The sequence below is a fragment of the Vanellus vanellus genome (assembly GCF_965231255.1).
Source record: "Vanellus vanellus genome assembly, chromosome: 6".
NCBI classification, from domain to species: Eukaryota; Metazoa; Chordata; class Aves; order Charadriiformes; family Charadriidae; genus Vanellus; species Vanellus vanellus.
The window spans coordinates 45,937,427-46,498,037 of record NC_138911.1 but is presented as its reverse complement, the minus strand read 5'-3'; the positions used below and the strand labels follow the sequence as shown (position 1 = coordinate 46,498,037).

The window sequence follows — 560,611 nt, the reverse complement described above, 5'->3', positions numbered from 1 at the left end:
AAAGATTCACAGCTACCCTTTTTAGATAGGGACACACCAAAACCGGTTGAAGCTTGAAAATACTGGTCCAACCAATGGAACCTTCCAATCCCCCACCCGCACATTAAACCACACAGATAATCTTTGTCCCTTCTCCCATGAGCCTCAAGATGCTTCTGTGCACATCTGATTTATGGGCCATAAGTTTAGAGCTCAGAACTACTGCTGCTTTTATATCAGGAAAGACAGGTATGAATATAAGTTTTAAAAGATAAAATGAAAGTCAGCTCTGCAGTTTCCAAGGCTAGCCACAAACTAAGAAAAATAATGGTAACACACCAAAAAGTTCCTTCAGCAGAGTGACACTACTTTGAAAGAGTCTCACAAACCCCAAATTCCAGGACAGCTGAGTTAGTGCTCTGCTGGATTTAGTGAGGTGTGAATTGCACAGATTTCAAACAGGGACTACTTCAACACTAAAAAAGATACTATAAAATGATAACTCTTCTCACATAAAGGAAATGAACATAAAAAAAAAACAAACCTCTTCCTAGACTGTGAAAATAATAATATAAGGAATAAAAGAGAAACAAAAGGAAAAGTTTCAGTAGCAACACTCTTCTGAACGTTTGGCACAGAGTGTATGACTCTTAGATCTGATTTAACAGGTAGTTAAATATACTGTGCATTTTGATACAAAACATGTACTCTGAAAAACAGCAAATGCTCAAGAGTGATATGTTGATATTATTGCTAGCAGTTTAGCTGTTTTATTTCCTTATATAATTTTAATGCTGCAAACTTCGTATTACTTCAGCGTTCTTTTTCTGTGCAACCTATATCCATAGCAGGATATTTTTTGGCACACATTGAACCCAAAGTTCATACATCTGCATCCAGTTCTTTCATGTACCCTCCAGGACAGCACATACTATGTTGCCATGTCAAGTCTCTGTCATCACCAGGGAAAGTCACACCGCTCAGTTAATATACTTGTAAACTTTGCTCCTTCTTTAACTCAGGTAAATTTTACTATTTTTCATGAATGCGAAAATTACTAAGCTTTAAAACAGAAGTCCCCTAACAGATTTAGCCATTCCAGCTAGAGATGCTACCACCCTCCAGCTGCCTGCCAGCTGGAGATTATGACTCCAAAAGCTCTTTAGCAGAAGGGAACCTGCAAAAACTTTTCAAACAGCTTCAAGCAAAGCACATCAGATTAGGACTAAAGAACTTTCCTGGAATAGGCAGCACCCAAATCTATTCTTTCATTTTCAGAGCTGCAGACAGAGAAAAGTCTTCACCTGACATAGCTGTTTGCAGGGTTAGGCTGTGGAGAGGCACCATCTGTGGCTGCTCAGCTGAGGTTATGCCTTGGCGTTAACAAGAACAAGAGCAAGCACAGAAGAATGCTACTCTCCCTTGTTTTTCTGAGTCCACCAGTAATAAAAATGCACTAATGAAAAACAGCTTGGCCTGAGCAACAAGTCACATATCAGAGTGTATTCTGAGTCTATCTAGAGCGAGCATTCAGTTCTACATGTACACATAGAAATAAAATCTATAAGGATTTAACTAAAGCCTGCAAGCACTAGGACAATCATATGCTGCATTACATTTAAACACGCAACCTTTCCCAGTCTATCATGTACAGCATGATAACACAGTCCCTTCTACCCTTACCTCATTTAGAACCCTCCTAAACTTCCGCTTCTACTGCAGAGCCTTTGGCTCAAAGGGCTTCTGTGTTTATACCCAGCCAAAAGCAATGCAACAGAATAAGACTTCTTGGATGTACTCCTGCCTAAATTGTATAACCACGATATTCTTTCACTGGAAACCACCATCCTCCTCTTCCAATTGCACGCTGCAACGTGTTTCACCAACGTTGGGGCTGTCAATTCCATCATTTGGGGCAGGCACCTTTTGCGCTTTCAACTTGTTGTGGATGCTTTTCAGAAACTCATCACTGTTGTTGTACTACTTGTTTAGGACCTTGTTTAGCACTAGCAAGTCCACACCTGTGCTGGCAGAGCATTAGCTGTGCGCTCGGACAAATCTCAAAGCAGCCCTGCAGCCTACAAAGGTCGGCTTCAGGCAAGAGATAGTGTTTCATGTTCTCAGTGACCTTGTCCATGGTGGGGAGGGAGAAGCAGCATGGTCACTGTCATAATAAAGCTCATAGAAATTTTGATAGCAGGAGAAGGAGGACAAAGTGAGATTTAAACCAGTTCTAGTGCCAGTTCAAATAGGGACCAGGATTGCCAGAAACAGGTTCCCCTTGGGTTTTTGTTTTTGTTTTGTTTATAATTCAGATTCCTTCAGACAACTTCTACAAAACCCAAATAACTACATTATAACCACAGACAGGCCTAACCATGATGTCTGGCTCCAGATCTAAACTCCCTACAGCCAGACTGTTAGCTCAGCTCCCCAGGAAAATTCATCACCTTTTTCCAAATGTGTGTGTCAGGGGGGTTATTACCACTCCTTCTCCTCCTCTCCAAAGAGAGGCTCCTTACTCTTTGATTGTGTGTCTGGCTCAATTAAAAGATATTTTATAAAAAATAAAAATGAAGGCAAATATCTGGTGAGGTTCCTCAAAGGAAGGGAACGTTCCTACCTTCAGACACCCAGACGAGGAATAAGCCTTTCTAGGAAACGTCCTTCACACACAAGCTGAGGGGTTTCAGGGCCGCTCACCTGCCTCCAGCCCCACTGAGGACATGCCTGCGGGTCTGCAGAGCTCTCAGAGGAAAGTGAGGTGCCACACAAGTCCCTCAGCCCCTAAAGTGAGGAAATAAATAACAGAAATTCTGCAGTGGGTCCCTCATGAGCCCCCTTCCAAAGCAACACCACAGATCTCCCATCCTGTCTCATCTCCCAGTCAAGTTAATTGTGTCTGAAGAGCCCTTACTCCTGCCCTGAGGTTGGGACTCTCACTGGTCTGAAGTAGAAGGCACAGCTCTCCCCCCTGTCAAAATACTATCAGCCAAGTATCAGTGAGCGTACCCGCACGGGGGGCCTGTGGCAAGGTGCTGGCTACAGCATGGCTGCAGGGCCGCCTCTGTGAGGAGAGGCCAGGGCTGCCCCGTGCTGGACACAGACGGTTCCAGCCCGCTCCAATGGACCCGCCACTGGGCACGGCTGAGCCCCTCAGCCAAGATGGTGGCGCCTGGGGGAAAAACATGTTTAATAAAGGACAGAAAATGCCACACAGGCGGTGAGGAGTGAGAAACGGCCCCGCAGACACCCAGGTCAGAGCAGGAGGGGAGAAGGCGCTCTGGGTGCCAGAGCGGACAGTCCCCTGCAGCGACCAAAGTGGAGCAGGTGGATATCTCCTGAAGGAATGGCAGCTTGCAGCTGGCCAAGGTCAGCCCACCACAGTATCTCACAACTGATAAAAAAAAATAAAATCTGCTTTGTTCTGTAGCTCTCCCTCTGCACCCAAGACCCAGGCAAGGAAGCAGTCCCAGCCAGGTGATCTCCTGCTGACGCCGCCACGGCTCCTGCGCCAGGCAAGATACACCACAGGGATGGGTAGGAGGAGACAGGCCACAAAAACAACCCTGAACAGTACTGGAAGCTGTCTTGTTACTGTGGGAGAGACTATTCTCCCACACAGATCACACCAAAACCCTACCTACAACTCCTGACTGATGAGGGAATTAAACCACCTGATTTGGGAGGCACTTGAGGGCACACATGACTTTCACAGACATGGCAATGTGTATGCAGATGCCTGCCTCAATTCCCTCGCTGGCAGTGAAGTTCTGCCACCATAATATTGTTCCCTCACTGTGGGTAAATCAAACACAAAATGGCAGGCTAAACATTACCTTCATAGAAGCCTCTCCAGCACATAAAGCTACAGCAAGGTTCCCTTGCACCCCAAAGGGAACTGGAATCTGCATTTCCAGCTAATGCCTGTCAGCTCTGTGCCACCTAAAATCACTTCTGAGCCCACTCTGTGGCTGTCAGGCCCATGGCAGAGAGCTGTAAGCCCTTGTAATGTGTTGAGCAGGCACAGACGCAGGTAAAATACACACACACATCCCCCTCCCCCCCCCCCCCCCCCCCATCTCTCTTTCTTCAGGCTAACCAGAGCAAGTTCTGCTGAACTTTGGCTCAGCTTCGTCTTAGCAACAAGTGAGGTGGTTTCCCCTTCTTCACTGTAATTCTGCCACATTCCCCTTGGCTTCCTCACTCCATTATCTCAAGTCCTGCTTCATCTCAGTTCATCTGAATGCTCTCCCACCTTAGACCCTTCCTGCCCTACATTCTGGAGCACCTCAAAACTCAGAGCATTTCCTCTCCAGTAGAGTGGAGAAAGGGAGAGGAAAAAGGGCCAGAGCCTTTTCATTAAATGTCGTTACCCATATTTGCAAGAAATAATGGTTTTGCAAAAGGATTTAGCATTGCCTTCCTCTACTCCCCAGGCAGTCAGAAACTCTGCTCCCCGGCACTGATCTCATCCCAGATGAAGGAGCAAGGCTGCAGCACATATAGAGAGGGGACAAGCTGCAAGGGCCGTCTGTGCTGCTGCTGAGCTTTATTTCTTGTTTCAGTCACTCAGGATTTGGTCTGAGGATGCTATGCACTAAGACGACGTGAAGGAAGGTTCGCAAACAACATGGTCCCAGAAGAGAGGAGGCAATGCCAGGATAATGTGGCCAGCGCTCAGGCAAGCACACCACAGCTGTCCCCTCAGCCAGCTGGAGCTTCGTGCTGCCAGCCAACAGCCTGCCAGGCTGAGAAGGAGCCAAAAATCCAACAGTTTCCCTACCAACAGTCTTGGCATGTGCCACAGACGGCATCCCCACCTTGCAATGCCTCTGAAGCCCTGGTGGGGAGCACACAGTACCTGTCCCCCCCACCCCAACCCTGCTCCTGGAAGAGCTGTGGGCCACTTCTGGGCACGAAGGTGCCCTGCAGCTCACCACAGATATTCAAAGCTGCTGGAACCTGAGCTGGAGCTCAGGTATAGCACAGACAACCTATATTGTCCTCCATCCTCCTCTCCTCCTCCCCACCCCTCACCTACCCCCTGTAAAAAGATGTCACATTCATTGAGGCTTAGCAGTGAGGAGGGGAAAAAAAAATAAAACTGTCAAATTCTTAACTTCAAGTGGATTTACCCAAAGCCCCTTGGAAACAGCTGCTTGAGGAAGGTTTCAGTCGAGTCCGTGTTTCAGATGCAGACATTTGGTTGCTCGGTCCCTTGCTGCCGCTTTAGTCCGTGCTCTTGCCACACCTGGACCTGTCCTTGCCTGGAATAACCAGTCCCTTCCATCACTTCTGCCTAGGGCCCTGCTGCTGCGAGGAGGTGAGGCCCAGCTCCTCACCAGTCCCCTCCCTTGAGGAATGTGTCACAGGCATGGCCTCACACACACTGGCTCACACACGGCTTGGCTGCGACTCCTCGCTGAACACAGAGAGGAAGATCTAAAGCAATCACAGCAGCTTCTTCCCTGACACACCACGTACCATGCAGCTCTCCCATGCTCACAAGCTTGGGGAAAAAACCAAACCCAACCCACCATGAAGTCACAGCCTTTCTTTAGCACCTCTGTGCAACATTAAGCTCTGTGCAAGAAGGGGTGGATTCAGCCCTCTGCATCTTTGCAGGGCAGAGCAGTGGCATCAGAGCACTTCACAGCCAGGTAACAGAAACTCCAGGAGAAGCAGCCTCATTTTTATGTCACACAGCAAATAAGGGTATGTTAGCAAAAAAGAGCTATACAGGGCTACTTCAGCATGCTCTGAATGAACTGGTTTGGATTTGGGTAGAAAAATAGCCTTGTTCATATGGACTTTATATCCAGATGAGAACCAAGCTATATTAATTCAAATGGAGAGCACCCTGAGATTGTATCCAAGCTGAGTTATCACTGCATGGTGCTCTCCTGTGCCCTGTAAATACACCTTAAGTAGCATAGACAAGAACAGAACTCCTCTATCTTGAATACATCATGTGCCTTGCCATGAGATCCTGGGATTCATTCACCTGGTGAAACTCCATGGAAACTTGCAAGACAGACTGCCTTCTGCAATTTGGGAAGCTTGTTCTCCAGAGTTGTTGTGCTACATCTGCATCATTCTTCCAGCGAAGTTTCTTTTTGCCACTTTATCAGATGACACAATTCACATTTTTAAATTTGTAGAAATGGGATGTTAGAAAATGTATAGTCTGTGGAAATTTTTTCATGTCTCCTTTTGAAGTTTCCAAAGAAAATATCTTCTGTTTAAAAAAAAAAAAAAAGTTATTTTATTCTTCACTTTCTCACTGGTCACAAGCTCTCATTCAGGCAGAAAGCAAGGCTCTAATTTGGAGACAGGTGGACTGCTGGTCATAACCATAGGTAATTTCTTATTTCTCAGCTGTATCAGCAAATTGCCCAAGAAAACACTTTCTTAAGGCTCGGTGGTCCTTTTATGAAATTTAACAAAAAGCTGAGTTTTGGAGGAATTATTTGGAAGTCTTCTATGTTAACTACTATTGTTCTGAGTGGTGGGGTAATTTGGAGAAATTGTTACTCACTCCAGAAAACTTTAATCAAAGAGCAAACAAGACTTTACACCGAAAGCCACACTATCAGGAAGCAGCCCCCTACCCTGAACTGCTCATTGATTCCCTTCTTCAAAGGTGATTTCTTCAACCAGATTCTCCATAAATGAAAACTCCTGTTTCACCTCCTTCTTCAGAATGTGTGAGTCTGAGACTTCAGAATGTGAGAATGTGGAGAGAAACTGCTTCTGCATTGCTACATTATGCCTGCGAAATGTTACCTGTTCCCCTTGCAAACATTAAATGAGTCATGGAGAGCCTCAGTGGTCCATGTAATGGCAAGATTGCAACCAAACACCATACAGCCATTACCTTTATTTCATGGTACAGAGCAAGCAAAAAGTAAGGAAGTTCCCTGACACAAATGTCATTAAGGCCATGGCATGACAGTGATGACTGCATAGTTACTGTTCATCTCTGAGAGTTAGTTTGTGTTTCCAGATGCCTCATAAGTGATAATTTTTACTACATCTAATTACAGACACACTGTGGTGACTCCCCGGGCAGACTTGTAACCCTTTTATGTTATTGTTATTATCATCATCATCATTATTATTATTATAAGCAGCATTCAGGGCCTGGGCCCTTTGACACTAAACACCACGCATATGCAAATATAGTCTCTACTTTGTAATTTGAGGCCTGGTCCGCATCATTTTTGTATAAATGTAACTATTCCACTTCACAGGAATGATTTTATAAGAATATTGCACTGAACAAAGTTATATAACTACAACCACATTTATGTTAGTCTAGCTTACATCTCCAAAGAAGCTATGCTGAACTAAGTATGTCATACCAAAGTAATATTCGTGCCAGAACTGTACCAGTTTAACTATACTGGGATCCAGAATCACAGTGAAACCAGTACTCAAACTGTCTGAAACGAATACGATGAAAACTGGGGCACACATAAGCTAGAAGGCAGAGGTACAGTCAGTACAGACATCAGCAATTCCACATCTGTACCTCAACTTACCTCTGGAAATAATCTTCTACTGAAAATTTTGGGTGTGCATTGCCTTCTCAGGTACCTGAAACAAAGATGCCTTGTTTCCAATAGCTTTCTCTGTTGTGTTTGACTGGCTTTTTAACTGTATTATACTGAGGCAGCAATATTACTGATGTCTTATTAAATTCCAGGGAATCCACATGCATTAGCAGCATTATGAATGTCCAGAAAGAAGGAAGCCCATGCCTTACTAGTCACTAGAGAATCTACGAGAGACACTGACCAACCAATGGATACTCTGATGCATACACAGTAAGATGTAAGCCTCAGCTGAACTCTTCCGTAATTGGGGCATTTGGACAGTCCCTGTCCCATGTGGATTTCCTGGGCTCTAATAAGAGTGAGCTCATTCTGCAGTCTTTCCCTAAGGGATAATAATAAGGTCTTCCTCCTCTACCTGTCACCTATTTCATGAAACTTGCGTGAACTTAATACCTTTCAGATTTCTGACTGGGCGCAAAATGTGTTTGAAATTAGATAACAGGTTCAAAAGTTACACAAACTCGCCCAGTGCAATCACATACACAGTATTCCCTTCAGAAAAACAGGCCTAACAATAAATACAAGTTAAACTGACAAAGCATTTTTCCTCAGGGACACGATGTTGCAATATAATCTGTATTTCATTTTCTTTAAAAAACAAAACAAAACCAACCAAAAAAACCCACAACCAAACAAGAAACCCCACCCCCCTTTTAAACCAAAAAGAACTGGATCTGGAATCAGGAGGCCTCACCTGTGCAGTGCTCAGCTTCATCCTGCTTCACTCTTCTTGTGCTGCCATACCTCTCCTTGCTGATGAGGTATCTCGCCTCTACCCTTCTCTGCCTTACATGTAGCATAGGAAGAGGGCAGGCAAGGGCTCTGTGAGTGCTCCTGGAATCTATGATTGGCGACAGATTTAGGGACCACAGTTTCCTTGCCCCCCAGCAGAAGTGCATGGGCTAACATCAGTCTTTCACATGTTGATAAATTGTCACTGTTGTACACAAACCCCTGGAATTGAAAGCCAAGTTATCCTTCTAGATTTAATCCCTCTTTCTACTGATTCCTCTGTTCACTCTGGATCTCTTAGGGAACTTGAGGATTTGAAGTAATGATGGTAGTCTGCAACATGGATAGCTTTTTTTCTTCTGTGTTGTATTTCTCCAAGGAGGCTGGGTAGGTCCTCTGCATGCTCAGAATCCAACTTCCTACTAGACAGGTTTCTTGGAAGAAAATGCAGCAGACAGCTATGTTCTCTAGAGTCAGATCTCAGGATAAATAGGTCTGGATTGTGTTGGTCCCGTATGAGGTATCAATGCTATGTCTTTGTCTTATCACTCCACTCCCTCCCCCTTCACAAACCCAAACCACTTTCTCTGAATAATCACAACTGCACTGATTTCTTCCCTCTGCAAGGGAGCCTGGAGCCTGCACTGATATTTTTAGGTAACCCACTTGCTCAGTTTTCTTTCCCCTCTGTGAATAGATCTTTCATTTATTCTAACTCATACTGCCACACACATTCGTTGTCTCTTTCTTGTTCTGGCACTCTCTCAGACTGTAAATGCAGGACCTACTGCTTAGATACAGGGCTACACTATCACTTTATGCTGGTTTTTGTGTCTGGGCTCTCCCAGGGCTGTACGCACTATGACCAGAAGTAGAGAGATAGAGACCACAAGGAGACTTTGATAAAGGTGTAAAGTGGTTGAAGTACTACGTAGGAAACCAAGCAAAAATTCCAATTAGTATTTTTATTATTATCTATCAAAGTTGATAAAGATCCCATTCCAAAGGAAGCAGGTAAGAGACCCAGCCAGCAAAGGAAGGTAACCTACAAGAAGTTTCTCATCCAAATTCTCTCTTCATTCTTCATAGTGACAGTTGGCATAAAATATCGCTACTCTGACATGAGGAGGCTTTGGTGCCAAGTTTGTGGAAGTACGAACAACAAAACCAGTGACAAGACAGGAGAGGATCAGTCAGTTCTTGCGTGACTGTGTCCAACCCATGGTGCTGCTGTCTGAAAGGAGTTTCCCCTTGGTTTCTAACCATATCCTGGTTTCTTGTACTTCCTGTCTTCTGCTTCGGGAATCTTAGGAATGTCTTTTTACACATACCTAAGACTGTGTTTTGTCCTACCCCACTGCTTTTTTTTCCTCATGCTTTCCATTCTCATTCCCAGTCTTTCCATTTCCCTTTCCTTTTTATTTTGGCCCACAAACAACCCCCTTCCCCAGCATGTCAACAGCAGTGGGAAGTAACCTAATTAATAGTTCCTTGATAGCCTACCCCACACATGCACACACCCATCCCCCCAGTATCCCACTGGCAATTCAACAGCCCTCTCTAAAGAAAGGAAAATATTTCCATACTAATTAATAACAACATTGGGTATTTCTGGGCGGAAGGATCTGGGATTCCCACCTGGGCCTAGATCTCTCGAGCTGACAGAGCAATTGTACCTCAAAGCACATTTCCTTTTCCAAATGCTTGTGTCATTAACTGTTTACAGTGCTCTTTGTATCAAACCTCTTTGTCAGCCTGGTTTGTATCTTAGCTGGTATCTTTGCAACTAAGTTCAGGATGAATTCCTTCAGCACTCAGCCTGTGTGTCTCTTTCAGCACATGGCACTTGCTCATAAACTTACATTGCTTCCCTTCTCTCTTCTCCAGCAGGATTCACATGAGCCAAGGACCTTTCCACACTGTGGTTCTCAAAGGATACAGATGCTACTAGATCCATTTAAAATGTCTCTGCTGCTTGACATCCCCTGACATCCAATTCATTGTCTCTTTTTCTGCCACAACCACTTGTAAAAAAATCAAGTGCTGTTTTCGAAGCATGTCTACAGAGGAGTAGTTCTCAGTGCTGACTGATCTATAGCACAGATTTTTTCTATGTATAGTAGGATAGTCTCACTCCTGTCTTCACAGAAGAGAAGAGAAAGGTAGGAAATGCTTCACTGAGGACTGTGTTGAGAGATGGGCTTCCAGAGAAGAGAGGGAGCATATGTGAATTTTGATATCCCACTCCAGAATCACCAAAAAGGAAGAGTTGTGTCTCCTGCCCCTAGAGGTACCGTGAAATGTGACTAGTTGCTTCTTCTGCATCACAGGCCAGCAAAAGAATGAAAAGCAAATAAAGTGTTGAGAAAAGTGTGGGAAATGCAAAAGACAGAGCTCTTCCCAGTGAGAAAAAACAATAGTGGTCCTATATCACCTATCAGCTCCTTAAAGCTATGACAAATAAGCAAGAGTATTTCCTAGAAGCCTTATACAGACAGCATTTTGTTGGGGGACACCAGTGAAGTGAGACTGCCAGATCCCTTCCCACACATTGGAGGACAGCAGGCTGTCTTCAGGGACTGTTGAAGTAGCAGAAGCATCACCAGCAGCTATAGAAAGGTTCATAGCATGCAAAAAGTAGCCCACAAGCGCAGTCCTTCTCCTACCCAGAATGAGCTGGAAAAATACTTTCAGACAAGCATTTAGATAAAATAAATGCGCAAGGAGCATAATTACTAAGCAGTCAGCCAGTGAAAGGCATCTTCAAAACAGTGTAATAAGGACAGAACTGTAAAACAGAATAAAGAAGGGAGATAAGTAAGGTGCCTCCACTTATTTTGTCACTGCAGTGCTGCCTGTGCAGCCTCCACTGTGTCACACACTCCACGTGTCCATTTCCCGTGCCAGGCTTCTTTCATTTTATCCCCCAGCTGCTGCCCAAACCTCACTGCATACCCACTGTCCCCAGTGCCTGCCTGGCCACAGTCTTGCCCAGTCTCCCTCATCTCCACAAACAGCCGTCCTTGTACAGCAAAGCCTCGTACATTGAAGCACACGTTTCCATCCACAAGGCTGAAAGACGGAAGGATGGAAGGAAAGAAGGAAGAAAGGATCCCTCTTAAAGGAGGAGGAAGAAGGATGGAGGCAGAGGCAAATAGGAGGGAGAGTGAGAGGGGCCATAAATTCCCTTCTAATTCCAAATAATTCCGATTACACGGATGAGTAGTTTTCAATCAGAAAGATAATCTCAAAGATAGATGGCAGGATAATTGCTCGTCGGCGCGACGTAAATATTGTGTCGTTTCTATTAATCTCAGCGAATCGGGTGTCAGGGTTGTCACTCATTCATCAAAACAAATTAAAAAAAAACATATTAAAAAAAGAGAGAGATGCTGGAGGGAGGGGGATGTGTCTCCAATAAGCAGCTGAAGGCGCACAAGGTAATGAATGCTGCTTACATGCTGTTTGTATTTTTTGGCTTATAAAAGCTAAAAGTAACTCAGGCAGTAGGTCTTTATTAACCTCTCAGTAAGGACTGCAAGGGGCACTGCTATATGCGGAACAGAGCAATAGGGCTGCAGAATGGGACTGTGGTTGCACAACAAGGGGAAAGAAGAGGACAACACGCCCTAGATATTGGGGCTGAATAGTCTGGGCATTAACAACAGGCAGGAGGTACTGCAGGCTCACAGTACCTGGGAGAAAGGACATGGATCACAGCATAAAACAAAGGCAGTGCCTCCATCTGCCATGTATAGGAGTGGGCAGAGAACAGCGTGATGTGGGGAGGTCAGCAAGCAGGGCACACAGTACTCTGTGGTGCGATATCCCCACTGGCTGCAGGATGACAGCATGTCTGCCCTACTGCTATATCCCCTGTCTCCCTAGCATTGCATCTCCAGGCATTGCACACCCCCCTCTCCCTGCCCTTACAACCTGCCTGACCTCAGGCACCTTCTCACAGGGCAAATACAGCCTTTTGGTCCTCTGGCCCATCACTGATTACTTTGTTTCTGTTCACTGCTTAGTTCATTTCTGCTGATGCAGCAGGACCCATCCTCCACCCTGCACCCCCCAGCACTCTCCCGAGACCCCTCACTTGCCTGGGACCTATAGGTAACAGCTTGGGTCACACACTGGTCAGTCACCAGTGTTTCCCCACTGACTGCACAGAGAAGTTCCTTGGGAAGACCCTCATCTCGCTCTGATACCCCTTTCCTGAGGGTTGACACCTCTTTCCCCAGGTTAGGAGCTGCAGCCTTAGCTTCTGCACATGGGATTTTCTCTAGTGGATGCTGGGCTGAAACTACCACTCATATCACACAGCTGACACAGCTTTACTGGTGGAGATCAGGTAGGAACAAGCAACCACAAAGAAAGCAACTTTCTCCTTATCCAAGAACAGTCACATCTTTCCAAGAGCGGAAAAGTTCTGCTAGACAGTAGCCTCCAGCCACACTATCTTGTGCTGCAACCCACAAGAGCTGGTGAACCAGCCAAGGCTAGATAAGCATTTAGACAAATCACTTCCCCACTAAACTGAGGTGTGGGCAGGAAGCAATTCATAACTGCGCAGGGAGGTTCTCCAAGCCAGGACTGTTTGAGCCTGCTGCTTCCTGCTGTGATGTGACAGCGAGGCCTTTCAGTGCATCACCATCATCTATAGTCACTGAAGTGGTGCCCTTTGAACAAGTCAGCTTGGTTTGCTGTTGCCTATGTAGCATTTTTGTGGGGCTTGAACAAAACTGTTCCTTTCCCTGCCTGCTGTCTGGAGTGGCCAAAGCACTGCCTGAAGCTTGTGCTCTGGCTGATGTGCAGTAAGTACGTTGGGATGAAAGAAATGCAAAGGTATTATGTTTTTAGACCAGACTTAGTTTGTCAACTAAGACAAGTTTTGTCCTCCTGATCTCCAGGAAGAAGCTGACAGGTTTTGGCTGTAAGTTAGCTTAGTGCTTTACAAACAGCCCGTTAACACAAGGACCTGAACCAGTGCCCAGGGGCTGTCTTCACTAAACGGATTTGAAAAATGCTAATATTTCATCCTTGGCCATGTCAGTGTTTCAGTTTATTTACTGCTGCTGTTTGCTAAGTGAACTTATTTATTTAAAAAGCCATTCTACAGGTAGCTCCTGTTGAAAGTTGGAAACAAATTCCCCATGGATGTTCTCATGCCAGGCTATGGCAGAACTGGTGCCAATGTAGGCCAAGAATCATTAGGATTGAGTGCTGTTCTCACTGCACAGTCCTCTGGGACAGAAGGAGCTGGGAGTCTTGTCCCAGCAATACTTTTAACCTGTCAATCCAGCCAGCAACGCAATATCCGCTGGGGATTTCAGCTGCTTTTGTGATCCTGCCTTATCTCCCTACATCCCCCGGCGTGCCCGCCACTCGGTGAAATGTCACTTCTCTCTCCCCTTCTTCCAAGATGGAAGTGAACTTGTGTGCCTGGCAGGGGGGCTGACAGACATGAGCTGAAAGGCTGTCAAGGACCCACTGAAAAGCAGGCAAGCCACACTGTGTCAGATTTCGGGGTCTAACACTGCAGCTTTCTGTCTGCTCTCAGGCTAGCTCTAAATGGAGCCTTTGATAGGCAGCCAGGCAGCTGTCATCACAGGGTCGGCCTCAGAAGCAGGAGGGTATGAGCACCTGGGAAGCACATGCCAGTGAGCAGAGAATAGCAGCAGTATTGTAAGGCTGGGTACTGCAGGGACCCAGGAACACTGGAACAAGGGGAGAGTAAAGCATCACACAATGGGATACACCAAGTGAATCCATCCACAAGTCCTGGAGAAACCTCAGTTCCACAATGACTTCTCAGGACTGAAGTGTCTCACAAAACCAGCCTCCTACTAACTCCTCACTGCTCATTTCCCTAAGAAATAAGCCTAAAGGAGACCTCTCAAGGGGAAAGAGTACAAAGGCAATTATCTTTGCTAACCACCCAACATCATTTCCCACTTCCCGTGGGTGGGGACTGTAGTAGCTTTGACTTCCCCATGGCTGGAGTGCCCCAGGGCACCTAAATATGACTTGATGCTCAAGAAGAGTATACCTCCTCCCAGTATGTCTCAGTTTTCCCAGTGAGCACCTGGATGAGTCCCTACTACAGAGGTCGCCCATGATGGATGTGAGGGAAGAATAAAATGCCTCACTAAAGGGGAAATCCATGATTCCCCCGCTCAAGGGCCTGATCCCCACACCCATGCAAGCTGGAGGTACAATTATGAGTTTAACTAAATACAACCATAGAAACTATACACAACTATACATAAATAATTAATTTACAGCTACCAATTAAGCCAGTTCTCTTGCTCTGGAACAAGAGTTGGTCCTTTGTTTAGTGGACTTCTTTCAAAGCACCTCTGAAACAGCATGATGAGGTAACCACTTGACAATCCGAACCTCCAGGTAATGCTTTTTTCAGGGACACTCTCAGAAAAACCAGCATCTGTGGATTGAGAGTTCTGTCACAATGAGAAACTGGATGAAACTGAAAATGTTAGTAAAGAATGAACAGCTAGTCTTCATAGAATCATAGAATTAGTGAGGTTGGAAGGGACCTTCAAGATCATCAAGTCCAACCATTAACCTACCCTGATAAAAACACCACCACTTCTAAACCGTGTCCCTAAGCACCTCATCTACCCTTTTCTTAAACACCTCCAGGGATGGTGAATCCACCACCTCTCTGGGCAGCCTATTCCAATGTTTAATAACCCTTTCAGTGAAAAAATGCTTCCTAATATCCAATCTAAACCTGCCCTGACATAACTTGAACCCGTTTCCTCTTGTCCTATCGCTTGTTACCAGGGAGAAGAGGTCAGCTCCCATCTCTCTAAAACCTCCTTTCAGGTAGTTGTAGAGGGTGATAAGGTCTCCCCTCAGCCTCCTCTTCTCCAGGCTAAACAACCCCAGATCCCTCAGTCGTTCCTCATAAGGTTTGTCCTCCAGACCCTTCACCAGCTTTGTAGCCCTTCTCTGGACACGCTCCAACACCTCAATGTCAGCACAAGACCAGGTCAAAAGCTCAGTCGCATCAGGGTATAGACCAGGACTACTGTGGTATACTATGAGTGACCTGGAAACTATAAAGAACAGGTGGTAGAAAACTGCAGATGACAGCCTCATTTAAATTAATCAAGATAAAAGTGGACTGAGAAGAACCTGAGAGTGACAAAGCTGGATAGAAAGGCAGACAATTGTGGGTGAAATCCAGTGGCAGCCAGGCAACGCAGACTGCCCTCAGACAGCACTTCCATAGGGCTGGAATTTCCAAATGAATACAGGGAACATAGTTCAATGGAAATGACCTTTCACTCTACAGAGGCGGCAAGGGGAAAAAGCTAGGGGTGGAGGGGGGGAAGCACTCACTGAGACAGAGCAGGAAGGAAATACTAAGTGATAACGGATAGGAATTTTTGTCCCTATGTTCTGTGCTCTACAGTAGCACTATCTCTGAATGACAGAGGAACCTCTTAGGGGAAACGTCTCTGCCCTCCTTCTTTTGCCTTCCTTATATACTACCATAAAGAGCACAAGGGAACCATGCTCTCAGAGACAGCTACCATAGCTGGTTAGCACTGAGTATCTTCTGGAAGAGAGCAGAAACAGGAGTGTAAAGCTGGGAAAGTGCCTGGAGAATACAGAATATATGAAGCCACACTAACTCATGGGACTTACCCCCACCAGGTAGGACTGAAGGTACAGATTAAGCAGGATTAAGAATAGGATCAGATAGGTACATGAATTATTATGTGATCTATCCAGGCTCTCCAGTCTTCTATTCTCTCACAGCAACCAAAACTTGCTGCAAGAACTTCACAGTAGTTTGGGACAACCTACCTTCTCTCATAAAATTATCATCCTGACAGTCAAAGATTCATTTAAAACTCATAAACTGGTAAGAATCTGAACATCAGAGAATAACAGTGCACTCAACCCCACATCTGTGACTGGATACCAGCTTAGGGAGCCTCCCACAGGCTTAAGTGGGTGGCAACTCCTTGGCATAAGGGCCTGATTTGGCTTTGTGCACTGACACAATAGCTGTTTCAATGTCTAAAGTTCCTTCAGAAAGAGATGAGAACTGTACAAAGCTGTCCCATGAGTTTGCCAATGCACCACCAAATGGACCCACCTTCTTGGAGAAAAGGCAAAGAATATCCAAATTTGGAGGCTGAAGCCAACCTCAAACCAGCAGAAAGAGGAAACAAACAAACAAACAAACAAACAAACAAAACTTACCCCCAAACTTGACTCTTCCCAGGGTTGTTGATGCTCCAGAAATAGGACTCATGAGCAGGGAGATAATGGGTGCACACTGGTGTGATGATAACTTCTACACTTCCACGCTTCTACATGTCACCGCACCTAGGTCTATTTCAAGTACTGGATGGCTCTTTTCAGTGTAACTCCCCCAACACTTTCTTGTGTCCAGACCTCCCTCCTCTGCCTCTCTAGATGAGGAGATAGGTGTGGACTCCAGAAGCTGCAGCAAGATAAGTCCGACTGGTTACCCAGAGGCAGAACAACTGTGCTGGCCATACGAACCCAGCTTGCAGAGGTCAGGCTGGAAAGCACTGCAGGGTACAAAAAGCCATCAAAGTAAAAAATGATAAGCTTCCTTCTCTTGTTACATTTCCCAGCTCTGCCTCACCCTTCCATGATCTTTACAGACTGGCAAACCACTACTGCTGAAATCCCCCCTCTTGGACACAGCTGTTCCCACGTGATGTAACAGCCCAGGACCAGCCAGCTCCACCATCTGGTGGTCGGCCCAAACACGGCCTGAACAGAGCGGCAGTACCTCATTCAGAGCTTGTAAAAGTGGTTCAAGGGATGGATTTTCAGAGTTGTCTCACATCCCATCACTGTCCAGAGCTGCCACCTAAAGCTGGTGGGGGATGTATGGGCCATGTTTACCACATGTCCCAGCAGAACAGGTATGTTAGGGGCACAAGGAAGCACAACCTGCAGCAATGGCCTGACACAGTCTGGGCTGACAATGAGGCAGATTCCCCAACAGCACTAAGGTTGAATATTAACCTCCAAGAGCACTACTGCTTCTTTTTGTCTCTCAAATGCTAAATGGACAAAACACAAAGTGAGAGTCCAATGTCCCAACAAAAACCTGGGACTTCCAGGCCTGAGCTTGGCTCACTCACATTAACATCCCCCTGGCACCAACCTCATTACTCTCTGGCTCCTCTTTCTCTACCAGAAGTTGGTGTTAACCAGTTTGAGCAGCTCTCTGGAGATGCTGGGAGGAGAGCCCTGAAGAAGGCCAGAGCAGGTTGGCTATATTGCATTTAGTTATTGATTTAACTCATTTCCTCCCCTGTCATTCTCCTGCTCCCACATTGCAGTAAAATCCTTTTGCTCCCACTCCTGCTCCCCATTCAGATCCATTCTGACATTGTGATTAGCTCCATTGGTCTGAGGACACTCTAAAGATGGAGCTCCTTACAGAGGACATGGGTCCTCTGCTTCAAAGCATGCACACTAACTCAGCTGCGTGCACATAGTGCTTCTGACCATGCTCCCATTGGTTCCCATCAGCACTCAGGCACAGTCTATAGGCCAAATCCAAACCTCACTGAAGCTTCTGGGAGGCTTTCCATTGACTGCCACAATGAGCCAGACTAATTTTTCTCTCCAAAGGAGCACAATCTCAGGATTGCCCCAATGGACAGCAATTTACCAACCTTCAGACACCAAATTAATACCCTCACACCTCCTTCTGGCATTACAGTACTTTAGGTTTTTCCTCTCCAACATATCATGTTCAATGTGGTTTTCTTCTACTTGTACTGTGTCCTGGCAGCAGGGACCTTTATTTCTTACCTTTGTTTCTAATTTCAAATTCCTTTGCATCGTCACACTGCAGTCACTGGTTACAGTGCTCCCAATTTAGTATCCTTTGTGGATTTAATTAATGGTCTGTTTACCTCCTCTTCCATATATCTAATGAAAAGGATTAATCATACCAGCTTGAATACTGATCCCTGTCCCACCTCACTGGCCATTTCAGGCTATTAAACACCAGGTTTTCAATAGCAAAGACCAGATCTTTCTGTCTAAAGCTCACACGATTCTTTTACAATCATCATCATACTTTGACCAGTTTTGCATTCCCAGTCCGCCTCCTATCTGGAGAACAAACACACATGGCTAATGGGATTTCATATAGCAGTCAAATGCTTCACCAGCACTCAGGTGCATGTAAAATATCAGACAAAGAAAACATGAGGGAATAAGCAGCAGCAACTGAAAGCCAAGAGCACTTGCTCAACCTGGTTTGTTCTCCATACTGTCTCTACAGATGTCATTACCTGCTCTCAAGAGTTCCACATCATTCCTTTCTCTTTTTCACCTCAGTTTCCAAGGAGATGCGTCCGCTGCAAGAACCTCAATGCTTCCACCATCCCTATCAGTCATCCCTACCCCTTACTTCCAGCCTCCCTTGAGCACATTTCTCCTGTGGATGTTCTCTTACACAAAAGCCAGGGGTAGGGAAAACAAGGGCACATGCTTAAAAGCTCAAGAATTTGTATAAAAGTGTCTGCAGTAGCTGAAGGTATGCCAGTGGAGGTAAGGGTCACATTCCCCCATTTCGAAGATGGAGCACATGGAAATCTCCCTTTCCCTCTGGGAAAGTGCTAGGAATAGGACAGCTTCTCAGCAGAGCTGCTTCTCTCAACTGAGGCCACGGCAGGTGAGCTGACAAAAAACAACATCTGATACTGGGCTGAAATCTGCCCTCTCGCCCTGCAGCCAGCAGCAGATCAAAAAAGGTTCTCCCCTCTCTCAGCCTTATCTCCCTTCTTCCCAGCCTGCCAAAAAGGGAATTATCTCTCTATGCTTTTTGCAAGAAGGAAGTGGACACAGAAAGCTCTCAACATACAGAGGAACTTTGCAGCTTCAATTACAACTGCTGTGTTTAAGCTGTCTGTGGATCACTAATCACAATGCCGACAGGTACACCTTGAGAGGAATGAGACCAGTGCTCCAGCTCTCTCACTCTAAGGCTTGCAAAAAAAAAAAAAAAAAGATGCATTCATTTTTATCTGAACTTCTCTCAAGGAAGAGTGCAGAGCAAGTGTTTCCTTCCAATGTGTGTGACATTTGGTGGGGTTGGAGTAGAAGTCCATTTTCCTCCTCAAGGAATGGGAGAGATACAGAGCAGACAGCATGAAGGCAGATGCCCAAGCATGAAGGCAGATGTCCCTTGGTGAAAGGCAGAGTGACACTGCATGGAGTTGCAGAGAAAGGGCTTTAAGGCCCCTGAATCGAATCCCTCAGGGATCTTCATTTCCATGAAATAAATATATTCAACCTGAGCTTGTGATTAGAAAGCAATTAGCAAAACCTCAGCTTCATCAGTCATTGCTTAAAGGCCAACTCATGAGAAAAGCCACCACGTGCTGTGTCCACCATGCTCTCCTAGGACCTGCCCAAGGCAGGCTCTCTCCACTTCAGTATTGCAGCTGAGTTACTCTGCCCCTTGTTCCATTCCACCTCTCCACTAGCACCTCCATGTTGATTAAACCCCATCTCTGAGATCTTGCCTCCACTCCGGCTTGCATCTTAGCCCGTCCTTCCCGGCTTCTTACATCCCTTGGTAGCAAAACTGAGGCAGACAGAAATCTCTCTCATCCCATGCACACTACCGGCTACTCTGTGCTGGCTATAAGCTGACTAAAGAAAAAGCAGCTGAAAGTAGCTGACTTTACAGACTGTGGGTTTCTCTCTGACCTATAACTTCCTTCTGATCCATTTTCAAAAGAGGTCCAAAATCCAATAAATTAGGGCCAGTCAGCCTCACCTGTGTCCTTGGGAGAACGATGTAGTGAGTCCCCTTAGAACATATTTTGGGCACACAAAGGAGAAGGTGACTGGGAACAGTCAGTGTTAGTATTCCAAGGATAAATCATGCCTGACCAGCCTGACTCTCTTCTATGATAAAACGATGGGACTTGTGGACAAGGGGAGGGGCATGGAAGCCATTTACCTTGACTTCAGCAAAGCATTCAACACTGTTTCCCAGAATGTCTCAAGTTTGATACAAAACTATTATGAGTGGACTATCAGACGGGTTAAAAACTGATTGGATGATCAGGCTTAGAGGGCAATGTTTATACACTACCTGGAGGCCAGTAAAAAGATGTATGCAGGGGTGTATCCTGGGACCTGTCCCATTTAACATCTGTATCAACAACCTAGAGGCTGCAACAACGCACACACTTATCAAGTGTGCACTTGACACCAAACTGGGGGGCACCAGTTGATATGCTCAAGGCAGGGCTGCCATCCAGAATGGCCTAGACAGGCTGCAGGAATTAGGCTAACATGAACCTTATGAAATTCAACAAGGACAAACGCAAAGTCCTACAACTTGCAAGAAGTAATCCACTGTGACAGTACGTACCAGTGACTACCAGGCTGGGTAGCAGCTCTGCTGAAGATGACCTGGGGGCCTAATAGGTAGTAAGCTAAATATGAGCCAGAAGTATGCCCTGGCAGCAAAAACAGCCAACAGCGCCCTGAGCTGTATTACAGAATCACAGAATGGGCAGGGTTGGAAGGGACCTCTGGAGATCATCTAGTCCACCCCCCCGCCAGAGCAGGGTCACCTACAGCAAGTTGCACAGGACGGCGTCCAGACAGGTTTTGAATGTGTCCAGAGTGGGAGATTACACAACCTCTCTGGGCAGCCTGTTCCAGAGCTCTGCTACCCTCAAAGTAAAGAAGTTCCTCCTCATGTTTAGGTGGAACTTCCTACGTTCAAGTTTGTGCCCGTTACCTCTTGCCCTATCATTGGGCACCACTGAAAAAAAGACTGTTCCCATCCCCCTGGCACCCTCCCTTTAAGTATTTATAAGCATTAATAAGATCCCCCCTCAATCTTCTTTTCTCTAGACTAAAAAGACCCAAGTCCCTCAGCCTTTCCTCATAGGAGAGATGTTCTAATCCCCTAATCATCTTCGTAGCCCTTTGCTGGACCCTCTCCAGCAGATCCCTGTCTTTCTTCAACTGGGGAGCCCAGAACTGGACACAGTACTCCAGGTACGGCCTCACCAGGGTAGAGTAGAGGGGGAGGATGACCTCCCTCGACCTGCTGGCCGCACTCTTCTTGATGCACCCCAGGATGCCATTCACCGCCTTGGCCACCAGGGCACATTGCTGACTCATGGTCATCCTGTTGTCCACCAGGACTCCCAGGTCCCTTTCCACAGAGTTGCTCTCAAGGAGGTCAGCCCCCAACCTGTACTGATGCATGGGGTTATTCCTCCCCAGGTGCAATACCCTACACTTGCCCTGTTGAACTTCATAAGATTTCTCTCTGCCCAACTCCCCAGCCTGTCCAGGTCACTCTATAAGGCAGCACAGCCTTCTGGCATGTCAGCCACTCCTCCCAGTTCCGTGTCATCAGCAAACTTGCTGATGGTACACTCTATCCCTTCATCCATATCATTGACAAATGATCAGGACTGGACCCAGTACTGACCCCTGAGGGACACCACTCGTTACTGACCTCCAACCAGACTCTGCACCACTAACCTCAACCCTCTGAGCTCTATCAGTCAGCCAGTTCTCAGTCCACACCACTGTCCATTCATCTAACCCACATTTCCTAAGCTTGCCTATGAGGATGATGTGTGAGACAGTGTTGAAAGCCTTGCTGAAGTCAAGGTAGACAACACCCACTGCTCTCCCCTCATCCACCCATCCAGTCACCCCATCATAGAAGGCTATCAGATTAGTCAGACATGACTTCCCCTTGGTGAATCCATGTTGACTACTTCTGATAACCTTCTTTTCTTCCAGGTGCTTTAAGATGACACCCAGAACAAGCTATTCCATCATCTTTCCAGGAATGGAGGTGAGGCTGACCAGCCAGTAGTTTCCCTGGTCATCCTTCTTGCCCTTTTTGAAGATTGGAGTGACATTGGCTTTCCTCCAGTCCTCAGGCACCTAACCTGTTCTCCAGGACCTTTCAAAGATGATGGAGAGTGGCCCAGCAATGACTTCCCCCCGCTCCCTCAGCACTCGAGGGTGCATCCCATTGGGCCCCATGGACTCGTGGCTATCCAGTTTATCTAACTGATCTCTAAACTTATTCCTCATCAACCAAGGGGAAGTCTTCCTTCCTCCAGACTTTCTCTGTTACCCACAAACTCTGGGTCTCCCGAGGACTGGCCTGAGCAGTGAAGATAGAAGCAAAGAAGGCATTCAGCAACTCCACCTTCTCTGCATCATCTGTCACCACACCACCTGTCTCATTCAACAGCAGGCCCACATTTTCCCTAGTTTTCCTTTTGTCTCCTATATACTTAAAGAAACCCTTCCTATTGGCCTTGACATCCCTTGCCAGGTTCAATTCGTTGCCTTGGCTTTCCTTGACATACCCTGACAGCCTTCCCATACTCTTCCCAAGTGGTCAGCCCCTTCTTCCACCTATTGTAAATTCCCTTATTCCACCTGAGCTTTTTCAGACGGTCCCTACTCAGCCATGCAGGTCTCCTTCTTCCCTTGCCTGATTTCTTGCTCTTTGGGATGCACCAATCCGGAGCTTGGAGGAAGTGATGCTTAAATAGCAGCCAGCTCTCTTGACCCCCCTTACCCTCTAGAGCCCTCTCCCATGGGATTTGTCCAAGCAATTCCTTGACGCAATCAAAGTTAGTCCTCCTGAAGTTTAAGGTTTCAACCCTACTTGTCATTTTGTGTATACTGCACTTAATCCTGAACTCAATCTTCTCATGATCACTGCAGCCCAGTCTGCCCCCAACCTTAACATCCTACACCAGTCCTTCTTTGTTAGTAGCAGGTCCAGTAGTACACCTTTCCTTGTGGGCTCCTCCACCACCTGAGTCAAAAAGTTATCATCAATGCATTGGAGTGTGGCCTTCCCAGCAGATATCAGGGTAGTCGAAGTCCCCCATGAGAATCAAGGCCTGCGATTGTGAGGCAATTCTCACCTGTCTGTAGAAGGCCTCATCAATTTTCCCATCCTGATCAGGTGGCCTGTAGCAGACACCCACAACAGTGTCTCTCATATTACCCTGCCCCTTAATCCTTACCCACAAGCTCTCAACTTGCTCTTCATCTGCTCCCAGGGAGAGCTCGATACATTCCAGTTGCTCTTTCACATAAAGAACGACTCCACCACCTCGCCTCGCTGACCTATCTTTCCTAAAGAGAACATAGCCCTCCATGACAGTGTTCCAGTCATGTGAGCTATCCCACCACGTCTCAGTAATTGCAATGAGATCATGGTGCTGTGACCGCATGCAGATCTCTAACTCCTCTTGTTTATTCCCAATGCTGTGTGCATTAGTGTATAGGCATTTCAGAAAAGCCAATGAGTGTACAGTTTTTGCCATTGTGGGGTGGTGAGCCTTCCAATCCTCAAAAATACTAGCACTCTGCCCCACAAGTGCTGAGCTACTACCCTTAGGCGCCTCTCTATCGAGCCCAGTTACATGCCCATTCCCCTTCCAATCTAGTTTAACGCTCTATCAATGAGCCCTGCTAACTCTACTCCAAGAACCCTTTTCCCCCTGCGAGACAGGCTTTTCCCATCTGCTGCCAGCAGGCCTGGTGTTCTATGGGACCATAGCCAGCAGGTCAAGGGACATCATTATTTCACTTCACTTGGCACTTGTCAGACTCTATCTAGAATATGTTGTCCATATTTGGGGGCCCAGTACAAGAGAGAGATTGATAAACTGGTGCAAGTTAAATGGACGGTGAGCAAGGTGGTCAGCAGGCTGGAGCATTTGCCCTGTGAGGAAAGGCTGAGGAACTGGGCTTGTTTAGCCTGGAGAAGAGAAGGTTTTAGAGGGACCTAACAGCAGACTTTCAATGAGGATGTTATCAAGAAGATAGAGACAGCGGATCCTGGGTTGGCAATACACAAGAGATACAAATGGAAACAAGAGATGTTCAGACTGGATAGAAGAACAAGCTTCACCAGCACGAGGACAGTCAAGCATTGGAACAAGCTGCACAGACAGGCTGTGAAACCGTCGTTTTTGGAGGCTTTCAAGACATAACTGGATAAAGCCCTCAGCAACCAATTCTGAATTCAGTGCTGACCTCGCTTTAAGCAAGGGACTGTACCAGTCCTTTCCAACCTGAATTATGCTGTAATACAATGATTCTACAAACAGACGGCAGAAGACATTCATTTCTTACAGAGGTACTTCTGGAGTAGAAGGAGCAGGTACAGAAAGGACAGGACTTGGCTACCACTTTTCACCAGCTCTGCAATTACTGTCTCTACACAACAGCTCTCCTTGTAGCACCCATGGAATAAACGGGCCAGGGCCCCTGACAGAGAAAAACAGCGACTCACGTGCACTCTAAGGTGAAGGCTTGAACCTGGCCACTGCCAGACCCATCAAAGTACAGCCGTTTTTTCTAGTACAGGTGTGGGAATGGCTCATGGTTTCTCAGAGGTATCACTGACCAGTCTTCCAGCAACAGCAGAGCACTCTGAATGCAGCGTGCTGTACAAGTACCAACTTGTCCAGTATGTCTCTCCATAGACATACAAATCCTTCAGAAAAAAAAAAAAAAGACTAAAAAACAATTTGTACCAACCAAAGCAGGCTCTGAGCAGAGCCACATCACAAAGAAGTTGGGGCAGTTTATTGCCCCTCAGTCTTCACCTTTAAAAGAAAAGTTATTTCCCAGTAACACATGCATAGAGCTGTCTCCTCAAAAACTAAATATTGGGGTAAGAAGAATGTCCTTGTCTAGGCCTAGATAGTTGGAAAGATGGCAGAAATCTGTAGCTAGTAATTCTCCCTGAAACAGGAAGGACAAAAGATGGCTCATCCCATATATCTCATGATGGAGGAGGTCCTTTGTGCTTTACAATCAAGGAAAACATGAGGAGATGTCTGTTGAAAATAAAACCTTCCCACTGAAATACCTTGAAGGGCCTCCAAAGATCTCACCAGTGATGTCACTTAACACCTTTTTTTTTTTTAAAACAAACAAACAAACAAACAAAACAAAACACACAACATGAAACTCGGGCAAAGATTGAAGCAATGACAGTGAGATTCCTGTATTTTGAAAAGGACAAAACGGATCTTGGCAGGGAATTCTAGATAAGTTAAACTTCATCTCAGCCTGGACAAAACAATGAAACAGTTAATCTAGAATTATACTGGGAAAAATAAAATCAGAGGCTAAAAATATAGTGGAAAGTAGGTCTTGTTAGTCTGCTACCTTCTCTCTCCAGCTCTTCCCCTCCCCCCCCCCCTTTCTTTTTTTTTTTTTTCAACAGGATGACAGGTCTGGTAGGTACAGACAGCAGTGCTAGTGCAGCATACCTGGACGGCCATAGCAAGGCTACAGCCATAGCCAGTTTAGGTGTCATTTCACACCCAGCGTGAAGGTCCTAACACATTCCTGGCCCACAAACCACCCTGCTGCCCCTGCTCAGTACAAGCAACAAGCTCAGCCCCAAATGTACTCTGTGTATAGCAAAGCAGCAGGGGGCTTGAAGGAGGCAGTAGAGTCAGTCTGATGAGAGTGGCATGCTGGCTGTAGGGGCACAGAGAGCGGGATATGCTGCTTTCACTCTGCCCAGTGCAATCTGCTCTGCACATCCCGGAGCCAGGGTATACTCTGGACTGAGCTGCAGGGGAGAGGGACACAGACCTCTGCCTGATGACTGACAGGCAAGAACGGCAGGGAGATCTGTGTCCCCATGGAAGGAGAGGGATAGAGCTGGGGGCTACAAGCTCTGTTCCTGGTTACGGGCAGGCTGCAGCCCCTGTCTCTGTAGACACAAGTGCCATGAGGAGCTTGGGGAACTGTGAGCCAGAACAGGCACCTGGGCAGGGTACAGAGACGTGCCTTGGTCTAGGGCAAGGAAGACAGTGCGCAAAGTTTTCAGGAACCAGTCTTTCCCACCACCACCTGCACATGAGGAGATGAACAAGAAGGACAACATTCTTTGGCTCAAACTTCCTTCTGTGACATCTCAAGTAACAAATGTGTGCTGTGAGCAACCCATAGAGCATGCAATCTATGGATTAAAAACTGGCTCCCCATTTGAGATTCAAGAGCAATTGTCAATGGTAAAATAGCGTTAAACAGAGACACTAGCAGAAGCTTGCACTGGCCCACTGCAATTCCAACTCATTGTTGGTACAGGTACAACATGCAGATGGGTGGGATGAGGAAAAAACAAGGAAAGAGGCTACTCTCAACGACATGACTCACATCATTCTGCACAACCCAGCAATGCACAGCCCAATGCAAAGTACAAAGTGGGACTGATGCTGCAGGGGATTGCCACAGAGGGAGACTTGGGGGTCCCAAGCACATGAGCTCTCACATAACCTTTGGATCTACAGCATGGGAAAGATTAAGAGCAATATGTAAGCACCTTGCATGCATCATAAGGCAGCTACTAGATCCCTTGCCCCCAGCAGGTGCAAGCTTTTTGTTCCTTCAAGACTGAGAGGACATACTTGTCATGGTAAAGAACCAGAAAGCAGGGTGCCAGTCTTGTAGGCAGAACTGTAGGCAAGGAGATCCAGAGACAAGAAGTTGAAGTTGACAGGTTCAGGTTCAGAATGAGATACTGCCATACTGCCTCCTCATGGCAGAGGGAATTATACACCCGCCAAGGGAGACAAGAATTCACTGTGGTTTAGACCTGTTTACACGAGATTAGTTTGAACATGAAATTGCCGTCAAATGCTGCTTACCAATCCTTGCAGATGTCCTGGAAGAAATTCTGTTGCTGGAATTTGTTTTCACCCTGATGAGAATACACCACCATGGACTGCTGAAGCAAGACAAACTGTGCACATCTGAGAACGTATTAAAAGTCAGCTATCAACAGAGGACCTGCAACAGGACTCTGTGGAGATCTGGAACAGATCATACCAGGTCAGTGGAGACGTGGCTTGCTCACAGCTCACCTAGTTGTATCTGCTGTTTCCAATAGCTCAGCTCGCCAAAAACCCCACAACACTATCCTTCAGTAATCAGTCAAAGGTCAAAAGACATGCAGAAACTGTCCCAGAAAATGAAAAGGGAGCTGCTTTCATAAAACCAATTTCTCTTTTACTAGGAGCCACCACAAATCGTCCCCGGTACAAGTCCTCTTTGATAGGTAGACTGAAAGACAAAGTAGCTGAGTGCTCCAGTGTCACTCCATAAAAGCACTGCAAGTCTTAGCCTGCAGTAAGTGATAGCCAGCTCTCTATCCCTACAGTTCCCACTCTATTCCTCATCCTCCTTTTTGCCAGGAGGTATTACCTATTCAGTCCTTGTGGTATTCTTTTGTGGAGCACTGTGATTAGCACTGAACCAAAATCACCCAACCCTTGTGGACCTTTTTTCCCCTTCCTACTATCAGAATGAGATTTCATCTTGATGTTCAGTGCATGGAGACCCAGAGGTCAGAGGCCAACACACGATCCACTGAGCCACCCAGTCCCTAGATCACAATGTTAACAAATCACCATTTATCTTTGTTACTGCAGCAAGTGTCCAAGGCAAAACGGTGCCAAAGATCACATCTGTTGGGATAACCTATTGATTTGTGTCATATTCTGCCCAATCCCTATTTTATTCTTGCTCTGGCAGAGGTCAAGGCAGGTTAAAAATAACTCCTTTAGTCTGAGGTGCAGGACTGAGGAATTTAAAGCCAGCCTGTTCTTCCCAAGGGTGGGGGTTCAAAAATCTCCAACACAAGCAACAGGAGCAGTAAGCTACAACATTTACGAGCAAGAACTTGCTGTCAGGGAACTCGAGCCCCGGTAGGAGGTTTTGCAGCTTTAACTAAAAGACCTTTTTTTTTGAGAGAGAGAGAATAAATCAGTCGTCTCAGTTCATTCAAGCAACTAAGCATTACAAAAGTTTACGTGATGTACATACACAGTATAAGCTTTGAAGTGCAGACTGTTACAGCATTCACACCTCCTAGCCAAAGTACACAGACCAACATCAGCATAATTCATTGTCTTTATTCCCCAGTAAGTTAAAATTTTCAACTTTATTACAGGGATTACAAAAAAAAAATAAAAATCAAAAAGATCAGAATTGAAGTTGTTACTATTGTTCTTAGCACTAATGTTCACCTGTCATTTTTGTCAGATAATTCTGCATATATGCAAATTTTTGTTTTTACTATTTTATCCTATTTCAAGCTTTTTCTACAGGAGTTAAATTGCCAACACTTTGGAGATATTTCGCCTTCCATTAACATTATGCAGGAAAATTAAATTTTAAACTAATACACATATCCATGGCTTTTTCATTAAAGAAACATAATGCATATGCAAAGCAGAAAACACCTCTTTATAGCACCTACATGATCTCCTGAAAATTTTCCTCAATAATGCAAAAGAGGATCTTACCTTTAATCTGTCTTCATATTACCACTCTCTTATACAGATTAAATGATTAAGAACGGAACCCAGTTTGTTATTTCTTCTTCTAACAACAGAGTTTCTGACACTCATACTAAAGCTCAGCAGATTTTAAGGGGGCCCTAACAGGTGAATAAGTCCTCTTTTCCTCTCCACACAGAGATTTACATGAGTATCATTCACCTAATGACCACATTACAGCAGGCCTCTGAAGTCTTCTGTAGAAGGAAGGAGATTAAACCAACCTATGCTACCAGGAGGTAGAAATAAGCTCTCAGAATGACAGAGAGAGAGAATAAAACCACCCACTAATTACCAGCACCTTGCCTGTAGAAGAGGGGGTATCATCAACTGTGCAACATACCTCAGAAATTTCACTCACTTATCCAATCAAATGTCAATAAAATTGCTTCCCTTTCCGTTTCCTGTTTGGAACTGAAGGGCCAGTGTATTTGAGCAGCATACTTTAGTCCTAGCATGTGAACCAACAAAAGAACTAACTGCCCTTGTGCAAAAGTAGTGTGGCAAGGATCGTGTGCAGCACCTCCGTGGGAAGTAAACAAAGCAGATACCTCACCTCTGACAGGGCAATGGTATAAACACCTCAGATGGGATGTGAAAAATCTCTGAATTACAACAGTAAACCCACCCTAGTGCTGTGACAAAAAGCAAAGTAAAAAAAACAAAAAAAACCAAAAAAAAACCAAAACACAGGAGCGGCTGAAGTTCTCCTGGGCTTACAGACAGGTACAGGGGAAGCAGGCTGGCTCACCAGACGCAGCCATTTACCCCTTCCTCAGCATCCTGCAATTGTGGCACAGAGGGGAATGGCATGTGAGAGCAGGTAGAGGAAACTGGGCCAAAATCTCACAGACACTACTGAGAAACATGAACATGTTCATCTCTGCTGTGTCACAAAATCGACCTGCCCCATGGTTAAGCAGGCTCAGAGATGACTGACCCTGCTGACCGTCACAGACAGGTTTCTGTCTGCAGCAACCAACAGGCGGAAAAGTCAAAGCGCAGTTTAAGTCTCAGCAATACCATGCTTGCTTGTATGGTACATGGTCCAAAGTCATCTCCTCCCTTACCATTTTCTTTCACCAGCTATTTCTGGAGCAGCAGGGCAGAGCCCAGCGCCGGGTTGCAGGAGCTGGCCACAGCAAGAGTTAACCAGCTGTGGCTGCTCATTGACAGGTTAAAGAGGAGACCACCAGCACAGGCTGGAGGAAGAACATCCGGGAGCAGGAGGCAGCAGAGACCTGGGGAAGCACTCTCCTCTCTGCGCTCTCTCTCTAGCAGTTCTGCGGGCGATTACTCCAGAGCACCCAGCCATACCAAAATCAATAAACAATTTCTACGCAGCCCAGGGAACTTTGCCACACTTAATAAAAGTCTCCAGTCACAGTTATGGCTTCATTTCACCTTAACATCTTCTTTAACTGTCGCTTCTTTTCAAGATCAATTAGAAGCACGTGCAAAGGGAATAAAACAAAACAGAACAAAACAAACAACAACAGGGGAAAAACCTAAAAAGCAAGGTCAAACTAAGCCACCCAGCTCTCTCCCTCCCCTCACTGCTCTCCTGAGGCAAACATGGAAATACAGGGACTGACAGGTAACACATTGGGACACCTTGTTTACACATGCTTATTGCAGCCTCTGGTGCTGGGCATAGATCAGTAAGAGGCCAGCCTTATTTAGTAGAGCTGAAGTATTTGGTAAGACTCAGTTGAGCCTGTAGAAGACACCTTTGTTCCCTGCAATTCCAATGCAAATTCAGCACCCCTGAAAAATTCCAAATACAAAGGGTGGAACTCTACCTATCCTCAAAAGGGATACAGTGCAGGCACCTTTAAGCAGATCTTCATCTTGTGCTAGGATAACCCAGTCTCACTGTCCCAATCATGCCTTGGCTTCTGATGCCACATCCAGAATCCTGTCACTGGATCATCCTCTATACTCCAGTGATTTACAAGAGGAAAGAGGTAATGAAGGAGGGTGACTTCCATTAATAGCAACTGGGGGCAAATAGCTTTTGGTTTCTTCTCCCACTTTGCGAATTGAGGTGCTAATATTGCTTTGATTTCATGTATTGAGGTTGGAAGTATTAGAAAAGTTGTCTGTGATTTTTTGTTAACTTGTCTGAAATAGCTGGTTCAGCACCAGGGATATGCTCTTGAACAAAATATATGACAGTCCCTTTGTGGAGGGCCCATCCCATATGCCAGACCTTCAGTCCTTAAGAGGCTTCTTGAGTTCAAACGCTTCCTCAGAGAGAACCCAGAGTCTCTGCCCTAGCTGAGCTGAGGCCACAGCCCACCATAGCTATTACAGACAATAAGAGCTGAACCAACTCGTTCCGTTTTGCAACAGTTTAGACCCATGCAGATTCAATAGCTCTATGCCCCTGATGCCACCGCTGCCTTTAGGTCCTTAACCCGAATTGCATAGCAGAAACAGGCTGACATCATTACAACTCTTCAATTCTCACTGCTGAAGGAATCAGCAAGGGAAGATCTGCTTTGCGTTCATCCCATCAGACACTGGAAGGAGCCGCCAGAGAGCAACCCTGGGAAAGCAGCAACTGGGGAGCCTGACCTGTCCAGGGAAGACACTGCTGAACTGTTGCCGCTTGGTAGCATTGGCCCAGGAAATACTGTTCCCACAGGTAAGAGTTTGGCCTCTTGGATTGTTCTTAGAGAAGTGGATCCTCCCACCAAAAGCATAGCTTTGGAGCACAAAGCATGGGGCCTGCAGAGAGCAGGACAACACTTACCGCCATGCCACTGTCACCAGCAAAACATCTCCCCAACTCAGGCCTCAAATCAGAAGTGCATCTATGATGAGCCTGAGCCTCTGCTTGTGCCTCCTTCACCGGAAAAAAAGAGCACAAGGGAGGAAGCTTGGGGCAGGCAAGACACCATTCTCAAGCTGGCTCCCATTGCTTTGGTAGGGCACACAGAGAACTAAATGCATGTACACAGTTCAGCAGGGCAGGCTGGCTTTTGAATTGAAAAAATCCAAAGGTGGTGGACAAAAGGGTAAGATAAAAGCAACAAAAATTCACTCAGGCTTCAATCTAAATCATATTTCTCTGATAGCATCTCCAAAGCATAAGCTCTGCTTACCAGCTAGATCTCTATTCCAAACACATCTAGCTCTTATCTTGGTTACTCTTCTTCCTGCCTATACATGCCTTCATACATGTATCTTCCCTGATGACTTTCAATGTGCTTTAGCTGGTATCCTGAGATGCCCTGGCTCAGGCCCTGAAAATTAAGGACAATTAATTCAGCAATCAACAGGTCAGCAGTCTCTCTTCTTTTTTTGCCATTTCATTTCACACTGATGTCATCACAGATCATGTATTGCCCTGTCCTTCCTCTCCTTTACTACTTGTGGCCTATACTCACATCTTTCTGTTTGGACACTACATTCTCTGGACAGTAAATGCTCTTATTCAAAGTCTGTAAAGCCTCAGGGTCAGGTGGGCTTCAGTATTGACCAGAACCTTCTAGGGACTACAGTAGTACAGAAAGCGGGGAAAGACTGAGTTTACAATGATCCCACAGGCTACAGCAATTGCTGTACCTTGGTGCATGGATTGCTTTGCTGGAAGAGCACTTCTTGCATCTCCCAGAGGGAAGTACTACTTTTCCAGGAGGCCACACGGTGACTTTTCTTCACATGACTCTTGCTGGAGGATTTTAAAGCTCTTCAGCCACCACTCACTGGACATTGTGCAGATTTTTCGGCACGCTCACACCATGGCAACTCCAAAACAACCCAGATATGCATTGGATGGATTGAAGCATTTCAAAGCAGGTTAGGCAAACCTGTGCCTGGTTATATCCTCATAATTTGAGGCCTCTCAGGGAATATTGAGATCACCGATATATTAAAGAATACATCAGAAACTAATAGGGTGTTAAATATTTCCAATTCAGAAGAACCTACATGGCTGGGAGGAGACAGCTCCAGTAAAAGACTGTATTACAAGCCTTCAGCAAGAGCAATGATTTTCTTGCTTGCAATATTTTACAGACTCTTCGAGGTTAAAGAAAAATCTACCTTTGTTATTTACATGTAAAATATCTCAGTGATTCCCTGTGATAGGGAATTGGTCATCATCTTTAATATTTAATCTTGTGCTGGCGTTCTACTGCCTGGATGGGTGGGTACACAGCAAGGCCTAGAAACTGCACCTACAACAGAATGGAGTGACAACCACCACATCTGTAAAATAATATAAAAATACTGGTTTGATTGGGAGGGTTTGGAGGGAGAGAAGGGGGCTAGACAGAATAGGCATGGAGGCCAAATAATGAAGGCCCTAAATGAGTCACTGCATGGTGCCACTAAATACATCACTTGAAACAAAAGAATTCAGTGAAAGTATCACTGGGACAAAGCTGACTTGAGGGATGAGATCTCGTAAACCATCTGCTGGTTGGAGTCAGCAGAGAACTTTCTCCTCCACTGACACATTGCTACACATTTATTACACATCAAGTTTACATATACCTGGAAAGCACCAGTTAGAAGCAAAGCAATCTCCCAGGCTGCGACAAAGCAAGCTTTCCAGTAATAATCCATAATGCCACCAAGAAAAAAAAGGGGGAAAAAAAAAAAAAAAAGCAGCTCACAGCAATTTCAGAACTGCTCAAGATTCTCACCTACCCATTCAACCTAGTTTTGTAAGCATCCGTTACAGGTGCAAGTAAGCTGATTCCCTCCCTGCAATGTCCAAGCACTTGGCTACATCCAAGCAAGGTCAGGAGGTGACCATTAGCATTAACAGTGTCTTGTCTCCACGGAAGTAGAACCACCTTCAGGGACCCGATTCTATGGTTTCTATAAAAGAAAAATTCTCTGGTAGAAAAGTAAGAAGCCATTAACCACAGGCTGTATAAGAACCAACTTCTGTGGTTGTTCAATGATGAGACCTATCGTGGATGAAGCAATTTTTCTTTTTTGGAATAAGCAAGCACCTTATATAGAAGTTTATTCCTATGGTACTTCCCAAGCACTTGATGGTTTCCATATGCAACAGAAAACCTGTCTTTACGCTGAGCAACCAAGGGTCCTTATCTAGGGATGGGAATGGAGACCAAGTAGGATGCATAAATAGAGCTGGATCATGTAGCCAAACTGAGTAACATCCACTTCATAATGACCTGTCATAATCCTGTGCCAGGATATAGGGAAATGGACCAAATGGTTTCCCAAAGGGAGATAGATAATGTTGGAGTGGAAATGGTAAAAAAACAGACTGAGACTAAGCTTCTGAGCATTGCATTGCATCCCCTGGGTACAAGAGGGAAATGGAGGGGCAGCTTGAGAAACAGATCCCTTTTCTCTGATCCCTCTACTACTGGCAAGGCAGGCAAAAAAAGACAGCACTAGAAGGGTCTGGAATAGAAAAGATGACAGCTCTTTTTCCCTCTGCCAAGGTGACAGCCCTAAGGGTCCAACAAACAACATATCTGCTTGTCTTACTCTTTCAAGAATCGCTTCAGCTGTGGCACCGTACTGCACCCTCCCATCCAACTGGGATCGTCTCCAGTGTCACTTGTGCTTCAGTTGAGAGGAGAAAGGATTTAATACAGAAATGCCCTGATGCTAATGCCATGCCAGAGGTGTGTGAAGCACTCCAGGTTGCCAAGGGGCCTGAAAAATATTCAGTCCTTTGGGACAAGGTCTGTTGTGCTTTTTATGGGCTGATGCACTCTCACAACTGGAAGTGGAACTGACAACCAGCAACATAGGTCATTGCAGCAGCTGAAAATGAGACCATCCTGCCATTTAAACCAACCTGCCTTACTGCTTTCCTCAAATATCATCAAATGTCATGCTCTTTCCTCAAACCCAGACCTTCCAAACTCCAGGAGCAGACAGAGTAACTCTACTTCTGCACCTGAGAATTACTCCGCCTACGTCTGACTCGGATGGCAACAGCATTGCCTGGATTGCCTCCACATAGTGCAAGAGGGCTGGAGAGTCAGGCTCTCTTCAGCTGTGGAGGAACATAACGACTACATGTGCAGGCATGCAGAACTTGAACAGTACTGAAGCATTAGCACTGCCCTCACAGGATGCACGTGGCCTGCCTCCCCTGGATCTGGCAGATAGGAGAAGACAGAGACCTTTTTGGATTTGAGTGCACACCTCAATCAATCATGCTTATTTCAGGCTTCTTCCTCCCCCCTCCCTTTTTTTTTCCTTTTTAAATGGCAGTTCTTTTTCTTCTGGCTTCACAGAGAACTTCAAGGCTCCAGAATCCTTCAGCATTCCCCACCTTTCATCCACCTTACCTACTAAAAGTGGACAAGAAGCATCTGTGCTCAACAGGGCAGATTTGTAAAGCTAGATGGGGATGGGGTAGGGCAAGCTGAGAGTTGTTTGTTGATATGACAGCAAATTTGACAGTGGGGTCAAGAGACAAAAAGGTGAGAAGGAATGACCCCTGCATTTGCCCAGTGTGGCCCTCATTCCTTCTGAGACAAGTTTGTCCCTCCTGTGAAATCTTCACTTGGCCATCTCATCCTTCTCGAGGGATTCAGCTGCTTAGCAAGTGTTCCCATTAGCAAACCCTAAGACTCCCTTTCGCAAGTGGCAGCCTGCTATAGCAGGCAGCTACTTTACCAGGCAGTAACACCTGGTGGAGAGAAAACCTGTAAGCAGATTCCTTGTGCCTGAAGCAGCAACCTTGACCAGTCACTTCAGAGCCTTGTTACATCCATAATGATACTGTCTCCACCTTTCCCTTCCCCCCAGCATGAAAGATGAGTGGTTGTGTGGAACGAGTCCCCGAGCTGTGATGGGAAGCCGTCTCGCTTGGCTGCAAAAAATATATATATCCTGGTATGGCTGTGATGAATCCTTTCATTATTCATCTGCAATTGCCCTGCTACTGCTGCTGTTCCGTTCTCACTCTCTCTCTTTCTTTTATAAATAAAAATGGAAACAGATTAATGACAAATGTTGACAGTGATTGCTTTTAAACAGCCACACCTGAATGTGGGCTATGGGGGAGGAGCAGTGGCACAGCAGCATCAGAGGGATGGAAAGACCAGGGAAGACTAAGTAAGAGATGGGAAAAGATAAAGATGCTCCCCTCCAACTGGGCTAGATGAGCAGTGACTGGAGCAAAGTACTTTTCTGATGATGAGGACCTCAATTTGCTACAACAAATGAGCTCTGGATTAGCAGAGTTATGTATTCAAAATATCTGGAATAACTAGCAGTAGTCGCACTGTCAAATGTACTCTGGAGAGAAGTTTGCAGAGACTCCAGCAAAATATTCACTGGACAAAACGGCAACACACAGAGGGGCAGGTACGCACAGCATTCCCCAGTGATGAATAAATAGTATCTGATAATGCTGCTCATCCCACTTCACTCCTGGAGACCGGTGAACATCAAGGCTCTGGTTTGTGCAATCAACAAAGCCACTTGTATTCTGGGAATGTGGCTCAGATGGGCAAAGACCATCTGTGACCAGTCAGGCCACAGGTTGACACAGTGAGTGCATCCAATGGAGACAAACTTGGCCTCAGGACACCCTTCCCTGTTCATTCCCACTGCATGAAAATACATGACAAGCATTTTACTGTCATCACTTCTTTGTGTACCTCTACCCCTATGGTAATATCCAGTGATTTTAGTCTCTCCGTCTAGGTCCCATGCTTCCTACCTCAAGCACTGCCTATCCACCTGAAGATACCACATCTGCTAAAATTACCCTCGACCTAACCCATTTCCAAGGCTATCTCACCTTTATCTCACCAGTTACACCTTCTAGCTAGCTCCTTATTCCCATCAAACTGTTTGGCATCACAGTTGAGAGCAGAGATGTGCACGATCTCATTGCTGCCTGCTACTTGCCAGCCTCCCACTTAACTAAACCCATTTTTATCCTTCCCTCAGAATTGCTCCTGCTCTTTCAGTGCCAAGTCACCCTCCTGTCCTCCTCAAAGCACATTGCTCCTTGGACTCCTTTCAACAGCAGCTAATGCAAGACATTACAGCACAGAAGCCTGTGCCAACATCCAGTGCACAAACAAAGACCAGATACATGAGAGGAGAGAACACACTGTCAGCATTTAATAACAAACACTAATTGCAAACAGGGGGATGGAGTTCTCCATCCCTGTTCTCTCAGCAGCCAAAAGCCATCTGAGCCAGGAGACATGGCCATTCACAAACCAGGATCCATTCATCGCTGAATGGCCCCCTGCTCAATATCTGACTGACTGCCACCAGCCTGCTCGGAGTCTGACTGATCCACTGAATGGACAGCCAGCCTCTTGCAGTGTCCCTCAGTAGCGCAGGGACGCAGAACTATAAGGCCTTTAGGGAGGCAATCTCAAAAGACTTTTGGGCCTGCCACAGATTTGCCCTCATAACCCTTGCAAAGTTTTAACTTCTCTCTGTGCCTCTTGCTTTCCTGAGAAAATTGTCTTACATCCCATCCTACAAGGCTGTGGAAAGTGATGTTTGTGGGCCTCAGCATTGCAGTACTTCTATTGAAAGCTGTTGCAAAGGACAGACGGCTTTTTTAGAAACATTCTCATTCACCAGAAAGGCTGGTTCTCATCACATGCAACGGGGTGCACATACACCAAATATTTTCCATCATTTTACCCCATCACCCATTACTCCATAAAGGTAAACAAATCAGCCCCCTAAACAGTAGAGATCCACATGAGACACTTAGGGTTCTCTAATGCAGGCAAGTCCCCTCCAGACATAATCCCTTTTTAGGAAGCATATATGGTTATGTCACAGGAAACGTCCCTTCTCACCTCAGCCAAAGATGGTGTCAAAACCCCTAAGGAGCACCTGGGTGACGAGGAGCACACAGTTCTTGGGGAAGCAATTCCACATGACTTTACAACCCCACAAAGCACCTCTTGCAGCCTTGGATTGTGTGGAGCTCCTACAAGCTGATGAATCCCTGGAGAACACGGGGTGGTGGACACGGGTCTGTAAGCAATTGAGCCAAAGTTAAAAGCTTGGTGCTGCCAGTTGGGTGAGTCTTCCTCATTCAAATCATTATTACCCAGGACTTTCTCCCAGCCCACCCATCTCCCCAGCCCCAGTCTTGTCCTCATGCCTTGGGCTGCCTCTGGCACTCATCACACACATCAATTGAGCCAAAAAAACCTGATTAAACCAGCAGAAATCAACTCATTTTTTGTAGTTAAGGGGGTTGACGTGACTCAGAGGGGTCCAAGGTGTGAAAGGTAAGCATCAGGAGCTTACACCAGGCATGGGGAGACAATGGGGTGCAGCTGAACTTACTGTCCCAGTCTATCCAGCTGCACATGCAGCCCATCCTACGTGCTGCTATAGTCCTCACTGTACTTCTCAGTTGATTTTACCCAATATAGCCCTTCAGGATTCCGAGTCTCAGTGCCCCCAGTATTTAGTGCCCCCAGTATGGCCTCTCCTCAGGCTCTGTGGCCAGTAGTTGCATAGCTACTTGCATAGTTACTTAGGTCAGCCGTATGAGAATATTTCAGCTGTTGCCTTGCCTTGGAAACTTTTTTAGCTTTGATGTTATTTGTTGTTTTCCAAATGAACACCCTGCATTAACCCACATGAAGTTTTAGCCCTCCCAGAACTGAGCAGATTTGAACTCTGTGGAAAGACAGATCTGGAGTCTATTGACCTTCACATCCCATCGCAAAGTCCACCTTTCATTCAAGCTTATGTTTAATGAGATGACATGAAGTGCCTGAGTAATGGGGTATAGTATTCATACGGTTATAAACTGCCCACACAAAGGCCAAGTCCAGCCTGTCTCTTTTTCTTCCTTTATCTTGCCCCTTGTGTCTCACAGCTTTGCCCCTTTGCCCTTGTTCTGACTCTTTCCTGATCCTCCCATCAGGTGACAATTTGAATTTTAAAGCCATTTACACTCCAAAAGGTGCATAATCAGATTTTTATCCTGTACTTTTCTGATGTGACTTTTTTATTATGACATCAAGTACTGACCCATAATAAGGATGTAAATGCCCACTTTAATGTCTATTACCAGTATCTGCAGATGCATATAAAATTATAGTATCATCACATAACTACATATTAACCTCTTGAGCTCCATGACAGACAAACTCTCCAGGGAACACTGTATTCCAATTTTCAATTACCAGCAGTAGTTCAGTGACAAGCAGTAGAAGTTGTACTCATCCATATCCTAAACACTCAAGGTACCTGCAGAATGATAGAGTAGGAACGTTCTGAATACACCAGTTCTGGTGCTTCTAGTTGCCAGTTATTTGTGACAAGCATTTGGGTCCTTCCCAGGAACAAATACACAGTTACATTTAAGTATACGTACAGCTGGGATGTAGCTTACCCAAAAGAAATTTGTGGTTTTCAGCAAAGTTGTTTTTGAGTCACGTGGCAGTGCACAATCATCACTTTACCCGCAGTGATTAGCAGAGAGAAGATAAGGTGTACAGTAACAAACCATGTGTCATCTTTTATGCTTCTGTTAAGCAAACAATGCACTTCTCAGAAAATGCCCATTTAGCACAGGTGTAAAGGTGCAATGTGTGACCAAGGAATGATGTGGTCTATGATACTTTATTGCAAGGATAAGAACACCACAACAGCAGCTACCTGCCCAATCTCAAGATGGTATTCATAGAAATTCAAACATTCCAATTTTCATCTTTCGGGTTAATGGCATCTGTTTACATCAGAAATCATGTATTCAGCTGCAAACATTCCTGCCAACCCACATTTAATACAAGAATCCTACAAAAACTTGGAGAAGTAGGTTGGTGGTTGTATTTTTTTTTTTTAAATGCACTAATTTCTCTAGAAGATCTAGACCTGAGAGTCAATGGAGAGAACAGAACAAAACATAGGACAATAAAGACAAAAGATAGTACTGTTCTTTCTTCGTACCTTTCCCCTTCTTTCTGATACAGCTTAGTCAGATGGTTGATTTTGGTTCCAAAGAGAGTCTCTGACCCGAGGGCATTCCTCCCAAAATATACACAAAGATTTCTGATATTTTAATACTCTGCTGAACTGGGCATTAACAGGCAACCTATCATTTGTTAAATAACAGCCAGCTTTTCTGCACTGGACAGTCATTACTTTGGAGTTTAGGGAAAAGAATCAGAAGACACTTGAAATATCAGTGCAAGAAATGAGTCAATAGTCATATCATCCTGTAATGTTCAGGTAAAAGCATATAAAGTGTAACTGCTCAAAAGCAAGTTTTCACCCACCTATTGCTCTTTCTTCAGTTGTAGTAGACAAGGTATTTCACAGCAGATTCTCTGTGATACTATGCATTTAGGCTACTCTTCCACTTTCAATTCCTTTGAAGTCCAGGAATCACAGACATTTCCAGAGACAAAGCATATTTTGGGAAGCTAAAATACCATATAAGGAAACCCCAATACAAAGTGAATACATACCAAAAATTCCTAGCTCAAAAGTAAATGAAATCTATACATATACACATATTCACACACTCACATCTGGTTACAGATAAAAATAGTCAAAAGTGAAGAAATGAATTGCCATCCTAATTTTTCCCTCTGTGCATACGCATTACAATAATGTCAAATTAAATGATTATACAGTTTATTTTCTTGATTTTTCCAGCTTCATTCAAAGCACAGAACACACACCTCTGGAGAGGTGAGGGCCGAGAACTCAAGGAGATTGCATCTGACTCATTCGCTGCTAAAGACAGAAAAGACAAAGCAGGAAACTGTCAAGGCAAAGTTCTTGTGATGAAAGCAATTGACCAACAGCCCTGGAGAGATGCCTGCCTGTTGCCATCTCTCTGATATCTGAGAAGCCAAAGCGAGACTTCAGCAATGAGAACACTGCTCCTCACCTCATCAGTAATTGTGGCTGGATTTGCAGAAATTCTGAGCGTTCATAGCTGCTAAAGAACTTTGTATGAAATGTGATTTGAACCTACAAAAGGCTACAAAGTAAGCCACTCCAAATTGCCAGTACCTGGGTATCTCATCTTGGGCCCCCCAAATTCAAAGATAACTCCTAGTTTTTGCTTCAGTCATTCTGACTTAAACTCCCCATCTATAAAATAAGGGGGACAATAACATCCAAATTCTCAGCACATAAATAAATTCATTAACATTCTAAGCTGCCATAGCAGGAGGTACCCTGAAGACACTAACAAGGAAATTACTTCTTCCCTCTTCAGAATGGAGTCTGGATGCTGTGCAGTAAATAAAGCTTGAAGTCAGTCTAACTGAGGGAAAAAAAAAAAAAAAAACACAAACAAACCCAAAACCAAGCAGCTGTACATTCAGAGAGCCTCAACCCTCCTACAAGACTGAGGCAGGAACCTAATGTGAAGGGAGCGGGAGGAATGGAGACATGACCCTCAAACCCAACAACAAATGAAACTGCTTACCTGCATTGTATTGTGCATGCAGAAACCTGTGGCTTAGAGTCGTGCAGCTTACCAATGTGGTAGGAGGGTGGCAAATGCCACCTGCCCCAGGTTAGTCCAGTGGTAGCCTCTGCACTGCTTTGAGTACAGGGCAATGGCCACACCTCATGGTCCCTCTCTCCCCTCCTGGAAATCAGACCCTGCACTCCTCATTCCCACTCCTTGCTGTCTCCACAGCACCTGAAAGGACCAGCAAGAGATAAAAGGCTCACAAAAGCTCCCCTTGTTGCTCTCCTTTGTATAGGCTCCTTTCATGGTGACACAGGACATCCAGGAAAGAAAACACAGGACTTCTTTCACTCACGTACAACACTCAGCATTAAGAGTGTCTTCACCTCTGGCTTTCTCAAAATGGGAATGCATGTTTCCCCATGGTGGGGAGCTGGGTGAGTCCAAGCGCTTGCAAATTATGTGGTGAAGCAGGGTGAAAAAAAGTCCTACGGCAATGTTGGTGAACTTCTCAGGAAGCTGGTGTCAAAATTACTAGAAAAACATCAGTGTCAGTGCTGGGATTAGTTTAGCAGAACCACTGGTTTTCTATCACTGCCCCTGCAGGCAGTCTGTGAGGAAGAAGCTACGACACTTCTCAAAGTAAGGTTTCTCCAACTAGGTGCAGTTTTAAAAGCGTGTTTTACAAAAGCCATGTGTTCCATCTGCCTAATGGCAGCAACTCCTGACTAAGATCTGCTCTTGCTCTTATCTTTAGATACTTCCCTGTTGCTCCCCAACTAGAAATGAATGAAATTAATGTCATTTAGCATTTTGAAACTCTATACTATGTTTCATTAAAAAAATATTATCAAGTATCTGCTCTTACTGGAAAATTGCTTTACTTCAGCAGAGAACAAATCTTGTACCCACAGATTTGAAATACCCTTTACTTAGATGTGAGAAATCCTCCATGCGTACAAGTAGACTTGCAACGTACTAATTTGTACTTTCAGTTGATTCTCTGAGCTGGAAAAATATGAATCAAGCATGGTCTGAAAAACATCAAAACAGATAAAAGCCACCACACTCAGCCCTGTTACTGAATTTACCACCACTTATTCAAACTGAACTGAGAAAATTCTGAGCCCTTGGGTGTAAAATTAAGGATGTGTAAACAAGAACCATTCAGCTTTTTTCTTTTTTTCTTTTTTTTTTTTTTTTTTTTTTTTTTTTTTTTTAAGAAATGCCTCCAGTTATCAAATGAAATGCTCCATTCCTCAGAAAAAAGAAAGAAAAAAAAAAAAAACACAAGTAGGTGGAAGACTGAACCTGCTCATAATGATTTTTAGATATCGGACCTTTTTGACTGTTAGCCATAGTTGGTCACGTTTGCCAAATCTGGGCAATTCCCATAAAAGAATGTATTGTTTAGAGCTCTTTTCTCCTTGCTCCCAACAAAGATCAGCACATTTCACCAGCAACAATTCCCAATTCTCACAGGTGCAGCTTGCAGATGAGAGAGGAAAATCATCACTTCTAAAAATTTGTAACTCCCCCTTCCCACAATATAGTGTTGAGAACTCGAAGTGATTTCCAGAGGATCTTGATCTTTTTGTTTAAAAGCATTCAATAAACTTGGGATCTTATTTTTTACAATTTATTCCTTGGAATAGTTAATGTAGAGGGAGTCCGGTTTTGTTCCTTCCACAAGTGTGCATAGCTATTAATACTGGGACACAAATATATGCAAAAGAAAATTCAAAGCTCACTGCTCATTTCATCTTTCCAGCGACTATCTGCAATCATGGTAAAAAAGAATGATGCCAATCTTTCTTAAAAGGATGTTAGCATTGGCAAAATGAATAGATATCCATTAAACAATTGAGACTGACCTGCTCATTTAAATGAAATCCCTGGGCATATCTGAAGCAGTGACTTGGAAGTGAAAGGCTACTTAAGAAACTCTGGAATTGTTTCAAATTCAAAACAGGGAGAATCTCACTTGTCTAGAGGCAACGTCATGACAAACTGGGAAATAAACAAAATCATTGCAAAAAACAAGGAATGGACATGATTACCTCAAATCCTTCACTCAAGTTTGCAATTCAAAGGAAGAAAAGCATTGTAACTCCCTACAGACCTTCAGGTTACAGTTTATATTTAAGGAAACAGTCAAGGAAGCACACAGATTAATGGACATTCCAATACTGTAAATCTAGTTAGATGTCAGTGAAGCCTCTCTTCTCCCACTCTCAACTCCATTCACTTTATATCAGATAAAACGCTTCTTTGATATATTGATTTATTTCCAGTTTCTAAAATCAGAACAAAGATTCTGCAAGAGCCTCGTTCAGAGAATACACATCATGTTTAAGACAGAGGAATACAAGCAAGAATCTTCCTTATTTACATGTTAGCCCCAAAATAGAGTCCTAGGAACCCGGAGTCCAATCCCTATCAAACAGTTAAATCTTATGACCACATAAAACATTTGGAACATGCACAATGTGTCTCTTTAAAGATTTTGAATAGACCTGTTTGTGAACTATCTCTAGGTAAGCCCTCTGGGACAGAAGGAGGAAGCTAGAATGCAACTGATGATAGCTCTGGCTGTCTAGTGTTGCCAAACTTGAGAGAAAATTCAATGGCTTCAGCAGTGCCCAGGGCCTCTGGTCAGGCCAGACCAGGCTCAGTTCACAGCACTCTTAGAAGAGCTTCCAGCAATGAGGTCTCATGTACACCAGTCTGGGCAACAAAACCAAATGCTAACATGGGACATTAACACTAAGTCCAGGACTTGAGATCTGAAGCAACAATTCAAATGTGGCACTATTCCATCAACGGAATTTGACATTCATTTTGAAACAAAGGTACAGCATAATGTACTTTGAAGTTCAAAAAGCCAAAGAAGTCATTGCTCCCTAATGTTAGAACACACTACCAGAAAATTGTTTCCTCCAGTCACACCATCTCCTCTCAGACGAATGCAGAATAAATCTTCCACTTGGAGAAACGTACCATCTGCTCCTTCAGTGCGACAGTGAAGGCTACAGGCTACCAAAAGGGCACTCCTACAAGGAGGCATCTTCCTTATATGCCATGAGACAGAAAAGCAGAAACAACTGCTATAGTGATCAAGAAAGATATTGCATACTTTTTTGGCAAGAAAGGTAATGAAAGGTAATAAGCCCACCCATGCTCTCCCTCATTTGTTTCTGATTTCAGAGTGCAATGTGCAGGCAGTTCACACAGCTGAGCAAAACAACTGAGGCAGAGCTGCTGAACCTGGGCATGTACGCAGGGAACACGACCCCAGGACAGCAGAACTCTAGCTGCCAGTACAGCAAGAAAGGGGGAATCCTCACCAAGGACGCTCTTCAACTGAGTGATTGTATAGGTTCTGAAGATTGCACACTCATATGTCATTATACTACTTACTCAAATAAACTGGCATGCAGAAATGCTGCTTCATTTGATTTGGCACAGATATTATTTCTCTCACCTCACCCTCCCATGCAAATTTCATTACAATCTTTTGGTAACACCATAAAACTTCCATCACCATGACTTTTCCCTGTGTTTGCCAAAACACTTCCCATTTTTCAACAGATCTCTGTACTGTAGAAAAAAAGTCTTTTGTCTTCTCTGAGGTTCTAAACCAGAAGCAACTATCATTTCGTGTAGACTGACCTTCACCATAAAATTGACCACTCAATGTCTTTTAGATGCCTTTGTATTTATTTCAATGGCTTGTATTTAGCTACAACATTCCTTCCATAAAGCTACAGTCTTCAAATTGAAGCCTGAAGATACATAGAAGCTACTGCTTCCCAAAGTACTTTGTTCCATTGGTTAATTTGTCCTCACTGTTAAAAGCTCACACTCTATTTCTAATTTGAATTCATTTGGCCTTAGCTTCAAGTTCATTTTTATGCCCATCTGCACATGACAGGAGACGCTTATCACCTAGTATTTCCATTTCCAAAAACGACTTTCTACCACACAGGCAAGACACCTCTGATCCTCTTCTGATAAAACTAAACAGACTGAGCTCTTAAGTATTCCAAATTATAAAAACTGTCAGTCCAAAACTGCATTGTAATACTGCTAAAGGAAATGCAATGCATTTTGGAATTTAAAAAAAAAAAAAAAAAAAAAAATCAAGACTGTTCTTACTGTCTAGGATTTTGTGCATTGAAAAGCAATGGTAAGAACTTTAGATTAAGAGTCAACTGCCTGCATACTGCTTTTATGGTGATGCTCACTGCTTGGGCAGCAAGTGCTAGCATGATGTTTGGATATAGGAGTATATGAAACTTGAATAGCAACAGGGAAGCGTTCCTGCTTCTGTAGAGACACCAGAACTGAATACAGATGGGTGTGAAATACTGGGGATTTTCATGGAGCATAATTAAATGTTAAATGACAGGCTTATGAAAAATTACTTATATGGGTTAATGGATTACATAGGACCTGTTGACTGGGTATAGATAGCCATACATGACAAAGAAGCCTAACTGTAAGAAGAATAGGAAGGAAGAATAGGACTTTTCAACCCTGCTGAAAAAAGCATAGCAAGAAATAATGTCAGGATGTTGATATTAGACAAAAACTATTCCAAGAGAAGATGCAACTTCCTTATAACGAGAATAATTAATAAGAAAACTGATTACCAAGAAAGATGAGCTAATCCTTACTTGATGCTTTTAAAGTCAGATTACATGTTCTTCTAAAAATGTAATTAAATCCAGTTGCAGGATAAATACTATAGCCAAAAGGTTCACAGAAGTTTTCCCCAGCCTTGAAGAAAGAGTTTGTAAATCTTTTTGAGACAGGACACTGGCCTAAGAGAATGTAAAAGGAAAGCATCACTATATAACTAATTCGTCCTTACAGTACCCCCTAGGCATCCAAACCCAGCCACTGTCAGAGACAGACTACCAAGCCAGACAGACCTTTGGTCTGACCCAGTGCGGCCTTTCTTATGCTCTTCATCCCATTTCCTTCAGAGGTTACAAGGAAAAGAGGACAGCTTTGCAAAACCCTGATCATCCTCATAATACTGGCAGCTCTGCTTTAAGACAATGAATACCCTAGGTCACACACGCAAGGCTCAGCAATACTTTTTCTGATTATTGTCTGCAGGTATATATATTTTGCATCTTTCTCTGATATAACAGGCTATGCCAGTTAATTTTGCACTTTTACTAATTCTTTGAGTTGGTACAAGAATTCTCTTTTCCTGGTATGCCAGTTAACACATCTTTGTCAACTCACCAGAGTCACACTAACAGCCAGGTTGGCAGTTGGGAAGGCATTTTACCCATAATAAAGTTGAGAAGGATGCTGAAGGTTCCCTCTCTCTCCACAACATAAGTCTGCATGCCACCTGATTGAGGGCCAGCCATGCACCCGTCTCCAGGCACTGGTGACAGTTTAGTCTCCCTCCACTTGCCTATGGCACAGTTTACTTTCTTAAGAATGAGATGTTTAGATATAATTAAGACATTATGTTCTCTATGCTGAGTTCAATCCTTGCACTGGGTAAAAGTTAATGGCCTACAATAGTCTTGTCATGCCTTCTGTATAGCAAGTGGCCCCTTATGCTTTATGCCTTAAGAAGCATTGCTGTAAAGTATTTTTTTGCACTTTTGATGGTACAAAAGCAGGGTGTCTCAAGCACAAAACACAAACTGGAACAGAATGCAGAGGACAGAGACACAGTAATGCAGTATCACAGAGAACAGAAGTTTGTCCTCCTTCGATAGCCCCCTAAGACTATTTCTGAACAAATGACTGGTAGCGTCCTTTACTTTTGCATCACTGAAATGTTCTCTGGTTACGAATCCGTTCCTCAAGACAACAAAGAAAATTTCTTATCCACTTTACATAATTCCTTTTCAATATCCAGGTACACACATTGGTTTTGGCTGCATCTTCTTTCTTCAGTGCAAAATGGGTTACAATAAGAGGAACTCAATCACCCTTCTTGTTGCCCTTCCTCCAATTTCCCTTCTCATTCTCTGCCCACTGAGCAGATCTCTGCAACATCCACAAAGTAACAGCACAAGCTTCTACAGTTGGAAGGACAGCACTAACCAACTCAATGTCATTATTCAGGAATGCTGGCAAGACACACCTCTGCATACCACAATCATGAAGCTAATCTATCACTTAGTAGCACTAGTCTCAGCCTCTTACAAGTTTCTCTCCAGCTACTGTTTTGTTGCCTTCTTCACTCTTTACTGTACCTTACCTTAAAAGCATAAATCCATCAGGCCAGAAACTACATTCTTTTAAGTCACACTTCTCCTTTAAGCCTCACTAGGGTTCACTGGAACTACTGGAAATGTGCAAAGAACAACTAGTAAATGTGCTCCTCCCAGCTCTCGATTTCTCTTTCACTGAATGTCCATCTTCTCCCTCTACATAAACAAAGCCCTGTTTGCAAAAGCATGTCATTATAAGACTGGTCTCTATAATCTATGAAAAACTGTGGCAATTGCATGAGGTCACCAGTGACAGGAAGGGGTACCTATCATGTCATCTTTCTAAAGGGGCAGGAAGGAGGATCTGGGGAATGACAGGGAGTCAGCCCTACCTCAGTCCCTTGTAGCTTTATGGAGCAAGTTCTGAAAGCCATTTACAGGGACTCAAAGGACAGGGTGACTAGGAACAGACAGCCAGATTAACCAAGGGAAGATCATGCCTATAAACCTGACTGCCTTCTGTGATGAAATGACAGGCTCTATGGACGTGTAGAGGGCAGTGGGTGCTGTTTACATTGACTTCAGTAAGCCTTTTGATGCAGTCTCTCATAGCATCCTTATAACCAAATGTGGGAGCTATAGAATGGATGCCATCCAGTAAGAAAGGTCAGGGAGAAACTGGCTGAACTGTCAGACTCAAAGAATAATGATCCAATGGTTTGAAATCTGTGTGATGGCCAATTATGAAAAGCATGCCTCAGAAGACAATACTGGGATCGATGCTCTTCAGTGATCATTAGTGATCTGGTGGAAAGAGACAGAACATACTCTCAACAAGATCAGAAATAATGGCATGTTGGGGAGAGAAGCCACTGATATGCTGGAGGGTGAGGGTAACACCCAGAGGGACCTTGAGAGATTGGAGGAATGAAAAGACAGAAACTTCATGAAGTTGATGAATAGAATAGTTCAGTTGGAAGAGACCTACAACAATCATCTAGTCCAAGAGCCTGACTACAAGTTAAAGTATATTATTAAGGGCATTGTCCAAATGGCTTTTAAACCCTGACAGGCTTGGGGCATTGACCACCTCTCCAGGAAGCCCGCTCCAGTGTTTGACCATCTTCTCTGTATAGAAGTGTTTCCTAATGTCAGGTCTGAACCTTCCCTGGCACAGCTTTGAACAATTCCCATGCATCCTGTCACTGGATACCAGGCAAAAACAATCAGCGCCTCCCTCTCCACTTCCCCTCCTCAGGAAGCTGTAGAGGGCAATGAAGTCGCCCCTCAGTCTCCTCTTCTCCAAACTAGACAAACCCAAGCTCCTTATCCACTCCACATAGGACATTCTTTCCAGCCCTTTCACCAGCTTTGTTGCCCTACTCTGGACACATTCAAGTATCTTAACATCCTTTCTAAGTTGTGAGGCCCAGAACTACACACCGTATTTAAGGTAAGGTCGCACCAACACTAAATACAGTGAGATAATCGCCTCTTTTGACTGGCTGGTTGCACTGTGTTTGATGCACCCCAGGATACTGTTTGCCCTCTTAGTTGCCAAGGCACACTGCTGACTCATATTGAGCCTGCTGTCGACAGCACCCCCAGATCCCTTTCTGCAGGGCTGATCTCCAGCCACTCCTCTCCCAATTTATATCTGTGTCCAGCCTTACTCCATCTCAGGTGAAGAATCCAGCATTTGTTCTTGTTAGATTTCATCCCATTAATCATAGCCCAAAGCTCCAATCTATCTAGATCCCTCTGCAAGGCCTCTTGTCCCTTGAGAGGGTCAGCAGCACCTCCCAGTTTAGTATTATCAGCAAATTTGCTAAGGGTACATTCAAATCCTGCATCCAAATCATTGATAAAAATATTCAACAGAACTGTCCCTAGAATTGAATCCTGAAGAACACTGCTGGTGACCGGTCACCAGGCAGATGTAGCCCCATTCACTACAACACCGGGAGCGCTACTGTTCAGCCAGTTCTTCAGCCAGTGCACCGTGTACCTGCTCATCTCACAACTGGACAACTTGTCCAGAATGATGCTGTGAGGGACAGTATCAAAAGCTTTACTAAAATCCAGAAAAACTACATCCACCCTTCAGCCCCTAGGTCGGTGACCTTATCATAGAAGCACATCAAATTAGTTAAACAGGCCTTTCCCTTTGTGAATGATTTTCAATAGCACCCAGTATGATCTTCTCCATAATTTTTCCAGGTACTGAGGTTAGACTAACAGGTCTGTAGTTTCTTGGGTCCTCCCTCATGCCCTTTTTGTAAACTGGAATAACATTGGCTAGTTTCCAGACAGCAGGGACTTCCCCAGACTCCCAAGACCTTTGGTAGATGATCAAGAGGGGTCCTGCTGTAACATCCACTGGCTCCTTCAGTACACTGGGATGAATCCCATCCGACCTCATGGACTTAGGAACATTCAACTTACAATTTCAGTGTCCACAAATGGAAAGTCACTGTTCCCACAATGGTGGTCCTCCAATTCAGAGGACTGGACAGCCCAAGGTCTGTCAGTATTATTAGAGACTGAGGCAAAAAAAACCCCATTGAACGCTTTTTCTTCATCCTGATTTGTCAGGTGACCATCTTCAACAAGGATCGGTCCAATGTCTTCCTTAGACCTCCTCTTGCTATTAATGTACTTCAAAAAGCCTTTCTTGTTGTCTGACACAACACTGGCCAGTTTCTACTCTAATTAAGCTTTGGCCTTTTGTGTTTTCTCCCTGCACATGCAAACCACAGCTCTGTAATCTTCCTGTGAAGCCTGACCTTGCTTCCAGAGATCATACAATTTATTTTTCCTCCTGAGTTCCAAGAGGACTTCCCTGTTCAGCCAAATTGGTCTTCTACGCTGCTTTCTTGACTTTCAACACAAAGTGATTGCCTGCTCTTGTGCTTTTAAAAGATGGTTCTTAAAAACTGACCAGCACTCATGGACTCCTAAGCCCTCAAAAGCAAATTCCCAGGAGACACCGCTAACTAGCTCACTGCGTAGCTAAAAGTTAGCTCTCTTGAAATCCAGGGTAGCAACTCTGCTAACCATTTTTCTCATTACATCAAAAATTTGAAACTCAACCAAGTTCAACGTGATCCCTGTGGCCAAGACAGCCACCTACCATCACCTCCCACAAATCCTTCTCTATTCACAAATAACAAGTCTAGGAGGGTATCTTTCCTAGTTGGCTCACTGAGTACTTGTGACAAGAAATTATCTTCAACATACTTCAGGAATTTCCAAGACTTGCTTGTCACAGCAGTATGGTGTTCCCAGTTGATGTCTGGGAATTTTAAGTCTCCCATAAGGACAAGGAGAGAAGACAACCGGAGAGAAGACAAACCTGGAAAAAGACTGGGGAGTCATGGTGGACAAGAAGCGGAATATGAGTGAAGCATTATCTCTGAAGCAATAATCACATACTTCTACCTTAGTAGAAGCACAGCTACTAAATCAAGGCACATTATTATTCCTTCTACTCAAGCAATCCACATCTGAAGCACTGTGTCCTTTACTGCGAGTGCTGTGTGAGTACAGTGTGAGTTCTAAGGAATCTGCCTTAGAGGAAGAGAGACAAAACAATGCAGCTAGTTCATTCATCTAAGAATCCTGCAGATACTCAAATCTGCATCAAGCTACTGAAGTCTGAAGATAAATACCCTGAACTAACAAGACATATGATACATTGGCTTGTCTGCCACTCAGGAGAATCAAATTTGGTTGAGAGCTTGACTGACCTGCAAATAGATTCTAATTTAGAAATCAGAAAGACAGGGCAGCTGCAAGAACTTGAGTCTCCTGGCACTTCCAGAAAGTTGCCATGACAGAAAGTATGGCTTACCAAGACAAGGCCTACCACAGTTGTTCTTCAGTACTCCTACAGGTACATTCAACCTTTAAAGGCAAGGAAGACCTCCTAGGAGCTTACAACCTAAGTAAGGGCTTAACCAGATGAACAGTGCTACTGACCTCAATAAGAAAATCTGATAAAATATCCTTCCCTGCCCCCTGAGAAAAAAAATCATGTGAAATCTGGCAACCGCCCCCTGCAATGAGTGAGATGAAGGCTGTTGATTCCCTAACACATCAAACACCTCTCTTATAAAAGTTTTAAGACAGTCCTGGCACCACAGAAGAAACAGAACTGCTCTGAACAATACTCAGAACGTAGCGAGATATATCAGAATTGGTTTTAAAAAGGTGAACACAAAAGGCCAAAATTAAAAATTTTAGCTGAATGATCAGTAATCTGAGTAAGTGTTGAACAGATACAAACCAAGAGAGGTTGTGAAGGATCCTTCATGAGATGAAAAACACTCAGTTGCACAAACACTCTTTTAGGGAACCAATCCCTGTCACTGAAACAGCCTGCAAGTTTGGTTACAAGGCTTAAAATTTATCTGCAGGTTGTCAGGAGAATGTGATCACCTTTCCCCTTCACTGTGTTCATGAGTACTAGATAGTCAAGCTACTACTCTTCAGGTTTACTTTCTCTTTGTATGTTCTAGATTACAGGTCCTCCAGTGCTGAGACTTCCCATGCTGCCTCTTAAGCACCATTGTTCAAAATAACTACAAAATACAACAATCCAATGACTACTTTAAAACAGGAATACTCCTCTCTCCACAAAACCCTTACAGCTTGTCCCACAATCCAAACTGACCTTTGTACTCCTTCAGCAAGGTAAAAAGGCTTTCCTTGTTCTAATTAGTTCTAAAATGTACCAACAAAAAAAAAATAAAAAAAGGTTTTGAGAGGGATTTACAATGACAGATCTGACAGTTTGCTTGGGCTGCGAAATATAAATCCAATTTGGATCTCTCCCCAAGAATAAGTAGGTATTAGGGGATCAGACACGGACAGTGTGTCTGTAGCATAACTGTATTTGTCAATCATGATTTAGTGAGTCATTCAATTTCTGTTTTGTGTATGTTATGACCACTTAACATTTTAATACAGAGTTAAATATAAATCACTGCTTTATAGCCTCACAATCAAATCTGTCCCTCAGCTATTTGATTTATAAGGTAGAGTAGTACACTGCAAAAGCACTAAAAACATGCAAATTTTGTTATCTACTTTAGAGTGCTAACGGCACCTCCCCATTCAAAATGAATTTTACAAGCATAAACGGTCCTGTCTGAAAGCTCCACACAGTGAGGAAAGCAAAAAGAGTTCTATGCATACAAGTATATCCTATTTTTAAAGAACTTGAGAAGCCATGAGGCCACCTGTTCCTTGACACGTGCTATGCAGGTATATATTCTAAAAACATAGCCCAAAATAAGCTCCAGACAGAGTAATGCAAGAAAAATAAGCAGACTGTGATCAAGAATTCAAGACAAGAGAGGGAAGAAATCACTATCCAGATGTTCTGCAACAGAGCAGGTATCAGGTGACCAAGCAGAAATGCTATGAACAGAATCTCTTTTGTGTATGCTGCAGAGTAAAGTACAATCATCAGTAGGTGGAGACACCTCCAGTAGATATAGCAGACGATACTTTTTGAAGGTAGAGAAAACATGAGACAGAAGTGGTCTTATCAATACCCAGAATGCTCTGAACTCAGGTGACACTTTAAATGGCTTTTTTGTTCATTGGCATATTAAGTTCAATGGCAAGCGTCCTTCAGAAATGCTAACATTCATTTTTTTAATTTATACACCGAGAAATGTAAGTTTTGTATATCCTCTACCACACTCCAAGACTATTCAAAGGCCCAGGTTGCCTTCCAGGACTCCAGCTTGCGCATTTATGTCCAAGTAGTTCTCCCAAATCCTTATCCAGTACGAGATTTAGGAAAGAATGTGCAATACACAAGCAAGACTAAAGACATTCAGAAAAAGGGAGACGGAGGTCTAATGGACTGTGATGCCAGTAAGCCAATGGCAATTTCTGAATGGACAAGCACTGCATTTGCTTCGCTAGAGGCAACAGGATTCAAGTCCATTTGCACATGGCCTGAAAACATTCTGATAATACAGAATTCAGGTTCCATGTTTCAACTTGTTTGCATTCCCTCCTCATCCCCCAGCCAAGAAATCCTCCTGGCCTGGAAGAAAGCAGGGGGAGATTTTTGCCTCCCCGAGCGGCAGTGGGACTTTCACCCAAAAAATGCCAAATGCACAAACAAGCAACATGTCCAGGGGGTGAATAAAGATCTGAAAACCCAAAAGAATCTGTACATGACCCAGCACATATGAGCTGGCATCAGGGAAAGAGATGAATGCATAATAAATACAGCAATAGCAAGAAAATTTTTAAAGCCGCTGCAGTCCCAACACCAATTACCTTTTTTTAAACACAGATTCACAAACATGATTTAGGTATGCAGGACACGCAGATCAGTCTGGATGATGGCACGCATCACGCACCAATACTGAAGATATCACTACTGCCAAATAAGATGTTTGGTGAAGACACACACCAGAGTCAAATACTTCCAAAATCCAGCAAGCTTTTACAGTTGCAATGCTTCCTTTTAGCTGTATCCAGGGCTCTTCTCTGGTGGCATTTTAAAAAAGTTACTGGAGGCAGCAATAGCGCCTTTCTCGGCTGCTGGCGTTTTCCCTGTCCACTCAGAGTTCTGGGATCTCAGAGACGGTGTTGCTGGTAGCTCTGATTCTGCTGCATCCATGTGGACAGATAAAGTTGCTAGAATATAAAATTGCAGGAAAGGGGGAACAGAGGAAGAAAGTAGGAAGGGACAATAAAAAAAAAACAACATTAGAACAAGTGACTTCATGGCAAATGCCTCACATATATAATTTCTTATATGAATGTGTTATTTACTGAGTTCCTGCAAGTACGCCTATCAAATTCATTTGAAATACAGGTTCTTGATAGCGTTAACACCTTTGCCCTACTGATTCTCACATTCAGAACTCCAAGTTCCCAGCCCACTAACTAGTTCTCTTAGTCAAAGTACCTGTTAAAAATCAAGAACTTTAGCTGTCCCATACTTAAACTGTATCAGTTCATAATCACTCAACTGAAGATAATTTGATCTCTTCTCAAAGACTCAGTTAACCCTGTATCTGAGAATTTCAAAGGCTCTGAAGGCTTGGCAAATTTCAGGTTGAAAAGCTCAGCTGAAGAGCAAAATACACGTCTCCTCCTTACCCAGTAAAGGCAGTACAATGAACCTCCACATACATCCAATATAGTATATTCAGCATATAACAAGAAGCAGCTATTTGCTAAGCTAGGTTGGAATCCATTCACATTTTTTCAATGCAATTGCTGCTTCAAAATGGGACAGGTTAGAGTTAGCAAGAGAGATTCGCAGATCCATAACTCGACCCAACAGCAGATCCATAGCTCGACCCAAATGTGTCACCCACATTTCCAGAAGGATTGTCAGAAACCTAGAGAGATAAGAGTTTACTCCCATTCTCAGTATCCCGAATCTCTCGATCTTCACAAGCAGAACAGGGCATGACAAAAAAGAGCAATTACCATGGGAGTCTTTGGGGCAACCAGAATTTTTTTGAACAAGTAACTGCTTCAGTATGAAACACATCTCCTTTTCATTGTATTCTCACAACACATAATAGTTGTTTGTGTGTTTTTATTACAAGTTGCATCTGCTGCTCTGTAGTGGATGAAGGATAAAGAGGCCATAACAAGCCTCAACTAGAGGACAGATTGCTTTGAAGTTTAAATAAAAAGCTGGTTCAGTGCTTGAGGTTCCCTACTCAGTAGATCTGGAACCCCAACAATCCTGCTTCTGTACATCCAAAACAGTGAGTCATTCCCATACAACCACAACAACACAGTTGATAACAGTACATTGAATATTTTACCTCTAGCCCATCAACTTCCTCCATCTGAAGGTCATATGAAACATGCAAAAAAAATGTAAGTCAAAGTCCTTAAACTAATAATCACCACCAATACTACACTACGGGCCCCTCACTAGCAGCCTCCTCACTCAGGTTCTCCATCTTTGCTCATAAAAAGAAAAAAAGCAAAGAACGCTAGGCACCGGTACAGGTTAGGGGCGGACCTGCTGGGAAGTAGCTCTGAGGAGAAGGATCTGGGGGTCGTGGTAGACAGTAAATTATCCATGGCCCAGCAATGTGCTCTTGTTGCCAAAAAGGCCAATGGAATCCTGGGCTGCATAGGGAAGAGTGTGGCCAGTAGGTCGAGGGAGGTCATTCTCCCCCTCTACTCTGCACTGGTGAGGCCACAACTGGAATACTGTGTCCAGTTTTGGGCTCCCCAGTTCAAGAGGGATGGGGAACTGCTGGAACGAGTCCAGCAAAGGGCAACTAAGATGATTAAGGGCTTGGAGCATCTGCCTTATGAGGAAAGGCTGAGAGAGCTGGGACTCTTTAGCCTGGAGAAGAGAAGGCTGAGGGGAGACCTTATTACGGCGTACAAGTATCTAAAGGGTGGGTTGAAGGAGGATGGAGACAGGCTCTTTTCAATGGTTCCCAGTGACAGGACGAGGGGTAATAGGCACAAGTTAGAACATAGGAAGTTCCGTTCAAATACACGGAAAGACTTCTTTACGGTGAGGGTGACAGAGCACTGGCACAGGCTGCCCAGGGAGGTTGTGGAGTCCCCTTCTCTGGAGATTTTCATGACCCGCCTGGATGCAGTCCTGAGTAATGTGCTCTGGGCAATCCTGCTTTAGCAGGGGAATTGGACTAGATGATCTCTAGAGGTACCTTCCAACTCTGAAAATTCTGTGATTCTGTGACTGAAACAGGCTTCTTGCTGCTGGGTACCCTCACACCACAACAAAGGTGAACGCATTAGCAAGAAATAGGAGAGGGAAAATTCACCACATCACTACTACTCATCAGACTGTTCTCTGATAAGCAGTTTCAGAGGCTGCTAACTGGCACCTTTTAGAAATTGTTATTTTTCACAAGCTCAGTGTGAATACATGCTAAGGCAGACAAAAAGTTATTTATGCAGATTTTTACCCCAGACTCACTGTAATACCTGAATAGGACGCTAGTTACCTTGTGCATTGCTACATAGATTGGGGACTGGACCACATAAACATTAAAAACATCAACGTAAGGCTAGACAATTGTTCACCATTTATTTCACAACCATCTATACCTGTAGCCTATTCTGATGTGATAGTCTTCATCATATCCCTTTCAAACCACAGAATAACTACCATGAGAATAACATTTTATACAGTATTTCTCACAAGCTCTACTGTGCCACTGAGGACATTATTCCAAACCTATTGCACTGCAACAGAAAGTAACTCATCACAAGGACACTATCCATGCCTTTTGAAGACCTGAAGTCTTAGATCACTGAAAGTTTCAAGGACCTTTATCAGTACAGATTTTGTTCCTCCCTAGGCACTGGCTGCTGGTCACTGAGTTGGATGAACTTCTGGTCTTATCCAGAACAGCCAGTCTTACTTCCTCCAGATTTCCTTATTCTACTGCCAAATTACACCAGACTTTTGCTCTTACCTGGTGAAAGCCTCATGCTTTAGGGCTCACACATTGCTCAACTGTGCAGTGTGGAAAACACTAACTTTCATTTTCAATCTCTCAACATTTGCATAAGTTTGGTCAACTCAATTTTGATAACAGTCACTTCCTGAAGTGCAAATGAGTTCTGAACTTTCTACCCACTTTTTGTTGGTCTCAACAGCCAGGCGTTTTTCCAACACCTATCTCAGTTATGGTATTTAGGCAAATTAGCCTCAAAGGGCAAGACTAATACCAGAAGTTTAATGCTGTAACAATACAATAGATATCTAGGCACTTCTGCTACAGTAATGCATGTTTTTTGATGTTCATACAAGGGTCTCTGGCAAAATATATTTTACCAGAACCCATAAAATACATTCATAAAAGTATGTGAGAAGACACAGAATAAACTTAGTTTGCATTGCTCCTAAATAAACATATCTCTAACTCCCTTCTCTCATTCCTGCAGTTAGAAGGGAGATAGCATCCACATCTCATATTCCTTTTATTAGCATCTTCCGATTTCAACCAAATTCAACTCAAAACTTTCTGTGGATGGTGGGAGGTGAGGCGACAGGGGAAGATTTGTAGCTGCATGTTTAAGAAAGAAGCTAAATTCATCACAATGACAGGGGAGAGTGTTGGCAGAGATTTGAGCTATTTATTCTTTTAGGAAAATCCTATAAAGAATGACATGAGGAAGCCTCTATCTGCAGTCTTGTTCATCACACTGGTGAGGAGTCCGATAACAGATGTATGCAGTAGCGTGATTTAGTGCCGGGAGCTGGCCCCTGATGTGTATTAATACAGCGGCAAAGCGGAACGAGCCCCTCTTCATCACTCATCTCTATAAAAGAGGTGGAATCCGAGATGGCCCGATGTTCGGCAGAGCAAGCCCATTTGTTCTGCTGACTGATGGAGCCAGCTCAGGCTGTGTCCTTCACCTCCATGGGGCACTCAGGTTGCAAAAAAGGAGATCATTGAAGCAGGACCTGGTCAACAAGTGAGACGACAGCAGTTGGACTCAGCTAAGGAGCTATTTAAAGGTGAAGAAATCCAGCACTCTGTGTGCCTGCAGTGACAGGCATGGGTCTGTGTTCTGATTCATCTGTGTTTCATCTTTTGCAGAAAAAGTAAAACACCACAAACATAAAAAGCCTCTGTAGTGAGAAAATGAGGCTGCCATGATTCCTCAGGTACAGGGGATCCCCAGTATAAGACATTTATGTAGGGGCACGTAGATCCATGGCAAGGGAGAAAAATCTGTATCTATCTCATCAATGTCTAAAAAGTATAACAATCTTCATTTAATTCTACATTACTGCAGAGTAACCCTATGTATTTCTTTAGGCATTAGTAATTCCAAAGTCAGATCACCTTTGACAGAAATATCCAGATTTCAGAAGTTTCCAAGTTACATACCCAGGTTGTGCTCCAGTTGCAATTGGGAGACTGCTGTAGAAAGTCAGCTACAACACAGTTTCAGTTACCTAATCATAAAAGTTTCTTTCTACAAGTCAATATCGTAGCAAACCCTGCTCATAGCTGTTAACTTTGCTGGCGATATTTCTAAAAAGGGTCTAAGGAAGAGATCTTTACCATTTCTGACCATTAAAGACCTTGCAGTGCTTTTCTCTTGATGATCAGCACAAGCATCCTGGTCAGAGTCTGGTAACTACATTCTATCTCCATATTTTGTAATACATACTCTAATTTTCTCTCCTTCATCCCTCAAAATACGCCAACCTTTTAAACCTCTGTGCTATTTTCCAGTACTGAATTCCACTCCAGATGTCGATTTAACTCTTCAAAAAATGTTTACTATGCAATTTGCCTATTTTGAAACACACAGGCATAGAAGTACAAGCTCTCCCTATAGACAGTGACCAGCAATGCAGTACAGAATACACTCTGAACAATAAATCAATGTAACAGGGGACAGTGACACACTAGCATTCATACCAAGAAAACCTAGAATCCCAGAACTAAAATTCTGTAGCTATGTATATACGATTTTACGTATATCCATATCCTTTCAGTACAGAAGTTTGAATGTCCTGGCATGGATTACTCAAAAGCCAGGAAAGAATATCCAAAATAGTCAATAACAGATGACACTTTTGCTAAGCAACAGATTTAATGTTCTGTTTTCTTCTTGTTTAATACAGAACCTTTCAGGCAGTCTGTAATCCAGATCTGTGGCCTAGAGAGCTAGCACAACTTTCTTCCCTACTTCATTATTCTACTGTCTATCCACCTGCACAAAGAAGAAATCTGAACTTCATTCCTCCTATTCATCATCAGTTCCTTTGGCCTTCCCCACTGTTTTCCCATCACCGTTTTTCCCCACCGGCTTAGCAACCACCTTGTTACTGGATTACAACAATAGTTGGAAGAACATGGGTTGCTTGATAGTAGGCAAAATATTTCAAAAGGGGGTAGAGTGAGAGGCCAGATTCTACGTTCTGCAGATTAAAACTTTTTCAGATTCTGATGAGTAATCAATCACTTTCCAGAAATATGCCACATGAAAATAAACCAGCATTTTAATCGCTATCTCCCCAGTGCAAGGAAAAGAAAAAAGTGACTACTTTCATCCACAAGAGTAAGACCACTCTCAGGGACTAGTTGGTCTCACCCAGTGATGATACAAACATTGCCAGATTTCTGCTCCTGTGAAAGTGTCTACAAACACCCTCAAAAAGGGTACCGGAGCCACCAGCTAATATCAGCCCAACACTGAAGGAACACACTGTGTACACTGATCACCTCCTTGTTACCATGTACTGCATAATTTAGGAACACTGGAAATAACACGTTATGAAGAAACAGATTATTACCCAATGTACAGTGAAACACTGTAAATTATATTAACTTGCCATAGCTGCATCATCAAAGATTTATTTAGTAGGCAGTTTTTGATGCTATGCAAAAGCACATGATATTGTCTCTCTCACACATTTAATTAGTTTCAAATCAACGTAATGCTATTTTTGACTAGTGTGATTCTGGCACTTTGCTCAAGAGGGACACAACTTTGGAAATGCCAGCACACATTACCTGATGTTGGGCTGGACATGGAGGCTGCAGCTGGCTTTCGTTTCCTCTTGATGTCCCTTGAACATGGTGGTCCCAGGTGTACATTTGCTTGCCTATAGAGAAATTAAAACAAATTAAAGTCTGTTCCGGTATTGCCTTCCTGTAAGACTCCGGCCAATCACCTTCCAACTCTCACCTTCCCACCAGTTTCTTAACTAGTAGGCAGCATTCATCAAAAGCTTCTAGGGAAGTTCTGCTCACATTCTTCTTTAATATATGATTATGCTCCCATTTTTTTTAAGAGCTCACACACATAAATGGCTCAGAAGAATAATTATTTCTTGGCCTTTAAAGGATCTGGTTTTGTATTAACTTTAAAATAAATCTTTGCATAAGTAAAAATGTGATCAAGTAGTGATACAACTCAGGTCCTGCCATTACTTCTATGCAAGTGTAACAAATATCTGTGAGATTACTCTTTAAAGAAATTGTGTGATATTTGCTCCCTTATTCAGAAATTATTTTGCAACCTGTTTAGTACTGCAGAGTCATCTTAGAATGTACCTATATTCCAAATGTCCATGTGTATTGTTTCCCCTATAGTAGTAAGTTCGTAAAGTTAGGAATGAAAAACTGTCTCATGTGTTTTCAAAATTATAATTTCCTTATCAAAGTACTATGAAAACAGCTGAATCTGGCTCACAGCAATACAGCCTTGCTGCACCTGTAAACTGGCTGAAAGGCAAAATCTGTCCCAGTCATATCAACTATTAAGTCTGAAGCCTACCGTTTAACCATTTGTCAATTAAGAAAAAACCTACGTTATTGGGACTGACTTGAACTGAGCGCTCCTTCAAGTTCTAGACATAGGAAGAAGAGAAGCTCAATTCAGAAAAGACAGTGTTGGCAGCAGACCAGAGAACCTTCTCAAATACAATCCATAATGAATACAAATGCATAATTTAGCAATGACATTTGGTTCAAATCCCTGCTTTGTCTGAGATAACATAGTTTCTTTGGCAAGTTCCTTGGTCACTGCATCAGATCTGAAGTGCAAAATGCAGAACTACAGTGCAAATAAAATCCATTAAAGATTGTGAGGTGCTTACATGATGTAAAGACTGGAACCATATAAATTTTGATGATTAAGTGATGAAAAGCTTCTGTGCATTTAAAGCTTGTTATTTTGATTTAAAAAAAAATCCTGAAAGTTTAACAAACATATTTATCAAGTATTGAAACATTTTACAGATAACAAAAGGAAAAGTTCACAGCTTCATATTTCCATGCCAAAATCTACTTTTTTAAAAAAAAAAAAGCAGCATATTTATAATATATACAATTTTAGACACTGAATTTATGCAAAGCTGAATTGTGCTGTTGTAGCTATACAGAACAGTGTAGGGAGCACAACAAATTTCCTATGCCAGCCAAGACAATAAATTGTTTGAATGCTGCTGTGTTTACCTACTTACCTGTAACAAATGCACAACCACAAAATAAGAAAGAAATATATACCATTCTGTCTTCTCAACTAAAATGCAAAAGTTCTACAAGAAGTCTACAAGATCTGTCATCTAAGGATTGACAATAAGGAACAGTTTCAAAAATTTTAAAATTGCGCTAAGTTTCACCGACAGATAATTTTTCAAATCTGGGAACACATATTAATACAACCAGACACAGAAGTCTCCTGAAAACATGAACTAAAAGCTTTTGAAAATACCACTACACCTACAGACTGCATATTCATATCTTGTGTTTGTACACACAAGTGACTAACCTCTCAGTCTTCGCATATGCTAAAAACTGCTTTTGTACATGATTATGACAGTGGCCATATAGTATTTTAGCACAGTTCTACCATGTATTCTGAAATATCTAGGCACACATAGCCCAAGGAAAAGATCAATCAATCAAATGGAACTTCAGTTTTTTATTTTGCATCACTGACATTGTATTAGCTTACTAACTAGATGACCACATAATTATATATAAAATTATATATAAAAATCTAACTAATTTTATCACATATTAATAATAAGGTTCCCTTTTTAATTTTATGAACTTATATCAACATTAGCCAGCTGATCCTTGTTGGAGAATCACTACAAACTAGGAAAGAAGTATGCACTATCATTTCCAAGAGATTTTATGCCATTTTTCCCAGTTCACAAATGTTACAGCTAGATTTCACATAAAAGCTCCCAGTTCAAAACACATCTACACTTATCTCACGATTACACAAGGGGTAAAAAAAGAAAAAGAACAACAGAATAGGAGAACCTCAAAATCCTTTCTTGTAGTCAAAGTAAAGACAAATCATACTCCAGCCGAAGACTAATAGCAAGGAAATTGCATCTAGCAGCCTTGCCTCTAACACACAAAGGCTCAGACGTCATAAATTGTCTCTGTAACACGTATTTCATTGAGGTTTATCCCTTATTGATCACCCACATTTCAGTTAGTAAATCAGGAATCTATTGATTACTCACTGTCTCTGACTGACCTGGTGGTAAAAGTGTCAGTTTCAAGTGGCTGGTGCACTTTACGGACACCATAAATCTGCACAAAGGGAATCTCCAGGTGGTAGGTACCTTGGGAGAGAGAGGAGCAGAAGAATGCACGCAGGGATGATAGTCCTCATTAAGACACAGACAGACAGGGTGTCTGAGGTATAATTTATGAAATATGCATTTTTTGGTAGATATCACGCTTTTCAATCTAAATTTCTAAACACTAGCTCACATACAGGTGGTATATTGGTAAGAGAAGAGATCTGGTGAATCCCCGTTTAACAGCAGACTCCTAGAAACACCACCACCAGGAAAGTATGGTATAGGTATGCGCAGCACACAACATTGCAGTGGACAGGCTGAACTATAAATTGTGAAAATCTCACTGACAGGCTGCAACTATGAATTAGTTTTTCTGCCAAAGCTGAATTTTAACAACTCTTCTGAACAGTTTAAAAATTACTCTGAAGTAGAACAGAACAGGAAGAGAGGAAAGGCTGACAGAAAGCATTGTCACAAGCCCCTCTGAAGAAGTTTGAAGCACAGAGCTTTGTGGGATGAAAGATCTGGGCCTAAACTAAGAAAATAGAAAGGTACTTACTCTGTCCTTACTGGCTTTCAATCTCTTCTGCTAGGCTTCTATATACTTTCTGCAATGTTGCACAAACAGTAATGAGAAAATAATTGCTTGGTTACTTTTGGACTATGGCTGGTTGATCATACAAAAAAAACAAAGTCGCAGTGCTCAGTCACAGCTGGATCTGCTAGGTGACCAGAGACCAGCCTAGTTTACAGTCTGGAGAAGACTGAAATTCTAACCTGGGATGAGAAAAAGCAGAACACACCTGGAGAGACAAAGCAGGATCCAAAGTGCAGCTACACTGATGGCTGCAATATATACAACTCGCACTGCAGCCTCTCACTGCCAGGAGTTAAGTGAATGAAAAACTACACACATATAGAAAAAATGGGTTTATATGAAAAAAGTTTATAGTGCCTTTCTGACGGTGATGATTTTTTTTTTTTTTTAATCACAAGCTAAAGGAATTATTCAGGAAATACGGATTTGTTTCTTGTTCTTAACATAGTACTTAAGGTACCTGATTCTGCACGGAGGTCAGCTGAGATTCATTGCTGTCTCTAATGTGTCAGAAGTAATGCTTCCTTTCTTTTCTTTTCCACATATTTATTCTGTGCTTTTTTTTTTTCCTTTTTAAATAAACTCTAATTGCATACACTAGACTCCTATCTCACTCCTACTGTGCAAGGTGACCACGTGCAGGACTTGTCACAGGAGCTTGCCACTACTTTACATCTGCCACAGGGTTTGAACAGAAAATTAGGATTGGCGGTACAATCTGTGGTAGATAATACAGAGCACAAGCAGACCATACAGCCCACAAAGAACCTCACTGAACAGCATCAGGCCCCCGAAACCTTCACTATCTGTGAAGAAAAGTCTAGATTGTAAAGTGCTGTCCACTCTCTCAAAATACGGGGTAAAAAACACCTCAATCTCACAGCAGAGGCCTCTGAGAAGACCCTACAGAGCTAACAGTGACAGTCTGTGGCCTTCTTGGAGGCAGAAGGCACATCACACACTTGGGGGTGTATGCTTCTCACTGCAGTCTCACATCATCCAGCTTCTCTGCTGAAAATCTTTATTCTAACCCTATCCTTGGAGGAAGCAAAGCACTTGGATTATTTAGTGAAAGTGTGAGGCAGACATTAATCTACTGTCATACAAACAAGGGATGCTACTACCCTCATGTTAAAGTAAACGTTCAACAAAGACAGCCTTCTAACAAGGATACTGCTACTAAAACTCCACCCAACCCAGCTGTTGCGATGCTATACTCCCAGCAAACACAGGCTCTTTCTCTAAGCCCCAAGGTGTTACTGAAGCTGTTGATGGCAGTTTCACAAAATGAATAGTGAAAGCAAAGTTCTTTCTCCTCTGACTACAGAGCCAACTGGGCACCAAAGTCTGATCTGCACATAACATGTGGAAATCAATACAAGTCGCTCATCCAATCTGCAGACAAAGCTCCCATGCATGCAAGTGGTTCTTGCTATCATATCACAGTGCAGGTATTTCCTGTGCATAGCAGAGTCTCCTCTGCCCTGCAGAGCCCCATGAGAGAGCTTCTAGAGCACATTTTCAGATTCCAAAATCACAAACAGGTCAGCTCACTTCTTAAATCATCCAAATCTCATAGGTCTTCATGCAGCAGCAGTCTGTTGCCCAAGTAAGCATTCTAATGATGTAGCAATTCCATTCCTAAAAGTCTGTGTGTGGCAAATGCAAGTGAACAGATTTTCTTCCGGTTTTCCATGTAAGCATTCTAAGCAGAGACGATGTGATCCTATACATCGCATTCTCTGTTTTCATACTGTATCACGATATCTGTGCCAGAAAGAGTCCTAATATTTGCCAGACCTGCTGAGTACACGAATTTGATAATGGCAACATGCTTTATAGGAGAAGAAAGCAATAGCAAGTAAACAAATTCTGAAGCCAAGGGGAATTTATTTTTCACTCCAGAGAATTAGGATTCACCAAAATGGGAGCATTAGGCCTGAGACAACTGCATGTGACACTAGGTTGATAGCTGCTGTTCATTGCATGCCTGTCAGAAGAATTCAGTTATATCCTCAACTGTAATATTAGCCAGGCTTTACCAAAGGAAGACATGAAAGTGCTCCAGCTATATGGAAAAAATAGTTTAAAAAAAACTAGGGAAAAAGATGCCTAAAGTAGTTGACAGCAGACATTTTTACATAAAGACAATTCCAGGAACATTAAGATGTGGGATAGGTTGCATAGAATGACCTGGATACTGTCCTGGTCAAGTGGGAAAGCATGAAATTGTGAGCATCCGTTCACACCTCCAGCTGCCTCAGGAAAGGCTTGACATTGCAGGCAATCCCTGTACTTCCACATGCTTGGGTAAGAGGCAGAAATGTCAGGATCTCTGCACAGATACAGAAGAGAGAACAAAATCTACTTTAATGACCATATTTCTAGAGCTGGAACTAGAATTAAAGACATTCAAACCTTTTCACTGTAACAGCACCACCAAATCCAACATATGGAGCAACTAGCAGTTTACTAGGAGATGATCACTTACACCTTTAATCTTTACCCTGTGTTCCAGGCAAGATGAGAGACTTGCTTCTAAACCCAATTAAACTATAGCTTTATATTAACTGCGAGGACATGCAAAGTGATTTTATTTGATTCATCTGTACTGTTCAGAAGTCTCTCTAACATAAGTCTTCAAATCTCCACCTTCAACATCTACTTGCCATCTGAGGTCCACTTCTCCTATGACCTCCAGCGGTAACATTTAACTAAGCTTTTCACCCGTAACCCTATTTTCAAGGCTAGGCAAACAATAAATGGCACTGGGGGCAATTTATCTTTTACGTTCCTCTCTTATTCTACCTGCTATTCAAACTCATATTGAAGGGAACATTGTCTGTAGGCTCTTCTGAAACTCCTACCCTGCCTCAAGGGAGTAACATTCCACCAACCAAGAACCTTTAACATCTTCCCATTGATAGAGCCATTGAATAACCAAAATCTAACAAGATATTCCATTTAAGCCTTTGCAAAATCCTCTTAATCAGAAGGAGTTCAAGAAGAAAATTCTGTTCAGACCACTCGTTTCTTCCAGAGAGGCAAATGGGCAGAGGGGAAAGAGGGGAAGGATCACCTGGGCTGTCCATGCAAGTCTCTACTTGCTTGCTTTTAACAGCCTGCATCATGAAGCCAAAACCTTAACAGACAAGACATGATTAGCAAACGCTTTGTGCTCTTAAAGGAGAGTAATTATAGGCATGTGAAAAAGGAAAGAGATCCCTGAGGTACTCTTCCTTGCATGCCTCCCGAGAGGCAGCAGGGCCATTAAAAATTCCATGATGAAGAGGAAAAACAGCCTGGGAACAGCCAGGAGGCAATACAGCAAATTAATACACCAGCCGTCCCTCGGGAGGATTGCAAGAAAGCAGGAAACTCTCCTCGCTTCACAAAATAAAATTACACCACTAATGATAACAGTCACCACACACACAAAACTGCTTCTAATGATGGGTGTGAAATTCCCAATGCTGTGCATACACTTTGAATGAAATCTCTTCTCATCACAGACATAAAGCAAGAAAGGTAATCTTGGTAGTGTACAATTTATACAGCCTTTCAAATAAGACTTCCCAAGGAACTCTCCACATAGATAGAACCTCCCTCCTTGACACCGAAAAGCCTTTCTTGAACACCCCCAACTGTGCTCAGTAGTCTGGCCTTCAGCTCTCCTTAAACGAAGCACTGGGTTACCAGTCTTCCAGATGAATTGCACCAAAATCCACCATTGAGACAAAGTAAACATTTCCACGGGAAAGAAAAGACTTCACCTGGTAACCATATTCCATTGCACACATTTGTGATAGCAGAAACTAAGCAGAGAGAGGTAATTTTCCATGGCATGGTGGGCATCAGCTTGAAGAAATTGGATGTCCATAACATCAAGACAGTTTCTTCGCTAACTCCTCATACCATTCTCAGGGAATTAGCTCACACACACACACACCCCCCATTCTGACAAATTTCTGAGTAGAGATTCTCCAGGATGAGGTGCAAGCTGTTAGGAGCTTACTGAAGCACAAACTACCAGAACTGACTCCATTCATGGCAAAAGAGGAAGATGTTAACTGGGGCAATGGCTGAACAACGCTTACAGAGATCACCTGAACCTTCTGTAAGAAAATGGACTACTAATAGGCTTAGCTCTTGAAGCACCTAAAGAACAACTATCGTCAAGAAAACACACCTGTGAAGGAACAATTTCCTTCTGTGTCCTTGGCAGCATCTTTACATAAAGCAAGCACCTTGCACCAAAGAGTTCAATCCTTGCCACATACATGAGGCCACATAACACAGTCATTCTTTCCATACTTCTTTCTCCTATAGAGATTATTGAGCACATTTCACAATAAAACAGGAACTATTTTCTCAAACTACAGGCACTTAAAACCACAGCCACCTCTGGGATGGGACAACTTTTCTGCCAACATTCAGTAATCAGGGATTATGTTTGTCAGGACACCAGTCAGCTGTTCATTAGTGGAAGAAATCGAGCATATATTCATTGGTTAACTAGACTACATACTCAGCAAAACCAAGCAAACATGATCCATCCAGGTTTAGAAATCCCTTGCCATAACCAGTAGCCTTGGAAAGGGCCTGCACTGATCATCAGGCAGAGACTTTGCCCTGTTTGAATTCGTGAGCAGGATTTGTCTAGCTCTCCTTTCTGGAAGACAAACTTCTGTAGAGCACTAAGTAAAACACTCAAGGCACCACAAAGGTTATCCTATCTGTAAATGAAGAGACCAACCAACCTTCTTGCTTCTCAGGCACAAAACATCCCCAGAGTGGGGTAAAAGCACAGAAAGGAACCAATTTGCTGATGCGTAATCTTCTGAATTCTTTTTATTCATCCAGTTGAATGTTTAGGAGCTGATTTCTTCCTCTCTCCCCATTTCCAGCTTTAGCGTGCTAGCTACAGCAGCATGAGGTCATGGTGCGACATCACAAAATTCCCTGCAGAAGCCAGTGGGAGGAGAGGCTTTGCTGGGCGGGTGCCAAGCTTTCGTTCAGACACATACAACCTCAGTACATTTTTCATGCTCTATTTGCTAATTAACAAGGGAAAGAAAGCCATGAAGCTGAAAGTCCAGACGTTTCTTTCAGATTTAGTCCTTCGTACAAACACATAAGCAGAATTGTATCCCAAGCAAGGCTTTGTCTCCTTGAACAGGGAAGAGCTCAAGGGCACCTTACCTTTAGACAGTCACCTGCAGCACAAGAACAGGAGTCACCTCCAAGGCCAACACTTGAATTTAATTTAGGATTAGTCAGCAGAAAGTGCATGAATAGCATATTAACCCCAACTATGCAGACTCAAATATACCTCAACGTTTGGCCAGACCAGATCTAAAATTCAGCTATAGCAGAGAGAGAGATATCAAGCCATTAGAGGTCACCTCAGGTGAGCTCCGAATCTGCCCAGAGGATCTATTTTAGGTACCCAGGATACAAAAATGTCTCAGCATGTCACGCACACAAGCTTGTCAGCACTTTCGCTCTCATCTTGTTCTGATTTTAGTAGGGGGCAACAATACTATGCCCATTTGTACCTATACAACAGACTCGCAGCAACTCACCGCGCAATCCAGAACAGATCACATTTATTTTGAAAAGCACAGTATGTTCTGCCTGTCTGTCATATACTGTTTCATATATTCTAAGTGATTTCTGTATTGAGACTCTCAAATAATCTGCATCGGTATGTTTTATGCTAAGTTTGAACACAGGCCTTCTGGGGAAAAGTTAGTTAACTTCCAGGTCCATGAGTATTGTTCAGATCACATAGTACTACTGAAGATAACCATGGGAGGGAAGTGACACAACCCCAACAGAGCAGAGCAAGGGAGTTACCTGGCAGTGCAGTGTGCTGGTGAGCATCTTCGGTGGGAAGCATCAGCAAGCACATCCAGAGAGTACAGAGGAGATAATGGATTGAACTGGAAAGTCAAGAGATTTTATTTAAGCAAAGCGTTAAAAGAAAAAGTTTCCAGATACAGCTGCTCAGATCTATTCCCTATAACTCATACAGTATAAGGAGAACTTTCTGACATATCAAGGGGTGATACTAGGTGAGAACTAACTCTCACTTCAGACAAAAGGCAAGCACAGGGTGCAATAGCAAATCTGATATCCATCTTCTCACAACAGACAGCCTTATAAGCACACTCTTCTTTCAACTCGCATTATTAAAAATGCTGATTGACTAAGAGCATACTCAAAGAGCTCTACTGCTGCATGCCATAAGCAAAAATCTGCCTCCCTTTTGGGAAGCTTCTTGTCTACCTCCACATTGTAGAGAGAAAAGTCACTGTTATGAATGATGCAAGCAGAGAACTTCCCACAGAGCAATTCCAATATTCCCTATGGTCATATGTATCACTGAAACAGACCTCTAGAAGACTCAGGCCCATCAGGTTCAGTTTACAATGAGCTCCCAATTCATTCCACAGCAAGTGAGCTGCTCCTTCCACTCCAAACACACTTCACAAGCTTTCTTTGCAAACTGCTTAAAACAAATTTCCAAAACACTGCATGGTCAGGCTAATCTTAGATCCTTTGTTAGACATATGCTAGACAAATCCTGTAGACATCAAACCTGTGCAAGACAGCTTGTTATAGAAAATGCAACTCTTAAGATTCTTTTTTTAAAGGTCAGGACACAAACAGAATAATCTAGTCAATCAATGCATGGAGCAAACTTTGCTCAATATGCAAATAGAAGGTTTACACTGGCAGTTTCTCTGGGGTACCTGCATCACACCTCCATTCAGCATCTCCTCTTTATTTATAATTCACACCACAAGCAGGAAATTAATTTCTATCTGCTTTGCAAAGTGCTGCACCAATCTCCAGAACACTTTTCTTGTATTACTAGGATTACTGAGGCATTTTTAAATAAGGACAAATGAATAATCCACAGCTGTAGCAGGACTCATCAAAAAAAGCTATCTGCAACTCCTGAACTCTGTACTAGGCCTTTGCCTTCAACCTTTCTGAGAAAGAAGAGGCACTGTGCACCACAAAGCTGCTGCTATCAGGGAGCTCCTCCTTCAGCTGGACTGTTAGTTTACTGTCAGTGAAATAATGCTGCAGCTGCACAGTAGGAAGAATCACCAGTAACCCTGTGCAGCTGATTCAAGTTCATTTAAGAAAAACAAAAGTAATTTATTTTGTTCATTTTAAAGCTTATGTAGCTATCATTCTTATCTTTAGCAATATAAAAGTCTACGTGAAACGTTCTCATGAACAGAAAATACACAACTGCACAAAGGCCTGAAAATTATTTCTTACCATGTATGTATTTTTAGTCACCTGAAGGGTAAAACAGATTTCAATTCTACTCCTCACCAACCAAAAACCAACTTGCAAAGGAATAGAAGGGAGTGTGCACAGCTAGGAGCACTGTTACAACACCACTGCTCAAGTGGAAGATCCTTTTTGCTTTCTGCTATTGAGAACCTGAGCTCTTACAACTTAAGTAAAAAAGCCTCCTAGCACTGAAGCTATGAAACACTTACTGGAGAATATAAAAGTGCACGGACAAGAGTTTCCATTACAAGCATGACTATTTCTCTTGCTTATCACCCCTTACATTTTCCTGTTACGGCTGCTATTTAACTACAATCAGCTCGCCATTTTTTCCCTTCTCTGTTGATGAGGCTATCAGGTAGAAGCCTAAGCCAAACAAGGCAAAGCAACACATTTAAAAAGAGAAAAATGTTCCAATTCTTATGGAATTTTGAGAGGCCAAAGCTCCTCCTGCCAAGAGGCATTTTCCCTCCCACTCACTGTCAGAGAGGAAGGCCTACACTAACCTGAAAGGGGGAGATAAACAAAGGAGTTCCTGAGCTACTGAGTTTAAATAAACAATATAATGCCTGAGACATGGGTTGTGTTCAAAGCCCAGAAGACATCAGTTACCAAAATGAGAAAGGACAGGGCTGCCTTACCTCATGTGCACAGGCCACAGAGTGTGGGAAATCAGAAGCCGGCACTTTGTTCTTTCTAGAGAGAAGGAAACCAAGAAAATAAAAAAGGTAGAGCAGAGTCAGCTTACCTGGTTGCGATCTCTCTTCCCCATGGATGGTAGCCAAAAACTGGAAGGAGGCAGTCGGAAGGACAGGTGGGAGCAATGCCAAGGAAGGAATGAACACAGGGGGGAAGATTGGGGGTAAGGAGAGAAGAGGAAGAGAAGAACAAAGATGGAAGGAGAAGAAGAAAGATTAAACATCAGCAGGACTCATATTAAAAACAACAAATGTCAGATCCAAGGAAGAAAACTTGATACCAACAGCTGGTGAAAGCTGGACCCACTGCACTACAGTCAAGAGGTGCCACCCTTACCTACCTATTGCCCAACAAGAATAGGATCAGAGGGATGCCAAAGGATAGGCACTGACTATTTCCAGTGCTGATCACAATTAAAATACATTAGTTGGGGAAAGAGACAGAACACCAAAGAAAGGGAAAGCAATTTTGCGTGTGCCTTGTCAGCATCATTTGTGCAGTCTGGGTTAGCACCCATAGCATGACTCCACAGAGAAGCTTTTTAAATAACTAACATATAGGGTGCAGTCTTCTCATACTGTGCAGAAGATCCGCAATTATTACAATGGCACATGGAGGGGGAAAGAAAAAGCTGTAACCCAAAGGGTATTTGAGCAGTGTCGACACTGTGGGGCAGCCTTATAAACAAAAGGGAAGTCAGCAATTGCAAATAAGGAAACAGAGAAGCTGTCAGTAGAGGACTATCTCCCATTCCACAGGTCACTGCATGCTTAAGTTACCACCAGCTCTTCAATCCCTTCAGTCCCAGGACAGAAGACAACCCTATAGTTCTTCCTCCCCTCCCGAAGTTCTACACAACAGCTGTTAAGGGCCTTACTCTTTCTGGCGCGGATCACTAACAATATGACCTAGCCTCTCGGTGCCCAGAGTGCTCATGGAGGTCTCCTGAAACACAAAGACAGGTAAAAGGTTGCAAACTCTCACACAGTGAACAAACATAATAGTTTGTTGCTGCCAATAAGAACAGATCTTGCTCCCCTGGACCACACCCTTTCCTTCCCAACCTGCTCTCAGCTAAACATATTCACCATCCTTTTAGAACCTCAACTGAGCTGATTAAACTAATTAGAGTGGCAGAAAATCATTCAGTTTTATTGTGGGGCTTTGTTTTTATTATTTCAGCGACAATAATTGCTTGCACAGGGGCACAACAAGGACTGGACCAGTACAAAGTATGGAGCACAAGGACACAGTCAAGAACAGGGGAAACGGCTGAAAAGTCCTTATTTCTAGGTTGTTGGGGTCAGCTGGGCCAGAAACAGGACATCACACTGTCCCATTAACCATGGGGATTCACCAAGCACAGGTGACTGTAACAAGGAGTACGCATAAGGATTTTGCCCCTTCTGAAAGCAGCAATTCAGCAGCAGGACCTCTAGCAGCTAAATAAAAGATAGATCCTAGGAGAAAGGACTTGCTCTGGGAGCACGTTTCTCCCTGCAAGACACTGCCCTGTGTATGTGCTCGATGCTGGCTTACAAGTACACACACAGCCTGAAGCACCAGCTGTTCATATCTGCACAGCAACTACCTCCAAGAAAAAAAATATACTTTGCAGTAAGGGTCTGAAGATGAGGGTAAAAGAGTTTCACAGATAAGATTCTTCAAAATTTGTGTCAGGTACATAGGCAAAACATACTCAAAGTTTGGGGGAAGTTGTAGCAGCAGGGGTGAAAAGGGGGCTATTTGTTACAGCAGGAAAATTATTAACTTAAAGTGCTGTAATGTTTAAATTTATGGTTTGTTACTGTGCAAATTACAAGCCGTACTTTTGGTAATTAGCAGCTCGCTGGCGGGGAGCTCTGAATGAAACTCATTATTTATGATTACCGTTTAGAGAGAGATGGGGAAGGGGGAGCAGTGACCTCCGCTGCAAATGACAAAGATCCCTTTAAGGTGATGAAGATGAATTAAACAAGTAAATATTATCCTTCTCATTTGGATCATTAGAGGTGCTGCCAACAAGCCCAGCCACTTGCAGGTGGCCTGAGGAACCCTACCCAAAGCCAGTCCCTTGCCAGTTGAGGATTCATATTTTAAACACTGGTTACAACTAAGGTGAGTGGAAGAAAGAAGGAGCAAACAAGGATCTTTCAAGTGTGACTGAACACAAGGAAGAAGTCACGCTCCTCTAGCCTCCAGGCCCCTCTAACACACCTCGCTAACAGACTCTCTAAAACCAGTCTGCTCAGAACATATGCCAGTACTTTCAAAAGCACAGAGCACATCCCAATAGAAGTAAAGCCAAACATAACCAACACCTTCCTTCTCAGGAACATCTTTTACAACAGAGAGCAGCGTTCAACACTTCAATATCCAGACCCGATAAGGTGTATCCCTCCCTCTTTTACACAGGCATATGCAAAGTATTGTTTATTCCTTTAGAAACAGGACTAATATTTTGTTTGTTGTTTGCCCTACATACAATAAACCTAGTCAATGGCTTTGGGTAACTTTGTCTGCGTTATTAAATCTATCCTTTTATTATTCTGTCTCCCCACTAAAAATGCAACAGCTAAACCACCTTCCTTGGCTGCCATTCATATCAGTCTGCTTCCTTATCTAAAATTTGGCCTTCTCTCACCTTTGAGTCACCTCTTTGCCCTTGCAGTCTCAGATTATGAGCATGCACAAATCTCATGCCATCATCATTTTCCCCTACATTCTGTCTAAATCTTCTTGATATTTACACTCCCTGTCATTCGTCTTCAGACCTTCTTTCATACTGCTGTTAGCGCTGATCAACTGTCTTTGCCACTCCAAATCTGCCTTAAATTCCACTTAGTCACTCAATCAACTTCTGACACTCAAAGCAGTTAAACAAATCAAACAATACATGAAACAAAAAATGTACAAGGCCCCTCCCTGCAGAAAACAACTCACATGATATCTTAGAACAGTACTTTAGGATCAGCATTGGAAATACAAAATTATTATCTTGCAAAAGGGAATACCTTGCCAACAAGCCTCCTCCGACCTTTTCGGAGACAACGGGCAGCAGCTCCTGGAAGGCGATTCAGGCGAGCGTGAAATCCTGAAAACCAAACCCAGAAAAACTGAGCAACAAATACAGAAGATTCTTCCTGACAAAACCACCAGGAAAAATAGTTAGTTCAGGAGTCAAATCAGATCCTCTGTCTCCTGTTTCTCAATCTGCAAGACGGTAGATATGCCAATTTATTCACAACTCATATAAAATCCCTATTTAAAATAAAAGAAGACTCAAGAATGTGGGCAGCTGGTATGAGTATTGTATCCTCTCCAGTAGCACAGTTATTTTTAACTGGATCATTAAAAAAATGGATCACTGATATCAGTTTAAATTGCAGCACCTATGAACAGAATCTACCCTTGCCATCATATCAAAAATTCTCTATGGCATTCCTTATGGACCTCACCTCTCTGAGCTGGCCGTGAGGGCAAGAGGAACGTGGAATCTGAGAGCTTGTCCAGGCCTGAGTCAATTCGCTCCACTTCAGACCGGTGGTCAGCTCCCCACTTAGGAAGAAGGTTGGGGACAGTGAATCCTGGAACACATTCTCCTTCATAAAACCAGTCACTTTGCTCATCATCTCCTAAAGAAATAGCATGGAATTAGCCACAAGTAACATCAATGTGCCCTGTGACAGTCCCACAAAATACTACAGGTAGGCACTTCTGGATGTGAAACAGCTGAAGTCTCATTAGGAATTCCTTCCTGAAAAGTCTTATATTTGTATTCTGTTTCAATGATCTGCAGTAACTATGGGGCCTCACTAAATGCTTTAAACTATCCAACTCATCAGTCTACAGAATTTCCCTATAGAACAAAGCCCTCTTTATAGGCCTGCCTAGGGCAGCTTTAGCACTCTGTTGCAGCTGCATCTCATCAACCTTAGTTCAATGTGGTGTGATGTCTTATGCACAACTCTTTCTCTGAAGTAATTACTGTGACAGAGGTAGAGGCTAATCATTTGGCACAAGTTATAAGCTGTCACAGGACAGATTTCACACAGGAGAAGACTAGGCTCACAGAGTAAGCAAAAGGAGCATACTCGCTGATGAGAAAGATCCCTAGTCTCCTAAGACAGCAGCTAAGAGGAAAATACACAACTACTAGAAATGGTCACTGAGTCTAAGTACTAACCATGCTGTGAGTATGCCTCAATCAAAGTTTCTTAGAATCTGTAAGAACTACAAACCTTCTGCAAAACTAGAGGAGCAGCAACAGAAGTCATGACCAAAGTTTCCATAAAGCTGGGTCACTGTAATTAATACAGTTGCAGTCTAAAACTGAACTGCATCAGACACCACTCATGCTAAATCTGCCCGGCCAGAAATCCCCTGAGAGCACTAGCTTGTGAGCAGCGTAAGAAAAAAGCAGGAAGAGGGCAAAGAACCTGACACACTTAGCTTTTCAGTAGCCCAGCTAACAAACACTCCCATGTAATTGCAAGGTGCTTCACCTTGCCTTAGAAAACTAACACACCTGCCTTAGGGAAAACTCTCATTTGTCTACCATTAAGTCTCAACTCAAGCATCCCCACTTATTCTCCTTTCCTCACCAAGTTACATTATCCCTGACTGAAGTCCATTATGCCTACCTACTTATCTTTCCAGACAAAAGAAAAAAAGAATACAAGAAAAAGAAAAAACTTATCCTGGTAAGAATGCTGAAATCTTGCACACAACAGAAGAAGCAACACCTAAAAGCAACTCCAATGAGCAACAGGTAGGACAGCCAGAACACTTCATCTCAAACCTCTGACATTGTTTTTTTACTTCTGTGGTATGTCAGTTGACCTAGCATGCTTGTGACAAATACATTTTAAAATATAAATATCCCTACCCACCTTATAGTAAATTAAAACTAAATAATGTTGGATAGTTCTTCTAAATGATCATAATTTGTGCAAAAATATCCCTACAGTTTTGGATCTATGAGCATAGCGTACTGTCATATCTCAAATCACTATTCTCACAAGACTAACTTTAACAATCAGGATCTTATGCTGGTACTGCAGTAACTTTGTGAGAGATCCCCATGCATTTAACAAAAAAAAATTACAATCAAATTATAAACTAGGACCATTCTCTGCTCACAAAAGTGCACTTGTACCTGAATTGCAAAGACAACCTATTTAATTAGCAACAGCACAAGTATTACATGACAAAACCTCAAAAGAAGGGGGGGAAAATACCATATTAAATTTAAGTATGCTGCTATCTTAAATTTCTCATTATTCAGTTTGGAATTGTATTAGAAAACTAAGATAATGATCTGTGACCAAAAAAAAAAGGTTTTGCGCTCTCTCCACCTCTCTGAAGTGGACAGCTGTTGTTTATTATTTATTTTAGGACTTGAAATTTTCTATAAAAAGGAAAGGGAGATGTTTCTTATTTAACCTGAAAGTACAATAGTTTTTAACCCTTTTTTACATAACTGTAAGCTAAAACATCTTGGCCAGAAAGCTATTGTAGTACAAACTGTTTGAACAGAGACCTGATGACTAGGATGTCAAATCACTTCTAGTACCTAGACAGGGCAGGCTGTAATTGGATTTTATTAATTTATTTAAGTAGTATATTCTACATGCTCTTGTATACCGGATATCTTACTTCTAGTAGCAGCTAAAAGTTAATGTCTAAAACAGGGTATAAAACCAGGGCAAGTATATAGACAAGTGTAGAGAGAGACAGATACATATACACGCACACACACACACTTATCCAGTCTACATCAATCTTGCCTCAGGTGATGAAGTAAAAATTCAACACTTCAGTCACCACCCTGCTTCGTCATCTGATATGTAAGTGCTCACTAATTTCAGCTCCCCCAGAATAGTCATCGGTAAAAAGAGAAGACGAAAGATTTGACTTTTCTGCTCCTTTTGAAGGATGGGAGGCTGGAAACAGGTGGTGGGTTTTTTTTTTCAACAAAGGTCAAAGCTGATATTTGAAATACTTAGTCTTAGGAAAAGTATTATAGCCACCTAAGATCACAACAGATCGGCCCTACAGCCTAACATATCATCAGAAAATACATAAGTATATTTGCTATCATCATGTTGCCTCGCACACAGATACCTGGGTCAGTAACAAGCTAGTGGAAGTAGCATTTCCTACTGAGTTACTGATACTACTTCCTTTAGCACTCATATATTCCCAGAAGAGACCTCATCCAAATCTTAGCTTGTGAAATGTGACAGAATCAGAGTGCACACCAGCAGAAGCTGCGCAGAATTACAGGTCTCTAGGGTCACATTCCACCTGCTCCAAATATAATAGTCCTGAGTGCCTATGTGCCTACTACAACCTCTTTCACACTTACTTCTGCCATATCCCCCATAAACTGGACACTGTGCTGTCAATGATAAATAAAAACAGATTACACTCTGCACTCCAACCTCCGAAGAAACCATTTCTACAACAGAGATTGAAAATACTAGGCTCAACTAATGCACACCAGAGCAAGGGAGGAATGTGTATTTAAAGGAATAAACTCTAACAGATATTACCGTTGTCTTCTTAGCACAGTCCATCAGATGACTTGTCAGTACTAACTGATTTCTTTTTCACATTGTCTCTTCCTGCCCATAAAGAAAACAACTAACAGATTCAGGCACTAATGGTATGTAGACAACAATTAAAACACCAATAGAAACAAATCATAAGCTCTGCTCTTTCATTATGGAGAGCTCTAAAACTCCTCTTGCATTTCTGTGCCTTTCCATAATAATAGCTGCTTTTATTTCAAATGTTATGGATCTAATACACAAAGAATTTCAGCAGGAACAGGGTACTGTTACCAAAATAACACATTTGTAACCCTCAGCTCATTTCTTAACTCCAAGCCCCTCGCAACCATTGCCCTTTCTCCCATACTTCCCTCTCTGCGCCTCTTCAAACACAGATCTTTCTTTGTGTTTGTAAAGAAACTAGAGAAATTCCCCAGCAACACATGAGGAAAATCACAGGACAGGTGTTACCTTGGCGGCCCTCATCATTGGTAAACAGGCCAGTGTCACTGCTGCTGCATACACTGCTGGTTTCACTGGAAAACAAACAAACAAAACCCCCCATTGTTACAATTGCAGCAGATACAAACCAAAAACCACTTTACTAGGCTTCTCTGAGCCCAAAATGTTTTACACATCTCACAGAAATTGCATTTCAAACACATGGCTGGCTCTAGCACGGGACATAATTGCTTTCAGTTAAAACCTAGCAAAGCTGCATCACTTAAGAGTAGAATCCTTTATCTTGTCTAGTTCTAAGTTATCAAAAAGTAATTAATACAATGGCATTTGCCTCGGGTACTATAGTTAATAACCTAACTATGACATTGTCTGGAATACTCACTAGGAAATTAAGTGCAGTTAAAAACTCTGTCCTTGGGTCACTTAACAGCTACCGAAAAGCCTCTGAAGTTTTTTACTTCAGATTCCTTTTTCTCAAAAATGTTATACAGTTACATAACCCCCCCATTCGATCTGCAGCAACTTTTATTTTATTTGTAGGGAAGAGCAGCTGGTACATCCACAACTCTTCAGGCAAATACCTTAGCACAGCATGACTTGCTGCTGCTGAATACAACGTTCTGACAGCATGCTTTGCATTTGCTGAAGCAGTTACAGGAGACTTAATTCTTCAATCAAAGAATTAAACTAGAAATTAATGTGTAGGAAGCTGTTAATTGACTGTAAAGCTGGATGAATATTTGCAGCAGAAGTACATGCTCAGGTCAGTCCCAGGCAACTGATGGCTTTAATGCTGATATTAAATCAATCCTTGGACACTTTGGGCAACACTTCCTCTGATTTAGCTGAGAGATATCAGAACAAGCAGAAACCACTTACTGCCCACCTCCTTAGCACTAAGGCCTTAGATGCAAACGTCAGGTATAACTCAGCACTAGAATCAATCTCCGATCGGGGCATGCTATTAGAAAGCATCTCTGGGTCCCTCTTTTCCAGGGAAATTGGATCATACTGGACACCAGTATCAACTGGATACCCCTTGATTCAAAAGGCTGAAGGATGAGGGATCACAAAATGCATCACCCTAAAGAATTGCAGGCACCTAATAAAACCTCATTTTGTGAGCCTATAATTGCTCTTAGAAAATACACTCTGAAGTGTAGTCAAATCAACTCATCATGCTGGATATCTACAAACTCTGCATCTTCATCGTTGTATAAAGGCCATTTAAACTTAAAGGATGAACAGGCTGTACATCATTCCTACATTTCAGTATGTAAGGTAATATCAAATTCCAAATCAATCCATTACAAAGTTTGGCCATCCATTCACCCTCCCACATATACACCATAGCAATTAAGGCCAAGGACCAAGAACCACGAGTCATTCATTTCATTCCTAGCTCTCCTACCAACTCACTGTATGACCCTGGGCAAATCTCTTAGCGTGTCTGCTTTCCCTTTTGAAAATCTGGATTAATAGTCCTCACAAGCAGCAGATGCGAGGATTGAGTGACTGCTTCATAAGGGTTTTAGCATCCTCTGAGGATAGGTGCCTGAGAAAGGAAAAAGCATTAAGTCAAGATTCCAGATCATATTAACAGTACTTTAAGCACCCTGTTGTACTAAGAGCTCTTTAGTTTCTTATACATACACATTACTGCCAGTGTTTTACTGGAACGAACTTTCACAGATCTCACCCTCTTCACCACCCCTTTTACACTTCAGGGCTGAACACAAACTAGACTCCTACGCAAGCCTTTCTGCAGGCCCAGTAAGCACTGATTAATGACCTCCGCTTGCAAAGGAGGCTACTTACCTTAACCATGAAATAATGAATGCTATTGATCCGACAAGCTACTGCTATAGAGTGTTATTGATCACACAATCTTTGGTTAAAATGGTCCTCATTTAGCAATTTCACTGTTGCAAACACCTGGAGCAAAGCATGCTTATAATTAAATAGTTTGAGGGAGTTAAAGTGAGAGGTGATGGACAGAGATCTCAGGTTTCCCCCATTTATTCTTTCGCCTGAGCTATTGTTTGTGTCAGAAGGGATATTGATTTTCTATAAAAATAAGAAAACAAGAGGCACCGAGGGGCTGCAGAAGGTCAGGCTGGGCTGGAGAAGGAGGGGAAGCTGAACACTCTGTCTTTGTCACTTGCCTTCCAAGAGAGAGGAATTTTTTCTTTACAGAGGGACTGGCCTCCAATTCATCAGCTTAGCCAGGTTCTTGAGTGCTACTGCAGGCTGTCATTGAAACAGCTCCCTTCCAGAGTAAAGCAACTGCACTGCATGGTCAGGAGGAGCACTGGTTACACTCCCAGGCCAGAATACTGTACTGGTTTTGGCTGGGATAGAGTTAAATTTCCCTCGTAGTAGCTCTATGGTGCTATATTTTGGATTTGTGACCAAAACAGAGTGGATAACGCACTGATGTTTTAGTTATTGCTCAACAGTGCTTAAACAGTGCCAAGGCTGTCTCGGCTTCTCACACTGCCCTGCCAGTGAGTAGGCTGGGGGTGCACAAGATGCTGGGAGGGGACATATCCAGGACAGCTGACCCAAACTGCCCAGAGGGATATCCCACACCATACAATGTGGTGCTCAGCAATAAAAGCTGGGGGAAATAAGGAGGAAGAGGGGGACATCTGGAGTTACAGTATTCGTCTTCCCAACTAACTATTACACATGAAGGAGCCCTGCTTTCCTGGAAATGGCTAAACATCTACCTGCCAATGGGAAGCAGTGAATGAATTCCTTATTTTGCTTTGCTAGTATGCACAGCTTTTGCTTTATCTATTAAACTGACTTTATCTCAACCCACGAGTTTTCTCACTTTTCCAATTCTCTCCCTCCTGCAACTGTGAAGGAGTGAGCGGGTGGCTGTGTGGGGCTGAGCTGCTTATCTGGGTTAAAACACAACAAACACATCAGCATCAAGCCAGTGAAGTCACACAGCATTGGTGGTTCAGTACAATCCCCAGTTTGAAAAAGTCACATTAAGAGTTATAGCACTTGAGAGTGGATTAGACAAACTGCACATCTCTCACTAGTAAGCACATTATTCAAAGTGATTTTTCAGACAGTTCTTGTGCTATGGTTTGTTCTGCCCTCAAGCCAAACCCAGACCATTCTGGGAGTACTCGTCTTAGACCAGCAAGAGAAAGAACTTCAGCACTCAATATATAATTTGCCTTTGCTTTATTATGGCTGCAGGGAATCTCAAAGCATTAAGGGACAGAAGGGCATGTTACTTCTAACAGTCTTAGCAGTTAATTGTCTCCTTTGTACAAATATACAAATGGCTACTTGAACTAAGACCACTTGCTTCCTCTGTTGTTTCCTCAATCATTTATATATCGGGCTTTGAGTCATGTCATTAGACAATTTAGAACCATCATCGTTTCCTCATCATGTTCCCACATATCCTTCCTTGTCTCAATTTGTGTTCATCTCTTGCCATGTCTGGCAAACAATTTCAAGGATTTCATTTCACGCACACTTTGAATCACAACACTGCAGCATATCTTCCTTCAGGAAAAGACTGGGTGCAGTCCCACATGCAAACTATAAAAACTACCTCCTCATTAAGGATCCATATCCAAAACTTTCTCAGTGAATGGGAGTGGGGTTTTGATCTGATTTAGGATAAGGAGCCTTCTAGAAAGCAGAGAAAATACTGGATATTTTAGCATTTACAGAGATTCGCTCCTATGTAACAAAGAAAAGCAAGTGTCAGTGGAGGGAAGGAAAAAGGTGGGGGAAAAAAAAAACAGTTCTGAATATACAACATAGTTTGCCTAAAAACTCTCAGTTTTTTTACACTCCCCACTGCTAGATGAGTAAACAGTAGTGGAACCAGTTCAGTATCAAAGTGTTTCATAAATCACTAGATTACCACAGACTTCTTCCAAGTCCCACAAGCTATATCAGTCACTTTCCCTCCCATCAGCTTATGATGACAACCACACCATTTGCTCTCCTAGGCATCCAATTTTCTTCTCCCTTCCTCAGGATATGCCCTTGTTATACATCTGTGCAAAGTACTTCTCTTACAGTACCAGAAAAAAACAGCTAGAGCAGAGTGAGAGTGAGGTAAGCACAGTTTCACTCTGCTGCTAGCAGCAATGTGCTATATTTAGAGCAGCAGAGACCAAAGCATGATCCTTCACTGCTTGTGAGGGATACTCTGCAGTGAAGAGGGTTGTATGTATTTCTCTCTCCAGCTTTGACCGTCCCTAGTGAGTCATAGCACAGTTCACACATATGGTGCTGGAGAGGTCAAATATTTCAACCCCTGGCTTTCCAAAGAGAATTCCAAGGATTTGGCAGCAGACGGTAAATGTCATTTGATGCAGACACTTGCACAATAATTAGTTTGAGAGCAAGGGACAACTGAGACAGAACAAAGCAATCTCCCAGCATGGTCCTCAAGTAACAGCCCAGACAAAGCTGTTTGTTTACTCTTTTAAAGGCTGGCACAAATAAAGGCTGGATGAAAGCCTGCTAGTTTAAGTTCAAGTTTGACATGATGGAACAGACTCTGACTGGTGGAAAAAAAACCTCAAGGAACACTGTCCATCACTGCCACATCAAGTAAGGGTATCTCTCAGTCCATCACCACTGACATCCAACATTCAGGGGCTACTCAGCAGATTCCCTTTCCTGGACTACCAGCAAATAGCTCTGAAAAGATAAAAGTACCTTAACATCTAGTAGCAAAAAGGCATCCACTAGTCTCTTGAAAAGGCCCTCTTTGCACCCACTTTTTAAGTGAACAATAGCCACTTTTTAAGGAAAAAAAATGACCACTTTTTTGCTACTTCCACCCCATAAGGGTTACATACAAACCACACTGATTCAGTAAAAATGCAATAGTGATCCCCTCTCAGGGGGAAGGTGGTCCCCTATAGTAGGCCCCCTGTCAGGGGATCAGGACAGTGTGAACGTATTACAACCTATGCTTTTCAGTCTCCTAGAAAATACCACTGAGAAGTTTGCACTTCTAGCTATTATCCACAAAGCCCTCAATAACCAAGTGCCACCTGTCCACTCTGACAAACTGCAGGAGCGAGACACCCAGAACACTTAAATGAACCTTAACGTATTAATAATTATACTGGATCAAACAATTATACTTTCCAAATCCACTGTCCTCTGTCTGACAGTGCCTAATACAGTGGATGCTTGAGGAAAGAATATGAGAACATGACAAATACAGACTGACTGTTTCCTCTGTATATTCCTCCAGCTTCTAGCAGTCGGCAGTTTAAGGACTTCCTGAGCCGGATCTTCCATCTGGGCTGTAATGCTTAACAGCCCCTGAGATAAATCTGTGCTCCACATCCCCCTTTTGGACACATTTAAATTTTTGACCTCCAAAATGCCCCATGGCAGAGTTCCAAAGCTCATGTTTTATGAAAAATAACAAATTTTTGGTTTAAATGTTTCCTCAATGTCTCCTGCTTCTTACGCAATGATAATGAGCAAATAAACAAGTCTCTTCACTTTCCGTAAGCCGTTCATTAAGAAAACTCTTCCATTTGATTCTCAGCAATTGTTTCTTTTCTAACCTGAAAAATCTCTTCGTACAGCAGTTTTATAACCCCAAACCTTCTACAGAAAGACTAAAAGTCACACTCAAGGGGAAAACTTCCCAAGAATGACACACAAGTCAAATGACATTCAGACCATGACATTTACACTTCTCATTTTCATCTCTTGTATCAGATTCTGCCACAAATTCATCAAAGTTCTCCAAAACTGGACACGAAGACATGCCACACTCCATCGTTATCCTAATATTTACAAGGAAACGGTCAACGGTCATTGGTAGATGACAGTCCATCGTGCTACACAGGTCTGGATACACACAGGAGAGTAGAGAGGGCAAGTAGGAGCAGCTTAGGGACACAGCCAGAGCTACCATCAACCCTAACCATGAGCTGATTCACACCAGTGTGAATTCACACCACTCCACCATCAGTTTCCCCAACTTTTTTATCGTCTCACTACATTTTCCCCACAGCTAGCCTTCCAGGACCTTATTCCAGACCCAGAGCAGATATGCAGAACTGCAAACAAGATGTTTTGACTGAGGTTCACACAGTACCTGCACAGATGGCTAACGGTCACAACGGGAGAGTTGTCTGTTTTCTATTTCTACTTATAATAAATTCTGAAAACAAGAAAATTAGATCAGTTCATATCAATCACGCAACACAAGTGTCAATGGTGGATTTACTCTCCAAACCTCAGGCCACAAGCATGCCACTTTGTAGCTGCAGGGCCACAGACATTTCAGAGGGCTCCTTGTGTAACTGGAGCCAAAAACATATCAGCTTGCCAACTTTTCAAGGAAGTGTTTTCGGTCATCAGTACAGCATTGACAGGAAAGCCTTGGAAAAAATCTACAGTTTAGAAGCAGCTGAGATACTTCTCCTCTTCAAAAAGAGAACAGCACTGAATCATTTTGATAAGAACTTCTAAAAGCAAGGCACAGAATTTACAAGCAGCTGCAAGCAAGGCAGCCATCTGACTAGCACAGGGAAGAAACCAAGATCTCACCATTCTGACATGTTTTCATCTGAGCCCTGTTTCTGTTCATCAGCTTCACACTCCATTCGCTCCTTCCTTCCCCCTTTGCTAAGGAAGGGCCTGTTCTCTCCTGATTCACAAAGGCCATGACCAGATGATGTCCAAGGGGTATTTTCTTTCCAGCGTGAAAGACGCTGTTTCTTGGCTGACTTGAACCTGCAGCCCCTCTCATAGTTCCACTCTGACACCCTGAGCTTTTGCTGGAGACTAGCAGCCACCTCTGATGTCACACGTTTCACTTTCCGTCGGCGCCTGAGAGGTCGACAGGGTGCGTTCTCTGTAAAGGAGTCTGACTCATGCCACGAGTGTTGCTTGCTCCTCAGGGTGGCACTGAGAGCTGGGTGTCGTTTGACCATTGCCATGTCATCAGAGTCACTGAAATTGGCTGTCAGCACCTCACGGCAATCCTTGACAGCTTCGTCCAAGCTTGACTCTGAGGCCTCACTGTAGCAGCAAGCATGCTCAGCCTGATGAGTGAAGTCTGAGCGTCGTTTACGACCCCGTCTCTTGCGAAGTTGACGCCGCTGCTGCCGTGGGCTTAGGGCCATCTCTTCCCATAGCTCATCCAGCTTGTTTTGTTCTGAAGTCTGCTCTAAAGCTGAGGCCAAGTCATGCACCAGTTCATCCATTGGCAATGCCTACTAAAAAGGACAACAAACAATTAGCTCCAGACGTAAATACTGCTACCAACTGTATTGGATTTGTGTGGCAAGGTTTTGGTAGCACGGAGGCTACAGGGGTGGCTTCTGTGAGAAGCTGCTAGAAGCTTCTCCTGTGTCAACAGAGCCACTGCCAGCCAGCTCCAAGATGGACCTGATGCAGGCCAAGGCCGCGCCCATCAGTGACGGTAGTAGCACCTCTTTAAGGGGGGAGGGGGAACCTACGGAATTACGGCCAGAGAAGAATAAGAATACACGTGAGAAACAACTCTGCAGACACCAAGGCTGGTGAAGAAGGAGGGGGAGGAGGTGCTCCAGACACCAGAGAGAGATTCCCCTGCAGCCTGTGGTGAAGACCACAGTGAGGCAGGGTGGCCCCCTGCACGCCATGGAGGTTAACAGTGGAGCAGATATCCACCTGCAGCCCATGGAGGACCCCATACCGCAGCAGGTGGATGCCCAAAGAAGGCTATGACACCATGGGAAGCCCATGTGGGAGCAGGTTCCTAGCAGGACAGGTGGCCCTGGGGAGAGAGGAACCCACACTGGAGCAGGTTTACTGGCAGACTTCTGACCCTGTGGAAGGGACCCACGCTGGAGCAGTTCATGAAGAACTGTAGCCCATAGGAAGGACTCACGTCAGAGACGTTCATAGAGGACTGTCTACCGTGGGAGGGACCCCATGCTGGAACAGGGGAAGAGTGTGAGAAGTCCTCCCTCTGTGGAGGATGGAGTGGCAGAGACGACGAGTGATGATCTGACCACAACCCCCATTTCCCATTCCCCTGTGCCACTTGAGGGGAGGAGGTAGAGAAATCAGGAGTAAAGTTAAACCCGGGAAGAAGGTAGGGGTGGGGCGAAAGTTTTTTAAGATTTGTTTTTATTATCCTCCTCTAATTTGAATGGTAACAAATTAAAATAATTTTCCCCAAGTCAAGTCTGTTTTGCCCATGATGATAACTGGTGAACAATCTCTCCTTGTCCTTATCTCAACCCACAAGCCTTTCATTATATTTCTCTCCCCCGTCCAGTTGAGGAGGGGGAGCAATAGAGCAGCTTTGGTGGGAAACTGGTGTCCAGCCAGAGTCAACCCACCACAACAAATAATCACTAGGCTACAGTATGCTATAGCCTTTGAAACATTAACCAAGTTACATACTTACTTTGGAGTTGCCCAGGAGAACTCAACTTGGGACAACTGCCGGTTCTTGGGCTAACACTCACTCCTTCCTTTTGCAAGGGTTAAATTCCTCTTCTAACCATGGTAGCAGAGATCTCGCTACTGCAGCAGTTGGGTCAAGTGCTCTGTGTCTGAAAAGGCCTTAAGGTTGCATCTTTTGTGTTGAAGCAACATGGTCTATTACACACCTTAAGGGTACGACAGCCTGCAACTAGTTTGCTACCCAGCATCGGTAAGCCAGAGAGAAGCGTTAGCCTGCTCAGCAAAAAGATCAAGTCTTCCAAAAAGTAGACAAGCAGCAAAGCTAAGAGTAGAACAGATGGTAAAACAGGTAGTTTGCAAGCCAGCATCACTTCAACTGCAAAACAAGGCAGGCAGGACCCCGTACTCCTTAGAACGGGGTGTATGAGACCAAGCCCCAACTCCTACTGCCAAAAACATCCCACCCCATACCTCCGGGCTGTCAGGAAGCCAATACCCGAGCCCTGGCCAAACCCCGCACCTCACAACCTCCCTCTCCCCACCCGTGACTTGCAGACGCGGGATTTCCCTCCCCGCCTCTTACCGGGCTCAGAAACACCCGCACCCCCATCCCGCTGAAGCATCTGCCGCCGGCAGGCCGCCTCCCTTAAGCCCCAGCGCCCTCAACCACCCGGCCATACCGCCTTCCCTCCTCGGAGGAGAAACCGGTGACTTCTGCCGCACAACCCTACCGGGGAAGTCGTGCCCTCACGGCGCGCGCGCGCGCGCACACACACACACACACACACACCCACCCTCCCCATGGGACCCTCCGCCGGGCCTCACTCCGACCCCACTCACCGGCCAGCGCCCCGCTCAGCCAACCCCTCGTCAACGGCGCTTCCGGCCTCCCCAGGCCACTTCCTCCCCGTCCGCCCCGCCTGAGGGGCGGGTCTGGCGGCGGCAGCGCGGAGTGGGAGGGGTTGGCCCCACTGCCGGGCCAACCCCCTTCCCCCTTCCCCGCCCGCTCCCTGCCGCCGCTCACATCGGGCCGCGGAGCTGTCAGGGTCTTGATGGCTTCTCCGCTGTGGTTGGAGCTATTACAGATCATTTACCTGCTCGGGGGGGGGGGGGGAAAGGGGACAGCCCGGGCCATATGCTCCCCCTTTAGGTCCTTGGTTTTATATTTTTATTTCTTTTTTTATTTTTTTTTTAATAACTCCGTACCCAAACTCCTCCATTTCGCTGCTGGCACGCTAATTACCTACTATCAGGATCGAAATTAGTTACCTCTTAAGTTAAACCGCACCGTGTTTAACACCCCATTCTCCCTTAAGCCTCGCACCTCTGTGCCGATCACGATTATACGCCACCAGCATAAAGCACGGTGTGACCCTGCCACTGCCCAGTTTTGCTCGGCCTTCCCTTCTATTTCTCATCTTTCATCTTGGTTGGTTGGGTTTTATTCTAACCCAGGTGGCTGCATTCACATTCAAGCCAACACTGGTTCATTTTTCACGTAACATTTTACGAGGCAGCATATCAAAGGCTTTGCCGAAGTCCAGACATACTACGTTTGTGGCATTCTCTTCACTAATTTTGTGAATTCAATCCGAGGAAGTAATCACGTTTGTCTGACATGATTTGTTCTCTATAAATCTACACTGCTGCTTATTGCTCATAGATCTCTTATCCTTTGTATTTTTACAATTTTTTCCACCCCTGTTTATTCCATCATGTCACCAGGAGCAGAAGTTACTCTGAAAGGGTGATAATTGCCAAGATCACTGCTTCCTCCCTGCTCCCTGCCCCCACCCCCCACCCCCCTCACCCCGTAAAAGACTAGTACAGCCCTTGCTTTTCCTCAGTCCTATGGCACCCTCCCTAGTTTGTTAAGATACTTCAAAAATAGAATCCTGGAGTTTGCCGTTGATTCCTACACCCCTATAGGACAGTCGTCGTTTCGCTTCACTGAGCTCTCTCTACATGCTGTTTCTCTAACTAGTCCTTTATGTCAGTCTGAGCTGTCATGTTAACATTTTCATTACCTTTTAGTTCTCTGAGAAATTTCCTTGGAAAATAATAGTAAAAGAAGAAAAACAGCCATTAGGTAGATCATTTTTATCCCATTCCCAATAGCTGACTTCATTTAAGTTACTTTCTCAGCACCAATTTGTCTGAAATTCTGTCCTTTTGTCTTTTTAACCCTTTCTGTGGCAGTAAGTCACCCTACGTGTCTGCAGCATCTTGTTTTCCCTGCCAGTTTCCTATTTCCAATACAGGGGTTTTCTTTTTACTCTCAGATCTGAGAGCCAATCCCTCCTAAAATCTAATCCTGTTTCACCACTGCAATCCTTTTTCATGCTTCAGGATATAAAACAGCTACAGAATGTCTGGGTTAGACAGAAACTCCCCTGATGGGAAGGTTATTCTGTAAACATCCACTTCAGAGCTTCTTACCCCTTAATTTCAAGCACTGGGTACTGACTGCCATTCCAGGCAGGATAACAAACCAGACAAACGATTGTGTACAAGAAATCCTGTGTTTGGATGTCCTGGGGAGACAGCAGCAGATGCCCATTCTAATTTCTCTTGTTTTCCCTTCATTTTCCCAAATAGTTATCTGCTGTTTCTGTTGGTCAACAAACTGTTTTGCAAATGGTATAAATTTTACTTCACCCGTCCAATTTTTTTTAGCCATTTTCAACACTTCAAACCAAATTTCAACAGATGTTAGCAGTGTTTGGCCTCAGTAAAGGCAGCAGATTGGTGCGTGGGGTTGATTTTCTGGAAGAGGGCAAAAGCAAAAGATAGGGCAGAAGCTGCTTTTGCAATTGCAAGTGTTCCAAGAACTAAAATGGTGCAGCAATGGAGCATTGATGTGTACAGAAAAAAATCAGAAAACTGGGAATAGAAATTGGAGAAATACAACAGGGCAGTTGGGTTAATCTGGTTAAGCGGTTTATGGTATTTCTGTCCTGTCTTATAAGGTTCACCCTGAAGTGGGCCAGTGACCATAAACTTTGAATCCTGCCTGCATTTGACTTTATCCTGTGTCTCTGACAAATTATCTACTCTCTGTGCAGTTTTCAGGTTCCCTGCATGGACAACGGGAACTGGCCCATCTTCTCAGCATTAGTTTTGCTCGTTAAATGCTCCAGGGATGCAAAATGTTCAGCACTCTTACCCTGAATGGATTGTTACCCGTCCCTGGGCTTCGTACATCCAGGTTTCTTTTTCCTGCCCAGAGGCTGCAGTCACCAGCGCTGAACTGCTGCTGGGCCTGGAGGCGGGAGCGGAGATGTCAGTGACCCTCAGGTGAGGGACGTTTCCAAGGTGAGCGGGAAGGGAAACTCAGCTGGATGGTAGCAGCATGCGGTTGTGGTGCCTTTGCCCAGGTCCCTCTCTGGCAGGCAGCGGGAGAGGCAGGGCCCGGTTGGACCAGGAGAGGAGAAGGGTCGTCACTCTACCCCAGCAAATGCTTTGCCTGGTCCCATGGTGCTTCTCAGCGAAACCTTCCAGGGGTTAAAAGGAAAAAGAGAGAGACAGAAAGGGGACAAGAGACAAAGGGAGGAATAAAGTCAAAAAATGTGCCGTGAAGCTTCTCGCAGCAAAACGCGGAGAAAGTCATTTCCAACTTCTTTCATCTCAGAGATGAAGCCACTAAATAAAAGGGCAGCACAGAACACAAGGGCTTTTAATCTGTCTCATCTCCTTCATAATAACTGCAAATTTTCCCTGGGCTCCTGGGAGTGAGCCTCTTTCCTCTGTCTTTGCCTTATCTCCCCCCTCCATATTTCACAGCCGGCTCGGCTCCCCTCACTCGGCTGCCCCCGGCCTAGTCTCCGAGAGGCCTGTGGGAGCCGCCAGCTCCCAGGGCCTCATTGTTCCCGGCTTGGGAGGAAGCTCAGGGAGGGAATTGAAGGCAAGTCAAAGGGAAACGGCATCATCGCTGCTTCATTAATGGGAACCTTTCAGCAGAAAACATATCAGAGCGAGGTCTTTTCAGAGGCAGTAATTAGCAATTTGGAGCCTTTCCCCCCTCAGGAGATGCAGCTGCGATCTAACAAGTGGGAGCAGTGCTCGCCTCCTTTTACGCTTCATATTTATTGTTTTTCATTTTCTCCATCTTCCTCCCATTGTCCAGCCTCCTCCTCGCTGCCAGATAAGGGCCCTTTATTAATCGCTTCCTTTTAATTCTTCATTAATGATAATAACTTTCTCTGGCACGCGGAGAGGAGTTAATCTTTCCTGGGTATTGAGAAAGGACAGGGCTGAAAGGGAGGGAGTGAAGAAGTGCATGGTGGACAAGGCTATACCGCCACACTTCCCTCCCACCCCACCACCCGGAAGGAGTTTCTGAAGACTTTGGCTTTCGAGCTTCAAGTTGCCCACTGGAAAGTCTTGGGCTGTTGGTTTGGTCAAGCTGTGTGGGTTTGGTGGGATGTGCCCTGGGTCAGAGTTACAGCCCTTACCAGAAACGGGTATACTTGGGCCAGAGGGAGAGACTTTCTCTGCATGTCTTTACAAAAAAAAGCCCCCAAAACCCAGCGTCTAAGTGCAACTAACAGGCTGTGTCTACTTGTCTTGTGAGAACACTCCCTCAGACACCTTCAAAGCCCAGTTTCCCAACTGCCAACACTGTCCAATTTTAAACAGCACCTGAAAGTGGAAAGAAATGGTATCTGAGAGGCTGTGCACATGACCCGACCCTCCCTGATGCCTCCCCCCAGCAGCTGGCACAGTCTGCCTTGGATTTGCTCCTATCTGGAGGTGCCAGTCCACCAACATGGACATGTCTGTGAGGTGACTGCCACCAAGCTGGCCCAGCATGGGCAGCCCAGCGACAAAAGCTAGATGAAGATGGCAGGGAAGGGAGGAGGCCGTCATGCCTGCTGTGGCCGTGTACATGGGGCTACAATTAGTGAATACCAGCCCCAAGAACAGAACATGGCTAGGGAGAACAGTGCCACAATACCCAACACACTTACAGAGCTTCGCTTCTCTTCCTAGCGTTTTGTATCACTGGCTTCATGGGAACCCCTGCAACTGATCTTGCCGTCCAGTGGTAGCCTCAGCCCTTCCAGGGTAGCTGAGCATGCCACTACTAATTAAGAATATTTTACTACTATCAAATACGAGGAAAAAAGGGACAAATGCTGCTGTCACCAGGATAGGTAATTCACAGCCTCACTGAGTGTTGTCAGGTTGGCAACAGTGGGAGACACTTAGAGAAGGGAACAAATAGCATGATGAGAACCCAGGAACTGCAGTGCAGGAGCTCAAGCTCATCAGTCAACTGCAGAAGCAGTTCTGTGGCCTTCCCTCACACAGTGGTCCCATCCCAGCTTCACACCCCAGCGTCATTCCATGGGTGTTGCCAGACAAGCCAGCCACAGTTCAAATTAGTGACTCCCATGGCCCAGGAATCACGAGTCACCGCATGCTCACCTGTGACAGAGGTTACCACAACACCATTGGTATCGTCGTGTGCTGATCTGAGGCAGTTGTCCAGCAGCGCTGCGAACTGGGCGAGAAACCAAGCTGCTGAAAGAGTCAGGCCAGGAGGGGGAAGAAACAGAAAAAAAAAATGAAATTTGCTGTTTTCATTTGCTGCTTCTTTGATGTCATTTGCAGGGTAGACATCCTGTCTGCATTCTGTTACAGACCACGGTCATAGATACTTTTTTCTCTACAGTCAATGCTCTTTCTCAGACCAACATCAGGACTCTTGCCAATGGCTGTGGGGCAGAGAGGGTCAGTTTATTTCTGGTTACTGTTCTACAAGCATCAGCTGGTGTTTCCCTAATATGCTCTGGTTCTAAAATGTCTTTGAGGATGAAGTGAAACTCAAGCCTACAATAATGTTCCTCTGAGTAATCTGCTGCCAGCGTCTTTGGTGTTCATTTAATGTGGACTTTGAAGGATTCCTGATAGTCCCAATAAGCAGGGATGACCTTTATTTCAGTGTCCCGCGACAGGCCTGTGCTTAATTTCCAGTGACCCTAGTACACTGCGGGGAGAGGTCTAAAAGAACTTTCTAGCTATGAATTTGAAGTAATACAGAAAGTGGGGCTATCCTATCTGTAAATGTTGCATTTTAATCTCCCAGTGTGTCAAGCTGGTCCCATTAAATGTTGGCTGACTTTTAGGAATTATTGTTTGCCTACAGCATCTCTGCATGAGGCCAAAAGACTTCACTTGCACACAGCAAATGGAAGAGGTTTTCACAACAGCAATAAAAGAATTCCGTATTTTAAAACACGCATTTTTCTTTAGACTCACCAAATCAGATCTTCTCTGGTCTAACATGGCTCCCCTGCACTGGCAGGCCAGCAGGGTCTAGCAAATCCTCTCGTCCACCATTGCTGCCCCACTAGCCATAGAGATGCTCTGCACCTTCTGAGACTGTTGCCTGCCTTCATGTGTCTGGCAGCGGAGGGAGACAGAGTGAGCTGAAGTGAGGGGAGCCAGGAGGTTTGTGGAACCTGGTGCATGTGAGGGCCACCCTCCTTCCAGTACTGCGCACTAAACGCTGAATATAGGTGCAGATCCTACCTCAGTCAGGATTCATGGGGACTTTGTGGCTGCGGCCAGTCAGCTGAGCAATGACCATGCAGGGAGCACATGGTCAGGACTTGTGACAAGGTGCCATTCCTGCTGATACAGCCAAGTCAAACTCCTAGTTGCTGTGGAGAGTACACTGTAAATACAGGTGTGAGGCAACATAAATCAAACATGATTATTACTGTGAGAGACGAGAGACAAGGCATCACAGAGTTCCTCAGGAAAGAAATTTAAAAAATTAAGAGAAATTAGTTTTACTTGGATTCTTCCATGGAAAGTACATTTAAATACAGCAAGCAGGATGTTAATAAACCTGTAACTTGGAAGCAAGAACTAAATAAAAAGAGAAACTGAGCGCAAGCAAGGCAGGAGCTGAAGAACCACTAAACAAATTACAGGAATCCCCTTAGTCTTGCAACTGAAAGCCTGGTCATGAAACTATTCATCTCTTATCTAGCACGTTTTATTGGATAATTTTGCTTTATTTGGTAATAGATCAAGGACTTTTGTAGGACTGGAATGATCTGGGTTCTTACTGTGGTGCCTGTCCGCGTGCTATTGCTGGTATAACAACAGTGGCCCCTGAGTCACCCAGAGGGGCACTCGGCAGTCTCCCAGCCGGCCTCAGGGACCCAGCTAAATCCCCTGAGGATGGTTTCATGTTCAGAAAAAATACATTTGCCACGGCAGCAGAGAGGTGGCAGTGGCACCAATGATGCTGGTGAGGGCTTGAACATTGTGGATGTTAATGTCGGGTGGCAGAACCGAAATGCCAGCTTGCCCTCAGCAAGAACATGCAGTGTTTCAAAAGCTGCAGGCCTCAAAGAAAGCCAGCACAGACAAGTGTGGGAGACACCCACAAGGGCTGGTAGAGCCTCGAGGAGATTGAAATGATGCCTTTTGCCATTATAATGATGGCAGGTTTTGCTTCCTGAAAGTCCTCTGTGGAGTCTCTTGCTCCTCTCCTACTGTTCCTGCATCCTGCGAATATCTGCCTGTTGCAGTGAGATTATCTGCCTGGTATGCAGGAGAGCAGCAGGTCTTATGCAGGGCATGTCACAAGTCTGCATTAAAGTAGGCAAGCAGGGGTTGCCAGAAGGCCTCATTGGATGCATTGTCATTCCTTATTTGAGGGGAAGGAGAAGGTGCTCTAACTCGCTGGATGTGTGAACTAGGCTGGGTGTTTCAGCCAGGGGCACACTCCTTGGAGTAGCCCTGCAGGTTGTCTGGCATCCATAGGTTGGGCTGGGCAGCTTATTTTTAAACATGGAGCTATTATGCATATGTGATCTATAAGTGTGTAGCTTTAGAAAGCAACCAAAAGTCACATTTTCTGAGTCACAGGTGTTACTGGAACACAACTGCAATGCAACAGCAGCCAGATCCCTGCCCCAGGCTGAACTTAACCTCCCCCTGCTCTCCAGACCAGCCTGCAGCCAGGGCTCTCCCCCCTTATCTCCATGTACTTGCTCATTCCTCCTTCCACTGCTTGCTTTCTGCACAGCATATTTGCCTAGTCCTTGGCTCTTGTTGCTCAAGACCCAAGTAGACCTGCTGCAAGCCCCTGCCCCTTGAGCAGATCCTGCTTGCCGCCTTACCTGGCTTTTGCATGCCGGGTGCCCAGGGGAGCCTGCAGTGCTGACATTGCCAAGCCTCTTGGAGGGTTGAGAGCTCTTCATGGTAAGGAAGAAGGCGGCAGCGTGGATCTGCAGGGAGGGGGAGGGGAGCAGCCTGACAATCCCCTTCGAATTATAAACATATCCTCTTTAAATACATTTCTAAGGATAACATTTGTATTACTGTGTCCTGTGGCTGCTGATAGGGCCCTGCTTATCGCCTCGGTCTCTCCTCCTTTCTCTCGGCCCTGCTGGGAAAGGTCCCTATCTGGAGCCGAGCTGGCAATCCTCCGCCAAGCAATTGTTTCAGTCCAGGGGAAAAATTAATTTCTGCCTATCGTTAATTGAGAGAATTGTGTGGAGAGCTGGGAGGGGGGCTGGCGGGGGGAGTGGGGGATGGAGTGGGGAAGAGAGAGATCGTGTTATTAACAGTGTCCCTTTCATAACCAAATACCCTGATTTCCATCAGTGAGATGAGAGGCTCATTACAGCAAGAAGGTGATTAGAGAACTTGGAGGAGCTATCAGGCTAAGCAGGAGAGTGGCAGGGAATTCGGGAGGGACTCCCAGCAGAAGGGCAGCTGCACCAACCAACCATCCCCTCTCACCCTCCTTGCCATCTCCTCCACCCCTCCTCTCCCTACCAGCCCCACCAACCCCCTACCCACACCTGAGGAGAAAGCAATGAAGAAGTTCCAAGGATCAGCAGTTTTAGTGGCTGGAGTGATGCTTTATGTGGTAGCAGAGCCTGTGCACTCATGACCACAAGCCCACTGGCGTTGTTCAGCTCCTAAAGGCCCAGCTGACAGCTCATCTTAAATGCTTTTCCGTGATGGCTAAAGAAGATGATGCACAAAAGTGTTGGCCTCTGTCCCAGCTACGTGGGGAGGTTATGCACGGCCATTCAGTGTCTCTCATTAGCTGATTCCTCAACAGGTGGCTAAAAGCTAGGACCCCTGACCGTCTCACTCACTCACAGAAATGAAGTACAAGCGAAAGAAAACTACCCCAGACTGTACTCTGATACAGCTTTTGCACCACTCTCTCCATGCATGACTCCTTCTGAGGTATTTCCTCTATTTTAGAAGTATCACTGCTGTGATACAGCCCACCAGCCCTCAAGCCATCTCATGCACCATGTGTATGTCTTCATGAATTTGCTGTCCTTCAGCTCACAATCACTCCCCTGACAAATAGCTACAGAATCCCCTTGATTCCTGACATTGCTAGAAATAACTTTCTCCCCCTTCGGGAAGGTAAGCAGCCTTGAAAATTCATCCAGCCCGCATAAACACTAGGGGATGGGACTAGGATAAAAAGTTAAACTTCTCCTACCTTGCATGTAAATGATGCAATGAAAAAAAACCCCATCACTTCAATTTTCCTTCTTTTTTCAATATAAACCTTTGGCATCCCAGACAAATTTGTAGCAGACAAGAAGATAATAAAGATTCTACTAAATTAGAGTAATCCATCTAACCTATTACTCCCATAGTTAATATTAGTTAATGCTTTCGTTATTAGGATTTTTTTGTTGTTAGTTTATTGCCAATGCTGTACTTAAGACTGTCAAAAATCCTATTCTGAGATGACAAAGGGGTCTTTGGCAAGGTCCATACTGGAAAGAAAAGCTGGAGCAGAGAAGCCAAAGCACCAGCTGAGCAGCCGCAGGTTGAAAAAAATTATGGGGACTGAACTCTCCTCTTCCTTTGACAAAAGCCATTCCTCTAGGCTCAGGATGAGCAATGTGCCATAAATTTATGTGAAAACAGAAACACTTTTAGAAGGTAAGTAGGCTACTTCTCATCTAGATCATGCAGGAGAACGTGAAGGCAGACAGAAGCACTCACTATGAAGTTCTGCATAAAGTGGCACAAACAATCTCTCCTAACTCAGACCCCAGACAGATCTCCTGCCTCTTCTTAGCCTAATCCCATCTACTCTGACCATTTGTTGAGTTCTAGTAATCTCCAGCTCCTGTGGGAGGTCCAGACAGAAGCAGACCCTCCACAAAAGGCAAGGCCTCCCATTTTAGCACCGGGTTTCATTGCTGACAAGTAGAGGACTTGTCCAAGGATATACGGTCTCCTGCAAAGCTAGCCGGAGGGCAGAGTGGTCACCAAGATCCATTCAATCCTTAGCAATTTCTTTTCATTCACTTATCCCCATGGGACAATTACTGGCAAAGAGCAAACTGTTAACAGACAGTTAAGAGTAGGCCCAGAGGCCAGACTTAGAAATCTTTGAAGCCAGAAAGATTTGCGAGAGTCTGTATATTTAGCCTTTCCTCTTTAACAAAGTGTCCATTTCTTGCTGATTTCTTGTGCAAATCACCAGTAAAATGGAGAAGAATTCTTGTCATAAATAGTTTGCGTGTTGAAATTCTGCATTACTCATGTCATCTAAAGATGCTGAGGGCTTAGCCTTGAATTTCTAGTATCACTGATCAACTAATGAATAAAGAGGAAGATCCCTTGTGTTAAACCACAAATAGGTAGCTCTGGTCTAATACAATTGATCATAAAGCCAACATAAGCTTCATGCCAGCCCCTCAGCTAATCTGACTTCTGGCCAGAGGGGTCCTGGAGACAAAATGCAATATCATGATAGGCATCTTAACCCAGGGACTAAGTACTCAATCCTGGGTAGTTGGACACAAATGCCCTCTCACCAAACCTTAAACAGCTGAGACTCCACAGACGCTACTGTAAGTTGGTAGCCTCCAGTTCTGGACACCCAATCTGGGCTACTGTTCTGCACTCACACAGCCCAGGTTGCCTTCAAGTGGGGAAGTCTAGGCCTTCCATCTCAACCAAAAATGATCAGGCATTCACAAAAGCCTCCAGTACTAGCTATTCTCTTCCTCAGATAGAGTTCTGCAAGGCTGCAGCAATGAGGTCTCAGGAAGAACTTGTACGGCTGCTTCTCATTCTCTCTTTCACTGCAGCCCATCAGGAAGTAGAAAAGGGGAGAGACTGCATGCTCAGCCTCCCTCTAAACCCATCCAATTGATGCTCTGAAGTGTCAATTATAATGACTAGAATGGAATGAGACTGGGAAAGGGGACAATTGAAATACGTAAAAGGAACAGAAAGGGGAGGTGTTTGGGGGAAAAAGAACCAAGTAGTGACAGTGAACCAAGGACAGTGACTGAGATAACATAAGAAGATGGATGGGAAAGAGACAAGAAGGATTACAGCTTCTCACACAGGGGAAAACACTAAAAAAGGGAAAAAAGAAGAGACAGAACTTAAATATTACAGTGATATAAGAGCTACACATCATTTCATTAAATGGGTCAGTAAGAAAACAACATGGAAGTTGATAGATGGTATACAAAGAGAGAGAAAAAAAGCAAATTAATGGAGGGAAGGTAGGGAACCAAGCAAGACAATACATGCAGCTTCAATGCTACTGAGCTAAAGTGACCAATGTTCCTATTTATTATTACTTTCTTGGTCATCACCCTGTATCTAACTCCTCTTCGCCTCTATGCATTTGGTCCATCAGCATGGGATTCAAAAGGGACAGCGTGATTATTTCGACCACATGTTTCTACATTAGCATGCATTACTCTAGACCTTATAACAAGTCAGCTATAAAACAAAAAAAGTCCACCAAAGCATGTGGAAGTATTTCAGCAAGTAAGAAGAAAGCTCCGTCAAACACACAGCCAGTCCTGCTGAAACCCTTCCTGGTGCTCAGACTGCTTGGGCACTGCTGGCACCAAACAGTGGTTAGGTGGAGCCCTTGGAGAGAATGGGATGAGGGTAAAAGTGCTGAAAATCAGTTCACAGGGCAACTCCGAGATGCTCTGATGATCTTGGATGTCCCAGGGCAGGGCAAGGCGAGACAGACACATATGCTGGCATAGGGAGCATGCATTTCCCAGCATCTTTCCTCCAGTTCAGCACAGAGAAAGAAATGAGGAGATTAGCCAAACTCATGGAGTGAGAGAACATGACACCCATACAAAGAGGGACAGGCAAACAGAGCTGCAAGCAGAGAATATGAGAGAATTTCATGAGGAAGAGTTTGAGAAACAGAAATGTGACTACAAAGAGAGGAGAGTAAGGGTGAATTAGACAGAGAGAGATGGAGACATGGGCTGTGTTTGGAGGAAAGAGCATAGGGGGAGAAAGGAGGGGGCAAAGTCCGAGGCACTCAGCGAGTTCAGAACAATCTCCATTCTCTACAGCGCTTTCTGTTTAAAAAAATAAAAAAGGAATGATGGAGAAGGGGAGAGAGTCAGACAAGTTTAATGATGTGTGTTCAAAGCTCAGATTGGAAAAATGACAGAGAAAAGCAGCCTGTTTCGGCTCTAATAAATTGTTCTTTGCTGTAAGAGACGCCTGTCGCAGCATTAATACAGGGCCCTAATACACGGGTCAGGGTTAAGTAATTTTCTCCGGCAACTTAAGCGAATAATGAAGCTGGCAGCGGCTAGTGGCGCAGTGGGAGAGATGGCCCGGGCCGCCGGCACTTTGTCTTCATTTATTATGCCAGCTCTCATGATTTGGGTACTGGCTGCAGCGACGGGAAGCCTCCGCCGAGGAGATATCGCTTCATTTCGGCAAGGTAATGAAAGCTGGGATGGGGGGAGGATAAACCAATTTGCTGGCTGACACGGGAAGGAGTGATTTGCAGACCTGGCTAAGGGAGGGGGGCGACCAAGCGAGAGGAAGCACAAGGCTAAACCAAGGGGGGTGCTCAAGGCCCTTCCCTGAGATAATGGCACCGTGTGTTTGTGGGGAGGGCAATGGAGCAGGACCATGCAGGAGGGGATGGTGGGGCTGGAGTGCAGCACATGTCAGGACCTGAGGATTTGGAGAGTAGGGAAGAGCCACCAGGAAGAACAGTGGGGGCAGGAGAGACTGGTGGAGGAGGTAGTAGCAGGACCAGGTCCAAGGGCCAGTGGAAGTTGTTGGTGGAGTAAAGTGGAAGTAGAAGAACATGTAACAGTGGGCTGATGGAAGACAAGCAGAGAGCAGCCATGTAGGAGAAGGCAGGCACAAGCAGCAGAGTGAAAGGAAGAGCAAGGGATGTTGTCCTGGCCCTGTGGGAAAGGGAGACCCTCACAAGCAACTTGTCTAAGGCACAGACACTCAGGAACTGCAGTTCTGGAGCTCACTGAAGCTCATCCCCACTGACCCCATTCCTCTTCTCACAAGGAAAAAACTCCAGATGAAGCACAAGACAACCCTGCAGCCACAGTTTCCTCTTCCTCCCAGGAGAAGAGGAAACTTCTGTCCCCTGCACTCCATCCCCACCACATGGGCACAGGCAATCCATCTCCAAGCCTACTTCTTCAAAGAAGATTAGCAATGACCAGTTTTGTGGCTTAACTCCCAAAACGCAGGTGTCACTCTGAGCAGCCTGGGCATACTGTTTGTATGCTCACAGTCCCCTCTGATTACCCCCGCACTGCCATACTCTCTTCTCAGCCTGAGAGGATACGTGCCTAGTGTGACATCTTTGTCCCTGCTTTAAAATACCTGCATCACTCAGAGCACATCCTTACCTCCTTCAACATCCGTGCTCCTCGCTCCCAAAACAGTGAAGGGAATGGAGGCAATGAAGCCCTGGCAGAGCCAACTCTGGGACTCTCACACTTTCCTTCCCTCCCCCACCTCTCGATGTGGGTTAAGGATTTCCAATAAGGACCAAGTGTTGGAGGCTTAACACTGCAGTCTCTGGAGAAGCAGGCCAATTTCACACTAATCTTCCCCATGAAGGGAGAGAGCATCGGAAGCAAGAATTACATCAAAGAGAAGTTAATGCTGAGGAGCAGACGACAAAAAGGAGCTGCTTTCAGTTTCAAATGAATACACACAGCTGGATTAAGAGATCAGGCAGCTCAAAGCCTGTATCACAAGCTTTGGTACCCAGGATTTAGCCAGCAGGGAAGAGTTCTGATCTGGGGGCTCTTTTGAAAGGAGAGGAGGGTCTTTATGGAGCACTGCAGGTATTTGAGAAGAGCTAGGTAGAAGACAGGGAGGGTGATCTCTTGGTCTGGCCTCCACTGACCTCTTCTAATAAATATCATGACAGACTCAGATAATGCAATGGGTTTGTGCAGCCTACATAGCTCCTGAAGCCTTTTGGTTTGTGAGTGGTTACCCTGTCATTTCCCCCTGCCCTGCACAGCCCTCCCTCTGGCTTTGGTCTGGGGCATTGCAGTTGCGTGGGCAATAGCCCTCCAGGTCCTGAAATGCAGGCAGTCCTTTCCCTCATGGCAGGAGGTGCATTTAGCTTCAAATGCAGCTAGCGAAGGCAGCTGAGCTCCCTGTAATATGAAACGCACCCTCCGGAGGAAAGGAGAGCAGAGGGTGATTGCAGTAATGTGTCTGTTGTCCCATTTTAAGTGGTGCTGAAGTGAGTCCCAGCACGCTCCCCCCGCCGGGAGTCTGACAGGTGTAAATCCCGCAATGAATGAAGGCACCGAGCCCTATAAAGCTGGTGTCTCTCCACGCATCTCCGCTCTGATTGACTTGTCGGCTCTCTAAGGCTGACTCTATCAGCTCCTCGCTGCCTCCAATTCCAGGTGTGATTTAGTTTGGAGATGAGAGGTGACAGTTAACATTGGTACTCGTCAGTGTAGATCAGACACAGTCACGCTGTCTTCTCCTGGCTCACTCCCTCGCCTCCTCCCCCATGCTCCCCACCCCTCTGGTATCTCCCACTTCTGTCTGTTGCTCTCATTCTCCCTGCCTATCCTCATCCAGTCCCTCTGCTTACCACCATATCCTTTTGCCTCTCATCACCATTGCCAGAGCGCATCGTCAGTAAATTCTTCCCTTTCTCTCCTCTTTCCTGTCCCAGAATAACAGATTCCTAATGCCTTTTTCAAGGAAACTTCTCTCATGCAAAGACTAGGAACAGCTGTTTTGGCTTGTCCTTTCCAGTCCCCTGTAAAGCTAAGCAAGCAATATCGAGCAAATACTCTATTTGCCAAATTTAACCTATTTCTCCATTGATGGGCTGTTCATTTGAATTCTCTCAAGTGTATTTGCTGTTTGGAATTCACCTAGCAGTTTTGAGGAATGAATCTGGGCTTAAAGACAGAAGAAAAGAGGGATTTTGCACTTCGTGCGAGAGATTACAACTGAATTGTTTGGTGTGGAAGAGCTCTTTTTAGTCCCAATGCTGTAATATCGTAGAAGAGCCCTACAACCAAGGTTTCTGATACAACTGCTCAGATTTCACACCTGGAACTCCTCGATTTAAAATTTCCAGTTCACCAAACATTTCCTGCCAATACCCACTACCTATAACCATTACGGAAAAGGAACACAAGGGAAAGGAATCCCACTTCTTATTAGAAATAGTTGCAAAAAATCTTGGTTGTATTCACACAGTTCTTTTTAACCCAAGTAACTTTCTACTCTATGTCACTCTTGGTCTCCCATTTCCCAATCACATTCAGTTTCAGTCCCTAGTACTTTAAGTGACAGGATTTCTTTCAGCCACACTAAAACCAGTAATTGTTCCATCACCACCAAATAGGAAGTGACTCAATGGACAATGTATTGGTTAGGTTCATCCTTTTCAGTTTCAAGTTCCTACTGTTCTAGTTTTCAATAACTTTTGTAGCTGATTTCCAATGAGGTATAATATTTTCCGCTTTTCCAGGGGCAGTCACAGGCTTCACAGTACCAGAGAGCTTGCTCATAAATTTACAGATTACTTAAGCTGGAAGAGACTGAATGAACATTGTAGGATGGGCTAGGGATCCAAAATGATCTTCACAAATTGGAGAAAAGGCCTGGAAGAAAGGAGGCAGATCAGCCACAGGACCAAACTCAGCCATCAGGCAGGAATAACACAAGCAGATACACCTATACAACTAAACAGAAGATGAGAGACTTGCAGAGCCACATTGCCTCAGCACAGGACATAACACATGCGTGTTGCACTTGGAAGTGATAGAGGAGATGGGCTAAAGTTCCCTTAGCATATTCCCTCTCCAGTACACTTGAGCCTGGATAATGAACTGTACAGTCATGGGTGTGGAGAAAAATCAGGTAGGTAGCAGCACTATAGAAATGGATGTAGCGAGGAACAGTGGGTCACAATTTGAAGATGAATCCCCATGCCAAGCTGTTGTGAAAAAGCAAACAATGAGAAACAAGAGAACAGCCTGTAAGGCACAAGAACTAATCCTTGTGGTCTCCTTAGTGTAATTAAGGCCTAAGCTGGGCTTCTTGACCCTTCCTTGTTCCTCTCTGGACACTGAAGTTCAAGGAAAAAAATGAAGGAGCCAGAAGGACCCAGGGAAGATAAGCAAGAATGATCAGAGATCTAGAAAAGCTGACCTGCCGGGTAAAGGCTGTAACTAGGTTTGTTTAGTTTAGAGGAGGAAAAAAAAAAAAAAGACTGGAGGAGGCATGATGGTAGTCTTCAAATACATAACAGGCTGCTTTGAAGAGGCAGGGTCTCTGGAGAGTAGGAGAAATTGTAGCCTTAAATTGCATCAAGGGAGATTTGGAAAGCTCAAAGAACTTTTCAGCTACATGCATAATAAAGTCTTGAAATATTTTGATTAGAGAGGTTGTGGTAGCACCATAATTTTTCCTTAAAGACCAAGTTAGCTAAGCATTTGGAAGGACTCACATAGTTATCATTGGGCTGGATAAGATAAATTTTCAGGATTCCCTCCTGCTGTATTTTCTCTGAGTCTGCAAATATATTGATGACACTCCATTGATGTGACAGGGAGTACCCATAACACATAGTCCCTTCCAGAAATAAACACCTAGCTGAAAAATCTGTGGTGGAGCCGCATTAGCATGTGAATAATAATAAAATGAGGCATTAGCTAAGTCCTGTCTATGCTTTCCATCACAGCTATGACAAAATGAAGCAGAGAGGAGAAGAGCCACTATACATGTACCATGACACTGCTGAGAATCTGAAAGAGTGTGTCCTTTTCTCTTCATGAAAGGCCAAGATGCATAATTTGGAGACTGAAGATTGTCTGCTGCAGATATTGCAGAGTTGTGTGATTTTTTCTAAGTTTAGGTAACTTAATAAATTAAGTTTTGAGCCCTTGAGCTTCAATGAGGTGCAACAGTAGTTCTGTCCAGGGCTGGTGAGAAAGACAACGTTTAGAATACACTTATCCTTTAATTCAGACTACGTGAATAATATTTACTCTAGTTTATTCACTGATATTTTTCCTCTAACCATAAATTATTCCTCTGGCTGCCCTTAATGATATGAGTAATGATATGAACCAGTAATGAGCCAGATAGTCCTCTGGCTGCCCAGTAATGATATGAGAAGCTAGTGAGGTTGGTTGGTTCCTTCTTGATTGGTCTGTTTTGGATTGGGTTAATTTTGTTTATTTCAGGTAGATTTTGCTCTCTGACATCTATACGTAGCCACTCATTCTCAGTAACCAGGAGGCATTATGAACAAGGTAGATCCCTGGCCTGTGGATCACCAGGAAGTTTCTCCTCTTCCTCTGAGAGAAATAGAGCAACCCTGGCCTAGATATTCACCCCTTGAGTCTGACAGGTTGTCATTTCCTGTACTGTCAAAGAATGCTAGTCAAAAGCTCAAAGTGGCACTAGGTACAGCTGTCCACATCACCATCCTCCAACTACAGAAATTTAGAGAAAGACCTTAGTGGTGGGGCACATATGCCTGGTTCATGAACTTCCCTGTGACACATTGATGACAGCCACTGTTAGAGGCTGGATATTGAACTAGATGGACCACTTGCCTACCCTACAGGGGTATTCCTGCATCCCTCAATTTTGAGGGCACACACAGCACAGTACTGTGTGTTGTTCTTCATCACCTTCCCATGCATAGTCCAAGTTCCTAATACTAAACTTCAATGCTTGTCTACAGTGAGAGATACCCATGGTGCCTGTGGCTCACCAAGACAGTTTGAGTCATCGAAAACATGGAAACATGTATACTCTTCTACACTCCCGTGTATACTCTTGGAAACTGGAGGTTGGGAGCACTCAGTCCTAGCCTAGGGAACACCTCGATGAAGTGGTTCCCAGATATTAGAGCAGCAAACTAGAGATTCAAGTTTAAGCCATGGAGCCATAGGAAGGCACAAAGAGAATCTATGGGAAAACTCTGATACCCTGGAATTACCTAAGTCAGATCAGAGACAGAAACAGTGAATTCTGAGATGTTCCCATGGATCTTCTCAGTTCTTGCCCCAAAGCTCAATAGCGCTAAAGCCTGACCATACTCATGACTACACTCACTGCTAAAACATTTCTCAACATCATCTTAGCCTCTCCAGCCCCTACCTGCCAGCCAGCATTCTTCATCTTCCCATTGTCAGAATCTAAATTATCTCCCTCATTTATGTGGCTATATGACAGCTGTCCTCCTGTTCCATCCAAAATTCTCTTCTCCAGGACAGACATACATACCTCTTAATCTGTCTTCATCTACTTTTTCCTCATTCTTTGCTCTGCTGAAGATCCCATCTCTACCTTTGGCCAGAAAGGGGACATTCAAAGATATAGCCTGCATGATGTACCTGGGAGACTGTTTAGCCAGGCAGCCTCATCTTGTCCACAAAAGATTCCACTGCAGAGGGAAACAGGCAGTGTCAGCACAGAGCACTGGGTGACTGAGCCTGCCAACTTCTCTGTCAAATCGCCCCCAGCAGAGCACTCATGCACCTCATTTTTGAATGTCTGAAGGCACTCTTACTTGTGTTGCGTTTTCAGAATTGGGATGCAGCAACAGAGGGAACTTAAAACATTTTAAAGTAGCCAAAAGCCTCTCCAAACAGAGGGCTGCTTCCTGATCCCAGCAGAGATCCCTGCAGCTTTCCAAATGCCCGCTCTCTCTTTCTGGAGGCTATAAGTTCAGTTTGGGGAAAAGCCTGAGTGTTACACTTCCTAGTTTCTCTCAAAAACAGAAAGCCCCTGCCTCCCATAACCCCACTGCCCGCTCTCGCCTTGTGTCCATCCACTCCCCCTCCCTGCTCCAACACCTCCCTCTCCACCTCCAGCCCGGGTGACGATCCATGAAAGACCCCAGCAGTATGTCACGGGAGTGATAATTACATCCCCCCGCTCGCATCACGCCGCCTGCTGCTGACCTCTCACCCCTCCTCTCTTTTAATCACCCCCTGGCATCAGTCACTCTGACAGGGCAGCGGCACAAGCCACGTGACCTGTCAGCCAAGGGACATGACTTATAGGGCCCGGCTGGTGGACAAAGGGAAGGGAGATAGGCAGCATAAATCTCCAGGGTGAATAAAAGAGAGTGATGGGGCACTCTGCCGGGGCCTGCGTTAGCAGATTCTCGGCCTCTTGTTATTCAGCCCAGAGTTATGGTGATGAGGAAGTGGCCAAGAGTGACACGCGCTGGTCCCAATCAACCTTGCGAAACCTGCTGAGACCTAGAGGAGCCTTAATGTCACGCATGGCTGGAGAGTCTCAACGAGGTGAACTAAGGCCAGGGGAGCAGCCAGAGCAGTCCCTGGCCGCCAGAGGCATCTGACCAGCAAAAGCTTCAGCTGTCAGAGCAAGGCACTAAGTCACACAGAACAAGGACAGGGGACCCCAGAGTTGCACCTCTCCATCTCTACTGAGCACAGCTGCCAGAGTGTTTGCACATCAGAACACCCACCACTGGCTCAGGACACAGGTTTCTCCCCAGCCAGCACATTCCTCCAAGCTCTCCACCAGTCCTCTGATCACCTGCAGGCTCCCCTGCCATATACCTGCTCCCTTGCACTCACCTGTTGCTCGGTAGGATGAAATCACTGGTGCATCCATCAGCTGCTGCCATTATAAAGATACAGGACATCTGGGGTTTCCACCAAGGAGCAGTCCCCCATTGCTTCTTTACTAGGACAGAATTGCTCCTCTTGGGAGTGGACAGACCTTTTACTTCTGTAAAGAGCACAGCAGGGAGTGTGGTCCACTAAACACCTGCTATGATGGGTGCTGATCAGAAGGACCCATCCGGATCATCAGCTCCATCCTGTGACAGTCACCACCCAGAGTCTCTACAGATCATCTTGTCCCCCTCAGCCATATATTTCTCAGGAGGGAGCGGCAAGTGGCTGACATCCCCACTAGTGCCATAACTCTGCACCTGCAGAGAAGGTAAGTCCAGAAGCTTTAACCCAGAAGGTGTAGGAAGGAAGCCCAGAGATAAGAACTCAGGGCAGTTCTGAATACACTGGAGGAAAAAATGGGGAGATGGAAATACCTGAGAGGAAGACATAGAAGTTTTAAGTATATTTTCTTTCATTTGTTTGAAAACTAAAGGTGATATCTGAAATTGTAGCTCTTCAGCTGAAAGCTGAATGACTTTCCCCTGTGCTTTGAGAGGCAAAGTAATGAAACCCATTTCCAGCTTTGGGTGCAGTTATTTCTGACTGAACACAAGAAAGGTGAAGCCCAGTAACCAGGAGGGATTTGGCTCCATAAACATCTTTACCTGGGAACCACCATGTCTCAGGTGCTTAGAAATGTGAAAGCACTGGGGGCAGAGCAGGAAGGCACTGTGCAGACTGGTGCCCTGTCCCCATCCTGTCCTGCGCTGGCAGTGGCTCCTCTCAACTTCAGGTGTCATCCACACAGTGAAAACACCAGCAAAGCCAGCTACCAATGTTGGCTGTTCACACTGTGCATAAGCACAACCCTTGAGCATCTCCTCTTGCATTTCCCCGAGACCTACAAACTCACAGCACTTGCAGCACTGCGGCAGACATCCACACATTTTTAAGAAATGCCAGCTGCTAAAATGAGAGGTGTGTCCAGGCAGTGATAGGCGAAGGACTGCTTGAGCAATTCCCTGGGTCAGGGCCTCCTCTTGTATGCCAAGATGTCCCTGCTCTCATCCCAGGTGAGAGGCCCCAGACAGGGCTGTACAAACCACACAGCTCAGTGCTGCAGTTACAGCTAAATGAGGGAGAGAAGAGAGGTGCTGAGACCCTGCTCTTGGACCAAGCAGAGGGCTCAGCACAGCCACAGCAGCACCCTACACATATCCCGTACCCCCCTCCCCCAGTGAATGCCCACTGCTGCCCTCTTCGGTTTCCCATCTCTGCCTGCAACCCCCCAGCCCCTGCACGAGGTAGAGAGGGCTGCCTCCCGCACAGATGAGACTTCATCTTGGCTGGGACCTGGAGGCAAAACTGCTCAGCCCTGGAGAAGAGACTGAACAGGGCCCCACGCTTCCCTCTCCATCCTTCCCAAAGGCCTCCTCTCCACGAGCGACTTCCCTCTGGGCTGCAGGGGAAGCCCTGCAGCCCCCAGCCTCCTCGGCGGCTGGGTCCTAGCCTCCGAGACAGGAGCACACAGCTCCCTACCCTCCTCCCCCCCATCTGCCTTTTAACGATGATGGAAGCTGCTGTCAGCGTGCAGCGACAGTAATAAACACTCTTCTTAATAACACAGGGTGTCCCTCTTATTAAAATGAATAGACTTCGGTGGTGAAGCCAGGCTGCCTGCCTTGCAGCCTGGTATGGACAGCAACCCTCAAGCAGAGCAGTTTATCTGCTGTAATTACTTCAGCAGCTTCAGCTCCCGGACGTTCCTGGTTACGGCACTGTACTGTACCCCCAGGCAGAGACACAGGTACATGGACAGACCAAGGTACCTACCAACGCATGAGCGCACAGAGAAATGCAGAGAGATAATTGCCTGTGTGCCTGCAAACCTGTACAGTAATCTCCGAGATGCACAGACACAGCAGAGTAGGGTTAAATGTATCCACAGCCAGGCTTTTAGGCATCCTAAATCCCACTGAAACCAGCAGCAGCAGCTGGTGTCACTCTTTCTGCTTCTCTCATGCATAACAGGTATATTAACACATGTGTGCATAAACCACACTGCACTGAACGCAGGTAGAGGAAGGCAAGCGCTTGGTCTGTGGGTGAGAAGCCCCTCCTCCACCAGTTCACAATGTATCCGCTCAATTTTTCCTGTTCCCCAGTCAATGAGGGGTCACGGGATAAATGTATTTCGTACAGTGCATACCAGTGCAACATGTTGAAAAGAGCTGATGTGGCATCTCTCGTGTCTTCCCTTTCTGGATTTTGGATCTCAGTTAATGCATTGGTTTCTCCCCCATGGGGAAGCTGCCCATTTCCCAAGCACCAAATTCAAAGGATCTCTGTATCCCAAGCACTGACTGTCTTTCACCCTGCATGCTATAGTCAAACACCAGGTTTGGGATTTACGAGACAAGGAAGAAAACCATCTGACGTGATGCTTGCCAGTGGTTCTTTTGGAGGCACATTTGGAGCAGCTATTACGCAGCAGCTTCTGTGCAGGCTTCCTGGCCTGGGAAACCAATCCCCCTCCTCTGCCAATCTAGTTTATTTTCTCAGCCTTCACTTAGCTGGCTGGTTCTGCACATGCACCCAGCACAGACCTGAGGCTACACGTATGTGGAAGAAAAGCTGAACTGGGAAGCACTTTACAGCTTTAGAGCTCCCTCAAACAGAGATTATCCAATGGAAAAAATCTATCAGAAAGATGAATGACAGTAGCACGTCTGAATATCTGCTCTGTTGCCATCTCAGAGCAGTTCTCTCAGCTGCAAAGACCCAGCAAGACCAAAACTGGTCCACTGCATCTCACCCTTCCAGGAGTGAGCACAGAGGAACAGACCTCAGGTATTGCATAATTTCTCAGCACCTTCAATGCATTAAGGTAGGTTTCTGCATCACTGTCAACATCACACCTGAAATAGCTGATGCCCTCACAGGACTCCAGCATTCAGGAACTCCATCTCACCTTGCCTTCCTCCCCACAGAAGAACCTACAGCAGGCAGCAAAACTAGCAGGTACTTTAGCAATCAAGTAGAATAAAAAAAATTATTCATCCGCAGCCAGGAGAAACAGTTGGCAGGACCTCACCATGAAGAACCAGACTGAGGTACATCTGCCTTTATTATCTGTGAGAGACTGGCATCTGTAAGCTCTTCTTAGAAAATATTCCTGGCACAGGATATTACAACCTCACAGGTTTCACTGGTGTTTAGTACAGCAAGAGAGACTAGAGCAGTGGAGCAGATAGAAAAAAAAAAAAAAAAGAAATAATGGATGAATGAACCAGTCTTTTTCAGCCAGTGACTTCCTGGCCTCAGAAGTCAAATGCATCACGAGCAAGCTGCAGACATGCTGTTTATTCACATTTCCCAAGTCATTCACATGCCATGTCCTGGATTGTCTGTCTTTCTGCTCAGTGGAACGTTAGCAAGGATATATCGAGGGGAGCAGCTGATGAATGCAAAACAAGACAAGGATCTAATCTAAAAGGCTTCCAAAAGGGCAGTAGTATCCCAGAATCAGCATTTCTAGCTACGTGTAAGCTGACTATACCACCACTGTCAACAGTACTTTCACCTTCCCAGGCCCTGGCAGGGATGCTCCAAAGACCACTTCCCACCACCAGGACTAGATTTCCAGATCCACATGGCTTACCTTGCTGAATCACTGCCACCAAGGGCTGCGGGTCAGGGCTGATGGCAAGGCTGCTAGCCTGGGCTTTCAGAGCTGCAAGCCTACACAGGTGCAAAGGGCTAAACCAGCAGAAAATAGCTCAGAGGAGACTGGGGGAAAGGACTGGACGTCCTTTGCCCCAGCTACTAATGGTTTAACACAGGGGACGTGCAAGCTCAACATAGCAGCAGGGCTGAGATGGAAACCACATGAAATCCACTTGCCCCCTCCAAAGGCTGCTTCTGGCATGTTCAGTGCCTGCAAGGCCAGGCCAGCTACAGGAGCTGGGAAAATCCCACTCTGGACCAAACCACCCTGCAGGACCACTCCTGTGGCCAGAGGCTGCTGGAGGGGTCCTCACACTGATGCGTTGCCTGCACAGCAGTGATGGCTGCTGCATACCACCACACACAGAAGACACAATATAGAAACAAACTCTCCTTCTCCTGTCTAGAAAGTGGTTGAAGCTTCATTCACCACAGCACTGGGCCCAGGCCCTCACATCAAAGGGAAGTACTGGTGTCTGGAGTTCACTGGGCAGTGGTTTATCATCTGTCACCAAACTTCGCATGGAAAACACAAGAGGGAAAGAAGCTGCAGTGTCCTGGCCAAGGTGTTTGTCATAGATGCAGCTACTCCAACTCCTAAGGAGGTCTCGTGCTCCAGGTAGCCTGCAGAGGAAGATTTTGCTTGAGGATGTCGTTCACCATTGCTACAGTGAAGTGAGACACACAGGAGAGCAGATGACCAATCCTCAAAAATCTTAGCACCAATAACACCATTCCCATCCTTCCACTGATGTCAGCTCCAAAGCAGCATCAAGGTCTTGCTGCTGGTGCTCTTTGCTGGGATGCTGGAGGACTTTGCAGCACCCATCAAGCACACAGGACTTGCAGAGGCATGGACACAGAGCGATAAGCTGAGACCCACAGCCAACAGCCAGGCCAGAGGACAAGGAGTCAGGAGAGGACCAGCTCTTAACCAGCTCCTAGAAAGCTCAGACCATGGTTTTGACAAATCCCTTTCTGAGCAGGTGCCTGGGTGGGCTGACTGAGGGCAAAAGGCTATCAATGCTACCCAGCTGCAGAGCCCTGCAGTGCTGGGCAGGGTGCTGGGAGGAGATGGGAGCTTGGGAGAACCAAGCAGCAGAAGACAGATCCCAGACAGAGACACTCTCAGGCAGTTGACATCCAGAGAAACTGAGCCAGGAGAATTCAGCCCTGTGACTTCGCTGGGCTTGCATGCTCTACAAGGCTGTGACATGTCAAGAAGCAGATGAAGAAATTATTCTGAGCAAGTGTATTTTTCTCCCATTGCCCTGCAGACAAGCACATACAGATAAAGAGAGACCTCTAGTGATGCTGGAGGGACTCTGCCTGTCCTCCCCCTCCGAGCATCCCTCACAGCCAGAAGCAAATGTCTCGATCGCTTTGACTAGTGCGGTAATTGCCTTCCTCCTGAGCAGGAGAAAAAAACAAGGGCTGATCACAAGAGTATCTGCTCATCCGCGGAGGAGGTGGAGGGGTAGTACTCAGAACAGGGGGATGATTATGCCAGACTGAGGGAGTTCAGAAAAACTAACGAAGGTAAGCGAAATGGGCTCAGGTCTTGCCCACACCTCGCCTCTCTGTCCTGGGATCAGGCACATGATTCAACAGGCATGTGGAGGGCAGGTAATTGCCAGTGCTGGGAGATGATGTGCAGTTCGGCTGCAATTTGGAACACGTGTCTGAAGTTCACATTCAGGCAGAGAGGGAGTTCGGCAGCTGCCAGATCAGCATGGCGAGAGGCAGGAGCAAAGAACAACAGGTCCCTGGCTGAGCCCAGCCATGCCAGGAGACACCGGATCCCCCTTGCACAACCTGATGATTGCAGCATCTTGCACTCAGCTGCAGGATGGAGGAGCTTTTTCACCTCTTGCTGAATTGAGCCTCAAAGCCCCACTGTCCAGGTGTGGACAGAAAGGACGATGGACTGTGCATAAGGGCACATTCATCCCGAGCATCCCATGCCCCACACAAAGAAGGCAAGCAAACAACACTGTTCACCTTCCCAACTCTCTGCACCAAAAAGGGTTGGACACAGAGCCAAGAAAAGAGTCTAAGTCTACTCAGACACATAACTACTACATACTTTCATACTTTCCAGGTATGAAAGGGGTTTGAGGGGAAACATGAGGAGAGGAGGCAAGTGCTAGGGGCAGACTTGGCTATGGCAGAGGCACAGCAGTTGTGCAATGTCAAAAAGCAGACAAATATACTTGTCCTGTTGCTCTCAAACCCAGGGCGAGAAAGGAAGGTAAGGGCTCCCACCAGCCAGAAGAGAAGGCCTCTCTTGCCTGCTCCTGCCACCTTCTCTGCAGCTCTGAGCTGCGATTACTCAATTAGCAGCTCCCATAGTACCTTCCTTCCACTCAGCGGTCTCTCCTGTTGCCCAGCCAGCACATAAATCAACAAGCAACAGCTCTTTCCCTGGGCTTTCTTTTTCTTGTGCTAGTCCAAGCCTCGGTGACCTCCTGTTGGGAGAGGGGGCAGTCGTATTTTGCTGGAATGTTTTATTTTCTGTGCCGCATGAAGAGTAATTGTGGAGGGGAGGGAGAGCACGAGCACGAGAAAGCATGTGTGCCGCCAGCCAGGCCGATGTCCTTGTCCCACAAGGTTACGGATCCATTTTAGCTCAAATAATAATAATAAAGCCTCATAGAAGCAAGGGATTCATAAAACAAAACATGAGCTGGGCATTTGGCAGCAGCTGCCCACAAAGTGGGAAGCACACCTTCAAGTCTGGAGGTAGACAAAACTCTCTGTATCCTGCCAGCAGCTTGGAGATTTCAGGGAGCTGCCAGGGTTTGGGATAGGGTATGGATGCATGTGTGCACACAGGTATGCAGAGAGAGAGGGCACAAGCCCTACTTTCTCTTTCCCTGCATACTTCATTGATGTTATTTCGGATACTCGGTGCAGCAAAACTCAGAGGGGTGTTCAGACTGAGGAGTAAATCTGACCCGAACGGGAGCAAGTGGCAGGTGAGAGCAGCCTGTGCGGTGATCTCCTGCTCTGCCCTGCTGCGTCCTGGCACAGCAGAAATGCAGCTTTTTAACAGTTGCATGGGACGCTTGCACTGAGTGTTTCTCTTCCCTCTTTAGAGGGCAAACATTGTGAAACACAGAACAGCTTACACCTGAGACTGGAGAGCCTCCCCTGAGAGAATTCAGGAAACTTTGGGAATTTTCAAGTGTTCTGATGAAATCCCAACAGGCACGTGAGTATTTCCAAGTGATAAATAAAGCTCTGAAGACCAAATTCAAGACTTTCAGGGAAAAAAAAAAAAAAAAAAAAAAAAAAGACAACCCACAACAATGGGACCCTTCATTTTGCTTCATATATAGTGAGCTCTAATAACAATTACTATTTCTTTCTAATAACAGGCATGCATGACGCTTTCCTGACTGCAGAGGACATCTCGCTTGCTCATTTCTAGTGCACCGGGACAGAGACATTTAGGTCAAATACAAAGGGAGCTGGGATGAGTTAAAACTACCTGGTACTTTGGAGGAGTCAATTGTTTAATAAATTATGGGTTAGCCAAAAAAGTACTGAATAGGTTAGAAATTCAGCCAGTGTTGTTGAAAAATAAAATCTATTTCTTCCTGATAGGTGTTCTTACATTAAGAAGCCCTGCAGTTAACTGGGGAAGCCAAAGGTAGGATCCAAGCAGTCAGGGGGATTTCTGAGTTTACTGCTCAGTGCAAAGGATTAGACCACTGACCAATGTGCACATCAACCTAGACAGTGAGTGGCTTTTGCCTGTGAACTCTCCAAGCTCAGCATCTCCAGGCTAGAGGTAACAAACTGGAAGAGCAAAAAGGAATGGAAACTAAGGACAAATCAGAAATACTTTTCTAAAAGAAAACCAACCATCCTTAGTCTACTAGAAACCTCCAAGCAAAATTGTGAGAAAAGATGACATCATTACCTGGACTTCCAAAATAAGTTCGTCATCTATAAGAGGCTGCTGATGAAGCCAAGTCATGACAAGGTAGAGGTGACAATGAAGTTCTGACACAGGATTAGAAGAGGAAGGAGTAGATTGCTAATCTTGGCATAGCAGAGGAACATCTTTGAGGTACCAGGGTGTGACCTATTAGAAATGCAGCTTTATGCATTTGTCAGCAATTAGGGGTGAGCAGACCAGTGGCAAGAGTCATGGGTAAAACCAAGCTGTATTGGCAAATCCAGGCCCAAGAAGGGGGGAGCTTCAGAGAGATGGACGACAGCAGGCACACGCAATGCTGGTGGATGCAAGGCAGCACATGTTCAGTTGCTTGTCTTTCAGGCCAACTGCAGTTGGCAATGTGTGTCATAGAGCAGTGAGGACTGCTCCTAAAGGAGGGTGAGCTGGGAGCCAAGGGTGATCCCAGCTCAGGCAGTGCCCTCACTGACCAAGGCATGGTCCTACAGTACCTGAGCATGGCAGGCAGAGGCAGGTGCTGGTAACAGGGTCCATCCACAGCCCCAGACAAGTCAAAGTACAGAACCAGGTCCAGGGTTCATCTAGTGAGTCCCATCAGGAGCAGCAACAGGTAGGGCTGGAGGCACTGCTGCAGCATAGGTCTGAGGTCTGTCCAGGAGATGAGGCCAGAGACAGAGCAACAGACAGGCAGTCCTACAACACAGCTCAGAAAGGAAATAAGTGGCCCAAGCTGAGCTTAAATGGAGCCCCTGGGGAGAGGGTGTGGGTGGTGGCCCCAGGTGAAACCACTCAGGGCAATTAAAGCCTGTTGTTGCCATCAGGACCCTAAGAGTTGTGGTTAATGTACAGACCCCCTTCACATGGGGTAGGATCATCCACTTAGGGAGTTTATGTGGAATTGCCCTTCTGCGCCAGCTGGCCCTTAGTGACAGCCTTCCTTATATGCTCCTGTAACATCTGTCTGCCTGCACTCACGACAGGGAACATGTGTTCACATCCCTCAGGAAAGGATTTAGCACCAACCAGGCAACAGTACTAGGAAAAAAAAAAAAAAGCAACCACAAAAAAAAAAAAGGTAAAAGACCCCAATTCCCTCAAATTGCATTAAAAATAACACAAACACATTTCCACTTCTCCTGAAGAATAAAAAAGAAAAAGGAATACCTCTTACTGTAGTGCATAACCAGCCTGTAGGAGTTGCCGATGGTCTGTGGAGGGTGTAAGCCCAGAAGAGGTTCAGACGCTCCTGTGGTTTAGGGGAACGCCCACAGTTACGGCAGGCAGGATTTTAAAGACAACATGTAATTTATGAACCTTTGTGGTCGAGAGCATGTGGCTACCGCTAAACGGCTTGGAAGGAGGAAAACAGTACCCTCGGGGTGTCTTAGCCCCTAATTGTCTATTGCAGTGTTTCCTGGCCCTTTTTTCCTCAAGTCTTCAATTGTGGCCACTGGGAGCACTGGGGAGGCAAATCGGTTCTCTCTGCCTGGGCAATTCATGTGCTAAGGGAGCGCTTTTTTTCCCCAGCACTCCAAAAGGTGCTGCAAGATCAAACAATAAAGTGTATTTTCTGTCCTAAGGAGTGAGTTGTGCAGACGGGAGAGAGCATGAAACCAGGCAGGCAGCCGGGAACGGTGATCAGCAGAGAGCGCAAAAGCAGCACAGGGGCTCATAAATAAAATGTTTTGCTGTTATTCTGGAATGGCAAAGACACGTCCTTGTAGGAGCAAAACTGTACAGATTGCTTTATTATTTTCAGTCCAATGAAATTAGCTGGAGTGGAGGGAGAAGTGAGGGAAACAGCAGGGAGGAACACTGCAGACAGAGGGTCGATACCAAGTGGGTGCCCCGTGCTCAGGGCTGCACAAACCTCAAACCCAAAACCGCTGCGCTAGGTGATGCCTTGGAAGCACAGTGTGGCCGGGCAAACTGGGGGTCTGTCCTTGCAGCTGCAGCAGGCCCTGCTGGTGCCTGGATGGAGGTCCAGCAGCAGGACCCCTCCAGCTCTCACTGCAGGAGGCTGTGGGCAGCCTCCAGCTCACTGGTGCTGCTCCGCAGCACTGGGACCCCACAGAGCCTCATGCCTCTCCCTGTCCCTTCCCTGGTCTATAGTCCACCCTGCTCCCCTCCCTGGCACCGAGAGCAATGAGAGCCCACACTCACCCCATCCATCCACCCCACAGGCTCTGAAGGAAGCAGCACAGGGATTGCCATGCCCATAGGCACGTTGGTCACTTAGTCCCTTACTGCATTTAGTGATTTATTTATTTGATGTAGAAGCCTTTGCATGCTTCCCCCACCCCTCATCTCCTTTCACCATCTGTCCGTTCGTTTGGAAATCTGTTCCAGCTGACCTCGAGCTGACCAGCGCTTCCCTCTTCCCTCCATCCTGCCATGGGCTCCTCCAGACGTCCCCAGCTCAGCTCAGGGGCTTTTAGCTGACTATGCAAATGTCGCCCAGCCAGCTGGTGTCTGCCTCCCAGAAACACATGTTCAAAAGCCCCCTGGACGGCCAGGGGGGAGGAGGGGGCAAGTCCCTGTGCCTCGGCCTGGGGGCTGCGCAGAGAAAGTTACTTAGCCAGGAATTATTCAACAAACAGATGGGAGGAGGGAAAGAAGTCTGGGGAACAGAGAAAATAAGAGCGCAGTGCATCTGCATGAGCATGTGTAGGTGTGGGTATGTGGGGGTCCCAGGCGAGTGTGTGGGAAGTGCAAATGAAATCACTGTGTGAGGATGCGTAGTGGTGGACGGGGTGTGTGAGGGAGATGTACAGATCAGGGGAGGATGTTGCTGATAGTTTCATGGCCTACTCCTCCTAATGACATCTTCTGCAGCATGCAAAAGGAGCTCTAATAGCACAGCTGTCAGAGGACCAAACAGCAGGCCCACAGAAACAGCCCCCCAGGAGAGTTACTAAAGCGAGGCAAGGCCAGTGAGGCTCATTTAAACTCTTCTTCAAGAGGTGTCTCTTCTCTCCATCACCTAACATGTGACCATCCACCTTAGCTCTCTAGGTCTCCATGGAGGAAGAGGGTGGAGATGCTGAAACTGGAGCTGAGGATTTGGGGAGGGATTTGGGACTGAACCAAGGAGGGAAGTGAGCAGAGGAGCATTGCCACAGCACCCTGCCAGGGCTGATAACCACTGTAGAACATACGTACCCAGCCAGAAAGCCACTCATCTGCAGCAGTCCAACTCACTTGGGTATCTTTGCAGGACACAGGCTGTGACAAGGAAGGTGCTGGCAAGGAACAGGATTAACGTGATGATGCCTGCTAGGTCTTTGCCATGCATAAGGTGAGAGGATGGCTTGGAGAGAAAAGGACAGAGCATCCACAGTGCCTCTTATAGACCTCCTCAGCCAATTGTGGACCTCCTCAGCAGCTCTGTTGCTGTACCCAAAGGCTAATGCATCCTCAGTTTCTCAGGCAGGAAGGAAAGGTTTGGTGTCTGCATGTAATTATACATGCCTTGGACACTCTCCACAAAGTAGAGAAACTCCTTTTCTTTACCTCTTTCAGATGTTGTCCCTCATCTGACTTCAGGTGTCTGGGTATTTACTGGTAACATTTGAGCAGGGGGATGTCAATTCAGGTATCACTGCCTTCTCTAGGCTAAAGGAAAATCAGGATATTGGCTCTTCAGTTTAACAAGATTCTTCCTTGTAATAGCAATTAAAACTAGAAGAAGCCAAGGTACCTTTCCCCAACCTAAATTTCTCCTGTCACAACTGCAGCTATGGCCCTCTGACAAGGACCCCTTGGGCTCCCTGGGAGAAGGCAGGATGGCAGCTCCAGATGTAGCTGACAGATGATGCTCTTCCTGGCCATAGGCAAGAACTGTGAAATGGTGAGCTGCCAGGAGGAGCCTAAGGAAGAAATGCAGAGCGTGTGTGCAAGGGAAACCAGGAGGTTACAGCATCAATACAGAGTAAAGGGGAGCTGCTGGACTTTGGAGCTGTCTCCTTTGTATCCTCACCACAGGTGACAATGTCCCTGAGTCAAGCCTAATGGTAGAAAAAATGTACGTGTGAAAGAAACCCAAGCAGTGCCACATGCTCCTTTCCACTGAGATTAACAGGACACCAATTAAGGTAAACAGGGTTGAGTTTGTTCCTCAAAATGTACTTGGAATTCTGGAGTAAAGTGACCCACTGTTCAAGGATGGATTGGACTGTTCCTGCTCGCATCCATGTCCATCGCATCTGGATTTAGAGTGGCTCCCAAGATGTCACTGGGTTTTAGAAAAACCAAAGTGGAATACGTGAATGGATACTGCCATTCCTTAGGTGTGTGTTTGATGGGTTTGGCATAAGAAATAAAAGTGGTGTTGGTTTGTTTTGGTTTTTTTACTGAAAAAGAAATTTGGGTTATTTTTGCACTATGGCAAGGCTCAACAGAGTCAAAGCTAGGGGAAATCACAGGGTAGGTCAGCAGACTATATGAGCATGGAACCAGATCTTCTTGTTTCACACGTGCTAGATGCAGTTATAGGTCTTGATGATACAGAGATTGTCAGGGAGGTACCTGACAGGCTTAGCTCCTTCAGGAGCTTGGGCTACGGGGAACAAGGCAGCCCTGCATCGGCTGGTGCAGTCTTCAGAGCAGAGACTTGTGAGTGGATGCTTTGGGCACTATAAGACCAGCTGAATGTCCCTGGACAGTCTGAGGCCCGGAGAGAAGGACTTCATCCCCAACCTGCTGTAGCCTCTCTGGAGCCTTTGACCCAACCTCCATGGCAAACACAGCAGAAACATGCCATGACAAGTTGTCAGGAGCACAAGATAAACAGACTGTACTGGGTTAGTCCAAAGGGCCAGCCAACCCACCATCCTGCCTCTAACGGGCAGACTGGGGGCAGTACTGGAATAGGGCAAGCACCAGTGTAGGGCTTTAATGTGAAAGAGAGACTGTATCCCACTTCTTCCAGGGCCAAACAAGCATCACCTAAGCACTGCATGAAGCTAAAAAGAGCAGAAGTTACCTGCACCCACTGTACACCCATTTTCCTCACAGTCTTTGATAGGATCTTTGTGCCTTGTACTGCCGTTTTCTCCTGAGCATCTCTCAGCAACATTTTTGTTGCTACATGTTTTTTTCCTGGTAACTCCGATATCCTGAGATCAGAAGTCACCCACCAAATAGGGCAAGAAGGAAACTATACAGCTGCATCTACACTAGTGGATTTACCAGGGCATGGGCTCTAGCACTGGCAGTCTTTGAACACGGGCAGGCTCCTGGCAGGGTGCTGGTCCCTTCCCAGGCACTGCCCGGCTGTTATTTGTGGGGGGAGCACAGGCAACACACTGTTCCTTCCCCATAAGCAGAACAGAGGATGCCTCATTGTGCTGTGGGAGAAGAGGTTTGGGACGTTTTGGCATGAGCCATGCCATACAGCTTGAGTTTGCTTGAATACACTTGTATAGGCATGACAGCAGAAGCCCATCGAAGGATACCAAAGGGAGCTCGTTTTAAAGACAAACTAAGAAACTGCCAACCCATGGAGTGCCCTCCAATGCTCAGTGCTTAGCCAGACCCACCGAGCAAGAGCCAGCACCTGGGCCCATAAATCCTCAGCCTAACCATAAAACCAGAACTTGAGCATCCAGTTTAACACGGACCCAGGGAGTCGTTCTCCCTTTCTGGCTGCCAGCGTGCAGTACTGGCTCAGCCTCACAAGCAGTCCTGAGCTGCTGTGCGAGGCGGCTGGCAGCCCTGCCACCACCCCAGCCCAGCCGAGCGGGGTGCAGGGTCCCCGCCAGCCTCCCCCGTCGCCGCGGGAAGGCTGCGAGGCAGAGCGGGCGAGGAGGGGGAGCAGGCTGCCTCTCATGTCTCCTCTCCCTTTGTATGTACCTCCTGGTACGATTATTAAACGCAAATTACAAAAGATGTGACCCAAACGATCTTTATTTCTTCTTTCACTGAGCGGTGCCTGCAGGGTCCTGATTCTGAATTCCGTTTCAATTACCGATGCCATTTTAACACAAAGCAGCTTCTGTCTGCAATTACCGGCACTGAAGGCGGCGCGGCGACAGCTCTGGTGGCAGAACACAAAAGCCTGGCATCTTCCGCCTGTTTAGAAACTTTCATTTGCCGTGATTAAAGGCAGAAGACGCGGGAGTTGTCTGTCTGCAGAAGTGCACTGTACGCCGCACGCGCTCCTTCGTGGTACAGTCCCTGAGAAACCAGCCCTCAGCACTCACCTCCACGAATCACTTAGAAGGACTTTAACTGATGTTCCAGCTGATATTATGCAGACAAACTGACAGAGTTAACCCCATCATGCCTTAGCTTAACAAGGAAACTCTCTGCTTTTGCTGCTGGTAAAGCCAAGCAGCCTGAAAGGCAGAGCAGAGACACCGGTACGGGCTGGGGCACACGGCGATGCAAAAGTGAGAGTTTTCCTTTTACATTGGCAACCTAAAGCACTAGTTAAGGGTTTACAAAATACAGCCTCTTCGCTTGTAGCTGAAATGCAGCCTCCTGTAAATACAAGGGAGGAAATGCTACATATATTACTGGCACAAATTAACACAGGGAGAGGTGATGAGGAATCCCAGAGCCAAATGGAACTGGTAACAGGGGACACACATCTGCTGGAGTTGGCAATTACCTAAGACAAGAGGGGTTGACACCTGAAATCCATGGGGCATGGACCCAGCTTTGCATCTTGTTGCAAAACCAGGAGCTCCACCCGTGCAGCATCCTCTGGTTCTCAAGCAAAATTCAGAGTGACTGCAGTTTTGACAGCTAAAGTCAAACACAATGGAATTCAAAGAGTACATTTCCGTGTAGCGGCTGCACATCGCTCCCTGTGGCTGTATCTGAGAGCCCCTGCTCTGCCTTGAGCTGGGGCACTGCCTGTGTGCTGACCCACCGACAGCCACACACATGCCCCCACAGCCAGGGAGGTGGACACCACCTCTCTTTTGCCCCATCATCCAGGTCAGTTTTTGCTGCTGCTTCTTCAGTATACGTGGGCTGTGCTTCTTTGTCCTTCAGCCTCCTCCACAAGCTCACCTTGCTTGTGCATGAGCCTCAAGCTTATTCTCAGCCTCCAGACCCCTTCCTTCCTTTCTGTACAGCCTCCACCAACGACACCTGCTTTGTCCCCCCTCGGTCCCTTTTCCCACACCATCCATACTGTACAAACCATTTTCCATGTGCTCTTTAATGCCGCTGCTCTCAATGGAGTTTCTGCAGACCCAGGAAGAAGCTGATCACAGGTGCTACTGGCTGGTGAGAAGTTTTGTTCACATTTATTTTTGTTACCCAGTTTGCTCTTTTTCCCCTTGCCTGTTCCTTCACACGTGGGTTATTTTTCTCAGGTGGTGGTTTATTTCTCACTCCTGTACGTTTGTTCGAACACAAGTGCACAGCACCAAGCCCACGCGAGTGCCGCAGTGACACGAGCAACACGAGAGCGCAGCCGGGGCAGCCCTGGCAAGGCCAAGCCCACGCGGCAGGCAGAGATGCTGTATCCCAGGGAAGGCCATGCTGCGGCTCAGCAGCACGGGGTAGAGGGCTGACGTGCCTCGGCTGGGTTGGCACGGTTACAGGGAGCACCGGCCATGGGGGCTCTGGGTCTCAGAGGTGACGTGGTGCCCAGCCAGAGCTGCCAACCCAGCTCTGTCCCCTTGGAACAGAGCGACCCTTGGGAAGACACCGTCATCCTTCCCCTTTAAAACCCTTCCAGAGCTTGCATGGATGGAATAAGTCTTGAGACTCTTGGCCACAAAATATGACTTAAATAGGTGGTTTGTAGGTCCGGAAGGCGGTTCACACCCGCTTGCTGCACAACCCCCATCTTCCATCCAGCAAGTCCCTGGGGTCCCCCGGGCTGCACAGCCCCACTGGGGAGTGAAACGGGGACATTAAATGCCACAACCCCAAATGACAGCGCTGGAAAGGTCTCTGCCCCAGCAGTGGCTGGTGTCCAGACTCCCACTGGTTTTCCCCATCCCACTCTGTGGTGGGGCAGCACGTTTCGCGTGAGCCTGTCCAAGCCGCCATCCCCGGGAGCCGGCAGAGTGTGATGAGGGGGCAATTTACAGCTGTGGTTATTGAGTGGTGTGTGAGCCGTTTGTCACGCTGAGCCCTGGCACCTTGTTCTACCTGTGTTGTGCGTGTTTTATTGGTGTTGAGCAGAGGGAGGCCGGAGCAGAGGGGAGTCTGGGAGGAAAGGCACTCAAGTGAAAAATGAACCAAGCCAAACAGGATTGAGAAAGAGAGAGAGAGAGACATGCAGAGAAAGGGGGTGAAGGGGCCAGATTATAAAACACAAGACAAATGTCCCCACTGGCAGCAGGGTTAGGGAAAGAGGGAGAGGGAAGAAATGGGGGGGGGGGGGGGAGTGCAGGGGAGGAAAAAGAAAGGGAGAATAAAGACACTGCCTTGTGGCCAGCCCTATCCTAGTGGGATCAGGAATGCACATGTAGTCAGAAAAATAATTCTCAGTTTAACAAAGCAAGAAGAGGGGGGCGGGAGTGGAGGAAAGCTACAGATCCAAATGGAAAGTGCCCCAGGGTGTCCAATCTGCTGGGTTTAAAAAAAAAAAATCATTTTGCCTTATCCCCCTCTTTCCCCCACCGGGGAGACAGCTCCTTCCCCGTCCCCCCAGCCACCGCCACCAAAAGGAGCGGGACCAGGGAGAGAGCGGAAGGTCTGTTTAGAATTTCACATCCCGTCCATCCTGCTCCCTCAGTGCTAAACTTTCAAGACAAAAATCATAAAACGAGGTGCTTTGTTGGTGAGGCAGATTCAGAGATCTTCCTGTTAGGAACAAGAAAGGGAAGAGAGAGACAGAGAGTGAGACAGAAAGATAGCTAGATGGAGGGCTGGCTTTGTGCTTGCAACAAGCCACTAAAGGTGCATTTTTAATTAAATTTATACAAAATGTGTCAGTTTTATCTCTATGTTTCAAACCTGACTCTTTTCTATCAAAGTAAAGTATTGATCTTCACTGCCCCGAAGCTACCTGACTGAATTAAACAGAATAAATAGAAGAAGGACTGAAAGGGCTTAGAAACAACTGCAGAGAGGCGAATGTTTAATGGCTCCGCAGTCATTTGCTGCAATTAAAAAACAAAACCGTTTAGAGGGGCTGTTAACACCTTGAAGTCTGAAAATCCTCACTTCAAAAAAGCCCCAAAACAGCTTCCAGGCAAAACATTTTAATTGCCGTAAATACTTCCAACCTCAGCCATCACTGGTGCGTGTGTGCATTGTACAGATAGACAAACAGATCCCTGAGCCCAACAGGACAGAACCCACTCAGCTGCTGAGATATAGGTATGCTCCATACGGCACAGAGACACCTCCAGCCAAGGAAAGGCATGTATCAAGTATGACCCAGATACATATCCACTTTATGTTAGCAAAAAAAACATTTATCTCGGAAGTTAAGGATGAATGTTTTAGACCCACACCATCCCCGACCATTCCAGGTCTGTTTGTCTAATGTGACGTTGCCTATACAGAATATTATTCTCCAAACTGGTCACACTCAATTGCACGTCATGCAAGTCACAGGCATCTTATAAATCTGTGCCTGACTTATGTCACAAGAAGCCGTCACAGACTTTGCGCCGCAGCTAGTCTCACTCGATTAAGAACTAAGTGTGTTGGGGCTGGGGTACCCTGTGACAAGAGCCCCTGGGACAGACAGGGCCCACAATTTCATTAAATGCTCCTGACCATCATGTTATTTAAAAAAAGAAAAAAGAAAAACAAAACAAAACAAACAACAACAAACCCCCCACATTTGCTTGGTTAATCTTAAGGCAACATGTTACCGTGTGACTTACCAAAACCTTTCTGAATAGCCTGTGCATCTCTCAGCATGGAAAAGATTTCCCATCCCTAATTTGTGGTCCTCTTCTGCTGAGCTGAGCAGAAGAGCTTGATTTTGGGGACTCTGTAGAGAGAGACATCAGCGGGCTGACGAGCTCTATCAGCTTCAGACTTCCAGAGTTTGCACTGGAAAATAGTTTGGCACATTCACAACTCACCCCTTTCCCCGGGTATTTCTGGGCCGAGGGGAGCAGGCTTATGGTAGGAAGCCATTTTTGCAGGAGATGACTCCAGTGTTCTACCTCAGCAGGGGTACTACCAGGTGGGCAGTGTGCTGTGCTGTTCCTGGGGAAGGCGTTTTGTACAGAGACTATGAAGTTTTGCTTTGTGTTTTTGAAAATCTGGAAGGAGCTCTATAGCCTGGCACCAGCTTTTGGCTGAAAATCAAAATAAACAAATACACTGGCCTTGTGCATCATTTCAGTTCGTTAGCAACGTACTGTGGCTGCGACAGTGGATGGATGCTTGGAGGGGCTGGATTCGGTTCCTAGCTGTGTCACAGTCTCACCATGGGACCCTGGAGAACTTGCATTATCAGCCCACAACTCTGGTACCTGTGTATGAAACGAAGGGCATCCAAACCCCTTCACACAGGGACAGACATGGTCTTTAGACGGGCACCATGGGTTTGAAAGCCATGGAAGTGGGTACAAGTATGTCTATGGGGCATAGAGCAATACAGAGGGGCAATACCAGAGATGGCTTTAAAAGAGCTAGCTCAGACCCCTGGAGAAGAGGAGCCACAGCACTCAGCTGGGTAAATCCAGGCTACTTCTCATCCCTCTGGGTTAGAGGGAGTTTGCTATCTGGACTACTTTTGAGTGAGCTCAGGTATAACTACAATAGCCAGATCTGTTATCGCCCATTTATTTAGCAGGTTGGTTCACCAAGCCATACAGCCACCTGTACACATAACCCAACAGGGAGCCACAAGCTTAACTCCAGTTTGGCTTTGGACCTCAAAGCACTGAGAAGGTTGCTTGGCTTGGACCAAATTCTTTGGCAATTTCCCAAGGCTCTTCTCTGGCTTTGCGGGTAGTTCTGCTGATCGGGGTAATGATCAAAGCAAGACTTCAGCCTATCACATAGACCACAAGTCCGTCTTTTTTGGCTGATTCAAAATGTCTCACAACACCAAAAACTGTGTCCTTCATCACTTCAGGGCCAAAAACAATCCTGAGAATTTTCCTTACTTGGATCTGAAGGGGAGATGGTTTTTGCTGAAGGAGCAGGGTCAGATAATAAAAGCTCTGACCAGTTATTAGTGCAACAGTTTAGGGAAATGAACCCTGTGTTTTCTCATCTTTCAAACATTTTGTTCAACATTAAGTAATGATGAAAAGATTTTCTGTGAGCAGCAGGACATTTCACATGGAAACAACAGCCTGAATGTCACCATGCACAGTTCTTGCCTGTGGTTATTACAGAATCACCTGTTTTTAAAGGATCTGCTAAGCCATGCACATGGGTTTGTATTGTGGCAGCTCCCTCACCAACACCTGAATGGCACGTTAACGTTCATCCCTGTCAGCTGAAATGCTCAAAAGCAACAGAAGCACAGGGACAGAAGCCAGCGTGGCTCTGCTTGACAGGATTTCAGAGCTACACTCTCGCTGGAGCATCAGGAAGTTCTGCCCTATACCCTTCCTGGGCCCGCAGCCTCTCAGGGGTGAAACAGCCCTACAAATCTGAGCCAGTTGCCATATTCTGTAGCAGAGGGTACATACGCATTCAGTCAACACTGCAACTTGTGCATCTGAAATGAACCGTTTGGGAACCAAAGAATATGCATTTTTAGCGCTAAGGTTGAATACTCCTGCTGCTTACAGCCAGGCTCCTGCTGCTGCACTTCAGAGCATTTTGCTTTGTTACGGACCCCTGATTAACACTTTCTAAGCATTTCAGCCCACACTCCAGTCACTTTACAGATTGCAATGAATGCAGATTTGAGTTTATGGGTTCATAAAAATGTGAATTAGCACAACAATTTTCCCCCAGCCTATTTGCACAGCCCTTCCTGGAGTGACCCGTTCCTTCAGACAACACAAATATTTCAGCTGAAGCGAACTGCCCAGCAAGGCATTTTTTAAGAGACTAGAACAAGATCTGTGGTCCCAGCAAGCAATGCCTGTGGGAGCACAAAGCAGGAGCACCACTGTGAAGCCCAGCGCTTGCATCTCTTGGCAGTATTAGAAAGTGGTGAGAAGCAAAGTCCTTTAGTCCCTGTAGGAACCACAGCGATCCCAGCAGTGCTGGCAGTGCCACCTGAACAGGCTCTGGGCCTGCCATCGCTATTGCCACCCGTGCTAAGCAAAGAAGGGCGAGCAGAGGTCCCCTGCCTGTGTCGCACTGGTGCAGCGGTGCCTCTCGCCTGCAGCACAGATATAGTCGCACAGCCCTGCAGCAGTGCACTGGGTCAGACACAGAGATCCCGAGACGAGCACCCCCATAGTGCTGCACAGCCTGTCTCCTCCACACACGTGCGCCCTAATCTCTTCCAGCCTCTACTCCGACATCCCATATCTTTGGGCTGTGGAAAACACTGTCACCCAGTAATCTGCCCCTTTTCCTGCTCTCTGCATATCACTCGTGTGATCAGTCCTATCTCTGCATGGAGGAGGGGCTGGCTGACCAAATTTCTTTAATTAAAAGAAAAAGGATCAGGTTTATTCCAGATAAGCAGGAAGGATTAAAATAGACAGAAAGAATAGACAAGGGGCAGCTGTCAGCACTCCAGCCGATCCAGCGTGATTATTAATAATGATAAGCAGGAGAAGAGGGCTAATAAAAGGATAATGAAGTAGTCCTGAAAGTGACAGGAGATGGAGCCCGATAAGAAGGCCCGTGGCCCAGGGCTGCTCTGGCCTCATCAAGGTCTGTGCAGAGCAGCCTGCAGGGGCAGACTCAGGTAGTGGGACACGAGGAGGAAAGGTTTCATCTCCCCAGAGTCTGTGGCAGAGAGATTAACAGGCTCAGGAGCTCTGGATGTCCATGTCATGCAGCATTCATGACTGAATCAACCAGGATGCTTCCCAGCTGTGGCCACGAGGAGTGCGGGTCATTCCCTCAGATAAAGCATGGACCTGGGAGGACTGGTCTCACCAGGGCAGCCAATCGTGATCCCTCATGGTGCCCCACAGCTGGGACCCTGCCTTGGCCCTCACTCAGTGCTGCAACAGTCCCAGCACAGCCTGGGACTGGGATGGCACATTGTGAAAGGGAACACAAGTGGGAGAAGCTGCTGAGGTGTGGGGACAGTTGCTGGGAGAGCACAGAAGCAGCATGGGGCATCTCTGCCCTGTCTGGCGATCACACGCTGCTCTGGTCTCTCCTGGCTCTGTCACCTCTCCAGGCCAGGAAAGTGTCCCGTATCCCAGGCAGTTGTCCAAAAATGTAGAAGGCTGTGGCTGAAGAAAATGCAGCTAGCGGAGGGTAGGCTCTGGGTGCCCTTTCCCAAGGGAAAGCTCACGTGCAGGCAAAGATCACTGCAGCCTGGAAACAACACAGGGCACCCACCTGTACGAACTGGCTACAGCTCCTGGCCGTGGTGCGGGTCGGTCGAGGGGAAATAAGATGTGGAAAGTTATCTCCCATTAAAGAGAGAATGAAATCCCACCTAACAGCAAATATAACCTGTGTCCTATCTGTCGAAGAGAGAATCAAATCATCTGTAGAGATGCAGTGGGAAAGAAGGCAGAGGGAGACTGAGGAGTCAGAGCCTCACAGCAAGCCACAGAACAAGTCAGGTGGCTGAAGAGAGGACTTGGTCAAGGGATGTTGTGGGGGGAATTAAGGCTGCTTGGGACAAACTGGATCAGTTTCCATTCAAATTGGTCTCTTTTCTATCCAAACATCCCCTTCTCCCTCCCAAGTCTAAAGCATGTCTCTTTCTTCAGAGGGAAAGACTCTGGCGGTGGGCTGTGACATCCCACCCAGGCCAGCAGGCAGGCAAGTGGGTGGCTGGGTGGGTGCTCAGCCGGAGTGGCCCCGCAGCCCCCACGCTCAGACACAGGCAGGCGGTGAGCAAGGCCCTAGAGAGGAGCAAGTATACGGGCTCTGGCTCACGCTGCCTGGCACTGCGCTCCCGCCACTCTGGGTCACCGCAGCAGATGCTGGGAGCATATGCCATGAATTAATTCCACTTTCCCTGAGACGCTCCGGCAAAAGGAACAGTGGTGCCTTTCCAACTTATTAACATAGGAGCTCCCCCCCACCTCCCATCACTTTGTCACACTTAATAAAACAGCCAGCCAGAGTCCCTTTAAGAGGCTCCTGGCTGGCAGGCAGGCTCTTTATTGGAAAGTTGCTGGGTCTGGCTTTTTTTTCAGCTTTTATTTTCTACATTTTTTCCCAGCACTGTGTATGCTGTCTCTGTCCCAATATCCCCCCCCACCCCCAACAAACTGTACTCTAGTAAAACATCTCCACCAAGAAAGCCTATAAATATTGTATCTGTTACTATAAGCAAAAGCAAAAATTCCTAAAACTGATAGGATGGAGAATTCATTTTTCCTTCGTGCACTTCTTTTACTTTGTCTGTGATGAGGCTCACCATTTGCCTGGAGTAGCCTATTGAGCCCTGAGCCCACAAGAGGCTATCTGCAGGTCGCTATTTACACTCATCCAGAATCACAGGAATTCCCTGGTTAGACACCCCAAATTAACTCACTGACAACACACACTTCAGCAGGTTTGCAGGTCTCCCTCAACAATGTTTGAAAAGAGCAGAACAAAGAGCAAGAACACAAGACTCTCTACATTGAAATGCCATCTTCAAACTGAAGATGGGAAACGCCATGTTTCAATCAGGCACTTGAGGTTCCTCGTTTCTAACCCTGATTCTGCCACAGATTTGCTGTGTGGCCCCAGGCACACCACTGCACCTTGCTTTACTCCTCTGTGACACAAGTCTGTGGAGATCGACAAGGGATCACTGCTCTATTCCTTGGCTAGGCACATCCCAGAGGGCTGATCTGAGTACCCAGGAGTCGGGTGCTGTGTTCTGAGAACTGCTCTCACTTCTCACCTCACCTCATGATCACCCAGAGCTACACCTTTGCAGGCTACAAGAAAAAATTTGCACCTGCCATTTCTTGCTTTGCACTCTCTTTCCACTGGACTTTTCAGAAATGCAGGTTCCTGAGGCAGCTTTGTCACAGCCAATACACACTGGTGCAGCACCACGAGCCAAGAGCTGGCCTGGGCACGCCAAAGCACCTCATAGTTTCTTTTTAGCAAGGAGAGTAACAGGAGCAGGTTCTCCTCTGACAGCACCAGGACCTGAGAGAGGAGAAGCACAGGTCTCAGTCCCCTTCCCAGCACTGCAACCGAAACATGACGGAGGAAGGAAGGCGGGTGGGAACAGCTTGCTGGAGGAAGGCCAGGAGCCAGCCGCTCACTTCCCCTCCTCCAGCTGGGGATGGAATTGAAAAGACATAGAAACAAGTCTCAGTCTATTAAGTTTATTGAAGGAAATTAAAGAGACAACTTGATCACAGTGCACGTAAATACTGAAGTAAGGAGAAAATACCTGTCAGCATGGCTTAACTGGGAAGGTGAAAGCATAAGTAGGCTCAGGGAACAGAAGATAAAACTCAAAAACTGACCCTAGAAATAAAACAGATTTTGAACCATAAGGGCGATTATCTATTAGAAAAACTAATGAGGGAAGACTTTCATATATACCGTCTGACTTTCTAAAAGACAGGCAAAGCTCTGCCACATCTCAATGGACTCTGCCATGGCCTGTATTATAGCAGGTCAGACTCAGTGATCAAAGCCACCTCTTCCCGCCTTAAAATAGATAAGGCTGTAATTTTTTTCAAGCTCTACTCTCAAACTCTGCCTGTGTATTTGCTGGGCTCCCAAGGTCCCAGAGTGGGCACCAGCCTGGCCCACACACAGAGCATCCCACTCCAGAGCATCCCTGCCCAGGGCCACAAGCCAGAGCAGGGTGGCCAACAGCCCCAAGCACACTCCTCTGGGAGATTTTATGCAGCTTTAGAGCAGCTCCTCCAGCATAACATGACCACAGCTCATCAGCAAAGGCCTCATTCAACTCCCACTATGCTGCTCTTGTGCTCTGTTCTCTCCTGGCTCTCCACCAGCACCTGCTCTGGCCTCAATCCTCTCCAAATTTTGTGCATGCTCTGTTCCCAAATAATTCAACCTCCTGCCCCTACCCTGCCTCTCCCACAAACCCCGCTCTTGCTTCTGGCCCCCTTCTCCCCACACCCGACCTCAAGTGGCCCACCCCAAGCCCTCCTCCATTCCTACCTCTCACCATCTCCAGGAGGATTTCCAGGGTCCGATGTCCTTCCTGATTTTGTTTCAAGGGGTGCTTCCCTCTTCCTCTTGACTCTTGAAGGGGCCCCATGGCATCTGAGGGGCTGAGCTCCACCTCACAGCCCAGCTCCACTTCTCCTTCCTCCCTGCTGGGAGAGCAGCTAGACAGGAGTGCTCTGCCCACCCAGGATGATCAGAGGAGCTCTTGGAGGCAGAAGATGGTTCTGCGAGCCTTCCTGGAGACAGCTCAGGATTGTTGGTGCAGCACACAGCTGCTAGAGGAGCAGTACGCTTGGCATGACTCCTGCATGGAGGAGTCAGTGGCTACAGTCCTAACTACTGCTTAGTTATCCACTCCTAATGCTCCATGTGGCCAGCAATGCCGCCTCCCCAAGCCCCTAAAGAAAACGCAACACATAATATGCCACATATCACACACCATAGCGCAGCCAGAGATGCTGGATTCATAGTTCACCCACTCTTGTGCCTCAGGCCTGGGCATCATCAGCTTTTGCGATCATTGAAAACTGGTTGATTTGCAATGGGTGACTGCATGGTTTCATGAGGTGACCCAAAAGCGTGAGGCCTCCTATGCTTTGTGACACTGACTGGAGGGAGGAAGGTGGGCTCACCTCTCAGCCTTCCTTTCTCTCTCTGTTCATGTTGTTTTCCTGCCCATCTCCTCAACAAACCAGAGGCAAGCGCAGCATCATAGTAGGAAGACAGTTAATTCGCCGGTAGGGACATGGTACAAACACCCCAGTTTCAGTGGGGGTACTGGTAGTCTGTTTTGGGCCACTCCTGCAACCACCAAAGTTTGTCCTCTCATTCTCAGGGCACAGAAATTTATGTTCACTTCATGCTTCAAAAAGGCTAGAGTCTCACTGGAAGCAGATATCACTGGTGATACCAGGCAAGCAACTTATGGAAGCCGTGTGGATTAGAACCTCAGATCCAGCAGAAGGGAGAGAACCCACACTAGATGGTCCTACAGTTTGCAACTGAGAGGAGACTGCCTCTGCTTTCTGTGTGGTTTTTAAGGGATGAACTGAGAAAATCCACATCCCATCCCCTCCTCCCTTTACCATTCTCTTCCTCTCAGATTGGCTTGTTGGGTTTATCTGATTTACTAAACTACTTTATTTTGCTGAATTTAATTTTATTTTTGCCTGGAATGTAGGAAGCATTCTAAATTCTCTTCGGCCAAGAACAATAGGTGTCACAGAAAAAGAGACACCAGCTCAGCTGGGAAGTTTCTATTCATACCAAAACAGGTTTCTCTGCTCAGAGAAAGACTTTGGGATTATCCTCCATACATTGGCCTCCCAAGCTTCTGTCACCTAGTTTTCTAGTTAAAGGGGTGATGTCTCGGTTGTAAAAAGCTTAGTGTCTCCTTGAGACAGATGAACTTCCCCTTATTTTGGTGGTCTCAGATTGGAACCTGATTGCTTCTCTCTTGCTGGTAGAATTGTTTGGCCTACCACCTCTGATCTGAAATTCTGCAGAGTACTGAATTCACAGTGAGTTATCCGACCTGTCCTGCTGTCAGTACAAGAGTGGGAATGCAGTCCTCTATCAGACTGACCAAAGAAGCTACGAAAAGCAGCACAGCAACCCTTCATCCCAGCACGTGCACTGCCCCCCAGAAGTATATAGCAAGATTCTTCAGCAGGACAAGGCTTTGAAGGACGTTGGTTTAGAAGTAATGTTACTGTTTCCTCCAAATAATGACCACGGTTCTACGGGGGCAGGGCACTAACAGCTAAATGGATTTTCCTTTAGATGACAATAGGAGTGGGTTACTTGGTTCCAAGGAGACGCTCACCAGGGAGTTACCTTGTTTCAGGGCAGCAGGCTCCATTCACATGCATGGAATAAACAGTATTTTCTTTGCAAACTACCTATTGCCTGAAGCTAGCTCCGTTGAGGCTGTGATCCCATCTGACTGCAAAAGCTAAGCGGAGTTAGGCCTGGTCGGAACTTAGCTGGGACACCTCAAGGGAAAAAAGAGGTGCTGTAAGAAGTGGAGTTGGCAGTTTAATAGGTGAGGCTGCTTCCTCTGAGTCAATACAGAGGTAATATTCCAGAAGAGAGGTTAAAGCAGCAGGGGATGGCTGGAGGCTGCTGGATGAAATGTAAAAGGGGTATCCTGAAAACTTGTGGCATCTGTTGTGAGGAAGATGGTAACCTTGATGTCCTAGGCAAACAAATCCTATTGGCCTAAGCTTCTCTGATAGCCATTAGTGAAAACCACACCCCATCGTAAGATGGTCCACCGGAGAGAGGCTGCATTTCCTAGAGGAAAGACAGACTGCTGCAGTTATCTGTAAAGGTGCTAGTGAGGTGGAAGTGACTGTTCATAAGTAAATATTTTATTGTGTTTAGAATTCTAAATCTCTTTTGAGAACAAAGATTTTTATTACAAAATACTCAAAACTTTGCCCAAGCCAGTTTTCCTATGAAGCAAGGTCCTATTTATTTTCATGTCTGAAATAAATTCTCAAATACAAACAAGTGAATAGAAAATTAAAGTGCTAAACTATTTACAGGGGATGCATGTATGAGATGTCTGGTGTACCAGTGCTCTAGGGCACACTGAGGTGGTCCTCTCTCTCAGACTGTCCCAGGTCCCACTCAGTCACTAGTTCTGAGGACACCTCTGTGAAGAGATGGTCCCAATCCCAGCTGACATCATCCTACCAAGAGGAAAAAGACAAACATGCTGAAATGTTACTGGTGACACCCGAAGTTCTCTGAATGATGCTAAAATTCAAGATAAGCAGCAAAGAGAGAAACTAAATGGCAACTGCCCCTGCCAGGGAAGTCCCAGATTCAGTTGGCTAGAACAGGAATCCTAGCCAGAATGAAATGTGAATCCTTGCTACAATTTAAAGAACTGGACAGAATTATTCGTGTTCCAAAATTCTGTAAAGGACAGATTTTTTAATACTTGTTAATCTTAGATACTCCGCACCAGGGCGTAAAAAGAAGCCATAAAAATCTTCAACCCTTCTGCACTTCTGCTGTGCATCTGCAACTCTGAGCTGCAGAAATGCTTTGTTGCAAGTCCTGAGCTCCTGCTCCCCCCCCCCCCCCCCAGTTGTATTGAGGTTGGTCTGTCCTGCTCTAACACATCCCTCTGCCCAAACCCCAAATGTTTTTCCCTTTGTCCCTCTGTACCGCCCTGCAGAATTACCTGGAGCTCATGGTGGCTACCAAAAGACAATACACAGAGCACTGTTTCTGCAGGGATCTCTGACAGTACCAGGTCCTTCACATTTTCCTTACTAGCTCTTTCATACTGAAAGGGCCAACCATAGCGATTGAGAAAGCCCTATATATCTTTAAAATAATCTGCTGGGGACCTCCATCCTCTTGGAGGTGCTCCTCTTCACAGGCTCCTCCTCATCTCACTCCTCCACCCCACCGACAAAGGCTTACTATCCAAGTACAGTCTGAGACACATAAGAAGCTTTTATCTTCTTGGTGTTCACACAAAAGAAAGACTCACCTCTCGTAGTTCGTGCTCTGGAGCCAAAACTTTGGTGAGAAGCTTTAGGTCAACCTCTCCATCCTATGAACACACATAGTCACAGTCTTACAGGTGGTGAGAAAGTGGACATCATCATTTCACCAGGTAAGTCTTGCTAGAGATAGGTACAACATTTGCCTCACAAGGGACATATACTTTGCCCAGGACAACAGCAGGAGCCTCATCTGAGCAGCAGATACCATACCCATGCTATTTACAGACACAAACAAGCATGAAAGCCACACTGCAGAGAGGAACAGACTTGAAAGCAGACTGGGAAGTTGTTTGGATGATAGGGCTGTGTAGTTTATGCGGCTGAATATCACTGTGGAGGATGATGGGAGCCTCAAAGGAGAGGGAGTCACATAAGTCACACCATAGCAACATCCACTTACCAGAGTCTGAAAGGCAGAGTACTTCATAAGATCTTTGTCCAGGTCATGGTAGGTCAGCACTCGGTTCACCTGCACACTGCAACCAGAAAGGGTCAAAGAACAAACCTGGGTAAGTGGGAAAGCACATCTGAGGAGAAGGGTGGCATGAGCAGGAATCTGGTGACACCCATCTCAAGTGCCCACACCACCCATGTGGACTCTCGAGATGGGTATCCCCAGACAGAAGCAAATCTCATTCAGTAAATGAACAGTCATCGACAAATCTGCATGCCAGGTTGTACACATGCATAAAAATAGGATGTGGAGTGATCACAAGCTGTCAGAGAAGACAGCACACCAGAGAGAAGATCCACAGAATAGCTGCAAGGCTCACAAAGAAAACAGGACCGTAGTGAACATTGGAACAACCACAGCAGGCTCTGAGAGCCCCACCACACAAGCTACAGAATAGCAGGGACCTTGCAATTGCCATGTCTGAGCTGAGTTGCAGCTATCAGATACAATTTCTTAAAATGTAGCCTCCAGAGAGAAACACAGGGTAGGGGCGTAATACGCTGTTGTGCCATGCTTCCCTTTGCAGGTGATGCAATACTATAGAAAAGACCTGTATTAATTTAATTTCTGTTTGTGCTTGTCCATGAAAATTACTTGTCTTTTCTATTGCAGGGAGACTATGGATACAGGAGGAACAGATGGGATTACAATAAAAAAAAGAAAGAAAACAAAAATATGAACTCTGGTGAGAGACAAAGTAATTTAAAATTTTCTACTATAAAGTGTAACTTATTTTTGTTAACAGCTATTTAATTACAATACCTACTCCATACTTGTGAGAGGTGTCTGTAGTCAGAAGTAAGATATGTCTCCCCTCCAAATAAGGGTCAATAGAAATCCCAGTCTGTGATCTTGGCAATGGGCCCAACAGAGGAGAGAAGACTCTAATGATACATTGAAGATAAACCCCCTAAACCTTCCATTTTTTAAAACTAGCTGGTCTCCCTTGAGCTAACCCCAAGACTATTCTGGTAACACCTTCAAACAGGATTGTATTCTGCAAATTAACTAGGCACTTGAGTAAGAAGGATATCCTGTGGAGGGCAAAGCAGCCTACGACTATGCATAATCAAAGTGTGTATGATAATACATGTGCACTGGAGGCATCTGAGGTTATACAGGCAACCTTAAATCAAGCAATTCCTAACTTTTGAGAGTTTGATTTTGCAACATCAAACATGCTACTCTAATGTAGTTTGTGTATAGAGAGAGAAAGAATATGCAGTACCTGCTTTCTCTGTGTAATAGGAAACAAGAAGTTTGCCCTGTTCAGCTTGGAGCCCCAATGCCACAATACACAGCATCAAATCCTGCTGAATGGCACTGCCACTGACGTCCAGAGAGCAGGAGATAAGATGGAGTTTAATTTCACCAGCCATTTTGCACTGCTGATGAGAGCCTCCAGAACACCTGGCAGTGCTCTTACCTGGGAGGAGCTGCCACTTGCATGGCCAGATCTTCCTCCTGGACTTCCTCCAAGTCAGGGATCACCGGAATGTCTGCAACGAGAGAAAGCAAGAGAGTTAGTGGGGAGTGTTTTTCTCTCCTCTCACTAGAGACAAAGGTTCCCTTGCTTCATATTAGACAACACAAGAGAGTTATTTGGCAATAATTAAAAATATATTATTTAATATTAAGCCAAGGCAATAAAGCTTTGAAGTTTGGGGTAAAAAAAAAAAATCTTGCAAGAGGAGCAGATTTGGGCTGGGTAGGACTCCATAGCCATGGACTGCGCATTTGAACACAACCTTGAATTGGAAAGAAGTCAGCTGCACTAATCCCTGCTGCCTACTTGCCATCATTCTAAGACTGGCAAGAACTTACTTCTTATGAGATGTGTTATCATTTGCTCAGCTCAGCCACCGGTCACCTAGACTCTGTTAGAAATTAAATGTGGGGCAGAAACTGAGAGAAGCCATGTAAAACTACATGCTGTAGGAGCTGCTGGCTGGGTCTCAGACTGTGCAGAGGTCTGTGATCTTCCTGATAGCCGAGGAAGTAAGTGCTAGTGGTCTGGCAGATACAAAGACTATGGAAGATGCACCTACCTGAAATGACATAAACCTTTTTGTGATTTCCAGTGTGACCCTGGAATGGCAGACGTCTGGGTCACTGGGTATTCCCAGCACAAGGACTACGGCTACCCCACCTAAAAGGACACTAGAGACAAAAGAATGGAGGAGAGGAGGAAGAACTGGGTGCACACTGAATCCCGCTAAAGGAGCCAAGGCTCTGAGAGCATTGCATGCTTTTTGATTTGACAAAGCCCTGTAAATAGATGGTGATTGAGACAGCAAATTGGAGAGAGAGGTAACTGGAAGCACAAAGCAAGGACAGAGTACACCAGCACAGAGCTCCTTTAAAGACTCAAGGCTACAAAGGCTCTCCAGAGACCCTGAGCCCTCAAACTGTGGAGAAGCTGGTGCTTTGGCTCTGGGAAGAGGTTTCACTCACACGATGTGCAGATGCTGGAGCAAGCACGCTGCTCCCAGCTCTGTCAGTAGCATGGCCATGCTACTGCTGCTGCTTGCCCCGTTTTGCATCCCAGGCTGAGATGAATATTCAGGAGCGGGAGAGACGTTCCCACTTGTGGTGCTCAGGGCTTCAGGCAAGGTCTTCCTGAAAAGCCCCTTGTCCGGTCGCCTGTCAGAGCTTCGCAGCCTCTCAGCTGCCCTCTCCTGCTGAATGTCCACCGCACATCCCTCTGGCTTGCTGGCCAGGAGGGAGCCCTTGCCCAGCTGCGGCAGGACACGGGTCAGCCCGGGCCTTGGCACAGTGGTCATTCGAAGCCGCCACACAGTGGGATTTCTCGCTAATTGGCTGCCTGGCGGAAGGCTGGGCAGGACAGGGGCTGCAGTGAGAGGCTGGCCGCAGCGAAAGGCAGTGACAGCTTGGCCGGCCTCAGCAGAGCTGTGCCTTCTAGGTCCCCAGCTGCCCAAGGAGCAGGTGCCTGCAGAGCGGCTCTCCGACTACACCAAACTTTCCAAAGACATTTAAAGGGAAACTTTAAAGTTTAAAACCAAAGGCCCCCCCAGGCTGCCCCTTAGATGGAGGAGGCATGTGCAAGAAATGCCCCACCGGTGAATTGCTGGGCATTTGGGACAGATCTCTCCCCCCTCTGCTTGTAGGAACAATACACAGTAGAAGCTGCTATCCCACTGGCTCTTCCCTGCAGATATTCCCAGCTCTTGGTAAAACTTGTAACATAATGCAATTACAGGACAAAAGCATCTCCATGGACAGACTGACCTGTGGAGGCAGTTGCTCAGTGATAATGTGGGAGAAAGTCCCTGTATATAAGCAACACAGACCAAGGAATGAACAGACTGGTGCAACTGGTCCAAGGGGAGGAATGAAGCACTATGCAGAGGTGCCCTGTTAAGTCCAGGCAAAGGAGCATGAGAATGAGACAGTCTAATCTCTCCTGAGCTAATTGATCCTTTTCAGCAGGAGACTATGAATGTTGCTCAGCAAACACAACTAAATGAAGAACTACATGGGAACAGAGCTGCCCTCACCCATGGAGCAGCATTCCCTGTAGCAGGAGCAGGTCAGATCCTTATCTTCTTTTGACAGCAGAAAAGTGGAAGGTGTTTACAGAAAACTAAATTTCTTCACTCTGCTCATTTTGGCAGCTATTTCTGGGGTCTCCTCTTCCTGGTTTCCTTCTGCTTTCATTGATCTCTTTTTGCACTGGAAAAAACTGTAAACTTAGGGGCTGGATCAGTGATGTCCCTTCCATTTTGCAGGTTCCCAAAGACTCCTGGATTCTCCAGTGCTGATTTTATCTCATTGCCATTGAATTCCATGGAGAGATTTCCAAACCCCTTGCAGAGCACTACCTGTATTCTGTATTAGCAAAATGCAGGCAATCACGCAGAAATTCTTTCCAAAAGAAATTCAAGGCCCCAATATTTTATAAACACTTTGAAAATATTTCAGACAGAAGAGCTGGAAACACTCTGGGGGCTCCTGCCAGCCCCTCCAACAAAGGCCAGTGCACGCTTGTTCTTACTGCCAAGTGTGGATGATTTGTCCATTTCTAGGCAGAAGCAATGCCCTTTAGCACCGTCAGAGACTGACAGGAAACAGAACAAAAATGTTACAAATTATAAGAAAATATCAGCTCCCCAGGCTAACTACTATCAGTCGCAAATCAGCCCTGAAATATTTGGGTCTTTATTTCACTTGTTACTCATAATTTCCTCTTCCCTCTGCCAATTCCCATGGTGCCACCTCTCCACAATCTCTCTCCTTTCTCTCTCTGTACAGTTTGCAAAGCATCTCAGTTCTCACTTTATCACTAAGGAGCCAACCTTTCCCCTCACTCAGTCTCCAGGCCCCTAATTGTTTTTGTTGCTCTTCTTAGGACTCGCATCTTTTTTTCCAGTAAGCTCCGGTAACATGGCCAAGTCATGGCACTATGTCAGCTGTAGGGGAAAGAAGCACGTGAGCTGCAAGAGTGTAGGTATACGCTTTACTTTTAATATCCCCATTAGCTGCAGTGAGGTTACTTGCATATAACTTTAGTACATGCAGAAATGTTCACAGGACCATGTCCTCCCAGTCTCGCACTGCAGCACTCCTACAGCTTTTTCCAACAACAAGGGTACATTACAAACCCACTCTGTGTACTTTGTTCTGTGACCCACTTTCTTCCCTCCTGTTCAGTAAAAGGGTTTCAGATAATTTTGCATCGCACTGATAAACCTGTGGTTTTGGTACAGAATCCTGACACATACTTTACTGTCCAGGCTGTCATGTCTGAAATCAGTGCCCATGTAGGTAAACCTTAGAAACGACTGTACAACACACCTACGTGCTAAGGAGCTGCCTGGGTGCAAAATGAAACACCTTCACAGATACCAGGTCACTGCAATGAAGTGAACAAATGGCCTGTGCATTACAAAAAAAAAAATGTTTTGCAGTCGAGAAGAAGGGGTAGCTTAAAAACCTGGAAACAAAAAGCCATTCTCTGCAGTGTAGCTCTAGGTTTTGGGGTGGTGGGGATGTTGCATTACTCCATTACTCAGCTGCATTTTGGAGGAGAGAGCAGCTTCCATCAACTGATTTGAATCAAAACTGTAGGCAAGTCTCAGAAGCAACATGAAAATCTTAACGCTTCAGCTGTTCTTCCCCTACTTTCCTGAAGACTTTGAAATCAGAACAAACTGATATGATACTAATAGTAAGAAACATTAAAATAAAATTTGAGTTACTGGTAAAAAATATTAAAAAGGGGAACAAATTGAGTACAAACCATCTTACCACCCTTGGTTTCCCCGCTGGCCTCTGAACACTGTGCTGCAAGGTACTGTTAGCTATGCCACCTCCTTCAACTAGTCTCCCCCAGACAGAACTCATCTGAATCTTCATTTCATATGGCAGATAACATTCCCAGAGTGAGTGCTCCTAAAAATGACACTCACTCTCCCCCTGAGAGTGAGCATCCTGCTTTCATTTTAGCTGAAGGGAGGGGAGAATAGGTAGACACATGTCAGGTAGTGTTTTACAAGGAGAAGAAATGAGTGCATGCAACAGCAAATAGAGGGGGGGAACATAAAAACTCAGTACACGCAGTAACCTTAAAGAGGAATGGATGATGCTTCTCTTTGTGGCTCAAAATCACTGGGAACAGAGTAACACAAAGCCTTTTCCCATGGATGTCTCAGCCCATAAAGAAACAATGTATTGGCTTTAGAAAGTGCTTGCAGTAGAGATGTGAAAAACTGAGTGAGCATCAAATGCTAGATAACCAGTGCAAACTCCCCTACACCTCCCAGATGATGGTGAACAAGAGTGAACAAAGAATGAAACCAAAATGACTGTATTCATGCAGAAGTTGGGAGGGGGCAGGAGACACCAGTACCAAATGTTGGCTAATGGGGCATTATAATATACTGCACAAAACTGATTGCTTCAGAACATATGAGTCCCTGCATATAAGTAAGAATAGTATTTTTATTACAATAGCTGGACTGAGCTAGGTGTTACAAAAAAAAAAAACAAACAGCTTCATGGCTAAGTTATAGCAAGACACCAATAGCATAATGCAGGAGAAGTGTGTGGATGATAGGAGAAAAATACAGAGGGGAAAGACTGAGGGTGACCTGCTCCATGCAGACAGCCTAACAATATGAAAGAAACAGCAGCTTTTTAAGTCATAAACAAAGGAGGGCTTTACATGTTCATATTAGAGTACATGCAATAACCATCACCTTTTTTACCTCTTAGCAAATAACTTACTGACAGCTGAGGAAGACAACCACAGAAAGCAACAAGCAGGCAGTGGAAGAACCTGTACCACCTTAATACCCAGTTGCTCCTGCAAGTTGGTGAGTTGCACTTTCCCTCCCAGGTAGAGCTCATTTTTGGCTTAGTAGCAACACCTGCAGGCTGGGTCCCTTAAAATCTTGCAAGCTCACAGTAAGATCTGGTCCTAGCCCCAAAAAACTAATTTCTCTGTTTGATACACAACAACACATAAGTGGGAACAGACAGAATCTGTTCAAGGTCAGGCAATAAATCAGTGGCAGAGCTGGATCCAGAAACCATGTCCCAGGTCAGGCCTGCAGTTAGTCAGCTGTGAGGTTGCCACTTTCTCCCTAAGCTGCTTTAAGAGTCTCCCAAGCCAACACCTTGACACCCAAAAAAACCTGACTCCATCTCACGTAGTCTGATTCGCTTCCCCCAACTAGGTGACTGTTTCAAAGGCCAATTCAGAAGGGATGCTCTTGCTGTGGGGACCGTGTTGACCACACACCACCATATCCAAAGACCACAAAGAGGGTAGTGGCTTCTGGAGCTGGCAGTCCCCTGCCATGCAGCAGGTATAAGAGAATGAGACTAACTTTAGTTTAAGTTGCTTGCTTACAAAATATAAAACTGAAATAATTACAATATCTCTGCTGCTGCAAAACTTTGTTTTACTGAATGCCGTTACCTTCTGCATCACGTTTGGGGAATTTTAAACAGGCAAATGGAAGAAGGTCTGATTGAAGATGAAGTTAAGTGAAAGAAATTGGTCTCATTTAGCACATGACAGGATTCATCTGTGTTCCCAAGTCCACTGAGGTAGCATCATGGGCGTTTCATATTCATGAGCTGCTGCGACACTGTGTCCCCTCATTTACAAAGCACCGTGTTCAGCAAATTCTGTCCCTGTGGACACTCCGTGCATTTCATGGTCTTGTCAGAGAGACATCAAACACTTCAGTAACCAAATACCAGAAAATGGCTTTAATTAGCGCATCTCAATGCAATAAATAATTTTTCTCTCTAAGTGGAAAAATGGAGAATTAAAAAAAAAAAAGAAAAGAAAAAAGTGGAAAGCAACAGGCAAAAAAAAAATCTTCAAAAAAACATAAGGAACAAGGGACACAGACAGCTTCTGCTGAACACACAAACAAGCTTCAAGCCTCTTGGAAGCTTTCTCAGGAGAGCAGCAGGCAAATGGAGAGGATAAAGAACACTTCTTTGGATGCTTGGACATTAATTCATAGGGATGCCTTTCCCTGACTGAAATTGCCCTACTAGTAGGCCAATACAGAACAGCGTACCTGCCTGATCAGCCAGCAGGGAGATAAAAACAGTACAGTGAAAAGTAGGCAATACCACAGCTACTAGGGTGCTGCCTTAAAAGCTGAGACAAGCAGAAGATAACCTGAGTGTCCCATGTCCCAAAGCACCCTTTTGAGAAGAGAATGGTGACAGCACAACCTGACTAAGATGATGGGAAAAGTCACCCAGTGAGCGGGTGCCAGAGGATTCACAGGATCTAGGGGAGGTCATGCAGCAGATTCAGTACTGACCCTCCAGCTTTGCTTTAAAAGATTATGCATTTTCCTTGCATAATTTTTTCTTCAGCCACCAAGCTCTGAGGATACTGTCAGCTAGATGGATGACTGGCCAGGAGTTTGGGTGGTCCATGAGACACTCTACTTGTTTCAATAGTGTTGTGCTTTCACAGACCCCTTTCACATGCCCTTGGCGTGGCATGGCTTCTTCTTCACCGGAGAGCTTGCTGGGGACAAGCATCAGGCATATTTGCTACTTCCCAAGGATTCTACTGACACAAAGCCTCTGCGCAGTTTCAATCCCTGGGAAGTGCGAAGAGACAGGGCACAGAACAGCCCTGTCAGATGAGTCGCTGGGCTCAGTGCAGGGCTTCAACAGGCAGTAATCCACAGCTTGCACTGTGCAAGAAGTAACAGCAGACACCGATGGCTTTAAAGATGAGAAATCTCTTAATGCATAGGTTTGTTCACCAGCAGCAGAAGACAGGAGAGACTGGAGGCCAGGCTCGGGACCCGTAGTCCACCATACTCCTGAGGTTATCAGTATTTAGAGCGGTAACACACCTCCTAGCCTTACCAACAGCCCCCTGACAGAGCACTACGCCTGCCCTCCGTTTCAGTAACATGTTTTCCTCTTTTCAAAGGCTGTTCCATGTTCCTTTGCAGTATTCCCCTGCTCAAACATACTCAGAAGGTGGTGGGGCAGCAGATGAGAAGACATGAGGTGTCCAGGGAGGGTCTGGTGAACTGAGAAACACAAAACCCTCCTCAGCAATGCTGGAGGTGAGTGATTTTGCATTAGAGCATTACTGTGGCAGGGAAAGCAGCTTTTCAGGATGCTCCTGTGGAAGTATGTTTGGGAACAGGAGTGTCTGATTCTATTTCATCCTCTTCATGTTATGCTGGAAAAACAAGGCAAACTACATTTCTTTTATGCTAAATCCTTGAGTTTTTTATTTTTTTCTTATATATATTTATTAAAAAATGCCTCTTTGATCGGCAGCACCCATGACACTTCCACATCCAGCAACTCCTCAGAAGCCTCCCTCCCTCCACACAAGGCCACCACTGCTGACAGCCAGCTGGGTTTGATCAGAGCCACTCAGAATCGGATTTTCATAAGACAGATGAGGAATCTTACTGCTGCTCTCTCTCATATCAGATGAGAAACTGAGGGGGAGGGGGGATGGGTCCTGAGGGAATGACACTACAATCAAGGGCTACGCGGTTCTCTCTCTGTCCCTCCACTGCTGCAATTTTCAAAGGAGTTTGCCTCAGGCAGTTTTAAATGATGGTGTCTCAATTCTGTAATCATCTTTCAAGAGCTTTTTCTTAAAGGGTATTTTAGGTAAACCTAGTCCGTCAACTGCATTTATGGACTCAGCAATCACAGACCCACTATGACTGTGTATCGACCACATCACAGAATTTAGTGATGGAAGATGCTTACCCAGACCATCATTTTCAGCCCCCAACAAGCTGTGTGTGCTCCCTTGCAATTAAGCTGCCCGCTGCCCCTTGGCCAGTGGTCTGCTGTTTCAAATAGGACTTCAGACATATCCCTTGGAAGATATTCTCTGCTCCCCCCTGCCCACTGTGCCTGTCAGGAGGGAGCTTTCCTTGAACACCAGAGCCTCTAGATCACAATGCCAGCAGTCACTTGGAGGAGTTCAAACTGGCCTGGACCAACAGCTCAGTGGAAACCATCAGGTTGGGGTGAGTCTGCCCTTCACTGACCTTGTGCAGAGACTCAGGGTAGCACATTAGGGGAGCAGCCAAGGGGAGGACTACGATGTGCTGACAGAGCCACAGACAAAGTCACAGTGCACAATCCCAGAAACTCAGCAGTCAGTGTCACTCTCTGCCTCAGGCCCCTCTCTTCAGCCCATTCACACCACTTCCAAAACAACATGGTTTTCACTCTGTCTCCATTTCACTGATATTCAGAACTTCTAATCCATTTAGCTCTCTCCAAGCCAGTCCACCACAGCCTCCTGAGCCTACGAAATACCCACTGGCCATCTCCCTGACTGTTCCTGCACATTCCCCCCTCTCTTACTCTCATGCTCAGCCACTGCAACTGTCCTTGCAGCTCACAGCCCCGGGAATCCACCAGCACTTGGTGTGTTCTTGTAAAAACAGCAGCTCACCAAGGAAGCAACTGGCAAACTTTATCAGGAATGAGAGAGCCAACAATAACCCACACTGTGCTCTATTCTCAGCTCTCTTTGGAGCAATTTCATTATTGCTGCATATTTGCATGCAGCTCAAGAGGTCTTTGATATTTTATGACTGTGAATTCCAGATGCCGGATATCCTGTGAGGGCTGTCTCCCACCTGACAGACAGACATCACTCCCCACAAGGATGTGGGGACCATGGCATATGCCCACTTCCTCCTCTGTTGCGCACAGAGCCTGGATTCCCATCCTGTTCAAATGCAAAGGAGCTGCTGGCACCAGCCAGAAGGGTAAGAAGTCCTCCTAGAGGTTTGACATTGTATAGAGAGGTCTAATCGTCAGCTCTGCTTCCTTGAGGAGGCTTCCCAGCAGGCAGGAAGGGGGTTTGCCTTGAGGGCACAGATCTAGTGACTGTCTCCTGGCAGCTTTCCTCACCTGCAGGTCAGGTTTGGGTTGGCTGTGTAGCATAGTCAGGCTTTCATTTCAATCAGCTGTCTTATTCACGCACACTATCTGCTTTAAAATAACAAGCCACTGTTCCTGCAGACAGAGAATTGCACATCGCATCCCAGTCGTCTGTTCTAGGAGCTATGCATCCCAAGAGTAACAGAGAGAAGGGGGGAAAGGACTTCTGAAGATGGGGCAACAGTCTATGGGGGAAGGATAGCTGGGAGAGAGATGACAACCTTAGCTAACAAGCACCCATAGAGTGCTGAGGAGAAAAATCCAAGAGCAATGTAGTGAGGAGACAGGCATCTGGGGGAGCACAACTCAGCAGTGCAGAACCAGTTAACAAGAAAGGAACAACAAAGAAACTTTTAACCAAAAGGACAAAGCAGTTTGCTGATGGGGGTGTGGGGGAATGCCAGCATTTCTCACCCCAACAGGAAACAGCTCTTTGCAGCTGCATGCCAGAAAGAGATGCACAAGCAGAGTAAAGCCAAGTGAAACACCCAAGCAAAGTTGAAGCAGAGACTCTGCTGCCCTGCTGGAGAAAGGAGCAAAGGGAGGGGAAAGCCCTTAAACGTGAACTTGGTTGTTCTGTCTTCCCTCTCACCTCACAACAAAGAATAGTCTGCACCTGGGAGAAGCTCTTGGCTGCTACAGAAAAGGAAGCAGTGTCTGCAGATAGCACTTTTTAAATTCCACTGATAGTCTCACATCTCTCATCTCACGCAGTTTCCCTGCCATACAGAGCTCAGTCACTGCTGCCCATTTCCCCTGTTGACATGGACAGAAAATTGAGCAATTACCCTTAAACTACTCTCTCTCAGATTGTTCAGATTGCTACATACACAGCATTAAGCCCCCAATTGCCCCTGGCCAAAAGTGACTTGACTAGGCCTGTCCATTAGGAATTAAACACTTTTTTGTTGCTTGTGAAGGTTTATTATTCTTCAAGTTGTGATGCATTAAATCGTGCTAATGCAGGTTTCCCACCGTGCAGAGGAGCTGGGTCCCCCCATGAAAAGGTTCAGCTGGACGCACATCCACCTAGCAAAAGTGTGTTATCCATTTGCTATGCCTGTGAACTAGCACATACCAGTGTGTGTTCAGGAAGATGGACACTAAGCTCCCAGAGGGTGCTGTAGGAAACACCAGTATCCATCAACTAGTCACTCCAGAACTGTTTCTGGAGAGACACTGCATTTTTTCAAAACAGTCTTTCCAGCCTGGAGTTTTACAGGATAAAATGGAACTTTTAGTCAAACACATGTCTTTGTTTTCCTTTAACTCAAAACTGTCTTCTCTTTAAAGTGGCTTTCTTGTCCTGGACTAGCCTCTATGAAGAAGAAATATGGATTAGAGAAAATGAATTCTCAGCACGACATGGTACTTCAAGGTACTTCACTGCTGGTATTTCAACGGTTTGTATTGCGCAGTATGGATGACTTGCACCTCCTGGGTTTCCCTATGCAACTGTAAAGAATGGCTGAAATTGCAGATAGTCCTATTCACGTCCCTGTCTGATCTACCCACTTATAATCTCCCATATTACTGCCATCTTTCCACACAGCCTGAGAAGCGACTGTCCTTCTCTCCCAAACTCCCATGGAGATGAGGAATCAGATGCTATTTCATGCACAGGGTGAATGGCTAGGAGCAGTGAGATAATCCTACTTTTATTTCTGAAACTACATGGCATATCAAGGCCAAAAGTCTCCACGTAACTGTACAACCTTCCCTCCAATCTCCACATGCCAAACTGGTCTCTCTCCAGGCCCTATGCTTTTTTAACACTTTCTCCAACGGACCCCAAATTCTGAGCCTCTGGATTTTAGTGCTGTATAAACAATCACAGCTGAGCACATTTCAAATACACAAGAATACCTTTTTAAGGGCATATAGTTTTGTCCTTCATTCTTCTGATGAAAAGGTTGGATGGGGGACAAACAATGTTAATGGAATGGTACAGCTAAGCTTTCTAATAGGTTAAAGGAAGACGATCCAAATGCATTGGTTGACAGTAGCAATCATTACGCAACCGCGCCTGTTCATATTAAGGTGTACAAGCTAACACATTATGCAGCACAAAATAACCGTGACCCATCCTTGGGGATCCATACACCAATGTCTTGATTTCTGTGTGTTTAGAATCTGAGCTTTACCGTTACAGTTAACGACACAAGCCCGAGTGCAGTTCTGTGCGAAGGGGAGGCTGATACAGCTCAACTTACTGTACAGCCACAGCATGTTACTCCCTGTCTTCTACACTGGGTGGTTATTTGCATCTTTCTGCTTATCCAAAAAAGTAATTTTATTCAGGTACTGGAGTTTGTTTATATGTCACTTTTCTCCACTGCAATTGCTGAGCCCACATGGAAAACTCCTCTCCCAGAATAGCTTGCTGAATCTCCCTGTAGAAATAGGACCACAAGTGTGCAATGCACTGATCCATTTAGAGATTTTCCATATGCAGATTAGATCCACAACCCAGTGTATTAGACTGTACCAGAAGCTGCCTGGGTAGAAACCATAATCAGATTAGTGGGCTCTTTCTTCTAACACATAGATTTAATCCGAAGCTGAACTCTGGTTCACAAACAATCAAAATTCAACTGTTAACTAAAGGTTAGGCACGGATAAGTAAGTGAAGTGTATTAGGACTTGCCATGTCTTCATACCGCATTCTGTATCAACTCTATTCTGTATTTATTACTCAAGGTCTTGGAGCACTAAAAGTCACATGCTGCAAACATGTGGCAAGCATTTTTATGCCTGGTTAGCAAAGACAGTTATTATACTCTAAATACAAGACCAAGGTTCAACAAGAAGGACAGCACGCATGAAAACAGTCAAAGAGCTGTTCAGAACAGACTACCAGCCTCAGTGACATACGCTGAAATTTAAGAAGCCCAAAAAACTTCCCAGGGGGACTATTAAGTCTATTCTGAAGATGCCAATGCTATAAAGGTGCCACTTCTGGCAGTCATATGTTGCAATGCTTAATCTGTCTGGAAGACCCAAATAAGTCTTCATTTAATCTCATTAACCATACTGATGTCTGATCCTTTGTGACTCCTGGTAATTCTTCTGATGCTTGTTGATATTTTACAGATGCAACTTTTTATACACGCTATAAAATTCTTAGCCCTTGAAAACTGAGATAGCTCCTAGAGACTTTAATGAATTTCTATGCTCCCCACAGTTCTCTAGTAGTCGTTTCAAAATACATATTATGAATTTTTCCTGAGATTTCTCTTGGCTCATCTAGTCCTAGAAAAGCAGGTGGCATACACTACAAAGAAAACAAGTGCTAAGTCAGGAGCCCAGTAGATTTCACAATTTGTACAGGGATGGGATGGGATGGGATGGGATGGGATGGGATGGGATGGGATGGGATGGGATGGGATGGGATGGGATGGGATGGGACTACACACCAGTGCCTATGTTTAGCTTATGATGTATGATCTTGGGTTAGGGCAAGTGGATTTTTTAAATTAAGAATTCCCTCATGACAGAGATCCCAGGAGAGTGGTGCAGGCACTTCTCCCAATGGGAACAAGACAAGGATGTTACCATAAAACATGAGAGAGGCTTTAAGCAGAGCATACTATCACCTAAAATAGGGGACAGCAGTGATTTCTTTCCCGGCTTTTAACCCTGTATTGCTCTTTTAGCTCTCTTTTTGCACCAGTCCACTATTCTCCATGTGGAAGTAATCACAGAGAACACTTTCCTTCTTCCCAAATGTGCATTATCATTCTATGTTAATGAAGGGCCAGAGTTAGACTATAGGTTCACTTCGTCATCCTCCTCTCCATCTCCTTTGCTGTCTCTACCTCATTCAGCAGCTGGGGAGATGTAAGCACCTCCCACATTTGTTTACTCCCAAGGTGGCTCATTTCCTTGCAATTTCTTACATGATGCCTCTGCTCACTTTACTGGAGAACCCCCAGACATGCATGAAGGCACTTTTTGCAGTAAAGTAGGTGACACCTTACCTCCTCCATCATCTGATGCCTCCAGGCTCTGCTGTCTGAGACGATGGCTGCAGCAAAACACAAGGAAGAAAGAATTTCAATTGCAAGCCCAGAAAAACATCTTGCTGTGTCCCCTTCCTCCCAACAAGCCTCAAGGCCTGTCAAGGGAGAGTTCCCAGGTACATTTAGCCTGCATACTGACCTTCTTCCATACCCCTCATTGCTGGACTCAGCAGAAATCTCAGCTTAGAGTGCTTAAGCAAGATGCCTTGTACCTGAGACAAATCTCTATGCTGCCCACAGTAGGGCCTGGGGTGGGTCTGGGAGGAAAGCAGATCCTTTCTACTTTTCCTTCTTTCTGTCATATGGGAGTGACAGAGCTATCACCTATTCCGTATCCAGGGAACTACAGAGTGACCAGCCCTGCCCCATCCCAGGACACATGACATGAATTCATGCCAGAGTCTGCATCCCTCCCAAGTTCCAGATCCTGGTGTACAGGTGCTTAGAGTTGCATGCTCCTTCTCCATGAGATCAGATGTAAATGTTGTGGAAAAAAGTCTCAGCAACAATGGGAACTTACTCTTCTACTTCTTCTGCGTGCTTTCTTCCCGCCCTGCAAGACAAGGCAAGGCTTATGCTTAGAAAAAGCTAGAGAAAATTTAAAACCAGCATCTTTCCCTATATCACTGTTATTGTGCAAAACAATTCCTACACCATATATACACCATATAACACATCACACCTTTAAAGAGTTCTAAGTGACCATTAAACCAGTGTATCAAAACGTCCCCGAGTGCATCAGATTGAAACAGAACCATTTGGGTCCAAAAAGATAGCCACGCCCAGATACAGCAAGAGCTACACTCCCTGAGTTTTCAGCTTCTCAGATGCTTTTTCATCCCCTCTGCCATCAGCTGCAGGTAAAGCTTGCCTTACCTGAGTAGAGAGGTCAGCACACCGAGGAGTGAAGAAGATGCTATACTTTGTCTACCTACCCCTGAGAGATCAACAGGTCCTTCCTCCCCCTGGTTGTGCATGAAGATTATCTGTTTGCCTTTGTAGGTTAGGAGCCCCACCTGAGCTGGCCAAGTTCAGGTCAGACGTGCTGTCGCTGCAGTAAATCAGGGTTGATCTGGCTGAGTTAACAGGAGTTCATAATAATGGGGGGGGGAGGCACTGGCAAATGGCAGCTCCCTTGCTCTCCACCCCAGCAAGCCCAGAAGTAATTCAGTCCCGATTAGGGACGCTTGTTCAATATTCAAAATGTAAAACATGGAGGTTGCTGAACCAGCACTTTGAAAAGTTAATTAAATGCCAGGTTTCTTTTTAGCAGATACTCCATCACTCGCTGATTGCTTTGGCCATTTTGCAGAGTGAAGTTTCATCTCTATGCGTTGAGAATAAATATTCTCCCCTCCCTTGAAGTCAGGGTGCTATGTCAAGGAATACATGGGGCTCTCCCCTACCACATGCATTATCCCAGGACACACCAAAACATAAAATAAGTTGTTTTATTGCCTTGCACTGCTCTTTTCAAAGTATTTCCATGAGATGGGATAGGCTTCTCCTCATCTGTTCTCTGTTCTCTGTTCTAGTAGGCCATGGTCCTCATCTAGTTCTCCCATGAATAATTTACTCTTCTAAGAGCAAGGAGCAGGGCACAGAGGAAGTCTAGCTGCAAGAAGAAAGCTTCTTGTCTCCACTGCTCTTCCTGGAGCTTACAGTTTGTGAGAAGCTAAAGATTACACTGAATTGGTGATCTGAGCCCGGTAATATCCACTGCTATACTCAGAATTGCGGACGCCTAGGTGACATCTGCATCTGGTCTTTCAGCTACATCTGCACCCTTCTGTTTATCACACAAGACAGAAATGCAATGGAGCCAGGGAATTTAGGAGAGAGCTCCTTCAGTGAGGAGTAATTGTCCAGCTCCATCCTTCTCCCCAGTGGTAGTGCAAAGCCCTTTTTATGAAACCCCCAATACTATAGAGAAAGAAAGGGATGGCTCCAGAGAGCCCACCACCAGCTCTCACTGGAGTTTAGAATCCGAGAAGCCAGAGATAGAAAGATGATGCAAGATTTATCCTATTTTATCCCTTCCTTCTGCCTTCACAGAACTGTTTCCCACACCCTGTCTTCAGAGCATTGCCCTCACTGAGCTGAAATATCTCAAATGATGGCTTTGCACAGCCTTGCACAGTGAGATGATTTCCTGGAGGTTCAATCTAACCTCTTCTTAGCACGATCCCGTAACTCTTGATAACTGTCCATCCTCAAATAACACTCTCTTTTCCTCAGTACTCACACTCTTACATCTTTGCTCATCTCCTGTCCCCAGGCAAGAGTGAAATACTCCACATGTTTATACTTCCCAGGAGAGGGTCACTCCTGCTACCCCTGTAAGCAATTTCTGTTTCTTTTTCCTGAGCTCCCTGTCATGACAGATATCCATGTGGCCCACAGGGAAGTCAGTCATATGTTAGTCCTAGAGGCAGAGACTGCTTCACTCATGTCCCCAGACTTACAGCTTTCCCAACTTCTCCTAGTTATGTTAGAAAATTTCTTATTCAGGGCAATAAGAAAATACTTCATTATGAAATAGCTGCACTATATTGGAAAAAATAGTAATTTGGGGAAAAATTTCATAAATCAGGAGTGGAGAATCTGACCCAGAGGCCAGACATTAGAACACACTCCTATCAAACAAGACAGTTCCTCCCTTTATTTAGGGAAAGCTAAAGCCCCACTGTAGCCCCCGCCAGGAGAACACCCTAGTCCCAATGCCACAGGGTCTGAAGGTGGCAGTGGGTGATGCCAGGCTCTCATGCTGGCAGTACTGTGATTTATACAGAGCATTTAAATACCAATGGCACTAGAGCAGGAGCTAGAAATGACTGTTGTTCTGTTTAGGTGAGACATGAGACATCTGCTTCCAGTCACCTGCACTAGATATGTTTATTAATATATGATTTGGAATAGCATTATTTGAGGAAACTGGCATATCAAACTAGTTGATAAGCTCATGGGTAGAGAACTATCTGGGAAGTATAGTACAAAACTTCTGTGCACAGGAAGGAGTTACATGTTTTTATACTCCCTGTGGTCTTAATGACTGAGCTATTATGTAAAGAAGATACCAACCAGCCTACTATTTCCTTCCTTTTTTTCATGAAGCCTTGAACCTGAAGGCTTCCTTTCCTTTTGTTTCATGCCAAATCACTTTTACATTCCTTGTTTCGCATTAGAAAAAATATCACAAAATATTTTTGGTTAGTTCCTGACTAATGTTTTGCTTTTTTGGCCTAATTGCATTACCTAAGTCTACCTAACAAAGGCACCCAGACAGAAAAGACAAGCTGTGCCCAGTGTCCTAAAGTCCCTGTGTCCCTACTTCAAGGCAGTAAGGGAAGAAAGTCGTTAACAGGTCCTTGTAAAGGTGCCCTACCTCCAACCCTGTCCATTCCATAAGCTTAGCCAAGGGTTAAGCTACACATAGAGATACCTGCAGAACCAATCATCTGCTTGTCTCCTTGTTCTCCAGGTGCTATAGAAAGCCCCACAGGCATTCTCCATGAAGTTACCATGCTGCTTTAAGCATCATGGAGTACCCCAGCTCAAGAACTGGCTCAACTTATCAATACCAACTGCATCATGTTGAAACCAACATTTCATCTTCCAAGAACATCAGGCCTGGATACACAGCATCCTCTTCATTCACCACAAGGTCTCAGCTTCCTAGTGGTGAGCGAAAGCAGAAATGGAAGAAACCAGACTGTAAACTCAAGCCAGCATAGACAGACTTCCTACTTTTTTCTCACATTCTCAGCAACAAGAAGTGCACTGCCCTGGTTTGTTTGCTCCAGCAGGAGGCACAGTCCAGGGAGGGCTGCAAACAAGTGCCTAACAAAGTGTGCAATTGTGTATGAACTGTAGATACACTCACTCAAGGACAAACAAAACAATACAATCCCAGGAGCAGTGCTCAGAAATGCAGTCAGCCAGCTGTATTATACATCAGCCACCCCAAGCTTTGTGAGACCGTGATACCTTTGTTTCTTTCATTTCTTCTGATAAGCCCATTGCATCTGGAGGGCCAAAGAACATGGACAGACCCCATCACCTGGACAGGTCCGTTTAAAACTCTCTTCGACTGGAAGGTTATCTGTGCTCCCAAACATATCCAAAATCCTGGAGTATTCTGTCTGGCTTTGGCCAGCTGCTGACACTCTCTCTATTTCAGGGTGTTGAATAGCTGAGAAACTGGAAGACCCCGACAGACCCCATGTAACCCCACATTCCATAACTCAGAGTACAGAATACCTGTTTCCTGCCTAGCTGTGCGTCCTGGGGCAGAGGATATAGATCTGATCTCGCTTTTGAGTGTTGTCTTTGCTGGATTCTGGCCAGCAGGACTCCTCCCTCCACATTAATGAGAGGGGGTTAAACCTCAAAACCGGAGGTTTGCCCCCACATGCACCCTTGATGTACAGCTGAGGTGCCTCGGAGCTGCCTGCAACTTCTGTGCTGAAGGGTGAAAGGCAGTTCTAATGTAGACATCATCTCTGTTAAACTGTTTCTTTCTCATTTAATGGACTAGCATGGAGATCTAAATGGAGATAAAGTAGCAGGGCTCAGAGAACAGCCAGGATGCTATCTTTATGCAGCATGACAATGTGCAGTGGTTAATTAGACACCGTTAACCTATTTTAGCAGGGGACATAACTGGGATGAATGGGGGGAAATGTCCTTGAAATCTTTTAATGTCCACAGCTCATCAGAGCTCTAGACACACTTGCATCCCGCACCGAGCCACAGCCAGGTGCCAGGAGGTCAGCCTGCAAGATCCGAGGCTCTCTTCTGCGCGCCCAGGGAGGCGTGAGGGCGGGCAACGCAGCTAAGGAAAAGGCAAGCAATTACGGTGCCTTGTTAAAACGAACATTGAGGCGGGTGGACGGGAATGCCCAGTCTAGCGTGAGGGGGGCGGCAGCCGAGGAAGAGAGAGGGCCGGGAGCGCGGGCAGCCCCCTAGCCCGGCCCGGTTGCCCTCTGCCCAGGCGGGCAGCTCTCCGCCGGGGCCGCTTTGCCCTCCCCGACCCGCACCCCCGGGGCAGCGCCCTCCCCGCTCCGCCCCGACGGGACTCAGTGCCACCGAGCCGCCGCTGCGGGTCTCGGGGCAGCCGCGCTCGCCGGGCCGGCGCCGCGGCATTGCCGGACCGCGGCCGCCCTCTGCCGGACCCCGGCGGCGTGGCGCTCGGCCCGGGCTCCCCGCCGAAGCTGCGGGTCCCCGGGCCGGTCCGCTGCCGAGCGAGGAGGGAGGCGAGCACCGCGGGTGGCGAGCGGTCACGCTGCAGCCCGCGGGGGTTTGCGGGCTGTCCCCGGGAGGGCGGGAGCGCACCGCCGGGGCGGTGGAGCCGCAAGTGGAGACCGAAGGGTATTTTAGGTATTTTACAGGGCCCTGGCAGCGGGGGCAGGGGGAGGGGGGGCGGGGGATTTCATCTGCCTGCGTGTTAGCATATTTCCTGGCATGTCTCAACCGCTTCTCTTTATGAATCACGTGGAACCAGAAAGCTGCTTCAAGCTGCCCTCTTGCTATAAGAATGAAATGGGAAAAAAAGGAAACGTCCTGATGTCCAGAGATACATTTTGTTTTGAGAGAGGAGGGCGATCAAACGCAGAGCAGAGATGGACTGTGTGCAGAGGAAGTTAGCCACTGGCCAGCAGTCTGCCCCTGCGCTTCCATCCAAACCCATCCCCAGCCCAAGGCTTGGCTCAGCCCACAGGGAGACATGAAGACATGAAGACTTGCACCTCTAGGGCACAGACAAAAAATTCAGGTCTAGGCCTGAGGAGGAGAAGATACAAAAAAGACATTGTACTCTCTTGCTCAAGTATTTTTTTAGTGCCCATCACCACAGTGAGTGGGTGGTAAGCTACAAGTTGCAGCTTGTTCAATAGCCTAAGGCACAACTAAATTACACATTCATCCAATGTGATGCACAAGTACTAACTGATCAGTTATCCCAGCTCTCCAAGTGCAGGTCTTGGTCACTGCTTGTTTGCTGAGGCACAGGGAGAGAAAAACATTCATCAAAGCTGTATGTAAACTAGAACTGCAGCCCATGCTGGAAAGCACCACCACAGGGTGTCTTCTCAGCTATTCCACTGCACCTTCCTTGGGGCTTCTGATCGGTTAAGTTGCCACCCCCTCTCCCTGGACTGTGGCAGCCTGGATAAGCCAGATTTGCCTTGATTAAATTAGGGGGAGTTCAATCTTCACATCTCCTAAAATCAAGGCAAGTTTTGCCATTGATTTCAGCAGAGCAAGGACTACTATGAGCCTTTATTTCTGTCACAGGAATTGAACTCACAGCCCTCCAAATCCAAGCCCTGGTGCACATGGCTATCTTTATCTCCACAAAGGGGTTTTGGGCAGACACACGTTTTTCTAAAATGTAATGGTCCCACCATCCACTTTCTGGTCGCTCACAGGCTCCCTGGGCTACCTGGACCACATGTTGAACACACTGCCCTAGAGCACTGGAGGAAGAAGGACGCAGTGATGAGCAGGCATGCTCTGTGGGACAGGATCTGACAGACACTGCAGCTAACCTGCTCCAGCTGACACAGGCCTGTGAGCAGTAGAAGTGTTGTTGTTTCTCCTCATGTCCTAATAGTTGGGCTTGCTTAACAAAAACAACAAAGGAGTAAAGCTCTGGCATGGAAGAACAAGCTGATAGAGAGAGTTCGTGGGGGTCACTGAACCTCAGCCTACTCACTGCATCATCCCCATAACAGATGTTCCCAGGGCTCCCCCACTCGCTCACTGGTAGAGAGCTGACCGGCAGAGCTGTTTAGAGCTCCCGCTGAGCAACGAAAAAACAACAACACTCAATACAAATTCCTGCTGTGTGGGAAAACAGCGCTGCAGTTTCTAGAGGTATCCACCACACATCTTTGGTCCCTGAGAACAGGGGCTCCTATCCAAGTGATCACGTCTTCAGTCTCCAGTAACCACTGGGGCCAAGTCTCACACCAAATGGTTCTTGGGGTTATAGAAGCATTTCAGTTTCCGTTTAAAGCAAAAAGCACACTTCTGATCTTCATGGTTACACAGGAGAACTGACTGCTAAAGGAGACAGAACTAGAATGCAAAGAAAAAGTATCTAAGGATGGTTTGGGATTATTTTTTTTTTTTCAAATAGTACAACAGAGAACAAACTTGTGACTCTGAAGTACCGAGCCTAAGACTTTTTACTTGTGATTGACCTCACTGAAAACATTTAAGTGAAAAACACTGGCTTATTACTGAATGGCACCTTGTGCTGTCATCTGAGAGCAACAGCTTCTGAAAGAAGGTATTTTAAGAACCTGGATTAAGAACTTGAGAATAGTAGAGGGGTTATATGGGGAGGGGGACTGGGGGAGGGAGAAATAGGGCCAAGCAAGTAGATCAGGTCATCTTAGGTCTCTTTCCACAGGTAAACTGCATTAAGCTAGACTTCACAGCCAATTTAGAGGTGACCTACAAAGATCAGACAAGTTTTTAGCCTTGGCTTTGACAGATACAAAAGGGTTGCAAGTTGCATGTGTTCTTCAAGAAGGCTTAGCTTTTTAAAACTAGAAATATTTGGGACAGCAAGGATAGTATTCCCTGAATTTGCGTGTAAATTCCTTGGAGATGCAGAGAACTAAGGAAGGAAGATGGTTTATCCTCAATCAAAAATATCAAAGAGACTTCAACCTGAGCACACTCTGCCACCTCAGCAGCCTACATGGACTGTTACCAAAAATGTCACACTCCTGTTCCGTATTTGTCATGCAGGCTTCATTTTCTAGGGGAGAGGCAACAATCCTACTAGTTCTTCCATTGTCAGTGTCTTTCAGGGAAAAGAAGTCAATGAAAACTTCACTAACAGAGAAAAAATAAACAGAAATCTAGCTTTAAAAAAAAAAAAAAGGGAAAAGGGGAAAAAAAGAAAAAAGGGAAAAATAAAAAAAAGAAAAAGGGGGAAAAAAAAGCCTAACTCTTTTCTCCAGGCTCCTCTGGACACTGCAAAGACACAGGAATGGGCAAAAGTCTAGCATTTTCCTTTTGCAGGAAACCCTTGCAAGTCACACTGTAGGATTAAATGGAAAAAACTCCACCATCACAGTCATGGTACTGAGGGATTCTCAGTTGACTCTTCTGTCTTTTAAGGACTTTCCTTTTTCTGGCAGTTATCTTTACTGAGTCTAAACAGAAACACCAAGGAGAGCTCACCCCAGCAATGACATGGAGGGACAAGAGGACAAGAGCCTGTTAACATTCCTGGAACATTCAGCCTATTAAAAAAAAAAAAAAAAAGAAAAGAAAAAAGAAGAAGAGGTGGGGAGGGAGGAGGGGGAGAAAGAGAGAGAAAGGAAAAAAACCTACCCTGGGCCTGCACATTGCAGCTTACCGCCATCTTGATGTCCTTGATGCGTGCCGATGGCGTGGAGGCGGCTGGCACCAGATCAGCCCAAGAGAAGGAATGAGAGGCCAATGGAGATTTATGTGAGGAGAGTGAGATGGACAAGGTAAAATTGTCAGGAGGAGTTGTTAGAAAGTAAAATATATTGTGACAATTCCACTCCTGCCGTTCATCAATAAACTGACAGATCATTTAGTGTCAATTAGGAGTGATAGATGGACAAGTCCCCATGATCCTGGGCCAAAATTAATGGCTGGGAGGGAGAGGGTGATTGAAAATGACGGCTGACATTGAGAGGAAAGTCCTGAAGGTCCCCAAGGGGCCATTACTTGCCTCATTCCCTTGCAGATCAATGCAGGGACAAACCCAAAAACAGACACTTCAAGACAAAACTTAATCAGACTTCCTTTTCTTTCTTCTCCTTCTAAGTTGTGCCCCCTCACTTGGCAGCCTTGATCCTTTATGCCTATACTCTTCCCATCTTTGAGGACACCCACAGATGGCTGCAAGATGCAGGGTGAGGCTGCTGTCTTCCTCACCACCAGGAGCCTGGCTCCGCTCCTAACATGGCAGTGCCACAGAGAAGCCCAGCCTGAGATTTACCTCAACACAGCTGGACTAGGAGTAGAGGGCAGAAGCAATGACACAAGCTTTCCCCTACCACGTCGGATATAGAAGCTCATGAGCACTTTACTATTCCCACCTGCAAGACAGGGATGGCTAGAGGTTCTATAAACCAGGCACTCTCAGGGGTCATTTCATATAGATACAACACAGGATAGTTTAAGCCCATATTTCTGAAACAGGAGGTTTTTAACTTTACTTACCTCTAGAGACCTTGAATCATAAAATCCCTTAATCTCTTAAACAACCTTCCTCCAGCTCCAGGGTGCAATCTCACCATTGCCCACCCTCCAGAGCCCTAAATGATATCTACACAGAGGCTGGGCTACCCTGCTCTAAAGGTCACCCTGACCACATCCCCTTCCTTCCTACAGGCCCTTAATATTCCCTTTCTTGTTAACCGCATTCCGGAACACTGTGCCACCACTTCTGTTCCGAAATACTTCAGCATGGTCAAATCGTGATTATTCCAACTCTCTATCAGTCAGAAAGAAGAAATTTTGGTTGGAGCTGGAGCACGTGTTGCTAAACTGCTGTGATCCCTGTAGAAGAAAAGAGATAGACATGCAGGCACTGGAAGGGGCTTCTTACTGAAAGCAGCACTTGGCGTTTGTTTGCGGGGCCACCTGAAATGAGCTGTGTTTATTCCACAACAATCCTAGCTGCTGCCTGCAGAACTGTAAGAATTTTAAGGGCCTGACTGCAAGACCAAAGGGATCAAGGACCCAAGTAAACTGGAAGTGTCCCGAGAAGCAAAGAAATAAAGATATGAATAGGGAGAAAATTTGAACAAATTCTATAAGGAAAGTCAGATAGATGAGATCAGCAGAAGCTGGAATTAAATGGATCCCAGCAGCACCTCTCCTTTGTCAAATCCTCACCAGTATGCAAAACTGAGTTCCCTTTTCTTTTTCCCATTGGCAGGCTCTTTGTGTTTCTTCCTTCTGATGCACGAGATAACCTGACAATAAACCTCTGCTTTGCTTGTCACAAGTGTCAACACTGATGTCATTAAGGACATCAGCACAGCATTCAGAATGGCACTTGGGCTCCATCCAGTGGTTGGAAAGCTGCTTCTGTAGCAAAACCAGCTGTAATTACTATTATTTATGTAATCTCAGCAGGATACTAGGCCCCAAGTGGCTGCCTCGGCTCTTGGCTGGTCCCCTTTTCCTTTAATAGTGGGGCTAGAATATTGCTGGGGCAGCAAAGAGACTGCCTCTTCTCATAGAGAGTGATTCTTCCCTCTGAGTACAAATTAAAATAAATGCAGCAGATTCAGGTGCTGAGGGCCCCATCAGTAAGGAAAAAAGATTCTTCCATCACTACTTTGCACCATGTATTTGCTGATTGCAGAGGACAAGCCTGAGGGTTTACTCACCTGTGCTTACTGCATTTACCTGCAGTTTTCATCACTATCCAGATTTACAAAATAGGACTCCTACCAATGACAGCTGTTCTACAGAGGTACTAGACACCCAAAGTAATCTTTCCATGCTTGACTTTCGAAAACTTATCAGTAAAAAGATAGCATTTTGCTAGTTCTCGGGAATTTAAATATCTGACACTTGTAAATACTATGGGAAGTCATAATAAAATACTTTATCTTACTTGCACACCACCTGTGAGAATTAATTTCAAAACACATTACAGGTTGGAAACCTTTAAGGGCCCTCCTCTTCCTCTCTTGCAATGGTCTGAGACAGCAGTAGTCTGATGGAAAGAATCAGCAGGATGGTGAGAATATTGGCAAGTTTACCTAGGTACAACAAGAGCTGGGCAGGTAAGGGACTAAGAAGGAGCAGCAAAGGTAGCAAAACAGAAAAACAGTTTGCAAATTAAATTCTACTCTAACATGTGCCAAATGGAAACACAAAGAACAATTCCAAGTGTTCATTTCACATTGATAAGATTCTGAACTAGAAATTCAGCAGAAAAGAGTTTAAGTACCCCTGCAGGAAAAGCAACAAGTGGCAGCTACAACTGGCTGAATCTGTCAGAAACAGAACTAAAAGCTTAGACCTCAAATGGGGAGAGAATAACACATAAACAGCTAAAGATCGTTTCTCAAGTGGCTGCAGTATCCTATCTGACCCACAATATATTTATACAATACAGAGAATCTAATTGTAGCCACTCTGCTCATCCTTCCTTTCTAAGTAAAAAAAAAAAAAAATAATCACAGATTTTAACACTATCAGTTCTGAAAAGCAAATTTCTTAAAGCAGTACAATTCCCAAGTGCAGGCTCAGTTACACTGGCATAAAAGTGCTTATACCTACATCGAATATATCAATAGAAGCATGTTATTCTAACTACATCTACAGTAGTGAAATTGGAGCAAATTAACTTGATGGGCTTCCAAACTGAGTCAAATTGGTTGAAAAGCTGTGGGGAGATAGAGCCTGAGAAAACAGAAACAACAAAGCTACAGTAACTTGGTATGACATCAGCCGATGACTCAGACTTTTCACACGAAGGCTTTACTCTGGGATATGTCACAAAGACAGCCTTACAGGCCAGCATCTCAGACTTTTTTAAGGGAGAGAAAGAGAGGCATCAGCTTGGGGAGAATACACAGATGAAGGGAAGAAAAGACAGGGTAACTTTTACTCCTTGTACCTGGTATGACTAAAGAAAGACAGAACAAACCTTTCCTTCACAAAATGTATTCAATAAAAGCTCTTAATACAAATTAAATTAATGCTGTCAAATATGACATGATATCATATGCATGACTGAGCAAGGGGCACATCTTCATCTCATGTCCCCACTGTGCAGGGTCTCACAGGTAGAAAGGTCTGTGGCCCTCCATCTCCTGTTCTGCTTCTCCAGGGGAATTGCATCGAACCTCATAGAAGCATTTACTCCAGACACCTGCTATATCTGTAAACCATGCAATTGGGATGCTGGAGAAGCACCACTGATAGCTACTGCTCAAAATCTATCAGACAAAGCTAGTGTCAAACAGTGGAAAACATCCTGAAGTAGCACATGGCACAGTGGTGTTACATTATGAACCTGTACACTGTCCTTCAGGGCACATTAGGCACAGCCCTGAATAACTGTATTACCTCCAATCCAGTCCTTCACCTAGCCAACAATTACAGAATTTATTTTTCCTAAACAATGCAATTCACCCTTGTTCTCTGTTAACACATTTCCATAAAGCTTCTGCAAAGTCCTACAAAGATTCAGGATCATTGGTGGCGTAGTGGTGTTCTTTTTATAACCCTGATGTGGATGCATCTTTGCAATGGCAACTTCTAGCTGCCGCCAGCCTATGAAAAATACCATTATCAGAGTAAAACTGGAGAGGAACAGAAGGAGCGCAGGCTGAGATCTTTATCCCTTTGCTTTACTCCAGTCTTCAGATTTTCAGCCAATTTATTCTTCAGAGACAAACAAAGTGATAATTTTCCCAGAAAAGTACTGTTTTCCAGAAAGGCTACCCCACAATATAGACAACCTTTCTCACCTCCCAAGAGGTACTGACTGTATAACAGGTTTCTGGATGTCCTCTCCCATTCTCAGTGTTCCAGGAACATAACTTTCCCATAAATCAGAATACCTCCAAAGTATATGTTCAGACACTTTTATTATAGACCTTAATGTATACAAGCAATCTCACACCACTCCATGACTGAGCCCTTCAGCTCTGTGAATAGGACGTATAACACCAGCATAACTTTACAGCTTGAAAAATAATGAATAGCTTGAAACCAAGTCATCTCCTCCCGAACTGTCTTATAGTTTTCATACCCATTCTATTACCATGTCCAGGTATTTCCTTTCCCTTAGGTGTCCTTCATAAACATCAGGCTTCTCAACCTACACTCTAAAATTTGTATACTTTTTTCTTCCCATCTCTTCTCACTGACCATCTCCATCCATCTCCATTATACCATAACCCCATATACACATAAACATTGACAAATTTCACCTTTATTGTCAAGGCTGATCACTAAATCCTGAATGGTTCATTGCATTCTTGTCAGTGGGGCACTGTCATGTGTCACTCTCCTGGAAAGGACACAACCAGTCAAATCCCCCCTCCCAGCTCCTGCATTTAACATGCTTATTACGTTCTTGACTCCTTCCAGTTACTGTACCAGGTAAGGAATACACTGCTTCTGGCAGACAGCAACAGGTACGCATTTCTGAGACCCGTCAGGCCAAGTTATAAAGAGCATTAGCCAGCAGAACCAAGCAGGAGCAATGCTTCAAATGGTTTGAAGGAGCTACAGTGATATTGGACAGACAGGCCACCTACAAGATCCAGAAAAACTGTTCCAACGCCTGTGACAACAAAGCCCAACTAGTGATGTTCACTTAATCCATGCCTAAGCCACTCTTAGTAAGGAAGGAGGTGAGGACTCACTTGGTAGCTGCCACTGCAGGATCATCTGCCCAGCCTCCTTGCCGGCGTGGGGGTTTAGGTGGTGGAGCCTTTAATAGAGAAGAGACATGTTACAGCCAGGTCCAGTCAAGGCAAAGTCAAGCCAATTGAGACAACAAGTCCACACACACTAATGTAACACTTTACCAAATAGTAGATGGAGAGATAGTGTTTAAAAAGCTATTTATTCATAAAACAAAAGGAAGACAAATATTGCAGGACAGGTTTTTAGGTGTCCCTGTAAGCAAAAGACATATCACTCTAATCAATATCTTGGCAAGTTTCAGGTCTGTGTGCCTTTGACTTGTACAGGACACACAGTACACTAGCAGACTGATCCACAGAGGATGCATTCTCCTGGCAAAATACGGTTCACCAGGAACTCATTTGTTACTGCTGCCCACATTTCAGTGGGACCTATCACATGCTACACATTTCCTAGGGTACAAGTCAGCTTGTTTTAGACATGTTGTTTTAGATGAGGAATTGTTCCTAAAAAGTGTCTGCTTTTGTCCACTGCCTAGAATAGGAGGTTAGATGACAAGTTCAGACACAGGCAGCCAGACCGAACACCTCTAAAGTTAGGTGAGATGAACCCCACCACTGAAACATTACAGGGGAAGTTCATCTGGAGCTTAAAGACACTCCCTCCTATTTTTTGGCATTGTCTTGTGTGGCACTCCTCTGAGCGGCAAGAGAGAACAGGAATTCATCTTGGGGCTTACAATGGGAGCAGGGCCACAATTTCCCACCGTGTGGGAGCTGCCTGCTGCCTCTGGCACTTTTGGGCTCAGTTCCCCCTGCCTGAAGCACCTGGTACAGCAGAGGCTTCAGTGTTTTGCATGACAGGCAGTGGTGAAAGGAGAGGGGCAAAGTGAACTCAGCGTAAACGTCAGTTTATATAGCTCCCAATTAATGGTGCCCAGCAAGGAAGATGGGTGAGAGGGACCTGTGAAGGGACCATCACGAGAAAAGATGATTGGGTAAAAGATGTCCCCAAATGGGGAAAAAGGGTAACTGCAAATGAGTCTAAGCTGGAGCAATGGTGGGGGAGGCAGGTGGCTCCCGCGGCTTTTATTAAGAAAGGGAACGGGCTGGGTGACTCCTGAGGGTTTTTGACTTGACAGAGGGGACCTTGCATGTGTGGTGGGGTCAACCCTGAGCGAAAGCCAAATTACCTCTTGCCACAGATGAGGAAGGGGCCGAGCTAACCCCTGATGGTAGGGGTCTCCCATGTTTATTTCTTGAAGCAGAAGCATTGTTTGTGAGTGTGGGAAATGAAGAGACCCTGCCAGGGGCAGCCACTGCCTGCTGCAGGGAGGGGGCATGACCCTGCATAGCTCCCCGATAGGAGCAAAAATAGTCATCCTCCAAAAATAAACAGGGAGCAGGAATGAGGCAGGAGCTGCAGTCCCAAAATACCAGCTTTCTTCGGCAAAGGGAGCACAGGAGGGCAGAGGGACAGGCAGGGAGCGTGAAACGCAGGAAACAGCCTCCTTATATGGGCTCATCCGCAGGGGACAGAGCTCAGTCGACTGGAATGACCATGTCACAGAATGTGAAGCCTTCAGGGGCCCAAGTGAATGGAGTTTTCTGATCTTTAAATGATTTCCCCAGATTCTTAAGATGCCAAACCAGAGAAGAGGCTACAGTGCCAAAAAAGGAGCATTTTGAATTCAGTTGATCTGGACACACCCAGAGCCCAGGAAAAAGGGGAAAAACACACCACATATGGGCGTGCATGCCCACATAAACATCCCTATTCCCATTACACACACACCTACCTCAAAACACACTCCCTCCCACACAGATCCTTCCCATGCAAACAACCCTCTTCCCCTCACACCATCTCCCAGATAGCCAGCAGGCCACGATCCCAACACACAACTCCTCACAAAGGTGGAGGATACACAAATGTCACCAAAGAACCTGGGCCATAAGGCTGAGGGAAAATGTAGCAACTCCAGGGCATTCCATCGCACCTGCAATTTAATTCCATCAAAACTAGCCTTCAGATCCAAGACACCTCAAGTTAGGCACTCCAGATCAGAGGGCAATGAGAATGACTGCCCCAGTCTTTGCACAGGGTACGACTCCATGGCATCTAGGGGTTTGATTCCAATGTCTTGGCAATGTTATAACATCTTCCCATTGATCATACACACCAGGAAACCCTGAATGTCTGTTAGACCCTGACAAACACCTCACATATACCTACAGGTCCTTTTATTCCTCTTGCAATAAATCAGGTAATTCTTTTTGAACTACCCACAGGAGCACTAGCAACAGGAAAGGCAATGTTAACTGTCAGCTGAGAATAAATAGCTTTTCTTTGTTAGTTGCCTGGAAAGTGCAGTAATAAGGTCACATGCCACATGCACTTTTGTCAAGTAAATAAACTTACCTTCATATACTTTCACATTTCCAAAACCTCAGCATAATTTGCAATTGAGAATGCAATGTCGGGCATTGCCACTATATGGTGACAGGTAGGGACACTGCAGCTGCAAGCAAGAGCTTGCAAGGCAGAAAGTGGGAAGAACATCAACCCCAGAGGGAGCAGTGCAGAAACAGGACATTGTTCTTCTGTAATGGAGCAAATGTGCTCCTGAACACACCTTTTTGGTGAAAAAGCCTGAGGTCTTTAAATGATCAGAACTTATTGGTACCTATTATACTTGGTCAACATTTTTATGTATGTTCCCCAATGCAAAGCTAAGCTATACACCCAGTTTGGTGCCCAAAACACTGAGATTCCACCAGCTCCTAACAGTGTTCTCTCTCAACTCTTGCTGCTCAGTCTCTTTTCCACTTAAGTTTTGTCTGTTATTTATCTCCAGAAGATTTCCTCTACCTTAGTTTCTGCAGATCGCCCACTTTGTCTAGGAACATTGCCATGGTCTGGGCCCTTTATTTTATTCTTTCTCAGAAATTCAGTTCACCGTTTTTATGATGGCACTTTTCCAGTATTTCTCAGACCGCCTTCTTTACCAACACTTTCATACTACCACCATAATCGGTATTTTATCACTCCCTTTGAAAAATGACTGGCCTGAATTCCATCTCTCTTGCCTTAAAGTAGAAACTCTACCTTCTTCTTTATCTGTACTCAGGCTCTTTCTTATCAGACAGATGTAGAATTCTAATTTGGCTTCCCCATTAAGGCAGAAATTTCCAGACCACTTGTCAGATCATGTCTGCAGTTTTGAAGGTGCTAGTTGGATGTTGCTTCCCTCACAGAAGCAACTACCCTGTGTGTCTCTGGATCCTGAGGGTCCAGCAAAGTTTCTTTTAGGACCTACCGCAACACAGGCAGATTACGTTCATGTTGGGTCCCTCAGATTCTCAGGCGAGTCTGGAAATATGGATTAATTTACCTTCATCTACATGACAACTCCTTTGAAACGGCGAACACACTGTGCAGGGAAGCAGGGACTCCAATGACATTGACAGCATGCAACAGAGGACACACAATTTTTCTACCATGTAACACATCTCCTAAAATGCGTGGGATCTATGTTGCACCCAATATACAAACACTGTGAGATTTTATACAGTAAGTGCCTTGTTTTTACCTGTTATTGGCCATGGAGCAGAAAGAAAGAAGTATGGTCAGTCTCAAGTTTCATGTTCACCAGTAAGTTGCCTGAGGCTCCCCTGACTGAGAAAAAGCAAATCTCCACAAATGGGCCTGATGAATTAGTTTTGACTGCTGCCAATTAAGGAGCTGTAAATCAAATAGCCCCACTGCTTCCAAGCAGCCACATAACACTTACAATGTATACCAATCTCAGAGCATATATGATATCAAAAAGGTCTCAATTCCCAGATCTGTGCAAGCCTTAGCTTTTTGCAAAGAACAGCCCACCTCTGCTAGCCCTCTTTATTGTGTCCACAGATGGTTCAAGTAGTACATCTGATTTTAATGAATCCCCTCCAAGGACTTCTGCATGTCTTAAATGCCTAGTAGAAAATACTGTATTTTCATTTCACCCACAAACTGTCCTTCTTCATGGTCACTAACCTTCCTTTACTAGGGAAAGTGCTATTGAGACAGAAAAGGTTCTTGAGTGGCAAAGCCTGTTCTCTGTCCTCTATCACAGCAGGTAAAGCTTATCGTGTTAAACAGACATCAAGACTTTCTTCCCTAAAACAATGGTCAGCTACCTAGTCAGCTTACATGTGCTAGGAAAGCTGTCATATTGCAGCAGTTGGCACCTTAATGTGTCTCAAGAGTTACTGCTCTTCCCTGCATGAAAACAGTGAAGCAGCACACAATGATCTGATTCTCTGAGCAAGAGGTTACCAGGTAGAATCCTCTCACAACCCACAGTTACAGGGCAGTGCCCCTCCAGCCCTCCCAGGCATAAACAACTCTCAAACAGTTCGCCACTACCTTGTGCTACATACTGTCAGACATGTTCCCATCCATTTCCACCACCCCTACAATTCTTTTGCTGCCGTTAGGTGGGTCCAGGAGCACTCACAACATGAACCAAATGTGTGGAAAATAAAAGGAAAAGCTTTTATTAAAATTATTTTCAATGGGATTGTCCTTAATCCACATCGAGGTAGCCAAGCAGGAAGGATACTACTAGAAAGGCTGGGAAACATGGCTGACTAGAAATGCTATTTCAGTAGATGTCATCAAAAGGCTAGTAGATAACCTCAGAAAGCTGAAAATAACTGCCCTGCTGGCCAGCCACTCGGGGTGCACGGGAGAGAGGCAGCACAAGGCTTTGGGGAGCTCCAGGCCATGCAGTGCTGGGGCTCACACTGGGGAAGTTGGCCTAATTAGGGAACAAAAGTTCAGCTGCATTTTTTAGATTCCTCTGGAGAATCTGGCCAACTTCCAGCTGAGCGGTCCCCGGGAACTGGCTGGGAGTCCAGCATTTCTACAAGCAACCAGAAGACCACTGGAAAAAAAGAAGCAATGCCTGTAAAAAAGGAAGCAGGTAAAAAAGCCAGTGCTTCCTTGGATGCTGGTTCCCTTTGGTGGAGGTTGTTTATTAGCACAATGCAAGAATCCAAACAGATGACTGAAACTCTGGGACATGGAGGGACAAACTTAGCTCAGCCCAGGACAAACACACAAATGGGCATTCACAATGTGCAACAGCTACAGGAAATTCTGCTTCAGAGAAGCCTCCCAGGTTCTCAGAGGTGCCAGTTGTTTCAAGAGTTATCTACCGCCAGTCCACCCCACTCCCAATTGCATGCCTAAGAAGGCAAAACCCTGGAAACATGCTGTTTAGAAAATGCAGCTAACCCCTGGTGAGAGCTCTTCTACAAGCTGAAGATCACAGGGGAGAACAGGATGCTAGAGAAAAACAACTCAGTCAGACCATAAGGTCTTTGGGAACAGGAATTTTTTGTCCCAGCTACACACCAACACTCTCTAGATCTTACTGCAATGCAAGTTGTAGACACAAAATGGGCTATAAGGGACTGCATTACAATTATACATGATTTCTTAGGTCATCAGCTCTCTGAACTAGAGTGGTTGGACAGTGCCTAAACCACTGTGATTATTTTTACACAAATAAGATCCTCCAGTAAGCAGCCAGCTGAGTACAGCCAGTGCTGGGCTCCTCAGTCACATGCTTCTAAGTTTCAGGGGATGTGGGGAGGAACACTTGGGGGGTGGCTGCTGGGCAGATCCAGACCAGATCAGACAATGGAATGAAAGTTTGGAGCTGGGTGCCAACCACTGTGCAAGGGTAAGAATTGGGTCAGGAAAATACCGCTCTGATTAAAGGCCCTGATCACATCAAGCCCCAGGCCATGTCTACACCACAGGTGCAGACACACCTGCGAGCAGGATCCATGTGAGTCAGCCTGAGTCTGGAAACGGTCTAGCTTCAAGGTAGTTCTGGTAACCAAGTTGGTACATCCCCAGGCAGAGTGCAGGCTGCTTCTCACCAGGGGATCTCTGCATCATTCTGCACTATATTTTAGGATGCAAGTACAGTCACTCAAACAACCCCACCAAAAATGTAAGTCCACAATTGGTTTCACATTTCAGGTACTTAAATTTTTTTGATACCTCTTCTTCCAACAAACATTCATTGAAAACAATTGTTCCTGATGTGTTGTCTTTACCTAAAAAGCAACAGCCCATTTTTCCACCCAACTTGTTTTAAAAGCGCTGGGAACTACAACTACAGAAGAACTTGGATGCCCCTTCTTGAGAGGTCAGATCCTCAAAATCCTCTTTCCAATTGATGCCTTAAAGCACGTCATCACTGAAACTTTGAGTGGTATAGTGCCACAGAGGTGAGCATTCACCTAGCTAAGAGTCAGAAATCAGGTGCTTTCCCCGCTTTAGTCCATGAAGGACCTTGAGACTACCTATGGCACGTCTACCAAAGCACAACCAGAGAACAAGGTCCCAGCTGGACTCATTAGGACTGGAACAGATATCTTCCCACTCAAATATTATTGCTTTCAGTTAGAAAGCCCTTCCCTGCGGCCCCAAAATTCTTTCAGTTCCATTGGCAAAGCCGAGTAGCTTCAGGAGAAAGGACTGAGAGCATTCTCAGACCCAGAACAGATAATAGTTTTGTCATTATATATAATATTCTCTAGGGAGATGGGAAACATTACATGATACATCTTTCAGGAGGAGAAAAAGGACAATAAAATCAGTATCTTCCATCTTGGAAAGGAGATGGCGGGTTTAATCTTTAAGTTGATGTATAAAGCCTGCGGCTTCAATGTCAAAATAAACACCTGCATCCCTGGAGGTCCCCGAAGGCAAGGAAAAGCCCTGCTCCACTGCTGAAGGCTACCAAACGCAGGATGGGGATCAAGATCACTCACCGCTACTGCAGGGACATGCACTCCCAGACATCTCAGAATGGGGCCATAACCCCATGGAAGGACAGGCTTTCAGACACACCGCAGTCCCTAGACACTCTTTACCACCTTAATAGATCCACAGGCCCATCCAATCCAGGCCCTGACAATCTCAGTCTGCATACGACACAGGTACCTAATACGGGCTGTGGATTTTGCTATGAGGATAAGGCATCTAAATCCCCCTGTGGACCTGCATTTATGGAATCCCCACAGTTCTTCTGCATAAAGCTCTAGCCCTTCTTTCAGACAGGACTAAAGCAAACTAGAGGAGGGACTTCTCCAAGGCCTGAAAGCAAATCCATGGCAAAGCCAGGAAGAGAACCCAGCAAAATCTTGGCTCATGGCCATATTCATACTCCTCCTGCTTATTCTGCCTCTGCAAATTAACTGAGATATTAGGATACACCCTTTATTATACCATTGATCAGCCTTACAGCCTTTAGCTAAATGTCCCAGGCAGCCTTGGAAGGTGCAGCCAAATGAGTGATTCAACTGGCAAAAATTCAGATCCAAGATGAGTGGTTTGCCAGGGGATGCAAAACAAGTCTCAGAGTAGGCATGTGGCTGGAGGGCAGGACTTCAGCAGGTACCTTTACATCCACAGCCCAGACGGGACTGTTTGCTACTATCCAGGCAGCCACAAAGTATCTTCAGCACAGCAAGAGGAAAGGGACCAAATCCAGGAAGAGTTCAGATTGTAACACTCAGCACAGCCCAAAGGGAGTTCAGAGAAGGGTTACATGAGCCATCAGGGGGACGAAGGGGCCAACTTCGGACAAATGACTCAAGAAGCCAAGTATTTCAGCTTGGCCAGGCAATGACTAAGGGAGGGATATACTGCAGCAAGTTTTGGATCACACTTTATAATATAAAGTTCCACTAATAATTGGTTTGGAAGAGACTTATGATATAATTAACAGAAGTTTGTAAGCATACAGTATTATAAGTTACAAGCAGCTTACTGATCAGTTAGATTTCTCAACACTAGGTTAACCATTTCGTTACCCTTCACAGGCAAAACACTATAAAGTGTGACTGTGACGCTTAAGAGCACAAGCCTGAATAAAGGGTGCAGGATCACTTTATACTAAGGAAAATCTCCTTGCCAGGCACCATGAATCCCTGAAGCAACAAATGCTCATGTGGAAGAGTCACATCGGTTTAGTTATTTTAATGAAATTTAGCAGCCAGGAGCAAGAAGGTGCCTGTGGCACGTGACCAGTCACCACTCAGTACAGCAGACCTTGGGAATCAATGATTTAGGGCACTGTACAGAGGTGGAATTAGTTCCAGTGAAATGACTGTAAGGACTGGCTCCAGTGGGGGGGGAGGGGAAGTTTAGATCAATTATCAGGAAAAATTTCTATTGGGTAACCAGTCCCCAAAACTACACCCATCAGTGGGAGGTATTTTTGCCTGATAAATGGAAAAGTGCTCTGGGCATAGTCCTGAACCATCCATCACTGACGAATAAACCCAGTGGATCATTCCTACAATATCATCTCTACCACTACCAAGAGAAAACTGAGCTAATCTGAATACTCTTGACTCCTTGTGATGAGCATACCCTTCTGAGGCCAGAATTAATGAGATGGGTGCTACAGGTTTGTTTTCTGGGCTTTAAATTTCACAAATGAATTTACTATGCTACCAGTATGGGATTAGTGCTTCAGCAGAAGGAATTAAGAGTACAGGAGAGGATGCTTTAATTGTCTAACATATACAGAGAGCAATGCTAACCAGGAAAACTGGGCAACAGCAGTTCCATGGTTAGGAAGAATGCAAGACAATTAGCCTAGAAACTTTAACAGAAACAGGTAGTAGTTCTCAGGTTGTTCTGAACAGCACCAGCCTGGCTTCTAATGCCAAATGAATGCCGAGATGTATTTTAGCTTTGCCGCAAGACAAGAAAGGACACGTGTATTCCTTTTCTCTGTATAACAAGAGCCTGGTAAGAAGCACTATGCCATCCTATTAACCACAACCACAGATATTAGCATTTCAGTGCTGGTGCAATAAAAAGCAAAGACTCAGAAAATACAAAGGCACACATCCCTGTTACTACTGGCTGGCCTTCTCCTCTGGGACACCAGCAAGACTCCATAACCCCTGAAGACAAGTTTTCATGTTATGAGAGCAAGCTAACCATACTGGACAGCAAATCTAGGCTCAGTAAGGTTTTATACTCCATTAGCTAATTGCTGCCCTGACTTTTAAATTAAAATAGAGTATCTTTCCAATGGCCTCATACACATCTGTGACCTCAGAACAAGATGCAGTAGCTGATAAGAGCAGCTGTTACAATGATAATAAAAAACCTGTCAGCAACAGGAACAGAGGATGCAGGAAAGGCACTGCATCTGAGGCAAACTCTGTCTTAATCTCAAATACAAGAGTACCCTCTTAAGGTAGTCTCCAGACACATGAATAGGTTAGTCCTTCTAGTCCCCTTCAGGGGAGACAGCATCTACCTAGAAAGCCTCTAGTCTTACATGGTCAACCTTTTCCTCAGGGTCTTCATCCTAGAAGGATCAGGAGGGAAAGAGAGAGAAAGAAGTTAAAAGGAAGAAGTATGGAAGCCTGCACAAAATAGCTTGAATATTGATATGAATGACTGTTCCGCAGCACATGCTTTGCAACCTTATTCACTTGAACACAGAACAAAGTTGATCCCACCATTGTGAGATTTTATATCTGGTCATTCATGCATATACCAACTGTGATGCTATAAAGCATGCCTGTTTCACTGCAAAGACAGGAAATTCTGTTAGCAAGCAGACCCTTGAAAGGCATACTAAAGAAAAAAAAACTACAAATGACAGCAAGAGGAGAGAAGACTTAGTTCCTTCTCTCTACAGCATGAGAAAAACCAAATTATTCAGGTGTGTAAGACACTGGATAGGCTCTGCAATCATGCCAGAGACCTGAACTGATACTTGACCACTCATACTGGGGGTTATACACTGTGGCAGGCTGCAACCTTTTTTTCAGGAGCTACTGTTTCTCAAGCCAAGGTCAGATTCTCCACTGAGAGTAGAAGCTGTAGCAGCTAGCATAAGACAGGCCTAGCTGACAACAGTGTCAGCTTTAGTAGATGAACTTTAGCTAACCCTGTGGTATAAGGGAGTAGCTTAGTTATGGGGTAGATGAGTAACTCAAGGAAAGCAGTCTGTTAATCACTGTGAAAGTTGCAAACTGGTTGAAAACCTTTCTGATTAGCAGACTGCCAGCACCAGGAGTGGTGACAACCAGTTGTTAGGCACCAAATGCAAGAAGGCAATTAAGGATCCGGTAATCTCCGTGCAAGCCTAGAAATGACAGAGTTCAGAATCACTCAGGAAGAGAATCAAGTGTACTCCACAATCTTGCACCAGGAGAACACACAGGATGGCTGGAACCACTACACTAACCCACCTGACTTCTTCTGGACTGCATCATCTCTCCTGTGGAACAGGAAAGACATGTGATTAATAAATTTCATATATCTCTGATTAAAGTGGTTTGGCATCTGACTCCACTTAGTCATCTGGTCTTACAGTCTTACCACGACAGGAGCAGAGATGGGCTACATGCAGGTTAGAGCAGCTGGGGTACAGAAGTATCCGTATCAGTGAGCAGCAAAAATGAAATCAGATTCACCCAACAGGTAAAATCTGTTGGAAGTGTGTATCTGTCAGCCAGGGACCCATTTGTTCCCACATCAGAGAGCAGAAAGGCTTCTGCGGGGCCCAACATGACCTAAGCTTCTCTGGATATACAGAGCCCAAGTGGTACAGGACTCGCAGCAGCACAGAAGGAAATCTAGCTGGACAACACATGTTGGAAAACCTTTTAAAAAAACACTTCTTTGAGCAATCTTCCACAAAGATTTCACCCTCAGCAATTTATTTGCAGTTGTTTATTCACTTGGTTTAGATAACTGAGTCCTATTTAAACGATGTCTGGATGTCAGCCTAAAGAATCACTGCCAGGAGTGTTTGTAAGCTGGGTGGTAGAAGTCCAAACAGCTGCATTGCAAAAATTCATCTTTGGGAACATCCTTCCAATATGCAGTGGAAGTGGCCCAAGCTTTTGTCTGTTTACACGAATCTATCCTGAATAAGGTATTTTTTACAGCACAGAAATGCTCACTTTCGATTCACCCAAGGACCACAACTACATACGCAAGCTTAAAAATATGTTCTTGTCTTGTTGTCCTACCTGATACTATCAGAAGTAGAAGCATGGAGCCTTTCCCCAGGTTTTGGTGAAACATGGGGAAGAGAACCAGGAAGGACCTTAGATGATTTCTGGGCAAACCCTAATATAAAGTGAAAGTCATCCTGTCCTACCTGTGTGGAGATATTCTCAACATAGCCTGGAAAACCCTCATGCTTTAGGCTGACATATTGCCTATTAAAGCAGTCTCCACTCAAAGAATCTACAAAGTGCTGCCAGAGAGACACCAACATCATCATAATGAGACTGTAAGAGAAGGGAAGTCTTGAACAATGTCCCAAGGGAATCCCCTCACTGTAGGATGAAGAGAAAACAGACTGTGGAAGCAGGATAACACTACAATATTTTTGCATACTGATTGCTTATGAAACAGCAAAGAGTTCGTTCTTGCTGAGACACAGAAAAGGAAAATTTTCTGATATATTTTAAAAAAGGGCTTTCCCACTCAGTTTTCCAAATCAATCTCCTCAAGAACTCCAAACCCGGCCAAACAGCTTCTTTCGGTGGATGTCACCAAGCCAGCCGTCAGGCTGTTGGATGCAGTAATGTTAGAGCCAGGAAAAAAGGTTTTATTCTATAAAAGTGTCCAGAAGTCCTGGTAGGATGGGACAGCAAAGATCTTCAACAGATTTCATTATATGTTCTGCCCCTCCCATTATACAAATAACATGACCAGCTTGAGTTTGTCCCATTTTGTCAGAAACTTGATAGCATCAAGATGAGTAAAAAGTAACACATCATCAACCCAGAAGATGGGAAAGGTCTCCCAATGGAAAAATGGATACATTACCCCTCTGAAAATAAATGTTTGAAATGCGGAGTTCTGGCATGCAGCAAGCAGATTTATCTCTAGGAATTCCCATTTACGGCATATTCCCCTGGGTACCCAAGAAGTGCCTGCCGATTTGCCAAGGAGCTCTAAAGGCCAGGAACGAGCACAGCCATTGCTGCAGGAAGATGCTGACTGCGCCGATTACAGCAAATAATCATGTTCCTTCTTGCCTCACGAAATAATACATAGCTGCCGTGTAGTTTGTTAGTACTTGCACTTTTGAAAAGACAGGAATGCTCTGCATGTCAGATGGCAGTCTGCGAGTTTTGTGACTCTAGTGAGCCCCTTAAGGAGGCAGAGTTCTAAATTTGAAGGTAATGCAGACACTTCCACACAGGAATGGGAATTATCAAACAGAGATTTGGACAGAGGAATTACAGATACACCACTGTATTTAAGGAACTTATTGCGGGAGATACATACACACAACAGGCACTGAAAAGATACTAAGATAACATACTGTTTTCATAGAGCTTGGGCAAGTAAATTAGGCTACAAGGCATGAGAGACCGCAGTTGTGCCTGAGGGAAGGAGGTTTTAACAAGACATTTGTGAGAGAAGACACACAGTTGAGGAGATGTACCATTGTTTGGAGTCTCTTTTGGAAGACAGAGTCCAGGTCAAGGAGAGATCAGCAGTGATCTGATAAAATCTATGCTCCAAGTCAGATTATTTGCCTATTGACTTCAAAACAAAGATCTTTTTAATTATGTTAAATATGTTATTCACCCCTTGAAGTAAATTTCCTTGTAATAAGCCCAAATGTTGAAACATGGACAGACAGGTACTTTTTGCTTCCTTCAAGCAAGCTGCTCTGACACAAAAGCACTTCCTGGACGGTTCTTAGTGTCATGAAAAGACCAGAACAATAGCACAAATGATATGTTCAATTCAGAAATCTGAGATGGGTAGAAACTGGGTGGATCAACATGGAATTAAAAAAAAAAGTCAAGGTGAATCTTAAAAAAGTTTTAAATCTCTGAGGAACTACTGAGGGCAGAATCACCATCCCGAATGTGAAACTGCACATGAAGGTGTGAATATAGCAAAGGTTTAAGACAAACCCCTCTGTCTTCAAAATCAGCAATAAGAATAAAACCTCCATTAATTACACGGGGCCTCTTCCACTACTGTCAGTTCCAGAAAAAAAGTACTGTTGGGTTTTGTTGGGTTTGGTTTTTTTTTTTATTTTGCAAAGAAATTGTTTCTTTTGGGAAGGTTCCTTGAAAAGGTTTCAAGATGACCAGATGGCTGAATGAAACATCCACTGTAACAGCTGACCCCACCACTTGGAGGCAAGCCAAGGCCAGGCTTCCAGAAAAGTAAAAGTGATTGCCAATCTAGGGTGAAGGGAAAAACAATATTAGTTCTATTAAATGCTCACTTTGGTATCAAATATGATCGTGTATGAGAAGCCTCCAATTCTGGAGCAAAGGAAAACACTGAAGATCATTTATAGTGGATTTGTCCCTTCTCCAGTAGCTCCACAGTTTTCAGTTAACAGCAACATTTAGCAACAAAGAACTGTCTGAGGGGAGACTGTTGACACAAATGGTTCTTCCTGGTTGTTAAGATCCAGTAATAACATAATTGAATCTTGTAAGGCGTGGAAGGCCTCACCCTTCTGCTGCTGAAAAGCTCACTGCTTTCACACAGAAGACTGTAACTATTTAGGTTATATAGGTTAACTATAAAGGTGCCCAAGGACTGGAGCCTTTACGATCTCTTCCCAGCTGTTATAATGGCTATGATGCAAGACACACCAAGTACAACTGCAGTTAGTTACAGTCAGTCAGCCGTACCCCTACATCACACCCTGGTCTCTTCCTAACCAGGGAATCGGTCCATGAACTAGGACGTCCAGTTCCACTAAGAGAACAATCTGACAGTGAGCCACCCTAATCTGGAGGCTAACCAATGATTACACCTCTTAAACCACCAGCTGGTTTCTTTAAGACTTTCTTTACCTATGAGGCCCACAGTTACTTCAATTTCTTATATTATGCCCTCTGCAAACTCCCTCACGGAACCCCTCCTGAACTCCTACAGTATACCAGGCAAAAGGAGAACATATAGGTGGGAGATGATTCTCCATTATGCCTATCAAGAGAAAAGAGCATACTTTCTCCAGAAAAAAAAAAAAAAGCCTGTTCTATGAGGTGTTACTGTAAGCTAAGCCATAACAGTGTATTTTCAACAGCACTGCAGGGACTCTGAGGAAATATCCCCCCACAAAACCATCTTGGCACAGATGGCTGGGACACAACTACTCAGTGCAACAGGAGAGTTTTGCCACGGCACAGAGGATCACAGAGTAGCCACTCCCAAGACAGAAAGTCCCAGGGCTCAGAGCATAGTAGCTTGAAGCATAACTGGTACCAGGGTGGCAAGCAGGGCAAAGTAGTTTTGCAATTTAAAGAAGCTGAGGATATGGTATGCTGAAGACCACTACTGGCACTGCAAAAAAGCTAAGTATCACCACCAATAAGATGGAAGCCCGATGACCCTTTTGTCCATCTGAAGGTGTCGGGGAGAAAAATCTGTACGTCATTTCTTGCCAGGTGCTCCTTCCAGCAGGAGATGCCTGTGGAGAAGCCATGCTAACATCAGAGACCAAACTTCCCAGTAGAATTTGAGCATTCTGCAGTGTTAAGCAAGAAAGTTAATCAAAAGGGTCCAGAACTCATCTTTCTGGGTATTAGAGGATGTTACCTCACTCTCCTGTGAAACAGGGGTTCCAGACCACCTTCTATTTGAAGATGTACTGACAGAACAGACTGAACAAAAGTTTTTCTCCAAAGCCAAGTGGGAACTGAGTTTGCACGTTATTACCCTCAAGACAAAGTCTCGGACGCTGCAAAGCTGGCTCCTACCATGACCTCTGTAGCCTGTGCACAGAGGAAAGGAAAAAGAGTGTCACTACACAAACTCAATACTGACCATCTCAGATACTGTACTCTGGCTCTAGCAAAAGCAAAGTGCAAAAGTAAGGTATCTGCTTACCTGTACTCTGTCTTGCTACCATAGATGGTGGCAAAACTGATCACAAAATTACGTGCCTGCTCATATTTAAATTCCCATTGAAGATAAGCCCATAAAGGAGGGAGAGGCCCCAAGTCCTGTTTGATGCTACTCTCCATACCTCACATGTGAGAAACCACAGCCTCAGATACAACTCTGTATGAAAACTACACATCATGCAGAAGGCAACACCAGGAAAGGGACAGTGCACTCACAGGGATCCCAACTCTAAAGACAAACTTCAAAGGACAGAGCACACCATGCGGGAAAGAATCTCAGAAGAAACGAAGAATCCTCCAGTGGGGACACCGGCAGGATTACACACAGGTTCTCCTGACGGGACACCCACCTCTCCAAGAGAAGCAGACGGGGAATTCTTCCTGCTGAGATTTTCGTGTGGAAAGAACTCCTGGCGGGCTCGACGGCCCATCTTTAGTACCTGTAGTGCAGGGGGAAACGCAAAGGAGCAGAGGGCACACGGTTACTGACAAAAGCCACTCAGAGCAGGGGGGGAAACACAAGCAACAGCCCTGCAGTGACACTATATGCCCTGCAAGGAGACACCGTCCCCTACACAGTGCAAAACCATCACCAGCCGCAGGTGTTAACCCTGCGGCCGCCCCCCCACCCGCGGCCGGTGCGTGGGCCGCGCTCCTCGATCCCACCCCCGGGCAGCTCAGCCCTTCCCGCCGCACGGCGTCCCCACAGAAGCCTCGCCCCGCGGCCGTGCCCACGGAAAGCCCGGGCGGACCTCCCGGAGGAGGGACGACACCGCTTCCCCGCCTCCGCCGCCGGCCCCGAGCCCAGCCGCGCGGATCCCCCGGCCGCGCTCCCCCCGCTCGCGTACGAACGGACCGCGCTCAAAGACCCCGGGGCCCCTGCTCGGCAGAGAGACTGGAACACCAACACCGCTCCCGCCGCCCCCGGGACCGGCCCCGAAGCGGCCGCTCGCCTCCTGAGACCGTTAACGGCCCGCTCGCGCCGCGGGCGGCACAACGGCCTCGTCGCAGCCCGGGCCCGCTCACCCCGGCGGCGGCACCCCCCCTCCGCGGCGCCTCCGTTCGCTCCGGATCAGCCTCCATCCGCCGCCGCCGCCGGTGCTTCCGGCGGACTGCCCGCCCCCGCGTCCCCGGCAACCGCCCCCCCCGCGCCACCCGCCGGGACCGCGCCGCTGACCCCCCACCGCCCCGCGAGCCGGGCCTGCGCCCAGCCCGGCCCTCTGCTCACCGCGTCCTCCCCGGGTGCCGCCCCTGCGCAGCCCCGGCCTGCTCCCGTGGGGGGCCCTGAGGGACCGACCTGGGCAGTGCCCGCCGGCCCCCTGCCCCTATGGGACAGCCCCGCTCCCCTCCGGGGCCTGGCCACAGAGGCAGGGGCAGCCGGCAGGCCGCGCTCCTCGTAAAGAGTGGGCTCAAGGCGGGCCGGGTGTCCCTGCCAAACGCTGGGTGCTCCTGGTAGCCATATAAATACCCAGCCCCGTTAGCAACCTTAAAATCTTGGCCTGACTTAACGACGACAGCGGTGCTGCAGTTCCTCGGCAGAATACGTCATGTAAGCACTCTTTTAGCAGTTTTTAATTTCCCCTGCTGTGGGGGCAGGTTAAACGCAGCCTGCCACGCTGTCTCCTCCAGCACATTCCTCTATACGCTTTTTTACATTCCCGCTGAGGCAGATAATCCCAGCCTTGCAGATCTCTCTCCTCACGCAGGGTTTTGCCAAGTCTCCTGATCGCTTCTGATGCTCTTCCCAATTCTCTCTAGGTCTCTTAACACTGCTTTCCAGACGGGGCAGCCGGTCCCCAGAGCGCTCGGCAGAGGCAGTCCCAAGGATCAAATATAAGCGCAACCATCATTACACACATGCCTCTCAAGCATAAGCTGTGCCGAGATTTCCACCGAGCTGCATAAAACGACCCCTGGTCCCTTTCTTGGCTGGACAGATGTATAGATGAATGATTTTAGCTCCACATGTTAAATAAACATTCTGTTCTCCAGTGCTTTGTCCATTTGCCTGTATTTTTCTGGTATCTCTGACATTCCTCACAATCTTCACCCATCCTCATTAGCCTAAATAATTGTCATCCACTTATTCTGCTGCTACAGTCCAGGACTGTACCATGCCATGAACTACACTATTAACACTTTGCCGTGATGAAAATTGACTGTGTGACCCTAAAATTTTATGCCTTCCAGGAATACTTTTAACTAAAGGCACCACATCTCACTCCAGACCTGCTTAGCTTTAGTAGAAGCTCATGGTCTGGCTGAAGAACTTTAAGAAGTCTGAATAAATTGTGTCAAATAATTCTCCCTTTTTCCATTCCTTATGGACATTTTCAAGTAGTTGTGCTGTGGCTGTGATGATCTAAGGATTAAGTGAAACAAGATTTGTGGGCAGAGGTAATAACTTTTTTATTAGACCAACTGATATAGCTGGAAAAAACATACAAGAAGTGTTTCTGTGCCTGAAAGCTTGTCTGTTTTTTCCAGCTGTATCAATTGGTCTAATAAAAGATATTATCTCTCTTTACAAACCTTGACATGTTCAAGGAATTCAGTAAGTGAGACGTGATTTTCCTTTTTTGAAGCCAGGCTGCTTGGGCTCTATGAAATCACGATCTTCCAGTCACTTTGTTGTTCTCTTTTAATTAGAGAGTCAAGTATTCATCGGGCAGAGAGGGTAGTTTTCACCTAGCCCCATGCTTCACCAACAGGGCCGTGGGAATACAGCCCCGCATTTCCCACTTCCCATCCCCTCCTCCAAAGAGCTGCCACAACAGTGCAGCTACGCAGATACTGGGAGACAGAGCAGATGGCAGCCCCCAGGCTGCAGTGGCTGCTGCAGGATGTCCTGTAGGGTACAAGTGTACACCTACAGCTGACCTTCATCAGAAAAAGAAAAACGTGATAGCATCCAGAGCAACATCTGCTAAAGCAGGAGGCCATCCCTGGGGTGGGAACCCTTGGGTAGGAGGGCATTGCCAGCTGTGGCCCCAAACAGGCAGCTGGTGGGGTGTTGCTACCAGAAGAAAGGTAGGAACAGTACAGGGTGCCACCTGAGATGCAAGTCAGCAGGACCCATGGGTTCCTTTGTCTTGAATTGACCCCCCCAAGTCCTCACGATCCCCCCCTGGTCCCCATCCCAGGCACCACCCCACCAGAGCATCCCAGCCCCTCCCAAGACATGCTGTGCTGCTTTGCTGCCCACCCAAGTGACATGAGTCTCGCTGATAGAATGAGTGTGGGGTCCACATGTGGGACAGAAAACATTTAAGGACTTGGGGAACTGAGCCTTGCCTCAGGACTTTGACTTCTGACTTCGGAGATTCTCAATGAGAGAGAAGAGCAGATGTGCAGGAAGAAAGAAACCTAAAATCTGTCCTGCCTTGAGTCCCTCTGGACTCCTCCATCCATCCGAATGGGGTTTGTCACCCACCTTGACATATTTTTGCCTACTTGGGGAGGGCAACAGGGGAGAAAGTTTTCATCCATCATTTCATGTTGTGGCTAAAACAGATCTTGCTTGCTATAAATGTTGGGTTCACCTTTTCTGAACAGCCTAATTCTCCTCTGTCCTACTGGTGACACCACAGGCAGCGTTTGATCCTGGGCCTAGAGCAGCCCTGCTCAGCTGAGAAGGAGACAGTTAACAGGACAAACATCTGGTGCTGATGTAGCTACCTAAAGCCATTTTCTGTGCTGGCTTCCTGTCCAGTTCAGGTCCATGGTGCCAGGGTTTCTCTTTCCCAGCATACGGTTTTGGGTGTATTCGCAGCTCTCAGTCTGCCTTACTTGTTCAGCTTTGTCTTCACTATAAATCACACTGCTGCCACCCCCTCTCGTCTGAACAGCAAGTAAGAACTACGCAAGCATTCCTTTCACGGACAAGTTCTCACACCTAAGCATGGACTCTCTCCATCTGGTTTCAACCCAAACCCGATCACGCAGAGCCCCCACTTAGCGCTGTTTGCTGTTGATTACTCCTTGACTGGACCGATGAATAGAGCTTGTGTCTGGTCCTCTCCTTCCACCCAAGAGAAAGCCAGGAGAGTCTGGGAAAGCAATCACGCTTGAGCACTCCCACATGCTGCTGGTCCTAGACCACCTTTAGAGAGAGGGCACACACGCGTAGTTAAAGCTACAGCTATGGTGGAAAGCCCACATGGCAGCACTACCGTGGGAGAGAACAACGACCACCTTATTCAGAGCGGCCAAAGGTTTTGTTAAGCAGCTCTCTGGCAGCAGTAGGATTTATGGGATGCGGGGCAATTCCAGTAGCAACCAGTGACACAGCGCTGCGCCTTGCTTACTCACCCAGTCCTCAAGTCAGGCGGCCAGCCAGGCTCCCAATTTCGACATGGGCCAATTAATTGAAAACATTAAACTTCCATGGGGAAGCAAAGTGCTCGACGAAGACTGCGGCCGTGGCCTGCTCCGCACCACCAGCACACTGGCAGCTCCAACCTCCTCACTTTGATTTTTCTGCAATTATATTTTTTTTTAATCCACACACCTCAAAGTGTTTACCCCACCTCCAAGGGTTTTTGGAGGAGGGAAACAACTGAAAACATTCTGCTATTTGTGCGGGTTCCAGGACAAAATTCCCTAACAATTGCAAAGCTTCAAACAAGAGGTTCTTCCCTCTGGAAGGTGGAAGGGGCTTTGATAGGCAGAAAAGGCCCACGCATTTGCCTGTCCTGATCTCCACAGGAACAGAAGCTGTTCGTGTTACGTCAGCCCCAGCTCAGACTGTCAAACCCCAGCCAGTGTTGCCAAGTGTGAAATATTTCCTACGATACTCACACACTCAGTAGCCCTGTCAGGTTACCCCTCAACCCAGCTGGATTCCAGCATGTCCAAAAAGTGCAACCTGTTAGCGACCACTGCTTGGAGCCACCAGTGGCGGCTCCAGCGCACATCGGACCATGGAGCTTCCCCACCTCTTCTCAACCCAGAGAGAGCAATGACTAGAGCAGAACGTGAGTGGCCCAATACAGGAACTGGCACCACACCTACATCCTTCTTCCACTACTATTTCCAAGTCGTAAGTCCCCACTGTCAACCCATAACAGAAAAGTCTGCGCTCAGCCATTAACAACGTAACCTCACATTTTGTACTGTTGCATTTCATCCCATTTCTACTGGCTCAGCCATCAGAATTTCCTACCTCCCCCTATAGGATATCCCAGCCCTCCCCTGTACTGACAATGCCTCCCAACTTTGGAAAAGCAGCCAATTTCATTAGCGCATCCATTTCAGCGTGCCAAGGTCATTAATGAAAACTGGGCCTGGGACCAGCCACTGGGGAACTCCTCCAGTAATCTCTTATAATTCCTGTACTTATCTCCATCTTAACTAGTAACTCACCACACGGCACTGCAGCAAATGGATTTACTGGAGTCCAAAGCAATCAGTTCTTCTGCATTTAGTGTCAGCTCCAACCTAACATGGGGTAGAGGAGGTCCTAGAGTGGAAAAGCACCCAGAATTCATTCCAGAAGTGCCTGGGGAGCTCTAGAAACATCCATCCCAATCCACATACAAATATTCCACGGATGGTTAACGGCAGCGCTCAGACTTTGCACCTTACTCCAAGTCGTGATTTGCCTGACATCATCTTAGAGCCACTAGATCTTGTTACATCTCTGTCTGCTCCATCAAGGAACTCAAATTCCTCTTCCCCAAGCAAAGCACATGCAAACTGTGAGCAGCTCACCCTTCCGTCTCCTCAGAGTTGCCAGGAACGGGCTCATGGGGTGTCCAGCACCCCCAGCTGCCCCATGGATTTCCTCTGAACCTCTTCCACACTCCATGTCCTTGCTGAGCCGCTGGCCTCAGAGCTGGCAGTGCTTTCCAGCCCCAGACCCCCAAACATGCAGGTGAGAGAAGGTCTCCCTGCAGCCGTGCCCGGTGTTTCCAGCCACAGATCATCTGTGCTCCTGCCAGACACCAGCCCTTCCAAGCCCCAGGGCCAAGTGCCCCTGGGGCCCACCTCTCCCAGAGCACAATGCCCCCAGGACTTACTTCCGCAGAGAGCTCTGCCCAGCTCCCACCTCACCCACAGCCACAGCAGCTATCCCTTCCCCATGGCACAGCCAGGCCACTGGCTTCTTCGGCAGAGGTGGCTGCGCTACCAGGGAAGGCACAAAGCCGCCATGCTGTCCCAGACCTCTGGGCACATCACGAGCCCCGAGTTGTTCAGCTCCCCCTCTGCAGACCCCCAGGAGAAGGGCTGGGTGGTGGGGTGGGGAGTCCCCGCATAGCTGGGGCAGGGTCCAGGTGAGGGCAAGAGAAGGGTGCCCATGCCAGGGGCCGGGAGCTGCTGGGCCTCAGAGCAGTGGGCACAGGCCCAGCCCAGGGCACGGAGGGGGAAGGCTGGTGGCCATGGTGAGGGCATGCTCCAGGAGAGAAGCCCGCACGGGCCCGGGTCACGGATCCAAACCTCCACTGGGGCCAGTGCCTTGTCTCCTGCCTCCGAGGGCAGTGGGCGCCCCAAGTAGCCCCTTCCCCTCAGCGAGGGCTGCCATGGCAAAGGGACCCCTCTGCGCGCCTGTGGCCACCTGCCTTCAGGGCGGCAGGGCTTCAGCCTGCCTGCCCGACACCTTCCCCCGGCCCCCGGGGCCGCCGCCGGGCCCCGCAGGGCCCGCCAGCCCCGCCGCCAGCCTCACCGCCAGCCTGGGCCCCGCCGGGGCTGCCGCAGCCCCTCGCCCGCAGCGCGGCGCCCGGCCCCCGCCGGCCGCCCGGCCCCTCCCTCCCTCGGAAAGAAACCACATCAGGAAAGTATTTGGGGTATTTTTAGCCGCTTTTAATGCGATTTCCCAGCTGGAAACGGGAGGGGCCTCCCCGCGCCGCCCGCCAGCGCGCGGCGGACCACCGCGAAGGGCCCGACCGCCGCCGCCCCGCGCCCGCCGCTGATCCGGGCGGCGCCGCCAGGGGGCGTCCGCGCGCCGCCGCGGCGGCGGTGCGGCGGCCACGTCGGAGGGCGCGCGGGGCCGCCCCGCCGCGGAGGGGCCCGGCCGCGGGGCGCAAGGGGCCCGGCGCCGCCGGCCGCGCGGGGGACGCCGGCGGCATCGGGGCCCGGCGGGAGGGTGGAAGGGAGGGCGGGAGGGAGGGGAGCGGCGGCGGTGGCTGCTGAAGCCATTAGCGTGGTGCTGCGGGCGAAGGCCGGGCTTGGAGCTCCCTCCCCCGCCCGAGCCCCGTCCCGGGGACGTCATGGGAGGGAGGTATAAAATTTCAGCGGCGAGGCCGGTGGAGAGGCAGTGTGCGCGGGAGGGGCGGTGCGGAGCGGAGCGGCGCCGGGCGGGCCGGTGCGGCGGGCGGCCCGAGGCACGGCAGCCAGCGGAGCCCGCGGAGGGGGGCAAGCGGTCGGCCCGGCGGCGCTGCTGCTTCCCGGCTGGACGGGGAAGCGCCGCGGTGCCGTGCTGCCGGCCGGCGGGGGTCGGGCAGCGGGCGATGTAGGGCGCGGGGGCCCGGCGGGGGCATGAATGGTGCAGCGAGAGGGGCGGGCGCCGCGCTCCCCCCGCGGCGGCGGGGCGGCGCGGGCCGCTGACACGTGCGGCGGCGCGGCGCGGCGGGGCGCCCCCGGCTCCGCGGGACGCGGGGCGGCGCATGGGGAAGGAGCCCGGCGCGGCGAGGCACGGCGCCTGCCGCTTCTCCTTGCGGAGCGCTGCCAGCTCTTCCTGGAAGTCCTGAGTCGCGCACGGCGCAGTGAGTTCATGCACCTCCTCGCCAAGCCTCAGCCTGCGGGATCTGGGGAGGCTGCCGCCAGCACACCGCCCGGTCCCCCGCGCCCGCTCGCCGCCGCCCGGGGATCTCTCCCGGGGGCCCCCGCCACCGCCGCCCCCTCGCACATGAAGATGTACGTGCAAAGGGCTCTGGTGCTGCTCTCCCTGCTGAGCTTCGCCACCGTGAGCCTCTCGCTGTCCTCCTGCACCACCTTGGACCTGGACCACATCAAGAAGAAGAGGGTGGAAGCCATCCGGGGGCAGATCCTGAGCAAGCTGCGGCTCACTAGCCCCCCGGAGACCGTGGGGCCGGCCCATGTGCCCTACCAGATCCTGGCCCTCTATAACAGCACCCGGGAGCTGCTGGAGGAGATGGAGGAGGAGAAGGAGGAGAGCTGCTCTCAGGACAACACCGAGTCCGAATACTATGCCAAAGAGATCCATAAATTTGACATGATCCAGGGCCTCCCCGAGCACAGTAAGTGCTGGGCCGCCCCCCGGCTCCCCGTGCGGGCCGGGGTGCCGCGCCCGCGGGGCAGACTGCCCGGGACCCCGGGCGCGGAGGAGGGGCGGCCGGGGCCGAGGGGCGCCGGGCCCCCGCAGGAGGAGCCGCTTTCTCGGCGGGGCGGGAGGGGGCCGCCGCCGCGGTGGGAGGGGGGGCGTCTCCGCCTGCTTTGCGCGCTCGGGTGCGGAGGCGAGCGGAGGCGGGGGGCGCACGACGCTGTCCTGGGGCCGGGGTCGGGGCAACGGCGGGGCGGCGAGCGGTCGGAGCACCGACAGAACGGCGAGGGGCTTGGCGGCGAGCGGCCCCGCCGCAGGTGGAGGAGGAGGAGGAGGTGGTGGATGCTGGCAGCGGCGGCAGAGGGGTTGCGGGGTCCGGGAGCAGCATGGGCCCCAGGTTCCAGCCGGGAGAAGCGAGCCAAGCTCGGGTGTAGAGTCCGGACATCTGGGGGAAGGCGGGGAGGGGAGGCGAGAGGGGAAGACGCGAGGTGGGAAGGCAGCAGGAGAGGAGGCAGCTTGGGTGTCGGGGTGAATGCTGCGTAGCGGGCGAGGAGCAGGCGCAGGGCTCGCGTTTGGGTGACGGGCAGGTAGACGGACTCCTCCCTGCTGAAGCTCCAGCGGCTGCCGCAGAGATACAGGCAACCTGTTTGATCTGTGCAGCACCCGCACCGGCTGTAGAGAAGGTGGAGAGGCACTTGCTGCCTGGAGGACACTGTCGAGGGTGTTACTAGATAGCGTGAGGTTAGGGTTCAGAGAGCGAGTAGAAGATGTCAGGGATGCTGAGCAGGTGCAAAGCAGACAGGGATGCGAAGGGGACCCCCAGGGGAACACAGGCATTGAGGAAATGTGACAGATGTTGTTGAGCAGGTGTGGAGCAGATGATGAGCAGGCCCAGATGCAGATACTAAACAGATTCAGGTGCAGAAGCTGAGCAGACGCAGATGTAAAGACAGAGGCTGAGCAGACATGAACCCCAAGCACATTGCAGATGCTGAGCACATGTAGGCACAAGCAATCCTTTCAGTCTGTGTTTAGGATTCTTTAGGATTGGAAGATATTGGTGGGCATGCCACCATCCAGGGTATCCTCCTGTGATGTAGTGCAGTCTTGGGGACACAATTTGAACGCTAGCAGTTCTGGGGAGGAGCTGTGACTTGGTGCAGGCAGCCTCAGAATGCAGTTACTTTGCCAGGTTTATGTTAATCTTGACATATGATGAGCTGGAATAAGAGCTACAATGTGGTAATGCAACAAATTTCGCTTAATCTCTAGCAGACTGCACTCCATATGGTTATATGATTAGCACTTAGCTCAGGAGACACCAAGACTTGAGGAACAGAAAGTGCACAGAGTATAGCAGCTTACCCATATTTCAACATTTTTAACCTACTGAAGTGTCGTTTGTGAAAGTCTAAAAATATATGGGGAAACCAAGTGTCTGTGCAAAATAGTACAGCCACACTACGAACCAGTGTGTTTTGGGGAAGGGAACTGGGAAAGCACAGCAGTGGGAAATGAAGTCAGAGGAGTGGATTTGGATAAAGTAGAGGGGAAAGAGGAATGAAGACATGTGGTGCATGAAACGGAGCAGTGAGGAGGAACTGTGTGTTGGGGAAAATTCCTATGGAAATGAATGAACCTGTTCCATGTCCTTGTAGGACACTGGAGCAAGGTGCTGAGCAGCCGGTTCGAGACCCAAGTAGTGCCGAGATTTAATTCCTGAGAGTGGGCAGCATGGATGCCACCACCCAGAGAAAGAGGGAACTTTGGATTTGGGTCACACGGGGAGAGATTAGCTCCAGACAGGCTGTGGTGTCAAGAGACGCACTCCTTTTGAAACCTGGGGAATTTCACCGCTTACACTGTGGCTGAATTTGGCCCTGTGTCTTCAGAAGTGGCCGATGTTCAACTTTCCCATGACTCTGTCACTGTGCCAGGTGGTGATCTCAGAGCATGCTCTGAGCCAAAGCCAGTCTCCTCTGGGGGGGAAGGGGAGGGCTGCTCCATTGAGGGAACCACGAGGACGATACAGACAGGTCTGAGATGTGCGCACACGCACATTCACGTGCACACAAACTGTTCTAGCTCCAAACTATTAGTCAAGAAGCTTATTGGCTCGGAGAAGTCATCCTTCTGAAAGACTTAAAACCCAAAAGTGAGGAGAGCTGAGGAGCAAAAATAGCAGCGGGGAGAGCCCCATCCTTCTAGGAAGGAAGGATATTCAGGACCAGGTTCCCCATCCCTACTCTGAGCTGTTTGGTGACTCGCAGAATGGTCTTTTCTACTGTGCTTCTCAGGCTCATTGTTTGAATTATAAGGGACTTTCTATTAGAGAATAACTCGCTCTTGACCAGCCATTCACTTTAGGGATCTCCTAGACCTGACTTGGATTCAGACTTGGTTAGATTCAAGCTCAGAGAGCATCTGCAATGGTCCTGCAAATGGCTTTGCCTACCTTCCTGAGGAAGAATAGCTGCCATTTTGCAAGCCAGCTTGAGTGACAAGGCAATGAAAGCCATGGGTCGCTGGGGCCAAGCATCTTTTCTCTCCAAACCTGCCACCTGCAGAGTTCCAGAAGGATTATTTTTTTTTTCTCCGAAGTTTTGCAGCTTTGGCATAAAACACCTTGACGTACCAATGGTATAATACGGAGTGAGGCAATACCTGCTCACAGATGGCCTGCCCCTTCCTTCACATCAAATTATAACCGCACAGCCATCAGCTTTCTTGGGGCTTGCCAGAAACAGCAGCTGTGTAGGATCAGCAGCACATGGAGAACCTGTACCTCACTGAAAGCAGTGGTAGGAAGAGGGAAGCTTCCAAAAGAACCTGCTCCCTGTATCACATTGTCCATGCTAAGAGGCTACTGGTCTTATCATTTGTGCAGTCAACAGCTCTGGGCTGTCTGGGCTCCACAGTTATAGCAGGGTCTGATCATGAGAACGCATCATGTTGTGTCAGATGTAGCCTGGCATGGGTGCACAGGGTGTCACAGGTTCCTTGCCTCCAGGCTTGGTTACAGCCACTGAGTGTTGTGGACTGGAAGATCTTGCAGGAGTATTGCCTCCAGGCTTTGATCCGTGCTGGTAGGTGGACACGTCCAGATTCCAGTGTGATTAACACACACCTAAGCTGGGACTGGATCAAATTCCCTGCAAAATCACCTCACCTCCTTTGCCTGTGACCTCTTGCAAAAGGTACTTTGCCCCAAAGCAGTCAGCTTCCTGGGCGCGAGACCTGTATCCTGGACACCCCTGCTCTGAGAAGCAGGCTCCAACCTCACAGTGTTCAGACCGAAACACAGAACACAGTTCCATCTCCCCGTCACAGCGGACTTGTTCCCAGAGTACGAAGGGAACATGAAATTTCTTCTTAGGGAAGGGACGATAGCTATTACAATTTCCACTAGGAAGGTTTCCCAAGACACCAGCACCTTGCTGGTGAAATAAGTAGGTAGAAGGCAAGGTGGGGACAACAGGTAAAATACAGTAGGTGCAGTAATCTCTTACCACCATGGCTGCCTAACTTAGCCAAAAATCTTAAGGAGATGATAAACAGTAAATTATTTTGTCTCTCATCTGCACCGTGCTGTAGGTGACAGATTTGCAGTCTCTAAATGGATTGTCAGATAAAGCACTACTGTTGGAAATATATACTTGGCGAGACTGACCACTGGTCTGATCTAGAAAGGTGTGTCTGATGATTACTGGGACACCCCTTGTGGTCAGGCAGTCAGGTCTGAAATGGAAGGGCAGGCTGTTAACTGCACTATTAATATGGCTAGGAGTGCAAAACAGCTTAAGGGGGTATTAAAACACAGTATCTGCCAAGGTCCAGGACACAGAACAGTTATCAGTGTTAGACTTCAGCCGGGAAGATGCCTTTGGGCATTTAATGAGATCAGAGCTTGGGTTTTCTGCAGTGCTTTCTGTGGCATAAAGCCTAAAACTGGTCACAGCGGTGGAGTCCCCACAGCGGGTGTCCTCATGTGGCTCAGTGTACTCTTTGCACTGCAGGGTTGTTGGGCTGAGCATACCAGCTCATGGCTGCAATGGGGTCTGGTCTCCTGGGATTACCCAACACCCATCTCTTCAATAGCAGCCAGAGCCTTTGCTGTATGGGAAAGCTGTTCCATTCAGTAGTACAAAGGACAAAACCCACTACAGTTAAAGCACAATGTGAGCATCTGATCATTAGCTTATCGAGTAAAACTTCAGTACCCTAAGAACACATCCTTGTAAACTGGCAGGCTCCTGCTTGCTGAATCTGAGTGTAGCACAAGAGGAAGACCTTCATTTTCATGGAGATGACTCTGGAAGTTGTTGTTCAAATCGGAATTTGGCATGGGAGGTGAACCTCTGCGCTCAGCCACTGTTTCACACTAGTCCATCCTCAGCAGCTGTTTCCCTGAGGAGATGGCAGTGGTCTAAAGAGGGGGGACGACTCCAGGAATATAACTTGAAGGTTGCTTCAGCTAGGACTTGTAGCCTATTGGTCACAGGCTGGAACTGTGGCTGGGAACAGGTGACAGTTTTTCTTTGTTTCTTTTTTTTGTTTGTTTAAAAACAACTTAAATATCAGCTGACACGACAGCACAGTGTTGCATTGGACAACAGTAAGAGGTCATATGAGAGGCTCTGTAGGGCTGCAAACAAACCTGCATGTGGGCATAGAGTAGGAGCTGCGGTGTCTCATCTGCAAGAAGCCTTAATGATGCTACAGCCATGAAGGCTAACAGAGGTCAATAGGAGAGGAACAACAGCAATGACTAAGGCTTTTTCATGGGATGAATAATGGTCTCAATGACGAGAGTCTTGTTTTCTCTTGAGGACTCTGTTTTGGACCTCATAGCTTTTACCTACTCTCTTTTGGGGCATCTGTGAAATGGATTTTTCTGTGCAGCAGGCACACAACAAAGCAGAGAACTGCTGTGTTATTTCCTGCCCGTGTGTCTGATCTTTGTAGGCTTCTCAGCACTATTCATTAATTCCTTCACCAGGTCGTGTGTGAGAACTGATCTTAAAACCCAGTTCTTTCAGTACACACTGAATAGTCACTGCCCCAAAAAATCATCCACACCTCATGCTTTGTGGACACCTGGCTGGCCTTCATTCTAGGAGACAATGTCAAGGTTTGTAAAACTAAGATTCAGCAGCAATGGGATCACCTCCTGTGTGGCTTCACGTCTCCAGCATGAGCAGAGTTATACCATCATCGCTATTGGGAACTGGCCCCACTAGCTGCAAACGAGGTTGCCCCATTACCTTGGGTTGTCATTTTGGATGCAGCAGATTCATGAGCATTAGCAACATTTGATGAGCAGAGGTAGAAGAGACAGTATTAAAAATACTGTGGTTAATCGCTACTGATTCTCTGGCTTGTAGCATTGAAATAATGGTGGCAGTAGTGGGAAAATTTCTGCAAAATGTTGCGATGTAGACCAAATTTGAGTGAATTCAACCTGTGTTATCTTTAGCTAGATAGCCATGCTTTACAGGTGGCAAGATGTTTGAATGACTGGCCTCTGCTGGAAAGCTCTTTCTCAAACAATATTTATTTGAGATCCCACCCCTCTGGCTTGTGGTTCTCAGTCTTTCCATCTTTCTTTCTCCTAGATGAGTTGGGCATTTGTCCAAAAGGTGTCACCTCCAACGTGTTCCGCTTTAATGTGTCTTCAGCAGAGAAGAACAGCACCAACTTGTTCCGGGCTGAGTTTCGGGTGTTGCGTGTGCCCAACCCGAGCTCCAAACGCAGCGAGCAGCGCATTGAACTCTTCCAGGTGAGTATTCTTCTTGCCTTCCCCTGTGCCTGAGCCCAGAATAGCTTAGCTCCTTAATGGTTGCCTCAATTGATATGTGCAGGGCCATAGAAGAGAGAGAGAAAAAATCCTATGCTGTACCCCAGACTTCTTCCAGCATATGCAGTGATACAGTCACCTTTCTTTCTCCTTTTACAGTGTGGTGCTGTCCTTTCCCCACTCACATTGGCTGGCTGCTCTGGGCACCCTGGCATGGTGCCTGCTGCAGCTCTTTGCTGCCCTGAGAAGGGGGTTGGAAGGGGAGCCCCTCACCAGTGGAGCAGTCCTGACCCTTCTGTCACATCTGCATGCCTAGGTCCCCTGGCAGTTTTGTTCCTTTGATGGTCGCAATACAGTTGGTGCTAATCCAATGGGTGGAGCTCTCTGTCTTGTCACTGATGTACTGGAAAAATAATGCTTTGCCTTCAATGTTCCCGTCAGCAGCAGCTCCTCAGGGGCACAATTCATGGCACCGTTAATTCAGGTACTTATCTGGAGTTTGGTTTGAACCCATGGACTCCCCTGGCAGAATAAGGTCTGGTTCAGGTTTGGAAGTGGTCTTAGGCTGGGCCAGACCACCCAGCTAACTGTAGTTTAGCATCCAGGCGGCGCATTCCTACAGGCTGTTGTCTGTCCACTTCGAAGTAAAAGTGTAATTAAAATTGCCCTGGGGCTGGTAGCTCTTGAGGACTTCCTGGAATGCAGCTTTGAAGGTCAGAGCAATTCTCTACCACATGACACAACTGACAAGAAGGCAATCCCAGAGCTTCTCCATAGGTTCAGTGCTCTGTGAGGTGAACCTGGGGTCCTGCAGGAAGGAACACCTTGCACAGGCTGTGGCTGTTTGTCTGGAAGCAGGAAGAGATGTCAGAGCTGGGGGAGAGGTCTCCACACCTGATCACCCCTGGCATGTTTTGATAGAAGCTGAAGAGTGTAGGACACATGAAAACACCACTACAGCAAGTAGACTTGCTGGGGAAGGGACCTGTGGCAAGATGCTCTGTTGCCCACTGCTGGTTCTGCTCTGAAATCCAGACCTACGTCCCACAGGTTTATACAGACCCAAAACCACCCATTAGATCAATTGCTGTGTGCTTCTGCCTCTGGATATATGCCCCGAAACAAGGATGCATTGAGACAGGTGGGCTGCTTAGGATACAGAAATAAGCGTTGTGTAGATCTCTGGAGTTCAGGTTGGTTGTGAAACGTGTCCTCACCTGTCCAGGGTATTCCTGGTGTCTCACTTTGCCGGGACCAACCTTCTGAATTAGTTTTTGGCAAGCTGTGGAAGAAAAAGGACCCAAGGCTATGCCTTCCTTATGCACAGCACTGGCTGATTCTCTCTACCACTCCTTCTGACGCAGATCCTTCGGCCGGATGAGCACATAGCAAAGCAGCGCTACCTCAGTGGCAGGAATGTGCAGACACGGGGCTCCCCTGAGTGGCTGTCCTTCGATGTCACCGAGACTGTGCGTGAGTGGCTTCTGCACAGAGGTAGGGGTCTTAGCTGGACCAGGTGTCCAGGCATCCATAGAAATGGGGATCAATGTCGACCGGAGTTTCTCTCTGCTCCCCTTTTTGCATGAACTTGGCTCACACAGAGGACAGCTTCTTTCAGTCTTGGAACAAGTCTTCCCCCAGGGAGCTACCTCAGTGCGTGATGTTTGCTAGATTCCTAGCTCTGTCCTGGAGTCTCCACTGTGCAGCTCTGTGGGCTGAGTCAGAATGAGGATTCATCCTCTGGAGGAGGAAATTGTTTTCACTGAGAGATGCTGGAACTTCTTTTGGTTCTTCAATTCTAAGCCTAGGGGTGACCCCTCTGCTTGTCTAAACAATAATCTGTAATACATAGAAAATGAGGATTGCTTTGGTTTAATTTTCATGTGGACTAGAGCAGGGAAAAAACAGCAAGAATCCTGGTTTCTTTAGCTGTTTACAGCTTGGCAGGTATAAAGGTGAGGAAATACCAGAGGCTGACACACCTAGACAGATGGAGGCTTTAGTGGTGCAGAGAAAATACCTCTGCCACCACCGGGCAGCCCAACAGATAGTTATGGGGCAGCTCCCAGCAAGAACACTGACCCCATTCACAGCTGGAGTATAGGCACCGTGACTCAGCTGGATTGGCCTCACAGATAGAAGCTAGGTGCCACTGAAAACTGGAATGCAAGTACTGGCAAGCAGCCGCTCCCTGGAAGGGTAAGCTGTGAGCCTGTAGGCTCCTCCTTTTTCAAGCAATCTAAGTTGTGTCCCGATGGCTGGAGTTCAGGGCTGGAACTACAGTGAGCTCTGGGCAGGCACGCTAGCTGACAAGACATCACAGAGTATACAGAGCTTAGGAAAAAAGGTGCTAGGCACCTTGTCAATGCCCCGGGGAGCCAGATGTTTTAATTCATGACACAACATAAAAAAGGAGCTTTCATAAGAGTCTTATGTTCCCTTAGTCAGGCCCACACAGCGTGACTGGTCCAGGAAGTTATTATGAAAATAGACTTGCCTCTGGAAAGTCTGTGTGACTTAGACCGCTAGCAGTTCAACAAAACAGGAGGTTGCAGCTGCTGAGAAAAATGCTTCCAGCGAAATTACTTGTCCATATCCAGCTCCCTCATTTTCAGATCTCTCCTTCAGACACTAACCAGAAGCCAGATAGTAGACAGGTACTGAGGATGGCAAAACTGATTTAACACAGACACCGCAAGCCAGCTCTTCAAAATACTTGTTTTCCAGTGGAGCTCCTTGAAGTTCACAAATGCTTTTAGGTGCTGAATAGCCTAAAAAAATGTAACCAGGGGCACCCATCTCAGCTGCCCAGGAAACTCCCTTTAGCAAGAGCAAGGCTTTTGGCACAGGTGAAGCCTCAAGATTCTGCTTCCCATTCTCCTTTCCAAGGCAGCTTCTGTTCCCCAATTCTGACAGCATCCCTGACTTTGAGACCGACCCACAGTCTAGCAGTTACTGCAGTACCTGTCCTCACTGAAACTGCCCTGTGCCTGGAGTTGTCCCAGCTGAGGAATAGTGTTTCTCACAGAGTCATCTTCTTTGCAGAGTCCAACCTTGGCCTGGAAATTAGCATACACTGTCCTTGCCATACTTTTCAGCCCAACGGGGACATCTTGGAGAATTTGCATGAGGTCTTGGAGATCAAGTTCAAAGGTGATAATGAGCTGGGTTAGGGGAGGCTGTTGGGGAAGGGAAAGTCTGGAGAATCTAATGGAAAAACGAGGTCTTGCTTTGCATATTTGAGCATATTATGTTGTGTAACATTTGTCTTAAAGCATACACTTCTGGGTTTGCACGTTGGTTATACGGGTATATCCACTTTGCACATAGGTTAGAAATGGAAGGAAGTAAGTGCGGGCTGGGTGGGTTTGCACAAGTGTCTGCAGAAAGGAGTAATTTTGTATTTCAATGTCTCTCTGGGAAGTTCAGCTTGATGTCTTCTCAGATTTCCACAGAGGTTCTGCTTTCCAGTTAGGGTGACTGAAACACAAGGAAGTCAGGCATCCTGTGTGAGGTGGCCCAGAGAGTCAGTGGCTTGGCTGGCCTAAGAACTAGGAACCTCCTGGCTTGCAGCCCTGGGCTGCAGCCACTGGCCCCCACAGGCTCCATTTCTGAGGCTGTTCTGCAGAGTGCCAATGATCTGACATCTTCTTTAAACCATTCATCTTCCTGCCTGTCCTGGGACTGAAGCCAGGAGTGAGTGGGATGGATTAATGGCCCCACCATCAGTTTGCAAATGGTAAAACAGGTGGCCTGTAAGCCTCTATTTCAGGCCTGCAGCAGTCAGATTCACCAGGAGTAAAGGGGTCCCTGTGAGGGAAGAAGTCCCAGAGCAAGTGGACGTGGTGCCTGAAAACCTTTCACCCTGGTTCAAGGGCAGGCATGAGAGCGTTAAATGCACTGAAAAGTCTTTTTGCATCCTCCACTTCCACACTGATTTCGTCTTTGTGGATCCTGGTTTTCTCTGAAGGCATCGACAGTGAGGATGACTATGGCCGTGGGGACTTGGGCCGCCTGAAGAAGCAGAAAGACTTGCATAATCCCCACCTCATCTTGATGATGTTACCCCCACATCGGCTGGAGAGCCCAGCGTTGGGAGGCCAGAGAAAGAAACGGGCCCTGGATACAAACTACTGTTTCCGGTGAGAATCCTGCCTGGAGTGACCAGGTCCTATGCCTGAGGTGGGCAAGCCTGGCAAGACTCCATGCCATCAGGAAAGGCAGAGCCCTCAAAGGGGGTTCTGGGTCACCATGGTGCCACAGGGGCCACATGAGGAGTACAACTCTGCCAACTGCTCCTTGTGGTGTCCAAGAAGGGGATGCTGGCCAGCTCAGCAGAGTCACTATGTGCTTCTGGCTGAGCCATTGGCTAGAGGGACACTTGCAAGTGGCTTCCTGGAGCACAGCCTGGGCAGGGACCAGTGGCAGCCCCCTGGTTGCCTCTCTAGCTCTAGCTCCAGGTGCCAGAGAGCAGTTGGGTGCTGCTGTGGGCGAGCAAGGTGCTGCCTCCCTGGGCTAGTGGTTAAGCCACCTGCCAGCAGGCACAAGCGATGCCAGGCTGCTGAGCTGCCCACCACTGCTCGCCTGTGCTGCTCCTCTACACTTGGTGCAGGCAAACACCATGTCCCACTGGGCACAGCTGGTACTCATCCTTCTGCTTAGGAAGCTGCATCACACAATCACATATAAGGCCCCTCTTTAGATTCACTGTGTTTCTATACTGTGTTTCAGGAACCTGGAGGAGAACTGCTGTGTGCGTCCTCTGTACATCGACTTCCGACAAGACCTTGGCTGGAAATGGGTCCACGAGCCTAAGGGCTACTTTGCTAACTTTTGTTCAGGCCCTTGTCCGTACCTCCGCAGTGCAGACACCACTCACAGCACGGTACATCCAGTATATTATCCTGTCGGGGCTTGTGGCTGTGACTCCTCTTTCCTACCTAAGTCAGATCATATCCAGTCTCTTCAAAGGAGCAAAAGCAGTTCAGATTAATAACTGGAAAAGAAAATATCAAAAGGAAACCATAGAAAAGAGCTTAGGTGGTTCAGCAGGGAAAATATGCTTCCTTTGAGTCAATACTGAGTCCATGCTTCCAGCCAAATGCTGAGAAGGAGGAGGATGCTGTGGAAACAGCAGGACTGATGGTTTTAGGGTATTTGGTAATAGCCAGAGTATTAATTTGGTTGTTCACATCAAATGTCAACTCTGGTAATTATTTTCTGCCTAAATTTCTCCTGCAGTTTGCACTGGATAGAGGATTTTTCTGTGCTCTGTGCCAGGTTGTCATGCAAAACTTCTGTGTCACAGCCATGCAGTAAGATCTCCTTTCTGCACAGGCATCCTTTCCAGCTGTATAAATCCCACCTGACCTATGGCAGGGAGGAACCTACTAGGCAGCGATATTCATGAATAAAAACTGGCAGAAAGCAAATGTCTTTAGGTAACTTATGCATAACTGCTGTTTAACGAGTACACTAGGCAGTCTTTAGGAAGAATACCACCTGAGCCTGGCTACTGTCTACAGTGGAAGAAAATAAAAACAATAGAAAAGCACAGGCAAAGGAAAAGTAGAAGAAGAACAGACTAAGGAGCAGGCAGGCCATCGCTGAAGCAATAAAAGTCAGAGGAAAATTCTGTGCTTCTGTCCACGGAAGAGAAAAGGCAGCAATCCAGACGGTGCAACAGCTCCCTAGCAGCTTAACTTCAGGTTTCACTAAAAAAGTTACTCAAAAAAGCAGATTCAGCTGAAGAATGGGTAACTAGGTAAAGTTGATACTGCAGAAAAGATGCTAACAGTTTTTTGGCAGACTGAGAGTCTGAACAGCAACAATGGTTGCTGAAGCTCAAGGACTAATATCGGTGGGAACAGTCAATCTATGGGAATGAAGGAGTGAACAGATGCTGGCTGTTAAGCACAAGAAAAAGCAAGGGAATAAATAGCTTTGAAAGGGTAATGGGCATGTAGCTTTACCATCTGGTTCTCCTGAGAAGCTCCTTCGTAGATAACTGGCCTGAATCAGCATGAGAGAAAGATTTTAGAATGGTCCCTAATGTTCTTTTCTTGAGCAAGAAAGGAAATGATCAAGCATTAAGGTCAGCTGAGTGATCTAACAAACATTTAGAACAATATAGCTGCTGACAGCTTGCCAGCACCACCTAGGAAAAACGTGGTGAAAAGATTTCTCACCAGTCTGTTTAACTTACTGTCTCTGTTGAGTAGAGCGGCCCCAGAGCATGTGGTGCCTCTGTGGTACAGCCGGGGTACTTTGCCGAGTATCCCAGAAAGCTTCTACCAGAAAGAGTGTGACTATGTGGATCTGGATGATAGAACAGGATGTCTCCTTAGCACCTCTCATCCCCAAAGACCGTAAATTAGTTAAAAAGACAATGTGCCAGACCCTGTCATTTATACCAGATAAGCACTAACAAGACCACAGTAGTGCAGGTGAGATCATGTTTTGGCCCCGCAACTCAAGAAGCTGCTTACTGCTGAGAAGTGGCCACCTCTGGCAAGAAACATGGCAACTTTTCTGTAGCGGTTACATGGCTGAAGGGTACAGTCATCTGTGGGCTGGGGCCAGCTGGGAGGAGGAGTCCAGTGGGGTCCCACAGGACACTCTCCTGGCTCCAGCATTATAGTGTAATGACTTGGAGGATGGAGTGGAGGGACAAAGCATCAGACAGTTCAAAGCTGGGAGGGAATTAGGGATACTCAAGAGTATTGGCATCCATCCAGTGCTATCTAGAGATGCTGGTTGAAATAAGCAGCACTGATGTTCTTTCTTCTGGTTTACTTTAATGGAACCCAAGACAACACGGCCCCAGGCTGGTTACACCCAGCCTTGTTAAAAAGCAAAAATTGTGACACTGTCCACCATACCAAATTAGAGATGAAAGGAGACAACTGCTTGCAATCCTTCAACCCTTGGGCATCAGCCACAGAGCAAAGCTACTACAATTAAAAAGTCTTAAGAGTCAGGCCACGGCAGGTGAGACCCTTTAGAAGCAGGCCATGATCAGGAAGTGACAGGGGAGTATTACTTGCCTCAAGGAAATACCTTCTGATGAGCATAGTCTAAACACCTAGAGACCTGTTGGCTTTGCAGTCCCTTCCTGTCCTCAATCAACTCAAATGCATTCCTGACTTTGTGACCACATTTACTTTGTTTCTGCAGGTGCTGGGCTTATACAACACGCTGAACCCTGAGGCATCTGCTTCGCCCTGTTGTGTACCCCAGGACTTGGAGCCGCTCACTATCTTGTACTATGTCGGGAGGACCCCCAAAGTGGAGCAGCTCTCCAACATGGTGGTGAAATCCTGCAAGTGCAGCTGAAAGGCACCCTGGCCCGCCCAAAGCCAAGAGAGAAACTGTCAGCACCCACTCTCCTGCTCCCAGGCTAACACAAAAGGAACTGGGGGTCAGAGACTACGCATGCTGAGGGCCAAGTGCCAAACCCTGTGGCTTACAGTCTGGCAGCCCTTGGGGATCTCTTTTGGAACATTTCTTGGTCTTGTTGGCAGTGTCATGTTCCTTCTGGGAGTTACTTTGGTGACACGAAGGCCATGCTCTTCAAAATGGCTGGACAGTTCGTACGGAAGAGAAGGATAGGGTGGAAGAACTGCTGTATTTTAATGCTGGGTGGTTGAGCTGGGAAAGCAAGGGAATGAGAGTGAGCAGAGGGAATGGAAATGGGGAGATGTTTTCTATTCTAGCTTTAGCTATCTTAGGTCCCCAGCCCTCCCCACTGGCCTGAAGAATTAAAGGTTTTCTCTGTAGGAGGAAACCCTGAAAGTTTATTTAGAGAAAGAAAATGCACCAAGAAGGGAAGCTGCTGAGAGAAGAAATGCTCAGAGATACACTTAGACTTTTGTTCCTCAGAGGTGTGATCCAGGAGTCCTGCAACTGAAACTCTGTATCTGCCAAACCTGTAAGTTTAGTTGGCAGAGCCTGGCTATTCGTTTCTAAATGCAAACTGCAAGGCTCCCAGCCAGCCTGCTGAGGGTGGGCAAATACAAGGAAAGAGGGTGCCGAGTCCACTGTCAGGAGGGACTGATGTCTCCATTCAGCTCTTTTCCCTTCCTGGAGTTTCTGAGAGATCATTTCTGGGTCAGGGCAGAAGCAGTATCTGTGGGTACCTGAATATTGGGCCCATTCATTTGTGAACTGATACACCCTGAGGACCTCATGTCTGTTGCGGTTTGTGAGGTGCTTTTGGGTGTTCTGCATGATGACCTGAACGTGGCCCAGGCCTCACCTACCAAGACTTAAAAAATAGTAATCTCAAAAACATTGTAAAAAATAAATATTTGGGGGGGCAGATGCTCTTTTTTTCACAAGCAAGTTGTTTGTTGGAGGGTTAGATGGTTTGCTGTTTTTAAACTGCTACTGCTGTGGCATACTCGGTCAATCTAAAATCTTTCCCCTTTCCAAAATGTCTCTTCAAAGGAACAGACAGAATTTAGGTCAGCCAGAGAGCCCCAGAATGGAAATGTGTATGTGCCCTGTCCTGCCCTAGTCCTTCAGACATGTATATCACCTCTGGCATCTGCTTTTGATAAATTAATATAAAACGCCCTCAAATGCAAAACACTTCCAACAATACTGTTTAAATAACCAGAGCAGTGCAGTTGCCACAGCTGACAAGTGTCCTGTGTCCATTTGAATATATATGGTCTGCCAGTGCAGACTTGTACACACCGGTAAATAATACACCCCTCCTCCTGATTTACAGTGAACATTGCAGATACGCATAAAAAGCTCACAGATGTTGCCCAGGCAAGAAATGAACGCACTCCTTTAAAAGTATGGGCTTTTTCAGCCATTGATACTCCCAAGGGTAAAAAACTCCAGTGCTTGCACGCCACATGAGACTCAGAGGCTGCCTCTCTGACTCTCCAAACCACAACTACTTAAAGTCATGTTCTAGAGACCACAGAGGTTCCTCCCTGTCCCCTGGACCCCAGCAACTGAGTGTAAAATGACACCTAGCTGGTTAATTGCTTGTGGCCAGGGCTGTCCGTGGTCAGCTCAGAATTCAGCTCTTGCATCAAGCCCTTCACAATAACGGCTGCTTCCATATACCTCAAGTGAGGCTGCCGTAACATGTAATCTCAAACATCTTAATAAACTATAAACAACCCTTCCTGCACCATCACCAGCATGCTAGAGGTTAGCAAGGGTGGGTCACTGGAGGGAGCCTGCCAACCTGTGTGACGTTTTGGCTGGGGCACACGTGCTCTTGATAGAGGCACTCCCCAACATTTTGCCTTATCCCCTTCATCTCTCTGGCACTTCATGACCTGTCATCGGTGTGATGATGAAAGGTGCAGCTCTGATTGGTCCTACAGCACTACTGTATTACTGTGCCCTGTACAGCTCTCCATGCCCATGCTCCCTCCCAAGGAGGGAGCAAATAAATACATTACAACTACACTACCATGCTGACAGGCCAGAAATTTAGTGGCTGCAATGGGGGGTGGGGGGAAATCCAGATGCCAATTGGCGTAGGAATTCTCTGTAATCTCCTTTTAGCAGCAGTCTCTAGGGAGGTTTTGGTTTACAAGCTGCAGTCTGTTCTTTGGTCATTGTTTCTCCTGAGCCCTGGGCTGGCTCTGCTGCCCATCCAATTGAAGGGCTTCCTCGCTAGTAAAGGGGAAAAAAAAACCACCACCAAACTCAAAGAGGGGGAGCTGCAAAGAGCTGAGCTAGAACACTTGCACAGCTCAGAGTCCTACGTGGCACTTGGAGCACGTGGCACTTGGAGCACGTTGAGAACCACCCACGGATTAACCCTGGCAAGCCCCTCGAGGTGGGTCTGTCTTACTACTCCTTGTTTGCTGCTGCTCCTCGGTGGCAGGGAGGGGTGGCAGAAGGACCAAGCCATTTATCTCCTCAGAAAGGAGGCAAAATGCCAATGGAAAATCAGAAGAGTCTTGGGGTAAGGACAGTAAGGACACAGGTAATCTCATGGGTACAGTAATCCTTGAAGTCAAACAGATACATTTCAGTTACTGCTTATCTGTGCAGCCTTCCGTTTCCCCAGCAACATTTGAGAATTAGATTTGTGAGACAGGATCTGAATTCATTTTCTTACAATTAAAATAGCTTTTCTAGGGGTGTTTTAGCTATAATTCAGCAATAAACTGTACTATCTACATGGGGTTAATAACAGATTGAAACCACTCCTGGGAGCAGGCTTACCAAAACATTTCAGGACACTTGTGTGAGAAGGCAGAGGGCAGTTCTCTATATGCTTTGTTACTAGCTAGCAAATTGAGGAGACAATGGGAAAGAAAAAGTGGGATCTTCACTGCCAACACTGAATACAGCTCCCAACAGTTCCCTTTTGTTGTTTGCAGGACCAAGCAAAAGCTGATGAAAACAATCCCAGCGCACTTTCTATCTCTCTAACAAAGATCAATGGTTAGAAAGAGCAAAAAAAACCTATTCTGCACTTCCACGAGGCAGATCCTACACAGATGATGAAACAACCATCTGTGTAGTCCCTGCTTCTCTGTGGCATTATAGCATGCAAGAAGCCTAGGCCTAAACCACCTTGTTTTTCAGGCTGTAGTGCATTGTAGAGCTCTCCAAGGAGCACTGCTTCAGTAAGTACAGGAACGTACACTGATATTTCAGCAAAGAATAGTCTTTGCAGACTAAATGAGTCTTTGTTCCCTGGTCTTTGGGTTGGACAGTCTCTAGCTATCTCACTGCACTTACAAAAAGCAGTAGCACATCCCCGTTACTAATGTGTGAACTGGGATATGCTGCTTTGTGTTTCATCTTTCCGTCAATATAAACGGTAAACAAGATGGACCATATCCAAAAGTAATAAAAGATAAAAAAGACAAACATACCTGTTCACTCCTTTGACATTACGGCTCTGTTCTGCTCTGTCCTGTGATGTCTCACATCTCTCTCTGTTGTAGCTACTGAATTTCCATTGTCTCAGTTCACAGCTCCTTTCATCTTTCTACGCTGCTCTGAAGCTTTCCTTACCTTACTAGCGTCCTCATCAGAGCAGAAATACAGGAGGTCTCCAGGCTTAAACTACTTTGTAAATTAAATCACTACAGCCATCCCATGACAGAAAAGGATCCATTGCAATGTCTTATGAGGCAGATGTCTTCAATATGGTCTGGGATCCAATGCAGGGTAGGTTCAGTAACACAGGGTGAGTAGGATGCAGCTCGAGGGCCAGCCCCATTGTGCAGAAAAAGTTTCTTAGCCACTACAAGTGTTTCTAGTGGCATGCAAAGCATCAACTCTACAATATCAGGTTGTCTTCTCTTAATAGGTGATTGAAAGGCAATGAAATCAATCAAGAAAATAGTTTTCAGCACATATGGAACCAACAGTGTGACATCTACACACTTGCAAAACTACTGATTTGTGGTAGGGCAAAACAATAGATGGTTGTATAGGCTCCTTGTAACCTACATTAATCGTGGTTTAGAGTAACAGCAGCAATTTGGATACAGCGCAAGGAGGAAAACATGCCTTCTAATTCTTCAAAAATAACATTTTTTTTTTTTACTTTCAAAATCACTAGAATTTATTGGTCAAAAGCTGTATAAAATTAGTAACAATTAATACTATGATGTTTAGTAAAAGAACACCTGGACTTTCAGATCTCTGCTTTACCAATATCTTCTTTTGTATACAGGGAAGTTATTTAAGCCCTGGTTCATTTTTGATGTAGCTCCAGAAGTGACAGATGGAAGCAACTAAGCTCAGTGCCTTTTGTCCTCTCTTGCCGAGAGGCTTCAGATGTCCTTTAAAAATGCAAGATCCTTTATCATGCAACAAGTCAACATAGAAGAGATGAGACGGTTTTACTCATTGGTAAATAGATAGTCTTCGAAATTACTTCAGATACATCAACAAGAAATACAGCAAATGAAAATTGCTGATGAATGATTGCCATTCTCTTAATTCTCTAAATGACAGTAATGCATTTGAGATGCCACTTATGCCCATAATTTCAGAAAGAATATGGTACAGTACTTTGGATGTCACAGTGTGTTTCCAGGAAAGACTAATTTCAAAGATTACAGACCTCAGTTACTTGGCTGCTTTTATAACATCCTTATCTAGGGCTAGGTTGCATAGGGAAGATGGCAGAGACAGTCTGAAGGCATTCAACCAAGCAGCTGGGCCTTTTCCAGTACTGCACTATGATTTCATGGAAAATACACTTAGGGATAAGGACCTTTATATCTAGTACAGAATAGAGGTTTCTTTACAGCTGTGGTTTGTGGCAAGAAACCCCCTTACATTATTGCTTTCCCACATCCTGCAGACTTAGTGAACAGCTTTCAGGCAGAAACTCTGTCCCCTGTGGTATATGCAGGCACTGTTGAATTATACCAAGGAATACCAATCTTTCAAGCGGTATCTTCTGAAGACAAAGATTTATTCCTCCCCTTTTCAGCGGGGTAGTGGTCTTTGTGCAGGATGATATTCTTCATCTCTCATTCCACTTGATTGGCTAGGCAAGATGATACTTCATTGCTGTCCAGAGAGACTGATGCAAGAAATAATTACATGTAGGGGTTATGCATGTTGCAGAAAGCAAAGGTGACTTCCTTTTCTGGTCTGCCAACACTCAGACATTTCTCACTAGCTGTTTACAGATATTGATTCATCACATATAGAAATCGGCATGAAGCATTATAATAATATATCATGGCCAGTGCATGTACATCGCTTGATGAAAGAAGCCAGCTGGGTCATATCGAACCAGAGATTTCCTGACACACTTCCGGAAGGATTTCTTTTTTGTCCTGAAGTTATTATCCTCTTCAGGAAGCAGACAAAACAAAGATTTGCTGTGCAGCCAGGGGCAAATCTTACAGGATTTGTGCAATGCATGTGGTGTAATGACTGGGGAACGTCTTCATAACCATGTTCTGGTCCTTTTTTGAAATGAAAAATTATGCTCTTTTGAAATGCTGAAACCCTCTTGCAGGTAGACTAGATGCCTGGAAGATCTCCATTGTTTTCAAGGATTTGTAAGAAACTCCACTTGAGGGGGAAAGCAGTAGCAGTCAGTCTGACTCGCAACAAGAGTCTCTTGAAAACATCCAGCTTGCAACAAGCTGCTTGCATGACAAAATATGACATCTGCCCCTTCAAAGGACACTTGCTACAGAAATCCCTAACTATTCTTTAGGATCTGAAGGCCTCATTTAGATACCACCATGCTAAGTGCTTTATTCTGCTAATCTGAAGAACCGGAAACAAACCAACCAAACAACAAAGAGAAACAAAATAAACGAGATGGCAATAAAATCTCAGGGAGGTATGGTGTGGCAGCAGTTACAATGTGCTGACTAAATTGTCTTTCATTTTTACCAATTTCACTTGCCCTCAGCCAAGCCATCATTCAAAAGGCCTAAGAAACTTGCACAGCCATAATTTGGCAGGAAGAGCCACCAATCTTTATTCTTACATATTTTTCATGAGAAATTTTCAGTAGACAAACAGAGACATGAGTTTTGTAGGTCTGTGGATAAGAAAAAAAATTCCTAGCTGATATCATATACAAAATGAATACCACACTGAATTTCTGGAATTAGAAATGGTGGAGAAAACACACTTTAAGGAGGGAAGACAATCCTTATTTGAATGGGAGAAAGCATTATGCAACTGGAAGCATAAATACTGTAATTAGTGGCACTAATGGGATGCCTACAACTTCATTTGCCCTCCCAGTAGATTCACAGCTGTCCATCTGCACATCTTGAAGAATGACACAGGCATCCTAGATGTATTAAATACACCTGACACAGCATGACCTTTTCAGAAGGTCATATAAATAAGGCAAAACCGCTTGAAAAACATGAGGTGAATCCTACATAGTAATTACTGGAAACAGTGGGGAAAAATACCTTGTTATTTTTCTACCCCAATCTCAGAAAAAACAAATTTTATAGTAGAATGAGGGAGTGATGACAGTCAAACATTTGGATGTGGTAGTAGAGAAACTTTTCAAAATCCCTTTCTGACTTTTGACATGGTAGTACTCAAGACACAGGGATTAGATCAATAACTCCAAAATATTTTTTAAGGAGATTTCATGACTTTTGAACATAACTAGACTGAGTAGAGTAACTTGCTTCCTCTTAGTCTGGGGGAAGGAGACTACACTTTACCATTGCTATAACTAAAGTAAAATAAGATTTTTCTAAAATACTCTTGCAGGGCCACCGATTTAAACTAACGTGCTGGGGTTGTCTTTCTGTTGCACATCCCAGAACACCAGTAGGCAAAAGGCCAAATACAATGCTGAAATTGCTTTTAGAGATAACAGCACCTTTTCCACTTGCCCCCAACAAAAGATTCTGGTAATAAAAGATACATTTTTAACAGCAGCCAAATTCTTAACAATTGCATCAAATTTGTTTTTTTAAGGCAAATTCAATTTTTTTGTCTGGTAGGTCAGATAAAGAAGCCACTCCTTTTCAAAGAGTATAAGATTTCTCAAGCTCATTGTGTGCACTGTAGGCGTGGACTTGTAGAGAAGAGGCCCTGTTAAGTATACTCTTTTCCCTAGGGACCCACTATGATTCACTGAATAGCACTGGCAAAGGCTTCACACCAGGGTCTACACAGTGATCACTGATTTTTTCCTTTAAATTGGAAACAGCAGGGAAAACTCTTTTTCAATGTGGGCCAGTGAAATCCTTTTTTTCTGTAAGGTAACAGACAGATGAGACTCCTCAAGGTAGACTTGGTGTCCAGTTTGTCACCTGTAGTTCAGTGGAGTTTGTCCTCTGTGTTAAAACTGCATGGAGAAGCTCTTGCAAAACTCGGAATCCAACAATTTTGGAAAAGATCAGCTAGCATTTCCTAATTACTTATCTTTAAGGCAGCAGGAAAACAATCTCATTCTTTGGAAAAGGACAGTAGGGTTCTAAAGTGGGAAGAAAGCAGTTACCAGTTACTGTAATTCTTGAAGATGTGCTGTGGACGTGCACATTCACCCTGAAGGCGCTCTGCACTCAAGCACTTCAGAAAACAAAGATGCCAAGAAGTGAAATGTGTATGAACAAGATAACTTGAGAGCTTTAGTTAGTGGTAATTTTCTTTTCCGTATTTAAGCGATTAACTGTTTACAAACATCACATTATGGATGACTTCCATACAGCAATCTACTTTCCCCCCAAATCACAACTGTCTAGAGGTAGATCTTGGTGTCCTGTATACTCTTGTAAGAGCTTCAACATTCTGAAAGCCTCTGCAATATGTAGTGCCCACCCAGGTGAAGGTGTAGACAAGCTGCACATGCCAATTTGGCCAAGGTCAAAGCCTCCAGCAATGCAAACTTTTCTTAGAGTACCCAACACCACAGAGTGAATTCTGGTAGAACACGCCACTGTCATGGAAGGCAGCTTTGCCTTGGCTGTTCCAGTAAGCTGTACTGCAACTGTCAGAATAAAATGTCCATACAAAGTCAGACTACAGAACCATCTAGCCTAGCTCTCGTCTCTGACAGTGGTCAACAGCACATGCCTGACAGACAAGCTAGAAATTGGAAAAGCCTATTGTGATACTTCCCCAGAATAGTCAGTTGAAGTGTCTTAGAAACTTCCTGCTTGTTTTTTAGTTTTAATATTTAATTTGCCCTAATAGATTACTTTTTCATGGATTTGTCTACTTGTCTTTTCAAACCACTTACACTTTTTTTGTCACAAGGTGTTGTGGATACAAGGAGTTCCATAGGTGAATTAATTACATACTGTGGAAAAAAAAGTGTGCACATACATTCCCCCCCCGCCCCCCCTTTTTGTTTTTACTTGAATCTGATATCTGTTAGTTTCATTTGATGCTCCTTTTTCTTTTAGTGGTCAAGACTGTGAACAATTACACCCTTTTTACCCTTACAATCCTCCTTGCCCACCTCTTTTCCAATTAACCACTTTCTGCATGAAAATAACTACAAACGTTAAGTTTTGTGCTCTTGCTATAACCAATCTCAAGGACTGTTTCACTGACCTGATTTTGTAAAGATACAATAAGGTCCTCCTGATGTTTGGTGTAAATAAGGCTCCCTTAGCTCTAGAAACAGGAAGTTCTAGAAAGAAGAAAAGGAGGTCAAGTCCCAGGTTTAAGTAAAGCTCAGAAGCTTGTTTTGGAAGAAACTCATGACAGATCCACATTTCCTTTGTCCACAAAGGAAATAGTACGAAGATGATCAATCAGACAGTTACTTACTGCAAAAAAAATCAACTATTTAAACACCAGCAAATAACCCACCCAGATTCAAACAGTGAACCCAGGATTACCATAAGCAGCAAATGTAGGACTGACTGAGGAAAAAAGTCCTTGGCAGTTTGATCAAGTAAACCTTAACAAAAATAAGTCAGGAGCCAGACTACTTTTGTTTCCAGCAAATAATCTAAAATGACTGGAATTGTTGTATTAGTGAAAGGTACAGGCCTGGAGGAATTCAAGCTGAGAATCCTATCTGTTCTGTAAACTCATCTATAAGTCAATGATCTCCTTCACAGCAAAAGAAGAGGAATGTGCCAGCCATTCAACTCCATGCACGCAGAGACTATCCATATTCCGGTATAAGGAAGAGGCACAGCATTGAGATTCCTATTAGTAAACAAAGGTCTTGATACCAAACATCCTGACACAGTGTGGAACCAGTATCAGAGAGATGTATGTCCACCTTCCAGGCATCATAATGAGGTGCATTTCCAACAATCCACGATTGCCCAAAAGCATATCTAGTCTTGAGTATAGAAATTTCAGTATGTCTCATTGGTATTCAAGACTAAGTGGTCTATCTAGTGTCACAACATGACCTCCCCCTGATGACACTCACATGACTTGTGACGCTGTTTAAAAAGGCCAAAATGAACCACGTAAAAGTGAACTTAATACTTCATGTACAGAGTACAAATCAGCTGCTTCTTGAGAGGACAGAATCTAATATCCCTCCCTTAATTTTTATGTTGTGGTATGCTCATCACCTAAACACAGCACAGAATCCTTGTATGAACTCTGCATTACCTCAGCCTCCAGGACTCTGATACGCACCTTACTCCTTTCAAGACTAACAAGCCTGATTCAGCGTCACTGGAACAGGTTCCTTAATTTAGAAGTGATGCAAACATCAAGGAGTAGGAGAGAAGAAGAGAACCTCTTGGTTACATTATCCAATCTCACCACTGAAGCAGATGCTGCATGATTGTTGGGGCTTTCTATTGGTAATTTTCTTTTCTCACAGTAAATAAAGGCACTTTCAATGAAACTCACTAATGAATACAGGGAAGTAAATGTCATAAAAGCAGAAACAAACTAATCCCCACTTGAGGAGCATGTATATGATTGTACTCCCCTCATATGCAACTGTTATAAATCCAAAATGGTTTGCGGTTCTCCTTTCTTCCCTTGTACTAGAAAACACTTACTGTAAAATGCCTTCTCCAAGATGTGTGGGAAACAGTTTTATGCCTCCCGATTGAATCTCTTAACAGAAGCACTCTCTGAGATGGTTTTGAAAAGGGACAGACGAGGAGGTAACAGAGCTGCAAAGAGACAAAATACATATGTACAGTACACAGTATCCACCATGGACAAAGATATACATGGACTCCAGGCTGAGAAGTACAGGCAGATGAAAAAAATAAGAGGCTGGAATTGCAGGATTTGTTTCTGATTCTCTATTGCACACACTCCCAAGGTAAAAGCATTTGTGCTCAGAGCTGGGACCAGCAGGTGCCCAAGGCAAAGGAATACTGTTATTTCCTTTGATGCTCTGGCTGCCCTTACACATCCTGAGGCTGAACAGGAGTTCAAGGTCTAGGTGTTTGGGCTTGAGGTAAAGGACTGGTTTTGATATTCCTGGGGTTTTTTTATTTGTTGGAAGCAGAAGAAAAATTTTCCAGGGACAAAGGATGCAAGACTTCATTGCTCCTGAAGCTGACAAAATTCACCTCTTTGAAATGAGAGTCTTAGACTGTAATGTGCATTTCCCTGAATATTTCAAAAAATCTTAGAGATATACTGCTACTAAGTCATCACTGTTATAGATGTGGTTTTGGCTACATGTAACATGCAATGCAAAGAAGTTTAAAAAACATGCTGGCTATAACTGAGTACAAATCATTATCGCAAAATGAGTGGGTGGGAGAGTAGCAAAGCTGACAAAACAATTAACCTACGTGCATAATAAGCCAGCACTAATTGGTAATTTGCCAGACAAAGATGTAAGAATGCTGCTTCTGCCAGTCATCCTCTGAAGACAATCACCTTTCCTGAGCTAACTCTGCATTTGAATCTCTACCCTTCAAACCTCTATAGTTTTCAATGATGGCTGTAACAACCTGAACAAAGAGACTAGAGAACAAAAACAGAGATGAGAGTTCCACAGGGATGTATATCCTATAGCTACTCAATCTTGCACATGAAACCCAGTGGAATAAGGGTAACTCAGATCCCGTAGGAGGAAGAAAGGAAAGGAACCTGTTATTTACTGAAGCTAAATCTTACAGGGAAATAGCCCCTCCGACAGTTCTGGAACAGAGCTGGAAGCTACAGCTAATACCACACATAGCGGAGTAGGCTACGAGAAGACAGACCCATGGTCTTGAAGCCCACAGCTGCTAAGGATGTGCAGAAGTTTGAAGTAACAACTTCTGCAACTAGATTTTCACTAATCATGAGCTGAAAACTTGATGCACCAGTAGAAACATCTATGTCAGAGATCCATGGGTAGAATTCAATGATTACAGATAGAAGGGACATGACTTGAAAGTAACTTCACGAGATTTTACAAATCGCTTGGTCACTGATGATATGTGATGGTGGCATAGGCAGCAGACAAATGCTGCAGACATTCTTGAAAAACACAGCTGAAAAATGCAGAGAAAGTGAACAGGATCATGACTGTCCAGGAAATGAAAGATAAGCCAATGAAGTAAGAAAAGGAACACCTACATCAGAGAACTGTATTTTGGACAAATGAAATATTCAATGTCTGTCATATGCATGAGTGGAACAGAAATAGAAAAATGCATGTTCTGTCCTATGAATTCATGCCTGAAGCAAATGATGGTGAAACTAATGGGGTATGAACATAATTATTTCATCTTCTTACAATTTATCTGGTCTTGAATGACAGAAAATATGCACAATCCAAGACTGAACATGAACACAATCATTTCAAGATAAAATACTTTCCTCCTCTGACACTGTTTCTTCCGTCAGCCATTTGGGTTGATCATTATCTACTTGCCAACATGTGAGCATGATCTCTTAACACTGACTATGCAGGCTAGAAATAACAGGGGAGCTGTGGAATAAGAAAACAGATCAAACAGGCTGTTAGAATCCAGTCTCTGAAGGCTCTGATACAAACAACAGGAGATTTTGTACCCTTTGAGAATTACAATCGTATCATTTGCTGTTTGACAAGGCAGAAGTTGCAGAATACTGAGTTTTCCTTTAACCTGGCACTAAGAAAGAGCCAGAGCTGAAGCTGCTTCCTGTTCATTTTAAGGATGGGTGGATCTTCTCTCCAATACATTTTCCAGCTGCTGATGTTGTTTTCTAACACAAGCAAATTAATTTTCATAGCATTAGGCAAATTTTAACTGGAGTGCTTCACCAAGCCACTATTGCAATTGATAGGAGCCACCTGGGACTTAGGGTTCAAGCTCGGGTCTGAAAACATCAGCCAATTAAAAAAGTTTATAAAGCCTAAACAAACAGAAATCAAAATACAAAAGTAAGCCACATAGAACACAAGCATCCAAAAGTGAACATAAAGACAGATTTTAAATCCTGTCCAATATAATGACAGCAAATATTTTTGGGGTGTGAATTAATAACTGAAATTATAACAAAACAAACAAATGAAATTGCTTTATTCAAACCAATAATTTCTATGGCTCTGTGCCAAAATTCAAGACGGCAACCAACATGGATGTCTCCAGTTGTATGTTCTAATATTTTTCTCTGCTGATGGTTGCCATGTGATGACAGCACAGAATCTTGGCTGTTACCAGACTAGGACAGACGGAAATGGCTGAGCATATGAGATTTTATGTTCAAACTTGGACCTTAGGAAGAACAATAGAGACAGCTGGAGGATCTCTGTCTTACAGAAAGATCTCACAGTTAGTGATCAGGAAGAAGTGGGAGGAAAGGACCCCAAGATTCTGCAGCAGAAGCCCTCAGAGGCAATCATTCACTTCAGCTTGCAGGTGTATCACCAGCTTCCACAGTTGTTCAGGTATTCTCCTCAGTGGGTTGTCCTCTCACCAGGGCCTCCTCTTCACTCTTTCCTGGGCGTTACGGGAGTGTGGTGGTATGAAGTCACTGCTGCTTTTACTTTTGCTCCATACTTGAAGCAGCACCTTGGATTCCTCACCTGGTGTTCAGTGTTAGTCCTTCTCTGTGAGCAGAGGCTGGAAAAAACACAAAGCAAAGATTTTAAGTAATCACAAGGGACTGTTTAGTGAGAAAAACTGCTGTGCTGCTCTGCAAATCTCAGCCATCACCAGAAATGTGGATCTCCCTATCATAAAACCTCTGTCTACAGTAACAGATGAGATCACAGATCAGTATGAGAAAACCTAACTTAATAAGCTACTGTGTGAAAAAGTACTCTTGGTGTTCCTCTTAAGCCCCAGAATACCTTCTTCACTCTTTGCCTTTGACTCATCTCTTCACATGCTCCTCCAGTGGCTCTAAATCCTTCTCCCTTAGTACGCTTTGTCTCTTTCCTTGTGTCTTTTACTCATTCACTTGCATGGGAGTCTACTTCCCCACTCCAAAAGATGCTGAGGACCTTGGTGCAGGAGAGATGGGGGTGTGAAAGGGTTGATCTTTAAAAGAAACAAAATGGGATAAGGAATTTTTTTTTCTTCCCATCATTATAGATTTTAATTCTACATACTGCAACATTTTCCTGCTTAGGCATGTTATAGGAAAAAGTCAATGTCATCTTCACTTCTCTTACTTAAAAATCCTTAGACAGTCCTTTAAAAAGAAAAATCCAAAACAGTTAGAAATGCACCAAGTTTATTTTGGAAAGTTTGCATTTTACAGCTAATATAGTAGGTAAAGCTTGTCCGGTGTATTTAGCACATCAGCTTGCTCCTAAATGCGAGTGACATTTGTTGAGAGCTGTTTATTAAAAATATAGCTATATTTTTAAAAGTACACTCTCCTTGAAAGCCCAGCATAGAGCCAAACATCACAGAGTACAGAGGATCTGGAAAGATGTTTAGAAAGCAGGATTGCCAGCTATGTCACTGCAAAGAAAGTTTGGAGCCTGAATTAGGAACCAAACTGTCAACCATGTGTATTAAGATAGGATACCAGTCCAGAAACCTATCCCTTGGCAATATGCTGAAATTAAGGAAACAAAGGCACATGAGAGAGGTGGCCAACTTCAACCTCATCTTCCTGTTTTGAAGAGAGTTTTGAGCCTTCCCTTTCCTACAGAAATGCACAGTACAGTTTGTCTTTTCTCACAAACGGAATTAAAATCACTTTGAGTGAGTTCCTCTTGTATGGCTACCTCAAGGACTCAACATGGAGAGGGGCATTCCTATGTCTACAAGTACATATGTAGGTTCCTACCATGAGTGCAGATTCAATCATTTCATAAATGTATATAATTCTGTGAAGTTTTATCATTTCAAAACTACTGGTGACCATTCCTCCTCCTTCTGGTTAAGTAAGGGGGACAGAAAAACACCTCATCCCTGACAGCAGCCAACATTAAGGGTTGATTCTCCCTAGCGATAAGAGTCATTGCAGTGAACCGCCACATAAAACAGAATGAATCTCCTTTATTCTTTGCTTGCCAGGAGATGATAAAGTATCTGCCTGTATGTCTGTCCACATATGTACGTACTATTATGTCATCCATGACTGCACCTCAAAAATTTTAACACTTTTGAACCTAGAACAGTTATATAGGGGGAAGAAAAAGTATTACTTTCATTTTATGGATATGATTCTGAGTCATAAGGAAATCACAGGAGTTGTGTAAAGTCATTTATGGGATACCTGCACACTAAAATTCAGTGCTATATAGACCTTCCCAGCGCAGATGTACACAGCCTTGGTCAGACACCAGCATCTAATCTACTCTGCTTCCAAGCTGCAGGAACGAGACAGAGCAGAGCACTAGGCTAGATGACAGTAGTGGGTCAGGGACCCATGCTAACATTTTTTAGAGCTAGTTTGGGCTGTTTCATCACTGAGTGCACCCTCAGTAAGTTCACAGATGACACCAAGTTGGGCAGGAGTGTTGATCTTGAGGGTAGGATGGCTCCACAGAGGGATCTGGACAGGCTGGATAGATGGGCCAAGGCCAATGGTATGAGGTTCAACAAGGCCAAGTGACAGGTCCTGCACTTGGGTCACAACAACCCCATGCAGCACTACAGGCTTGGGAAGAGTGGCTGGAAAGCTGCCTGGTGGAAAAGGACCTGGGGGTGTTGGTCAACAGCTGGCTGAATATGAGCCATCAGTGTGCCCAGGTGGCCAAGAAGGCCAATAGCATCCTGGCTTGTATCAGAAATAGTGTGGCCAGCAGGACTAGGGAAGTGATCAATCCCCCTGTACTCGGCACTGGTGAGGCTGCACCTCAAATACTGTGTTCAGTTTTGGGCCTCTCACTACAAGAAGGACCTTGAGGTGCTGGAGCATGTCCAGAGAAGGACAATGAGGCTGGTGAAGGGTCAAGAGCACAAATCTTATGAAGAGCAGTGGAGGGAACTGGAGTTGTTTAGCCTGGAGAAAAGGCGGCTGAAGGGAGACCTTATGGCTCTCTACAATTACCTGAAAGGAGGTTGTAGTGAGGTGGGTGTTCTTCTCTTCTCCCAAGTAACAGGTGATAGGACAGGAGGAAATGACCTCAAGTTGTGCCAGGGGAGGTTTAGGATGGATATTAGGAAAAATTTCACCAAAAGGGTTGTCAAGCACTGGAATAGGCTACCCAGGGAAGTGGTTGACTTCCTGGAGGTATTTAAAAGATGGGTACGTGGGGTGCTTAGAGACATGGTTTAGTGGTGGCTTTGTCAGTGTTAGTTTAACAGTTGGACTCAATGATCTTAAAGGTCCCTTGCAACCTAGACAATTCTATGATCATGCCCACAGCAAGTCTGTGGAAGAACTGAGGAGCAAGTGAAAGCCTCCTGAAACTGATGTTGAAAACAGGAATTTCCTTTCTCCCTGAAAAACTGTGATAATCCTAGAAATTCAGATTTTTTTATCCCAGAGCAGAGGGAATTTCTAATCCTAGAGCGATGCCCAGCATTCTCTTGATAATATATAGTGCAACTAAGAAAGGCAATAAATAGATGGAGTTTATTTATATCCATGAGTGACTGACACTAGCAAGCCAGGACAGCTGACAACAGAAGGCCAGCCTTCCCTCCCCCATCTTTTGTGCACAATTTCAAGTTGGCTTGTTGGACTGGGCAGGCAAGGGAAAGCAGCAGTTCCAAGTCATCAAAATTTACTGGGGAGGGGGGTGGGGTGCATGTGTGACACAATCAGTACACACAACTGTATTCGAGTGAGGTCTCCCTGCACGAAAAGAGCAGTAAGCGGCCTCATTAACAAGTGGAGAAAGAGCAGTGGAAGCCAGCATGAGTCTTCCTGCTCCCCATGTTACAGAGAAGACACTGGGTGGGCTCCTCACCCTAACTGCCAATGCCCTTCTGTACTGGACAGCCTTCATTCTGATTTCTCTTATTCAGCTCCCTACTCCCTGGGTTTGTTGCGGCTCTCTTTTCTCTGGCTCTTCCCCACATTTCATTTCATAACTTCAGACACTCCCTTTTACCCTATTCACACACATTTTGGCTTCTATTTTTAGTCTCAATAAAATAATGCCAGATTAAAAGAAAATCCAATTTGGATGGGCAAAGTCATCCTCTCTGTAGGTAGCTTAATGCCAAAGGGCCAGATGTGAGACAGAAGTAGCCAAGATATTACATAACCTCTCCCCAGCCTTTGCACACCTGATCTTGAATGACATTTCCAACACAGCAAGGAAACACAGGCAGTTCGCCATCACCTAACTATTGAGAACAAGCAATGCTCAGCCTCCAGTCAGGCAAAAATGCCAACTGCCTGAAGTCATTACTTATCCTGCTTCGGAGTTTTCTTTGAGTCTGTAAGAAGTGAAGGCTCCTAGAATTCAAGCTGGGTTCTCATTCTTAAACAGAGAAACTAATTTCTAGAGACCGTCCTTTCCTTTTTCTCCTGCTTTCCCTGTGGTCCTCAGAATTGGAATGCCCTTTCAGTGGCATGAGGCCAGTAGCAACAGGGAAAGGCTCCTTTCTTTCATAAAAGAAAGGCAAAAGGTAGACTAAAGGTGTGAGAGGCAGGCTGCTCTCAAGTTAAGGAATAAGTGTAATTTCTGATCATTAGAAGAGAACACTGACCCTCAGGTCTAGCTCAGAGGTGATGGCCGAGCTGGACATCATCTTCTTATCATCTTAGAAGGGCCTGGAATGCTGCTTTTGGCAGAGCTTTACACTCTGTGGGGATTTAATGAGACTTATGCACCATTTTATGATAACTGGATAAACTCACACACAGTCACACCCTATTGATAGTTTGTATCTATTTTAAAGGTATTGGTTAGAGGCATCAATATTTGCCCATTGCTAGTCATAAGGTAATGGTTCCTCGCTCCTTCAAAGAGTACCAAGAAACGGTATAAGGAGGTGGTCTTTCTTTCCCATTCTCCTTTCCCTTCTGGTCCCTCTAGTACTACACGCTTGACTGTCATTATCTGACCTGGGACAGATGCAACAACTATAACAGGGAGATAAATTATCTTTCCACCCCTTCCTGTTTGCTTTCTTTATGAAACTGTGGAAGTCAGCAGTGGAGAGAGAGAGAAGATCCAGGAAGTTTTCATGATGCATAAAAGAACAATGGCTTTAGGAAGATAATTCTAAGAACAAATGTGAAACCAAGTATCCTTCATTGTAACTCATTCTCTGCCCTCCCAAAAAGGGAGGCACAACAGTAGGATTCACCTCAAGCTCCAGTGCTTTCCAAAATATGATAAAACGGACTGATTCCATTTCTTAATAACCCTTTCACTGCATGGAGACAGCACTACAGAGAGAGATGCTGACACAATGCTATTACTGCTGTTGACAAAGGCTGTATGCAGGGAGAGAGGCTGCACTGGAAAAGTTTGATCCAGTGCCTTGCATCAAAGGTACTGGTACTTTCAGTTACCCATCCAGACCTTCTCAGCCAGACAGGTGGTCCTGGAAGGATTTATGTGGAAGAGCTCATCATTACTCCATTCCTGGACTAGGATAAGTAATGAGGTGACATCAAAAGTTGTTCTTTTGTCTCATAAGTTACCTTGTGCCTAAGTAGCAAAAGTGGTCTGAGGTAGAGGTTACTTGAGGTGCCCATTTGAAGGTCACCTTTCAAAGTCAAGACCACTTGTGCAGTCAGTCACAGCAAAAAGGGAGAACCAGGAGGGTGGCAAATGAAGACTGGAATTAACAGGATTAGGGTGAGGGAGTAGGCGTACCAGCAATGTGCTGTGCAGAAACCTGAGTGATTTTTTTCCCAGCTGCTCCTGATGAAGGATTTGGACAGTGTGGTGAGACTAGATGAAATCATAGCCAAGGTTCCTGTTGGGAATGTGGTAACAACATAAAAATAAATACATTGGTGTTCAACAATCTACTGCCTTCTGAGGCTGCAGGGAACACTGGCAGAAGCCGAGGAAGCCTGGACAAGGCTGGGCAGCTGGGAATTCCACCCTACTGTAGCAAATGGCTGGGAGTCTGACACAGACCATGCACAGTGGCAACAGTACATACCCTATCCCATCCCCACCCTTTATGCTCCAAGAGAGTTGAGAGAGACTGGCTGATAAAAGCATCTCTAAATCCCAGGCATTTTCTTTGTTTAGATCTAGCAAACAATACAAAATGATTGTATGCGTCTTGTTTAAATGCCTGTTGTGTTTACTTGCCTTTTTTTTTTTTCTTTTGCTGGTGCAGGATAATTTTGAAGCTTGGACTTTTGCATGCCTGCGAAAATAATCTCTTCTTTTCTTTCTTTAAGCTTATATAAAGAGGGTGCATTTCAGGAATAATGTTAATTCAAGCAGTGGGTAGACAACAGCCAGTCACAGCTTAGCACCTCCAATGTTAACTCTAACTTCAGGTCTCAAATAACAAGACACACATGACCTTCTTATGAAGGACCACACAGTAACCTTGGATATAAAAAACTTACACAGTCTACCTGTAGATTTCCTGAAAAATGAAAAAAATCTGGAGCGTGCTCGATACAGAAAAGAGTAAGTGCAAAAGTGCTCCTTACTATCACTAGTTTGCAAGCAGCCTCCATTCATTGCTCTGTACTGGACCACACTGCTTGCACATTCATCTTCTTTGGATGGCATTCAGACACTGCTCTCCACCTTAGCCTAAAGAAGGAAATCACTAGAAAACTAAGAACAGCAGCCTGCCTTCCATGTGGATTAGATCCAAACCAGCATATTAATCCTCATATTCTGCAACTAGTCTCCTGGCAGTTCAGGATCCAGTTTTAAGCCCTTACAGATGATGATACACTTTATTTCAAAGAGTTGCATACCTTCAGGACTTGGCATTCATGCAGATATGGGGGCCAGGTGAACGTCTAAAGTAAACACACAACTGTGCACCATCCTGCAATTAAGCTCAAATACAGACCAGGGAATCGCAGGGAATAAAATCAAGTCTACACAACCTAGCTCAAGAAGTTTCCTCCCTAGCTTCAGACCGAGTTTTGACGTTCAGCTTCTGTACAAAGTATTCTCAAGAGAACTAGAATACAAATAAATTAGTTTTGGACTCATGCTTTAAACCAGATTAGGTGGAGATCTGAGATTTTGTATGAATTAGCAGTCTTCGCTGCTGTCAAATTCAGACAGCATATTACTAACTTTTACCTCCCCTCTCTACTCTAACTCTAACACTTAACTCTAACACTTTTTTTCTTCTCCCAGCACACGTAGTGGAAAAGCCATGGGGACACTGATAATATAAACATTAGCACAATAAAACTGCATTACTGTTAATCAGTCTGAGTATGAAAAGGTGAAAGTCCTTACAAGTCTGGAGCCAGGCAGTAGTCTTGCCCAGTTTTAATCATGATTCATATTTGTTTGTAATTATATAGATTATCAGCACATTATGTTTTTTGCAATAGCAAAACAGAACCCCGGGGCATTCTGTCTTTTGAAGCTTTTAAAATAAAAATTTCACAAACTCTCAAGAAGTTGGCAGCAAACAAAAGAGAAGCACAAAGACAGAAGACAGATTTCACTCACAGTTGCTGTTACCTTTCCAAATCAAACCAAATAAAATAAAATCAGCTGGGATCATCACCTTGTGCATCCACTCCACAACTGCACTGAGGGGTTAACTATGTTTTCAGATTGTTCCTGTCTCTGGGCTCTTGCAGACAAGAATTCAGCTCAGGAACAGAGAAGCTGCCTGGGACTATATTGTTATATTTTCATAAAGTGCCCTTCATCCTCTGTTCTCCCTAAAACCTGCTTTGTGTTAGCATTTTCAAAAAGGAAGAATTATAGCTACAATAAAATTATAACTATGAGGTCTTCCATGTAGTTACAGAACTTTCTCGATGTTTCTTGCAGTAGTTCAAAAGCTAAATTCAGGTGGAAAAATTACACCTTTTTTACCTAGAACTTCACTTCCTTGAGAAAAAGAATTCATGCACAATTCACCTAATGCCATTAGAGAGGAACAGAAACTAAAACAGCAAAATATGGCAAAATGTCTCCATACACCTGACATTGTTAATTTATAAAGAAAAGGAAAAAAAAAAAAAAAAAAAAAAAAAGAGATAAGCCTGTAGGTTCCTTCTTTCATCATCTGAACTCGCTGTATCAAACAGCCTCATAAAGACAACCTGGAACTGAACAACCCACCATACTACTTAGCTTAGCTGTTACTCAGCAAGTTATATTCTGAAGAAGATTTGGAAAAGAGAATTGATTCCTTAGTTCACAATCACCCTAGTTTACTAATACTAATTGAATTGCTAAATTCTATGAAGCAGGAAACAATCTGTGATTCTGAGGGACCCCCAAAGTAACACAGAATAAAAAAGCAATGTGATAATGGCTGTATTTTCAGAATGACTGACAACCCACCAGCAACTGGGTATTCAATTTCAGTGAAAAATCAGGTTAGAAGCATTTTGAACATTCCCTAGTGGTAGCAACTCTTAGTATTTCTTTAATAGAATAAATCTTGTTAAACTTTCATGAACTTTGATAAGAAACTGTCTGTTCTGACACTACAAAAAACACACAAATGATAGCTTGCAGATTTAGCTTCCTCTCTGTAGATACTTATGAGAATCTCTGCCTTCTCTCATTACACCAGTGGCACACAGCTCACAACTTCTGCCTCTCCATGAAATGAGGATGAGGCCATAGGGATGAGAGGCTGCCACACTTCCGGTGTAGTGATAGCTTGTTTCAGAATCCTGAGCTGCTTTGCAGAAATGCTGACTTTTATTTTCCTTTTACTTCATCTCAAGGGATCTGTTCTCAAGAGCTTGAGTCCACTGCACAACAGTATCTACAACTGATATTCTCCTACAGTTTTAAGTACTAACGACCAGGGAACTGTTTTCTGAACAATGTAGTTAAAAGTTTCGATGCTGCCTGACTCTGACTTCCTTTGAGCATCATCCTCACTTTTGGTTAGATCACATGTGACACCTTTATGCTTCTTCTCTGCAGAGCCCCATAGCTATCCTCACATAGGCCGTTAGAGGAGAAGGCCTATTCAAGCTTCTCAGACATTTTTGAGCATTCGTGTGTGTGTTTATATAGAGGTTCTGTCTGGTTCCTCTTTTACCTCTGCAACTTTTCACGGCCTTCTATCTTGAAATGCTTGCAGTTTATTCTGTAATCTGCTTTATTACTTGTGCCTCCAACCCCCCTAGTTGGTATCTAGGATACTAAATACATGCGAAACAGTAACCCCAAATAAGCTGCTGATGAGGGAAATCAGGGACCTAGTATAAGCAACCAATGGAGAGAGTGAAGAAGAAAAACAGCTGTTCCTGCAGGAAGGACCAGAGTAGTTTCTGAGACACACAGACTGGGCACAGCAGCCTCTGACGCATACCAGTGGCTTGGTGCAAAGCTGAAGAAAATATCATTCCCCAGTTTCCAAGAACAAGCATTGTGCTCTAGAGAGTTCAATCATCACAATATTTAGCACTGTTCTTGGAGCTATATACCTCTTCTAACAACAAGGAAGCTTTGAGTAACCCACCCACCACGGATCTGCTAGCTTACCTCTAGCCAAACTAGGGTTCTACCTAAGCCCTCACGCTCTTAGCTAAATGGCAGGGAAAGCCCTTTGTTTCAGCTTCAGAGAGGGTAAGTTTAGTACAGCACAGCTAACCTAGTCCTACAGAAGGAAACATGAGCCGAAGTTCTCAGTTCTCATTGGATTTGAAGTATTCCCAGAGAAGGTGACTACCCTGAACTCTGTAGTTATTATCTAGCCTATATTCTTCCTGCAGCCCTGGCTGTTGCCTTCCATCGTTAATATTATCAACAATGCTCACGCATGCCCTGCATAAACATTCACAGAAACAGGGAAGGGCAGAGAAATGCTACCTACAGATCACAGACACACGTAACAATAACAGTACCCAGAGGAGATGGAGAGAATGTTTTGCAGAGGTTAAAATTACAGGGTGGTAACCGTGACTGTGCTCTTAAAACTGTGAAAAAGAAGGCAGAATTCAGTACACAAACACCTTCTTGTGCGCAAACCAATTTGGTCAATATATTGAGAGCTCTATTTTTACATTTACTTGTAAATTTATGTGTAACCTTGCTTTATATACTGTACTAAAAACTCAACGCAAACTATACAGTAGACCAGAAGTTTTGCCTCAACTATACATGTACATGTGTTGACATAATTTTATTTATTTTGATAATCCCATTATATTCCATTCCTACACTGTCATGTTCCAATGAGCTGTAAGGTTCTTTTTTTTATTGACTACGGCTATTCACCCTATAAAATTTCTGGTAGGATAACTGGAGGTTTTGGCAAGTGGTAAAGCGTGGGAGGCAGTTTGGAACTGTACGATAAGTGCATTAGCTGAATGTTTCTGCTAGAGGATCAGCAATAAAATCACTGACATTAATAAAGGAAATGTCATCTTTAAGTTTCATAGCTAAATATCCAAGAGATTAATTAGGTAGTTCACCCCATGCAAACTTTTCTTTCAGCCTGTGAAAACACAGAGATCACTGCATTAGTGATACTCAAGTCATGTTTTCAGGGTTTTCACAGCAAAATAAAAGGTGATAAACATAATTTTTAAAAGCATTCTAGATGATAATTTGTTCATATATTCCATCACAGCACCATTACAAATTACTGCGAACCATAGGTAACATGGGTTCATCAAGACTACGTTCTACTTGGTCATAGGTTTGCGTCAATGAAAAATTGATTGGGTCCTCATTTATTGAGACCTTAACAGCAGATAAACCTGTTTTAATTAGCCACTAGGGAATGATGAAGATTTGATTCTATAAGTCTCAGTGATTTTCCTTTGGGAGCTTTCACCTCTACTGATTGACTTCACTATGCAACTGATTCACAAGTTTCAACTATGTCTTTCTGAACTAAGGGGCTTTTCTGCAAGACCGAAGAAAAATGTAAAGAATGTCCTGGCCCTTTATCACAGGCCAAGCTTAAACAACAGAGCATCTTTGAGCCAAAGCCTAAAGCAAAGGGGAGCCATTTTAGCCAAGTTTTTTTTTTTTCCCAGCCATATTTTTAGGGATCTTCCTCTTCCAACTTTATGAAATTCAGCCTTTGCTCCCTCTGTTTAGTCTTTTTAATCCCAGGAGGAATAAATTCCCTGCACAGCTGAACCCAGACTGTTACCTAGGAACCACTACATGCAGGGTAGGCAGCTGCGTTTCTTCTTCTTGCTGAGAAAATTTTTTTCCTGCCAGTTCTTGAGAAAGATGAAAGCATCTCAGCATGCCCACCCCCACTTTCCTGGTCTTTGGCATTGGCACTCACCTGTAGAATTTGTCCCTGGCTCACAGGATGCAGCACTGTGAAGGCTGTTCTGGAATCCATTCAGTTGCCTTTCAGCGGAGGTCACCCTAACAGGTAAAACCATCAAATTAGACAGAGATGAGAAAGGATATACCAAGGAAGAATAAGTGTCTCAAACAAAAATTTGAGAATTCTCCTACTTTACACGATCTCACTGGGATTATAGCTATGAAGCTGTGTCTGAACATGGTATAAAAAAAGGCAGTGACAGCAACCGACTCCAAAAAGGCAGAGCAAGAGAGATGGACACTCAAGCCACCAGCAAGACTTTGAAGTGCCTAACACACTTAATTGTCCTAAACCCTTGGAAGCTGATTCTGGAGGATAAGGAGATAGTAAGTGGTATTGGACTCAACTAGTAATGCTGTAGTAACCTTATTGCAGTGATTTGAAGTAAAATGATTAAGGAACCTTAGAACAGAAATGCACATGCTGGCAAAACCACTTTGCATTCAGAAGTTAAGTCTTTGCATCTCGTCTCAGCAGAGACAGCTCATTTAGGCAAGATTTCTCACTTGTCTTGGAAACTGAGACCCACAGAAATGCATTTAAAGTCCAGTAGTCCAGTGCCAGTCCTCAAGCAGATAAATGCAAGAGGAATTGCATAAAGTATCTCAGCGCTTGAGTTACAGTAAAGCTATATTCTGCAGAGTACAACTGCAGAACTTCATAACAGTTAAAGATTCATTACCAAACTGAGACTGTGCCCTCCTACATAAAAAAATGTGTCTACTCACAAGGCAAGGTCAAGCTATACAGCTGCAATGATCTATTCTATCCTTAAAATCTATGCAATTGATCCACCTATTCCTGGCTCTTCCTTTCCTCCTTTATCCCTCCCTTGCTTTTCTTCCATCCTGCCCAGCTCTATTCTGATCACTCCAGACTTCTGCGTGTACACTCCTGTCTCTCTGCCAGAGTCCTTCTCCTTCACTTACTCAGCTCTGCAGTGTTACACAGTTACTGTGAGCTCTTCCCCAGAAGAGCACTGGAATCTCCAATCCCCATGTGATGCCCTGATGACTAACAGACCCAGGTACACGTGTGCAGTTTCTATAGTTTTGTCTGAAACCTTTTGCTTTCAGATTTCAAAGTTAGCAAACTGCCACTAATCCAGGTACTCCTGGCAGCTAAAAGGCCAGTGAGGGACTCCTGTATTTTATCTCAGCTGGATTTTAGTGAACTAAATGAGTCCATACAGGAAGGGAGAGGGATGTAGATATGATATATGCAAAACACAATCCCTTACTTCAGTCAGCCATAACTTGAAATGCTATTGTCAAATGAGGTGCCTGTTTCTGTATTTACTGTCCCTTGGAGAGAGTTTTGGATCTGTAATTATTGTTTCTTTTGCTGCTGGTACTGCACAGTCCTTCTAGGAGTTGAGAATACAGATGGATCTTTATGCTTTTTACATAGAGATTCCATGCTCATAATTAGCTTGTCTGCTTTGTTAACCTAGCAGAACTGACAGCCTAATTCAGCTTACCCTTCTGTAGGTAGATTGCAAGACTAGTGGTTGAAAATGTCATCAAGAACGCCAGCAAGTACAACAACAACAAAAAACAACAAATCAGGGAACAGTGACACTCCTACCTTAAAGTGCAGTTTATGTTTAGAGAATCTCTTCCTCTCTACAGATTCGCTCTTTTTTTCTGCCTACCCACAGTGTACCTTGAATCTTGCAGTTTCAACTGTCACCTCCACGCAGCTCGTTCTCAAATCTGCCTCTGGGTCGCTGATCTCCCACCACGCTATGCTCACCCCTCAAGTTCTCTCTGCTGTCCTCGTGGAAGCTCCAGTGCCAGAACATACTCACTGCCTAAACTGAGTTAATCCCTTTCCACTTTATTCCTCCTTGGGTTGGCTGAAACCCTACTGCCTTTCTCAGTTTTCTGCTTTTAATGTCTGTGTTGTTTTTGCTTCTACTTCTCCAATGCAATCCATTGTTACGTTCTCCATTTCTTCTTCAGTACTAACAAAAACACTGTCCTCTCCACATAAATATCTGTCATTGCCCTTTTCTATCTATTATATAGCCAATGCCTCCTTGAAACTTATACTGACTTCCTTCTTTTAGGCAGTAAACCAGTCCTAAGCTTCCCAGCCTGGGACTGCAAATTTGGAGGATGCTCTTGTTCCACATGTGACAAAGAAATACTTTGACTAAATTTTGAACAGCTTTGTTTTAACAACCTATTCCTGGGATTCTATGAATGCATCTAACAGTCCGGGGGGACAAAACTGACACTAACAAATTCACATCACAAAAAGCCCACGTTTGACAAGAGGACAGCAACAGATGTGAAGACCCAGAGCCAGGGAGGCTTGTTGCTCTTTGTTGCTCTTGGACAGGGTGCCTCCACATATGTATCTGTGTGTATGATCTGAGGCTAGCCAAGGGCTAAGAGCTACAGGCCTAGTGAGCCCAGCTGTGTCAGGGGCGTTAAATCAAGGCATGTCTCTCAGATGCACTGCTTTTGCTGCCAAAAATGTCTAAGGGTCAGGCAGCCTGATTAACCCAGATGCTCAGGAGCTAAAAAAAACAAGCGTGCCGCAGTACAGCAGCAGCAAAAAAGTGAAAGGGGTTCCAGTAACAGTTACATGCTTGCTCTCCTGCTGCCTGTCCTCTTTTCAGTGGGCACTCAGTCTGTATGTGTGACATACCTAGTTCATTTAAGACACTTCACACATGCCTATGAATAAGCACACATGGGCAAGACAGGATACAAACCAGAACCACAGCATTTTACAGGGCTCGCTCTGTGGCCATCACTCTACTTTTGGCACATTTGCCAGGCTTGGTCAGCCTGTCCTAGCTGGCTACTGCCAATTGCAGTCAGGACTCCACCTTGCTGTGGGATGGATTTCCTGAACCCTGGAGAAATCTATCACCTCTACTGTATTTCTGTACTAGTTACAATATAGCAGAATTTTGGCTCTTCTGCTGCTGGCACCATGCAAAGCAAACATACAAAAGAAGAACAAGGTAGAAAGATTTTGTGCTGTGGTATTGGGACTTGAAGGGAATATTTGTTTCAAAAGGCTTCCTGAATAGAGCTGCTGGGAATGACATTTACAGAGAAGTTCAGTACAAGAAATTATGCCATGTTGATCAACATCCCCAATAGTTTGTGATGTTCCAGTCTATTGCTGGTAAACTTGGTGATCTCCTGGGGCTCGCCCTCTCCCTGATAACATCTTTAATTATATGCTCCTTAACTCTACCTGGCATTTCCTCTCTTTATACTTTTATATATTTTTTCTTTATATATTTTTCTGAGATCTTTTCTTTGACTGATAGTTCTGTTCAAGGCCTTGCTCTACTTGATGCTGTCATAGTTAGAGAGCGGGTTTCTGAAAACTTACTATAGGAATGATAGTGCAGAAATCTCTATTTATTGTGATTTAATCATTCCTAAAAGCAGAAAGATTTTCTGTCTACCACCTGTACCAGTTCAGTCTGGGTTCTGACAGTTGAGCTAATATATTTTTCTACTTTCCATGCTGCCACCTGTAACATGAAGATTCAGTACACCAAATGCTGCTTCCAGGGACATCTGCTTCATTTCACCGCGTACGAATATTGTATCTGCAATCTCTGTCTTAAAACATTGCTCTCAGCTATCAGCAGGTCTCTTCGTGGTTCACAGACCTGCCAATAGCAGTGGCAACATGAACAGTGGAAAGGATGCAGTCTGACTCTTGGAAAGAAAGAAGAGCTTGTTGAGTTAGCTGTTCAAAACTTTCTACTTGTGATATAAGCATATTTAATCAAAATTATGGAGCCCCATGAGGCTACATTTCAGAGTAGAGCTACATATTAAACTATTTCTACCAGTTAGTCTTTTTCCACACCTTAGTATGGGCCTCGGTTTTCCACTCTGTTAGCTTAAGCAAGGAGTCTGCTTTGGACACAATCCATTATAAAGTCAACCTACCACCTTTTACAAGTTAAGAGACTAAGAAAACAAGAGAGGCCAGGAACCAAAAAGACAAGAGACTGAATTGTCTGGCTGTTCTATTAATTTTTTTATTTTATGTTTTAACCAGGGAAGTCTCCAAGTTACTAGATAGTTTTTGAATTAGTCAGTAACGTTCATCTTTAGTATCTCATTCTGTTTGTAGTTGCGTTTTCTACTTCTTATTCTTTTCTTCCTCTTCTGGAAGCCACGTGTGCTGGCTGGGAGAGGATTGATAAAGCATGCAAGGAAGAGATAGGTCAAAGAGACAAAGTTGATTTTAATTTGTCTTCACAGTCCAGTCTCTGCAGAAATTCTACAAACAACTTTAAAAAGATGATCTTTATTAAGATGCTAAACAAAAGCCAGGTGGTGCAAGAGCAGACAGAGAAATAAGGTCTGGCTTACTGAAATATATGAAAATGAAAAAAAAAAAAAAAAAAAGACACAAGAGCTTTAACAACAGAATGGGATTAGTTTCAGTTAGTCTTGTGGAAATAACATATAGCACTGAGATCTTAGCACTGAAATAACATATAGCACTGAGGAAAGAGATCAGGAAAACAGCCAACAAGTATTAGAGGGCGAGAATGGGTAGCAAATTAAAAATGCCCTGACAGAGAAATGAAGCAGCCAAAAAGTCAGGATTAGATTAGATGTTACGGAGAGGGATATTTGCCATGTCGTAACCTAAGGATATAGTTGTCCCACACTGGAAAAGTACAGCTCTGGGTGCCATAATGCAAGCACCCTGACAAACTGAAGAAAATACAGTAAATTCAAAACAATTAAGGACTTGGCAGGTCGAACTACTATCTGAAGTTAACAAAACCTCAACAAGTCTAAGCAACATTAGGAAACTCCAAGTAGCAGAAGGATATTCAAAAGATGGAAAATATTTACAAGGGAAAGTGTTTAGGGAAGGAGGAACAAGGTACAACAGGATGAAACAAAGGAAAAATTCAGATTGCACATCAGGAGAAACTTTCTGGTAATAAGGTTGCCTAGATTCTTAAATAGTCTTCTATAGCACATGGTGGGGTTTGTGCCATTGGAGTCTTTTGAAAGCAGACTACACACAGTGTCCGAGAATACTTTTGTACAGAATAACCAAGGACTGTGAAGAACAGGCTGGAGCATGCAAGACATCTTTTTCTTCTCTAATCTATATTCTTTTGACACAGAGGCTTCTCTCCATTCACTCTCCTCTGTTGACTCCTCTCTGGTCTTTTCCTGACAACAATGAATAGATTAAATTAGACTGAGACATAGCAGTTTTTAACGACCAGCTCTCACTATGCTGGAAATATAGCTGGGCACTGCTGTTTTCCATGTAAGTGAAAAAATGTTACTGCAAGATCCCATGAATGGCAAGAATGGGTTTGGAGCCTCATGCTGGAGACTGAAAGGCAACTTGGAAAGTATTTCCGGAGTGGCTCCTTGCAGCCTTCAATACTTGGATTAGTTTTCTGAAATTCTGAAGGAATCTTTTGCTTTTTTTCCCCCTTCTGTGCATTTTTGGTGCTGAACTTTTTCCGGTTTTCCCACACTCCTGCCTGTCACAGAGCAGAAACCACAAAAATGCAGCAAAGTAAAGTCTGTCCAAGGAGCTGCAATTTCATCTCACAAGGATAAACATTTCCTCTGCCAAGAAGTGAGCACAGCACACCGGCATCTTCAAATACACATCCCTGCTGCCCAGCAGAGAAACCCACTGACATAGCCTATCACCTGCACTAACATAAGCTACCCAACATAAAAGAAATCAGATAGTAAGCCCACCAGCATATACCTGCCAGACCTGATGCTCACATCTGCATTTGCTGAGTTGATAGTCTACTAGCAACTTGTTTTCTTTTTAAATAGTTTTAGGGGATTAATTCAGTGTGCTATCTCTTAAGATAGCAAGAGTACAGGCAGGAAATACACAAGCTTCCCCAAAGCAGTTCTGCCCAAGCTCCTTAAATATGCCTTGCAGTTCCAGATTTGATCCACACACACTGAGTGCCCTAGCATATTCATAAGCTGTCTTTCATCAGTAATCTTTTAATATATAAAATTTCTCTTTTTGAACAGGAAGCAAACACAGAATCAGGAAACCTCACAGGAACCTGTTCTGAAAGCTTTACAATTCTTGTGGCTGTAGAGTAAGTATAAGGGAGGAAGCCATGAATGCAATTTTTGCCCTTCAGTATTCAAGGATGAAACAAGTCTGAGGATATATGAGGAAAAACCCAATGAAGGATTTAGTCTAAAACAGTTCTATCATTTAAGACGAGATAAACAGAGAGCTGAGGAAGCTACCAAAAAAGGTAAAGCATAAGAAAACCCAGAAGTCTTGCTCACATTCTCTCATAATGCACAAGAGAAGACACACCAAGAAATGGAAAGGAAGGAAACTTACAAGCAGTAAGCAGCATTTCATGGCAACTTGTGTTTGTTTGTTTTTAAAGATAACATATGCCAAATGCATCTACCTTAGAATGGAAAGTACTATGTAACTAAAAGCTTAGTAAAAGTTAAAAGAAGGACTTCTACAGATAATGAGGAAAGCTATCATTACACTAGGCACGATATAAACACTTTAAATGAAATAAACACTTGTGCTTGAAGGCATTAAGTCAATCATTGTGTTAAATTTATAGGGAAACTTGGCTGAAGGGTAGATGAACTTGTTAAGGATATTGAGAGGTTTGGGGTGGGTTTTTTTGGCAGCCTCTTCTGACCCACCAGATTCTAGCCCCCACCAAAGATTAAGCATGGAGGGAGTGACTCAAGTACCTAAACATATATGTCTATTCCATACTTGGTACTCTCAAGTTATTTGAGACATCTGCATGGGACTAGCAGAAACAACATGATCTACAGAAGACTTGTGCTCATCTGGAGCAGCAGCTGGAGGTCAGGTGGAATAGCCCTGGGCATCTAAAATGTCACTAGCAATCTGTATTTAGGTAACTGAATCCCACCCTGTATCAAATACTTCTCTGATTCAATCTGGCAGTTCCTATGTCCTTATGTTTGTATGATGTTACAGTCTTACCTACCTTACCATTGTGAAACATGGAACTGCAACATAGCGCACACCTATTTCAGTACACACAGCTCAGGTTACTCTGAGATTTATCTTGGACAGCATAGCCAAGAAGATCTACGTCAGAGTCACATGTAGACAGGTTCTTCTCTGATATTCCTTCTCGGGGGAGCCAGAGCCAACTCCCTGTTGTGGATGGGAAGAGATAAAACTTACTTGGAAATCCTCTGGGCTGCAGCCTTTCTGACCACTGCCTGCCTGTGGTTTGCTGGAGGCTTTGGAACCAGCTGAGAAGGTGTACTCTGCAACGGCATCACTTTGTGCAAACTGGCTGCCTTCTGGATACTAGAAGTGGCACTTGATGTCTTGCGGGCATCAGAGCTAGCTGGCATAGATATATGGCTGGTGCTGGATTGTGAGTAGTTGGCAAAGAGAGCCTGGTTAAAAAAAAAAAAAAAAAAGAAAAAATACCATAGTAATTGATGTTTACCTCTCTGAATATTGCTGAGTGTGCAGATGGAGGCAGGTGACATTTTTGTGAGGGATATCTGCCTTGTGAAGGCAACTCCAGGGCTCCTGGGACAGTCCCATGCATAGAAAGAAGAGTTAAGTGGTCAAGTCAGTGAAGTAGGTTTTAGAGCTGAATTTTACACCCTTAGAAGCTGGGACTAACTTCTAGGAAGGCAAACAAGCTCATTACTGCCACAGAATGATACTATTCTGGATTGAAAACCAAGAGGTCCTATCCTCAATCTAATCTTGCAGCAGGCTCCCATCCACAAAGAAGTAAATCTTTAAGTGCTTCAACTGACTTTCTGCATTTCTCTTGCTAAATTATTCTTTGTGTGGGAGGTGGGATTGAGACACAGTTCCAGGAAAGAAAAAGGTTATGGGGAAGATGTTACAATGCCAGTTCTTCACTCTAACCCTGTAGGTGCTGGAATAACAGAAAGGCTCTAGGGTACCTTCTCTGAAAAAGGGACTTTAGGTCAGCAGCTGACAAAAAGGAAACCCCCAGTAATACCAGGGAACAGAAAATATTTCTATTCCTATAGCAGGTGGGAGAGTAAGTATGTTGGAGATTTGTTACAGGGAACAAAAGAATCTGCATGTTATGAGACAGTGGAGAACTGAGCAGTGGACCAGCAAAACAGGGAGTAGGGAATGGTTCCCTACGGGAGCTCTGCAAACCGCTCAGCTCTTCAGAAAGGAGCAACCTGCTGGGAGTTCTGCATTGTCTTTCCTCGAAATCAGTCAGATTCCCAGGGCAAAGAGGCAATACCATAACCACGTAGTTTGGCAGCTAGAGGTCAGTGATAGGAGATGAGGGGAATAGCTGAGCGCTTGCCAGTCACCTCAGCGTGACCCTGGGAGCAGTGCCCTTTGCTGCATTTGTCCTCAGTTTCTTCTCTGGTGAAAAACACACAGAGCCACAGTGAGTGGGCTCCAGGCTCCAGAGAAAACCACAGTCTGAGGGCTGGCTGAGTCTCAGCACACAGACAGGAAAAGCCCCTCTCCCCCGCAATTCTCTGGCAAATGGCAGGGCAGTGGTGTGTGGGAAGGCGTTTCTGACAGGCAGAGCTCTAGGGAGAAAAGGAAGTGCAGGAGCCAAAACAGGCCTGTTTCCTAACTAGAGCTTACTGACAAGATGCCCTTGAGCTCCCAATCCTTCTTAACCTCTCCCTTCCCTGAAGTTCTACCTTGATTGCAGCTTTCAGATTTTGAGTAAGTAGCTGGTACAAGTGTAGAAGTCTGGAAAATAGCAGTCACACCCCACCTCCCCTCAGCAAAACAAACTAAAATGGAACTTGGTTTAGTCTCTTCCCTCTGAGTCTGACACATCATGGGGTTGGGATGGAGACCACCAAATCACTGCACCCCCTTCTTATTCAGGGTGACATTTCATTGTGCTCTGTTTGATATTATGCATATTTCCTGTAAGTTCCTTTTGTTATTAAAATCACTAAGATCCTGGAGTCCACAAAGCATACAGTCTTAACCCCTTCCCTGTGTTAACATGCATTGGCAAAGAGGTCCATGACTCTGAAGAAACAACAAGCATGGATGCTCTAACAACGTCTGATCAGCAAAAGCTGGGCTGAGACCTGCCTAAAGAAAGGTCATGGGTGTTTTTCTTGGGGGTAACAGTCTTCCAAAAAGGCCTTTGTTTCCATGCTGTGCTGAGATTTTGGCTGCTTTCCAGGCAAGGATGGGGAGACTGGAAGCTGACACAGACCATGGCTTCTGGATTCAGCTACAAAGCACACTGCCCTGCTGTGAACCCCATGGGGACAGGACAGGAAACCAGGAGAAGCTACTGTGCAAATAAAGAGGGCAGCTGGGAGAACAGAGCCTGACCACAAAAAGGAAGGGTTGGGAAGAGATTTTAGCAAATCCAAAAAGTAGGAGACAGACCTCATCACTCAGGATTCTGAAGGCTCAGGGTCTAAGGAGAGCAGAAGCCTAGACAAACCCTGACAGAGGTAGTCTTGAAGCAGGTAGCACCCTACAACTATTGCTGCTGCAAGTAAAAAACTTTGAACAATGTTACCAGGCTGGCAGATTTAACTCAATGTCGAGGAGTTAATTCTCTTGCATAATTCTCTGGGGAGGCAGGACAGCATTAACCCGATCTTGCACGTGAAGAATGTTAGCACTGACAGAGAAAGTAATTTACCTGAAGCCATAGACTGAAGCAATATGAAAAGCTAGGTTGAGAGCTCAGAGAAGATCCTGACTCCCAATCCCATATTTGCTTCATTAGGTCATCCCTTTCCTTGCTTCCACATCTACACATGAACACCATACACAAAGTGTTATCCATGCAAAAATAATAGTTTTTAATTAGAAAATCTCAACACGTACAGCTTATCAGTAAGGACAATGCACATCTAAGTGTATTAGACAGTAGCAGCTGAGCTTAGGCTGCTCATGATTAAAACGAGGGAGGTACTGTTGTACTTTGAAGAAAAGCAGATATATTAATGATCTTCAAAAACAGAAAGAATGTTCCTGGCACTTACTATCCCTGTATCTAACACCCATCCCTCGCACAGTAACAGAACAAATGTTGCAAGCAAAAACATGTTCATTCTGTGACCAGAGGAGGTAATGAAGCTCATTTCCTGTGAATCTATCTTGGGGCTGAATCTTACAGTACCTAATATAAAGCATGCCCCAAATTATGCCTCCATTCATGGGTTTGGGGCATTCTTGTGTTGATTTTCTGCTGTCTAATTAGGATCGGCCTCATGCTGCAGCCTTTGCCTCAATGGGAACAGTAGCCGAATCCCCTTTCCAGATATATAGCTCTTTATTTTTGTGAAATTTATATGAAACATAGCTTTGATATTTCTATCCCATAGTCATTCAGTTTAAATTGATCAGCAAATCTGAAAACAATGAGAGACTCAGCAGCGTATGTGAACTGACAGACAGATGCACATACACATGTATTGCATAAGGATCTGTGCAGCTAGTTCCAAGTCTCTAGGTGCTGGAAACTGAGATGTTTACAAGCAATAAACAATGATGAGGATTTAAATTAAAAAAAAAGAAAAAACCCCACAAACCCAAGAAAATAAACCCCACCATTTTTAGACAAGCAACTGCAATTGCAAAAATACAGAGAATTAAAAGGCTTGGAAGACCATTGGAGTCATGTAAATTGTTTGGCAGAGATTATTTTGAACACACACGAATGCAATCAGTTAGAATAGTTTGGATGCAACAATCAGTTGAGTTGAAAATTCACAAAGTGGAGATAAAGAACAGGTTCAAAATGTACTATTAACTGTCATAGTGTTAAACTGCAGTAAAAGGAGCATTTTGGGGTCATCAAGAAATTTAAAGAAGAGCAAATTCATGGTATGCACAGATTGTCCTGTAGCATGTGTTCCTTGGTAAATTCTTCAGAACAAGACTAAAATATATTAAAGTAAGGTGACGATGCCTTGTCTTTTGTCCCCCTCTTGTACAGGGAGCTCTCTATGGCAAGGATTGGGCCATATCATTGTACTGGAAAGATACTTAATACGTCTGGGCATTACCATAATTCTAATAATAGTGACAGGATCAGAAACATGGGGACAAAATTTCAGCTGGTATAAATCATCACAAACTACTGCTTTCAGAACAGTTGTTCTGCTTTACTTAGACTGAGACTTTGACTCATCAGTATCACAAGACTTAAACAGGAAAAATGGCAGTTAGCTAATTTAGTGGGAAAACAATCTGAGGGAGAAAGCTGCAAAACAAGAATGAACAAGAGATTGAAGGGGAAGAGAGACTGCAAATCTGACAGCAGTCCAATACATAATAGTTTAGAAACCAGTTTAATGTTATTTAAGGCTGCATTCAAAGAGTCCCTGTGTCCTCAGGCAGGAATAGTGTAGTTCTAGGAATACTGCAAATATTAATCTGAATACTCAACATTCCCAATCTAAATAAACTGTAGGGAATTCAGAAGAGAGTCACATACATTAAAAGAAAAAAATTTTGCTGAACTTCATAAAGTCAGGAATATCTCGAGAACATACCATTTTTAAAGGATTGAGGATTAATTAAGATTAATGTAGCCCAATGTTTTATAGCATAAAATCTACTTAAAATTCTGATTGCAAATGTGATCATAACTGACCACACAACTCATTAACATGATGTCTTGCTTACCATGAGCTTTTTTGATATAAGCAGGACTGATGGAGATCATTCCACTATACGACTCTGCTTTTCTTGTTTTAATTTAGCTTTTTCTCCTTGTGAAATGTTTGGCATAAAATTCTAAACCCAGCAGATGCTAAGCTAAGCAGACAGAACATAGCCACACAGAGAAGGAGGAACCTCCCTAACAGCTACTGGCATCTTTCCAGTACAGGAAACAATTAGAGAATAAACAATGATGGTATATTAACTGCCTTGCCAACTGCAGCAGTGATACTAACATCTAGGTCATAACGTGTCACATGAAGACTCCTTTAAACATTAAAAATACTGCTATAAGCCTGTTTTTCTTGTGTTTTGGTTTGATTTTGTAATTCTTGTTCCTTGATTTTGTTGATATCGGATTTAAGCTTCTTGTCTCCACTTTCAAACTCTACCCCATTCTATTTTTTCCTCAGGCTCTGTATTGTCTCTGTTCCTGGGCCCTATCACTGCATCTATTTGTTTGTTAGATGCTCATCCAGTCAGTTTGGTGGTTTTCTTTCTGTCCAGGGAATGAAGTACCTATTCTGGCATCAAAGATCTATTTGCACCACACTACACTGCGTGAACTAACTTTCACATACAATGAACGAAAATTGGTTATTATTCCTTTTCCTCCACCTAGACAGTATTGACTTCTCCTCCAGGCATTTAACAATTTAGAGAGTAGCAATCATTCTTAAGCATCTGGAAAGTGCTCAACCAAGAGCGGGTGCTCCCACAAAGACGTATGCAATAAGCCTTCATGATAAGATACATCCACAGTATAGCAGATGGGGGTATTCTTATTACACAAATACTTGACTAGGTACTTCCATGCTTTCTGACGCATCCATCTCATCTCCAACATATCAAACTGGTTAACATACAGGCAGAAGCATTTGCCTAAGTTATTAATCATGGTGCTTCTGTTACTTGTTCACATGCTATCCATATAAAAACAACTAGTCCATTTGTCACAGAGAGAAGGAAAGACTGGCATCTAGTCATGTCGTATGGTCATGCCATACTCAGGGTGTGCCTTGAAATTTATTAATAAATGCACTTCAACTACTGACAAAGGACTAGCCTGCCTTCCAACCATAACAAGAACTTGAGCAATCAGATGAAACAGGCTTGGAGATATCCTGCATGTGTTCCCCAAAGTAGAGAGATCATTACACTCTTTCAAGTGATATATATCAAGGGATATATTTCTTCCGTTGAGAGGAGGCTGAGGAACCTGAATGTTGTAGGAAAGACAAAGGATGGAGTAGATCTCAATACGTGATAAGGAACAAAAGGGAAAGAGTAGGCAACAGGAGATGGGTGGCTGAGGTGACACTGACTAGGAAATGTGGTAAAGCCATGCAGGCTAGGATAAGCTACATCAACTGTGGGGAAAATGAGAGGACAAATGACGGCCAGCGGGAATAGGTGGGATGGAAGTCAAAGCAGCATGAGTGGGAAGGAGATGCAGGGCAGGGAGTGTGTGAGCAGTAGAAGAGAGAAGGCAGTTCTTGAAAAGGCTGAGTCAAAGGACTGAAGTCTGAGAAGCTAACTAGCAGAAGGAAGAGGTTAGTGACAGGAACCTACAGAGGGAGCAGGGGATAGACAGATGAAGATGAGGGTAGTGCAGTAACTGGGAGGGGCATCAGAGGATCTCTGCAACTGTGACTGGAAGGGGAGGTCTGGCTGACTCCATACAATGTCTCATGGCAGAGGAAGTGTCCAAGAGACAATAATTTTATTAAGATGTGGGTTTTACTGCAGAAAGTCTGAAAGCCTCTATGTTCAGCAAATACCTTTATTCATTAATGGCAATTTCAGTGCAGCCTGAGCCCTGAGGAACAATAGCCTCAATACTGCAACTCCAAACTGCTTGGCTGAGAAGAAGGGAGGGAGAAAAAGGAGGGGGATGATGTGGGGGTGAGAGGATGTTTAACAAAGAATCACTTTAACAGAAACTCCTGAGTAATGGCTCTGTCCCAGGCCAAGAATAACATCAGCTCAACGCCAGCAATTAGAAGAGGGTTCAGCCAGACCCCATGGCCAGCTCCAGCCTCCTCACAGGCACAAGCCATCTTACAGCCCTTTCCTGAGCTCATGAGCAGCCGCAGCTGCCCACCCAGAGCCCCTTGGATGGAGATGAAAAGACGACCTTCTGCTCAGAGGGGGAGCGAGAAGACTGTAGGTGAGGGAATGTGAGGATGGAAACTGCATGGCTAAGTGAGGACCTTGAAATGACTGCAATGAGCAAAGGCAGAAAAACCTCTCCTTCAAGGTACCCCAGAAAATGATGAGGGCAAATTGCCTTTAACCTATTCTCAAGGATCCTGACTAGTGACTCATTTGCTTCACAGGAGGGAGAGTGGGTGTTCAGACCTCCGCGTATTAGCTCTGTTCATGGTTTTGCTGGAGTCGAGTCCTGCCAGTCTCCCCAGCAAATAGCTCCTTCCAAACGGAGACCAATCTCTTCTGAGTGAAAGTTTGTTCACCCAAAGACTTCCTTCCCTTTAGCAGGGAAGCCTTTTGGACATCACTCAGAACAACACACACGCCTTTCTCTCAATAATAACAAAGAAAGGTAATGAGTGCATCAATGAACTCTTGTAACCTTGGAAAGTAATCCAGGCAGGATGGAAATGCTGTTCCAGACACAGTGGTCCACCCTTGGCATCTAGGTGTCATCCAGAACATCAGTAATACGAACCCTTTTTCATATTTCCTCTAGCTGTTGGACACTTAGCCCATCTTTTCTCCTCGCAATTTTAACAAAGGAGTCGTGTATCTGTCGGTTCCATGCAAAGCAGTGAAAGGAGATCTTAAATATGGCAATAACAAAACGTGTAGGAGGCCTGGAGAAAGTTTTCAGGATTGCAGAAAAAACTTGCATCTGACACTAGTGTCAGTGGCCGTGCCTCCTGCACACTGAAGGCTCTTAAAAGAAATTAATACATTTCTTTAAAAGAATGAAGATTCTCCTAAATTTCTTAGTCCCCTTAACATACTGCTCTTTTGATAACTGCATCATATGAGAAAACAACCAGGAGGAGGAGAATTTAGTCAAGATGAAGCCTTGATGGGGTCTGTTTGCCACAGAGGACACAGTCGCCAACATAATTTCAAGACACTATGTTTAGAAACACTGAAATACAACAGCGACCCAGCTTGAAGCACTACCCAAGAAGAACTCAAGTCAAAGCAGGAACATATGATCAGTGATGAAGTTAAGTGACAAAGCACTGTGGAGACTGTAGACAGTTCTAAGGCTGTCTGAGGCACTATAAGGGGATGCCCTGAACTGGTGAAGAAAAGCAAGCAGCAGTATGCCAGTATCCAAATAGAGGAGGATGCCAGTGCAGTGGAAGAAGCCATTGGGAACTACAGTATCAAAATGCTATCAAAATCACTTCAGGTAATATTAGTTTTGTTGCAACCCACTTGAAGAGCTACTTCCTTCACAAAAGCTATGCCATATGAACTGATTCTAAGTTGGTTCTGCACATCTAAGACTCAGTCAACACTGCTACATCCCAGGCAGGATTTTTTCTTAGTTACCTGTTGTCGAGCTTGGCTTTGCTCCAACAGCTGTCGTGACTGAAGTTTCTGCTGCTGAAGTTGCTGCACAGCAAAATGGACCTGACAGTTGGGATGTACCAGTGGATCCTGTGTCACCTTGTTGAAGACACTGTTCTCCATCTCTCCTTCCCAGGCAAAACGATGATTCTCTGGAGCTCTGAGAAAAGAAAAGCCATCACACTTTCACCACTCTGCATATAAGGGACTCCTGCTTACAAGGCAATGCTGCTTCCTAAAAATCACTTAATACTTAGCCAGCTATGAATTTGTATTAAGCAGCTCCAACAAGCACAAAACCTGCTAGAGGTGCCACGTGCCAACTGCCATCTTGCTAAGGAGTTTCTTGAATTCCAGGCTGGGACTATATTACTAGCTGTAACACCATGCTTGAGGAGAACAAAGGAAAAGAGAAGGAAAAAGTCTGAAGTGGAGCATGTCTGTGGCTGATTAGCATTGAAGAGAAGCAGAGTTGCAGCAGGAAGAGAGCTAAGGATTCCCATCACTAATGAGATAATTATTTATTTGGATTTGTAGAGATTTTGTTAATACACTAACACAAGGCTTACACCAAGCACACACATGCTGCAGTGAGAGTGGAACAGCACACAGACATGCAGTACAATATCCACAGGGAGGATAAAGGACTGGTAGGGGTGAGGTTGCAACTAGGGCACATATTGACTCCATACAGTTACAATCCAAAGGACCCAAGGGGACTGAAGATAGGCTCATTTCTTTCATCAGAGTAATGCAAGCCTTTCCCAGAGGAGAAAAGGCTTCCTGTAAAGAGGCAGGAGCTCTTACAACCCAGGCTTATACGGTGGGAGTTCAGCTGTGGCCTGCAACATGATAAGTACCAACAGAAGCTCACTGGCTCGCTTTGAAGTTTGTAAGCCTCAGTGAGAGACTTCTACACAAGGCTGAGAGGCTTTGCAGAGAGCAGGTGGCAAGACTGACAGGACCACAAGGTGTCCTGAAGAGGCTACAATGGCCCAGCAACTCACACAGCCTGTGCTCACAGGACAGGATGCCATATGACCCACTGAATCCTGACACTCCGGCTAATAAAACCTTCAGTCTTCAATGCCTGAGCTTTCCATGTTTCTGCTGATCTCTGTCATGTTTCTGTCAGCCACTCTTTGCAAGTATTTCCTTTGATTCCCAGGGCAAACTTCATTTGTACTTCCTATGCATGTCATAAGTAACTGGGATGCAAGATACTTGATGTCTTTTACATTTCATGCAGTGTAGGTGATGGTTTTGGCAAGGGAGTTAACTGCAATCACCTTGCTTCAGGATCTTATCAAAACTTATGACTTCGATTCTTTGAACATGTCACAGCTTCCCTTGAATGTGTTGCACCTTTCCCCACAAGCTTCATCATCACAGTAAACCCTTAAAATACTTAGAAGGAAGTTTCAAACAAAACCAGAAGCAACTGCCAGCCCTAAGTACTCTCCCTCAAAAATAACCTAATGCACCCATTTCAAAGCAAATTGAGCACAAGGACTCTAAACACTAAAGGGTCACTCTCCATACTCAGCTCCTCAGCAACAGAGAGTAAGACAACCCAATGGAAAAGGAGTTCAGCTGCCAGCATCTCCACCCTGTGTTCTCTGGGCTTCCTCCTGCTTGGAGCACCACTACCACTTTTGCTCTTATGGGCCATTAGCTGTAGGTAGCCTTCTCTAGACTTCTCTGTTCAAGGGATCCCACCCATGCTTCCTCAGTCCTTTGTTTCCATTGTACCTCACTGTACCTTGCAACACTGGGTAAATGACTCACTCCATGCTCCCTTTTGCTACAAGATTCTCAGTCTTTCAGTTCTTTTCCTTTCACCGGTGCTTGGGAAAGCGATAGCTGTAATGTTGCTGGAAGTACTCAGGCCTTGAAACCCAAGTTATATAGGTCTGAATCTGGCTTTGTGGTTAACCTTGGGAGAGCTGCTTCCCTCTTCTGAACCTGTCTTCCCTCTTCTGCCCCAGTAATGGGGTCATGATATACTACTACTGTGGTGTTACCTGCAGTTGCTCTGCTCTGGATCCATGGATGTATGTGTGCTGCTGGCCTCCCAGCACTGTCCCCAACTGGGCACAGGAGACTACAAAAAGCATAACTTAAAGGAGGACATGTCAACATACAAGGAATCTTTGAAATGAGCCTCAGCTGTCTCCTCTCCAATCCCACTAGCTCACCACAGGGGTTATCAGCAAGTTGCTGTCACCTGGACTCAATTCCCATCCCAAGGGTAGTATCTGCTCCTTCCACTGCCTAGATACAGACTCCACCATCCATTCTGACGTTAGAGCTCATTGGACTTTTTCCTTGTGTGAAGCAGCTGGAGTCTCTGTTACGCCCCAGTAAGGTCAGGTCGTGCTGACAGTTGAAAAGCACAAAGGACTGTGCTGGGACTGGGATGCACCCAGATAGCTGGAGGTTACTGCAGATCAGCCCCTGAAACAAACATCAACCGCACCAGATAGAAAGCTGAAGAGCATTCAGGAGCTCCATCAAAGTCATGTTAGTGCTCAGTAAACAGCCTGATTAATTCCTTATCAGTACTACTGAAAGATTCTGATCTTCAATACCTCTGTTTTGAACTAAACAACAATTGTATTTGTCCATCTGCCTAGAGTAACTTTTTCACACCAGGGATTTCTCAATTGAGAAATTTGGTAAGTTCATTCAAAATGCTCCTAAATAAAATAAGCCAACATAGGATAAAGGGGTTACCTCTCACGCATTTCATAACTAGTTAACACACATGAAGTCAGAGCTAGAATAAACAGACAGTTTCCACAATGGAACGAGACTACCACTGGGGTCCCACAAGAATCTGTGCTGCGGTCTCTACTGTTCAAAACAATTATAAGTGATCTGGGAAAAAAAAAAAAGACTGAAATAAAAAAAGTTTGCTGCTGAAAAACTGAAAGTGACTGAGAAGTGTGGAAAAAAACATCACACTGCTGAATAAGCAGACATTAAATCAGTAGATGACATTCAATTTAATAACTACAAAGTCATGTACCCAGGGAAACACAATCCCAGTTTTATGCAGTGATGGATGTTGATCTAGTTATTTCTGTTCAGGAATGAGACCTTATAGCTACAGCTATAATAGATTATTCTACGAAAACATCACTAAAATACTCTCAAAAGGCAAACTCAGTGTTAGGAACTATTAGGAATTATTAGGAAAGGCACAGGGAACAAACCCAAGAACACCACTATTCTACCATATAAACTAAAATGGCATCCATCTCCTGCAGACTGAGGATAGTTCTAACCCCTGTCCCTCCTCCCTGCTCAAAAAAGCACACTGTAGAACTGGAAAAAGTACAAAGAAATGCTGTAGAGATGATCAAAGGTATGGAACAGCTTATATATTGAGGAATGACTAAATAAATAAGGACTCTTCAGCTTGGAAAAAGGATAACTGAAAAGAAATATGAAAAACATCTATAAAGTCATGAGCTTCAGGGAGAAGGAGAATAGAGAACAATTACTTCTCATGATACAAGACACAGGAAAAAACAAATGAAGGTGGGCAGTTCAAAACAAACAAAAGGAGGTAGGTTTTTTTCATAACAGATAATTAAACTGTGGATACCTTCTTACTAGGGATGCTAAGGACACCAAAAGTTTACAGGGGTTCAAAAATGATTAGACAAACCTACAGAAGCAAGAGCTACTAACACTCTTTATATATAAAGATACCACCTCCTGGCCAGAAAATCATCTATTACCGAGCCCCAGAGAGTACTGGGGAAGTATCACCGTTCCATAACATTACCTAATGCTCTTCCCACAGAATCTTCCATGGGCTACTGTCTGAGCAGGACATTGAACTAGATAGTCCATCTGGTCTGTGAAAACGTAACCAGTATTGTTTATGCATCAGGAGTCTGAAACTAAACCTGTCTCAGGCCTCTGTCAGAAGTTAGATAATTCAATCAAGCACTCTAAGATATTCATGCAAGTGATATGATTAATTCTAGAAACAAATGTCTGTTCCAACTTCTCTCATATCTACCTCCAGCACAGAACCTTGCGATGCATAAAATTTATCCTTTGATCCAAAAGAATGTTTGGGAAGCTAAAGATTGATTGATTTGTTCTAAAACATTAAAGTCAAGATGAAATGGAAAAGAGAAAACTGATGTAAATGAAAACTCTACTAGAGCTTGACCTGCTGATAGCCAAACTGGCTTTGTGCCAGAGATGATGTACAGTGACTGCAGTCTGTAGTGTTGTGAGGGCCACTAACTGAATGGCGAAACTTTAGTATTGTTTCTTTGATCCTCATTTCTTTTGTTTTGAGATACATTGCAGATGATTAACTATTACGGAAATGCAAATACTGAGGACTGATGGTCCAATTTTTAAATATGCACTGGGATTGCTGCCTTGCTCCAACCTTCGTTCACTTCAATGAACTCTCAAATGTTTTCATTTGGTTTCTAACCTATTTTAATCCACTTTTTCTGTTTTAACTAATATATGATCTATAGCCACCAAAAGATTCTTTAGGACATAATAGTGCCCAGATAAGCTTGGTTTAAACTGCCCAGGAAAACACAGTTGAAACCATGTTAGTAAATCTTTAGGAAGAACTAAACTTAAAGAAAAATTATACAAAACCATAACAATTTTGGCTCACATTTTCTTTCAGCATAGACAGTCTTGTACACAACTCCCTGCAGTTCCAATACCTTCTCTCCACATGACACAGCACAACAGCATTTACTTTTCTTCTAGATACTATATCGAAAACACTACTGATTTTTCTCTCATGGCCTGCAGAACCCATCTGTGCTTCTGTTAGCTTCCATGGGTTTTGCTCCTTTACATGTGGAAATCAATGTAAGTTCATTATACGTAACTTCAACCTTTTATAATGTGTTAAATATTTGACAACAGAAAGCCTGCATATTTGCAAGTCTTAGGATCACTCTTCTAGAGAGATGTTTCATCTGCAGCTTTGAAAAGTCCCCATAGAACATGTTATTAAGTTGCCTGAGGACTGGAGGAAGGCTGACATTACTCCAATCTTCAAAAAAGGCAAGAAGGAGGACTCAGGGAACTACAGACCGGTTAGTCTCACCTCTGTCCCTGGGAAGGTAATGGAGCGACTCATTCTGGATGTCATCTCCAAACACGTTGAGGAACAGGAAGTTATTGGAAGTGGTCAACATGGATTTACCAAGGGTAAATCGTGCTTGACCAATCTGATAGCCTTCTATGATGTTATAACTGGTTGGTTGGATGAGGGGAGAGTCGTGGATGTCATATACCTTGACTTTAGCAAGGCTTTTGACACCGTCTCCCATAACATCTTCATTAGGAAGCTGAGGAAGTATGGGCTAGATGAGGTGACAGCGAGGTGGATCGAGAGTTGGCTGCAGGACACAACTCAGAGGGTTGTGATCAGCAGCACAGAGTCTAGTTGGAGGCCTGTAACCAGTGGTGTCCCCCAGGGGTCAATACTCGGTCCAATTTTGGTTAATATATTCATCAATGACCTGGATGAGGGGACAGAGTGTATCCTCAGCAAGTTCGCTGATGATACCAAACTGGGTGGGGTGGCTGACACCCCAGAGGGCTGTGCTGCCATCCAGCGTGACCTGGACAGGCTGGAGAGCTGGGCAGAGAAGAACCTAATGAGGTTCAACAAAAGCAAGTGCAAGGTCCTGCACCTGGGGAGGAAGAATGCTAGGCACCAGTATAGGTTAGGGGTGGACCTGCTGGGAAGTAGCTCTGAGGAGAAGGATCTGAGGGTCGTGGTAGACAGTAAATTATCCATGGCCCAGCAATGTGCCCTTGTTGCCAAAAAGGCCAATGGAATCCTGGGCTGCATAGGGAAGAGTGTGGCCAGTAGGTCGAGGGAGGTCATTCTCCCCCTCTACTCTGCACTGGTGAGGCCACAACTGGAATACTGTGTCCAGTTTTGGGCTCCCCAGTTCAAGAGGGACAGGGAACTGCTGGAACGAGTCCAGTGAAGGGCAACTAAGATGATTAAGGGCTTGGAGCATCTCCCTTATGAGGAAAGGCTGAGAGAGCTGGGACTCTATCCTGGAGAAGAGAAGGCTGAGGGGAGACCTTATTATGGCTTACAAGTATCTAAAGGGTGGGTTGAAGGAGGGTGGAGCCAGGCTCTTTTCAATGGTTCCCAGTGACAGGATAAGGGGTAATGGGCACAAGTTAGAACACAGGAAGTTCCGTTCAAATACACGGAGAAACTTCTTTACGGTGAGGGTGACAGAGCACTGGCACAGGCTGCCCAGGGAGGTTGTGGAGTCCCCTTCTCTGGAGATTTTCAAGACCCGCCTGGATGCAGTCCTGAGTAATGTGCTCTAGGCAATCCTGCTTTGGCAGGGGAGTTGGACTAGATGATCTCTAGAGGTCCCTTCCAACTCTGAAAATTCTGTGATTCCGTGATTAACTAAGGCAAAGCTTGCCCTGGTACAGGAGAACAGGGCTTAGGATCTGAGTCTCAATATGCTGCTGCCAGAGACATGCTCCAGGAAAACATCATGGTGCAGCTCCTATTCTTACTCTCTGTCTGTCAGATGATTTATCAAAGAGTGACAGCACCTTTGCACGCTTCCTGAAGTTAGCTCTTCTGCTTAAAGAATTCTACAACAAGCTCAGCACAGTAATCAAGGCTGGAAAAAAGCTGTAGAGGACCTCATACCTTAACAGATACTATAGAGTTCACATGGTAGAGAGACTATAACACTATATAACTATATCAAACCAGGACAATATCCTAAACTGAAGGAAAAGCTTTTTCATAACTCTCACATTTTTAGTCAAAGCCAAAAATAACCAGAAAACCCCGCACATCCCCAATGGAAACGAGGATTGTAGAGTCAGTACTCAGACCTGCTTGTTTTCAATTCAGGATTATTGCTTGAATGCTACAATTGACTGAATATTCATTTGCTCACATATACAGATATAGGCATAGATGCACACACAGGCAAATGGGAAGTAGAAATTCCTGCCTGTGCCACCAGAAGAGATTAGGTTTCGTTCTGTCAGCCAGGCTGGTTGTGAGCAATCTTCTCACAGCTTGCTCAGGATTATTTATGAGTTGCTTAGTTTAGAGACCTGGCCAGGATTCAGGCCTTCACTATGTACATGAAATCTCAGCCTTGGCATTATGGCCCACCTTTTGTAAGCAAGATTCTGTCCTTCCAGCAGCTCTTAGGGCTACTCAGTATTTTTGGCAAGAAACCCACTTTGTTCCTTTCTTTCAACTGTAGTTTTCATAAAGCCTGGGCCAGAATTCCCTCTTCCTCTTCGGTGGCAGCATAAGACCTCTCTGTTGCAGCTTTTTGCATCACAAAAGATACAGGTTTGCTTCAGAGACCAATCTCAACAGATCTCCATGCTATTATGATCACAACTCAGCCTAAAAGTACAAGAACACCATGCACTCACTCCAGGTTTTCTGGTTCCAAATTCCCTTTCTGCTCTAGTTCTCTTTTCCAATATAAGCACCCCTTATATAATCGACTACTTACATCTATACTAGAAACTAATGCTAGTGTACCAGAATATTAAATACTGATAAACTACTAATATATTTGCTCATTGACTACAGAAAAAAAAAAGTCTCAACGAAATCCAGCCTCCCTACAGAAGGGGACCAAGCCACAGAACACCACTTACTGAGAACCTTATAGTTATGAAGAGGTATCTGACATACAGCAAGTCCATACTAAAAGACTAAGTAACTGATCCAAACACCTGCCAAAGCAGGGTCTATGACAATACAGCCACTGCTGGGATGAGTAATACTGGACTATAAAAGACAACGGCAGAGGACAGGGCAAAGAAAAGTCTTTACTAATGTGAAATTACGAGGAAATAACCAGGGGAGGGCAATGCAGGAGTACAAGGGATTCAGAATATAATTTCTTAATGCATAATTTGGATATAAATTGGGTTTAAAGCTTCCAATATTCCCAAAAAACATTTAAGGATTTTCAAGTATCATAAATATTACACACATTTATATTTCAATTGAAGCCTTCTTCCAATGGCACAGCTGGGAACTTGTTTGACACCACCTTCTGTATGGCAGGCAACAATACCAATTCATGAAGGATACTGGTGCTCCTCATATATCACTTAGCAGGCACTTCTGAACCATTTGAAAAGTGCTTACATCCCACTGAAAGGCAACGCAAACTAGGCTCAAATTACTTGTGAAAATGAAGCTTCATCATTCTTGAAGAATATTCCTCTATGTTTTACCCCACTTAGTTTGTGAGAACTGATAGGATCACAGCAGGAGTCAGTATAGCTGGAGGTCTAGTAAACTGAGAAAAAAAAAAAAGATCCTCCTTTTAAATGAGGAAACAAGCCAACAATGAAAGTATTTTGCATCCTTTCCTGTAAAGGCTGGAGCTAAGGATGACCAAGGGTTATTGCTGGCAATAAGGGAACCCAGTGCATTTATAAATCAGTGCTCCCACCTTGCCATGGAATGCAAGACAATCTTGGGCAGCAGCTTCTTTCCCACAGGGCATTCAGGTGGTATGGCAAGTCCAGGGAGCTTTCAGTACAAAGCCTTGGTGGGCACCAGCTGCTAGAAAGTAGTTGGCATAGTAACTAATGATTCTGTCTAGTGTGGCAGCTCCCAGCATCCTGCTGACTTATGTTCAGGCACTCAGAAAAAGACAGAACATTTTCTTTGGCACACTACATGCTTCTTACATCCCTAACAATAGGCCCTAGATTGGGGCTGGCTATGGAGCAATGATAAACATAGTGGGACAAAGCCCAGGACACTGGGGGCCTGGCTGGGACACAGGACTGTCGGGCCTCTCACAGCGCTGCTTGCCTCAAGGCCTTTCTTTGTCTTTTCTCCTTCTTTCCCTCCCCTCAGCTTCAAAAGCAATAAATTAAAAATTGAAATATGGAGAAACAAGTCTTTGAGAATGGTTTGCTCCTGGCCTCTGCTGTTATCAGAAGTGTCTACGAAAAGTGACTTTGGTGCAGTTTAATGAACAAGAGACTGCATTTTAGCATGGTCTTTACCTCTGATCACTGGAATATGCAAGTCCCTAAAACATGCAGCAGAATAGATGTTACAAAGGTAAAGAAAAAGCTCTCCAGAAAACTAGAGGCTAACAAAGCATTTTTATATTCCTAAAAGAGCTCTGCCTGGGAATTTGGAGATCTTCTGAGGCACAGGGGGCTGTCCAGAACTCACCACAGTGCAGGTACCTGGAGACAGGGAAGGGGCAGGAAGCAGCTGGCCTGTATAAAATGAGGATGCCATCACCTGGCCTACAATCTGCTTTTGAGCTCTGTAAGAGAAGCCAAGGAAAAGCTTTTAAAGTTAATGAGCAGCCTGTCAAGGCTGCATTGGCACAATAAACATGTGGAGCTGCATTTTGGCTTCAAGTCCAGTTCAAAACGACAAATACAATCTTCCATAGAAAAGGTGTTGCAGAGATGTAGGAGAGTTTCTGTCCCAGACCATTAATCAAACTTTCCCTTCTTAGTGATGAGGCACAGATGCAGCATCTTGTAATAGTTTCAGCTTTAGTTCTTTCCACTTTCCCAGCAGCTAAGCTACTTTTACCTACAAAAGAGGCTCTTACCATCAGTATCTTTGTGCCATGAGACAACAGAAAATGCACAAGGTCCATGGCAAAAGCCTTGAGACTGAATTGGTTTAGGCAAAGAACATGAGAAGTTCTGTGGATTTAACTACAATTTCCACATCCATTCACAGGTTAACTGTAATAGCTACCAGAGGCACAATGCAAGCAACCCAGGACATTTTAATGTGCATAATTACTAGCAAATGTCAGGAGTCCCCCTCTGCTATTCTCACAATTCCCCCTTTCAACTGAGAGTTGATGTTGTTACAAGAATTTTATTCAAAAACAAAGATGTGAGCAAAAGGATGCAACTCATCTCCTTGTGGTGCAGGATTAGCGCATGTTTCAGTGGCTGGAGGAGTCCCTGTGTCATGCTCTAGGTTGCACAGCTCCACAGGCAGGTACACGTTCAGTGTCAGTAATTTTCCCTGAGATTTCCAATTAAACTTATATTTTCTCTGGTATATTGCATGGCCTTCCTCTTATTTCAGGTCTAAACCTTCACTACTAGAGCTATGCCTCCTTCAAGCTTAGCCAGCCTTGGCACACTTAACTCCGTCTTTTTCCTCAACTCAGTCCGTTCCAGCCTTTGATTATATATTGCTTTTCTCTGAACTTTTTCCACTTTATCAGTATTTGGGCTAGGCAAGAGCTCAAAATTGAGCACATTATTCCAGATGTACATGTACAATAGCTATACAGAGAAAGCCCACTGCCTTCTTGCTCCTTCACTTTATTTACAAGTGCTATCAAAGTTCATGGGCTTCCTTCTTTTCTGGTATATGCTGCTGTATAATTTATTTCCTGCTCCCTGACTTCTGAAAATTATTCCTGTTATTTCCTGGCCATTGAAAAACCTGGGGTTTGGAGCAAAAATATTTTCTTATAACAAAGGCAGTGTAGTGCCAACTCAGTTCTGCTGCAGATCAGGAATTAAGTGCATTTTAGGTCCTGGGTCTCCATATAGAGGCAAGGTCATGAATGTAGCAGGTTAGAAATTAGGTGCATCAAAACAGCCTTGTGACAGTCTAACAGGGGAAGGGCAAGGTGAGATTATGGAGCACTAGAAAACCTCTGCAGGAGGGCCTGATCTACCTCATCTATTCCCATATTTAGCTGGCATTATCAACCTCTTACTTTCAGGAGCACTAAACCTGCCAGTCTTAGCAAACTTTACCCTTCAGCGGAGCCAATTTTTGTTGGGCGCCTAGTAGCATCCTTAGCTCCATGCCAGTTACAAAATACTGTCAGTCTCTCTGATCTGGGGAATACTTGGCAGGTAAACACCACTATTTTCTTTTCTTTACACATGGCAGCTTTGAAAGCCACTAGTAGAAAGGCTAATCAAGAAGAAAACTAACAGCCAGTTGGCTGCAAAGTTCAGTACCTTCACCCCATTGTGGCTCATCAGGTCACTGGAGAAGCAAATGAAGGCAACTGAGCATATCTCCTCCCTGTGATCTAGATTAACAAAGTCACATAGCCTTTCTACCTTCAATTAGTGCAAACATGGGGTGAGCTTTACTGAGTGGAAGGTGGTTCTGGCTTCATGTTTCCTGCACGTACTTCCACACCTGCAAACACAGTCCAAGCTTGCAAAAATATTTTAACAGAAAGACATACCTACAATAAGACTAACACAGAAACCTGGTATCACTTTGCTCTCATAAGGAAGTCTAGGGAAAGATTACCTGCTTAAATCTGACCTACAACTGCCAGAACTATGTTGTGCCGTTTCCCCACCCCAGCTTTAAAACATTAATGAAGTTCAGTCAGAGCAGGCAGACTCTGAGTGAAGTTACCTCACTGTACTGTCTAGCTTCACTTTAAGATAACATGTCTAAGTTTCAGTGACTTAAGTGCCACCTTAAATTTGATTACTTGTCCTAGTCCAGGCAGAGTTTCTGGGGTGAATATACACATCCACAAAATTAAAAGTACCAGAAACTTAGATGCAATACTGCACCACTTACAGACATGGGAAAGGACGCTGCAGAGGATCTACTGTGGATCAAGTGGATCAACACAAAACATGACTTGCACTGACATTCTTCTACTTTTACTCTACCAGTGTAAGCAAGCCTGTTGAAAACTAAACTGGAAAAGACTGATGGGCTCTATTTATTCCTAGCCATATATTTTAGTGCTTTATCCAAGCAGATTTTGCATTTTATGGGTGGATAGCAGCAGTAGCACATGAGGATGAAAAGAGTAAATAGGCACCGCTATCTGTCTAGAATATACTTATGACTGGGTCTGTAATTAAAGTCACTAATCTCTCCTGGAAATCCATATTCCCTACCTCTCTCCAGAGAGGCAAGGGTTAAGTCAGGACCAGTAAGTTAGCCCTGCACCCTGTAATACCTCCTTTGAAAAGCCGATCACAGAGTTTACAGGGAAAGAGTGAGAGTGCAGCTGCTGTCCCAGCCAACATTTGGTTCCTATTACAGTGAATAAATCTCCCCTTCCCCCTTTTCTTCCCCTCCCCCCCCTTTATATTAAAAGTCCATCAAACACATTTTTTTCTCCTTAATATTTTCCATTAAGTTTCCTCCTGCGTAGGCTTTCCCAGAGTGTGGTGCTCTTTGCTGTATGTGCTCAAGCAGCAGCTGCAAGATCCCACTGAATAAGAGAATGGGGAATGAAGCAAGCAGCTCAGGCTCTGTGTTCAAGTCTCAAGAGGCAAGTGAAAAGTCACAGTTGGGCTAAACTGGTGAAATCTAGAGCACTTGAGAAGAATAAACAAACAAACAAAAAACAGGCTGTTGAGTTTTGTAGGGTTAGAATTCATGAGATGGGGGAAGATTACTCAAAGCACTCTGCCCCTGCCCAGAGCTAAATGCTCCTGACACCATCAACCTCCCAAAAGACACACCACAGGATGGCATTACGCTACAGGGCCTTCAGGGTTCCTCCAGAGTTGGCTGTCCAGGTCTTATATCACTTGAGGCCCAAATGACTTTTTTAGTTGTGCCATATGACCATGGAGTAGAGACGTCATATGCTCCTAATCAGGTGTTTTGTCATCTAACTAAACCTCCGGAGAACATGACAAACCTCTAGATTCCACAAAATTCGCACTGAAGTGCATGAAAGCAATCAACTTTGCTTGACATGCAGTACACATATCATCTTGTTATGTGGTAGATGAAGACCCTCTGATGAGTGTCTCTTACAGACTTGATGAATCTGACAGCTTAGATGGTCTATGGGGATGAAGCATGCTGAAGTATACAGTTCCCTGATAACATGCCTATAAATTTCAAGGCCAACAATTATAGCCAGATAACAAAACTTCACAACAGCAGCAACACTTACACATTTATAATCTATATACCTAAAAGGAAGGCTGAAATCTGTTCTACACTTCCAGAGAAAAGGTGTACAAATTCACCTAATTAGGGACTGTGGAAAGTTTCACCTAGGCCACAGTCATATTAGGAGAAATGCTCCAGGTAAAAGAGGTAGAGTAGCAGCACAGCACCAGCAAGCTGCATCTGCTGCTACCATTCAGTAACACAACTAAAGCTGTATAACATCTAGCTGCTGAAATACAGTAAAATAAGAAAAAATACAAAACAAGAACTAAAGGTCACTTCTCTGGGTCCTTGCTGTGAGGCTGTACGCTTGTGGTTAAGTCTCTTACTTTTGGATAATTCCCCAAGCACTGATACAAGGGCAGAGTAAAGTTCTTCAAGAGACCCTTTCCCTTGAACTGAAATTTATCAACTTAGCTCCAGCGTAATGAAGCTAAAGGCGTTCCCCAACAAAAAAAAGACAGACTTACACAGTCCCCTAAGCTGAACAGCACTTATATGATGGCCAAAGAGGTACCTCTAACATTCTTAATTTTCCCCATGTTATAAGCTTGATTCTACATGTAGTTTCTGCTCTCCTTGTTCCTCAGTGGATTTAGATCAGGTAACAAGGTATGATAAGAAATAGACTGGATTTGAGAGCAATCTCCCACCTATTAAACAGAACATTTTTCCTCGTCAGGTTCCTTTTGCAGTTCTGTTATGCTGGAGTTAAGGGAGAAAATTTTTTATCTCTACTTCCTGTAAAAAGATAACTCACCTGCTGTGGTTTCCTGAACATTTAACAATGAGTTAGAGAAAGAATAAGAAAAGGTGACTGTGTGAAGCACAGGCTTTCTAAAGTCTATAACAAAGCAATTACATAAAATATAATTGGGGGGCGGTGGTAAAATGTGCTCAGATCCACAAAAACAGAATACTAGCATGAATTATTACTTATTGCAGAAGTTGGCACAGTAACTGTATATGCTGCATAGATGAGACTATCCAATCACACACACACCGCAGAAGAGAAAAGGAAAAAAAAGAAAGGCTTCTGATACAGAGACCACAAACAGACACTACACACAAACCACGATGTACAGATTTTCAGCCATCTGAAAGAGCAGCATGCCACATTGGCACCAAAGCAATCCCAGGGTTGTGGTGCTAGCTGTTTTACAGCTAGCTTTTCTGGAATCCCTGCACACCCCATGATGGCCACACAACACTGTATTTGTACTGTAAGAGGTAAGGAGTATTTTTCCCTCACTCCACTGGTCACCCAACTTCCTTAGAAATAATGGAAGATACATTCTGGAAGTGGCTATTTCAACCAAGGCAGCATAAGTTCCTATCAATGTCCTTCTCAAGCTAAAACTGTCAGAAGTCTTCCAGGCCTGCAGCGTTCCTTACGAGAATCCTCCAGAGATACCCTACTTGCAGAAAACTACATTTCAGAAAAGAATTATGCCCTAAAAATCCACAAGGTATTTTTCAAACAAATTTGCTATATTTTGCTGATAGCTAAAATGCAGCCTAAAAAATAACTTCAGAACAGCATAGCGGGTTCAATTTTGAATTACATGTTATCAATTTTTAATATGAAAAGAGATAATTTAGAAAAATATATAGCCAGCACTGGAACAAAAGCACCAGTACACCTCCTTCCCAAAACTTCCTAAGCATCTGCCCCCCTCCATTGCCTCCGGAAACCAGTGATGACATACCAGGACTAAATTATAAAGAACTGCAAGAAAAGAGTGAAAAGACTTATTTTTATAAAGCCTCACCTGGAAAAGCAAGCTCTTCAAGTACTGCAGAGCAAGAATCTCCCCATTTTTTTGGCAATTTGTCCTCCAAGCATTAATACCACAGAAGCATGTTGCCTTGCCAGGAGAAACTATTCCAGTTTATGATAATTTTGGCCTCCATGCTTGTCTTTTGTTTTAAGCTATACAGAATACAGTCCCCATTCCACTCCTAATCTTGTTCCATAAATTCATACCTCCTATTGAGATGCATCTACCTCTTTGCCTGAAAACAGAGCTCAGCCTGCAGCATTTCCAGTAAACCAATGTTTCAACAAGAAAAATCATGGAGGAGTTCACTTTATCATATAGGTTCAATATTTGGTGGAATAAACTGAGTTACAGCATCTTGTTTCTGGCAGAGTTAAGTGAATAAAGGGGAAGCTCCCAGCTAACTGCCTCCAGCAGATAAAGCAGGAACAGACAACAGTCACTGCCGTAACAGAACCTTTATATGAAGCCTTGGTTTAGCCACTACATTTCTGTCTCTCTTTCCTTATTGGAAAGACCATCTGGTCCCTCTAGTCTCAGCAAGGAGTTCTGGGGCATCACAGATGTAAATCTCTGCCTATTTTATGTGGCCATTACAGAACAAAAGATTGAAATTACTATGATTATTTTGGGAGGTGACATAAAGTTAGAAATGCAAAGAAAACCAAAGTGAAACAAATTTATTAGTCTAATAGGCCCAAGCAAGTGCAAGGTGCTTCACTGACACATGGCAAAAGGCACTATAACTCAAAGGGTAAAATATAATAAAGCAACACTATTGCTAATGCCCACACTCTTGGTTTAATTGATTTTCTTTCATTTCCCTCTCTCCACCCTGGCACTGTAAAGAATGCAACACATGAAGACTGGGGGCAGAAGCGCTGCACAGGGCTGAGGCAGCATACCTGGCAGCTGCTAAAACAGAACTTCAAAGTCTCAGCTCCCTTTGAAAACCCATCAGGCAAGAACCACTCCTCCCCTTCAGCTTCTTTAGGAGCTGGTACACTTAACCACTTCAGCATGTTTGGCAGTTCTACAGCAACTTCCAAAGCAGGTGGTGAAGTGGAAAATTGTGGGAGAGCCCCAAATCACTCAGTTGTCTCCCTCTTTCCCCAGCAGGCAGCAAAGCACTGCTGACCAAGGAGGCCAGCTGACAGACCACAATTAAGCACAGAGAACAGGGAATTTGTGATTAGACCTCTGCAACTACAGAAAAGGCACAGCCTTACCTCAGTAAACTGGGTCGATGGTATCTTTCTCCAGAAAACTGCTAAATCTGATGACAAAGACTGTCATTAGAGGAAGATGAGTAAAAGGATGTTCAGATAATTATATTGTATAGTACAAAGAGCTGGCACACTCTAAAAGGCAGTTCCCAGACTTGTCTAGGATTTGTTGAAAGATCCCTCTCTGTCAGTCCCTGTCTGCAAAAGATGCTCAAGTTGCAAAATATGTAAAAGACTTCAAGGTCTAGGTGACCCAAGTAGGTGAGATTTCTGGCTCTGCCTACAACTGCAGGCTAGAAGGTAGAGACTGTAAGCACCAGTTTTATGCACAGCACCTAGAAAAAAAAGCTTTTAGATTCTGTCCATTTGAACAGGCACCCGTATTTGTGAAGTTTCCTCCTCCAATGTGGACAGAAGAATCTATGATACAGTTGTGCCAGCTCTAGTGGTCATCCCAACTGCATACTATATCCATCTTTTCCCCTCAGGGTTTGAGAAGAATAGGAACCTAGGGATGGTGCTATTTCTTTAGGGATGAAACATTGCTTGGTTCCTTAATGACCAATTTTGGGTAGGCCTTTCAATTGCTAGGTCTTCTGGACTGTATATGGGTGTTGAATATTTCTAATGACTCTAGAAACCAAAAGCCAAGAGCAGGTATCTTCAGAGGAAGTGCAATAGCTTTCACAGGAATTTGTGGTTAAAGATGAAAAAAAGTTATGCAGTGCTATATTCCAGTCCAACCCAATCCCTTTTTCTAGAGCCAAAATGGAATAGTTTCCTACAGCGTACAGAGAAAATTGTGTAATTAGTCAGAAGCTCCCAGACTCAGGAACACAGATGGGAACCATGGAATCACTACCTCAGGAATTTCACCAAGTGATTGCATGTAATGCTAAGCATGAGCACATCAAAGATGCAGCTGCAAATGCTAAACCCTTATAAGAACAGACTAAAATATCCCAGCCACTCAGTGGAATAATGTCCTTTCAAGAGTCCCCTCCTAGAATAGATAAGGCACATCAAGAGAGGACAATAACAATAGTGTCCAGTGTCCAATCAAAAAAATTCCACTATATGCCACTTCTTTGTACTTGATGCCTTTTGCAATGTTTCAGCGAATGTTCTAAATAGACTTTTCTCACAAAGGCCACAACTGATAGATTTCACAGAAAATGATTCAGTAGTAAAGACAAATAAGAGTCCAAAGGCAGCCTCGAGATGGCTTGAGCTGAATATAGTAATGTTCGCAGAGGTTAACCTTCATGTTGGGTACTGTGTTTATGGCTCTCTAGAGACTACTTGGAGGATAAGATAGTAAGAAAGCTCTCGCATAAAGGTGAGTAACAGATAGAAAAAACCTGAAAGTAAACAACAAGAGTAGTCATTACCTAGTTTTGCTACCTAACAATATACACCATAAACACCAGAGTGAGATTTTGATAAACAAGATGCAAACAACCATGCATTCTGTAGCAGCAAGCAGAGAAGTTCACAATCTATGAAGTTACATGATATCAGGAATTTCAATAATTTCAAAGTGACATGCAAACAAGTTATCCAGCACCACAATTGTCATTCCTTTCACAGAAATACTCCTCAGTAACACAGGCCTAATGTCTACACTCACATATTCAGGTTCTGCAACGTTTCAGAGGTCACCATATGTTAACAAAGAATTCGTTCTGTTCAGAAAATACCAATAAAGAAAACCACTGCACCACATGAATCATTCTGTCCCCTATGCCTCAAAACAACCTAGAAATGTGTGTAACTTTTGCTCTCCTTACACAGATAGAGTATACTTTCATATTTAAATCATTTGGGTTAGCATCAGCAGCAGCAAAGTGGAATTTCAAAAACAAATGAAAACATGGACTCTGACCTTAGGAAAAAAAAACAAAATCAGTTACACAAACAGTGTTCTGAACAGAAGGACAAAATATTTAAATGACTAAAAATGGACTGGATCCAAGTTTCTTGAAATACACCAGGATAATCCAATTATTAAAACTGGGCTTTCAAAATTATTTTATCAGTATCTATTAAGTTATTTTAATAAGTTTCTTTGAAAGTTTCAAGAGCCTGTGCTTAGATCTTCCACAAACACTTTTTCCTTGATTTCTTCACAACAGATGAGATTGTGTTCTCTTTGCCATGTTGACTGCCCAAGTTGGAAAGCCTTTAACTGCTGTTCAAATTATCATCTACCAGAAAATATTTACAGAGAAGCCAAAATCTTTAGCATCATGAGATTGTCAAAGAATCTTACACGCAAGTGTCTTCTAGTGGAGCGAGATCAGAAATATATTGAACAGAACACTAACAACTTATTTCAAGGTTTTTTTCCTAGCACCACAGTTCAAAGAAACAGCCATGGGAAGTTGAAGTCACTACACTGTAACCAGAATGTTGTCTTTAATGAGTACTGGAAATTCAGAATTGTTTATAAGTTATAGAAGCTATTAATCAGAGATACTTATTCATCAGTACCATAAAAGACCAACATCACTGTCAAACCTGAGCTTCTGACTAGTACAAAGAATACTATTCCATTTATGCTGCTCTGTGGCTAAAAATCTCAGAAAACAGAAGTCCCTGAAAATACTAAGTCAGTTGTAAAGAGAGATGTGGATCTGAAAGTTCAAATAGTTCCTAGGAATGCCAAGCCTTTATTGGTATGACTGTTACCTCTTTGTGGAGCTATACTCGGTCACTAACAGCAAGAATCAAAATTCTTAAACTTACTCAATTTCAAGTCTCACAATCTCCAGCTTTTCAAAATGCTAAATGAAGCTGACACCTCTTTACTCATCAGCATCTTTATCTCAATATCAAAAAAGAAACAGATGGTCCAGACTTGAGGTTTCCTCCTCCTCTTCACATAGTCTACCAAACTGAAAGTTTCGTGCTGAATTTTGAAGAAAAAACTTAATTTTCAACACTGAAGACATTCACAGCCCAAGTTGGCTACATTCTTCACAGAGAAGATTACAACTATTTTTTTTCAACATCAAGCAAATGAAGAATTCTTCATGCATACAAAAGATTAAGACCACATAAGCCACAGCCCTTTTGCTCCAGTGGGTGACTCTTGCCCAGGCTAAGCATTGCTGGCAGACAGCTGCCAAGTAGCATGTGCAGCACTGCCAGATAATCTTTTTAGACTAACTCTTCAGGCAAGTCCCATGTGCCAGGTAGCAGAAAGACAGAAAGGGCACTGGAAGACATTTACTGAGCCAGATGCAATCTGAAATTCTAGCAAAGAAGGCATGCAACATCATGGATACCGGCAGCTGGAACATAAACAGAGTCTTTGATAACACGCACTCACTTTGAAATTCCTTTCACAAAAGGTTGTTGTTCAGGGCCAGTTTTCAGTAGGCCTGGAACAGCCAGGCTGGCTTGGCCTCTCCTGACCTGCTTGCTGTGGACAGTAATTTGATGAAAAATGTTAGTAAAAGTTGAGTGAGTACAAGAGGAGAGTAGAAACTGTGGTATCTTTAAGCACTACCTAGGTTTTTTGCCCCTCCCCCCCCCCTTTTTTTTTTTTTGAAGAGGATATCCATCTTTCAGCTATTGTTATGGAATGAAACCCTAGGAATAACTGCTTGTGATAAAGGACTCTGGATACAATCGGTATTTCCATCCTGACATTGCAGAGCCTACCTTTAACAGTGCACTTAATCTCTGTAATTGGCACTGGTTCTGGACAACTGAATAACCAGCTTTCTCGAGCCACCAAAATGCTTTCTTCCTCATTACCAACCAAGTCCTCTTACCCAGAGCATTTTTGTCAAACCACTCACTGGCTGATATTATACAGTGTTGGGTAAAGACTAAAAAAGTACTACTAACCACAAATGTTACTCATTATTACAATTCACACCATTCCCTAAACAAAAAGCTGGCATTCCACACTAGAGTTTTGGTTGCCCCATCTTCTTCAGATTACACAATATATGTGCACTTCAAAAACCCATGAACAGGATCACCAAGCAAAGCTGTCACCACATGCATAGGAAGCTGATATACTTCCTGACTTTTTTATGCCCTTTTTCCCCTCCCGCTTTTGAAAAAGAGTTTTTTGTTAAACACTGGAGCCCTGCATAGTTCACAAACACCTGCTGCTTGATACCTACAGCCCAGAGTAGCCCTGGAGAATAACAGGCTGTCATGGAGCCAACATCATACAATTCACAAACTCTTGTGTCAGCTACAAAACTCCCCCAGTCTGAAAGGTGGGGAAAGTTAGGTGACAAAGCAGGATCTTCATAGGAAAGGTAAACTAACACTTCCAGGGATAAGAAAGGGGTTTCTTTGAGCTTTTGGCAGGGAATTCCCATTTATGTCACAGGATAAAACATCAAAAAGAGCGCCACAATCAATCTGAGCAAGCCGAGCTAAAGCATGACCTCAGAAGAGGTCACACTGGAAGACATGAGCGTGTATTGGTGGTGGAAACTTCACTGTACAATGGAAGGTAGCCCCAAAACAAAGTCTAGCGGAAAGGAAAACCCTTTGGCCCCTTTTGCTACCTCCTGCTCTGGCATTCACACTTGGTCACTGAAACTCTTGCCTCATATGAGCTTGACTCCAGGCCCTTTGGCTGCTGACTTCAGAGAGTTGTCCAGGGACTGCCCCACATGAGGGCTGCCTTCTGGAAAGGCTATCCACACAGATCTCAGATCACACCCTGCTCCCAACATCTGACAGGCCTACTGATCCTAATTTGATTTCTTTTTCTCAGCTGTACAACACCAATGTCTTCAACACAGCTGTTCAAGACCTTTGCTCTCACCAGTAACCAAACTTCCTTTCTAACACTACCCTCTAGACACCTCCATTTTCTTGAAGTGAAAAGGTATAGGGCAGACCTGGAAACCTCCAAAATATTCACAATGAGTTCAACTTCAGGACAGCCCTGGAGAGCGTGAAGCAAATGAAGGAAAGGTTGCTAACCTGTCTTGTCCTTCATAAGCCTGGCTTACAAAGGGGATTTCCATTTTTACAAAGCAGCATTCTGTTGTGTGTCTGGGAGGGAGGATACAGAACATACAGCTCGGAGATTTCAAAGCGCCTCACTATGACCCACAGGAATAGCACAGTTCAAAGATGGGCCCAATTCAATCTCTCTGTTCATAGGCCAGACGGACCTGCCCTAAGATGGATGCCAGAAAGGACGCTCTTCTGGGAAAATTCCCAATGCCCTTCTCAGCTACACAACTGTGAACTAATTCAACAGCTGTGGCATAGTAGCACAGCTTTCGTTTCTACCTCACTACCTGCAAGACCAATCAATGGACAAAACTTGAGGTCCCTCTGTGGGGAAGAGACAGAGAAAAATATCACTAAAAAAAAAAAAAATTAGGAAAGGGGAAAAACCAGACATTCGTGGGATTCCCTGACAGCTCTGTGCAGAAGGAAGGGCTGGGCTGGAAAAAACAGGGCCCCAGGTTCCTGCCAAGCTGTCTGAGGCCCGTCCTTTCCAAATAGCTCAAAGAAACAGCCAAGGCTCCCTTGTAACCCTTTCAGAACTTCTCTAGAGAGAAAGGCTGCTGTGGCCAGAGCTGCTCCTGCAGAGCACCAGACTACAACTACAGGGGTCCCCTCATTCCTAGAAGGCTGTAAGCAGCAGATTCGATCTTCCCCATGAGAGCTACTGAAATGAGACCTACAGCCACATTAACCCTCTGAATACCACTGTGGAAAGCTATTTTAATGGTGATTGGGAGGTTTAAATAAATGGAGAGGAAAGGGAGATCTGCTGGTCACTTTGCAACATGAAATATCTAGAACCTACACAGGATAGTTCAAACAGATCTAAGATCAGGGATGGCTGGGGGGAGGTTTACGTCAAGTAGTGCAAGATAATAGAAGATTTCAACTTGTTCTATATTGAATTAGATGCTTATTAGAACAGAAAACAGCACGTGACTTCCATCACAGCCAACAAAATCCACTGGTGGCAGCTAGAAGCAGGAAGAGGAGAGTTCACTGGTGAGGAAGGAGAAAAAAAAAATTTGTATCAAGACAAAGTGCCTATACCTGTTGCTCAGTTTTACATTTACTGCAATAATTGAAGAAAAACAACAGCATATTAAAAAAATAATTCAGTGTTTAGCATGGTCAGAAGCCAGCAAGATATTAATATATGTAAGTTATGAGTTAGAAAATAAAGATACAACAGTGTTACTTACATAAAACCAATGTTTTACTCCTACTTGATGTACTGTTTTCATTTCTTGTCATCTCTATAAAGACAGCCAGACAATTATTAGAGGGCTGGGAAGATTTCCATTTAGAACTTGAAAAGAATGGGAATGTTTAGTTTAGGAGAGACAAGTAAGGGAGATGATAGAAACAGAATAAATAGTGCAGAAAATAAATTAAGCATTTCTGTTTGCCTTCATGTAATAAGGCTGCAGAGACCTTTGGCAAATTTGGGAAAAAAATAAAAAAGGAAACTTTTGCATAATATGTAATTCACCTGTGGAACTCGCTGCTACAGCTCAATGAGACTACAGTTTTTCCAGAAAGTAAATTATATGATTAATGACAACATCCCCACTAGACTATGTAGAACAGAAAGTATTGTGAGAACTACAAGCCAGCTGTTCACAGTTGGAGGATAAAAGCAAGCTTCCCCTGCCCAAGACAGGGAATTTCACTGCTGCCCATCAGAACATTCCCTGTGCTTCTACTGAAGATGGCGGTGGTAATTGCTCTGAAGCACAGGACAGGGGTACTAGACAGATCAGCAGCCCAGTCCAGGACGGCGAATCCTATTTTTACGTTAGGGTAAGGTCAGTTTGTGGAGGCAGCTGAAATGAGAAAAACCCAAACCACTGCGCAGTATTGGTTGGGGAAAGGTACGAAACCCCTGTCACTCCCCTGCACCTACCAACATGGGCTCCTTGCTGGGAACAGTTGGAAAGATCCTCTTATCTTCTCTGAAAGGAAGCTATGCAGTCAAAGAGAAACCTGCCGCCGTCAAATTTCAAGAACTATTTGCAAAAACCATAATTGCCCAAGGCCAGCAGACACAGGTAACTCAGATGTTGTGGCCCTTGTGCTCAGCTAGAGCCATGCCCCAGGCTGCAGCTCCAGCAAAGCCTCCCAGAAGTAGCCGAGCACAGAGGCCACACTCGCACAAGTCCGCTGGTGCCCCACTTTGCCCTGCTGCAAGGCCCCAGCTCTTGCCTCCAGCTCACAGCCCCAGCACTGGCTCCTACAGTCTCCCTGCACGCAGCCCAAACCCCCTTCGCCTCTGGAAAGGGTCCTGCGATTAATCTCACTTATTACCTCGGAAAAGTAACAGTGCGGCGGCTGCCAGCCAAGTCCGACTCAACAGCGTCTGGGGAGCCGAGGCTGCAGGGCCAGGCCTCAGACTGTCTGGGCAAGTCACGAGCTTTCCGCCTTTCCTCTCCCGGAGGCTCCAGACAGACAGAGCCAAGGCCTAGCTGTGGGAAGCAGGGATCCTTCAGGACTGTGCCAACCCATGGTGCTGAGGCTCAGGGCGATTTCTGAGCAGGATGGAGAGTAATTGGACCTGCCATCACAAGCTGCTTTAGTGTGACCAAAATATATATATAGAAAAAAAAATACAAGGCAAGCCATGTATTTCTGAAGTTTAAGTCAGCCAATTCACTTCCACAGTTAACAAGTTGTCATCCGTGACCCTGGGAGATGTGTTTAAAAAAAAAAGATGTTGCTGGGGCAGTGGAAGACTGTTACAGGCACAAATATGCATTGGTAGAGGAAGAACAATGCCCAAACTAGAGACAGGATGAGGTGCAAGAACTTACAGCTACCCAGGAAGTGCTTTATTTTTTGCCCATCCTTCTCAAACCTTCTGCTCAGAGAAGGTAATAATAGACCAAACCCCAAATTCAGGGCTCTCAGAAATGCTGCTTCTCAAGGACCACAGGCAGAATTAGCATGACAGAGCTGTCAAGGAGATGCAGACAGGGGATCAGTCATGGAAAAATCACTGTACCCACCCTCAATTACTCCTCCACCTCAAAGAAACTGAATTAATTTAGGCATTAAATTAGAGAGAAGAGGAGAAACAGTACAAGGAGCAAGGAACAGACACATAGCTATGCTAGCACAGAGCTGGACTCAGTGCTATTGGTCTGCTGTTGCTCTGGCACTTCTGTGCTGCTTAGCTAGGGAGGTGTTAAGGTCAATGCAGTTTGCTCAAACAGAACTGAAGGCCTATTGTGTAGACCTCAGTCCCTGCTGCTTTCTCCCTTCATTTCCTCCAGAGGCATCAGTGCAGCGCAGTCTCCAAGTTAGCTTGCACCCAGATGCTGTGCAAACAAATAGACTCCAACCACTTGGTAAGCGGGGCACAGGACAGGAGTCCGGCAGCCTCTAGCTTTCAAGAGACTGCAGGGATCTTGAAACAGGCTTACTGCCTATCAGACATTTCCAGACACGAGGCATGCTGTTTGTGGTTCCTGAAAGCCTAAGATGCCAAATGTCTGGGCAGCATCTTCTAGTTTCCCACCCCATTTGATATTTCCAGGCAAGGAGAAATAAAAATGAAAATGCACAAAGCAGAGCCTCTTTGGGAACCTTGACATACGGCAGGTATGTGCACACAGCCCGTGAAGCCCTGAGCAGCTGCCGCTGTTACTACCACTGAGAATCACACTAGAGATAATTAAACTTAGAAACCCTTAGATAAGAAAATTGAGAAAGCCTCATTTTATACAATTTAACCCAGATTAGACAGCCTGCCAACAAAACATCATTTCTCAATGAGCATGCGCATCTTGGCTGAAATTATGAGCTAAGAAGTATTTTGGGCATGTCAAGCAATGAGAAGAGGAGAATCCCTTGTTTCTGACTGCAGTAGCCCTCCCAGGCTGTCTGGTATAATTTGGACAGCCATTCTACCCTCTGATTGATGACAGGAAAGCTTGCTTGCCTGCCTCTGCTAACCAAGTTAGATAAATTTGTCAGAGGATCTGAGGGAAAAATATGCCGACTACTTTAGAAGAGCTAGGTTGGTCTTGTCTTTACATTTGAGAAAGATATTACGAAAAGAACAAGAAGCTAATGAAACAGAGGTCTGAGAAAACACTGACCATTTCACTGCTGAATTCTTGCCAACTGATTGCCCATATGAGTTCTAAGAGATGAATATGAGCAAGGATGGCTGTTGTTGAATGCAAGGTGCCCACTGAAAACACAAGAAATCTGTACCAGTTAGAAAGAAATCTTTCTGACTAGCTTTGGTCCAGGTCTTGGAGATTAAGTGACCTGCAGAGATCAAGTTACTCTTTGAGGAGAAATCCACCATCTTTTTCAAAACGAAAAGTGACACAGCAGCTGCAGATTCCAGTGCCAGAAGCTTCTAGGAATGTCTACCATCCCCACAACTACGGATTATGCAACTATTTGCCAACAGGTACTCAAAAGTTAGTTTAGGTTCTGAATCAACAAGCTTAGTTCTCTTAAACACCTGATTTTTTTACCTTTTATTATGCAACTGAGAATGCTTTCAAGATAATGCTTTTTCAGGAGCAGTTCTAGTAAGATCTTGGCTTCAGTGACTAGAATTTCACTGGATAATGAGGGTCACTTTCGTATTTGTTGTCCTTATTGCATTACTAAAGTTGTGATAAAAATGATATATGGGAATCTTAAATACTTCTACAAAACACGTAACCATGTTTAGTGGCTTTACAGCAGAATGTGAAAGGGTGACAATCCTGCCTGATGGACAGAGTGAGAAGCTGAGATAGAATTGAAATAGGGCACCGAGATAGGACTAGGGTTAAAGAAGGAAAGAGCAGATTTGGCATAGTCTCAATGAGCTACAGAGGGCAAAGGCAGGACTGCAGCCAGCATGGCAGAGGCTGGCAGCCACTTTGTGGTAGTCAGAAGTAAGACCATGTACAACTTGGAACATCTCGCCTCTTGTGTAGCCCTGCAGGGTGCTTTGTCTGGGGCACAGTGAAAGCCTAAACCATCATTTGAGTGGGAATAGAGCCGATGCTTATAGAAAGTGACAAAAAAAAATAATCTCAAAAGGTACAGCAGTGCAGATTTCTGAAATAACATTAAAACATTTCCAGAACTGTTCCCTGTCTCTATATTACAAACTCAAGATCTCCTTTGCCTTTTGGTGATCAGACTACTGATTCAGCACCTGATCTCAGAGCCAAAAGAATTCAACAAAAGAAGGGAGAACTACTTGTGAGAAACATTTAGATAAGTCAGTACTGGGAGGGTAGGAATTAAAGAGGAGGAAGATTTGTAAGAATAGCCTGAATCCTATAGATTGCAAGCATCAAAACAAAGTTTTCAAACAGACCTCAGCAGCACTAAAATGGCACATAATTACCACAGAGCCATACAAAAACTGTAACGACTAAGCTTCAGAGGCAGATGTTTGAATTGGAGCCAAGTGCAAGACAGATAAGAGACCCATTTACAAAACATTTCCATCCTCGCTGAATTCTACAACCGATAGACCAGAACCTTAATGGAACAAAACAGGAAGCTTTTCTTCAAACAGTCATCCAGCACCAAGCACAGGCTGACACCCGTCAGATGATCCTCTATGAACTGCTGGCTCCAATGTAACAGATCAAGTAACAAAAAAGACATTAACAATAGAAGATAGCCATCTCCGTATATCACGACCTTGATATTTCTTCTGGGACTCTCTCATTAAATAAAAGTTCACAGCCTAAGTAATCCAGCACTGCCTCAAGAATCCCTTTTTTTCCATTTCCAGATTTACAAAAAACTTTAAACTCCCAGTATTCTGGCCATTTGATACAGGCAACCATGAAGACAAAGTAACTCAATAAAGGGTATGAAGACATCTTTCTGTCTCTGGCTCTGAGGACAAAAACAGAGCAAGTACTGAAAGACCAAATGGTTCATAAAAGGTTTGAAAATGGAATCTTATACCAGCTGTGGACGGACAATTCTGAAGTACTTTTGCATTGCTGTACAAAATAAAACAATTTCTAAAGGCATTAAACTATGCATACAGTGCTAAATGAGGCACAACCCTGTAAGTAGTTCAGAGTGGAGTTCTGGGCATTAAACAGTGGGTTCTCAGATATACAGGTATAACTCAGATATAACTGAAATGGTTTCAGAGCAATGTGGTAATTACAGTGACTTCTGCAGAGTTCTGCAACAGAAGATTTTGATGATGAGTAATCCTTTTCCAGCTATGTCTGTGAGCGCAGGCAGAGGTGCAAGCAGAGTTGAGAAAGGAACGGAAGCTCCAGGACAGCCTGCACTCTGCTGCTCTCTAGAACTATGTGGAAGCAGAAGGCAGTTTACACCTGTTGGATAGGTTCTTTATTTGGATTAGGTAATAGCTCGCCTGGCTGGACTCCAAGAGCAGAATCACCACCACCTCTCTCAATAACTCTGAACCCCAGAGGCAAACATTGTGCTGGAACAGAAACAGGCCAGGAATTCATTTCTCAAATTCTTCTTCTTTAGGCAGGATGAAAAGCAGCGACTGATGAAATAAGAACAATTTTACTTGAGCTTTCCAAATCCCATTCCAATCCTCCTATTGAAGAACCCATTTGGGAAAGAATGACCACTCAGGTCACATGACTTTTGCACTGTGTGTCTGCCTCTCTCACCTCCCTTTGTTTTCCAGTAGCATTCAGGCATCAATGAAAAGAACCAGTATTTTCTTGTATACAGTGTTTTCCAGTCCTAAACTCATGTGTTGGAGAAGCTCTGCCTGATTATTCAGTTTTAAAAGACAAAAATACAGACTTAGGCAAATGAATAACTAATATTTACTGAAGTGGCAAAGGAAGAACTCAAATCTCCAGCAGTTCTAGGCCTGTATCCAGCCTAGTTTACTGCAGCAAGCTCGCCTTGCTCCTAGCTTCCACAATCCAGAATCCTCAGGGTAAATCCTGCTGTTCTTTCAATCCCAGGAAGAATGGTTTTACTGCAGAATCAGTCCTCTGCCCTGAGTCCCATGAGTATATCAGCCACAAATATAAGCTCCAATGTCCAAAATTAATAAAGAGCATAAAGAAGCCATCTGAAAAAAAACTTTCATGAACATATCAAGATGCTGCTCTATCTTTGAACAATCTAAACTTGACATTCAAGGAAAAGCACGAGGATGAGGCCTTACGGGAGATTTCTGCAGTATCAGGTATAAGCATGCATTCTGCATAAATGTCTCAACACAAGCAAACCTAAACTTACAGATGCAGGGATGAGAAACAATCAAAGAGAAACAGATATTTCCCTTTCATTCTACATATTCATCCATGCCCTTATTTCACTGTGAACCTGCTAGGTCTGGGAACATAGCTGTACTTTCATAGGCCTAGTTTCCGGGATAGTCCTGAGAAGAACCAGTACTAGGCCCTTAGATGTTATCTTCTGAGCAAGAAGCCAAACAAATTACAAATGAGCTCCTGAGTGCATTGCATTCTCCTGCAAAAAGCTGGAGCAGCAACTTTAACTTACCTGACTGCTGAAGAGACGGATCTTTTGTCAGTTATATGAGTGTCTGACCGAAAAGCCCACAAGGACCCTTTTTTGTCGAGTGGTGACTGGTAGCTCTGTGGGGCAGCTGCATTCCCCTTGCTTATAGCTCCACTTCCCAAGTTCAGGTTTGTTAACTAAAGTGGGGGGGAAAAAAAAAAAAAAAAAAAAAAGAAAAACCCAGACATCAGAAACAATTAAAAGCCAAGAAAAGAACAAAAGGTGTGACACAGTAAACTGGATATAGTATGTACTCAGAGAAGACTGCTAGAGAAAGTAAATCTTCAGATGCAGAAAAACTGTAGTAGTTGCATAAAGCAGTAGGAGACAGGACACCAACAGCCACCATGCTTGAGATGAGCTCAAGTAACAGCATTAAAACTACAACCCCTCCATTCACAGAAGAACAAAGGAGGAAAAGGACAAAGATGGGGCAAAAATCCTAAAGTAAGAAAGCAACATCACATTCCTGCCATGTGAAATATTTAACTCTACATGCGCTGATCAAAAGCTAGAAGCTCGTATTACATTGAGCATAGATCAACCAGAGTGTCTACCCAGTCATCATGAGCTGTGTCACTAAGCCAGCCATACGCACCTGTCCTCTCTCTGCCCCTCTCTAAGCATACATACAAGCACAACCCAACAGCATTCATATTAGACATAAAATTCAAAACCAAACTAACACACAAACTTCTCGCCCAACCACTTCCAAACTGTTCATACAAGTAAATACGATTTTAGACTATCGTATTAGGTGTATGTTTGTTATATCAAGCTCTAAAGAAACTATCTATGTGTTTTTAAGCATGTAAAGTGTATTCCATTGTTTCTTTTTCTGTGCATTCCTCTTGCATTGCTTATCTTCTTGAAAGATCAAACTCTGCAAGCAGACAGTATCTGTTGGTTTACTGAAGAGCGCCTAAATACATAACAGTATCTATTACAGCAGTATAAGTATTAGTTTACATTTGAAAAAAAAAAAAAAACTAAACAAACAAACCACATTTTATGAAGGTTACAAAACACTACAAAGGTTACAAAGCTAAGACTCCCAGTCAGTCATTGCCAGAATTAAGTTTGAGTGCCTTTGATTACATGAGCACATGCTACTTTTTAGGAGCACAGAACAGACCCGGTTCTGCACCAAGATTTAGGTCATGTGTCAAACAAGACTTATCTGTATTGCCCCTGCTCACTTCTGTGGCAAGTGGAAGGTATACAGCCCAATGAGACATAGGACACAGACAGAAAGAAGAGTAACAACTAGCTCTGCATCTGCTCCAGATCTCAAAGGTGATGTTTACTAACATTAAGCAGAGAAAACATGAGTCCAAATGGAACATTACAATTTAAACCAAGATCTTACAGTGGGACATATTGGACAAGCTTAGTAACTTGATGGGCAGTGCTACCCATCTTATATGGAAAACAGCATCAGGTGTCATTGTGGTGCCTCTGTCTCACCCTTAAATGTTGTTGACTTCTGCAAAATTTAGTTATTTTCATTGCAATAGCAATTTTCATTGCAATAACAGAAAGCATCTAATTAGGTTTAGTTCTGATTGTGCCAGGCACTATACAAATACCTAACAATGACAGTTTCTGGCCACAAAGTGTTCATTGTCTGAAAAGAAGCAAGAATGGCAAACGAGGCAAACAGAGGCCAACATGGCAAATAAAACTGGATATATACAATTCTTAGCTTGTAAGCAACAGTGATCACAACTTTGCTAACACATCCAATATATGAAAAGAAGATTACTTTATCCAATTTTCTATCCTCATCATCTTGATACCAAGAACCATTTAGTCTCATGAATTACCACCTCATCCCTGCTCTATTAATGCAATGTTCTTTCCTCTTTAATACTGTGTCTTTGTTTATTTGAAAGCTGTCTTTCTAAGCAAAGCAGGTGAGCAAATAGCTTAGCATGGGTTGTAGTAACATTTCACACATTCCAGATAGACAGGTGTTTAAACTACAGCAGGATTAAATACAGGCACGGGATCCAGAATGAGGGAGAAAACCAGCAAGAGTATAAGGTTTAGCTGCAGCCAGCCCACCCAGATGGGTGTTAACACTTATTACTGTGCCATGCGCTGAGACATTTCAACTACTATAATTAGCTTGCCACGATGTTGCCTTGGTGGATTGATTGCTGGGGCACCCCCAGAACATCTGTGCTCAGTGGAGCGGCTCCATTTTCCATAGTCACTAGTCCTCCTGTGCACCTGATGAAACTGTATTCTTCCCTTTAGAGGGGCAAATACTAAGCAGCAAATCAATGGTTACTTTGGCACAAAAGAAGATAATGTATAGCCCCTGGACCAAAGCAGATACCACCATCTCTATAAAAAATAGTTTGCAGCTTCAGAAATTGTGGTAGTGAAAAACAAAACAAACAAAAAAACCACAAACAAACAAAACAAACCCAAACAAGACACCAAGAAAACCCCCACCAAACAAGAAAACCCCCAAAACCCCAAGAAAGGCAGGCTAGTGGGGCTCAACAGGGAAGGCGGTTAGGTTACTGGTATGGATCTACATGAATAAAGTTAGTTTTCACATTGAATTGTACCAAGATGGGTTCAAACTCTCCTGCTTGGCAAGATTCACATTTTCCACTAGCAGCGAGGGACTCCAGAATATTTTTCTGACACTGACAGCATGACAGAAAACCTGTGTGCTGCACTGCACACTTCAAGCACCCCTATTTTCAAACATCTCTCCTCACATCAGTACGTTTTCTGTGGAGTCTGTAAAAGGCAAGATAATATACAGCTAATCTCTCGTATGATACAATGATTCGTAAGTTTTGCTACAATTTTTAAGCTGTTGGGGACAGCAAAAAGGTCACAAGCTCAAAGGAACACACTGAGTGAAGAACACAATGGAACAGTAAATCCCCAAAACCTCTCATGGAAGGAGACACCACTTGATGTACTTCTATTTCTTATCTAACATCAAGAAATATGTGAGGGAAGAACATGTGGGTTGTCACAACCATATCAATAGAGAGCCTTGTGTTATAAAACTTAACAGCACATGTATGTACTGTTATACTTTGTTCAATACAATGCTAATAAGCCAAAAGAAATTATTGCATAATGCCAAAATACTCTTTTTTTTTTTTAAATTATTATTATTTAAGCATTACAGGGTAAGTTTATGACTGCGACACACTTGCCTTCTTGACTGCAGAGACACATAAGCTTAAAAGAATTGGTCTCTGTGGTCTTGCTTTATTCAGATAAATTTATTTCTGAATAAATTTAAGATTGAAAGCAACGCCACAACATAGAATGATACCCAAAAGCACTGGATATAAGAGTTGAGGGGTTTGTTTTTGTTAATGCGCTTTGTAATTTAAATAGGAAAATGAAATCTCCAAATACAGATAGGAAAAAAGAAAATTCTAGGATATAATATGTTTCTAGTGAATAGCATCCTACAGACAAAGGCCCATTGTACAGTATCTTTAAGAAATCACAAGAGTCAGAAGACAAGCTTAATATCTTTCACATTTCTGAATTATATTCTTTCGATAGTTTTCCATCATCATATTGAAGAACCATTTTTCTGTAATAAAGTGATTAGTTTCATTTTGATCTTGTCTAATGTTTCAAATAAGCTAAAGCAGCAAATGTTAACTGTGGCCAAAAATTAAAAAACAAACACAAAAAAAACCCACCACAGTGCTGCAGAACAACCTCCATAGATTCAGGAAAAGCCTCCTAAAAAACCTGAGTGTTTCTCTTGTTAGTTTTGGAGGAGTCGACCAGGGTGAACAGGGACACATCATCACTAGAAGCTGTTACCCTGTCCCTCTTGGCAGAGAGTGGAAAAGTGACAGATTTTCATTACCAACGTCCTGATCAGCAGATCCTGAGTTTCACTGGTCAATGTGTTACAACACTGGGCAAGCAACGCACTACAAAAAAATGCCTACCTTCACACTCCCCTGTTGGCAGGTTTAGTATTTTTCTGCCAGAGGACAGTCATATCCTGTTGCCTATAAAGTGCTGGGGACTGGCATCTACAAAGTCTAAAGACCATTTCTCTTACTTGGAGCCATAGTTGCATCCTCTCCAGTTCACATATCTCAGATTTCCATTTGGATCTTTCTGACTGGTGAGGAGGAAAAGTGATCCAGAGTTCAAACAGTATTTCAAAGATCAAGAGATATGCCAAAAGAATGCAATCATAGGCCTACTTCGTCTCTTCCAGAAAAACCTTCAATATGGTAAAAAGTTCACAGTCTGAAACCGGAGGACACCTAATGCCACAAAGTTTTCAGCACAATGTACCCTATCAACAGGTTTCAAAGGTATATGAACATCATCAGTTCACTGAGAAGCTTTTACCTTTAAAGAAAGATTGGATAGGGATCATGGTAAGACATGCTGAAGATCACTGCTCCTCTACCTTATGATCAGACCAGAATCTTTAGGTTTTGATACCTCAGACAGGACAAGACACTATATCATAAGCTCCAAAAAGGAAGCATTCCACTAGAAAACTGAAAACGTGCAAAATGTCTCATCATTTGTAATATCTTCTCCCTTGCCTTTTGATCTATTTTTTCCTGCATGAGTTTGACTCCTTCAAGACCCTTCAGTCAATCCCTAATTTTCCATTTTATTACTTACCATTCATCCAGCAATGCCATCTTTATCCAATAGCTTGTAAAAGAAATGTTTCTTTTCTTCCATTACCTGGCTTCCATAGTCACTGTATTTTCATCTGCCAAGCCTTCCTCAGACACACATACCCCTGAGGCTTTCAAGACCAGTGAAACATTTACATTCCCAGGAACAAAAGGGAAAAACTAACAACTTGCCATTAAAAAAAAAGTTTTCTGCATTCTCTGTTACATTTTTCTTCTTTCAGCCTTCAGAGACAACTATGACTAGATGCTACATCAATATAAGTATTCACTGTTCATCTGTTCTCTCCCTACTCTGTGTTGCATTTTCTTGGCTTCACCACAGAGCTCCTATGTACATCTGTGATCTAGCATATGCTAGCATGACTCGGTCTAACAGCACCCAGGCCTTCCAGTACTATTGGAGACAGTCCACCTGCCTTGCCTTCCTTAATGCATCAAGATACTGGAATCTGACAGGCCATCCCAGTACAGGAAGCATCATGGCATCTTAACCTGACTCTTTCCTTAAGAGGGAAAGGAAACCCCAAACCACAAATTTCTAACATATACACACACAGTTTCACTGTCTGAATAGCTGCACAAGATATACCTACTACAAATTCCCTGAAGAAACCATTTAATACAAACAGATTTTTTTAGGCCCCACCTTTTTGTTACCCAGGCCAGCTTGCTGACCACACCCCATACTAAACCACCTTCATTTATGTACAGATTTTTTACTTGCAGGAGCAACCAGCCAGAAGAAGGGAAGAACTGGGGCTGCCAGGCTGGGAAGTGTGAAATCTGTGTGTGTACCAAAGCTGATCTGGCCAAAGGCCTGTGACATTCCTTCCCTGCTTGCAGAGCTTACCAGCTTACAGGATATACATATGCATACAGAGCACAAGTGTTCAGTCTCCAGAAAATGTTCCAGACAAAGACCTGCCAGAGACATTCCTGGGAAACCTGACAAACTTGCAAATTCCTTTGTAGTGTCTCCAGCGTATGCATCCATTTAACAATGAAAAAAAAAACCTTCAAGTTAGTGCTGCTGCTGTGGATGGCTGAACTCCCCTGTTCCTTCTCCTGAAGGAGTCAGGCTTTCATTTAGACACTCTCTGCCTCAAAACTTCCCAGTGGGAGTGATTTTGATAAGGCACAGTCCTGCCAAACATTTGATGATCGGGGTGTATTCTTTCCCATAACATGAGTTCTAGCTGCTCAGCCTAGCCCATTTGGTGACTCTCTGCAGATGTTGCTGCATCATAACAAAAGCCTCTGCTCCTATTCCCTTTGGAGCCTCAGAACAGAAGGGGTTCAATTCGAGCACTGCAGAAACTACACTGACGTTTTTGCTTCCTACAACCTCTGCTGAGACCAGTTGTATTACTGCTGATGCTACAAATCAGTAGTATTAGAAGTAATCTCAGCTCCTCTGTTAACAAGCCCAGGGATGAGGAGGAGATAGGGTCCTGCACCAGTACAGAGCTGTGCAAAAGAGGAAAGAAAAATATCCCTCAAACTTAATCTCCTGGCTTCTTGCTCCTCTTCCTAGTTACCACGAGATGCCTTTTTCCTTTACACTTCCTGTCCTCTCCATTAGTGGAAGGGTAAAAGCCAACCAAATGGTTACATATGGAAAAGAAATCTGATTAAGACTCATAAAGCGGGTTGAGTCAAAGCAAGGGACTAACACTGAAAAAAAACAAAAACAAACCAAACAAACAAAAAAAACACCCTTTGGTGGGGAAAGTACCCCACCAAATTTCTGCAAATATTTGCTGCACCCTGAGTTTCATGATCTTTCTGCAGTCACCATGTTGTGCTTTCTCACATTCAGAACTGAAAGACCTGATGCCCACTGGGACCTGTACAGTGTGTTTTGGCATGCTGGCAGTTTGCTTTGTGGCACTTTTTCTCTGCTGAGGACAAGGCAGGTCAGGGTACCACACCGTGTAATTCAGACAGGTAACTGAGGAGCGGTGTGGGTTCAAATACTGTTGTAGCCAATGTTAAACTGAAGCTTGCTGTTTTGGGATTCCTGTGGCATATTATTCCCATAAGGTCACTCTGGGGCACTTTAAAGTACCCCTTCCAATTCTTCCACACTCCCTCTACCCTGTCCTAAGGTTTAGTAAACTCACCTGATTCTTGCTAATTCCCACCTTCTTTCCAAATGAAAAATGTACAATGAGAAAAGTGCCCCATCCTTCTATGGATCTGTCAGCATGTTTGCAAGAATCCTGGCTGTTAGATCTTGGGCACTGACTGGCTGCATAGCAAAGATGGAAGCAGCTCGGTATAGTCCTTGCCTGGGTGGTCTGATGTTATCCCTGTGATTAAACTCCCTGGCTAGAAGAATTGGAGCTATTCCCAATGATAGCTGGGTCCTGAAATCTCACACTCTCCCTCACAGAGAGGGGCAGAGCTCCCACCAGGCTTCCCCTCCTCCTTCTCTTCCTCCTCCTCCTGGTGAAGCTGGCCAATTCCACACATTCTTCGGTTTGCTAGCATTAATAACCACAAAGTACTACAGCCTAATAGATATTGACTGCAGCCCCCCACACCAGCCAGTGATAGGGACCTCACACAGATCCCGCATTGTGGAAGAAAACCTACTTTTTACCTTACAGCATATTCCAGAGAGAAGTAGCACACTATCCACAAAGGAAAAACAACACATACATATCCAGGATCCGGCCACCTGGCTCCGTATCTACACACATGCTGTGCATTTTAATGTCCTCCTCCCTGTAGAAAGTCCCACAATACAAGCACACGGAAATATTTTATGCTAAACACACATGAAATAAAGACTTTAAGATTAATGCCTGCTAAGAAATACAGCAGAGGGAAAAGAAATCTGGATTATTCTGGTCACAGCCTTCATCCATCAGGAAAGGCCAATGTCTAACAGCAGGTACAGACCAAAAAAAAAAAACCAAACCCTCTTAGTTCAGCTGTCAAGAAGTAACATAGTAGCCAGTAAGGTCCCTATATCACAAATCAAGGCAAGAAAGGCAATTATGTCCCTATACAATGAAAGGGGCTTACTGAACTGTATCTTCACCTTCATTCCCCAGCTCACCAACAGTGTATCTGCCTTGATTCTCCAAAAGTACTGTTACTACCTTAGGTTCATGCTAGGGAACGGGCAAACTACACAAGAAAATTTCAGAACAATTGAAAAATTGAGTGGAGTATTGTTCACACACTGACAACACTGCAGGTAAACCATTGCACTACACATACTGACAAAGACCTCATCACTTTAAAAATAATTAGCAATCATTTGCATGCCATAACTAAGGAAATCACTAATTTCTGATACATATTTCCTCACAAGCGTCGCAGTAACTCACTTATCCTAAGGGAAATATTTAGCTTGACTATAGTAATGCAACGTAGGAAAGAAAAAGTCATAAATATGGAAACGGCAGCATAGCACACGTTCCTCAGTGCTACAGACAAAAGGTCAGTTCAGAGGAATGGCCCAGCAAACTCGCTATACTGCCTGATATATTTCAGAAGATAGATACATGGAAACTAAAGTTTCTTCCAACTGAAATATCTTCTTGATAAAGAAAATTAGTTATTTCTGTATGTTAAAACCTAGGGATCTATCATTTACAAGATGCTCATTATTCTGTCTTAGGTAACTATGGCCTGTGAAGCTTTCTGCCTTAATGGTATCTTGTTGCAGGGAGCTTCAGAAGGTGACTATATTCTGTGACAATAATTATTCACTTTTATTATCAGTTTTTACTCTTATGTCTTCCTACTAAACTGAATATCCCCTTCTTATTACGAGAAACATGAATAAAAATCAATTTTATTTACCTTGTCATCCACTGGTCTGTATAATTCCTTCATACTTATCTCCTCCCTAAACAAACAATATTTTCACTTCCTTGTTAAAAATGCATTTTGCAGTTAATTGTTGTAGTCATTCATCCATGAATCCCAGTTATTTTTCCTGAACTCACTTTAGGAATGGCAACCAGAACTGAAAACAGTTTTTCGAGGAGAGGCATGTAATTAATGCTTATGTAATTACATACTATTTCCCATCCTGTTCCTTAAACATGCTAATAATTTGTTTGTTGCCTTTGCTGCTTGACTTAGAACAGGTATCTCCACTGAGCTTTTCACAGCAAAATTCATTTTTTTCTTCCCTAAATGATTAATTTAAAGCTTATTACTTTAAGTGGTTAAAATTATTGCTTGTCATGTAATCAATTATTTGTAAATACTGAACTTGATCTGCCATTGTCTTGCCCAGTTAATTCAGTTAAATTTCTCTTAGCTTTCCTCATAATAACCAACAAAAGAATACAGACTGCTGACAAATTACCAGGAGGTAGGCTCAAGTTTAAGTTTACAGCACACAGTAAATGAACATTGGGACACTTGTAGCCCAGGTTATACTGACAGTAACAAGAAGTTACCTCATGTAGTAAACATGAGCTGCACAAGCATGTGCTTACATGGATGAACACTATAGAGTAATAAGTCTACTGTGAATTCACACCCCATATTACCTTGCAGTAACTTGCTTTTATATTCATTCTTTAGGCAATAACATGCCAGTCATTAAAGATTTGAAAGGAGGAGATTCATAATTTTACACTCTGTTGTGTACGTTCTATATTCTGTGTCTTCAGTTCTCAACTGTATAGCAAACTGGCTAGTTATTCTTGTTTGCTTTCTGTTTTCACTCTATAACAAAATTTTACCTCTCACCCTGTAGATACCTGTCTTGCTTAACAGTCCTTGCTGAAAGCTTGACAAAAACTTTTTTGAAAGTTTGAACAACAAGAACCAGTTTCACTAGATGCTGTTTTTTTCAGTTCAAAGAATTCTCATACATCAAGACCGTGGTTGGGTGTTTTGAGGTTTTTGGGGGTCTGAATCATATTTACATAGGAGAACTAAGATTCCACTTTTCTTTCTATTTAATATATATCTGCTAGTGGAGCAAGACATGCTGTTTAAATTTACAGGAATCTTTAAGGTCCTTATTACAGATAGCACATTTGTTGCCTTTCTGTCCTCAGTACCAGCTTTACCACTGACCACACCTTTCAGTAGAAACTTTGTCACTTCACTGTTACATTTCTGAACTGCTACATGTATACCATCCAGCCCCAGAAACCTCACGAAACATTTTTTTCCCCCTATCTTTTCTCCTAGGAGCTTCATTTCATTACCTGGAAAGAAAATGCATCTCCTCAGTATCTACTATAGTGAAAAGTCCCACAAAAGTCTCCCATAACATCCTCATTAGGAAGCTGAGGAAGTATGGGCTAGATGAAGTGACAGCGAGGTGGATTGAGAGTTGGCTGCAGGACACAACTCAGAGGGTTGTGATCAGCAGCACAGAGTCTAGTTGGAGGCCTGTAACCAGTGGTGTCCCCCAGGGGTCAATACTCGGTCCAATTTTGGTTAATATATTCATCAATGACCTGGATGAGGGGACAGAGTGTATCCTCAGCAAGTTTGCTGATGATACCAAACTGGGTGGGGTGGCTGACACCCCAGAGGGCCGTGCTGCCATCCAACGTGACCTGGACAGGCTGGAGAGCTGGGCAGAGAAGAACCTAATGAGGTTCAACAAAAGCAAGTGCAAGGTCCTGCACCTGGGGAGGAAGAATGCTAGGCACCAGTATAGGTTAGGGGTGGACCTGCTGGGAAGTAGCTCTGAGGAGAAGGATCTGGGGGTCGTGGTAGACAGTAAATTATCCATGGCCCAGCAATGTGCTCATGTTGCCAAAAAGGCCAATGGAATCCTGGGCTGCATAGGGAAGAGTGTGGCCAGTAGTTCGAGGGAGGTCATTCTCCCCCTCTACTCTGCACTGGTGAGGCCACAACTGGAATACTGTGTCCAGTTTTGGGCTCCCCAGTTCAAGAGGGACAGGGAACTGCTGGAACGAGTCCAGCGAAGGGCAACTAAGATGATTAAGGGCTTGGAGCATCTGCCTTATGAGGAAAGGCTGAGAGAGCTGGGACTCTTTAGCCTGGAGAAGAGAAGGCTGAAGGGAGACCTTATTATGGCGTACAAGTATCTAAAGGGTGGGTTGAAGGAGGATGGAGCCAGGCTCTTTTCAGTGGTTCCCAGTGACAGGACAAGGGGTAATGGGCACAAGTTAGAACACAGGAAGTTCCGTTCAAATACACGGAGAAACTTCCTTTACGGTGAGGGTGACAGAGCACTGGAACAGGCTGCCCAGGGAGGTTGTGGAGTCCCCTTCCCTGGAGATTTTCAAGACCCGCCTGGATGCAGTCCTGAGTAATGTGCTCTAGGCAATCCTGCTTTAGCAGGGGAGTTGGACTAGATGATCTCTAGAGGTCCCTTCCAACTCTGAATACTCCGTGATTCCGTGAAAGAAATTTAGTATCTCTAATGCCCATATCCTCCAAAATTTGCTTCTATAGACCTAGACTATATCCCCACTGAATTAATAAATTAGTCTATCAATAGCATGTTTAAGGAGATCTGATTTCCTGCGACAACCCCATGTCTCTCCCTGGCCAATAGCCACATCATTCACAGGTCTGCTACCTATGATATCTTCAAGATCTTTCCTCCCTGTGTGCCCCTAACTTACAAGCAAGAAGCAGCACAGGTTGCAGCTAGTTCCAAATTAGAAGCCAGCTGACTACTAATATATGCGTTCTGATTGGCTAGGCAGTAGTCCAAACAGAACAGATATATTGAACTCCCTTTGATTTTAGCCCTTGACTGAAACACTCTCATGGGCCTTGCACTTCACATTTTTCACAAAACGGGCAAGAATGTATTATCCTCAAGTATAATTTAGTTGAAACTGAAGGAATTTGTCAGGGGCTTTCTCTTTCCTACTTGCTTTCTTAAAAGATTTTGAGTTCAGATAGCTCCTTGTTATCCTACTTAGACATGAACTTATCAGGTTAATGCTGGATCCTCAAAGGCACACATTTTCCATAGAGATCTGTGTTGCTTGCTCCTGAACGTATCGGGTAGTTAACTAGAAGACAACCTTTTTGGGGATATTGTGGAATAGTAGAGTTAGATGGCAAGTACTGCAAAAATCAGGCAGTGTTTGAAAGCTCTCTTATGGACAGAAGCACATAACTGTCACTGTTTGTCGTAACTTCAAAATTGGCTTTACTACTAGATTTTATGTAATCATAAAAACATTTACATGTTTTTAAGTAAATAAAATGGAATAAAATTCCTCAGAAGTAAAAACATTCCCTGTTAACAGCTATAATTAACAATAAAGATTATCCTTAGCAGCTTCACTGTATTTATTTTTTTTGTAATGCTGAATATTTATCTCTTATAACCCGAGACTGTCATACTCCAGTGTGTCCTTAGGGCAACACCTTTCCCACACTTACCATTAAAGACAGTTGCAGAAGTTACCCAAACGGCTGCTCCTTTTCTAGTCTAAGATAGAATAATATTGGTCCTCTTTTCTCTGTATTCATCTCTCTCTCATTCCTGCAACTGGGCAGTAAGGCATCGTACATACAGTGATGCAGGGGATTAAGTAATGATTCTTATGGGTTCTAGATCAATATTTCTATTGTATAGCACTGTGAAGGCACCCTTGTTTTCTCCATGTTGCAAGCATGCAGATGCACTGTCAAAGTTTTATACAATATAATGAAAAATATTTTTCAAAGGCAAGATGTTCTCACACGCTCTGTGAGGCGGTCTGTGAGGACTGAAAACTGTGTGCAAGGGAATGAAACTGCACATCAGTAATGCTTTACCTTCCTACCATCTCTACCTCCTGTACGATAAGAACTGTTCACTTTATGAGTACCACTGTGAAGTTCCCATCTGGTGTTTCAGAAGTGAATGCAGAGGACTAGCAAGACAGAAGGCTGACATAATCACAAAAATCTTGTTTTCTTAAGACAACAGATTTTGAATATCTCGTTCAAAGCTTGTCAGATACTTACACTTACCTTCCCCTCTGAATGTTGTCATTTCAGCAGTAAATTTGCTTAATAAGTTAAACTGCTTTAATACAGAGGGTAGAATACAACAGTGTAATAGAGAAAAATGAAACAGGTGCTTTGCGCGTGGGTAAGAAACTGAAGAACTGAAGGGATTGGAGAGGGACAGAGGTGGACTCCCAACCAGAATGGCAACATCATTCCAAGCACAGCTGTTGAGGCTACATTCCTGGGAACCCCAGAGACAGACGCTAGTACACAGATACCAGAAGCAATTCTCACAAGAATGGGAATGGAAAACAAGCTTTCCAGCTGCTCTTGGAAGGAGGTAATATATTCAGAGTACCCACACCCCCAACACAGCTGGGCACAACACAGGAAACCAAGGCACAGACAAAGGCATTCAACACACAAGTTCTTGCCCTTGGAAAAGAAACACAGTCCACAGCCATAGTAATGTTTTCAAAAGTCTCTTTCACACACCCCATCTAAATCAATAGTCCTAATCTTGCCATTAAACATAATTAAATCCAAACATCAAGTCCTTTTCATACCAGCCAGGTACTTTCCAACAACATAGACTAAAGCCACTTCAGAAACTTGGAGTTAAACAATCGTACTATTTTTATTATTTAGGTGAGTGATGTTCTCTTCCAGCAGTTGTCTTCATGCCAATTTACTTTAGAATGCTTATACTTTAAGAGGACTATTATATTTCAAGTGGCTTAAACAGAGGAGTGAAAAGGGGGAAAATAACAATCCAGAGTCTCCTGTTTAGAAATGCACAGGAAAGCAGTGCCCTGTTTAACTAAATCACCCTCATACAAGCCCTGTCTCTAACCTTCTCTCAGCTTTCAATCCCTTACTTCTGCCCCAAAGCGACTAGGGTTTCATAACCCAGAGTTCCCAAACACTCCCATCCCAATTCTTTCTCCTTTCAACTCATACCAATGGTGTTTGACTTCCGACTTCTCTCCAGCTGTTTACTAAATTCTCACCCACACGTTGCTCTCTCTCTTCTGCCCCCATCTTCCTCCCTCCTGGTTCAGACCAAATGCTTGTCTGCCCAAATCTATAATGACACAGCGCTCCCAAAGAGCTTCGCCAATATCTTCCCTTCTGCAAATCACTTTCTAAACTGCCAGCCTATTCTGTACTGCCTGCACATCTATTCATTCAATCCACACTCCATTCAAATTCAAAATTCAAATCCACATCCATACCTAGTGGCTCAACTCTGCCAGGTGTCCTGGTTCCAGGTCCCTTAACAATGAGCACAACCCTGCTTGGCTCCTCCAGTTTTGCCTGTACAGGCGCTTGCTGCTATGTTATGCTTTTAATATATGCTGATACCTCTTGTCACCCTTCATTGTCATGGCAGCCTTGTCTTCCCACAGAACTAAAACCCTTGGTCCTTTTCGCAAGACAGGCTTTAAAAGAGCCAGGCTGGATCAAGAAAAATAAATCGGAATGATTCTTAGATGACAGAAGAGTAGAATGCGTCCGGGGAAAACAGAACAAAAAGCACAAGTAGTAGCCATATGCTTTAGCTATGTTCCTTTGAGCCTTGCAGTTACATCTGAACCTTCCAGAACATCACTGTTTCAGGTATGATTAAAACAATAGTCTCAGCTTCGAAATTACTATGTGCCATAAACTCAGTACTGAAGAATCACATTGCCTTAAAAAAAAAAAACAAACCACCAAACTGTCTTCAACTAAGCCATCCAAATTTTCACACTAAGCAAGCTTCAGTTTTCATCTGTCCAAAAGGATTACTGCAGAAACATGGTGTTATGGTTTCAGTTGGGATAGAGTTAACTTTTTTACTAGCAGCTGGTCTAGTGCTATGTTTTGGGTTGAGAAATACTTTTGACAGCACACTGGTGCTTCTGGTTGTTGCTACACAGCCAAGGCCTTTTCTGCTCCTCATATCACCCTGCCAGTGAGCAGGCTAGGAGGGCACAAGTTAGGAGGGGACACAGCCAGGGCAGCTGACCCCAACTCACCAAAGGGCTATTCCATACCACATGATGTCATATTCAGCATCTAAACCTGGGTGAAGAGGAAAGGGGGAAGGAGGGCGGACACAACACACGATGACAGGACTTTCAGAGTTATGGCATTTATCTTCCCAAGTAATCATCATGCATGATGGAGTCTTGCTTTACTGGGCATGGCTGAACACCTGGCTGCTGATGGGAAGTAGTGAACGAATTCCTTGTTTTGCTTTGCTTGTGTGCACAACTTTTGCTTTACTTTCAACCCAGGAGTTTTTCCTCACTTTTACTCTTCTGATTCTCTCCCACATCCCAACTGGGGGGAGTAAGTCAGCAGCTGCACAGTTCTAGTTGCCAGCTGGGGTTAAACCATGACACATGGCCTGGAGAATCACAGTACAGAGCAGATGTCTAGAACTGAATGGACACAGGCTCTGGAAGGAAATTCATTGTCAGATAGAGCTCCAGCTTTAAACTTTTGACTTGTGAATCCCTTTCTACCTGGATCTTTTTCATGATGACAGAAGACCACTCAGACATAACCCAACCCACGCTTCTGTATTTCACTACAGAAGCAAAGCCTGTACAGACACTGTGTAGCCAAATACAAAGTACATCAAGGTCACTCAGAAAACCTACGTTGTCTGCTAGGAGCGGAGGTCTTTATTGTTTTCGTGTCGCAAAGAAGGGAATTTGCACCTTCATTCTTCTACATTTCCCACCTCTTCTTTGTGTAAGTATCCTGGGACAACCCAGAAGCAAAAAGCAATGCAGACACATTTACCATGACCAACACATTTCCAGAGCTACCACTGCACTTCATAGCCACTTTCAGACTTGAGTATACCTACACCGATTGACTAACTGGTGGCTAAACTAGTTTCAGCCTCCACCATCTACAATTACCAGAATATGCTCCTTTGTCACTCAACGCAGCTATACTCAGGAAGCTACACAGCCCTTCCACATAGAACTTCATGAATTCCTCTCTGGATTCCCCCTTCTGTACTTCCTAATTTAACTAGCAGTAACTAGCTACGGTAGGAGTACAGAAGTTTAAAAGTCATCCAATAGCACTATAACTGGCAGCAAGAGGTCAACTTTGGTTCTCTACACAGACCTAAGAAACCACAGCAATTGGAGCCCAGTGGAAAAAGAGTGGTTTTAGGGAAAAAGTCTATGTATTTATTTTTAAAAGTTCTTTTTTGAAAAGACTGAAACTAAATAGATGCATTTTAATTTTTTCCCAAATATTTGTTTAGATACTAATTTTTATTGAAGGAGGCAGTTTCCATCATCTTTGTCTTTCAACAAATCAGCATTTCCTGAATGAAAGTGTTCCACTACCAAATTTTTGAGCAAATTTACTGACAAGGTTTAGCTTAAAAAAGCTGAATTCTGATCTCATTATGAGAACCAGACTGACAGCTCTGAATATTACTGGACAAACAAACAAGTTTCTCCTAATGTTCTCCATACCACTTCAGGCTTTGAAAGATCAAACTCTTGAAGTAGAGTCTGGCGTGATGCAAGATCAGGCCTCAGCACCACTGGTATATTCAGTGCCCACATTCTCTGTTGAGCCCATCAACAAGGTGATTTGTTTTTGTGACTTATCCTTTAAAGTTAAAGACCTTTCTGCAAAGACCAGTGTGCCTGTGTTAGTTTTGGAACTGCCTAGACTGAATTAAAACCTTGAACTAGATGTAGAATGGTCCAAAAACCTATTCAGCTTCCTGGAGTTATAAACACACCTCACCTTTCAAAACAGATATTGCCAGTCACCAAGCCATATATCCAAAATCTAAACATAACAATAAAATTGAAAGAAGCAAAAAGCAAATAGCAGCAGCTATTGCAACTATTAAATATGCCTCAGAAAACTTAGCAAGACATCACTGTTAAAACAATGCTTCCAAAATCAAAGCATCAGAACAATAATACTTAAACACTTTGTCCCTAGCAAGTGAAGAGGGAAAAAATTAATTTCCAAGGCTAAGTGTCTATCCTGGAGAACCTCCAGTTGGCAGTTTAATTATTGAGAAGTGCCCAACTTGAACACCTTTGATGAACACAACTACAGCATATTATAAACAAAAAAATTACTGTGTGTTGCCATTTAGGACATAGCAACTCACAAAGAAATATGAAACTAAGTGGAATTTTACCAGAAGTCAATGTAAAATTGATCTATACCATGTTTAGCAAAAGGATTATCATATGCCATGCTAGTAAGTACTTCATTATGTCTTGAAAATGTTACTGGAATACACAATTTACGTCAGAACCCATTCTGTACACTTCCATTCCCAGCACTGTGATGACACACTGGAGGAACAAGGAAGCAAACTGCATGGAAGCACAAATCTGAGAAGACTTGGGTTTATTGTTTAATAAGACCAAGCATGGATTTGGGTTTAACATATTTTCTAATGCTCTGCCCAGTCTTGCTTTCTTCTATAAGAGGACTTTAGCAACGTTCTCATCTCACAGAAAATCAAAATTCTTGTCGCTGTGAACACTTCAAAACAACAATATGACAGAAATCTATTTTCATGAGATTTAATCCTTCCAGGATGTCTCAGCCCAGCACTGACACAGAAGTCTGTGACAGACTTTTCTGTTGTCACAGGGACTCTAGCTTTCCTGCTTACATACCTGCTGTGTAAGAACGCTGATGTGGCTTGGTGGGGAATACTGACAGGCTGCTTGCTTTTCTGCCAGCTGCTGCAGTTCTGCTGCTACCATACTGGGGCTATAATGCTTGCCCAGGGAAGAAGGATCTTCTGCATCTTTGTGCATCCTGGCTGAGCCTACACGCTGCACACTTGCACTGTGATGACACAAACCTACCAAACAAAACATTTGGATGTGCTTAGTGAGCGGAACGTCAGACTCTGTTAGCCTGCTGATCAGAGATACAAAAGAACGTATGATACTTTCTGCAGAGTCTATGGAGAATACACCCTTCTATTGAGCATGGGCATTTCCTATATGAGCTTTTGTCAATTTCAAACCCATATTCCCTTTATCATAACATATCTAACAGCACCCAATTCCAGAGAATATTAGTTGCTGTAATCTAAGTTAAATCTATGATGTTTTTTTTTCTTAACAACAAATAGAACCCTTTAAATAAGCTACTCAGTTGGGAAGTCAGATTTATTTTAATGCTAGAAAGGTTGTTACAGCAACCCTAGTGAACATGTACTGACCCTGACCTACAACCTAAAGCAAACTTATACTGCCATTAAAAGTATAATATATATATTATCAGGACCACAGCTGTTGCCTGTGTGTGGTTCCCAAAGCTTTCCTAACAGATTACAGTCTGCATCCATAAATTCCTACTGTTTCTTCTACTCTTCACATGCCTTACAATCTAAAGTTGCATTGCTCAACCATGTTCTACCCCAGCTGGATAAATGAGAGGTCTCTAGATCTTGTTTTTAAGACACTTTTGGATATGGTAGTGCTGAAAGGTCCTAGAAAATGAGATACTGTAATGATTCATTCAGATCTTTCATTTTTGGAGGTCTTGACACACCTTTAAGTATTCAACAATTATGAGGTTTTGCTAAAGGATTTCTTTGCATGATAGAAAAAAAAACAACACAGAACTAAGAACAGCACATAGACTGAGACAGGACTTCTGCTAACCAAAACTACATTAAAATCACTAAAAATGAACAAGATCAGTAATACAATCAAGCAAAAATATACAATTCTTCATTTACCAGCTCTTTTCAAACAAGTTCAAAGGCTGAGGGGAGACCTTATGGCTCTCTGCAACTACCTGAAAGGAGGCTGCAGACACGTGGGAGTTCAGTCTGCCAGGTAACAAGTTATAGGACCAGAGGAAACAGCATCAACTCATGCAAGGGGAGGTTTAGATTGGATATTAGGAAAAATTTCTTCATTGAAAAGGATATCAAGCATTGGAACAGGCTGTCCAGGGAAATGGTTGAGTCACCATCCCTGGAAGTATTTAAAAGATGTGTAAATGTGGAGCTTAGGGACATGGTCTAGTGGTGGACTTAGTGCTAGGTTAACGGTTGGACTCTATGATCTTAAGGGTCTTTTCCAACCTAAACAATTCTGTGATTCCCTGTTGATCTGCTCAACAAAAGGGTGTCTTTGACAAAGAAGTGCTGCTCCCCGCACTCTACTTCCCATGAGAAAATTATCATCATTCAGCAAGACTCAATTCTGGAAATGTAAAATTTTTACCTACTCCAGAACAGAGATTACACAACCTCTATACTGAACTAGCAGGTTACTACCGATTCCAGAACACTCACCTACTTTTGCAGAGGACGGTCGGGACAATCTTTGGCTGTAGATCTGAGCAGCTCTCTGAAAAGATGAGAATGGGCCAATGGTGTAGCTACCAGAATGACAATGATGTAACCCTGCAAGGCTAGAAGACGCTCTGAACACTGGGTTTGTGAAGACAGAAGAGCTGTCGGGAGCTGTGCTCTGTGAGGAGGGTAGTGGGGATGGGGACTGAATCAGCCTGGGTCGAACTGTAGGAGCTGGCAAAGAATGGTGACCAGGCACCTGTAAATTTTCAGAGGCTGCAGGCTGAGATGGTATCCAGGAACTGGTACTTCTTGGCAACGTGGCACCAGAAACAGAGGAAGAAGCACTAGGAGGGCTGCACCGAGGTAATTTCACTTCAGCATTTATGGAGAAGGTGGGTCCTTCTGGAACTACACAAAGATAATGAGCATACTACATGAGAAAAAGCTGCTTTTCAAGTACTTTGGATAATATTAACACACCAAAGATACTCAGACACACTGAAGCCAGTGACCTCATCCTCCAGCAAAGAAAAGAGGCTCTACATGACGAATATATTCTTTTAAAGCTTGCCATATCTAGATTTTCCCCCACAGAAGAGCAGCTCTTTCATACCGCTCATTCTACAGTATCTTCTCTCGGGTTTAAAAGGAAAACCTGCAGAATCTTCCCCAAAATTGGGCATTTGATCCCTCAGTTTGAACCCAAAGGTTCCAACCTTTGTTTAAAACAGTATTAAAAATAGTATATGCATTCGTTATTTTTTTTCTTGATGATGATGATTTAAGCCAGTTCACTTACAGTTAGATTTAACTTCTTTGGGTTTATAGCCTTTTAATGCTCCTTCCACAGGCAGATCTGCAACTGAACTTTTGGGCTGATCACCTTTTATTTTTTTCACCAGCTCAGGATGCTCTATAACAAAACCAAGGAATTAGGAAGTAGACCAATGCGAACTGTTATATCATTAGAACAGGACTGCAGAATTTAAGCCTTGTTACAATGGACTTTCTTGCTAATATTTACTGTAGACCATGCAAGTCTATTGATCACAATTGTGCCGTCATGCACAGTAGCATGGACTACTGGATATGTATGGCTAGCACTGCACTTCCTTCTGTGGAAGGCCTAATTAGGCTCAAATATACAGACTCTGCTCACCAATGGGTATGGCTCACTGTAGGCAGCACAATTTAACAAGCCTTGATTTCTCTCATTCCTTACTTCAATAAGAATGAAAGTAATGAATTATAAGAATCTGTTCATTTCAAATCTTAGTGCCTTCAGTTTGCACAGATTTTCATTTCAGTCGTGAGCCACCATATTTAGTTCCTTATAAATGCTAGTTCAGATTCATCCCATTTCACTTCAGGCAAAAAAGGTAGGAGTGCAGTTACTCTAGTCTTCGCATATAGAATCAGTTAAAAAAATAAAATATATTCAACCTCAAGAAACTTGCATAACATTCTGGAGGGGTTGTTCTCTTTCCGTAGACTGAAGTGAAACTGCACTTGTCTTGGCAACATCATCTCAGAACTGCCTGCAACACTTACCACCTTGAGGCTCTTTCTCTGGCTGGTTACTGGTGTTGCTAGATTTTGTGCTTGTGGAGTTTGTTCCTAGGAAGACACTCGCTGACTTGTTTTTGTGTGTGTAAAATGTCAGCACTTCCTCCAGGTCACGTTCACTACAATAAGGAGAGAAGCATAGATGTAAGTGAGGATTCTAAGCTTTTCTGTGTTCATGTAACAATCAAAGACAAGCAACAGAAGGCTGAAGAGGGGAGTAGGAAAAAAAGGTATGACACCAGACAAGCTACTGATTTGTTCAGTTCTGCAGGGTAAGAGCAGAAGCAAAGGAACATGGTTTGGTTAAACCCAAGATTCAGGAGCCTTCCCAGGATAAAGAGCAAGAGAAAAATCCAAACACATTTTTGGGGAGATCAGCTTAACAGCAGATTCAGTTCACAGCTAAATTTGTGAGTCTTCTGCAGGTGCTCTCTAGAACAAGCAGCTATCTTGTTCATTAGAGAACTCCGCTCAGCCTCTGTTTCATAGACATTGTTCGTAGTTTCAATTCAACAGTCCAGGGAGAAGAGGAAAGAAGAGGGAAAAGTTTGCCAATTAACCAAAACTGCAGGACAAAAAAAAAAAAATAGAACAGTCAATATTTTTTGTGAGTCTCACAAAAGTTGCATACAGTTCTCATTTTCTTTAGAAGATAGTTTAACTACCCCGATGCCCTAAGCATCTACTGGTCCCAAACCCATATCAGTTACTTAGCCACTTAGCCATTCATATTGGAGCTTGTGCAAGCTGTAATTCTAATTGTATTTATATCTAACACGTTTTCCTTTTGCTTTATAGTGTTGCCTCAGCATAAGCGAGTGGGTATATGGCAGAGCAAACACCAAAAGCAAGTAGTCTCAGTAACACTACAAGAAAACATAACACAGGAATACAAGTTTGCATAGCAGCAGTTATAACCCTTCAAAATGTCCTCTGCATATCACACTTGTCTTAGCTAGCCTGAGCTTTGGTTAAAGCAATGTCAAAAGCTGATCCCACTGGAGTCTGGACCTTCAGGGCATGCTGCAAAATTCACATTTTCTCCCAAACCAGTAAGAACAGAAGTGAAGAAGAAACTAAGAATGAAAAGTTGGTGGTGGAAAGGTGCTTTAAGCTTTTAAGTGAATTTACCAGCGTAAGTATATATTTCTACATTGCACTGAGGATGCTTAGAAGCAATGGTTGGAGAATGTTTATAACTAAACACAATGCCATCCATGTGGCAGTGTTAGAGTCAATGAGACAATCCCAATTATTAAGTGGCAACCTTTATTACCCATTTTCTCCAGTGTTGCTTTCACTGTACTGCAGAACAAACACTCAAAGTGGAAATCTATCCTTTTTGCTTAGCTCCAAATGACTAGCTCACTGATTTAAGCTTCAAGCCTAGCACAAAGTAGTGTCAGATATCAGAGTTTTCAAACAATACCTGATACTTCACAAGAAGCAGAAAGATCATCACTAGAAATTGCCTGATCATTGCCAACTGGCTTTTGCCATTCGTTATCACTCAGGCAGGTGATCCAACAAAAGTCTCCAGCCCCAGCCTAGACTGTGCATCAGACCATGATGGCATGGCAGCCAATAACATGGTAACAAAGAGTATGCAGTTCTGGCCCAAACACCCATCTCTTAGCATTTCTGGCAAAAAGCAAAATGATCTGCCTTAGGAGGCAGTCATTTTAGTGACCGGAGAGGTCAGAGAACCAAGAGCATGCCACGGGCCCATGTAATCTGCATTTCTAGTGACAGCAGTAGATGCTATGGTATACAGTAGTCAGATATCTTGAGTATCATTCTTTTATAGAACTCTCTGAAAAGCAACAAGATTTTTCTTGGAGCCTGTAAATCTGTTGCAGTAATGACTCCAATACGTATTAGCAAAAAGTAAAATTCATTGTTATTGTGCAAATGTAGCATCAAAAGAGACTGTAAAGCCTCAGCTATCACCCACTTCTAATCAGGCATTAAGTGCTATCCAAACAGAAAAAGAGCAAGCAACTTCATAACTGATCACGAAAAAGACTGTCAACCTTCCCAAAGAAGATAGAAGAGCATTAAAAAGGCAGGTGAGCTCCACCTGTCCAGATATTGACAGGGGTCCTTGCCCATATGGGCATGTCATATATGGATCAAATAAAGGAGTCAAGAGGAATCGTTTTTTGTGCTCAAGAATCAAAGACTTTGAGGACATAATTCCGGTTCACTAAATTTCAGACCTCTCCATAGTCAAATAGCTATAATACCATTGTTTTTCATACAACGCTACAGGCCATAAAGAGTATTCACCTATTTTCAGAATAGGTTTCCTACCAGACTCTTGTAAGGTTAAGGCAGATAAAGTTTGGAGCATGCACAGTTAGAAAATACTGCATTTTCATTGTGAAAGTAACTGCTTGCACTGAACTGCTTTAGCAAGCCAAATAAGAAGCTAGGATGAAGACAGGAGTCTAACTCCCCTCCTTCCTGATCTCAAAGTCTAGACCCGAAGAGTTCCTGAAGAGAGGCAGCAAGCATGAGATTTGTTTCTGAGAGCAGAAACTTGACAGCCAGAGCCATAACAACTGTTCAACCACAGCAGCTCAAGGCCATCTGAGCTGCAGCTCTAGTTTCATTGTCCTTCTAAAGTACTGCTCTGTTTGCTCCAGTATCACAGTAAAGAAGACTATTAGTTCACCAGCATCAGTCTGAAATTTACACAGACCAGGTCAACCACTGCTGTCCTTTGGGAATATATTTAATGGTCAAAACATCTACTTCTACGTCCTTCTCTATGTACCAGATGCTGATGCTACAAATGTTTGGTTGCCGGAAGAGAGAAAAGAGAAAAGAAGTTGTCTGTCCCCCAGCAGGAGCAGCTGTTACATCCAATAAAGGTACTTAGAGGCCTTTAGACCAATCAGGTAACCTTTGGAACAATTCCATTACTTTCAGTACTGGGAGATCCTTTGTCAAAGGGAATAAAATCCATTCCTACCTTGCTCTGGTAATAAAGTTCTGAAAACCTTCAGGATTCACTCCCTCCTCCTCCTCTTCCCGTTTCTTTTTTGGTTGCTTCTGAGCCATCTGCTCTGTTTCCTGTTAATAAGCAGTATCAGTAAGTGTCTCTGTATAGTTACTTTATGATCCACAGCATAGCTACAGCTCAGAGAAGACAAAAAACAACTCCATGGGATCTAAGAAAAAAAGAACATCAACTCCAAAGAGTCAAATTATAAGTATTTCACTATGTGCAACAGAATGGATAAATACAGAGAGCCCTAGAGACAGCATGCTAAGCATACACTAAACTCCTCATTCCGTCACTTGACATAACTGATTAGAATTTATTTGCTGAGAAGAGGTCAAGTCTTCATAAATACATGCTCTTCCTTCACACATACTCTTTGCTGGGACATAAGGAAGTATGGAGGAGGGAAAAAAGAAAAAATATACCTTACAGATAGTAGGTCCCCTTTCTACTTTCGCTGTTTCTGTCACAAATACAGAGTTCCTCAAAATAGCTTTTATTTGAGCATCTGTCCCAAAAGGAAACATTCAGGAGGAAAGGAGGACAAAAATATAAAATTTTTTACAGAAACTCAATCCAGGAGGTCTGCTGAGGGCATCTACATTTCCTACTGTAAACTACTTCTCCTCTTCAGTTCATTTCTCTTGTCATGCAGCAAATTGCCAAGGGCTTATCTACATATCAAAAATATACTGCTTCAGCAAAAGCAAAGAAAGTAAAACAGTAGAGCCTTTAGCAAATATGCATTTATACACTAAAATATACTGGAATATAAGCCCTTGTGTGTGAGAATGGAAGTAAGTTCTCAGATATAAATGACCTTTCTATTTTACACCTGTAGAACTTGTTGACACGAGAGGCTGTATTGATACAAACATTTTTGTTAACAAAAAAACCCCCTACAGGCTTGTCTGAAATACCAATACCAGCATACAAGCTTTATCTGACCAGACTTGACCTCCACTTCATTGCTTCCTACTAGTACTCTGAGCATTCCCAGGACAAAAGGGTCAGATACATCTTTTGAAAGATAAGTCAACAGGGGGAAGAAGCAGCCACTCTGGGACACGTGTCTGGCCTTCACTACTTAAGTAAAAGTCTGGAAAATACACAATCTGTTTTACTTAGTTTGCTGGAGGTAGCATTTTTTCTTCTGTCATTACAGAAGATAACGGCTAGTAGGAGTCCCCTACAAAATCTGAAGTTACAAGTCAGTGAAAGAAGTCTGTATGTTGGAATCAGACATCTAAAAACCTCATAGCCTAAGAGTCTCTCAATGGCTTAAACATGTACGTCCTAAAACCTCAAGCGATCTGTTCTCACTTGTTTTAACTGAGAAAATATGCTTATGCACTGATTTATTACCAGTTACACAGCTTTATTTTGTGAATTTACTCAAGAGTTAGAAGAAAATCCTGATGTTTGAAAACAATTTAAGTGGAAATTATATCCAAAGCAGCTGCGTTCTTCACTCACCACAGAGCCACCCGAGTGTTTTGTGGTTACTCCTAACACAGTAATTCAGCGAGCATTAGGCATACAAGGCACTTCCTGGAACAGATTTGGTTCAATACCAACCTTGCCTTGACAGATCAGGTTACCAGATGTCAGTTCTGACAAGGTAATGTAAGTGAACATCCTCTGCTAACAAGTAGGAGCTTGGAGGGCAGCGTGCACAGCAGCCTCTGAAAGCAAAATTTAAACTACCCTTGTTCTAACACTAAAGAAATGCTAGGGGACAAAGGAAAGCAGAAGCTGTTCTTGCAAAACAAGCATTAACATGAAACCACTATGCTAAGAACAGCATCTTCTACAGCTAAAGAGGTGAAGATTATTTAAATTAGGACCTACTTCTTACCACTGAGCATGCAAAGTCCCATACTACAGATAGGAAGCAGTCCCTCAGTATACCAGTCCCTCAGTATACCAAACAAATGGTACAATACATATTTCATACTGTTCTGTATTAAAAAAAATTACCCCTAAAGAAGCATCATAAAAATAAGGAGAAATGGGAAGAGGCATTACAAAGCACCAGAATCAAAGACAAGCCAAAGAAAAACCAAATTGACAGTTAAATTCCATTTAATTTCAAAGCTTCTTTTTACTTTTATGCACATGATTACCAGACTGCATATATAATGTAGTAATACTGTTGTCTGACAATTTGAACAGAAACTGCCATTACTGGATGCGCAACTGCAAACAGACTATGTAAATTACAGAAAAGAGCCTTTAAAACAGCCTGCTGTCTTGACTATGATAGCAGCCTAGCAGGAGATACTTTAGAAGAACAGAACAGAAACTAAAAGGGATACCAAAAGAAGAATCAAGACAGAAATTACTCACCTTGTTATAGCAGATTATGAACTCGCCCAGCTGGTGAGCCAGGATACGACGACGATCATTTAGTCCTAAACGACGGCTGGGGAGCAGCATCCTCAAGGACTGCTGAAGATTGCTGGCAGCTCGCTTCAGAAAGCGTACCACAAGTTCCTGCAAGCAAGAGAGATGGAGTTAACAACGGACCAGCTGCAAGATGTGGGGAGATGAGAACAGAAGTATTACAGCAGCTAATGACTGGCAAGAACTACACACACTGTCTTAAGAAAATGAGCTGATAACTGACAGGCAAAAGCACTCTGCAAGGTGCATTTTTAATATAGCCGAAGTCAATGCGGGGGGAGAAGAATGATGGTGTGCCTTGCCTGAGGTGGATCAGAATCAGGAACACTTGAGGAGTGTTTGTCTGAAAAGCCTGGCAGATGAACAACAACAACAAAAAAAAAACACAACTACCAAGCAGCAAAAAGCAGCAACAACACATAATAACCTGTGAAGTCCAATACCTTAGGAGAACATTTCCAAAAAACCCCTGCTGTGTGTTAAAGAAGGCCTGTGATGAAGCATACTGACATAAAACCCTCTCAGCACTATCACAGGGAGGGGGATCTTGGTCAGATATCTCCACTAAAACGATGTAGCCCCATTTCATCACTTTTCATACATGCATACTATTGCCACAGCCTCTCCACAGCAACAGATGATTACATCTACAGCCATGTAATTCCAATCCCCCACCATGTCTGTCTGACCTCTGGTGAAGGAGACATATGGCAAGGCAGATCCTAAGGAAAGATGTATAATCTGTGTGTTTTGAACCCTTTCTGTCTCCCCTCTGGATTTGCTTTTGGTTAGAAGCTCTGGTAATGCATAAACGAGCAGCCTCACAGCCAAACTATTGGATTTCACAGCTCGCCTTTCACTGCCATTACTCCAGGCTGGTTTGATCTGTTATTTTAAACATTATTTTTCACAGTACAGCAGACAAAGTGACTCTTAAAAAGCCAGTTTTAATTTCCACTTGGAAAGAGCAGGGGTAACATTTTCCACTGAGTCAACTGATTATTCTTGACACACAATTTTATCTCTGAGCTGCACTGGCTGTTTCCCTGCAACATGCATTCAGCAAGAAAACATTTGGATCTGCAGAAAGCTCAAGACCCTACTGTACAGAGCTCTTTTATGAATATTTGTGAGGGGATTTGGGGTTGCTGTACTCTTTAAGACATATATACATCAAATATAGGGCCTTAAAATACTGCCTAGAAAAAATTATCACTTTTTTAAAATTAAAAAAAAAAAACAAATGAAACAGCACCCATGCTAGAAAGTAACTTTTTCTCTTCAGTGGCTTTTACATTTTTTTCCTCTATCTAGAATGCAAGGAAGACTCCTAAGCACAGGTGTCTGCAAAGGTTAAAACAATACATAGCAGAAAAAGCTTAACTGGGTACTTGTTCTATTTGAGTAGATGCATGCTTTAACACAGCAGAAACCAGATTCTGCCAAGCAATCTTAAAGCATCTCAGAAGAATTCAAAACCAGGTAAGCTCAGAGATCACTGAAGGAGAACCAGTGAAAGATTTCAGCAGCTTGAACATCAACCACATTCTAGTCATTAACAGCTGTCTACTCAATCACTGCTCAGACCTCAGTCAGCAGTCCTACCTTGTCTGTATATTAAAAATACAGCACTGGCTGCTGGACAAAGATAGACAACTATAACGTCAGTTGGACTTGAGTTCTTCCAAGGTTGGGAAGTGACCTCAAAACTCTTAAGGCAGCTTTCAGCTTGGCTTCTCAGTGTGCCCATCACAAATCTTACCATTTGTTCATCCTCTCTGGCAGCCCAGGCAGGATTCTGGATCTGGTCACCAGCTTCCTTCATCAGCCGCGACTGAACATGCTGTAGATAGGCAGAGAAAGCCCTGCGAGCTTGCACTTTGCTGTGGACCAAGAGAATCAGTCAGCTGTCTTCAGAGTAGTAATGGGAAGAGTTACAGAAGTCAGGCACAGCTTATGGACCAAAGTATGGTCAGCAAGGACCTCCTAGGTACACAAATATTGAAACTCAAAGGAAGAAGGACCCTTTCACCGCACCAGCATTTTCAAGACGACCTTCAGTTCACCAAGATAGGGTTGGTATTGCAGGAGAGAGAACTTACAAAAGACAGCAGATGCTAAGATCATGTCTAAAAGCGGAATGTTCTCCTTGCCCTTTCACAGCCTTAGCTGCTCTCCTCCAAAAGCCAATAACATGAACATCAGCAATACTGTGTATTTTTAAACCAAATTCAAGACTCTGTTGGGCCTCTGTCTTCACAAGCATTGTGAACACCACAACAACAGAGCATAAAATAAAGGGCTTGGTACTGGTGCCAGAGTTATAACAAAGGCCCTACAATTCCCATGGGAAATGAAAAAATTAAATCTGCAAGAGTGAGCTCTTCCCCTGCTGGCCCAAGGACACAAGCCAAATTTCATTGAGCAAGGCACTACTGAAGAATGAAAGAACATCAGCAAAATCTGCTGTGCAGCTGGCTGAACATGTTGGGAAGCTGTGAGCCTGAACTGAGGAGAGGACTGGGAGGGACACATTGCTTCTCGTTCCCTCACAATGGTAGTCACTTTAGTGCATGCATCTGTTTTGAGAAATTGCTGAAAGCTTTGCCTAATTTTGTTCATTGTCATCTTGGCCTAAACCCTGTTCTCCAACATTCTGCTCTCCCAGTTTCCGCTCTTCCTTGTAGTTTTCCCCATAGTCACTACAAGCTGTCCCTTGAATTGCCAAGCATGATTTCTCCTCTCCTATACCAGTACCACAGTAACTAAAACATGATAAAAATACCTGGTTACAATTCCTGTCTTCCAGTAAACTCCAGAATGCACAGCAGGCCTGTAACACCTCTGAGCTCTGTATGCTGCTCATCATCACACCTATGTTCTCTTCCCAGTGTGTGTGAAAGATCAGGAGAACACTCTGAACCCTGACTAAGAACTAATACTCTATACATCAGGCCACCATATATCAGAAAAGGCTATCCCCTGAGGGCTCTCTAGGGCTGCCAGGTTTATTTTAGGTGTAACTTAAACATCTCATGACCAGAAGTTTAAGATTTGGGCTGGTAGGAATTAAGGACCCTCCGTTATCAATGTCAGCACAGTAACACAATTCTTTGCCTGCACCTGATACTTCTGTGATTACAAAATGGGAAACTGAAGAATGTCCTTGTGTATAACACTGCCTCTCCTCCAGTGTGTGGAATATTGAAACCCGAGACCTTAAATGCAGGAACAAGTAAATCCCTTTTCTTTTTACTTCCCTGGGAATGGCACAGTCAGGGGAACAAGTTTCATTTGACTGTCAGCTCTTCACCAATAATACAGAATATGTGGAGGGCAGCGAAATTGCCTCACGAGGCCAACTAGAGGAGAGAGAGAAGTCCTACCACATATAAAAATTGACTGGAACAGGCCTGGTTTCTTTTGGATGAAATTTTCATTACTTCAGCTTCTCTGCCTGTTGACCCCACAAGCAAACCTTTTATCAATGACAAATCAGATGGGGCCAAGCCCAGCACAGTCCTGGAACATGAGGTCACCACAAGCCTTACACACTTCTGTGGGGAATCCCAACAGTACTGGGTGCTGAGCAAGTTTCTGCCAGGAACACCAGACAGAGCTTACGTTCTTGGCAGGAGTCAGTTCTATATATAGGTAGACAAGAGCATTACTGTGTTCATCCTCAAACCAGGTATCAGAATCTTCCCTGTCGTGACAGCAAGTGTTGCTGCCACAAGATGACGTCAGAACAATCCTCAAATCTATTTGATAGTTTCATTTCTGAGAGGATTTTGAATTACGAAAGCCACGAGCAACAATTATTTTCCCTGCTTTTGGATATTTTTCACAGAAAACATAATGCTGCTTCTTACCTAAAAGATGTAAAATCTTCCTACACAGATATACATGATGACTCTCTCTTTTTGCCATTCCTGTCCATCTGCAAATAGACAGTTTTACTACCCACATTTAAAGGGAGGATCATGCTTCTAAACATCTAGTAGGACCCTGGTTGGTGTTATTCTACACAGTCTCCTCCAGCAGCTCTCTTTTTTTCAAGCAAGAGAGCCATGTATCAGAACATGCTCTGCTCCACGCTGCCATACTCAACAGCAGGCAATGAGATGTTTCAGTAACTTGTCACTCTCAAATCTTGCTGTCAGGAGGTGATGACCTTGAGCAGAGATGATTATTAGAGGTTAAAAATTCTATCACCAAAATAAAAGCACTCAGGTATTCCTAAGCAACTTTTCTTGGATAGTTTAACATATGTTTATACCCACTTCTTTGGAAGTGCAAAGAATGAAAAGACAAATTTTAGAATTCAATAGCAAGCGTCTTGCATTAAGACAGAGAGGCATTTCAGAAGCCCAAGTTGACCAAAAAACAGCTTACATCACCACGTCAGAGAATAGCAATGGAAACTATGGCTTATACTTTTTACTGATCCAACAGGTCAGGCATTTAGGTAAACCGTCAGTCTTTTCAACTATCTCCCTTCTGTGCCAACTAGCTGTTAAGGCAGCCTATAGTTAGACAAAAATCCAGGCCCTTTTCTCTAGGGTCCTCTTATCTCCTCACACTCATTCATAAAGTGGCACATCCTCCATGTTTTAACCAATATTAGCTGCTAGTCAAAACTTAAGGCAATTCTCACCTCAGGTTTCCGTGCTTTTGAAGAATCTGCAGCAAGTTAAACTGAGATTCCGAGTCTGTTTTTCGAAGAAACGGCTCTCCTCCATCTCCAGTTTTCTTGTCAAGTTTTTTTGGCAACCTCTCCCGACAAGTAGTTTTCACCAAGTCAGAGCGCTTTGGCTTGCTTTTCACCTGGGTGTCCAAAAGAGAGCCAACAGTTCTATCTAGGTCGTCATCTTCGTCTGCATCTACCTCCTCTTCCTCCTCACCTTCTGTGTCTGACTTGAGGGACAGCTTTGTTGGGTCCGATGTCCCTGTAGTAGAGGAGAAATCACTTAAGCTGGTTAAGGGAAAAAAAAAAGTGGGGAAGACTGGCCTGCTATTTATACCCTTTGGTTTACTTCTAAACTCTTTTCTGCTAGAAAGACAGAATACCACCATTTTAGGATATCTTAAGTATCACTGCTTGTGTATCAACCAGTTGAGAAGGCAATTTTCCCAGTATCGGAGAAAACAACCAAGACCAAGATTCTTGTCTTAACTTTACAAATGAAAAAACATAGAAATCAAAGAAACACAGGCATTTTCCTATATTTTATCCTGATTCTTACATATATAGACTCATACTTGATATATATACTCATTTTTTGTATTTTTGTGTCAGAAAGAACAAAGCTACAAAATCTAAACTTCCACATGTGCCAATAAAGATCACATACCTTAATACCGCATCAAAAATAATTTTGTAACATACAATCTCTGCCATTGCAGTCTGTATCACATAGCAACTAGAAAGAGTTTAGATAACAGCTTCAGGAGCAGCCACTTTTGAGGATCATTCACCTCTGTATCCTTTTAAGTTTTTCCCACATCAGCTTGGATAAGGATTTCTGTCTTTCCAAAAGCTTAGAGTCACATACTGTTGAATTCGAGGACACAAAAGGCAACTACAAGCTCATCTTCAAGAAAATATTTATTACCTTTCGTCATATACATGGGGATGTGGAATGGTAGGGATGAAATTCTAGTCACTAAGAAGGCAGAAAGCTCAGAAGAATGAAATGAAAACCATTAACACTTGAAATGAAAACTTCAACCTGTGAATCCCTTTAGTGACTACAAAGGCCAGAACAACCCCATTCACACGCATTTTAAATTAAAAAGTCCTTGCTTGCTTTGTTTTGACTAGTTGCTCATTTAGGACTCTAGCCACACATACCCGATGATCTTGTCCGTGCTGCTCTAGCCTTGCTATGACATCGCCGGCGCTTCCGTAACTCCAGTGAAACAAGCTTCCTCTCATAAAAAAGAGAATGAGAGTCTACAGCTTCCAGCTTCACATCCAGCCTTCCATTAAAACCTGCTCTGGGAAGCAGAATAGAGACATCCTCAGTCTCTCTTTATACTTCTCTCTCTGATGACACAAGAGATTTAGAAGATTAAATTTCTTCAAGAAACAGTTTTCCTGACACAGGGAAGGAATATTTATGATCAGTCTAATTTTGTTCTATTTAAAGCCTGCAAGTGTTTGAAGGGAGTCTTGCAAGTACTTCACAGAACATTAGCTCTCAAAGCCCCAAAACACACTTATCTAGTGTCATGCTTTCATAACTGAGCAGCATCTGTCCATCATGCAGCAGCTCAAGACACAATTAATAGGGAAAATTGCATTGCAAGATTAAAAAACAATGGAGGGGAGTGAGAAGACAGCACGTGGACCTGAGTCCAGTTTTCTGAACCTTTTTTGTATACATCTTGTTCTTCACTGTTTGGTCAGGAGTAAGTATTTTAACATAATTTGAGTGAAAAATCACAACCTTTCTACACATTCTGCCTAAACCAAGGGAGGAGCCCTGCCAGATTCCTTAAGGGAGACAAACATAACTTTTTGCCAGTGCACAAAGATATCATAAAGAACACTTTGCTGGATAAGTGGGAACATCCACAGAAAATTCCTGTTGCTCCATTTGTCTTTTAGATATAGCAAAGTGAATATATGGGTATATGAGTCCAAAATCCTCATGCATTACAGGATCTTTTGATCCACTCAGTATTGTGGCTTATCAATATGGTAGGAATACCAAAGTAGAAAGCCTAAGAGAAGCAATTTTGAGGTCCAATCCAACAAAACTTAAGCTCTCCACATGCTGGGGATACTCTTTGCTCACTGTATTTACTTTTCTAGAATTAGAAAAAGGGAAGATGAAGCTGTGGAAATCTAAATTTAGAACAAATCCTCCAAAGTATAAGTTATTTAATTAAGAAGCCATTTACCGGGATCTTCCGGTGACGAACTCTCTTTTCTTCTTCCCCCTACAATGGGAAAAATGGCAAAAAAATTACATTCCATTCTGGATCATCAACTGGACTAAAAAGCCTCTGAAGTCTTTCATATGTACAATGAAAAGGCCCAATTCACAGAATTCCTTGCGAGTTCTCTCTTTTAAAGGAGAGGAAAAAGGCTCCAAAAGAGGAAATCTGAGCAGCTCTTCTACAATTGATGCTTGCATCTGTCTGGCTTAAATTGGAAGTGGTGTCATTTGGAACTACCCTCTAGACACATCCCTGAAAGTACGTAGTAAAAAAAAATAAGAAGTTGTACAGTGCTGATGCAGGAAGATCTTCTGCAAATATTGTCTCCTCAGTCAGCAACCTTATCCTTACTCTGTAGTTACTTTATTGTGTATCTCAAATTTGGATAAAAAAAAACATTGAGAAGGGTGTTAAACATACAGTGAAAGATACTGCATACAACTCTCAATGGAAGTTCAGCTAGCAGCATGAACTGTCATTTCCACCCAAGCACAACACAGAGAAAGAGACATCAAATCACACTTGCACAGGTCAAGACACAGGGATATTAAACTTTTGGAATAAGTTTCAGTGCTTACCTTACACGAGGACAAGCTCTAACATGACTAAATTTGAAATAAAAGGTAAGCAAGGACCACCTATAATCCCATCATAGAGAAAGCCAGGTGCTTGAAGGTTTTTCATGTCTATAGTCATGTTTTTACTCCAGTGACCTCCATGCCTTTTGTGTATTGCCCTTTTTGCCCTTGGATTCAAAAGGGCAACACGTAAAAACATGAGAAACCTCCACAGTCACTGGCACACTACAGAAGAGGCACACAGCTATTACCACCCCTATAAATCACCTCCCAGTGTTTATAATATTGGATAAGTGCAGAATCAATCCTTTTCATGATGTTTGTGCCCTTTGCCTCCCTCCCAAATAGCAAAGCTTTCTACCTGTCCTGAAACAGACGCGTAGCCAGCATGTAGTTCATTGATGTCTTGTGCTCTAAAAACGATCTAGAAAAACAAAATACAAGATGTATAAAGATAGAGCTCACTGCAATGAAAGGCAGCATAATAGAGGAATAAATGATCTGTAAAAAACATCCCAGAAGTGGATTGAGACAATATGCTGTACCATAACAGAAAAGAGGAAAGGAGAAGAGCTATCACTTCTCAGCTGAAGTTCCTGGTGAGGCAAGAGACAGAGAAACATTACAGACTGGAACAAAACAAAACAGAAAAGCATAATATAGTATCAGTCACAGGACAAATCCTATATTGTTTATGGCCTAATGACAGAGTACACAGTATGCACAGCTCTAGGATGTAAATGCAGACAGCAGGAATGGATTCTCTGAAATGAAGACATTTTTATTCTGACAGAAAAGCAACACCGGAAACAATGCTCGATAGCCTTCTATGAGGTACAGTTAGGCAAAGCAGCAGCAGTTAAAAACAAGGGATCAGAAAAAGGCATCCTCAACACTAAAATAAACTCTACCAAAACCCTCAATATGTGTCTTTCTGTTGGTTGATCTACATATACCTAACACAGAATATCCCTCAACACAGAGCATCAGTGCCACTCTGAGCCATCCTATTGGACTCTTATTCTTACCCATAAAGGTCCCATGTTAATGGGGTAGGGAATATCCGGATGAAACCTCCTCTCCTTTCATTCTCCTCCCTTACTCGACGAAGAACTTTTATCTTGGAACAAAAAGAGGGAAAAAATAGCCAGCAAAATAGATACAATGAAAACTGAACCCTAGGAAAAAAAAAAATAATCTGAGTTTCAGAGGACAAGACTATTACTGCAGTCCTGGGAGTGGGCTGGGTGCATATGGTATCCTTAAGCAATTTTATCTTGCATTTAAATTCTGAAGGAGTCTATCACCGTTTGGAGCACATATGTATGCCTGGCATGACTAAGGGCAAAGGCAGTATCAGCAGTAAAACTCAGCAATTCCGTTTCAAAAATTATACTTCTTCTGTCAAGTTTTTCACATATATATTGACTTGCTGTTTTCTGAACAAATAACCCCAAATATTGCATGAAAGCCAAGGTAAATAAAAGATATTTAATAGTTTACTTACCTCCTCCATGGATAGACCTAGCACAGAGCTGCCTTGCCTTCCTGTTGCTTTTTCCCTGCCTGAGGGCATTGGGTTTTTAATTTCAGCATCACTGGCAGACAGAGGACGGGCACGCTGTAGAGACAGTGTGAATCCAGATTTTTCCCTTTTCCTCTCTCAATTTACTTTTAAAAAAAAAAAACGAGTTACATTCAAATTCTAGGACCCCATTCCAAGCAGAATCTACACTCGAGAGTACTACAGCCAAAATTCACAATTCCACACTCCAGCTGTTCAGGAGTCCACACCCCAGGAGGCACTAAGCATGAGTATTCACATTCCTAGTTTTTAGCACAGCAGGACTCACAATTTAGGCATCAGTGTTGGCATTTACACTCTGGCCCCTTCCAGAAAGGCATGAGACATACTCAAAAAGCACCAAAGCCAGGATTTCATACAGAGAAGTCCTCACCCAAGGGGCACTAGAGCCAGTATTCACACTCACAGGCGCCAAATACACTTGGATTCACACCTCAGTGGTACCAGAACCATGATTCTCTGCTACACGAGAACAGAACTGTAATTCACTGATGAGTTGAAGTTGCAGGGAAAAAATGAAAAACTTCAGTTCACCATCTGCTACTCTTTTGTTACTATACCGCTGGATCTCAACTTGCTCCTTCTCTCAGTTAACGGACTGATCTTGTATATGTATGTAGATACATCATGCAAATTTGCATACATATGCAAATTTTAAGAATAGGAAAAGAAGTGATTTGCAGACAGTCTCTCCAAGCTCATGCTTAACCTGATGGGCAGTCCTGATCAACTCTAACAGAGGATAGGAATTCAAAGTGTCTTCAAATTATCAGGATTATAGAAAATTATTAAAACACCAGCAAGACTGAAATCTTTGAACATGTTCTCAAGTACACTTTAGATGGTCTTAGACCCAGTTCAGATAAACTATCTCTGTAAAAAAATAGCATTAGAAGAGTCTAGCTGAGGTCTCGTGCCTTTAAAGAAAATTAAAGTTTTCTTTTAGCACTATAATGAGCAAAGAATGCACAGAGAGCCTTCTTAATTAGAAAGAAGAGAAAAACATGACAGAACCCTTCAGATGGATAAGCCCAGGAAAATCTCTCATACTTGCTCAGATATAAATAAAACTCATGGCAAGATCAAGTTGTATCTTTATTTGTAAGGACTATTGGAATTTAATTCCATTCTCTGTTTCATTAGAAATTGCAAGCGGCTATTCAGAATCTGCAGATGAAGCAATTGCAAAAGCAACAGGCATTGCACTAGAATGGGTTACACTGCAGTGATTGGCACAGAAAGACCCAAAGAGGAAACAGACATAGTAGGTGCCAGCTGAAACATTTTGTTAAGCCTGATGAAAACTGATTAAATAAAACAAGAGAAACAAAACAATCCGGATGAGAAGGTAGGAGACACAAGCAGAAGAAGCAGGTTTGCATGATGCTGTAGATGGCATTAAGTTAAGAGGTTTTTAGTCTTTCTCCCTAAGCTTTCCTCCATTTCAAAAGCACAGCTCAACAACATTGTTTAATAACTTCCTCTAAAACCTCCTCTTAAAAGCCTTTTCCTGACACTACTGTAACAATCATCATGTGAGAACTGCTGCTCAAAGAGAATATTACAGGAAGTTTTTCATCCTATCAGATGATCTCCTTTACTAAGGAAATACTTCAATTAAATCATCTCCATTGTCTCTCAATACAATGGAGATTATTTCATTGACTACAAACAAAAAATGTATGCCTACGTATCAGCAGCTCTGGCTCCTAGGACTAGTGAAGCTGTCTCCTACCTGAGAACAAACCACACCACTGTCAAAATGCTAGAGAAAAAAAACCCAGCTTATCTTTAAAAGTATAGATAAATCCAGCCACTTTGTTTTATCTCCAAATTCTGCAAGCATCTCTGGTTCACACATCATGATTCTAATTATAGTAAGCACTGACAGCAATTGGCACAAAGATCCTTCCTATTCTCTATGAAACCTCATTATTCAATAAGACTCTTCTCTTAGCCTCAGCTAAACTTACACAGAATGACATAAATGGCAGTGCATAGAATGAATTAGGTTCTCCAGATGATTCCATCTGTCCCACCTTCCTTCCTGCTGGGAAACCTCAAAAACCATGAGAATCATTGCTATTAAGTTCATGCAGGAAGCCCAGCAGCAAAATAATGCCTACCGTGTCCTCACACAGCCAGGTGCTTAGAATTGTAAACTAACATTGATTTGTCCATATGGCTTACAAGGAGGATGCCAAATATGATATTTAGAAAGGTGGACCAGTGTGACTTATGTTAACGATAGTTCTACATTTTTCCATTATCTTTAAGAAGGATTTCTTATCTCTGTATCTCTTTTGACCCAGTTCACTCAAATTTTTATAGTTTCCTTCAGATGACTGTCTCACAGAAAATAATTACTTCTCTTATGGGGCCACCTGAATTTTGTCAATACAGATTCACCTGTGTTATCCTTTTCATTTATATCCTTATTCCATCCCCTGTAGTACACAAGACAAAAATTCCTCCTCCCTTTTGGTGTGACACTCATATTTGCTGCTGCTTTCACCAGCTCTTCCTTTGCTTTTGCACTGTCCTTTTCAATGACATACCAAATCCAGAACACTGTGCTGCCACTGTCTCCAACATTTGGTAACCAGAGGACAACTTTAAACATCTATATCCAACTTCAAAAATACTTGTAGGCAAACTTTGAGGGATTTGACCCAGTTGACCTTGACACTCAGCACACCTCACCTCCTCTTTTTTTAAGCTGCTAGAACTGATTTAAGTGTTTTTCCAACCTTTAGCCACATGGAAACATATGCCAGTACCTATCTATCTACACTTTTCTTGTTGACTTCTCTCCCCACCAGGCTACTTAGCTGCAAAATATATTTTGGGACCCATTGCGCCAAAAGTATTGTACAAGGTAGCATTTGAAATTGCGTCCCTTATACTGGTGAAGGGACCTGAAGGGTACTTACCAATCTGGTGTTTGCTGTTTGCAACTGTGCAGACACAGGACGCTGCAAGAGACACACAGAGACAATAAAAATCTTGTGTTCTCCAAGACGCTATCATCCCTGCCCAAGTTGCAGAGAAGTGGCGAGTGCCCTAGAACTAAAGGGTATAACTGAAGTCCAGAGATATAGCTAACAGTTTTTATCATCTCAGTTCAGATGATTTTCATATCCTCCACAAATGTATCCTGTCCCCATTCCAAATGCAGCACTAATCCTAACCTCAGATGTGCTCAACTGTGCAGAATATATCTGCGCATACACAAAATTTTCAAAAGCATAAAGAGCTCAGCAGAACGGATGAACGAACTCAACTTTCATGATCAAAATTCATATTTTTGCAAGATAAGAGTTACCCAGAGGAAAATATTTAATAGCTATGTATTAAGGAGAAACAGATGCTGTCAAGTAGAATTGTTCATAGAACTGAGGGGGTAAAAAACAGTAAAAATCCTGAACACCCAGAAGCCATTTCAGTTAAATATCTCAACAATATTCCAGTTCTTGTGGAGAAACAAGATGCAATTTAAGATTCCAAAACAGGTATAGGAACAGCAGCAGACTGTTAAAATGGACCCTGTATCACTTATCTGACATCAGGCCTACAAGCAAGACCAGTTTAATGACAGGGATAGGTTCAAAAGAAAACTTATTGTAGGAGCTTAGATTTTTCTTGCCTTCAGTGGCATTCAGGCTGCTTTCCTCCTCTCCAATGCCCAAAAAGAGCAAATGGTGTAAGAAAGGATTCTCGGGAGACTTATCTATCATTTCTAGCTGTACTACTGCCAAGTTCTCTACTGTTGGTCTACACAAAACAGGTTGAGGTCCCTTAATTGCTTACAATTAACTGAAAAAGCTCCAACCCAAATCAACAATAAGTTACAAAGGAAGCAGCTAAATTGCTTATTTCCCTAGAGAGAAATACTCAGAGTAAAATGAAAGAAACTGCATAAGGAACTCGCAGTCCAGTCTGGTGAAACTCAGAAAACAGAATAACTATCTGATGACCAAGCATGCTGCTATCGGCATTTCTTTCCCAAGAAGCAACTTTTACAATGATTAAAGATGGCCTACGTGAGCAATCAAAACTTAAGACATAACGAGGGAGTTCAGAAAAACAAAAGAGGTTCAAAGTACCCTTTGCAACTGAGAATGGGAACAGAAGTATCAAAGATCCAACAATCTGAGATAAAGTGTATTCAGCAAAGAGCAGGTTAAAACATTCTTGAACCATGGGATTCACCTATTTAGGTACTTAAGAAAAAAAACATGCTATAAAACTTTATCACTGGATTAGAAGCCTGTTCCTAGTAAACATAGGTAAGGGGGACACCTGTCCCAAAAGGTAAGTTAATACCATCTCATAGCCACTGCTCTGTCATATTAATCTTTGCACATTTCAACTGGCCAGGCCTTACATTTATTTGTGTTTTTTTAAGCAAAATAAATCTAAAGATTTAAAGCCTCCTTAAAATTCAATGCTTCCCAACAGATCAATTTTCTGATACTATCTTGTATAATTTTTTTCAGATGAAAGACATCAAATCATCGGGATCTGATCACGTTACTTTAAGAGAGAACATTACTTTTTCTGGAATGGTTCTTAATTTATCTGACATACCTTTTGTCTGCCAAAGAGCACGTTTATGGTCAGAGGGATCTGTATGAAACCCTATCTATTAAATTGGCTTTAGAAGCTTTGGACTCAGCCACGCATCCTACAGATACTCACCTTACCAGCTATTCACCTCTCTCTCAGTGACTCAAGACACCGAATTTTACAAGAAGCAAAACGTTGCTATTTCTGTGAGTTTTCCCAATACCAAAACAGACAGTGTATTGGTACTTTGTCACTGAACAAAAATTACTTTTCATTTCCTAATTGAACTTGAGCTACACAGCCATGTTGCATGTCCCTCCCAGGAGCATATGCATAAGCTGCAGAAAGCGTCAGGATACATGGTTTGCCCACTTGCCGGAGAAATGCATTTGAAAGTCCAAATGACATAGGGGATCTCCCTGCCTTTTGCAAGCACTCCACTTCCATAGATATTTACGGAATCCATCTCATAGCCAAAAAGAGATAGAGAACAACTGCCCTTCAGTACTACAGCACTAAGAAAGCACTATCTCAGCAGGAAAGGTAATGGACAGTCACAGCAAGCCACATGAGGCCTCAGTCCAAGGATCCATGGGAAAGGAAGTGAAAGATTCAGGACTGAATGGGAAAGCTGCCTTAAATTTCAAAAGCAAAAAGCTCTTTCTGCCTAGAAGGAGGTCTTGGGAGACATTCATAAAGCTCTAGGGTTCTGAAAGCTTGTTGCCCACAACAGAACGAAAGTGGCTGAAAAGCCCATAGCTCAGGTGCATCCCCTGAGTGTCTTCTGTAGTTATGCTAGAAAACCAGATAAACCTCACACACCCAACTGACTCTCACCCATAAGTCAAATTCAGTGAGAATTACTTTCCTGCTGTCCTCAGCTCTGGCTTGTTGAAGTCACTTACCTGCAGCTTCTGGTATGGATTTCTCCTCGCAGATTCAGATGAATGATAAATGGCCCGGCTTGACCGCTGGCCTGGATCCTGGCACACAAAGCCTGTGGGTATCAGGAGCCACATGAGAACTTTAAGACAGGCAAACCCCGAAATATAAACCTAGCATTCCTGTTAATGATCTCTGTCTATATATGACCTTCCTGTCCCTGCCCAAGGACCAAAAAGGATGTTTTCTTTTTTATACCTTTCTTTGTTTAATCCCAAACTGTACATTGCATTACATGTTTTGAATAAAACTGGGCTTGCTTCTAAACCAAGTACTTAATAAGATGGGTCCCTGAATAGCAGCATAGAAATAGGCTCTGTTTCTTGAATAGCTGCACAGGCCACCGGGTAACAGTCCCGCCTCTTTTAGTATTAGGGGTAACAGTCCCGCCTCTTTTAGTATTAGGGGTAACAGTCCCGCCTCTTTTAGTATTAGGGGTAACAGTCCCGCCTCTTTTAGTATTAGGGGTAACAGTCCCGCCTCTTTTAGTATTAGGGGTAACAGTCCCGCCTCTTTTAGTATTAGGGGTAACAGTCCCGCCTCTTTTAGTATTAGGGGTAACAGTCCCGCCTCTTTTAGTATTAGGGGTAACAGTCCCGCCTCTTTTAGTATTAGGGGTAACAGTCCCGCCTCTTTTAGTATTAGGGGTAAGCTCCAGCAAATAACTAAACCAAAATGTACTATGGATGCCTAAAAGGCGTTGTGCACTAGACAGTCATGCAGCTCTCAACCATGACTCCACTTCTAACACAGCCTAACCGGAATACATACATTCAACCTAAAAATAAATGCATGAATACTGATTCTGTGGGCTAAACAGAAGTCTCCTGCGAAAGAAAAAGAGTAATGTCATCAAATACCAAACCAGGGACTCTTAATACCACCTAAACATCACAAACAGACAGATTATTATGAAGCTGAAATGTCCACACAACTTCCCAGTGCTAAATACAGTTACTCTCCTTAACTAAGTTTCTCTTCTATTATACTCATCTACTAACACACAACTCAAACCTACCTTTTATCTGTTTTAAATGGGGGAAAGATTGAAGAACTTTGTTACACTCACCTACGAGGGTGAACATATCTGAAAGCATGCTAGCTTTGATCTTCAGGTCCAAAGGAGCATCACTATACCCACATGCAACAGAGGACAAGAGGAATTATTTGTCTGGCATTAAATGAGAGGAATACATCAATATCCAAGATACAAAGAAACTATATTGGAAGGTATTGGTCCTTAACACAGACAAAATGAGCTTGGGAGGAAAATTAGGTGATTTCTGCACACATAGGTAAAGATGAAACAGCAACACGTTAATCTGTTTCTCTTTATCCTTTTTCACAGCTTTAGACTTCGAATGCAACAATGTATGACCTTGTTTTAGCTCTACTTGGCTAGAAACATTTTCTTCAAACGTATCTATGCTACATTTCATGGAGCAGATAGAGGTTGCTTTTGCAGAATTATTTAAAACCACAATTAACTGTGCCTCTTCTACATAAAATCAGATGGGTCAGTTAATTATTAGGAACAAACATTTAGGGAAGGTGATGCATTTGAAGAGATCAGACAGTGGGGACAGATGGGAAGCATCCATAATTTTATCTGGGGTGGTGGTGGTGGGTGGAATCAATGAATACAGTTCAGATCAGACAGGCAAGAGAGAGCAGAGACACCAGCCATGTTCTGCAGCTCAGTCATAGATGCCAACAGCTTGGACAAATAAAATGGCAATCATAACAAACCAGCAAAGGATGCAGATGCAAGTTAAGAGTTTTAAGTAGCAAAGGATGCAAACAATTCAGTGTGTATGTATATAAGCACAAGACACCAAACCAGGAAATTAAATATTGTGGAAACATTCTAGTTGCACCTGAAAACAAAATGGGTACTGTGGAAGCCAGGGTTATGAACAGCGTGTGAAAAAAATTCTATGCAGCATAAAGAAGCAAGGAAAAAAAAGTCAGATATGGCTATTCCAGGAACATACAATTTAAAGCTTATTTATACTGTCATAACTAAAATACTACTTAGTACTACAAAAGTGTATTGTGCATCTGTGGTCCTGTAAACTTAAACAGTAGTCCAGAAAACACACATAGTTGGAGATATATGAAAATAAATCCTCAAGCTTCACTGGAGTACAAGGGTCAGCATAATAGCCAAGACAACACTCACTCTTCAGATTTTAGCTAAAGACAGTACTAAACCAAAAACTTGAGCACAAGCATATGTCTACACACTCAAGTTAAGCATAATGCCTGAACTCTGCTTGGACTCCAAAATCTTTAAGTTTCTACTCAGCCAAGCAGATTGAAACCCCATACAATAGCCTAGAAAGTTTCAAAATTCAGCTATGGTGGGAGATTATGAAGTGTTAACAATGATGATGGACCGTAAAGGAAAAACAATTAAAAAGAAAATGGAATCCCAACTGGGTTCTTTCAAAACCTACTGCTGCAATAAGTTTATGCAAAGGGAAAAGCAAAGGACTATCCTCTCTGTCAATTTAGCATTGGAACAAATACTGGGCAGGCATCATGAAATCATGCCCTCCTAGGACCACAAGTTTCAAGGACAACCATCTCTAGCAACAGTTCCAGCCTCATATTAAACCGGGAATCACTTACCAGGCTAGCGATGGGGATAAGTTCACTTCCAACAGCCAGGGCTTCAGAGTGTCATCAATGAGGACATCAAAACCATACAGTTCTGAAAACATAGCAGATACTAAGTTTACCTTACTGCACCTTTAAACATTCAGGTAAGGGCCAACATTAGTCTCTATCAGGTCATGTCTATCTATATCATTTATGCTAAATCCAGTGAACTCTCTAGGGCTGAACACAAAATTCTACAAGCGGGAAATTTCACTTCCTCAGAATCAAGATTAAGTACATTCCACACAAACTGCAGTTCACGCAGAACTCTACTTGAGCAAGTATGTTTTCACATAGAATTGACACAAGCACAGCATGTCAAATCTACTTCTTTCATTGGATCCTGAAAACAACAGAACTTCATTCTCCTTTTCAACTTTTTAATCCCCAGATTCATCATTCCAGTCAGCTATAGAAAATCTTGCTTCTTTCAAGCATCAGCTTCGTTTCAGTTACTCCTGTATGTTTTTCCGCAATCTCCCATGGGAGTACAAGAGTCTTCTCAGCAGCTCCATCTACATGGACAACCTCCCATAACTCATCTTATTGACATCTTGCCACTTTGCAGCAAACTACTATAGAAATATTTTTTCTTTAGTTTCTAAAACATTCATAACATTACATCTGCTAGATGTGTTCTTGCTCTACACAGGTCAGATTGAAGCCAGCTTCCCATTCCAAAACCGATTTGACTATTTCACTCTATACACACGTTCTCTCTAGTTTGGAAAGAGTTGCAAGAAGGATGCTACACAAAACCAACTGTAAATCACAAGCTGACGTTAATGCAATTCCCTCTTCCAGCATTAAAAAAGGCAGTTAATGATCATCAGGGTAACTTATGCACTTTTTTTTTTTCCCCCCCAAAACACTGCAGAACAGGGTATTGGCAGAGAAGAAGGATTTCCATGGAATTAACCAGCTCCCTAATGTCTGGAGTGAAAGCAGGCAAATTTCTTTGCCATGCTGCTTTCCTTGAATTCTGGCTTTGGCCTTTTGTTGCCTGCCTGACATTGATGCTGGCTCCGGGGAGCTGGACTGCTTGACAAGATCTTCCTATGCAGACAGCTGTGCAAGAGCTCATGTAGCTTATAATGGCAAGTTAAAGAGCTGGGGTGGGAAGGGGGAGCTTGGAAGGGGAGGAAATGGCAGCAGAGTGAGTATTGCCTGCTCACTTTTCTAGACTGTGTAGCCAGACATTGAGTGGGAAGCAAAACAGCAGAGCGTTAAGGAGTTGGTTAACTCCAAAGAAATTAGGCTCTCTTGCTCCTCAGACAGAAAAGGCTGCAGTAGAGGGAAAAGAAGGAGGTGGGGATTTTAATTGTAAACATTAGCAAAGCATTTTGACCAGAAGAATCTTCTGATGATTTTAATACATTAAGAGTCACAGGTCTTCACCAAACCTGATACTATATTTTGAAATAATGGCATACTAAACTTCAGTGCACCAGCAGCTTATGCCCGAGGCAGAGAAGTGTGCTGGTAGCAGCTGCTGGTCTGCGACCTCCCAACACTAGTCAGGAAGAAGAGCATTTTGTTTTGACTAGCTGTTGCTTTTTTTTTTTTTTTTTTTTGCTGCTGGCCATTCCCTCCTTCTGCCCCTCAAAGGACCTTTACTAGTATTCTGGCTCCTCTGACTTTGTCCTCTTCTCCCACGCTTTTTTTCTCTTCCAAATCACTTGCTCTTTAAACATCTCTTTTTTTTCCCACCCAGTTACTCACTTACTCCATCCACTTTTACAAATACTTATAGGAAACCTCTTGACCTTAGCCAGCCCTGACCATGCTGCTGGTGCTTTACACTCCTTTGCCTTGTGTCTGCCTTGTTTATTAGGACAGAAAGCTCTTTGGGGTATACCTGTTGACTCAATTCCACTGTAAAACAGACATCTAACACTATTTGCAATGCCTTAGGGTCCCCTAGGAAGACTCCACTGCTGCTCCATAATTCCAAGTCTCATGTATTCTAGGTCACATCTACAACCCCTAAACAGATGTCTCTGCTGCCTCAGGGCATCAGGAGCTATGCAATATCCATGTTCTGGCAACAGAACCAAGCCTCACAGGTTCCCACATAGGGCTTAGCACAAAGGGGTTCTCAAGTCTGCCTGGGATACCAGGGCACAAACAGAAGATGAATTACCTGTGGTTTCAACTATCCCAGAAATATCTCCTTGGCCCTCTTCCACATTTAGAAAATGCACTACCTAGATTAACACAGAAGTATCCTTTCTACTGTGAAACTCCACTATCATTTGTAATAATAAATGCATAGGCAGCACAAAGATGTAGAGTCACATGAGCATAGCAAGATCAGAAATATATCCTCTGCAATTACCAACTTAAGCAAGACTGCCATTTCCATCTGTAGAGAGATTAAAGAAAACAGAATGACTGAAACAAACACATGCCTCAGGCTGTGGCAATGGTAGGTTTATGACAACTCACCTTGCAAAACTATTGTTATTAACAGAAGAATAGAAGAAACTAAGATATCAAGTTTCCACAGTGCCTTCCCTTGCTCCCCTCCTCTTGCTACTACAATACACAAAAACATGTTTCACCCTTGCAGTTTGCTACAGAGATTGGAATTATATCAGGAGGTATCAGCTGTTGCCAAGACCCAGCAGAAACAGCCTGCCTCTTCCCTCCGACCCCCATAGAGAAGTCACTGCGGGCCAAGCTTCCCATCCTCCCAAGAGAAGAGCTAGCTTCAGACTCAAGTCTAACAGCAACAGTTCAGTCAGATTTTTTTGCCAATGTCATTATTTAAGACTAAGAGGAAGGCTAGAGACACAGTCTCAAGCTTTTTGGTTCTAGTAAACTACCACGTATTCCAAGTTTGGTTTATAATCCTGTCAAAGACTGCACTGGCACTCCCTTTCAGAAAATATCCCCAAAGAATTTGCTATTCTCTGTAAGACTAGAAATTAAGTCACAAGAGATAGCCTGGTAGCGCAATTGAATGGAGGGAACCTAGGGTTATGAAGGGACACACGCACACTGAAAAAAAGCTGCATAGTATGCAACTCTTCTCCTTTTGCAATAAAACCCAACTGTCTCATTTTAAGCAGGAGCATATTTACAGACATTCCTAATTCAAGGAACTACACCTGTGCCACTGAAATTCGTGTCTTCCCTTTTTCCTTCCTACTTTTTGTCTGCTTTATATAAAGGAATCCTGCAGACCATGCTTACAGACAACATGTATCAAGGAGCTTCAGTTAGAAAAGTTAACTGTGCTACAATTTCATCTAATGCAGCAACCAGTCAGTGCAAGGGAGAAAAACTTCTGAGTATAGTGATGGACATACTGCTTTGTTGAACATATTGCCAAACCTGAGGCTTCAGAGACTATATAGTATTTTGTAAGTGAACTCCATCACTTTATCTAGGGATGGTAGAGCACCTGCTTCAACTCTGGTAGAGCACATCTTAACAGCTATAGGGACATAAACAGATCTATATCTTGGGGGCTATCAGTCAGGTCCCAAATCATTCCTGTTACCCTGCAAAAGGCCAGCATAACACTTTGATAAGCAAAAGGCCACACTGTGTCATATAAAGTGATAGAACAGAAGCCTCTACTCTAGACACCAAAGGCTTTGGAGAAAGTACTGATGCTGTAGTCTTGTATGTGAATTTGCCTTGCACTCCAAATACAGCTTAGCTCCCTTTTTGTAGGGAACTTTAATAACAGAGAAAATCTTTCTCTATTAAAATACAGGAAGGGACCCAACAAGAGGGGACAGAATTATTCCACATGTTGGTCTTCTTGTCTGCTTCATGAGATGAAGACTCATACTAGCTTGGCCAAATGTTTAATTACCTCACTAAGAGGCACTTTCTCCACAATAGGTAACCAGAGAAAGTCCATCACTAATAAGATGACTTCTCAGCCCTTTTTCCTTCTACTGAAGCCTGAAGGACGCAGTCACATTCTCAATAAAAGTCTTCAGAAGAGGATTAGTTTCTAGGTGCCTACATAGAATATCTCGAGTTGGAAGTGACCCATAAGGATCAGAGCCCAACTCCCTGCTCCTCACAGGACTACCTAAAAACTAAATCACATGACTAAAAGCATCGTCCAGACACTCCTTGAACTCTGACAGGGTTGGTGATGCGACAACTTCCTTGAGTAGCCTGTTCTAGTGGCTGACCACCCTCTCAGTGAAGAATCTTTTCCTAACATCCAATCTGAGCTTCCCCTGACACAGCTTCATTCCATTTCCTCATGAGCTATCACTAGTGACCAGAGACAGGAGATCAGCACTTCCACCTCCACTGCCTCCCTTGATGAAGTTGTAGACTGTGATGAGGTCACCCCTCAGCCTTCTCTTCTCCAAGCTGAAGAAGCCAAGTGACCTCAAGTGACTTATGACTCCTCATAAGTCTTGCCCTCAAGACTTTTCACCATCTTGGTTGTCCTCCTTCTACATAAACCACTACTTTCTTTGCTGAAGAGAAGATTACAGGTTGGGCTTATCACTTATACCAAAATCAGACTCAGAATCATCCTTCTACTCTGAAGTCAGAAAAACTAATAAGGTCATCCTCAAGGCTAACATCAAAGAACAGGAGTCTCAGTGCAAATTGGGCTGCCTTTATAATCCTAATATCACAGGGCAAATAAATTATCACCCCTGAAGGAAAGAGTTCTTCAGCCCACTGTGTGAGATCACAGTAAGCAAAATGGTTAAAATCCCAGTAACCACCTTTGGACATCACTTAACTTCCCTTATGTCCCTGAGGAACAGAACAGTACATATGCTGCCACTTGTTCTTCAAGCTTATGTGGCCAAATTAAGAAAATGTACTAGCAGGTAGATCAAAATAAAAGCCAGCTGACTCTGTAGATACATGTGTAGATAAAGTGAAGACAACAACCAGCATGTTCCTGACTTCATCAGCCCAAGTTCTTCTTAATTCAAGTTCCTAAACAACCAACACCACCTTAGGCCCAAGCAAACTAGGAGACAAGAATAACCTGGTGTTTCTCACTTCCATGTTCTCATCTATCTGCTAAAGACCTTAATGTCACTACAAGAACCAATGGCGGTATAACATGGAATGAGAAACCAGGGTTGAATCAGACTTTGGTAACGCTAGTCCACTGATTATAAATTGACTATGCTGGTCATTTCTTTATGGCTGTTTTTGGAAGAGTTAATTCTTCCTAGGTCTGCCCCAGCACCCTGAGAAAGGAAACTAGTGCTTCCAAGCTGAGAACAGCTTCTTAAAGAAACCAGAAAGCTTCTGCAGCAACAGGGATCCTGACTCAGCTGAGCTCTGGATGCTAAATCATCAACAATCAGTTAGATACCATTTAGAGCTATGAAGTGACAAGTACGGAAAACAGTACAGGAGCTATCACTAGAAGACCTATCCCTTGAACTCATTTTACCCTTCAGGTTCAGGTGACAGTTTTGTTAAATTCTGAAGATATAGTTGTTATATTACAAAACCTACCTTGGCACATTGAATCAAAAGACCTGTCCTGAAAAGTACAGGGCTCCTGATGGTAGCCAGAAGACTAAGGACAACCTTTTTCAGATTCAAAATGGCATCTTTACATACTGGCTTCAAAGCAAAGACAGACAATAAGGGTATAAAAATATAACATATTAAGCTTTGCAAAAAATGATAAGTGTAAGGAATACCTGTTCTGCTTTTCCTTGACATACTATCTATGAAACCAGAAAAAGATATAGGATATGCGTATGGTATACGTATGGCTGACCTAAGTCTCTATGCAGGGACCTACCTATACTTATGTCAACCAAGTCTGCACAGAAATTCCTTAAAAATCTCAAGATTTTAGCATTCTGCAAAATTCATTATGGAGCAGGCCAGCACTGTTCAATACTACAAAAGGCTACCATTCCCCCAAACAGGTCAACTGCTACTGGTAAGAAAATTAAATGCTCATGAAAAACAGGAACATAGATGGTTGAGAACTGGTGATTACATACAAATGAAGACTTTTTTTAAGCATTTCGCTCCAGATCAGCACCACTCAAGTAGTACAACATGTTATTGTTTACTCTAGACCATCTTAATGTAGATGTGATTGTGATTAGAAGCATAAGCCTGACCAATTCAGCCTTAGTACACAAGAGCAGCTAAGAAACAAACTCATTGCTTTGGTGGGATCAACATGCCTATTACCCTATCCTGCCCTGCCTTCTTGATTGCAGGGGAGCTCAACAGTGTCATCGCTGAGTTGACTAGAGCTGGGAACGAAACAGGGGATTTAAACCTATTGCTTCTTCAGGCTCATGTTTCAGCGAGTACAAAAAGTGGTGCTACACTGGATGCTGGCAAAAATACACGCTGCACTCAGTTGCCTTCATTTCATCCCCTGCTAAACCATCCTACAGAGAGATTTTTCAGACTGTCTGAAAGCAGGCCTCACTACCTTTTCAAGCCTACCCAGAAGTGCTTGCTGCAGGAGGCATAACAATGCAGTCTTTAATTGGCTTGTACATATGCATCCCTATCATACCTACTGCTCCTACACTGAGATGTCACGTCCCTCAAAGTCAGTGCAAACCCCAGTTTCTCTTAAGGAAGGCTCCAGAGGCAACCAACAACTCAGCTGGTGACCAGCTTCAGGACAATACAGTGGTTCGGAGTCCTGCAGCATTTCCTCCTCTGGAGCTACAATTTTTACTTGCAGCTTAATTTTACATAAGGAATTATTGGCTTATCACAAAGAACAAAATAGAGGCTTCAGATCACATTATTAATAACAATGCATGAACAAGGCTGCAACAAAATCATTTAGTACTTACATTACTTTCTGTGATGCACTTCAGAGGAACAAAACTACAGAGCATCTTGAGTCCTCTGAGAACTGATTATTACTAGAATGCAGTAAAAACAGCTCACATGATGAGGCCAAAAGGGGACTCACTATAATCTTTCCACAAATTGTCAGCAGCACTCCTCTTTGACATTAGCAAAAGAATCACCCTGACCTACCACTCTCACTTTCTAGGCAAGTACGCGTAGCTGGAATCATACAGACTGTCTCACCAGTCTTATTCTAGAACATGGAGAAGCCATGAATAGAGTTTCTTCCCTTAAATCTAGAAAACAAGTATATTACATAAAGAAAGTTTACTTGTGAAAGGAATGAAGGTCCATAGCAGCACTAAACTGTTAGAAAAATAAAGTGGGCAACCTCATCTAGACAAATGAGTACTTATAATTTAATTTTTAGCAAGAAGGTGGCAATTGTGCTGGAGTCCTATTCCCTAGAAGAGCATTACAAAGAGTAAAGTAGAATACACATTAAGTTTGTCATATTTTTCTAGAATCTTTCCAAACTAGGCCTACCTCTGTATCTGAATCTCAGATACAGGTTTCTGAAGTCTGAGGTACTTTTCAAGTGATCAGTCTTTCTCAGTCTGAGGTACTTTTCAAGTGATCAGTCTTTCTCAGGACACACACACAATTTCATTGTTCACAACCCAGAATGAAGAAAAGAAAAAGCTCTTGGGAGCCTCAGCATGCTGCCTTGAAATCTTCATTCCCAGTTTTCTCCCTCATGTTAACAAGCTATGAACTCAGCCATTCTGAACATTTCATGCTAGAAAAACCGCCTTTTTTACAACAGGGTTAAGTGGCACAACCAGAGTATCAGAACAAGACACACAGATGAAGAATGAGCCATACAGCATGACAAGGGCAGTTCAAATCCTTGGGACAAGGACCACCACTTAATTGTGGGGGAAGGTGGCAGAAAATACCGAGCTCTGGAAATGCCTCAGGCTCCCTAGGGAAGCAGTATGGCTCCTACTTAAGCTCTCTTTCCTGGGAAGCTCTTAATTTATGTTTACACTGAAATAAATGGAACAAAACAGTTTATTTGTGGGGGAACATCTTAGAGGGTGGTTAGTGCAGCCCTGGGGAGGCAGCAGGAAGTGGGATAACCTCAGAGCCAGGCCCAGCAGAAAGTACACCAGGAACATTAGTTTCCACATACGCAGCTTAGAGGAATCTAGAAACACAACTGAGGGAAGAAAACGGAGAAGCAAAAAGAGAGGCAGATGAAGTTTTTTGGTATGCTTTTTTTTTTGTGGTCCAGTTGTTGCTATTTCCACAGTAGCTGATAAACTGCTGCTTCACTAAAACTATTATCTAACTCCTAAATCCCCGTGTATGCCAAGGTTCTCCAACTTTGAGCAAAAGCATCAGAGTCAGCCAGGAGAAGCTAAGGCCAGAGAGGCAGCCAACTCAACAAGATTATCAGCCATAGCTCTTCCTTAATTCTTGACTGCCTCATCACCCCCAAATATTCAAAGATGGCAGTATTTATGTTAGAGTGTTGAAAGATGCAGGATCGTCAATACTCAAGTGCAATGCAAGGACCATACAACTGGATTTACCTGTTACAGCTAATTTAAATATAAGTCCCAATATCTAAACACAGGATAGCTTAAGCCAAGCTTGGTCTTTGGCTTAAGCACTGAAACTAATTATAGACTCATTTTCCCAGCCCCGAGATTCCATCTTCGTGCATCTATCCACATGAGCAAAGGGCGGCTAAGAGCAAGAGGAGGCCTCTTTAGGGAAGGTTGGGAAGCAGCCACTGGAAAGCAGGAGAAGGCACACTGTGGTACCAGCCGCTGCTTTCTGGACCTCATCCCAGCATCTGCTGCCAGCGCATTCTCAAATACCTTTGCCAGCACATAGCTCTCCATCCAGCTTCTGCCAGAAATAGGCTTTGACGCCACCATGCGGTACTCTCACACAAGCACAAGCCCAGAAGCATTACCACCACTGTCATTCTAGGCACTGCATTACGCATTCCTCCCTAGTCCTCAAATGCATGTAGGACAATAATTCAAAACTACATTGCACTAGATGGGTCAATAGAAAACACTAAATGCTCTAAAGAGATGTTTAATCATCCACAGCCATCCTTTGCAAGGGCACTCACTAGTGGGTCAGCAACTTCGACTTTCCAACACTTCCCTAGTTCCCTTTCAAGTCCTTTTTCATCATCCCATTTTCAAACATGAGATTCTGATGAACAACACTGGCACAAGGGCAACTGTGATTCAATGTTCCCCGCCCTCACAAGTGCCTATACTGAGGGAAAAAAAACCCACGCAAACAAACAAAGAAAAACCCAAACACACAACAGTATCCGGCTTCCTTGCAATACAGAATGAACTTTTCTCTGTAGCATCAGAAAGCTGAAAATTTCAAACAGTATTCAAGAGCCAGTCAACAAACATTCCCCAAGTGCCTTACCAAAGCAACTGCCACGATGGGAAAGAAAAGTTTTACAAGCTGTGGCAATGGCCAGCTCAGCAGAAACTACAGTCTTGATAACCAGGTCCTCCACGTTGGCCATCAGTGCTGCAAGGAGGGGAGGAGAAAAAAAAAAAAAGAAAGAGTAGATTGTGAAGTAGCATACAATATTTAAAAAAGCATGAGAATATGCATATGGACAGATACCTTTGTAATCAAAACATGTGAGAGCCTATGGATGAAAAAGCTATGATGTTTGGAAATCCATGCAAGGATAAATATATAGATACATGCATAAGTATCCTAGTGCAAAATACTCACAAATGAGAATGATAAAAGTGATTATATGTACAAGTAAGCAAAAACATGTGGCAAGCACATCAGCACAAGCCAGCTGGAGTCTGATCACCACCCACTCAGAGTATTAGGAAAGATTAAACAAGAGTGGGTTAGTGAGATAAGCCCTTAAACTACAGACAATAAGCCATAGCCAGAAAATTTTTTTCTTGTGGACTTTTATGAGGTAACTGTTCTGTGATATTGCACCTTCCTCTAAAGCAGCTGTTCCCATACCACGATTCACAAATAATTTTAAAATGATGCGACTGGTGACAGCTCCCAGTCCTGCTGATCTATAGATTATCTGCAGTTTCAGTAAGGAAGCTCTCTCCGGCTCTTTGGTGAGCCTGTAAACAGAGCTCAGGAACTGAAATCTGAGCTGACAGAGGGAGCAAAAGGCAAGAAGAGATGCACGTTAAATGTAGACCTGGATTCTACACTGGGTTTGGGATGAGTCATGCAATAGGAAGAACACCACACTTAGTTTCTGTTTTCAAGGACAGGCAATAGACAAGTGAGAGGAGGAGGGAATGAACAAACACTGAGTCCTAGTCTGAAAAGTTAGTAGGGATGATAGGACAGACTTCCCCACCCCTCAAGGGAGCACAAGCAAACACACAAGACCTCCAGCAAGCCCACACAGACATTTGGTAATCCCTGTCCCAAAGAACATCTAGTACAAACCACTTGACTAGAGAGTTCGATTTAGACCTACAATTACTATTTCTCATGTTCAGATGATGACATGCAGGGACCTAAATAATTACAGAGGAGCGTGCAAGCAAATTCAGATGTGAACTTCTGTACCAGAAAATGACTAAATGGAAGCAACACAGCATGGGAATGTTGAAGTGCACATAAACATCTCAGCACAAAAGTCTTGCCAGTCCAGACAAGGCCAGCACTTTCCAGCCAGCATTCTGCCTCCCTACAAGCAGAACCAGATGCATCAGAGAAAGGTGCAAGAAGCCCCATAATGGATAGTTAGAGAAACCTGCTTGCATTGCTCAGCAGTTTACTTAATTATTGAGTGCATGTTTTATTCTTTAGGTTGGGGTGGGGTGTAGAAATGTATCAATACAAGTAACTGCATACATAGCTTACTGAAAACATATGGTGCAGATGACTGGATAGCCATGCACACATATGATGGGGAAAAAAGTCTACTTCATCCAAAGGCCAGATTCAAACCCCTTCCTCCAACATTTAAGTGTTCCCTAGCAACATTTGCAATATGAGCATAGCTGCTATCAGTAGCGTTACTGATATCTCGGTATCACAGGTAATTTATCCTTTAAAGGATATACCTGGATTCTGCTCTGCTGATGCATTTACTCCCAGCAGACCTGGCAAAGGTGTGGAAGAGGGAACTATTTTATATGAAACACAGACTGAAATGAAAACACCCAGCAAAAACCTGAGCCATGGAAAGATGACACCACATCCAAGAGTCATTCAAACTGGCACAGTTCTCCAGAGGTTGGTCACTCATCAGACTGAACAGGCCATGGGAGCAGCAGAGGGAGGGAAGCTTTTAGAAGGAATGGAATGACCTTAAGAAACGGGAAATGTAGGTAAAATATTAAGAAACACACGCTGAGAAAGTCTCAGAATATTATTTGCAAAAGGGAAGGGATAGGCCTCATCTCTAGGGATAGTACTCATCTCTGGGGATAGAGAATAAATGCACAGCTCCAGTAAGCAAGCTGTAAGGAACAATGCTTCCCTCCACCCTGCTCTGGTGCTAAGTGGGACTCACTGGGGCTCTTCCCTGACTTCGTAGGATTTGCTCTAGCGAGATGATTAAGATCCAACAGAGGAATAAAAGAACAAGATCTGTACTGACCTGCAGTGTCTCTCCCCTCTTGTTTTAAGTACCTCAGCATTGCACTCATGCTCCACTTGTTTCCATAATCCTCTACTTCAGGATCATCACAGCTAAAAATAAACAAAAGCAGCAAGTTGACACCACTGGCCTACCTCTACGGACTTGTACCAGCCTTAGATCAACTTAGGTAAATTGACCCAGCCTGTAGAGACCAAGTTCTGCTTTCCAGCCAAGTACCTGACATAATCTCCGCTCTTCTTGTTGACACTGTAGTTGGTCAGATGCATGAACTGGTTTTTAATGTTCTTGGATGCCTGGTCATATCTTACCGTTGCAAACCTGTGAAGAGGAATAAAGATTTACAGTATTTCTTGAACAAGTGACATGCTTGCTAAATATGACCTACAACACAGACCACTCAATAACAACACCTAGGGAGAGAATATATGTAATGAGACTTTATCAAATGCAACCTCTTCTCACAAAAAATACAGTTTATTCTCAAGGGCCACATTCAGGTGCATTTAGTCTTTTTTCAGCACCTCAGAGCAGGGAGCTCCATTTGTTCTCCTGGGAGTTTTCGCAGCCTAACAGTACACACCATGCTAGGCACAATCCTTCTCAACTGCTAAGGTTTGTGGTCCTCAGGCCAAAAAGGCCACTTTAGATAGTCAGTGTCACAGTCCCTCCAATTTCACAATGATGCCCACCATGAATACGCAAGATCCGCTGGTCCTGGAAAATGCACACATTCAGAGCAATCATACTACATATGCATACCACAGCCAATATTTCCTGAAGTCTCATATGAGCACAGTTCAGTTTTGTGTACTCCAACGATGCCTTAGGAAAGGCTGAGTGTGGGAACAGATTTCTACCACTAACAACCACACAGCCTACAACTGCCAATCATCTTTCTCAAGAGGCATCCAGGAAACCAGGTACAAACTACAGGCCAGACCAATTTGTCCAACAAGGCAGCATCTGCTCCAGGGTGCTGTCATCCTCAGGGACTACGCAGCCCTTCCATATCTCAAAGATGTCACCTAGCTATATACAAAGAAAAGGACTGTAGGAAAGACTGCAATCAGGAGCAAGACACTGCTACAAGCTTTTTTAGTCTCCGTATGAGCCCTGTTACGGCCAACAATACCACAGTTAAATCAGCCTGTTTATTATGGTGTGGTCGGTTGACACTGGCTGGACACTAGGTGCTCACCAAAGCAACTCTATCATTCCACCTCCTCAGCTGGACAGGGGAGAGAAAATATAATGAAAGGCTCAGAGGTTGAGATAAGGACAGGGAAATCATCCACCAATTACTATCACAGGTAAAACAGACTGGACTCGGGAAAATTAATTCATTACCAGTCAAATCAGAGGAGGATGAGAAATAAAACCAAATCTTAAAAACACCTTCCCCCCACCCCTCTCTTCTTCCTGGGCCTAACTTCATCCCTCATTTTCTCTACCTCCTCCCCTTAAGCTGCACAGGGGGACAGGGAATGGGAGTTACGGTCAGTTCATCACACATTGTCTCTGCTGCTCCTTCCTCATCAGCAGGAGGACTCCTCACACTCTTCCCCTGCTCCATGGGGGACAGTCCTCCACAAGTTTCTTCAATGAGAGTCCTTCCCACAAACTGCTCCAGCATGGGTCCCTTCCATGGGGTGCAGTCCTTCAGGAAGAGACTCTGCTCCAGCATGGGTCTCCCACGGGGTCACAAGTCCTGCCAGCAAAGCTGCTCCAGCACGGGCTCCTCTCCACGGGTCTACAGGTCCTGCCAGGAGCCTGCTCCAGCACAGGCTTCCCATGGGATTACAGTCTCCTTCAGGCATCCACCTGCTCTGGCATGGGGTCCTCCAGAGGCTGCAGGTGGATATCAGCTCCATTGTTAACCTCTATGGGCTGCAGGGGGACAGCCTGACGCACCATGGTCTTCACCACAGGCTGCACGGGAAATCTCTGCTCCTGTGCCTGGCACACCTCCTCCCTCTCCTTCACTGACCTTGGTGTCTGCAGAGTTGTTTCTCTCACATATTCTCACTCTTCTGACTGCTGCTGGTGTTGCACAGGGTTTTTTTTTCCACTCCTTTCTTAAATATGTTATCACAGAAGCACTACCACCATCACTGACTCACTCAGCCTTGGCCAGCGGCGAGTCTGTCTTGGAGCCGGATGGCATTGGCTTGATCAGACATTGGGGAAGTTTCTAGCAGCTTCTCACAGAAGCCACCCCTGTATCCCTCCCACCATCAAAACCTTGCCATACAAACCCAATACATACAGAAATAATGGTAACCTCCTGATTAAGACGCATTATAAAACCAGCCTTTTTTGCTAAGCTATTTACAAAATCAGATCAGTTCACTGCATGGGTATAGAAATGCTTGTGACACAATACAACGGACATCACTGAATAAGCACAGGAATACAGCACAAAATTGTACTGAAGCAATTTAAACAGTAATCTTATCAATAGCACACCTCTTTAAAAAGAGGTTGAATGAATGCTGAAACAATATAAGCTTCTGGGGGAGGGGAAGGAGCTTCCTGCAACCAACTGCTAGTACAGTTGCCTGTGATACCCTCCCATTCCAGTTTGTACTGTGCAGCCAGCAGGGAACTGATCGCATACCTGTGGCAGTAAAGGAAAGGGTCAACATGAAAATGGGAACAGCATCCAGGAAGGATGCAGAACTGTTTCTATTGACAGCCATGCCAATTTAAAGTGTCTTGTGCAGAAGTTGCTTTCTAAAGGTGTAGTTGCATGATCAGCCTTTGTCAATGTAAGGCAGCTGAAAGCAAGCGTGTAACCTGTCCAGTTGCACACTCCAGCCACTCTACTTGATCTGCTCCACAAATTACATAGCCACAGGCAAGTCAGATAGCTTCACAGATCTAACTGAACAGTTACTTGAGCAAACATAGAAAGATACCAGTTAACTTTCAACCAGATGCAGATACACCCTCTTTCAGACAGAAAGGAGATTGTTAGGATGCAGAGTCAGGACAGAAAGAGGGTAGTGCCTCCATTTTAGGAACAGGCTACAAAACAACTTAAAAAAAATACAAATCAAACATTAAGCAGAAGGTAATACTATTCGAGGCAACATTTGCCAAGTCCTACATCCAGACAAGGACACGCCATCAAATTAAATATAATGTAATAGAATTATTCCAGTTGGAAGGGACATACAATGATCATCTAGTTCAACTGCAATCATTTTCTTAATCTGCATATAATCAATTCCTGTTTCAATATATATTTTAGGCCTCAGGCTTTGGAGAAAATTAAATAAAGCAAAAGATTGAGGGCAGAAACCAGGGCATCTGGTTGGCAGGACGAATGATCAGCATGAGTCACTGCTAACCACTACAGTTCATAGCAGTAACTATGTTTAGTTATAAAAAACAAAATAAAATTAAATCAACAAGACAAAAACCACCTTCTTCACTCTGACCATCCTCCTATACCACAATAGCTTAAGATGCCAATGTCTCGAAAGAGATAAAGGGAGTAAGAAAGGGTAAAGGGGAAGTCAGACATATGCCATCCTAAGAAGCCCTGGCAAGAAGGAAACAAAGTACCAAGGAGAGCAGGGTTAGTTGCCAAAAAAAAAAAAAGGGCGGGGGGGGGGGGGGGGGGGGAAGAGTAGATTTGGGTAAAGCCTCAAAGCAGGAAAAGGGAGGCAGTGCTCAAGAAAAATGGAAGAGTGAGAGAGGGAAGGGAATTTGGAGCATCCAGCTGTGCAATGAAGTTAGTGTCCAGAAAAAGAATGCATCCCCAATTTGCTTAATTAATAGCCATCTCTCTTCATCCTTCCCTATTACTTTCTGTAGTTCAGAAGAAGTTGAAATATACAAGGACATCCAACAAGTTACACAAGAAAAAATTCATCCTTTAGAAAGAACTGCCACCAAAAAAAGTCTCATTTCTCACTGAAAGTGAAGCCACTACTGCCCTCACTCGGTAGCCATTTTGAGAAATATCTCTCTCTCCACAAGAACTATATCAGCAAATCCATGGAAATGCTCATCAGATTAAATCTATCCTTAAATAAACAGGTGGGAGCAGGGAAAAAACAAACAACAACAAAACCACCTCCATGATATTATTAACTCTAAGTGGCAACATTAAAAAAAAAGTGAAAAAGATTTTGCACCATATTTTTCTAAACTTTAACTACATATGAAGTCAGAGCAGCTGGCAACAGAAAAGGGTTTGGAAGTTTGGATCCCCTCTCCACATATTTCCACAGCTTAAAGTATTTGAATTTCTTTTTAGTTTAACTGTAAGTTTCCTGGATTTAGCACTTCTGTTTTGAAAATAGTGACAACAGCCCTGTCATGTATTTTTTTTTTTCTTAATTATGATTTCATCATCTTCACCTTAACAATCATTTATTGGCAGCATACTGAAAGCATTTGTTGATTACGTGCTTTCAGCCAGAACCTGGAAGATATTGAGCGCAAGCAGCAAGCTATTTCATGAAGTCGTGGCTTCCTCAATACTTTGAAGCAGAGGGCAATTAGGTTCATCATGCTTATCAGCTTAATTTTTTAGTTATGCACATAATCAGAAATATGAGGATATGAACCCCTGGCAGACATGCTTCTAAACAACAATATTCTTTTACCTTGCAAATGCTTGCATTATCTTCCTTCTACAGAGACTGTCCTTAGTTATTAGGTGGTCTGAGATCCATGCCCATAGAATTTACATTTCCATGGGAACTGATTATTCAGAAGAGATTTCAACATGTTCTGGTGTTCTCAGTACATAAACTTTCTCTTCTACTAGGATGCTGTCATCTTACAGGATATCATGGGCCAGTTCAGCAACGCATCAAAAAAAAAAAAAAAAAAAAGAAAACCCCAAAACATTAAATGACTCAAATCTACTATCAAAAAACCCCAAGCTTTAAATAACAGAATCAAATGCCAGCTTACTACATTCTCTAAGAGCTGGTTTGATAGCCTTACTAGCCTCATGCTAAGTGCAAGTCTGCAAATGGAAAATCCAAGTTATTTCTAGAGCCTCTATCAATACCTTCTGGATGTTAGAATGGTGACAGTTCACAAGTACAATGCTGGCAACAGCCCACACACCTTAGACTGTGTTTCGCACTTGCTTGGGATAGAGCATTACTACCACTGAAATACCAGTTATGATTACCTCCAGTACTCTATAGCTTTACAGCTTTTCATACTATACTTCACTGTAACTTTCTTCAACTGTAGTAACAAGGCTACTCATCCACCACACTTGTTGCCTCCAGGAAAGACACAAGACTTGCATGCTACAGAAAGTGTTGGTTCAGAAATTTTCAGGTTATTTTTAGAGACACTAAGGTCATAGGAACAGGTCTTACAGTAAAAGTGGAAAGAAGGAAAACTTCAATGGTTTTAAAATCTCCTAGGTGTTAACCTGAGATTTCTAATCTCAGGTTATGAAATTAGAAAGATTTCTTGAGAAATCTTACAGTCTTTTAGAGGATGATTTCATTCCAGGGCCCTCTTTTCCAAAGCCGTTCTGGGGCCCTGCTCTTTTCCAATGCTATTCCAGACCCTGCCCCTTTTCCAATTTCAGACCCCTTCTCAGAATGGAATATTTGTCTCCTAAAAGCCAAGGGCCAAGATCCTAAAAGCCATTTAGAAACTACATGGTAAGGTGGCACAGAAAATAAAGGGTGAGCCTGATGTTTTCCCACTAACACAATTTACCACAAGCACATGCTGCAACATTCCGCACGAGCTATTTTCCTAAGCACTAAAGGCTTCATGCCCAGGTATCTCATATTGCTATAATCCAGCCAAAGAGTGATGAAGGCACAAATAACCAAGGCCAGGTCATCATCTGCCAGGACAGGGCTGTTTCCTAGCCAAAGCATTACTCGTGGATGCTGCTATGTGGGAGCCTGCAATCAGCCAGGAATCCAAAAGTACTCCTAAACTGAAGGCTGGACTGTCCAGCCAACAGAGACTATTTTGTCAAATGAAACTCTTGAAAACACTGTCTTCTGCTCACTAACACCACGTCTTTCTTGCTCTGCTTCAAGGAATTCTTATTTTCCCCAACTGTGATCTGATCCTGTCCAAGTTCAAATTCTGAACTACTCCACAGGCTTTGTAATGCAGAGACCCAACACACTTTACACTGCTGTGTAAAGTTTGTGTGGTCTGAACAGTTCAACAACTGGATCTGCATTGCTTTGAATTCTTACAAAGAATTTTCCTGTAGTACTTGTCAAGTGAAACTAAAATAAAAGTCTAGGAACAGGTGAAATTTTCTACTATTAGTCAGACAGGAAAGTTTCCTGGGCCACTTCAGTGCATTCTTCTGACCCCACCTCATCTAAACCAGTAGTTCTTCCTGTTAACAATGTGAAATATTATAGAGGTAGCCAAGAAAGTAATGGATGTCTGTTCTGCATCCACCATCAGAAGGATATCAACTCTGTTTTGGCCTGAATTCAGATTTGCTTTCTCCATAACACAGGTTCAAACCACAAGTTTTCAAAGTTGGATTTCTCCTGTGTTGACTGAACTCTTTCACCTGCCGATGGACTTGAGGGGCAGGGAGAAGCAGAGGATGCAGGAGGAATGGTCCCCCATTCACAGCATTAACCTGGGTCACCTCTGTGATACATACTACACAGAGATAATATAGCTCACAGCAGCAAGGACATAGAAAGCACCTTCTCCCATCTTGATGTTATCTACCGCTTATATTCACCATCTAAATTGAAAAACAAGTGATATCAAAGATATTCACTCTCATTAACTTGTTTCCCCAGCCTTACTGCACTCCCATTCTCTCAAAGATCCTCCCCTTTTAATGAATCTTGTCCTTTTAAAATCTGAGGAAAGGAATAAGTTAAGAAAATTAAGGACACCTACTAACATGATACACAAGATATTAGATTCCAAAAGCCTCTAAACAGAAACATTGTGCGAGAGTTTCTACCCCAAAACTACAGCTGGAAATAGGAAAGGTTAAACTGAGGTTGACTGTGCACTGTTTAGTTTCCACACAAACTGCTGCCAGCAATGCCTCCCAGGCAGAAGTAGCAGCAATCATATTGTGAACAGCCCTGGCAGCCTCCCTCCCTTTCACTGCAGCTTCTCTTTCCGCAGCAGGACAGAGGAGATGCTCTTCATTTCCAAATTCAAAACTTAGAATAGAGAAATGACGCTGATACCTATAATTGTTCTGACACATCTGCCCATGTCTCAGCTGGTCACAGCCAAGTCACCCAGGCGCACACCAGCTTGGATGACGGCAACAACCAGTTCCCTTTACCAGCAACTACACACTGCTACAGAGCTCATCTTCAACAACAGCATATTTGCCTTCTCTCTGGCTGCACTTTCTCTTGGATCAGAGAGGGAGGAAAGAGCAATCAAAAGCAAGCAGGAGGGTGGCAGTAGTGGCAGCAGATGGCCTGGGCAACAGGAACAGAACATCAAGGGAAAAATCCTTACTAATTCCTTCAGACTCCAGAAGTACTCTCAACTTCCAGACTAACAGTACATCACCTAGAGGCATCCCAGCTCTCTGCATCCCCATCATGCTTCAGACTTCCCCTGTTTAAAATCACCGTTGCCATTCAGATACTGAGATTACCACCCTCCCTCCCCATCTTGTAAGAGTTCACTTAAGCCTAATAAGCAAGTTTAAGCTCCACCTTCAATAGGCCACCTACTCCCCAAGTGACATGTAGCGCTTTTCCCTGTTGACCTACCAATCTATAAAACACATTAGAGTCCACATTTATCTTTAGAAATCCCCAAATCCACCACATCACGCCAAATGTTGATTGACCCCTAACCCACACCCCTGCACTGCCTTGACCCAAACAACCTACCCTTTTACTGTCATGCATTCAGACAGGACACTACCCAAGGGACTATCCCCTGCTCTTTGCCTTATCCCCAGCATTACTTCAGGAAATGAATTGACCACAAGGTAAAGTTTGTCATATGCAAGTCATTTTAGAAATACGTAAACTAATCATTAAGTATTTACATAAGATGTCACAGTTTTGCATGAAACTTGGCAGCCCTGGAATGCTTATTTGAGACGTAGCCAGGGCCTGGGAAAGGAGGAGAAAAGACCCTGGAGTGGGAAGGAAGAAAGAATAGTTAATCCCTTTTCTATCAAACAAGTGCTACAGAAAAAGCACACATTATGATAGTCTTTTCCACGACTGTACACAGAGTTCCTGCCTAAATGTCCTGGAAATAACGAGCGTAGTGTTTCTATAAGCACGTTCCTCACATTTTATGCTTGGAGTCACTTTCTCAGTCCCTCTTCCCTCCCCTCCCCATGCATTAGACTTTGGCTTCCCTGTTGGTCTATTAGCTGCCACTTTGTTTAGAGAACTAAGGCCACATAGAAAGTTGTTTGCACCATTCAATTCTCTTTATGGTTCCCATGAACTGCTGTAAAAATCAGGATGAAAAGAAACAACATGTCCTAAAGGAATTGTTCAATGGACTAGAAGTGGTAGAAGAGAACTACAGATATTTCCATTTTTAACACTATCAAAGTCTGGACTCCAAAATGCCACCTGGTACCCAGTTCTCTCACAGTACAGGACAGAAAACAAAAGTCTAGAGCCATCACAATCCCCCTATCTCCAACATGAATATTTGTCACAACATCCACCTGATATGTCAGTTAGAAACCAAGTATGAATAGGAGCCAAAGCTTGTAGGGGAATTACTAATCACAAAAAGGAGTTTTGGTGACATTTCTGTGACAGCAGAGTTTCTCTAACCAAAGCTGGATAAAATTTATTCAAACAGTTCTATGTTACAGAATAAGATCCAGGAGCGGTTTTTACCAGGTGTTTGCAGGGACAGGAAAAAGACTTGTTTTCCTTTTTTATCTTTCCATTAAAAAAATTGCAAGTTTTCAACTTATGCGCTGCTATTTACAGGATTTTGAACCTATGGAGCATAACGAATCATGAGGGTGACTGAGCACTAGCACAGGTTGCCCAGAGAAGCTGTAAATTCTCCTTCTTTAGAGATATTCAAAAGCCATCTGGACACGGTCCTGGGCAGCTGGCTCTCGGTGGCCCTGCTTGAGCAAGGCGGTTGGACCAGATGACCTCTAGAGGTCCCTTTCAACCTCTGCCACTCTGTGATTCAGTGAACCTCTTCTATTCCGTTTCTCACATTCTCTAGTTTGTCATTGTGCAGACTGTCACCAAGAGTTGCCCAGCCTCTGCAATTCTTTAGTACACTGATCCTGTCTGTTAAGCACAACAGCAGCATCACGTAGTTATACCCAGAGACCCACTATTCCTGCCTAGACCACCATGTGCTACCTCAAGACAGGCTCAAAGGACTGGGACATAATTTGAGGAACATGAAAGATGAGAAGTCTATAGTAAAGAGACCAAAAATACACAATTCTTTTTACTGGAGAAGGGTGATAGGCCACATCAATATTATAACTACATCACTGCAAGATATACAAATATTGCTCAAGCCATATTTCCATGTTTGGTTTTTTTTTTTTTAACCAAATCTTTGAACCAAAAAAGCAGTTTTGATGAAGCTCAACAAGAACAGGTTGTTGAAAATGAAACCCTCATCCAAGGACCCTAACTAAAGGCCACATCCTATACCATAGACAAGTATCTAGCTACCTACCATGGAAACCAGATTTAACAAAAGGCATCACTAGACTTAATTTTTTTTTATATATATTTTTTACTATATTATATGTATTGTAGACTTCCTTGCAACTCTGAAACAGTAGCAGCCTGAGGCCCAACCACCCCCTTTTCCAGAAGAAAATTCAAGGTAAAAGAAATAGTCTAAAATCCAGTAACAGGTGTCTGTACAGGCAGCAAATTTCTCTATCAAAAGACATACAGAGAGAAACAGACAGACAGATCTTTCGCCTCAGTGATTCAAATCCCGCTTGTCTTTTTAATTAAGGAAGCAGCAGAAAGTCTCCTGGCTTGATGCACTATCTACTGGTCCAAAGTCCAGTGGGGACATCTAGTGAAAAACACTGCTCCACAGCTTCTGTGCAAGGCAATGTCTACTGAAGTGGTTGTAGTCTGATCCCAGGTGTCCATGCAGAAGTGAGTTACGGTCCCTTAGAAGTGGAGAGCTGCCAGGCAGAGGTTACAGTGATGGGATGGGGCTGCTGCAGCCGGCTCTGGCCTAAGCGCAGCCTGTGAGGTAATGTGAATTCCTTGGCTGGAAGCAAGCACCTGAATTCTTTGGAAACCACAGGAATCCAACACAGAAAAGGTAAATATCCCAGCGGAGCCAGTGCTAATTAGGCAGCCAAGCTACCGAAGGAGGGGGCACTGGGAGGCTGAGGGGGATGAGCTCAGGCAGCAGGATGGCAGCCGGTGGCAGCTGCTGCGAAGCCCAGCTCTCTACCCCACCATTACAGGAACTCTCACGTCCCTCCAGAAAGTCTCCCCCAGCTGCTGCTCCTTGGGCCCTTTGTAAAAGCATTTGGTTTTCAGCTCAGTTTTCTCTTTTTTTTTTTTTTTTTTTTAAAATCTATCTTTCAAATTCAGTGTAAATCTGACTAAGAAGTTCCTGCTGGGCTAGGATCCTTCCAGCAGTTCAGGCTCAGAAATAAGGCTGCCTAAAACTGGTAGTTTAGGCAAAGAAGTAGGCTATAGAGAAGTCTCCCCAAAACAAGGAGCCATTTCACTATGAATTCCCCATACCATGTGTCAAGTCCCCGTTATGTCTGCAGGCACCAAGCAAGACAGGTCCACCAGGCTCCTCTCTGTCCTGCACAGAGGTATACAAAAGGAGGAAAGTCAGACAGGAGAGAGAGAGAGAGAGAGAGAGAGAGAGGCATCCCTAGTTGGCAAAATGGGGAAGGCTCACAAACAGCGCAAGCCATTCCTGGCTCCATGTCCTCTTCAGCTGTACTTCAGACATAAGTCAGGCTTGTTATTCTCTCCTTGCATGGATACCCCTCCAAAAACCAGCATAATCCACCAGTTCAACAGTTGGCTGTAAGAGCAGCCTTGGGACTTCCACATAATTGGGCTTGGTGAGTTACCTTTTATACAGAAGTATGAATAAGAGGCACATTTTTAATAAACTACAGCCTTAATTACAAACTTTGACATGCTTTTGAAGGTATGTCAATAAATATATTCCATCAAATATTTTGGAAGTTTTAGATAAAAAAAAAAAAACTATCTAGATTCTTAACATATGATCAGGTGACTGAGTTACACCCTCAGGCAAACCTGGACCAAGCTTGCCAAGACCATCTCCTTCTCCAAATCTGTACCTTCAATGCAAAGGTACCAGCTACAGTTCTCCAGGCTGTGAATCACAGATGGCCAATCCAGATAATTGTCCTTTCCAGCACCAAGTTTCTAAATATCTGCCAATTTAACAGATGTATGGCAGGACACTTTGTCTACTTTAAATAAAAAATTTGTACTAAAAATAATCCAACAGACAAGGATCTTAAGTCACCCAGTGCTGCTTTATGCTTTAAACAGAGCTTCAGTTTTGTTTCAAGCCTTGAGAGAGAAAAAAAAAAAAAACAAACAAAAAAACAACACCACAACCTATCCCAGTCCTTCCAAACAGATCACCGAATATCCCCAAATGAATCTATTAGCAGCATTCCTTCTAGAGGTGGACCAGGCCCAAAATACGCAAGATGATGTTTGATAGTTTGAGGGAGGCAAGACCAGCAAAGTAGTATTTTAAAAGAAAATGAAAACAGAGCACATTCACTGATACCGTTCTTAGTAACTCTCCACAAGTTTGATACCTGATTCTGAGGACCTAAGGCTCTGCCCCTACTACAGCTTATTCCACAGGGGGTTGGGTTAAAATAGCTACAAAAGGAACCTACTCAACATCAGCACTTCCTAAGTTCTACTCAATATTCTTTCAGCGGATAAACAAAAAAAAAAAAAAAAAGCTTTGAGGTCAATATCTTCCTGAAAAATTGTGTTGAAAAAGAGAGAGAACTTCAGCTAGGGCAAACTAAACAGTCAATTCAGTACTTTCAGCACAAATCAAGCAATAATAGCTAAAGGCTTTGTTACACACCTCTGAGTACATAGCCTTCACATGTCCTTCAAAGGAAACCTTTTCTTGACTCTTACACATGTAAAGCAAAACACAAGTTACATACACTGGACCCACAATCCCTTTGTTCTCCTCAGTACTGAAGCCTCGAACTCCACTCTAGATCATGTCATGACAAGTCTAGCTGTGCCAAGAGAAACCAGGCCTAAGGAAGTATCTAGTCAAATATCACAAATATGTATTATACCAAGTCTGTTCCTTTTAAAGGTCATTACATCTTATGGTTTCCTGATAGCGGCCATCCATTTTACTGTAACAGACAGGTTCCTCTTCTACTTGGAATATGCAAAGCATAGCATTGGAGGGCAACATTACCTTTCAGACAAGAAAAAGAAAGTTAAGAGAATAACCCAGAAGAGGTCACCCGGACTACACTTCAGACTGGACAACCTACCTTCAGAAAGCAGATTCAGAACATGGATGTCACCACAGTGCACCACAAGTACTACCAGAGGTCACAAAAACAGATTCCTTTGTTCTGCTGGTGGGTTTCCCCTTAAATTGGTTCAATACCACCTTTGATTCCAGGCCCTGATCTTACCTCCCAGCTCTCTGCTACAAATTGCTTCCTCTCTTAAGCATTTTTCTTATGTAAAGAATAAAAACCAGCTTCTACTCCTAAATATTAACGCATTCCCCCATCCCCACACAACTAAAGTTTTGTTCCAGCTTTAAACCAAAGCATTACACCATGTGAGGCAATAAAGGGTCTCTCCCAACACTTAAATCACACTGTTAATATGAAGGCAAAAAAAGCTAAATAGGAAGCCAGAATCCAGTAGCGCTGGGTTCTTTACCTCTCACCAACTGAATCTGCAAACAGAATATGGGAAAAATCCGAATTACTAAAGCTAAGGACCACTAGTGCCATCTGGAGGCCATATAGAACAGCCCACCTAAAGTTTTTTGTCAACCTCTACTCCTCGAGTGTTGTCCTCCAAAGAGCGCTTGCCAGCACTTGCTGCATAAAGTTACCGCTTCCGCAGCCACAGAAGAAGGGAAAAGTTTAAGAGTAATTAAATATATTGGCTGCAATAAGTTTTTACCTATCATGTGAAAGTATTCAACTACAAACCTTGCTACAAGCCTTTAGCCGTAGCGGACGCTACGGCGGAAGTTGCTCAGTGGGCAGCTGAAGTTCAGTAACAAAACTACAGTTACTTTCCAGGGTCAGGACTGTCCTTGGACCAGAGAACTCAGTATTCCCCCTACACCCATCCCACGGTTGTACTAGAACCACTGACCATAAACAGAGGAGCATTAAGATACCTAGTGCCACAGTTAGTCTCCATACAGCTCTGTGAGAGGTAGCTAGTGTAAGATGGGATGCAATTTGAAGGAAAGGATAACTTTCTATGTACAAAACACCACAGTATTACATGTTCCACTTGTCACATATGTGGACACCATGTGCTCTAATCACGTAGGTAGACATCATGTGCTCTAGACTTGATTATAGTTTAAACAAATGAAATCTAAACACATAAAAGACTGTTAAGGATTTTAGAACACTGAAAAGTGATTTGCAAATATTACTGCCACGTGGGATCTTACCAAGATAAAGAGTGCAGAATTGTTGAGACTGATGCTTCTGGATAGATACCCAGAAAGAAAACTTAAGTTATTTGCTCAGGGTTGACTACAGCACTGTCTCAAGCTCCAGAGCTGAATATTCTGAATGTCAAAATAACAAAGAAATTCATCCAGCCAGCATCCAGGTTACCAAGTAGGGACGCCAGCTCACAAACTCAAAGAAATCAGATCATTGTTTAAAGAGACCTTTTACCTACAACAGCCCACGTGATCTACAGTCTTGCTCCTGGACTATTATCTTCCAGGAAGGTATTTCCAAGCACATGAAGGATAAAAAGATTATTGGGAATAGCAAGCACAAGTTTTCCAAGAACAAATCATGTCTGATGCCTCCCAATTGCCTTCTAGGATGACAGGAATGTTTCTGGGGACAAAGAGAAAGCAGTAGATGGCATGGCTCAAGACCAAAGCACTCAAATAGCCCTGTAAAGCTAGAGGAGTAAGCTAACAGAACCTTCAGGAACTTAAGCAAAAGTAAATCTCCATTCTTGGAAGATATTCAAAGCTTTATGGTATAAGGCCATAGAGCAGCTGCCCAAACTTTGAAGGTCTTGTCTTGAAAAGAAGGTTGGACTAAAGACCTCCAGACTTCCCTTCCCACCTAAGACAGAATCATCAAATTACTTAACTGATTCAGTAGAACTGTCTGACCAGCGTATTTCAGTCAAAAGAATATACTTGTTTCCTTTCCTAGGCTTGTAATACCACTAGAATCGTAAAAAAAAAAAAAAAAAAAAAAAAAAAAGCCTACACATCCCCACATACACTTTCCCCCAAGCAAAACATGTTACTCTGCTGTCAGAGACAAAAATGCTATCTATCATGGAACTGGCACACTTGCCCTCAGAGTAGAACACTTTTCTCTTCCCCAGATAGATTCTTCCATAAGTAAACTCCTTTGTTACAACAAGATCAGCAGAACTACCTTTAAGACATTGATGATAGTGCAAATCCTATTTTGAAGGCCTGCTATGTGCTGCCCATCTAGCAATCTACTCACATATTCACAATCGATGATCTTTTTTCTGCTCTTCACTTTCTGATAACATGCAATATTAGCAACTAACAATTTAATTGTTGATTCCAAGAGAAAAGACTTGCATGCCAGGCATGTTTAAGGCTCCTTTTCTAAAGTGAATATAGTTGTCAAGTTTTCCACTGCCCAAGAGGAGCCACCCCTTCCTGCCCCACTTTAGGGAAACAATCTGTTCACATTATCTTTGCAGGCAGAAGCACATCACATGTGTCAATCAATTTAAAGGAGGATATTTCTTGTGGGATCATTATTAATATATTCTTTTGTATTCAGCATCTGCTTTGGATAAAGGCAAGTTGAATTCAGTATCTGCTTAAGTCAGAGCCACACAGGTTTGAATCCCAGACATAATTCTTTCTGGGTACATCCGATGTGCTTATAAGACAGATTCATCATTGCGTGAAACTGTTGCAGAAGATAGTCCTGTGCTGCTCTCTTCTCAAACACCACTACGGTTAAATTTCTGGTCTGTTGGAAATTCAGAGGGGTGATTATTCCAAATGTATTAGTTACTATAGATAAATAGCTAAACTTCTGGGATGAAGAGGAACAGGTATTTTTGGTAGATAAGTGTTCCTCCTGGGAATTTTAAGTATCTTTCGTGACTTATATGTGAAAGAAGATTGACATCGTCCAGGATAAGAACAGTGAACTAGTCTGAACCCACTTACTCAATACTATTGAAAATACAAATACCGACCTAAAATTCAGAAGAGCAGTTGAAAGTATTAAAACAAAGTCCAATGCAGCCAACAACAGGTCTCCAACTGCGTTTGGATTAAACAGAAATTAAGAAAGCTTAGATTCCCTTCACCTTGGAGGATGGAGAAGAGGCACAGAGGCACCAAGAGGCCAAAGGGGTTCCAAGAAGAACGCAACCTTGAGAATGAACACGCCAATGATGGCGTGTGTGGCCATTCAACCCATTAGAGTTGGTAACTTGCTTTATTTATTACATATGTAATAAAGTCCCTCACTAAAGATCCTATCATCTATATAAAGTGATTGGACACAGCATAATGAAGTATCATATATTTAAACTCTGCAGAATTCCCTAACTGGCACTTCCCTCATTTGTTATTGTGTCAGGAGAACAGAGGCAAACCAAGACACCTCTGCATCACCAAGTGCAGGTACACTGAGAGAGAAGAAACCTCCCCTACCTGGCCAATCCTTCCTCGTAGAGATAGATGACAAGTGGATCATAGGATGTAACCAGAACATAGAGGCGCACATCAAATTTGAAATCTGAAATACAGTTGTCAAGAATTAGTGACTGCAAATATCTCTCAGACATCATATCCAGTTGAGAAATTTCAACAGACCCCGAGAGCAATAAACCATTATCTGCTGCTGACATAGATGCCTGAAGCTTTCCCAGTTAAAAAGCTTCCAGATTAAAGAATTAACTAGTTACATTTTTTCAATACTAGAGGAAGATAGATCATTTAATTATTCAACCAAAATCCTGCAAAGGTTGCACAGATCCTCAGGTGTGGGGTTGGGGGAAGAGAAAAAAGTAATTCCTAAGCACACTCACCATCTATGAGCAGTGGGTTGCTGATGTAACGAGAAACCAGGATGTTCTCTTCCAGGACAATCTGGTTTGGCTACAGAAGAACAGAGAATCCAAGAGTGAAAAACCAGGAGGCTTAAGGAATCAGATGACTAGATCAAACCCAATTTTTTTTTTTTTTTTTTAAAACAGCCTTTTACCTCCTAAAGCCACTCTGTACCAAAAACCATGCCTGGGAAGGGAGGAAACAAAAACAAAATGAAAAAAATAAACACTGTCAGTCACAACATACTTAAGGTAATTAGATCCTAACCAGAAGCCTGGACATGATGACATTGCCAAAAAAACAGCCCATTGAATCGTCCCGTTAAGTGCTCCTTAGAGTAGAATACAGATTTAACAGCCACGTGTCAATGATGTAAAATAGGCAGGAAAAAAATCTAAGTTGTGATTGTCATTCTGTTTGCTCCGCAAGTCTTTAACCAAACACATGGAAGAGGGGTTTAGAAGACACTGGACAGAGTACATAACTACAGTTGGTGAGGAAGTCTCAAGTGAAGAAAGTGACTCCTCAACTTGGGATCTTTACAGCTAGATCCTGGGCTGGTATCCAACCTTTTTGCCTAAATGAGCAAATACTTTCTTCTGAGGTTCAGTTCACAGCAGGGGCTACTGTACCAGGAAGACACTACCCTTGTAGCTCAGAACAGAAAGCGCTATGACAAATATATATCACAAAGTCATGGGATCTGTTGAAAAAGCTTTTACTTTCCGCTGTATGCAAGCCTCTCTCTTCTAACCAGTTTTAACTACTCATACAGTTTCTGGCAAAACAATTTCTTGCCTTCAGTTTGCAAAAGAGACAAGAGAACCCCATCATCCTGCCTTTATTCAATTTTGCATGTATTCAGCCACATCACCAGCATCATGAGCAGAAAGCTGCAGCATACAGAGTGCACATATACAATGTGAGGGAACAAGCTCAACTTCCCTCAGCACATCACATAAAAGCGACAGCCTGTTTTATTATGGATCAGAGAAATTGTTGTTTTGTTGGGGTTCTTTTGTTGTTGTTTTTAAACACTTTTGTGATGAGATTCTAGAAGACACTCCCTTAATGGCATCACACTGAAGGAAACTGAAGTCTTTGGGCCAAGCTAGCTGAAGTGTTTCTGGAACAGATATACACAAAAGGGAGATCAGTCCCAGAAGGGTCTTTTCCCCAGTTCATGGCCAACTGCCACATAAGCCGGAGCTCGCTCCTCTCTTTCAAGCAAAGAAAAAGCTGAGTGCAGCTCTGGAAATACTTACCTCATACACTTGGCAAATTGTTCCCTTATTTTATGGGAAATGATCCAAGTAGAGAACAGATGAGGCAGCACGACCCCTTCAGTGCAGGGGAGGCTAAAGGGGTTTGAGCAAGTGAAAATAAAATGACTCACCAGTCAGTTTTACTGCTGAGAATATTTATTGGAATCCCCTTGCGTTTGGCTCCTGCTCAGATGTATGTTACCTATGACAACCTAACTCCCTGCAAAGCCCAAAAAGGGCAAAAGATACTATAACCAGCACATGAAATTCAAAGAACCATCCCCATTACACCTCAGTGAGGGCACACTGGCATTTAAATAACACAGCTCTAAGACTGATATACATCCTACTGTATCACACAAGGTTTCATTTTAACTGGTCGTCTCCCTTTTACCTCCGGAAAAAAGGGGACTGTTTAACAACTGTTCGGGTCACACAAGGAAACAACTAAGGAGAGTTCAGGGAATCTTCCCAAGGCCAGGGAAGTCACCTGCAGGAAGAGCATGAAGCAGCACGAAGCTTCCCAAATTGCCTCAGGGAGCATGAACTTGCTCCTAATAAGCTAAGACTCAAAAGTAGGTTGCAAGATAAGCACAGCATACAGCTTTTGGTTACACAGCATAGGCCTGGGCAGGCTTTGCCAGCTGCTCACGACTTTTGAGCTGCTCACCAATGTACAGTTGAAATTCAGAGCAGGGTCAGTGCCTGGTTAGATGTTTCCATGCCGCCTGCCTGGAAACAGGCATAGTTTTGCAGACTGTGTTACTAAGGAGCAGTCCTTTTGCTGAATACTTACATTGTTTATCAGGTAGACACCTCGACCCCTGGAAGAGGCAACGGGCTTCACTATCCATGGGCCTCTGTCCTTAGAATAGGTATCTGATTAAAAGAAAACAGAACAAGTCTGAAACATTTTCCATTTTGCTTATTTACAGATGAGCAAGAATCAAGAGTGTTGCCTACAGTAAAAGCTTTAGAGAACTCCATGAAGAGATCAAAGTCTACTTTTTTGACATCTTATTTTACCCCTTGGGACTCACTGCAATTATTACAGCCCCTCCCTGAAGCCCCTCCTGCTGCTCCAATAGATTCATTTCTCTTCCCTATGCCTCCTTTTGGCAGTTCTCTCTTCATTATTCCTAGATATTATTCAGGGAATTTGTGAATAAAAACAACAACACTGTGCACAAAAAAAGGCTCTGTTCTGGAGTTTTAAGCCCACATCAGCTTGAGGACTTACACAGGCATAGAATAAACAGCAGAGTAGAAATTACATTAAAAAAAAAAAGTCATGTGGGCCTTTCCAGCTTCCTCTAATTTTGTTGCCTTAACCACTGACATGATCAACAGGCTGCGATATTAACAGTAATTCCCTTCCCCCCCACCCAGTTATTTCACTTTAGGTCTGGGAATCATCACCCATTCACTTACTGCAGAAGTCCTGGTACTCTGTCGGGAGGATAAAGGTCTGAGGTAAGATATGGAATGTCTTGAATCCATGGGCCAGCTGCATACGACTGACATTCTTGTATAGTCTGTCCTTTCGTGTCAGTTCATATGACCTGAAGTCCCAAAACAAGAGACTGTATCTATTTTTCACCAACATAAAGAAAACCCACATTACAGCAACCCTTTGTACTAGCTACTAAAGCATCTGTAGCCCCGTCAGATGTTTAAACCCTAACCTGCAACTACCCTTCAGTTTTACTGTTTCTGTCCTATAGCTGTATTAATATCCATCCTGATTTGTAGCACCTCTTGCAATTCCCAAGACAGACTCAAGCATAGCAAACTGTTTTAGTGGTGTTTGTAAACTTCAGCAGGTAACATATGACTGTCTCTGTAACTAAGAATCCAAAGCCCCAAATACTTAACTTATGCCACCAAATTAAAAAAAAAGAAAATATCCAGTGTTTGGGCTCCAGACAAGCACTTCAACTCACATACTACCTCCTCAAAACCCCAAAGGCCATTCAGAACGAAGACAGCATGCGGCACGGGCCCAGTGCATTGGGACTTCACAGTATCACATATACTTTTTTTTTAGTGCTATCTACGTGCAGATTTTTGCAAACCATCAGAGATGTTCAGCAAAACATGACATCAAGGTCTTACCTAGGGAAATGATTGACTTTCTGAATATCTGTAAGGGAACGCAGCAAGTAGGGCTTCAAGTGTGATCCTGTCCACATGAGATTATAATCGTTGCTATTAGGGTGCACCTAAAAAGCAACATAAAAACACCACGCACACAAAATCATAGAATTAATGAAAAGCACCACCACTTGTCCTACAGACTGTGACCTTCTGTCTATAAGACCAGAGTAATTCTAGTTTAATACAATCTCCTCTACCTATCACTAATATTAGGGTAACTCTAGTCAGACTCCTGTCCTAAGCTACTCTACAGTGGTGCTGGGAAATAACCATGTCATATTTTTCTAAACAAACTTGTGGCTTTGTTCTTTTATAGATTATTTAAACCCAATTTGTAAAGTGGTTTAGACTTCTTCAGGAAACTTGCAAGACCAATCCCTTAACTTTTCAGAAGAAAATCCACCATATGGTGTTATTCAGAAGAAAATCCACCATACACACACCTCTCTCAAGTTATTAGCTGTATATAGGACATTCTTTAAAGCAAGACAGGTGCTAGAAGAAAAATGGGAAATGCTACATCAGTGTTTCTGTGAACTTGCAAGTGCTGAGAGATTAAATCCTTTAGGTCTTCCCAAGGGTGCGAAATGATGCTTTAAAAGCAAGAAAGAACATGATCCAACTTCAACATCCCCTTTTCCCTAATTTTGTAGGCTAAAGGATACTCCTTTGAAAGAGCAAAAATCACAACCTATCTTCTGTCTGACTGGCAGAGTATGTAAAAAAAAAAAAAAAAAAAAAAAAAAACACAAAAAACAACCACAAGGGGGTCCACAGCAACTTCCTTCCTAGTGCTAAACCTGCAGAGGTTAGGAAAAAAAAAAAAAAAAAAAACAAAACACACAAACCAACCACAGAACACCACACAAAAAACCCAAAACATAATAATCACCATCACCACCTCCCAGCTCAGCACATAATCAGATCTGAAGATCGTTGCACTCACCTCATGGAATCCATGGGCAGTCAAAATGCTTCGAACCAGACGGCTGTCTGTTCGCACAATCTTATAGGACAAGTTGTAGCGCTCTGTTAAGACAGCAAGAGACATATTAGAGTCTCCACCTAGAAGAATAAACCAAAATTACCTATGCTACTAAAGAACAGAGAAAAGCATCATAGGACTCAACACAGGACAGCTGCACTTAATCCCCAGCGGAGCATGCCTACAGTAGCAGCACATAACAGGCAAAGGGCGAAAGGAAACACCCGCCCAACTCTTGGGGCATTAACTCCAATAACGGCATTGTACTGATTTACATCAATCCTTCAGTATAACATTACTGTATCTCTGAACCCTACTGTAGCAAAATAAGACACAGGACATCCTAACAAATGCCCAGATTTTTTTTTTTTTTTTTAAACAGTTCTTTATATAGACTGCTTTATAACACTCTAAACTTGACTTCAGCTCTTTCTTGTCTGTTCAAGATTGGTATTCCTACCTAAAAGCAATCATGCCCATGCCCTCACTGACATGGCTAGCTTACACGATCACTTCTTAGATCTTTAAAACCCAAAATAAAACACTGAGGTTTTGTTCATATCTCATCCCCCTGTACTGATCTTCCAATAAATAACTGAAAAAAATAGTAGGAAATAAAATAAATAGGAAAAGGAAATAAAAAGAGAAAATTCACTACCCAAGTAGAAAGTCATAAAAACAAAAGCAGTAAGCAGCACTGGAGGTATAAGAAACAGAAAGCATGTAGCAAGACTAGAGGCCAGTTCTCATACAAAAGGATGTGGCAATCCATGAAAGAGTTCAAAGGAAGTAGAGGCAGAAATTGCAACACTAGAATACAGAATCACTTGGAAAAGGCACTTTACAAATTTATTCAAACCAAGAATAGAAAGATGAAGATTAAACCTCAGGAAATATGTTCTACCAATAAAAATAAGTCTAAAGAAAAGAGTAAGAAGTATCAGAATCTGGGACTGGACAAAGCTCAAGGAAATGTAACAAGTTGCACTATTCAGTAGTAGTCTTGTTAAACCACAAAAACCCTCTACCTCCTGAGAAAAAGCAGAAGAGTCACCACACTCCAGTTAGGATAAAAGTTACAATTACCATCAGCTTCTGCCACCATTCAAGTATGTTTTTAACTCACATGAAAAGGATCAGGAGTTTCCACACACAAAAGTCACCTTCTCCACCCCTTACCCCAATGAGCCAGAAGCATTTCTGCTTGGATATGATATTAGAAATGAGGACATCAATTACCTAAGAAAGGGAGAAGCAAGAGAAGAAAGAAGTGTCAGCATCTTCACAAAAAGAAGCTGAGTAGATTTTAGCTTTTCTCAAACTCAGCACACCCAGAATGAGCTCCCAGCTGTACACACCCAAAAGTACTAACTCTCACAATACGGAGTGACTGTTTATAACAACTCTGCCTCTTATTTAGAGGCTCTCCCTTATTTGACACTAGAGAGATTTAGTCTCACGACTCAAGTGCTGCCAGAGCAGCAATCATTTTGCTTACAGCCTTACTCACAGTTATGAGGCTGTAGACGCAGATATTTATTACTACAGCTTACTTGTTCTTACCACTGTGGGGCTGACTGCTTTATTTCCCAATGAAACCCTCTCAAAACTCACTGCAATGATTGATTTTAAATTCTTAGCTACAGAGTAGTGAATATATTCTGGTTGTAAGTTTCAGCATGGCCTCCAAGTTCAATTTGCAAGCAGATAGTTCCAACTCAAAACACATCAAGACCCAATGGAGACACTTGTTACAACTCAAGCTGTGACATGATAAACATTTACCAACTGATCAAGCATTTCTGAACATCTCTGTGCTCAGAGACAAGAGAGGATTGTAATTTCCTTCCTACCATGTCCTCTTCCCAAGCACAAAAAGAAAGAAACACCCAGGTTAAGAGACGTCTACCTCATGCCTTCAGGCCAAAAGCTGGCACATAGTTGCACCCACCTCCAATTAGGCGGAGATAGCTGTCGTTGGTCAGAATGGCTTCAGCATGAAACACCATGACTGGGATCCGCCTGCAGCCACCACCAGTCCACTTGATACACGGATGATCCCTGAAATGGCAAGACAGTCAGTATAAGCAAATACTGTGCCTCGTGCACACTGCAGTTACCTACAATGAGGACACAGTAATTCTCCAGACTTGCCCGCCTAGTCTGTGGGCAGGATACAGGCAAACACACTGTGGGAAAATAACAGAAGATTGGCAAGGAGGTCTGTAAACACACTCAAGTGACTAGCAGCCAGGGTGTAGAAAAATACATGTACCATTCTAATTGTTGTCTCTCTGTGTGTTTGACAAGTAGAACATCTGTGTACAGATAACATAGGTCTGTGACAGACTTAGAGGCACCCTATTGAACATGCTTGAGATTCCTGCCCTGCCGTGGGAAAGATCAAAGCCCAGTGGTGAACTACACCTGTCTGAATCCCTGAAAAACAGAGGCAAACAGCAGGTTCAGCAATCCCTTAGCAAGGGCTGAGCTCCGCAGTGCCTGTGTCCCCACTTGTGTGCCTCTGCCCAGGTGCTGTTTTGGGGATACCCCAGTTGGCGAGGTAACAAAAATAAATTTACTCTTTGCATTTCAGCCATGGTTTTGTGGTTGTTCTTGCAGCCCGCCTGTGCTGACTCACACACACACTAGGCACCCTTCGTACTCAGCTATAAAGGGAATCTTCTAGTTCATCCTCTTTTTGGGTTGGTCTTGCCAGTCTAAGTCTGAATTCTGTTTAATTTGTATTTATTTTACCAAGCATATTTGGGAGAAACTCCATTAATTTTCACAGCTACAACTCTCTGGATTTATAGCCTGAAAACAGGATTTATAATTCAGGATAAAGCATAATTGCTGGTATCCACACAACCAGACCTTACAACACAGGTTCCAGTCTCCAATTTAAGAATTGTAAATCAGTGCATGCTGCCTGGCTGTAATCCAGGACTCTGAAGTGCATAAAAAGGCACTCATGCAGAGTTTGAGAAAGTAAAACAGGCTTGGCTCAACACAATGGCTAAAGTTGTGTGTTCTTCCTTTTTAATTTCTGACAGATGCAGTACAATGCAAGCTCAGAATGCAACAATGATGCCCCCAGCCAGCCACTGGAGCTACGGGTTCCAAGATACAGTGATCAGTTGTCCAAAACAAGATTGCATTGGGAACTATAGTCTCCTCAGAGGAATTAGGGATACATTAAAAAAAATTAAGATCTGTTATATAAAAACCCAAGATCACAGAGAGAAGACCTGTCAACTTCCCTAAGCAAATAAAACTCAGACTGCTTATTACTCACTGCACAAGGAAATGGAACCATGAAAAAGTTAACAGAAAACAGAGACTAAGGGGTTGGAGAGACACATCTCTGTCTACACACACAAGAAGAAATAGAAAGACTAGGAGAGATAGATAGAAGCATCTGTGTATAGAACGTGCAAAACCATTGACTGCCAAAGGTTCTACACTTAGAACACAGAAACAGAGATAAAATGACAACTTTCTGATGCTAGGACAAGTACTCTTAAGTATAACCTTGGTCTTCTCAATCAAATTATTACCGTTATCACCCAGACAAATTAACTTCAGAGCACTCCTGTCTGCTTCCACCACCTCTAAAGGGGGAAAAAAAAAAAAAAAAAACAAACAACATAGAAATCAACTACTGGGGTGTGATTAGCTGGAAAGGACTCAAAAGAAGCTTCCAGAACTTACACTACAGGCCAGAGCTTTATATAAGGGAGAAATGAGCTGAGGCAACAGGAGAAGAGTTTATGTTAAGCCTGTCCTGAGGATTTGCAGGAAGGCTCAATCCTCCAGGTGACAGTCATTCATTCCCAGCATGACCCTTAGTCACTTGATGCAGACACCTGGTTACAATTACATTCTAGTTGAAGGCAGTTCCAGATCTTTCCATCCATGAGGGTCTGGCAAGTGAGCCAATACTTGGTATGAAGCATTATCCCTCTAAATGTGTTAAGTCACTGCAGTTTGCAACAGGGCACTCAGTCACACTATGCACCCAAAAGAAAACAAACAGGATATATTAAAGTAGGTACAGCTGAAATGGAAAAGGGATTCCACTCTGGGAAAAAATAAGGGAGCAACTCCTTCACAAGCAAAGATAAAAGAAGTTACTGAACAACAGTCAGAACAAACAGATACTAGTAAGTAATAAGAACTCTAGGAGTGGAGTTCTCATAAGGCAGTTTTTTTAAAAAAGGATATAAACCACTGCATATCAGTCTACGGTACAGTAGATTTCCATTCTGTGCAGCAAAGTAAAAACTAAAACAAAAAATTAAGCAAACAAAAAGAAAGGACATTCATTTCCTTAAATATCATCAAGAAAGTTCCCAGTTTAGGAGCATGACAGGAAGAGATTAATGAAACTATAAACAGACAAGGAAGAGCTGCACCTCCAACCCTGACGAATACGGTGGTCTTTTAGGGTACAAATGTAGGTAGCCTTCCCACAGGCTTGAGGCTCAAACCAACCATCTTCTACTTTACAGGTAGGAGGAGGGTAAGGAATGCAACTGTCTTTTTAGATTAGTACAAAACCTACAGGAAGCACAGGGAGACAGAAACAGTTAAGAGGTGTGTGTGTGTGTGTGTCCACTTACTCCAGCCCATCTACATCTTCTTCCTCCTCCTCCTCTTCTGAGGATGAGCCACTTTCCTCCAGATCTCGAGCCATCCCAACCGGCATTTCCTCTGGGAGTTCTCATACAGCCCAGTCTCAGTAGCCTCCGAGACTCCTTCCTGCAGATTCAAGGGATCTTGCAAGAGCAGTTATCTGCAATAAGGACTAAAAGTACAAATGCATAGCTGAGCAGGACAGCAAGAGAAATGAGGTAAATTAGCTCCCACCTCCTGTCAATACGTATTTCTCACAGGACTATGAACAAGCTTGTCACAGGCTGTAAATCACCTCCCAGCCAGGGGAGTGTAGGAAGAAGCATCACCTTCCAGCAGGTTACTCCCCACCTGCCCGTGAGAGTCATTCAGGCGCTTACCGCTGAAGCGCGTCCCTGCCCTGCCCTGCCTCCGGCCGCAGCACCGCGCCAGGCTGGCCAGGCCCAGCACAGCGGCAAACGCCTGCTTCTCCCCAGCGCTGAGACTCCCCCGTCGCCCGGGGTCAGCGGACACCGTAACACCTCCACCGGCCAGAGAACAGCTCTAGGGCTCGGCCGCGCCCGGAGGGGCGGCTAGGGCTCGGCCTACCCCGCGGCGGCCGGGCCCGTCGGCCTACGGCAGCCTCAGGAGAAGCAGGAGCGGCGGGGAGCGCCGGAATGGCCGTGACTCCCGCCCGGGGACCGCGGACTAACACCCCTTTCCCTGAGACAGCTACCTCAGCCCTCCACTCCCCATACCTGATCCCGCATCGCCCCAGCCGGCGGGGCGGGCAGACGCGGCAGCTCCTCCCGCCGCTTCCCCGTTACTACAACAACCGGCGGACGATAGCCCCGCCCCATCCCCAGTGCGCAGGCGCCCACCGACCGCCCCAGTGCGCAGGCGCCCCACCGACCGCCCCAGTGCGCAGGCGCCCCACCGACCGCCCCAGTGCGCAGGCGCCCCACCGACCGCCCCAGTGCGCAGGCGCAATAGTCCGGCCGCGCACCCAGCCTTTTCTCCACCTCCTCCTGCATGGCGGGTGCGGTTGTCTCTCTAGCGGTGAGGGATTGTATTGGCGGTGTAGACCCTCACGTCAGCGTGGTGCGTGCATGGAGTGGCGCCCCCACGGCCAATCGGAGTGCGAGGCGGCGGCGGCGGCGGCGGTGTGCGCTGCGAAAGCGGGAGGAGGCCGGGCGCGGGAGGGACGCTGGTTGAGGGCGCGCAGCCGGTAACGGACGACGCCGGGCGGTGAGCGCGGCCCGGTTCCTGGCGGGCTGGTTTCGTGCCGGCCGGGAGGATGAGCCGGTTCCTGAACGTGCTGCGCAGCTGGCTGGTGATGGTGTCGGTTATCGCCGCCGGGAACACCCTGCAGAGCTTCCGCGACCACAGCTTCCTCTCGGAGAAGCTGTACACTGCCAGCCCCGGCCTCGGTAAGGTCCACGTCGGCCGCCCCGGCGCCTGGAGGTCGCCTTCCAGCCGTGGGCCTTGGGCCTTCCTCGTGGCTCCGCCTCAGCGGCTGCTCCCGGGCCCGGGAGCCGCCTGCCGCCCCGGCGTGCGCCTCCCCGGCGGGGACGGGGACGGGGACGGGGGAGTGGCGGCGAGCGGGGCTGTGCGCGGTCTCTATGTGTTTCCCCCCTTTCTTTGCGCAGTGAATGGGCTCCAGGCTCGGACCTTCGGCGTCTGGACCCTGCTGTCATCGGTGATCCGCTGTCTCTGCGCCATCGACATCCGCAATAGGACGTATGTAAAGGAGCACCGGAGAAATTCGTCGGTTTGCTTGCTAGTCGCAACCTGAACAGCTAGCTTAGAGGGCAGCGTGGAGGAGGTGGGGAAGCAAAAGCTGTTCGTGAACTTGCTATAGGGTTGAAAGCGTTCCCCCAGACAAGCTTAACTAGCAGTGTGGGATTTGTGTGTTAACTGCTGCTCCTGTCTGCCTCTGTGGGGAGAGCCTGCGCATTCGAGTTCTGTTTCTTAGCTCAGGCAGAAATTGGTAGATCTGAGAACTTCTTACGTCACAAATTTCTGAGCTCCAGCTTGGGAAGCGTCTTCTGATGGTGTTGCTCCTCTGTTGACATTAGGCAGTTGCTAATGCTGTGGTCTGACTGATGCTTGATACTTCATTTCCTATGGCAGCTCAGCTAAAGACTGTGGCAGATTGAGAGGGCCCTTCAAGTGGTCTTAACCCACTGCCTTCTTCCCTACGTTCTTGTCTGGAGCTGAGGACAAGGCCTGAGGTGCAGCTTGATGCTGTGGTGGGAGGCAGGCCTTCTGAGAGGGATTTCCAAGCAGGGTGACTCTGGGTCTGCGCTAGACAAAGTCTGTGTTGCAAATTGATAGAACTTACTCTTTTGTCACTGCCTCCCCCAGTCCCGCAGCAGAAGTCACTATCCACCTGGCAGCGTGTCCTTGGATTACCTAGGCTTGTTTGTGGTAGGCAGCTGCAGGGACTCCATTATTTGGTTTTAGGGGGTGGTGGCAATGCCACTTACCATGAAGCCAGTTGGTTCTTAGAAGGATTCTTTTATCTTGCATCTCTTGAACCTGCTCCCTTTCCACAGCTGTGACCCCTAGAGGGTAGCAGAGCACAGGCAGGAAGATGTGCTGGGTGATACAGCCTGGTATCAGCCAAGTCCTGTTGCCCTAGTTCTCTGCTCATCCAGTTCTCACCCTCTTTTTGTGTGTGCACATGCTTCTCCCTTCCCCTGTGCCCCACCCTTGCTCTCCCCTCTTCACCTGCCTGCAGGGCAGATAATGCCTGTGGCTTTCAATGCACCACTGAACACATTATCCTCTCAGCGGTTGCTCAGGGAGCTTTTGCACCTCACTAGGCAGGGGACCAAGTGCCCTCTGTGCTGCCACAGTGAGGACAGATGGGGCAGCATGCAGGTTTGGTTCTTTTCCACTCAGCCATGCTCGTGCCCATTCTATGGGCTATATGATAACCTGCTTCTTTCTGTTCTCCCAACAGCCTCTATTACATCACGCTCTTCACCTTCTTTTTGGCCCTTGTTCACTTCCTCTCTGAGGTCTTCATTTACCACACTGCAGCCTTGACAATTGGAGTTATGGCACCTCTCATGGTAGCAAGTAAGTAGAGCCCTGCATTGTCCACCCACAAACTCTCCTTGGAGCTTTGACACCCCACCCCCTGAAAAACTCTATGGGGCTATGAGCTAAGGACAGGGAGGGGATGGTGGGAGGGAATGTCTTATCTCGTATCCAGCATTTACTACGCAACTCATCCTGTGTCTCCATCACAGGTTTCTCTATCTTGGGGATGTTGATTGGCCTGCAGTACCTGGAAGTAGAAACACTGTCACAAAACAAGAAGAAAAACTGAAGCTGAGAGCCCTGTGTAGGTCAGCGTTGTCTCCTATCTTCACTGCCAAACTTCCACTAAAGCTCAGCTGAACTCCAGGACACCAGTCCCACTGGTGGATCGGTGTTGGACTCTGTCAATCATTCTTCATTACCAAGTGTTTTTTCATGTCCCGGAAACTTTTCAACAGGGTGATGTCAAAGACCAAGTCCCAGAGGAGTTTGTGTCAAAGGTTGTGGGGTGCAGTTGGTTACTGTCTCCCTGGAGGATAGCAGGGAATAGCTCAGGTCTGCCCAATGCACTAAGGACTGCTCTCTCAGTGTACCTGTGGGGAGGAGGTGTAGAGCTGCTCAGGATCTGCTGAACACTTCAGACCAGAAAGAGAGAACGTGTGCTGCCCCTGGCACTGCTGTGTAACTTGCATGTGTGTGTTCCTCAGGGGCCACTTCTAATAAATGACAGAAAACTGCAGGGTGCTATGTCTGTCTTTCTGCTACACAACAGGTAGAGGATGTACAACCTCAGAGCAAACAGAAGTTTCTACTGTATATTGCAGGAGAAATCATCTCTCTTTTCAGTAAACCCACCTTTCCCTGACGACTCCCCACAAAGTTCCAGGTCTGACTTCACATCACACACACACATGCAAAAAGAGTTGTTGCAGCTCACATTTCCACAGCATAATGGTGATGGCATACTGCATGCATCTGAGGACAAGGACCTTTGCAGTCAGCTATAACTACAGAAGAGAGAGAAAACAGGAACAGGTTGCTTAGACGTAGATGAAAGAATGCCCAAAGCAGATGGGCTATGCACAGAAGGTAGGGAGGAACCAGCAACATCTCCTAGCTGGGAAGATGGTACATGTGCAGAAGAGAGAGAGGAAAAACACAGAAGGAAGGAAAAGAGGACAACAGTAGCGCTGGGCAGAAAGATTATTTTTTCAATTCTGCAAAACATCTCAGGCTATTAAAAGAGCCAGATGTAGACTGTTTCAACCATTTAATATGAACACATAAAATTTCATTGTACCCTTGAAATGGTTTTGTTTTATATAAAAACTTCTATTGAAAAGCCCTTTTTGACCCCCATCCTCAATCCCAAGCTATTAAAGATAGGACTTGATTTTTTTGTCAAGACTGTATAATTTCACCCAAAAAAATGTTTTGTCAAAAATGGTATGTCAGAGAGGACTGTTTTTATTCATTCCACGTGGTTGTGGGTTTTGTCGTCCCCCCTCCCCCAAAAGACGTGTATAACTGTATGATTTAAGGAGTATATATATATAAGGACACTTGATGTCTCCACCAGTGGAGAGATGCTGGAAAGGAAGGAGAAGGGATATAAGGATCTATGTTTGTGTTTAGAAGCAGCATACAGAGGGGCAGTGTCTACAAGACACAAATGCTGGTAAGAAGGCTTCTTCTCCTGTTCTCTGTTATAAAAGTGGGAAGCTTCCAAACAGGAGCAAATCTGGATTCCCATCATACTCAAACCCCTCTCTGTGGCTGTGAAGAGCAACACAGCCTTGGCTGGTTATCTCAATAGAACACTTCACAAAAGCTTTTATGTAGTGTTGAAACATGCAAAAGGTACTTCATCATTAAGGAGGAAGATGCAGTCCTCAGCCCAGGGAGCTTGTTTGACTCACTCCTGTTGCTAGTGTAGTGCTGAGCTAGGCTTAGTCTGTAGCTTCAATATAGGCTGTGGAACTAGTCCTTGCCTCCAAGTAAAAGGAGGCATATTGGTATCTCTCGATTACTCCTAATATATAGGAACATTGGGGCAACCTCAGTGAACTCTGAGCAGAGGTTTATCTGCAGACTGAGTGCTTTGCACCAGCTATGTAATAAAACCAGAGCCAGCGGCAGCAGAGGCACTGCTTTGTGCTTGCTGGTGATGTGCTGAGGCCTCTACCATCCCCTGTGCAACACAGAGCATCACCAGTACCGAGGCAGTGCAATTCCTCCTCCTGAGAGCCAGCTGAAAGCTCTTCCAGGGCCGCTCACAGAGTCAGCGTGGTCCAGCTTCTGCACTTCATGTCACAGCTTGCCTGTGAGAGAATACACAGCCACATGCAGGGTGCTACCCTCACGTGCTCAGGGCTAGCCTGGAACTATGGCTTTTCTCAGCATGTGTGCTTTTTCTTTTCCAAGCAGACGTGGTGGGACGGAGGGGAAGCAGTGGGTTTTCCATCTTTTCCTCCCAAGCAGCAAAGTCTCCAAAACAGCAAGATGCAGAGGTATAACTGAAAAGAGCAACTCCCTTCTTGCATTGCTCTTTCACACTCTCCACAAGCAGCTCACTGTGCTCCTGTCCTGAGGCTGTCCCTCCCTGTGCCATAGTGTGAATGTAACAAGTGTAGGTAGCAAAGATGGGAGCGAGGGGGGCTGCATCTCCCAGCTCTGCCACCTCTCTATTTCACAGCTTTGATTCCTCAAGGACAATGGGATCAGTGCAGGCTTCTGGCATCACTTTCTGCAAAGAGAAAAGACAGAGAAAAACAATATCATTAGGATCCTGGGTGGCCAGACCCAGGCTTCAGAGAGACCAGCTGGCCAGAGGCTGGCTAATTTGCAGCTCCCTGCTAGTGTGCAGAAATCCCCAAAGAAGAATCACCATCCTCTGAGTGCAGCAGGGCAGAGCAAGGGTCCCATTTCCCTTAAGCTACTTGGTGTAGTCTTCAGACCTGAGTTAACTCACAGAAGCTGTACAGGCCCAGGTATCAGCCCCACAGCCAGCTCCCTGAAGACATTTCACTGTGACACAAGATGAGCCTCAAAGCGGTGAAACTGCAGGGCCAGTTCCCTGGGCAAGAAAAGAAACTGGGAACAACTCCTTCTGCTATGAGGCAGCACCATGTCTGTGCAAGCACCAAAAGAGGACCTACATCCTCTGTACCACAGGAGTCTCAGCACAGCAACTAGCTCCTCTCTGTCCTTACTCTGGCATGACTGAGGGCCTCTTCAACTCCCAAACAGATTGCTGGTTCTCATCTTCAAGTCTTTTCATCCCTACCCTGCATTCAGGGCTGACACCCATGGCCCCGCTTCTTCCCTGTCCCCAGTTTGGACTTACAGCTGGGTACAGATAAGGCTTTCTTTGAAGTTCATTACTCACATCTTAAAGAGCCATAAGAAATAAGAGGCAAACACACTTTTTTTTTTTTTTTTCTGCATAAATCCTATGGAAGAATTAGCCTGATTACTTGAACCCTCCTACAGTTTCTTCCCTTAACATGGAGGGAGCTGTAGAGTCATTTCCCAGAGGAAAAGCATGGACAACTGAGCCTGCTGCCCAATCTCCATCTTATCCTAGGCTGCATGAAACAGCCAAACAATTCCAGTTCAGCCTTTCTGTGTGGAACTTGATGAGCTCCTCTGCTGAGCCCTTCTGGGGTGTGTTAGGATTAGACCCCCCAGGGTATTTCAGATACCTCTCCAAGTTCTGACTTGAATTACAGACACCACAGTTGTCACCAATTCAAAGACAGTGTGCAGACTTATAAGGATAAATGTGGAGTCTCCCACAGCCTGGGCTCCAAGTTAACTCACTGTGGGGCAAGACTGACATCTGAGGCAGGAGTCAGAGGTGCACAGGAAAGACGTTCGCATCCCCAGTGCAGCTCAAGAGAAGTCCAGGCAGCATGGAAGCAAGACATACGAAACAGTTTCATTTTGAGTAACCTCTTACACAAACTGCAGGTGATAAGGTTTTGTAGAGGTCAGCAGCAATATCCCAAAGCAGAGCAGATCAGGAAAGCTTCAAAGAGATGCCTGGAAGCAAAAGCCAGGAAGTGCAAAGAGGGAACTCCTACCAGTAGGAGGGGTAGGGGACTGCATGAAGTAGTGCCAGAGGGAGGACTAAAGGGAAAGCTGCATTTAGGCTTGGGAAACCCCACCAGAATGCATCATGGAAGCACGATGGCAACTCTGAACAGGTTCCCCAAGCACCTCTGGGGTCTGAACACCACTCACCTGTTGTGGAGCTACAGGAAGAGGTTTAGATCAGCCAGCCTGCAGTGCTCCACCACCTTGGAAAAGGAAGGTTGCTCTCACAGCTGGGAGTCACAGTACTGGAAGGGGGCGTGCAGATGGCCTGCCCATGGCTTTGGGATACAAGGAGAAGGCTGCTTGCCACACAGTAAGCACAAAAAGGCAGCAGGGAAGTTTGGGAAGCAGGGGATGGGGTACATACCATTTGTGCCTACTATGCAAAATTCCAGTATTTTTTTTTTTTATTGGCAGTATTCCACTAGAGATTAAGCATGCTACAGCTTGCAAGGGGACTCCAGTAAGCTACTCAGGTTGGATGCTTGCCCTAATGCCCTAAGCCAGCCTCTAAGTCACACTGGCCTTGGGAGAAAAAAGCAACATGCTTTTGGGTATTCCACTGAGATACATCAGATGCATCTTTGCATCCAGGCAAACATACAACCAGCAAAAAAAGGTACTTAGCTCTGATCGAGTCCTGACTTATCCAGGATATGGTTTGAGAACACAGCGCAACTTCAGTCCTGTTTTAAACAAATCACTTGCTGTGCCTGTACACCAAAATCATCCACTCATCCATGCTCAGCCCTGATGGTAGCATAACACTCCAGACAAAAGTTTTTAATTTTATTATAATTCAAAAACCAGGACAAAATCTGAAACCACTTTACTCCCTACTCTCTGCTATCAAGAACAGGTTCTTTGCACGCACACAAAACACCCCAATTTATCTACCACTATATAAGACAGGCACAAAGTAGTCTGAAGTGCCCCAAACACACATTAATCAAATTTGCAAGTTTCAAAGAGGCCTAGCAAAGCCCAATTTGAACGAGAAGACAGTCCTGCCATTTTGGAATCCTGCACTCTGTATGATAGCTGCTTTCTTAAAAACCCACACAAACTTAAAAGTATTTCCAAATAAATGTTGCCTAAGACTTTTCTTGAGCAATTCACTCCCGAGTCAAAAAAAACCCATGGAATATCAGCAAAGATGGTTATTTCACAATGCAAAGAAACGATGCAGGAAGGTATGCATGGACGCTGGAAACCAGAAGCAGATGAGCACAGGCTGTACACAGCATATATGTGAGTATAACGTATATGATGAATCAACTGACACTACTATGAAACCTTAAGGCACAATGTTGGAATGGCTTCAGATGCCTTTACAACAAAGGCAGCCCACAAAGAGACTCATTATCATGTAAAACAGGCATTTGATCCTGAGATCAAATCAAAGTGTCCTGAGATACCGAAAGCTAACCCTGCTGGCGCTCTGGGAACTGAGGCAGACAGAAGTGGGAGTATTGTTGGACCACACTACAGCTTTATTAATAGAGGACAAAGTGTCCACAATGGCATTAGGCTAATTTAGTTCCTACTACAAGTTCTACTAATTGCAACATCTGTTTAATTATAACCATGAGCAGAGAAGGGCACTGATAGAAGACAAACTGCTTGTGAACACAAGTCAGGTCCTGCAGGAAGAAGGGAAAACATCCTGCAGTGCGGACACAGCAGCCAAAAACTCTGACAGGTAGCTGCTCAGAGGCTGTGATTCCTGGGCAGAGAATCAAGGCTGATGAACACTCACTCTTGTCACTGAAGCTATGGCTTTATACATTGCTCTTCTCCCTGCAAAGTCAATAGCTCAGCCAGATTCTAGGCTTTCCATTTAATCACCAGAAGCCACTACTAGGTGAAAATGGAAGATCTTTCCCTGTGAGAATCCGCATGTGGGTTTTTCCTTTTTGCGTTCCTTGATACACTGGGAAATCAGACCATTACACAGTCCTACTCTGCACCAAAGCCACTCAACAGCTGAACATCCAGCTAAAAGTTTTGACAGTTTTCCAGCAGATCATTTCTATTTCTACACCAGGAAGAATCACACCTTGTTAGGCCAATACTCTGGATGACGGACCCCTAGAGAAAACAATAACACAGCTGTCTACCTCCACAATGGGACTGCACCTCCATTGCGTCAAGACAGGGGAAGACCCACGGTCATCAAAAGGACTACACAGCCAAAGGCATAGTGTTTCAGTGGGAAGTGTAAGGCCCACATAACTCCACAGCTCTGCATCCTCTGGAAGCTCACATCTGACTCTGACTATCAGTCTTCTCTTTGCAACAGCATAGAATCATTTTTTGTTGGAAGAGACCTTTAAGATAATCGAGTCCAACCATTAGCCTAACAATGTCAAGTCTACCACTACACCATGTCCCTAAGCACCACCACATCTACTTGTCTTTTAAATTTTTAAGTACCTCCAGGGATAATGACTCAACCACTTCCCTGGGCAGCCTGTTCCAATGTTTGATAACCCTTTCAGTGAAAAAATTGTTCCTAATATCCAATCTAAACCTCCCCTGGTGCAACTTGAGGCTGTTTCCTCTTGTCCTATCACTTGTCACTTGGGACGAGAGACTGACCCCCACCTCGCTACAACCTCCTTTCAGGTAGTTGTAGGGAGCCATAAGGTCTCCCCTCAGCCCCCTTTTCTCCAGGCTAAACAACCCCAGTTCCCTCCACTGCTCCTCATAAGACTTGTGCTCTAGACCCTTCACCAGCCTCATTGCCCTTCTCTGGACATGCTCCAGCACCTCAACGACTTTCTTGTAGTGCGGGGCCAAAAACTGAACACAGGATTCAAGGTGGGGCTTCATCAGTGCCAAGTATGATCACTGTCGTAGTCCTGCTGGCCACACTATTTCTGATACAAGCCAGGATGCTATTGGCCTTCTTGGCCACCTGGGCACACTGATGGCTCACATTCAGCTGGCTGTCAACCAACACCCCCAGGTCCTTTTCTGCCAGGCAGCTTTCCAGCCACTCTTCCCCAAGCCTGTAGTGCTGCATGGGGTTGTTGTGACCCAAGTGCAGGACCCGGCACTTGGCCTTGTTGAACCTCATACCATTGGCCTCAGCCCATCGATCCAGCCTGTCCAGATCCCTCTGTAGAGCGTTCCTACCCTCAAGCAGATCAACACTTGTGCCTAACTTGGTGTCATCTGCAAAATTACTGAGGGTGCACTTGATCCCCTTGTCCAGATCGTTGATAAAAATATCAAACAGAACTGGCCTTAATACTGAGCCCTGGGGAACACCACTTGTGACCAGCTGCCAACTGGATTTAATTTCATTCACAACTCTTTGGGCCTGGCCATACAGCCAGTTTTTTACTCAGCAAAGAGTACACCCATCCAAGCCATGAGCAGTCAGTTTCTCCAGGAGAATGCTGTGGGAAATGGTGTCAAAGGCTTTAGTAAAGTCTAGGTAGACATCATAGAATGGTTTAGGTTGGAAGGGACCTTAAAGATCATCTAGTTCCAACCCCCTTGCCACAGGCAGGGACACCTCCCACTACACTGGGTTGCTCAAAGCCCCATCCAGCCTGGCCTTGAACACTTCCAGGGATGGGGCCTCCACAACTTCCCTGGGAAATTTGTTCCAGTGTCTCACCAGCCTCATAGTGAAAAATTTCTTCCTAATATCCATTCTAAATCTACCCTCATCCAACTTGAAACCATTACCCCTCATCCTATCACTACGTGCCCTTGTAAGAAGTCCCTCTCCAGCTTTCTTGTATGCACATTTCAGATACCAGAAAGCTGCTATAAGGTCTCCCTGGAGTCTTCTCTTCTCCAGGCTGAACAACCCCAACTCTGTCAGCCTGTCTTCATAGGAGAGATGCTCCAGCTCCATCATCTTCATGGCCCTCCTCTGGACCCACTCCAACAGGTCCATGCCCTTCTTATGTTGAGGGCCCCAGAGTGGGATGCAACATTCCAGGTGGGGTCTCATGAGACCAGAGTAGAAGGGCAGAATCACCTCCCTCAACATGGTGGCCACACTTCTTTTGATGCAGCCCAGGATACAGTTGGCCTTCTGGACTGCAAGCACACATTGCCGGCTCATGTTGAGCTTCTCATCAACCAACACCCCCAAGTCCTTCTCCTCAGGGCTGCTCTCAATCCATTCTCCACCCAGCCTATATTTGTGCATGGGATTGCCCCAACCCACATGCAGAACCTTGCACTTGGCCTTGTTGAACTTCATGAGGTTTGCACAGGCCCACCTCTCAAGCCTGTCCAGGTCCCTCTGGATGGTACCCCTTAGGACCCAGGCAGGTCCAGGCCAACATCTACTGCCTTCCCCTCATCCACTAAGTGGGTCACCTGGTCACAGAAGGAGATCAGGTGAGTCAAACAAGACTGCCTTTCATAAACCCATGCTGACTGGGCCCGATTGCCTGGTTATCTGGTACATGCCACATGATGGCGCTCAAGATGATCGGCTCCATAACCTTCCCCAGCACTGAGGTCAGACTGACAGGCCTGTAGTTCCCCCCATCCTCCTGGCCCTTCCTGCAGATGGGCATTACTTTTGCTAACTTCCAGTTAACTGGGACATCCCCAGTTAGCCAGGACTGCTGAAAATTATGGAAAGTAGCTTGGTAAGCACTTCCACTAGCTCCCTCAGTACCCTTGGGTGGACCTCATAGGCTTGCGTGTGTCTAAGTGGTGTAGCAGCTCACTAACCATTTCCCCTTGGATTATGGGGGGTTCAATCTGCTGCCCATCGCTGTCTTCCAGCTCAGGGGGCTGGGTACTTAGAGAACAACTGGTCTTACTATTAAAGACTGAGGCAAATAAGGCATTAAGTACCTCAGCCTTTTCCTCAGCCTTTATCACTATGTTTCCCCCCGCACCCAATAGAGGATGGAGATTCCCCTTAGCCCCCCTTTTGTTGCTAATGTATTGACAGAAACATTTTTTATTGTCTTTTACAGCAGTAGGCAGATTAATTTCTAGTTGGGCTTTGGCCCTTCCAATTTTCTCCCTGCATAACCTCACTACATCCTTGTAGTCCTCCTGAGTTGCTGGCCCTTTCTTCCCAAGGTCATAAACTTTCCCTTTTTTTCTGAGTTCCAGCCAAAGCTTTCAGTTCAGTCAGGCTGCTCTTCCACGCTGGCTCATCTTTCAGCACGTAGGGATGTCCTGCTCCTGTGCCTTTAAGATTCCCTTCCAGTCTTCATGGACCCCTTTGCCCTTCAGGATTGCCTCCCAGGGGACTCTGTCAACCAGGCTCCTAGACAGGCCAAAGACTGCCCTCCAGAAGTCCAAGGTAGCAGTTCTGCTGACCCCCCTCCTTACTTCTCCAAGAATCGAAAACTGTATAATTTCATGATTGCTATGCTCAAGATGGCCTTCAACCATCACATCACCCACAAGTCCTTCTCAGTTCGCATACAACAGGTCCAGCAGGGCACCTTCCCTACTTGGCTCCCTCATCAGTTGTGTCAGGAAGTTATCTTCCACACACTCCAGGAACCTCCTGCACTGTTTCCTCTCTGCTGTATTGTATTTCCAGCGGACATCTGGTAAGTTGGTCTTCCACTAGAACAAGGGCTAGCAACTGTGAGATTTCTCCTCACTGCTTATAGAATATTTTGTCTGTCTCTTCCTGCTGGTTGGTTGGGTCGTCTGTAACAGACTCCCACCATGGTATCTGCCTTGTTGGCCTTCCCCCTGACTATAACCTTCAACCTTATTGTCACCATCATTAGGCTCTAGACAGTCAAAACGCTCCCTAACATACAGGGCTACCTCACCACCTCTCCTTCCTTGCCTGTCCCTTCTGAAAAGTCTATAACTATCCATGGCAGCACTCCAGTTGTGCAAGTCATCCCACCATGTTTCCATAATGGGAACTACATAATAGTTTTCCTGCTGCACAATGGCTTCCAGCTCCTCCTGTTTGTTGCCCATGCTGTGTGCATTGGTGTAGATGCATTTCAGCTGGGCTATTGACGCCACCACCTTTTGGGGGGAAGAGGACCTAATTCCTACATGACTGTTCTCAGATGCTTCTGTCGTTTCTAACATATGAATAAACCTTGCTTATTTGCTGCTACATGGATCTCCATCCCCTACCTGCACTGAGATGGCAGACCAAAGGACTTCGCCAGCACACCGTCCCTCAAATATTGGCGTGCTGCCCCCAGGCTTATCTCTAGCGAGCCTGGTTTTATCCTTTTCCCCCTTCAAATCTGGTTTAAAGGTCTTTCAGTGAGGCCTGCTAACTCCTGCACAAAGATCATTCTCCCACTTTGAGACGGGTTAACCTTGTCTGTCGTCAGCAGGCCTGGTGTTGTGTAAACTGACTCATGATCAAAAAAAAACCAAATTCTGCCAGTGACACCAGGCTCACAGCCAGGTATTGACCTACTTCCTATTTCTTCTCTCATCATTCCCTGCAACAGGAAGGATAGATAAGAACACTACCTGTGCTCCTGATGCCTTAACCAGCTATTCCAAGGCCTTGAAGTATCTTGATTGCCCTCAGACTTCTTGTTGCAACTTCATTGCTGCCTACCTGCAAAAATCAATCACAGATAATAATCTGCGGGCCGAACCAGGGTAGTAGGCTTTCTCTTCACATCTTTAACCTGGGCCCCAGGGAGGCAGCAGACTTCCCTAAAAAGTGGGTCTGGTCTGCATATTGGGCCTTCTGTTCCCTTCAGAAGGGAGTCTCCTATGACAATGACCAGACTTTTTTTCTTTATGGAAGCAGTTTTGACGCAGGGCATACACAGGACCATCCCCGAGCCTCGCGGTGTCTATTTTGCAACTGGAATTATCAGTGGTAACACTGGCAATTGTACCAAGCTAGGTCTGCTAACAAAGGCAAAGAGAGAAACTTCAGCCATCAAAAAAGCACTGGTATAATCCAAGCAGTCTTGCTCAGCTCATGCAGCTACAGCTTCTCAACTACTTGGTCCCAAATCCAACACCACACGTGTACCCTGCTAAAACTGTCACAGATGGCAGCACAGAAACAGCTTCAGCAGCATACAGCCTGGAGTCAAAGCTTTCCCTGCCCACAGGACTCTTCCTCATGCTTGCATCTTCAAGTGTGAGGAAGCTTCACACTCCCTGTAGCACATGCTCTAGTCTTAGCAGGATGAAGGCTGTTTTTCCAAATAGATTCACTCTGCTTTTGCCTGTTAGTCCTGTTGGCTGTGGCACTGATACACGCACTCAATGAACACCTTTAAAAGCAAAGGGTAGCGTGGTTAACTTGGCAGATCAGCCAGTCAGTGCGAAGCAGAGGACAGTGAGTAACAAAATGCTACACCCCAAGCAACAGCTGAGAAAATGCCAAGTGCCATTGAGATTCACAGACCAGCAAGCACAGAGCTTTACAATTTTCAGGCGTTCTTATACCAAAAGGCACCAACCCAATGACTCTGTTATTGCTAGATGTTTTTAAACTTCCTTCTTGAAGTTGGCCATGCGCCCTGGCTGTGATCAAAGCCAACTCTTCTACAGGTTTCCTGGTATCACTTCCAGCCAAGAATATAGACTGTAAAAGTGATGTCAGAGAAGAGTCTCCAAACGCCTGCACCTCCTCTCCCCGATAACTTACTGACAATTCAGTTCTCCATCTGCTCCAGCATCAGGCTTTGCCTTGCTGCACCTAGTTGAATCCCTATGCCCCTATCTGACATGAGTCTCGGTGGGTACCCAAGAAGGCCAGAAAGATTCTCAGTACTTTACAGCCATTTATGTCACCCCAGAAGTGCCATTGGCTTGGTGCCTGTGCCGCCCATAAGCATTTAGAGAAGCAGATTAGTGTGATTCTCCTACCTTTGTGTATGAGCTAGTGAGCAGGAATGAGAATTGATGGGGTTAGGGTTACAAGCTACAGTCCCGTAATCCGTGATCTGACTGCTGCCTTGGAGTCTCTGTAACAACAGCCACAAGTCACCATCCCAGAAAAGATGGAGGCAAGTAGGGAGGGAAATGAAAGAGGGGAGAAATAGAAAAGATGAACAGGCAAAGGAAGAAACCAGTAAAATCACCCAAGCATGCGTAAGGCAGCTGTGCCATGTAGAAAAGCTCCAGTACCTGACTCTGTCAGAGCTCTCCACAAAGGCAGCACACAATTCCTAAGCCCAGCTGGCTGCTCCCCTGACTGAGGCATCCATATTAGTTCAGAACACCAGGTTCAGCCCACCTTCAGTTGGCTGAGCACCTGGGGTTGTTTAAGCTTGAGAAGTATCAAGGTGAGCTCAGCCACGTGGAAGCCACATTTGGGGGTGTGGTGGGGTGTCCATCATGACTTCCTCAGAGCATGACTCCTCAGGGGGAAGGAGCTGCCAGTGAAGTTTTTGACTGAGACCTGTTAACTCACACACATCCCTCTGATTCTTACTGCAGTCAGTTCTGGAAGCTTTTAGGATTATAGAAGTGACATCTGTACCACCTTTGCTCTGGTCTTAATTCCCCCCCCATCTCCAGCAGCAAGCTCTTACAATTGTATTTATACTAAAAAAATTTCTACTAAAAATGGCTTAAGCAAAAGTATACAATTCATCTGATGAGAGAAGTGTCTGACAAAGGGAAAGGACCTTACTACTACTAGGCATCATGTTCGCTGCCAAAGGACCTTGATATTTCCTGGACCTTCCACATGTGTGTTATGAATTAACTCACAGTTCCACCAGCACCTGTCATTACAACCCTGCTGCAGCAGGTCTTGTGGAGGATGGTTTGGCCTTACTATTCATCTTCTGTCTTTGACTTCAGCACTGTTAATTGAGGGATACAAGCAGCCTGGTGTATATCAAAACAGGCTGGTCTTTACCCCAGCTCAGCTTAGCTAAGTGTGTTACAGTTAGCCCCATTCATGCCAGGATTCTGGGGGAGCAGTTGTCTCCTAGCTTGGTCCCGTAGACCATGATGCTCACCACTGCTAAAATCAGCCAAAGTTTTAAGCCTCAGAGCAGAAAAAAGCAGGAATTCTTTTTAAGTTATGACAATCGGGTGGGGACTCCTTTACCCAAACAAGATAAATTGTACAGCCTTTTTCCCCCACATCTAGTCTAAAACTATATGTGCAAGAACTACTTAAGACAGCATAAATTCCCTTTACTTATCCTACCCTCTGCATTTGTGCTCAGCTAGTTCAGTAAAAATAAATAAAAAAATAAAAATAAAATAAAAATGAAAAAGCATATATTTTGTAATTGAAAATCCACCTTCCTGAGCAGAGCAGCCGGTCGGAGCAGAGCTGCTTCTTGGACCTTCTGGTCTCTCTCCAGATCGGACTGGTTCGATTATCTAGAGGAAGGCAGCACTGTCTTCTAAAAAAAGCTGACTCGAGACAGCAGAGACCTGAGCTTATGCATTTTGCTAGTCCTGGTCGCTGATGGCTTCACGAACGTTGAGTGGACATCTCTGCTAACATCCTAGAAGAGGAGCCCAGAGCAATAAGGAAAAGAGTCTCAAACAACCACCAGTCCCCTTTCTCTGCAGGGAGAGCTTTTAAGAGTATGCACTGCAATTAGTTCACCAGAGGCCCTCTGACACATGGAAACAGCTGCATTTATTGCGCAGCATGCCGCAGGGGCATCGTTCCCTGAGCTTTGGTGTACACATATGAACTAGCCTTGTCTGCAGCACTGTGCAAAGTGTGGGGAGCCAGGCTGCTCAAGCCTTCACTCGGGCTTTGCCACCTAGCTTCCTCCAGTCCCATACACTGAACCCCACTTGGCAGCTGAGGACAAGGAATAAGAGGAAAAACCTGCCTCCCTAGGGGCCTGGAATAATAGTTACCCAGCTCTAAATAAGGGCAGAGCACTGGAGGGCTCAGTGCATTGTCAGAGGAGAGAAGCAAGCACAGTGCTGCCCTACATCTATCCCTAGCAAATACGGAGATGTGTGAAGCCCTGCAGACTCCCAGAGGACCAGAGCCTACAGATTCTGAGTGACATTAACAGTAAGCAAACAGAGGCCACAGCGGCTGGCAGGGCTGGGATTACAGCCACCTGTCTGAAAATGCCAAAAAGGAGCTTCCCCAGAGGCTGAGCAAGAAGCTGTGGGATCAGAGAAGAGAATCGCAACTGCTATTATAACTCAGAAAAGGCCAGCCCCATTCCTAGAAAGGACAGAGGTTGGGTGCTGTCCTGAGCTAATAGTAGGGGCACAGCAGGGATTGAAGAGGTGTTTACTCACTGTCTGTTCATTATCCAAATTGGCCTGCTGTCTTCGGAGATCAGCCTTAATGAATGCTGGGACAGAGGGAGGAAGAGAGATGTGAAGGCAGTTAAGTCACCATGCAGAGCCCAAATCAATTTCCCCAGGACTCAAAGGGGCAGCAGACGCCCCCAAGGAGACAGGACTGTGTTACGGTGAGCAAGAAAAACCACTTTCCTGGATAAGGCAGAGAGCACTTCTGAAACAGGCAGGATAGAGACTCCTTACTGCAGCATGTAGAAGGTGCATCTTTGAGATCCCCACCAGCAGCCAGGGCAAAAAGCCTTGGATCTTCTTTGTAACACAGACCAGCTGCTTCAAGAAGCACAGCAGCATTGCTATGGGACTGCTGTGTGAGACCTGCACTTTCCTGCAGGCACCACTACACACAAAAGCCCTTCAATTCATACGCCAAGCCCAAGGGGAAGAGTCACAGCAGAGGAACACTGAAAAATTTAATTACCTGTCATAACAGTCCCCAGGAACAGGAAGGAACAAAGAAAGAGGTTTCCTGCCTTTGTCCCAAAGCAATCCATGATTTGCCCTTGGCTGATGGTGAAGGCAATACCAAAAATCTGAAAACAAAGGCAGCGTCAAGCTGTACTGTTACTATAAAGCAGCCCAAACAGCTTCCCAGCTTTACCAAAGTATCAGAGCATACGGGCCAGCCAAGCTGTTGGCCTAGTGAGGCTAAAGTTTGATTATAAACACATCCAGTGGCACCTCTTTGCAGCTGATGGGAAGACAGGTGACCCTTAAGGCTGGAATCCCATCTCTCACTGGAGAAGATCCAGGTCCTAGGCTGTTAGGAGCAATGTTGGAAAAGGCAAGGATGACAGGCATCCTGATGGATTTTCCCAAGTAGAAACAGAATGGGTGCCACTAGAGAAATACCATGAGGAACATCATTCAAAGAGCCGTGTCCCAGGGCGCTTAGATTTGCAGTACGTTACAATAACCACGGACAAGAAATAGGAGTCAAGGCTGGGAACTACGATTTAATCTCTCTGCCTATAAAAGAGGCAAGCAAAGGGAAAACAGCACACCTACCTGCGCTGAGACATTAAGGAGCCCTGATGATGTTCCTTCTGATTCTGGGTATGTCAACTCTACAGCAAACTCAAAGCCCAGGGGAAGGTATCCTGTCATGAAAAACCTGTAAAGAAACACACAGAAAGGAAGACTCATCAACTGCCAGAAGGAAGACTAAAGAGGCACAGTGCAGCCCATATCCCTTTTGGAATGCTTCACTGTATGTTTCCCCTAGCATCATCACAGCCCATGCAGCTGTCTGACTCCCTCACCATGGCACAGGTCTTCCTTCTACCCAGAAATAACTTTGTCCACAGCCTCAAGGCACAGAGCCAGGCCAGCAGGGAACTGCTGGTTTCTACAAGAACGAGGCATTAAAAGCAACATCTCTCACAAGTAACTCTAAGGGACATCATCCCATACACGGTCAAACAGCCACCCAGGCCCACGTGCTTTTCATTCCTGCCAACTGGTCATCTACAAGGCTGTGGTACCACTCACTTCCCAAATGCTTTCACTTGATTACCTGGAACATTTAAGGCAGCTGCAGCTGAGCAGGGCCACACTAATGTCCCTGACTCTAATGAAACACATACAAGAGAAAGATGGGATGTGTGTCCTTAAACCACGCAGGAGCCACACACAGGCTATGGCTCTTCCCAATCCCTCCTGCGCCATGAGCTCTGCCTCCCTGCTCATCCCCTAGCAGCTCACATGTAGAGGAAAGCAGCCTGCACATGAACTTACCCCAGCATGCCTGCAGTCACAAAGACCACCCAAAGGTGGCCTAGGCTCAGAGTGAAGGTGTAGGCTATCATTCCCACCAGAGACATGATATAGACGACTAGGGTTGTCTGTCTGCAAAGAAAAGCAGAGTCAGGATTTTATTTAATCCAGCCCTCCTTTTTGCCCACAGATCTTGGTATAGTTTGCAGCGTATGGATTAAAAAAAAAGTATTTTAAAAAGTTGCACAGCTCTCTGACACCCTTACCCCAGACAGAGGAACTGGACCGACAGAGAGCACAGAAGTGCCTGCACACACAGGAGGGCAGCAGGAGAAGCAAGAACAGGACCTAGGAGTTTTCACACCCCTACCTCATGACCAGAGCCTTTGCTCCCTGTGGGGTCAGAGCATCACATCTATAAGGAAGCACCTATGAGGCAGCCAAGAAAGTCAGATCCTAGTATGGGCTGGCAGGTCCCTGGTCATGTACTGTACATGTCTTTTGAGGGGGAGAAAAAGAGCCAAATAAAGAGATCGTTAACCTTTCTTGGGCACTCTCTGTACTATAACCACTTGGACACAGAATCACAGAATGGTCAGGGTTGGGAGGGACCTCTTGAGATCATCTAGTCCAACCCCCCTGCCAGAGCAGGCTCACCTACAGCAGGTTGCACAGGATGGAAACACTTACTTATAAGCAGGAACCAAAGGGATTGAGCATTCTCAAGCAGGAAATCAAAGGAAGGAGGTGACAATACTGCTATATAGTGTTATGGGCTCGTATTTTTCAGTGCCATCCGTTCATTGCTGCACCTTTCTGTGTTTAAAACTGCCTACTGTACTTGGAGAGGTGACACGCAAGCCAGGTTGCCCTCACAGGCTCACCCTCAAGCCATGCAAGCGTTTAGCAGGGCTAGTGCCAGTTCCACGGCCAACGGTAGCTGAGCCATGAGCTCTCATCTCTGGGCAGAGGAGACAAAGAGAGCCTGTACCCAGGAAGCACGCCAGGTAGATCCTGGGAACAGCCAGACCTGCAGGTCCTGGCCACGCCAAGGAATGTCAGTGGGCTCGGTACTGCAAGACACACGCAGCAGTCCAGGCCAGCTTTACCAGAACCAAAACATTAGCAACTGTCATCCCTGACTAGACACCACAGAAACCCTTCCCACATCCAAAAAAAGCAAGGCTCTTTCTAGTACAGGAGGTAGCAAGCACCCTTCAAAGGGAGGGAAGGGGGGGAAGGGAGCTACTTGTGTACTTTCTACCAAATTTTAGTCTTAATCCAGTAAAGAATGTGTTCCTAGAATTCTACTAAAGAAACTAAACCTCAAACTATTTTCACTTTTTTTTCCTTTTTAATGCAAATGACCACTGTCAAAAATCCAACCCCAAATGGGCAGCCAGTATTACGTTATGTAATAAAATATTTCCAGTACTACAGATAAACCCAGAATTTTCTAGCTAAGGTTCTGTTCTCTCTCACTGCTGCAATGACTGAAGTCAGTGGGGTTCATGCTTATACGTCAATTCTTGAAGGCTTGAGAAGCTAATTTCAGACTTCAACTATCGATCCATGCTTACGAAGGTCCACCGGACACATTTAATGTACTGAAAGGCTAAACAACATTTTGCTGTGACAAGTAATTTTGTTTTTTATCAAAGGGGTAGGCAGATCCCTTAACCTCCAATGCTGTATCATTTCTAGAATGTCTTCTTTCCAATGCTTTCATGGAGGGAAAATGTCATCTGTGAAGGCACCATACAGGGGCTGCTTACTTCCACTATAACCCATTACAGAGAGCTGCTTCGTGTCTGGCACACAGCCTGGAGGCTGCAAAAGGAGAAGAGCTGAAAGACTGTCAGAGGAGGTAGAGAGCAGTCCCAGAAAGCAAAAAAGAAGCAGGTAAAAGCCTTTTTCTGCTTAATACAGGTTTCTCAGATATATCCCATGAGTTCTTATGCATCCCACCCCAGGAAAAGTGCTGATTAGGAAAAGGGCTCAAGGCTAGAATTACAGCTCCCTGGGCTACATGACCAAGTTTGAACTGGGTGTTCCTTCCATAAACAGGAGTCTCCAAACTACAGAGCAGTCAATGCTAAAATACAGCACAGGCCTCCAAGAGGTGGCTGTGGCCCTAAGGAGCTTAGTCTCTGCCAGCAGAGAAAACTTGGCACATGTTTTTTTTTTTAATTATAATTTTCTCCCCACAGCCAGTTCTGGACTCAGTGCAGAGCTCTTAGGATAGTCCCACAAAATCTCACCCAGTTTCCTAGGCTTATGGTTCAAGTATTCTAAGAAGTTTGTATCTGATTCACTCTGTCATGACAGTTGCCAACAGTTGTACTTTGCCCCTCATCTCCGGACAAAGGTGATGAGTGAGATAGTGACCAGATGTGGTCAAGACTTTGTTTCACATTGATGTTACGTCATTAGTCAAGATGCAAGAAAGTAGTTCCCGGAACATGCAGCACCCCCACACTGAGAGCTAGAGCAGGCAGGCTCACAGAAGCAGGCAGCTCTTGAGGGTGTTCTCCATTGGAACTGCAGAACTAAGTGGGGGACAAAATGGAGAAAACTGTTTGATCTTGCCATAGGTACCTCATCTACCGCACATTAGCCGGCTCTAGGAGACTATAAGCTTTCCTCACTGACCTCCCTGAATCATTGGGCTCCAGCAGAAAAAAAAAAAAAAAAAAAAAAAAAAAAAACAAATCGACAGACCCTAGTGAAAGCACAAGACCACAGGCTTGAGTGCTGCGGAAATCGCACACCAGGAAGCGCCCTGAACCCACACATTGAGCGACTGCCTGCTCCCCACAGTCCCTAACTGGGACTTGAACAGACAGCCCTGACTGCAACTCCTGCTGCAGGAAACAGCCTCAAGCACACAAGCAGACTTCTGCTAAACCAGACTTCAGGAAGACTCTGCTCCCCTGAGCATACCATTGATGACAAAAAAAGGAGATTTAGTGTCCAGCAGTCCAAGCCAGACCCAAAATTTTGAAAAGGGCTTAACTGACACACAGGTAGACACTGGTGCACAGGGAAACAAAGAAACCCTGGGGAAAGGCACCAAGGCAGGGTGTTTCTCAGGAAGTGGCCTTTGTCACCATGTTCACTAGAGGACAAGAAGAATGTTCTGTGGCCCTAGGGGCACCAGGGCATGGAAGAATGCCTAGTTTTGCTTGATAAGCCTCTTATCATAGCCATAAATATCTTATGAGGGAGATAAAAACACAAAGGAGGAGAAGCAGATTCACAGAGGCCATTCACACAGCATTCTGGTGTTTTAAGCCACCTGTTCCCATGATGGCCCTACAGGGACTGATCATTATTGTCTGGAACAGCTACCACCAGTTACCTTAACGGGCTCATTAGTGCAATGAGTGCAGTCTGGAAGTTACAAATCCTGCCACATCACCTTAGGACAACTGGGGTTAACCTGCCTCTGTGCTCTGGGGTGTGGGAAAGAAGCCCAGCCCACCGATGTGGAAGCAGTGCTAGGAAGGCACCAGCTGCCAAGTCTCTGTGGCAGAGCCAGAGGGAGATCTGTGAAGGAGCTGACATGCTTGTCACTTAGGTGAACCTAAGCTGCCCTGACATTCATCTGCCCTCCCAGCCACATTCCCTACCCTTCTAAAGAGGCAGATTAAAGAGCTCACACAAGGGAATTTGAGAAAACAGAGACCTCAGAGAAAAAAGACAGCCAGGGCCAGCACCAGCAGGGAACAGGACTGAGATGGAGAGGACAACTCCTGCTGTTCAGCCAACTCCACAGGAAGCCCTACAGTATGGCTTTGGTGGGCTCCTGGCATCCAGCCAGGGTCAACCCAACACAAACGGGCATGGCCCGGCCCAGCCCAGCCCAGCAGTGTCTCACAAGGTCACTTGGATGAGGAAAACCAAAGGGACAGGACCAGACTCACAGATGATTGGAGCTGCGAAAACACTAGAATCAAGCAACATCTGAAGCAACAAATGGGCAGGGGGAGGCCACAGCCACATGCCATAGCTTTAGCTGCTCACTGGGATGTTGTGTGCAGCTCCAGAGCACTCTGCTGTACGGACTGAGATGACAGATGGCCTCCATAGACTCTTCCATGAGGATGGCACATTCCAGACCGTGCGTGACACTGAATGAAGGCCTGTTCCCTATACTCCCAGAAGGATCTCACTGCTGAAGATACTGAGGTGTCAGATGCTGGAGAAGGGAAGAATTAAAGAGTGCGGGTTTGGTTTTCACAGCCCCCTCATCCTTCTGCACTCAGTTTTATACCACTTTCTTCCTGTATGAAGGTCACAAAAAAGGACAGCCTTGGTAAATTATTTACATAACATGTATGGCTGGACAGGGTAAAGGTATATCCACTACACAAGGACTAACCTGGAAAAGGGTTACAACAAGAAGATCCAAATTGCAGGCCAGGCTAAGCTGAAAGAGCACTCAGCTTTCAGTGGAAGGGACCCAAGTGCCCTATTCTCCAATATCCAAGTCTTTTAGGGCAACTAAGATGATTAAGGGCTTGGAGCACCTCCCTTATGAGGAAAGGCTGAGAGAGCTGGGACTCTTTAGCCTGGAGAAGAGAAGGCTGAGGGGAGACCTGATTATGGCATACAAGTATCTAAAGGGTGGGTTGAGGAAGGATGGAGCCAGGCTCTTTTCATTGGTTCCAAGTGACAGGACGAGGGGCAATGGGCACAAGTTAGAACACAGGAAGTTCCGTTCAAATACACGGAAACAGTTCTTTGCGGTTCGGGTGACAGAGCACTGGAACAGGCTGCCCAGGGAGGTTGTGGAGTCCCCTTCCCTGGAGATTTTCAAGACCCGCCTGGATGCAGTCCTGAGAAATGTGCTCTAGGCAATCCTGCTTTAGCAGGAGAGTTGGACTAGATGATCTCTAGAGGTCCCTTCCAACTCTGATAATTCTGTGATTCTGTGATTCTGTGATTCCTCCCTCCCCCAAATTTTAACACACTTTGGGCCTGTACAGACCCAAGTTTAACACACCACTTGGGGTCTTCTGCCTAGTCAATAAAGAGACATGGATTTTTCTGACATCTTGCCTTACAGAGATGCAGCGATGACAGCAGAGTGTGCTGTCTGGAATCAGCTGGACCTGAGGCCATGTGAACACTGCCATTAAAAGCAGTGTGTAGCCAAAGAGCAGCACTGATTAATCTAGTCCCCAAACCCCTGATTCTGAGCCATGCTCCCCTACAAATACCAATACACCCAGGAGCCTCCAGGTGTCACAACCCCACCTCTCCTCTGAGCCAGGGACCTGAAGGATGTACATGGAGCGCCATTTAGCTTGATGTCAAAATGTGTCCTTTCAATGTGGTGGGCTGTTCTCAACAAGCCACCAGAGGCAGCCCCAGTTCTGGGACCACTCGCTCATCACAACGTAACTCTTGTATTTGTATGGGCCAAATCTGTGCCTGCTAATTCCAAAAATAAGAATAGCACAGGGGCTGCTGCAGGGACTTGCCTGCCAAATAAAAGCAAGAATGCAAGGCCATTTGGTGCCTGAGCATGACAGATGGGGAAAGCCTGACTTAGCACAGCTTTACCCTTTCAAGGAACTGCTGATGGGACAGTAAAGATCAAACACGCATGTAGAGCTCTGCAATTCCTTCTGTTATTAACCTCCCCTTGCTCCCCTCAATCACAGCTGGATCCCATTCATTTGCTTCCCTCTCTCTCTCCCTAAAAAAAGGACTTCACATCTTTCCTTCCTAATTTTCATGTCCTTACCATTTCATTCCTGACACTATCTGAGCAGCAGCGGGAAGGGGGAGGGTACCTACCTAGAACATCTGGCATCTTGACAGTTTTTTTAAATAGACTTTTAAATGGGGCTAAATAAAGACTCTGTAGCACTCAAAAATTCTGCTAGTTCCACAGAAATCCACTTTGTGGGCTGCAATGGAGAACAAATTCTTAGCAGTGTTTTTCCTCACCTAAGGCTAAATCTATCCCCAGATAGTCCCTGGGGTCTATAGGATAAATTCCGTGAGTGGCACAGACATTTTTCTGCACTCTCAGCCAGCTCTGCCCACCTATATGGTCCCCCTCCAAGCAAGAAGGGGTCATGGAACAAATCCAGGATTCCCCCCCTCCTCCCATTCTGCCAAATTTCAAGTCCCAGCTCTGCCTGGTGAGTCACAAAGCTCTTCAGCATTCGTGCTGTGACCAAGCTCTACTTAAGGAGAATCAGGAAGACCATCTGCCCTAGCAGTGCCAGTTGAGGCTACCTTACCACTAGACCTGGGCTGGAAAGAGACACAAGTTACATTGCACAGTTAGCTATGGCAGTTCATAACAGCTGTGTTTGTATTTCCCAGGACTGCCAAATGAGAAATACTCAGTGGCACACAATGATCTAGAAACAGCACCAACCTGCCAGTCTCTGCATTAGTCATCTGCTCCTCTTTGCCAGCAGCCCCAGGAGCCCTCAGCTACTAATCTTTCTTGTTAGAGAAGCCCATTTTCGCTCCATTTTTGATCCCCGTACTTGACAGTTAGGGCCAGAGGCCACTTCAAAAGCTGCAAGCCCACAGCTAGCCAGATTCATCTAAGCTGCCCACAATGAGAACCTGCTTTTTTCGGCCCGAGATACCAAGTAGAATAATGGCAGTGGGACTCCCCCAGGTGAAAAGCTGCTGCAAGGAAAAGAACTCCAAAGTTGCCATCAGCTCATCACCAGCAAACCCCCCTCTCACCCAACCTGCCCAGACAACAGGTTATAGCACAGTTCTCAAAGCCAGCATGGAAAAGGAAAAGCTGATTACATAGACCCCAACATAAGACAGGAGAGGCACTCTCCATTCCCCAGGACGCCCTACAGAGGTCTGTCAGTGAGATCTGAGCTCCTGAGGACTCAGAGCTGCAGGACACCCAAAGACTCTTAGCTGTCCCTTTGCAGATAGCAGGGGATGCTGGTCAGATCTGCCTTCCTAACCCACCAGGCAGCAAATTCAGAATCATCCACCCGCAACCCCAATACCCCTTACGCCTGCCCTAAATACAGCAACATGCCCTCACACAATGCCTCTGGGCACTGGATTCAATGTGCCTTTCATTAAGCTGGACAAAGATTCACAGAAGCTGGTTTGTAAGGGCTGAGAAATAGTCCGGTACAGTCTTGATTCTGCTTGTGCCAAGAACTCTCTCATCCCTGACAAAGCAGCTGCTGGGCCATCTCATCCTCTCCCTGTACCTCCCTAGGGGCCACTAGAACCAGACCTTGTATGGGCCCAGTGCAGGCTAACACACAGCTCCAAACTTCACTTTAGACTAATTGGATTTTGAAGAACAGGATTTTTTTCCTACAAACCCTCCCAACGATTCAGTCCTTTGACTGCCGAGTTGCAACTGCACAGGGTTGCTCCTTGCACGTGTGGGGGAAGAGCACAGTCACTAGAGGCACAGAGGCAAACAAGGGACTTACTTGTAGGTTTTGGTTCTGTCCAACCAGATACCGGAGATCAAAGCCCCAACCATCCCCGACAGTACAATGGTGAGTCCAATCCTGCCAGCATTCACTTCCTCCCCCTGTGGTGAGACACACACACTCACACAAATGCAGGAGCTAAGTCATAGTCAACAAGAAGCAAAGTGCAGAGAACTCAGAGAGTAAGAGACACCAAAGTTGGTGTCCCATACATGTCTTGTGCTGGTAACACACTAACCAGAACTAGCCTTTGCAAGAACACTTTTGGGCCCACTATGAGCCAAGGCAGTGCCCTATTCTGGCCCATGATGAAAAGTAGTTTCACACTTCTCTCTGAGCCAGCCCAGATAAAAAGGTGAACACTCATCAGCATGAACAGACACTCTCAGAGGAGCCAGCATAAACCTTATGAAGCTTGCTGTCTGGTGTTAGGATTTGGGCCAGATTGACCAGGAAATATTGGGACCTCCTATAAGGCAGCACAGAAAGGAGCTCTCTGGCATGCAGCCCCAGCAGTAAGCTCTACAGTAGCTCAGCTGTAGGCACCCCACCCTTCTGCCACCAGAGCACAAGTGTGGGCAGCCTCCTGGTATAGACATCCTGGTAGAAATCACTGTCAGGAACAGGGTGGAGGCAATTGCTGGAAGAATTTCTCAGAAGAAAATGCTGTCATTTAGGGTGTAAAGGAACTGTCTTTGCTAGAGCTCGCCAGCTTTTGCATGGGGTGGGGTAAAGAACTAAAGGAACTCCTGCCAACCAGCCAACTTGTTGTGCCAGAGCCAGCCAGAAGTGCTGTGGCATTGCACTTCTCAGACTCTCCTTTGGCAGCCAGCGCTGGACAACAGCAAGCATCAGAGGGCCATGAGGGTTGGATGCACTTACTGGGTAGTGATGAATCACCATGCGGTTCAGCAGAGTGGACAGGGCGTAGAAGCAACCTGTATTCAGACCTGAGAGAGGGATAAAAATGCAGCACGTTCAGAACCTGCTACTCTCCTGCTGGGTAGTGAAAAGGTAGAAATGCAGAGAGATCTTTGGGAGCAGCGATCCATAACAAGGCTGCCACGTCTCAGGAGAGCCAGCCAGACTGGCTAGATATAGGTTACTGAAAGAAATGCAGATCAAGGACAGCCCGATCTCAGCATGCAGGAGGAAGCACCCTGCAGTTTCAAGATGGTTCTTACCTTAGTAGCTAGAAGGGCTGTGCACATTTCTGGTACTGAAAGGTCTTGCAAGTCCTGCATAGTTTCAACCCTCCCTCCCAGCCAGATTCATCTTTAGCATTGGAGTTTTCTCCTCCCCCCAGCCAAGGTATAATACTAGAAAAGTACCTGCCTCAGCATTACACCTTTAATAAGGACCTGAGATTCAATTAACATGAGTGCTGTTGACCTATGTGGTTTCCTCACAGAGAAGAGCCTGACAGCACTCTCCTTGCTGAGAGCCAGTAAAAAAACATCCTCTCCAAGCCAAGAAACACCAGACGGCAAGTAGGAGCAGAGCTGATGGTGAAGCACAAACAGCACTTCCCCCAGGCACCTGGTGTATGTGTCTGCATGGGAAAAGTCTTGCATTTTAAAAGATATCACTGAAGCCTGAAAAAAAAAAAACTGTGAAAGTAATTGTCTTTCTGAAAGGGAAGTAAGATTAACTGTTACAGGCATCAGCCACCTGGTGAAGGTTTCTCAGTATCACCCAAGGTGAGAATGGAAACCGTTGGGGTGATACTGCTCAAGCCCCATTCAGACGCTCTGCTCTAGCTTACATGCAATTCTGGTTGACTTAAACACCTTCCCAAAGGGCACAAAACCCAAGAGCTTTGCTTATAGTAGACTAGAACATCCACATGGGCACTGGATCAGCAGTACTGCAACGGCTACACTCTCACCTTGGGCGATACTGAGAAACCTTCCCCAGGTGGATGAGGTCTGTAACAGTCAGTGCAACTTTCTTCTCAGAAAGTCATTTACATTTGCAGTTAGTTTCTCTTCAAGGCTTCGGTGATCCTGATGGGGGGAGGGACGGGGACACAGATTTCACCAGTGCAGCTCACACATCTATAGTCTCTGTAAGGAGGCATGGCTTTCAAAACTCTGGCACAGATGCCTGAAATCCTGACAGAACAGATACGTGTCAAGTTCCCACTTCCTACTTTTCCTCTTTCAGCCTCAGCTAAAACCAGAAACATTGCAGTTCATGATATAGAAGTGCAGTCTAGCAGGCAGAGTTTTGACACAGGGAACAAAACCCTGAGCTCCCCTAACCCTGAAGTCCTCCAGCTCCCCTGACCCTGAAGTACTCGGCAATCCTGTGCCCAGCCCACTCTTCCACTGGGACATTGGATACCCATTGCCCTACACAGGTCATGAAGCACTGTGAGGAGCCACAAGATTGGCAGCTGGAGGGGACATCACACTTTCTTCACACGCCATCTCTGACAACATTAAGCAGAGCTTCACGGCACAGAGAACAGATGAAGAATTTTATGCAAGTGATCCCAAATAAGCCAATTGCCTGTGACAATGCTCCCTGCTCCAAAACCATGTGTCAAGAGGTTACAGGAGAGGCTAGTAAGCTGAGTGACATGCTCATTAGGCAGGAGGAATCTACCCAGTCCTTTCCAAGAGTTATTCAGAAAGGCTGGAAACTCCAGCAGGCCCAGAAACCAGGGAGGCAGGAGAACAACTGGAAATCCCACAGCAATGAGGCACCCTCCAGCCTTGAAAACTGGATCTTTGCAACACTTGGCTACAGCAAAACAAGAGCCTAATCTTCATCCTATCTCCACCTCTGGAGCACACTGCTCACTAGGAGACACCACAGACTGCAGTGCCAGGACATGGGAGTGCGGTAGATCAGCACCGTCCCTCTACTGCTTCACTTCAAAGCTGGGCATAAACATAGACTGGTCATTTGTGTACCTCTACTTCTTGCTCAGCCAAGAGGACAGCAGCCTTTTAGGGAGTGCTAGACGCTGCTCTGTAGCTGATGCTGTCAGTACACCAGCTTCACAGCAGCTCTGCAATGCATGTGATTTCCAAGAGAGAGAAGGGCCCCTGCTCCCAAGCTGGGTAGAACACAATCTAGAGTTAGCAGCAACACTTGGCACCAGAGTCAGGCAAAATATTCTAAGAATCAAGACAATGTGTCAAATTTGCATTTGTGAGGGCTGGCAAAAGTTGTAGGCATTTCACACATCACAGTTGCTCAGTGAAGTTTCTCCGTGAATTACAGCTGTTTGAATGCTCAAAAAACAGGCAAGGGTTGTTTCCAATGAGGCAGTGTCCACTTGCCCATGCAGATGAGGAAAACCAGAACTAGTAGCTGAGAGCAGGACATCTGAAGGTCCAACCCCACCCGATTCATTAGCTAGTTACTGTGGTTTGATTGTGATGTGCTGTAGAAGAACATTTTTGAGACACCACGGTGTCTGTTCTATTTTACAGGGGCTAGAAAGGGGAAGTTTATTTTGCCTGTGGTTCCAAAAGGAGCCCTTATTAAGCCTCAGACTAGAACCTAAGTCTTCTATAGATAAGCAGCCTATTGCCTACATGCCAGACTATTGGTGTCCCTCTTCTTCACCCTTGTCATCCTCCAAGACAATGGTTCCTTACGCAGGCCTCACTGCCCTGTCTCCTCCTCACTGTCCCATCACCTTTCCAAATGCTGACTCTTTGGGTCTCATCACTCCCACTTTACCAGCCTTTTCCAGGCTTTCCTACCCTGCTCCTGTCTACTGCCTACCAGTAGACCAACATGGTCTCCAGTGCAAAGCCCAGCCCAATAAATGCAGAATTTCTTAATGCCCACTCCATGTTATGCCTCAGCTTTACAGAAGCAACATCAGTAGCTTTTGGGAAAAGGCTGTCTGAGGGTTTTCCTAAAAAACAGTTCACTAGCACTAACATAGCCACGGTGCCACCAATGTTTCCAGCACTGCACGTCTTACCACAGCAAATGAGCTGGCAGCTGCTGGTAATACCAAGACCCTAGAGGTCTGCAGACCTGTTCTGACCTGACATTGTGTAAGGGCCCCTATTCTTTCTACATGCAGGGGAGATGAACAAGCAACAGGCTTCCCCTTCTCTCCCCTGTCACACACCATGCTAATACAAAAGCTAAGAGACGCTGAAGGTATCTTTGTGTTAGCTAGGTAGGACGACTCAGTTGCACTTGTGGCTGCAGATGTCTTCAATCTTGGTCAACATAACTTCTGACTTGAGTAGGAAAAACTGTCCCCTTTTTAAAGCCAGACTAGTTAAAAAAAAAAAAAAAGTTTCACTGCATAGTTCCCTCTCCGAGTAACAGTCACCATCTCAAGTCAAGCTGGAGATTGACATGCGGCTGACACAGCAAAGAACAGAATAAATGCACAGACCAGCAGGAAAAGAGACTGAATTATGAGCCACTGAACAGCCTTTCCATGTTGTTTGTGACTGCCAGAAGGGAATTATCCCAGGGTGGTCAGATTCTAAACCTGCTCTTCGTACTGAGAGCCCTCCTGTCTCTTCTAGGACTTGTTTATGCCTATTAGAACAAATGCTTTCTCCTTTCTTTTCCCTGAAGGGTAAGCACAAACTGAGCAGATGACAGAATCCAACTTTCAGACACAGTCTGCCTCACAGTTTTTTCTATCTCCACTTTCTGAAAGGACATCATGTACTGTGAAAAACAAACAAACTAACAAACCAGCTGCTGCAATGCAAACCAGCAGAGCTTAAGGGCAATCTGAGAGGAACGTTTCTAGAATACTACTGCACCAAAAAGAGAGACAATTTCAACAACTCCAAAGACCATTAGCACCCTCAGCAGGTACAAAGCCACCATGTCACTCTCTCCAACCTGGCTACTCATCCACCAGGTTCTTTTGGCACAACTGCTGGCAGAATAGCAGAACTTCAGCACTATTTAACTTTCCCCCTGAGGAGCTTCCATAGCAAGTTGGTAGGAAGTGAGGACTGAACTCCCTGCAGACTAGCTGGCTACAGTATATCCTATTATGCAGCCAGGCATAGATCACAATGGCTTTTCTGCTGAACAGAAAAACACTTTTCCATATGACAATGCAGCATCAGGAACAGATTCAACACATCACACTGCCTTCAGAGAAACAGACCAAGGCTGCTGAAGAGAAGCAAGCAGCAAACCCAGTGCACAAGGACAGATGGCAAAAGAAGATGTTCTCCAATCCTTCCTTCCATTTGCTTCACAGGGACTGCCAAGGAAGCTGACGCAGTCTGCACATCTGCATGCTCCACATGACCTCCACTGGGATGCCTGGCAGCCGCACCCTTGCCTTGGGAAATGACTTTCACTCAGACTCAGCTCCATATATTTCTTATGTAAGCACTTAGATTTCATTGCAAGTAACTAATTGACTGGAAAAAAAGACAACAGGATAAGGAAATCCCCTGAACAGAAAACAATCAAAGACTAGGAGAACAGTAGTGAGGACACATTGTTCTCTGTGTGCTTGCCTTGCTTTTGTTCTTCACTAGGAATTTGCTTGTAACCACTGCTGGAGATTACAGGGCTAGAAGGACTCCTGGTCTGTGGCAGCACAGCCATCCTTACGCTCCCCTAAAACAACTCAGGCCAGTTACTGCCCCAGCAGAACACAGAAAAGGAGGGAAAAGCTAAGCATGTCTAGCAGTGATAACTGTACAGAAGACCTTACCATAAGTGACCATAAGCAGCAAAAAGCTGGTATTGCGGAGCAGACGGAGGATTGATTGCACGTAGGAATACTCCTCTGTTGGTCTCGACTGGATCAAGGCCTGAGCTCGGCTCGGAGGGTGTGGGGGCTTCTCCTTGAAGACTGAAACCAGACACAAAGTACACGTGTTTGTAGCAGTGCAATCAGGGAGCCTGAGCATACCCTGTGATGCCATATAACCTTCCTCTTCCTCCCTACCCTTAAGAGGTAGTCAGGTACAAGACATAACCCAAGGCCCAGCACCCTGTTTGCAGGCAAGATGACTGAACCTTGGAAGATTTCTGCTGGCTTTTAAAGGACTCACTCATGCCAGGGTTTTATTACACAGGCAATCAAAGGATGAAATGTACAATTTGGCAGGCTCACTCACAACCTCCTGTACTCCCTTCTACACGTGCTGTTCATCAAGAGCTTGAAGCAGCAAGAAATGGTATCGCATGACTCTGTCAGCTGTGTGCTAGCACACATCCCCAGATGACCACCCCAGCCCATTTCCCTAGCACACAGGCCACTCACACACAGAGGCTGATCTTCTCAGTCCCACCTACTTACCTATGACAACCAGGATGAATAGGGCTGTTGCCACACCTGCAGTCATGAAGAACATAATGCTGATGTGGTAAGCCAGCTTCTCCACATCCTCCACATTGGGAACCAGAACTGGAGGGACCAGAAAGCCCATAGCGATGCCAAGCTGAGCAGGAGAGAGAGGGGATACACAGAGGTGTGACATGGAACCACAACACTGTCACCACACCATAGCTCAGCCCACTGATGCCTAGTAAGGGCTCAACTGAGCCTAATCTAATTTCACAATGAAGGTGAAAATCTTCTTTACCACCCAACAATTAAGAGATAAAAGCCAGCTACCCATTGCAATTAAGCCATATGAGAGGTCCCCCCACTGCACTCACAATTGTCAGGATATTCAAGGCAAGGTTTTACAACAGAATTGAGCAGAAAGAATACCTGCCTCCATTGAAATGGAGGTCTTGCTTCCCCTGTCCTCCCCCATGCATGTACGTTTCTGTCCACACAGGCACACATTCAACTCCTTATCTTGCATCTGCTCTGGTGCTGGCCTAATCACCTGGTAATCCAATTTTGTTCATTAAAAATGGCAAAAAACAGACCATCAAAATCCACCACAATTGTTTGCTGGGTTAATGAGTTGAAACAATTTATTTTCCAGCCAGACAAGCGCAAGGGCAGAGACAGAAACGTGCCCACTCCTAATGAGCCAGGTATTAATCTGGCTCAGCCACTTTATGACACTGTTACTATTGACACTTTATGTGGCCCCCTCCCAAGACAAGGTTCACCCTGTGACCACCAGGATAACCTAGAAAAACATCAAGGTTGAGAGCAAAGGAGGTCCTGACGGCAAGTATCCTAAACATTGAGGTTGTGTGATGGGGCTTGGCAACTGCGCCTGGATAAAATGCTTGGCTCCAAAGGGCTGCAAGAAGAAACCCCTGCAGTTCTGGCCTCTACTGTGCCAAAAGCCCCCCCACATGTCCAGCTGAGGAGCTCCTGCAGTGGCAGCACACTTTAGTGAGGACATTAGGGCTTTAAACTCCAGATCTATTTCTCCAGGACAGCAACAAGGAGCTGCAGCAGCACAGGCTTTGCCACACTGTGAAGTGGGACTGACAGTGGCACAGACCGTCAGTGCCACCCTCAAAGGGAAGGGAGAAGAAATAGCTCCCTCGGTGCTTAGGAGGACACTCTTCTCTTCATGAAGTGGGAGCCAAAATGCACTCAGCACATTCGTGAGTACTCTAAACACAAAAGGAGCCTACAACAGCCACTTTTCCCCACACACACTTTGTGTTTCACTGTTAGCAGCTGTGTTTCAATCACCGTTTGGTTCCCAAGCACTGTTTATTTACCTGTTGCCCTGGCCCTTCCTAGCACTTGCAGCCCTCTCAGACATGAGAAAAAGAGCCATTCTCAATCTCAGCTCTTGGTTGCTCTCAAGGCTGTGCACACTCACCCCTGTTGAGGGCAAAAGCAATTTTTTGTTTAGCAACACCCTCATTTTTGCTATTTCCTGATTTAAGCCTACATTTGGCGTTGTGGACAGTGACAAGGCACACACAAGAGCCTCCAATAGATGGAAGGACTGAGACGGCACAAAGAAAGATGACAGGTGCCATTCTCATCTTTGCTTGAAACAAGAGATTTCTAATCTCTTTTGCAGGCTGCACCATTTGCCTTGACATGGGAAAACACTAACAGCACCAGAACAGTGCTAACTGAAACAATACAGAAGAGCAGCATAAAAAAAAAAAAAATCCCACTCACAGTGGTTATTCATGCTAAACCAATACAATCTCTATAGACCCACTGCCCTCATCACACTAAGAGAGGAGGTATGAGTATGCAAAACATGGAAATAAGGATATAGTCAAATTAAGCCCATTGCATTCACCATTTCCTTATAGGAAACATTAGATCGATAGGAATAAATTAGCACCACCATGACCCATTGTCCCAGGATAATGGACTGGAGAGGATACTGTTTATGCCTCAGTGATGACTGAACAGCAGCAAGACAGCAGCACCAGCCAACTGCTGCTGTACAGGATTCTGCAGTGCTCAATATCTTCAGAGTCCCTGGAAAGGGTGTATTACTCTACAGGTGTGGAAAGCAAGGACTAAGAAAGGCAAGGACTATACTGCCCATAAATCACATCCAAGCATTCCAGCATACAGAGCAGAACCCAGGAGTCCTGTAACCCAGGCACAAGCTCAGACATGTTGCCTGGGCTGCCTTCTAGCAAAAACTCCTTGTGCTTTCTGCATGCTGTCTGTGTCATATCTCTTTTGGAAGACCCACACACTGGCCAGGATCAAGATCACAGAACAAATACATTTCAGGTGCCAAATCTGGTAGTTGGGATAAAAATCAGCTTGTGCCATCCAGCCCCGAAGACTCTCCACAAAATCCCTCTTCCTCCATCCAGCTGGTGAATTTTTGAGACAAGAAGAATGCTTATGTTTCAAAAAGAGCTATCTGCTAGACACAAACACCCTATTTAGCTTACAAACAAGTACCTTTCAACCATGTCTGGCCAAACTTCTCCTGCGTCAAACAGTGCCCTTCACTGGGACCTGGAATATCCTGGGTCAGGATCAGCAACAGGCATCTGCGCTGAATTCATTGTTGGTGCTGGGACATCACAGGCAGCCAGTGGGAAGAGTCACCAAGAGATTACAGATGTGCCTCAACAGTTCAGGGCACTGTCAGGAACGAGAACATTCAGGGGTTGGTTACACGCACTGAAAACAGCCACAAGTTGTGCTGTCCCAGATAGCAAATCAAGGACTGAAAGAGCTTAGGAGGAAACATAAGAGACCATTATTAAGGTTAAACCTTCCTAACACCCACACATCACAGGCAGACTCTGACACAGGACTAAACTTGCCAGAGCTTAACTATGTTCAGACATGGCCTATCCACAGGTTCTTGTCACAGTCAGTCAGCTCTGCTCTCCTCCTCTGCACTGCCCACCACCACCCAAGACTCACTGGCTACCAACAAGCACAACTATCAGCTGGCCCAGAGGCTTCAAACTCTGATCTTCTTTAAATTGCACACCTCTCCCGTCTCTGCACAAGGGAATCAAGCCTGCAGCTGCATAGAAAAGGCAACTGCAACAAATATGGATGCTCACAAAGATTGCTCCTAGAGGGCAAAAGCGTGTTCGTCTCTGCAGCACATTTATTTTGCCCTGCTTGTGGACAAAGTGCAGGCCTATGGCTCCAGTGTGCCTGCTCAGCCCAGGACACAGACACACTGGGCTTCACTCCTGTCTCCTTAGCATTCCCAAATGTTCAAGCTTTGAGGAAAAGACTCAACATCGCTCCTTTCCATTCAAGGGAAGAGTCCTACTAGCTCTTACATAGCAGGTCCCTCCACGCTCTTACATAGCGTGCCCCTTTACCAAATGAAGTCTGTAAACACCTTCCTGGAAATTGATCCTTTGTCTTATCACCATTTCATTCTTGGATGAACTGGGCTGGATTCCTGTGCTAGGTGTTTCTCGGCTTCCTGCTCTCTGCAATCACATGCTAGTCCCACGAGCTGCTGAACGGCAGCAAAACAAGAACAGGAAAGGAGGAGAGATCCATGCTTTATTCTGACCTCCAACAAAAGATTCCCCAGGACCACAGTCAAGATTCCCTCTTTTCAGATCTCCCTCTAGCTTCTCCTACCTGAAAAGGGATCTGTCTGATGTACCTAGCAGAGAATGTATTGAGAATATTTTGCAAATTGTTCAGAAATCCTTTACTGGGAAGTCCTGTAGTCATCACCTACGCAATGAGACACAGACTTATTCAGCTTTCTTGACACTGCTGTTGGCTTTTCAGAAGACCCAAACAATTTTTCTAACCATAAATGGATGTTTTGTCCTCTCTCTTCACCTCCCAAAAGAGGAATCCCTTTTATCCATTAGGAGTTTCTTAAACCTAAGCAAAGGACTAGGGGGAAGGGAGGGGGGGAGGAATCCCAGCAATCATAGCCATAGGAGCTACGTTTTATATTTCAGAGCAACTGATGTTGTTAATCCTATGAAGATGATGCCCCCTTGACTTGACTAAAACTGAAGATTTCCTGGAGGATACTCACAGACCCTGGATTACTCATACCATTTTTAGCAACAAAGACAAGCTCTCAACAACACGATGAGTATTATACGCACACACTTTACCTTTCACAAGGAGATTTTTAGCCTAGTTCTCAGCAGGCCAGTGCCCACATCACCATCAGCGCAACAGATAACACTGTAAACAGTTAATCAGAAAATTTAAAGATGCCTTAGCAAGGGAAAAATAACTTTTCTCTCTTCTCCACACCTCTCATGTCAGGGCTGGGAAAATAAAGCAATGCAAAACCAAAGTTGGCTCTGCAACCATCTGTGATACCCTCCTTACAGAGACCATCAGTCATTAGGATTCATAGTGCAGTCCCTCTCACCAGCATACAAATTAGCATCTCCAACCTTTGTAGAGGCAGAAAAGTCTCCAAGACCTATACAGAGAGGCTCTAGTTCCCAAAATTCAGCCCATCATTCAGCATCCCCACACCCAAAACACACAACACTGTCCTGATCTCCGAGAATCTCTCTTCAGGAACCAGGCTGCTGGCACTTTATTTTAAGAAGGCTTTGGGGTAATTTTTAAACAGAATACCAGGGAAGTCAACAACTACAGCAGAGTGCACTGTTCAGATGACTTATTCTTTAAAGGCTGGTAAAGGATAGAAGGAATGTATTTCCTACCTGAATTTTGTCAAGGACCAGTCCCAACAACATCACGTTCAACATTCCAGTGTATACAAGAACAGGCAACAAAACCAAGAGCAAGTGGTTAATAACATGGTATAAATGTACCCAAAGTCTTGAAATGGAAAATGGGATGTCTAATTTAAGTTTAGCTGTTTGTATACTAAGAGTCTGCTGAAGGAAGATAATCAGTGTGGTATCAGCATAAAAACTGTAAATGAATGATTGATGGAAGAGTGGGTCTCCACCTTAAAGAAAACTAAGAGTCAGCAACAGGAATACAGGAGCCCTATAAAATTCCCTAAGTAAGCACAAATATTGACAGAGGAGACCACCAAACCCAGAAGGTCAATTAAAGTGTTAAAAGACAGAAAGAGAGAGATGCTGCAAAGGCAGAAAAAATATAACAGTGAGAAATTTCGACAATGCCCTTGCAGGCTAAATAAGCGTCATGACAGGGATGATGCAGAGACTGCATTTTTTGATTCCATAAATACTCTTTTTTGAGGAGAACCTATAAGAGGCAGCACAATTTGTGATTTAGACCTAGAGCAGCACAGTGTGACCACAATCAATATTACAGAACGGTTCTGCACTGCACTCAAATTCAGCTTCCTTGCAGCAGTGACAAAAAAAAAAACCACCCTCCAAAGCACTATGGCAATATTTAACTCGCAAGAGGGAGCTGCCTAAAAGGAAAGAAGCTTGTTAAAAGGAAATTGAAAAGAAAAGCCAAAGAAATTTAATGCTTGCAAGTGGCATTAAGACTGTGTAAAGACACTGCATCAGAGGCTCAGTGTAAGCCTAGAGAATATTAGCAAAAGATTTTAGAACAGAATAAAGGAACCAAAGTAAAAAAAAAAACAAAAACAAAAAAAAAAAACCACACACACACCACACAAAACCACAAAAGTAAAAAAAAAACAAACAAACAAAAAAAAAACACACAAACCCCCCCCCCCACTACCACCCAACTCAAAAACTGGACATTACTCCTTTAAGCAAAGAAAAAGAGACAGCAAGCTGGACCAAGCTAAAGTGAAACTGTATTAGGCAACAAAAGGCTGCGGAACAACTTTACAAACTAAGTCAAAACTCTTCAAACACAGCAAAATCAGGAAGCCTGCCAGAATGTCTGTAGGCCCAAAAAATGATCACTGTGGAAGGAGAACATTTGAGAACAAGGGAGAAGGAAATGAAGTCTTGCATCAGTGTTCAAAACATGTTATTTATGGGATGTTTCCACATCTACAGAACCTCTTCACATGGCAAAAATCCAAAGCATTTTCAGTGGAAGATCTTAATCAATTTATTTCAACTAATTTCTTCTACAAGGCGTCAGGGCCAGATGGTATTCATCCAGGAGTTCAAAAGAACAAGTCAACAGAAAACCCACGCTATTCGCACACAGATACCCTAAAATGCTAACTCTGCTTTGTTACCAAATACTCAAATCAGCAATGGAGGGAGGGAAAAGTGATGCGAATTTTTAAGAGGCCCGGCACAGGCAGGAGTCCTAGGAAACCCCAGGGCCAGCAGCCCATTAGTTTGGCCAAATGGGCAAGAACTGTAGCAATCAAAAGACTGAAGTTTACACATTGATAAACACCAATACAACAGGATTTTCAGACACTATGATTTCAACACAAACCCAGCAAGTTCCCAAGCCAAGACTTCAGAGAGTTAGGAGGATACACTCCTTTTTTACCATCTTTCCCTAAGCACTTATCACTGACTGGCCTGGGACTGCCAGACAAATTTGGCCTGACCTAGGCCAGATGCTCCTCCGTTCTGATGCACTGTACCTTTCCAAAGGAAAGGCTTTTTGGGGAAAAAAAAAAATAAAATCAAGGGCTTCACCTGTTCTCAGTGAAGAGAGCTCATTGCATTTGTCTACATACCATTGGAGCTACTCTACCTTTTCACTACCAGAAGAGTCACTTTTAACAGGCCCCACAGTCATTTTGCTCTGGGAATCAATCTTTCACACACAACCACCCACACCACCACCACCTGGATCAGCCTGGAGAAGAGAAATAGTAGAATGTAACTACCCACTGCAGACCTCTCTTTGAGGGACATTTGTGAAACTCTTATCAAATCCAATGTTTTAAAGTATGACTAAGAACCAATACTTTATCTATGCCAAAGACTTCCCTCCTAGCAGCCCTACACTGAACCACCCACACAGTACCGCTGCCAGAAACCTTCTGAGGGTCACACCAACCCAATTCCCTACAGGAGCAGCCCTCCATTTCTAACGGAACCTCCTCCGCTGCCTCCAAAAGCAGGGGAGCAGTAAAAATTCATGTAACTGCTGCGGAGATGCAGTACCATTCTTGAACCGTTTACTTACAATGCACAGCACTACCCCTTATCCTCAACATCCACATCAACCAAGAAACATGGAGATGAGGAATGCTCTAGAAAACCAGACGGACTACCATGCTTTGGAAGAAAATGACTGATATTTCAATTGTTTTAACAAGTAAGTCCTGCTGTACACACTGATTTACTTGTTTTCTGATAGATATATTTAAGCCTGTAGTGCTTCATGTTTTCAAGATGTTGTTCTCCAGACACAATAGTAGAAACAGGCTTGGGGTTCTGTGTTTTGTTTTGGGTTTTTTAAAATTATACTTGATTCTAATACAAGTGGGTTCAGATACCGAGCGCTTGAAAACAAATCCCGTAAGATTCCTCAAATGAATGATGAGAACTGACTCAACAATATTATCACCAGGGAAGCCAAGGTTCTTGGTGAAAAGTGAACCAAGCAAGCCTGCACACTGCAACTGTTTTTCTTCTAGAAACCTCCATCTCAGATAACCACCCACCACAACAATAGGCTGTCTCTCCAAAAATCTTACAGACAAAATACACAAGCCAAGCACAGCAACATCTGCGCTGTTCAGTAACAGATTGAGACTAGACCAGGATGTCATGCAGCCCACACTAGCTGCTCTGTAGTGCAAACCAGTGCAAAGATGCAGCATGTAATTGGTAGTGGCAAAACGACACATCTGACCGGTGGGAGGAGGGGAAGCTGCACAGTTTGCTGGATCTGAACAATGTGCTCTTGTTGCAGTAGGAAAGCCCTTATGAAGGGGAGCAGAAGCACTCTTCTCCTCACTATGTTGCTTTTACATGTATGAGAGAGGGGAACTTTGGACTACGCTTAATACATACAGGACTCGTGACAGATGCCCCTCTGACAGTTCTGCCAACATAATTAAATGCATCAGACCTGGATCTCCATTCACCCAGGGAACACCTTTGAGGAGGTACCTATTCCAAAGCCTTGGGCAACACAGCCCCTTCCTCTACTCTTGTCTGTGTGTTAAAGCTCTGCCCTGTGATGCTCCCTCCTTTTCTAACTACAGGTGCCTCCCACACTATAATCATGACATTTCACAGGAGCAGCTAAACTTTCTGACCCTATAATTCATGTATTGCAGTCTGCAGAGAGCAGACAGCCACCCCCTTCTTACACCCTGTGGCTCCTACTGTACATTGGCTTTCCAATCCCTTGCTATCAGCACAGGTCCCAGCTGCCTTTCTATACAAAGGGCTACAGCAGAATTGAAAATACCAACTGAAAAGCTGTGTGAAGCAGAAGCTGCCAGTTCCTACCCACTATACTTCTGTGTGGGTTGCTGTCCAGAACATGCTTCTTCCATATCACTGACAGCAAAACCAAGAGCCTGTTGAAATCCAGGTAGTCAGGAAGTCAACATACATAAATGTTTGCAAACTACAGCATAGTCATCTTTCTCTCTTTAAGAAGCAAAAAGGACCCAAGTTGTGAAAGGAAAAATTGTAATCCAGGCCTTGTGACAAGATAAGATAGGGCTTAGGCTCTTTTTTACTCTCCCACTGACGTGGGTGATAATGTATTTTTGTCAACCTGCACTTGCACAACCAAAGGTCTTCTGCAAGCAAAGCAAACTCCCTTCCTCATCACAGTTCTGCTTCTGTGGCATCATCTCATACTGCTTAATATGATGCAATGCCATGTGAGGAAGACTACTTCTCTATGCAAGTCACCCAGAGCCTGTCAGTCTTGAATGCACCTTCCCCCAGTTTACTGAGAAAGAAACGCAACGCAGCAAAACAATAGCAACAGATAAGAGAGCATAAAGCAGAAGAGGGGTTTCAGCTCTGACAGCTACCTCAGCTGCTGCTGAAATCCTCAGTCAGGATATAATACTTTGGTCAAGGACCTACTACAGTCACCTAACATTGCCAGCCCTGCGGGATCCTGCAGGGCAAGTGCTGAAGGTGCCATAGGGCAGCTGCTCCCAGCAAAAATACTGCAGTCCTTCATTTAACTCCTATGCAACCTCCACAGAACATAACCCAAAAGCCAACTGCTTCTGCGAGGGAGAAAGGAAAGCTGCCTTTGGTGTATGGCTGAGAAGAAAACACTGGATGAAATGGGTAGAAAAAGTTCATTTCAGGCTCCACCGTCCATTTATAGAAACTTAGGCATTCCTGGGAAAACCACGTTGCTATTTGGTCAGCATGCCCTCCCACACTGTGCCACATCCAGGATCTTGGAGAGCTGGCCACATAGCACTCCTTGTGATCCAAGTGCTCTGATCCACCCTGCCCTTCCTTACAGGGGGAGAAAGGAGCCAGGGCTGGAGAATGTTAATCATTAACTACTGCCACTACCAGCTCCTCTCAGTTCCTTGCTAAAATCTTCTCTATTCTAACTGCTAAAACCCTGGGAGATACAGGGCCAAGCTACAGAGGGATCTAAGGCAGACCACCACCTGCCCATATTTCTAACAGGGATCAAATCTCATCTGAAAAGATGGGGAGCCTCCAGCAGGGGCCAAACAGCCAAAGAGATCTAGAAGTCCACTCAAAGACAGGAATTCCACAGGACGTGCTCCATTTCCACAACACTTCTTAGACTTTCAGATGCTGCCTTCCCTGAAGGGCAAAAGGTACAGGACAGAATTAGCAGTGAGGCATCAAACAGCAGCACATACAGCACTGCAGGCTCACCAGCACAAAAGCAATGACCATTCAGATGTTGCAGACCTGATTATTCCGCAACACCCACCCCACCCACTACCCCATGCAGACTCTTTCCCCCAAGTCAGAACAAGAGGAAAGGACACAACAGGAGAGAGCAAGCATGAATGCAATTCACAGCTTCTCATCCAGTTTGTCCACCTCAAAAGCCCTCATCCAGCGGTCTGCAGATAGCATCTAAAAGCTCTGCCTCAGGCCGTTTCTATTACAGAAGCCTGAAATCTCTGAAGCCAGCTGCATCAGAACAAGGACAGACCCAACCTGAAGATCAGTAAGGTGCTGCATCATTTTTTCCCAGAGGCAGAGATTAATATGAAGCAGAAGGTTTCCTCCCTCCCAAACCACATCAACACCTTTTATCAACCCCTGCTAAAAAAATGAAGAGGCAAAATTACAGCAGAAAGATCGTCTAAGACAGCCACATCCTTACTCCCAAGCCCATGAGCTGCTCGTTTCTCTTTGTCAGAATGGCAAGAGCCAGGAATGAGGTCTACTTCAATCAAAAACAATACCCCCTCCAAAGCAATACAAAGTCACAAACACAAATGTTCTTTCATTGCCCCTGTGCAACACATTTATACACTTCCCTGCATGCTGCCCATGTCCCTTGCCCATCAGGTGACAACAGAGAGACACAGCAGTAAGAGATACAATTAAAACCAACATGCCTGAAGAAGTGTGGCCCACGCACAGCAGTCCAGCATGCGCCATGGCAGCTGAAGCAGAAAACTGGCCCCTGGCCAACAGGCTCCAGCTTATAAACTCAAAAAGCCATGAGAATTTAACTCATCCCCACCACTGTGTTAGTTCTGTCACACCACAGCACTGTGTCTCCTCATCCCCTCAAGGGGCAAAGCAAGCACATACTCCTGCAAAGGTTTGTATCTCAGGAGAGCGTTTCTTCCCACTGTGGTCCTCTCACCAGAGGGAATGAGGGGACAGTCTCCCTCCGACATAGAAGTCGGAAGTCCATTTGCCGCAACCTGTCAGGTCAGAACCACATCCTCAAACAGGGAACTAGCTGATGAAATCAACACACCAAAATGGAAGCAGCACGGCCTAACACCCACCTCTTGTGCATGGGACTTCATGTAGATGTCCAGCACCGAGCTCCTCCACAAATGACACTGCTGATGACATAGCAGGCACGCTACTAATGACAGCTGAATTTCAGAAGCACGTCAGACAAATTCTTCCCAATATTCAAACACATCTGTGAACTCTCCAAAACACTTCTGCTTCCTTCCAGAACTTCAGCCTGAGGAAAAGCCCTCACATAGATTTTTCCTAGTCTTTTAAGCAATGAGATGCTACTAATATTGTAATAACACTAATATTTTAATAACGAAGTATCCAACATGCAAGTAAACCCCATTCTACACCTCCCCATACATGCACTTGCAGGGACAAGGAAAAAAGTGGAAAAACCCATGCATCTCCCTGTTAAAATGGGAAAAAGTAAAACATCATGAAACCTAGCAGTGGGTAAACAAAAGAATGTGATCACCTCCTCCACAGGTATTCACACTCTTCTCTTCTAGAAGCTCTCCAGCGTTGATTCGAGTGCTCAATCTAACACTTCTTTGCACTTCAGATACCACAGCCAACGCATGACCAGAAACAAGTGAGGAGAATCTGATACTCTACAAGGGTTTGTTTGTTTTTTTTTTAAAAAGATATTTACTGCCCACTCTGACTGATTCAATGATTTACTGTTCAGGGCTAACTTTGAACCTGAAGGTTACCATCACTCAGCAAGAAGCAGCAGTGGCGTCCTGAGCAGACATCACCCCGGCAGACCTAGATGAACCAGCAGGCAGGGGTCTCCTCAGGACAGCGCTGCTTAAGTGCTGCCTAAGGCCAAGAAGGTAGGAGCAGAAAGAGGGTAGGTGTATCAAACATAGAAGCAGTGACACTGCCCCAATCTTCCATGTAGCTGACAGCAGTTTCTGTCAGAGAGGGACATCAGTGTTCAGCATTCAATAATAATAATCGTGATAATAAGTCACGACAGAATTTTCCACCTTGAGGATCTGTAACTAAGTGACATGGCAAGGAAAGGAAAAACATACAGTTGTAGAGGAATGGGCGTAGGGAATGGTTTGCCATACTCGCATACTGCAATTACAAACCCACTGTATTATACCTTTTGCTAACACTCCCTAAAACACAGTCTTTAACTGCAGAGTCAGGAAAAAAGGATGCCTCTATTTCTTTCCCCTGCCCAGCGTCACCACTAAACAAAATAGCTACTTTTCATTCACTATGATTATGCACCTCAGGACTCTTGACTAAGAGAATGAAATTAAGGAATAGGTCCTTCGTATGGAGCACACCCTGTCTTTAGTCGTTGCCATTTCTGATTTCTCCAATTCTCTAAAAGGAAAGTCTGGGATTACAAAGAAAGGGCTATGTACCGAACTGAGGTCTCATTGCCACATCAGTTCAACCCAAAGCATAGCCAAAGTTTGCTTTTCGCAACTGTTAGACTAACCCGCTCCTTTTAGGACAACGAGAATACCACACACGCACATAGCACAGACTGAAAACCTCGTTGTTTGGATTTCTTATGCACGCTGTTGAGTAACTCCACCTGAATAATTAAAAAAAAGTTTGACAGCAAAATGCTCTGTTACTTATTTACTCCTAAAGCAGCAGAGTGCTCACGCCAAGTTAAATGCTTTCCACTCTAAAGATTCATTTAAAACACATAAAAAACAGCCCACTAGCCTGGGTGACAAGAGTGAAGAGGAAAGCTTAGATTCACTCATAGAAAGATGTTTTCTCTTTCCAAAAGATGTAAGCCAGAGTCTCCTTAATTCCCTAGTGCTGTTCCACAAACTCCCATTCCTCAAATACCATCTCCAAGCATTTATCTCTTTTAGCCTCCATAGTATTTAAATAAGTGTATTTAAATAAACCCCGGAATGTGGGGAAAGGAGACCTCAAATCCCCTGAACACAAAGTTATCTATGATGAAAACCTTGTTTAAGAAACTACCTGAACTGCAAACCATTCAAATCTGAATAGCACCCACAGGCTGAACGAAAGAGGGACCAGGGCGGTGTACAGCCATGTGTAGGGAAGTACATTAGGTCTCAAACTAAGGGGCACTGGTCCAGCCTAGCAGCTAATGCCAGGTTCTACTTCCCTCTTCTTCGCACCAACGTTGCAGAGCCAGACTGACTCCACTTATGCCACATTGCATCAGCATTGGCAGCAAGGATGAGTGGGTGTTCCAGTGCAAGGGTCAAGAAGCTATTTCCCTCATCCTTTCAAAGCTGTGGAAAAATTTGTCTCCTCTGAGCACTAGCTGGCTACAAGAAAAGACCGTCACAGCTTGAGCAAGTGTGGGTCGCTGGCCTCCCTGACCTGCCTTGATGCAAGAGAGCTCGGGGAGCTTACCTCGCCCTAGCACGATGGAAGGTTTGCTTCTTTTCAAAGCAACTGCTTGTGGAAACTCTGTACCTACTTTTAAGAGGTATGAAAGTGCTAAAGTCCTTTTCCTCCAGGGCCCAGTGACAAGTACTCTTTTCAGTAGACAGTTAATCGCCTTTCTCCCATCTTCTTGTCAGCAGGAGGAAGATATTGCAGTGTCAAGTCCAGATGCAACTGCAGATCTGAGGTTTGCAGGACACCTTGCCTAAAGCACATTTCTCAGCACTGAGCATTCCCCTCCAGCCCATCCACGGTGCTACTGAATCATACCCCTGGACTGGAGATTTACAGACATGGGAGTAGGAGGGCACTGGAGAAGACCCTGAGGCCAAACACTACTCAAAGCCAGAATCATATCATATCAAACCCCCTGAGACGGGAGTCCCACTTGCTTCTACCTCCACCGTCAGCCCAGAGCCTAACCCCAGCTGTGTCCCTCCAGGTACCAACTCCATTTCCCAGGGGGAACTTCGTGTAAGCGCCCCTTATTCTTGCTCTTGCCCTCCATGCCCTGCACATCTCTTCCCCTTCCCTGGTTTGCCACTTTCCCCCTTTAGCACTCCCAGGCTCCATCCAGGCTGGCAAAAGCTTGCCCCGTGTGCCTGGCCAGCCAGGGGACAGCCGCCCGGTTACCTGGTTCCCAAAGACAGCAATGGAGCAGGCGGTGGAGACCTCGTGGGAGCCAAACCAGACGGAGGCGATGTGCGAGGGCATGCCCAGGATGAAGACCTGGGCCAGGGAGCAGATGACCTGCCCCAGGACGGTGACGGGGAAGAGGTGCCGCTTCAGGCTGCCCAGCTTCACCCAGGCGCCCAGGGCGTTGAGGGCCGAGCCCACCAGGGCGATGAGGCGCAGGCCCTTCTTGTCCAGCAGCCAGGCGACGGGGAAGAGCAGGGGGATGTAGGTGAGCATGTAGCTCATGGAGAGCCAGTCGATGGCAAAGGCGCTCACGCCGTAGAAGCCCATGAAGACGTTGTTGATGCTGCCGTACTGGATCCACTGGAAGGCGTTGCACAGGGAGTAGCTGCTGAAGAGCAGCACCACGGCCCAGCGACGCCGCGACAGCTGCACCTCAGCGGGGCCAACCGCGGCCTCCCCCACCGCCGCCGCCGCCGCTGCCGCCGCCACCAGCCCCGGCGCCCCGGCAGGCTCCTGCCGCACCATGACGGCAGCGCAGGCCGCCCGCTCCCCTCCGCTCCCCGCCGGCACCCACCTGGGCCGGGAAACCCCGCCCGGCCGCCCCTGCCGAGCTCACTGGCTGCCGCTGCACGGGGAGGCGCCGCCGCCGCCCCCGCCACCTCCGCCCCCCGGCCCGGCCCGGCCCGGCGCGGCCCTCCCCGCCCTCCGCCCCGCCCCGCCGCGGGGGCGGGAAGGCCGCCTCGTTGCCCTGGGGAGGGGAGAAGCGCGGGGACAGGGCTGGCCGGCGGCCCCGCGGGGGTACCTGTGGAGCGGTAACCATGGTGTGGACCCTGCAGGAGCGCTGCCCGTGAGGCGGCAAGAGGGGCCGCTGCCACCCCCGGCGTATGAAAGGCCCGGTGCAGGAGAGATTTCGGTGCCTAAACCGAAGCGATGACCAGGACGGGGACTGAGCCAGAAGTGTGCCCCAGGGGCAGGCTGTGTGCCTGCGGGCAGCGCCTGACCCAGCTCGGGGTGCCAGGGTGGAGGGATGCCTGGAGGATCCACCAGTTTGGGGTTTGGGTGGGTTGGCTTCTGATGTCTTGACGTCTTGGGTTGTTGTTTGTTTGTTGTTTTTTTTTAATGACATGGCACACTACAAAGTGAAAACATCCAACCAAATCAAAAATAAAACATCTCAAATGTGGCTGAAGCAAAAGAGCCAAAAGTGATATTTGTTGTCATCCTCACGGGGAACGTGCAGTTAGTGAGTCAGCGCTTGTTTTCCCATTACTGCAGCGACGTGCCACTCTGACGGATTCCTGCCTGGAGATCACTTATGATCTACAGTTCATTTAATTAAATAGTGTTATCTGAACTGTAAAAACATTACTCATCACGAGTTTTAAAACATGGACTTGGTTGCATACCAGTGGTGTTCAGCTCTCTTCCAGCATTAAACACACAGCTCAAAGTTCACTTGGAAAGATGGGAGTGATGACCTGTCTTTAGGATGTTGTATTCCTGAAACAAAGACTCGGATCAGAGAATGAAAAAAGTGAAGCTCCTCTGGCTTGTATTTACTTTGTGAAATGCTGTCAGAGGTTACTGACGCTGACTTCTGGGTTATCCACCTGAGCCCTGCCAGGAGCAGGCAGGCACTCGGCTTTGGTGCCTTTACATTCTTATTTCCCATGCAAGAAAAAAAAAAAGCTTTGGAGGAATTATTCCAAGGAGGGCAAATGTCAACTTCAGTGGTTCTCACTGTGTATCCTCACAGAGCTCTCGCTTCTTGGGTTTCGTACTCTCACCAGAGTGGCCAGGAGCAGAGCTGGAGACAAGCGAAGCCAGCGCAGACTTCCCTATGTGCTCTGCTGGACACCTTGGGGCAGAGCTGCAGACCTTCCTACTCTCCCCTGCCTCAGCCTGCAGCTTTGCCAGTGAACCTCTAGCCTCACCTGGGATGCTCGTTGTGATGGTGCAACATAACCGTAATGTAGCCCTTTTATGTAATAAACAAGAAAGGCAAATTCAGAAGCAAGAGCAAGAAAAGAGGTTTTTGGTCCCGTTTATTATTAGGTTAGACACCCAAAGTTACTCCAAGGTCTGTACTGAGACAACAGAAAGAACAGAGGAATTTGTTCTAATAAATTTGTAATTTAAACGTATCAGGAATGCAATGAGTGATAGCAGTGCAGAGTGCAGAGGTGAAGTGGAGCAGGAAAAGGACTGTCATGGTTCAGCAGCTGCTTAGCCTGAGAACTGTGAGGATACAACAGTAAAATTGTACAGAAAATTAACTTTTAGGTTTATCAGATTTGAAAAGGTCTTTACAAAATTCTCCACAATATTACAAAGAAATCAGAGTTACCTAGAGGTAATCACTATCATTAATTAAAGAGCAGTCAAAAAAACAAAGATCAAGAAAAGAAATAAACAGGCAATTTTTAGCATGGCAAACTGCATTTGCTCAGAGGAGTGTCATTTATTAATAATCCCGAAAGCAGAGCAAGGAACAAAACTTGCAGATAGTAAGGCAGTATTTAAGTTACTCAAGAATAAGTTAAATATGTCACCTACATGTTATATTTAGGTCTATATGACTTAAGGCCTGTAGCTTTAACTACTGTAACTGAAGGTGTTATCACAGTCCATGGCATCTTTAATTTGTACACTCAGATAAGTGCAGGACAATGGAGCGAGGTACTGTACGGTGCTCTGCTGCAGTCAAAGGTCTCTGGGCAGCAGAGAGGAAGATACCAGTGACTAACAGGGAGTGGACGTGGGTTTCAGGCTTAGGTCATAGAAAGAGAAAAAGCAGAAAGAGCATAAAGAAAAAAATAAGGAGTTGAGGAAACACTGTTACACATTAGGAAAACACTGAGAACAGTTAAATTTCTTTACATGTGACCAAAAAGAGAGCACACACATAGAAAAATATTTAGATATATGAGAGAGGAGTAAGAAACGCACGCCGGGTTCTTTGCTTCCCGCCAGCTCTACTCCAAACTGGAGTCAGAAACAGCTTGTTGTCTTGAGTTGTGTTTTAGTCCCACCTTCAGCTCCTAAGTTTCTCTCAAAAATCCTCAGTTTTACCCATCACCAACAAAAAGTCCATAGCAAGCCAGAGCCTGCCAAGCAAGGACCTGTTTGCTCACACTAAACCAATGTCTTAATCTAATCAGAAAAGTCAAAAGGTAAATCAAGAATGACTAAAACACAGACCCTGCTGAAAATAACAGCTGAAAGCAGACAGATGAAAGCAGTGCCCAGCCTCTGGTGACTGCAGCCTGCCAAGTGAGCATGAGCCAGGCAGGGCAGCAACACTGGCTCCCTCAAAGCTGATTTAATCGAGTATTTTTCATACCTATAGGCCCACACTTCCCAGAACTCCTCTCCTCAGGGAGATTTCAGGGCTGTTTTGTTTTATTTCTGGCTCTGTGAACTGTTCAATCCCCCCTTTATATCATTTGCCAATTTCTGGACCAAAATAAAACCCCTGTGCTTTGCATTTCTTCCTCTCTCCATTGCCGCATCTGTTTCTACTCATATGAGCCTCTTTTCCTTCTTGAAGCAACACAGCAGCTGCTGTTGGATTTCCCTCATCAGAGCATCTTTATATAAAAATTTCTTAGCCATGAAAAATTATTTATATTTCAGGACATCCCCTTGAAGTGGATTTTAAAGCTAGAGCAAAATCTCCTTTACACAGAGATCGGTACAAGTGCTAAAAATGTTACAGAATCCTATAGCCAAAAGTATCTGTGAAGGTTGGAAGGCACTAAACCAGAGGCAGAAGCAGGGCCCAAATTAAATGTAATGGTATGGGCCATCAGATAGAGCCTAACATCTCTGGCTTCCCTACTGATCTCAAGAGATCCAGCTTTTGACACTCTTGGAATATACTCTGCCTTTATGACCAAAGAGTACATGCAATTCCTTTATGTTCTGTAAGGACTGAAGAACATGTCTGGAACAAGCTTGGTTTTCTCAAAGCCCACCCAATGAACATAAATGCTAGGGATGGTGCTGGCAATGATAACCCAGCTTTCTGGTTTGTAGTGAATGGCAACAGGTCTCGGTGACAAGCAAGGCCATAATGAATGGGTGGTGGAAATAGGCTTGGAAGGTGTGCAGAAGTCACATTAGAAAATTATTGTGAAAAGAGTAATTCCTTGATGCCTTTTCTCTCCTACACCAGATCAGGGGTGCAAGGAGTAGGTGAACAAAAGGTGAAGGTTGCCAGGGAAAAGCGGGTACTCAGGGATCTACTGGATCTTCCAGCCATGCGGTTCCTGCAGAGACTTCCGAGGATGCTTAGGCTCGCCTTACATGGGAAGTATCTAAGCTCATGGGATCACAGGTTGTCCCTTGCCCTCAAACTTACATCATTGCGATTTGTGCCTCTAAACCTCATCGTTGCACTTAGAAGGTCTAGCTACTGCAGCTCTTAGGTGGCTCGATCACATTTGGACTGATAGGGTTAAGATTTAGAAAAGATGTCAGAAGATCTCCCAGTCTATCCCACACAACCTTTCACAACAGACATCGCAGGGAAGATTGCAAGATCTTTGTTGGTGGAGGGAGAATGTTTTCTATTGGGTTCACACACAAACTGCTTTAGAGGAGCTATTCAGAAGGCAGATAGTTGTATCGTTAGACCACATGGCAAGACTAGAATAGCTGGCAGAACCACTCACTTCTTCTGGGTCACACCTGGATGCAATGCACAGCTGGAGATAGACCGCGCAGAGGGGCCGGCAGGGGCTGCCGTGTCGGAGAAAGGCAGAGTTGTTCCCCTATAGAGCAGGGAAGGCTGCGAGCCCTCTGCTGGCACCTATAGCTGTCTACATCCCAGGAGCCACCAGAAAGCAGGACCCAGTGTACAGTTTAGAAGTGCAGTGGATTAGTTTATTAATGTAGGTTAGGTACAGAATTATTTTGATACCCTAAACCTGTATGAATCTTTCTTATTACATTTCCTTGGTAAAGATCTGGGGACACATACAGTGATGGACAACTACGTTTATAACAGTGCAGCATGCAGGCTCTGCAGCATTCAAAATTCTGCAAAAATTACCTTCCTCTACACAAAACATGAAGGCTTAGTTGTTGCACGATCTAAAATCTCATCTAGAAAATACTGCAGACCTTAGAACCACCAAAGCTGTGCATGGGATAACTTCGAGCACCAAACCTATCCTTTTCAAAGTTTAAGGCTTTTCAAAAGCATAACTCAAGGAAGGGAAATAATGTTTTGCTCCCCTTCAGTACATCTCATCTGTAGTTCTCAGAGAACTTCACTGGGGATGTATCACCTACATCTATTTTACAGGGGAAAGGGGGGTACAAAGAGTTATGGTGATTCGCCTGTGGCCCTGCTAGGGGCAGGGCTGGTGTTCCTGACTGCAAGTCTGATACCTTCCAACCTTGGCTGGAAGGGCTTGCCCAACAGCAGCTTGGACTACTGCCAAATAAAAATCTAATCTCCCTGTTCAAAGCCTGGCTTTAACATAGCAACAGCTTCAATTCAATCCTGTCCAGCTCAGGTGTGACGTTTTTATGGATGGATCATATAGGTCTGAACTGCGAAGAGTACATGGGAGGGCATGGCTGAAAGTGCTAATATTCACAGCTGCCTTCTTGCAGCAAGAAAAGGGAGTAAAAAGGAGTGCGCAGCTGGGAAAAGCACTCACACCCATGGTACCTCGGATGTGCCGGTTGTTGGTTAGCGCACACCCCTCACGACACAGGGTGGTTATGCTGCCTCTGCATGGCCTTCTGCAGACAAATATCAACTTGCTCTGCCCCAAGCCCTGGTCTGGCCGGATGAGAACCAGCTCTAATCCAAAAGCTGTGTAACCGCGGTTAGCCTGCTGCGCTGCTCGAGCATCTAAGCCCAGCTCTCAACCTTTGCTTGTGGAAAGCTGTGGAGGTACAGATAGTTGTCAGGAGAGCTATGAATAGGCTCTGTTTGCTCTCTCACTGGGGCAAACCCACCTCACTCCTCTGCTGTGCACCAGGCATGCACATAGGACATGAAGACCTCTTCGCTCAGCTCAGAATAAAAGAAGTGAAAAAAGAGCCAGCTAGACTCAAAACTCAGCCACAGTCTAGATTTACATCCCCAGTCCAGATCAGGGTCACAGATTAACCCCAAATACCAAAAGCTCGAAGTATATAAGCCCTTCTTACTCAGCATCCTCCAGCCTCCATCTCAGTGAGTCATACCAGTTCATGCCAATGACACAAAAAAGGTTTTCATCTCCTAATGCTTGCAGCTGGCATTAATTAATAATTAAAGAGTGCTAGAAATGTGCACAGCTCACTGCTGAACTTGGGCATATTCCTCTTCTTCCTCCCACTCGCACTGCAGCAAAAAAGACAAACCTGGGACAAGTCCTGGGGACCAGGGCACCATACCACTGCTGCTATGAGGGGAGAAAAGTTGATCGTGTCTTAGGAAAGAGAACAGAACTGGTGCAGGAGTTGGGAGGAACGTACGCTTTCTCCGCACGGATGTCTCTGAAGCAGTAGGACTCTCAGCAGCTGGTGTCTGCAGCCTCAGCTGCAACAAAAATTACGGTCTTATGTAGTAAATTTAAGGCACTCGTCGTAACCCTGCCCTGTCAAGAAATGAATATATATTCCCTACTGTTTAGTTGGGTAGATTTTTGATTAACCTAAAAAACTTTATGTATACACCTGTTGCTGCCTCACTGCTCAGATCCCCTGCAGATCATTAATCAATAGGGTGGTGGCAACAGCACTGCAGAAGAAGAACCCAGACAAAGCGAGCACAGTGCTGTTTGCCAGGAGAAAGTCTCGCCGTTTCATGCCATGCTTTGCTTTTTCTCTTCTCGCCAGCTTTTGATTCATATAAATACTTAGTCTATTAGCAGTGATTCCTGATCTTCTTTGATCTCTGTGTGCTGAAATATTAGCATCCAGACAGCATTCTTGTCTGACAAGTGCTGCTTTGAACACTGTGACCATTGTAAGAGGCAGAGAGAGGGTCTCTTTTGCGGGCTGCTGCTGTAGTTCAGTATGCAGGAGATTATCCTCTTGCTGATGCAGGCTGGCAGCACTAACAGAAGTGACTTCTGAGATGGGATTTGCAAAACAAGTGCATAAATACTTTGGAGCCACGGCAAAGTGGGCAACAGAGCTGCCTTGTCTGTCCTTTGCCAAACTGAAGATGTGCCTCTACTTCTTTTCTGACTCCATACATACTGTGCTTGGGTATTACCCCTTCTTCTCTCCCTCAAGAGAGAAAATAAAATTCACATGTGAATCAATTTAAAGGGGGAGGGGGACATCATAGTGATGACAGCTGGGATCATAACAGCCCCATACAGTAGAATGAACACACCTACCCCTGGACTGGCTGATGCTGTGTCTCTCCCCCCTTGGCACCTGGCACATTGGGATCCTGCAGCTGAGCTGAGGAGGAGGAAGCAGGAAGGGAATACCAGGCATCAAAGATTGCCCTGGGCTTCCCATCTGGGGAGATACGTTAAGCTTAAGTCAGCACTGAATGTCATATCTTTATCTTACCATAGAAGCAGCCCTGAAATGCTGATACTGAGTGCTTGTAAAGTGCTGAGCCTGTGCTTTAAAGGGGCTGGAAAGTGAGAAAATTACTGCACCCTCCATGTTTTGAGACTTGCTGTCCTTCTGCACAGAGTTGCCAGGATGCCTTGATCCATAGGAGGTATTGAGATTCAGTGAAGGCCATGAAAGAAAATGTTACTCTGATGTCCCCTGGTTCCCATCTCCACTCTGATTATATCAACAGATGTTTGCCACACACTTCTGTTTTGTCTGCAGAGAAGACACCAGCCAGCAAGTAAATGTGGAGGCAATGGTCATTAAGGCTTGAAAAACACCCACAGCTGTTGCCTCCCAGTGCCACCTTCCACCTGCCCTCACTGCTTGCCCAGCCCCAAACCACTGGGCTTTTGGCTGGCTTTGCCCAGTTATGCATCCACAGCAGACCCCCCAGGGCAAGGCTGCTGGGCAGAAATCCATCCGAAGTGCTTCTACAAAAGCTTTCCTAAGTGTCAAAACACTGAAATCCACAGTTCTCATCTCAGGCCTCGGTGAAGGTGATTATAGTTCATCAGGGCTGCAGCCAGGTCTATTTAAGCAAGTAGCTTGCACCCCTCCACCTGTGATGCTTCCCAGTGCTCAGTCCCCACATCCAGCCCAGCACTGACTGCATACAGCTCTGCAAGCCTCACTAGGAGCTGGGGAAGCTGAGTGACACCAAGCCAAGCTCCCCACACCCTCATGCAGCCATGTGTTGGGACCACAAAGCAGAACCGGCCCCTAGCCCAAACTATGAGATCCTTGGCCAAGGGAGACCACAGACCACTTAGACCGGGACATCCCCTTTCAGGCAGCCTTGCCCAACCCTTTGCCTTCACACACATTAACCTTGAGCCTTCCAGTTCTTTCCCTAGTCTCTGGCAATAGCCAGGCTAACCTCCAAGCCGGCTCTGCCACAGGGGAGCGTGAAGAGGAGGTCGCCAAGAAGCATGACTGCAGGCTGGGAGAGCTCAGCCTTCGCCCAGCAGAGGCCAGCACAAACGCAGTATTTCGGCAGACTGTGCTCGCAGGGAAGAGCTGTCTCCCTGCCTGGCCTTCCCTGGCCCGAAGAGAGTCTCCCAGCCTCCTGTGAGCCTTCATCTCTTTACTGCTTTGAGAGAGCTTTCCAGTGAGGGACTACATAGTGCAACAGAAAGGCACTGACATTCTACTTGGGTAGGGACAAGCTGATACAGGCCCAGCCTTCACCCAATTTCTCCATTTGTGTGCCCAGAAGCATCCCCTTCCCTTGGAGCAGCAAGCAGCAAGGTGCTCCTGGAGGCTGGGCATGGCCAGATGATACTCACAAAACACTTGAGAAATGCCAGATGCCATGGAAAAGAAGTTCAAAAGGAACTGCACTCTGGGTAGGAGCAGAGGATCGAAAGCAGTCAGGGATGATTGCCCTGTTCACCACCCTGCCCTTTGCTCCTCATTTGAACTCATTAACAGTTCATTTGCTAACAACGGTGAGGGCCACACCAGAGGACAGGCACTTGGCTGCTTAGGAATCAAAACTAGTTGTATGAGAAGCCTTGAGCAGAGGCCAGGAGCCTGGGAAAGAGAAGCAGGAAACAGCACCGGGACAGAAGTGAAGGGATCTCCTCACATAGCCTGAACAAGCAGCTTGTGCAGCTCTGCAAATAGCCTCAGGAAAAGATCTTTTTCTCAGCAACTGGTTGAAAAGGCTGGTGGCCCTGAAAGGATATGTTGTCCCTTGTTGTTTGAGTCTCCCAGAGGAACCATTCTTCATAACAAAGAGAGACACCTAACAATCACCAGAAACAACCGCTTGAACCATGGAGATCATCTTCTGTGATCCAGTTTTTGAGGGTAAGACCAGGGCAAAGACAAGTCAGATTGGAATATGCATCCCTTAGCGCCAACATACACCCAGTGTTTGGCCAAAACGGCTGAGCACCACGCAGCTTGCAGGCCTTCCAGCTCACAGCCAGCCATGCACGAGAAGGGCACCTTAACTGATGATGCCAAGACTATTGTTTAGGTTCTGGAGAGGATGTTGTTGCAAACCTGTCTCCCAGTCTCACCACTTACCACTTATTTTCGTTCTGAGTTGCAGAAATAAGTCTGAGACGTTACCAGCGAGTAGTCTAGCAATTCTGTGGGCATTACGCAGAACCCCACCCAGCCTGCAGCATCTCAGACTTTGACAGCTCTGCAACAAAAATACGGGCTTCGTTTCTGTGTGGGCATAGGTGGTACTTAGACATCAGGGTAGGACCTTCGCCATCTGCAGCTAAAACCAAGCTTAGCATTTTACAGCAACGAGAAAACACAAAAGCTGACAGCAAGGATGGAGATTTCTCGTTATTGTGGGCAATACTGTGTTTTAAGTCACTGCAAGCTTTGCTGGGGCTCTGTTGCATCCTCCAGTGAGGAGCATCAGTGTGCATTGCCCTGCACAGCAAACCCCAAGCGAGGTAGCCGTAGCTTCTTTTCTCTAACTCTGTGTAACCGAGGAAGCATGGGAGCATCAGAGCCCTAGGGAACAGCAAGTGAAAAATCCATGAGCAAACCCACCAGAAGCTAAGGGAGCAGAAGCGGAGCCTGTAAAAACAAGCTCCTCTAGAGCTGCAGCCAGTTGTCTTTCCCAGGCTTAAAGAGCCAAATCCCTGAGAAATGCGGTTTGGGCAGGGCCTTTGTAGCCTGGGTGGCTCAAAGCATGGCCCGTGCAGGGGATCAGCAGCTCTGGTTGTGGTACCACTGGCTGGAGTGAAGCCTACTAGTGTGAGATCTAACAGACAGGGGTGGTGTAAGACACACTGAAATTGCTCCTGCTGCTTTTTTGTGAACATGGTGAGAATCTCTTTGCTGTCTGTCAATGTATTCTGCATGTCCTGTACGCAGAAACCCAGCTGTCTGGAATAATCACCATTCTCCCCTACGTGTGAGCATCCTCCTCGGGGCAGGGGGCAGAGCTGCACAGACAAGGGCCAGTGCAATTGCCTGTTGCCTCAGCACTGCTTTTGTAGGGTGGTGACACCCTGGCCAGCTGTGCTGACAGCAGGCATCCCTGGCCACATCTCTTCCCATGCTGGCACAGAAGCTGGAGGCAGGAGGTTCACGAGCCTCTTAACATGCCATGGCAGGAGAAATCACAGTGCTACCTGTGCCTTTCCTGAGGACAGCTTGCTGAGGCATGGCAGTGTTCGCTTATCATCCAGGTAGTGCGAACTAGGGAGAGAAAATGGGCACAGCACAGCACATTACAGACTTTTCCCAACTGCTCTTGAGGGCTATGATGATGGTCCAAAACCCATCTGGAAATACACTGCTTCTCTGTGCCTGAAAGAATGGTATCTCGTTGAAGATGTCCCTACTTATTGCAGGGGTGTTGGACTAGATGTCCTTTAAAGGTCCTTTCCAACCCAAACCATTCCATGATTCTACAAATTAGGTCAACTTAGCTCAGTTAAAAGCCTATGTCAGCAGCACTGCTTGTGGTACCCTATACTGAAAAAATTGCAGCTGATGCTCCTTGGAGATGGCAGCAGTCCTGGGGCAGCATTAGCAACAGGACCTGCACTGGCAGGTGGGCTTCAGCCTTGTGTATAGAGAGGGGCTGGTAGGTGGACTGCTGGCTGGTGGGGTGTTAGGTGCAGAGACCATCTGTATGGACCACAGATTTACACTAGATCAGACCCAGCAGAACTAATCTACTCTTCACTGAGCTTTCAGGTTTCATCTGCGTCAATGCATGAGGTAGTGCAGCAGCCTTTTGTGGAGCTGTGACTGGTGGAGAAGGGGAAACAGCATAGGCTGCGGCTCCATGCCGTACAGCAGGGTGTCTTGGAGCAAGGGTCCTGCAAGGTCCCGCTTCCCCTGTGCGCTCCACGCTGCGATGCTCCTTCCCAGCTGTGCTGCTGGTCAAGCTGAAGGCTCCACCAGCCCACCAAGACCCACACATAAGCTGACATGTTATGGCAGTGCACCTCCACATATGCAAGGGGAGCATGTGGAGGTCTAGCCACGGGCAGCAGGGAGCTGAGGGGGTCAGCAGGGAAGAGACCTGTGATGCTATGATGTCAGACTCATTAGCCAGGTCCAGCCCGGCAGCAAGGAGGGACCCATCTCCCCCCAGGGATCCCATCACCCCACAAACCACTGCTCACCAACCTGCCCAACCCACGCACACGGGCCCCCCTTCTAAATGTGGAACTCCAGCTGCTGGCCTTGGATTAGACACCAGCACACACAGGGCTGTTCCCCAGACTCCAGGCTCTCCCCTGCTGCTGCCTACGTCCTCACTGTGTCATGCCGGGCCTTAGGAATGGCTCAGGTCCTATTTCGGAAACAAAGAGTTAAGCATTTTCAATCTTTATTTTACAAAAATAAACCAGTTTTGCCCTGGTACTCTGTGGCTCCCAACCTTCCCCTCTGCCCCTGCTCCCGTTCCTCGTCCTGGAGCTCCGGCTGTTGCACACCGCAGCCAGATGCTCACACAGAGGCTGCTGGCGCCGCACACTCCTGCGAGCGTCCCCAAGCAAGCACCAGGGAAAGGGGGTTGGTGCCCTTTTGCGAATGCCTCCTCTTCCCAGGATCCAAGCTGGAAACTGCCCAAAGATGCCTCCTGGTGGCTCTGCCATTTCTGCACAGGGAGCAAGTCTTAGGCAAGTCGCTCAGAGTACACACTTTGAGAAGGGGTGTCTGTCCATCCGTCCCTCTCCCTTGGATGGCAAAGCAAGCCCCATGGAATCGCTTCTTGCCATCGGCGGAACCGGGCAGGCTGCCGTTCCGCTGGCTGGCTCAGTGCTGGAAGCGTGGGGAGCTGATGTGGGGCTGGTGGAAGGAGTGTGTGGCGTAAAGCACTTCTGGGGGCGGCGGAGGGGATGTGAGGATGGAGCAGAGCGGTTCGTGGGAGCTCAGCATCGAGGTGAAGTGCTTCATCTCCTCCGTCAGCTGCTTGATCTCCCGGCGCAGGGCAGCATTCTGCCTCTCCAGGTCTTCGCTCTCCTGGGGAGACAAAACCACAGGGGCTTCCTCAGCGCAGGACCCGCAGGGATGAGCCGGGGACACGGGGGTGGCGGTCCCGCGCATCTCTGCCCCGCCGAGTTTCCAGAATGACACGTTTCCGGTAAATTCGGCACCGAGCCGCGCCTGGGCAAACCCCACTCGCGGGGCTGGCCGGGCCGGGCGCGGGTGCGGGTGCGATGCTGGCGGCCCCAGCCACGCTCCCTGGCCCCGGCTTACGAGAAGTGACTGTGGTGTGCTCCCGCCCAGGCTTTCTCGCTCCCTCTCACGCACAGGCACGTCGCCCGGACGCTTCCCGGGCCGCCCCGGCCGGGGGGAGGGTGCGCTGAATAACCGCCGTCTTTAACCAGAAAACCACCTGCCACAGGAAACCTGTCATTGCCCTGGAAAGAAAAGACTCACTGCTTCCTGCTAGCAGCCGGGGAAACCAGCGGCACGGTGGGGAGGAGGGGGAGATGCTTGAGTCAGAAGAAAAGAGAAACCGAGGCCTCAGAAGAACTGAATTAATACTGTTATTCACGAGAATAACAACAAAGGGGTTAATAACGATGCTCAGTCTTGTCTCAGTGATCCAATCCCAAGAGCATCACAGCTTTTGCTACATCTACTGCTGCCGAAGTGCAGCCAGCTCCAGGCTGGAGCATCCCAGGCACCCACCGACCATGGAGCCAGCAGCCTGAGCAGGACCTGAGGAGGGAGGGAGGACGCGGTGACAGGGTCTGCGAACTCAGCTGAGAGAGCTAAAGCGGGACCCAGAGCTCTGAGGCTCTGGAAAGCTGCACCGCCACCTCGCAAAGTGAACCTGTCACCCCTTCGCTGCCACTCAGACTTCTGCTGGTGCCCACTCTCTGTGCACAGGTTGAAACGCACCCGGCAGTTACAGTGGCTGTCACAGGAGGAGCCCGCACAGCGAACGAGCATCTCTCAGACGTGACTAAATGCTTTAGAAATCAGGACTGACGTCGAACGCAGGAGCTGATGGGAATCACCCAGGGGCCGGGAGTCCCAGTCTCCCCATGACTCATTCCCCTCAAAACACAAGCTATGAAGCCCTGGGGCAGATGGATCTGCTGGCTCCTTTGCTACCACCATAGCTGAAGCTGAGCCACGCTCTTCTGAGCAGAACCACATCAGAGAAGCAAAGTCCCTGATGCAGAGCCGACTAAAGGCCAAGAGTATTCAGGGAATGAACCCAGGAGCAGCGGGGGTCACTGTTTGCCAGGAACTGGGAAAACATTAGCAGAAACTCACTAGACATCCACTACTTGCCCACCTGCATTTCTCCAGCTGCCTGCCAGGATCCTCTCTGTCTGAACTAAACTGGGCATAGCCCCCCTTCTCCCATCCCCATGGGAAAGCAAAGAGTGTGTGCTATCAATGCTAGCTGAGCAGTAGTAGTCTTGTAAGCAAGTGGTTTGTCATTTGCTCTAAGATTCTTCTTGGTGCACAGCTATGCAGGATTTTCCTGGGAGAGGATCAGATCCCACATCCACCTCTAGGATTACCTTGGAGAGAGCACTGACTCCAAGGAAAGGGTGTCTCTTCATCCCTTTCAGGCACAGTCACCCAGAGCCATCACTGCTGACAGACGTAATGCAATCAGCCTAGCGCCATGTCAGCCCTAGAAGGATCATCAGCTACTGAGAAAAGAATGAAATCTCTGTCTTAAACCCAGCTCCAACCATGGACTGAGGGCACTATGTAAGGAGGAAGGTTCAGGAGCGGCTTCTCAAGAATTCTTCCCAAAAATGGGGATCTGGGGGAATATGAAGACCACCAAGTCAAAGCATGTCTTTTTGAAACATGAGCCCGACTACCACTTTTCAAAGGGCAGCCAAGCCCAGTGCAGGGATAAAGATGGTCTCTGCCCACTACAGGCTACATGTTCTGCATCCTGCCCACCAGTGGCCCAGAACACATGGGACTGCACTTATCAACATGCAAAATACAAAGGAGCCCAGCCCCTGTGCTCTGACACTGACCACACACTCCTGCCCAAACACACACCACCAGAAGTGACCATCCCTCCTGAAAAGCAGATGCCTAATTCTTCTTCTGGGAAGAGCTGCAGGGGTGCCTGTGGTGTCACAGGAGGAGGGTGGGACAGCAGGGTGAAACCAAAGGAGGGAAAGTCCATACTAAACAACAGGAAAAGCCTCCAGGTACTGTACAGCATTCAGAAAGGGATACAAGCTCTACTATGGAGATATGTAAAAATATTAGAAAATGATTAATATTTATTTATCTACACTGAGTAGCATCTCAGGGAACAGGCCAGGGGAGAGGTCCCATTCAGCTCCACATTGCACCATCATCCATACCAATGAATACAAAGCACTACTGTCTCAGAAAAGCGTCCTTGTACGCTGTTGCACTGTTGCGTAAGTGAGGGCATGAAGCACAAACCCGGGGAGAGCCAGCGCGGGTGAGCCTGCTCTTCCAAAGAACTTTTGACTTTTGAAGAGGTTAGGAAAGGAAATTGGTAATGTCAGACTGAGAGATAAAGATGGATTCAAAACTAGCTGCAAAACTAAATGGTTCAGTAGCAGTCGTCCTGGGCTGTGTGCTCTCACTGTGAGCGCTGACTCCTACATCCTGCCCTGGCCTCACTTTTCCTGTCCTGCCTCAACCGAGCATATCTCTGCTGCAAGTCCCCAGGGGAAAAGCACATTGTCCCCTATGTGAGACCTCAGCCCCCAGGATGGGAAAGGGTGGGAGTGCTCACCAAGTGCAGTGTGTCGGCTTTCTGGGTCTGCCTCAGGCGACTCTTCTGGGCAGCGATACGATTCTTCTCCCTCCTTTGGACTTTCCTCATGTCATCAGAAGAGTCCTAAGGAAACAAGGCATGGAAATGACTGGAGCATCCTCTCCCTTGCCCTGCTCCTGTGAGGCAGTACATGGGAAGGGGACACAGCAGATAACATCAATGAAGCACAGGACATGGGATACACACCCTCAGCACCAGCATAAAGCCACACCCCAGGGATGTGTGATACTTTTGGCATCCCTGTTGCCAGGAGGGGCAAGTTGGATACCCTTGGGCATCCCAGCACAGCTGGGAAATGGCCACTCTCCCTTCACCAAGACACAGGCCTGGGATATGGCTTTAGGGACCAGAGTCCATGAGCGGAGACAATTTGAATTCCTTATACAGAAAACCTTTCCCTTCCCCATCTCTTTGCATGGATACGGCACTGCAGACATTCCAACTCCTTGGTTAAACCATCTTTCCAGAGATTCAGACTGTGTTTTCCTTCTTTCATCCCTGTAGGTCCCACCCCCTCTCCATCACCCTTCTCCCTCGGGCTTTATTTGTTGCAGACCCTTACAGTGCAATGTGGCCCCTGCTTTTTTTAACTAGACAGACTCAGAGCTTTTGGTTTTACTCCAGATCTCATATGCTCCAGCTCTCTGATCTCTGTGCTTGCTCTTTTCTGGAGTCCCTCTGTAGCAATGCCTGCAATGCTGACTGCAACATTCCCAAGCCCGTAGGCAGGGGAGAGGGTCTCCAGGCTCCAGGTCACAACCTTCATGCAGCAACCGTTCTCTGCTGAGATCTGTTCCTGCTGCTGCCTTCTGACAGTTGAAACCGTCACACAGACTCTTTCATCTTCTATTTTCATATTGCACTGCCTCTTTTGTGGACTCTCTAGCATTCACACCACCGCTTCTCCACAGGACTACAAAACTCAGCCACAGAAGTTATCTTCCCAGCCCATCAGTCTGTCCACATCCTCTCCCCCCTCCACCCCGCCCAAGATCTTTTCTTTGAACTTAACCGTTTTATCCTTGCCTTCAATACTCTACAAATTGCTCAGATACAGCAGCTCCCGCATCCTGCACCAAGTCCAGTCCCTATCCTTTGGCACCTCCTGTGCTTTAACCCTTTCTCTACCAGGATGCCTCCCCAACCCTGGTTGCAAGCCCCAAATCATTTGCCCCAATCATCCCCAAGATTTCTGAGCAAAGTCTCAGGTACTTGCCGTTGTTGCCAGCCCTAGAGAAATGGCAAATGACAGATGAAATAAAGCTTAGCCAGAAAAGACAGTGGGAATACCTTAGACTTGTGTCAGTATCTGCCAGCAAAAGACCTACCATTATGGTACTCTGTCCAACAAAAAAAAAAAATCCCTCTGTCAAGCATTACTGAGACAAAAAACCTCTGAGTCTGAGGAGAAAAGAAGGCAGACCCAAAGTGGCAGGGCATTTCTGGGTGCCGAGTGCTGTCCATGGCGGTGGGAAGCAGGCAAGCTCCACTTGGGCTGTCCCAGTCCATGGCCAGGAACTGCGCACTCGGGCTCCTCGCTCCTCCACCAACTCTCACGCCGAAGCCGCCTGCCTGCTGCCTCCTGGCATGTATCACAGGGCACACCATGCCCAGGAGATCCCGGCCCCCCTAGTTTCCCCTGGCATAGTTCCAGGTAACTGGTCTTCCTCCCTCCACCCGTACCCAGCTCAGTGGCAGGGGCTCCTGCCAGGGCTGTTGGCTCAGCCCCGCATCCCTCTTCCCGCAGCAGTTCCTAGAAAGCCCCGCCATGCTGCGCTGTGAAAATGCCAGCGGGGGGTGCCACCCTTCCTCCTGCCCACCCCGAAGGACTGTCCAGCCAGGAGAGCCGGAGAAGGGTCCCTGCTTTACCTGCTTGCTGGGAGGGGGTGACTGGCTGAAGCTGCTGGAGTCGCTGCTGTCGGAGCTGTGGGGCATGGCTCCCGTCTCTGGCTCCCAGGGCCTCTTCAGCTTCCTTGGTGCTCTTGGTGTGCCTGCCTTCTGCCTCGCTTCCCTTTCCTCTCCCCTGTCCTCCTCTGTTCCCCCTGAGATGGCCCGTGGCTTCTCAGCTCTTGCCTGTCCCAGAGGCACGCTGTCCTCCTGCCCCGCGCTCTGCCACTTTCTCTGCCTCTCCTCAGAGCGTCTGCACCTTCCCTTTAGGTCTCAGCCTCCTGTGGTTTCTCAGAACCTCGGGGATGTAAGCTGAAAGTCACGTGGCCGGAAACTTTAAGGCGAAGAAGAAAAGTTACAGAAGAAGAAAAAAAAAAAAAAAAAGAAAAAAAAAAAAGCACATCTGGGAAAAATGAGCTTCAAAATAGCCTGAAAAACCCCCGAAAAACACCTTCAGGCAGTTGAAAAACAGCGAGATGGGTTTTCTCTGAGACAAACAGCAGAGATGGAAAGGAAGAAAAGCCCCAGCTCTGGCTACGAAACCTGGACCCTCAAAGGAGGGCAGTGCGGAGGAGGTGCTGCTGGGAGCCCCAGAAATTCCAGGGGCACCACGCGCCGTGCCAGCCCTGTGCGAGCAGGAGGTCGGTCCAGCCCTGGGCAGCATCCGCCACCCCAGCCCAGCTGGGGAAATTCCCAGGCAGCCATCCACCTCCCCACAACCCATCCACCCCCTCCCACCGCCCCTGACACCATTGACGTGGGTACGGGGGAGAGGACAGATGATACCCTCAGCAGGTGCCACATAAATGCTGTTTGTGCGGATGGCTTGCATCTCTACAATGAAGGAGTGGTCCTACCTAAGAAGAAAGGCTCGGGATCATAGAACATTTGGACTGGGTTTGGCAGGACCAGTATTTTCCATAAAGCAAAGCTCTTTAGCTCTTTAAAAATTTCGTTAGTACCTCACCACCAGCCCGTAAGAGGAATATCAACCCTGGCACACAAATTAAAGGGCTGTAAACATAATGGTCTATGGACCCAGAAGATAAACCTAGGACCTAATTGTCACTCCACCCCATGGTATGAGCTTGGCTACACCCCAGAGGATGTGAGGCTGTCATGTAATGGTCCTGATTCCCTGCCGGCTCCCCTCTAGCCCCCTCTCACCACAGCTGGCAGTAGGAGACGTGGAACAGGACTATGGGGAGACAGGAGCATTATGGCATATGGGAAGTTGTTTCCTTGCTATTCTCCCTTTGCCAGCACCCAACTTGAGCATGGCCCATGCAGACAGCATAAAGAGACGCTGCTTTGCACCCTCTTGTTTCTCTCCTGGTGTTTGCTGTGAGGGACTACTTCCATCCTTAGCATGAGCCTCGGTGCAAGACGTGCAAGCAGCCCCTGGGACAGCAGTGCTTCAGGAGTGCCCTTGGGGTACTCTACTCTGGGGCTCTGGAAGTGACAGTGCAGGAGCAGGGAGTGCCAGAGCAGGATCCATTTGCTCCTGAGCACACATCTTTGGAGCGGCTGAGTTCTCGCATGTGCCGTGAGGAGCAGATACAGAAACAGGAATGAACCCATCCACAGTAACTTGCTCCTGCGGCAAGCAGCAATTCCCAGTTCCCAGTTAATGGTTTTTGTTACATATTGGTGTTTTGGTTGAGTTCCTCCTCTCTCAGGCAATAGCAGTGAGCAAGTTTCAGCAGCAGGGCGTCAGCAAGGGCACTTGAGATGCAGCTGTCATTAGGGCAAAAGTATTGGCAGTTTTGGGGTTGCAGCCTTATTGCAGCGCAGAAAGCACACGCACAGAGGAGCACACTCTTGGAGCGCAGAGCAGACTTGCGTGGGCATTGCTGGCATAGCTTCCCAGCCCTGCCGCTCGTGGAGCCAACACAGGGGCAAACATGGCCAAAAGCAAGAACCACATGGGGCTGGCCACGGGCTGAGTGGTTCATGGAAATTGCCTGGCCTAGGTCCAGTAGCAAAACTGCTCTGTTTGGGCCCATTCCCCTCTTTAGAAACATCCTGTAGCACTGGTGCACTACCCTTGGCCCTGTTATTGGAACATTTCACAGCCTTAAGTGATTTTTTTTTTTTTTTTCTCCTGGTGTGCTGTGGGGAAATGCCAGCATCCTCCACACTTTCAAACGTGGCTGCGAGGGTTTGCTTTCTCGGCGTGAGCTGCTCTGAGGGACCCCCATCTCCTGGCAGCGCAGGTCCTCCGTGGCAGGCAGGGCTCCTCTGGCATGGCTGGCTCCAGGAATGGAGCAGCCAAAGGCACCGGTGAGACGAGGGGCTTGCGAGGCGTTGAGTTCAGGCCCCTCAAGGCACCAGCTAACGGCACAAGCATTGAAGCATCCATTCGCTCGCTGCATCGCTACACTTCCTCTGAACTCTGCAACCCCCGTGCAGCACTTCCTTTCCAGGAAGCACAGCTCTGGATTCCCGCTCTCCCGAGGAAACCCACACTTCTCCGCTGGCGAGCGGGTCTCAGAGACCACCTGGCCCACCCTGCTCTCCAGGCTGCTGTTGCAGGACCGAGGGAGCTCCTTCCTCAGGGAAAAATATCCTCGTTCCATTATGGGGCAAATAAGCTGAATTCCCTCCTTTCGTATCTAGCAATGAAGGGAGGGGATCAGGAAGGTGGTGGGTGCGTTGGCAGGAGGCGGTGCAGGGAAGCTGGGTGTCCCGGCAGGAGCTGGACGGTCAGTGCAAAACTGGCCAGAAGGTGGCTGTGGCAAAGGTTATTCTTTGATCCACAGGAGGAGAGTTTTGAGCTGTGCCCTGGTTTGCCCAGAGCTGGGCTTTTATTGACAGCTGATGGAGAAGTCTCAGGAGAGAGTGACATCGCAGGAGAGGGTTCGGACACTTGGTCTTGCTGAGCAGGAGTAAGAGAGCATCCTTTTCCCTCCTTGCCCAAGCACACTCCTCCCTCTCAAGCTGCCTACGATGCTAATAAATTCCTCGCTTATGAGCAATGAATAAGTGTGCTGTAAATGAGGCTGTCTCCTGGTGGGAAGGTGGACAGAGCCTTCACAGCAGTCCCCTGGGCTGGGCAGGACCCGTGTTGCCCCCCTGCAGGCAGTGCCCCATGCCATTCCTCTGGAGACACCTGCGATCCCCCGACCCAGAGCAGCAGAAACCACCAGTGTGGCTCCACCAGCATCTGGTCACGGCTCTCCGGGTGCTGCCCTGGGCACCTGCTGCGGGCACAACATGGGGAGCTGGTATCCTGCTGTGCCTCCCCAGGCTCTCCTCCCCTGCTATCAGGGGGAGCCTTAGGAGCCAGCCTCCTCACCTCCATGCTTGATTTAGGTGACTACATTTACACTGTGACTAGTGTCCCCTGACCTTCTGGGGTCATTTAGGTGTCTTGATCTTAATTGCAGTGGCTGTGAAATCGCTGTCAATGGCGCTGGATGAACTCAGAAGTGCTAGGTACTGCCATACAGACAGCTTGATGGAGCAGAGATCTTTCCTGAGAATTCTAGGGGAAGGACAGGGCCATCCAGTTCTGCATTTATCCTTCTGAATAACAGCGGGGACTGCTGAAGGGAGTCCTGTTCTCTCCAGAGAACAGAGTGACTGCGGGGACTCTGGAGGCTGGGTTCAGTGTGACCTCGGCTGCCAGAAAAAATGGCTTGAAAGCAGCAAGATGCAGTTCAGCAAGAACAAATGCAAATGTAAAGCAAAGTGAGATGTAGGTAGAAGAGCTGGGGAATAACCGACCAGGCAGCAGAATGGGAGGGAAAAATCTGGGGGTTGCAGAGCATCATCAGCTAAAGCTTCGCCAGCAGCGCGGAGGTGTCGCAGAGGGGCCGGGGGTGCGGGGTGCAAGGCAGAGGAGACGACTGCCCTGCGCTGCCTGTGCGGGGCCAGGGCCCACTCAGAGTCCCAGGTCCAGAAGTGGAAAAGTCCAGAAGAAAACAATGTGAAGGATAAATACACAGAAATCGTGCGCTAAGAGAAAAGAGTGAAGAAGCTGGGTCCATTTAGCCTGGAAAAGAGAAGTCCTGGGGGCGGGAGGTGGGTGGGGAGGAAGGACCAGTCTTTGATATGTTGTAATGGAAAGGGTGGTCAGCCCTTTTCTGTGCAATCAGTGCAGGGTAAGAAGCACTGGGCTCCAACTGCAGCAGGAAAGGTTCAGCTCTGAGATTTGAAGCAAGATGAGGTTAGGGAAGACCTTGGGATGGGCAGTTCAGCGAAGTTATTGAAACCCCTTCATATGAAGTGGCTGGGAACAAACCTCTGTCAGAAAGGGCCCAGGTTGAATCCTGCCTCTGTAGGATGGGTTAGAGCTCTGTCCCCAGGGTTTAAATAAGGACAACATTTTTAAAAAGCTACTAAGATGGGCTCCTCAGAGCCCAGAGAATGCATGGGGCATTTCTCAGCCTTCACCACAGCCAGTCCCTTTGCCTCCAAAGTCCAGAAGCGTCCGTACGCCCCACCGGACAAACAGCTTCCTCAGCACAGGTGGTTGGTAGAGTTTCCCTGTAAACCTGCTGCTCTATCCCTCTCCCCTGCTGCAGGCTTATGGCAGCAACTTTCAAAACTGCGTCTCACCCCATCCATCTCACCCATCTTGTTTGCATGACCATTCAGTGCATAGTGCTATTTAAAAATCCAACCTAGAGCAGCTACCAACTTCAGCCTCCTGTAAACCACCAAGATTGTTTCTGCTTCGCATGTAGCATTTTATGCAAATAATTTCTGACAATATTTGGACAATTGCAACAATTTGCTTATCATTCCCCAGATGAGTTTGAAGGTTTTTATGTGGAATTCCGTGCTGATAGAGATGTTAAGTGAATGGTAGTGTTGAACAAACTCCCTGCTCTCTACCAGACAAGCTTCTGCCATGTCCTTCTCTGTCAACACGTGTTGGTCCTGTCTGCGATGTGGGCAGCTTCGCCAGCTGGTGGGGTGGCTTGTCTCCATCACCAGGGCTATTTCATCTCAGCTGAGCTGGGTGAGTGCGAGAGTGAGGAGGTGGTAGGAGACCTTAAGCAGAGTCCCACCAAAGTCATCCACCTAGCAAAGAGCAAACACCCATCACATGAACACTGTCAGTCCTTACTGGGCACAACTTGCCCATTTGCAGGAGACAAGTACTTTACACCCCAAAACAATGAGGGCTCTAAGTCAAGCACATGAGAGTATGTAAATCCCAGAATTAGCTCCCTTAAGCACAGTGCATTTACACCCTCGTGCCATGTAACATGCTGTGCTCTATAACTGCATGATCCACAAAGTTGTGGTTGTTTTTTTTTTTTTTTCTGGGATGGCTGCATTACCTTCATCGCTATCCTGTGGTTGGAGTCTGCTCCGACATCCTGCTTTTCCATTGCTTCACAGACTCTTTCTAGTGCTCATCACTTCAGCACTGAGTGAGTGCTTCAGGGCTATTAATGAAGCTGTTTTCACAGCCACCTTTTCAGGTGTGGAGGGTGGAGTTATCCCTATTTAACAGTTGCAAAACAAGAGACAAAGAGAGATTTAGGTCATAAGTACTCATTCATTTTGGACACACAGTTTGAACTAACTAGGATCTATTTTTTTGGTGGTTTTGGCTCTATAGAGCACTTTATTTAACTAAACCCCAGCCCCCGATATCTGTGACTGCAGCTGCAAACTTTTAGCACTTCTGTAAATCAGCTCCAGCAAATGAGGAAGACGCGGCTGCTCCTGTGAAAGTATGCGGCTCCCCGACTCACACAGTAACTTCGAGGCAAGGGCAGACCCAGACCCAGCTCTCCAGGGAGGCACCAAGTGTCTACCCAGGAGACCCTCCTTTCTTGCTGCAGTCCCTTGCTTCACCGACCAGATAGGAGTTTCGCAGCCCTGCTAAGAAAGGAGGCAGCCTAGCTGACCACCTCATCGTTCCTTTGGCCAAGGTCCAGCCTAGATGCTGAAGAGGTGGCAATCCAGGACAAAATGCAGGAGGTGATCATATGTACAAGACAATTGAAGCTAGGTTGCCCAGGCGAACCCATTTTTGGCAATTTCTAGCTCTTCGCTACGTGGCTTTGCCACTTTTATGTTTTGTTTTTTTTTTTAACGTCATTAGCAATGCTTAAGGAAACTCTAGAAAGGAAAGGCCAAATGTGATAGCTTTCCAGATATGGACATAGACCTCCAGGTATCTGGGGTCCATCTGACTGCGCTGGAGGGGGAGCGCAAGCCTGGCCAGAGCCTCCCAGCTGAACAGTTGTCAGGAGGTTGTCAGGGTCTGACCTCCAACACATACGGGACTTTCAGTCTCAAGACACAGATAATTAGAGTTCACCCCAGGCTATTGAAGGGATGAACCATAGTCTCCTTCTCCTGTCCTGTACATATGGATTAGTTGAGCAACCTCTAATCTGTTCCTGGCAAGAATTTAGCAGCTCATGAGCAAGTACTCAGATGTGCACTTACATGACTCTCCAGGTCAGCAGATCCCAAATCCTGGTAGAGTACATCCATTTATGGCCAAATTTTCTCTCACTGCTGTCTTCCCAGGCCCAGTCTAGCTTCTGGCATCTGGTCAGAAATGGACCAGACCACCTGGCCATGCTGGATACGTACACGCTTGGGGCACCAAAAAGGCTTGGCCACCAGACACCCCCCCCCCCTCAGTCAACCAGGGCTTCTTTGCTTCCGCTGCCTGGGCTGAGCCCACCGGCTGAACTATCCAAGCGCATGGACGGGGCGTGCGGAGGGTGCAGATGTTGTCTGACGGTTTGACTCATCTCGGTGGCAGTCTCGTTCAGTGATGATGGGGAAGGCCCAAAGAGGAAGGGCAGTGACCCGTTTAACCAGAAGGGCTGATCCACCCAGGGGTAGACTTACCAGTGCTGGTAAGGGGCCATAGCCCCAGCTTCCTTCGTGCTGCCCGGTGTGTGAATTTCCAGGCTGCACAAGGTCAGGAGAGACACGTGGCTGCCCAGCCCTACCACTGTGGCAGCAGGACCCGACCTTGGGCCTCAGCTAGTGCAGCAGCAGCAAATCCAATCACAGCAACCAAGCAGCAAAAATTGTGCTGTCAAGGGATGACTACAGCCTGACAGAGCATCTGATGTTCACTGGGTATTGGTTGCAGCCATGCCTCATGGCATGGGGGCAGAGGGTGAGCGCATTACTTGCCTTAATTTAATACATGACTCTTGAGCGTATTACATGGCTGCTCCATGACTCTATTCAGAGGAAAATGTTCTTCAACACCACCCATCACCATAAGACATGTTCAAGCCTCCCAAGACTTGAGTACAGCTTATTTAGGGCATGTTCTTGCAACTAGACTCTGAGACTCCCACCTCAGCAGGAGATGACTGTGAACAACACTCACGCTAGTACTGCACTCCCACCCCAATGGGATCTGCTTCGCTTTTGGTTTAGAGGGCTGTATACACTGGTTCTCCCTTTCCCCAACCCCATTTGGTGGGAACAAGGGCTTCCTGAACCCTTCGGCTCACACAGCGTGGTTGGAGGAGGTGTTCAGCACAAGTAGCTGCGCTGATGGGCGCACTTGCGATGAGCTTGCGCCCGGGGCGTGCGTGGTGCTCGTGCTGCATGCTGGAGCACAGCGCGTCAGAGGTGGCACGGGGGAGGACAAGCAGCGTGGAGCAGAGCGGCCGTGAAGGAGAGGGCAGGGGAGCTGCGCAGAAGGTACACTTGGCACCCATGCAAGTAGCACCGATTGGCAGTACCAGGCTGGAAGAGTTATCAAAACACACACAAACATGTATAAGCCCCGTCTGCCCAGGCACTGCGCTGGCACACGCCGGCTGGCACGCATGGCTCTCGCCTGCTGGCAGCTCTCCGGGAGAAAACCTGTCCCAGAGGGGGCTGCCAGGGAGAGGTAGTGGCAGAGCTGAGCCCCTGCCCTGCCCCTGGTCCGTCCCCCAGAGCCCTTGGCCAGCTCAGGGCTCCTCAATGCTTTGTTGGGAAAAACATGAGGAGGAAGGGTCTTGGTCACAAGGGAGGCAGACACGAGGGAGGACCTGCTTAGTGCTGGCTATTTCAGAGGGCTTGCGATCCCCCACAAGTTTCCCAGGTGTCTCAGAGCAGTAGATGAAGGGAAGGAAAGGTGGCAGTCAGATGACCACCGATCTTGTGCTTTCCACCCTCATACTTTGGTGCCCCGACATGACAGAGGTGCTCCTTAACCAGGGAGCCATGCTCCCTGGGCATGGCTGCTTTTCCTACAGCTTTGGCCGTGGTTGCCAGCACCAGTACCCAGACACAGCTGCCCTGCGGGCTCTCGGTGGCACCTCATCCCCGACGGTACTTTGGAGGTGAGACGAGGGAGAAGTACTGCACCCTAAGCCATCCCAGCAGAGCTGCTGCAAGACCCTGGCTTGAAAAGCCAGTCCTCCTGCTGTCACTAACAACTGCCAACTCTGGCTTCAAAGAGGGGAGAGAAAAAAGACAGAAACTCCTTGCCGCCCTTCTTCACCTGATCCCCAAAGTAGATATTCCAGAACCATGCCATCTTCTATCCTTTTTAAGCCAAATGTTTTGGCTTGAGTTTTGGGTATCCTTGTTTTTCATATCAATACCCGATCCCTTGCGAGCCCACTAAAAGTGTTAGCCAACAGGGCATCTTGTCCACCTGCACGAACCAGTTTGCTGGCTCTGTGAGAAGTGTGTCAATGTACCAGTTTGAAATGAGTTGTCTTTCCATTTCTTTGAACATCTTGTGAGGGGGTGAGCAGAGGAACAGACTTATCTCTAAGCCAGGCATTGCTCTGCACATCTCTATCACGCAGCATTTCACTAGTTTCCGCTCTAAACTAGTGGGACTTTTAGTCTCTGCATAGGGAAATTTTCCTGCAGCCCTAATTTAGGTCAGAACCCATCTTTGGATATCTCCTGTTTTCACAGCAGGGCAACCAGAAGCCAACACAGCACCCCAGGAAAGCTACCCCACAGCCATCTACGATGGCATTATGGTTATAAAGGATGGATGTACTCTTCTTCATCCCATTCCTCAGGCAACCTTCCTCTTTTCCCCACTGCTGTGCAGTAAGTGGGACCCACCGGGTAGCTCTAATGTGCATTTGGAGCACAGCCTTGAACCCATTGGCACTCTCATCTAAACCACCTAGGTGCCAGCTGGTGCTTAGGCGTGATCCAGAGCGTGGCTGGGAGAAATGCCAAGGTGCTTCTACCCCAGCATACAAACCCAGCCACCGCACAGCCACAGCCCTTGCAGCCACAGCAGATGGTTGCTATCAGGTGAAGAAACGTGGCCCAAGCCCTGCCTGAATGAGGCTCCGTGTCAGATACAGGGTGACCCAGTAAGGTGCACTGGCAGCTTGAGTTAGTCCTAAAACTTGTGCATGTGAGACGGTGACCCGCAGGCATCCTACGAGCAGCGGAGCGGGTGCCTGCAGCCACGTTTAAGTCAACTCTGTGCCTCTTCCTGGCAGACATAGCAAACACCTCGCGCCTGCACCTGGAGGAGTTTGTCTGAACCAGTGAGTTTGGTATTGCTGGCCTGTTACACTGGCAGCATGGGGTGCCATCGTCCTGCCCCATCACACAGCAGTGCCATCATCCTGCCTGGTCACACAGCAGTGCCAGCACGCACCAGCACCTTGACTAGCTCAGCCACTCATCCATCATCTTCTGGCTGGAGCTGGTGAATGAATTAGGTCACTTTGCTTACCAAGAAGGTCTACACAGAAGAAAAGGGATGTCTCACTCAGCAAAGGTCTACGTAATGCAGCAGTTACTCTGCCTGGCACCCACAGAGTTTGCATCTGTCACAGAAGCTGGTAGCCCAGGTACTGAGAAGCGCTTGCCAATACCCACACATTAGTTCTAGCACAGACCCCCTCTTATTGGTCTGGTCTGCTGTCTGGTCACCGGCTCTTCAGCTTCGCCTTGCAATGAGCTGTCAGTAGTCATTTTATCCTTAACCAGAAACTGCGTGTTAGCCTCCCTAAAGTCTCCACTGGATTTGGGAGCCCGTGAGCCTGCAGCAAAGCCTTGCTGCCCACTCCCTCCTGACGACCCCTGGCCATTTCAGTACAAGCATGTGTCCAGCAAATCCAACCAGCCCGGACAATGCTACTGGAATTGGGGCCATGGCAAAGCAGAGGCAGGAACTGCAGTGTCAGGAGTCAGGACTTCCCCTGACGGCGCCACAGATGACAACTCAGCAAGTTCATTCTGCAGAAACTAGATAACATCAGCACAAGGTGGTGGTTACTGGCAAAGGATCCTGTTCCTGAAGCTTCATCTGAGACGTGACAGGCTGCAGTGAAACCTCGCTGTCACACAGACCCAAACTCTGCTTCTGCTGAGACCCACGTGGGCTCCTGGAAGTAGCATCTTAATGGTATTTCCTGGGAGCTCCAGTTCGCAGTGCTGGGAGCCAGGGCTGGAAAAGCCCATCAGTTTGCTAACATGGGGCCTTTTTGTTGAGCAGTCCCTTGAGCTGGACAGCGATGTGGAGCTCTCAGTCCCACCCACGGTGACCCACCTCCTGTCTTGAGTGACAAAAGCTTTTCCTCCTCCCCAGGGGCTAACCTTTCCCTAAAACCCATGGCACCCCGCTCACGCTCTGGGCACAGACAGCTGGACACAGGGCTGGAGAGAGGAAAGCCATTCCTTTACCGATGGGGAACACAAAGCCTGTTGGCACAGAAACATCCAGAGTGGCTAAACTACGTTAAACTTGGAAGCGACTGAAGTGCAATAAACCCCTTGGCAGATGCTGTTATTCAGAATTAAAGTGATCTTGGTACAACCAGGCTCACTCCCTGCCCCCTGGGCAGGCTTTGCTCGCAAAGAGCTTATCACCACAGGCGGTCATACTCGCTGCTTGCTCTGCCAAATGCACCCCCCGGCTGGGGTCCACTTGAGTCGGTCATTCCACTTAAAAAAGCCAAATCAAAGTAAACCCAGTTCAACTCAGCGGCAGGGCGTCTACTGGGGGGTTTTACGCCACCGCACTAGCCAACTGCTTTAGCTAATTTGGATTAACTTCTGGCAGACTTCTTGCAGACAAACCCAAAGGCTCAGCGATGTTAAGCTCTCTCATCCCACAACCGCACACTGCATCTGCAGCCAAGCTCCAACCCAGGTGATGCCTGGGCTGCAGAGCCTGGGTTTGGCCTATGTGAGCTGCTCTGTGCATCCCTGCCAGCCCCAGCCCCAGCCCCAGCTCCATCCTCATTCCCATCCCCATCCCCTTCCCTATCCCCATCCCCATCCCCAGCTCCATCCCCATCCCCATCCCCAGCTCCATCCTCATCCCCATCCCCATCCCCAGCTCCATCGCCATCCCCAGCTCCAGCTCCTCCTCTGCCTTCTCCCCACATGTGTGGTGAGGAGCTGAAATGTGCCTGTGCTGGGCAGGAGACCCAGTTGCCAGCAGGCAGAGCCACCCAAGGCTGTGGTGGGTGCTGAGGCTTGGGGAAGCATCGCAGGCACCAGCTGTGCCTGGAATTACAACCCGGTCGCAGTGGGGGAGCCCACCCAAGCCAGCAGCTGCTCCCGGGCCTCTGCTCCGGGGGGTTCAGCCGCAGAGTAAAGGCAAACCCCAGTCGTGCTGTCACAGGTGCCAGCCCTTCCCAGTGACCTCGCCCAGCGAGAGCCAGGGAGACCTCCTGGCTGCAGGGAAGGGTTTTCCTCGGACAGAAAGGGTTGGTGGCAGAGCCGCTGCCAGCGAGCTCCCTGCCTGCAGGGCTGGCTACACCTCTGATGGCATCCACCCTGCCTGCCCTCACATCCCAGTTGAGAGATGCCTCCAGCCACCCCACCAGCCACACAGTGCAGGGAGGCTCATGCCCTTAACTGAGGACAAGTGACCCAGCCGGCTCTGCCCTCCAGGGCAGTTTCTCGAGCCCAGCAGGAGCATGGTGCTTCCAGAGGGGCAGGGGATGCCCATGGCCCCATTCCCACAGCTGGTGCTTGCCTCCCACCAGCTCACCCCCATGCCCCAATCACCAGCAACCAGTGACCACAAATAAGCAAAAAATGCACAAAGGCTCAGGGAGCCAGGTGATATTTCCAGGCTCAGGGAAGTAGCAGTCGGTTTTCATCATTTCTCTATGATCATCCTGGCAGTGCAGGAGTCTTCCCCAGCTCTGGTCCTGCTGCCCAGCCACGGGTCGCACCAATGCCAGCACCGCTCAGCACAGTCTGGCACCAATGGTAATCAAAGCAGTTTCCGTATCTCTTGGTAAATACCAAGGCTGGGGATTTTTGGGGCTTGTTTTCCAGCAAGTTGAGTAGAGGAACCAATAAAGACAAAGATAAATGAATACCTGCTGCCCTTGGCTCAAAATGAAACAAGAGAGGCAGGTCATTAGCAAAGGTTAGTTAATACCACTTACCGCAGTGTCACGGAGTCACCCTCAGCCCCTGCTGAGAAGGGCAGAGGAGGCAGTTTTTCAAACACAAAGTGAGAATGTTACTATGAAAAACTGCAAAGTAACAGCCGCCATGCATCCTTTGCCGGTGACTGGCTGTGGACCAGGGGGGACTGGATGCCCTTATCCCCAGGGCAGCACGCAGGGGCTGGCATCTGTGGGGAGATGGGGGCAGAGGGTGAGGAGAGGGTGAGAAGAGGAGGAAAGGAAGGGAGCCACAACTAAGATTTGGGAACCAAAATGGGCTGCTCGACCGCTCTGGGATGAGCTGGTTGCAGGAGAGAGGGGTGAGGAGCTGGCAAGACCAGGGACCCTTGTGGTGAAACCAGGTTCTTGCTGCCCACGGGCCCTGGGCTCCAGCAAGAAGAAGGGAGTCAGGCATGGAGCGTGGCACACTCACACCAACCTACAGTAGCTGGGCCTTCAGCCCATCACCCCACCACTGCCTCAGGCCTGGTGGCAAAGCAGCACCTACCTTTCCCTGGGGGAGAAGAGGTGAGAGTGGCTTTGCAGAGGGAAATGGAGTAAGTATGTGAAGGACACCAGGGAGCTGGGACAGGCACTTAAGCAATGGAAATGTGACGGGACACATCTGTCTGAGCTTCAGGAAAAATGTGGTATGATAACCTGGGGAAATCTCCTGCCTGAATTGGTGAGTTGTAGGAAGGAGCACAAGGGTTATGACCTGAATGTGGATCTTACAAAACAGAAGACTGGAGGGGGCAGCTAGTACCCCAGGAGTTACTGCTGGTGGTCCCAGTTGTCAAGCCACCTCAGGTATCTTGCAAGCAGAGGGGCTTGCTGGTGAATAGCCAGAAAGCACCAGCAATGCTGAGCAGGGTCATGTCTCTGACAAAAACCATCTGAAATCATGGGATAGCAACACAAACCACAGAATCACAGAAAGGTTTGGGTTGGATGGGACCTTTGAAGACCACCTAGTCCAACCCCCTGCCATTGGCAGAGTCATCTTCCACTAGATGAGGTTGCTCAAAGCCCCGTTCAACCTGACTTTGAACACCTCCATGGATGGGGCACCCACAACTTCTCTGGGCAACTTCTTCCAGTGTTTCACCACCCTCATCGTAAAAAGTTTCTTCTTTATATCAAATCTAAATCTACCGTCTTCCAGTTTAAAACTGTTGCCCCTTGTCCTGTCGCTACAGACCCCGGTAAAAGTTCCCTCCCCATCTTTCTTAAAAGCCCCCTTTAAATATTGCAAGGCTGCAATAAGGTCTCCTCAGAGCCTTCTCTTCTCCAGGCTGAACAACTCCAGCTCTCCCAGCCTTTCTTCATGGGAGAGCAGCTCCAGCCCGCTGCCCAGTCCCGTGGGCCTCCTCCAGACCTGCTCCAACAGCTCCATGTCTTCTGCTGTGCTCCCCCCCCCCCGAGCTGGTGGCCGGGCTCCGGGAAGGGCTCTCCGCAGGGCAGCAGGACACACCGGGACCGGCGCCCGGGACTCCCCGGCACAGGCTGGCAATGGCCGAGCCGGAGAAGGGCCGGGGGAGGCCGGGGGGCAGCCCGGCTGCGGGTCAGCAGCGAGGAGCATCCACCGGCTCCGGCTGCACCGCCCCGGCCCGGGTCCCGCGGTCCCTGCTCCCGCGGCCGCGCAGCGCCTCCTGCCGGCGGGCGGGGCTCCCGCCGCCGCCCCCACCGGGACGGGACCGGGGGCGATGGGGGAGACGGGGGCGACGGGACGGGGCCGCCGCCCACCGCCTCCTCCTGCCCCGTGGGAGCGCACGGGCAGCCCTGCCCGGGCCCGGGGAGGAGGGGTGGGGGGTAACACCGGCGGCGGGGTGGTTTAAGGGAATGGTGGCAAGCGGGAACCGGGGAGGACATGGTGGCTCCGGCGCGGGAGATCTGTAGGCAAGTGCTGCAGCAGGCTGCCAATGGCTTCCTGAAGACCTGTTTGCCACCACCTCGTGTGCAGGTTCTTGAGAGCACAAGAGACCTCCAGGCTGGACTATTTGGAGAGCGAGACTAGAGGTCCACTTGCCAGCTGCTGCAGTGGGGCCGCGGTCCTCCAGGGCTCCTCTGCCCAGGGCCGGCATCTGCAGAGACCATCTAAAACCAGCTATGGGAGGGATCCACAGGTCTGTGTGTGTGTGTCCATCAGGACTAGGGGTTCAGCCTGACGACTGGTTGGACGGGGGGACATGGGGTAGCAGCAGCCTCACATCTATCAGCTCCAGCACCGCTGGCACCAAGCCCTGTCCCAGAAGTACATGACATCATCGGCTCTGCTCTGGTAGTGGCCCACGGTGCACCCAGCACAGGCTGTGTGGGTGCAGGATGGCCAGGAGGTGGCTGCCTGACCTTTGAGAAGCGTCCCTTGTGTTTTCCGAGCAAAGCCGCATTACCAGCCCTTGCATGAAGGGGACCACCCAAGTGGGAGGACATTGCCACAGGTACAGCCGTTGCCCTTTGGGTTTGGGAGCACCATTCTGGCATGGAGCAACATGGGTGGTGCCAGGCATGTGCCCTCTGCTCCTGCCCATGCCCAGGAGATGCCACCACAATGCACCAGCCTGAAAGGTGTCCAGCAGGACCACCTGTCCCATGCCAATATTTCTACCTCTGCTAAGTGTGTGTGTCTGGGGGGGGGTTGGCGGTGGAGAGGACACATGCTACCAGAGTCAGGAACATCAAATAGCCCATCTCCTACAGGGACCAGGAGGGATTTTCAGCCCAGGGCTGTGCAGAGATGGAGCTTTTTCCATTCAACACTTGCAGGCTGTGGCTTATGGGGCAGAGGCCAAATCCCTCTGCTTTAACTTCAATGAGTCATAGCCTAACCAAGGATCCTGAAAAGAAATGCCTTAAACTAAGTGGCAACTCCCTTGGTACCAACTGGAATGCAGCAAAGGGCTGTTTGGAGCATATACAGGAGACGGAGCAAAAACCTATCTGGGCACTGCCAGGGCTCAGATAGCTTGGCTGCCTGAGCATGAAACTGATGTAGATCCATCACTCTGCTGCTGCTGCTTGTAGCGTGCTTGGTTTCAAAGGGCACCTTACATTTCTCTTTCAAGCCAGCTGTTTTCATAGCAGGAAGTTTTGCTGCAGCGTGGTCCCTTGCCAGAGAGGGGCCATGGCCTGCACCCGCAGCACTGCCAGTGCTGCTGGAAGGTGGGTGGCAGGTGGGTGACAGTTCCCCCACGTGGAGCTGAGTGCACAGGCTCTCCAGGTAAGCAAAAAGGATGAGATGCTTGTGGCTGGACCATCTGATGTCCCACAGGGAGCTCCTGCTGACCGCCAAAGAGGAAACTGATACTTGCAGGAACCTGGAAATTCATTACCATGTACACTCTGCAGAGAGAAATAAAGTCCTGAAGAGAGAAGCAGGCCCAGCAAGTGCTCCGTGTCCTTTCAGCAGAGCTTCATGAGACATGTTGTGCTCCTCAAAGTATGAAGACTGCCTCCTGAGAGCAGCTGAGAAATGGGTCAGGTCTGAGCCACCATGGCAGGGCCTGGGCAGAAGGAAGCACAGAGGGACAGCTGCCCAGTTTCAAGGGCTGCATGGCAGGCAGTGGGAGCCAGGCCAGGCACTGCTTTTCTCCACCAGCTTTGTTTCAGGTCATGTCCTTGCACATCCCTCTAGAGCACCTCAGCCAACAAGTCCTCCCAGGGCAAAAACTTTGCCTGTAACAGATCCAAGATGCTTCACACTAAATAAGGCAGCTGGCAGCATTTTGGGAGGTCCCACAGACAGAAGTTATGGAAAGGGAGGGGAAATCCAGGAAGAAAGTATGAAACAAGGAAAGAACCAATGCCAGATATCCCTGGAGGTTAAGGGTTGGAAAAAGAGGCTACAGAGAGAAAAACATGCACTAGAGATGCAGTCGTGTTCAGGGAAGACCCTACTCTCACGTTGTTCATAGAATGGTTTAGGTTGGAAGGCACCCCCCTGCCATAGGCAAGGACACCTCCCACTAGACCAGGTTGCCCAAGGCCACATCCAGCCTGGTCTTAAATAACTCCAGGGATGGGGCAACCTGTTCCAGTGTCTTACCACCCTCAGAGTGAAAAATTTCTTCTAAACGTTTAAAATCTAAACCTGCCCTCTTCCAGTTTAAAGCCATTCCCCCTCATCCTATCGCTACATGCCCTAGTAAAAAGTCCTTCCCCAGCTTTCCTGGAGGCCTCCTTTAGGTACTGGAAGGCCACAATAAGATCTCCCTAGAGCCTTCTCTTCTCCAGGCTGAACAGCCTCAACTCTCTCAGCCTCTCCTCATAGGAGAGGTGCTCCAGCCCTTCAATCATCTTTGTGGCCCTCCTCTGGGCATGTTCCAGCAGGTCCATATCCTTCTTATACTGGGGACTCCAGAGCTGGATGCTCTGTGGGGTCTCACGAGAGCGGAGTAGAGGGGCAGAATCACCTCCTTTGACCTGCTGCCCACACTTCTTTTGATGCAGCCCAGAATATGGTTGGTCTTCTGGGCTGCAATCGCACATTGCTGGCTCATGTTGAGCTTCTCGTCAATCAGCACACCCAGGTCCTTCTCCTGAGGGCTGCTCTCCAGCCATTCCCCGCCAAGCCTGTATTCATGCCTGGGCTTGCCCTGACCCAGATGTAGGACCTTGCACTTGGCCTTGTTGAATTTCATGAGGTTGGCTTAGGCCCACCTTTCCAGCCTGTCCAGGTCCCTCTGGATGGCATCTCTCCCCTCCAGCGTGTCTACCTCACCAAACAGCTTGGTATCATCAGCAAACTTGCTGAGGGTGCACTCAACCCCACTGTCCACATCACCAACAAAGATATTAAACAGTACAGGTCCCAGTACCGACCCCTGAGGAACAGGGTTGTCACATTTAGGTTAAGCTCATCTTCTCCCCAATGCTGCTTCAGTGCTCCTGGCTGGAGCATGCATCTCCACCAGATGCTGAAAGCTGCTTTCACTTGCAGTTTGCAAAGTAGCCTCATCCACACTGGTAATGGGTAGGACACCGACTGGGAGAAGACTGGGTGCACCACTGCTCCTCTGAGACAACCCTCAGTGGTGCCCACAGGCAAGGTGGGGCCTGCCCCAGTCCAGACCAAGGCACCTTCCCACTGCCTTCATATCTGTCAGGAACACAGCAATAGTGTCAGGGCTTAGTTATTCATATGGGGATGCTAACTCTTTCAGTCCTAGCATCTGAAGCACATGTGGCAGGTTATCTTCTCAACCTCCACACCCCTGTGCTCAGCACTGGCCAAAGCCCAGGGCGAGCTTTAAGACCTTTCCCAGCATGTCAGTTAGGGCTGGGTCCTAGCCTTGCCCAAGAATCAAAGGAACTGTTCTCCACCTCCTTCCATAAAGGGATCACCACCACAAGGACATTTTGACAGCTCCCCATCTCTTTCTCGTCCCTGAAATGAGTTCAAGCTGCTGTATTCAGGCCTGAAACAAGAAGGATCAGGTAAGAATGAGATGGTCTCCCTGTCTCACACCTCTGCCTTTCCAGCCAGCAAGCCGTGCCCTGCCTGCCCTCTTCAGCGCAGCACTGAGCTAATTCTTGCTTGACAATTGTCAGAGCTGCCTCCAAGGTTCCCAGCTTCCCCAGGGTGAATTCCCCTGACCCACAGCTGCTAACACAGAGAACCACCCAAACCAGCTCTGAGATCAGCTCCACCATCCTGCTCAGCCAGGAACACACCCACCATGGTCAGACCTGGCACATACTGCCACACTGCTGAGCTCTGGCCAGAGCCCATCGTGGTCTGACCCAGACAGAGAACAGGAGGACAACATACATAAAGTTAACATTTACTGAGAGATACAGAACTGAGTATTATGAAGGACATACATGGATGGAGAGGGTAGCGACACCACTGTGGAGGTGGCTCAGACCCCCTTTCCCAGCACGCCAGGGAAGGAGCCAGACACTACCAGACAAGTAACACAATGGAGATAACTGTGGCATATGTGTTTGTAACAAACAGACCATCATAACATACATTTCTATGGGATCACATCTAGTGATTATATAAATCCATATAGAGATCGCTGTATAAAAACTTTGTAAAAAATACTTTAAAAAAAGTGTAAAAATGTGCATTCAAAAGCACGGCCGACACGGACAGCTGGGCTGTAAACATTATACTGAGAGTGTGCTTGTGGGGGGCGCCTGCGCCACCGAGCCCCGACAGGCCTGCCCACCAGACGGGGCTGCGTCAAGTGTTTGCGGTTCTTGGGTTGGGGTTTCCCTCCGGAGCGTGTGCCAGGAGCAGCAGCAGCCCCTGAGCAGGGCAACGGCAGCCACTGCGTAGCCACCGCTCCTCCACCTGCCGCCCCTGCTCCCCACAGGGTGTGTGGTCCTTGCAGGACATGCTGCGGCATTGTGGGTCCCCGGGGCTGCGAGCAGGCTGAAAGGCCATGATGAGGTATCACAGGGAGGTTGCCCTCACTGGCGTCGCTAGCCCTGCTCCCGGGTTCAGCCTCAGAGTACATGGTTGACAGATTCCTGATCTTCTCTGTCCCCATATTTGTTTGGTCCATAGTTCCCAGGGAAGCCCACTGGGTCCTGGCTGCACCAGGCCTGGGTGCACAGTTCTTCATACAGTACATACATTAGAGACCCTGGGAAGACCCTGCGCCACTGTCTCCTCCTCCTGGCCCAGTACCACCTTCACTTCTTCTCTAGCTGCTCCAGCAGTGGGTTGGCTTCGCTCTCGGGTGTCTTGATGCTGTCTGTCCGCACAATGCAGGTGGGACGGTGCCGGTTCAGCATCAGGATCAGCTGCTGCCTCTCCTGTTTCAGCTCTTCTATCTGGGCCTTCAGCTCAGCGTTCATGAGCTCTAGACGCTCAGACTCCTAGCAGGACAGAAACACAACCGCATGTGACTTTACTCCAACAGGACAAGATACAAGAAGAAACAATTTGGCCAACAAGCCATCTCTGCTCAGTGCTGCCCCTCAGCCCCTGAAGCACAGGAGCAGCCTGAAGACCTGCTGAGGCACCAGGTCCCTCCAGACAGTTCGTGCATTACCTAGTGCCACCGCAAGGAAGTACACAGCCACCTCCTAGGACAGGTCTCGGCTGCACCCCAGCAAAACCTCTGCCTGGCTGCTTGCTATGGTCCCGAAGGGTGTTTGGTAACAAACCCGTGTTCAATTTTTCACCTCCCATCTGCAAGGATCTGCCCTTGTGAAAAGGCTCCTTATCTCTCGCTGTGTCATCTGCCCATGGCCCACGGCCCATTGCAGAAAAGCAGCAAGGTGCTGAGAGAGTTTTTCTGCCTTGGGGTCATGGGTGAGAGGGCACCTGGCCTCTGAACAAGGAAACTTTCAGGAATTTGGGCAAGGGGCCAGCACACTGCCAGCCCCTGTCCTGTGCCACACTCCCACAGGTGCTTCTGCTCCAGCACTGAGGCAGGGACACTATCAGCCCTCTCTCCCCCAAGCCCAGAGCCCACCTCCAGCCCTGGTACCATTGGCACAGGAATACTCATGAGCTGTGCCTGGGCATGCCCTTGGCCACCACCTTCACACCCTCGTGGAAAGCAGAGCAACAGGCCTGTATTTTTCCAGAAAAGAACACAGGAGCAAGGAGAGGTGGGGGGGCAGTTCAGGAGGGAATGCTGCCCACAGCCGAGGCACCTTTCTAGGGAGATGCCCCCCCCAAGATCCCCGCTGCACCCTGGGACAGATCAGGGCACCTACCCGCTGCAGGAACTCCGTCCTCTCCTTCTTCTTGTTACGACATCGTGCTGCTGCCACTTTGTTTTTCTCCCGGCGTCTTTTCCTCCTCTCCTCTTCCTCATCCAGCTGCAACGAGATGGAAAAGCCCAGGTCAGAGCCAGCAAGTGTGGGGCAGGGCAGGAGGTGGCACCAGTGGCAGGGCAAGGAGAGGGGTAGCAGCCACCCGTGCCAGTGGCCACCAGTGACATGGTCTAATCCTGACCAGCAACCAGGCATGCTGCTGCCACAGCATCTAACTCTGCTCTGTGGGGACACAGGGAGGGAGAACAGTGCAGTGCCCACAGCTGGGGACCCAGCCGGCAGGGGACAGACAGATCTTTGCAGGGCTGCTCCTCCCCTGAGAGAGGGGAGGGACAAGGGGAATAGAGCCCCATCCCGCAAAGACAGGCATAGTTTGTCACACAGACATCTACAGGCACAGCTCCGGGAGCAGAGTCATTCAAAGCATCATACGCAGCCAAGGGTGAGAGGCAGAGAAACCTGAGAGATCCCCAGCTGGGCCTGGCTGTTACCCCGCTTCCAGTACATGGGACTGTCTGCTGCACCTTCAGTGCCAGCCGAGTCACAGGGACACTGTGGTAATGTGGTCTCACGTCCCCTGTAAAGATGCAGGATACAGCAGTGCCTGCGCTGTTTGCCGTGACTCAGTTGCTCTGTGCTGCCTGACTCAAACCACACAGGCCAGGCCAATAAGCCCTATGGGTTGGAAACCCCTAATCAAAGTATTTAGGGATATTTACTACAAGGCCTGTGTAAATGGCCAATGGCATGCTTACATCCGAGAACCCAAACCAACTCCGTCAAGAAAAATCTGAATGCTGGAGAGCCCTGCAAAAATCAGCATCCGGGTTACACTTTGTAACGTGGTTAGAGAAAAGGTCCCCAGTGCCTTCATCCACACTTGGCCTGGGACTCCGAAATTTGAGATGATAGGAACAAGGCAGTTCAGTCGGACAACTGATACCTGACAGCACACATCTTTTCAAATGCAGTGGCAGCAACATTTGCTTTATGAGCATTTCCACAGCCTATCTGCACCTTCTCTAAGGGCAGCTCCAGTCCGAGAAGGCAGCTGCATCCTTTCCTTTGTACCTCCCCAAATCAGCATGGTTGAAGGACACATCTCCGAGATGAGCCTCTTGCAGCACACACCATCTGAACAGCCTTGTTGCTCCAGTGCCTGGGCTTAGTCACCTCAAAAGGAAAGCCAGAGATTCCCAATGCCAAGGCCACAAAGTGGGAGTGGGGGGGCCACCAGATTACCCCACGCGTATGCACACCAGTGGTGCCTGCAGGAAAGAAACTGCAGGTGCCTTCATCCATAGCAAACTGTGCACGCTGCTAACATTCACCGAGTCCAAAGCCCAGCAATCAAACATCTCAATGTGAGGTGCAAGGACAGGATGAAACACTGACGTGGCAGAGTTAAGGTGAAGGGGTACCTCAGGTAAGCTGCACATCCAATATGCAGCATGTAGCATGCTTTAGAAGACAGTGCCCAAGTTTTATAGCCCTAATAACTTTCGCATCTTCTCTACCTTACTTCCCAAGCATTATACCAAAGTTGCTATTTTAGATGGGGCTAAAATACTAAGCGAAGTCAGCACAACCTATGCAGTCTTCTATAGTGCTGGGCTGCCAACTGTTCCTTTGCCAAGGCAGTGCCACGGGGCATCATGCACCACACGCAAGACAACCAGGATGGGAACTGCACTGATGCTCCCAAGTCCAGATGTGGCAGGCGTTAGCAGAAGTGACCAGGAAGGCTCTAACTTCATGCTCTGCTGCCTTTTCCTCCTGGCAGGACCAGGATACCCCACAGCATGGCACAAGCAGCTCTTACAAAGTTTCCACACAGTTTAAGAGGAGGCAGACATCAGGGTAGCCACCATTCTCCACACATTTACCCACCACTCATCTACCCCTTAGATAGCTTCTCAGCCTTTTAGTTCAAGGATTATTAGGAGGCTAAAGAGTGGGGACATGTACTCACAGCTCCAAAGGTCAAGAAACAACCCCCAAACTTTCCTGCAAAGTACTTCTTGGGTTGTAACAGGAACTGGAAGACCGAACAGTGACCACACAAGCTTCACGGTCTCCCCAGGAACTGCCTGACATCTCCATGCCCTGTTGCTCCATTCAGTGAGGATCAAAGAACAAGTGGCCTGTCCTTCTGCCCTTCAGCTTCCCCTTCACCCCACAGAAGGCCCTGCAGATGTCCTTTAGATGGGGTACAGATGCTCAAGGAGGGTGGCTCAGCATAGACAGCAGCAGCTTGAACCCTTGGCTCTGCTTTTTGACCACAGCTCCTGTAACTTCAAGAAAGCAGGTTTCCCCTTCTCCACGTCATCTTGATTTCCATTCAAAAAGGTGACATGGCCCTGATACTGGGGATTAGGACTACTCAGAGGCATGAGGTGCAGTGATGGTGTATCACCCCATAGCATGTTTCAGCAGCCAATCTCTAGGAGAGCCCTGTGGGTAGAAGGTCTGGGAGTGCCTCCTGAATTGCTTCAGTCATCAGCATCAGGGACAGAGGTGACCATCAGCCTAAGGGGCAGGGATCTGTCCCAGAGGGAGCACCCCAGGCAGGTTTTGATGGTGGATGAGCCCAGCAGCACCTGTCTCCAGCTGCCCCAAGAGGAGGGCAGCCTGCCTAGCGGGGCTGTCCCCCACCCTGTGAGGAAGCCAGCACCCATCGGGTGAGTTTTATGTGCACTCCCAGGGACACACACCCCAGTGCCAGGAGATGCTGGTCCCCCCAGCACAGAGAAAGCTGCCTGTGCCCCAGCTCGCAGGGAGCAGCCTGCCCTCCCAGGCGCCGCACAGAGCACAGCATGTCGGTACCCAGCGTCTCTGGGCTCCAGCTCACTGCAAGAGGAAAGCAGCTGCAGGCTGCATTGCAAAATTCTGCGTGGGCAGCTTCTTGGCTACTCATGGGATAAGCAGCTACTGCTTCAGCTCCCCCAGGCTTTCACTGCAAAGCCTGTGCCAGGGGCAGCTCCATTTGCTGTCCTCGACTCCTCGGCTTCACAGGCCACACAAGGGAGGAACTTGCTGCAGGCAAGGCGGCCGTGCGGGGGCCGCCAGTGGATTTCCCCTTATCCTTCCTCCACATGGTCTCAACAACTGGCTCAGGACGCTCAGCATTTCCAGTACCTGCTGTGGGGAAGAGCTGCCCTGTCCCTGTTATGCAGAGGCCAGTGAGACCACATCCCCATGCCCACCAAGCAAAAGCAGCTGTTGCAGGGCCAGCTCAGAGGTGCCTGAAATGCCCCAGGAAAGGGGCTGTGACTGGGAAGACAGCACAGCTACAGATTCCCTCTTTCTTCCCCAACGCTTGAAGCGAGGTGGGCATTGCACCCAGTTTGCTGCATGATACTCAGGAAGAGAGCTTGGGACAGCACTTGGCTTCAGCTGCCAACCCACGACATGACTGCTTTGCGCATGGAGGGACCAAAGCCCTTAGCATCCCCCAGGCCCTTGCGATGGCCTCCTGCAGCATCCTAGCCTCAGCTCCTGCCAATGCAGAGCTGCCCAGTCCTTCTCCAGGTGAGCTCCACGGGATGCTGCACAAGCTGATCGGATACCCCTTTGGACACAGAGTTCCTGTGCAAGGTAATCAGATGGACTCTACTGTACCAGTTCTCCCCACATAAGTCCACTGCAAGGGGCTGGTGGGGAGGAACAGGCACCCTCCCCACAGGTAAGCCTGGGTGCTGCTGAGCTTTTGCCATAAGACTTGGGCCAAAACAAGCGTCAGCACCATTTAGAAAGTGTGCTGCTCCCTGGAGCTGATGTTTTACACCCTTCAGCTCACAGTCATGACGGGCATCTTTTCACATCATCTAGCACTTCCTCAATAGCATCTCCAGAGAATGCACATCACCTCATCCTCACATGGCATCATCTGAGGTATCCTCACACAGGAGCAAACGCACTGTTCAGAAGGGTTGTTTATTGGACTTTCTGACAGCAACCACCATCCTCACCAACATGGGGCCTCCAAACTGATGGGTTCCCAGCCCCATCTACAGGTAGTGGGAGGTGCAAACATTCACCACCAGTACAGCAAGGGTCAAGGTGTCAAAGACTGGACAACCAACACAAGTACAGCATTTTCCTTGTGTGGTTGTCAAGTGTCTCTCAAGTCCCTGCCAGCCTGCAATACTGAGCAGAAGCTGCCCACCTTCCCCGTCCCAGAAGCCCTGAGGTAAAGCCAGGGCTTCACCTTCACCCCCCTGAGCAGCACAAGCTGACTCACTGCTGCCACTCAGCGCCGCTCGCCCATGTACCTTGTCCCTGCAGGAAAGGCAACAACAACACCAGCAGCACTAAGGGCTCATTGGCATGAGAGCATGGCACAAGCCCTCTGACAGGTGGCATGGCTTCTCCTTTGGGTGTGTGCCTCAACCTAGGGACATGTTGGCTGCGCCAGACCCCACTCCACAGGCAGGGTTTGATTTCAGCCAGCTGCCAACAGCTGCATGGAACTGGTCATATCTGGGACATCAAGGCCACCACTCCCAGCCCATGCCGCAGGGACAGAAATTCAGGCACAGGGAAGAGGCAGCTGGCAGAGCAGCTGCCAACACATGCGCACATCACCAAACAGGCAGCGTGACATGCTTATAAAACACATTCCCTAGCAGGAAACCCAAGCACAGGCAGGACCGAAACCCAGGCAGGTGCAGGCAACGGCCCTGCAGGGCCATCTGCAGCCAGCAGCCCCCAAGACTAACCTCACTTTTCACAGGCTGGGGTCTCTTCCCAAGCTTCACCTCCAGGAAGTGGAGCGGTGAGATCATGGCCCCGATGTTGCGGATGTCAGCGTACTTCAGCTCCTCGGCAGTCAGGGCTGTGCCAGGCAGTCCTGTCAAGGGGCCGAGCCCAGGCAGCGCGCCGGCCGTCAGGGACGGGTCGGGGATCTGCCCTGGCATCATAGCAGGGGAAACAGCTTCGTAGGCTGGAGGGAGAGTGAGAGACAGTCCATTACAACCCAGCCACAGGGCCTCACAACATGGCACAAGTCAAATATATTCTACAGTTCCATCACCTAACAGGGTGCAAACCAGGGAAAGCAGCCACTCTTCCCCAGTGATGGCAAAGGCAAGGACTAAACAGAACTTGGGTGACAGAAACCAAAATACATGAATCCTGTTAGGAAGGATACAGTACTGGTGTGTAGATCAGGAAGGGAAGAGCCCCGAGAGGCAAAGCATCAGAAGAACAGGAGCTGGCTGCAACAACAGTGATGTGGTCCCATGGACTATTGGTTTTGGCACACCGTTCTCAGGAGTGCGGAAGATCAAGGTTTGCTCTTAACTGAGTTTTGATTAACGCGTAGCTTTGATTAACGCGTAGCAGGAAGAAAACTCGAAGAGGACCATAGCGTGCCTTAGGCTGGATTTCTTCTGGGCAGGCTCAGTCCACTGGTCAGGGCTGGGACACAGTACCCGGCAACCAGAGATAAAACCGGGAGAGAAAAACCTGCCACTGAACAAACATCTCCCAGCACAGACAAAAGGAAGCAAAGGCTGGAGAAGAAGTGAAATGGAGCAAGGTGCAAAAGGCTTCTCCTATCAGGAAAGAAAGCGAAATTGCAGCACAAGTGAGAATAGGTTCAGGACAAGCTTTGGCAAGTCACTTACAGGCAGAAGAAAGGGAGTTACCAGGAAACATGAAGAACGAGCAGCTAAGAGATGAAGAAATAAAATTATACCTAAAATGGGAACCTCATAGAGTTAGGGCTCTTATATCAGCCAAAAAGCAAAGGGAGCAGGTGGTTGTTGGCTACAACACAAGTACATCCCGGTTTGTGAGTGTCTCCGTCCAGTTACACAAGTGACCCAGTTACAACATGCAGAGTCAACTTCTGTCCACACAGCAACCATTTTTCCACCCCCTCAACTCAACCACATGTCCCAGTGCTTGTGCACTGCTCTCCTTGCTCTGCCCAGCTGGACTGGTCCCAGTACACACCAGGAGCCTTCAGGCATCCACCACATCCTGCCCCCGCACAGCAGGGAGAGGGACCAGCGATGTCAGGAGGGAGAAAGAGACTAACAGAGTGGACCCAAAAATCTCACTGAGCGGCTTCCTGCAACCACTAGAGCCAGTAACCAGGCAGGATTCAACAAGCAGTTAGGCAAACTCATGGAAGAGGGGACCACGAAGGACCACCAGTCACATCAGTCTGCACAAACTCGTGGAAGCACTGACAGCACCAACTGCCAGAGCGAGGAGGTGCATTAAGTGGGGGATAACATGCACTTGCCCTGTTCTTTCCAAAGCATCTACTCTCAGCTTCTGAGACACCGAGTAAGAGGTGATCCAGACTTTTGGTCCAGGCAGTACAGCTGTGCTAAGTGGAGGCACACACACATTGTCAAGCTGGCTGCCACAGTTGCTCAGCACTTGCCATCCTGGGGTGACAAATCTATGTCAGTACCAGGCTGAAAACTTCAGTAAAGCTGCACATGAGACAGGACGGTTGGATCAGAGTCACAGAACAGTTGAGGTGGGGAGGAGCCTCTGGAGATCGTCTGGTCCAACCCCCCTGCTCAAGCAAGGTCAGTGGGAACAGGCTGAACAGGGTTAATCACGACAAGCAGAGAAGTTAGATTTATTGGTGCTGGCACCTCTCTTTACCCAGGAGATTATTTGGTATATTTGTTGATGTGAAGGAACAGGAGACGAGCAGCAGAAGAGAAGGAAAGCCAATCATACAGGTTAGTCAAGGGTAGAGAGGCTAATGCAAGCTCCTCAGCTCCCAGCACGGGGGCTGCGCAAGCCACACTGGCGTGACAGACAAGGGGATTTGCATCAGAGAGCATCTACAAGCTGCAATATGCTGTGAGCTGTCATATGCTCTAATCTGCCACCAAAGAGGTCCAGGTGTCAGCATGAGATGTCCCTTGGCAGTTTGCTCAGAAGACGGCAGCGGTAACCAACAGGACTTGAGAAAGCATGGAAAGCAAATGCAGCAAGACGCTGACTGTAAAGAGGCAGCAAGCAGGAATCAAGCCCTCTGCTCCTGTCGTCCTTCAGGAGGAGAGACCAGAAAGGGGAGAGCAGGCCAGTGCTCAGCAGTGCTGGTATGCAGGGGAGGAAGCTAGGCCCAGGCGAGGTGATCCACACAAGGGCATTCAAGCTGGAGAAGGAGAAGATGGGAAAGATGGGAGAGATTAGTAACTTCTGAAGTGAAGCAATACTACCTGATGAAACGGACTCCTGTTCATTTGGTGACAGAAGAAAAAGAAAATACTTGTAAATGATACCTGATCTCAGAAAAGGCTACACGTCAACTCGTTGAGATTGCAAGGACCTAAACTGATCCAAAGTATTCATCCTTCCATAGCAATCTCTAAACCAGACAGCTGTAATTCCATATCTGCAGTGGTTGCCTTGTACAGTGTCAGGAGATGCCTGCTTGCAGCAGGGCTTTGGAGCTCCAAGCTACCTGCCTCCTCTTCCTTTCAGACCTACACATGGCCAAGATGCCTCTCTCCTCCAGAAACAGGGCACCATCCTACCCTAGGCTGCACTCCAGACAGAAAAATGCAAAATATTATTTGGGGAGCGTGCCTAAATCCCTACCATCTTCCTCAGAGACTGTCCCTCTCCAGCAGGAAAGCGCAGGTCAGTGAGGTGGCATGGCAAAGGGGTGGTGGCTCCAGAAGCGCTTCCCAGAACATACTGCCACAGGGCTCAGCTGCATGGAGTTAAGTTCAGTCTACCATTTTTGGGGTAGCTGCACACACTGCAGAGCTAGCCATTTCCCAGCCACTGCCCCTAGGATGACATGCCATGACACTGGGGAAGAAGCCCACCAACAGCAGCGCACCCCAGGCCAGCTGCTGCACACCCCCTCACCAGCAATCCCATAGATGTCCATCCCCAGCATGAACAGTTTGGGGTTAAGTAAAAATAATAATAAAAAAAATTGGTATTGAAAGTATATGAACACCCTCTGGAAGTCTCCATCCTGCAAATACCACATGTGAACTGCTGTGGCACACACTGATTTTGGGTTCTGACCCACCCTTTCACAGGCTTCAGGCTGGGAACTGACTTAAGCCCAGCACTGGATACCTAAATCCATTCAGGACTTGGGAGACCTGGTTTTAATTGGTTGTCTTCCATCACGACATGCAGCTGACAGCACTAGGCACTGGGCTGGACAGTCCAGGTCCTCAGCTAGACCAAATTCAGGGTCACTGCAGTTTATGAGATGAGGAGGAAGGAGAAACCTGCTCTTCAGACCTGGCCACCAAGCACCCCCCTGCACTCCTGAGCCTGAGGCAGCTCCCCAGGGACAACTGGCTAAATATTTGAGAAAACATTGCATTTTCTCTGGCCCACCTTTTCCCCTCTACCTCTTTGATCTAGTAGCTTACTATGCCTTGAAATAACCTCTGTACCAGTGTGACACCAGGCACAGGTTGGAGTGAAGGAGCTGGCCCAGCACCTAACATGCTCTAAAAAAAAGAAAAAAAACAAACACACACACCCCCACAAAAAAAAAACACCAAAACCAACCCAAAAACAAAACCCAAAACTTATCCTGGATCCAAGGACTGCACTGCCGAAGCCCATGTCACACCTGCATCAGTGTAAACTAAATCTAAACCTGTTCAAACCAAAGCACCAGGAGCCACCTGGAAGAACATGAACCTGTACATATAAGATGAACTGAGAACGAGGTAGGAAGGGGGAAAGCAACTTCTGCAAGTGAGATCTTGCTCAGGGGTCAGGAAGCTCAGGAATACATTGACAACTGCCAAGAATAAAGCCGAGTTAGACCTTGGAGAGGAATGTAAAACCATTCCCAGCAGGGCTATAACCATAGAAATAAGGGAATGAGGAGAGATGCCATCCCTCTCTGCAGAGCAGGGGTACAGTGACAGATCAGTCCACCAAGTCCCCAATGCCCCTCAGCCCCAGGCACTGTCACTCCCTGCTGTTCCAAGGGGCTCTCTTGTTCCACTTTCATCCCAAGTCCTAGGTATTTTCACCTTCTTTTCTGGTTAACACTAGAGGTAAGAAGTTGTACTTTGATCGTGCCAAAAAAGCTAAGGTATATAATCCTATTTAATACCTTCATCTTCTTCCTGAGGCTCTTACCCTGATAGGCAGGCATGTCAATGTCTATAGCTCTAACATATTTCTGCCACGTTTGCATGGTAGGGCAGAAATAACTTTGAAGTTCAAGATCTGAGTTTGACCTTTAAGCAGCAGTTTTTCTATAGCCACATCTTGCTGGATAGGGTGAATACAGCTGGTGCCTTGCGAATTCTTTATTCCTTTCTGGATGTTCCCTTGTGGTGTTTGTTATTTCTAAGGCACATGAACCAACTCACCTCTGTATTCTTTCCCTTTCTAATACAGTGCTTTAGCTGGGATTCTTATTAGATTTTTTTTTTTCTTTTCAAAACTGATTGTTAACACAGTCTTTTTGCCTCAATGCCAGGCACCCTTTCAATGTCTCCTTATGCGAACTGAAAAACATTGTGTCTTCAATAAAACCTAGCTTTCCTATGGCTGAAGCACACAATTCGTGCATTGTATCAGCTATGCTTTTTCACATAATGAAGCCAACAGCAAAGCAAAGCAGCGAGGGGAAAGAGAATATGCGGTCTCACATCTGACACTGGGATCTGCGTGACGCCAGCTGCTCGAGTTTACATTCACCGTAGCTGTGCCTTCTGCACTGATGCTATTCATCATTTCGTGCCACGACATCAAGATGCTCCAGAATGAATTAGGAGACAGAGAGGGCTTTCTTAAAACTTCAGTTCGGCGATGAGCAGCTTGTGTCATTCAATGCTGTCTTCAGCAACCATCCTTGCAGCAAAAATCTGGTCAACGTGCGATTTCATGGGTCAAAATTCAGTTTGTATTTCCTTAGCTTTGCCTCTACACTCCCCTTGTTGTGGTTAAAATGCTGTAACACAAGCCTTGACCTCTTGTCAAAATGTCTGTAAACCTTCCTAATTATCGCAGTCACTTTTGCATCCTTGCTTTGGTACTGTTCTTGTTCTGGTCTCACTCAACCTCAGGTCAAGCTCATTTATTTTATCAGCAGTCTCATCCCTAAAAAGCTGACAACAGTACAGCTTCCTTTGCTCACCTTGGTTTTGCAGCATCTTTCCCATCAGTGACGAGTGTTTCTGTGCTTTGTCCCCCCATTATGTCCTTATGGTCAACAGTCTTAAGACACTGGTTGATTTAATATTTCTTAAAGGCAGCATCCATTACTCATAGCTTTTCCTCCTATTGCCAGGGTCTGTTATCTCCTAGAGCCTGTGACCTAGGAGGAAGAAGCTTTACCAAGTTGTTACTGTCCCATACAGTTGATTGGCTTCCTCAGTGATACTGTCCCTGCATACCCTCCTTTCTCCTGCAGTTCTAATCTTCATTTGCTTGAGTTTTGGTGTTTTGTTTTTTTTTTTTTTTTTTTTTTTTTTTCTTCCCGTACTGATTTTGCTGCTGCTTTTTCTGGGGACTCTTTGTGGTTTTTTTTTGTTTTGTTTTTTTTTTTTTTTAAAAAAGGAGCTGATGTTTGCACAGCAGTTACAGCATAAATCTAACTTGCGTAGGCATAATCCACGTAACCCAGTGTCCCTGGGGGCTTGTACTCCAGTTGCTAACCTGTATTCACACTCCTCCTGCCACCTCTTCAGTTCTACTCTTGCCCACGGACTAGAACTGGCACAGGAATGACTACCTGTGTTGAAATCGTACATTCATTTGCCTGTGCAGAACCTGCCCTAGTTTGTATCCACTGTTCCCCCAGGACCATCCTATGCAACCTGGCTTATCCAGAGGTGCTGTTTGCTTCTTTATAAACCCAATGCAGTTGCTACTGCTGCGTCAACAGCGTCATCATGCAGAGAGGACCACAACATTCCAAAGCAGGCTCTGACAGTCACACTTCAATTTAAATTGCCATTACTGTCTTATCTCTGCTGTCAGCTTCCTTGGCAAGAGCAAGGGCTGTTTGCAACCTTATTTTCAATTTTGCTGTCTATAAATCACCGTTTCTTCCAACATAAGCTATTTTACATGCTCTGACATCTGCAATAGTTGATCCAAGTACCCTTCCAATGCTTAGAAAGCCAGTCTAGCACCTAATATTGCCAGCCAGCAGGTTCTGACACTCTGTAAATACCAGCATGTTTCTGTTTTGCCCATGTTAAGCACTGCGCTAAGGCAAAGTCTGTCCTACCAGACCTTCTCCATGCTGCCTGCAGAACCAAGGCTGTGCTTGCCCGTTGTTCTCTCACTCCAGGCTCAACCTGGGTGCCTGACATTACTTGTCAGCTGCCACGCATCAGAGCACTGCCAGAGTCTGCAATCCACCATACAAGTGATCTTTGATCTCTTCATCAGTGTCTTAGCACTTAACATACTATCACCATTTGTATGTACTGTCTTGGAGAACCTAAGTCACAGCAATTGGCCTTTCATCTGTTCCTGGCCAACAGGCAGTAATTCTGCTGTGGAGATCAGAAGTAGTGCTACCATCCATGAGAAGCAACTTCTGGTTCCTAAGAGTTTACTAAGGCTTTACTGTCATTTTCTACTTTTTCTAGCTCCTGGCTATCAAGTTTGCTCAGCCTGTATGTCATACATTGCATCTTTCTAGTTCCTTCTGTTGGCAGAAGGATGATTTATATGAAAGCCCTTTCCTGACAAGCCCAACTTCTCATGCCCCAAGAATGTAACTTCCTAAACAAAGACAGGGCAGTTGGCGATCACTCCTTCTCTGAAGCACAGAGCCACTTGCTTTTTTCTATCTGGACTCTTCTGGCTAAGGAGACTGCAGGGTGCTGAGGGTCACTGGAGCCTACAGACCTTCAGAACTTCAAGGTTCAGCTCCCTGTGAGTGCCAAGTTAAGCACGATGAAGTTGCAGGCAGAAAGCCACTACCCCATATCCCCAACAGCCCGAGTACCTAGCCATGCAATTACAGTTTTCTTCTGTTATCTAAAGTGCAATACGCTCCCATTCCTACACAACTGCTATCTCCTCTAGATGCATCTGCGCATCTAGTATTGAGTAGTAGCTCAGAGCAGGTCACCCCACCTCCTATCTAGCTTTGTCTGGTCTGCATTGTTAGAAGCAGTAACTTGCAGGGACAGTGCCAAAGGCCACACTGATCATTATCAAAGTTGTTTGCCAACCATCAGAACACAGCCAAGCCCTGTGGTTGTAACCTGTCTTTTCAGATACACATGCAGTAGTGCTGGCAAACATGGACAACAGCCACTGTGCATTCATTCATTCATCTGCTGAACCTGTTGATGCCAAGGAACCCACCACCTGTAGTATACTGAAGAGCTGCAGTGACACCCACCGGGATAAAACTGTGCATGCCCTCTCTTTGCAAGGGCCTAACATTACTTAGTGGTTTATGGCACCAGGGAGACTCCCCTTTATTTAACGGCCAGTTTAAGGCACTATCACAGCATGGCTTACCAAGTGCACTGAGCTGCAGCATGCCACCTCAGTACGCTAGACACCATACTACCTCCACGCTCCACTTCCATCCCAAGAGGGAGAGACAGCTCCTACAACCAGGCCCTGGGTTTGCAGGGCCAAAGCAGCATCTGTGCCCTTCCCACAGACACCCCAGCTACTGCCCTTGACTTTCCCTTCCTCCCATGGGCAACCCCACATGGTGGAAGAAGAGCTGCAGGGTTTGTGAACACCCATACATGTAATGTCCCGTCCTAAACTCCTGCGAGTGAGCTGCAGGGCCACAATGCTAAAGAGAGGAAGAAGCTGTGAAGGACAGTTCCTCAGGAGATGGAAGTCTAAATCCGTTTCGTGAGTGGGAACAGTCTGGCTCAGTCCTGCACATCGAGTTTCACACAGACAGCAGGAGGAACATCCGAGTCATTCACAGACAGAAGGCTATGAAAAGCTTTCTGAAAACAGGAAAGCAGAGAGCCTCACTGCCTCCCTCCTCTTCTCCATCAGGGAGGCACACAGCTCCCTACGCTGTACCCACAGGGCAGCCCAGAGCAGACAGCCTCTCCTCAGCAGATGTGCCCTTTTGCAGCCCCCCACCCAACTGAGTCCTACCATCAGGACCCACACTTGCCTGATGCTTTGACTCCTTATCCCCATTATGAGGAGATACTGGTCCTCCAGTCCTCAGCTTTAGAAATAACTCCCCCCTGCTCTTTGCCATTAGCAAAGCAGTAAGCTCACAGCTCTTTTTCTCTAAGCATTTTCCTCCCTACCTTCACAGGGCAGTAAAAAGCTCTAGTTTAGCATTACACTGCCCCCACCACTGCAATGCAGCGATTGACTTGTAAGCAACCTGCGACAGCGGGGTTTTGTACAGCACCGAGCATAGCAAGGCTCCTCTATCGCAATAATTAATTGCAATAACTGCAAAAAAAAGCAATTAATTATCACAGTATTATTACTAGAGATTGCAATTAATTATTTGTGGCAGACATTTAAGAATGCTGCACCACCCACTGGACGGCAGTACAGAGCAGAAGGTAAAAGCTATCCTATTTCTGCCTGAAGCAGCTCAAAGGGATTCGAGGAGGAAGGAACGTCCTGGTCTGAGTTAGGCTGAAGCTCAGACACTGAGGTTAATGGCTGACTTGTTGAAATCCCCCAGGACCTTCCACGACCACATGTGGTCAGGGCTGGAATCTTCTTCAAGAAGACAGCCCTACTCTGGTACAGAGCTATGCCCTCAGGGGCCAAGGATGGCCTCAGAGATGAGAGGCCCTCCCTACAAACTCCTCAAAATTATGCCCCGAATGCCAGGGTCATCCAGAAAGACCTCTAATCCATATAAAGACCAGCTCTGGCTGGTTTGCTATGGCCCTGCTTAGCTGAGAGGCCCATATGGACCTTCAGCTTCCTGGCTACATGTTAAAATAGCCTGCAATGTTTGGATTGATACTCCAGACAGTCCAAGCAACTGAGAAATCCACACAGGCAGCCAAAACCAGATGGCATCAGTTTTGCCGTGCCCCCTCCTTGCTGCACTGGCACTGCAGGACACATGCAGGCTGGCAAAGGGTCCATGCCACACACCACAGCTCTCCCTTCCTTGCTCTTGGGGCCAGGCCCACCAGGAACAGCCTACTGCAGTGAAAAGAACCTCTCAACAGCTTCGTACTCAAGACACTGCGTGCTGCCAAGTACCTGGCCCAGGCAATGCAGCTGAAGTAGCAAACACTAGCACGGGGAAAGAGACTGCAGAGCGGAGCTCAGCGCTGCCTGCGCTTGAGCAGCCTAGTTGGACGCACTGCTCAGATGGAGAGGGCAGGAGGAGGCAAGAGGTGTGAGGAAGTATCTACTCTTCCTTGGCAAAGACCGCAGCAGAGACCTTTGCAACCTGTAAGGAGGGAAACGCTCAGCCATGAAGAGGAAGGAGATGCATCCACAGCTGTCTCAGCGAGGAGACCCCAGGCAACAACCTGCACCTTAACTCTCGGCAGATCTTGTTAATCCCCCAGACCCCAGGAACCTAGGACAACCAATGGCTGCTTGACACAGGGGTGGTTTCGATGGCAGCTCCTCCACCTACCCACTCATCCCCCAGATGGGCAGGTTTTTGCTCTTTTAAATCACTAGGAGTCATACTAAGAATCTGAACTTCCAACAACTGGCACTGCCAGACATCCCCACACAAGCACTCACCAGCAAATTCCCAGTGCAGGCTCTGGCAACAGCCTCCAGATAGAGTTCTTCATGCAAGTTTTCTTGAAACCAGCTAAAAAATCTTGGTCTGAGCTGCAGAAGCATTTGTTTCTGCTGAGCTCTCGGAGTCCAAACACACACACACACACACACACAGTTTGGCAGTGGTTGTGTTCCAGGGCTGGTAATACAAGCCATGGAGCAGGCTGCCAAGACAAGCAAGAGAACGAGCCAGGCCCCGTTTCATTGGCCACCATACGCTGCATATGGCCCTGGAACCAGCCAGCACAGTGTTCTCACCCTCCTTGAAGGCATAGGAGACCCTGTGTTTTCAAATACACCTCCACAGGGCCTTCATTAAAGGAAAATGGAAACATAACGTGGCTCTTGCTCTCTTGGTATTTCTCCCTTTCCCCCAATTGCTCTCAAACCTATTTCCCTCCCATGGAAAAAGAAAAGTACCTCCTGGAGCAGACTGTGCAAAAGAATGCAACTTCCATTCAACTCCATGCCTGACTGCTAAAGCGGACTTGGGACCGAACAGTGCGGGGGGGGGGGGGTGCGGGGAACCTCCAAAGGCCCCTTTTCCTTCCTCAGCCCCCCCCAGGCTGGAGACACGGCTCACGGCAGCGGGAGGCAGCTCGGACCCCTCACCTGCGCACCCCACCGACAGGTGGAGCGGCGGCAACGGGGGGGACGGCCGAAAGCGGGGAGACCCCGCCGCTCCTGCGGCGCATCCCTGCGGGGGCAACAGCCCAACGCCGGGTCACCCCCGAAAGGCCGCCCAGCCCCCGCGCATCACTGGCTGCGGGGGGGTACCAGCCCTGCTCTGAGCCGCCTGCCCCCCCCTCCCCCGCGGCTTCTCACCACACCGCCGCGGTGCGCCCGACCGCTGGCAGCCGGACCCCCCCCCACCCCCTCCCCGCCCGGAGGGCAGCACCCTGCCCGCCGCCGCGGGGTGCCGGGATGCTCCTCCGAGCGGCCGCCCCCTCCTCCGCCGCCCCCGCCCGCCGCAATCCCGGCCCGGCCCGGCCCGGCGCCCCCCCCCGCGCCCGCACCCACCGTGCAGGGGGACCGGGCTGCCGGGGTGCCCGCGGGGCCCGACCGCAGGGGCCGGGCGCGGGCTGCAGGCTCAGCCCCGCCGCCGCCTCCTCCTCCGCCGCTGCACCGACCCCCGGGCCCCGCCGGGTGCCGATATCGGTGCCGGCCGCCCCCACCGGGGCGCTTCGGCTCGGGCCCGCCGCTGCCGCCCCCCGCCGCCCCGCTGCGCGCCTCCCGCAGGCTGTGGCGGGCGGCGGGGTGGGTTGCATCAGCCCCGGTTATATAGCGGCCCCGGGCTGCGGGGAGGGGTCGGGAATGCGGAACCGGCCGGGCTGCCAGCGCCACACGTCAGGGAGGGCGGGGGAGCGGGGCCGCGGGGCGGGGAGCGCCGCTCAGGGGTGGGACCAGCCGGGCCACCGGCACCCCGACATCCCGCACCCCGGCACCCCCGCATCCCGCACCGCGGCACTCCGCACCTTGGCACCGCCGTGCCCTCGCAGCCCGGCACCCCCCGGTACCCCCCTGCCCCCTCCGCACCACCGCGCCCCGGCACCCCGCACCCCCCCGACCGGGTACGGGCGTCCCCCGCGCTCCTATTTGCGCTCCCCCCCACTCCCGCTCTTCTCTCTGCATCCCCCCACACACGCCAGGACCTGGTCACAGGCAGTCCCAGTCCACCATCCCGGTGCTGCCTGCAGGGACAGGGTCTGTGCAGAGCCCCCAATCCTCGCTCTTGCGCCCGGGAACAAGGAGGCAAAGGACTGGAGAGGGTGGCCAGGGCTCCCTATTGCCAGGCCCACCTCACCCAGGGCAGCAAAGCCACAGGGGCAGGGAGGGCTGCAGGGCATCATCTCATTCCATCCCACCCCAGCCCGGCCTGCTCATGCCTCACACGATGCTGTCTCCCCCGTACACAGGTCAAGGGCTGTCAGCCCAAGATCTGCCAGGCCTTTGGGATGGAGGGGAGGAAGGAAGCAGAGGGGTTCAAGGCTCCCCTACCCAGCTGCTTTGGCCTTCTTCCCTTATCATCACTAAGATATCCCAGGTGGGACATTGCTCGAGGCCCAGGCACACTCATGGTGCCCCATGCTCTAGCACCATGATGTCAGGTGGAGACGAGGGAGCAGGTGGCCTTCCTGATAACTTATTTGCATGCATCTGAATTGTCTCCTTCCTCTTTCTCTCCAACATTGGCCTCTTGCAAACTGTTCTGGGAAGCAAAGCTCTGCACAGCCGCAGGGCCATGCTGGACCTGCCACAGGTACAGGATGCTCCAGGGCTGTTGCTCCTCAAGCAATTCAGGACAGAAACACTCCTTTTTTTCTTTGGAAATACAAAATACTAGAGTGGTTAGCAAAACTGCCGGGCTGAGCAGCACTACCCAGCTCCCTCTGCCCGAGCCTATGCCCAAAGTAAACAGGGAAAGAGGTGAGACGTGTCTCCCAAACAGGACAAACCACAGTGAAGACTCACGACCAGCAAATTCCTCTGAGACCTCTTTGAGTGTCCCTGGGCCCTGTGGGCAGGTCATTACAGACAAGAGGAGTCTGTCATGGAGCTGAGCGACAGTGCCATCTCTTTGCCCTGTCCTTCCCAACCACCCAGCTGCACAGGGAGGCACCATCCACCCTACCTTGTATCCTTCTCCTGGCTTGTCAGTCATTGTTTCTTTTCAGCGTTCACCAATTTCATTTCTTTTCACCACTGGCAATTCATGCTATTCATCATCCACAAGGTCTCACCGCCAGCGCTTTCAGCCTCGTCCTCTTCATCTGTGTCTCAGCAAGAGAAAGAGAATTCAGCTGGGGAGTTGGGACTGAGCAGGAACAGGGGACCAGAAACACTGCCTTCAATATAGGATATACTTTGCCCAAGCTGTCCTACAGAAATAGTTAACAGCCTGGCTTGGCAGGACTCTGCATGCGTATCCTCATTCCTACTCTCCTCATGCTGTTTTTCTTTTATCTTTTTGTTTTCAGAGAGGCAGAATACTTTCTATACACCTTTGCATACAACCCCAATATTTCTCGAATCTTGGCACCTCTTCTCGAGGGTAAGGAAGACGTTCAAGCTGAGATGCATTTTTCCCACATGCATTCCTTCACCTCCCTATATCAGATAGGACAGGCCTTTCTAGTGCCTTAAGCTGGAGGGATCACAGTGTGGCTGACAAACAATAGCGCTCTCTAGCAATTCACACAAGTTGCCTCCAGGGCAGCTCCCTCGAAACTGCTGTGTCCTGAGGGAAGGGAGAGGGAAAACCAGGGGGATTTCACAGGAGGCAGATGACCTGGCTGAGCAAGGTCCAGTCCAGCACATGGTTCCTCCTGCAACCCTTCCGTGCCCTGTGGAAGGTGAGAAAGTGCCATTTCCCCTTCTCCACTGGGGGCTGGAAGAAAGAGAGCTCTCCCTGCTCTGTCTTCCACTGTTTTTCCCTTTTTCATTTCCCTTTCTCTAGTGGGCAGAGCTGGCAGATCCCATTGCAACACAGACATCTACAGCCCCAGCCTCGAGCACTGACCTCTTCGTGTGTCCTCTTCTGGGAGCGGGGAGCCCACCTACCAGTGTGTGTATGACCAGCACTCACAGCATGTTTGCAGTGCACTGATTTCAAAACTGGGTACCCAAGACTGTGCTGAAGAAGGTTAGAAAGCAGGGACCAGAGGGTATAGCTGAATCCCTGCCTTCAGCCTAGATATCTTTCCTTCCCTGCTTCCCCTCTGCAGGTCCTGGGGGCAGTTGAGCCTCCATTATTATGACAATGCAAGTTAATCCTAACTGGGACTTGTTTAACTTAACTGTTGAAGAGCTAGTTCCAGGGAAGCATCCTTGTTCCGGACAGTGCTTACGCACATGTTTAAAGGGACAAACTTGCATCATTCTTTCTTGAGTTGGGAACTCTTGTCTCACAGGGGAATTTTCCTTGTTCTTGCAGCCGCCTGTGCTTGAACTGTTCTTTTCCCAAGCTGGGTTTTGCCTCATGTAAACACCAAACGTTTACTTTTCAGATAGTTTCATTCAGGCTAGGAAAGACGTAAGAATTCATTGAGAATTTGTGGCTTCAGTGGGTAAAAGTGAACAGAAAAGTCACCACCAACAACAGGCTGCTCGCCGAAGGTTGGGTAAACACGACTGGCCCTACCAGGGCCCATCACTCTTGCCGCTTCTGTGGAAAGATATGCTGACAAAGACAAATTAACCAAGTGGGAATGGCAGCATCTGCAATGGAGACAGCAGCGGCTGAGAAAAAAGCAAAAGTTCCACTTCACAGAATATAAAAAGCTGTCACTTGGAAGACGGCTTTCTCCTCAGACGAAAGGGATGATTTGCATATTTTTGTCCAACATAAAGTGTGTGGAAGGTGAAGGCTCATGGATGTGGAAACACAGCCCCTGCAACACAACACAGGGCCAGAAAGTTATCAGGAACAGCGTGAACTCTAGAGCAAAACAGAGCTGCACCAGCACAGGAGTTTGATTTGCAAAGGAGTTGCTCTCAGTTCTTAGGAAAAGACTTTGCTTTTCGCCTGCCAACACATGTTTCTCTGCCTTCCCCACGTGGATGAATTTTGCAGTTCATCGGCCAGATTCAGGCCTAGGCCAGCGCTGCAGCCATCCTTGTCCTTCACACCCCCCTCTTCTGGATCGTCTGGTGGCCCTCTCACAGCAGGAGTGGATGCTGCCTGGGGTGCGTCCGTGTCCTCTGAAGGTGGGTAGGGGAGTCAGAGTCAGTACTGGTCCATCTTGACAGGTTTCTCAGCATCACTCTTGATGTTACAGCCCTTCCACACCCTCCTGATGCCACCATCAGTGGAGATGAGCTCACAGTAAGCTCCCTGGGACATTCTTGGCCAAGAAAGCAAATTATACGCTAGACCTAAATATCTCTGCTGTGTGTCCAAGCACAGTTTTTATGTGCTTGATATTAATTGATATTCTAGGTCTAATCAGGATGTTAGCCATTCCAGTTCATCTCTTTTCTGTAACCTCTTCAGGGCTGACTAGCACAACAACGCGTACGTGGGACGTGCCTGGCAGACATAAAGCCACACTGACCTCCTACATGTAAAATTCCCTCCCGCGTTGCCTCTCTGTGCAAGATGACAGGGTTAATGATTCCCCTCCCACCCGCCGAGGCTCAGAGAGCTGTGCTGTGGCTCTGCTTACCTGGGATTCCTCAGACTGGCTCCTTGCTCCCACACTTGCCATCTAACATTCATTATATGAAACAGTGCTTTTCATGTCACCCATCCACCTAAATCGCCCAAATCCTCATGAATCCACCTCCCTTTTTCCTGATCTTTGCCTTCAGTATTAGGATTATCTACAATCATGATGGCCGATACTGAAAACCATCCACCAAAGGACACAACCCAGGACTTACATGTTCAAACTCCTGTAAGTCAGAGTACAGTACTGATCTGCAGCAAAAAAGAGCTTCAGTCTGCATGGGAGGGTGCTGGTGATGCAAGTCAAGACATAGCTGTCCTTCGGCCATCTCTGGCTGCACATCACGCCATCCCCACCGGCCACGACTCAGTTCTTATTTAGCTGTTCCCTTCATACAACCCTACCTCATTTCTAGTCTAATTTTTCTCAAAAAAAAAAAAAGCTACTTCCAGTCATTTTGCAGAATTGGGCTGGGGAGTGAAAAGACAAATTACACAAGCAGTAGGAGTAAGAGGGTGGTAAATTGCCCCCAAGTCACTGGGGGAAAGCAGCTGGGTCTGGGCTGGTGGCAGTGCTGAGGGCAGAGCAGTCACCGCCACAGCAGTCAGACAGAGCCCCAATGGACACAGGCTGATGGGCTGATCGATCCCCAGGCTGCTTGTTTATAAAATAGGGACTGATTAGATACCAGGGCTGGCTAAATGCTGTGTAAGACCTTGTCTCTGACAGTGCTGGATTCTTAAGTTAAATAATCTTTATGTTGGACAGTTGTGGAATAACTTATCCAGAGAGGAATTTCATTCTTAGCTTTGTCAGTTAGGTATTGGTCTAGACTTTAAAATATATAGCCTTTCCTAAAAATTTACAGTCGTATTTAATTCATATCCTTCCCCATTTATCTTCCCTGTAAACTGACATGCTGCATACCTTGCGATCCCTGCTCATGTGGAAGGGTCTTCATCCTTTTAGTAACTTTCTCTATCCGCCTGTATCTCCCTTACTTTCCCCAGCAAGCTGACGAGAAGCACAGAGTATTCCAGCTGACAGCCTATCCCAGACTCACTCTGCAGCATTACAATATTATCTGAATTAGTTTCCATCCTACTATAAAGCCACCCCTGCATGGCTCCCAAAGATGAACTGCTCTGAGCCTTCAGGGCCTCTGGTTTCTACTTCTTTGCAGTATTTCAACAGTGCCTGCACAAATCACCTCGGGACCGCTTAGCCTCATCAAGGAGTTCCTGTGAAAGACACTGCTCCCAGGTTTTTGAAAATCCATGTCCTGCTGTTATTTCCTACAGCAGGAAACACTCCGTAACTTGTAGCAGCTCCAGGAGCATGGTCTTCCCTTGCAGAACAAAGCGAGCTGCAGATTCCTTGCTGTAATGCAGCCGATCAAGCGGGTGTGCGGAGAAGACCTGCAGATCCTCAATGAGCATCCCAGCAATTTACCTGGTATTGAATTAAGACCCATGTCCGCAATTTCTTGGCTTTCTCTGCCCTCCCCTATTTCTGCACATAGCTGCTGGTCTCCAGCACTCTGCTCCTGAGGTCCTGGTGCCCACTCCTGGGGACTATTGTTTTCTAAGACACCAGCTTTTGCTTTTAGAAGTTCTCACTATCTGAGGGTGCATTGTCTGTAGCAGCTGAGCTGCACTATTGGGGTGGTTTATCTTTTTTTTTCTTTTTCATATAGGAATTAGCTTCTCTGCAGTGCCCTAAGCTTCCTTAGCTGCCCTCCTTAGCTGCCCTACTTTCTTCCCTGTTCCCAGAAAACCTGTCAGCCCTCTCTCAGGCTTACTACTTCCAACAGACTGAAAAGAAGGTCCTACAATTTTTTTCTGGGTCTTTGTGCTTCACATTCGCTCCTTAGCCGCCAAATTCCCATCTAACATTTTCCCTGCTGCAGCCTGTGCTCCTACTGGCTTCTCTAGGCTTGGATGTTCATTTTCTGAAGGATCTCTTTGCCTTGAATAACCTCTCGTGCCTTGTGTCCTAGGCAGATTAAGGGGTGGGGGTGGGGGGGGTGTCCTTTCCTTCCTGTGGGTATTGCTGTCTGCTGCAATAGTGTTATTAATAGAGGAACCAATGAAAAAGCTCTTCTTGATATTTATCCAAAAGTCTTTCTCTCCACAATGTCCTCTATCCTCCTTCCCCCTTTCATTCCTCCACAGCTCCTTACCCCGCTCCCCTGCACACTTTGCTTTCTCACTTTCCTGACTTTCTTCATCCCTCCCCTCGTACTCCCTCCTTCTTTCACTGCCTCCCTTCTTCCCTCCCTCTCCTTGGCTCAGTATTCGAAATCCCTGCCCATAGCGACGAAAGGAAAAACAACAACACAACACTCCAGCCTGAGGAGGCCAGAGCACGGGATTCCTTCCGAGAAAACTCAGAAACCAGGGAAAAGAGGGAAAGCAAACAGTGAGACCAGGAAGAATTCTGAAGAGAGCGAGGATATTTCAAGGAGGGGGATGAGCTGGTATCTCAGGGAAACTTGGTGGGGTCTGAGACAAACACAGAGACGGGATCACAGGTCCAACCCAAACACAGCAGAGCAAGTTCTGCTTTCTGGGGGGAAGGAGCTGGGTCAGGAAGCCCGAAGAGCCCCAGTGCACAGTTATGCAAAGGACAGAGATAACTGTACAGATGGAGAGGAAAGAGAAAGCCATGACTTGCTCTAGGGAGCAGATGGGCCAATGCCCCGGGCCACAAACAGGAGAAATCCCTGCAGCAGAGGAAGAAGGGCTGATTTCCCCAGGGACGGTGGGGAATTCTCCATGCCAAAGGGAGACTGTGGGCCCGGGGCTGAAGGGTTAATACCCCACAGGAGGGCCCTGGGGAATCCACTGTAAATAGGTGTGGTTTTCTCTGCAACTCCAAGAGGCATTTTCTCTCTGTACCAGTCTGGACAGGTGAGAAATCGGAAGAAGTTGGAGCCTGTGCTTCCCACTAACACAAAGCAGGGCTGTTAGTACAGGTCTCGATGTTTGTTTGCACACTCCAGCCTGGCTGCTTAACTCCGTAGTACCCGGTGCCAGGAATCTCTGGCAGTCAGCATGGTGGTCCCCCGGGTACAAGCACCTGCCTGTTAATGGAAAGCCACAGATTAATGGAGCAGCACAAGGAGCCTTAGTCAGTTACTCATTGCAGAAAGGATAAATTCAGTGATAAGCAAAAGAGCCAGATATGGTATGTGCAGGGCAGGCAACTCTCTTCCTTTCTCCTCCTCCCACGTCTCATGGGCCTGCACCCCCTACCCCAGGACTGCCCTTGGCCCTCTTTCCTTGCCCTATCACTCACGACCACTCTCCCCAGGGCTCTGCCTTGCCCTCCCCATGCCACATCTCCATGCTGAACTGCAGGAATTCTGTTTCTTTCCGCAAGCCAACCTCCTCATTTGCCCTGGCTCTGCAGCCTGCCTGCTGCGAGGCAAGGACAGCTGAGAACCAAAGTTTTCAATCATCTTTGCTTCATTTTCCATTTTTAATTCAGAACATTTGAACCTTGAGGATATTTTTCCCTTCTTCAAACAAATTTTAAACAGAGCTGGCTCCCAGAAAGGTAGAACTGGAAGAGACACTGGATCACTAAATCCAGCCACAATCTCTAACAGCATCACTTATGTAATCCCCTTCATAAACTAACCAGGCTCAATCTTGAAACCAATCGGGGTTTTGCTCTCCCTGTTCCCACTAGAAAAATGCTCAAGGATCCTACTGCTATGAAAGGAAAAAATATTCTGTTAATCTCCAGCCTAAATTTACTCATTACCATTTGCTCTGGCAATGAAAGACAGCACCCAAGCAGCAAAGTGCTGGGTAGGACATAAGCCTCAGAACAGAATTCAAACAAATCAGATTGAATCACAAAGAATAACGCTGAGGAATGAAAGCAGAACTGTTTGCAAAGCAATTAATCTTGGGCTTGGAAGTGATGATTCCCCCAGCCATTTCAGATCCCAGAGGCTCCTCAGCCCTATAGAGTCCCCACATCTCTGATTCCTCAAGTGTGTGTTAGAGCCATGACCCCACTGTGCCCCTGTACCAACAGCTCTTCTGAAAACTGCTTCCAAGAAAAGACATTTTCATGAAGACATAGCCCCTACCCAGTTCCCCAGGTCCTACCTAGCACAGCTGCCGCCAAACTGTAGCTGAGCTTCAGCCCAGGAGAGCTGCAGGAAAGAATACCAGTGTCTGCAGAGAGTACAAAGCATATATTGTCCAAAGTTCAACATATAAAACAGTAAAATGAGCTTGCAGAAGGCTGAAAGCCTAAGGAGACATACTACAAAGCCCTGGGAAACAGAAACTGCACGTGTTGAGCCTTCCTTCTGCCCACCCCACATCGACACCACTGAAGTCATCAAGAAGTTGTTTATTTTAGGCTTTTGGTCAAGTTCCGTTTGCAAAAAGCCAAAATGGTGATGCTAGACACAAAGGCATGTCATATCCCAGCATAAAGATGGCTCCCCAGCTTACATGGGTAGATACAGCTGGGCCATAGACATTTGCGCTGAGTCATAGATTCCTGTCATCCAACTGTGGACGAGGATAATGGGAAATGCAACAGAAAAGATGGGAGAAACCATCTGCTCCTCTCGCTTGATTGCGCTGTGAAACTGTAGGCTCTGTTTGGGATAAAACAGCATTCATTTCCAAGGCAACAAATTGCAGTATCATAAACATCAGAGGACCAGGAGATGCCTGCAGGTTGGAAGCTCAGAGAAAGAACGTCCTTCACAAAGGCACAGGCGAACCATGAGAAGATGAGGCAGGACTCCGAGCTCTTGCCCAGGGCACTGGTTTTGACAGTGTCACCATTCAAGACCTCTTCCCTGCTCCTCCCAAGTACAAAGCACCCTTGTAGGAAGGGCCCCACTAGTGAACCTGTAGTCCAGCTGGGTGTTGTCACAGCCACAGAGGGCCTAAGTTGCCTTCCAGACTTGTGGGTGTATTTATCTGCAATCTGACTGAAGGAACAGCCATAAAACCCACAGATGCACAGGGTCCTTTCAGTGCCCAGTGCCTAGAGCTACAAGTGGTTGTGGCCAAGTCACAGCAGAGAAGTTGCTGGGACAAAACCCACGTATTCTGCTGCACCTCCATGTGACAAGTGCTCAAACCTAAGCAGGGGATCATAAAGCTGGCCCTGATGGCATGACATGAAGAAGACGGAGCTGGACAAATATAGGCTAAGGCCCAGAGAGGCATAAGGTAAGCATAAGCAGAACATGTTATGCTGGCATGATTTGCTGTAGTATCGTCCCCCCTCCAGTGTGGTGACCCTTCTGGAGCATACCTCCTGGGCTGGAATAGAAGACAAAGTGCAGTGTGGCAGACCAAGATGGATAAAAGCTGGAGAAATAAAATTGAAGCAGAAAGAAAAGTCTTCTTTAGGAGAGGAATGAAGCCGAGCAGGAGGAACAGGAATGATAGGCATAAGCAACACTGATTTGGGTAAGCCACTGAGTGCTAAAGAGATAACACCCTGCAGAAAAGCATGACCAGTTTGGGAGAAAAAGATAAAAAGGAGGACTATTTACTGGGGATGAAGTACGTTCTCTGTGGGGCAGATGGACCAGCTAAGCACACATAAGTTCAATTCATGGGGCTAAAATGTGGGATGCAAGGAAGAGAGAGGAAGTTAGTGGGTGAAGAGAGGGAAGCCAAACCAGGAGGAGGAAATAGGAGTGGGACTCCAATAACAGATGGCAGAAGCTGTAATCACAGCAGATATGAGCTGCAGGGATTACGACAGTTTAGGTGTCTTTAAAATGGATCCAAAAGACCTGAGTAAATCGGTCTCTGTACATCCAGCTGCAGAATGCGGACGTCTTAAATGCCAGGGAGCTTGAGGACTGGTGTGCATCTCTCCCACAGCACCACTGCTGCAGTTCCTGAAATGCTCACCCTGTGTCCTCCCAGCACTCTGGGACTCTCAACCCTAACCTACAGCACAGGCATTCCCACGGTGGGGCCAGGTGAGTTCTGCTCCTACAGGGCAGAGAGGAGACCACAGAGCGGAGGAAAGCCACTCCGTGCAGAGGGCAGGAAGAGAAGTAATGGCAAGATGGGGAAGCTGCCCTGGAAGGGTGCTGAAGACCTGTAGGTGAGAAGAGGGTCATGCATACGAATGGACATGGGAGGAATTCCAGGAAGTGTCAAAGTGAAATGGAGAAGGGTAAGGGACAGAGGTGCCAGAGCTGACCTGCTGAGGCTGCAAAACCAAACAGAAGAAACCTGAGTAACTGGAGGACAAGAGAGGAAAGTGCAGGGCTTGCGACTGCCCAAGGGGAAGACAGCTGGCCAGAGAGAAGGTGCAGTTGCTCACAGGCAACTTTACTGAAGGCTCCTCTGAAAAAGTCATCAGTAGCATAGTCTCAGAGTGAGAACAGTTAATGAGTTACAGGAGAGGTGCCAAGGCAGAATCAGGACGGGGCAAGCAAAAAATCCCACTGTGTGAGTTTTCAGTGGGGCAAACTACAACTCCTTCATGAGTTTGACAGTGGAACAAGGGGCAGAGGAGAGAAGCAGAACGCCATCCCTCGAGACGCTGCAGCGATCTGCATTCTCTGGAGTTAAGGGGCTGCCAGTGGGGCCTGTGTGAGCCAGCACTGTTGTACAAGCTGGACTGGACTTTCCAGGAACCGAGGAAAACCACAAACTGTCTTCATGACGTAGATGAAGTGTGTGCGGAGTGGACAAATGTCTTGGCTCATTCCAGTTGATTGCCCTCAATCAGTTCCCCCAAAGGCAGGGGCAGATACGTCCCATGTGAGATGGGATTCTCCACCAATACATAGGAATCGTGAGACCAATTTTAGCTCATGGCAGCAAGAAAGACTCTCTGGCCTTTTATGGGGTTTTCCCCTGAGAAATGCAGTACCTCCATTTTAGAGTGGGAAAGGTTTCTGCCCTTTCTTTCCCTGCTCAAGTCTTCCGTACAAACATCTTCCTCTGTGCACTCTGTGACTCCATCAGGGCTTCCTATTAACAGACACTGTGAAAAAGGAAGTCTTCCTTTTGTGCACAGTCAGTCCTGTGTCACTGCTGGTTGGATTCGTGTTCCAGCAGCCCTGAGGAAATCCAGCCCGGGATGTGCCTTGATGCAGCACGATCAGATAACACAGCACACAGAGCCAATATACAGCTTGCCCTCAGGTGTGTGAGGGGTTAAGTCCACCAAGAAAATGCTTCTGCTGCTTAAACCAAATTCACTATTTTTTTCTCTTTTTTTTTTTTTTTGTTGAGGGGTTCATGAAAAGGGGGAAAAAAAGCTGCTATTTGTTTTGCCCCTGCTGGAGCCATGAAGGGAGCTCTGCAGAGTGGACAGTACAGTCACTGTGGCATCGCAGCAGTGAGGGAGCTGAACCGGGAGCTGCGAGGTGAAGGTCCCTGTTTAACAGCTTTCCGTTTGTTTACCGAAAAAATATTGTTCCATCATAAAAATTCCCAAAATAGTTCGCGTCTTGACAGACTGACTGGCAGCTGCCCAGCTCTGCAGGATCCTGCTAAATGAAAGGAAATAAAAAGAGCTCATCTGGTACCCACGGCCCAGTGTTTGCAGCTTGGGAATCTGCAGTCTCAGGGCTCAGCTGTACCAGTAGGTGCGGGGTAGGGTAGAGAGTCCTCCGGTCAAGGGGCTGGCTTTACTGATGGCAACAGCTTTTCCATGGGTGCTGGGCAGGCTGATGAGGAAGGCAGCACTCGCCTTGCAATGAACCATCAGCTTCTGCTTTATTTTTATACCAAGTTTTCTTTTCCTTTCCACCCAACTCTGCAAAGCTTTATCTTGCAAGACAGGCTGTCCCACGCTAATGGCTGTATCCCTCCGAGGCCTTCAATTCCTAAGAGCTGTCAATGGCTCCTTTGGGGAAATTTTTCATACAGGCACTATTTTGGACCAGCGCGACTCCCGGCCAGCTAATGTATTGCTTGTTGCTGAGAAGATCTTAGGATGACAACCTACTGTTGCTGCAGATCTCAGTGATCTTATTACACATAAATGGAAAGTGTCAAACAGCACGTGGCAGCCAAGTCAGAGAGTCATCCTCTCTAGGAAGAGCAAAAGGCCACTGTGAAGTCCTGCAGCCTGCCACAGTGACCAAAGAACCGTGCGCACTGTGACTCACAACCCAGAGAAGCAGCAAACCCAGATTAGGTCATGCAGAATTAGCAGCCTCTGCGGAAAGAACCTATCCTCGCCAAATCGCAGATGTCTCCCCAGCTGCGGAGTTAACTTCTCCATGGCCCTCATGGCACCCAGGACAGGTCTGCTTTAGGGAGGGACAGGGGGAAATTTGCACTCCAGATCATTCCCAGCATTGCCCTCATGGGACTCTCCATTCATTCCTCAGACATTTTAGTACCCAGCCTCCAAACCAGGCCAGGCTTTAGCAATGGAGTTCGGGGTGGGTGGAGGGATGACCATTCCCCCAGTGCTTGCCCCCATTAGTGGTCTGCAAAGCCAGGCTGGCTGGTGCTCTAGGAAGGGTCAGGGTGTGCAGGGCCATGCTGGCTGTGCTGGTTCTTCTTCCTGTGGCAAGACCAGTTTGGCCTCCCACTGCAGGATATTTCTGAGCAGTGTCACACCAGCTCAGCAGCCAGATGTAGGAGCTGTTTCAGTACAGGTGAGCTCAGGGCTACCCACGCTTGCTTGGTTTAGGTACCCCTGTCACAAAGGAGAGGTGGGGCTGGTGGGAATGGGTCAGCTCTCAGGCCAGGCCATCCACAAGCCAGACAAAAGTGACAGGTGACATTGCTAATGGGTTTCATGTGACTCTGAGGTTCCTTTCATACTGCGCATACTCACCTATCTGTAGCACCTGGGAGAAAAGCTGACCACCAGTTTTCCACTGGAGGTACATTGCCATTGCAGGCTGGCTCTGTTCGGCGTTGTCCCATTCTTCTTGGCATTTGTTCTTGTGGTATATGATCCATTTCCATGTACTGATTGTGCTCTGGGTGAGCCACGTGGGTTCTTATGATGGAAAATGGACCCAAGGCTGTTGGGTATTACTTCTGTCCTATCAGCCTCAAGGACACTGGGAACCAAACACTTCACAGTAGAAAGAGGAAGACAGTCTTTAGCTCAGGAAGGGTCATGGAAGAAGAGGAGGTATGGCTTGCATATCAGGGCAAGCTGAAAGCATCCTTAGAAACCCCTATAAACAGCACACAGTTTGAAGCCATCCCACACGTGCCAGGCCAGGCTGTGCTGGGTTGAGGCTGGGGGAACAAGGGGCCTCCATAAGCTTCCAGCTAGATCTCCAAGCAAGCACACTCTGCTCCCCCTGCCCAGGCTGGCCACCCCACCCAACCCAACACTCCCTGTTCACACTCTGCACTCAGCTCCCTCAAGCTCTGCATGGAAGTTTAACAAGTTCCTGGCAGGAGCTCACTGGTAGTCTGGTCACTGGGTGAAGGCAGCAGGATGAGGCGAGAGGAAGTGTCTCTGAAACGATGCAGCCTCTTTTGGGATAACTGTGGACAATGGTCTTGCTGATCTAGCTGTTGAAGTGCCAAATTCTTATAGTTTATTTTCCCTTTGTGCTTGCTTCCCTGTGGACTATAAGAGGACTCCTTGTGCAGATGTGGCTGTACTCTGGCAAACCTGCTCCAGGATAAAAAGCAAATTCAACCATCAGCCCCCTTTCTTGTCATTCTTTCTCACGTTTGCCTGTGTCTCACATCCATGCAGTCAAGTGCCCCCTGGTCTGACATCTCCATAAGGTGTGGTTGTTGTAAGGCCGGGCTGGAAACTCCTCTCCTTCATTGCTCACAAAGCTTGTTGGGGGATAGAGGCAGACCCCCGTGCATCGCATTCAGCCACTCTCAGCCAGGACCCTGTAAGGCAGCTGCCAACTCCCTCCTGCCCCTGCTGTGCTCCCAGGCCCTGAGTCACACGTTTCCGCTTCCACTGGTGGGCAGGTGATGCACCAGACTGGTGCAGTTCTCCCAGTACCCTCTCAGTCATATTTTCCCTCTTATCTTATGACTACCACTTAGGAGATAATCATCGACAGACCAGGCGGGCAAGGGCACAAGCGAAGGGTGTTCCCCTTTCACATTTTAACCCTCCAGGGCTGGCACTACAGCCCATGCTAAATAAAACCAAAGCTTCAAGTTGGAAAAGAGGACAAAATGCTGCCATCTTGCTCAGGGGTTACCACAGCAAATCAAGGACTTACCACTCACCAAAACCAAAATACCCAAAATACTAAAGAGCCCTGGCCTTAACCCCATCTTTTTGAGTAGTTATAAATAGGAGATTGTTACTAGTCTCTTTCCAAGAAACTAGCTGCAGAGGAACCTGGGGGCTTGGCCTTGTAATTTGGGTGTCTGGGTCTCACTTGGGCCCACAGACCCAGTTGTTCCTCTCATCTACAGCTCTGCCTGCTCTGTAGGCAGAGCTCCCTTTGGCCAGGGTACCTAGGGTATTGGCCACATCCCAGAGGAGATGCTTCTCACATACTCCTGGATGTGATTGTCCATTTAAGACCCCACTCCAGCCCTTGGCTCATATCCCAGAACAGCCCCCATCTAAACCACACATTTGCCTTTCTGCATTCTTTGCTGGGAGATAATTCCACTCCAAATGGCATGGGCGTGAAGTAAAGCTGTGGGGGGGGGGTCTCTGGGATCCCACTGCCAGTAAATAAAGCACAAACTGATCGTTGCTGTTCCAGACTCCTCCTCCTTCAAATGAAAAACCTCAGAGAAGGGGCCCAGGAATTGAATTTACCTCTGCTCCAAAGTATTGAGTGAACAAAAGCCTAACTACAGGCTTTATTGCTCAAGGATGTCAGCAGAACTCCCAGGCGTGCCCTGCCAGCACCAGAAACCCCCCAAGTCCCACCCTGCTCATCCCCTGACTTGTGCATTGGTTGTTACCAGAGAACTCTAGCTCTTTATCAAGACTCATTTTACATGATTTGTTATCATTACATGGCATGTAATCAGACTTGTTATTACTTATTGCTGTTCCCATCTTGCCAGATATGGGACTCCCACCCCCTCCCTGGGGAGATACAGTTCACTTCTAGGAAGTACTTTCCTGATGCTCCGTCTAAATTTTCTCCTTTGTTAACATAATCGCCATCTCCTCACAGATGTTTGGAGACAACAATGCTTCCCCCACCTTAGTCATCTTTTGGCTAAACTGGTTAGCACTATGCTCAATCTATCTCCCCAGTCTGTCAACACTTCCAATTATCCCCAATTCAGATCACAGTATTTGGTGAACTTTTCAGAGAAAGATTCTTACTCCCCTCCTCGGAGAGGAAAATCACACTGCCCTTTCCTGCAGCCATAACACAACACAGAACCCCTGCCTGACTTGCTCCCCATTGCTGTCCTTTGGGCTGCACTCCAAAAATCAGTGAAAGTTATTGGAAAGTCAATCCTATCTCTTCTCTTCCTGTTTGCATAAGGGTAGGACCATGCTTGCTACCAAGCTGACATTCACAAGCATAAACAAATTAGCACAGTTCTTTTTCAGCCAGTTTGCAGACAAGTGTCCATTCTGGAAGAGATGACTCCAGGACATGAGGTTTCATGAAAGCTGTAGGGAAGGGTTGTTACCTGCCTTGCCCCTTCCTCAAACTGCCCTCAACACTGGCTCTTTTGCGAGCAGGAGGGCGGGAGCTTCATGCTGATCTCATCCATCACAGATGGTGGAAGGAAGACCAGCCCATGCTCCTGAGTGCTGGGGAAAGGGGAAAGCAAGATGCCGTGCATTGGCAAGGAGCAACTGGCTAAAAGAAAAAGCTCCCCCTGTCAAAGCAGCTTAACAGGCCCTGCTTTCACTTGTTCTCAGTACAACACACCAGCCCTGTCAGTCTGCAGGTCTTGCTGCGTGAAGCTCTAGGGGGAAATGTTTCACACACGTTCTCCACATTTTGGTTGGAGAAAAATCACAAAGATAATTGCCTAGTTCATACAGTCACTGGTTGACGTCATTCTTCACGCTCCTTGTGCCGTGCAGGGTATTGCTCACTTAATTCACATTAACTGGTTCCAGCTTTGGGTTTCTCCTTCCCACCCTCCCAAGGATCCTGTGACAGTGGGTGGATCACGTTAAAAAAGCAGAGCTCAGAGCAACTAAGCAACCTCTGCATGGTCTTGCTCCCCACCTCCACAAAACAGATGCTTTCTTGAGCAGAAATGAACAGCCACCATGAACAGGAAAGGTCTTGCAGTCAAGCAAGCCTCCAGTGCAGGACTTGGAAGGGGCTCAGATGGGGGCTGGCAGTCATACGGGGCAGCCGGGGGGTATGGAGAGCTGCAGAGAGAGAGCAGCCACAAAGGACAAGTAGCATGGGAGAGCTCCCGCAGAACTTGATCTCTTTTTTGCATGCTGCGTGGCAGCACTGAAAGCACCATTGCTTGTTTATATCTTCTGGAAGTGGATTAAGCAAAACTGCAGGATGGTATGCAGAGTTGAGTGTCCTTGCAGAGAGCTTGTGCAGAAGAGCCACTGCTCTTGCGCTCTCTGCCCTCAGTGCTCTCCACTCCATGTGGTAGAGAGATGGCAGCAGCAAGGAGAAGAAAAAAGAGAAAGAACCAACCATTTTGATGCCTGGTGGTGAATGAAAGCCATTTCCAAGCAGAGCGGTGGGGATGGGAAGAGGGAGCATTAATTCCTCTCCTTTACAGATTTGGAAAGGACTTGTGAACATTTCCTTTCCTGCACTCTGCCGTTAACAGTTCTGCAGGGTGATATCATCGGGGCCTTTTCCAAACTCAGACCGTCTCAGACATTACAACACCAGGTTTTGGCTGCCTATACGCATCACCAGCTACACCCACTCCAGCCCCCTCCCTGCAACACCCCCAGAGGGACCAGTGAACCTCCCGCTGCTGGACTCACCAGAGCTCTGCCTGAGCATCTCAGTAGTCACAAGCCCCCAAGAACTCATCAGCAGACACTGTACCTACACCTACTCAACTACTCTTGAAAGCAGCTCAGCTAAAAATAGACCCTAATTGCTCCAAAAAGTCTAAGACTCTGAGCCCCATTGTCATGAGAGCAAGCAGCTCATGATACCAGGCACCAAGATGCTGATGGGTGGGTTTGGAAGTGGAGAGAAAAAGGAGGACAGTGGGTGCCTCTGAAGATCTCCAAACAGGCCACAGTCACTGCAAAGGTCTGTTTCCCTTGTGCTGTAGAACGCATACTGGGGAAATCAACAGTCCCCAGCTGAAAACTTGCTCTTGGCGAAGCTACTTGCAAGCTGGGGGAAGGAGAGCGGCTCTCCCTAGTCCCCAGCAGTTCTGTGCTCACGTTCTGCATTCCAGCAAGCTCACCTCCGTTGCACAGACCTTGCTAGCTGCAGCAGGGGAGAGTTGCAGCTCTTCTCTATGTGTGGTGGGGGCTCACATCCAAACTAGCTCTGCGCCAGCATGAAGAGGAAATGTCTTCACTGACATTAATGAAATTACTCCGGAGTGTCAAGTGAAAGAAGAATAAGGGTACGTCAATATGTTGAAGATTTGCAACCACAGAGCAGCCTACCAGCACAACAGATAAAAACTGTGTCAGGGATGAGGTTTTAGTTTCAATTTGTCCAAGAATCACACAAAAACAGCAGTTATTTAAAAAATTTCTGAGCTGGGTTCCTCAAAATAGTGGGAGTTTCGTTTAGTGCTTACCCTGAGCAGTGTGTTAGCAACGCACGCAGGCCTTCTTCTGTAAAGAGCAAAAGCGCCAAAGGCAGAAGAAAAATAAACAAAGCAAATGCCTGGGCTGTTCCACTGGCCAGCCCAGATGTCAGATTTGCTGTTAATATTACCGATGATTTGACCTGCTTCCCCGCCTCCAGTCATGTCCAGGAAGGTGTGAGGAGCCCCTGGAGATGCAGACAGCATGTGCTCGAAGTGTGAGATGGTCCCCCAGTGGGTTTGCACGACAGCCTGGCAGCTCTCCTCTACAGATGTGCTCTGTCAGTATGAAACCTCCCAGGGCTGTCAGCCTGCTCCCAGCAGCCTCATCCACTCCCCCTTATGCTTAAGGATCACAGAACTGAAAGGCTTTCTTCTGTTTACTGTAAGGACATGTTGCCTGGATCCTTTTTGGATGGAAACTCTCTGCTACTTTGCTCTCTAGCAACCTTGGTCAAGGTTCCCCAGAGCTTTTTCCACCCCACCGGACAGTTTAGTTGCTCCAAAACAAGACTGGCTTGGTTCAAATCCAGTATTTGATCCAATGGCTCAGCTACATTCCTGCTAGGATATTGCCCTCAGTATCACCACCGGCCTGTTTAGCAAGCAGTCCACGGATGAGAAAGACAAGTACATGCCAGCAGTTACTGGGTTCACCAAAGCAAACTAACCACAAAGGTCCAGAGCTGGCAGCCTTTAGTCAGGAAAAGATCTGCTCCTAAGGCTCTGCTTTGCCATTGCTCTGGCAGCCTTCTGCTGCTATTGTTTCCCCTCTCTCTCTTCAGAGATTTATTTTAGTACTGACAGGGACACTGCAAGGACCTTTCTTGCCTTTCTCCCTTCTAAAGCACTTTCTTTTCTCTCTCTCCCACCCTCTGCATAGATGAGAGTGCCCATTTCCCTCCAGTGATTTATCCCTTTTGGCCCTTACAACTCAGAAAAGATTTTCTATTGCTGCTGGTTTTGTCCCTCTCTGATTCAACATGCACCTTGCATCATATGAAATGGCTCCAAGCACTTCCCTTTGGGAACACAGGTTAAAATCCAGCCTGAGTCCTCACAGTAGACACGCAGAGAAGCACATGGTGGGCAGGGGTAAAGGAAGGTACGTGAAACCAGTGTACAGCACTGGCCAAAGCGTTACTTCCCTTCTTTAAAAGGGATGTTGACGACTGAGGGGTGAAGGGGGAAGACAGACTCCAAAGGCTGAGAGCTGCACTGTTTTACCCATAGCAAGCTCAGCCTGTTTAGCCTCTCAAGCAGAAGAAAGTGCCTTTATCCCACTGTAATCCCAGGGAGTAAACATGGGGCACTCAAAAAGTCCTTAATCTCCTGAAGAAAGGAAGAACGGGAACCATAGCCGGATGCCATAACCAGGCAATTTCTGATTAGAAATAAAACACTGTTTTGTAGAATGTGGCTGATCAACCCATGGACTTGGTAGATTCCCTGTCTCCATTCAATTCTGCATGGAGGCTGGTAAACTTCCCAAAAGCACTGCTGGCAAGAACATATTATTGGGTGTGGGATAGGGGTAACTACATGAAATGAAGAGGCCAGTCTTATACAAGAGGTGAGGCTGGATGATTGCCTGTCAAACCTGGGGAGCCTGTGAATTACCAGAGCTCTCGTTTTGCCTGTGGCATTTCTGTAAACCTGCCACTGGTGCTGGTTCAGTCCTGGCACGTGTCCTGGAAGCACACCTTCTCCGAGCTGTTCGTTGTTCCAGGTCTGCTGGAGACTGAATTGGCTCCTCCGCCTCTGGCAAGAAAGTTTCAGATTTCCTTGTATAACCTTGCAGAAGCAGGGAGCATGGTGACCAGAGGGGGCTGGCTGCACCCTCGAGCCACAGACAAGAGGCCACGCGCTCCTGATGCAAATGGAGAGGAGGGTGGCTGGTCAAGGTGACCCTAGAGACACAGAGCACATGGATGACCCAGCAAATCAGCCCAGATGAGAAGTGCTGCAGTGTGGCACAGATGAAGGAGGAACCCCCAGGGTGTGCAGTTAATCGTGAGGATCCACTGGCATCAGTTGTAGAGCAGGAGATCACCTTGCAAAACAGAGCTACAGCCCTTCCAGAGTAATGTGGCAAGATACTCCATAAGACAAAAACTGGTTCCTGCTTGGGTATGAGGTTGTTTATGCCAAAAAAAATACCCCGTAAGGCTGTAGGCCCATGAAATTTCTGCACAGGCAGTACCCAAGGAAAACTTCACCTTCCATGTAGCACCCCCCCAGTCTTTGTTGTCCCATACACCTAAGGCAAGGGGACAGCATATATAGACTGGGCAGTGAGCACTTTCCAAGAAAAGAAGCCATGCCACCTTGGAAATTTGCCAAGAGCTGGTGGGCTGCACCTAAATCCCCACAAAGTCCCTCAGGATGGAGGCACTGTTTTCAAGCTTCAAAACCGGTTAAAGAGGAGCGTAGGATGCGGCCAAGCAAGTGGGTCTCGCTCTCAGTGCGTGAAGCTGAGGTGTACCTAAATCTTCACTTATGAGCACAGACTGTCTAGATTTCTGTCCAGAATTAAGAGGCACAAACCGGTATGGATAAGGATCTTGGAACAGAAGAAAACAGCCAGTGAGCCAATTTCCACATTGGTGTCCTTTGCCTCTCCCACACTGCATTAATCCTGGCTCTCTCTTCACACCTCTTCCCATCCCCTGCTCTGGCTCGTCCTGATGTATGTGTGTTGTACCAACGTGCGCACTCTGCATATATGGGTCACAGCTGCCAGACCAGGGTCCGTACCAGCTGCACCCTCCCTGCCTCTCTCACGGCATGGCGCTGAACTGGCCCAATTCTTCTGTAGGCCTGTGGAGCATTACAAAACCTGCAGAAATGCAACAGTCTTGCAAATTTCTACTATTGTTTCAAATTTGGTTGAAACTGTCCAGCGTGTTCAAAAGTAGCCAGAAGGGCCCCATGGTAAACAGCATGATTACATAGGCTTTGTCACCTTAGGAACCCAGCCAGAAACAGCTGAGGGGCCCATACACCACATCCACAGCCCTACAGGTATCTTGCTGCAACGGGGCATGGCGATGAGGCGCCCTATGTGCGCGGAGCACAGGCAGCTGCTCGCCAGCAGTGCTTTGCTGCCTTTCCAGCTCGCCTTGCACGTCATAACTTCCATCAGAAATAAACTGCTTATTAAGCAGCGAGCCCCAGGTTTGTCTGGTTTTGTTGACGGTGGCTGTCGATCCCCACCGAGATGATTCATGACTTGACACTATTTTCTGTGCTCCCCTTCTTGCCTCCAGCCAGAGCGCCCCATATCCTTGGCTCCCAGCCAGGGTGCAGGGTGAGTGTCTCTCACTTGTTCATAGCAGGGCTGGGGGATGTTTAAATGAGGGTGGTGATGAGAATCTTGGGAATTTCACAGCAGACATAACTGCAGCTACAATCCTCCCTGCAGCCCACAAGCTCCGCTCAGGGCAGAGCACAGAAAATTCTTATCTAAAGACAAATCCTTTGACCAGCTTCTTCTGGAAACGAAGGCACTCTCAGGGATCATATTAGTTGCAAAGCAAATTTAAAAACCAGAATCTCACACGTCCTGGTCTCTAAAAGGCAGAGTCCAAAGGAAAAGGAATAACTGTGCATGCAGCTGCATGCTTAGCTGACACATGCAGCTACTGTGATTGCCTGCGCAAAGAAACTCTGATAGCAGAGAGAGGAAGGGTCTGACCCGGCCTCTGTGGCACAAACCCTTTAGACCAGCAGGTCCATGCTGTACCACGTGGACTTGGAGGTGATGGTGCCAGAGTACAACCCCAGCTTTAAAATAAAATTTTTTCCAGTCATTCATTTAGTAGGGAAGTGCTACAGATTATTACTAAAGCTGAAAGAATTTGTTTAGATCCATGCTGTGTTTCCCTGCTAATGTTTATTTTCTTTCAGCACTTCATTCAGCTTGGACAATGACACCAAGCTAATTAGTTTCACATTTGTCCATACTTTTAAGCCCTTCCCCTTTGCGGGATTTGATGACTGCAATACCAAGTTTATATGCATGATGAGCAAAGGCACATTTGTTTTTTTGGAGAAGGTCTTCACTTGATCTTTATTTTTTATCATCAAGTAATTCCAATATGTTTGCCACTAGCTAAAGCTTATGCTGGAGGGCCAAAGCTGACCTGATGATGTTTCCTTCCCAAAAAAATTTACAACTGATGCCTAGCTTAGGAGACTGAAAAGCTTGCAAGCAGAAAAGCTCTTGCAGTCAGATGAAGAGGAATCAACTCTGACATGTTACAAAATTATTTTTTAATGCCTTCCTACTCAAAAGCCAGGGGTATACCTGATGCTTGGAAGGGCACCAAATGCCAGGACCCAGCAATACCACTTGTATCGACAGTTCCAGTTCAAGACAACAGTCACATTCAGGGTCTCCGAAGAACTGGTTGTTAACAACCCTTTTCTAGTAAAAGCATTTGGACTCCTTACAGGACACTCTCAAATATGGGAGTTTGGCAAAAACCTGGACAAACAATACACTGGAGTGCCTGAAGCTCCTTTTTGCATAGGCAGTTCTGTCTGAAAGCGCAGCTAAGTGCTATTTCAGAGGAGGCTGGACTGCTTATTTTCTGGGGATGCAGCACCAAGCGCAGGAGGCCCAGATCCATCACTGGCCACGAGTGCCTCACACGGTACCACTTAAGAAACAGCAGAATCTGAAAGGCAGGAGGAGTTGGGCAGCAGTGCATTCTAACTCTGCTGCATGTTCCCAGCCCCAGCATTGCCACCACCACTGTCAGGAGCAGTGGCACAGCAGCCTGGGTGCTGAGCCCTGGGCACTTGCCAGGGTCTTGGGTACACCTTGCTAGGGACCTACCATTGTTGGGGAACCCCTGAAGTAGAGCTGGGCTCCAGCTACCACATGGCACTCTCGAAGTGCCAAAGTGGATCAGGAAAATAAAGTTCTCAGCTACCTGCTCCTCCCTGAACCCACAGCAAGGGGGTGTACTCCCCATAAAATTCAGTCACATCTCCCCTGCCCTCCTGCAATTGCCCTCTAATTTCATTTTCTCTCCTCTCTGCTTCCTTCCCACATTCTGCCCCAGCTTCCATGTCTCATCTTCAGGTGATGGACAGTCCTGCTATCCATCAATACCAACCTTTTGAAAAACAAAAGCCCCATACAGCTGTATCGCAAGCAACCAGAGATCCTACATTGCATACATGCAAAATCCAGGGACCCAGCAACTGCTGCCGTCATTGCACACATCACAAGAGCCAATCCATGCACTGGCAACAGCCACCTGCCTGCACATCCCAGACATCAGCATGCCGGGGGTTATCACTGCCATTGCTTCACTGGCCTGGTGCCACAGCTCTGGCCAAATCACCTGGCTCAACAGATTACTCGCAACATCAGTACGGTTGGCAGGTCTTACCAACTGATGGTGTGGCATCAGGGTGATGGGCTGCATGGGGAGACAAGTCCAGGTAAATTTGTAACAGCTGAGACCTGGGATAAGTTAGAAACAAAGTCTAACCTGAACATCATAGTGGTGAGAATCTGCTGAATCTCTAGAAAAAATGGTCCTGCGGACTTGCCTGAAATCCCCTACATCTTCCTCCTCTGCTGAATGCTAAAATAAGAAAACCAAAAAAGTGGGTTCCTTATAGCAGAGAGCAGGAGACAAAATTCCCCGCTGAAAAAAAATGTGCAGTATTTTCCACACTGGTGGCTGTCTCATCATGGAAAGACATCTGAGACACTTCATTAGTCACTGCCTGCAGCTTGCCTCTTCAAACATGTCCCCAAAGCAGTAGAGACCAAAAATACAATGAGAAAAGAGGAATATCTGTATCTTCTCACAAATGTGGAAATAACTGGAGTGGCAGCTTAAACACCAGGCAAAGAATTTTCTTGTGTATTTTGTGGGCCAAACTCTCACCTCTTCTCCAGTGCTATTTTCATCTGTAAATAACTAGTCCAGAACAGGGGCCAGGTCCACGACTGCACTACTAAAAAAGCCCAGAGGTCATTTTTCAAACAGGTGTCTTCACTAGTAAGTCCAAATCCTGCAAATAATTTAAAGCTGCCAGTGCCCACTGGAGCTTCTCTCCCCAGTTTGGAGATGCACTGGTAAAGAAGCCCACAGGTTAAGAGCGAGGCTGGATGTGAATACTCAAAGCCCTTCCAGCTGTTCCCTTAAAGGGGGCTGCAATTCTGCACTGGCAGGGTCCACAGAAACCACTGGGAGGAGCCAGAAGAATGGGAAAAGCAGGAGGAATGAAAGAAGGTGCTGCAGCGCCTAAAATATTTCTTTGCAACTCTGGCTTGCATTTTATTAAAATGTGAAGAACCAGTAAAGTACAGGACAGATACCCCCCTTTCAAATCTGCCCTGAGCCCTAGTCTGTACGTACAGCATCAATCCATACACGAGATAAACAAAAACGCCAAGTGAAGTATGGAAAATGGCTCAGTTATCTTTTCTGAACTCCAACAAAGGACAAAACAACGATGCCAGAGCCTCCCAAGCTCCCTGGCATTCTGTGGTTCTCATCTGTCATGCACTCACCACTTCAAAAATCAAGCAATAAAATTGGACTTGTCCTTCCAGCTCCGGCAGAGACTGCAGGCGAGAGTGCTGCCCCGAGAAGGGCTCTGCAGAGCCAGCCAGAGTGCAGTCAGGCGACTCGGCCAGGGTTTCTCCAGCGGGTTAATTCATCTACCCCAGCAGCCAACCCGCCGTCACCTCTTGCTCGGACGTCCCTCCCCGTGACCGATACAAGGAGAATTTCTGTAGAGCCGAGCCAGGCTGCAGCGCATGCTGCCTGCCTGACAGCCCCCATGCCTTTCCCAAGCTAAGGTGAGGGCAGTGGACGAGGGATGGGGACAGCCGGCTCTGTCCACCCCGGTAGGCGGTAATGCGGGGGAGCTCTGGCCCCAGGAGCGCTCACACAAGCCCGGGCCACGCCGTCCCCCCGAGCCGCTCGCCACGGCCGAGCCAGTCAGCAGCCGGGCCAGCGGGGGGGCAGCGCGGCGGGGCGCGGGCAGCAGCCCCGACCAGCGGCGCCCTCTGCCGGCCGCGCCTCGCAGGCGCCACCGGCCACCGCGGCGCCCGCCGCCCTCACCGCCGCCTACCCGGCACTCCGTGACGCCACTTATCACGCTAAAATGAGCTAAAACAGGATGGAGGGGATGTGTGTGTGTGTGTCTCATTGTAGAGACCACGAGTGTGACCGCGTCCTGGACACGGCCCACCAGAGAAGTGCTGATGCCAACACCTCCAGCTAAGCCCCTCCACCTTAGCTCGCTCCCCACCCGGGCCAGGAGCCCTCCTGCAGGCAGGCCATTCGCCTTCTGCCGGGCTCCCCCTTCTAGAAGGGCATCCCTCCGCAGCCCCAGCTGTATTTGACAGAAGGCACTGCTTTTGTACTCACAACGGCTGCAGGCTTATGGCTTTTGTCACCAAATCTTCATTGCAGGGTACTCATCAAGCACAAAACCAGTGTGACTTGCTAAAACACAAGACTCAGAGCTCACTTAAAGAGCAAACATCCTGCCATCGGACCAAGGGTGTTCGTTTTGGTACAACAGCCTTCACCAGCACAAAGACTATACCTCAGCTTAGTTACCTACGATACCTTCAGTGCTCTGCAGCCTCAAAACAGGATCCAAGGAGCTTCCAGAAAGCAAACGGGGCAACAAACACTTCAGAGAGAGCAAGGGAAATGGTTATGAACCTTTTTCCTGGTGAGCTAACACCCATTACTTGATTGGCTCCAACTTTCTGGGGTGGTGGGGCCCCATACAGGTGGACTGCACTCCCCCCAGCTGGCAAGCCACCATCACTGCTGCACAACGTGCTGTGATACACACATTATCAGCCTCAACACAAAAAGATTTGCCTTTTTCCTCACACCCCTTCTCCCACAAAGCAGCTTGTAATTCCCAGATGCAGCTAACAGCAGAGAGTCAGTTATCTGGAAATGACTGGTTGCGGTTTCAGGCTATGATAGATGGCACTCACTGGTAATCCTTCCCTCCCTCTCTCCATTAATACTCTTCCTCCCTCCAGTTACCAGAAAATGCAGCAGTGCTCCCTTCTGCCCTCCCCTCTCTCCTCCCTCCAGGCTACTCCTTTGGAGAATTGGCTCCACAGCTGGATTGTAAAATAATCCAGCTGTTCCTATGACAACGTGCTGGCAGTGGGCAGAGATGACGCCAGCACACAGTGTTGGCCCATTCACTACCAACACCCAACTCTGTTTGTTTTGGTTTGGGATGCATTTGTTTTTCTATGCGGGCAGCTCTGCCGAGTACATTTCTGAAGGCCGGAGGGGCAGGAGGAGCCACAATCCCAGAGACGCCAAGAAAGTTGCTAGCGCTGTGATTTACCCTTTTTTTTTTTTTGCCCCAGCTCCATCTGATGTGAGGATAAAAACCCCTCCAGCAGTCTTGCAGCTGCACTCAATCTTTGCAAGACTTGATCCAGAGCCTGAGTGGAAAGGCACAGTGCAAGACTTTGCGTGTAAGGCTTCCACAGAAAATAAAAAAAAAAAAAAGAAAAAGAAAAAAGAAGCCTTGGGTAGAATCAATAGGGGCTATGCAGCCTTTATTTTAACTTTTTGCCTGTCAGCAGAAGGATTAGCCTGTAGAAGGAAGCAAATGAAAAACTTGCTCCTTGTGCAGCATTAGCCAAACACCTGGCTGGACTCATCCAGCCCCTCCAGCTTTGATAGGAGCTTGCTCATGTAATGAGGGATTTGGGAAGAGGCCATTAGCAGGAGCAGAAGGACCTTACTGTCAGGCTCAGCAAAAGGACTCGGGTACTGCAGCTATTAGAACTCCTCAGCAAAGCCCGCTCCTTCTGTGTCATTGGGATCAATCTGCAGACACCATCTACAGCTCTGCAACTCCAACGACAGGGAATGTGCTTGACAGTCCCCAGCAGAGGAAGACATTTTCCCTGGGACTGACACCCTTCACTCACAAGGAAACTCAACACAGCAAAACGCCCCTGTTCCCAGCATCAACAAAATGAGAGACAGAGTTTGTTACTGACCATACATTTCACTATGTCTCCATTTTTATTCTGAAGGTCTTGAGAACAGAGCAGGGCATGTAAGGCAGGCAGAACTCTGCAGCTGCATAACTGCTAACAAACCTTCCTTTCAAACGCATTACAAACACAACAGTGGCCATTTCTGCCATTTTCTGACTTCAATGACCAGGGCTCCCACTGCTCTGAATGTCAGCAGATGGGGGTGAAAAAAGATGGTCTTTGGCAAGAAAAGAAAATCATTAAATTAGTTATGTTGGTTTTGAAGAGAGACCTCCATGGGCTGCTCTAGAGACTGGACATGAATGGCCAATTAACCCCAGCAAGTGCAAGGAAAAGAATGTATCTCAAACCACACAGGATTGGTTCTCTGATCTGGCATGGTGAGCAGCTGGACATAGCGGACTGTCAGGTACAAGGGAAGTCAAGAGATCAGATTAACTTAAACCTATAGATGCTTCTTTGATGAGAGCAAGGAAATGCTGCAACTAGAAGAGTGGCTGTTTCTGGAAATGCCTTAGACATTGCAGACCCAAAAAAGCACTGTAGCATCTATCACACAGTGGTCAGTTGGGTTTGGACAGACCTTTGTGGGCTCAGGAAGCTCCCCTTCTTCTAATGCTGCATCCAGCATGTCTGTAACACTGCTGTTTCAGGGTGCCTCAGCTCTCCACAGCCATTTCTAAGTTGGCCTCAGCATCTGTCCCCTGACCACTCTTCAATCACATAAAAGTCCTGGCCATCAGAGATAGAAGCAGCAGCAATAGGTCAGTGCTGGGTTCAGAAGTCTTCTAATTTGCCTTCCCTCCTCCACTGTACAAGGAGCGAAGACAAGCTAAGTTTTGAGAACCGGTTGCAGTGCTGCTGCTCACAGAGCAGGAAGCTCTACTGTACACTACCCAAACTCTGATCCAAGTCTTAGTCCCAACTTCCTTTCTTGTCACACAGGGATTTCTGTTCTGGGTTCAAAAGATCAGAAATAAATGCCACGAGCCATATGTGAACAAGGCTTTTTTCTTGCTATCAATTTTGCAGCAAGGACATAAGTAATCTAGTAGCAGTGCAGAAAGTTTTGAGGTACCTTCCACCAGGGCTGTATTTTCTGACCTTTTTACTTACTTCAGAAATCACCCTCAACTTATACACACAGTGCAATGCTTGAGCCCAACAAGCTCTACAGCCACCTCTATATGCAAAGGGCCCTTCAGTCTCAGTGCCACCTGAACATCCTCTGCCAGCACAGCAATTACAGCAAGACACTCCTTCAAGGATCTGGCCTCTATTGACCATTCCATATTGGGCTCTCTCACTGGCCTAAGACAAGCTCGGCAAAGGATCTCCCCAAGTCCTTCTTGCAGAATACAGTTCAATGAGTCAAAAAACAGACTTTGCAAAATAAACAAAAGCAACGCTCTTCCCCTGACTAGCATTGCCTGTGGGAGTCCAAGCTCCTTGTGTGCTGTGCTTTAGTCTTCACCACTTTTCACAAGTGCCAGATCCCTACCCCACAATCTCTCTCAGACTTTTTACTATTTCCTAGGGCAAAATCTGATAAGAGGTTGCCAGGCCCCTGGTCTGCATGGTGCTTACAGGAACAGAACACTCTATCCAAAGCTTCAGTAGGTAAGCTAGACTCAATATCAGCACATGTACATATTTGAGAGGATTAAGAATAAGATTTCATCAAAAGGTATTTCAATTATCAGACTGCACAGCAGATCCACAGCAAGGCAAAGGACTCTGAGAGCAAGTCTGGCCATGTATCAACAACCTGTCCGTTCCATGAAAAGTCTACCTGCCTACCTGGTCCTACTCCAGGAAGCACCCTTGTGAGGCTTGGAATTGTTGGAAAGCAGATGGGCGAAAGCCAGGAGAGGAGCCTGAGAGCAATGCCAGTGCAGATGGGAGATGGGACCAGGTGAGTGACTGGGGCAGAGGTTTTGTGGAGAGGACTGGAGGGTCTGTCTGGGGCAGCTGGCAAAGCAGGCTGCTGCACTGGGGGTGGAGCATCAGCCCTTTGGTTCCGACTGAGCCAGTAATTTAGATTGACTTTAGTGAGGCTTTCAATGCCATCTCCTCTAGTATTCTTATAGCTAAATTAGTGAGATAAACACTGGGTACATGAATAATGAGGTTGGTTGAAAACTGGCTGGATCACTAAGCTCAAAGCTGATCAGTTACAAAGTCCAAGGGACAACCAGTGGAGTTAAGCAGCATCTCTGTAGGGTCAATACCAGGGCCAATACTCTGTGATGCCTTTATCTACACTGTGAACGATGTAACAAAGCATATGGCCAGCAAATTCATGCACAATACCAAACCAGAGGTAGTGGCTGATATACTCAGAGAGTAGGGCTGCTACTTAGAGGAATCCTAATAGGCCGGATAAGTGGCTGATAAGAACCTCATAAAGTTAAAAAAAAAAATAATCAAATGCAAAGTTCCTCACCTGGGAGGGAATAATTCCATGCAACAGTACAGAGTGCCACTTGGCTGAGGAGCCACTTTGCTGAAAATGTGTTTGGAATTTAGAAAAAATTTGGGAATGCAGTGGGGGAACTCTTCAAAGCATGTCCCAAAGATCCTGATTTTTTACTATGAGGGTGGTCAAACACTGGAACAAGTTGCCCAGTAAGGCTGTGGAACCTCCATTCCCAGTGACATTCAAAACCCAACTAGACAAAGCAGTGAGCAACACACTCTTGTTCAACCTGCTTTGAGCTGGGGGCTGGACCACTGACCTCCGGACTCAGAGCATCCTGAGTCAATACTCCTCAACCAGAACTAGTCGCTTCTGCTTTTCTCCCCCAGTGCTCAGCTTCTTGGAGACCAGCAGGGAGCAGTGAAAGGCGAGGAATGAAGACTTACCCACCGGACCAGCAGCATTCCTGCAAGGCTACAAAAACATGCCGGGACCGCCCAGGGCTGCAGTTAGGAGCGCCCAGCCCAGGGAGGCAGGGCAGGGACCCGGCCAGCCGCCGGCCATCAGAGGGCACTGCGGGATGCTCTTACCCGGCTGGGACGGGGCACAGCTGGGAGAGCCTCGGCGGGGAGCGGCCAGGAGCACGGGTCTCAGGAGGGGACTTGCAAGGGGACCTGGCCGAGGCACGGAGAGGCTGGGCGGGGGCGATTTCTTCAGCTGGGGAGTCAGGTGGAGGGGGGCTGCCCGGCCGGCTGCACCCACGGGTGCCAGCCCACGAGCCAGATCCCCAGTAGCTCCCGAGATTGGCTCGATATTGCTGCTGTTAAGAATTGAATGTTGCTTCAAGCATCTGGGGCTACAGGGTTCATATTGCCCAACTCTCCTCCTTGGTCTCGAGATCTAAACACATGCTTAAAAAACCCAAAATTTAAATTCTTACATAACACCATGACTCCCAGGCACTGAAATGATGAAATCCTTAGTAGCACCAAGACTCTCCCACTGACACAGGACCTGCAGGGGACTGCCAAAACCCAGGAGACACAGGCAGCCAATTTACTGGACAGCTTTGCTACAGCTCAGGATCGTGCTCACATCCACCATGAAACTGAACTTCGAGGCCGCAAAGACATTTACATGCTTCTGTCAGTTCCAGTAAGAACAGTAGCATATTGGTTTAAGCTACGGCACTTTACCCACAGATGACAAGTATGGAAAATCAGACATGGGGGAAAGAAACCCCAGAGAATAGAAGTCTTGGGACCCCAAAGACCTGGGTTTAGAAGTGGCTGAGTCTAAAAGCGCTGCCTCAGGGATCTGGCTCATGCATTGATGCAACCGGCTGGGGTGGTTTCAGGCATTCCCATGCCAGTGTCTCCACCCTGCTCTCCTTGGCCTGGGTTAACACACCTGTTCCAGGGGAGGCAGAAAGGAATAGGAACTTCAGCCTTTGTCACTGGCCATCATGGAACTCTGCACAAGCCCCTTTCCTCAGTTGCTTGGTTAGCTAACAGCACTGGGGACAGTACGCACAAGCTCCATTTTGTCACCTGGGAGAGCTAACAACCTACTACAGTCAGCAAAGATGGTATTTTAAACTGCTAGTTACATCTGTCAGAGCATGTCATCCAGATCTTTGAGATGCTCATATATATACATAGACACGTGTCATACATCTGGAGTAGTTCCTTGCCACAAACCCTGTGTGTTACCACTCCACTGCTTTCACACACACCACCACTGCATTACTCCTCTCCCTGACCCAACTGATTCCATCGATCATAGACTCAATGCACCACCCAATGAAAAGGGTCCCAGGTGTCTGGAGGCCGACTGGCCCAACCCCGCTCAAAGCAGGACCACTCAGGACAGGCTGCTCAGGGCCTCGGCCAGTCAAGTTTTGACGACCTTCAAGGCTGGAGGTTCCATAAGCTCTCTGGGCAACCTGCTCCAGTGTTTGACCACCTTCATGGTAAAACATTAGGATTTTAGCACACTACCCAAAGAGTCAGTACTCCAAACTGCATTTAGGCAAATCCCTTACGCCCTCAATATGCTGTTCCACAGAAGTTCACACAACTCTGTCAGCTACAGGGTCTGCCTCTTCCATTGCTCTGGTATTAGCATTTGACTGATCCTGCAGTAACTTTGGTCAGGGACTCAGAACAGCTGGAACTTAACCCTCCTACATAAATAGATTTGTTGTGCCAGTGTAACTTCCTGAACCATTTCATTAAGAGGGCAGACAAGTAACTGTGTGGAAGCCAGAAAGGAAACAGAATCACATGGATGGCAGCTAAGAAGATAACAGAACCACACATGTAGATTGATTTAAGCTATCCTGAAACTGTAGTTTCAGTGCCTTGATTTACCTGGCTATTAAGATGGGATTACACTCTTCACCTGTTTCATGTGGTTCTACAGGACAGCTAATTGAGTCAGTGAAAAGTGACAAGGTTGTCACCTTCAAGGCACTCAGTGGCCCAGCACCAGCACATCAAAAAAACGGTCTCCTGAAACACTAAGGCTGTAGGCAATAACTCTGACCATCTGGCACAAAGAAAAGACTCAGCAACAATGCAATGCTTGCCTATGCAAGAGACCACATTTTCCAAGAATGTGTCCGAATTTGGAGAATGAGCTCCCTAGGGACTAAGGACACTTCAGTACCCGCCCCTTCAGACTGCAAGCTATGCTGCTTTCACCTGTAACGCAAACACACTGCAACACAGAGTCTGCTGGGAAGGGGAGAAGAGAGGGGAACAAACCACACATTTGCGTATTAGTCACATTTGAGGTTAATGGGAAAGTACTCAGATGCTGCTCTGAACAGCTCATGGTAAGCTGCAGAATAGAACAGGACACTTCAATCATTAGTGCCCATAAGGAGCTTCAAGATCCTCAGGTGAAAATCATTATATAATAAATACTCTGTCCTCATAAACAGAGATGATTATTTCAGTGCATGATGTATCTTAAAAGGAAATACAAACCTTTGGTTAAGAGTCAGAGCTGGTCTTCACCACATTCTGTGCCTGATCACCTGCAGGGCACAATCTGTCATGCAATATCCAGTAATTAAGCTATATTTATGACAAGAGTGGAAGCTGTGAGGTCATTCCCTGTGCAACTACACGTGCCTTAAATTAGCTGTGATAATCATTCTCACATGCACACAACAGTTCAGGCCTTTAGCAGCAGCCAATGTCTGATGTTATAGCAGCAAGCAACAACGTGGCATGGAGAGGAAAAATAATGCAGATTTTGGTCATAAAGCGGTTTGGAAAAAGGAGATTTTACAGGGGCTTGACTGCATGGCATTATACTTAACTCCACATATCCAGCAAATGGAATTGGTTGGCACTTTGATCACAAACACACAGGTATCACCAACTCCAGAACTGTCTTCTTAATACCTGCTCCCTATAAGGAATCGGCAAATGAGCTGCTTTTATTTTTGGCATAAAAATACTTGCACAGTAAAATGTTTCTCAAATTATAAGTTCTAAAAATCATGAAAAAATTTAAACATTTCAATTCTGAAGCCCTCTTGGCAAAGATGACTTAAGTTTACATTATATGACAGGTTTATGAAGACGCCATGTTAATCCTGCTCTGCTGTAACGAGCCAGAGTCTTGCACTCCTTTATTACCTTTCTGCAACATGGACTAGAGCTACAACAAAGTGAGTTTTATTAGGAAGGCTATTACAAGTTCAGGTCTTGACTAAATGCGCTGGGACTAAGAGCCAGAAGACATACCCAGTGAAGCATTTGCCCTCAGTAGGGTCCCTGGGAACATAGAGGTATGTAGAGTATACATAAAACTTTTCTCAAACAAATGTTCCTAATTGGGAACCTCCTAATTGGGAGAAGTAGCTTGTATGAGTACTGTTCCACAGTTCTAAAAGCTGTGGAAACTGTCCCATCAGCTTGCTATGCCCCTCAGCTCAGCCTACAGACTGAAACAAAGATCTTGAAGATATAAAACCAGAGAGTAACACATTTCCTTGTGTGTTATTTCACTGTATTTGTCTCCAATTACAGCTATGTAGCTACCTTTCAGTGAAAAACTTTAGTTCACGTTTCCCTTAAATCCCACACAATATTTAGGATGATTTGGGGGTAGTTTACCAAACGCTGCAGTCAACAGGACTCTTTTTGGAGCACTTAACACCTTATACAACCCATACAGTGAGAGGTAAATCCTCCTCCAAGCTGCCAGAGCTCATTTATAGAGTGGTGACACAGGCAGCACCTACACCACCAAATGAAACAGGAACTGTTCTGTGGTGGAAAGGCCACGCCATACACTCATCACATCCACACTACATAGCACTTGGCCCATGGTCACCTTTGAACTACACGTGGTATCTCTGTAGCCCTAAGTATTATTTGAGGGGTGTTATTTCAAAAATCCAGAATCGAAGGAATGAGGGCTGTGCTGTAGCACAGAGGAGTGATTTACAGCATGAAGCTAAAGGACTTGTCATACACCAAAGCACAGAGGTATGTTTGACAGGATGAAACCTGCTAGGATATTGCTGGATGATCCCACAAAGTGGATGGAGCCCAGTTTCCACATAGTCTTGCCTACCGTTCATCGGACACACGCCACACTCAGAACTATGCCCATGTGCAGTCTTGGAGATTGCTAGTTGACACAGGCCAAGACTGTTTCAGGGAGCAGGGTTATCACTGTGTAGTAGAGCAGGGTGGAAAATCAACAGTCCTCAAGCAAGCTCAAGCTTGCTACCCTCTTTGATTTAGCAGCACAGGCGTAGCCAGGCTTGTGGCACCAGGAATTTGCTGACAAACAGCAGGAAAAAGAAAGGGGGGGGGGGGGGGGGGGGGGGGGAGGAGAATGGGAGGCCCCGAGACTCCCATGAATAGTTAAAGCTGTGAAGAGCTGAATTCTTTGAATGTCTCTGAGCAAAATCCTTATCTGCGCCGAAACTCCATTCTTGGCTTTGTACCCCACTCTTATGTAATGACAGCACATTAGTTTATCTTCCTTGGTGTCCTCGAGGTTAGTGACACATCATCATTAGGTTACATTACTATTTTAATTCAATTGCCATACCACATGCTTAAATGCTGTAACAGAGCTTGTCCTTCTTTCTACTGTGTGTTACCGGCAACTGTAATTTCTCCTACAATTCAAATGCTTCATAGCAGGAATTGCCATCATTCTCATGCTGAAGCACCCACTATACTTCAGAGCTGTGTCAAAATAATGTTTTACTTAAAAATCCCAATAACCTGGTAATATCTGAATCCTGTACATTTCAGATTATATGCTTTAGGACTGACACTGCTACTGTATTTTATGGCCTTTGCAATACTGTTACCTATTCAAAAGAAATAATTTAGTTTTCCAAACAGAAACAGATAAATACTGCATTATGAGTTGATTTCACTTCCCTTATTCCCTAGCATGAGAAGATACAAGATGGGCTATTTAAAAGGAGCTAAATCCTTCCCAAATGGAAGATACAATGCAATCAGAATTAAAATGACTCCTTTAATGTTGCAGCTGGTTGTCTTTAGCCAACAGGATCAAGTTACAAAACATTTGTATAAAAACAGAGCTCAAATATAATCAGTGGAGATGAAAATCTGTTGTTCTGCAGGCCAAAGATGCAGGTGGGGGGAACAGAACAAGAGTTCCATAATTGGGAGTAATAAAGATACTTTGTCCATATGCTAGTTATGACCTTCTTTTGTTTTCCCATGATATCCTGTTGATATAATATCCAGGTCCTTTGTGGACATCCGCTGTTTCCAAATAAGAATGAGCATTGTTAGTTTCACTTCAGCACCTCACTGGGTCACCAGCCTACCTACTATGTCTCGAAAGCCTGCCGGAAGCAGCGTCAAAGAACAACCTTATCAGCAAAAAGATCTGAACGGATGAGGAGCACGGACATATGAGATCACATCTTGTGGTAATTTAAACAAATTTCAAGTACCATTACAATAATGAAGCACAGAATAAGAACAAAAGTTCCGCTAAATACTTACAAACCCACATAGGCATAGGCATAGTTGATCAGATCAAGCACACCTTTTCTCCCCCTCTCTGCTATCAGCCATGGTCTTCTGACACTACCTGACAGCAACCACCTGAAGGAGGCTGTAAGGACAAGGTCAGGGTGTAGTGCTGCCTCCCCGCAGTATTCCCCAAGGCCCCAGAAATTTACAAAAATCGGGACTTCCAGAACCAAAGGGATTATTTTTGTATTTAATAGTTCTCATTAGCTTTCTTCTTCTGTTCGTTTTCTGGACTTCTTTTCAGCTCAAAAAACCCCAAACCTTGTAGTATCCACAAAATCGTGCAACAAGGTTTTCCACAAGTAACCATGATATGGAATGAGCAACCTCTTCAAGTTTGGCTTTATCTCACTTTTTCCTCAGTTTCATTTGATGCACATCACTCATGTTGAAAAAAACCTGCCCTCACTCGTTCTCTGTAAGGCTGAAGAGTCCTAGTTAATTTATCTGTTTCTCACCGAGCAGCTGTTCCACACCTCAGAACACCTATTTACTTCTCTGCACCTCTTACAGTGCTCTATGTCCTTCTGAAGATAAGATCAGAACTGTACACAGCATTCAAAGCACTAGCACACCATGAATTTACCCCGTGCCATAATGATGCTCTCTGCTTTGTTCTCTAGCTCTTCTTCCTTACGTCCTAACATTTGATTTACTCATTTACCAAGCCTTGAGCTGAGATTTTCACAGATCTATTATTATGCCAAGATCTTGTTCCCAAGTGACACATCAGCTTCTAGGCTGTTCCCGGACATTTGAAGTTATGATTGCTTACCTCCCATTTGAAACACTTTACATTTATGTACATCAAACTGCATTGTCCACTCACTTTGTATTGTGAAGTTTTACTAAAATTCCTCTCAGACCACAGGCTTTAATTCAGATCCTTGTAGAACTTCATGTAGTGACTTCTGCCACTGAGAAAAAACTTTTGCTCTCTTACAGCAACCCGTCTTTAACCCAGTATCATCTACCCACACGAAAACTTCTCCTCTTACTCCAGTTTCTTCAGCAGCTTTTGCTGACAGATTTCGTTGAATGCTTTTTTAGAAACCCAAGTAGATGACACCAGTTGAATCTCTCCTGTCCACATGCTTTGCCAACTCCTCACAGAACTCCAAACAACGTGTGAGACCAAGACCTCTTTAGAAAAGCTCTGCCGGCTCTCCTGCTACACCATTTTCTCCCTGCACCCACTGGTTCGCCTTTTCAGTCTTCATTAACTTGCCTGGTACAGATAACAAGCTCATTGCTCAGCAGCTCTCCAGAAGTCCTCTAGCCTTTTTTTTTTTAATTGGCATATTAACTATCTTTCCACTCTCTGCTATCAAAGCACTTCTAAATGAGATGTTACACACAACCATTAGTAAGCAGCTCAGCTATTTAAATCTTGACTTCCCTTAGAACTCTTGGATGAATATCATGCAGTCCAACTGTTCAGCGCTTTTTATTTTAGCTATTTGTTTCATAACCTTTTCTACAGACACTTCAGCTTGAGACATACCCTCCGATAAATCTTTCACAAAATTGAGTATAAGCACAGGAATCTTCCTCTACAGTGAGCACAGAACAAAATACTAATTTAATTTTTTTTTTTTCCTGGAACCTTATCTCCTCTGAACAATCCATTTATTTTTGACTGTCCACTGGCTCTGACAACTTTTTTGGCAGGCTTCCTGTTCTATTTTGACCGAAGGCAGAGGAGTCAGATTTACTGGCAAAGTACCAACACAACAAATGACAAGAGAACCGGCAGAACAAGTGTTCAAGGATACAGGTGCCTGGCCACCAGCTACACTGAAGTCAGGCTTCACAGGGTAGCTCTGATACTGTAAGTGCAGTAAAAAAACCAATGGTAACTATTTTGTCATCTAATTCTATACAGAGAAAAAAGCTAATTGCTGGGAGGGTAGAGGGGTATGCCGTTGAAATAGATCACCTTTGATTTTTCCACCACCACAGGTCAATTCTTCCAGCTAAGAGCTGGTGGCAGCGACGTTCAGGTGGACAGGCAACGTTAGGGAAGTCCAATTAATGACCATGAGAGCTACAAGCCGCTACCTGCGAACCCACCTGGGACTCAGCACCCAACGCTGCAGGAGGCCGTGGAGGCTCCCAGTCCTTTTCCTCACACACATCCCACATACCCCAATAAAAAAAAAAGGGGGCGAGAGTGCTAGAGAAGGGGCAGGGGAGCACACGCAGCCTCACCCACCCACAACAGGCAGCCGCCCGCGAGGAGCCCCGCAGGGAGCTCAGCCACCGGCTTCGCGCCCTCCCTGGACGGGGACAAGACACGGTGGCCCCGGGGACGCTGCCAGGGCCGGGCCGGGCCGAGCCGAGCCGAGCCAGGCGAGGCTGAGGAACACGGCCGCCCGCCCTGCAGCCGTTGGGCCAACGGCCCAGCCCGCGCGCGCCCCCTTCCCCCGCAGCCGCCCTTCTGGAATCTTCCCGCCGCAGCGCCGCACGCGCCAGCCGACGGGAAGAAGGGCGCCGCCGCTTTGCCATATATGGGCATGGCCGGAAGTACTTGCGTCATGGCGTTGGCTCGTAGCGTCTCCGCGGGGAGCGGGGGACGTCACGTCCCTGACGCGCCCGCCCGCCGCCGCCGCCGCCCCTGGCAACCAAACAGTAAACAGGGCGGCGGGGAGGAGCGGGCGGGCGCGCAGGCGCGGCAGGGATCGTCCGCGGTGGCCCGGGCGACCCAGCGGCCACCTGAGGGGAGGGATGGCTGTGCCTGCGGCGGGGCGGGCCCAGGAGCTGCGCCCCGGCCGCCCCCCGGGAGCGATCTCCGTCGCCCCCCAGCCGGCGCGGAGGGGTGCGGGGGAAAGGCCCGCCTCAACCCCGCTCCGGGCCTCTCCGCCCGCCGGCTCTCGGTGAGAGAGCCCCGCTGGGGTCGCGGCGGGGGCTGGCCCGACGCTGGGAACCTCCGCGGTGATTTCAGGTATAGGCGGTGGTGCCGGCTGGGGGACCCCCGCGCCTCGGCCCTGAGGCCTGCGGGGAAAGGGGCCGCCCCGGCGCGGCCTGGGGCAGGAGCGCTGGAGGCGAGGGGCGATGGGGGGGCTGTGTGCACAGGAGTGTGTCGGGACTGCAGCTTCTGTCGGCACCGAAGCGGTCCGGGATCCGCAGCACCCTCCTGTAGCCGGGGTTACTTTGCCACGCAGCCCTTCTTCTTCCGACTGTGAACGTGTTTAAGGCTCTCCACGTTGTCTTACGGCTCTGCTTTTTGTAATTCATAATAACAAGCCCACTATTCCTTGTGTTGTGTTGCCATTTCATTTCTAAGAATTAATTACAGCACTGCCCACAATGGGGATCCAGGAGCACAGGAGGTGTCAGAAATAACGCGAGCGTTACCTGCTTGTCTTATCTCGTGTCATTGTTTTGTTTCACAAAGCTCTGTACCAATATCTATGTGATGCATCAGATACAGTTTATAATTGAGGCACATGCATGTAATGCGTTCCAAGCAGAGATTGGTGCGCTACTCCCTCTCATGGCTCTGTTGAAGTTAGTGGCAAGATTCCCACTGATTTGAGTGAGATTTCACTACAGAGTTCTCAAATGCTAGGAAGCAGATAATTCATACCCGTGACACGCCGTAAATATTATCTAGCACATCCTGAATCCTGGATTGTCCCAGATTGAGGGCGAAGAGTAGGGCCGGAGCCTGGGGTTAAATGTAACGTGTCTCATGTAGTGCCACCCCTGATTTTGACATCATTGTGTAACAAATGCCGAAGCTGACACTTAGGACTTGGCACTTGCTGTCACTGCTGTTAGAAGGAAAAGCCTCAGTTGGGCTACGGGACTGCTGTCTCTCAGGATTCAGAACTAGATTTTGCTTTGACCTGTCCAGTCATCATCAGAGGTAATGGGGCCAGAATCACTCCAACCTGCTTTGAGGGGACTGTATGGTATTTTGGGACTCTAGAGACCCCTGCTGCTTTCTGCCTCTGCTGAGCGTCTGGTAATTTCAACAGCGTGTGTAGGCTCTCATAAGACCTCTGAATTCTCCAGCTCTGAACCTGATGGTCTTTCAACAGAAGGCACGTTGTGATTCCTGATTTACTGACTTCACGGGGTTACTTGTCACGTAAGTCTCACTCTTGCAGCTACACCTACACAACTGCTTCAGGGGTCAGTGTTACTATGCATTTGCTGCGCCTGGGTGTTGCCCTTGTAAACTCGAGTGGCGATGTGAAAGTAGCTGCTTCTCAGTGGGTGGCATCTCAGTAGCAAGTGGGGTCATTCTTTGTCAGTTGTCAGCACTGCCTGCAGCTTGATGTTGAAAGACGGGAAGCTGCACGCGTAATATTTGCTTTTGCAGAGGGCAGGCCTTGTTGAGCAAGCCGTGAAGCTGCAATACACGCTACTGCGATGAGATACATCCTGTGCGTGTTCTGATTAGGGAAGGGGTGAAGAAAGCAGAGCCTGCTGCAGCAACCAGGAAAAACGGAGTTACACAAACCCAGCCCCAAACACCAGAGAAACCTCCAGCCTGCAGAGATTGCCTGAGAGCACAGTGTCAAGGTGGCCTTCAGCCAGGCACAGGTGCCAGCACAGGTGGTGTCTTTGCCAACACCTTGAGAAAGGAGTTCTCAAGAGCTGGAGTGACAGGGGTGGAGGCCATCAGGGAGGCCTTGTTGCTCTCCTCATGTTGAGCATTAGGGAGGGAGCAGAGTCATGCTCTGCACACAGGGGTGACCTGCCCCAGCTACTGTCCTGCCACAGGGGCACATGTTTCACAGCACATGCAGCAGGAATAACAGAGGGTAGCAGCCTCTCTGAACTAACTCAGGCAGGAGAGGCCATGCTCCACAGACCCTGCTGCTTGCCATAACTCATATTCAAGGACTGGGCTAGCTTTAATGGAAAATGAGAGGCAAGGGAAGGGTTCTGCCTTGTACCACTCAGCCCAAAGCAAGAAGACAGCACGTAAGCATTTCTCCTCCCCTCCTGGCCAGAAGACAGTACTCCATAGCTGCTCCTAGAGGTGCCAGACCAAGTCCAGGGGGAACCAGGGCACATGTTCACTCCTCTCCAGGCAGGAGGAAGTTGGGCTATTAGGCACATGCATGTAATGGCCTTCTTTATTCAGAGACATGAACTCAGCTGCCCTTTTTACCTCCTTTCCAGTGAGGCCTCCACAGCTTGTCCCTGAAAGGCCACAGCAGGTGACACGCAGAGGCACAGGAGGGGACCAGATTCAGACAGGTGGGATGGGGAAGGCCATAGGGATTGACCCCACTGCCCACCGGGATGGGTGGGGAGGGTGTAGCCACAGCCAGCCCCAACTTACACCAGTGCAAGGACAGGTCTGGCCTTACTGGTATTCCACCCCCATGCCTCAGGTGGCTAGCACAAGTCTGCAGTTTATAAAGCCCAGCCTAAATTAGAGGCTGAGGAATCCCTTTAGGGTCACAGGGAAGCGATGGAAAAGGTAATGCAAGGAGAGCTCCAGCAGTCAACTTAAATGCTTTTATTGACAATGTCTCTGAACAATAATAAGCAAACAATGCTTAAGTTTCATCCAAATTCACTTTCCACATGTCAAAAAAGACCTCAAGGTAGAAAAAAATAAAATAAAAATATAAATATCTGAGAATCCATCTTAATAAATAAATTAAAAACACAATAAAAACGTTTTCATGGAAAACTTATGTCAGAACATTCAGACCACCTCAACAATGCATGATCAGTAAAGTTACAATGAACATCAATGTAGAACTACAGTACATGGATATAGCTATTTATCTACCTACTAGAAAATAAAAGAGTCTCTTTCCCCCCACGTAAGATGGGTCATTGCAAAGTCATCAGAACACGATATTGCCAGGAACACAGTAGTTATTGTTAATCAGCTGCACTAGATACGAGTTGGAGATACCCAGCACCAGGTTAAATTCCAATCATTTAAAACCAAGAGATTAATTAGTTAATGCTAGTGATACTAAGGAGGGGAAGGAAGTCACCTACCCAGCCATGTGGGACATGCTACAGACTACCAGCTCTCATGGATGGGCCATTGGGGACGAGACAAACTCCATGCGATTTGCTACATCTCTGGAAGAGGTACGAGGCCTCGGCGCAGGGCACTCTGCCAGGCCCCGGGGCACCCAGCCAGACAGGGGGAGGGGGGTTTGGCGGTGGCAGGGCCTTCCCCGGGCCCAGGGAGCCCCATGGGGCGCAGCGGCAAGTCCGTGGGGGGGGGGAGGGGGGGGGGGGGAAGGGGGGGTGCAAGGGCAGGGGAGGGGGCCCGGCAGGTCAGTCAATGCTGGAACCCCTCACAAGGCCAGGAGGGTTGGGGAGCTGAGGGAGTCAGATGAGGGCTCGTTGCTGCTGCTGCCCTTCCGGTGCGCAGCAGCGCAGCTGGGGAAGGCGTCCGCCTCAGGGTAGGTGAAGACAAAAGTGGAGGTGTAGGTGCTGGGGCACGGGGTGCAGGTCACCACAGGGGTGCAAAGGGGCTCCAGCTCAACGCTGGTCCCGGCACCCAGCGACTCCCAGTCCGACGCATAGAAGGAGGAGGCCCCAGGCAGGTCCATGTCAGGCACGGAGCGGGAAGCCTCTCGCGGCCCCGTGGAGAAGAGCAGCTCGTCAAAGGGCTCAGCCTTGAGCTCCAGCCCACCACCACCGGTCTCCTTGGGTGGCAAGGCCGGTGGCGCCTCAGCCATCAGTGGCAGGGCGAAGGCAGCCTCCTCGGTCACAGGGGGGCTGGGGGTGCCCAGGTCCAGTGCAGTGGCAGCCGCCAGCTCCTCAGAGAAGCGCAGCTCCTCAGGCATTTTGCAGGCAGGCCGGTGGGCTGCCAGGATGAACTCCAGCTTCTCCTTCTCCTTCAGCAGGTTAGCGATCTCTGCCTGCAGCGCAGACTTTTCCTCCTCCAGCTGGTCAGTCTCCTGCAGAGAGCACGGGGCTGTCAGCCAGAGCCGGCATCACCCCCAGCTGGAGTCCGTCCCCCCCCCGCCACTCTCCCTCCTCCCGGGTCGTGTCCGTCCCCCGCCTTCCCAGGCAGCACTTACCGCTTGCAGCGTGTCAGTGAGCTCCCGCCGCCGGTTGCGGCACTTGGCCGCTGCCATCTTGTTCCTTTCCCGGCGGATCCTTCTCTTCTCCTCCTCCTCTGGGGACAGCTGCGGGCAGGGAGAGGCCGTTCAGTCCCACCGCCAGCCCGGTGGCCCCCAGGCCGGAGCAGCCCGCCGGCCGTTCCCCCTCCACTCCCTTCCACATACACGCCCCTCCCCCCCCCCCCCCAATAACCCCGGTCGCCACTCACCTGCTCGACTTTGCCCCTGCGGCCGATGCTCTGCCCGCGGCCGCCCGGCGCCTTCAGCACTGCGGGGCGGGAGTAGGCGGCGGGGGCGGGCGCCGACACGCCGTAGGGGTGCCCGCGGCTCTGGGAAGGGGCCACCGAGGAGATGAGGGTGGGCTGCACCAGCCACTGCAGGTCGGGGCTGGTGGAGATGGCCGTCACCGTCGGCACGAAGCTGGCGCTGGAGACTGCCAGGTCGGTGCAGAAGTCCTGCGGGACAGAGATGGGGGGGGCTGCCGTCAGCGGGGCGCCCGGACCGCTCCCCGCCGCCCCCGGGGCCGCGCCGGCCGCGGCGCCGCGCTGCCAGCGCCGGCTCCACACGAGAGCGGCCTGTTATAAATATCTCTGACGTCCGCGCTGACGCAGACGCTGCTCCGGAGTCTCCTCAATGAACTCGCGTTTTATCAATGAAGCCGCTTTACACACCCGCCGCAGAGCGCGGCCCGGGCAACGGCTCCCCCCGCCCGCTCCACCGCGGCACCAGAGCCGCTCCCCACGCCCGGTCCCCGACCCGGGGGCAACTCCCCGCAGCCCGCCCTCATCCACGGGCACCGCCGCCCCGCTCCCGTCCTGGGGTCCGGTCCGGCGCCGTCCCATCCCCTCCCGTGTGCCCCCTGTTCCGCGGCGATGGCGCAGCCGGCGTGCCCGGCACCTCACCTGCGGGTTGACGGGCGAGCCCATGCTGGAGAAGGAGTCCGCCGGGGAGGGGTAGTAGGTGAGGCTGTCCCCGGCCGGGGAAGCGCTGCTGCAGCGGGAGGAGGGCGCCTCGTACTCTCCGGCGAAGCCCTGGTACATCATGTCGGCTCGGTGGGCGCAAAGCCGGCGATACGGTGCGGGGCGATACGGTGGTAGACGGAGCGCCCTTGGGGAGGAGGGGGGCCGGCTGCGTGCGTCCCTCTGTCCGGTCCGCGCCGCGCGTCTCTCCGCTCCGCCGCCGGGGCTGCCTCTGCTGCTGGAGTACCGCGCGGCGCCTCTCTTTTATACCCTCCCGCCGACGTCACGGGGAACGCGGCACCCGCGCCCGCGGGGGGAGCCGCTCGCTCCGCGCCCGCCCCACGCCGCCCCCGGGGCCGCCCAGCGCGCCGCCCGCCGCCGCTTCCCGCGGGAGGGAGACGCCAGAAAGGGCGAGAGGCGGCCGCCGGGACGAGGGGAGCCCCACGGGCGGCGCGGGAGGGGGGGGGGCGGCGACGGAGTTCCCTCCCCCCGGGCGGAGTGGTACGGCCGGGCTCGGGAACCCACTGACGCAGATATCCTTATATGGGATACATCCTGTGCGAGGGGGCGTGACTGACGGGAAGCGCTCCAGGCTGCAGCCAAGTGCGGCGGGCGGCGCGCGGGACGGGACGGGACGGGACGGGACGAGGCGTCCCCCCCATCCCCCTCACACCTCTCCCTCCCCTCTTCCTCCCCCCACGCGTGGCGAGACCCGCGCCGGGGGCCCCGTCGCACCAACGCTGCCCCCGCGGGCTCCGGTCACCCCCTCCTCGGGGGAGGGGGATGGTGGTGGTGGTGGTGGTGGTGAGAGCGGCGGCACCGCGGCTCGGCGGGGCCCCCACGCAGCCCCGCCGCCGAGCATGGCCCTCCGAGGGAGGCGGCAGAGCAGGGCCGGGGGCCGGGCCCCGCAGCGGGCCGGGCGGGCAGGCGTGGGCTTTGCAACTCGCAAGTAAAACCCCGGCACCGAGCGTGGGCACGGGAGGCGGTGGAGAGCCTGACCTACCCCCTTCCCTGCAGCAAGGAACGCGTTATGTTGGCACTATTCACTTGTTTATTATATATGCGAGTAATAGTGGCGAGCGAGGGTATGGGCACAGGGCAGTGGGAAGCCCTGCCAGGGAAGCCTGGGGGGCCGTGGCCCTCCGGAAAGGTTGGTAGAACTTGGGAGCAGCGCCCAGGGGGTGGTGGGACACCCGCCAAGGGCACGGGCAGGGGGCCACCGGGGAAACCACCAGCGAGGAGCGAGGGGGTGAGGCTCGTCCTTTCCTCCAGTTTGGGGTTTGTTTTGATCCTTGTTGCAGTGAAGCCCGGAGACACCCACCCACGACGGGGATGTCAGGCAGCCCTGGCTCAGGTCAGGCTAAGCTGGGAGCCAGACCGCAGACTCGCCTTGCACGGGAGCCAAGAGATCGCGGCTATAGATAGTAACAGGGAAGCTGCAGCAGCGAGCGTGTTTACAGCAACAAACAGAGCCTGCAGCGCAGTCTCCAAGCAGGAGCGTCACCCAGCCAGGCTGGGATCCTGCTGGCAGCCTTTCCCGCTGTTTGAGCTCATGGGCTAAATGCAGCGCCTGATGCTGCTGCTGCTGTTGCTGTTGCTGCGCGAGCAACCTCCGTTCTTAGAGATCTGGGCCACGGGGGCGGGAGAACTGGGCCAGCTGCTATTTCTGAGCTGCCCGTCAGAGCGGAGGGGACAGCCAAGGACTGCCGCAGCTCACGGCCTGCACCGCTCCCTGGGAAAGGACCCATGAGGACCAGCACTGCCTCTCGACAGCTCAGCGCCAGCCGATGGGCTAACCCCTCCCGGGGCAGGGGTCAGCCACCCCAGGTCCTTGTGCTGCCAGGAGCTCTCTGCCCTGGCCAGCATTACCCCCACGTCGGCTGCCAAAGCAGTGGGGCGAGCATGGTCTCTTCAGCAGCCCCAGGGTGTAGGCAAGGAGGTCCCCCCTCAGCGTTGCCTAGAGGAGGGACATGCCAGCAAATTAGCAAAGCTACGACCCTGCTGTCCCTGCCAGCTGCCAAGTGGCGGGCCAAACCTCTGCGGCTACATCCCCAGCAGGGCCTGGGTTGACACACTGGTGTCCAGCATGGGTGAGAGCCTCCAACACAGTTCCAAGTCCCAGACATTTGCCAAGCAGATTTCAGAAATCCCCTGCTTAGTCCTGCTGCTGTCTCCAAACTGCCCCAGGGTTCCTCTAGCCAAACTGTCCTCCCTCCCCCCCCCCCCGACTTGACAGAAGTGTCTGGAAATTAGGGAGGGGGACCCACTTCACCAAAGCCCAAAATACTTTTGTGGCACCCATGCAAACTGTCTGTTGCCATCTCCACTGGTGACTGAGTGTTCTCTGTTTGTACCAAACGGAAAGTGCACGGACGCTGCACATTTCTCACATGTGGAGGCAAGGAAACAGAGAAAGCGAAAACACATGACGTGGGTTTGTTGTTTGCTCCAGAAGCGGGGTGCACACGGTTTTACCGCAGCGTGTGTGTGAGAAAAAAAAGAGGAAGCAAGCGGTACCACAGGGACAAAACAGAGTCATAGTGCAAACCCTCCTGCCCGGGTGACGGGGTTGCCCTCACCAGTGTGCTGTCAGAGCCTGATGAAGGCTCCTCACCCCACTCACCAGCCGGGAATGGGCGTTCAGCCCTTCCAAAATAGTGTGATCTGAGGAATGGACCATGACTCCATTGAATGCTACATTATTAAAACTGTACAACCAGGGTCAGCAGGGTTTTGCCGGCCTCCAGCGGTGTTTGGCTGGGCTTCAGATGTAGGGATGCACCACCATGGGGACTGGGATTCTCCCCAGCTCAGGGGTAGGTGTCCCCCATCCCAGCATGACCCTTTCCCCCTGCTCCAGACAAGCCCAGAGCACGGCTGGGAGCTGTGCTGACGAGGAGGAGGTGGTCGCTGACCACCACTGGCAGGGAGACGGCTCTTCCCAGATGCCTAGCCAGAGAGAAGAGGCCATGGCCACTGCACTGTGTGGGAATCACAACGGTGTTGGCAGGGCAGAAGGACAGCATCCATTCAACAATGATCTTGTCCTGGGTACCAACGGGACCCCTCCACTTGCCTGACCCCCACTTTGCCTCCCACCAAGCAGGGAGGTGGGAAAGCCTGCAGCTCCCGGGCTTACAAGGGAGCAGCAAGCTCGCCAGCCTGAGAGCGCAGCATGGGAATGCGGCCCTGCTTTCACATCCCTTCTCCAGCTGAGCTTGCGACTGAGCCTGGGCTTGGAAAACCGCAGCCCAGAAGCACCTGAGGCACATGGGCTGGTGCCACCCGCACAGCCGAAGCCTGCTTTGGGGGCAGGAGATGGCTGTGCCTAAATTTGGCTGCTCACCAGGAGAAAGTTCATGCCAGCAGCATGGCCTTGTGGCAGCCCCGTGATGGCCCCGGCCCACCCTCTGTCAGTAGCACCGACCGCAGCATGGTTCCACGTTCCCTCTCCATGCACACGCCATGACAGCCGTCTGCCTCCAGCTAACCAGGGGCTGCGGGGCTGGGAAGGAGACCTGGCAGGGAGAGCCCAGCAGCAGGGCTGGCATGCAGGGGACACTGCTGTAGGCACCAAAAAAAAAAGAGTTCTTTCCTGTAAAATACCCCTCTGCACTGAGAAGCCATCACTGCCTGGCCAACCACCCTGCTCATACCATCAGAGGATCCACACAATAGCCTGAACACCCATTGAGGTACAGACTTCATGTGCAGGCTCCAGGGGCACCAGTGCAACTCCCCCTGCACACCCACTGTTCCCAGTGTCCCCTGCCAAGTGCACTCCCAGCGCAGCACAAAGGACCTCCTCCATCCACCTGGCCCCAGGGAGGCCTGCGGAGCCAGGCAGAGGCTGCAAGACTCAGGAGCAAACGGGATGGAAAGGCAGGAAAAGGGGCTGATAAACGAGCAGTGGGGGCCTGCCCCCTCTCTTGATGTGGCCAGAGAGCAGGGGGTGGAGGAAGGGCCTTTAGCACATTATCTGAGGGGGCCTGAGCTCCCCCCAAGACACACGGCAGCTATCGCCCTCCCACCTAGCCTGGGAGCCTCCAGGAGGGCAGGGTTCCCACCTCTGCTGGTCTTTAAAATGCAGCGCATACCCAAAGCAAAGTATAAATAGTAATTAATAATCACAGCAGCTGGGTGTGTGACAGGGACATCCTAAAGAATAAACACTGCAAGCAGAGACATCCCGGCATCTCGTGGTCGTGCAGCCGCATGCCACGGGCCGCCAATTACTGTGGATGACGCCATTGAGCTCTCCCACCAGTTCTCACCACTCCGCCTGCTGCTTTCACCTGCACCGTGGTGGATGCTAGCTCGCCGGGCATGGCTGGACCTTGCTCCGCACACTGACAAAACCGCACGCCGCTCACCGCCGGCAAGTCTGAAAGGTGGCTTCGCCCATCACGGCACTTCCTCTGCACCCCATTGCCCTGAGGACGGGCTGGCAGCCGTCACCCCACAAGCGAGGGTTCATAACCCAGAGCAATTAAAGCACAAAGTTCTCCAGCCGCAGGTCCTGCTACTGCCAGCGCCATCCTTTCGTGTGCCGCGGCGGTGCGACAGAGCTGGAGTACTGCAGCCAGGCTGGTCCCTTATCTCCCTGCTGGCTCCAACAACCACAGACCCATCCCAGGGCGTTGTGTGTGCTCACAGGTATAATCCCAGGGCACCAACCAGCTGGGAAGAGAGGAGAAGAAAACACCTGAAACAAAATGACCCGCATATTAGTGGAATTGCTCGATATTTAGAAGCGAAATCCCAGCAATGAAAGGCAATGAGCTCACGTTCAGTGAGAGGCAGCACATTCAAACCCAGTGACAGACAGGCTGATGCAGGTCTTTTCTGCTAATCAAACAGGATCCAAACGAGGCAAGCACAGCTGCGCTTTCCTTGCTAGAACCCCGCAAGGAGCCTGCAATAAAAACCCACACAATCAAGAGAAAGCCTGGGCTTCTTGTTGCGTCCAAGAGCTTTCCAGAGGCGGTGGCTGGATGGTCCCATCACACACGCTGCCTCTTCCCGCTGTGGGGCCAGGCAGCTGCAGCGATGCTTATGCCAAGGGCTGGTTCTGGGTAAAGGGGTCCTGCTCCTCTGTCAGTGCGGTGGCTCTTGAAGAAAATGGGCCAAGGGTAACACAAGAGGAAGTGCTGAGATGAAGGAGGAAAAGGCTGCTGTGCTTAGCTAAGGAGATTTTGTTGCTGGTGGAGAACAAAGCAGCCGAAGTGAAGGGAAGGGACAGGATGTTGAAGATTGTTTGGCTCAGGACAGAAAGAAACCCTCTAATTGTTGTGACTGGGGAGAGCTGTGGGGAATGGCTCAAGGGGACTCAGGACAAACACAGGATCACAAAGCTGAAGATAGCCTGGGAGGGAGGGGGACAGCCTGAGGCTTTGCCACTGCCTGGGGAAACAGCCCTGCTTCACTGGAGGAGGTCCCCAGATCACCTTCCTCCTAAGGCCATTCAGTGTCAGAGACCAGCACGCTGGGCAGGCTGCCCCAGAGGACAACACAGCCATTAACACAAGCAAAGTCTCAATTTTTTTGAGTCCTCGGCTCTTGTAGTGATGTGGCTGTCGCAGGGACTCAGCTCGCCCTGGCCCAAGGGGAGTCCCATTCACTTGCTGCTGCCGAAAGGCAATGGCGAGATTTGAAAGCAAGGTGTTTGCTCTCTACCCTGGCTGAGCCCTGGCTGAGCTGTACCTCGGGCTGGACAGTCAGGCGGCACACAAGGCAGAGCCCAAGAAAGCCATCAGCTCTGTGGAAAGATACTGCCACTGCACAAATAAAGACCCCAGTAAGGCATCAAGAGAATAAATGACGAGGCATGGCTACGCGGAGAGTTGGCCTTCTCTGCCCTAGCAACAAACATTGGGAATACCCCAGGAAACTGAGGTTCCTTAGATGGTATTTAAGAAACATAATAAATATGAAATTCAATCTTATTAAATGGTCTGGGGTTAACAGTGCCATGAATATACATACATGTAAACAGCGTGGAGTGCTGCCAGCCCAGCCCCAAGGCTTTGATCCTCCCCAAGGATCCAGGTCTGCCAAGCAATTTGGTTTGGCTGGGGGGAACTGCTGGGAGGGGGAAACATCTTTTGTGTTAACTCATCCCTATGTATCTGTGCAACTGCAACAAGAGCTAAGCATATGCTTGCGCAGAGAACCTGGGAGGAATATGTGATTTGCAGATCATCTGGGGTGCTCTGCTCCATCTCTGCACCATGAACAGGGTCTGGAAGAGAGTCTCTGTTGCTCACTGCTACCGGCCCACAGCTTGTTCCAAGTCGAGGAAAGTACTTGCCATTATCCAGGCACATACCAGCACCTGAAAAGATCCACCATTTCCTTCCCCATCGAGGTCAGATGGAAAAGATGTAGACAATAAACAGGACAGAGACTACAGGCCTGGAAACTCAACTACCTGCCTCCACAGAAGAGGCACAGCAATCTACTTTGGGACTGAGTTTGACTGGTGATCGCACATGGGGGTCCTGTCCTTCTCTGTACTCCCCTCCCGGGAGCCTGTCTGCCAGGGGCACAACTGCCAAGCCAGCAGGGACAGGTGAACTTGCTTTTTCCCTGCTCACTTTAGCATCTCAACAGAGCTCAGCGGGCTCTGAAACAGGCACTTCTCTCCTGCATGAGATACCCTTCGACCACACTGACATCCCTGGGCACCGAGAGTGCCCAGCACAGGTGTGTGCAGGCACCAGCGTAGAGAAAGGCGCCCTGTGCTCCAGCACAAAGCCCCAGTCAGTCAGCCAGCCTGGAGAGCTGCCCGCCACCACCCACCCATGGTTCCTGTAAACAGGGATTCCCTCCTGCCTTCCCCAGGCACACCCTGCCTCTCCCAGGGGGCTGGGGGGCAGCCGGCAAGGAGCAGCCCAGCTCCTGGTAAGGAAGCGGAGGTCGGGGCTGTGGATTTAGGCCCAAGCAGCTGAAACAAAGCACTGGGCATTGAGAGCGACACCCTCTTGGGGCCAACTGCCTCTCTCCTGCCCGGCGGTGGGGCTGCCCAGGACCCCTGCAGGCTGCCTGGAACCCCTCCGGCCCACCCGTGCAGGCCGCTGCCGCTTTGGGGCACTGTCTGAGGCCGACACCCCCGGCCAGGCCTCTAACACCCCCGGCCCCAGTGGCCTGCACCAGGCCCCGCTCGCCTCCTCAGGCGGGATCCAGCAGGAGTCCGTGGGGCCTGGCGGGCACCCAGGTAAGTAGTGCCCTCGGCAGGGCGCTCCGCACCCCTCAGCAAACACACACATCACCCCCTCCTCGCCCGCCCTGGCACCCCTCGCCGGGCCCGGCCCACCCCCGCCGCCCCGGCGCTGCCGCGGGGAGGGAAGAGGGGCGGCGCCGGCGCCGCGCAGGCTCCGCCCCTCGCCCCTCCCAGCCAATCGCGACGCTGTTGCTGGGGCCGGGCCGGCCGCCTGACGTTGCCCGGGAGACGGCGGAACGTTGAAAACACACAAACCTGTTGACGTCGGTGCGTGGTTTCCGTGGAAACGGGCCTGCAACGTCATCGCCCTCCCCCTCCCTCCTCTCCCCGCCGGAGCTCGCGGGCGACGCAGGCGGCGGCGTCAGCCGCGGCGGGAGGGGTGGAGCCCCGTCGCCATGGCAGTCGGCGGAGGGTGGGGCTCGGTCGCCAGGGCAGCGGGAGCGGCTGTTGTTTGTTTGGGAGGCGGCGGCGGCGGCCGAGGTCGGACGGGAGGGGGGAGGCGGCGGCGGCGGCTCCGGCTCCTGCCCCGGCCTTCTCGGGCGTCCTGCCCACACAGCCTCCGGCGCCCGGGCACGGCACGGCCCCGCCGACGGGGCACCCCCGCCCGGCCCAGGAGCCCCTTCAGCGCGGGCGTCCGGCCGTGTGGGAGCCTCCGCGGGCAGAAGGGAGCGGTGTGGGGCGGGGGTTTGGCCTTCAGCTGAAGGGGCCGCCACCCCTCAGAGCACCCGTGGCGCTTGGGCACCCCTGCCCAGCGTGCCGGCAGGGCGGGGGTTCGGTAACCTGAGGAGAGGAACGGGCCCTGAGTTAAAAATAATCCCGCTGACACGGAGTGTTGATTTTTAACCCGGATCAACTGTGGGGCCCACTGCACTGCGGAGCCTGACTGGCGGTGGTGAAGGCCCGGCTGGAGGAAGAACCCGGGGCTGGGATAGACGGATGGACAGACGGACAGATGGACAACTGGCCATAGGAGGCTGAGCAGCAGGCACTGCTCTGAGAGGAGCGTCCGTGGGCTCTCTCCCCGCTGCAGGTGCAGGCTGAGCACCCACAACAGACGTGCTCATCCTGCTGTGCTGGGACGCATGTATGAAGCAGACATACAGGCACACCTCAGAAATGTGGCCTCAAAACAAAAAGAAATGGAAAAGTGAACTGCAGATGTTGCAGCCTTTTCTTGTGTGTCTCTTGAAGAGCAGCCGGGTTCCACCCTTCCCTTCCTAGCAGCGGCATCCAAAACCACCCGGCAGGCTTTGCCTGGTGCCAGTGTGTGGCCTCGCTCCCACAACCGGTAGCGACGGTGCCCAGCAGAGGCCAGACAGACCAAATTGCTCCTCCCTGCGCGCCGGGCTGCTCTGAGGAGCCCTGCTCCTGGTGCCCTGCCTCCTCCCCGGCTGCTTGCCTTTGGGTGTGCTTCATTCAGGTGTCTTTCCCTCTTACATCAGCTTCCTCCCCTATGACATGCAGCGGCCAAAGCCCTCCTGGGTTAAATGGCTGGCTGGCGGGGGGACCCACCCACTGGCATTTTCCCCTGTGCTGCGGCTGGGTGGGTGGGTCATGCCGGCCGGGGGCTCCCCTGAAACCCCAAATGCTGCCTTCACATCAGGGCTTGCACAAGTGCCTTCGGCAGACGGGAGAGGAGGGAACCTCGGGGCCGCCCCGGCCTCAGCCGCTGCGTCGGGTGCCTGCGGGGTGGGAACTCCCAGTGCCTCTTCCCCCCGCCGCTGCCGCCATCTGCTGAGGCCAGCAAACTGGAAACCAGCTGCTTGCCCAACCCTCGCCAGCAGCCAAGGCTGTTGTCATTGCTGTTTGCTTTACATCAGCTCTGTTTGGTTTGGCAGGCTGAGGGCAGCAGGTTCAATCCAGGCGATTTTTACGAGGGCTGGTTCCTGTCCCACACCCCTCGTCGGTGAACACAGTGTACGTTGAGGATGCCCTCGCCCCGCAGCCCCGGGGCAGGAAAGGGTGCGGCTGAAATTAGTGTTTGCTTCTTAAGGGCAAGCCTGAAGTGCCGGTGTTTGGGAAGGTAATCACCGGGCGTGAGAAAAGGCCTTCTACATTGTCATGGCAGCTCCCCGTGTGCTGCGAGTGCCCGGTCACCTGCACTCAGGGACCACTGGCTGCGTGGGAAAGTGTAGGTAGGTGGCTGAAGGCAGGGATCATGCCTGGGGTTTAGCCGGCTGCAATGCAGAGCGTGTCCAAAGTCACCTGACAGGGCGACTGAGGCCAGTGGGAGGGATGTCCCACTGTGATGGGTACCTTCCCCCAGCTCCTGCCCCAGGCAGCGCCTGCTACTGACACCCGGCACCTTGTGGGTGCTCCATTTCCATCTGAGATGCATCTTGTCCGGGCAGCTGGTACCCGTGGTAAGGGGGGTGGTTTCTCCTCCACGTTTCACACTGAAGTAAGAAAGGAAAAACGCCACTGGTTACTCCTGCTGCTCCGCTCTTCCCAGGACAGGCTGTCTGCCCTCGGGCCCTGTCCCATCCTGGGAACGGGTCTGCGAGCACAGGTGCTCACAGCTCCTGGGCTGCAGGGAGCCACAGAGGCCAATTTTCCCAGTGTCCTCCTCCTTATTAGCTCCTGCCTCAGTCAACTGGGCAACCCTGGTGTCCCATCCTGCCAGTCAGTGACCCCACCAGGGCTGCGGTGTCGTGTCCCTCCGTCCAACCCCACATCTGCTGCAGGTCCTCACTTGTGCAGAAGGAGCAGCAGGGCAGAGGACAGGGAAGGAGCAGTGGGGCAGAGGACAGTGTTCAACGCACGGCAGCAGTTCAAGTTACCTCCGCCCAGCCCTGCCCTGGCTGCTTCTTTCCAAACCTGCCCTGCCCCGCAACGCACAGGCCCAGCTGAGCAGTGATGTGGGGCAAGACCAAACTGCTGGAGATTTGGGGTGTGAGGAGGGCGGCCATGCAGCCCTGTGTCGCCCCTGATCCCCTCCTGCTAGAGCTACATATTTCCTTCCCTTGCGCTGGCCATAGGGGCATGCAGCCGTGTGGCAAGCCAGTTCAGAGAGCCAACCTGGCTGGAAACGCAGCAATTTATTTTGGCAGGTTGAAGGTCAGCTCAGGCCACTTGTTGCTCAGGCTTACCAGGGACTGAGGTGCTTCCAGGGTCCCCTCCCCACTGGGGTCCCCATTCCCGTTCCTTGCCAGGTCCAGCTCTCGCCCGTGGGGTGAGGAGCCACCCTCTTGTGTTACCCCAGCACAAACCCCATTGCTGCCTTTTGTCAGTCAGTCCGCCGCTGGTTCAGCAAGGTGAAATGGCTGGGAGCTAAGTCAGGAGGCAGCAACCGGTGCAAGGAGAAGGCTGGGTGGGAAAAGCCAGCCTACAGCAGCTCGGCTCGGACTGCTGCGGAGCTGCAACCTGGGCAGCCGGGCACTCGCCTGTGCCGGCATGATGCAGGGTGCGGTGCAGGCAGCTGCCCAACTCCCTCTACATCAGCTGATCCAAATCTGGGAGGAACAGCCGGCACCTCCTGAGCCTAGCCGGGGTGCGTGGTGCTGCTCTGGAGCCTTTGCGGTGAGCTGGGCCGGCAGAGGACTAACCCCTGGAAAACAAAAGATGATGGCTTTTCTGCCAGATCAGCTCCTGGATCTGGTTTGCCAAGCAGCTGCGTGTAGCGTTGCACTGGCACAACAGAGAGGATGTGAATGAGTGCTGAGGAGTTAGGATTGCTTAGACCGCTTCGAACAGCCCTGGCACCAAAAAAGTGCCACCACGGCCCCACAGATGACCCCGAGCTAATAGGACTCCAGTTAACTGCAGAGCTTTTGTGGGTCCAAGCTTGGGACAAGGCTTTACTGAATTGCCTCACTGGGACAGGCTTTAATGAGTGCTGGAGCTGAGCTCTAGCAGGAGGGCTCGGGGAGCGTCACCGTCACCTGTTCTTTTACACAATATTTGAATGCAGTTGCACTTCCCTGCAGAACTAAGAGGGGGGGCAGTTGGCTTCTCTCCTATTCCAGTTTATCCCGAGTCCATAACATTTTCATTCCCTGAAGCATTTTCGTTTCTTTGTGCATTTCTTGGTTGTTCTGTTGCCCGTTCTGAAGGTTTTAGTGGCCTGTGCCCCCCTGGACAGCATTGACAGTGAGGTGCATCCACAGCAGCACTGCAGGGGGCTGCGTAATAGCATCACTCCTCTCCTGTCCCTTCACCTGTGTGCGCACACTGCCTGGCCAGCACTACAGCATCTTACAGAGCTGCTGTGCTCTCTGCGCAAACCTCCCTCCATACACAGGGAATCCATCTGCATAATCTTTGGGATGCTCCCCTGTATCCTACGCTGGGCTACACTCATCCTCTTGGCGCTGTTTTTCCTCTCCTTCCCCAGCCAGCAGGATCACTCTGGAGTGAGTTGCTTGCTGCGACCGTGACTGTTGTGAAACGGTTCAACTTCCTCCGGGAGCGGCAGCCCTTGCCTGTCAGCCTGTGCCTGGCGCTTGCAACGCCTCCAGCACTCACAGCCCCGCTTCCTTCTCCCTGACGTGCGCACATGCACGCTCCTGCACGCACATCCCGGCCCTCCTCCAGCAACCCTTCTGCACCCGCTGGTTTCCCAGGGGCCTGCCCCGGGGAGCACGCCAGCAAAGGGGATGTGGTGATGTGCTGGGGGACGGATGCCGAGGCTCCCGCTGCTCATGGAGGATGCGCAAGGAAGATGGATACGGGTCCTTCTGGGAAGACCCCGAGGAGGCAGCTCTACAGCCAGCAGCTCCTTGGGTGGGTGGGTGGTGGTTGTACATGGTCCACAGCCCCTGTGCCCTGTGGGTTATCCCGCACCCAGCAGTGCCTCCTCGGGAGCAGCAGGGCAGCATGCACGGCTTTCAGGCAGGCACATGCCCTGGGGGGGGGACACGTCGTATGCCGTGGCTGCCACAGAGCCTCGGCGGTGTTCCCAGGAGGTGACTCTTTAGGAAGTGGGTGCGTCCCACTGGTGCTGCCGCGGGAGGCCCAGCGGGAACTGCGTGGGAGAGAGGAGAGCCAGGCAGCGGGCTGGGCCCTGGCCTGACCTCCCGGTCGTTAGAGAGAAGGCGGCTTTGGCGTGAGTCAGCAGCAGAGCCGGGTGCAAGGGGAGCGGGGCCTGGAGTGTGGAGGAGCAGGGAGGTGCCATTCGGCATCGTGACACGTCCTAATTACTTTACCTTCCAAATCCATGTCGTGCTATTATTTGCTTGCTTGCATGAGAAACAAAACCAAGAGGCATTCCCCAAAACTCCCTCCAGGCAGTGGGCTCCAGCGCCTAACCCTGATGCTGGCAGACCCTGACTGTGCAAGGCAGAGGAGGAGCGAGTCATGGTCATGCTGCCTCCTGCCAAAAATTCCCAAACCGGCAAGCCCAAGGCTTGCGCCCTGCCTTGTCAGCCTGGGACCGGGCGTTGGAGCATCGCTGACGAAGCCACTCCCCAGGAGGGCCAGGCGTGAAGGAGCCACAACCCCCGCGGGCCAGGAGCCCTGCGTAATGCCTCTGCTCCCCGCAGTTGGGAAATACCTATTGCGCGGAGTCTGGGCGCTGCGGTCAGCTAGCACGGGACAGCATCGCCACTGGCCACTTACCACGTCACGCCTTACATGCGGGAGGCGAGTCCCAGGAGCAGCCCCCAGGGTCTCACAGGGGCTCGGCCCAATGTCAGACCATGGTACCCCAGAGCACCAGGAAGCACAGGCAGCGAAGGTGGGAGCCCCCCACCTTCCCCTCCACCCCATGGGGTCCTCCAGCATGCTGCCCCGCTCCCAGCGCCGGGGGCTGGGCTGGCCCTGCCAGGCACCTCTGTGATCCCACTGTCCCTCCCGCGCACCCATGGAGGTCCCACAGGGAAAGCACCCTCCTGCTGCTGCTCCGGCTGTGGCTGCTGCTGCTGCCACCTAACGGAACCGCTCCTCCTGCCCAGGTGAGATGAAAGCAGCAGTGCTCTGCACCAACAGGCCAACGCTTGCACAGCCCGGGCAGTCGGCTGTGCCCGTGCCCGTGCTGGCAGGGGGCATGTGTGACATGCGGGTGCTGGAACAGGTGAAACCCTTGAGCACATGTCACAACCGCACAGCAAGGAGGAGACCCGGTCTCCCCCTATAGATGGTCGCCCTTGAATCTTGCTGACATGCTCTCTCTGCGTGCGTACGCACGCACGCACGCACGCACGTACGGCACACCTGGCCCACGCAGCCGCCGCGCGTGTGGAGGTCTCGGCTGCCGGCAGTGAGCATCCAAGCCACCGCTTCGTGGCGGCTGAGGCGGGGAAAGCGAAGCAGCTCCCAAGTGATGCAGGTCATGGCAGGATGCTTTATATAACCCACAGCCACAGAGAAAACCAAAATAGCTGCCTCCCTGCTGCTCAGTTCGTCTCTTCCATCAAACGCGGATAAAATTAGAGCAGGCGGTGACGTGCACCTACGTCTGCGCAGGGACTCCAGGGAGACGGAGGGAGCCGGCTCAGGGCTCTGCCATTAGCGGCACAGCCTGCCAGAGCTTTCAAGTAAAATCCGTCAGCAGGGCTGGTGTGTGGCCGCAGGGGATAGATGTGTGGAAGAGGAGGCGGCGGCGGTGGCGGTGCGGGGGGCACAGCTACCGGAGGCACTGGGGGACCGTTCCACGCCTCGTTGCCGCCTTTTGGGAAGAGGGGCTGAGAGCTCACACGCAAGCTGGGCTTGGGCGCTGCGCTGACCCTCGCCTTCCCAGTGCGGACACCATGGGGGTCGGGGCAGAGCTGCTGCGAAGACTGAGCTCTGGACTGATGCATCTCAGAGGGCCGACACCCCCCCCCGCCCCCCTCGCCAAGAGCAGGGGAGGGCCAGAGCAGGAATACTTCTGCCAGAGCTTTGGAGCAAACGCCTCCGTGGACCGGGACCCAGAGCTGCCGCTGTCCCTCCGGGGAGGTAACCCACAGAGCTGGCCAGCCCCCCTCCCTCTCTGCTGACTTTGCAACCTGGTGGAGCCCCAGGGGATGTAGTACTGGAGGGTGATGAAAAGCTGATTCAGAAAACACTGTGTGGAGGCTCAGACCCCTTTAAGAAAAAAAATGAACAGGCAAAAAGAGCCAGGACAAAAGCCTAGGCTAGAAGCTGGAAAACAGTCACCTACATCCCTGAATAGACACCCAGATAAGCTCTGAGCCTTTCACTGGTGACAGGAGAAACTGCAATTGCTCAAAGCCTTTGAATACCAGCTACAAAAAATTAGTGTCATTGTCCAAAGCACATGCAGATGGAGGTGTTTAACTTCAGCCCTCTCTTTTGGAGGCATTGATTTTTATTTTCTGGTTTATTGGTCTGAACAGAGGCGAGAGCGCCAGGAATGCGGTTGTCCGCTATGCTTTGACATTGCCCCAGTCTGTGACCTTGGGCACACCTTTCCCTGACGTCTGCGTGTCTGCATGGGTGCTTTGGTGTCCCGTCTTCTTCTCTAGGGCTAACTTTCTCCATCCTCATTCAGCTGACAGGTTAAGGATTGCGGAAGGTGAGTGAGTTAATATTTGTGAAACACTGAAGATGGGAAGAGCCCTGCAGAAAATGTCTACATTAATATTTATTTATGGAAAAGCAACAACAACAAAAAAAAAGGCCACGAGGTTTAAAATTGCTTTCCTGGTCTGAGAGACGTGTGCCCACTTGTGAAGGTAATTTATGCCCTGTCCCCTGGAGCTCTGCCACCTTCCCCCTCCACCTCTGTCACACAACAGTGCTGGATACCTCTGCTCTTGGAGAGGTGGCTCAGATCCCAGACAGCTCCTGGAGGCAGGAATCGCAGATATATATAGCAGCACAGCAAGAGGCGAGCTAGGCAGCCACAGCAGCAGCAGCTCCTCACGCTGGGCTGGAAAAAAAAAACCCAAACCACACAGAGCAATTGAAATCTGTTCATCTCCACCACGAGTTCCTGGAGTTGAATAGCTTAATAGAGGAGAAGTGGCCAGACGAGAGGAGGGAGAGCTGTGTCACGCTGTGGGGTCCCTCCTCACTCAGTTCTGCCCTCAGCCTGCCAAGGCCACCTGGAAGGTGCTCACATTTCCTTGGGGACATTGTTTGCTGAGTATCCATCGCTGCCTGTTATCTTATCTCACTGATTTCTGAGGAACTGCCCTGCAATCCAAACGTCAACCGTACAGTGCAGAACAACCGGCGTGTTCCTGCGTCCTCTGTTATCTTCTTCTCCTTTGGCCCATGACAAGGTCAAGGGATGTGTGCGCACACGCAGCATGCCAGAGCACCTGAAGTGGCACAGGCTGGTTTTGCACATCCAGTGAGGCAGCTCAGAAAGGATGTTGGGGAATCAAAGGGCTGCGTGTTATTATACAGCAAAATCCAGCTTCCCTGCTTTGGTACCAAAGTCCATGTGACTCCTCCCAGCCACAAACAGCTGCATCTGCATCTGTGTGACCCAGTGCAGCCTCGCACCCCTGCGATGCTGCTCCAAGCAGGCTCCTGCCCGGTGCTGCCCACGCCACCAGCTCCGCATGCAGAGGCCGAGCTCCTGGTGCTGCCTGCCAGCTGGGCCAGGGGGCATCCATCCAGTGGTTGCCCAGGTTACCGGGTTCCTTCATTTCACTGAAATCAGTGGTTTATTAGTAGCAGAAAGGCTCTGAGGGAGCAGAGAAGACAGAGGTGGAAGGCATCAGCAAGGATAGGAGTGGCCAGAAGGGTCCACAAAACACATCCTTTCCTCACAAGCCACAAATCACCCCCCCTCAGACCATGCTGGCTGTTGCTGAAGAGTCAGAAGACACCAAAGGCAGGTGAGGCAGCCATGGACCAGCTGCTGGGACAGCAAAGAGAGGGTCGTGCAGCTCAACAGCATGGAATATGGGAACCTTCTGGTGCTTCCACTGCACTCACATCTCGTCTGCGCATGCCCTTTCCTGCACACCAGCTCTTGAGGGATGGAAGAACATCGAATATCAGGCATATCTGTTGCAGGCAAGGGCAGGAGAGCACTATGATACAGTCTGGGATTCCCCTGGGGCTGTTGGAGGACTGGTTTTTACTCGTGGGATCTCTGCTAGGATGAGATGAATGGGGAGCAGGATTAATTTACAATCCCTCTTACGTCACTTGACGGAAGACTTAATGACTGGGATTTCCCTCCGGTTATCCTGGGGGAATTGGAGCTCATTTTACAAGCTCTCGCCCAGCATCAGGCAAGGAGCCATTCTCAGGCTGTTTGAGTCTCTTCAGAAGACGTCAGGAATAAAAATTGTTTCCCGTGAGTAGTAGCAAGGAGCAGCCTGGCACAACCGTGGTCTGAAAAGGATACTTACAACAGGAGCATCTTTTTCCTCAAACCCTCAGCACATTGCTCTTTCATAACTGTTCCATTGCCCAAAATAACCTGTCCTGGCAGCTGGTGCTACTTGCATAAAGAGGAAGCTGAGGCCCTCAATGAGGTCAAAGGGAAGAGCACCCTGTCTAGACTAACATCCCTGGGGATTTCAGCCCCAGCCTCCTGGAAAGCCCCCTGGTCCAGAATTGCCCTGGTGAGTCAGAGCCACTTGCACAAAGCCAGCACCGAGATAAACTCCAGAGCTATCCCACCACTCTGACACCACTCCTGTGACCTCCTCTTCTTGGGAAGGCTTCTGCAGGGCAAAGGAAATTTCCATGTTGCTCTTACCACTTGATCCTCATCAGCTCTTCCTAGCCACACTGCCGGATGGATGAGAACCTGCGATTGCACATCCCATACATCTTCGTTGCCTGGTTTTCCGTTCCCTCCAGCTAGAAAGCCCTTCTTGTGTGGCTCACCACAAGGCCTCTCTACTAACACTCTCCATATCAGACGTTGCATGCAATGGCCAGTCATTTCTTGGGTGCTTGTTAAGCCCGTTGCACCGGCAAGGCTCACAAGGCCTGCCAGTCTTTGGTATGATGCTTAGGAGTGACTTCTTCCCTGTGGCCAGCAGTGAGAAAACCAGTACCCCTAAGGTACCTCTTCCATGGGTTTTGAGGTGCCTCCTGCACCCTCACCCAGCCCAGCGGATCAGCTTGCCCGTGCAGAAGGAACTCTGCAATGCAGAAGTTGCCCATCTGCACCGAGTGGCCACTGAGGCTGCGGTTTGGGTGAGCCATCCCGCGCCGCAGAAGTCTTGCTGTAGAGGAGTTATTAATATTCCTGTTGCCCACGTGCCATGCTGACTAGCTTCCAGGGATAAGTGCTCTCCTCTCCTCATGGGCCTGTGGAGAGAGGGGACTTCCCAGGCCTAATTCAATGCTTCCCATTCCTGATTTCTTACACACCAATCTCTGCCGAGACTATGAATATGTCCTGCTGATTCAGTGTTCATCCAGCCAACTTCCCCTTTTCACAAGGGGAAATATTTATAATCTAACACTCAAGCTACCACACAGTGCAGCTGGTGGAAGACATCCAATAAACATCCCATCTAACTGCTGCCTTTGCTGCCAAGCCTCCTCCCAAGAGTTGGCGACTTGATTAGCATTCAACTGCACTGTTGTTGATATATGCGAGGAAATAGTCATTAAGCCATTCGTTAGATGCTGACCACTCTGAGGAGTTGCATGAAGGAACGTTCTTCATGTAAATCTTCAAATAATCAGCAAGGCTGTTCTGAGCTGAAAAAAATCACCTCAGTCTGGAAGAATTCATTAAGCGTTGTCTTCAGTGGAGAACCTGGCTTGGTACTCTCCATTGCATCTGGTGTGAAGATATCTTTGAAATACATAGTGTCCTTCTGCATAAATGTCCTCTGTTTATTATTACCAGGCAATATGAGGATAATAGCCTTCAGAAATAGTGGTTCCATAGCTACAGCTGAGGTTAATTTTGTGTTTAAAATAGGGATTCAAGCTCTTTCCTGTCGTGGTGTTCCCTCCCCAGTGTTCTTGCACTTACTTGCTACGTATAAGAAGGAGGGATCTGAGAACAGACAGGTACAAATGTTAAATAGCTGAGAAGTTAAAAATAATTAAAATTAGCCCTTGAAGAAAGACAGCCTCTAGTAACAAACCTTTTTGGCGTTTAATCATCGCCATAGTAGAATAATAAAAAGACTTCAGGCTTCCTACGCAGTAAAAACTTACTGCTATCATGTGCAAAGCCTACACAAGAATATTTATTTTTTAATTCTTGGGTATTTTTCACATTACTTTTGACATGTGAAAGTCTCTCTGGTTACATTAACAATTTAGTTCAGAATTTTTCTTTTAAAAATATAACTAAAGTCACAACTTGTCTTAAGTGGGGAACGTTTGGAAGAGCTGCTCTTAAACACACTCGTACATGAGACTTTTCTCGTACCTACTTATGTGTTTCTCTCAGTCTCTGTCTCCCCACAGCCTGGGCAGTCTTCTTCCTTGAGAGTCAATTTGGCTGCATTCCCATCAGGTACAACTGGAGGACAAGGTTTGTGACAGATAAGCTTTCAGTTGTGAAAAACTGAAATTGATTTAAGGAAATACCTTCATATTGGACAGTGAGTCTGGAAAGCATCTAAGTGAAGAATTCAGCAATACTAAAAAAGCATTGAAATTTATATTGCTGGTAGGAACATCCAGATTTTTAAAAGTCAATGTATGTTTTAAAAAGGATAGTGAGTCTTCTTCTGAGGTCCTCTAGCTAGCTCTAACTAGTAAAGATTTGGTGCTGGAGTAAATATGTCCTGTCTTTCTGCTGTGGGCTTCTCCATTCTCCTATGTCATGACTATCACTAGCTGTTATCAGAGAGAGGACAGTGGAGGAGCTGGTCTGGAGGGTCTGGGAGCTGGTCTGGGGGTCTCCAGCAGTTGACAGGGATTAGGTGAGGACTCCACCTGATCTGCAGGGAGGTGGACCTAGCATGGCCAACCACCTCTTATTTAAGGTCCTGTTCATTATAAATTGGCTTTATCTCTCCATTACACTCATTTGTTTCATGGGTGAGGAGACTGCTCTAGTCAGACTTGTACTGAGCAGTAGTAACTGCTGATTAGACCTCCATTTCAGCATAAACTCAGTGTGAAGAAACCTGAGGTGAGATTTACCTCACCAGATTTAGATGTCTTGTTCAGGATGAGATGACCTTCGCTCTAGAATAACCTCTTTCTTTCCATCGCTTGGAAAGGGGATGCAGCCCCTGCGCCCCATCACATGCAGAGATGGGCGTTCAATCAGATGGATCTCAGCTCTAATCTTTTAAGAATAAATAACCATAAAGTTATGCCCCAGACCTTGAAACCTACTCTCTTCTGTGTTGTCTTGAGCCTGCACTGAATTTCACAACTGAAAGAAAAATAATGGTATGACTTAACATTGGAGAGTTTGCCTGTTAGGACATGACAGTACCCCAAGCCTCTTTTTTTTTTTTTTATTATGTTCTTTGAGTTGCAGCTTAGGTAACAAAATTGCATGCAATGTTTTGTAGAGCTTCTTGAAAGCCTATGTAAACAGCAGCAATTTCTTACCCTCCTTGAGGAGAGGCACGTTTATCACAGAAGTCAGAGGAGGACAGGACAGGGGCTGGGGGGTTGAGAGGAGGTAAGGAGCCAGCTGCTTCTTGCAGAGGGTGGAATCTTCTAGGTGGCCTCTTTATCAGTGTTTGCTGGTGGTGTGGAAATTATGCATGCCAGCCACTATAACAGGGTTCAACTCAGGGTTTCCGCATAAGCCAAAAGATAGATTCCCTTATGAAAGTCCTTTTTATTAAAAGCGCTACAGGTTGAGCTGGGTGCCTCTGCAGAGGGACCCCGAACAAAGAAATCCCCGGGCAATTATACCCTAACAATTTAAGTTCCCTACCCCTCATGCGATAGCCAGGACCAATAGTCATGTTAAGGTCCGGGGCCGTCTTGTTTTTTTATTGGTTTGATTTGTCCGCTGTTTCATTACTAAGTGGTTGCTAAGTGGGCATCTTCTTATACAACATCACGTCATCCCAGGTTGGTTTCAGCTGATCCTGTAGTTAGCTATTCAGCATGGTGTAATGTGGTTGTTACGGTTCATACGCCACGATCCATAGGCTTTGCCTACGCTAGCTGTTATTAATGTTTAAGCTGCTAGCTCCAGGTTTCGACTAACTTTTTCTGCAACACTGGGAAAGTTCATTCTGAGGCAGCTGCCAGCGAGTGGGAGAGGCCAGTGGACCTCTGCCAGCTGGGGACCTTGCATAGGGGTCTTGCTGCTGGGGCTGGGGGAGATGCTGGGCTTTGGCTGTGGCTGCCTGTTGGGAATTGGAAAGGGGAAGTGGCTCCCCCTGAGCTCCAGAAGGGCAGTAGGTGAAAGTTGATGGGAAGTGAAGTGGGAGATTTCCTCGAGAAGGTGGGAGGGAGCCTTGTGAGCCTGGGCCCCAGCTATTGCTGGAAAGCCAAAAACCTGCCTGGCAGCAGAGAAAGCACTGGGGGTGTGTGTGAGAGGAGCGTCGGGAACGGTCGCTTCCTCAAAGTGGTGGTTCCTGTGCAAGTCAACCTGGGCTATCTTTGATGAAAGATGTTTCGTTTCCCCAATTGAAGTTTGGATTAAGCCCCATACACTTGATTTCAAGCAAAACCAATGCAGGGTTTGTGCAGGATTTTTAAGCCCAAGGTTCCCCGTCATCACTTTAGGTAGAAATAACTTCGGTCACTGGGTGAAATGGAAACAGATATGTATAAATAAATATATTGTAACAATAGTTCGTCTCCTCAAACAAAATGCATCTAGAATTACCTTATATGCTTCTTGATGTCTAAAGGTTATTATCTTATCCAAGCATTATGTATTTTAACTATATGGCCAGCACTGGGTACCTGGGGTTGCTGGGAGAGATTACAGGGGAACCAGAGCAGCGCGATGCTGTTTTATGGCTGTTTAGCCACTGATTTATTTTTAGTTGATTGAAAAACTTCCCTATCTGGATTGTGATCACGATGGTGACTGCGATGGTTATATCCCAGCAATGAGTTCAAATATAGCCCCTTAAAAGAAGAGGCCTCGCGCTTTCCACAAGAAGTGGATGAATAATTTTGCATGGTTAGCAAAAACAGCGGTTAGCATCGTAAAGCACATGTAGTTTTTATAGAAGTTTTTCAGTAGCTTGTAGTGGATTGGCAGCTGAAAGGCAGAACGCAAAAGGATTAGAGTATAAAAGTAAGTCTAGAATAGTTTTTAAGACGAAAATTGTTTCAATGTTTTATTGTCTAAAAGAAGAAAATGCAGAAATGCCACAGCAGCTGATGCAGAAATGGGAAAAAAAGTCTAATTACGTCACTCATACGCATTCATACACATTGTTTCATGGAGATAGCAAATTAGTGTTGTTTTCTGCCATTTACCGTGGATAAAAGATACATTTTGGTATGGCAAAAACTGACTGCTGCCAACACTCGTGAACTCCTTTGTCAGTTGGGAAAGAATTAGAAATGTGGTGGGAAAGGGCATATTTTCCTCAGTGGCCTGCAAAGGGACCTCTAGAGATCATCTAGTCCAACTCCCCTGCTAAAGCAGGATTGCCTAGAGCACATTACTCAGCACTGCATCCAGGCGGGTCTTGAAAATCTCCAGGGAAGGGGACTCCACAGCCTCCCTGGGCAGCCTGTGCCAGTGCTCTGTCACCCTCACCGTAAAGAAGTTTCTCCGTGTATTTAAACGGAACTTCCTGTGTTCTAACTTGTGCCCATTGCCCCTCGTCCTGTCACTGGGATCCATTGAAAAGAGCCTGGCTCCATCCTCCCTCAACCCACCCTTTAGATACTTATAAGCATTAATAAGGTCTTCCCTGGGCCTTCTCTTCTCCAGGCTAAAGAGTCCCAGCTCTCTCGGCCTTTCCTCATCAGGGAGATGCTCCAATCCCTTAATCATCTTAGTTGCCCTTTGCTGGACTCGTTCCAGCAGTTCCCTGTCCCTCTTGAACTGGGGAGCCCAAACCTGGACACAGTATTCCAGTTGTGGCCTCACCAGTGCAGAGTAGAGGGGGAGAATGACCTCCTTCGACCTACTGGCCACACTCTTCCCTATGCAGCCCCGGATTCCATTGGCCTTTTTTGGCAACAAGGGCACATTGCTGGCTCATGGATAATTTACTGTCTACAGTAAATACCCAAAGGTTTCTGGTGCTCCTTTGATAATGCAGGGTTGTTGAAAGCGGAATAGTTCATCGCTGTCGTCATTACTTTTCAGACAGTCATGAAACTGCATTGAGGATATTTGGAAACATAAAAAGTACAGAGGACCAAAATGGTTTAACTTTTGGCAACGTGTCACGATTGGCAGATGACAGGGTAATATTTACTTGGGGGATACACCCATCTGTCCACGAATTAGTGGCAGTGAGAACAAATACCTGCTTCCAGCTAATTGTGGGGCGCCCACAATGCATAACACAGCAGATTAGGCTGAAATAGGTCATCGCTTCGTCTCCACAGTTGTGTAACAAGTCATCACTCTCTTCTTCTCCTCTTTAAGTGTTTCAGAATTACAGGAAACATTTCATTCTGCCACCCTCCACTATGTGGAAACGTTAGGGCATGTCCCTGCATGACTGTTATTTCCAAACCTGCAGCTGAAAGGATCTTAGAATGCTTTCCCTCTGCTAGAAGTTACTTTGCACACTCAAGGAAGATTGCCCCATTGCAAGTTTAAGTGCTTTAAAGAGTGAAAAGCTGGGGATTGGGAAGAGACTGGCAGCAGCTCAGTACCACTTTCTTTCACAACACGCTAAAGCGCTACAGCATCTCTGATGGGGTTTTATAATTAGATCTGAACTTGCCTGCGTGGCAGTTTCTAGCATAATGCATCTGCACAAGAGAAAGGCTACAACAGAAACCGGGGGATAAATTTGTCGGTCCTAAATGTAACCCATCTAAAAATGTACGGTGACAAAATGGCCACAATAGGAAGGGATTGCAGTCAGTTATATATTTGCTCTTCGATGGTCGACTTCACGCTTTGATTTTGGAAAATGAGGAGACCTTAACATGAACGAGCCACTTTCTCTGGTATTTGGCCCAGAAAATAAGGCATTAGTGAACCTTTTAAACGTGCTGGAAGGCTGGGTATGAATTATTGGAATGAGGAATGTTCTGCATGGAGAGATTTGTCGTGCTGTGCATGTTTCATCAGGAATTTTGTGGTACAACATTACAACATTTCATATCTTCAGATTCTAGGAATCTAGGTTTCTTAAAGCTTGTGAAACAATATCTATTTCTGCCTTAAGTGCTGCAATAGAAAGAATGTTTTAGTTGTGCAAATATACTTTGGCATATTACAGAAAATGCTAAACATTTATTTTGTTAAGATTAAGCTTCCAAACAGTTTAATTGTCCAAGTAAGGTAAAGTGACCATAAATCCAATTTCAAACAAGAAACTGGAGCTTAAAGTAAAGTAACGGACTGAATATTTGAGCACAGTCGACCTTCGCTTAAAAGGCACGTGCTCTACTAAGGAAAATCATAGTTCTCTAAAATGCCATTTAAATGAAGGGCAAAGGTCTAGTGTTGGGAGCGGTGGTTTTTTGTAAGAGTTCTCTTTATTTCCTTCCAAGCAAGTAGGTCACTCCATCACTGCACGGTTGGGCTTAGTTTCTGTTCCTTCATACAGTGGGCTTCGTCGCATCGGCATGGTGGATAGAAGCACAAGGATGTGAGAGCGGAGCTATTCTTTGAAATGCTCTGGCCGTGGCGTGGCCTGTCTTGATCTCCACATGAACACCCAGGCATTAAGTCTGCTGGTTTAAGCCTCTTAAGATTGAAGTTTGTACCGATTCCTGATTACTGCTTGTCATTAAAGATATGTTTTGCCCAATGAGAGAGGACCAGTGATGTTTAAAAAATAAAAGTGAAACAATGGTGTGGGGTTTTTTCCTTTTTTTAACTTGAGCTAGTAGAAAAAAAGAGATTTTTTCTACTTTCTAGCAATGTTACTGCGCATTTCTTTCACCCCACCTTCCCTTATGTCTCAACACACCCAAGCAGGTTGCTTCTCCCACTCGTGCACATCGTCCCTGCTGGTGCCGCTCCCTCCGGTCTCCACGGCATAGCCAGCGCCTCTGGCTCGGGGCAGACCTGCTAGGAAGGGAGGAACGCTGGGGACCTGGTGCCAGGGGAAGCAGTGGTCCCAAGCTGGGTGGTGGGTTATTTAATGCTGTTTTGCTAAAGAGTAAAACGAAGCAAGAGGAAAAAAAAAGAAAAAGTAGATCTGAGCATATGCTGGAAAGGGAGAGAAAAAAAATAACCCTCCGAGTATCTTTAAAAACCATCATAATTTTACTTGCTGTCAGAACCGCTTGCGAACCTCTGCTGCTGTCGTATTGGCAGGATGCTGATCCAAAGGAGTGAGACAGCTGAGAAAATGAAATTTTCTTGGCTGAGGCAGACGAGAGGGAAATTACTCAGAAATTTTAAGAAAACCCAGTAATTAAGCAGCACGTGTGCCTCCCGGAGAAGGAGCTCTGCAGAAGGCTCTAGGGCGTTCAGACTGCTCCTCCATCCTTCCGACGCTCCTCTGCCTGGGAGCACGGTTCGATCTTTTTTAATTTTTTTTTTTTTTTAATTTTTCATTTCTTTAATGGATGAAACTATTATTAACCATTACCGTTATTATTAACGAATTAATTTCATGGATCGCTCATTTAACAACCAAACAGCCCGACCAAACGCATCTTCAGTCGATCTCGAGGAGGAGGCGGTGAGGATGCTGAACCGGCCCCCCCTTTTGCGTGGGACGGACGCTCCCACCCGCGCACCCCCGTGGCCCCGCCCCCGCCTCCCCAGGCCACGCCCTCTGGTGACGCAGGCGGCGGCGGCGGTCACGTGTGGCGGAGGCGGAGGAGGCCCGGCCTGCCGCACCCGGAGCCGCCGCCATGCCGCTGCCGCTGCCCGGCCGCCCCCGCCTCGGGCAGGCCCCGCTGCCGGCGCTGCTCCTCCTGTCGGTGGTGTTGCTGCTGGTGGTGGGCCCGGCGCGGCCCATCTCCTTCCAGCTGCCGGGCAAGGCGCGGAAGTGCCTGCGGGAGGAGATCCACCGCGACACGCTGGTCACGGGAGAGTACGAGATCGGCGCCCCGCCGGGATCCACCACCGGACCTTCCGCCAACCTCAAGGTGCGACCGCCGGGGCGGGTGTGTGTGGGGTGGGGGGGGAAATCGGGGGTCAGGCCGAGGCGGGCGGCGTGGCCCCGCCTCCCCGACCGGACGGGGGCGGGGCGTGGGGTGCGTGACGTTTCCCACGCGTGGCGCCAGCCCACGCGTGGGTTTTACCAGCGGGCCCGTGGGAGGGATGGGGCAGGATTCGCCTTGCGCTAGGGGCCACCAGCTCACCCAGGGGCTCTGCCACAGGGTTATTAGGTAGCAAGGGAGCAGGGCAGGATTTTGGCTTGAACCAAATATAGGCTTTTTCCCCCCAAAGCTCTCATGGCAGCGGCCCGTCCCACCGGCCGCCGTATAGTCCGCATGATGGAGGCCTTCGTCGTGCGGATTATACGGCAGTCGGTGGGACTGGCTGCTGCGATAAGGCTGTCCTAAGCCTGCTGGCATCATGTAAGGAGGAAAGAGTTATACGGTGACGTGGCTTTCCGAGGGCTCCCTCCCCGCGTACGGCCTTGGCACAGCGGGATGGAGCGGCAGGGAAAGGGCAAGGCGAGGGCCTAGAAGCGAGTTTTTTTGGTCACTCTCACCAGCTTGGTCTGTGGTGGCTCGCCTGGGTTTTAAGGAGGCAGATGTTTGCTAACAGCTGGGGGAGGTTGGGGAGAAAAAGAAAGAAAGGAATGATCCTAAAGGATCTTTAGGGGGTGTAGGGGAATATATGTGAATAATGCGCCTGTGTGACAAGCAGCTTGAACAGTTTCACTTTAATTCTGTCCACAATCTGCCTTCCCTAGGCTGTCTTCAGATTTCCCAACTGTCTGATTAAGGTCTGTTGCTATGTAATGGGTTCTTAAAGGCTTTCTGTCTGCGTTTTTTATATTTCTGTCTAAGCTCCAAAGGCTTCAAAAATAAGCATGAAAACAGGCAGGATGGTCTGCTCAGGATTCTCTGCAGTCAGTGTTATTCAGTGAGTAGTTGAGATCTGAAATCAAGTTGCCCTTCCAGCATCTGCCAAACAGACGCCTGAAGGCTTTGGGTTATTGGCAGTTGTGCTCGGTTATGGCTAGAGAAGGCTGTTTCTGGAGTCTTGATTTCTTAATAAAATCTCGTTCTGCTGTTCTTACGTCATTTGTAAGAGGAAAATTGTCAGTGTACATAGACAGAGCTGAGCAGCTTTAATGCTTTAAAACATTGCTGTAGTATTTGCCTGGTAGGGCACACATGTTTCAGATGCAGTGCCGTTTTCCCATCTGTCTCTTACTGCATGGTGATTGAGCCTCCTGGTTCTCTGGTTGCCCACTCTTAGGCCAACTGACCTCACAGTCTCTTCCAAAACTCACTTTTGTGACAGAGGACTTGTCTAGGGAGGTGGTGAAGCAGTGAATCCCATGCGTAAGTCTTCACCTGGCTTTGCTGCTGAAGCGGGTATGCAGGTAGGACTGCTCATGGAAGTTGAATTTCACTGGAAGTGTAAAACAAAACCAAAATAAAACAAAGTCCTGTACTAGTTTGAAAAAGCTACAAAGGAGAAACAATAATCTATGCAATTCTTGCTTTCCTTCTTATCGTTCAGGTATGACGTGGCCTCCTAACATGCTGGCCCTGTTGTAAATGCGGTAACCCTTCTGTCAGGTGCATACTTCTTTTTCTAAGTTTGGGGGGGAGAAAGTTAGTTTAAGACACCGCATCTGCAGGTGGTCTCACTCTTTCTGTGCTGGGTGGTCTGCTTCGGTCCCCTGGGTTGAGCCACCGAACGTAAGAGGTTGGTAATTAATCCTGGCCAGGGTCAATTCGGTTCCTGCCGGTGAGATAAGTTTTGAGTGTGTGGTACCCGGGCACTAACAGTGGCACCCCGTGTTTTGGAGGGGTCTGCGGGCTCTGCCAACTGGCTGCCGAGGGGCAGCATCGGAGCGGCTGAGGTCTCCCCTGGGCCTGGCCATGTGCCGCTGCCCCATTGTCGAGGCTGGCGGTTTGGGACACCATCGGGCTGTTTGTCAAGGGCGAACAATGCCCTGTCTGTTGGGGATTGCATTACCGTAAATAACGTTAGCATAGCATGAAAAATCCCTTTCAGGTCAACTCCCCCACAAGCATTCTGGCTGGGCTGTTAACAGCTTCTCCCGCCCCCGCACACCCGGCTGAATGGGCAGTGTATTTGGCTGATTTGGGTAATGCTATTCAGTTTTGATGAAAGTGGATAGCAGAGCTTTTACTGTCCAGAATCCTGTTCACGAGCAGCCTATTGCTAGAGCTGCAAAGGACAAAAATGGATCAAACCACATAATATCCTCTAGCTAAAGATCAGCTCCAGTGTCTACAAAGCCCTAAGGGAATAGTGCTCAAAATAATAGGGACATTCGAGAGCTTGCTTTACCGTATTCTTGTCACCACTTCTTGGGATGGAGAACCCAGTGTGTGGATTGTATGATATCACCCTGATGGAGGCTAGCATTTTGCTTTAATCAGGACCGCTCCGTTGAATAGCGCGCACCGTATGGCGGCCAAAACACATGCTTTTACACCATGTGTGCATGGTGAGATGGAGGCAGTCCGGCACTCCTGCTAACTGGAGCTGGGTGCTTCCCATAGTCTGGTGGCTTCCAGACAGGAGGTGGCTCATGTCTGGTGGCTTGTGGCAGAGCCATGGCAAGGCAGCTGCCTGTGCCTGACTGCGCAGGCGTGCTTTCGGCTGCTTGCCGCTGGAGTACAGGTAGAGCTCTGAGCAGGAACTGCAGCACAGGAGGAGAGCGGTGCTCCTGCTTGTTCTCAGAGGCTGACAAATACCATATGGTGCAGGGGCAGCTACAACAAATCCCCAAACAGACAATTGCAGGGTAATCTGTATGTAGAGGAAGCTTGTTCCTAAAGTCTTGCCTGAGGCATGAGGATTTTTATACTTTATTATTTTTCCTGCTTAATGCAGCAACTCTCATTATCCATGTGAGGTTCTGTACCTGTTAGGTGTCCAGCAGGCTGCCAGCATCAGTGGTATCCCATGGCAGGGAGTTAATTAGGTGGCCTAATAAGAATAAAGAAGAATGTTTCATTAGAATAATTTTGGGTACATAGCCCTTTTGTATGGTCTTTGTACAAGGCTGTTTTTCTGGTCTAAGATGGAGTTACCTTCCTTCTTACCTTCTTCATACCACAAACTATTTTGTGTACTTCTGTCTTATATACCTTTAAAATTGTTCCCAAGCTTTTTAGTCTCTTCACCTCTAAGACTTCCAAAAACCCCTAGTAACTTTAGCACCCGTGCTTTTTCTGACATAACTGTTGAAGGACAGAGTTGAGGGAAACTGGGAAGCATTCCAGTAGAACACACACTGTTGATTTTCACGCAGTGTTGTAATGCCTTCAGTCTTTTTCACCCCTTTCCATGGTCAACGTGTTTCAACTGGACAGAGCCTTTAATTGAGCACAATGATTTTCAAGTCTGCGTCATGAAATGCATGTCCCTTTTTTTGACTCTTTGTTGAAGAACTTTTGTAGACCTACAGTTGTGGCCTATTCTTAGTAATGTCATAGACTTAGCACAAAGCAGTTATTATTCTGTCTGTGTAGTCTGAATTGTCCTCTGAAGTGGCCACTTTTATGGATCTTGGAACCCAAACTTTGTAACTCAGGGCCATACTGATGGTTCATTTCTAGAGGGATAGATGTGCCCTTCTCCATCTTATGGGCAATGAGTCTTTTGTCCTGTAAGGCTTCTCCATATCTCTGTTGCTGTGGGAATTTATGAATTTTGCTTGAAAAAAAGAAGGTAATGAATAACAGTTTGGTTCAGCTAGAGTTCCTAAATGTAGTCTATATTGAAAGGTTATAGGAGGAAGAGGAATTGGTGTGGTTTTGGGGTGGGTTGGTTGGTATTTTTGGTAGGGTTCTTTTTTGTTTAATCTAAGAGTCAATAAGTACCTTAGAGTCACTCTGACTTTGTCAGCTGCTGGAGTGGGGATGAGGAGGGGAGGAATTGATATAGTTGTGAGGAAGAGGGAAACTGTTGCAAGGAGAATGCGGCAGCTCCAAATGGGATGCTACAAGAACTCTTCCTGCATAGCACAGGCAGTGTGAGCCTGTGGCAGCGAAACACTGTGTTCCTCACCCTTCTTGTCTCTTTTACAGATAACTGACTCAGCTGGGCACATCCTGTATGCCAAGGAGGATGCCACTAAGGGCAAGTTTGCCTTCACCACTGAAGACTACGATATGTTTGAGGCCTGTTTTGAGAGCAAGCTTCCTGTGGGTAAGTGAAGTGAAAGGTCTGTAGGCTGCTTCTAGCTTCCCAACAAGTTCACGTGGATTAGAAGTGTGGCATTAGAAGTGTGGATTAGAAGTATGTGGATTAGAAGTATGGGCAAAGTGATCCTGAGTGTGGTCTGGAGAACACCGTCTGACTTTTAAAGCTGATCTTCAGGAGGTTGTAGGCAGTCTCACTGCAGAATATCTGCTGTCGGTGTTGCATTTGAAATAATCCTCTGTGGCTGTCCTGTAGAGCACTTGGGTTTCCTCTGAAATGAGAATCACATGTTCCTCCTACAGAGGTCATCACATTTGTAATGAGTGGCGATACCGGGGAGCAAACCACACCTCTCTTGCCCTTTTCACGCTTCTCCCCACCTTGCAGTCGAGCCAGGACAGAGCAGGATGCCATGATCTCCAGGACCCTGTCTTTCTCCCCAGCTGACCATCTCTTCCCATTTGGTGGAATGTCATCTCTCCACGATGTGTACTTGGCAGGAACCCCGTGTTAGGTTAGCAACCATTTTCTGGGCTTGTGGTGTGTGCATATAGAGAACGTGGCCTCAGTGTGCACCTGCAACTGCTCCCTCAGTGGTCAATAAAGGGAAGGGGAAATGAGCAGGATGTCAGCCTTCCATTTGTGCTGCAGGGATGGTTGCCTAACGAGCGCTGAGGCTCGTTTCCTGTGAGTGTGATGCATGTGCTGCTTTGAGTGGCTGGGCTCAACTTCAGGACAAACATGCTGAAAATGGCCAACACGTGGGCTCTGGTCTCATTTGTGGTGGCGTGAGCACGTGCAAGTTCATAGGTGCTGACATCTTTTCACGGTCACTGTCAGAGTTCTGCTCCCTGGACCTGGTTCTTCTTAGGTCTTGTCATAAAAGATCCCAGAGCATTTCACAGAGCAGTCACTAGCAGCATTCCACATATCTGTTGAAAGGCAGCTTCTGTTTTGCTCTTCTGCTCCATGTATAAGATACAAATAGTTTGCACTTTGAATAGAACTTTCCAGAAAGAAAAGGCTGTCGTCTTTGCTGGGATTGGGAGGGATCTGGCTTGTAACACGTCTTTTGTAGTATTTTACAGATAAGACAGTGACCCCAAATGCTCAGGATTTTGCTTTTATTTTACTCCAAAGGTAGGACTTCCAAGTGCTCCTTAACGCATCGAGACATGCAGGCACTAGTGACTCATCTGGGAGTCACTCATGCTATTTACTGTCCTACACCTGGGTATTTGGGAGGTCTCCAGACAGTCCCACAAATCCTTTCATAGCTCCCATGTGATCACACACTGAGGTGGGAAAGGCTTCTTTCTTTAGTTGTGTCTAGACTCTTATTTTGGTGCTTGTTACCGGAGGTTTCTTACCTAGACTGAACCCCTTATAGCTCTTTTGATTGTAGCAAATGTTTGTTCCCTGGCTCCCTTATATTTTTGCAGGTTTGTTTTAAAGCCCATCAGCTGTCAGTGCTGATGAGGATAAAATATTTCAAAGTGGAGCTTCTACCTGGTGACCAGTAGGGTGCTGAGGTGCCAAAATCTAGAGCTGTTCAATTGAGCAGCTGAATCCTCTTCTGGAGGCTTTCTCTTTGGGGGCCTCCAAGCTGTATTTTTTTTTTTTTTTGGACCCAGACACCCCAAATTCCTTGCTAAAGAGAGAGCTGCTGCATGATGAGTATCTCCAGATTTCCCATGCCTGTGCTGGAAATCAAGGAAACGTTAAAGTAAGGGAGGTGGCACTATGAGGCTTGATCATCTGCAGGACTTGGTTAAGGTACTGTGGAGGAAGTAACCACATCAAAAGGAAGTGCCTTGTTTCCTCTATAAGGTCAGCATGGGAATGGGGGAACAGACCAAGCGCTGTTTTATCCTTATGTTTCTCTTTAAAGGTTGGTTGGGTTTTTTTCCACAGTCTCATCACATAAGTGGTCAGGACTTGTAGTGCAGCAGCCAAGGAGGATGTTGGTGGAGTACTGGAGGAGAAAAACTGTTGGTAGAGGAAGCCCAGAGCCGTTGGGACCTGAGGGGTCTAAGCAACTGGGATTTCTCAATCCTTAACCACAGAAATGAGGAAGAGGAAGTGAGAAGAGATCCTATTTAGAAGGTCCATCTTATCAGAGTGGAAGAGTTCTTAGGGTGCTTCTTGGAGCTATGAGTGTTTGCATGATAGGCTTTTTTCCCCTTTTGCAGGGTGGAAGGGTCCTGTCTTCCTGAACAGTGCTCAGTTCCCAGGCACGCTTACTCTCACACCGTAAACTAATCTCTGAGAACAACAGCCTGTCCTGCACTACATGCTCCCTTGTGGGGCTCTTCCTATGTGCTAATCTTTGCCTCTTTGCTCATCCTATAATCCTTCTTTTCCCAAACTTTCTTAAGAGAGTGTTATGGCTCATTTTTTCCCTGGAATTCCTGTGTTGTTTTTTTTTTTGTTTTTTTTTTTACGTCCAGGTCAACCATCCTGTTTTTCCACTAACTTTGCAAATTAGGAGCTCCCCTAATCTCCCAGGAAACAGTTCTGTGCTCATGTGAGGTGACTTCTTGAAGACCTCCTGGCGGATGTAGGTGTCGGTTTACTTCAAGATCTCTGGGACTTAACCATTTTCCTCTTTGCTGCTGATCCAGTCTGCTCTGGTGAGCCTATGCTGCAGGAGGGGCAGGGAGTTACTGAGGATCTGATGAGCATGAAGGGAGCTGCCTCGTGCCTTGGGCTCAGGAAACTTGTAGAAAAGCAGCTTGAGTTTTTCCAGGCCAGTCCCTGACAATGTTAACCTCTTGCAGGATGTCTGCTTTCCATCCCTTTGCAACCAGCTGCTCTAAGTTTTCTACTTTCTTACTGCTTCTTGGCAGCTCTCCCTTCCAGCCTGACAAATTAATCCTTCCAGTTCTGTTCTCCCATTCACTGGCCTTTTCATCTTTCTCATCTCTTCCTGGAAGCTCCAGCTCTCCACCCAAGTCGCTGTAATTTAAAGAACATTTGAAAAAACCAAACAACCTCTCACTGAACTGTGTGCTTTGAATTTTCTTCTGCAGCTACTGTTGGCTGTCCTACCTGCCAGTCTCCAGGCTTGCTGGTATATGTATGGCATAAGCAGTCAAAACTTGTGGTTGGAGAAGGGTGCACTGGGTGATCGTATGCAGCCTGTCTGTTAAAGAACAGTGCTGGGATTTGAGTTTGTTTTTACAGTAACCGATCTTTTATAAGAAAACCAAAAAATTCTGTCCTAATCCTCATTTATTCATTGGGCTCTTACATAGCTGGGTTTGAATGTTGAGCTCCTGTATCCCTCAGGAAATTAAAGAAACAGTTTGTAGTTGATATGGACGATGTTGTCACTAGGTTATTCCATGTTCTGCTAGTGGTAGAAGGTGAAGGAGGTTCTACTCTGGTGTTGAAGAGCTGTTTAGTGTGTAGAGAGAAAATCTGGGGATATTGCACTGAAGATCTGGAGTATCTTCCTAGCTCCGACTGGAGTGACCCAGTGTAACCTGCACATTGAATTTGTGTGTGGACTGAGGGAATGTCCACCTGGCAGCCTCCTGAGGCAAAGTGTGAGTATTGGATGTGCTCCTGGATAAAGACTGAAATTCATAGTATAAGTGAATTCAGGCCTTGTGTTTTGCTGGCAGCCAGCTGAGGGACAACTGTATGCCCCAAAGTGCTGGGATTTGGGAATGTGTTATGTACAGACGTTTCCTTGGTGGGTGGTATAGTGGAATAAGATATTTGAGTCAGCTGACGTGCAGCATTCTTTAGGGTATCTTATATGCCTATTCTATATATTTTTCTTCCCTCTTGTGAATGTTCTCAGATGTCACAGTTTGTAGCAGTTAAAAGAAGCTATTAGCCATAGGTGTCCCTAGCTTGGGGGCTACAGCCTTAAAAGCTACCTACTGTGCTGTTGACTGCAGCCTTATCCTACTCGCTGTTTGTGCGGCTCCAGCTGGCAGTTCTCTGAAGTGGCGTTTTCCCGGCTTCAGAAGCCTCCTGCCATCTTGGGGTTTGCATTAGCAGTGTGGGGCTCGGACATCTGAGCTGTTCCTTCCCTGAGAAGATATGTTGGTAAAGGGATTGCCTTAACCTCTGCAGATACTGCAGCGTGCGAGGGTCAGTAGTCCCCGTATGCCATATTCCTCAACTAGAGCAGTGTACCTTCTGCTCCTTTAAATGTAAAATCATTTACAACCCCAATAACCTTGACAAGTTGCTGGTGCACTTCCTGCTAGGAGGAACGTGGGCTTCCCAGCTGAATATTTGTCCCTCTGGTGACTTGTCTTTTGCCAGGCTGTCTCACAGCAGCTGGTATTCATCTTGTAATCCTCTGCAGTTTTTACAGTGATTTGCATCCTACACATACTTAGCGCTTTTAGTTACAGCTTGTTCTCATTATCTTTGGGAGGCTCTCCTTCAGCCAGGATTTATTGTGAAGTCTCTGTATTTTTAGGCTGGACTGTGCTGCCTCCGCAGTTAGCTGCAGACATGGGGGGGGGGGAGGGATGTTGTGAGTTCTTCCTCAGCAGTGGGGAGAGCTGGTGATTTCCTGGCAGGCTGAATGTTTCACACAATGAATCCTTTCATTATGCTTCCAGGAACAGGGAGGATGCCGGACCAGCTCGTGATCCTGGATATGAAGCATGGAGTAGAAGCAAAGAACTACGAGGAGGTACGTCCCCTGGCTGCCTGAACTGCAGGCTCCCCTTTCCCAGCACTCACGTGATGCCATTTGTAGATCTGGGGCTCATGATGGGAAGCTGTTTTCCCAGTGGTGATGAAAGCCTGTCTGCAACCTACAATTCCAGTGAAGCTTTGTGTTTAGGGCAGGAAAGAAAAAAAAGACGAACATCAGCTAAAATTAATTCTGTACTCTAGGAACTGGAGCCTAGTGTGTGAATTTCTTTGCTGGGACAGCATGACTGAGGTGTGAAGTTGCCCCGGCAGCAGAGGGCATTTTAGGTTAATATCAGGTCCTCCTAAAGGTCAAGTTGCGCTGTTACTGTTCTTACCTTCCTGACTGTAAGACGTACTGGCTCAACAGCTCTGAAATGGTGCTTGTGCATTTCTAAGAACTGGCAGTATATCGCTGTAAAGGTGCTTGGCAGAACAGTAGCTGGTGTGAAATGGGTATTTGGTTTGAAGGTGTGACATTGCAAATAGGCATAAAGCCTAAAAGTTTCCATCTTAGGAGAACATAGCTTTCTTAGACCCAGGAGCCAGCTGTGTGGAGTAGCAGTTGCTTTGTGGCTGGGACAGTCCTCGCTGGTTTGGATGCTGAATTTTGATGGCTGCTACTGTACTTTTGCCTCACTAAAATTTGGGGCCAGGTGGCCCCCAGCACAGAGCCTGTGCCTTAGAAAATAACAGTTGTTGGTGGAGAAAGATTCCTGCAAATGATTGCTGTGTCCACTGTATGCAACAGTGTGGGAGATGCCTCAGGGAGGAGAGTGGGTGGCGGAGGAGGCTCTGGTGCCAGTTAGAAAATGAACAAGTTTGAGATGGGCATGCTGGAGTTTTTATATCCTTTTGAGCTTTGGACTGGCTGGTCCTGCGGTGGTTTAAGTCAGTCTAGAGCACATCCTACTTGGAGAGTAAGAAAGTGCTTGAGGTCAGGGAAGACCAGAGCGATCATTGCTTAAGTCAGTCTAGAGCACGTCCTACGTGCACAGTAAAAAAGCACTCGGGGTCAGGGAAGAGCAGAGCAATCTTTAGGCCAGCTGTCTGGCAACCAGCTGATGAAGGATTACAAGATGTTGAAATCTTATGGGATGACCACTGAGAGAGTAACTAACTGGGAGGATTATGGTGACTACATTTACGGAATCTCTTTAAATACAACCCCGCAGCATACTGTGAGTTACGTTACTGTAGTGCTACCTAGAGACATTGTCCCTATGCAGAAAGGTTCTCTTATGCCTGTATATGTACATGTTCACTGATTGTACTGACACAGCTGTCTTGGAATAAAAGTAAGTATCCATTATGCTTGTCAATGTAGTTAGATTGATGGAAAAGGTCCATGGACAAACATGGGAAAAGACAAATTTAGACTTGCAGTCCCACCTGATACCAGCAGCATCCTTGACTTGTGAGGACCTCTCAGAGTGGCAGACTGTGTCAAGCCTTGTTGAGCAGCATGTCTGCAAAGAACTCAGGCTGGTTTACTGTTTGTACAGCTGCTACAGATGTTTAGCCATGCTGCTTTGCAGTGTGTTTTCTTTTTTTCATCCTCTCTCTCCCCAGGCTGCTGTAGTGTTTGTGGGTTTTGACTGGACAGGTTGCTGTAAGGCCTCAGAGGGGAGGACTGTTGCTCAGGTTTTCCTCCTGGAATTGCTGCCTTTTTGAGCCTTTTGTTTGTGACGTTCATCAGCTGTGAGGTACCAGTGACCTGTCTTCCCCCCAAGTTCTTCTTGTTGAATTGCTGCAAGGAGACTTAATGCAGGAAGTTGAACAAGGGTCACTGATACTGTCCTGCTTGTGCAAGGATATGTGCAGTGAGAGGAGGGGTGAAGTCCAAGTCTGGCTCCATGAGCTTTCATAGATCCAGACATTCTTGGAGGAAAGCAACTGCGAGAGTGAGCTGAGTTAGAAAACCTAACTGCACAGTAGCGTCATACCTTAGTTCTCTAGGGTAAGGAGGAGTAACTTTATCCATTCAGTGGACAGAAATGAAAGGAGTGAAAAGTGAAAAGACTTTTCAGAGGGCACCAAGAAGGCTTGGTGATCTAGGTTCCTTTCCAGATCAATTGATGCTTGTCAATTCTTGGCTGTAGCATGTCTCTTTCTATGCTAGGAAGAGTTAGCCTTTGACAAATCTTTGAGTGGCCCCTCAGAAGTTCAGTGGGGTTGTTGTCTTGACTGTTCTGGTGGTCCAGGTGTTCCTTCCGGGGTGATGATGGAACACCATCATGGTGGTGTTCCATGGTGGAATCTGGTGGGCTTTTTACAAAATCCCTTGGAGCAGCTGTGCATATTGGCCTCACTAGGGATGAAAGAGATTCCAGGATGTACGTCTCAGAGTACGTACAGGACTAAAGTAGCTATCAGATGTTTCTAGCTACACCTATTAAGAGCAGCTGAAAGGATGCAGGATGGAGCAGACAAGTCTTGTGTTTTGTTTTTTTTTTTTTTTTCCCCAGGGGAACCTTTATAGGCTTCTGTGAATGAGGAAACGTACCCTCAAGGAAGATAATGGAGCTGTTCAATGCGGGGTTAGATTGTCAGCAGAGCTGCCTGAGACCTTGTGTGTGTTACAGACCTTCTGCTCTAGCTGTGCCAGCAGAGTCTGGGCCATAGGCACTCTTACACTGGTGCCAGTTTTTCAGTAAAGCTCTGCTGGCTGATACATGTCCAGGCCACAGGGTTTTGTCAGTGCAATCTATTGGCTAGAAAGCGGGAGGGGTTTAACCTCCCATTTCCTACCCTTCCTCACAAATGCACTCTGAATTGACGCTGCTGTGCTGGCAGAGCTGTAACATACAGCTCACCTCAGCATAAAAATCCTCAGATGACTGCTTGATGGCCTGCAGCTTGCCAGGATACGCGTGTCACATGAAGACCCTTCAGTGAAGCGGCTGATGAGCTAGCACTGGCCTGGTCACGAGCATCCCTTCAAATGGGCTCCGAAGCCCAGGCAGCTGCCTCTGGAAGTGGCGTTTCGGGGATGCCTGCACCCTGGATGCCCTGTTGCCTGCCTGTCGGCACCTGGACCACTGAGAGATGTCATCCTGCGGCTTATGTCTGAGTAATCCTGTGTGGTGGTGAGACCAGTGGTGAGCTGCAGATGCTCCAGGTGTCTTCTGTAGTGCATCTCTCTTTTGCTGGGACATGGCATCTGGCCTTCATGGTGGGGTCGTGTTGCTTGTTGGTAATCATAGAATCATCAAATGGTTTAGGTTGGAACGGACCCTAAAGATCATCTAGTTCCAACCCCGCTGCCATGGGCAGGGACACCTTCCACTAGACCAGGTTCCTCAAAGTCTCGTCCAGCCCCTCATCCTATCAAGCACTTTAATAGTGACAAATTCTACGCAAGAACCAGAGTTACCCAAACTCTAAGCTGTAGAAGTGGCAGGAACTGCAGTTAGCTTCCTTTGAGCAATGTCCTTGTGTCACAGATTTTACATAATGTGTAGTCAGGTTACAACCAGGACTGGGGCAGGGACGTGTTTTTACGCATTCAACTCTGTATAGTTGCTGTTGTGGACTGTGCTTTCTAATTTAATTTCCCGGGGATATTTCTTTTTGGATACAAGTCTGTGACTTGTAGGACTGTGGGTTGCATGCTCTGCACAAAAATGATGTCCCGTAAAACCAACTTTTATGAGGGAGGTGTATTTTTCTTTTTCTTTCAAAGTGGCTCCAAGGGAGCTGGTCGCGTAAGTGTTCCAGCAGCGCCACCTGGTGGCTTGAGGCAGATGGAGCACTTCGTAGCTGCGTGGTCCCTACCAAGACCATGCGCTGCTGACCTTGAGGTTATCAATCTTAAGTGATAAAAGCCCTGAGCTCTTGTCGGTGGAATCAAACCGCTACTACTGGGACTTGGGCTCCTGGGGCTTTCTGGGGCGTGTGGCAGCAGTTAGCAAAGTGAGTCTTGGTGCGCCTATAGAAGAACATCGTATGCGTGTGTAAGTTAGTCACCTGTGTCTCAGTCTGTGACTTCTATTCACTGGAGGTTTAGTCATGTGGCAAGCTCTTCTACCCACTCCTCAGAAGCCAACTGTGAATAAGCTAACGTTAGGCCGAATAAGGAAGAAATGTGCTTGTATGCATAGTGCTCCTCCGTTGTGTAGGAGGCGTAGTAGGAAAGTGTGTTTCAGAGAACAGGTGGGAGAAGTGATAGTGTTTTATGCAATGGTAGTTTCTGGCTTGTAGAGGTGGTTCCCTAGGGGAAGGATGCCCCAGATCTGCAATATGTGAGGAGGAGTGGTTCAAACTGACAGTAAAAACCCATGTGGGAGCTTTCGGTTTTGGCTCAGTGATTGCCTGACTCTTCTGTTTTCTAGATTGCAAAAGTGGAGAAGTTGAAGCCTCTGGAAGTAGAATTGAGGCGCCTGGAAGATCTTTCAGAGTCTATTGTTAATGACTTTGCCTACATGAAGAAACGAGAAGAGGAGATGAGGGACACGAATGGTAAGAGACTGTGTGCTCCTTCAGAGGGATGGAGCTCTAAGACCCCTTGCTTCTGCTGAATGAGTTGTTAGGACAGCATTTGGAGATCAAGCAATTACGGCAGTCTCTGCCTGTTCTGTTCCTAGTAAGGGAAACTTGCTGATATTTCTCTCTCTCTGAAGCAGTCAATGAGTCTTGTGTGTCCTGTCTCTAGAAATTGTTTCTTTCTGTTTCCGTTCCTAATGCAAATTACGCTGTACCATTTAATGTTGCCCATTAACCACAGTTTCACCTTGTTCCCTCTCGTTATCCTTCTCATTGTTCCCTCTGCTTTTATTCTCAAATACTGCCCGTGCTTGGGTGCCATTGCCATCATGCTGTATGATATCTTGCCTTTGAAGTTTCACAGGGGTGGGGAGAGAAAATCCTGGGAACTTTGCCCTCTTGAGGCACATACTGTAACATCAGACTCCTGTGCAATGGTTTGTTGTCTGTTTCAGAGTCAACAAACACCCGGGTTCTGTACTTCAGCATTTTCTCCATGTGCTGTCTCATCGGACTGGCCACCTGGCAGGTTTTCTACCTGCGTCGCTTCTTCAAGGCCAAGAAACTGATTGAGTAAAGGAGCAAGTCCTCCTCCCCCTCCTCTCAGACCCAGCTGGACACCGCTGGGACCCAACCATGGCCCCCTGGAGCCGTCTCACAGATGATACCCACTGACTGGAGCTTTTCTGCAGGAGCTTGGACCCTAAAGGGGGAGGGGAGCCTAAATATTGGAGGCAACGGGGGACTTGTGAAATCCTGTTGGAAGTTGAGGGTGGGGGAGGTTATGATGGGTTTGGGGATTCCTGGGGCAGCGATTAAATAAAAAAAAAGAAAAAAAAAAAAAAAGAAAAAAGAAAAAAGATGTTTCCATGACAGCTGCAGCAATTTTTTTGCACTGTCTGTTCTCCTTTTATAATCTTGGCTTGATGGTGTCTCCCATCTGTCTGTGACTGTAGTGTTACTCTGAGCCACTTGACCCTGCTGAGCTCTTTAGGTGCCATGCAGCTAGCAGCGGGGCAGAGCGGGGGATTCCCTGTTCTGGCCAGCTGGGATCTAAGCCTCGTGCAAACGGAGGTGAGCGCAAAGCAATAGGATTCATCATGCCAGCAGGGCCTGAGGATAGAGGGAGGTCCAAGGTTTGGTCCCTGTGGTGGACCTCTGTGTTTCTCCCTGTGGGAGCTGGTGTCTTTGTGCTGACAGGTCAGGGCACTTGAGCGTAGGGTGGTTCAGCCTGGAGGAAGGGGGAGCCTTGGAAGGAGGGCTTGGGAATGTGTTTGAGCTTGGAAAGGAGAAGCCTGCTTTGCTCAAATAAGCTGTCCAGCCTTGGTCCCGCCCTTGCTCCATGTGTTTGTCTGGGATTTGCCTCTCTTGTTCTGAAATGATGCAGTGGTTTTCCTAAAAGCCTTGGTCAGGGATGGCCTTTTGTGCAGCCAGGAGGCCTCAGTTAGGTACAGTCACAGAGCAAATAGGAGCAGGTTATGCTAGGAAAATTGTTTTTTTACATGGAGCAGAAGACTTCTCTCATCAACAGTGTAGCGTTTATCCAGCAGGCAGCTGGCCGAATCTCGTTCTCTGAGACCTCAAGGCAAGGTGGGCTGCTGCTTGTGTGAAGCATGAGGGCCTGTACCCTGCGTTGAGGTCTGAGGGTGCAAGGGGCGCTTTGCAGGTTGGCAGAGGAGTTGGAAGGATGTGGATGAACTGAAAAATAAAAAGCAGTACAGGGTAGGAATAGGCTAATTCTACATCTGGGGGGAGTCTGAACTGTGCCCTCGACAGAATTGTTATTCTCCTGTGCGGTACTACAGAGAGAGCAAGCAGCTTCTCATCGTTCCTCAGCGATCCAGGTGGCATGATATTAAATAAGCCAGGCTGGGGGGGGGGAGGGGGGAGGGAACAACAAAACAGGCAGGTTAACTTCCTGGATTTAACCTGCTGCAGTTTTTAGGCAGTGATGAGAATTCTTTCACCTTCTCTGTGTTCCTTCAGAGCCAATGGTTCAGCAGCACAGCATTCTGGTGTCATGTGCCTAGACACTTCTGGCTAGGGAAGGGGTTGTCATGGCCCTGGGCCCAGCCTGCCATTTTGAAAAAAGCATGGTTTTGTAACTTCTGACCTGAATCTGATCTATCGCTGGGAAGGAAACGGTTGTCCAGGGTGAGGCAATAGGAAAGAGGATTAAAAGATGACCTCCTGTCATCTAAATACATCAGTACTTTGCCTCCCCTTTGCCATTGCCAAGTTCCTGGAGTTGTTAGTCCTACTGGCAAGTGCTTAGATTGCTTTTAATTTGTTTCTTTCTTTGATAAAGCCATACTGAGAACCCAAGTCCACTCCTCTGCCCTTGCATCCATTTTATCCTTGTACATTTTTGAAAGCTGTTGCAGTGCAGAACAGCAGTGATGCCACAGGACTGAATTACAGACGTCATTTGAAGATAGTTTTAGGTCCTACAGTTTGAAGCCTGTAGATCTGTTAAGGTTTTGATTTTGTTTTTATATAACTTGAAAAGACAGTACAAGAAAGGGGCTTTTCCAGTCTTGTCTGTTTTGATGTCCTCTCCCCGTCCTTATCTGAGTACAAAGATATCTTTATCTTAAAAGTGGTGGCGAGGCCTTAAGTTCCCCAGGTGACTGTTACACTATCATCGTTCTGGTGTTGTGTTCTGATCTTCACTGTACTGGTATGGTTACTGGGGAGCAGCTGTGGGGGGCTGGTATGGATTTACCTGTAATGACTGGTTGGGGGATTTTTGTCAACTTTCTCAAATAAAATTTCTTTGGGGAAAAACAACCCACCTCAGTTGTCTGTGTGAGTCTTGTCCTATTTGTGCATGTTCCTACCAACTGCTGTTTCCTGCAAGCTGACCTGTCGCAGCAAGCAGCAGGCACACAGACCCCCCGCAACCCTTTGGGTTTCTCTAGCAACAGTGAATTTCTGAAGAATTTGAGAATTATGGACTTGGGAAAGGTACCATCTGCATGGGCTTCTCTGCAGAGTGGGATCAGCACAGCAAGCGAGATGTCTCTAACACAGGTTACCATTTGTTGCCTTTCTTCTCATCTCTTCCTAATTATATCCCTCTATATGGAAGAATTTTGAGGCTGATAGTGAAACAGGGCTGGTGCTCTGGAATACAAGATCCAGTTTTTCACTGTCGGCTCCCATGTAAAATTTAGTTCATTAAGAACAAATGGAATTACTTTCAGTTTTGAGCTTTAGAGGAAATTTTGAATTGTTGCAAAGATGAGTTGGTCCTATGTGAGTGGCAGATGCTTACTGAAGAGGGTGGTTAGGTATATATCGAACTGCTGTCAGATATCCTCTGCTGAGCCTGTGAGCCTTTTGTCATGCAGTAGCCAAGTGAGATACACCACATAACAGGACTGGGGGCGCATAAGTGCTACATAACTAGTTAGTATTATCAGGGAGAATTTCAAGCAGGTAAATTCCCAGATCATTGGATAAGGATTAGCTTCTGCAAGTTCTTGCCTGGATGAATATTTGAGGATGTGAAATCATACAGCTGTGCTCATGCGGTAGGTTGGCGGTGGGTCTGGGCTGTTGCACAGCACTGCAGATGCAGAGCTGGTGTCTCCGTTTTGCTTATGGGAAATGGGCTAAAGTTGAGCTGTTGCAAATACTTGGGTCTGAGCCCATCTTTGTGTGTGACAGATGCATCGCTGGTAAATCTATAATTGCCTGTAGCAAACTGCATCAGACGTTTCCAGCCTCTTCCACCCACTTGTCAATGTGACTAACGATTTAATTATCGTGCTACTTTAACACAGCGCGTGAGCATTCCTAAGTAAGGTATATCTCTGCGTAGTCCCCCTCCTGCTACGCCAGTGTAGGCTGCACTGTGCAAAGTGCTCGCTGCCACAGCAATTTACACATCTTGCCAATTTCTTAACAAGTTGCTCAGGTGTGTGAGAAATAACCCCAGTGTACACCACCTGTGTTGTCTCCTAACTGGCAGATCAGGGACTTTTCACTTAAACTAGTCTGGCAACTGGTTGACGAGATCACTAGGGGGTTCCTGCCTGTGCGTTTCATGGGGTCCTACAGCAGAGGTTTGGGAGAGTATCATGGCCTCTCCTCACCCCTGCCAGTTCATGTGATGTGTTTCTGTTTCTCTCGTATCTTCAGTTGTGTCCCTACACTGTATTTGTCTCTCAGATGCCTGAGGTGGCGTTGCCCTTAGTGAACAAAATCTCTGGGAAATGAACTGTCCATACACTGGAGGTGTGGCTTGTTGGAGAGGAGAGAGCACAAACCTGAAATGGATACACCTTTCACAGAAGAACAAAAGTTGGGTCTGGTGAAGACGGCAGGAGTTCAGGGTTGGTAGTTTTGTCTGCTGCCCCTTCTCCACCTGAAAAATTTGTCAGGCTTGTGCGTGTTCTGTTGTTGCTTCCCCCAAACTGCCGCTGGTGGTGGTGTGGTGGCTCTGGCAGGCCTGCCTTTCTCTGAGGAAGGTGGAAGGAACACAGGATTTGGGGAAAAGTGTTGGCATTTCTTGGATCCTGTTGAAAACCTGAAGCCGGTGAGCCCAAGCTTTTGCTGCGGCACTAAAACACTTGTATGTGCTCAGCAGTGTTTGTAGGAAGTGGGTTTTGCTTTGCACTGGAAGTCTGTCGCACTGGCAGGAGTTGGGAGTGAGTTGCTCTGTTTCGGCTGCAGCTGAAGTGACTTAAACTTTCTGCAAAATGGTAGTAATTGATGCCTGGTTACTTCTGCTGCTGCCAGAGGTCCATGTGGTTTGTCACCTTAAGCTCAGGGCATTAGCTTCTGGGCTTCCAGCATGCTCACACAGTCTGCCAGAGGGCCTGTGGTCTCCAGGTGTCCGGCCTGGTGATCATAGGTGTGAGGATCATTTGTTTAGCTCATGTTTGGAGAAAGCTGCTGTGTCCTGAAGGGACCCATCTGACTTGTTCTGTCTCAGTTTTTGCAATAAAATGTACATGTTGAATAACTTCCTTTGGGGGCATGTTACTCAAAAAAGGCAACAACAGAACCATGCTCGTGTTGTTCTGTCTCACTGCTGCGGTTTCTTCTGTCGCTTAATTTCCTTTCATAGCTGATATTCCTGAGGTACCTTTTCTCTGAGCTTTTAAATCAGTTGCATTGTGTGATCTTTGCATAAGCTGCACCAGGAGGTTCTGTTGGAATAGTAATGAGATGAACTTGGTTTTCCTTGGTTAGGTGGGGGATGTTGTTTCTACAGCTGGGGCAGGCAGAGGGGAGGGCGCGCTCGTGTCTTCCAGCCATACCCCATCGCAACTCTGGTCTGATCTGCTGCAGAGCTTTACACTGTAGGGTTTTTTCACCCATACCAGCTGCATTGGCAGCTTATTATTATTATTTCCCCCTGAATATAATTTGTTTGGATAATCTTCTCCCCAGGTGTAAGATATTTGCTGTACATACGTAGCTGGAATCTCATGGTGCTGTCTTCCTAATTATAATTAACAGTGTAGATGCCTTGTCATTTCTGCCTTCTCAGTGTGGGCTGCTCTTTCCTTGTGTTAGTAACATAATCAATGTTCTGTCTTGACTCCAAAAACCATGAATGAGATCTTTGAACTGAGGCTGATACTTGATTTGGTGTAAATGGGAGTGTTCCTACCCTTATCCACATTCATCCTTCGGTAATAATTTTGCAAGAGGTAGAATGGCACATTGCCTCTGGGTAGTATGAGTTTGTTAAATGGTCAAGTAAAAAAATTCAGTGCAGTCGGGTGTATGTTTTTCAGTCATATTCCAATAGACCTGAGTGGGCAGCAGCTGTTACTTCCCATAGGGGCATCTTAATGCAAGAATTACTGCCCTGCTTCTTAAAGCATAGTAAAGGCAACACTGTGGGGTGGCTGAATCTGATAGTAGCTGCTAATACTACTGTGATCATTTTATGGCAGAACTTGTATGATACTGTATGATACTCCTGATGTCTCCTGTAAGTGTGGGATCACCTGTCCCAAAGTGAACGCTCCCTATCGTTCAACTCCACTTTCCCATCGGTGCTTGCAACTGCTGAACTTTGAAAACAAAATATTGAAATGCTGATGGTGTGCGTTATCCATGAAGAAAATAAATCACTTGCCTAAGATTACGGCTGCTAATACTTCCTTATGACAGAGAAGTTATTGCAGCTCCAGATCTAAAATCTTATTTATGACACATTCAGTTTATTTCATCCTGGTTAGAGAGACATCACAAGTCAAGAGTGGCTCAGTATGGGACACGGCTATGTGTTATTGATGGTGTGAAAGGTGTACCGCCGGAGATGCCCTCATCTCCCCAGCAGATCTCTGAGCCTGGGACACAGCTGTGGTGTCTATCTGTGTGTTCTTCCTTGCAGCAATTATTTTTCAGTATTATATATTGTGTAGTACAGTGAAGAAAAAGAAAAATTAACACCTGTGTGGGAAGAAACAGTAATGACCTTTTCATATATATATAAATCGGTTACTTCAGACAGTTTTGGTTGTGGTTTGTTTGTTTGTTTTATTACCAAAACATAACTTGAAGGAATTTTAGGGCAATAACCTTGAACTCCTGACTTCTTGGGAAGCAAAGCAGCTTCTTCTCTGCAGCAGCTCCTGCTTCGCCCGGGTTTCGCCGGGGGAAGAGCCGGGAAACGGCTTCGGCGATGGGTTTAAGGCACGCTTCGAACCCGCTTCTGGGGAGGCGGCGGGGCCGGGTCGGGCCTGAGCCCGGGCCCGGCGGCGGCGGGAGGCGGGAGCGGGGAGGTCGCGGCGGCGGCAGGAAGCGGTTCCGGGTCGGCGGCGTGAGCCAACATGGAGCCCGTCGGGTTCGCGGGGCCTCGCTGAGGGAGAGCCGGGCCGCAGCGGGGCCGCGCCGCCGCCATGTCGTTGGGCGAGTACGAGCGGCACTGCGACTCCATCAGCTCCGATTTCGGCAGCGAGTCCTCCGGCAGGGGCGGCTCCCGCGGCGGCGGCGGCCTGCCCGGCGAGCAGGAGGAGCTGCACTACATCCCCATCCGCACCCTGGGCCGCGGCGCCTTCGGCGAGGCCACCCTCTACCGCCGCACCGAGGTAGGCTGCCATGGAGGCGGCGGCGGGGCGGGCCGGGCCGGGGCCCCGCCGGGCGAGGGGCTCCTCTCCTCCTCCTCCTCCCCCCGGGGAAGGGGGCTCCGGGGGCTGCTCCAAGGAGGGCCGGGGACCGCTGTCAGGGCGAGCGGGGTGGTTTCCGGAGGTGGGTGCTTGGAGGCCCCGGAGAGCCACAGCGGGGCTTGCCCCCCTGGGGTGACTGACTGACTGACAGCTCCCTGGGGTGACCGGCTGACTGACTGACTGACAGCCCCCTGGGGTGACAACAGCCCCGGGTGCGAAGCGATGACTTGGGCCCTCGGTATCGAGGGGCGCAGGGTTTGGGTTTTGGCACATTTAAGCACTGCCAATCTCTCAGTCCCTTAAAGTTTGGTAGGGAGACGTGGAAACTCTTCTGATGCTAATAGATTCCTCGTTTTTCTATGTTTTATTCCAGTCACAAAGGACATGGGGGCATCTCATACAGGTAACTCTCGCGTGACCAGCATTTCAGCATAATCGGGGGCACCTGGCAGAAAAGCCAGTCCTCCTGTTGCTCCCAAGTTGTTAAATCCCATCCAGTTTGATTGTAGTCGTGCTTTTTAGCGTCTGTCAGAGAAAAGCACTTGACTTGGTTCCCAAGGGAAGTCCTTCAGGTTTTTTCTGAGGGAAGGCCACCCTGAGGCATCAGGGCTCAAATAGTTGTACAGGAACACTGTTCACTTAACAGATCACTCATAGCGTGTCTGACAATGTGGGTGAGCCTAACAAGGGCAAACTAATTTGTTCTCATTTCCTTGATTTTTTTTTTTTTAGAATACCTGGGTATTTGTAATGGCTTATGGTCTTGTACAGTATCCTACGGTTCTGGGATTGGAAATACGCTGTTCTCCCTTTATTGAACTGGAGTATGTTTAGTCTTTATTGAAACAAACCAAACTCTGTGTCTCCCTGGAAACCTCATAGTATGTTTTTTTGGTGGTGGGTTGTTTTTTTTTTTGTTTTGTTTTCCAAAGTGAGTGCTGGCCCGCTAGAAAGATGGCTTCAGGCCATTGCTATTCCCAGCGACAAACCTCAAAACTTATTGTTGTGAAAAAAAAAAAAAAGCTTTGTCTGAAATCTGTGAGAGGCAGGAAAGTCTTTTTACCTTTCCTGAAATTTTAATTTCCTGCTATAAAGGCACATACTGTTCTCTTCATAGTAGCGTGTTTTTAATTAAAAGATGTTTTTGTGTTTCAGGATGACTCACTTGTAGTGTGGAAGGAGGTGGACCTTACCCGGCTGTCAGAAAAGGAGCGTCGTGATGCTTTGAACGAAATCGTTATCCTTGCCCTGTTGCAGCATGAGAACATCATCGCGTACTACAATCACTTCATGGATAACACCACACTGCTGATTGAGCTGGAGTACTGTAATGGTGAGATCCCTACTCCCATTTACAAACAGGCGGCTGCCACGTTTCTGAGTCAGCCTCCTGCAGAACCTTCAGGGAGTATTCCTGGGGTGTCCTCTGGGGAGTGGAGGAGTGGAGGTGAATTCTGCCATGTAGCTTCTGAAGAAGAGACTGAAAACCCTTTTCATTGATTTGTGTCTCAGGTGCCAAATAAAGAAGCCCAGTAGTTAGTGCAGGCAGATCTTCTTGAGTCATCTGAGTAACTGGTACAGTGGAAGAAGTGGTTTATTGGTAATGTACACTTATATGCTCCTTGCTATGTTCTTTCAGGAGGACAGTTGGAAAAGACCATGAGGATATTCATGTCTCTCTGCCAGTACAGAGCAGGACTGTTTTTCAGTAGTGTCTCTTAAATAGCATCTCTCCATTCAGCAATTATAAATCAAAGCTTAAAAATCTACTGGCACACTGCAATCAGGACTTTTTCCTGCCTTGTGCTATCAGCTTCTATGTTTACTATTTAAAAAAAAAAATGCACCCCTTCTGGTGGTGGAGAAAACTTTAAAATTCCATCCAAGAGTAGATAAGTTGGTATTGTTTGGACTTTGCGGGGGAAAGTCCCAGCTGGTATGGAGAGGTAGAAGGATTTCACATGAGGATCTGAGTTGCAGCTGCTCTTAGACAGCTGGAAGAGGAGGTCATGTACAGCTAACACTGCTAGAACAGGATGCCTGCTTAGGGCTGCAATGTGGTTCCTATTTGGATGAGTGGGACAGCTCCCCTGATTAGGTATCCTCTGTGTGTTTGGGGATTACTTTAAACCTTGGCTTATCAGCAGAAACTTTTTTTTGGTGGTAAAGGCTGTCATTGTGTTGTCATCATCTTGGACGGATTGCTTTCACTGGGACAAGTTGGGGAAGACAACAGAGTTGTTCAAAGTATTTCTGAAAGGTGTCAAGCGCCTTGGTTGACAGGTTGTCCAAAGCTGGTTTTGCTTCTCTGCTTTTTGTTCTTATGCAGAGTGGAGTCCAGTGCAAGAGTAGGGGAACATTAGCTCTTTGATGCACCATTTATTTTAGAAGTACTCTGTGTAAGTTATTTAGTTGCCCTGGAAAGACAGCATGGTTGGGGCCATTATAAATTCACTGGAGAATGAAGTTGCATAGTACCGATGTCTGTACATGTTTGTTAGTGTCTCTAAACCGCTTGTTTTACTTTGGGACAATAATCAAGAGATGAGTATATAGCCTGGGTTGCCTGAATATGTCTGAGTGGTGTAGAACTGGGGACATGAGAAAGAAGGAATTTCATTTAGACTTATGGATATTGGTTTTGCCAATGTGTTAATAAGTTGTTTCTGTGGCTTTGGTTACAGTGTACAAGTCCGAGATAATTTGTGAGTAATTTTTAAAGTACAGCTGCACTAGTTGCTATTAGACACTCCTCAGAATTCAAAGGTTTTACTGTTTAATTGGCACATCTCTTCTGGAGATCTAGGAAAGACTTTCAAGTTTGAGTAAATATTGGCCCCATTTTACAGGGGAGGAAGCCAAGTTGCTCATTTATTTGCCTATAGTTCTGTACGTGTATCATGGTACCATAAGACTTGGATTTATCATGGGATAAGATCAGTGAATACATCCGAAATAGATTTGGGAAGAAATATCCTATAAAATGTATTTGTTGAAGAGAGAATAAAATGTCAGAAGGTTAGGTGTGGTTAGATGAAACAAAGAAGAATAAAGTAATTTGGTTTTGTTTTTAGTATATGTACATAGAGGTATTGGTTATTTGAGTCAAGAGCTAATTGGTCTCCTTGTGTAGGATTTTGGTGATGTAGTACCTGTCATGCTGCTCTTTGGTTCAGAAAAGCTGCAAAAAAAGATGGCAAAAAATCAGAGATGAGGAACAGCATTCACTAAAAGCCTGCGTAGTCTGAATCACTAGGAAAGAGGTTCGTAAGAAGAAGCAGAAATGAATACTTTGGTTAAGTTGTGAATGAGAAGAGTGATTTGTAGATAACTTGCAAATGGAAACATAAGGCAGAAAAGAGAAAAGTTGAGAGGTTATAGCAAGGCAAAATGAGAAGAAATTAAGCAAAAGGAATCTTAAGTAGAATATCAGGAAAATCTTCCTAACACGCAAGTCTGAAATAGGTCCCTCAAGGAGGCAAAGGAGCCACTGTGACCTGCTTTGGACATCTCCAACTTGACAGGCCTGTGAAAATTGTACAGCAGAAAGCTGTCCTGCACCATACCCATGGGAATGGGAAAGGGCCTGGTGTGCCATTACTATTAGGACATAATATATGATAATGGAAATGGAATAGCAACAGGATGCGATCAGAGATTTGGGATTTACTGGTAGGATGCTAATCTGACCGAGAGTCTCACTGCCTGCAGCCCCCAGCATCATTTCTTTTAGCTCTCCTTGATTTTCAGTCTGCCGTCTTGAAGTTCTGAGGTACCCTGAAGAGTCTGCTGATTTCAGGCTTCTGTTGATGATGCTGCGGTTGTCAACGCTTTGTGAATTCTGCATTGATGTATTTGGCAGGGCAGATGAAGGAGAGAGGCAGGTCAGAGCTGGGCAGTAAGTGAGGAAAGGCAGTAACTTGTGCTTTCAGGGACTGCTTTGAATTTATAATTGCTTTCTTTATCTTTTTTTAATGTATTATTTATGTAGAGATAATGCTGAGCAGCACAATCTCACGTGATTTGGTGTACAGGTTATAAATGTTTACATACCACAAGAAGCGCTTACAGGTAAAAAAGAAGGGACTGCTAGCCTATCTTATCGATTCACGCTTCAGAGTGTTAAATGGTAGTGTTAAAAAAGAATCATCTCTGCTTAAGGTTAAATATAATAGTGAAGTTCTTAGGTGGAAGAAGAACTTAATTTTGTGAGTGCCTGACCAATTTAAATGAAGACTGCTGAGGGAGAACTGTAGTGATTCATCAGATCATCATTCATTAGGGGATTTGAGTATTCCCAGCAGTACCAGAGCAGAGTAACTGCTGCCATTAACTAAGATGAACCTCTCTGACTTTCTCACTCACTTATAATTACAGGAGGGAACCTCTACGATAAGATTCTGCGGCAGAAAGACAAGTTATTTGAAGAAGAGGTAATTTGGAGCGGTATGAGGGAGCAGTGGGCTGGCCTAATGTTTGGGGGATCTGTCTGGTTATCTGAGTATTTATACAACATTTTTTCCTTAGTGCTGGTAGGGAATTTCTGTGTATATCCTTCCTCTCTTCTTGAATATTGCAAGCATTTATGGACTATCAGAAAGTTATTTTTTTCCTTTTTGGCTGTCTATTAGCAGTATAAACTTCCAAGGGAGGCATAATGAAAGAGAGCGTTCAACTGACTTTGGTCACCTTATCGTCTGGGCTAACATTTAACTTTAAAACCTCTTTCTGTGTTTCTTCCTGGTTGGTACTCAATTTCTCTTTTCTTCACTATTTTATAGGTTCTTTTCTGAGTAATTACCTTGAATCTGTCTCGCCATCTCACTTTTTTTTTGTCCCTTTTCCTTTTCTTTTTCTTTCTTTTTCTTTAAAATTATTTTCTGCTGTCTACTTCCACCTCATGCTGAAGTGGTCAATGATTACACTTAGTTATCTTATATAAGGACTTTTAAGGCCTTCCGGCTTATGGTGAATATTAAATAGTCACAGCGTGTATTCCAGAGAGCCCAACTGTAGGTCTTTCCCAGGTGGTCATTAGCTGTCATTCCTAAGTCTTTTAACTCATTGAATTCTGTGACACTTGTCAGGATAGACACTATGAACAGCACTAGAACAATCTACCTTTTGGAATATCTTTTCAGAGATTTCCAAAACAGGATGTTCTAAATTTTCATATTCCTGAAAGAGCATCTAAATAGTGTGGTCAGGCCCTCTTGCTGTACCTCTGTGTGACAGGGACGTTTGGGGTTTGGGGGGAAGTTTTTTAAGCCTCACATAAGACTTTTATTCCTATGTTTGCAGATGGTGGTTTGGTATCTCTTTCAAATTGCATCAGCTGTGAGCTGCATTCATCGAGCAGGAATTCTTCACAGGTAAGTGTGGCATATGGTGAAGCTAAGGTAACCAGCACGGTTCATGGATGTGAGTGCAGAACTCTTTTGAGTAGCCTTTGCTTCTGTGTTTAAAGCAAGCACTGAGCTGTTTTCCAAAGCGTAGCTGGGCTGCCCAGGTGTTAAAATATCCTTCTGTAAATAATTCTTATTGGGCTACAAACTGTGTTGTGATAAATGCGCAAGAAATTTTGTATATGAAAATGGAATTGCTGTCTTTGATGCTGTAGCTTTGTGAAAAAAGAGTTAATCCATGTAGGAAGGAAGTAAATTGGCTCTTTATTGCCATAGCACATAAATGATGTTTGCTAAAGTGGGTAGGAAGAGCAGTTACCACAGGCCAAAGGTACTTCCTACCCGCTCCACAATTAATAGCTTCAAACCAACATGGACATCCTTCTGTAATTCCTGGAGGCTGACAGTGATGAAGACTTTGCATTGGTCCAGTGCTGTGATGTAAGCCATGTGAAGATTTGTCCTGCATTTGGCTGAATCTCATTTCTTTGGCCTGTTACTTAAGGAAGTAATATAGCTTGTACTCTGGCAGTGGTAATTTTGACATTGACTCTGAGATTTTAATGAGTAGCTAATGGCCTTTTTCTGTTGCCCTTTTCTATTTGGGAGGGGTGAATTTCATGGCTTACATGTGCTTCACGGAGGCCGTGATGTTCTGGGGAGTACTGCACATGTAGACAGCTGTTTCCCGTGTGGTTGGGTTGTGTGCTGCACAACATCCTTCTCTAACTAATGAGCATAGCTGTGTGAGGATGTTTTCTGTGGGATAGCATCCTGGTCGCTGCCATTCTGAATCTTTGGTAATTGGCAAGCCTTACTAATGAAGGGTTGGTACCCTACACTCAATAAAGTAGTGCCTAAGTTTTTGACCTAAAGCAGAAGTCATGTCTGTCCTGCTTTGCAGTGATTTCCTGCTTACTACCTCTGTTGCCCATCTTCATGGCAGGGTTCACAGTCTACGAACACGTGTGGTCCCAAATCCTTCCATGATAATGAATTGAACAGTTATTTAAATGTTTGCAGTGATTTCCTTCTGCTGCAGACATTGTCAGAGTGACCCAGGACTTTGCGATGCCCCAAGTGGATGAATGCAAAGTGCTGCTTTACTTGATGTTGTCCCGATCTACACTGGGAAGTTGTTGATGGTACGTTAGGAAAAGGGGGTGTTATGAAGTGTCGGCCATGGGAAGCATATCATGCTGCGGGGGCTTCCTCTGTGTATTTACAGCATCTTCTATTGATCTGTGAGACTACACATAAATTATTCTGTCTGGGAGAGTTTTTTCCATGAGTTTGGAATTGAACATTTCTGTGGCCATCAGCCTTTTGATCTTATGGGAGCAGTAAGTCATGTTATAAAGAATTGTTCTTGAGGCATAAGATGGAAGGATGTTACTATTAAGTTCCAGAGTGGCATCTGTTTCACACCTTCTGTGTGTGTGTTTATATTTGCATACATACATATTCATGTATACATTTATGTTTTTAGTGAGCTCAGCAACTCCTGGCTTGGGTCTATTTATAAAACCAGGAAAAATAAGACCTGCTGAGTGACCTTCATATGAGAAGAGTCTTGAGAGGGGGAAAAGAACTATCTTTGATCTGTGGCCTTTACATAGGTGTCTGAGCCTGAGCTTTTTAGACTGTGTTGTGTTTGCATGGGGATGTGATAAAACATGGATAACTGCAGTTACTGCCCCAGTACTTGGAGTCAAATTGCTTTTGGAGAGCTCTGTGTATGTGTGTGAGAGTGCCGGCAGAGTAGCAAGTACCTTGTTTTGGGGGGGAGGTATAGTAGTGTGTGGAAAACTGAAATCCAGAAATATATTTGGGTGTCTGCATTTCTTTTTTTTCCTTTCAGAGATATAAAGACATTAAATATCTTTCTAACCAAGGCAAACCTGATTAAATTGGGAGACTATGGGTTGGCAAAGAAGCTGAACTCTGAGTACTCCATGGCTGAGACTGTGAGTATCTGTCGTCTTTGTGTGCATACCGAGGTGTATTTTTCTTTCATCACTGCGTGCCTTGCAAAAGACTGGGGATGCTGTACATTCTTGCTGCTTGTTTTCTGTGGTTTTCTTTTCCCTCTCCTCTCAAGTTCCCTCAATGTTATCTCACTAACATTGGCATATTTGCTGGTGTGTTGCAGGCTGCAGTTATCCTTGCTCCCAGGTTACCTTTTGGAGGTCTGTCTCTCTGCAAAGCAGCAGTAGACTAAAGAGGAGGGCCACTGTGGGCATGGAATTATGCCAGAGCCAGTATAGCGGTGCTAGAGAGCACTGCTGTGCTTTCCCTGATACCTAGGCATGGTACTTCCAAAGGTGAATTATGTAACACGAAGGTGGTGCTATCCGAAGGTACAGAGTTGGCAGTATAGTCACATTGGTACAGCATTCTCCTCTGGGCTAGTTGAGCCCGCTTAGCAAGTTAAATTAATTTGGTCGTGCTGCTCTGCTAACAGGGGCATTTTGCCTCAGCTGTCTGAGATAGCTTGCCTGACGTTCCACTGTGCCATAGGTATGTCTCCTATCTCTTTAATACTCAGGCTCTGAACTGAATTACAAAGAAGCAAGAAAGGCGCTTGTGCTTCTTACGGTAACCAGGTGTACAGTTTATTGGTAATGCTCTTGGAGGGGGGCAAAGCTTTGTAGGAGAGACTGATTCTACCAGAAGGCTGTCAAGTTTGGCTTTGTTCCAGATCCTTCCAGAAAGCAGTTTCGCAGCGAGAGTTATGACACAGGGTAAGCTGTATTGCAGGCACCTGAAAGGCTCAGCTTGGATTTCCCAGCTCCATTAATTTCTGTGGTGAGCACTAGGCTTGGAAAGGGAGACAATGTCTGGAGCTTCTATCTGCTAAAGGCCTTTATTATTGTTTGGGAGGCAAGCCAGCTTGCACTTCCCCTTACCAGGCCATTTTATTAGATTTAATGCAAGTGTTCTGTTCAGATGTGTGGTTAAATACTTGCCAATCTCCTTCCAGAACACAAGCGCTCTTGTGCAGTTGCACAGTAAGCAGGAGCTCAAGGCTACTGTGTAAAGCCCTCACTAAGCTGGGCTGCAGCAAAACCACTTCTGTTTCATCACATTTTTCATGGCATTCTGGCTTTCAGAGAAGGTGCAGTCTGTGCTATGAATTTCCAGGTTTGTTTTTGCCTGTTGTGTGTGTTCATATACACCTGATGAGCTTCTTTTTTTCATTTTTCACTTCTGAAAAATTGTGAGCTACATACCTTCAATTGTGTTTCATTCTGGCTAGTCGCTCAATTTGTGATCTAATGACCAGTGGTGGTCTAGAAGTAATTTTTTTTGTGTGAAATGAGTGCAAAACATGTATTTGTAATTGTAACAGTCTCATTACAGTTTTGTAAAATGTTTATGCCTTGCTTACTAAATGCTGATTTTTTTATCATTCTTTCTCCATTTATCAAGGTAGATACAGAAAGTATATCTGTGTCTTTCTTGCAGAAATCTTACATTATCCTTTGCTTAAAAAAGGTTTAGGTGCAGTCTTGTAGTTCTCCATATGATACTCCAGGTAGGTGGGCTTCTAAACCTTCCTGTCACTAGGACTTGCATAGCCCTATAGCTGTTACGCTCTGTAATGGGAAATGGAAGGGAGATGATTGATTCTGAACATGCCCATTAGGTATCTAGCGTACTAGCAGAGCCTAATGAAAGGCAAGCTTTGTAGTTCTTGGAGCTTTGCTGAGAGAGTTGAAAAGATGGCAACTATAAATATTTCCCCTTCTTCCAAATTCAGTCTTTCTCATTTTATTTTGCTGTCTAGTTGCTTGCTAGTGAATGAGCTCCATTAATCTGCAAGATTCATTCTTGCACCTTTTATCACGTTTGTTCTGTGTCTCCTTCTGACTTTGAGCTATGCCACTATTTCTGTTGTAGCTGGGAGGGCTTCTGTATTTAAAGTGCTGGGGTTTGGGGTTTTGTGTGTGGTGTGAGGTGTTTGTTTTAAACCAGTTGTTCAGGAAAGCCCACTTCTCAAGTGAAAGCCTTTCACGTGGGACTCATGCCAGCTTTCTACTTAGTGACCCAAAAGTAACACCTCTTTCGTTGGAGACAGAGTAGCCTTTGTCCTGGCAATACCTTGAAATCAGACAGAGTGGCTCCATAGCCATGGGCTGGCATCTGTGTTTGGAAGCTTTGCTTGATCCCTTTTCCTTTGACCTCTTTTAGGGGTTTACTTTTCCTTTGACCTCTCTTGGGCGTTTATGTATGCCTGGTCAGTATGTAAGCCCCTGACTACCTCTAAATGTATTATATATAAGAGAGGGGCAAGTTCTTGCAGTGTTCTTATGACTACTAGTCTATTGAGAAGTACGTACCACATCAGGATCCGAGGAGAGAGGTGTCTAGGATCTTCTAAGAAACTCAGGCACAGGCTTGTGGGTGAGAAGGGAAGAAGAGTACTTGTTGTTCCCATCCCTCCAGCACTTTGGTGGGGTATGTCATCTGTGTCACTTCAGTGCTGTAGACAGTAAATTATCCATGGCCCAGCAATGTGCCCTTGTCGCCAAAAAGGCCAATGGAATCCTGGGCTGCATAGGGAAGAGTGTGGCCAGTAGGTCGAGGGAGGTCATTCTCCCCCTCTACTCGGCACTGGTGAGGCCACAACTGGAATACTGTGTCCAGTTTTGGGCTCCCCAGTTCAAGAGGGACAGGGAACTGCTGGAGCGAGTCCAGCGAAGGGCAACTAAGATGATTAAGGGCTTGGAGCACCTCCCTTATGAGGAAAGGCTGAGAGAGCTGGGACTCTTTAGCCTGGAGAAGAGAAGGCTGAGGGGAGACCTTATTATGGCATACAAGTATCTTAAGGGTGGGTTGAAGAAGGATGGAGCCAGGCTCTTTTCATTGGTTCCAAGTGACAGGACGAGGGGCAATGGGCACAAGTTAGAACACAGGAAGTTCCGTTCGAATACACGGAAACAGTTCTTTACGGTGAGGGTGACAGAGCACTGGAACAGGCTGCCCAGGGAGGTTGTGGAGTCCCCTTCCCTGGAGATTTTCAAGACCCGCCTGGATGCAGTCCTGAGTAATGTGCTCTAGGCAATCCTGCTTTAGCAGGAGAGTTGGACTAGATGATCTCTAGAGGTCCCTTCCAACTCTGATAATTCTGTGATTCTGTGATTCTGTGCTGTGTCAGATCTGTGTCTAGCTGTGATGCTCATGGGCCTGTGTGAACATGATGGATGCAGAGCTCCTGAATTGAAGGCTGCTGGATCATTTCTGATTTTCAAATGTTCTTTTTTCCTAGCTGGTGGGAACTCCATATTACATGTCCCCAGAACTCTGTCAGGGTGTGAAATACAACTTCAAATCAGATATTTGGGCTGTAGGCTGTGTCATCTTTGAGCTGCTTACTCTGAAGAGGACCTTTGATGCTACTGTAAGTCCGCAAACCAGGATGAACTGAGTAATGTTACTTTTTATCACCCTGAGATTCACACTTGGCTCATAGCTTTCTTAACTCATTTTTTTCTTTCATTGTTGTTTAAATCTGCTGATTGAGAAAACAGTGGCCTAGGAGTGCCAGCTATAGCCAGAGAAAATGTCTGCACAATTTCCGCTACCCTGCACTGCAGGTGCCTCTCTGGCTTCTGCCAAACCTTGTCTGCAGCCCTGGGTTTACTAGATACAGAATAAAAGCTGTGCTGGTTTGTATCATGACTGTGAATCAAACATCCTTGTCTCTACAAGGAGGAAGTTTGTGATTGTGTAGTCTTTTGGGTTTTTTTTTCAGCATTGCTAGCTGTGAATTCTCTGTGCAGCATCCCGTAGCAAAAACTTCCAGCCTTCGGATTTCATAGGATTTAATCCTGTTACCCCTTCTCAAAGTTTGGGTGCAAGAGAAGTGTGGTTAAGGTGGCATGGGGAAGGTGAAAGGGAGCATTTCTGGCTGGCATATGCAATTTGCCTGCTTGTGCCATGAGATGGGAAAAGCTGCTAGCTGCTATGGTGCAAGATTTTGTGACTCTTAGGGAGACAATGTGAAAATACAGTCCTTTCCTGACTTCCTCTCATCATGGCTGCCGAGTCCCCAGTAACTTTGCCACTGTGCAGTGTTTCAATGGCAATATGTGGTGCAGGAGATTCCATGCAGGGAGAAACCTATCTTCACTCCATGGTTAGGGAATTTGGTGAAAAGCTGGATGTTGCCACCAAGTCCTAGCTATCAGAGGTACTATTTCTGCAGGAATTATTATTGGGTTTCTGGAGAACCTGCTAGGCAGGGAAGAAGAAGGATATGTCCTAATCAGAGGAGGAGGAAGAAAATAATGGTGAGCTGTAGTATCTTTCCCTGTTGGACACTTTGTCTGGTTCAGTTCCCTTACCGCTGGTTTCTGGTTTCTGCCTAGAATCCCCTGAACCTTTGTGTGAAGATTGTACAGGGAAATCGAGCCATGGAGGTCGATTCCACTGTCTACTCCCGAGAGCTGATCCAGATGGTGAATTCCTGCCTTGATCAGGTTGGTGAAACACTTTCTAATTTTCAGACACCCCTTTCCTGCTGCCTATGCCATGAAATTCAGGGGTGAAGGGGAATGACATGCCTGTTTCAGCATGAGGGCTGTTGATGCAGGATAATTTCTGTGAGGCCTGAGGCATCACTAAGGCTGGGCTTCCTCCAGTCCTCTGAAAGCATTGTCTCAAGATGCCATTCAGTCCTGCAGGCTCTGGAGGTGTGCTGGGTTTACTCTGATGACGATTATTTAATGGGCTGGAGGAAGCCGTTATTTTCTAATGCAGTGCTGCGGAGGTAGGAGCATTGTCTCAGTACAGTCTCCTCAGGTTCTGGCTTTCTGACCATGACTCTGGGTTTCTGTAAGGAATTAATTTCCTGAAAGCAAACATACTATTGATACCTTCAGAGTGTGGAGGTCCCTCCTGTGCATCCCTGGCATTTATCCCTGTTCATTCCAAATATTTGAATTAATTCCTTTCCCTTCTGAAGGCAGTCAGGGAAGGAGGTCCGTGCAGGCTTCAATGAGGTCTTCTGGCCCAAGAGGATCAGCATTTCCCAGAGAATGACTTGTTGCTCACTTCTTTCAGGATCCAGAGAAGAGACCCACAGCAGATGAACTGCTTGAACATCCCCTTCTCAGCAAACGCAGGAGGTAATCAGATGGTCTTGCCTGAAACCTGGACAGGTGTCAGGGAGAATGGGAGGGTTTGTGCAGACTAGTGGCATTCATGCTTTTGAAGCAAAGTCCTTAAGTTAATTTTGCCCAATGCAAGGGAGTTGTTGAAGTACACTTCATGCTCTTTAGGAGAGAAGTGGAGTCTTGTCTTCTGATCAGTCCCTATGCCTGTTGGTGCATGGGTACAGTGAGAAAGGTCTTTGTATCCTTTGTCATACAAGCTGTTGTATTGAGAACCTTGAGGCACCCCTTTCTGAGGCTCATTTGAGAAGTGCTTGTTCCTACTCTTCAGATTTCTGAATGAAGGGTTACCCTTAGATCCTCCTATGGTCCATGGAAAAGACCTTTCAAAATATACATCTCATGCAATTTAGAGGGACCTGTGCTTTCTCCCTTTGTTGCCTCCCTCTTCCGGAGTCAGTTGCATTGAAAGTGATCCATTTTAGCGTAGTTTGACCATCAGTCTGCACATACTGTCTTTTTATGAAAGGTGGACCAGAATTCCTGGGGGCAGTAGATGTAGTCCTTTATACCAAGATTCTTTTACTTGGTAGTCAGCAAAGTTTGAGTTTTATCTTGCTGTATTCACTGGTAAAAGCCCAAATCCTGATAATATTTTGCAATTTAAAGTCCTTCTTGTGCAATATGAGTATTGGTTGGCCACGTTCTGGTGTGTGTGTATATATATACATTGAAGCAATGCAGTCGCGGTTAGCCACCCTCCGTAGTTAAGGATGAAACAAATGTGTACAGTTTGCCTTTATATATATATAGTTGTCCTCAGCTCTCCTGGAAGTTTGTTAGCTATATGGTACATTACTTCTGCCCTACTTGCTGTGTATTGCAGTGAGCTGGTAAACAGCTGCCACATTTCCTCCAAGAGGGAGCAGCATTTTATTGGAAAGAAAAGCAGTCTCTGTATGTCAGTAAATTGCTTTGGGCAATGTTGCTGTTTCCTAAAATGCTTTTTCTTCTTTGGCAGGGAGATGGAAGAGAAAGTCACACTGCTTAATGGGCCAAATAAGCGACCAAGGTAATTATTTGAGCATGTGCTTGAAAGGAAGTCTGGAGAGAACAGCTCCCCAGAGAGGAACTTTGCCGAGAGTGTTAGTCTGTGACAACCTTAATGCCTTAATGGAATAGTGTAGTTTAGAAGATTCCTAAATGCTGGGAATATGACATAGTTGTTACAGGGTTATTGTCCCATGTTTTACTCTGCCTTTTATATCCTGCTTATATGAATGGCTGGAGCCTTACCTCAGCGGGTCCCATACAGCTCTAATCTGTCCTGCTGAGGATGTAGTCTTTACAACCTCTGTATCCGAGAATGTAATGTAGATCCCTCCTTTCACACAGATTCCTTTGAGCAGGAAGAATATGACTGTCTGAATGTTGAATATTAAATGAATATAAATATCTTTCATAAAACTGGATCTATGCAGAGGTTCTCCACAGTTCCCAGTAAGCCTGTAAGTGGGGTTGCTCTGTGAAGCAGATGGCTTCCGTGACATGCATAGCTGTTTTTCTGTTGATTTGTCAGATAGAATTTGACCTTTTTTTGCTCATAAACTTGGAAGTACTATCTGAGCACTTTATGTGAAGTTGTTCCAGTTCATGGTTTGCTCACAAACAGTTTGCTTTGATTACAACTTCCATTTTGCAATCTGCTTGTGAATTGATTCTTACCTGCATTGAAGAGTTATAGTTTTGCCCTCAGATGGAAGTCTGTAATTTAAATAAAGAGAATAGAGGGAAGCTAGAAGCTTTTGAATGCTTCTGTATTTAAGCAAGATTTCATGACTGTTTGTAATTTTTCACAAATCAGAACAGGTCCATGGCCATTCAGGGAAAGCCCAGTCTTTTTAAATGACATAAAATTGGACTGTAGGCTTTTAAAAATGCTTCCTGGAGGCTACTTTCTCTGCTGCTCTGAGACAGGTTTGATCCTGAGTCTCTCTATTGCAGTTGAGGCCTCACAAGCACTCAACAAAGAGAACAGTTTGTGAAAATAAAAACCATGAATGGTTGTGAAGGGGAAACTGACAGACAGCTGTTGGAAAATAAGTGATGATAGTGAATGCAAACCCATTATTAAAAGCATGCGTGTTTTGGGGGGTGTCTTGTGCAGGTCAAGTACCATGAATGAGGCTCCCATTGCAGTGGTGACTTCACGCACTAGTGAGGTGTATGTCTGGGGAGGCGGGAAGTCCACCCCCCAGAAGCTGGATGCCATCAAAAGTGGCTGCAGTGCACGCCAGGTGTGTGCTGGTAACACTCACTTTGCTGTGGTGACAGTGGAGAAGGAGCTCTACACCTGGGTGGTAAGTGAGAGAAACTGCAGGAAGGGGGTGAGGGTGGGAGAGGAGAGTCCAGATCCACTGCTGACCATTCATGAGTCTGTTCGAATCATATGGACGAGCAGCTTGGAAAGAGAGAAATCTGATTGCAGTGGACACTGTGAGACCACGTGCTTCGGGGCCGACCCAAGCTTCCCAAGGCAGGTGTGTTTTGGGGAGAATTTTTCCATCATGCCAGGAAGTGTATTGGAGACTTGCTGTGTGCTTGAGGGTTGTAGGTCATGGACTTGTAGGCCCAGACACTGAGTCAAACATCTCTTGTTCCCTTTCCTAGAAAATGCACTAGAAACGCACTGGAGGCTTTGCAATGGTCTGTTTGCTTTGTGCATTTTTGAGGACGGTTTTCCGAGATCAGAATGGGTGGGATGAGTGACCTTGTTGTAATACAGATGTTATCTGTGAGGCAACTTGTGGATGAAACCAGAGATGTCTTATACTAAACAACTCTGCTTTTTGTGATGAGTGGAAATTCTGCAATAGTTTAATGGGAATAAAAAATGTTGGCATATAATGCATTTAAAACAATTGAATCCAGTCTTCTCAGACTTGGATGGTCAGTGATGTGGAGGTATTCTGCATCTCCAGGCTTCCACAGGCTTTTTTATTGGTGGTACAGTCTCTTAAGACAGATTAGAAAAAGGTGGGTGAGAGAAGAAAGAGATCCAAACAGGAGGAGAGCAACTTGAAGTAATTTGCTGGATGTTCCTGCAAGAATGGCTACTGAAAACTTCCAGCTGGCTATTAATATTTTAGTTTTAGCTTCAACACTACTCAGAGTTGTTTTGTTTTTCCTGTAGAATTGGTAGGTCTGGCCACTTCAGTGACATTTGTTTCATGTTATAGGTTTCTTTGCAGCCATTAGGATTTAGAAAAGTAGGTCAGAAAGCTGAACAGTGAATTTCAGTCCTGCAGCAGGGAGCGGGTTCTGTAGCCTGGCGGATGAGAAAGGAGCAGGGATTCCTCATCAGCTGGTGGCCTGAGACAGGATCACTCCTCATTAGTGCAGAACTGCCTGAAAGCCTGTGCTGCCATTTAGAATGTTGCCTGCTGTTATGCCACATAGACAGCAGTCTCTTCCCTGGAGTAGCTAACACACGTTCCCTTGCTCTTTGCTGTCTTCTGTTGTTCATTTGAGGTGCTGTAACTATTGGCACCATCTCTGGAGTTGTGGATACATAACCTTAACGGATGTTTCTGTCTTGCAGAATATGCAGGGAGGCACCAAGTTGCACGGGCAGCTGGGACATGGAGACAGAGCCTCCTACCGGCAGCCAAAGCATGTCGAGAAGCTTCAGGGAAAAGCCATTCGCCAGGTGTCCTGTGGAGATGATTTCACAGTGTGCATCACGGGTGAGAGCTGGAAGGGGACCACTGTCCCTTCACTTTGCTGTGCTGTGGAGATGTTTGCCTTCACAGTAAGATTAGCAGAGCAGCTTTGTGCACAAAGGAGAAAGTCCTGTATGTTACTCACGCCTCAGTTTTGAGGATATTAGGTGTGGTAGTGGAGATAGATCAACATTATTATACAGAGGAAGATATTGACTCCCAAGAAGGCTAGGTGTTTTGCGCCTTTTTGGTGGGGAAAGAGTGTGCAAAAGTGTGTGTGGGGAAAGAGTCATGCAATGATAAAAGAAGATGTGTATCTGAGATTTGCTGTTTAATTCAGAAAGCTTGAGACCTGGTAGCTGTCTCTAGTTCTAACCCTGCTCATACTTTTAAAGATGTGTTAACTGTGGCATTGTCTGTTAAAGAAGAATTTGAATCTCACTTTACCCATGAAAACATAATTCTCAACAAGGTAGTTTCCAGCTTATTTTGCCAGTGCTGGAAAAGCAGAGGTTTGACAGAGATAAGTTCAGAGGCTCAGTGTGCTAGAGGAGTGACTTAGGGAGACGCAGGATCAATTTGTGGGTTTCTATTAAAGAAAGTGGCATCTTCAACCCCAGATTTTTTGACACTGGTGGCCTGAAATAGCTGCAGGTTGTGGTGTAAGGTCATCCATCTTAATGTGAACAAGAAAGGACTCCACGTTCTCCTGATGACATTCTTCTGCACTAAAGAGGAGGAGGATTATAGAAAAGAGGTTGCTCTGGTTGTGTCCTAAGAGGTTAATATGCAGCCTAATACAAGCTCTGAGTGCTGACCCAGCTTCTCTTGTGTCCTTCAGATGAGGGCCAGGTATATGCCTTTGGCTCAGACTATTATGGATGCATTGGCGTTGACAAGGCTTATGGCTCTGAAGTGCTTGAGCCCCTGCAGCTGGATTTCTTTCTCACCACCCCTGTGGAGCAGGTCTCGTGTGGAGATAACCATGTGGCAGTGCTGACCAGGAACAGAGAAGTCTACACATGGGGCTGTGGAGAGTATGGTAGGTAGAGTCTCCCTGGAACCTAAAGGCAGTAGGGCATGCCCGCTCCAGAAAGCGGCTTGGTGCAGGTGTATAATGCAGGGCCTGGGTGAGGGCTGTCTGGTATGTCCTGGGGACAAAGACCATTCTTTCTTTGGGGCTTTCTTTCCTTGTAAGAATGGGGAATTGGGGACTGAGCCCTTGGGGAAGCTCTAGGGTGCCGCTTGGCTTCCTTGTGGGTAGGACAGTTGTTCTCTGAGTGGGGTTGGATTATGTTGAGGATTGGCAGGCAATGATGCAGGCAGGGGAGCAGGTTTCTAGTTCTGTAGGGAGATTGCTTTGGGACTATGGAAAGACAATACCATTTCTTAGGGATGGGCACCTAACCCTTTCTAACTGCAGTGTTTTCACTGGTGCAGGGCGCTTGGGCTTGGATTCAGAAGAAGATCACTACATCCCTCAGAAGGTAGGCTGTGACTACTTCTTCTCAAAATCTGCATGGGCATAAATCCAAATTAGTTGCTGTTTGGAAATATTGACTGTCTGAGGTTCCAGTGTGTTTTCTGAGGTATCATAGAGTTTATGAAGGTTTTAACTTTACTTCCTGACTTTATTTTGTTTCATCTGTCCATAGAGATCATGGCAGAGAGACATGCCACTCCCAAAGCAGCCAGCATCATGCCATAGAGCTTTATTGCTCTGATCTCCAAGCTGGAACAGGAAATGTTGAACTTAATGTAGAAATCGTAGTAGGAAATACCAAATTGCATATGTCGGGTCTGTAGAGGAAACTCACAGCAGTGCAAACAACTGGGAGTCTTTGAATTTGACATAATGAGTTAAAGATGAGTTGAAAGTAAAACCCTCTTGAAATACAGTGCTAGGGGTAATTGAAGTAACCTAACCCATTCAGGGTTAGAAACCAAAAAGGATATGCCAGTAAGCCAAGCGTCTGTGATCAGAGTATCCCACCCACACAGCACAGATCCAGCCCTGCTCGGCTAACTGGGTCTGGTGTTTGTACACCCCAGCTGGCCAGAAGTGCTGTGTACCACATTTCTGGTTTATGTGCTGGCTCACCAGTGTCGGCACACAAGGTCTAGAATGCCTTGAATTTCTGTATAGTGACCAGAGTTTCAGTATGCTATAGACTTTATGATATTCTTCCACCTTCATTCAAAATAACTGGATTGGGTATTGTCAGTGCCCAGACGAGCTGAACCACTGCTCTAACCTGATATGTTTTTCATGTGCTATCTTCTATATAGTAGGTGTTGGGTTTTTGATTTTCTTGGGATATATTTTTTTTTCACATAGGTGGATGTTCCAAAGACCTTAAACATTGTGTCCGTTCACTGTGGCTGTGATGGGACTTTCCTGCTCACACAGACAGGCAAAGTGTTGGCATGTGGACTCAACGAGTTCAACAAACTGGGCCTGAATCAGTGCACATCAGGGATAATCAATCATGACGTAAGTCCATTTGGGTCCCTGGGTCCAGCTTCCAGCAGTCAGTAGTATATAGGGAATTGGAGGTCCTGTGACAGTGACATGGCGTTCATTAGTTTTGTGCCAATTTGTCAGTTCCAAGCCAAGACAATGGATACTGGAATTGTAGAAAGAGGCAGTTTGTTCCTCAGTTTCCTGTCTGCCCTATGGGCTTATGTCAGATCTGAGGTAGTGAAACAGATAGCAAGCTGTTCCCGGACGACTTGGCCAGTGACATGGATTCTGGCAATTCTTTACCATACCCATGTTGGTACTGTCTAGACGGTCTGCCAAGACCTGCTTGAGTAGGTCTTAGCTGATGAATGTGTGGTTTTTCACTCTGTGCTTACCCACATGTCTTTTCTCAGACATACTGTGAGGTGCCATATGCCACTTCCCTTACTTTGGCCAAGCAGCTGTCCTTCTACAAGATCCGTACCATTTCTCCAGGGAAGACACACACAGCTTCCATTGATGGTGAGCCCTATGTGTCAAGAAGTGAATACTGATTGCTGTATTACTTTACATCAGCTTTGTCCTTTCAGCCTGGCCCTTGACACTGAGGGTTGTGCTCTTGGCAGCAGGGCCTATGCCTGCTCCAGGAATCCAGGATTCCTGTTCCTCATGTTCCTCAGCAGTGTTGCTTCCTGGCCAGTTGAAGCAGCAACATTAGGTTTAGGGTTAGCCTTCCTTTTTTTTAAAGGGGGGGGAGGGAGAGGGGGCAGGGGGAAGGGAAATTTGGGGAAGAATCATGCTCTGGGATAGCAGAGGAATCATTTATGACCAAGTTAGGCTTTGCCGCAGTGACACCAGTCAGAGGGCTGTGAGAAGTCCCAACCCCCAGCATCGGAAAATGGGAGCAACGGGAGAAGCTGCTGGGGAGATGTTTCCAGGCTGAAGCCATTCCTCTTGGCTGGCACTGTCCCCTCCCAGCCTGTCTGGCTTCTCAGCAGAGTCCTTCCTGGTCATGGGCTGCTGCTGCTAGTTCTCTGCATGCATGGCTGCTTCCAGCATTGGGCCCTCGCTGTGACTGTCTCCTCCTTCCTCCTCTTAGAGCGAGGCCGCCTGCTGACCTTCGGCTCCAACAAGTGCGGACAGCTTGGTGTTGGGGACTATAAGAAGCACCTGGGAATTAACCTGCTGGGAGGCCCCTTGGGGGGTAAGCAGGTGATCAGGGTTTCATGTGGAGATGAATTCACCATAGCTGCTACTGACGGTGAGTGGGTCTTTGCGAAGTTGTGGTGGGTTCCTTTGAACTGCATCTGCAGGGTGGTTAACAGGCTCCCACTGAGCATTTTCTATACCACCCCCGCAGCACTGCACTGAAATATAGAAATCCTCCTAGGCTGGGGCTGCCTGGCCCTGTTAGTTGTCCCAGTACAGCACCAAGTATTTGCTGACCTTGGGGTTGCAGAGTGTTGGCTTGGTGGCTGCCTGTAGTTTCATTATCAGTTTTTTCTCCCACTGGCAAAATGGAGCTGGTGGATTAGATACTTCGGGATAGCAGTTAGAGCAGAGAGGCTGTGATCCTTGTAGCAATTACAGAGAGGGAGGGAGTTAATTGAGGCTCCTGAATCTCTCTTTCCTCAGACAACCATATCTTTGCCTGGGGTAACGGTGGGAATGGGCGTCTGGCAATGACATCGACTGAGAGAGCTCATGGCTCAGATATTTGTACCTCGTGGCCTCGGCCAATATTTGGATCGTTGCATCATGTTCCAGACCTGTCATGCCGTGGCTGGCACACCATCATCATTGTCGGTAAGTATAAGTTTAGGATGAAATTTTGGGATCTTGGTTGTGATGACATATTGCTTGTCAGGGCCTAGACTATAAATCCTGCCTGGGAACAGGTCAGGTTGCTGTAGGGGAATGTTAGCAAGCTGCTCTGAACTCTAGGCCTGCAACGTTGGCTTTGTTGTGTGCTGTTGTAGGAGTTTTCTTGCTTTCCTTGTGGTAGTCTAACTGAAAGCATGTTTCTCTCCTTGCAGAAAAGGTATTGAACTCTAAAACAATCCGATCCAACAGCAGTGGCCTGTCCATTGGTACTGGTGAGTAACCTGCCCAGGGGAGCTGTGGCCTAAGTCTGTTCAGTGGTTAGTTTGAGTGGGTGCGGTTTGGTCCTGCAGCATGGTTTCTCTGTGTTTGAGAGGCCTCACAGAAGAGGTCAGAGGGAGGAAGTCTGGTTGGTGCCGTGCATTGGAAGGGATGGCCTAAAGCGGGGAAAAAAAGAACTGAAACAGAGGAGGAAGAACACGGGTGCAGCAAGGCCTTTGTAGTTGAGGAACTTCAATTTGACAAGGAAAAGCTGAGAGGAATTCACTGAGGGGGGCTATGGGGCAACTGCTGGAGTCCAGTTTTTTGGACCTGTGGGGGGGCTGGGGTAAAGAAGCTGCAAAAGACTGCTGTACACAAGCACTTTTGGGGAAGCCTGCAAGGAGTGGTAGGAGATAAGCTGTTAAGAGAGATGTTGCTAGCATGTGCTCTCACTGTGGCCACACAGCCCAAATTTCTGCATCTTCTCTGCTCCAGCTGGGGTTTGGCAACAGAAATAGCAGAGGTGGGGAAAGCATAAAGTTTTCACTCTTGTTTGGTAGTGGCTCAGAGCTGCACAACTGGAGGAGGAGAGGAAGAGGATAATGAACAGGAAGTGGAGACTCCCAATCCCAGTGGAGGCTTTCGGGGAACCATGGAAGCAGATCGTGAGTTGGGGGGCTGGATCAGCACCACAGAAGCTAAGGGAGGCAACAGTGCTGACAGCAGCTCCTGCCCTGGATGGCTGCGGAAGGTAATGTGGCATCTCAAAAATGCCTTAAAATGAGGATCTAGGCTGGGGAAAAGCGGGTGGCCCCTTCCACCTTTAAGGGATGCTCTGAAAGGTTCTCAGAGCTGTGCTGTGTGGGAAGTCCTTTACGCCTCACTGTCTTTTTAACCACAAGAGGGTGTTGGTGCATTGGTTGAGGAGATGAAGTCAGCTGCAGAAAGGCAGGCAGGCCTGACTGCGCTGCTTTTGTATATCCAGGAGCTGGAGAACGCTGAATTCATCCCCATGCCTGACAGCCCCTTTCCTCTAAGCATGGCATCTTCAGAGCCCGAAAAGGAGACGCTCCCTTATCAGAAACTTCAAGGACTCAAAGTGGCTTCTGAGGAACCTGTTGGATTAAACAAGCCCAAAACGGAGCCCTGGGTAATGTTATCCAAGTGAATGCTTGGGGGACCCAAGTGAAGCTGTTGGGGACCATAAATGGTAATGTTTGAATTATGGGAAGAGCTGAGAAGAGGGTGTTTGATCAGCCTAATTCATCTGGATGAGGAAAAGAGGGCTGTTTATAATCAGAGATGCTGCTGCAAAGAGAACAATTCACTGGAATCTAGAACACAAAGCTGGGAGTTGGTCAGATTTAAAATAATGAGATCAGTTCTGTGGAAAAATGTGGTTAATGCAATTGGGGAAAAAAAGAGAAGCCTAGGGCCCAGAAGTTGCTGAGAGATAGGAAGAACTGTTATAGGAAATCCTGGGGAAATTGCAACCTGTGAGACTACCTTATTCCAGGAGTTTTCTGTCCAAAGAGGAGGCACAGATCCCAGTCTTAGGGAAAGGGAGGTAAACCAGATGGATTTTGGTGATGGGAGAACAGGAGCAGCTTTTACAGAAAAAAGAGGGAGTTTAGTGGCTTTGTACTGAAGACTTACTGACTCTAGTAGCTTGCTGACTTTGGCTGCTAGAAGTTTGGGAAGCCTAGAAACAAGCTAGGGTGACATGTTCTGTGTATGGTTTCTTCTTGTGGCATATACAACTCCTGGCCTTGCACTCAAACCTCACTTGACTTCCCTCCGTGTGTCTGCAGCCTACTTGCCTGACTCCAACCCTGCCACACGGTGAAGGGAAAGCTGCATCTCCTGTTGTGGGCTGCATGTGCAGTGCTTTGCAAATGGAGGTGACACACCTCCGAGGCCTGGTTTTACAGTGTCTGGATGATCAGAAGAAGCTGCAGCAGGAAACTGTTCGTCTGAGTGCCCAACTCCAGCTGTTCTGCAGGGGGACGGAGGGAATGCAGCAGGTGAGGACCCATTACCTGGGTGCACATCCATGCCCAAGGCTCACTATGCTGATCCTGGCTCCTGCATAGATAGTAGAGGCTGTGCAGAAGGAAGCAGCTCTTAACAGATGTCTCTCTTGGAGCAGAATGGGGGGACTGAGCATGGTGCCTGTCTCTTGTTTGAGCTGCTGATGCGGGCCCTGGTAGTAGCAACAGAAATGAAGCCAAGATGACAGTTTACTGTGAGGACAGCCCAGTCCTTGAGGGACCTGGGATTCCCCTTTATTTCTCCTGGTAAGAAGCAATGGGCAGTCAGATGTCTTGGAGAGTCCCAAATGGTTGTGAAGAATAGGAACTGCGCCTTACGCAGCTCCTAGCTTCTTTGCAGTTAGTCCTAGAGCTGTTTGGATAACTGCTGTGTCTTTTGGCAGGTGGAGGTTCATTCCAAAGGAACACAAACAGCCAAAGAGGAGATGGAAGTGGATCCAAAACCTGACTTGGATTCAGATTCCTGGTGTCTCCTGGGAACGGACTCGTGCCGCTCCAGCCTCTAGTCTCCTGAGCCCACTGGGATCCATCTAACTTCACAGCACACTAACCGAATGCAGAGAGCGGCTTTCCTGGCTTCAGGTCACTCGCAGACAAGGAGCGAGGCTGGAGGCTCCAGAGCAGCACCCATGTACGTTTGATATGAACTAGGAGTGAGTTTGAGAGGGGAAGGGCCCCCGAGCTCTAGGCCAGCTCAGTGATTGAAGCAGCAGCAGCTCCTCTTTGTACCTTATCTGTCAATTCTGCACGTGAGGCAGAACGGCCCCATTACAGTGATGGCTCCAGTAGCGGCTTGTGGCCCTTTCATTGTTTCACTGCTTCCTGGGAGCTGCCTTTGGGACCCCAGTATTCATCACTGCATCTCTAGATGAGAGGAGACGTGTTTTGTACTGAAGCTGGCTGAACCCTAAGACTCGCCACCTTCACTACAGAGGGGTGAAGGACTGGGACCCTCTCCCTGCTTAGGGGCAGAGGGAGCAGAGAATGTCTTATTCTGGAGGCAGTGGAGATCTTCCTGTTTGGGAGATAATGGTAGACAGCATGTCCCTGGCCTTGAGGCACAACTTCTGGCCATATGGCTGTGTCCAGTGGCCTGTATAGACAGAGTTTAAAGGCTTTATTCTGGGTGCCTAGAGCTTTCCAACTTCCAGGCAATGTACCAAGATGAATGAATCGGGTGTTTCAAATAGCAGTAGCAGGGACTGTCTGTGATGGGATCTCTGGTTCTCAGTTTCAGACCACCTGCTTCCCAACCAGATGACAAGCATCTGGGCCTCAGACTAAGTCACCCATTTCTTGTTCCAGCTGTTCAACTTGGTTTAGGTGCCAGAGCTTCTGGTTTCTTGGCATAAGCCCGTAGCTGCTCCCTGCTTGGCTTCTGTTCTGCTCAGCCCCTGGTGCCCACACTCTGTGTGGGTGTGGGAAGAATCAGTGTTTTTCCACTCAGTGTTTTGATGAAGCTGGAATGCAGTTTCCTACCCAGAATAGGTCATTAATGCCGTGGTCACAGGATGCAGCCTTCCCCGATGACCATGAATGATCAAGTCTCTGTCCGGAATTCACCGTCCTAGAAGCAAAAGGCTTTCCCAAGAAAGTTGGAGATGGGAAGAGGCATGGTCTGATACTCAAGATTTCCTCATTTCCTAAGAGAATGAGGTTAATTTTATTCCCCTTAAATTTATTAACAAACTGACTCTGAATTAAGCTTTTGAGATCAGTAGGATCCCTGGGAGCAGCTAGCCTCCCCTACTTTACATGAAGCCTCTAAGGAGTCCTGAGTCCCTCTCACCTTTACTGTGAGAATGGAGTTGTGATTTCATTAGGCTTAAACCATCCCTACTGATGGGATGTCACCAGAATTGCCTTAGGTCTATTGGATATCCTATCACCTGTCCTATGCTACTTCTTTTGAGAGACTGTTCCAAGGGATCCAGCGTTCCCCATTTGTCTCTAGAGGTAGATGCCAAACCATTCTGCTTGTAACTCATGCTCCTTAAATACTTCTTTGGTGCCTATTGCTAGTATCTTGGAGCTGATTCAAGTGCAGTCCCTCCAGTGCAGTGTCAAGGGCGAGGATTGTACCGGTGTGCCCCACCATCATTACCGAAGGAAGGCTAGGAGGACAGCCCTTCTGCAGGTGGTGAGCGTTGGGTGCCCTGGCGTGACCACATGGCTTGGTTGCCCTCGTGACTCTGCTGTCCTTTCTGCCGTGTGTGTTGGAGCCAGTTCTCAGGTTAGGGTCCCGGCTTGAGGGTTGTTGTTGCGGTTAGAAATGATTGAGTTGGTCATGTTGCAGCAGCGCCTTTGAGGAGTTAAGAGTTGAGCCTAAGCCATGTCCAATAAGCAAGCACCCAGCTGATGGGAGTCACTCTGCTGCAGTGCACTGCTATCCTCATTTCTCAATGCTCTGCAGTTGGGAAGCTAGGTGCACAGACTGGATTCCCCTTGGATCTAGTGGAGGATTAGGGTCCCTGACAGAGGATGCCCTGTGCTCCACAATCTCATATGTGCCTTAGAGGATTCACGCTATCCAGGTTGTGCCTGTTACAGACCACAGATTTCACACCAGCCAGCTATGCAACCAAAAAAGCAGTTTAAAGCCAGCACCTTCGTCTTGGGCTGAAAACGGAAGGGCAAGTGGGCAGAAGTGCCTTTGAGCAGTTTCAAACCTTTTTTACTTCTCCCCTTCTTGCAGTGCTAGCTCCGTATGTGTTGGTCTCCTGCTAGTATTGCTACTGAGTTGTTATAGTGGAACACAACTTATGCCTGCTCTGACACTCTGGCTGAAAACTAGTTTGTCATTGTCTTTTTTTGAAAGGTTAAAGGGTGGAGTGGTTTGGAGTTTCTGTTTAAATAAATGTTTAAACTCATTCTCCTGTGTTCAGAGTCTTTTTTTTATTTTCCAAGGGAAGAAGGGGAAATATGTGTATAGTCAGCTGGCTTCATGGTATTCTGTTGTTTGATTAATTTTTTTTGCTTATAGAAAGAGGACAAGGGGCTTGGAGGTTCTTTGCTATGGGGAAAAAAAAATATCAGGTTCTGTGTCCCTTCATTAAAAAAAACCAACAAACAACAAAACAACTGTTCTCTCGCTGCTGCATCTCCTCCTAGTGACGTCAGGGGGCTTTTGTGTTTATTTCAACAGTTGGAATGCCAAGTGGGAAATGAGTAACGGGAAGAGAGGCTCAAAGGGAAGAAATGCCCGTTTCTCTCAGAACAGCTTC

The 560,611-nt window shown here is 46.4% G+C and overlaps 11 protein-coding genes across 15 annotated transcripts; 4 read left to right on the top strand and 7 right to left on the bottom strand.

Annotated features, from left to right (window-relative positions):
• Positions 1-53,831: 53,831 nt before the first annotated feature.
• GPATCH2L (G-patch domain containing 2 like) lies at positions 53,832-85,264 on the bottom strand (the record flags this gene model as incomplete). 3 transcript variants are annotated; one of them, XM_082485900.1, is made up of 9 exons in its annotated part: positions 53,832-54,004; positions 59,863-59,954; positions 68,857-68,942; positions 70,956-71,010; positions 71,891-71,958; positions 74,028-74,107; positions 74,472-74,648; positions 78,042-78,106; positions 84,603-85,264. In XM_082485900.1, the coding sequence occupies 9 exons, from the start codon at positions 85,259-85,261 to the stop codon at positions 53,832-53,834; spliced, it is 1,455 nt and encodes a 484-aa protein (XP_082342026.1). The 3 variants fall into 3 exon arrangements, with proteins under 3 accessions (XP_082342026.1, XP_082342024.1, XP_082342025.1); XM_082485898.1 differs by lacking the exon at positions 70,956-71,010 and adding an exon at positions 71,063-71,102 and having other exon boundaries at positions 84,603-85,261; XM_082485899.1 differs by lacking the exon at positions 53,832-54,004 and adding an exon at positions 57,528-57,649 and having other exon boundaries at positions 84,603-85,261.
• Positions 85,265-132,554: 47,290 nt separating this feature from the next.
• Positions 132,555-178,512, bottom strand: IFT43 (intraflagellar transport 43). Of its 2 annotated transcripts, none has more exons than XM_082485897.1 (9): positions 178,187-178,512; positions 177,309-177,398; positions 162,010-162,077; positions 149,136-149,168; positions 148,574-148,620; positions 135,580-135,652; positions 134,100-134,175; positions 133,684-133,746; positions 132,555-132,868 (listed from the first exon to the last, which is right to left on the bottom strand). In XM_082485897.1, the coding sequence occupies exons 2-9, from the start codon at positions 177,387-177,389 to the stop codon at positions 132,758-132,760; spliced, it is 552 nt and encodes a 183-aa protein (XP_082342023.1). In that variant the 5' UTR covers positions 177,390-177,398; positions 178,187-178,512; the 3' UTR covers positions 132,555-132,757. The 2 variants fall into 2 exon arrangements, with proteins under 2 accessions (XP_082342023.1, XP_082342022.1); XM_082485896.1 differs by lacking the exon at positions 178,187-178,512 and adding an exon at positions 177,985-178,050.
• A 5,926-nt stretch (positions 178,513-184,438) lies between these two features.
• Positions 184,439-199,473, top strand: TGFB3 (transforming growth factor beta 3; the record flags this gene model as incomplete). The annotated part of the gene is made up of 7 exons (XM_082486015.1): positions 184,439-185,156; positions 190,795-190,958; positions 192,341-192,470; positions 194,022-194,129; positions 194,947-195,118; positions 195,708-195,861; positions 198,153-199,473. 7 exons carry the CDS (start codon positions 184,439-184,441, stop codon positions 198,309-198,311), a joined length of 1,605 nt encoding a protein of 534 aa, XP_082342141.1. The 3' UTR covers positions 198,312-199,473.
• Positions 199,474-210,903: 11,430 nt separating this feature from the next.
• On the bottom strand, positions 210,904-345,876 carry TTLL5 (tubulin tyrosine ligase like 5; the record flags this gene model as incomplete). Its single annotated transcript, XM_082485216.1, has 33 exons — positions 210,904-211,408; positions 222,098-222,183; positions 229,349-229,569; positions 237,377-237,554; positions 265,831-265,985; positions 283,109-283,299; positions 284,752-285,162; positions 285,554-285,667; positions 286,306-286,439; positions 289,298-289,398; positions 291,680-291,826; positions 293,499-293,619; positions 296,394-296,685; positions 297,591-297,736; positions 298,646-298,684; positions 299,624-299,686; positions 300,291-300,382; positions 300,770-300,883; positions 303,781-303,822; positions 306,322-306,413; positions 307,428-307,489; positions 308,993-309,074; positions 318,287-318,394; positions 320,472-320,563; positions 320,691-320,792; positions 336,360-336,444; positions 336,737-336,806; positions 338,820-338,902; positions 339,455-339,585; positions 340,139-340,245; positions 341,127-341,209; positions 343,117-343,226; positions 345,791-345,876. The coding sequence occupies 33 exons, from the start codon at positions 345,874-345,876 to the stop codon at positions 211,368-211,370; spliced, it is 3,981 nt and encodes a 1,326-aa protein (XP_082341342.1). The 3' UTR covers positions 210,904-211,367.
• A 923-nt stretch (positions 345,877-346,799) lies between these two features.
• ERG28 (ergosterol biosynthesis 28 homolog) lies at positions 346,800-349,570 on the top strand. The gene is made up of 4 exons (XM_082485895.1): positions 346,800-347,212; positions 347,432-347,522; positions 348,751-348,869; positions 349,043-349,570. Exons 1-4 carry the CDS (start codon positions 347,080-347,082, stop codon positions 349,120-349,122), a joined length of 423 nt encoding a protein of 140 aa, XP_082342021.1. The 5' UTR covers positions 346,800-347,079; the 3' UTR covers positions 349,123-349,570.
• Positions 349,571-351,572: 2,002 nt separating this feature from the next.
• Positions 351,573-393,010, bottom strand: FLVCR2 (FLVCR choline and putative heme transporter 2; the record flags this gene model as incomplete). Its single annotated transcript, XM_082485894.1, has 11 exons — positions 351,573-351,579; positions 360,753-360,850; positions 363,123-363,178; positions 363,607-363,718; positions 364,194-364,299; positions 364,923-365,033; positions 372,353-372,456; positions 373,238-373,305; positions 378,033-378,173; positions 378,624-378,765; positions 392,480-393,010. 11 exons carry the CDS (start codon positions 393,008-393,010, stop codon positions 351,573-351,575), a joined length of 1,476 nt encoding a protein of 491 aa, XP_082342020.1.
• Positions 393,011-404,818: 11,808 nt separating this feature from the next.
• On the bottom strand, positions 404,819-409,815 carry BATF (basic leucine zipper ATF-like transcription factor; the record flags this gene model as incomplete). The annotated part of the gene is made up of 3 exons (XM_082485362.1): positions 409,680-409,815; positions 407,769-407,873; positions 404,819-405,025 (listed from the first exon to the last, which is right to left on the bottom strand). Exons 1-3 carry the CDS (start codon positions 409,743-409,745, stop codon positions 404,819-404,821), a joined length of 378 nt encoding a protein of 125 aa, XP_082341488.1. The 5' UTR covers positions 409,746-409,815.
• An 18,142-nt stretch (positions 409,816-427,957) lies between these two features.
• On the bottom strand, positions 427,958-445,603 carry JDP2 (Jun dimerization protein 2). The gene is made up of 4 exons (XM_082485215.1): positions 445,490-445,603; positions 434,491-434,714; positions 429,710-429,814; positions 427,958-428,860 (listed from the first exon to the last, which is right to left on the bottom strand). The coding sequence occupies exons 2-4, from the start codon at positions 434,689-434,691 to the stop codon at positions 428,675-428,677; spliced, it is 492 nt and encodes a 163-aa protein (XP_082341341.1). The 5' UTR covers positions 434,692-434,714; positions 445,490-445,603; the 3' UTR covers positions 427,958-428,674.
• A 40,665-nt stretch (positions 445,604-486,268) lies between these two features.
• FOS (Fos proto-oncogene, AP-1 transcription factor subunit) lies at positions 486,269-489,055 on the bottom strand. Its single transcript, XM_082485142.1, has 4 exons — positions 488,765-489,055; positions 488,072-488,317; positions 487,821-487,928; positions 486,269-487,697 (listed from the first exon to the last, which is right to left on the bottom strand). The coding sequence occupies exons 1-4, from the start codon at positions 488,903-488,905 to the stop codon at positions 487,089-487,091; spliced, it is 1,104 nt and encodes a 367-aa protein (XP_082341268.1). The 5' UTR covers positions 488,906-489,055; the 3' UTR covers positions 486,269-487,088.
• A 24,710-nt stretch (positions 489,056-513,765) lies between these two features.
• On the top strand, positions 513,766-530,213 carry TMED10 (transmembrane p24 trafficking protein 10). The gene is made up of 5 exons (XM_082485589.1): positions 513,766-514,043; positions 518,148-518,268; positions 522,852-522,925; positions 527,262-527,388; positions 527,868-530,213. Exons 1-5 carry the CDS (start codon positions 513,807-513,809, stop codon positions 527,987-527,989), a joined length of 681 nt encoding a protein of 226 aa, XP_082341715.1. The 5' UTR covers positions 513,766-513,806; the 3' UTR covers positions 527,990-530,213.
• A 4,065-nt stretch (positions 530,214-534,278) lies between these two features.
• Positions 534,279-560,257, top strand: NEK9 (NIMA related kinase 9; the record flags this gene model as incomplete). 2 transcript variants are annotated; one of them, XM_082485893.1, is made up of 22 exons in its annotated part: positions 534,279-534,467; positions 535,701-535,878; positions 538,923-538,978; positions 539,847-539,917; positions 541,812-541,917; positions 545,223-545,354; positions 546,325-546,435; positions 547,019-547,083; positions 548,090-548,140; positions 549,236-549,428; positions 550,670-550,814; positions 551,632-551,832; positions 552,231-552,277; positions 553,129-553,284; positions 553,668-553,776; positions 554,354-554,515; positions 554,890-555,060; positions 555,291-555,350; positions 555,897-556,087; positions 556,322-556,486; positions 557,148-557,360; positions 557,774-560,257. In XM_082485893.1, the coding sequence occupies 22 exons, from the start codon at positions 534,279-534,281 to the stop codon at positions 557,891-557,893; spliced, it is 2,892 nt and encodes a 963-aa protein (XP_082342019.1). In that variant the 3' UTR covers positions 557,894-560,257. The 2 variants fall into 2 exon arrangements, with proteins under 2 accessions (XP_082342019.1, XP_082342018.1); XM_082485892.1 differs by having other exon boundaries at positions 557,771-560,257.
• Between the last annotated feature and the right edge of the window lie 354 nt (positions 560,258-560,611).

Coding starts and splice junctions, on each gene's coding strand:
- TMED10 (XM_082485589.1), top strand. CDS start 513,807: ATGCCGCTGCCGCTGCCCGGCCGCCCCCGCCTCGGGCAGGCCCCGCTG. Junction 518,269..522,851: donor TGAGAGCAAGCTTCCTGTGG/GTAAGTGAAGTG, acceptor TTATGCTTCCAG/GAACAGGGAGGATGCCGGAC. Junction 527,389..527,867: donor GGAGATGAGGGACACGAATG/GTAAGAGACTGT, acceptor TGTCTGTTTCAG/AGTCAACAAACACCCGGGTT.
- FOS (XM_082485142.1), bottom strand. CDS start 488,905: ATGATGTACCAGGGCTTCGCCGGAGAGTACGAGGCGCCCTCCTCCCGC. Junction 487,929..488,071: donor GCAGGGGCAAAGTCGAGCAG/GTGAGTGGCGAC, acceptor CCCTGCCCGCAG/CTGTCCCCAGAGGAGGAGGA. Junction 487,698..487,820: donor TCACTGACACGCTGCAAGCG/GTAAGTGCTGCC, acceptor TGCTCTCTGCAG/GAGACTGACCAGCTGGAGGA.
- IFT43 (XM_082485896.1), bottom strand. CDS start 178,041: ATGGAGGCTGATCCGGAGCGAACGGAGGCGCCGCGGAGGGGGGGTGCC. Junction 135,653..148,573: donor GGCATCAGATGATGGAGGAG/GTAAGGTGTCAC, acceptor CTCTCGTTGCAG/ACATTCCGGTGATCCCTGAC. Junction 133,747..134,099: donor ACTCTGCCTTTCAGACTCTG/GTAAGTGGATGT, acceptor GTGTGTTCATAG/GATGGAGAGGTTGACCTAAA.
- JDP2 (XM_082485215.1), bottom strand. CDS start 434,691: ATGATGCCAGGGCAGATCCCCGACCCGTCCCTGACGGCCGGCGCGCTG. Junction 429,815..434,490: donor CCCAGCCTGTGAAAAGTGAG/GTTAGTCTTGGG, acceptor ATCTCGTTGCAG/CTGGATGAGGAAGAGGAGAG. Junction 428,861..429,709: donor GGACGGAGTTCCTGCAGCGG/GTAGGTGCCCTG, acceptor CTGTCCTGCTAG/GAGTCTGAGCGTCTAGAGCT.
- ERG28 (XM_082485895.1), top strand. CDS start 347,080: ATGAGCCGGTTCCTGAACGTGCTGCGCAGCTGGCTGGTGATGGTGTCG. Junction 347,213..347,431: donor CACTGCCAGCCCCGGCCTCG/GTAAGGTCCACG, acceptor TTCTTTGCGCAG/TGAATGGGCTCCAGGCTCGG. Junction 347,523..348,750: donor ATCGACATCCGCAATAGGAC/GTATGTAAAGGA, acceptor TTCTCCCAACAG/CCTCTATTACATCACGCTCT.